The following is a 576,716-nucleotide window of genomic DNA, read 5'->3' on the forward strand; positions in this document are numbered from 1 at the left end:
CACATACCAAGCAGACAGTGATACCTGGACAAAATGTTAGTGTCAGAGATCTAAAATTGCTGATGTATGACTTTGAGACCATGCAAAGGGAGAAGGGGACAAATGCCATTTATATCTTTAGAAATATTATTTACAGGTCTCACCTTGTAATCCTGGCTAGTTTGAACTAACTATATAGAATAGGCTAGCCTCTTTTTACAAAGATCTTCCTGCCTCTGTTTCAGTAGTTCTGGGATTAAAGGTATGCACTAACACACTAGTCTATTTTATATGATAGATGATAGAATCTTCCTATAACCCAATCATTTCCCTGAATGTAGGACACTCAATTCTTGTTCTCACTGGATGCCTATGAGATAATGAAACTCTATATATTAGATTTTGAAGTCTCCATGTTTAAATTGTAAAAATGTATGCTGGGCATGATGCCACACAGTAATCCCAACCACTGGGAGGCTGCAGTAAGAGCTGATGTTTGAGATTAACTTGGGCTATATGGTTAGAATAGTCCTTCGAGATAAAGAATGAAAGAGAGGGAGGAAAGGACAGGAAGGAGTCAATAAAGACAATAAAACTGTTTCATTGAACTAGTTACTCCAGTGGTTATGGAATGAGACTTGCGTGCCTGACATTTAGTACTGAGGAGAAGGTTCTGCAGAAGGAGAGCAGAAAAGCTTATTTGTGGGAAACAAATGGAAGAAAAGAGACGATGTTATGAGTGAAAGTAGTCAGGGCAACTATGGAAGTGACTTCTATTTAAGGAGGCTCAGACTATGGTAGTGGGGCCACAGTGTGCGTAGGAATGGAGTGAGAAGTGCAATGGTTTGAAGGATATAGTCAGTTTCCTTAGGGAACTATAGGGCTGCTGGGACAAGCCTAATTCCCAGATCATTACCCATTCTTCTTCTTCTTTTTTATTAGATATTTTCTTTATATACATTTCAAATTTCAAATGCTATCCCGAAAGTTCCTTCTACCCTCCCCCAGCCCTGCTCCCCTACCCACCCACTCCTGCTTCTTGACCCTGGCATTCCCCTGTACTGGGGCATATAAAGTTTGCGATACCAAGGTGCCTCTCTTCCCAGTGATGGCCGACTAGGCCATCTTCTGCTACATATGCAGCTACAGACACGAGCTCTGGGGGTACTAGTTAGTTCATATTGTTTTTCCACCTATAGGGTTGCAGACCCCTTCAGCTCCTTGGGTACTTTCTCTAGCTCCTCCGTTGGGGGCCCTGTGTTCCATCTGATAGATGACTGTGAGCATCCACTTCTGTATTTGCCAGGCACTGGCATAGCCTCATACAAGAGAGCTACACCAGGGTCCCTTCATCAAAATCTTGCTGGCAGGTGCAATAGTGTCTGGGTTTGGTGGCTGACTATGGGATGGATCCCCAGGTTGGGTAGTCTCTGGATAGTCCATTCTTTCATCTTAGCTCTAAACTTTGTCTCTGTAACTCTTTTCATGGGTGTTTTGTTCCCTATTCTAAGGCGGAACGAAGTATCCACATGTTGGTCTTACCTCTTCTTGATTTTCTTATGTTTTGCAAATTCATTACCCATTCTTCTAAATCTGGCTGAGTTTCACAGATTCAAAATGTCATCATTTCCAAAAGTTTAGTAATAGCTGAGTATGTGTGGGTATGCTTATAACAAGTGTCAGTAGAGAAAGGAGGGTTGTGAGTTTATGGCTATCCTGACCTGTGCACCCAAAGTCTATTTAAATTGATAAAAAGCAGAATTACAATCCTGTCCCCTCTTCCACAATGCTTCCTGAACATAGGAAGAGGGGATATGATTTTCTATATGTCTATATATGTACTTTAAGAAGTTTCTATAGAAGTAGATTTCCATATGACTTTTTGTGAAGTCTTTAGTGTTGTGTAGTCCTCTCCATATTTCTCCCATTACTCTGTCCTTCCATCTCCCACCCCAACACTTCCTGTTCCATATTCATTCTTAAAATAATTTATCCCAATGTGTTCTATCTCATTTCCCTTGCAAGTCACTCCTGTGGCCCCTTACTAGTGTCCTGACCTCTATGGATATTCCAAATGAATAATCCATATCTAGATATTTAAAGCTAACACCTGTGAGAGAAAACCTAAGAAATTTATCTTTCTGAGTCTGTGTTACCACACTCAAAGGGATCCTCATGGTCGATCCATATGGGGTAGAGATGGAAAGATGGTGAGAGATCATGGTGGTGGATGGCTTCAAGGAATCAGGGCTTTCTAGAAGTAGCAGGGCATGAAGAGTAGAAATGGGTACAAAGTCCCACTGCTGGCTGAGGATCTATTGATGCTGGTGGTTAGTCCTCTCTACGGAGGTCATCCCTGGTAGGTATATATCTCATTTCAGTGGATGACCACAAATCCAAGAGTATTTGGGCAGTACACATTGGATTTGAAAGGTATAAACAACATTAAAAAAACAACAACAAAGACAACACAAAGTTGGGTGGGTAGAGGAAGGGAAGATGTGGGAGAAGTTGAACTGAAACTAAAGACAATAAAATATATTGTATGATATTCTCAAAAAACTGATTTCTGAAAAGGCAAGTTTAGTAACAATGCTTTGTACGTCTCAGAAAGAGTAGTATGCTCAGTTTACAGTAACTTCATGGGGCCCATTGTCCTGACTCTGCCTTCCTCGCCAGGCTCTACTACAGTCCTTGGAATGGAAGGGATTGGTGAGTCTGAATGGAGACCGGAGTTTTTTATTCCTTGTTCTTTCTTGTGTGTGCATGCTTACACTCCCCTGTCCTTGACTCCATCTAGAATTTCATTTTTCTCAGAGTGAGGTCACATAGGAGAGACCTCTTTGCTGCCACTGCCAGGTTCCTCTTGGCAGCCACATGGCCCCTTTTATTTTTCTTCTCTCCTTTGCTTTTGGAAACAAGCTAGTAAAGACTCAACCCTCCCAGCAAGCCATGGCCTTCCTGTCCATGTCCACTGTCTTTCAAGCTTATTTTCCTCGATTCCCTTCTGGTTACAAGGAATATTAACTCTTCCTGAAACTTTTCCCTCTGAGCTCAGAGAATTGTCTCAATTCTCTGTCAGAACACTCTTCACCTAGAATTAAAGATCTTTATTTCTCTCAGGATGCTTTTTACCCTTCAGTGAAACTTATCTCCTAAACCCTGCATTTCATGGGGTCAGAAATCAACCATTCCCCATCACTAACCATCCTCCCTTCTCAGAGGGTCAGACCTCCTAAATTCTACTCCCTTGACCCTTCTTCTCTGCTGTAGCCTGGCTTCCATCCAGACAGTGGCACATGGGTGCAATTTATGCTTTCTTCCAGCTCTCTGAGAATCACAAGACCCCCAGCTATGACTAAACCTAGAAAGCAATGCTTCCCCTGGCCACATAGGCATCAGCAGCTTTATGCCCCAGTACAGGGGAACGCCAGGGCCAAAAAAATGGGAATGGGTGGGTAGGGAAGTAGGGGGGAAGGTATGGGGGACTTTTGGGATAGCATTGGAAATGTAATTGAGGAAAAGATGTAATAAAAAAAAAAAGAAGGAGGAGAAGTGAAGCCATTTTTCAGGGGTGGGGCGGGGCATGTGTGCTTCCAGGAGCAAGTTGTGTGCTGCATGACAGATCCCAGGACACTTTCTAGCACAGCTTTGGCACTCCAGGGGGAAGAGAAGACTTCTTCTTTTTTTTTATATTTTTTATTAGGTATTTTCCTCATTTACATTTCCAATGCTATCCCAAAAGTCCCCCGTATGCTCCCTTCCCAATCCCCTACCCACCCACTCCCACTTTTTGGCCCTGGCGTTCCCCTGTACTGGGGCATATAAAGTTTGCAAGTCCAATGGGCCTAAGAGAAGACTTCTTAGACAACTGCAACTCTATTCTGGTAGGATCTTAATCTCGTGGACCACGAGCAGACAAAAAGTGTTGTTTGTTTCAGGTTGCCCTAGGGCTTGGATGCAGCAGTACAACATGACAGCAGGGTTTAAAGAGAGTAAGAATATTCTAGCTTATCAGGCAAGAGCTGTCTGCAAATGAAAAAAAATATCATTGATAATAACAATATTAATAAGGAAAAGCCAGAGAATTCCTGAAGGCTCTGGTAACAGGGCACAAACACCTCAGAATTTTTGGTGAAGGGAACTCAAACGTGTTCTCTCCTCAGTTTTAACTGCTGGGGAGCTCATTTTTCTCCTTTAGCTTAGCTTTCCATGCTCCACATCAGGTAGACTTGACTAGTGAGGGGAAAGCTTTGCCCTTCATGTTTTTCCAGCTGAAGGAGCTTCTTGCTGGGAAATACTTTGGCTTCATCCTCTTTAATGGTAGATGAAAGAGGTAAGTGCTTTGAGGTGAAGGAGACAAGGAGATCATTCCGAAGCCAGGATAATCTGCGTCCACATGCCTGCCTTTGGCTCTCCCTAGCACTGAATTTAGTAGTCAACTGTAAGACTGGGGCCCGAGGTGGGATGCAGGTGACATGCAGGTGACAGAGTTTTCTTTCCGCTGTGGTGAATGTAGCTCTGATACTTGTACCAGGGGCCAAGAAAATTATTCTTTAACATATCCTAAGCCGATAACTGAAAATCTTAAATTAGGGATTCTGATCTCACATCTGATTTAATTTATGAAAGTTAGAACCAGATGGTTGCAGGGTCGAGTCTGCATTTTACAGATGTGCTCAGCAATCTCTGTAAGGCTCTTTGAGGGCCCTGCTACACACCCTAAGGTGGGATTACTGTGCTTTTCATATTTTCCATTTTGGCCACAGTTTCCCTTCCCGGCAGCTCAACCTGCTTTCAAGGTAAAATTTTTCCCCTGGACCGGAACCCCATACAACTTTCATTTCCCCTATTTTCCCTAAGAAATCAGTGCATCTCCTCGTCTTTACCGTTCAGTTCTTGTTTCTCAACCAAGGGACACAGATTCCTGGGAACTGTCATTACACAGATGGTGTCATATGACTTGCTCAAGATAAAAACAAATTTGGAAGAAGAGCTAGAAGTGACAAGAATCCAATTCTATATTTAACATGAAAGTCACTTTCCTGAGTCATCCCCAGGGGCTTTAGATAAGGGACAGTCCTGTTATTAATCACGATGAGCATTTGCCTGAACAGAACCTTGGGGGACTTTATCTTCTCACCACAATCCTTCTTCCTTGCAGCTCAAATGAAAGTTTTTGCTTTTCAGAGAAGAAGCGAGGCCCAGGTCAGATTGCTTGCCACACTGTTGTGTGCCAATTAAGCCAAGAGACAGGAGTTAAGGCAAAGCGGTATGTTTAAGAAAACGCTCTGAATAAGATGGAGGAATCTAGTCTAAAGTCCAAATTTCTTCTCGGAGCCATGGAAAAATTTCAAGGGAAGTTTAAAGAGGTAAAATCAAAGGGATGCGAATGAATCAAGAATGTAAGTGTGACTTGTAGCCGCAGGCATCATGAGGGGCAGCTGTCTGTAGTGAGAGCTACAAGACTTTTGCAACTCTTTTTCTTACTGTGTACATGGCCGTTTTCAGCTAAATGTTGACAAACCATATGCTCTGCCACATAGGTTGAAGAAGGAATATTACTTAAGGGTCATGTATGTGTCCTTTTTGCACTCCGTGACACATTAGTGATCTATTAAATTCTAGCAATCTCTGTCCTGGAGGTAACAGGCATTTTTGGCATGCATTAAATTTGATAGAGTTTGACCCTTTGACCTACTGCTCCTACTCACCACCTTACACTACATAAAACAATAGATATGAAAATTTAACCTTCAGTTCACTCACACATACAAACACAGATCCATTTACCTATCATCTATCTAGATCTATCTATCTAATATCTATCTATCTATCTATCTATCTATCTATCTATCTATCTATCTATCTATCTATCTATTTATCTATCTATCTATTTTAATCTATATCCACATATATGTGTATATGTCATTGTTGTTGTTAAGTTTTTCTTATGCCTTTTTTTCAGCTGGGCAGTAACAAGATATAGTTTCTATATCCATTGAGTCTTCCATACTTGATCAGAGGGTCCAAATGTAGGTTTCTTTCCCAGCAACATACCCGTAGTTTATGTGTACTTCCTTGAAGGCTGTTTTGCCACCATGCATTTCTTAAATACTTCTCTTTTCCATTTGATCTCTAAATTTCATCATTAAAGACTTTGGTAAGTTTGCAAAAATGGTTATTCCTAACACCTTCCTCTTTCCTGAATGGAGAGCATCACGGGATCAAAAGCCACTGGAGGCAGAAGAACAGTTGGAGAAAATGGAAGAATTTGAAATCTTAGAGACTAATACGAAAGCAAAGCGATCCCAGCAAGTGTGACCACAGTGGGGTCTGAGACTTGGTGACTGGCTAATGGGACTGGACAGCTATCTTTATGAAGAGGGTGGTAACAGAAACTATAAGTGGTCAATGACCCTGCACACCACCCACTTGTAGTTTTCACAAGCAGATACATTCCAAAGAACAGCATTACAGCGATTTAAAGATCTCATTCAACTTTGTTTTTTTATTCTGAAGTCAAGTAGCACTTCATTCCATAAGCAAGGTTGTTTAATTCCGGTGAAATGAATAGTGGAGGTTGGTTTTATAGACCAAAACAAGGGCTTAGGATAGCAGATGATAAAAACAAAAAAAGTAATTGGTATTTGCAGAGTTAAAATCTGCCTTGCAAGGTAAGGACAGGGAGACAAAATGTTAATAAAATGACCGATTAGTTAATATTGTTTCTGCAGGTTACTTTTTTGTGTGTATGAGAACAAAGACAGAAAATACTTCACTATAATACCAATTATAACTTAGAAATTCGGCTGTGATTTCTTTAATCCCCATCTCTTAGAAGGTCAGATAAAAACTTGGTTTCAGTTTGGTCATGTGGAACTTTAGAGTTGAATGACTCCAGTATGAATTTTTAGCCAGGCTGGTTGGGGCCTGATGCAGGGGGCTTAGTCGCACACAATGGCCACCTGTAATTTTTGTTTAACACAAGTCAGAGCAGTAATGTTCAGTGTAGTTTCTTTTAAGAAAGCACTTTTGGTTTCTTCCTACCTCATTCTGATATGAAAAGGTCATTTCTTACCACTAGAGGTGAGATTGGAGACATGCTTTCTTTTGTTTATTTTCAGTGGCCTGTCTGTGATCTTTCCAAATGAAAGCAAAATATTAACATTATGGGGTTGGACATTTTCTTTCTTTCTTCTATTTTCCTCTATATATTTTGGAGTGGAAATGGCTCCCAGTTCTCTGGTGTGACTTTGTGCGAATGATTACTGTAGAATACTGCAGACTTTCCCCTCCCTTTCCCTGTAGGGTGATTGATTTTAACCTTTCTCCTCTGCCAAACCTTTGTTCCGTGCATGACATTTTAACCCCCACTACTGCCTATGTTCTATTTTGCTAAAGAAAATTGCATTTTCTATTTCTGGACAAAGCATGGTTGTTTGTGTCAGTCAATTTAACACAATATACCAGTTCGTATTTGTGCAGAGGAAGCACTAATGTATCCAGCAGGAGGTGGGTCCTGAGCCCATGACCAACCCTTCCATTGGGCTTGGAAGATGGAAGCCACAGTAATCCATTACTGACAAAGCCACTTAATGGTGATGTAGCACCTTCTGTCTCAGAGACTTCCAGGTAGTGTGGAGTTCTATTTCCTGCTGTATACATTCATTCCTGAAAATATAACCCAGGGATAAAAATGTTTGCATGGTAGTAAAGAACAGGTGCTTTGGCGATTTCAACTTATCCTTTGCATGGCTTTACCATTTATAAGCTATGAAAATATGATAATATTTATATTTTCCAAGCCTCTGCTTCCTGATATAATAGGGGAAAATACAGTTTTTAGCCCCACGTATTGTGGGAATGCGATCAAATAGTGAACACAGCTTCTTACTGGGGAGTCACTGATGGCTATTTTGAGTGTGGGTCCACATCATATTGCCTTTTGATTAAGACTGTGGACCTCCCTCCTACCTTTTGTTCCACAGAGTGCATAGCTATGGGGAAAGCTTAAAATATCTACTCTAGCTGCTATTTACCTTAATTCATTAGGCAGGCGTTTAATGAATGCCTACTGGACGCCAGGCACTCTCCTGGATGTTTGCATCCAGAATTAACACAGGAAAGCATCATATTATGCAAATTAAGCCAGTCTCAGAAAGGCAAATATCTCATGCTTTCCCTCATTTGTGTTTCACAAATTGCGAGGACACACACACACACACACACACACACACACACACACACAGACACTTTGTTTATAAGACATGAAAGGAGTTGGAAAACCATCTAGGTAAACACAAAGGACTAACAGGAGGGAGAGGGCTAGCAGAAGGGAAGACGTGGAGACTGTGCTCAGCATCGATACTTAGCTATAGACAAAATTTAGAAATGAAATGAAATTAACCAATCAGAGCTAGCTGAAAATGAGTACTAGATTCTGCTTGATGCTGTTTAAAGGAAAGAAGAAGGAAAACACAGAGCAAAGAGGAGAGTGAGCTCTCAGCATGGACAGACAAAGCTCCCCCCGTTCTGGCTCTGCTCCTCACCACCTGTGCCATTTGGGCAGATGACTTAACTTCTGTGCGCCTAGCTTCTCTTCTGGTTTTATAAGATGGGATTTACTAGCTATGGTTAGCCAAATAAGGAAGTCCAAGCATAGCAGATGAAGAAGTAGTGCATATCAATGTGTGGGCAAATATCAGCCTGGCCTTCAAGAGAACACAGAGCATAGTGGGAAGGAATGAGGCTTCAGTTTGGAAGTTCTAATGTTTATGTACTTCCCTATTTATTATTATATTTTGATATCCACAAACCTTTTAAGGCTAGCCAACCTTAGAGATATTCTTTTTTAAAAATGTATTCTTTTTTTAATTAGATATTTTCTTTATTTACATTTCAAATGCTATCTCCAAAGCCCCCTATTCCCTCCCCTTGCCCTGCTCCCCAACCAACCCACTCCTGCTTCCTGGCCCTGTCATTCCCCTGTACTGGGGCATATGATCTTCGCAATACCAAGGGTCTCTCCTCCCATTGATGGCCGACTAGGCCATCCTCTGCTACACATGCAACTAGAGACACAGCTCTGGTAGATACTGGTTAGTTCATATTGTTGTTCCTTCTAAGGACTGTAGATCCCTTCAGCTCTTTGGGTATTTTCTCTAGCTCCTTCATTAGGGGCCCTGTGTTCCATCCAATAGATGACTCTGAGCATCCACTTCTGTGTTTGCCAGGCTTTGGCATAGCCTCACAAGAGAGAGCTATGTCAGGGTCCTGTCAGCAAAAATTTTCTGGCATATGCAATAGTATCTATCTGGGTTTGACGGTTGTATATGGGATGGATCCCCGGGTGGGATAGTCTCTGGATGGTCTTTCCTTCTGTCTCAGCTCGAGCTTTGTCTCTGTAACTCCTTCCATGGGTATTTTGTTCCCCATTCTAAGAAGGAGTGAAGTATCCACACTTTGGTCTTCCTTCTTCTTGAGTTTCATGTGTTTTGCAATTTGTATCTTGGATATTCTAAGTTTCTGGGCTAATATCCTCTTATCAGTGAGTGCATATCATGTGTGTTCTTTTGTGACTGGGTTACAGCGTGAGCGCACCCCCCCACACACACACACCAGTCCAGATCCATATAGCCTCTCTGGCCTGTATGCCTAAAAGCTGTATTCCTATGCCTTAAACATTCCAGGGTCAGGCCTAGGTACTTAGAAACTGATCAGTAGTCTATAGCCCATCAGAAGTATTTAAAGCAGTCAGTTATCAAGGTTTCCCAATGAAGGCTGCAGGCTAAACTTTCCACTCAGGACTGTCTTTTGTCTCCAGACTAAAATGTGTTTGCTCTGTGACTCTGTATGGATGGCATGCCTGCTATTTGTAGGACCTGTGCATATGGTAAGTTTCCTTTTCCCGACCATCTTCCATCTCTTCTCTTGTAACTGTACCTGACTGAGGGTGCATGCACATGTCAGAACACAGAGCAGGCAAGGACAAAGAGATAAGCATGACTTCTGAACAGTCTGGGATGTTCTTCCATGAAGCTATAAAGACAGGATAAAAAACAGTGTGGGAAGCTTGGCTCCTACGTGGGGGTTTCAAAGCATGAATAAGAAGTGGTAACATTTGACTCAAGAGTGGGAAGGTTCATAGAGGGATTTGTCAGGGCAGAGGCCACTTTGTGCAAAAGGAAAAGCAGGCTCCATGGTGTGAAGGTCCACACACACCTCAGTGCACACATGCCATCTGTTTCCTGAAGCTGGAGAGGTAGTGGGCTGAGGGGCTTTGTGGAGACTGGATAATGAATGACACTTGGAAGGCAGGTAGAGCTTGCTCTTTTAAGTGTCTTCAAAACCTTGCTGTTATAGTGTGAGGAGCAAAAGGATATGAGATGGCGAACCCCTGAACAGAGCAGCTGTGCTGTTCAGCAGCTAGGAACCAGTGCACAGCAGAGGGAGAATAAGATGCAGGACGGCACTCTGCTGGGATTCCCGGAAGTGAAGGAGGGAAAGCAAATCAAGACCATACCTGAGCCTGACTTGACTGACAGGTCTATGTGGAAATCCCAAAAGAGAGAACCATTTTTAGGGCCAAGAGGTTGTCTTCAGGCCAGTGTATACTTTTGCCTCTCGGGTCAAGTAAGGCTTACTTTTTCTTTGTCTCACAGGAATAAGTATTTCACACCAGTCGCCATGTTTCTGCTTTATTTTGGGACTGGAACTTTTAACTGTTTCTTCAGTTAAATGACCCAGGAACTGAAGGGCCATTTTTGTCCTCAGGGATGTGTTTGGTGCTGAAGATGGCAGACAGTTGGGTGTGGGTGATGACAGATAGCACCTGAGGTCGTGCAGCTTAGAAGTAACATCTTGTTGTTTGAGGATAACACTGCCAAAGGTGTGTGGGCGTATCTTTGAAGAAACAAAACAGAAAAAACATGACCAGTAATCTGATCTAGGTGGGTGTATATAGAAGTCATGGTTTTATTTACTGTTTTAACACTTGTGGGACAACCTGAGTGGCCTCAGAAATGGCTGCTATTACTCTCAGGGAGCTAGTGGCCAGCCCCTCAGTCGATGTTTTTTTCTTTTCTTCTCCCCCCCCCTTCCAGGACTGCTCTGTAATACTGACTCATCTAAAAAAATCTTTTTGTTTCCCCTTTCTACTATCCTTGCCAGTAATTATTACCTGCCCACTCACAGGGCCATGAACACCAGGTCTGGGGCCACTGTTCTCTCACACATGACTTCAGAACTATGGAGGTTGAAGTTGGACCTCACTATGTTCTTACTTCTATAATTCCACTGAAGAAAGTTCAGCAGAAGGTAGACTCATTGGACTTCTTTCAGGTTCTGCAATCAATACCTGTCTAGCATAATGGTTCTAAAGAAGTTTACATTTTCCAAAAGAAGTCTGGAATTATCATGACAATAGTCGTTTCAGTTGCTTCTTGTCTAAAGCCTGCTAAGAGCAAGAGTCTACATAGAAACCTTACCATTCACTATTTTTCAACCACTGCAGGCTATGCTTATTGAGTTCTTATGTATGTCAGACCCTCTGCTAAGCAGAACTTTACATAGGCAATCTAAATTTTCTATAAAAACTCGTGAAGGCCACTCATTCCTTCCTTTTCTAGAAGAGGATGAATCCTACCCTTGAAAACCAAGTCACTTGCTGGGATTTATTGAATTCTGAGTGGACCGATCAGGACTCAAATCAGATACTATGGAAAAATCTGCTTCTATAACATGCTATATTCTGAAAGGAAATGGACATAAGTGTTATCACTTTTAAGTGTGAATCCGAGAGTCAGGTTCACAAACCCAAAACTCAAGTCTGTGATTTGAAAACCATCCTAAACCCCCAGACTACATGTGCCTGTGGTTGTACCTAGTAGCTAAAGCATTGCCTTATATGAGTGCTGTTATCACAGGTAACTGATTTTGAATCCTCAGACCCTCATACCAAGCTGGCTGAAATAGTATTGGCTTGAGGTGTGATGGTGTTTCTGCCCTAGTCTCTGATCATGTCATTCTTTCTTGCTCTTCATGGTGGGAAGTCCATTACATTTAATAGTCTATTTGCATTATAAATTGTCATCTAGTAAATCCCAGAAAAGCGACTCGTCTTTCAGCACCGCTGACTCGTCACAAAAACACTGTGCCATTAGGCTGGTGGATGGGAAGATTCATACCTCTTTCTTTGGAGTTTATAATCTTCAGAAAAATACAGGGCACCTATTTATTTTTGTATTTATGAAAATTATATATACATACAGAGTAGCTAAAACATAAAAACAACATATGGTTTAGGAGAATTTCTGTAAGTGCTCCAGCCTTCTTGAGAGACAAAAATAGTGTAGCTGCTAATAATGTGGCTCCCTTGGCAAGCAGAGATCACAGCACTCAGCCCGTTTACAAAGCAGGTAAGCTGGAGGGCTCCTCAGGGGTGGGGGCTGTGTTCACATGTCTTGTTCTTGATAAACATTGCCATTTTAAATGACTTTGAACTGGAGGATGGAGGAGAACCCTGAGGTGTCAGAACAAGACAGAGCAAAGTTGCCTTGTCAAATGTAGCCTTTTCACGCTGAAACCAGCCCCAGACACTAAGCTGTGTCTGGAGCAAATCTGATACATTTACTTGAGTTCTATTAGAAATCAGAAATACTTGTAGGACAACATAGAACCTGCTGTTAATTAGTGAGTCTAAATGGGACAGTGGGTAAAATTACGGCAAACAAGCCTAGGAAAGTCAAGGAAGAATGGGCTTCCAGGTTACAGACTCGGTCTGTCTTATGTGCCAAAGTTGCTCTTTCCTTCTGTCTTCCCAACCACCCTGTGGGGTGGATATGACTTTAACTGTATGTTTCACATGGAGCTAGGGGTTCAGTGGTAAAAAAAGACTTGCCTAATGTCATGCAGCTGTGAAGTGGTACTCTCAGAGTCTGTACCCAACAGTTCCCAATGCAGGACAAGCCTGTGCATTCCTATCCCAGTGGACACTCTTCTTGAAAGACTTGTGATCACTGCCAAATGGCATTTGCAATCTCTGGGTACATCCTACACTGATATTTAGTAGAAACCGTGGTAACCAAAGGTGAGCAGTGCGGCCAGAGCACAGCTGGGAACTCTTCAGTCTGCTCTCCTTTTAAGCTACTGGGTGATAAGCAAAGTCCTTCCTCTACACACCAGGCTTCATTTGTTCTTTGCAGCACAATGCAGCCCTGGTGCCTATAGTGCAGAAAGCAATTAATTTTCCCAATATTATCTAATTTTTGGCATGTACTGAATGCAGCCAGAGTGACTAAGCCAGGATCGTATCAAGGACTTATGCCTGCGCCTGTGCAGAGGGATGTGCAGTTGCCATAGCAGCAATCAATCTGCTAAATAACTGGGAACACAAACTGATTCAAAGGCAAAGACTGATTTGGGTCAGGGAATTGCACTCCATAAAGAACAACTTCTCAATAACTCCTGACGTTGTTTTAGCTTTTATGGATGGCCCTAGACATGAATAGTGAGTGACTGCTCAGTGGCAGGAGGGTATATATGCCCCAAGAGGAGAGTCACATGCTGTTCCTGGAAGGTCAGAAAAGAGAATTCTATGCTACATGCCTTGCCACTGTTCTTGTGCTGCCTGCCTGTTCTCAGAGCTCAGAAGGGCTTGTGACAAAAGCGACAGCGTCTCACAGTGTCCTGGGATGCCTGCATGCCATTTATCAGCATTTCTGAATCATGAAACTTATCCTTATACAAATGTCCACTGATTTAAATATGTTCAAACAGGTACAACCAGCCACGGGTAGATACAGGATTCACATGGTAGCTGTTTGGGTGTAGATCTGGTTCCCCTTGTTCTTTCCATGCTGTTTCCTTGCCTTTGGCTCTTTCTCTACAATGAAAAGACCTTTCTTCTTGATAGCCTACATGGCAAGAGTTTGGGTGTTCTGTATCTGCTCTGTGTAGTGTGGATTGTTATTAAATCTTTTTCGTCTCACTTGAAAACTAAGGTTCTGGTGGAAGAACACTTGACACTCCTAGAGTGTCAACTGACCTATTGGGTGATTCAGGCTTTGAGGATTAAGGTTTCACAGCTAGCTTTGGGGCCCGAGAAGATGGCTTAGTGGCACTTGTCACGTATGCATGAGGACCTCTGTTTAAAATACCCAGGACCCGTATTAAAAGCTGGGAAATGATTTTGTATCTGCTTGTAAGCAACTCTATTGCTGAGGATTCTTAGCTGCCACCATAGCTCCAGGTTTAATAACTGTCTCAATCAGAAGATAAAGTAAGGTGAAGAGGGATAGGGCAGGACACATGACATCCCCCTCTAGTCTTCATGTGTGCACATAGCTCTAGGTACCCACACATGAATGCATGCATGCACATACCCATTATGGTTAGCATATTCTCAGATTTTATGGTAGTTTTAGGTTTCTCTTTTAGAACCTCGGTACAGTGTCTCTGTAACATCTGTATTTCTGAAGTATAATACATCCCATGTACGACGGTACAGTGTCTCTATAACATCTGTATTTCTGAAGTATAATACATCCCATGTAGGACTGCAGAAAACAGAAACCCCAGTTCAAGTTAAGTTGTGAGTTATGTTAAGTACGTGATCTTGGGCAAATTGCTTCAATCACTGTACTTCTCTCTACTTCAGTTCTGTAAAATGGACGTGATGGTGGCAATGATCCTAGCTGATTCTCAGCCACCTCAAATTCTGGGATGGAGACCAAAGGTAACAGTTGCCTCAGGTTCAAAGCCTCCTGCATGTTCCCCAGTCCACATGTCCAGACTTTCAATTTTATTTTTGTTTTTACTTCTTTAGGATCTAGTGTTGTTCTGTTAGGTATTCATGGAATGAAGAAAGTCTAGGCAAACACTTCATAGAATGCTTGTCCCATAGTTATAGTTCAAAAGATTCATTTGCTATTTAAATACATCCTAACACCTGTTAAAAAGTATTGTCATCTTCAGAGTGGGTTTCACCTTTAGTATCACTTGGTACCTTGGAGGAAGCTGATCCCTGGAGCCTGCAGAGGGGTTAAGACATTGGTCTCTACCTGTTCCGTTCCTTCTTTCTGGTTGTGGGGCTGGGAGTCCAGCAGTAGAGCATGCGCTTTCTAACTGAGTAACTGAGTTTCCTGTTGGAAGCCACACCTTTCCAGGGCTTAAAGCCACCAAGCCTGGGTCACCCCTGCTGGAAATGAACTTTATGCAATAGGTAATTTGACACAGCTGTGTTAGCTGGCATACACTCATCTGGGAGATTCTATTATTTCTCAGTCTCTCAGCCAAGGGTTGTTGGTTTCTAGTGAAAATGTAGTTTCTAAGCCAGATAGTTCCAAGTGGACTGTCAGTGGGTGGTGAGCATCAAATAAGCAGGGCTGGGTTGTATTTTGAGTTTGAAACCTGAAGGTAAAAATTCTGTACCTTTTCATCGGTCTTTCCCATAAGGTGGTAATTTTGCATTGACCTTCTGCGTCTCTACTGGGCTTCTGGGCATGGCTTTGCTACAATCTGTGGCTTTAGAATGAGAGCTCAGCTTTATTCCTGTGTGTGCATTGATTTTTTTTCTCTTTTAACCTAGAATGCAAACGGAACCTGTGCTTGCTATCTGAATATCTCTAATTAGACTACCTGCGCAAATCTACCAATTGACTTTAATAGATTGAATCCAAGCCTGTGACAGTGTTGGAGGGGAAATAAGATTGCTTCGCCTCCTCAGTTATCGTCAGCACTTGGACTGAATGCAGATAGATTTTCCACATTTAAGACACAATGGTAGGCAAGGGTTCCCGAGGCCCTGGAGGCAGGATGTAATCATCACACAGGTAAATTATCCCTACTGAGAGAAAATTGGAGCAGTAAATGAAACATTAGTCCACTTCACTAGGAGGTCATGTATGTTTCAGTGCCGTGACAACCTGCTTGTGTGATTAGAGTTAGGGCGGGAACTGCCATTCATGGGTTCATTTCCCCCCTTCTTTTTTTCCTTTATATTCTGCTGAACTTCGTTTTATTTCAGCTTCTTTGCCAATTAAGCCCCAAATTGGCAGTTAAGACAAAATACAAATGAGAGGGATGGATCAGCGAGAAAGGATACTGAGAGAATGGAGAGTAAGGTGAAAATTGCCCTTTCTCCCTCCCTCTTCTGACAGCTGTGCTGATCAAAAGGGGTTCCGAGCTTTTTGTAAGCAATAACTCACTGGACTGAAGCCCAGAGGGTCCATCTATAAAATGCGTATGGGGGCAAGCTTGCTATTCCAACCTGTCTTCTTCTGCTCTTACCTGGGCCCCTCCCTGTGCACCTAAGCTGGATGCCACTATTCAATACCTTCTCTAAGCAAGCTTCACCATCCCTGTTCTATGTACGTTCTGTGGATTTTCTAATGATCATCTAATAAATAATACAGAGAAAAGAAGAGTCATCTCCATTTCCAGCTGAGAACGATGAGAAAATGAAGCAGTGCCCTGTTTCCTGCCAGCCTCAGCTATGCCATGGGGAGACAGTTCGAACCTAGGCAGTTTGGCTTGAGTTCATTCTTCTACTAGTTTCTAATTAAAAAGCATTTCTATGTCTAATCCAGGAGACAAATGTTAGAATGTATATGCATTCAGCCACCTACTCTGCTGTGATGAAAACCAAAAAGAACGCTTCTTATATCACCACCCCCACCCTTGTTTGAGATAAACAGATATTTTTAAATACTTTAAAAATACACATTGCTGAGCTGACAGTTTAGAGTGTCTGATTCTCTTTCTGTGAACATTTCCCAGCTCTTCCATTAGAAAGGATGATGTAATGAACCATAGCTTCTATGATGGGACATGTAAGGTGATTCTAGTGTTTACATTTTCACAATGGACTAAAGCCCTGTTTGGTTTAAATGACTAAAAATGATGGTTTTAAGGTGTGACATCATAAAGGGAAATCACTTTGGGGTGGTGATGAAATCGTTCTTCCAAATTGACCTTCCTCTTCCACATAGCAATGTTTATACTCCATTGTTATATACTGCAAGTTTCTATGACTCATGCCTGTTTTCTTTTGACATAGTTACAAAAAAGTTTAATTTAGACTCAACAGTTACCTGCTATAAAGTGACTTCTATTATGTGTGGTGAAGGCCTCCCCATCCTTCTCTTCCTCCTCCTTTCTGTCCATCCTCTTCTCTTTTTCTTCTTCCTCCTGTTCCTTCCCCTCCTCCTTTTTCTTCCTTCTTTTCCTCTTTCTACTTCTTCTGTTAGATAGGAGTTCACTTTGTACTGCAGTATGGTCTGAACTCATTATGTAAATCAGGCTGGCCTCTAATTCATAGCAACCTTCCCACCTTAGCTTCCTAAGTGCTGAGATTATAGCCTTGAGCTACCATGTCCACCTATTTGGCTTTTATTTAAATAATTAATTTTCTTTTAAATGCTCTCTCTCTCTCTCTCTCTGCTTATACACATGAGTGCAGGTGTCTGTGAAGGCCATCAGATCTCTGAGACTTGGAGCAACAGCAGTTCTGAGCTGTCTGAATGAGCTTCTGCGAAGCCAGTGTGGGTCCTCTGAAAGACTAGTATATGTTCTTAGAACTTCAGCCCTGGACCCACACCTCTTTAATGGCATCATTTCTGTGCTTCTAGGAATATTTTTGTTGTGTGTCTCACTGTCTCCTGTTCCCATTTCAGTACATTCCTTGTTTTTATATGTTTATTTCCACATACATTTGTGTAGGTGCATTGGGTAGAGTAGGCATGGATGACTATGTTATAGGTGGACTGGTTCAGGGAGTAAGAAGCTCATGTGTGTGTGTGTGTGTGTGTGTGTGTGTGTGTGTGTGAGAGAGAGAGAGATGCATGCACACATGTAGGTACCCAGAGGGGCCAGAAGACATTGGGTTTCTTGGAGCTGGACTTACAGGAAGTTGTGAGCCAGCCAGTGTAGGTGCTGGGAACCAAACCTGGGTTTTTTGCAAAAGCAATTACTCTTAACTGATACATATCTCTCCAGCCCTTCCAACACTGTTCTTGACACTTACCACCTATTCATAGTTTAGTCCAAGGACAAGAATTAAGACAGCCACTGTGGGCTTTCACAATAAGCTCTGTGATATATGTGATTACGAAGAAAAGTCAGCTCAGAAATGTATCTCCTGGGAAGAACAGGCATTATACAAAGCTCTGCCTCCACTGACGTACTGTTTACCTTAGGCCTGGAAGGATGGTTATGAATTAAGAAGTCAGATAGGGGCATGTGCCTGATAAAGGTAGTGGTATACAAAAAAGGCTTAGAAGGAGAGCTTGTTCTGAGGATCTACCACAGCCAAGGTCTGTGTTCATGTCCGAGGCCCATGTTATGGAGTTACCACTAAAGGCCATGCAGATGTTTGTGGGCTGGGATGCTGCCTGAAGGTCAAGCAACAGGCGCAAAGTGAGATCCAGCTCAAGGGAAGGTCCCAAGGCCTGACACTATTTCTGAGGCTATGGAGCTTTCACAACAAGGGACCTACCATGACTGCAAGCCAGAAGACCCAACAAGCAGCGGAAAGAGTCAGATGCAGATATATGCACCCGGCCAATGGACTGAAGCAGACCCCTGTTGTTGAATTAGGGAAGGCTGAAAGAAGCTGAGGAGAAGGGTGATCTGTAGGAGGACCAGCAGTCTTAATTAATCTGGACGCCCAAGATCCCTCCAACACTAGATCACCAAACAGGCAGCATACACTAGCTGACATCAGGCCTCCAACACACACACACAGACAGACACACACACACAGACACACACACACACAGACACAGACACACACAGACACACACAGACACACAGACACACACACACACACACAGACACACACACACACAGACACACACAGACACACACACACACACGCACACACACACACACACACACACACACACACACACACACAGAGCAGAGGACTGCCAGGTCTGTGTTCAATCAGAACACACCTAACCCTCAAGAGACTGGAAGCCTCAGGGAGTTTAGAGGTCAGGTAGGGTGTGGGAGAACATCCACATGGAGACAGGGTGCTGGGGAGGAGGTATGAGATATGCAACAGTTGGAGGGTGGATGGGGTGGGTGGTGGGAAGTAAAATATGGAGTGTAAAAAATTAATTAATTAGTTATTAATTTCTACTAAAATGTTTTTTAGGAGGAACAAAAGAAGTAGGGCTGGTTCCGAAAGCACACATAATTCGGATGAATGAGGCAGAGCAGGACTGTAGTGAAGACAGTTAGAGATGCAGCAGGATTGAAATCATGGAGTGTGGTAAATGCCAACATAGGAGATTTCAGACGTTATTCTGTCAATACTACTGTATGCATGGGACATTTGAACCTAGAAGGGAAAGAGTCTTGTTTCTCAGAATTATTTTCAAATTAACTTTCTTTTAGAAAAAATATTAGGTTTATGCCATGTATCCCCTTCCTTTTCCTCCTTCTAACCCCTCCAGGTACTGCCATTTTTTGCTCTCATTCACATTTGTGGCTTCTTTCCTTTTTCTTGCAAGAGTGAAATATGCACCTTAGAAGGCTTCATGTTTATCTCTTCTTCAGTTCACTCCTACTGTGCATAATAATTTGGTGTCTCTTAAGTGTTTTGGCTTCCTAAAAGCTACTAAAATACTTTAAAAGTGAGAAAATGAAATAATCAGTATTTCCAAACATTTAACTGTATTTAGAGTATTTAGAACTTCTGTTGTTTAATTCTTCTGAGAGCCCTGCTTTGGTTTGTTTTGGTTTGCTTATATGCTCTGCTTAAGATTTATCAGATGTCATAGAAAACATGCTCAGAGCTCCACTGTCTAGTCCATTTGCTCCCTACTCTAATACATGTTAGGAAAGATGGGGACAGCTGTGAACTGAAGCTCCCACATGATGTCCATCCATGCTTAATCCACCAGAACTCAGGCACAAGGTCATATTTCAGAGAGGGGCGGCTGGAAATATGAGTTTAGAAACTTGGCCAGAAAGAAAGGTAGCAGGACTTGAAAAACACACAGCTACTGTGTATGTTCATGTGATTATAGCAATAGCTTGCATTCTTAGGCAGGGATCACTAAAATCACAAGTCAGGTTTTTCTCTTCCGGGACATCCCATTTTTACAACTAGTCTGTCACTGATATGTTTGGATATATACTCTTCCTTGCCTAGCTTTTCTATTTCTAATTCTCATGAAGATTTTATTTTTCATCTTTGTTTCTACTTGGGAAAGCTCTTATACAGAAAAAAATATTCATATTATCATATATGTATATATATATAGTATTAGTTGCATTAGTCATTTGTTAATTCCTTCATCTTATTGGTATTATCTTGGAAGGTTCTGGAAACTTTAGGAGCTATGCCCTAGGTGGAAGAAGTAGATCACTTTGGCCACTCCTTGAGACTATGCCTTGGTCTGAACTCTTTATTTCTGCTTCCTTTCTGTCATGATATGAGCTGCTCTGTGCTTCACAGATTCTCTGCCATGGTGCATTAAACTCTCTAAGGTCGTGAGTAAAATTGGATATCTCTATCCTTTGTGTTGTTTATGTCAGAATTCTGTCTCAGGAATGAGAAGGTTACCAGTACAAAGCAGTGGTACTAGAGAAGTGGGTTGTGACCATGCATATACCTGACCATATGGTTCTCAAGTCTTTGGAACGTGTGTGTGTGTGTGTGTGTGTGTGTGTGTGTGTGTGTGTGTGTGTGATGGATTTTTGTGGTACAGGTAGAGAAATGTAGGAATTAAACAATGGGCAGATATAAGAACTACAAGACTGAATGACTAGCCAACTATGTTTTGACTTTCTTTGGTCTTATCATTTTTGCTTTGCATTCTCCTCCCCATTTTGGAAATTGGGTATCTGTGACTTTATATCTTGGAAGGTGTAACTTGACTTTGATTTTACAGTGGTCCACATCTAGGAGTTTACCTTGAGTCTCAGAACTGACTCAGACTTTGGATCTTTGCACATTGTTGGAAATGCTAAGACTGCGTAGACTCTTGCAGACTAAATGAGTTTTTGAGTAATGAGATGGTGGGGCCTCTAAGAGCTGGGGATGGATTGTTCTAGTTGAATGTAAACTGTCTCCTATGTCTCTGAATGCCTGGTTCTCATCTAGTGGTAGTACTTTTGGAGTTGTGGAAACTTTGGGATATGGGAACAAACGCACCATTGGATGCGGATTCCTGGGTTTATGTTTTCTCTGGCTTCTTCCACATTCTCTGCTTCCTGTCCTGCAGATGTGAAGAGCTTTCTGTGCCATATGCTTTAATCACAGGGATTTCTGTCCAAGAATATGGGGGCCAAACAACTCTACACTTACCTCTCTAAACTATGGGTTTAAATGAACATTCCCCTTTGACCGATGTTGCCATCAGTTGTTTAGTCAGAGAAAGGGAAAGCTGCACAGTCCACACTCATCTTGATGCAGTGGGAAGTGACTGTGGTACAACCTGCAAATATTCTCTATCAAAATTGTTTTCTCTATCAAGTTAGTTGCATTTTAAGTAGGAGACATATTGGGAACCCTTTAAAGGATGAAATACATCAAGGCAGTGTGTTCAGACTGTGTTTATAAAAGATGTAACTGGTAAAAATGATTTTTCAATTGATTTGATTTATCCTTGAAAAGTATGACTGCCATATCTTTCCCTAATCTCCATCTATAACATTTTCTATTTTTACTCCGTCCCCTCTGAAACTAATCAGTCTGTCATATAAGTCACATATTTTGTTTTATTTTGCCACCGCCACACCTGCCTTACTTAATTTTGTGCAATCAGGAGGATGTTATGGGGAACATAATTAGCCCCGACAACAGACCAAGGAGGAAACTGCATCTCTGTGTGGAAGAAAGAGATGCTGTTGGGTAAGGAAATGGATTTTAATTTCAAATTATACAATGACTATTGTCTACCCAATGGATAGAAAGTGTTGAAATATAAAATGCCCTTTGGTCAAATAATTTTGACAATTCTCTCTGCATCCCTTTCACCCCTTATCTCCCATTCCCGTTTCTGGTTCTCTGTCCAAAAGAATCAGAGTGCAGCATAAAACATCATGTAGCTATTCAGCCACTAGCACAGTATCCCTGATAGAAAATCAGGTTTCCATTCTTTTTCAACCTTTGTGGAAACTGAGCACTGTCTGTAGTTGGCTTCCTGTAGTTGGCACCCTCAACATTAGTATTCCCTACTTAATACTGTCTGCTTGATTTAATGTATCATTTAGTGTTTCAAAGACATCTGTCAGGAAGTTATATCTTATAATCCAGATACCTAGCACACAATGTGAGGCAAATGCTTGGCCCTCCGTAAGAACCCACTTAAATAGCTGAAAACTAACACGTGGAAGTGAGCGACTCTTTAGGAACATGTATCCTTTTCCATTCGTTCCTAGATCCACTTTTATGTGTAATTTATTCAGTCCTTTCCTGAACCCAGTCACTATGCCTGGAATATAAAATCTTGATAGCAGGATTATTTTGAGGAAGTGAGACAGTGCATATGTAGCCTGCTAACAGGGCTATTACTGCATGAGCATAAACTAATAGTTCTGTGTTTATAGGCAAACACTGAAAGTTGTAGGAGAGGGCTCTAGGTTCCTGGTAAAGAAGAGGTGAGAAAGAAGATACTGAACTGTTATCTTTATGTGAGGCATAAGAAATCCTGCTTGAAGAATATCACCCAGCAGGCCATATATTGCTGGAGGGGCTTATTTTCTTGAGGTACTTAAGTGACATGTGAAAATTAAAATAAAATAGATTATCACTGGATACCTTATTACCAACAGGTGCTAGCATTGTTTGGCCAGACTCTTGAACAAATGAGGAATGGGGACTCTGTCAGGCTGTCTTGGAAAGAGAATTTATTAAAGAGATCCTGCAGCTCACTTCATTTGGAACAGGAAGGCTGTGAGGATCCAAGACAGTTTACTCTGTTCTTTTGATCTTCGGCACTGATTCAGAGTTACAGTGTGTCTGCTGCTGTCTAGTTTCTCGTATTTTCTGCTGACAGTTATTAAACTATCGCAGTTCACAGGGTAGTTAGTTGTTTGTCTTAGTTCGTCTCTTCATTTACAGAGTGTGCTTCATTTACAGAACAGCTCATGGGGTCCTCAGCCTGGTTGGGAAAGAACTGTGAGGAGGTTTTTGTTGTTGTTGTTGTTGTCATTTTTGTTTGTTTTAACCTCTCAAGGAAGGCTACTTGACAAAAGAAAAGGGAAAATAGTCACTAGTAAGCTAGCATAACTGCCATTTGTAGGATGGGTCAGTGGGGAGGACAGCACAACTGTCTTAGGACTATTAGAAGAGCTGTTCCTCAGAACTATTAAAAACGACCCGGGCCTGATATGATGGGAGGAACCTAGTGATACAAAGAAGGAAAAGATCATGGTTTCAGAAATATAAAAAGGAGGAGATAGTATATTCTAGGAGAAAATGCAGTTATTAATTTAAGATATAAACCTCAGGGTCTACTGTGTTCCAAATGCTGTATATTAGGTCTTGAAGGCCCAAGGTTGGAAATTTGAGTTTCTATCCTTTGTAGTTTGTGCTCTCATTAGAGGCAGACACGAAAGGTTAGAAAGCAAGTGTATGATTTAGTATCAGGAGGAAATAAACCTTATTATGAAGATAAATATAATGCATGGGATATGATGGAGCATCAATCACACTAAGATGTGAGCATGTGTCTTACCTACCAACAGCTTTGGTAGTTTGACTCCCTTATAGTGAGTTCTGGCTATGGAAATATGAGAGCATGGTGTGCATCTTCTAGCCACGGAAATTTTTCAGTTGTTTCCCATCAATGGTGTGTGTGTGTGTGTGTGTGTGTGTGTGTGTGTGTGTGTGTGTGTTGACTGACTGCATGGAGCAATGCTTGCAAATGTTCCATTCTACTGTTATGTCAGAATGAAACAAGCTTGAGTTGTGCTTAGCAAGTGGTTCTCTGTCTGGGATCCCTGGGTTAAGTGGCATCACCTATGGTCCCAGTCTCATACTTCAGCAGTACAATACCTTAGATTATATTCATCATAGTTCTGGATGTAGGGAGAGTCAACAGTAAAGTTACAGCATACTGGGTAACCAATGAAGATTTCTCTTTGTTTCTAAGATGATTCACTGAATGCTGCCCTTTACCATTTATTGAATGCTGGTAAAAGGGAAAGACAGGTAAAGAAGCCTAACAGGAATGTTGCTAATTCTACCGATGAGAGTGAAGCCCTTGGACTAATCACCACTCAAAATGCCTAACATTGCTAATTGGAGATCAATTTTATCAAATTGAATTTTAGAGGAGACACAAACATTCACACAATAGTTCCTGGGAACTTGTCATCAATAGAAATTACTAGATGCCATGCCACAGGAACCAAACTAGAAACATTGGAGAGCTTTGAGAGGTGGCATCTAACAATCTCATTTCTAAAAAGTCTTCCAGACGATTTGGATTCACACCAGAATTTAGGACTGTTTTAAGTCATTGAAGTTGCTAGTTTTTTTTTTTTTTTTTGTATTTTGTATCAGCAAGCATCATCTTAGTTAATATAGGGAGCAATTGGAATTGGGGTACTCACAAGTGTCACCTAACGTAGGACTTTTAATTAAAAGAGGAAAAAAGGGAGTCTTGTAAAAATTTAGAGTTATATTTTTCTCACTGAACAGCTATTTTGAGGAACTTGAAATGGGAAAAAGCCAATATTTTTGCAGAAAAATTAGCAGGCCAAAAGGGCCAGTGTAGAATCTTTTGGAGAAGGATAGATGAGCATGTTTATTTATACATTTCCCAAGCTTTTAAAAATATGCTTACGGACTACATTGTACTTAGGAGAAAAAGAAAATTTCAAAGTGCTACAAAGCTGTGCAGCCTTCATCATTACCCAGTCCCAGTCTTAGGATACTGCTCTGCTGTACTGTGTATGAGCTCTATGCGTGTCCAACACTGCTTCCCACCACTCCTGTCTCTTATCCCTATTTATTGGTAACCATACATTTCTAGATCCTATATATTTGCATGATCTAAGTACTGTATAAAAGGAATTATGTAATGTTTACTCCTGCATTCCAAGCTTATCCATGTGGCATCATGTGGCAGAATCCCCTATACCATTTGGTTACCTGGTGTTGAAAATATTTCATCTCAGTCAGGGGTTTCCACCTGGCCTTTGATCATTCAGTTCCCAGACAAAAGACATACAACTTTTATACTTTTGTATATTTTAAACTTTTTATATTTGTAATAAGCCTTCTTCAGCATGAGAGATAGGCAGATTTCTACCCTCTATGCTATTAAAATCTACTTCTCCATCATTAACTCCATTTTATAATTTGCTATGTTCCATCTTGACAGCTTAATTCCAGTTGGATAGCTCTTATGACCACATTTTTATGACATACCTACCCCATGGCAGCTTTCTCCTCTCTCCCATTCTTCCCTCCTCATGGTCTCGTCAGACACCAATCACTGGGAGTCCCAAAACTCCACTCATATCTCCTCTCCCCTTGTATTGGTTGTCAGTATCTTGATTTAACCAATAGTGTTAAATGAAGGAACAAGGTCACATTGTATATGCAGGTTATTTCATTTTCCTGGGAGCAACAGGGGGTTGAGGAACAGTATTTATCATTACAAATATATATTGAAGATCAAACCTTAACAGTTATCCATTTGTCCTAGTTAGGTTTCTAATGCTGTAATCGAACTCTAACCAAAACCAACTTGGTATAGGAAAGGGTTTCTTTCAGCCACCCATGTCCTCGGTCATCCCATAAACATGCTTCCTGCCATAACAGGAATAACCCAATCTCTGGTATGAACTTTTATGCTAGTTACTTCAGTGTTGCAAGGACAAACAGCCCAAACCAAGAGCAACTTATGGAAGAAAGAGCTTGTTTGGGCTTACAGTTCCAGGGGGATAAGTACCCATCCTGTCAGGGAGCTGTGGCAGCAGGTACTGGTGGCACTGGTGACAGAGCAGAACACCAAAGGACCACATCTCCACTGAAAGCACTAGGCAGAGAGTGCAAGCTGCAATTGCCTAATGGCCTCTAACTCTCAAAGCCTCATGCCAGTGGCCTGCCTCATCCAGCAAGCTTGCACCTCCTACCCTTCCCAAACAATGCCACTAACTTGGAGCCAAGAGGTCAAATGACAGACTGGGGAAGGAGGTGTTTCTAATTTAAACCACCACACTATTAGCCTGTTAAGGGATACTTGATAATTGGGTTGCTTTCCCCTTTTCTGTGTTTGGGATAATGTTTCAAAGAACACGCATAGGCATATATGTATGCATACATCCTGGCTTTCAATTCCTTTGCATCAGTAAAGATTTCATGAACGGGGGCAGTGGCACAATCTCTGATCTGATCAAGGTAGCCCTTTAAGTAAAGGAAGGGATACATAACAATCTATGGTAATGCATTGAAATGGTATAGGAACACTCACATTGCCCACCTAGCAGGAACACTGCAGGGGAAGGATTTGTGGAGGAGGAAGTACCGAGTTCAGTCTATAGGAAGGTTTGGAAAGTATTCCAGGTAGATGAGATAAAGGTGTTAGTGTGTAGTCTTCTTGAGAGCCCCAAATCGTCAAGAATGGATGAAGAATAAAGTGGGAGAGGGTGGAAGAGATGGTGAGAGAAATGAAGAAGCCAGATTTGACTTTCTGCAGGCAGTGATTCTTCATCTTGACTATACTGCAGGGTCACTCAGAAGCTCTCAGTACTCACCAGGACCAAGCCTGAGTTCCACTGCCCATAGATTCTGAATCAATTGGTCTGGGTCTGGATTAATTGGTCTGGGTTGTGGCCAGTACAATGCCAGGTTTGCAGTTTCTCAAGGTAATTCATTGTGCACCCAGGTTGAGAAGCGTGACCTCAGGCAACCGGGGAGCTCTGGGATGGCTTGAAGTCAGGACGTAACAAGATCAGATTCTTTTTAAACCATGTGCGCAGATTTCAATATAAAGTGGATTTGATAGCTGAGGGGGCATCCCAAAGGGTGTTCTCGTTGATCCTCTGAGACTCATTTTGTGTTGCTATGAAATGAAGTTCCCATCTATATCCCCAACCTCAGGGCTGTTATGAGGTTTGCACGACATTACCTTTTTATCTCAATCCCAGAGAATGTGAGTTCAATATTTTTGGACTGGGATGGCAGAGCTGAGGAAATATGGGGAGAGCTCTTCATGTACAACATCCCGAAGCCCACACTCAGGATGCCATAGGGATGCTAAGTTGCTTTCACTCCTTAAAATGTGAATTCCCTCACATCCTCAGCTAGGGAGCAGACTGGAGATCTGAACTTCTTTGGCCTGGGATCTACTGGGATTGTCATAGAATCTTACTTCCTTAAAGGGAGACTTCCTGATGTGCAGGATGAATTTACAGTGAATGTGACAGTATTCAAGAGCAAAAGCCTCTGGAGACATGGCTGTGAATGATCAAGATGAGGGAGCACAGTGAGGAACCTGTTTGCTGACTTCCTCCAGGCTCCATGATGTGGTCGCCAGTGTGTGGCTGTGTGCTCCTTACTTTTTTCCATCTCTCTCCTGAGCAGAAATCCTGTAGCAGGGCCACTTACTCAGCTCCCTTCATGGCCCTTCCAGAGAGGAAGGCACGTGGCTGTTTTCCACCAATGAAGAGTAGGAACAATGGATCTGTTCTGTATCTTTTCATAGGGTATAAGAGCCCTTGATTTTCTGGAAGAGGTCTTTTTCTCCACTTTTCCCAATTCTCAAGGATTTGAAGTACACCCTTGGTCATTTTGTCATATTGAGGACAGGATGTGGGGAAAGGTGTGGGTTCTACTCTCTGACAATCATTTGGAGTAGGTTTTGATGGAAAGTGGGGGGTGCTGGATGTAACACTGACTGCAGTAATCTTGGGAGGTAGAGAGAAATTGGATAGCACATCTCCTACAAATTAATATACAGGTCTGCCAACTGTCTTGTGTTTGCGGCCACTATATGTTAAGGTTGACCCTGAGTAGTGAAATTCCACTGACTAGATCTGAATTTTCCAGATAGTCAAAGTTATGGGGAGACTGACCCCTAGCATGTGCGAGCATCTTAGGTTTTGCATATCCTTTGCATTGGTTTTCACACATAAAATCTAAACCATCACATTGATTTATCTGTACCTGTGATCTTGCCCATTCATCTGGATAATTGTAGTTAGTGGTAACTCTGTGCATTCTATATCCAAAGGATCTGCACGTTCTAAATCCAAAGGAAACCTTGAATTGTTGCCTGGATTTATTTTTAGGCTTCATACTCTCCTTTCTCAACAAGCTGCTTCTTCATTATTTTAAAATAGTATCACAGTGTTAATAGCACATTCAGGGCAGGGATTTCAGCCTGGGCCTGCCTGGAGGGTAATCCTGGAGAACTGGCCCAGCAGGAGGCCCTGTGATTCCTAACCTAAGTAACAGGGCCTGGCCATGCATGCATGCTCAGATGATGGGCCATCTGTGTCCTGCCTAGTGCCAACTTGGAAAGTGTTTCACTTGATAAATTAAAGGTGAGGCAGCCTTGGGCTTTCTAGATTCTTATGAATCATCCTCTTTTTACGCCTGAGTGAGGAACTAAGAGAAGAAGACCCTGCTGAATATGTGCCAGACCTGTTTTATAGAGTGCTTCTATTAACCCCCACTAAGCTTCTAAGTCAGACATTTTTATTCCTATTTTACAGGTGTAGAAATTAAAGTTTCACGGGACTGAGCTACCTATCAATGATCACAAAGTGAGACCAGTCATCTTAAGAATGGGAGCCCAGGTCTGATGGGCTGGACTTTATGCCTGAATTTCTCAAAAGGCCATTTACCAACATTTGGGGATGGTCACTCTTTGTTGGGAAGCTGCTCTGTGTGTTGCAGTCTGTCTTCCACTATACCTGGCTTCTGTTCTGGGTGACGGTCACCCTTCCACATCATATCAACCAACAATGTTTCCTGAGCTTGTGCATTATCACCTGAATAGGAAAGTCAGCCTGCTCCAAGCTCATCAATCCTGCCTTTCCTGCCCTTGCTTAAGTTTTTAATTTAGTTCTCTTTATTTATTTGCTTTTGTTTTTAAGACAGGGTGTCAGTGAGCTCTGACTGGTCTCCGATCTGCTATGTAGCCATATACGGCCTTGAACTCCTAATCATCTGGCCTCTACCACTCAGATGCTGAGCTCACAGGTGTGTGCTACAGCTCTGGGATTCTCATACATTGCTCTCAAGCTTGTACCATAGGTACCAATGTCACTTCCATTTTAGACATAAATAAATGGGCCCTTACAGAAGGTGCGAGTTGATCTCCTGTTTGTGAGGTAGACCTGGTGAAGGTGAGGCTGGGTTGAGACTGGCACAAAGCCAACTCAATGTCAAAGTCATTTTACAAGGGGTTTCATGGGCAAACTCTGACCATAACAGATACAGAGCCTCTTTACTACCTGTGGGGACAGAGATGTGCGTTAAAAGACACATCTGGCAATATGGATGGGGAGGTAAAAGAAAGAACCTGCTGACAAGCTTGAGGACCAGAGTTTCATCTGTGTGCATGTGATGGAAGGTGAGAGTCAACTCTCATAAGTCATTCAGTGACCCCCCACCTGTGTGCTGTGTTGCATGCATGTGTGTGTGTGTGTGTGCACACTCGTGCGCTCACGCTCGTGCTCGTGTGAAGACACACACAAGCAAAGACTTGAACACATTTAGTTTAAAAATAAGAAAAAACAATGAAGAGGGAGAACTTCTGCTTTTCGGGAGGTATGGTAGCCCAAGGAACCTAAATCCAGTAACTCGGATCATTGTGAGTATTCCTTGCTGAGTCTGTGGCGACTCTAGTATCAAGTCTCAGGAAAAAGGATGGGGATGTTGAGAGAGAAGAGAAAAGCTTGCAGATGACAACTTCATGAAGAAGCTTGCAGAATTCACTTTAACTGGCAGGCAGAACACATGCCAAAGGTGGCTTGTGCCCCGTGATCTGCAGAGCACGGAATGAAGGATCTATGCTATGCTTTGGGTATCCACCCAGTGTGTTTAAATAAACTCCCATCTCTAGCTGGTGTTTAATCCCCAAGCTGAGTGGGCTGCCTTGCTTGGAAGCATAGTGCATCCTGAGCTTCTAAAAATGGTTACAGTGAAACAAAAACAGCTGTGTCAATTTCCAATTTCCGCTCTATTCAAATTCACACTCTGCCTCCTCTCTTCCCTCTGAGGCCCTAGGACCCAGGCACATGCACAATCAGACACACACGTGCATATATTCACTTCCTGAGGCAGTGGAGCCCTGGGAGGGACACACACACACACACACGCATACGCACACTCACATGCACAGAGGGGGAGGGGGGAAAAGGGGAGAGGGAGAGGGAGAGGGAGGGAGAGAGAGAAGTGTACATGTGCATGAGTGCCTGGTCCTCTGTCACTTACTCAAGTTCATTTCTCTACAGAGATGAAATGTTTCTACTTTTTCAAAAAGAAATCACAAACAAGGGAAGCCACCACAGCCCAGACTACAATAAAATGCTACAATATGCTTCCAAGCTGGAGAGACTAAAAAGCTGGGATGAGAGAGTGGCTGCATGTCTATTTTTGTCTTCAACTCTACTCTCTACGCACTTATAGTTTCAAAGCTGTCAGGAAGTAGAAAAGGACATATAATCAGCCCACTGTTCTCTGCTTCTGTCTCCATAGATATGACATGTGTGTGTGTGTGTGTGTGTGTGTGCACATAAACAGATGTTTTAACACAAATGTCATAGAATTTCACCTGAAGCTAGATCAGTTTGGGAACCTGCTCTTTGTCCTTTATTTCTTGGTCAAACTCAGAAGATATAGAGCAGATGATAAAAAAAAAAAAAAAAACCAACATATTCAGGGTGCCTTGGAATCATTTCCAGAAGGGTCAGCAATGAACATGGTCATCTTTTTCAACCTTGGCATGAATGGCTTAGAGATGTGCTAACCTGCAGCGTATAATGTATCCCGTGGTAACCTATCTCCTTGAGACGACCAATCATAGGTTAGCAGAAATGGGTCAGCCTAGAAGTCTAGACAGCTGGCCATCTAGCATCACTCTATTGTGTGTAAAATCTGTCACTCCTAATAAATCAGCTAACCTCTCTGGACGTCAGGTCTTCATTGAAGACAGAGGAAAGCATCTGTTAATGGGAAACAAGAGACCAAGACAATGCAGAGAAATACTGTGTTATCACATAGTAGACATTGAAGAATTGCTAGCTGCTAATCTTGTTTTTGTTACTGATGGTCTATCCATTTCTTTAGCACTGGGACAAAGTAGTAGGAGCTTATTGGGACTTGATGTCTACTTCTGTTCTGTGTTCTTTGCTGTTGTATCATCTAGGTCTTCTGTGTTGGTGGCATAGGATATTCCATGAAGATCCCAGGTGAAGACGATAGGCTAGGCAGAGCTCATCACATTGAATCAATGAACCCCAGAGATATTCCTGTCCTGGTCTCAACCTTCATTGCTGAGTTTGCCAATATACACTGATGCCAGTGGCTTTTTTGTAGCTTAGAGGGATTTGAACTCAGGTCCTCATGCTTGTGAAACATCATTTCAGTTACTTAGCCATCTCACAAGCCCATGCCCCTGCCTTTTCATAGAAACATGAACTTGAGCATGGTGCAGAACCTTTCAAGGATTCGTGTGTGTGTGTGTGTGTGTGTGTGTGTAAAATGTAGTTTTAGGGATGCAAGAGGTTCAAATGAGGCTCCAAGTATGAAAACAGAATGTGAGCTTCAGTATGTCACAGACCTCTGAGCTTGTCAAAGCATAGTCAACAATGGCAGAGGGATGACCTAGCATGTCTAATTCAGGAATATTAGCACACATATTAATTTCTTTGAGCCCCAAACCAATTTTCTGTAATGGGAGTTGTATGGTTTTTGAGTGCCAGTCTCCTTCTGGACTCTACATTCAGTCTGTGTGCAGAGCCACATACCACACAGACACTTCTTTGTCTGCAAGCTTATTAATGCAGCACCAACTTCAACAGAAGAGCAGCTGTTTGGCGGTGTCTGGCTCACTGAGAGTGGCACACAGGTACTGCTGCCACTATTAAACGTTTGTAGGATGACAGATTGCCTCAATGAAGTGTCCATGTGCTGCCCCATTATGACGCCTCAGGTCGAGAGAAAAGCCTGGACCCACCGAAAAGCTTTCCCAGATTGGAAAGCACACAGTTTGGGGGTGTTTAGCACTTCAGCACATGCTCTGTGACTGTGCATTCAAGGCAACATGTCAGAAGAAATTAGTCTGCAGCAGGCCACATATGCCAGCCAGCCGGTGCAAGCATTTGCCTGACACCCAGGCTAGGGACTCTGAAGAAAAGGCTGCTCACCTAAGGCCCTTCAAAAATCAGCAGGTTTGAGAGGGGAGTTCAGAGTCTTGTACTTGGGACAGGAACTTCTGAAGAGGAGCCTGAGCCTGGAGAAGGAGGTGCCCCAAGGAAAAGTGGAATCTCTGCCCATTTACTCTGTGCCAGGGAGGGAAAACTCTGCGTTGTATATGCTGGCACATAATAGAATACCCCTGCCAAGTGGGCACTATTCATATCTGAATTATCAGGTGGGAAGAATGAAGTGGTGAGAGGTCTTGGGCCTTGAAATGAACTAATCAGGCAGTTTCCAAATGAGATTTCCAAATCTAAAATATGCCCGTAGTTCTTTCTTCTCATTGAGCATGAGGTAAAAAGGTTAATAATCTCTACTTTGAAGATGATGATGGTGTTAGTGGTATTGCTGGTGGTGGCAGTTTTACTTTTCATTTGCTATAGTAACTTTTTATTTCATTTTAATTTTTGAAAAGTAGCAGGTCTTTTCCACTTGCATTTATCATTTTTCTATACTTATGCTTGATTAATAAGAAAATTCTTAGGTAAGATTGTTTAGCATATAGGAAGTTAAAATTCCACATAGAGATAAAAATTATTTCCTAAAAATTATTTCTTCTATTTTATTTATTTTTTCCTCTCCAGGAGCTGAGGACAGAACCTAGAACCTAGGACCTTGTACTTTTTAGGCAAGTGCTCTACCACTGAGCTAAATCCCCTATTTCTCTTCTATTTATCATTTGAGATTATAATACAATTTCATACTTCCCCATCCTTTCCTCCTTCCCAAACCTCTCATATAGGCTTCCTTGGTCTTTTCCAAGTTCATGATGTATTTTTCATTAATTGTCATCACACACACACACACACACACACACACACACACACATCTACATTCATAAGTACACACCGTAGTCTGTATAATGCTACCTGTATGTTTTCAGGACTGACCATTTGGTATTGGCTAACTAAATGGTGTCCTCTTCCGTGGAGAAGACCATCTGACAGTCTCTCAGCATTTCTTGGTTGCCTATGGTTCTTTGTGTAGCATTAAGGCCTCCTGGCTCACACTCCACATGAGCATGTCTATTGTTGCTTTTGTTCAGCTCATGTTAACGTAGTCATGTTGGTGATGTGGTGATGGTTTATGGGTGTAGCTTCAGCCATTCAAAAGGAGACACAACATCACAGCTAGCTCCTCTGATTCTGGGATTCTCTCTGATTCCTCCTCTGGCTCTTACAGTCTTTCTGACCCCTCTTCCACAACAATCACTGACCTTAGGTTTTGTAGCTGTATCCTTTTGAACTGAGCTCTACAACTCTGCATTTTCATTGACTGCAGTTCTCTGTAATAGTCTCCATCTGTTGCAAAGTCCACTCCATAAGAGGGAAGTCATGTCTGGTACCAGAAACCTAGCCAACTACCCCAAACTAGTGAAGTCATGGATCTTAAAGGAAAAATTACAACCACCACTTTACTAAACCAGTATAATCCCAAACTACATTCTACATATTTATCCCTATAGGCACAGATAAGTGTAGTCCTCATCCCAAATCAAGGAATTTTTTTTTATTTTTTGGAACAGATGGTCTTTGTGAACAAACCAATTGCTGCTTGCACATTCAGCTCTCAGCTTCTTTAAAGATAGAAATGCTGATGGGAGCCAATCCATGGCCAGTGTGCACATCCAAGCTTCACCAGATTCCTGTTTAGAAATCTTCCCAAGACAGTGGCACCTTCTTCTAAAGAAAATGAATAATGATGCATTATTGAGTCATTACTTCTTGCAGGTGGGTTCACAAAATGGTAGAGAGAATGATGGGAATTGCATTGTTAGAGCCTAGGCAGAGGATGAGCTAAAGTCAAATCCAAGAGACTTGAGAAAGAACAGAGAAGACAGGACTAATTTGAGAAAAGAAGAAAAAGAGGAACATTTACAGCATGGGAAACCATGTATGGTAGTGTAGCTTCCTACCCAAGTGTAGGGGGAAGAGGAGTGGTTTTCTTGAAAGAGTCAGGAGGTAAGATTATGGAAGCAATGGCCAGATTATGCTTCCTTTAAAAGCTGCATGGTGCTCAAGAGGAAGCTTAGAGCTTTTCATGGAAAACTGGGATATACTGGTGAGGAAACACCTGGAGAAACAGGAATGAAGATCCACTGAGAAAGACTAGGCAAGGAAGGGGGAAGGGGAAATATCAGTAAAGCCTAATGATGCTCAAAGAGTTCATGTGGTAGTGGGAGGAATGAGGCCTGAGTGGTCTTACTTCTGCTTCAAGCATATCTTTCATATGGGATTTAAATAGACTACACACACACACACACACACACACACACACACACACACACACGCGCGCGCGCGCGCGCCAGTCACCACGTGAACACACAGGAAGAAGCAAAACATCATCTCTTATAGTCCATCATCATGCCCACATGCAGCCTTATTAAACCAGTCAAGGCAGGATGACTGATGTAAAGTAAAAACTGACACTAGTATGTGAGCACACATACATAGCACCCTTCTTCCTTGAAAATGATTTGGTCTAGCATGAATGAACTGTCTTTTAAATGGTAAATATCGAAGAGGAAATGTCATGAAAATATTCCACCTGCCTTTACCTACCAATAGGACTTCTCTGGAAAGAGTTAATACTGTTATATAGTAGAACAAGAATAAACTACTTGTGTATTACAGTCAGTCCCCCTCTTAATTTTGGGACTATGAATATAATAGTTCAGAATTCTCTATTCTTTTTAATTTACTTATTTTTCCTTGGAAGTACATGTCTTTTGTCTATAATCTACTATGCTAAGAGGACTCTGTCTATGAGGAGGTCTTGAAGTGTCTTGAAGGGGCTCAGATGAAGAAGCCAGAACAAGTTCATGGTTTCTGAACAGTCGTGCATACTCATGCAAGCTGCTTCAGTGTGAGGTCACTTAGGTATCTTCAGTTAACACAGTAGGTTGGTGTGAACTCCATAGCTTCCCTCGGTGATACACCAGAGATTTTCTGTGAAGCACAAGGGAATACAACTCCATTGGTCCTTTACAAATAACCAATCAAATTTAGCCTGTTGTTGAATTAATGGCTGAGACACTAAGGTTCACCTCCATTTGTTTTCCTGCCTAGGTTTTCCTGTGGTACCCCAGAACTGCTACAAGAGCACTTTGTATCCTCTATCCTTGCAGGAAAATTAAACATCTGGTACAGCCCTCAAAGCTCCCTACACGCAGTATGGGTCTCTAGTCAAGCCATTGTGTTTGATAATATCCACACAGAAATACTGGAACTGCTGAAAAGATGAAGCCTGGCCAGACCTCATGCCACAGCTTTCCTAGATCCTTCATGGCCTCACTGTAAGCTTTTGCCCCTGATCTTTGGATATAATCCTATTTAGCCTTCAGACTCATTTCCATGTCTACATCAAGTTTCCCACTCCAGGTATGCCGGCACTCTTGCTGTTCCTTGGCATGCCAAGAATACTCCCACCTTAAGGTTCTTACCTTTTGTTTTAAATTGTGTAGCACTCTTTACTCTTGCCTGTTATCACATAGGAGCCTCCCCATTTTTAAAAGTTGTGCTGATATGTTACTTCCTCCAGAAGGTGTGGCAGAACTTGCTGTGTCAGAACTTACATGCTCCCCCTTTCCATATAGAGCTTTTTTTTTCACCCTTAGACATTATTACATGTATTTGTTGACTATCTCTTCATATGAGGATGTTAGCATTCAGAAAGAGAAACATTTTGTTTGTTTCTCTACTCTCTATAACAAACACAATGTTTGGCACAGGACAGATGAATAATAAATGCTTTTTGAACGAATGAAGGAATTAAACAAGTGTAGAGAATGCACATGTGCTTTGAGCTGTCTCAATTAACGGAGCAACTTTTCAGCTCATTCATGCCTTATGCTCTAGTAGGGGAGGCAGGGAAACAAAATGAGGACACACTTTGATCTCATCTGATGGTCTGTACTATGCAGACTAGAGGAGTCTGAGAAGGAAAGTGGTTGAATTGAGATGGTGGGATTTCTTTTAACCAGAGAATTTGGATCTCTGGCAGTTTCAAAAGAGCTATGCAAGAGAAGAATCGACAAAATAGCAGGTAGAAGGCTGGTGAGGTGGGAATAAGTTCAGTGTAGAAAGAATCAAGGCTACAGCTGAGAGATAACAGCTGGAGCACATGGAGGCTGGACAGGTAGTCAAAGGCCTAAATGGTTAGGTTCCACCCTATACCAGTAAGGGACTTGAGCTTAAGGAACCTGTTCTAAAGGTGTAAAAAAAGCCTTGCATTAATTATCAGGGACATAAATGACCCAAATTCCAATGTATGGCATGCCTTTAATTCTACCAAATTTCATCTGATATTGCATCATGCAAGTGTTTAAATAAACACATTCGCAAATAGTCTAGAGAATGGGTTCCCTACCAATGGTGGGATTTTTCAGGTTGCTAAACAACGGACGTCTATCTTGTTTCTCCCATAATGTTAGTTATAATGATCCTTCAGTGTCCACTTCCTGACTATGCCCTAAACTATTTAAAAGATAGTACCTTTGCTTGTGAACACACACACACACACACACACACACACACACACACACACACACACACACACATTCTTTCACCTCTAAATATCAGCAAAATTCACCAATATGTCCATTATTTTGAACCACTTACAAAATTTTTGGTGTAGAAATTTTAGAGGTATATAGTTCAAATAATCTGTTTAGGGAAAATCCTTACTTTTATCTTTAGTGGGGCTTCTAGTAGAAGCAGGTTATTCTATATCAGGTTATTATTGCTTTCTGCACCTTTAAAACATCTGTTAGGTGTGCAACTCAATACTCTGTGAAGCAATGCATTCTCTTTCCATTACAGCAAACAGCTCAGTGGAATTCTGGGCTAAGATGACCCAGAATTAAACCAGAGCAGTAGCAGGGAGAATTGTCAATTGAAAAAAGAATTTTCTCACTAGTTTCCTCCCCAAATTCATTCTTTAGCTTTGGTGCTATCACTTGTCTGGTAGTGAGTACCAGCTGATGGCAGAGAAATGAACGAGCAGCAAATGAATATTAATGGGGACTTTGGGAACAGTTGATCATGCTTGGTTTGACAGCTTTGTGGACATGTGGGCTCCACTCCTCCATATAGGAATTTCCTCCTGATAAATTGATCATGTTTCTTATGATGGATTTCACATACCTGCAGGTTCTTCTCTTTTATAAGTTGGAGAATCATAGGTGTCTATACAGCAGTGATCAGTTTATGGTTTATCCTTTAGAAAACACCCATGTAAGTTTTTTGTCTCTTACCTACTGATTTCTTAATATGTAATTGACTAGTCTTGAGGTAGTTGAGTGAAATTTGGTACCTTTACGATATTTGGGTTTAGAAGTTTATGCTTAATATCCCCTTGGAGTACCTAACTACTCTGTTGTGCTACTAGTTGGCAGTTGCCAGCATGAAATCTGCTCCACTCACATGGACAGCTTTACAAAGGATGGGTTGGGAAGCCCATTTCTGCGTGCTCCTTTCCCAGTGGTTTCAGGTTAGAACCTGCCAATGAAAGCCACTCATAGGCTAGGAGGAGACCACTCTGCTTTGGAGGCGATTCAGGCATATGTATGGACAGATGGTAGATATGAAGCTTGCAGCAGCTTGTGGCAAGCTCCTGCTTTGTGCTCCAGGCAGTAGGCATGCTCGGTGGGCTTTTGAATCTTTCATTTGGTGGTACCACTAGAGATGGTTGGGAAAGGGGCTTGAATTTTTAAGCAGCTGTTTGGGAACCGCCCTTTGTTTTGCTGTAGGCAGAGCTTTCCCCCAATGCCATTCTTGTTTTGCTGACTCAGTGCTTCTGATGGCTTCAAAACACCTTAGTAATGGGGAGTCTAGGAATTGGCATCTGAGGTTGGTTCTCTCAGCAACTTTTGGTGGCTACCAACATCCACAGTTTTTTTTTAGGTTATCATAAGTTATGTCAGCTTTGTCCTGCATTCAGTCTTTTTATCCTCTTGGACCCAACCATTCTTGTGGGAAGACAACCTATCTGTATGTCATAAATCTCAGGACTGGAGGCAACACTAATCTGCTCTGGTTGACATTCTCGGGCTTACCCACTCTCCTTGGACCTCTGTGCACTTCCAGCATTAACAGTACTTGAGAAATTATTCCGCTTGCCTTTTTACTTTTCCTCCTAACTATCATATTTGATGTGAAACCTGGCTGAGATCACTGCACCAGCTCTTTGAAGACTCCAAGTTACACATGCTAGGCATGATGAAATCAAACTTTATTTCCTAGGAGTGTTTCTTTGCCCAATATCTGTGTTAATTATTGTACTTAAAAGTGATTAGGGAAGGGTGCTGAAAGCAGCGATGTAACAGACATCTCTAACTTCCTCCAAGTTCGTTCAACATGCACTTGATTGTATAAAAATATTTTCATCTTAGCTGTTTCACAGAGAAAAAGCAGCATGGAAGTTCAAAGAAAATAGAATCTAAAATAGACAAGGAAGGAGAGGAAGGAATTAGTTATGCAGCTTGAATGTTAATGAAGATATCCTCACAACTCCAGATGGCCTGTCTCCACCATGGCTGACCACTGCTGGATGGACCCCTGGAGCAGCTTCAGTGTGGGAACAACTCTTGGCATTTGTTCTCAGATTCTGTGCTCTGTGCACCTCTCATCAATGTCCTCTTTCTGACAGGTTAGAAGATGTTCTAGGAAGTGGATTCAGGACTGCTCTTCTCCCTTGGGCCCTTCTTCCACCCTACCAATACATTGATCAATTTTTACTACTATGCACTCACTACTTTGACTGTTCTTGTGGCATCCCATTAACCTCTCAGGTTTTCTTACATCTTGGCAATCAAGAGGGTCATAATGCTGACACAGCAGGGAAACTTCTTAGCCTGCTTATTCCCATTGGTTGATGCCTGCTTCAGACTAGGTGTTAAATATTGTTATTATTACAGCAGACCATATTCTTAGAAGAGCTTAAATCTCAGAAAGAATAATCTTATTTCCATTTCATTTTCTTCTTTCCCATTAATGAAATAGTTTATGCAGGATATTTATAGTTTTAACATAGCCATATCTAATTGTGGCTTAAATTTTTTCCTTGACTGCTCAAATGTGGCTCTTAATAGCCTGGTGAGGCACTCACTGTAGAGGGGAAGGGAGTGACCCTTCCTGAGGAGAGTCCCTTAAATAATTCTGTCTGTTGCACAGAATGAAGCTATTGAGGTGGATCATGTCATTGACACAGACATAGCACATGAGCCAGTCAGAATTATCTAGGAAAAGAGAAGACCCTGGAAAACGAGAGAGAAAGAGAGAGAGAGAGAGAGAGAGAGAGAGAGAGAGAGAGAGAGACAGAGAGACAGAGAGACAGAGAGACTGTGTCTCTATAAGTGACTATAGTCCCTAAGGGTATTTATATTATAGACGCACAGGATATTTTCCCCTGAGATAGATTTACAGTAGCTCATAAAAGAACACTGACTGTGTTCTCAACCTTGTGATCCAAACTCCAATTTGGCCATGTCTGTATCTGTGACTATGGAACCTTTAATATAGCTAGGTCTTGGTTACCTGTTTAAAAATGGGAATGATTATGAAATTGGTAGGACAGAGGACAGGGTGGGACAAAGATAACTAATACTAAGGATATTTGAAAAAATACATATGGAAACCTACTGTTTTATAAGTGAGATGTCACAAATACACATATCCGTGTGTGTGTGTGTGTGTGTGTGTACACTTTTGAGTTTAATTATAATTACCATGTGTAGGGGATAATGCTCTGCTCACAAGCCATAAGATAACAAATAAAAATCCCAGTGTCAGGTGTAGGTGCTTTTGAGTTGCTGCTCAGGAGTATCCTGAAGACTGCCCAAAAAATACAGGCTATTGGCATTGCTCTTGGTGGTAAACTTGCTAGGAAGACCCTATTTCTGAAGAAACCACACACTTTGGTCAAAAGGCATGGGGAAAACAAGTTGGCAGTGACTGTAAGCTTCCCCCTGCTGGTTAGCTTACATTAAGCTCTGCGGTGGGTTGTGTCAAGAGGAAGTCATCTAGACTTGTACTCAGCTGTGAGCCCTGTGGGCTATAATAATGGCGCTGAGGCAAGGTATACACACGTGTCTAGCAGTGGCACAAATATTTTGGGGGATAACCAGCCATTTACTGATTGGATTTAAGCTCCAGTCCATTGGAAGAAATGTATGTCTGGTACTACAAATCTGGTCAAAATCCCAAGGTTGGAAAGCTCATAGCCCAAGGCATAAACCTACTGCTATTTTTTTGCTAAAGGGGCAGACTATCTAACGGCCCTCTAAATTAATCTCTCTATTACCATAAGATTACTCCAGTTCTCACACTTCATCTGAGAAAGTTCTTTGTTCAGGGGACAGCAGACAACAGGGAAACTTTCAACTGGTCAAAGTGTAGAATAAATGTCAGCAGATTGTTTGCTACACATGGGATATCTGTGTTACGCCCTGTCACCCCAAGTCTCTGGGACATATGTAAAGAGTGGGTGAATGATGGTAAGAGCTGGAGATGGGGAAGATGGATGTGAAGCAGTGATTTCTGTACACTCAGGAGCTCTGCAGTCCTGAGCTCACAGAGGCCTTCCTTGCCTGGACAAGGTCAAGCCAGTCAACATTCCAACATATAGGGGGAGGGGCTCTGAGCCCCAGTGTCTTGCTGAGGACCTATTGATAGTTACTGGTTGCTGGGGCACTGAGTAAGTTTTCTTTAAGGATGTGAACATTGGTAGGTTGGCCACATTGCAATGGATGTCCCCACTGCCAGGAGTACGTGGTCAGCACAAATTGGACTTAGTGCATTAAGAAAAAAAAGGTTCTGAGTTTGGGAGGGGTGGGTGTGGGTGTAGGAGAAGTTAAAGGAAGAGAGAGAGAGAGAGAGAGAGAGAGAGAGAGTGTGTGTGTGCGTGAAATGATCAAAATACCAGTTTATACACATAAGAAATCCTCCAACAATCAATAAAAATGTTTTAACAGGAGTGATTTGTTGGGTCAGTTGGGGTATCAAATGATATGATTCACACACATAAAGCAGGCAGTGTGCAAATGCAAACTCCACCCGAAATCATAAAGCAGACGAGTTGTTTTTAGTTTTGGTGGTGCAAGGAAATGGCTGAGAAATTGCAAGAGCCTGGCCAGTGGTCGCCTATGCCATGGATCCTGGCCAGTGATCTTCTATGCTGTGGGTGTTTTTCATTTTTCTGTTTGTTGTAGGAATTTCTTTTTAACACTCTTTTGCGGGTGGGGTTAACCTACTTTCTGAGGGACTTTTTGCAGTTGTTCCGGAAAGACATGTTCTAAGAAGAGGGAAATGAAACCCATCACTCTCAACATTCAGGGAGAAACGTCCAAGGAAAAGGCCTTCCCACCTTCTATCCTGCCAGTTCCGGAAAACATCTCACTGTAGATCTTTCTAGCTTTTTTCACCAAGTCCGTGCAACTAAGTAAATGTTCACTGTCTCCACGGACACGCACTGAAGCAAATGTAAATTGATTAAGTCTCCATAGCTTCTTGTGTCTCCTCCCAGGATACGCGCCACTCCATCCCACAGGCTGTGTCTTATGGCTGATTGTAAAACAAGATGCCGTTTCTGATAGTGACAGGCATGCCCTTTGGATAACGAAGGTTGCCTCCTCATTACCTTTTAGGCAGTGGGAGCCTATTTCCTGTGATTTTATGTTTGGACTATATGATTACTACCTTCAAAGTCAAGGTGACAAATACCAGCAACCAAAAATACCAGCACAGATTGATTAGTAGAGCCTGCTGACAAACCACATGGAGCAGAGTAGAAGGCTGCAATTAAGACCGTGATTGATTAGCAATGCCTGTGATGTGTTTGGGAGGGGAAAGGTGGCAGTCTGCCCTGTAATGTGTTTGTTGATTCTATTTTAAAGTGGTTTCTTTTATTCTCGTTCAAGTGATAACTTTTTCTTTTTAAAGGTCCACTAATGGTTTTAGAGACCTTTTCTTAGAAAAATTATTAAGCTGTTTTGATGCACCTGGACAATAGGAAAAGACCTATACCAATAAATAAGATCAAATTTGCCACCCAATGTCAGATAGCAGTCTCTCTCAGTTGATGTTGACTTTATCCAGAAGACAAAAGTGTCATTAGCAAGCACTGGGCTGCCCATGTGGTTTAAAACCTAACAAACTTAACAACATCCTGATCTGGAAGGAATCTTAACTGAGAGCTGCAAGGAAAAGCTACTTTAGCCCAAGTTGTGTGGAATCTTAAAAGGGAGCAGGTTTTGAGGGCAAGATTTATGTTCAACAGCTAATGCTTTAGAGACAAGAGTCTTAGGTAGAAAGCTGACTTGGTGTTTGCTCTTTCCTGACACAAGTAAGAGTTGCATCTGGAATCCAGGCCTTGTGAATTTATTTCTTTACGCTATGTTATTTTACGGAAAGTGAGTATAAGAAAGAGTAACAAAAGTCTGCATTTTTTGCTCACCTTACTACAGGATTAACAAGGACAAACAGAACTGGTGAGTTACCACCACATTATCTTTCTGTAGGGCAACAGCTCTCAACCGTCCTAATGCTGGGACAGTTCCTCATATTGTGCTGACCCCCAACCATAAAATTATTTTTGTTGCTACTGTATAACTGTAATGTTGTTACCGTTATGAATCATAATGTAAATGTCTGATATGCTGATGGTTCTAGGACCTACCCAGAAGCTGAGAAACTCTGCTGTAGGGGTTGGTTTATAATTCACATTAGTGCATGTCCATAGTCCTAATTAGGAGTGTGGAGCAGCAATTGGTTAGGGAACTGAGTGAGTCCACTCCTCTGGAGGGGATAGCTCAGCATCAATTAGAGGCAGAGGCAATTGTTTTTCCTATGCAGTGAGTGGGCCCTTGGTGTTCCCAACTCGTTGATCCAGGAGAATCAGAGGAACTAGGGGAACGGAGCTGTGTGGTGTGTGGGGTAGTGGGAGGCGCTGGTGTAGACAACTGAGAGTCTGAGAAGTCAAAAGGGTGATAAAGAAAAAGACCCCATTGCTCACGTTGAGCAAACACACATGACCAGAGGGTTGAGTAGAAAGAAAGCCCCCTTGTCCCTGGGGCACTTCAGGGAGCATCTGACAACCAGACTGAGTGACCAGTCTGACCATCTGCTCCCACCAGGCTCTCCCCAACAATGGGGGCTTCAGCAATCCCTCCTCCCCCGCCGTTAGCATGAATTTCAATGAGGTCCCAAACTGGAAGCAGCAGGTCCCCTTGTGATCTTTCACACCTAGGGAGCGAAGCCAGCACCCTGAACAGGAGGCCCGAGGGGAGAGGTTAAAATCTCAGCTGCCTGGAGAGATGATTACCGAGCTGCTCCCAAATTAAGCTGCTTCACTGCTGGTACTCGAGCATGTGTTGGGATAATTGTGCTTGAATACTTAATGCTTGATTGACTTGGCTGTTTTGTGTTTGACCATATTTTGAAATGCGATCTCACTGTTGGGGTAGGCAATTAGCATAGAGCCCACAGGGTTGGAAAGAGTGAAACTGAGTTGCTTCTATGGTGATTTCTGCTTCTTTCCTGGATTCAGCACAGAAAGCCAAATGTTCTGCTGGGGCTCGTTGCCTATATTTGGATCATCTGGAATTTTGATCTTAAAGAGGAAGCCTCTCAATCTTGAGCTCGAGTGGCCTTGCCAAGTTTTATCTTGGTGTCTTTGGTCGTCTCCGAACTTTGCTTCCATTCCAAGTGACCTTTGTTCTGGTTCGGCCTCAGAAGAGTAGAAGAGAGGGTATCAGGTCACAGAAAAGGAAGATTAACGAGGAACATCCGAAAAGCTGGCACACTACGACACAGCACCAGCAATTTCAGGGCAAAAGTCGTCTGACTGGCTTTGGTGGCCTGTCTTGTTTAGTTCTCCGTGGGTAGGTCTTAATCATCTGCATGTTCAGCGTCTTACAGTGCTTCCCTTTGAGGAACATTACTAGTGTTTGTGGCACGTGTCTTGTAGGCCTAGAACACTTTCTAGGAAAGAAGAGAAGAGGAACTAATACATTAAAAAGCAAAAAACCAGATCTGCTTCATGTCTTTTACGAGTTTTGCCCTAGAATGCAACTTTGTAGGAAGGTATTCTATTTAAAAAGTAGCCAAAGTTTTACCCAATGACATGGCTCAGGGGATAAAGGCACATGCATTCAAATCTGGGCACCTGCATCAGTCATATTAGGGAAGGAGATAACTGACTCCTGAAAATTGCCTTCCAATTTTCACATGTGGCATGTCCGAACACACACACACACACACACACACACACACAAGAGAGAGAGAGAGAGAGGGGGGAGAGGGAGGAGAGAGAGGAGAGAGGAGGGAGAAAAGGAGAGAGAGGGAAGAGTAGATACAGAAAAAGAGAGAAGAGAAAGAAGGGGAGAAAGAGGGAGAGAGAATGGGAGAGAGGAGAGAAAAGGAGAGAGAGAAAAGGACAGAGAGAGAGAGGAGAGGGGGGATCACAAAAGTTACAGTAGATCCTACAGATTTGAATTCATTTTGGGGATATTTGAAACTAAAAGACTATAGGCATTGTAGCAAAAAAGCCATGTGTCTAGTCATTTAATCTCATTAAAAGCAGCATCAGCTGGTAATGGCTTATTAAAAGTGAAAGGAATGTAGCCTATGGAATTATTAGATGACCTATTATTTATCACTAATTTCCAAAATGAAAGTGACCATTCCTCATTTGACGGTGTCACAACCAATTTGTTGAGTTTTATAAGAAAAACAAGAAACTAGGTTGTCTTACTCATTGTTCTATTGCTGTGAAGAGACACTATGCCCTAAGCAACTCTTATAAGAGAAGACATTTAACTGGAGCTTGCTTACACTTTCAGAGGTTAGTTCATTATGATCATGGTGGGAGCATAGCAGCATGTAGGTGGACATGGTGCTGAAGAAGTAGCTGAGAGTTCTATGTCTTGACCCATAGGCAGAGAGAGCAACACCTTTTTTTTTTTTAATTTATTATATGTAAGTACACTGTAGCTGTCTTCAGACACTCCAGAAGAGGGAGTCAGATCTCGTTACGGATGGTTGTGAGCCACCATGTGGTTGCTGGGATTTGAACTCCGGACCTTGGGAAGAACAGTCGGGTGCTCTTACCCACTGAGCCATCTCACCAGCCCGAGCAACACCTTTTGAAACCACAAAGTGACAAATTTTCCCCAACAAAGCCATACCTCTTGATCCTTCTCCAACAGTGCCACACCCTGATGACTAAGCATTCCTATATATGGGCCTATGGGGATCACTCTTATTCCACCTACTACACAGGTCTAGCTGTATTATGAAACCTAGGTGATAGAATTGTTGAAACAATTCAAGAAGAAGTACAGACAAATTAAAAAAAAAAAAAAGACAAGTATGGTGGCTATGTAAGTCTAAAGGTTCATTACAGGGACATGGCAGAAATTTGGATTTTGGAGCTCTTAGTAGTGAATTGATTGACACAAAGTGTTCTGTGAATTTCTTAGTGTACAATTCAACGTGGCTAGGAAGTTCATGTCCAACTTACTTGTAAACAAATTATGAGTCTTCTAATCAAAGCAGAGCTCCTATACTGTTGTTCATGTTAATGGCATTTGGTTCTACATTTATTTCCAGCCATTTGAATTTTTCTTTTTTTTAAAGGACTTCATCCTATACTGGGCAGTTCAGTTATTTCTAAAATAACTGTACTCTTTTGTGGTTTTGTGTCCACATCTATCAAAATAAGAATCTTTTATAGCATTCATCCATAGAACTTTTGTAAGGATTACATTGAGCAGTATCTGTAACATGGTGAATATTATAGTGTAGTTGCAAAGAAAAGATCTGTAAACTGCTAATCTGAGCACATTGTTTGTGAGGGCTGTGGTCTCATTCTTGTATCTTTTCTGTTTTATATATGTGACTCTGCTTTAAGATACAGTAGATTCCTGTGAAGAGTGTGCACACAAATTTATCATAGTAAATACTTTTGTAAGGTCACATGTTGAAGTATAAGAATTCTCAGTTGTTGCCCTACATTTGAAATTCTAATCATACAATTTTGCATAAATTCCTACCAGCTGGGGAGCTTCAGCTAAGTATCAACGAGGCTAAGTATTTTAGTGTTTCAAGGCAGAATAACGTACTGAAAGAAGCAAGTGTGTATGGATCTTGCACTTATAATCATTATCCTTTTTGAACCTTGAGACCTTTCTTCATATTTTAATGGGCTAATAATACCTGTCACCTAATATCGATGAGATAATTAAATAAGATAATATATGTAAAGGACTTAGTTCTGTGCTTGGCCTATATAAAAAGGACCCAATAAGTGGTGGACATTATACTACATTTTATTAGTGGTTATTATTATTATTATTATTGCCATAATCACTGTCTTTTGTTCTAAAACTGGAAAGCCTGTCTCCTCTTGCACCTTATGGGGGCAAAACTTTGTAAAGGGACATTTTGGCATCTTAAAGAGTGAAGAAGCCAGGGGTCTTGGATTCATTCTTGAAATGAATGAATCCTGGTTACAGTCTCTCTTGGAAGGCTCTATGAAGTTGATCTGAAAGCCTTTTTCTGACCAAAGATGAGTTTGTTCTTAGCTGACAAGGATGGATTTGCTGCTGTGGGAGACTAGAATTCTTCTGTGTTCTTTTTCTAACCAAAGTAATCACCACCATCATCATTTTAAAATCACCACTTCCTGGCTTCCTTACCTGTGCAAGGGTTTTATTTTTACATGTTTAGTTGCCACAAACAATATGATTTGGAAGCTAGGTAATATCATAAGCTTTTAACCATATGAAGTTAGATAGCCTGTGAGTAGCAGAGCCAAGAGTTCAAGTCAGATCTTTTGATTGTTAAACCTGGGCTTTTGCTATTATTATTTGGTAGATTTTACTACCTTAACATTATCTCAGCTCTAACCTTATCAAAGATCTCTAAAACCAATTGCAAAGAAATATTTTTGAGGGTAATTTTTCCTTAACTTGAGTTGTATTTTTCTTCCTCTCCTACAGAGTACAAAATTATCAGAATCCACACATATACACACTTGTGAAACTGTAGTGCGAGTCACCACTCTAAGTGATGTTACATATAGTTTGGCTGCAAGAAAATTAAACTCTATTTCAGGAAACAGGCCTTAAGACCAGTAAATTTTTTTTATATAAAAGCAGATGCCAGAAAGAGTAAAGCAAATTGGAAAAATGTAGACCAACCACAGATAGTAAATATGTATAATACTTGGTTCAATTATTTAATGAGATGAACTCCTATGTCACACAGTAAATTAATAATGGAATAAGATTAGACTTCAGACCTTAGATATTTATTTTTTTGTGTTTTCCTGTAAAATCTGCAGGTTTCTGGTATTGAGACAATAGGACAGATAATGGCTTTTAAAGAAAGATAAATTCATGAATACTAAGAGTGTTAACATTCCATAGCAATAGTACAAACTCTCAAATACTTGGACAGTGTTTGGAGGTCACATGCACCCTTGAATCTTGATGCCATGTATACACAAAGATCATACATAGCTTTAGGGCTCCTTTTGGTCCTGTGTATGTGCACTGATTATTGCAAAGACAATGCATCTTGATTAACCATCTCTGTAGGACAGTATGGGGTGCAAAAAAAGTTGAGTATGGTAGTTTCTTTCCCATAGTCTCTCTGTCTCTGTCTCTTTGTCTCTGTGTCTGTCTCTGTCTGTGTGTGTGTGTGAGTAGGTGGATGTTTGTATGGAGACCAAAGGTTGACATCAGGTATCTTTACCAATATTTATCTACTTAAAAATTATTATTATTATTTATTATTATTACTACTATTATTATTATTATTATTGTGGTGGTGGTGGTGGTATATGTGTATGGGTGTAGACTTACCTGTAAGTCTATGTACAAGGATCTCAGAAGAGAGTTTCAGGTTTCTTGAAACAAGACTTACAAACTGTGAGTCTGCCATGTGATTATTGGGACTTGAGCTTGTATTTTCTGGAGGAGAAGCCAGCATTCTTAAGTTCAGAGCTATAGTTTAGTTCCTATACCTTAGTTTTGAAACAAAGTCTCTCATGGAAACTGCCATTCCACAATTTGGCTTGATTGTCTGGACAGTGAATCCCCATCCAATATTCTCCTCTCAGGGTTGGAATTAGAGATATATGCCACTTTTCATGTAGATACTAGAGGCAGAACTTAGGTCTTATACTTCTTGCCTGTCAAGAATTTTACAAACATAGTTATTCCCCTAGTCCTCCAATCTTTTTCCTGGCTTCCAAGAAGCCTCTAAAATCATATTTGTATCTTTCATTACTGGGCACTTTCTTTTGACAAGGGAATGGATTTGTTAAAAACACTATTAATTTCTATAAAATGTTATCTGCTGGTAATAATCACTTTTATTACTTTCTATAGCAAGCAAGTAGAGCTTGCTATATTATATAACACATCCATGCACATACTGGTGAAATTTTTGTTACTTGTCAAGTGCAACAGATAGATATAGATGGGTTATCTATACTGCTTGAAGAACTCGGCAGGGTTAAAATAGGTTAAAAGTTGTGTGGGACAAGGAATGCACAGCACCTTCCATACAGCTCAAGTTTCTTTGTTACCAGGCCCTCAGCACTCACATTTACCTCTGATAGAATGTTTTCAGGTAAAGAGAAAAGACCTGAAAATTAAAAAAAAAATGTCTAGTGCACAAAGACTATAATTTGAGGGTTTATGGTAGGGATCAGGCAAAGGTACTCTTTGGGGACCTTTTGATTCATATTATAATATATAAACCTAAAATTAAATGAGGAAAGATTGTAGAAAACATTCTGTCTCCAAGGTCTTAACCCTCAACAAACATCTGTCAATTGTTTTCATAAGAAAGAGAAAAGCAATTTTTTTATTGGTGACAAGGGTAAACAAAAGGTGACATCAAGTAAAAATGTCTTGTTTCTTTTATTTATCATGTTCCAAAGATTTTTGTTACAAGTTTTAAGAGTCTGGATATAGATGTTAAGCAAAAGAATACATGTGAAATTTGTGGAAAACAGAAAAGCAAGTTCAAAGAAATAATGACATTAAGCTTATTTGCATTTGTGTGTTACAGTGGCTACAGGTCTTTGGGTGATTCACCTGCATAGTACATTCTCCCATTTTTTTGGAAAATAAGGGCTAACAATAAGTGCTTACAGGTGTGTAAATTATCCTTATACTGACTTCTGTGTTTTAAGGAAGAAAATATGTGTGGTTACAGTTGCCAATTCTTAATCTAAATAGTTCAAGAGATGGTTTTGTTGTAGCTCATTTTTATTTGTCTAATTTAAAAAGAACATAATTACACAGGTAATTCCAGTATATGATTATTTTTGATGGTGGGCATAATATCTGAGTCATTATTTTCCTCTGTGTGTGTGTGTGTGTGTTTGCTATTATATCCTGAACATTTTAGATATTGTGATTTGAGATTCCCAGTGCCCACAGTCTTCCTTTCATGATAGGTAGCATTCATGTTTAGGGTTAGGCTTGAAGGTCAGATGGATCAATCAGTCCTTCTTAATGGACTCCAACAACTCCATAAGTGTTGACTCAGATTGCACAGTTGCAATTGGGAAGGTAGAATTTCATTCCTTCAACCTCCAGCTCATCACTTATGGTACCCTAGAATTACTGGAGTACCACCTTTTACAGTTTCCTTGTATCCAGCATATGTTCAAAGAAAGGAATGCAAATGTTACCTCTTCATGAGGCAGGGGAGGCATTTATATATAGAGGAAGGGAGAGAATATTTGTTGCCATCCATAGAAATTATATCCCACAGAATCTTTAACTTTCTGCCTTTAGTGTCTTTAATGTCTTTATAAAGTGAGAAATAGCATTAGCAATTCATCATGGAATGGCTATGGAAATTGTAAGCAATAATTCATGTAAATTTAGAATGATTGCTGGCATGTGGTGAGTAGACAATACATCTTAGTGAATTTTATTGATGAGTTATTATGCAATTGCTGTAAAACACTAAGTTCAAGAAGAAGATACCTCAGTTGGGTGAAACACATTTAGATAATTTCATTCTTAATATTTCCTTGGACTTTAACTGATGCAATCTCTCTGATTTGCTCCTTGTTAAGTGATAGAAGTATGCATGTGAGTGTGCCTGTCTTAGTCAGGGTTTCTATTCCTGGACAAAACATCATGACCAAGAAGCAAGTTGGGGAGGAAAGGGTTTATTCAGCTTACAATTCCATACTGCTGTTTATCACCAAGGAAGTCAGGACTGGAACTCAAACAGGTCAGGAAGCAGGAGCTGATGCAGAGGCCATGGAGGGATATTCTTTACTGGATTACTTCCTGGCTTGCTCAGCCTGCTCTCTTGTAGAACCCAAGACTACCAGCCCAGAGATGGCACCTCCCACAAGGGGCCCTTCCCCCTTGATCACTAATTGAGAAAATGCCTTACAGATGGATCTCATGGAGGCATTTCTTCAATTGAAGCTCCTTTCTCTGTGATAACTCCAGCTTGTGTCAAGTTGACACAAAACTAGCCAGTACAGTGCCTGTGCATGTGAGTGTGAGTGTGCGTTTGCTTTCAGGAAGTGTCCATCAAATGAGAGGATTATTGTGCAGTTTTGTAGTGCAGTTTCTTTTTAAATCCACTACACTAGACCCTTATTGTGTTTTCCTTATTGGTATTACATTCTAGTCCCTCCAAGTTGTATCTTGAAAAATGAAACAGTCCTCTAAATGGACGCAATGAAGGTTAATAAAAATGTGATATCCTAAATAGCCACTCATCCCTAGTTCAGAAGCACTCATGTACAGTTATCATCCCTTTAAGAAGTTACACTAACTGGCAGATATAGTCATAGAATAGCCACTGGGGCCACAGAAGTTTCCAGGCAAATAATCTCTATGTCTAAGCAGCTCTATCAGGAAGATGGCTTTGTTGTTGTCTTTTGATTTTGCTTTTGAGACAGTCCTTTGGGCAGTTCGAGCTAGTCCCACATTCACTATATAACTGAGGCTATCTTTGAACTCTTGTTTATCCTGCATCTACCTCTACCAAGTGCCAGGATTGCAAGCATGTAACATCATACCCAGTGAAGAATTTTCTTGTTTCTGTACCAAAGATGGGAATCAATACAAAGCAATGTGTTATTGAAAATATGCAAATTATGATGTTTAGCAGCAGCACATTAGCCAGATCAAGCTTTCCTTAACCATCTCTGGTGTCTATGTGACCACCTTGATTTTATACAAGAGAAGTGTCAAGTTCATGCCTTGTTGCTCTCTCTGTGCCACATTCTTTCTGCTCTGCACTGTCCCTATCTGTAATTTCTCCAAGTGATTAAGACCACAAGTTGTTTCATCTCCAGCTGACATTTCCTTCTGTAATTATTCATCTCTTTAGTTCTTTCAACAGCCACATTTATTAATGATCACTTACCACGCAGCAATAAACTCTGTGTCATTTAGTCCTTCCGGAATTTTCTAATCTTGATTACAGTGTAACATATTGCCTGATTAATTGCTCATCCTTGCTGTTTTCAGCTTTCCCATGCACCACTTAAGGTTACTTCTTCCCTTTCTGGCTTTACTTTCCCCTAAAGATTTTCATTTCCAGCAATTGTTCATTGCTCCTAACTTCTCTCACTTCCCTTTACTGTGACTGATAATACACAGTAGAAGTCACTACTGCTTTTTCTTTTCTTTTTGAGATTACAATTACATAATGCCGTTCTTCCCAAGACCTCCCATACTTCCTCGTTCTCTTTCAGATTTATGGCCTCATTTACTGATTTTCTTTCTTGCTGTAGTTCTTCATACTACACCTCAAACTTCTGTGTGCTTCAGAAGTATCTAGACAGTTTAGTGCAATAGATTTCTGGGCCCACTTCAAGAGCTCATGATTTTCTGGTGTGCCCAGAGAATAATACACGCTGAAACATTCCCACAAAAATGCTGCCACTGTCCATGGCTAACAAAGCATGGAAAGCTGGAAATAGTAACAGGTTAGGAGATTGTTAAAGAGCCCGGATCTGGAGTCAGGTGATGTGTGTTCAGATCTCAGCCATGGAAACCTTGGGAAATGTCTTAGTCAGTGTTATATTCCTGTGAAGAGACACCATAACCAAGACCATTCTTATATAGAAAGCATGTAATTGGGGGCTTGCTTATAGTTTTAGAGGCTTAGTCTATTATCCGTGGTGAGGAGCATAGCAGCAGTCATGGTGAGTGTGGTGTTGGAGAAGTAGTTGAGAGCAACATCCTGATTCTCAGGGAGAAAGAGGAAGAGTGGGTCTGGCATAGGCTTTTGAATCCTTAAACCCTACCCACAGGAATGCACTTCTTTCAACAAGGCCACACCCACTCTAGCATGACCACACCTCCTAATCTTTATAATCATTTCAAACAGTTCCAAAATATATACGGGGGCCATTATCATTCAAAGGACAACAGGAAAGTTACTTAATTAAGTTAGCTAATTTAAAGTTATTGTATACCCTGCTTTTTATATTTGGAACATGGCACGAAGACCGACTAGCCAGACTTACAGGGATTAAACGAACACTCGAAGTAATGTGCTCAGCACTGTGGCTGTAAAGTGTGCTCAGTGATGGTAACTACTGGTATTTTTATAAGATGTGAGGAATTAGTATTCAAGTTTAATTGCCAACATTTAGAAAGTTTGTGTGTTCCTGAAAAATGGGTCACTTTGTCTAAAACTAGATTTTCTGCATTGCCGAGGTAACTGTTTTCCTTTTAGAGACTGTGTGGACAAAATGATGTGGTGTAAAAATTCTGAGATTTGGAATAAGGAAAATGCCTGGGTTCCAGGCTAGTCTCTGCTTTTGCTAGCTGTGTGACTCATAGCAATTTTCTGCATCTCTCTGATCCAAGTTTCCTGTAAATATCTTCTGAAGTGGGGATATAAATGGTAAGGACTGTCACATGGAACAAATGAGACAAAACATTTGAATTTTTTTTCTTACTTTAATGTTATAAACAACTATAGTTATTACATCAAGAATAAATGTTTTTTATTTTATTTATTTATTATTGCCATGAAGCATCTGGGATTGACAACTATGGAAAAAGACATTCCATTAGAATTATTTCTAGGTGGTAACTGACTGACTTGTTTGGATATTCAGCATGCTTTTTTTCTATTTGTGATACACCTGAATTTCTTTTTTTACTGACTAAAATGCTGGTTCATTTCAGATATTTCAAACCTGGAAGAATTTATGATCTCATGATTATTTTTTAAAATATATCTCACAGCCACTCCAACCTACATACTCTCACCTGCTCACTCATACACACAGAAGTACAGATAAAGAGATGATAGATAAATAGATAGGTAGATAGATAGATAAGCTTACAGAGAGTGGGGAATACATAAAGCTGGATTATATTTCTGATGATAACTGGACATTTTCATTGTGTGGGTTGTTCAGTTTTGACAACAGACTTTAGACAAAATCATGGATTTGATTTCAGTTGATGATCCAGGATTTTTCAGAAGAGTAAAGTAGTTTTATTTGATGAGATTTTAAAAATGTACAGCTACATTAGGCACTGTGGTAGATGTGAAAACAGAGCACACAGGCCAGTGCTTTAGATGGTCTTTGCTCTAGAAGATGGCCGAACAAGGACATACACAATTCAGTACAGGTGTCTCGATGAAAGTCATGTCAGAGGGCTGAGATTGTTTAAAACAAGACAGGATTATTGCTGGGGTGTCAGGGTGGGGATCAGCACCTCTCATTTTCAGGTCATGGACTGAGCCACATTAAGCCTGTGTATCCAAGTATCATAGGGAGTTTGGCAAGCCCAATTTATTGACCTTACAGAGGATTATATTTAAACCATTTTAGACAGATGAGGATCTATCTGTTCTCCACTGGGGACAGAAAACCTTCCCTTGAAGGAGACATTGTAATTTTCCTTATTAACTTATTTCAATAGTTAACCATCTCTGCTTCTATTGCTTCAACTCACACACAAACATCAGGGTTTGCTTCTCCTGCCTTTGCTGAATCCTTGCTTACCACTTTATGTTAAAGAACAAGTGTTCTACATCCGAGTATCTCATATCCCTGCTTCATCAGTTAAACACTTAGTGTCTTCTGGGAGTTGTAACACAAGACTGTGAAGTGTGTGATGAGTTGGGCACTCTATATTATGGCTTTGATTTCCCCTCATTGAACCACCATAGGAGAAGTCACATAAAACTCTGAGTTTCACTTTCTCACTTCAGAGTAAAGGCATTGACACCCTTTAGAATTATAGTGAATATCAGATAAAATAATGCATGGCTTAAGCTAAAATGTATGTCATTACTAACATATGGCCATTTCAATCAATATGAACCACAGTTATATTCATTTATGTTAATAAATGGCTTAGGAAATGACTAGAATCTGCCAAAGACTCACCATTAATAGCCACTGTTGTCAACAAAGGGAAAGGTCTATTATTGCTATGGTGATGACTTAATTGTTATCAACATGGTCTGCAATATTGTCTTATTACGAGAGGATATTCTTCTGGGCAAGCCATTAGAAAAAGAAAATGATGATGCTAAGGTCTAAGGTCTAAACTTTATGTAAGATGCTCTGAATCTGTGAAAATACAGCACTGAGACTGGCAACCTGATGAGTTCAGGAATGCTAGAAAAAGGAAGCAGCATGTGAACTGGATTTTGTAGATCGAGTTACATGTGCTATGGGTAGGTAGCTAATGCGACATTCCTCAGTAGAACATTTGTCAAGAACATAAAAGTGGGATGGACTGTGGGTTGGGGGGTGGGGAGACGTTTGGGAACCTGCAGATTCTGTGTGGCCAGATCATAAATAGGTTTATGGGGAAAAAATGTGATGGCTTAAAATGGTGCAAACCCATGCTTGGTTTTCAAGTCTGAAAGGTTTCTCATGTAGTTTTGTAGAGCATGTTTGGCCTGAAGTAAGTGTATAAGTAGATATACTATAGTGTAGATATGCTTAGAGAGAGGCTATTAAAGAGTCTACCTGAGCAATTGTTGACCAAACACAAAGGAGCAGCAATGATCCTGAAGGGGAGAGGCTGTAATTTATTTGAATCCTGGTTTATTAATGGTCCTGGTGGTGGGTAGGCTGAGGCAGGAGGATAAAATGCCATTTCACCCCTGCATGTCTGGCTTTGGCTCTGAGGATATAAAAGCAACAAGAACAGGAAAGTGTGAAGAAGAAAATGGGTTAAGTTTGGAGTATGTTGCATTCAAGGCATTGGGGATTTCTCTTTTCCCCGACTTCCTCTGAGTCTCATGTTTCTAATCTGACTGTAGCAGAAGGTGCTAGGCTCTACTAAGCATCCCAGCGATTAACTAGATTCTTGCCTGGGTGTCTGTCAGAATGAATTACGATGGGTTTTGCTTTTCTTATTTTATTACACTCTTGCCTTCCCAGTGCACTGGTCCTATAACCTCTGTGTACTAAGGAACTGGTTATTGAGTAAAATATAGAAGGTAATATTCACAAGGAACATTTTTCTCCCTGTATTTTAGAGATATTTCAGGTGTTTTCTGTGAAAACCTTGTTTGATTTCATTGACAACTCGATGCAGTACATGGTGGTATCCAAGCCATTCCATAAACCAGGTAAACAAAGTTCAGAGAGTTTAGCTAGCCTGTTCAAGGGCACATAGGAGTGAGTTGTAGAACTAGGGTATAAAGGAAAGATGATGGCTCCAGCACTCTGCGTCTGAGCATCATGTTGGTGTACAAGGTATAACCTTGACTGCAGACCTCTGTCTATCAAGGTGCTTGATGATGGTGCTTTACTATTTTAAAAACAACAACAAAAAAGTTTTACATCCATCACATTTATTCCCTTCACATTCTGAATATTGTAGGCTCAAAAAAAGGCAATTTATGGGTTAAAATTTCTTGTATCTAATCCACATTCTCCAGTGGGAAACATTCTGGACTTTGTTCTAGTTAATCCTATTAGATTTAACATATTGGATTTTAAAAATTTCTACTCTGATTATGCTCATTTAGAAGAGTCAGAGGTGAGCTACAGTCACAGGCAGGATTTACTTGCTTAGAAAAAATTAAATTTATGTCTTGTTTTATATTTCCACTGAAATATAGATTATTTCTAGGTCTATATATTTATTTTTATTTTGCTAGTCACCTGCATACAGCATTAGCATCTAGTCTCTTACAATTCTCTGATCCAAGAGCTTTCTTGCCTCTGGTGTGATCTTCTAGGGTGTGCTTGGTTTTTCATGTAAATGAATCTTTTATCTTGGTGACAGCCCAGTCACTGACCCATGAGAAAACCAAGATAAAATTTTCTTTCTGTGTTTGTGCATTTATAAGTGGCCTTGACTTTATCGATCTCGTTATTTAACGGCACTCATGGAAAGAAACTAGAAGTCCAGACAACCGGCCACCTTCCTGGTCAGAGCACAGGTGTCCGCCCTGCCCAAGAGGCTTCTGCCTCAGGTTCTGCGGGAGCCAGCTTGGTTCCAGGAATCCGCGGAGGGCAGTCTGCACATGTGACAGTGTGGAATACAGAGGTCAGCAGTTTCTGGGACAGGCGAGAGCCACAGAGCCTCTGAGGAGGCGCCATTTTCAGCTCCAGACAACCAGCCACCTTCCTGGTCAGAGCACAGGTGTCCGCCCTGCCCGAGAAGCTTCTGCCTCAGGTTCCGCGGGAGCCACCTTGGTTCTGAGACTCCGAAGAAAGTAGTCTACACGGGTGAGAGTGTGGACTACTGAAACAATGGCTTCTGTGACAGGCCAAAGCAACACAGCTTCTGGGAAAAATCCTGTTTTGGGCCTTCATCTTTGGCCAGGAGGAGGTCCAAACACCAGATAACTGTGCACCTTCCCTGAAAGAGGAGACCTTGCCTGCAGAGACTGCTCTGACCACTGAAACTCAAAGGAGAGAGCTAGTCTCCCAGGTGTGCTCATAGAGGGTAACAAAATCACCAGAGGAACAATCTCTAAACAGAGACAACTATAATAACTAACTCAAGAGATTATTAACTCAGATGGCGAAAGGTAAATGAAAGAATCTTACTAACAGAAACCAAGACCACTCACCATCATCAGAAACCAGCACTCCCACTTCGCCCAGTCCAGGGCACCTCAACACACCTGAAAAGCTAGACCTGGATTTAAAAGCTTATCTCATGATGCTAGTAGAGGACATCAAGAAGGAATTAAATAACTCACTTAAAGAAATACAGGAGAACACTGCTAAACAAATAGAAGACAATAAAGAGGAAACACACAAATCCCTTAAAGAATTGCAGGAAAACACAACCAAACAGGTGATGGAAATGAATAAAACCATCCAAGACCTGAAAAGGGAAATAGACACAATAAAGAAACCCCAAAGTGAGGCAACGCTGGAGATAGAAACCCTAGGAAAGAAATCTGGAACCATAGATGCAAGCATCAGCAACAGAATACAAGAGATGGAAGGCAGAATCTCAGGTGCAGAAGATACCATAGAGAACATCAGCACAACAATCAAAGAAAATGGAAAATGCAAAAAGTTCCTAACTCAAAACATCCAGGAAATCCAGGACACAATGAGAAGACCAAACCTAAGGATAATAGGAGTGGATGAGAATGAAGATTTTCAACTCAAAGGACCAGCAAACATCTTCAACAAAATTATTGAAGAAAACTTCCCAAATCTAAAGAAAGAGATGCCCATGAACATACAAGAAGCCTACAGAACTCCAAATAGACTGGACCAGAAAAGAAATTCCTCCCAACACATAATATTCAGAACAACAAATGCACTAAATAAAGATAGAATACTAAAAGCAGTAAGGGAAAAAGGCCAAGTAACATATAAAGGCAAGCCTATCAGAATTACACCAGATTTTTCACCAGAGACTATGAAAGCCAGAAGAGCCTGGACAGATGTTATACAGACACTAAAAGAACACAAATTCCAGCCCAGGCTACTATACCCAGCCAAACTCTCAATTACCATAGATGGAGAAACCAAAGTATTCCACGACAAAACCAAATTCACACATTATCTCTCCACGAATCCAGCCCTTCAAAGGACAATAACAGAAAAAAACCAATACAAGGACAGGAACCACGCCCTAGAAACAACAAGAAGGTAATCCCTCAACAAACCTAAAAGAAGACAGCCACAAGAACAGAATGCCAACTTTAACAACAAAAATAACAGGAAGCAACAATTACTTTTCCTTAATATCTCTTAATATCAATGGACTCAACTCCCCGATAAAAAGACATAGACTAACAAACTGGCTACACAAACAAGACCCAACATTTTGCTGCTTACAGGAAACTCATCTCAGAGAAAAAGATAGACACTGCCTCAGAATGAAAGGCTGGAAAACAATTTTCCAAGCAAATGGTATGAAGAAACAAGCTGGAGTAGCCATTCTAATATCTGATAAGATTGACTTCCAACCCAAAGTCATCAAAAAAAAAAAAAAAAAAAAAAAAAAACAGGGAGGAGCACTTCATACTCATCAAAGGTAAAATCCTCCAAGAGGAACTATCAATCCTGAATATCTATGCTCCAAATACAAAGGCTGCCTCATTCATTAAAGAAACTTTAGTAAATCTCAAAGCACACATTGCACCTCATACAATAATAGTAGGAGACTTCAACACACCACTTTCACCAATGGACAGATCGTGGAAACAGAAACTAAACAGGGACACAGTGAAACTAACAGAAGTGATGAAACAAATGGACTTAACAGATATCTACAGAACATTTTATCCTAAAACAAAAGGATATACCTTCTTCTCAGCACCCCATGGTACCTTCTCCAAAACTGACCACATAATTGGTCACAAAACAAGCCTCAACATATACAAAAATATTGAAAATTTCCCATGCATCCTATCAGATCACCATGGACTAAGGCTGATCTTCAATAACAAAATAACTAATAGAAAGCCAACATTCACGTGGAAACTGAACACTCTTCTCATTGATAACTTGGTCAAGGAAGGAATAAAGAAAGCAATTAAGGACTTTTTGGAGTTAAATGAAAATGAAGCTACAACATACCCAAACTTATGGGACACAATGAAAGCATTCCTAAGAGGAAAACTCATAGCTCTGAGTGCCTTCAAAAAAAAACTAGAGAGAGCACACATTAGCAGCTTGACAACACACCTAAAAGCTCTAGAACAAAAGGAAGCAAATTCACCCAAGAGGAGTAGAAGGCAGGAAATAATCAAACTCAGGGGTGAAATCAACCAAGTGGAAACAAGAACTATTCAAAGAATCAAACAATCAAGGAGCTGGTTCTTTGAGAAAATCAACAAGATAGATAAACCCTTAGCCAGACTCACTAGAGGGCACAGGGAAAGCATCCTAATTAACAAAATTAGAAATGAAAAGGGTAACATAACAACAGATCCTGAAGAAATCCAAAACACCATCAGATCCTTCTACAAAAGGCTATACTCAACAAAACTGGAGAACCTGGATGAAATGGACAAGTTTCTAGACAGATACCAGGTACCAAAGCTAAATCAAAATCAGGTTAATGATCTAAAGAGTCCTATATCCCCTAAAGAAATAGAAGCAGTCATTAATAGGCTCCCAACCAAAAAAAGCCCAGGACCAGATGGGTTTAGTGCAGAGTTCTATCAGACGTTCAAAGAAGACCTATTTCTAGTTCTTCACAAACTATTTCGCAAAATAGAAACCTAAGGTACTCTACCCAACTCATTCTATGAAGCCACAATTACTCTGATACCTAAACCACATAAAGACCCAAAAAAGATAGAGAACTTTAGACCAATTGAAGGCACTCAGAGCAAAAATCCTCAATAAAGTTCTTGCTAACCGAATCCAAGATCACATCAAAACAATCATCCATCCTGACCAAGTAGGTTTCATCCCAGGGATGCAGGGATGGTTCAATATACGGAAATCCATCAACGTAATCCAGTATATAAACAAACTCAAAGACAAAAACCACATGATCATCTCGTTAGATGCTGAGAAAGCATTTGACAAAATTCAACACCCATTCATGATAAAAGTCTTGGAAAGATCAGGAATTCAAGGCCCATATAACCATGATAAAAGCAATCTACAGCAAACCAGTAGCCAACATCAAAGTAAATGGTGAGAAGCTGGAAGCAATCCCACTAAAATCAGGGACTAGACAAGGCTGTCCACTCTCGCCCTACCTATTCAACATTGTACTTGAAGTCCTAGCCAGAGCAATTCGACAACAAAAGGAGATCAAGGGGATACAAATTTGAAAGGAAGAAGTCAAAATATCACTTTTTGCAGATGATATGATAGTATATATAATTGACCCTAAAAATTCCACCAGAGAACTCCTAAGCCTGATAAACAGCTTCAATGAAGTAGCTGGATATAAAATTAACTCTAGCAAGTCAATGGCCTTTCTCTACACAAAGGATAAACAGGCTGAGAAAGAAATTAGGGAAACAACACCCTTCTCAATAGTCACAAATAATATAAAATACCTTGGCATGACTCTAACTAACGAAGTGAAAGATCTGTATGATAAGAACTTCAAGTCTCTGAAGAAAGAAATTACAGAAGATCTCAGAAGATGGAAAGATCTCCCATGCTCATGGATTGGCAGGATCAACATTGTAAAAATGGCTATCTTGCCAAAAGCAATCTACAGATTCAATGCAATCCCCATCAAAATTCCAACTCAATTCTTCAACGAATTAGAAAGGGCAATCAGCAGATTCATCTGGAATAACAAAAAACCTAGGATAGCAAAAACTCTTCTCAAGGATAAAGGAACCTCTGGTGGAATCACCATCCCTGACCTAAAGCTGTACTACAGAGCAATTTTGATAAAAACTGCATGGTATTGGTATAGTGACAGACAAGTAGACCAATGGAACAAAATTGAGGACCCAGAGATCAACCCACACATCTATGGTCACTTGATCTTTGATAAGGGAGCTAAAACCATCCAGTGGAAAAAAGACTGCATTTTCAACAAATGCTGCTAGCACAACTGGCGGTTATCATGTAGAAAAATACGAATTGATCCATTTCTTTTTTTTTTAAATTTTTAATATTTTTATTACATATTTTCCTCAATTACATTTCCAATGCTATCCCAATAGTCCCCCATAGCGCCCCCCACTTCCCTACCCACCCATTACCATTCTTTTGGCCCTGGCATTCCCCTATATTGGGGCATATAAAGTTTGCAAGTCCAATGGGCCTCTCTTTCCATTGATGGCCGACTAGGTCATCTTTCGATACATATGCAGCTAGAGACAAGAGCTCCGGGGTTCTGGTTAGTACATCATGTTGTTCCAACAATAGGGTTGCAGATCCCTTTAGCTCCTTGGGTACTTTCTCTAGCTTCTCGATTGGGAGCCCTGTGATACATCCAATAGCTGACTGTGAACATCCACTCCTGTGTTTGCTACGCCCCGGCATCGTCTCTCAAGAGACAGCTATATTTGGGTCCTTTCAGCAAAATCTTGCTAGTGTATGCAATGGTGTCAGCGTTTAGAAGCTGCTTATGGGATGGATCCCTGGATACGGCAGTCTCTAAATGGTCCATCCTTTCATCACAGCAACGAACTTTGTCTCTGTAACTTCTTCCCTGGGTGTTTTGTTCCCAATTCTAAGAAGGGGCACAGTGTCCACACTTTGGTCTTCATTCTTCTTGAGTTTCATGTGTTTAGCAAATTGTATCGTATATCTTGGATATCCTAAGTTTTGGGCTAATATCCACTTATCAGTGAATACATATTGTGTGAGTTCTTTTGTGATTGTGTTACTACACTCAAGATGATGCCCTCCAGGTCCATCCATTTGGCTAGGAATTTCATAAATTCATTCTTTTTAATAGCTGAGTATTACTCCATTGTGTAAATGTACCATAATTTCTGTATCCATTCCTCTGTTGAGGGACATCTGGGTTCTTTCCAGCTTCTGGCTATTATAAATAGGGCTGCTATGAACATAGTGGAGCATGTGTCTTTTTTACCGGTTGGGACATCTTCTAGATATATGCCCAGGAGAGGTATTGCTGGATCCTCCGGTAGTACTATGTCCAATTTTCTGAGGAACTGCCAGACTGATTTCCAGAGTGGTTGTACAAGCTTGCAATCCCACCAACAATGGAGGAGTGTTCCTCTTTCTCCACATCCTCGCCAGCATCTGCTATCACCTGAATTTTTTTTTTTTTTTTTTATCTTAGCCATTCTGACTGGTGTGAGGTGGAATCTCAGGGTTGTTTTGATTTGCATTTCCCTGATGATTAAGGATGTTGAACATTTTTTCAGGTGCTTCTCTGCCATTCGGTATTCCTCAGGTGAGAATTCTTTGTTCAGTTCTGAGCCCCATTTTTTAATGGGGTTATTTGACTTTCTGGAGTCCACCTTCTTGAGTTCTTTATATATATTGGATATTAGTCCCTTATCTGATTTAGGATAGGTGAAGATCCTTTCCCAATCTGTTGGTGGTTTTTTGTCTTATTGATGGTGTCTTTAGTCTTGCAGAAGCTTTGCAGTTTCATGAGGTCCCACTTGTCAATTCTCGATCTTACAGCACAAGCCATTACTGTTCTATTCAGGAATTTTTCCCCTGTGCCCATATCTTCAAGGCTTTTCCCCACTTTCTCCTCTATAAGTTTCAGTGTCTCTGGTTTTATGTGTAGTTCCTTGATCCACTTAGACTTGACCTTAATACAAGGAGATAGGAATGGATCGATTTGCATTCTTCTACATGTTAACAACCAGTTGTGCCAGCACCATTTGTTGAAAATGCTGTCTTTCTTCCACTGGATGGTTTTAGCTCCCTTGTCGAAGATCAAGTGACCGTAGGTGTGTGGGTTCATTTCTGGGTCTTCAATTCTATTCCATTGGTCTATTTGTCTGTCAGTATACCAGTACCATGCAGTTTTTATCACAATTGCTCTGTAGTAAAGCTTTAGGTCCGGAATGGTGATTCCACCAGAGGTTCTTTTATCCTTGAGAAGAGTTTTTGCTATCCTAGGTTTTTTGTTATTCCAGATGAATTTGCAGATTGCACTTTCTAATTCGTTGAAGAATTGATTTGGAATTTTGATGGGGATTGCATTGAATCTGTAGATTGCTTTTGGCAAGATAGCCATTTTTTACAATGTTGATTCTGCCAATCCATGAGCATGGGAGATCTTTCCATCTTCTGAGATCTTCTATAATTTCTTTCTTCAGAGACTTGAAGTTTTTATTATACAGATCTTTCACTTCCTTAGTTAGAGTCACGCCAAGATATTTTATATTATTTGTGACTATTGATAAGGGTGTTGTTTCCCTAATTTCTTTCTCAGCCTGTTTATTCTTTGTGTAGAGAAAGGCCATTGATTTGTTTGAGTTAATTTTATATCCAGCTACTTCACCAAAGCTGTTTATCAGGCTTAGGAGTTTTCTGGTGGAATTTTTAGGGTCATTATATATACTATCATATCATCTGCAAAAAGTGATATTTTGACTTCATCTTTTCCAATTTGTATCCCTTTGATCTCCTTTTGTTGTCGAATTGCTCTGGCTAGGACTTCAAGTACTATGTTGAATAGGTATGGAGAAAGTGGACAGCCTTGTCTAGTCCCTGATTTTAGAGGGATTGCTTCAAGCTTCTCACCATTTACTTTGATGTTGGTTACTGGTTTGCTGTAGATTGCTTTTATCATGTTTAGGTATGGGCCTTGAATTCCTGATCTTTCCAAGACTTTTATCATGAATGGGTGTTGGATCTTGTCAAATGCTTTTTCCGCATCTAACGAGATGACTATGTGGTTTTTGTCTTTGAGTTTGTTTATATACTGGATTACGTTGATGGATTTCCGTATATTGAACCATCCCTGCATCCCTGGGATGAAACCTACTTGGTCAGGATGGATGATTGTTTTGATGTGTTCTTGGATTCGGTTAGCAAGAACTTTATTGAGGATTTTTGCATCAATATTCATAAGGGATATTGGTCTGAAGTTTTCTATCTTTGTTGGGTCTTTTTGTGGTTTAGGTATCAGAGTAACTGTGGCTTCATAGAATGAGTTGGGTAGAGTACCTTCTGTTTCTATTTTGTGGAATAGTTTGTGAAGAACTGGGATTAGATCTTCTTTGAACGTCTGATAGAACTCTGCACTAAACCCATCTGGTCCTGGGCTTTTTTTAGTTGGGAGACTATTAATGACTGCTTCTATTTCTTTGGGGGATATAGGGCTGTTTAGATCATTAACCTGATCTTGATTCAACTTTGGTACCTGGTATCTGTCTAGGAACTTCTCCATTTCATCCAGGTTCTCCAGTTTTGTTGAGTATATTCTTTGGTAGAAGGATCTGATGGTGTTTTGGATGTCTTCAGGATCTGTTGTTATGTCTCCTTTTTCATTTCTGATTTTGTTAATTAGGATGCTTTCCCTGTGCCGTCTAGTGAGTCTGGCTAAGGGTTTATCTATCTTGTTGATTTTCTCAAAGAACCAGCTCCTTGATTGGTTGATTCTTTGAATAGTTCTTCTTGTTTCCACTTGGTTGATTTCACCCCTGAGTTTGATTATTTCCTGCCATCTACTCCTCTTGGGTGAATTTGCTTCCTTTTGTTCTAGTGCTTTTAGGTATGTTGTCAAGCTGCTAATGTGTGCTCTCTCTAGTTTCCTTTTGGAGGCACTCAGAGCTATGAGTTTTCCTCTTAGAAATGCTTTCATTGTGTCCCATAAGTTTGGGTATGTTGTGGCTTCATTTTCATTGAACTCTAAAAAGTCCTTAATTTCTTTCTTTATTCCTTCCTTGACCAAGATATCATTGAGAAGAGTGTTGTCAGTTTCCACGTGAATGTTGGCTTTCTATTATTTATTTTGTTATTGAAGATCAGCCTTAGTCCATGGTGATCTGATAGGATGCATGGGACAATTTCAGTATTTTTGTATCTGTTGAGGCCTGTTTTGTGACCAATTATGTGGTCAATTTTGGAGAAGGTACCATGAGGTGCTGAGAAGAAGGTATATCCTTTTGTTTTAGGATAGAATGTTCTGTAGATATCTGCCAGATCCATTTGATTCATAACTTCTGTTAGTTTCACTGTGTCCCTGTTTAGTTTCTGTTTCCACGATCTGTCCATTATTGAAAGTGGTGTGTTTAAGTCTCCCACTATTATTGTATGAGGTGCAATGTGTGCTTTGAGATTTACTAAAGTTTCTTTAATGAATGTGGCTGCCTTTGTATTTGGAGCATAGATATTCAGGATTGATAGTTCCTCTTGGAGGATTTTACCTTTGATGAGTATGAAGTGTCCCTCCCTGTCTTTTTTAATGACTTTGGGTTGGAAGTCAATCTTATCAGATATTAGAATGGCTACTCCAGCTTGTTTCTTCATACCATTTGCTTGGAAAATTGTTTTCCAGCCTTTCATTCTGAGGTAGTGTCTATCTTTTTCTCTGAGATGAGTTTCCTGTAAGCAGCAAAATGTTGGGTCTTGTTTGTGTAGCCAGTTTGTTAGTCTATGTCTTTTTATCGGGGAGTTGAGTCCATTGATATTAAGAGATATTAAGGAAAAGTAATTGTTGTTTCCTGTTATTTTTGTTGTTAAAGTTGGCATTCTGTTCTTGTGGCTGTCTTCTTTTAGGTTTGTTGAGGGATTACCTTCTTGTTGTTTCTAGGGCGTGGTTCCTGTCCTTGTATTGGTTTTTTTCTGTTATTATCCTTTGAAGGGCTGGATTCGTGGAGAGATAATGTGTGAATTTGGTTTTGTCGTGGAATACTTTGGTTTCTCCATCTATGTTAATTGAGAGTTTGGCTGGGTATAGTAGCCTGGGCTGGAATTTGTGTTCTTTTAGTGTCTGTATAACATCAGTCCAGGATCTTCTGGCTCTCATAGTCTCTGGTGAAAAATCTGGTGTAATTCTGATAGGCTTGCCTTTATATGTTACTTGGCCTTTTTCTCTTACTGCTTTTAGTATTCTATCTTTATTTAGAGCATTTGTTGTTCTGATTATTATGTGTCGGGAGGTATTTCTTTTCTGGTCCAGTCTATTTGGAGTTCTGTAGGCTTCTTGTATGTTCATGGGCATCTCTTTCTTTAGATTTGGTAAGTTTTCTTCTATAATTTTGTTGAAGATGTTTGCTGGTCCTTTGAGTTGAAAATCTTCATTCTCATCCACTCCTATTATCCGTAGGTTTGGTCTTCTCATTGTGTCCTGTATTTCTTGGATGTTTTGAGTTAGGATCTTTTTGCATTTTACATTTTCCTTGATTGTTGTGCCGATGTTCTCTATGGAATCTTCTGCACCTGAGATTCTCTCTTCCATCTCTTGTATTCTGTTGCTGATGCTGGTATCTATGGTTCCAGATTTCTTTCCTATGGTTTCTATCTCCAGTGTTGCCTCATTTTGGGTTTTCTTTATTGTGTCTACTTCCCTTTTTAGGTCTAGTATGGTTTTGTTCATTTCCATCATCTGTTTGGATGTGTTTTCCTGTTTTTCATTAAGGACTTCTACCTGTTTGATTATGTTATCCTGTTTTTCTTTAAGGATTTGTAACTCTTTATCAGTGTTCTCCTGCAATTCTTTAAGGGATTTTTGTGCTTCCTCTTTAATGTCTTCTACCTGTTTAGCAGTGTTCTCCTGTATTTCTTTAAGTGTGTTATTAAAGTCCTTCTTGAAGTCCTCTACCATCATCAGGAGATATGCTTTTAGCTCCGTGTCTAGCTTTTCCGGTGTGTTGGGGTGCCCTGGACTGGGCGAAGTGTGAGTGCTGGGTTCTGATGATGGTGAGTGGTCTTGGTTTCTGTTAGTAAGATTATTATGTTTACCTTTCGCCATCTGGTATTCTCCGGGGTTAGTTGTTATCTTTGTCACTGTTTAAAGATTGGAGCAGAAGTTGTGTTCCACTCACCAGCCGTCTCAAAATCCTGTGGCGGGGGTCGTGGGTAGTTGGCAGGTGTCAGCCAACCCTGCGCTCTAGCTACCCTGGTGGTGGTCCGGCCGGATGAGGCCTGTGGCCCTACTCAGGCCGGTTTCTGCTTCCCTAACTTATGCAGTCTCAGGTCTCGCGCGCAATTGGTTTGGAGCAGAAGCTGTGTTCCACTCACCAGAAGTCTTAAGATCCTGTGGCGGGTGTTGTGGGTAGCTGGCGAGTGTCAGCCGACCCTGTGCCCTAGCTACCCCAGTGCTTTTCTGACCTGAAAAGCGTATTTATCCATTTCTATCTTCTTGTACTAAGGTCAAATCTAAGTGGATTAAGGAACTCCACATAAAACCAGAGACACTGAAACTTATAGAGGAGAAAGTAGGGAAAATCCTCAAACATATGGGTACAGGGAAAAATTTCTGAATAGAACAGCAATGGCTTGTGCTGTAAGAAGAGAATCGATAAATGGGACCTCATAAAATTGCAAAGCTTCTGCAAAGCAAAAGACACCGTCAATAAGAGAAAAAGGCCACCAACAGATTGGGAAAGGATCTTTACCTATCCCAAATCGGATAGGGGACTAATATCCAATATATATAAAGAACTCAAGAAGGTGGACTCCAGAAAATCAAATAACCCCATTAAAAAATGGGGCTCAGAGCTGAACAAAGAATTCTCACCTGAGGAATACCGAATGGCTGAGAAGCACCTGAAAAAATGTTCAACATCCTTAATCATCAGGGAAATGCAAATCAAAACAACCCTGAGATTCCACTTCACTCCAGTCAGATTGGCTAAGATCAAAAATTCAGGTGACAGCAGATGCTGGTGAGGATGTGGAGAAAGAGGAACACTCCTCCATTTTTGTTGGGATTGCAAGCTTGTACAACCACTCTGGAAATCAGTCTGTGGGTTCCTCAGAAAATTGGACATAGTACTACTGGAGGATCCTGCAATACCTCTCCTGAGGATATATCCAGAAGATGTCCCATCCGGTAAGAAGGACACGTGCTCCACTATGTTCATAGCAGCCTTATTAATAATAGCCAGAAGCTGGAAAGAACCCAGATGCCCCTCAACAGAGGAATGGATACAGAAAATGTGGTACATTTACACAATGGATTACTACTCTGCTATTAAAAAAATGAATTTATGAAATTCCTAGGCAAATGGATGGACCTGGAGGGCATCATCCTGAGTGAGGTAACCCAATCACAAAGGAACTCTCAAAATATGTACTCACTGTTAAGTGGATATTAGCCCAGAAACTTAGAATACCCAAGATATAAGATACAATTTGCTAAACGCATGAAATTCAAGAAGAATGAAGACCAAAGTGTGGACACTTTGCCCCTTCTTAGAAATGGGAACAAAACACCCATCGAAGGAGTTACAGAGACAAAATTTAGAGCTGTGACAAAAGGATTGATCATCTAGTGATTGCCATATGCAGGGATCCATCCCATAATCAGCTTCCAAACGCTGACACCATTGCATACACTAGCAAGATTTTGCTGAAAGGACCCAGATATAGTTGTCTCCTGTGAGACTATGCCGGGGCCTAGCAAACACAGAAGTGGATGATCACAGTCAGCCACTGAATGGATCACAGGACCCCCAATGGAGGAGCTAGAGAAATTACCCAAGGAGCTAAAGGGAACTGCAACCCTATAGGTAGAACAACAATATGAACTAACCAGTACCCCGGAGCTCTTGTCTCTAGCTGCATATGTATCGAAAGATGGCCTAGTCGGCCATCACTGCAAAGAGAGGCCCATTGGACTTGCAAACTTTATATGCCCTAGTACAGGGGAACCCCAGGGCCAAAAAGGGGGAGTGGGTGGGTAGGGGATTGGAGGTGTGGGTATGGGGGACTTTTGGGATAGCATTGAAAATGTAAATGAGGAAAATACCTAATAATAAATAAATAAATAAATAAATAAATAAATAAATAAATAAATCAAAGCTAAAAAAAAAAAAAAAAGAAGAAGAGACCATGAAGTATTGCAGGTGTGGCTGTGTTGTCACATGTGGTGTCCCCCTAGGTGGCAGGGAGGAATGAGAGAGGCTATGTCTACACTCAGTGTTCTGACCTAGAAACATCTGAATGATTAGCAACTTAAAATTCCCTGCAAAAAGCAAGCTGAAAAGACCACCAGTCCAGAGCCAGGGGGTTCAGACAGGGAATGAGACAAAAACAACTACTGGATCCTGATAGCTCCTAGAAGTGGAGTACAGACTAGATCAGCTCAGATACCTCCCAAGCCCAGATCCAGGGATGTGAATTGGCCTATCCCAACGTATACCCTGCTGATGAACTGCACAAGTGCATGAAAGGTGGCTTCCTATATTTCCAAAACTACAGGACATCCCTGACAAGTGCCAACAGGAGGATATCTGAAAGGAGTCACAGGGAGGCTCCAGTATCAATAGAGTAGTAGAAGCCAGAGCCCTTGTACTTGACCAGCAAGTCATTGCAATGAACATTTGCAAGCAAAGAAGTGTGGAATAAAGGGTTTACTCTGGAACCTACTGTGACACACTACAGTTTCCACAATGAGATCTTTTTTTTTTTCTCTGTTGTAGGGCAGGGAGGTTGCAAGGGTGCAGGATGAATATTAGAGTTGGGGAACATGAGTGGAATTGAGATGCATGATATGAAATTCACAGAGAACCTGCAAAAAGTTTTTAATAAAAGAAGAAGAGCATATCATCATCATCATCATCATCATTGAGGTGAAATCTCCTGGGAAATGTTTCCTCTGAGTCAGCATATGCACTGTATATTCAGAGGTGGCCAATGCCAAGGTTGTACCTTGCACTAGCAGCTGAACTTGGTAGTGTAAGAATCTCCCAGGCTGTACTGGTTTTGAAGACGTGAAGGAGTCATGGACATTAGCTGAGGCTTGCCCCTGTGCAGCAGGGCTGGAGTTCATATAGGGAATATAAAAGAGGCTATTGATAAAAGTGTATCTTGGTTGCAGCAAGAGACTCCAGGATTTTAGAGGTGTAAGTACTATGGGACAATCACCAAGGACAGCAGCAGCAGTGGAGTAGGATCAGCCAGAGCCTAGAAAACAAGCTGTGTGTGCTGCAGAGCAGAGTCAGATATGTAACTCAAGCCCTTTGAAGGAGTCCAGGAGATTATGGGTGAACTCCAGGATGGGACATTGGGTTATTTAAACTGCTGGAATTTGGGTTTGCTTTGTTCAGACTGTGCCATGTTTCTTCCTTGCTGAAGTAAAGTATTTAACTTCAATTTCGTTTTATAGGAGTCTGTACTTGAGAAACTTTGAACTTTTAGAGAGACTTCGAATTTGACAAAGACTTTGAGTTTTAAAAGAGACCGAATATTTTAAAGAGATGGAATTTGTAAGTGTTTGAATATTTAAAGACTATAGAACTTTTAAAATCTGGACTTTTGGGATAGCATTGGAAATGTAAATGAAATAAATACCCAATAAAGAAACTAGAAGGTGTTGTCAATAAGAACCCTTTAGAAGAAAGAGCAGTTGATTATTCTTATCATTAAAGTAGGTGCTTATACTGGTGCAACAAAGCAACACTATGCAGCAATAGCTATGGGCAGAATTGTGCTTTCAAAGGAAAAATCACTTTGAACCATCCTTGACTCCTAAGTTCAGGAATAAAGTCAAGTGTGATACCACGGACTGGGAAAAATGTTGAACAATAGGCCAAATGATCTCATGTGAACTGTGACCCACCTTCAAAGGGAAGCCTCACAATGATGAGATTTGCCTTGCAGTAATAGCACTACTCTCCTGGGCAAAGCACAAACCCCTTCTTAGGTTGGTGTGGTATTTTGTATATATAATGTTTCCCGGGAGAAAGAATTGTTTTGGAATGTTGTTGAAACTTTAAGATGTGGAGCTTCGCTAGAGGAAGTGGATCACTGGAAATGGCTCTGATAGTTTATAGCTGGGCTCCACCCACTTCCTGTACAGTCTTTGTGTCCTGCTCTATTAAGAATGAGGAAACAACTTCCTATTTCCACTGGCATGAGGATCTGTCTCTCTCTCTCTTTAGACTTTCCTCTGCTCTCAAGTTTTTGTTATTTCCCTTGAAGTAGATCAGAGGAGTCACACAGGTCATACTATGGAAGATAGGCAGTGTTTATTATAGAATAAAGTGGAATGAGAGAGGACAATGCTGAAAGAGATCCAGATTTCATTTTGGGCAGTCTTTGGACTATTCCTCAAGTCTCTAGATCAATCTGCCTTTCCAAAAAGTCTTTTTCTGCTCATTTAATCTGTTTAGCCAATTTGGGTTAACTCTTCAAGAATGAGCAATGTTAAATAAGCCTTTGTTTTTTTTTTTTTTTATCAGAATGCCTCCTCTTTGATAGTAGTCTTATAAAGCTTAGGTTAGTTATTTATTAATGACCATCTGGGTTATTTACCATGTCAAATCTTTTAACAGGGCCAGACATATGACTCAGGACCCACTCTGTTGGTCAGTAGTCAGTCCTGAAGTGTCAATGATTGATTAAATAGACTGCTGAGTTTGAAAGAATGGTCCATCCTCAATGTCCTTTCAGTCTGCTAATATCCATATAGTTATTCTGCAGTATGGTGACAGGTTGCTTCTACCCCCATGCACTCTTTAGAATAGAAGAGATCTTCTGAATTATGAATCATGATAAGTCCTTTTTTTTCTTAAGTTGCTGCTTTTGAGTTACTTAGTTATAACAATGAGAAAACAACTAATACAGAAAGTCGGTACCAAAAGTGAGGTCATTTCTGCAATAGGTCAGGTTCCTAGGAATTTTGGAACTGGTTTATGAGAAGAATGTAGAAGATTTTGGGAATGTAGACTAGATACTTCTCATAAGTCAGCAGCTAGACTTTACTGGGTTATTCTGGATGCATCGTGGAAGGTCAGAATCACAATAGAAAGGCAGAGAGTAAGGGTTATTATGTAATTATGTAATTATATGTGTATTTTTTCATATTAGCACATTTTCTGTTTCCTTCTCCTATTATCAATAAGTATTTTTTGTACACAAAGCCTTTCCCTAGGTACATCATTCCAGAAGAACACAAATAGAAAGTAATGTAGCTTAATGTATTATTACAAAGTGACATTTGCATGCCATCCCATTTATAACAAGGAGTAAAAGAAGAAACTGACAATAAGGCTCAGTAGTTAAGAGTGCTTGTTCTTCTAAAGGATTGAAGTTCATTTCTCATCAACCTTATTGGGTAGTTTATAGCCACCTATAATTCTGGCTCGCGAATCTGACCATCTGTTCTGGTCTCTATGAACATCTGCACACATGTGCCATACCCTCACACAGACATACATAATATGTATAAATAAATAAAATCATCATAATAAATAAAACATCATTAGTCCATTTGCACCTTGTCTCCTATCCAGCATATAATTTTTCATAATTTATATTATTATAAACTACATTTTAGTAAACAGAATATTTTAGGTCATGCCCATTTGTGTAAGCCAGATGCACTACTGTATTACTGCAAGTTCATTCACTTTGCTGTTATTATATATTCTACTGGAAAACCAATTATAATTTATCTGTTCTATTACTTATAAATATTAGAGTAATATAAAGGAAACTAAATCAAATCAATCACAATAAAATTTCCAAAAAGATCAATGACATCAAAATTATTTTATAGATTTATCTCAAGATTAGTCATTCTTCCCTTTCTTTTGATAACCAAAATTGTTTCTCCTTTAGTTTAGATAACCAGTTTTTAACATACTTGGAGTCTACTTTTAATAACCATCATTTTGTTCAGGTCTGAACACCTGAATACTTCAGGCCAATTATGATAGTTCCTATATGGTATGTAAAATTCCTAAGTCCAAGAATAATCCCATTCAGAGCATCCTCCAAGATTTTTTTTTTGCCTTGGGGTAAAGACATAGAGAATGATTATGAGACTGTGAAACATATCTGATCCATAACAAAATTAGGAATCAATCTGCATGCAGAGAAAGTAAAAATATATATAGGTTAAAATAGCATGGAGAGATGGAACCATGGTTGTACCTCTGGCTTCACTAATCTTAGGGTCCTGTCTCATTTTCTCCCTATTGTTAGCAAATTAATTTATTTGATTCCTGCTTGGTTTATGTCAGTTCAAGTTGATATTTTGTTACAACCAACAGAACTATCACTAGAATAGACCTGTTATTACAAACCAATGTATTTAAAATGAATTCATGTGGAGCTGCTGTCCTTTGTCAGAGCTCTCAGTAACACTATTTAAAACAAACTACATTGAATAACAGCTAAGATCAAGGTATAATTTTTGAGGACTCTTGGAGGTAGTAATTTTTGTCTGTATAAAATAAGAGCAAATATTAAAATCTGATGAGTCATTTCTCAGGGGCATAGGACTCTGAATTCAGTCCCAGTGCGTTTTTTAGTGTTCTTTCTTCCTTTGACTCAAAATGATTTTTTTTTTTAAATCTTGGCTGTCTGTTTTGACCTAGCACACAGTGTTGTCACTTGTGAAAGATGCAAATCCTGTATTTTTGGATTCAAATACATGTACATATAATACAAAGGAATTTAATAAATATTAGTTTTGTGACTGGTACCCAATTAAGCATAAATGACTACCCAACTGTGCATTCTTTCCTTATTTGTATATAGTTATTTAATAAGTAATTCTTGACATCAATTTCAAAGTCTCATAATTTTTCTATACCACATTTTTCATAAATATGACTTCATATTCTATGTTTATTCACATTTTATGAAGGGTTTCTATTTATTCCAGTGCATTTCCACCTCATATAAACCCCTGTTGTCTATCTTGAAGGAGTCTTTGTCCTTACTTTTCTTTGAAGTTACATATGATCTAAAATACTGTTGCTAGCTTTACTTATTTTCTCTGGTATTTTCAAACCTCCCCTCTGCATAGATTTCCAAATTATCTTTCTCCTTAAGACCGTACGAGAATTGTTTAGCAAGATTGGGAGTCTTTATTACTTACAATCTTTCTCTAGTGACATAAGGTTAAGAATATTTGATTACCTATCATGATATACTCTATTCCCAAATTAAGTCTACTTCTATGCCTGGCATATTTCAAACCCATCATTTTTTTCTTCATGTCACCCATCTTTGAGCTACAAGCATCTCTGAACATTAGTACAGGCTCTTGAACTGTCTGTTGCTGAAGATGATCTGTGTGTTCCTCAGACAGTATCTTTAAAAATGTCACCCATATCTTTATCTTCAACTCATTCTCTAACACTGGTTTTGAACACCTCCCATAGTTTGTGCTGTTTCTCCTTACCATGAAACATTTGCCAAACAAAGACTATCTTTTTCTTCTATACATACTTTCTCAAAATGCCTCATTTATTTCCTTTGCCAATGACACCAATGGTTTTTCCAATTAAGAAGGCTTGTAAATTCCATCATTCTTGATATGCTACAGCTTTTATTTATTTTTATTTTTGTTATTTCCTACCTTTTATCACATACAGTCATTTGTCACTATGACCCGTGGTGGTGTTCCTTTGAAAAGACTCTAGCATCCATCCTCATTTGTCTGCTCAATTCTTGTACACCAATCACAGTTTGTGTTAGTTGATGTTTTTACAGAGCTTGTAGGAGAGTATGGCATCTTCTTTTGTCCCTATTTTTCTCCTGATGGACCTGTATCTTTTCTCCACAAGATATTTTTAGCAGTACTCTATTTTCAGTAGCAAGATAACTAACTGATCAACATGAGTTCCAGGAACGAACAAGTCTTCCTGCAGCTCAACTCTGCCAGATTTTTTTTTCACGTCCCACAGGCTCTTTATAACTTCTCACTTAGAAGATTCTCCCAAAGGGTCTGGATATTCTAAAATCAGCATTTCACAAAATTGAAATACCTCAAATACACTGAACATCCATTATTCGTAGATAGGTAGCTAGACATGGTTCCCTGACGTCATCAGTTTAATATTTAGAGAAACTGGTATGAACAGTTCCTCTATTATAAAGAGCTACACCTTTCAGTTTACTATTCTGAGGAACTCTGTACTGAATAACCTGGGGTTTGCATATGGAAGAATTAAAATGTAATCTTTAGCAGGCTGGAGAGATGATGTAATGGTTAAAATGCTGGCCATACATTCCTGAGAACATTAGTTTGGATCCCCAACCCTCAGATAATTGGCAGGTGAATGTAAAGGTGAGGAGTGTTGGAGTAGTTAGGTGTAAAAGGGGAAGGGGATATGGAAATGAGGGGAAAGAAGAGTTGGTGAGACAGGTTAATAAAACTAAGATTGGAAGATGACATATGATTCCTACCACTCTAAGCAAATCCAGAAAATGCTAGGTAGATGTGGAGGTCCACCTGTAATCTAAGCCTGTGACACACTCCACAGCAAGCCCAATCGGTGGGCTCTAGGTCCACGACAAATTTTGCCTCAAGATACCCAGTGTCAAACTCAGACCTCCATATGCATGTACATGCACATCTGTATACATATATATGTATTCATTCTCATACATTACAATTCTATGTATGTGAAAATACATACATGCACATACTATGCATACATACACATGCACAAATAACTTGGCTGAAAATATGTGTGATAGTATCATATATATATATATATATGAAATATATATATATATATATATATATATATATTTCTGCTAATGAATCCAAGGTAAGAGAATTTTCTAGATCACTAAAGTTATTCGGCTGTTAGGCAATACGACTAAGCTCAGAAGAAGACCTGTTTTTTGAAGCCTAGTATCATCCATTGTACTAAACAAGGCTTTTTCTCCCATGTCAATTGATGAAGAATTGAAAATAAATCTTTAGAATCAAAATTATTAATTGTGTATTTTCTCCCTAAGAATATTCAGTGAATTTGTAAATATCAGCAATTCCCCCCCTTTTTTTTGTGGTTTTTCGTTTTTTAAAGTAATGCCAGTCAATCAGTTATTTCCACATAAAATTTAATTATTCCTCTATGACAGCCAAACAATTTGCCTAAATTTATATATTTTAGTTGCTGTTGCATTGTAATTAACTAGTATAAACGTTGTAGGAGCTAAAGGGATGTTAGAGCCTGCCAAGAGCAATTTCTTTCCCTAACTCCCTTTTCAAGAGGGAGATATGGAAAGGACTTTCCTGTGTAAAACAAACAATGCCTGAAGCACCTACAACAGAGGTTCTCAACTTGTGGGCCATGATCGTTTTGAGTTGAATGACCCTTTCATGGGGGGGGTTGCATATCAGATAATCTGCATGTCAGCTATTTATATGTTGACTTATAACAGTTACAAAATTACCAATTACAAAGTAGCCATGAAAATTATTTTATGGTTGGGGGTCACCACAACATGAGGAATTGTACTAAAGGGTCACAGCATCAGGAAGGTTGAGAATCAACGACTAAAACAGAGGTGCACCAGAATGAGCTAAGGTGTGCTGAAAACCTGTACTGCTTTGCCTGTTGCTATCTATATTCACAATTAACCTTTGGTTTGCCTTTTACCTTTTATCCGATATCCCAAATTGTTTCACTATTAATGGTATCAGCTGGGAAATCCAAGTCACCCTTCTGTTTTCTACCCTAGGCATTCTTTAGAATTCCTGTCCCATGGATATTCACTTTGCTATTAGGGACTTGGGTTCTATCCCTGGGTTGGGACAAGCTCATTTCTACCTAGTTTCCCCCTTGCTACCTCCTTGGGGTAGCATATCTTGTATTAGTCACTTTTCTTGTTGCTGTGATGAGGTACTTGAAAGAGGCAACTTAAGAGAAGAAGGGCTTTCTATGAATTACAAAGACAGAGGTCATAGTCCAGTGTGACAGGGGAGGCATGGCAGCAGAGCATGAGGTGTCTAACTACACTGCCCATGCATCTAGAAAGTAGAGAGTTGGAGGTGAGATCCAAAGGATGTCAGAGCCCTTTCCCAGTAACCCATTTTCTCCAGTGACCTTCGTTTTTAGAGCTCTTAGAACTTTTGAAGCAACAGCACTAGCTGGAAACCAAGTGTTCATGGAAGCCACAACATACAGGTGCCCTTTTGACCTGCTCAACTTTCTTTAGGTCTTTATCTCTGGATCACTCTAGACTCAGTGTGCACATTTCCTGCATTACATATATACTCAGGGAAAAGAATTTCCCTAACTGATACATTTGAAATGGCCTGATCCCAGAATACTCCCTACCAGTTCCTCATAATTGTAGTTTTCTTTGTATGGTCTTTTGTAGCACATGCCACTTTATACAATGGTCTTGTCTATTTCATGTGTTTATCGACTGTGCTTTTTTCTCTTGCCTTCTTCATCTTGACCTGAATTCATAATAAGCTCTATGAGATCAGGGACCTTGCTCTTTTTTCTCCACAGTAGCATATCAAGTGGTTTGAGGTACTGAAAGCCAAAATTGCATACATGGTCTATTATAATGCAGCAGTTCCTACCCTGTTTAATGTAGGATTTGGATACTATTGTAGGCATGTTGGCATACCCATAACAATTCTGCAGGAAACACTATTCCTCCAAATTATTATTATAAAGCATATAAACCTCTTACCAAAATTTCAACATAAAGGGTTATACTGTATGAGAATATACTTAAGCAAGACAAATAAAAGATGGGAAGGGGCATTAAGTCCTATTTCCATACTCTGTTCATGACCCTTATAAAAAGTGCCCTTGTGTTCCAGCCATTGGATGTAGGGCTGGGATAGTAAGGCTACTATGGAGAGAATATTATAGAACTGTCTTAAGTGAAAGTCTTATAAATGCTGTTTCAAAATAGCATTATCTGATCTGGTCTTTGTCTAGTGTCTTTTTGGCTTCTCTGATACTGGTTGCCATTGTCATGACCTTATCCTTTGCTTAAGGATTTTGGAGCCCAACAACAAACCCTTTTCCCTGCAATCCTGGGAGGCCAGGGAAAGGAGTCTGTTTGTGTTTAATCTTTAGCAAATCCTGGACTGATCAGTATTAAGACCAATTTTCACATTAAGGGAAAAGACTCAGAGAGGTTACACAACTCAGCCAAGGTCTTGTTATAAGTAAGTGACAGAGCTGGGATTAGAACTTAAGTCTATTAGACTCCAGAGTTTATATCTGCTTTTATACAGCACTGTTGGGTAGCATCCTGATTTGGGGAAATGAGGCATTCACAATTTCTAATCTTTTATTGATTAGTTTAAATTGTTGGACAGCAATTCCAGATACTGAACCAAAGGCTGCCTTTCATCTCTCTGAAAAAGTTTCGCATGGGAGCTGGACAGTGTCAACCCTTTCTTTTTCCTGACAATCACATGCAAGTACTGGATGACAATGGCAAAAACAGTTGCGGATGGGTTTGCAAAGAGGTGGGATGTGAAGATGAATCACAGCATTTAGGTTGGATGACATGAAGGAAACAAATTATGGGTAATCAAACGTGATAAATATGGAGTGATGTACTGAAACTCATGTGTCCAGAGTTATGTCTGTTCCTTTGTGTGCTTTATTCCAAGTACTGTTTGTGGGGGTTGTGAGGTAGGAAGGGGTGATATGTTTACTTAACAACATGAAAACAGGCTCAAAATACGTGGGGAGCTTCTGTTTAGCCAGCTTTTAAGTTGTAACAGATTCAGGAATGGATTAAGAAGACCCCCAAAGAATATATTTTCTGTACGGATCTAGGTTAGTATCTTGGTTAAAATAGAATAGTTTGTCTATCCATCCATCCATCCAAATTCAGTACAAGGCTCGCTTTGAAAAGGCTTCATTGTATCACAGTTACTACCTTCAACATGTGTTGTTGAATACCTCTATTATTACTCTCTATTAACTTTTCTAGAGGACTACAGTGCTTTGGGGACCTTTTTAGTTATGGCAAAAGCCAGACCATGAAACCTTAAATTCTAGACTCGTTTCTTTTCCTTTCTGAGGCTCAGACTCAACAGCCTCAGTCCAAAGTGACCCGAAATGAAGAAAAGAGTGGCTTTGTCCTTTCCTCTTTTCTTTCTACCTATTTTTTTTATAGGCGTTTGAAGCAGGGAACAGGGTAATGATGAAGGTCAAGTGACTGTTAACTTCTAATTCTCTTGACTGTTCCTACTTCTCCAGGCAACTCCAATCAGATACTGATGCAAGCTCTTAGGCTAGGTCTATTACTGTGCTAGATTTAGGGACTTGGAGGAGAATGGGGCTGCACACCTGAGGGTAACGTTTGAATGTCAGGAAAGGTAATATCGAAGGAAAAGGGCCAGATGGAAGAAAACAAGCTCTGGGCAGATATCTGGTGGGCATGATAGGAGTTTTTATTTGGAAATTCACATGGAGATACAGTTATAGAAATAATACAGAGTTTGGAGTTATGGAAATAATTTGTTTCATCTACTGGCTCTAAAATGAGCCCTTGTTAACTACTATAAAATAAAGGGGGCCTAACCCCCTAAGGGAAAAATCATAGAAAATCCTCAATAGACCCAATTAAAAATGTTTGGTGAAGATGTAGCTGAAATGGTGGGCAGCCTGGCAGGCCCCATGGGATTTGTTGGCCCAGTTAGTGGCTCACTTCTCCTTTGCTGTGGGTTTCTGACTCTTTGGTCTCCCCTAGGCTGTCAGATCTGATTCTGCTCCCTGTGGGATAGAATGTTACTGTAGTGTCTATTATTGAGGAAATGACTGTCCAGCTGCTGATGCACAGGAATTTCCTGGTTATCTATAGAAGATGTTGCATTTGCTTTCATGTTCTATATACTCTTACTCCACTGCCAACTTTCACTCTGAGAACCTTTGTGTGTAAGGCGACTCACTCTAATCCCTTATAGGATAGCTGTGGCCTGTATCTCTTAATCTTTATTAGAACAGCAACAAAAATCCTCCAAGAAAGCTATCAATTGTTACAGCATGTTATATTTTATCAGACTGTTAGGTGTACTGCAAATTTGACCTTCTCCATGTCTGTATAATATCTGTTTGTCTGTTTATTGTCAGAGAAGTCTCTCTGAACTAGTTATCAGAAAACCTACTTGGACAAATGGTGAGAAAGGCTCCAAATTCTACCCCCTGAGTGATTTGATCTTGGGCACTGTGGGAGGTTGTTGAAGTGGGGGAGGGGGTCATGCACAGAAGCCACCAGAAAGATCGAAGAACCTGGAACACCTTGGGAGAGTGAAGAGGCATCAGGAGGGAGGGAAGGGCTACTGGCAAAGAAGAAATTACTTTAGAAATGTTATTGCACTGGTTTCCATGCGGGAAACTATAATACCAATCCTGTTCAAAAGATGAGGTCAATAGAATCACCTCCTGAACTCTCAATTTATAGTACCAGCACTTTCTGTAACTTCGTTACAGCTGAAGGAAGGAGTCATGTTGATACAAAGCATGATTATAGCTCTTCCTGAAAAAGAAGGGGTACCTTTCCACCAATGTTTCCCTCTCATTTATTGCCACCACCATTTCCCCTCAAGACCATTCTAGTTCTCAGCACGTGAAGGGATTCAGAGGATGAGTTCATATTAAGTAGGAATTGATCAGAGCTCAAGGCACTTATAAATGGCTTGGGAAAAAAGCACTGACTAGGACAGTGGTGGTGTGTAGCTTGGTGCTGGCCTGGGAGGCCCACACAGCTGCCAGAAAGGGTGCATTTGGTGTTTTGTTTGACCTCAGAGGGCACCAAGAGCTTCCCTTTCCTTGTGTATAGGATGATATCTGTGGTCATGGTCACACAGAGCAGAGTTAAGAAAGAATGAAGAGAGATAGAGACAGAGCTAGGAAATTAGGAGAGCTGTTTAGGTGAATTAGGAAGAGCGGGGTCCACCCTTGATTTACCATTCCAGGATTTCAATTCCTGAAAACATTTTTGTACCTATGGTGATTTTTCTTCAGAAAGTAGCCAGTGAAAAATAAGCCAAAAATGTATGCAATGTATAACATATATATATACACATATGAACATAATTCTCTGATTTGTCTTTTTAGAGATTTAGGTTTCATCCTTATATGAAGAACACATTACCTGCTAGAGTTTATTTCTTGAACACCTATTGTGTGCCAAACACTATGTCAAGAAATATGAACAACAAAGCAAGTGTAATTCCTTTATGCCCCTGAGGGTCTTAGAAGATAGCAGAAAGTGGCTAATCTTTTCAGCTGCAAAGTGGCTTGATGGTATTTATTTCATAGAGTTATTATAAGATGGAAATAAAGTATTATGTTCCAATGCAGGTGCAGTTCCAGCCATAGGGAGAGGTGGTTATTGGACTTCCCTTTTGCTATGAAAAACTATAAACTCGGGCAAATTCTATAAAGAAACTGTTTTCAGACATTGGAAAACAGCTAGCACAGAGCTCTGAATCTTGGGAGAGGGAAAGGCCATATTTAACTTTGGCTTTTTGCCCAGGACCACTATCTATACATAAAAGCCAAGAACAAATGTATTGAAGACTTGAACATGAGCCCTGAAATAATAAGAACTGCCAGAAGAAATCAGAGTAAAAATTTCTTGACATTAACCTGAGCAATGTTTTTGGTTTTTTTTATATTTATTTATTTATTTTATTTTATTTTTTGAGAGGAAAACTAGAGCACCGAAATAAGATCAGAAAGATGTTTAACTTAACGCAAACTAAGAGGAAATGAAGGGAACAACAGGATTATAAGAGAAACGTGAAACAGGAGGAGAGAGAGAGAGAGAGAGAGAGAGAGAGAGAGAGAGAGAGAGAGAGAGAGAGAGTGTGTGTGTGTGTGTGTGTGTACTTGCTTGTGTGTTCTTTCAGTAATTTTATATTTTTAGGTCTCACATTTTGTTTCTTTCTAAATAAATTTTTTCCTTGGTTTTCATGATTATTAATGAAAAAAGAGGTCATGAATTTGAAGACAAATGGGAAGGGTATATGGGATTGTTTGAAGGGAAGGGAGAAATATGATTAAAGTACAATCTGAAACACATAAAACAACAAATGAAACAGAAGTATAGTTTTGTTCTTCTGCCCATGGACACCCAGTTCTTTTAGGAATATTTGTGAAAAAGCCCCTGCTTGCCAATGTGAGCTTTCCACAATCAATGTGTTTCTAAGTATTCACACAACACATGGAGTTACAGAGACTGCTAGAAAATACCTTAATAAATCACAATAAACACAAAGCATCAAATTTTAATGTCATGCATGAAATATTTAGATAGAAATTTATAATGGAAATTTAGTATTTTAAGGAAGAAGTCTGAGTTAGAACTAACTATGTATGCTTACATTTTAGAAAGAGAAGAGAAGCGGGGTGTATCATACTCAAGGCAAGTAGAGTAAACAGGATGATACAGAGTAAAGAACTGATGAAACACAAAATAGTATACAGATTGTACACAAAATAAGTAAGTGGTAAGGAAAGAAACCAATAAAGCAAATAACTGGTGATTTGAAATGACCATTAAAATTGAGAATTTTCTCATTTCAATTATTATTGCATTTAGTCTATTTTCTCTACATACATAGGGAGTTACATAGGTAATACAATGTTACTTTAGATTCATAAGAAATGTATTTCATTTTACATAAATGATAGACAACTTTCAACACTGAGTATTAATTCTTTCTTGGTACCCCCATTGAGAATCTTTTTTTTTAACTATACAGGTAAAGATGTTAAAGGAAATTATAGAATATACAAATGGCAAATACAATAAATGTAAAAGGGGCTATCACTAGATATGCTTGGACATTAAAAATTCATAAGAAAAGTATTGCGGATAATGTCTTGCCAAGAAATCCAAAAAATAATTCTGAGTACCACTGTTAAATGATAAAGTAATGAGAACTTTAACTTGAAATTTTTCCATGATCGAGTTGTATACCAAAGTTATTTAACTGGGAAATTTACTTTCTGTTTAATGATGAAATACTTCTATTTTATACAAGATTTTTCAGAATAGGAGTTGAAAATGCTTCTCAGTTTTATGAAGCTAATGTAACTTAGATTCTACAGCTTCCTATCATTTAGATACTGGAATGGTGTGGAAATCTTGACCAGGTATAGAAATTAACCCTAGAAATATATGATTGGATAGCACATTGTGATGAAGAAGGGATTTTCTTACAAATGAATAAGATTGTTTTGGCATTCAAAAGTCAAAGTTGTACATAGAAGATGTAAAGAAGAAAAATCACATAAATGTCTCATCAAAACACAAACAATTATAAATCCAACTCCCACTTATGATTTTAAAAGCTTCTTGGTGAATTAGGAGTGATATGAAGCTTTATTAAATCTGACAAAATCCACTGTAAGCATATTTAATGATAAAGAATGCATATTTTTAATAGTGATATTGGGAAAAGAACAAGGTTACCCATTTCTATAATTTCTATTGAATGTTGCTGTACTGGCTGGATTTATGTGTCAACTTGACACAGCTGGAGTTATCACAGAGAAAGGACCTTCAGTTGAGGAAATGCCTCCATGAGATCCAACTGTAAGGCATTTTCTCAATTAGTCATCAAGGGGGAAAGGCCCCTTGTGGGTGGGACCATCTCTGGGCTGGTAGTCTCGGTTCTATAAGAGAGCAAGCCAGAGAAAGCAAGCCAGTAAAGAACATCCCTCCATGGTCTCTGCATCAGCTCCTGCTCCCTGACCTGCTTGAGTTCCAGTCCTGACTTCTTTCAGTGATGAACAGCAATGTGGAAATGTAAGATGAATAAACCCTTTCCTCCCCAACTGCTTCTTGGTCATGATGTTTGTGCAGGAATTGAAACCCTGACTAAGACAAATTGGTACCAGCAGAGTGGGATATTCCTGTGACAACATGTCCATGTTTTGGTGAGGACTGGGGAAGGAATTTGGAACTTTGGGTTTGAAGATCGATTTGTTATTAAGAGCTCTGTCCGATGTTGTGTAGGAGCTTGGAAGATAATGTTGAGAATAGTGCAGAAGATGAAGGTCTGGCTTGTGAAATTTCAGAGGGAAAATTAAAGACTCTTTTCAGGGCCATTGCTGTTTTGATTGTGAAGATTCTGTAGTTCTGGTTAGCTGGGGCTGAAGAATCAGCTGTGATTAGCAAGATACCAGAACTGGGGGTAGCAGGAGCGCAGGGTTGCCTGACACCCACCGGCTACCCACGACCCCCGCCGCAGGATTTTGGGACTGCTGGTGAGTGGAACACAGCTTCTGCTCCAATCCAATTGCGCGGGACCTGAGACTGCATTAGTTAGGGAAGCAGAAACTGGCCTGAGTAGGGCCACAGGCCTCACCCGGCCGGATCAGCGCCAGGGTAGCAGGAGCACAGGGTTGCCTGACACCCGCCAGCTACCCACGACCCCCGCCACAGGATTTTGGGACTGCTGGTGAGTGGAACACAGCTTCTGTTCCAGTCCAATCACGCGGGACCTGAGACTGCTCTGGTTGGGGAGAGAGAAATCCGGCCTACATAGGGCCACAACCCTCTTCCGGTCAGAAAAGCACCGGGGCAGCTGGGGCGCAGGGACAGCTGACACTCACCAGCTACCCACAACACCCACCACAGGATCTTAAGACTTCTGGAGAGTGGAACACAGCTTCTGCTCCAATCCGATTGCACGCGGGACCAGAGACTGCATTAGTTAGGGAAGCAGAAAAACGGCCTGTGTAGGACCACAGGCCTCTTCCTGCTGGACCAGCACCGGGGTACCGTCAGCTACCCACGACCCCCGCCGCAGGATTTAGAGACTGCTGGTGAGTGGAACACAGCTTCTGCTCCAATCTTTAAACAGTGACAACGATAACAACTAACCCCAGAGATTACCAGATGGCGAAAGGTAAACGTAATAATCTTACTAACAGAAACCAAGACCACTCACCATCATCAGAACCCAGCACCCCCACTTCGCCCAGTCCAGGGCACCCCAACACACCGGAAAAGCTAGACACGGATTTAAAAGCATATCTCCTGATGATGATAGAGAACTTCAAGAAGGACTTTAATAACACACTTAAAGAAATGCAGGAGAACACTGCTAAACAGGCAGAAGACAATAAAGAGAAAGCACAAAAATCCCTTAAAGAATTGCAGGAGAACACTGCTAAAGAGTTACAAATCCTTAAAGAAAAACACGATAACATAATCAAACAGGTAGAAGTCCTTACAGAAAAACAGGAAAACACATCCAAACAGATGATGGAAATGAACAAAACCATACTAGACCTAAAAAGGGAAGTAGACACAATAAAGAAAACCCAAAATGAGGCAACACTGGAGATAGAAACCCTAGGAAAGAAATCTGGAACCATAGATACGAGCATCAGCAACAGAATACAAGAGATGGAAGAGAGAATCTCAGGTGCAGAAGATTCCATAGAGAACATCGGCACAACAATCAAGGAAAATGTAAAATGCAAAAAGATCCTAACTCAAAACATCCAAGAAATACAGGACGCAATGAGAAGACCAAACCTACGGATAATAGGAGTGGATGAGAATGAAGATTTTCAACTCAAAGGACCAGCAAACATCTTCAACAAAATTATAGAAGAAAACTTCCCAAATCTAAAGAAAGAGATGCTCATGAACATACAAGAAGCCTACACAACTCCAAATAGACTGGACCAGAAAAGAAATACCTCCCGACACATAATAATCAGAGCAACAAATGCTCTTAATAAAGATAGAATACTAAAAGCAGTAAGAGAAAAAGGCCAAGTAACATATAAAGGCAAGCCTATCAGAATTACACCAGATTTTTCACCAGAGACTATGAAAGCCAGAAGATCCTGGACGGATGTTATACAGACACTAAAAGAACACAAATTCCAGCCCAGGCTACTATACCCAGCCAAACTCTCAATTAACATAGATGGAGAAACCAAAGTATTCCACGACAAAACCAAATTCACACATTATCTCTCCATGAATCCAGCCCTTCAAAGGATAATAACAGAAAAAAACCAATACAAGGACAGGAACCACGCCCTAGAAGCAACAAGAAGGTAATCCCTCAACAAACCTAAAAGAAGACAGCCACAAGAACAAAATGCCAACTTTAACAACAAAAATAACAGGAAACAACAATTACTTTTCCTTAATATCTCTTAATATCAATGGACTCAACTCCCCGATAAAAAGACATAGACTAACAAACTGGCTACACAAACAAGACCCAACATTTTGCTGCTTACAGGAAACTCATCTCAGAGAAAAGGATAGACACTACCTCAGAATGAAAGGCTGGAAAACAATTTTCCAAGCAAATGGCATGAAGAAACAAGCTGGAGTAGCCATTCTAATATCTGATAAGATTGACTTCCAACCCAAAGTCATTAAAAAAGACAGGGAGGGACACTTCATACTCATCAAAAGTAAAATCCTCCAAGAGGAACTATCAATCCTGAATATCTATGCTCCAAATACAAGGGCAGCCACATTCATTAAAGAAACTTTAGTAAAGCTCAAAGCACACATTGCACCTCATACAATAATAGTGGGAGACTTCAACACACCACTTTCACCAATGGACAGATCATGGAAACAGAAACTAAACAGGGACACAGTGAAACTAAGAGAAATTATGAATCAAATGGATCTGGCAGATATCTACAGAACATTCTATCCTAAAACAAAAGGATATACCTTCTTCTCAGCACCTCATGGTACCTTCTCCAAAATTGACCACATAATTGGTCACAAAGCAGGCCTCAACAGATATAAAAATATTGAAATTGTCCCATGCATCCTATCAGATCACCATGGACTAAGGCTGATCTTCAATAACAAAATAAATAATAGAAAGCCAACCTTCACGTGGAAACTGAACAACACTCTTCTCAATCATACCTTGGTCAAGGAAGGAATAAAGAAAGAAATTAAGGACTTTTTAGAGTTCAATGAAAATGAAGCCACAACATACCCAAACTTATGGGACGCAATGAAAGCATTTCTAAGAGGAAAACTCATAGCTCTGAGTGCCTCCAAAAGGAAACTAGAGAGAGCACACATTAGCAGCTTGACAACACACCTAAAAGCACTAGAACAAAAGGAAGCAAATTCACCCAAGAGGAGTAGACGGCAGGAAATAATCAAACTCAGGGGTGAAATCAACCAAGTGGAAACAAGAAAAACTATTCAAAGAATCAACCAATCAAGGAGCTGGTTCTTTGAGAAAATCAACAAGATAGATAAACCCTTAGCCAGACTCACTAGAGGGCACAGGGAAAGCATCCTAATTAACAAAATCAGAAATGAAAAAGGAGACATAACAACAGATCCTGAAGACATCCAAAACACCATCAGATCCTTCTACCAAAGGCTATACTCAACAAAACTGGAGAACCTGGATGAAATGGAGAAGTTCCTAGACAGATACCAGGTACCAAAGTTGAATCAAGATCAGGTTAATGATCTAAACAGCCCTATATCCCCCAAAGAAATAGAAGCAGTCATTAATAGTCTCCCAACTAAAAAAAGCCCAGGACCAGATGGGTTTAGTGCAGAGTTCTATCAGACCTTCAAAGAAGATCTGATCCCAGTTCTTCACAAACTATTCCACAAAATAGAAACAGAAGGTACTCTACCCAACTCATTCTATGAAGCCACAATTACTCTGATACCTAAACCACAAAAAGACCCAACAAAGATAGAAAACTTCAGGCCAATATCCCTTATGAATATTGATGCAAAAATCCTCAATAAAGTTCTTGCTAACCGAATCCAAGAACACATTAAAACAATCATCCATCCTGACCAAGTAGGTTTCATCCCAGGGATGCAGGGATGGTTCAATATACGGAAATCCATCAACGTAATCCAGTATATAAACAAACTCAAAGACAAAAACCACATGGTCATCTCCTTAGATGCGGAAAAAGCATTTGACAAGATCCAACACCCATTCATGATAAAAGTCTTGGAAAGATCAGGAATTCAAGGCCCATACCTAAACATGATAAAAACAATCTACAGCAAACAGGTAGCCAACATCAAAGTAAATGGTGAGAAGCTTGAAGCAATCCCTCTAAAATCAGGGACTAGACAAGGCTGTCCACTTTCTCCATACCTATTCAACATTGTACTTGAAGTCCTAGCCAGAGCAATTCGACAACAAAAGGAGATCAAAGGGATACAAATTGGAAAAGATGAAGTCAAAATATCACTTTTTGCAGATGATATGATAGTATATATAAGTGACCCTAAAAATTCCACCAGAGAACTCCTAAGCCTGATAAACAGCTTCGGTGAAGTAGCTGGATATAAAATTAACTCAAACAAATCAATGGCCTTTCTCTACACAAAGAATAAACAGGCTGAGAAAGAAATTAGGGAAACAACACCCTTCTCAATAGCCACAAATAATATAAAATATCTTGGCGTGACTCTAACTAAGGAAGTGAAAGATCTGTATAATAAAAACTTCAAGTCTCTGAAGAAAGAAATTATAGAAGATCTCAGAAGATGGAAAGATCTCCCATGCTCATGGATTGGCAGGATCAACATTGTAAAAATGGCTATCTTGCCAAAAGCAATCTACAGATTCAATGCAATCCCCATCAAAATTCCAACTCAATTCTTCAACGAATTAGAAAGTGCAATCTGCAAATTCATCTGGAATAACAAAAAACCTAGGATAGCAATAACTCTTCTCAAGGATAAAAGAACCTCTGGTGGAATCACCATGCCGGACCTAAAGCTCTACTACAGAGCAATTGTGATAAAAACTGCATGGTACTGGTATAGTGACAGACAAATAGACCAATGGAATAGAATTGAAGACCCAGAAATGAACCCACACACCTATGGTCACTTGATCTTCGACAAGGGAGATAAAAACATCCAGTGGAAGAAAGACAGCATTTTCAACAAATGGTGCTGGCACAACTGGTTGTTAACATGTAGAAGAATGCGAATCGATCCATTCCTATCTCCTTGTACTAAGGTCAAGTCTAAGTGGATCAAGGAACTTCACATAAAACCAGAGACACTGAAACTTATAGAGGAGAAAGTGGGGAAAAGCCTTGAAGATATGGGCACAGGGGAAAAATTCCTGAATAGAACAGTAATGGCTTGTGCTGTAAGATCGAGAATTGACAAGTGGGACCTCATGAAACTACAAAGCTTCTGCAAGGCTAAAGACACCATCAATAAGACAAAAAAACCACCAACAGATTGGGAAAGGATCTTCACCTATCCTAAATCAGATAAGGGACTAATATCCAATATATATAAAGAACTCAAGAAGGTGGACTCCAGAAAGTCAAATAACCCCATTAAAAAATGGGGCTCAGAACTGAACAAAGAATTCTCACCTGAGGAATACCGAATGGCAGAGAAGCACCTGAAAAAATGTTCAACATCCTTAATCATCAGGGAAATGCAAATCAAAACAACCCTGAGATTCCACCTCACACCAGTCAGAATGGCTAAGATCAAAAATTCAGGTGACAGCAGATGCTGGCGAGGATGTGGAGAAAGAGGAACACTCCTCCATTGTTGGTGGGATTGCAAGCTTGTACAACCACTCTGGAAATCAGTCTGGCGGTTCCTCAGAAAATTGGACATAGTACTACCGGAGGATCCAGCAATACCTCTCCTGGGCATATATCCAGAAGATGTCCCAACCGGTAAAAAGTACACATGCTCCACTATGTTCATAGCAGCCCTATTTATAATAGCCAGAAGCTGGAAAGAACCCAGATGTCCCTCAACAGAGGAATGGATACAGAAATTATGGTACATTTACACAATGGAGTACTACTCAGCTATTAAAAAGAATGAATTTATGAAATTCCTAGCCAAGTGGATGGACCTGGAGGGCATCATCTTGAGTGAAATAACACAATCACAAAAGAACTCACACAATATGTATTCATTGATAGGTGGATATTAGCCCAAAACTTAGGATACCCAAGATATAAGATACAATTTGATAAACGCATGAAACTCAAGAAGAATGAAGACCAAAGTGTGGACACTGTGCACCTTCTTAGAATTGGGAACAAAACACCCAGGGAAGGAGTTACAGAGACAAAGTTCGTAGCTGGGATGAAAGGATGCACCATTTAGAGACTGCTGTATCCAGGGATCCGTCCCATAATCAGCTTCTAAACGCTGACACCATTGCATACACTAGCAAGATTTTGCTGAAAGGACCCAAATATAGCTGTCTCTTGTGAGATGATGCCGGGGCCTAGCAAACACAGGAGTGGATGTTCACAGTCAGCTATTGGATGTATCACAGGGCTCCCAATGGAGAAGCTAGAGAAAGTACCCAAGGAGCTAAAGGGATCTGCAACCCTATTGTTGGAACAACATGATGTACTAACCAGAACCCTGGAGCTCTTGTCTCTAGCTGCATATGTATCGAAAGATGGCCTAGTCGGCCATCAATGGAAAGAGAGGCCCATTGGACTTGCAAACTTTATATGCCCCAATATAGGGGAATGCCAGGGCCAAAAGAATGGGAATGGGTGGGTAGGGAAGTGGGGGGTGCTATGGGGGACTTTTGGGATAGTATTGGAAATGTAATTGAGGAAAATATGTAATAAAAAAAAAAAAAAAGATACCAGAACTACTAAAGCAAAAACTTTGCATTACTCAGACTATTGATGCTGGTTAGCCACACAATATGTATTCATTGATAAGTGGATATTAGCCCAAAACTTAGGATACCCAAAATATAAGATACAATTTGCTAAACGCATGAAACTCAAGAAGAATGAAGACCAAAGTGTGGACACTGTGCACCTTCTTAGAATTGGGAACAAAACACCCAGGGAAGGAGCTACAGAGACAAAGTTCGTAGCTGTGATGAAAGGATGGTCCATTTAGAGACTGCTGTATCCAGGGATCCGTCCCATAATCAGCTTCTAAACGCTGACACCATTGCATACACTAGCAAGATCTTGCTGAAAGGACCCAAATATAGCTGTCTCTTGTGAGACGATGCCGGGGCCTAGCAAACACAGGAGTGGATGTTCACAGTCAGCTATTGGATGTATCACAGGGCTCCCAATGGAGAAGCTAGAGAAAGTACCCAAGGAGCTAAAGGGATCTGCAACCCTATTGTTGGAACAACATGATGTACTAACCGGAACCCTGGAGCTCTTGTCTCTAGCTGCATATGTATCGAAAGATGGCCTAGTCGGCCATCAATGGAAAGAGAGGCCCATTGGACTTGCAAACTTTATATGCCCCAATATAGGGGAATGCCAGGGCCAAAAGAATGGGAATGGGTGGGTAGGGAAGTGGGGGGCGCTATGGGGGACTTTTGGGATAGTATTGGAAATGTAATTGAGGAAATTATGTAATAAAAATATTAAAAAAAAAAAAAAAAAAAAAAAAAAAAGAAATTAGCAAAGATTAAGAAGTGATCAGCGCACAAGCCTCTTCCGGTCAGACCAGCACCCGGGTAGCTAGGGCACAGGATCGGCTGACACTCGCCAGCTACCCACAACACCCGCCACAGGATCTTAAGACTTCTGGTGAGTGGAACACAGCTTCTGCTCCAATCCAATTGCGCGTGGGACCTGAGACTGCATTAGTTAGGAAAGCAGAGAACCGGCCTGAGTAGGGCCACAAGCCTCTTCGGGTCTGACAAGCACCTGGGTAGCTACAGCGCAGGGTCGGCTGACACCCATCAGCTACCCATGACACCCGCCACAGGATCTTGAGACTTCTGGTGAGTGGAACACAGCTTCTACTCCAGTCCAATCACGCAGGACCTGAGACTGCTTTGGTTGGGGAGGCAGAAATCCGGCCTGAGTAGGGCCACAAGCCTCTTCCAGTCTGAACAGCACCGGGGTAGCTAGAGCACAGGGTCTGCTGACACCCGCCAGCTACCCATGACACCCGCCACAGGATTTTGAGACTTCTGGTGAGTGGAACACAGACTCTGCTCCAATCTTTAAACAGTGACAACAATAACAACTAATCCCAGAGATTACCAGATGGCGAAAGGTAAACTTAAGAATCTTACTAACAGAAACCAAGACCACTCACCATCATCAGAACCCAGCACTCCCACTTTGCCCAGTCCAGGGTACCCCAGCACACCAGAAATGCTAGACAAGGTTCTAAAAGCATATCTCACGATGATGGTAGAGGACATCAAGAAGGACTTTATTTATTTTTTTTGGAGTTAATATCCTTTTATTTTTATTTTTTTAAATATTTTTATTACATATTTTCCTCAATTACATTTTCAATGCTATCCCAAAAGTCCCCCATAGAGCCCCCCACTTCCCTACCCACCCATTCCCATTCTTTTGGCCCTGGCATTCCCCTATATTGGGGCATATAAAGTTTGCAAGTCCAATGGGCCTCTCTTTTCAGTGATGGCCGAATAGGCCATCTTTCGATACATATGCAGCTAGAGACAAGAGCTCCGGGGTACTGGTTAGTTCATAATGTTGTTCCAACTATAGGGTTGCAGATCCCTTTAGCTCCTTGGGTACTTTCTCTAGCTTCTCGATTGGGAGCCCTGTGATACATCCAATAGCTGACTGTGAGCATCCACTCCTGTGTTTGCTAGGCCCCTGCATAGTCTCACAAGAGACAGCTATCTTTGGGTCCTTTCAGCAAAATCTTGCTAGTGTATGCAATGGTGTCCGCGTTTAGAAGCTGATTATGGGATGGATCCCTGGATACGGCAGTCTCTAGATGGTCCATTATTTCATCACAGCTCCAAGCTTTGTCTCTGTAACTCCTTCCATGGGTGTTTTGTTCCTAATTCTAAGAAGGGGCACAGTGTCCACATTTTGGTCTTCATTCTTCTTGAGTTTCATGCGTTTAGCAAATTGTATCTTATATCTTGGATATCCTAAGTTTTGGGCTAATATCCACTTATCAGTGAATACATATTGTGTGAGTTCCTTTGTGATTGTGTTACCTCACTCAAGATGATGCCCTCCAGGTCCATCCATTTGGCTAGGAATTTCATAAATTCATTCTTTTTAATAGCTGAGTAGTACTCCATTTTGTAGATCTACCATGATTTCTGTATCCATTCCTCTGTTGAGGGACATCTGGGTTCTTTCCAGCTTCTGGCTATTATAAATAGGGCTGCTATGAACATAGTGGAGCATGTGTCCTTCTTACCGGTTGGGACATCTTCTGGATATATGCTCAGGAGAGGTATTGCTGGATCCTCAGGTAGTACTATGTCCAATTTTCTGAGGAACCGCCAGACTGATTTCCAGAGTGGTTGTACAAGCTTGCAATCCCACCAACAATGGAGGAGTGTTCCTCTTTCTCCACATCCTCGCCAGCATCTGCTGTCACCTGAATTTTTGATCTTAGCCATTCTGACTGGTGTGAGGTGGAACCTCAGGGTTGTTTTGATTTGCATTTCCCTCATGATTAAGGATGTTGAACATTTTTTCAGGTGCTTCTCTGCCATTTGGTATTCTTCAGGTGAGAATTCTTTGTTCAGTTCTGAGCCCCATTTTTTAATGGGGTTATTTGACTTTCTGGAGTCCACCTTCTTGAGTTCCTTATATATATTGGATATTAGTCCCCTATCTGATTTAGGATAGGTAAAGATCCTTTCCCAATCTGTTGGTGTTTTTTTTGTCTTATTAATGGCGTCTTTTGCCTTGCAGAAGCTTTGCAGTTTCATGTGGTCCCACTTGTCAATTCTCGATCTTACAGCACAAGCCATTGCTGTTCTATTCAAGAATTTTTCCCCTGTGCCCATATCTTCAAGGCTTTTCCCCACTTTCTCCTCTATAAGTTTCACTGTCTCTGGTTTAATGTGAAGTTCCTTGATCCACTTAGACTTGACCTTAGTACAAGGAGATAGGAATGGATCGATTCGCATTCTTCTACATGAAAACAACAAGTTGTGCCAGCACCATTTGTTGAAAATGCTGTCTTTCTTCCACTGGATGGTTTTAGCTCCCTTGTCGAAGATCAAGTGACCGTAGGTGTGTGGGTTCATATCTGGGTCTTCAATTCTATTCCATTGGTCTATTTGTCTGTCACTATACCAGTACCACGCCGTTTTTATCACAATTGCTCTGTAGTAAAGCTTTAGGTCCGGCATGGTGATTCCACCAGAGGTTCTTTTATCCTTGAGAAGAGTTATTGCTATCCTAGGTTTTTTGTTATTCCAGATGAATTTGCAGATTGCACTTTCTAATTCGTTGAAGAATTGAGTTGGAATTTTGATGGGGATTGCATTGAATCTGTAGATTGCTTTTGGCAAGATAGCCATTTTTACAATGTTGATCCTGCCAATCCATGAGCATGGGAGATCTTTCCATCTTCTGAGATCTTCTATAATTTCTTTCTTCAGAGACTTGAAGTTTTTATTATACAGATCTTTCACTTCCTTAGTTAGAGTCACGCCAAGATATTTCATATTATTTGTGACTATTGAGAAGGGTGTTGTTTCCCTAATTTCTTTCTCAGCCTGTTTATTCTTTGTGTAGAGAAAGGCCATTGATTTGTTTGAATTAATTTTATATCCAGCTACTTCACCGAAGCTGTTTATCAGGCTTAGGAGTTCTCTGGTGGAATTTTTAGGGTCACTTATATATACTATCATATCGTTTGCAAAAAGTGATATTTTGACTTCATCTTTTCCAATTTGTATCCCTTTGATCTCCTTTTGTTGTCGAATTGCTCTGGCTAGGATTTAAAGTACTATGTTGAATAGGTATGGAGAAAGTGGACAGCCTTGTCTAGTCTCTGATTTTAGAGGGATTGCTTCAAGCTTCTCACCATTTACTTTGATGTTGGCTACTGGTTTGCTGTAGATTGCTTTTATCATGTTTAGGTATGGGCCTTGAATTCCTGATCTTTCCAAGACTTTTATCATGAATGGGTGTTGGATCTTGTCAAATGCTTTTTCTGCATCTAATGAGATGACTATGTGGTTTTTGTCTTTGAGTTTGTTTATATACTGGATTACGTTGATGGATTTCCGTATATTGAACCATCCCTGCATCCCTGGGATGAAACCTACTTGGTCAGGATGGATGATTGTTTTGATGTGTTCTTGGATTCGGTTAGCAAGAACTTTATTGAGGATTTTTGCATCAATATTCATAAGGGATATTGGTCTGAAGTTTTCTATCTTTGTTGGGTCTTTTTGTGGTTTAGGTATCAGAGTAATTGTGGCTTCATAGAATGAGTTGGGTAGAGTACCTTCTGTTTCTATTTTGTGGAATAGTTTGTGAAGAACTGGGATTAGATCTTCTTTGAAGGTCTGATAGAACTCTGCACTAAACCCATCTGGTCCTGGGCTTTTTTTGGTTGGGAGACTATTAATGACTGCTTCTATTTCTTTGGGGGATATAGAGCTGTTTAGATCATTAACCTGATCTTGGTTCAACTTTGGTACCTGGTATCTGTCTAGGAACTTCTCCATTTAATCCAGGTTCTCCAGTTTTGTTGAGTATAGCCTTTGGTAGAAGGATCTGATGGTGTTTTGGATGTCTTCAGGATCTGTTGTTATGTCTCCTTTTTCCTTTCTGATTTTGTTAATTAGAATGCTTTCCCTGTGTCCTCTAGTGAGTCTGGCTAAGGGTTTATCTATCTTGTTGATTTTCTCAAAGAACCAGCTCCTTGATTGGTTGATTCTTTGAATAGTATTTCTTGTTTCCACTTGATTGATTTCGCCCCTGAGTTTGATTATTTCCTGCCGTCTACTCCTCTTGGGTGAATTTGCTTCCTTTTGTTCTTGTGCTTTTAGGTGTGGTGTCAAGCTGCTAATGTGTGCTCTTTCTAGTTTCTTTTTGGAGGAACTCAGAGCTATGAGTTTTCCTCTTAGAAATGCTTTCATTGTGTCCCATAAGTTTGGGTATGTTGTGGCTTCATTTTCATTGAACTCTAAAAAGTCCTTAATTTCTTTCTTTATTCCTTCCTTGACCAAGGTATCATTGAGAAGAGTGTTGTTTAGTTTCCATGTGAATGTTGGCTTTCTATTATTTACTTTGTTATTGAAGATCAGCCTTAGTCCATGGTGATCTGATAGGATGCATGGGACAATTTCAATATTTTTGTATCTGTTGAGTTCTGTTTTGTGTCCAATTACGTGGTCAATTTTGGAGAAGGTACCATGAGGTGCTGAGAAGAAGGTATATCCTTTTGTTTTAGGGTAAAATGTTCTGTAGATATCTGCCAGATCCATTTGTTCCATAACTTCTGTTAGTTTCACTGTGTCCCTGTTTAGTTTCTGTTTCCATGATCTGTCCATTGGTGAAAGTGGTGTGTTGAAGTCTCCCACTATTATTGTATGAGGTGCAATGTGTGCTTTGAGCTTTACTAAATTTTCTTTAATGAATGAGGCTGCCTTTGTATTTGGAGCATAGATATTCAGGATTGAAAGTTCCTCTTGGAGGATTTTACCTTTGATGAGTATGAAGTGCCCCTCCTTGTCTTTTTTGATGTCTTTGGGTTGGAAGTCAATCTTATGAGATATTAGAATGGGTACTCCAGCTTGTTTCTTCATACCATTTGCTTGGAAAATTGTTTTCCAGCCTTTCATTCTGAGGTAGTGTCTATCCTTTTCTCTGAGATGAGTTTCCTGTAAGCAGCAAAATGTTGGGTCTTGTTTGTGTAGCCAGTTTGTTAGTCTATGTCTTTTTATCGGGGAGTTGAGACCATTGATATTAAGAGGTATTAAGGAAAAGTAATTGTTGTTTCCTGTTATTTTTGTTGTTAAAGTTGGCATTCTGTTCTTGTGGCTGTCTTCTTTTAGGTTAGTTGAGGGATTACCTTCTTGTTGTTTCTAGGGCGTGGTTCCCGTCCTTGTATTGGTTTTTTCCTGTTATTATCCTTTGAAGGGCTGGATTCGTGGAGAGATAATGGGTGAATTTGGTTTTGTCGTGGAATACTTTGGTTTCTCCATCTATGTTAATTGAGAGTTTGGCTGGGTATAGTAGCCTGGGCTGGAATTTGTGTTCTTTTAGTGTATGTATAACATCTGTCCAGGATCTTCTGGCTTTCATAGTTTCTGGTGAAAAATCTGGTGTAATTCTGATAGGCTTGCCTTTATATGTTACTTGGCCTTTTTTTCTTACTGCTTTTAGTATTCTATCTTTATTTAGTGCATTTGTTGTTCTGATTATTATGTGTCGGGAGGTATTTCTTTTCTGGTCCAGCCTATTTGGAGTTCTGTAGGCTTCTTGTATGTTCATGGGCATCTCTTTCTTTAGATTTGGGAAATTTTCTTCTATAATTTTGTTGAAGATGTTTACTGGTCCTTTGAGTTGAAAATCTTCATTCTCATCCACTCCTATTATCCGTAGGTTTGGTCTTCTCATTGTGTCCTGTATTTCCTGGATGTTTTGGGTTAGGATCTTTTTGCATTTTCCATTTTCCTTGATTGTTGTGCCGATGTTCTCTATGCAATCTTCTGCACCTGAGATTCTCTCTTCCATCTCTTGTATTCTGTTGCTGATGCTCGCATCTATGGTCCCAGATTTCTTTCCTAGGGTTTCTATCTCCAGTGTTGCCTCATTTTGGGTTTTCTTTATTGTGTCTACTTCCCTTTTTAGGTCTAGTATGGTTTTGTTCATTTCCATCATCTGATTGGATGTGTTTTCCTGTTTCTCTTTAAGGACTTCTACCAGTTTGGTTGTGTTTTCCTGTTTTTCTTTAAGGACTTGTAACTCTTTAGCCATGTTCTCCTGTAGTTCTTTAAAGTCCTTCTTGATGTCCTCTATCATCATCATGAGATATTCTTTTAAATCCAGGTGTAGCTTTTCAGGTGAGTTGGGGTGCCCTGGACTGGGCGAAGTGGGAGTGCTGGGTCCTGATGATGGTGAGTGGTCTTGGTTTCTGTTAGTAAGATTCTTACGTTTACCTCTCGCCATCTGGTAATCTCTGGAGTTGTTATAGTTGTCTCTGTTCAGAGGTTGTTCTTCTGGTGATTCTGAGTATCATCTGTCAGCAGACCTGGGAGACAGGCTCTCTCCTCTGAGTTTCAGTGGTTAGAGCACTCCCTGCTGATAAGCTTTCCTCTTAACGGGAAGGTGTACAGATATCTGGTGTTTGGACCTTCTCCTGGCCGAAGAAGAAGGCCGAAAACAGGACCTTTCCCAGATGCTGTGTTGCTTTGGCAAGTCACAGAAGCAGTCAGCTTCTGTGGTGCACACTCTCAGCTGTGCAGACTACGTTCCTAAGTTCAGAGGAGTCCTGGATCCAAGATGTGCTCCCTGCTCCTGAGGCAGAGGGCTCCTGTGCAGGGCAGAATACAGTCTTCCAGCTGGGAGGGTGCCGGATGTCTGCAGCCCCAAAAGGGTGCTGCCTCAGCGGCTCTGTGGCTCCCGCCTGTCCCAGAAGCTGTCTGCCTCTGTGGTCCTCACTCTCACCTCTTCAGACTAAGTTCGGAGGAGCCCCGGAGCCAAGATGGTGCTCCCTGCAGGGCTGATCACTGTCCTCTGGCTGGGAGGGTGCTGGATGTCTGCAGCCCCAAAAGGGTGCTGCCTCAGCGACTCTGTGGCTCCCGCCTGTCCCAGAAGCTGTCTGCCCCTGTGGTCCTCACTCTCACCTCTGCAGACTAAGTTCGGCGGAGTCCCAGAGCTAAGATCGCATTCCCTGCAGGGCAGATCACTGTCCTCTGGCTGGGAGGGTGCCGGATGTCTGCGGCCCCAAAAGGGTGCTTCCTCAGTGGCTCTGTGGCTCCCGCCTGTCCCAGAAGCTGTCTGCCTCTGTGGTCCTCACTCTCACCTCTGCAGACTAAGAAGGACTTTAATAACACACTTAAAGATATACAAAAGAACACTGGTAAACAGGTAGAAGACATTAAAGAGGAAGCACAAAAACCCCTTAAAGAATTGCAGGAGAACACTGCTAAACAGGTAGAAGACATTAAAGAGGAAGTACAAAAATCCCTTAAAGAATTTCAGGTGAACACTGCTAAACAGGTAGAAGACATTAAAGAGGAAGCACAAAAATCCCTTAAAGAATTGCAGGAGAACACTGCTAAACAGGTAGAAGACATTAAAGAGGAAGCACAAAAATCCATTAAAGAATTGCAGGAAAACCAGACCAAATAGGTGATGGAATTGAATAAAACCATCCAAGACCCAAAAAGAGAAGTAGAAACAATGAATAAAACCCAAATTGAGGCAACACTAGAGATAGAAACACTAGGAAAGAAATCTGGAACCATAGATACGAGCATCAGCATCAGAATACAAGAGATGGAAGAGAGAATCTCAGGTGCAGAAGACTCCATAGAGAACATTGGCACGACAATCAAAGAAAATACAAAATCCAAAAAGATCCTAAGTCAAAATATCCAGGAAATCCAGGACAAAATGAGAAGACCAAACCTACGGATAATAGGAGTAGATGAGAATGAAGATTTTCAACTCAAAGGACCAGCAAATATATTCAACAAAATTATAGAAGAAAACTTCCCAAACCTAAAGAAAGAGATGCCCATGAACATACAAGAAGCTTACAGAACTCCAAATAGACTGGACCAGAAAAGAAATTCCTTCTGACACATAATAATCAGAACAACAAATGCACTAAATAAAGATAAATTACTAAAAGCAGTAAGGGAAAAAGGTCAAGTAACATATAAAGGCAAGCCTATCAGAATTACACCGGATTTTTCACCAGAGACTATGAAAGCCAGAAGGGCCTGGACAGATGTTATAGAGAAACTAAGAGAACACAAATTCCAGCCCAGGCTACTATACCCAGCCAAACTCTCAATTACCATAGATGGAGAAACCAAAGCATTCCACGATAAAACCAAATTCACACATTATCTTTCCAAGAATCCAGCACTTCAAAGGATAATAACAGAAAAAAACCAATACAAGGATGGAAACCACGTCCTAGAAAAAGCAAGAAGGTAATCCCTCAACAAACCTGAAAGAAGACAGCCACAAAAACAGAACACCAACTCTAACAACAAAAATAAAAGGAAGCAACAATTACTTCTCCCTAATATCTCTTAATATCAATGGACTCAACTCCCCAATAAAAAGACATAGACTAACAGGCTGGCTACAGAAACAGGACCCAACATTTTGCTGCTTACAGGAAACTCATCTCAGAGAAAAAGATAGACACTACCTCAGAATGAAAGGCTGGAAAACAATTTTCCAAGCAAATGGTATGAAGAAACAAGCTGGAGTAGCCATTCTAATATCTGATAAGATTGACTTCCAACCCAAAGTCATAAAAAAGACAAGGAAGGGCACTTCATTCTCATCAAAGGGAAAATCCTCCATGAGGAACTATCAATTCTGAATATCTATGCCCCAAATACAAGGGCAGCCTCATTCATTAAAGATACTTTAGTTAAGCTCAAAGCACACATTGCACCTCATACAATAATAGTGGGAGACTTCAACACACCACTTTCATCAATGGACAGATCATGGAAACAGAAACTAAACAGGGACACAGTGAAACTAACAGAGGTTATGAAACAAATGGGTCTGACAGGTATCTACAGAACATTTTATCCTAAAACGAAAGGATATACCTTCTTCTCAGCACCTCATGGTACCTTCTCCAAAATTGACCACATAATTGGTCATAAAACAAGCCTCAATATATACAAAAATATTGAAATTGTCCCATGCACCCTATCAGATCACCATGGACTAAGACTGATCTTCAATAAAAAAATAAATAATAGAAAGCCAACACAAACCTGGAAACTAAACAACACTCTTCTCAATGATACCTTGGTCAAGGAAGGAATAAAGAAAGAAATTAAGGACTTTCTGGAGTTTAATGAAAATGAAGCCACAACATACCCAAACTTATGGGACACACTGAAAGCATTTCTAAGAGGAAAACTCATAGCTCTGAGTTCCTCCAAAAAGAAACTAGAGAGAGCACACATTAGCAGCTTGACAACACACCTAAAAGCTCTAGAACGAAAGGAAGCAAATTCACCCAAGAGGAGTAGATGGCAAGAAATAATCAAACTCAGGGGTGAAATCAACCAAGTGGAAACAAAAAGAACAATTTAAAGAATCAACCAATCGAGGAGCTGGTTCTTTGAGAAAATCAACAAGATAGATAAACCCTTAGCCAGACTCACTAGAGGGCATAGGGAAAGTACTCTAATTAACAAAATCAGAAATGAAAAGGGAGACATAACAACAGACCCTGAAGAAATCCAAAAGACCATCAGATCATTCTACAAAAGGCTATTCTCAACAAAACTGGAGAACCTGGATGAAATGGACAAGTTTCTAGACAGATACCAGGTACCAAAGTTAAATCAAGATCAGGTTAATGATCTAAACAGTCCCATATCCCCTAAAGAAATAGAAGCAGTCATTAATAGTCTCCCAACCAAGAAAAGCCCAGGACCACATGGGTTTAGTGCAGAGTTCTATCAAAACTTCAAAGAAGAACTAATCCCAATTCTTCACAAACTATTCCATAAAATAGAATCAGAAGGTACTCTACCTAACTCATTCTATGAAGCCACAATTACTCTGATACCTAAACCACATAAAGACCCAAAAAATAGAGAACTTCAGACCAATTTCCCTTATGAATATTGATGCAAAAATCCTCAATAAAGTTCTCGCTAACCGAATTCAAGAACACATCAAAACATTTATCTATCCTGACCAAGTAGGATTCATCCCAGGGATGCAAGGATGGTTCAATATACGAAAATCCATCAATGTAATCCATTATATAAACAAACTCAAAGACAAAAACCACATGATCATCTCGTTAGATGCTGAAAAAGCATTTGACAAAATCCAAAACCCATTCATGATAAAAGTCTTGGAAAGATCAGGAATTCAAGGCCCTTACCTAACCATGATAAAAGCAATGTACAACAAACCAGTAGCCAACATCAAAGTAAATGGTGAGAAGCTGGAAGCAATCCCACTAAAATCAGGGTCTAGACAAGGCTGCCCACTCTCTCCCTACCTATTCAACATTGTACTTGAAGTCCTAGCCAGAGCAATTAGACAACAAAAGGAGATCAAGGGGATACAAATCAGAAAAGAAGATGTCAAAATATCGCTTTTTGCAGATGATATGATAGTATACATAATTGACCCTAAAAATTCCACCAGAGAACTCTTAAGCCTGATAAATAGCTTCGGTGAAGTAGCTGGATATAAAATTAACTCAAGCAAGTCAATGGCCTTTCTGTACACAAAGGATAAACAAGCAGAGAAGGAAATTAGGGAAACAACACCCTTCTCAATAGTCACAAACAATATAAAATACCTTGGCGTGACTCTAACTAAGGAAGTGAAAGGTCTGTATGACAAGAACTTCAAGTCCCTGAAGAAAGAAATTAAAGAAGATCTCAGAAGATGGAAAAACCTCCCATGCTCATGGATTGGCAGGATCAACATTGTAAAAATGGCTATCTTGCCAAAAGCAATCTACAGATTCAATGCAATCCCCATCAAAATTCCAACTCAATTCTTCAACGAATTGGAAAGGGCAACCTGCAAATTCATCTGGAACAACAAAAAACCTAGGATAGCAAAAACTCTTCTCAAGGATAAAAGAACCTCTGGAGGAATCACCATGCCTGACCTAAAGCTGTACTACAGAGCAATTGTGATAAAAACTGCATGGTACTGGTATAACGACAGACAAGTAGACCAATGGAACAGAATTGAAGACCCTGAGATCAACCCACATACCTATGGTCACTTGATCTTTGACAAGGGAGCAAAAACCATCCAGTGGAAAAAAGACAGCATTTTCAACAAATGGTGCTGGCACAACTGGTGGTTATCATGTAGAAGAATGCGAATTGATCCCTTCCTATCTCCTTGTACCAAGGTCAAATCTAAGTGGATTAAGGAACTCCACATAAAACCAGAGACACTGAAACTTATAGAGGAGAAAGTAGGGAAAAGCCTCCAAGATATGGGTACAGGGGAAAAATTCCTGAATAGAACAGCAAAGGCTTGCGCTGTAAGATCGAGAATCGATAAATAGGACCTCATAAAGTTGCAAAGCTTCTGCAAGGCAAAAGACACCATCAATAAGACAAAAAGACCACCAACAGATTGGGAAAGGATCTTTACCTATCCTAAATCAGATAGGGGACTAATAACCAATATATATAAGGAACTCAAGAAGGTGAACTCCAGAAAATCAAATAACCCCGTTAAAAAATGGGGTTCAGAACTGAACAAAGAATTCTCACCTGAGGAATACCGAATGGCAGAGAAGCACCTGAAAAAATGTTCAACATCCTTAATCATCAGGGAAATGCAAATCAAAACAACCCTGAGATTCCACCTCACACCAGTCAGAATGGCTAAGATCAAAAATTCAGGTGACAGCAAATGCTGGCGAGGATGTGGAGAAAGAGGAACACTCCTTCATTGTTGGTGGGATTGCAAGCTGGTACAACCACCCTGGAAATCAGTTTGGCAGTTCCTCAGAAAATTGGACATAATACTACCAGAGGATCCAGCAATACCTCTCCTGGGCATATATCCAGAAGATGTTCCAACCGGTAAGAAGGACACATGCTCCACTATGTTCATAGCAGCCTTATTTATAATAGCCAGAAGCTGGAAAGAACCCAGATGCCCCTCAACAGAGGAATGGATACAGAAAATGTGGTACATTTACACAATGGAGTACTACTCAGCTATTAAAAGGAATGAATTTATGAAATTCCTAGGCAAATGGATGGATCTGGACGGCATCATTCTGAGTGAGGTAACATATTCACAAAGGAACTCACACAATATGTACTCACTGATAAGTGGATATTAGCCCAAAACTTAGGATACCCAAGATATAAGATACAATTTGTTAAACGTATGAAACTCAAGAAGAACGAAGACCAAAGTGTGGACACTGTGCCCCTTCTTGGAATTGGGAACAAAACACCCATGGAAAGAGTTACAGAGATAACGTTTGGAGCTATGAAGAAAGGATGGACCATCTAAAGACTGCCATATACAGGGATCCATCCCATAATCAGCTTCCAAACGCTGACACCATTGCATACACTAGCAAGATTTTGCTGAAAGGACCCAGATATAGCTGTCTCTTTTGAGACAATGCCGGGGCCTAGTAAACACAGAAGTGGATGCTCACAGTCAGCTATTGGATGGATCACAGGGCCCCCAATGGAGGAGCTAGAGAAAGTACCCAAGGAGCTAAAGGGAACTGCAACCCCATAGGTGGATCATTATTATGAACTAACCAGTACCCCAGAGCTCTTGACTCTAGCTGCATTTGTATCAAAAGATGGCCTAGTCGGCCATCACTGGAAAGAGAGACCCATTGGACTTGCCAACTTTATATGCCCCAGTACAGGGTAATGCCAGGGCCAAGGGGTAGGGGTGGGTGGGTAGGGGACTGGGGGGGGAGTGTATTGGGGACTTTTTGGATAGCATTGGAAATGTAATTGAGGAAAATACCTAATAAAAAAAATATTAACCAAGAAAAAAAAAAAAGTGATCAGCATCATTGAGGTGACATCTTCTGGGAAGTGTTTTCTGAAAGCACAGAGGCTGTGTTCCAGAGATAGCCAAGATTTTACTCCTGCTGCAGCGGGACTTGGTTATGTGTAAGGGTCACCCAGGTAGTACTGGTTTTGAAGGCATGAAGGGGTCACACAGAGCAGCTGAGGCTAAGGACTGTGAGAGGTCATGGAAGGCCATTGGTGAAGGTGCAGCCTCAGTTGCAATTGATGGCCCAGGACTGAAGGGGTCATGCAGTGTTTTGTAGATGCCAGTACCATTAGATGACCACCAAGAGCAGCAGCACCAGTGGAGTACAGGCATCTGGAGCCTAGAGGAAAACATGTGTACTACAAAGGGCATGGCTGGAGAAGTGACCCAAGCCCTTGGAGGAGCCCAGAAGATCGTGAGTTGAATCCCAGACATTGGATAGTTGGAGTTTAATTTTTGCTTTTGATTGTGACTGTGCCCTGATCTTTTTCCCTCTTGAAGGAAGAAAGTATTTTAGTGGAGCCCACAGTTAAGAGACTTTGAATTTTAAAAGACTTTGGATTTTAAAAGAGATGGATATCTTAAAGAGATTGAAAATTTAAGAATATGTACAGACTGTGGGACGTTTAAAGTTATTTAGTCCTTGGGGATGAATAAGAATGTAAGGGTTGAGGCTTAATAGTGATGTGTTTGTGTGTCAAGTTGACAAGGGGTCAATTGTACTAGCTGGTTTTGTGTGTCAACTTGACACAGCTGGAGTTATCACAGAAAAAGGACCTTCAGTTGAGGAAATGCCTCCATGAGATCCAACTGTAAGGCATTTTCTCAATTAGTCATCAAGGGGGAAAGGCCCCTTGTGGGTGGGACCATCTCTGGGCTGGTAGTCTTGGTTCTATAAGAGAGCAGGCTGAGCAAGCCAGAGAAAGCAAGCCAGTAAAGAACATCCCTCCATGGTCTCTGCATCAGCTCCTGCTCCCTGACCTGCTTGAGTTCCAGTCCTGACTTCTTTCAGTGATGAACAGCAATGTGGAAATGTAAGATGAATAAACCCTTTCCTCCCCAACTGCTTCTTGGTCATGATGTTTGTGCAGGAATAGAAACCCTGACTAAGACAGTTGCACAGACATGATTATCTTGGGAAAACACTCACCTGACAGTAACCAATACAAGAATTTAGTATACATCCAAAAGAGTGTTTAACATACACTATCAATTGTATTTATATGCAGCAAAGCATGTAATAGAAAATATTGGCCCGAACAGAAAACAAAAAAGATTGTTTATAGTAACATTAATTAGAAATAAAAAGTGCTAGCAAGGGGGCTGAAGTGATGGCTCATCAATTAAGAGTACTGTTGCTCTTCCAAAAGACCTAGATTTGATTCCCAGCACTATTGGTGGCTCACAGCTGTCTTTCCAGTTCAAGGAGATCTGATGCCCTCTTTTGGCCTCTGGAGTATGAGGCATACATGTAGTATACATAATGTAGGCAAAATCCCTATAAATAGAAAATACATTTTTTTAATGCTAGAAAGATTGACTATTTGTGAGCAGAGGAAGAAAAATGATTCCCTAACTGTAGTTATACAACCATCTTTAAATAGATCCAAAACTTAAATGTAAGACCTAAAACTATTGAAGTATAAGACAACTAAAACATAATATTTTTGCTGAGCTAGATTATAGACTATCCATATAAGCCAAGAAATGTATTATCATCAGTATTATTATATCAAAATAACAATATCTCCCTACTGATCTCTAAATTTTCAATGAACTCTAAGTATCTCAATTAACTACTTTTTTTCCCCAAAATTATGTTGAAATGAAAAAGACCTAGACTAGTCAAAAAAGTTCTTAAGAAGGCTCAACATGCATAAATTGATAAATGTAAACTACTATATAAACAAGCTGACAGTCAAAACTATATGATGATCTCAATAGAGGCCAAAAAGATCTCTGACAAAATCCAACACCCATTCATAATAAAAGACCTTGAGAGATTAAGTATACAAAGGGCATGCTTCAATATACAAAAGGAAGTTTACAGTAAGCATGTAGATAACAAATGGAGAGAAACTCAAATCAATTTCACTAAAATCAGGAATAAGGTAAATGTTGTTCACTCTCTGCAAGCCTATTCAACATAGTACTTGAAGTCTTAGATGAAGTAATAAGAAAACTTAAGGAGAGCAAAGGGATAAAAATTATAAAGCAAGAAGTTAAAGTATCTATATTGTCAAGTAGTATGATAGTATATATTAGTGACCCTAAAATTTACACCAGGAAACTCCTACAGCTGAATACAACTTTCAGCAAAGTAGCTGGATAAAAATTAATTCATAAAAATCAGTAGCCCCGATGAGGCATACATGTAGCATACATTATGTAGTCAAAACCCATATAAATATAAAATATATTTTTTAATGCTAGAAAGATTGATTATTTGTGAGCAGAGGAATACAAATAATAAATGGACAGAGAAAGAAACCAGAGAAACAACATCTTTCACACTATCCTCAAATAATGTAGAACTTCTTGGGGGTAACTCTAAATAAGCAAGTGAAATACATGTATGCTAAAAATTCAAGACATTAAAGAAATAAATTGAAGAATCCATAAGAAGTTGGAAAGATCTCCCATGCTCATAGATCCATAAAACTAATATAGTAAAAATGGCTATCCTATGAAAAGCAATCTATTAATTCAATGCAATTCCCATCAAAATTCTAATGCAATCCTTCACAGTTCTTAAAAGGGTAATTCTCATATGGAAAACCAAAAAATCCAAGATAGCTAAAACAATCCTAAATGATCAAAGACTTGTTGACCTATTATCATCCTGATTTCAAATAATATTATAGAACTGTACATATTAAAGTAGTACTGATATTCTCAGAAAAGCAGGGATGTTGATCAGTGTAATAGTAGTGAAGACCCAGGCATAGATCCACACACCTATGTGCACTGGATTTCTGATAAAGAAGCCAGAAATACACAGTGGCAAAAAGACATCAACAAATGGTGATGCTCAAACTGGAGAGCTGCATGCCGAGGAGTCCAAATAGATCTGTGCTTATCAATATGCACAACACTCAGCCACCTCAAAGACTTCAGTATACTGCACGAATCTGATAGAAGAAAAAGTAGAGAAAAGTCCTGATTGACATTGGAAAAGATTTTCTGAACAGAACAGTTAGCATAATAACTGACATTGACAAAAAGCACACAAAGCTGCAAAGCTTCTATAAGCCAAAGGACAAATAAGCAACATATAGAATGAGAATAATTTCTTTTACCAACTCCATGTCTCATAAAGAACTAATATTCATAATATATAAAGAACTCAAGAAAAGTATAAATGAAGAAAACAAACAAACAAACAAACAAACCAATGAAAAATAGGGTACAAATCTAATGACAGTTCTCAAATGAGAAAATTCAAATGGCTGAAAACTACTTAAAGAAATATTCAACATCCTTAGTCACTAAGGAAATGTAAATCAAAAGTACTTTGAAATTTCATCTTACATCCACAAGAATGGGTAAGTTTAATAAAATAAGTGATGGCTTATGCTGGTAAGGGTGTATGGTAATGGAACACTTGGTAGTGGTAGTGTAAACTCCTACAGCAAGAAAGGAAACCAGCTTTTCAGGAAGATGTAAATCAATCCATCTATCTCAATATCCAGCTACATCTCTCTTGGCCATATATCCTACTGCAAAGACACTTGGTCAACCATATTCATTGCTGCTGTATTCATAGTAGCCATAAATGCAAATAACCTAGATGTCCCTCAACAGAAGAATGTATAAGAAAATATGGTACATTTACAGAATGAAGTATTACTCAGCTTTTAAATGGAACCATGAAATTCCCAGGTAAATTAATGGAACTACAAAACAAATCATCTTGAGTGAGGTAACCTAGACCTGAAGGACAAATATGGTATATATCCACTTATATGTTTATATTAGGTGTTAAGTCAAGGATAACCGAATGACCAAGGTATAATCCATAAACCCACAGATGTCAGGTATAGAATAAGGGACTAGAGGGGACTGAAAAAATCTCCTTGAGAAAAGGAAGTATAATAGATATAGAATAGATAGATATGGATGTGTAGAGATAGATGACTGGGATGGGAATATTGACTAGGGAGAGATAGGACAATTATAAGAGAGGAAGTATGGGGAAAGACAGTTAAAATTAAGTGTCATTTGAGGAGTAGTATGGAAACCTAATGCAATAGAAACTAAAATATATACATATAGAGGCAATCTGAATGAAATAACTAAATAATGGGGGAATATAGTCCCAAGTGGACATCTTTTGTTACCAATGAACCTTAATGTTCTGAGATTGGATTAGACCTCATTAGATTAGTGTTGTGAGCCAAAAGGTTCCTGTGAGAATTCCCAAACAACCCAGACTGTTACTATAAAGTCTCTACAAACTGACTGCAACATCTTCATCAGCACATGGAGAAGTTGAGCTGATGCCCATGTAGAGCCTTTCTCCCTACATTCTAGTATATTTGATACAGGAAGGCACTCTTCACAATAACCAAAGAGAAATGCAAACATCAAGCCAAACAACCAGAAACCCTTTTATCTACAATGGTGTCCTGCTTGCAAGATATGCTAGAGCGATTGTGGCACAAAGGTCATGGGGTAACCACCAATATCTGATTTGACCTAAGGTTCATTCCTTGAGATGGAAACCATACCCACTAGTGCATGGTTTACCAATGCCCTAAGACTAAATAGCCCAGGGATCAAAGGTAAAACTAAATACTGTTCCTTCTAAAACCCAACAAATCAACCACAAACTATTGTAATAAAATGACTCCTAATGCCATCCTATTATACTCTTAGATCAGGGCCTTGCTCGGGTATTATTATAGAAGGTTTCTCCTGCAGAAGATAGGAACAAATACAGAGACCCATAGTCAGACACTAGACAGAGAGTGAAAGACCTTAGAATACTCAATACTGAACTGAACATCTCCATCAAAGCCCTACCCTCAGGGCTCAGGGAACCCTGCAGAAGTGGAGGCCGAAAGAGGGTAAGAGCCAGAGGGGATGGAGGACACTAAGAAAACAAGAACCAACACAGACATAAATTCACAGAGACTTGAGGCAGCATGTGCAAAGCCTACAAAGATCTGCATTAAGTTGTTTGCCCCTGTATTATGGCTTCCAGTCTAGTGTTTCTATAAGATTTCTGAATATGAGAATAAGAGGTTCTTTGTTTCCTTTGCCTTCTACCAGGCTCTTTTTCTGTTTCTTTGTTTTACCTAAATCTGATGTATTACTTTTCATTTTATCTTATATTTTATTTCACTATTATATTTTAAAAATAAAATATACAGTAAAGGAATGAATTGGCCAAAATACTACCAAATAGTCACAGTACATTAATCATGTAAAAGGACTTGTATATGAGTGCATAAGAGTACATAAAATCCAGTAAAAATAATGTGAAATCCTGATAACGATTGTTAATGTTTTATTTGCCAAAGGGAGATTCATAAGTAGGAGTTAAGCTCTTATAATATTGTGCATTGCTGACCCTCAATGAAGTACAGGCTGACACAAAGATAGGATAGCACTGTACTTTTAGGATTGCTTTAATTTAGAAATCCTAGCATTATACATCAGCCAGGATGTGGAACTGGCGGGGTACAAAATGCTTCAACCAGTTTTGGTGCTGGTGTTTTTTGTTTGTTTGTTTGTTTGTTTGTTTGTTTGTTTTAAATGAGTTGAAACATGTGACTAAGTGTGAAGAAATATTTTTTCCACATAGTTTTCAAAGGCAACTGAAGACTTTGACTCTCATTTTTAGAGAAGCTTTGTTCACAGTAGTTGAGAAGGACCCACAGGAAGAGATTGAATTTAGTATCCAGAAAATTAAAAATGCACTTGGAATTAAAACAGTGTCTTAGAAAGAGGGAGGTGATGGTTATGGATAATGCTGAGGAAGAATAAGCCAAGTAAATGATTTTTTAAAGAGCCATAGGACATAAAGTAAGGAACTGGTGATGACATTAAGGGAACTAACCCACTAGTCTAGAAAAAGGACTGAAAGAACAACCAATCAACCAAACAGACCATGAACCATGTGTTGAGAATGGAAGTCTTCAGTGTATAGAAGGCTGTTTTCTAAGACCTGGTTAATGATAAGTATGTCTTCAATGAGATATAGGGCAAGTTTCTCTGTTACTTAAAGTTTCTAGGTAGCTGAAATTCACTTGATTCCATTTCATCATCTCTTTCCTGGTGGGGTTTTTAGTGGGTGTGTTGAAAGAATTCACAGAATGATCTGGAGAGGTTACCTACCTTACTATGCTATAGTGCTCCTTGTTCTCTTTGTCCTGGGGCACTGGCAGTGCAGGGATTTGTAGGTTGCTGGTTGGATGGATGCTTTCCCTTTCTTTCTTTCTTTCTTTCTTTCTTTCTTTCTTTCTTTCTTTCTTTCTTTCTTTCTTTCTTTCTTTCTTTCTTTCTTTCTCTCTCTCTCTCTCTCTCTCTCTCTCTCTCTCTCTCTCTCTTCCTTCCTTCCTTCCTTCCTTCCTTCCTTCCTTTCTTTCTCTCTCTTTCTCCCTCTCTTTCTTTCTCCCTCTCTCTCTTTCTCCCTCTCTTTCTTTCTTTCTTTCTTTCTTTCTTTCTTTCTTTCTTTCTTTCTTTCTTTCTTTCTTTCTTTCTTTCTTTCTTTCTTCTTTCTCTCTCTCTCTTTCTTTCCTTCCTTCCTTCCTTCCTTCCTTTCTTTCTTTCTTTCTTTCTTTCTTTCTTTCTTTCTTTCTTTCTTTCTTTCTTTCTTTCTTTCTTTTTTATTAGGTATTTTACTCATTTACATTTCCAATGCTATCCCAAAAGTCCCCCATACCCTCCCCCCGCCACTCCCCTACCTACCCACTCCCCCTTTTTGACCCTGGGGTTCCCCTGGGTCACATAAAGTTTGCATGTCTAATGGGCCTCTCTTTCCAGTGATGGCGGACTAGGCCATCTTTTGATAAAATTGGAAGATAGATGAAGAATTTTGGCTGAGGCATCCTGAGACCAAAAGCATCCTATAGTGCTATCAACCAAGGCCTCCAAGTACATGTCAGAACGTTTATATATTTCCTAGAATGTAGTTGTGATTCTTTCTTACTGGCTGGTGAATTCTTACAGTGTAAGGACCACTTTTTTTTATCTTTCTATTCTTAAAATATAATGAAGAAAAGCATCCATCATGAGTAGATGCTGAAGAAAGTGAATTTATTTGTCTCTTCAGAGATGTTTATCATGACTTTCACTGAGATAAAATGTTATTAAAAAGAACTACAAAACTGGTTATATCAATATGAATTTAAAAGATCTTTTTCCTCTCAAGACAAAAAGGAAACAATACAAGCCCTGTGTAAAAACAGAAAGACCTTTGGCTAAATCTGACATTTAAAGAACAGATTAGAAGGAAAAGAGAGAAAAGAGGGGAAAAATTCAGATATCCAAGCTATCTGAACTCAGAAAAGATAAATCAGGAGACACACATCAAAGAATATAGAACTCCAGAAAGAGGAATGAGTGTGAAGTAAAGGGACAGAGTGAGCCCTTCGAGATACAGAAGCATTTTGATTCAGTTGTAGAAACAAGAAGGTCACACAAAAACAGAGGGAGGCTGCAAGAACACTGCCCACTGGTTCTCAGAAGGTAAGCTGGCACTGAAACAGTTTGATCTCACTCTCTCCTCTAAATGGTCTTCTCTCTAGATTATGCACTTCTTGATAGTTTTCATAAACCTATAGTTTTAATAAGCAGCTTTGGTTATCAGGATCTCCCAATATCCCAGGAAGGATTCATGCTTAGCTCAGCATAATCACCTTTTTTTTTTCTTGGCCTTTACACCACTATGGCTTCACAGTTCTTTGTGCTTCATTCCAAACATGTCAACCACTCAAGTATTGTCTAGATCTAACTAGGAAGGTTAGCATGAGATGTACTATGTTATGTTATCAATAATAATTGCTAGGAAGATGAAATAAGCATTGATATTTAAACATAAAATTAAAAAAAAGTTGGTATTTGAAAATGAAGGGTACTACACTGACAGGAAATGCCTCCACACTTGGTTATTTGTTGTGAAAAAATGTGCAAATAGTTCAAAAAAAGCAAAATGCCATCAGTGGACAATTCACTGAATGTTTGTTTCCTTGCTACAATACATTTTTTATGAAGGAAATATGGAACGAAAGGAGCAGTGATTTTGAACTTGGAGAGTGGAGAAAGTTTTTTCAATTCACTGTCATGTCAATTTACAATAATATAAGAGTATTTGAAAGACTAAAATTTACTGTCTTCAACTTAGTCCACCATGCTCCCCCCATTAGCTAAAGTCAACTTGCCATTGGGCTGTTTCTTTCTGAAGGCTTTAGAAGCAAACTCTTTTTTTCCTTTTCCAGTCTCCAGAGGCTGCACAAACCTCTTTTTTATTGTTATTTTTTTATTAGGTATTTTCCTCATTTACATTTCCAATGCTATCCCAAAAGTCCCCCATACCCTCCCCACACTCCCCTACCAACCCACTCCCAATTTTTGGCACTGGCATTCCCCTGTACTGGGGCATATAAAGTTTGCAAGACCAATGGGACTCTCTTTCCAGTGATGGCCGACTAGGCCATCTTTTGATACATATGCACATAGAGTCAAGAGCTCTGAGGTACTGGTTAGTTAATAATGTTGTTCCACCTATAAGGTTGCAGATCCCTTTAGCTCCTTGCGTATTTTCTCTAGCTCCTCCATTGGGAGCCCTGTGATCCATCCAATATCTGACCATGAGCATCCACTTCTGTGTTTGCTAGGTCCCGGCTTAGTCTCAGGGTCCTTTCAGCAAAATCTTGCTAGTGTATGAAATGGTGTCAGCGTTTGGAGGCTGATTATGGGATGGATCCCTGAATATGGCAGTCTCTAGATGGTCCATCCTTTTGTCTCAGCTCCAAACTTTGTCTCTGTAACTCCTTTGATGGGTGTTTTGTTCCCAATTCTAAGAAGGGGCACAGTGTCCACACTTTGGTCTTCTCTCTTCTTGAGTTTCATGTGTTTTGTAATTTGTAACTTATATCTTGGGTATTCTAAGTTTCTGGGCTAATATCCACTTATCAGTGAGTACATATCATTTGAGTTCTTTTGTGATTGGGTTACCTCACTCAGGATAATGCCCTCCAGGTCCAACCATTTGCCTAGGAATTTCATAAATACATTCTTCTTAATAGCTGAGTAATACTCCATTGTGTAAATGTACCATATTTTTTGTATCCATTCCTCTGCTGAGGGGAATCTGGGTTCTTTCCAGCTTCTGGCTATTATAAATAAGGCTGCTGTGAACATAGTGGAGCATGTGTCTTTCTTACTAGTTGGAACATCTTCTGGATATATGCCCAGGAGAGGTATTGCTGGATCCTCTGGTAGTACCATGTCCAATTTTCTAGGAAACCCCCAGACTGATTTCCAGAGTGGTTGTAGAAGCTTGCAAACCCACCAACAATGGAGGAGTGTTCCTCTTTCTCCACATCCACGCCAGCATCTGCTGTCACCTGAATTTTTGATCTTAGCCATTCTGACTGGTGTGAGATGGAATCTCAGGGTTGTTTTGAGTTGTATTTCCCTGATGATTAAGGATGCTCAACATTTTTTTCAGGTGCTTCTCAGCCATTAGGTATTCCTCAGGTGAGAATTCTTTGTTAAGCTCTGAGCCCCATTTTTAATGGGGTTATTTGATTTTCTGGAGTCTACCTTCTTGAGTTCTTTATATATATGTTGGATATTAGTCCTCTATCTGATTTAGGATAGGTAAAGATCCTTTCCCAATCTGTTGGTGGCCTTTTTGTCTTATTGATGGTGTCTTTTGCCTTACATAAGCTTTGCAGTTTTATGAGGTCCCATTTGTCAATTCTCGATCTTACAGCACAAGCCATTGCTCTTCTTTTCAGGAATTTTTCCCTGTGCGCATATCTTCGAGGCTTTACCCTACTTTCTCCTCTATAAGTTTCAGTGTCTCCGGTTTTATGTGGAGCTCCTTGATCCACTTAGATTTGACCTTAGTACAAGGACATAGGAATGGATCAATTCGCATTCTTCTATATGATAACCACCAGTTGTACCAGCACCATTTGTTGAAAATGCTGTCTTTTTTCCACTGGATGGTTTTAGCACCCTTGTCGAAGATCAAGTGACCTTAGGTGTGTGGCTTCATTTGTAGGTATTCCATTGGTCTACTTTTCTGTCACTATACCAGAACCATGCCGGTTTTTTTTTTTTTTTTTTTTTTTTTAATCACAATTGCTCTGTAGTAAAGCTTTAGGTCAGGCATGGTGATTCCACCAGAGGTTCTTTTATCCTTAAGAAGAGACTTTGCTATGCAAGGTTTTTTGTTATTCCAGATGAATTTGCAGATTGCTCTTTCTAATTCGTTGAAGAATTGAGTTGGAATTTTGATGGGGTTTGCATTGAATTTGTAGATTGCTTTTGGCAAGATAGCCATTTTTACAATGTTGATCCTGCCAATCCATGAGCATGGGAGATCTTTCCATTTTCTGAGATCTTCTTTAATTTCTTTATTCAGAGACTTGAAGTTCTTGTCATACAGATCATTCACTTCCTTAGTTAGAGTCACACCAAGGTATTTTATATTATTTGTAACTATTGAGAAGGGTGTTGTTTCCCTAATTTCTTTCTAAGCCTGTTTATTCTTTGTGTAGAGAAAGGCCATTGACTTGTTTGAGTTAATTTTATATCCAGCTACTTCACCGGAAGCTGTTTATCAGGCTTAGGAGTTCTCTGGTGGAATTTTTAGGGTCACTTATATATACTATCATATCATCTGCAAAAAGTGATATTTTGACTTCTTCTTTTCCAATTTGTATCCCCTTGATCTCCTTTTGTTGTGGAAATGCTCTGGCTAGGACTTCAAGTACAATGTTGAATAGGTAGGGAGAAAGTGGCAGCCTTGTCTAGTCCCTGATTTTAGTGGGATTGCTTCAAGCTTCTCACCATTTACTTTGATGTTGGCTACTGGTTTACTGTAGATTGCTTTTATCATGTTTAGGTATGGGCCTTGAATTCCTGATCTTTCCAAGACTTTTATCATGAATGGGTGTTGGATCTTGTCAAATGCTTTTTCCGCATCTAAGGAGATGACCATGTGGTTTTTGTCTTTGAGTTTGTTTATATACTGGATTACGTTGATGGATTTCCGTATATTGAACCATCCTTGCATCCCTGGAATAAAACCTATTTGCTCAGGATGTATGATTGCTTTAATGTGTTCTTGGATTCGGTTAGCGAGAATTTTATTGAGTATTTTTGCATTGATATTCATAAGGGAAATAATTGGTCTAAAGTTCCCTATCTTTGTTGGATCTTTCTGTGGTTTAGGTATCAGAGTAATTGTGGCTTCATAGAATGAGTTGGGTAGAGTACCTTCTACTTCTATTTTGTGGAATAGTTTGTGCAGAACTGGAATTAGATCTTCTTTGAAGTTCTGATAGAACTCTGCACTAAACCCATCTGGTCCTGGGCTTTTTTTGGTTGGGAGACTATTAATGACTGCTTCTATATTTTTAGGGGACATGAGACTGTTTAGATAGTTAACTTGATCCTGATTTAACTTTGGTACCTGGTATCTGTCTAGAAATTTGTCCATTTCATCCAAGTTTTCCAGTTTTGTTGAGTATAGCCTTTTGTAGAAGGATCTGATGGTGTTTGGGATTTCTTCAGGATCTGTTGTTATATCTCCCTTATTAATTCTGATTTTGTTAATTAAGATGCTTTCCCTGTGCCCTCTAGTGAGTCTAGCTAAGGGTTTATCTATCTTGTTGATTTTCTCAAAGAACCAGCTCCTCCTTTGGTTGATTCTTTGAATAGTTCTTCTTGTTTCCACTTGGTTGATTTCCCCTCTGAGTTTGATTATTTCCTGCTGTCTACTCCTCTTATGTGAATTTGCTTCCTTTTTTTCTAGAGCTTTTAGGTGTGTTGTCAAGCTGCTAGTGTGTGCTCTCTCTAGTTGCTTTTTAGAGGCACTCAGAGCTATGAATTTCCCTCTTAGAAATGCTTTCATTGTGTCCCATAAGTTTGGGTATGTTGTGGCTTCATTTTCATTAAACTCTAAAAAGTCTTTAATTTCTTTCCTTATTCCTTCCTTGACCAAGGTATCATTGAGAAGAGTGTTGTTTAGTTTCCACGTGTGTGTTTGCTTTCCATTATTTATATTGTTATTGAAGATCAGCCTTAGTTCATGGTGGTCTGATAGGATGCATGGGACGATTTCAATATTTTTGTACTTGTTGAGTCCTGTTTTGTGACCAATTATATGGTCAATTTTGGAGAAGGCACCATGAGGTGCTGAGTAGAAGGTATATCCTTTTGTTTTAGGATAAAATGTTCTGTAGATATCTGTTAAGTCCATTTGTTTCATCACTTCTGCTAGTTTCACTGTGTCCTTGTTTAGTTTCTGTTTCTATGATCTGTCCCTTGATGAAAGTGGTGTGTTGAAGTCTCCCACTATTATTGTGTGAGGTGAATGTGTGCTTTGAGTATTACTAAAGTTTCTTTAATGAATGTGGCTGCCCTTGCATTTGGAGCATAGATACTCAGAATTGAGTTTCTCTTGGAGGATTTTACCTTTGATGAATATGAAGTATCCCTCCTTGTCTTTTTTGATAACTTTGGGTTGGACGTTGATTTTATTCGATATTAGAATTGCTACTCAAGCTTGTTTCTTCAGACCATTTGCTTGGATAATAGTTTTCCAGCCTTTCACTCTGAGGTAGTGTCTGTCTTTTTCCCTGAGATTGGTTTCCTGTAAGCAGCAGAATGTTGGGTCCTGTTTGTGTAGCCAGTCTGGTAGTCTATTTTTTTTTTAGAATTAATTTTTTTATTAGATTTCCTCATTTACATTTCCAATGCTCTCCAAAAAGTCCCCAATACACTCCCCCCACCCCACTCCCTTACCCAAGCACTCCCACTTTTTGGCCCTGGCGTTCCCCTATACTGGGGCATATAAAGTTTGCAAGTCCAATGGGCCTCTCTTTCCAGTGATGGCCGACTAGGCCATCTTTTGATACATATGCAGCTAGAGTCAAGAGCTCTGGGGTACTTGTTAGTTCATAATGTTGTTCCACCTATAGGTTTGCAGATCCCTTTAGCTCCTTGGGTACTTTCAATAGCTCCTCCATTGGGGGCCCTGTGATCCATCCAATAGCTGACTGTGAGCATCCACTTCTGTGTTTGCTATGCCCCGGCATTGTCTCACAAGAGACAGCTATATCTGGGTTTTTTCAGCAAAATCTTGCTAGTGTATGCAATGGTGTCAGCGTTTGGAAGCTGATTATGGGATGGTTCCCTGGATATGGCAGTCTTTAGATTGTCCATCCTTTAGTCATAGGTCCAAACTTTATCTCTGTAACTCTTTCCATGGGTGTTTTGTTCCCAATTCTAAGAAGGGGCACAGTGTCCACACTTTGGTCTTCTTTCTTCTTGAGTTTCATGTGTTTATTAATTGTATCTTATATCTTGGGTATCCTAAGTTTTTGGGCTGATATCCACTTATCAGTGAGTACATATTGTGTGAGTTCCTTTGTGATTGTGTTACCTCACTCAGGATGATGCCCTCTAGGTCCATCCATTTGCCTAGGAATTTCATAAATTCATTCCTTTTAATAGCTGAGTAGTAATCCATTGTGTAAATGTACCACATTTTCTGTATCCATTCCTCTGTTGAGGGGCATCTGGGTTCTTTCCAGCTTCTGGCTATTATAAATAAGGCTGCTGTGAACATAGTGGAGCATGTGTCCTTCTTACTGGTTGGGACATCTTCTGGATATATGCCCAGGAGAGGTATTGCTGGATCCTCTGGTAGTATTATGTCCAATTTTCTGAGGAACACCCAGACTGATTTCCAGAGTGGTTGTACAATCTTGCATTCCCACCAACAATGAAGGAGTGTTCCTCTTTCTCCACATCCACGCCAGCATCTGCTGTCACCTGAATTTTTGATCTTAGACATTCTGACTGGTGTGAGTTGAAGTGTCAGGGTTGTTTTGAGTTGCATTTCCCTGATGATTAAGGATGCTGAACATTTTTTTTCAGGTGCTTCTCAGTCATTAGGTATTCCTCAGGTGAGAATTCTTTGTTAAGCTCTGAGCCCCATTTTTAATGTGGTTATTTGATTATCTGGAGTCCAACTTCTTGAGTTCTTTATATATATTGGATATTAGTCCCCTATCTGATTTAGGATAGGTAAAGATCCTTTCCCAATCTGTTGGTGGTCTTTTTGTCTTATTGAAGGTGTCTTTGGCCTTGCAGAAGCTTTCCAACTTTATGAGGTCCCATTTGTCAATTCTCGATCTTAGAGCACAAGCCATTGCTTTTCTATTCAGGAATTTTTCCCTTGTACCCATATCTTCGAGGCTTTTCTCTACTTTCTCCTATATAAGTTTCAGTGTCTCTGGTTTTATGTGGAGTTCCTAATCTACTTAGATTTGACCTTAGTACAAGGAGATAGGAATGGATCAAGTCCCATTCTTCTACATGATAACCACCAGTTGTGCCAGCACCATTCGTTGAAAATGCTGTCATTTTTCCAATGGATGGTTTTTGCTCCCTTGTCAAAGATCAAGTGACCATAGGTTTGTTGGTTCATCTCAGGGTCTTCAATTTTGTTCCATTGGTCTACTTGTCTGTCGTTATACCTGTACCATGCAGTTATAATCACAATTGCTCTGTAGTACAGCTTTAGGTCAGGGATGGTGATTCCACCAGAGGTTCTTTTATCCTTGAGAAGAGTTTTTGCTATCCCAGGTTTTTTGTTGTTCCAGATGAATTTGCAGATTGCCCTTTCTAATTCCTTGAAGAATTGAGTAGGAATTTTGATGGGGTTTGCATTGAATCTGTAGATTGCTTTTGGCAAGATAGCTATTTTTACAAGGTTGATCCTGCCAATCCATGAGCATGCGAGATCTTTCCATCTTATGAGTTCTTCTTTAATTTCTTTCTTCAGAGACTTGAAGTTCTTGTCATACAGATCTTTCACTTCCTTAGTTAGAGTCACACCAAGGTATTTTATATTATTTGTGACTATTGAGAAGGGTGTTGTTTCCCTTATTTCTTTCTCAGCCTGTTTATCCTTTGTGCATAGAAAAGCCATTAACTTGCTTGTGTTAATTTTATATCCAGCTACTTCATTGAAGCTGTTTATCAGGCTTAGGAGTTCTCTGGTGGAATTTTTAGGGTCACTTATATATACTATCATATCATCTGCAAAGAGTGATATTTTGACTTTTCTTTTCCAATTTGTATCCCCTTGATCTCCTTTTGTTGTCTAATTGCTCTGGCTAGGACTTCAAGTACAATGTTGAATAGGTAGGGCGAGAGTGGACAGCCTTGTCTAGTCCCTGATTTTAGTGTGATTGCTTCCAGCTTCTCACCACTTACTTTCATGTTGGCTACTGGTTTGCTGTAGATTGCTTTTATCATGGTTAGGTATGGGCCTTGAATTACTGATCTTTCCAAGATTTTTATCATGAATGGGTGTTGGATTTTGTCAAATGCTTTCTCAGCATCTTATGAGATGATCATGTGATTTTCTTCTTTGAGTTTGTTTATACACTGGATTACGTTGATGGATTTCCGTATATGAAACCATCCCTGCATCCCTGGGATGGAGCCTACTTGGTCATGATGGATGATTGTTTTGATGTGATTTTGGATTCGGTTAGCAAGAACCTTATTGAGGATTTTTGCATCGATATTCATAAGGGAAATTGGTCTGAAGTTCTCTATCTTTGTTGGGTCTTTTTGTGGTTTAGGTATCAGAGTAATTGTGGCTTCAGAGAATGAGTTGGGTAGAGTTCCTTCTGTTTCTATTTTGTGGAAAAGTTTTTGAAGAACTGGAATTAGATCTTTTTGAAGGTCTGATAGAACTCTGTACTAAACCCATCTGGTCCTGGGCTTTTTTTGTTTGGGAGACTATTAATGACTGCTTCTATTGCTTTAGGGGATATGGGACTGTTTAGATCATTTACCTGATCTTGATTTAATTTTGGTACCTGGTATCTGTCTAGAAACTTGTCCATTTCATCCAGGTTTTCCAGTTTTGTTGAGTATAGCCTTTTGTAGAAGGATCTCATGGTGTTTTGGCTTTCTTCAGGATCTCTTGTTATGTCTCCCTTTTCATTTCTGATTTTGTTAATTAGAATACTTTCCCTGTGCTCTCTAGTCAGTCTGGCTATGGGTTTATCTTTCTTGTTGATTTTCTCAAAGAACCAGGTCCTCCATTGTTTGATTCGTTGAATAGTTCTTCTTGTTTCCACTTGGTTGATTTCGCCCCTGAGTTTGATTATTTCCTGTTGTCTACTACTCTTGGGTGAATTTGTTTCCTTTTGTTCTAGAGCTTTTAGGTGTGTTGTCAAGCTGCTAATGTGTGCTCTCTCTAGTTTCTTTTTGGAGGCACTCAGAGCTATGAGTTGCCCTCTCAGAAATGCTTTCATTGCGTCCCATAAGTTTGGGTGTGTTGTGGCTTCATTTTCATTAAACTCCAAAAAGTCCTTAATTTCTTTCTTTATTCCTTCCTTGACCAAGGTATCATTGAGAAGAATGTTGTTTAGTTTCCACGTGTGTGTTGGCTTTCTATTATTTATTTTGTTAGTGAAGATCAGTCTTAGTCCATGGTGATCTGATAGAATGCATGGGACAATTTCAATATTTTTGTATATGTTGAGGCTTGTTTTGTGACCAATTATATGGTCAATTTTGGAGAAGGTACCATGAGGTGCTGAGAAGAAGGTATATCCTTTTGTTTTAGGATAAAATGTTCTGTAGATATCTTTCAGATCCATTTGTTTCATAACCTTTGTTAGTTTCACTGTATCCCTGTTTAGTTTCTGTTTCCATGATCTGTCCATTGGTGAAAGTGGTGTGTTGAAATCTCCCACTATTATTGTGTGAGGTGCAATGTGTGCTTTGAGCTTTACTAAAGTATCTTTAATGAATGTGACTGCCCTTGTATTTGGAGCATAGGTATTTAGAATTGATAGTTCCTCTTGGAGGATTTTACCTTTGATGAGTATGAAGTGCCCTTCCTTTTTGATGACTTTGGGTTAGAAGTCGATTTTATTAGATATTAGGATGGCTACTCCAGCTTGTTTCTTCCTACCATTTGCTTGGAAAATTGTTTTCCAGCCTTTCATTCTGAGGTAGTGACTATCTTTTTCTCTGAGATGAGTTTCCTGTAAGCAGCAAAATGTTGCGTCCTGTTTGTGTAGCCAGTCTGTTAGTCTATGTCTTTTTATTGGGTAATTGATTCCATTGATATTAAGAGATATTAAGGAAAAGTAATTGTTTCTTCCTTTTATTTTTGTTTTTAGAGTTGGCATTCTGTTCTTGTGGCTTTCCTCTTTTAGGTTTGTTGAGGGATTACCTTCTTGCTTTTTCTAGGATGTGTTTTCCGTCCTTGTATTGGTTTTTTTCTGTTAGTATCCTTTGAAGGGTTGGATTTGTGGAAAGATAATGTATGAATTTGGTTTTGTCGTGGAATACTTTTGTTTCTCTATCTATGATAATTGAGAATTTGCCTGGGTATAGTATCCTGGGCTGGAATTTGTGTTCTCTTAGTTTCTGTATAACATCTGTCCAGGCCCTTCTGGCTTTCATAGTCTGGGGTGAAAAATCTGATGTAATTCTGATAGGCTTGCCTTTATATGTCACTTGACCTTTTTCCTTTACTGCTTTCAATATTCTATCTTTATTTAGAGCATTTGTTGTTCTGATTATTATGTGTCTGGAGAAATTTCTTTTCTGGTCCAGTCTATTTAGAGTTCTGTAGGCTTCTTGTATATTCATGGTCATCTCTTTCTTTAGGTTTGGGAAGTTTTCTTCTATAATTTTGTTGAATATATTTGCTGGTCCTTTGAGTTGAAGATCTTCATTCTCATCTACTCCTATTTTCCTTAGGTTTGGTCTTCTCATTGCGTCTTGGATTTCCTGTTTTTTTTTTTTTTTTTTTTTTTGAGTTAGGATCTGTTTGGATTTTGTATTTTCTTTGATTGTTGTGCTGATGTTCTCTATGGAGTCTTCTGCACCTGAGATTCTCTCTTCCATCTCTTGTATTCTGTTGCTGATGCTTGCATCTATGGTTCCAGATTTCTTTCCTAGGTTTTCTATCTCCAGCGTTGCCTCAATTTGGGTTTTCTTTATTGTGTCTACTTCCCTTTTTAGGTCTTGGATGATTTTATTCAATTCCATCACCTGTTTGGTTGTGTTTTCTTGCAATTCTTTAAGGGATTTTTGTGCTTCCTCTTTAATGTCTTCTGCCTGTTTAGCAGTGTTCTCCTGCAATTCTTTAAGGGATTTTTGTGCTTCCTCTTTAACGTCTTCTACCTGTTTAGCAGTGTTCTCCTGTATTTCTTTAAGTGTGTTATTAAAGTCCTTCTTGATGTCCTCTACCATCATCATGAGATATGCTTTTAGATCTGGGTCTAGCTTTTCTGGTGTGTTCAGGTGCCCTGGACTGGGCGAAGTGGGAGTGCTGGGTTCTGATGATGGTGAGTAGTCTTGGTTTCTGTTAGTAAGATTATTACATTTACCTTTCACCATCTGGTAGTCTCTGGAGTTAGTTGTTATAGTTGTCTCTGTTTAGAGATTGTTCTTCTGGTCAATCTGTTACCCTCTATCAGCAGACCTGGGAGACAGGCTCTCTCCTCTGTGTTTCAGTGGTCAGAGCACTCTCTGCAGGCAAGCTCTCCTCTTACAGGGAAGGTGCACAGATTTCTGGTGTTTGGACCTCCTCCTGGCCGAAGATGAAGGCCCAAAACAGGACCTTTCCCAGAAGCTGTGTTGCTTTGGCGGGTCACAGAAACTGTCAGCTTGTGTGGTGCACACTCTCACCTGTGCAGACTAAGTTTCTAAGTTCGGTGGAGTCCCAAAACCAAGATGGCTACCGCAGATCCTGAGGCAAAGGGCTCTCGGGCCGTGCGGAGACCTGTCCTCTGGCCGGGAGGGTGGCCGGATCACCTGAAATCTAAAGATCCCGAGGCTGGTGTTGTGAGTAGCTGGCGGGTGTCAGCCGACTAGACACTGTGTTCCACTCATCAGAAGTCTTAAGATCCCGTCTCGGGTGTTGTGGGTAGCTGGTGGGTGTCAGCCCACTCTGTGCCCTAGCTACCTCGGTGCTGGTCCAGTCTATGTCTTTTTATTGGGGAGTTGAGTCCATTGATATTAAGAGATATTAAGGAAAAGTAATTGTTGCTTCCTATTATTTTTGTTTTTAGAGTTGGCATTCTGTTCTTGTGGCTGTCTTCTTTCTGGTTTGTTGAGGGATTGCTTTCTTGCTTTATTTAAGGCATGGTTTCTGTCCTTGTATTTTTTTTTCTGTTATTATCCTTTGAAGGGCTGGATTTGTGGAAAGATAATGTGTGAATTTGGTTTTGTCATGGAAAACTTTGGTTTCTCCATCTATGGTAATTGAGAGTTTGGCTGGTTATAGTAGCCTGGGCTGGAATTTGTGTTCTCTTAGTTTCTGTATAACATCTGTCCAGGCCCTTCTGGCTTTCATAGTCTCTGGTCAAAAGTTTGGTGTAATTCTGATAGGCCTGCCTTTATATGTCACTTGACCTTTTTCCCTTACTGCTTTCAATATTCTATCTTTATTTAGTGCATTTGTTGTTCTGATTATTATGTGTTGGAAGGAATTTCTTTTCTGGTCCAGTCTATTTGGAGTTCTGTAGGCTTCTTGTATGTTCATGGTCATCTCTTTCTTTAGGTTTGGGAAGTTTTATTCTATAATTTTGTTGAAGATATTTGCTGGCCCTTTAAGTTGAAAGTCTTCATTCTCATTTACTCCTATTATCCGTAGGTTTGGTCTTCTCATTGTGTCCTGGATTTCCTGGATGTTTTGAGTTAGGATCTTTTTGCGTTTTGTATTTTCTTTGATTGTTGTGCCGAAGTTCTCTATGGAATCTTCTGCACCTGAGATTCTGTCTTCCATCTCGTGTATTCTGTTGCTGATGCTGGCATCTATGGTTCCAGATTCCTTTCCTAGGTTTTCTATCTCCAGCGTTGCCTCACTTTGGGTTTTCTTTATTGTGTCTACTTCCCTTTTTAGATCTTGGATGGTTTTATTCAATTCCATCACCTGTTTGGTCGTGTTTTCTTGCAATTCTTTAAGGGATGTTTGTGCTTCCTCTTTAAGTTCTTCTACCTGTTTAGCAGTGTTCTCCTGTATTTCTTTAACTGAGTTATTAAAGTCCTTCTTGATGCCCTCTACCATCATCATGAGACATGCTTTTAAATCTGGGTCTAGCTTTTCTGGTGTGTCGGGGTGCCCAGGACTGGGTGGGGTAGGAGTGCTGCATTCTGATGATGGTGAGTGGTCTTGGTTTCTGTTACTAAGATTCTTACTTTTGCCTTTCACCATCTGGTATTCTCTGGAGTTAGTTGTTGTAGTTGTCTCTGGTTAGATCTTGTTCCTCAGGTGTTTATGTTAGCCTCTATCAGCAGACCTGGGAGACTAGCTCTCTCCTGAGTTTCAGTGTTCAGAATACTCTCTACAGGTAAGCTCTCCTCTTGCAGGGAAGGTGCCCAGATATCTGGTGTTTGAACCTGCCTCCTGGCAGAAGTTGTGATCTACTCACAGAGGTCTTAAGATCCCGTGTAAGGTCTTGTGGGTAGCCTCTGAGTGTCACAGACTCTGTGCCTAAGCTACCCCGGTGCTGGCGGGTACCAGAAGGGCAACAAGTTATTTTTTAGTTAAATTCCCAGTTTGTATAGATTACCTCTGATGAAACATGCCCAGCCATACCCATTAACATTTAGTTGCTTGACAGTTATACATAATGGCTCCTTACATCTCAACAAATCTACCCCTGTCTTAGGGATGTATTGCAGAACTGCTTAAATGATGCTGCTGTTATCCAGTATTGAGACTGGCTCCTTGAGAAAAAACTCCTTCTATCATATTCTTAGACTCTGGGATCAGCTTTCACTGGCACCAATTAAGCTGTGGTCAAGTTTTAGGTAACCAGTCCTTATGCTTAGAGGCTTACAGAAGTATTCAAATAAAAAAAAAAACGCAAGAAGCTAGACTCCAGTAAACCAAATAAATCTATTAAAAAGTGGGATACAGTCTAAACTAAGCATTCTCATCTGAAGAATACCAAATGCCCAAGAAGCAAGTAAAGAAATGTTCAACATCTTTAGTCATCAGGGAAATGCAAATCAAAACAACCCTGAAATTCCACCTCACAGCAGTCAGAAAGGCTGAGATCAAAAACTCAGGTGACGGCAGATGCTGGTGAGAATGTGGAGAACAAGAACATTCCTCCATTGTTGGAGAGATTGCAAGGTGGTATGACCACTTTGGAAATAAGTCTGGTGGTTCCTCAGAAAGTTGGACATAGTGTTGCCTGAGGATCCATCTATACCCAAAAGATGCTCCAACATATAACAAAGACACATGCTCAGCAATGTTCATAGTAACTTTATTTATACTGAAAGAGATTTGGAAAAACCCAGATGTCTTACAACAGAGGAATGGATACAGAAAATTTAGATAATGGAGTACTACTTAGATCTTAAAAGTAATGACTCCATGAAATACTTAGGCAAATGGATGGAACTAGAAAATATCATCCTGAGTGAGGTAACCCAGTCACAAAAGAACACACAATGGTATGCACTCACTGATAAGTGGATATTACCATAAAACCCCAGAATACCCAAGATACAGTTCACAGACCATATGAAGCTCAAGAAGAAGGAAGACCAAATTGTGGATGCTTCAGTCCTTCTTAGAAAGGCGAACTCATAGGAGGTAAAGGGTGGTAAGGACTTGGGTGGAAGAGAGGAGGGGGTCGGGGAAAGGGGGCAGGTTCTGGTATGGGAGGAGATGGGGATGATATACAGAGGGTTAGGAATTTGAACAGATGTGTGTAGCAATGGAGAACTAGTGGTAGCCAAGCAAGTTTCAGGTGCCAGGAAAGCAAGAGGCTCCTAGGACCCAATGGGGATGAGATTAGCTGAAATGCCCAACAAAGGGGAAGGAGAACCTGTAGAGACAATATCCAGAGGTTTGGCAAGGCCCCAGTTGGGGGATGAGGCCACCCACTCATCTCCAAATTTTTAACCCAGAATTTCTCCTGTCTAAAGGAAATATGGAGACAAATTGTAGAGCAGAGACAGAAGGAAAGGCTACCCAGAGACTGCTCCACCTGGGGGGATCCATTCCATATACAGTCACCAAACACAGACACTATTGCTGATGTCTAGAAGTTGCTGACAGAAGCCTGATATAACTGTCTCCTGAGAGACTGCCTGAGTCTGAAAAATACAGTGGCAAATACTCCCAGCCACCCAGTGGACTGAGAAGAGAGTCCTCAATGGAGGAATTAGAGAAAGGAATGAAGGAGCTTAAGGGGTTTGCAACCCCATAGGAAGAACAACAATATCAACAAAACAGATCACCCTCAGAACTCCCAGGGACTAAACCACCAACCAAAGAGTACACATGGAGCAATCCATGGCTCCAGACACATATGTAGCATAGGATGGCTTTGTTGGGTATCAATGGTAGGAGAAGCCCATGGTCCTGTGAAGGCTTGGTTCTCTAGCATAGGGAAACGCCAGAGCAGGGTGGTGGAGTATGTGGGTGGGTGGGGGAGCACCCTCAGGAGGAGGGGGAATAGAGGGTTTCCAGAGGGGAAACTGGGAAAGGGGATAACATTTGAAAGGTAAATAAAATACCCCACCCCACCCCAAAAAACAAACAAACAAAAAGAAAACAAAACTGTTGACCAATTTACAAGAATTCCATAGAACTTAGTTAACCCCACCCCATTTGCCACATATGGACTGTCCTCCCAAGCTCCAGTATTCTTAGCATAAATAGAGATCTATTTCTGTAAATGCAGCCACATATAATGCTGGCTGAGGGCTTCCTGATTTGGAGCTGTAAGTATCATCGTTTTGCTTTTCAGCTGGATGCAGCGTGCTGTGTTCCTCCATCAAGATTATGAAGTCTTATGAAACAGTGGACTTATTGAACAATTCCCCTACCTTCCCTTACCACACACATTTATGCCATGTTTCCTATTTATAGGGGCCAGAAATAACTATTATGTTTTCTGTATCTGAAAGCTATTTAGGAGGAAGACTTCCAACCTTGGCTCTGGCTATTTCTTCCCTCACCCACTTTCTTGTTCCCGTATTTGCTGCTGAAGTCAACATGGCTCGCACCATCCATACAGGTAGCTAGAAATCTGGGAGAACACAAACTTCTGAGCTGAGAGAGTTCCTATGAGTTTATGTAAGTCCAACATGCTACAATACTGATTGGATATTGTTATTTTTTGAATCTGAAATGTTCCTACAAACTCATGGTTTGAATGCTTGGTCCCCAGCTGGTGGTACTATTTTGGGATCTCATGAAAATTAGAAATCAAGGCTTAGTTTGAGGAAGTAGGTTACTTGGATTGTGCCTTTAAGATTATACCAGTTCCTCGGTCCCTATCCAACCCCCATTCACCTCAGTTCCTGTCTGTCATGAGATGCAAATGTCTTCTGCCATATGTACCCATTGTGATGCCCAAACACGCAGGGTCACGTGGTTATTGAATGAGTGCTTCGAAATCATGCTCAGAAACAATAATTCCTCTCCTAGCTGTCTCTGGAAATTGTGTCAGGGCTACAGAAAGCTAATTAACACTCTTATTTTTCTAGAAAACAGTATGACCCCTAGAAGATAGCAAATCTTTATGAACAGTTTTCTTCAAGATAGCTTTGATACATGAATTACAAAGGAGAAGGGTCAAAACCCACATTGTAATTGACATTGTGAGAAAGTGATAACAAGATTTCACCAAAAGGTGCTATCCATAAACAAAACAACAAAACAAACCAAGACACCAGACAAAACTGTATTTTTTTTTCGTATTGATACCAGCAATACACCATCTGTTTGAATGACCAAGGGCTTACTGTGCTTCTGTAGGGCAGTTAAAGCCATTTTAGGATGGTGGGAGACATGGCAGGAGCTCATGTGAAAGGATCTCTGGTGGATAGGGAATATATACATCTCAGTTGAAGCCTTCTGATGTTAGAAGGAAATGAGACTACTTTGACTTGAGGAGTACTGGAGGTGTTAGGAGCTGCCTGGCATTTTGACTGTTTTTTTAAGCCAAATATGTATGTGTGACTGCCTAGGGAAAAACCACACACAACAGAAACAGAAGCGAATAACACTGGGTGATATATTGCCCCTTCCTATCAGTCATATCATATGCAATGTAAACAGAGTGAAGTCATTTGCTACTTTCCTGGGTTCCATTATGTATATGTGTTTATTTAATCAGAACTAAATGATATTACATGAAGTTCCCCTTGCCCTCCTGAGGAATCCAGATTCAACACTTTCAGCGCTGTTCAGCGCTGGAGAGCGAAGAAAGTGTAACCATAGTGATGGAATGGAAATGATTTTCTTTGTTCAGAGGCTTCAATATCCAACAGACATTACAGTTTTCAAGGTCAAAAATATATTAGGATGAGATAAAAATTAAAGAAAAATGTGCTGGCTTAGCTACAAAAGCTAATTTAGTTTATGCATTATAAATTATGTTAAAATGACTAAAATGAGATTTCTCAGCAAGAACTAAATGTGTGGTTTCACAAAACTAATTTCCAAAGATGAACATGATTACAGAATTTAGCTTTAAAAGCTTTTCAGGCCATCAGAGAAAACAGCAAAGCTATCAATTATCAGGCTTTAGCGGTGCCTCTGTCAGAAATATAATGGTATTTTTAGCATTCTGTTCAGCGTTTACTAAATTAAGAATGTCTACAAACAAATCAATTAATTGGGACATTATTTAATTAGGTAAAACATGTGATCTGCCAACGAACCTTAAGCAGACGATTATAACAAACATCCCAATAGCCTTCCTCTTCAGTGGCAAATAGCACACCAAGCAATAAAGCGAAGATGGAAGCTATGAAAGAAGAGATGTTATTCAAACAATCACAGCCGTATATTTTTTTTTGATGCACATTGCATATTTATGTAGTTTTATTTAAAGTGCTTGTTTTGAAAAATCTATGATTTCTGCAGAGAAGGTCAATGCTATCTGTCAATCATCCCTTCCTGTTGAGTGGGTATGTGGCATTTATCTTCCTGCAACGCTGCTATGTAAACATGAAGGAACCAAAATCTCCTGCATGGGATATGTAAGTGTCTAGACATAAAAAAAAAGTTACTCAGTTGCTGGTACTTGTTTGCACATCACTGGAAAGTTAAACAACTTGAATTCTGTGAAAGTTAAATAAGATCAGGTTGAAGATCAAGCATCTCTCTCCCCCTCCATTCAACCTTAAGCAGGCTTTTGAGTTAGGTCTCATCACCCCATTATTATGACTACAACACAGATAAACAGATGGGTTCACTAGCCTGGCCAATTGCAAAACTCAGATTAAACCTATACAGTGTAATAATAAGGCAGGATCCTTTTCAATTCTTTTGTAAAATCTTTGTTATAGGAAAGCCAGTATAGATTAGTAGAGTGGTACCAATGAGGTGGGTGCCATGCCAATCAAAGGAACCATGGGAAAGATCTTGTCCTCGAAGTCAACAGTGATTTGACTAGGAAGAAGGAAAAGCTATCATCAAATATTCTTTGGGCAAGTCTAAGCACCTAATCCCTATTCAAAACCATCAATTCATCTAGAAGCAACTCAGAAGAGTGGTCCATCCTTTTCGAAAGTAACTGCAGTATAGCATAAGAGAAGGTTAGGTGGTGTGGTACCAGAGGGATCCTCAAAAGCAAAGTTGTAAGCCTTCTAGAAACAACAGTGTCTAATTTCTTCCTTATGACTAACAAAGGGTATATTTTCACTTACATCAGACAGGTGAGCTTGTGTGTTGAGGAACATATCAGTAGCTTTATAAAGTTAAAAGCATTTTTTCAGAATTCATTTGATCTCAGTAATTCATATTGGTCTTACCTATGTGACTCTGGGCATGCCCACCAAAGAAAACTTCGTCTCCTTTGTTCTTTCTTTATTCCTTTTGCTCCTCTTAGATCTAGGTGTATCCCTGATGTGAATACACATTATGCATTCTTACCTTTGTTGACTTTGTGTTTCTCAACAATTTTCACACAAGATGTAGCTATGTCTGCTACTTATTGACACCTGATTATCTAAAAATACAAAGTGCCTTCAAATTCCTACATCACTAAAGAATCATCGTTTAAAGTCAGAGTTTTCTTAGTTGTCACTCTTCACATTTTTCGTACAAAGAGTTAGGTTCAACTTTTAATGAAACACCCTGTGGGAAAAATGCAATGTTTCTATTCAGTTTTAAAAATTGAAAGCTGGTACTATATTCATCATCAAAGTGGAGTGATGTGTCTTAATGCTACATGGTCCCTGATGCTTTGTGTTGGACAAACTAACTAGAACCATAGGAGGAACTTAGTTAGGATTCACTCTGCCTGCCTGGGAGTGCCAGCATGCGATCCAAAGACTGCTATAATTAGGGTGATTTGTTAATTTTTTTATGCAATAGGGAAAACAGCCCTTAAAATATTAGCGTGGGATTCTACAGCCAAATATGTGTAGACATGTGAGACCTTCCACAATGAAAGAAATGATTGAAAATGATTCACTTTTACATCCTCCACCTGCTGCCTGATTCTTCTTGATATTGATTTGTGAGAGAAAGAACTTTTTCCAAGTGATAGTGCCGAGGAGGGTTGCTAATAAGATGTGAACTTTTCAGCACTCAGTGTCATTGACCGCATCAACTCTTTGCTCATTGTTATTTAAAAAAAAAATCAGTCTCTTCATCTTAGTAATTCAATTTCGAAGAAAAATTTCTTGTTATTCATAATAATCATCACTTAGGGTCAAGTACCTGTGGATGCTCTTTGTTTAGAGCTACGAAGTATGACTTTTAAAAGATAAAGCCATATACTTATTGGAATAAAATGTATTACAATATTTCTGTCTTATTAATTTGAATATGTTAGAGGGGCTATTACCTGTGTTCTCCAGGATTATTTGCTATTTCATCTACACTCAACAGAATGCCTCCTGATGCTTCAAACCCAAAGGCCATCTTTTTCCTCACAGGGCAAGGATGGGGGATGTCTCTGCAATGTTCTACACTTATTGCTAATAGTGAAAAGATGCCTTGTTCTCACCAAGGCATTTCAACCATATTTAGGCAGGATATATGCAGGCAGGTGTGATGATAGAGAAATATACTGATTTTATTAGCAAACAGAGGTTTTCCGATTCTCCAACATTTCTGCACACAAACTGCTTCCCTGAACTCACACACTTGTTCTTTCCTACCCCTAGAAGAAGGTGACATTGATTACTGAGGTGTTTGCTAATGCTTCTTCACTTGATCTTAGCCAAAAGGCCGAGAAGCAATTGCTAATGCTTCTTATGCTATCAAACATTCTCAATAGCTCTTGCCACCAAATTTGTATTCTAATGACTGGTGTTGATACTTGGAGAGATTAAAACAGCTTTACTGTAAAGGCAAAGAAAATACACTGAAAATCAAATTATCTGGACTTAAGTCTCAACTCCAGTTCTTGTAATTCTGAACAAAACACATAAATAAAAGTTAAAAAAAACTCACTTAAGTTCTAGTTTTCTTATTTAATAAAGAGAGATGATGAGAATTAATTTAGGTAAGATGTCCTAGACTAAAGAATACAGACTTCAATATACAAAATATCTCACTTTTTTGCTTATTCTTGTATGCAGTTGACCAGTATGAACTTGATCCAGCAGAAGTGATAGACAGAAGTGGTTACCAGTGTAGTTTGCAACCATAATACTTTGGGACTTGCTTCAAAGGGTGCTTATTCCACCTCCAGAAGACCAAGAAAAGATAGAGGGAGAAGGGAAATCAGCTTTGGTTTCTGACCTCTTATCTGTCCCTCTGATTCTCTTACCATTTTCATCTGAGAAAGTAAGCATGTCCTTCCTGTGATGTTAGACTGGACTAGTAAAGCAAATACGAGACAACTTTGACCTCTGCACTCCATGAATTACATATGCTAAGTAGTTCTCCATTCTTTTTTACTTTCTTGGGAACCTACCACAAGTCCTTGGATGTTAGGAACAAGGATAGTTTTCCTAACTCTTCAAGGCCACACACTCTATCTTTTGTTTCTTCAACTGTCTAACTCGAATTCCAGAAGCAGATGGGTACTCAATCATTTCATCCCTGAGTGTCTATTTCTTTCCATCTCTAGAACTTTACACAACTCTATTCAGAGAAAACAGGCCATCTACCACGTTACTAATTTGTAGTCTAAACCTAGGAGCCACTGTCTACCTTGTCAAGTACCTCTTCTCTGGAGACCATTGTACCATCTTTGCTGACCTGTGTGTAAGACTAGTATGGCCAATGTACTATATATGGCTTTGCTGTGTAATCTGTTCTCAGCTCCTTGAACTTGGAACCTTGCCAAAACGGATTCTCTAGTACTATGCTACATGCACTGTGTTTAAAATTTGAACCTGTGAAATTATCTACATCTTCTAAACAGGTAACGGTTTCTCTCCTCTTTGTTTTTCCCCTCTATCAGATGGCCTGGCTCTGTTTCTTCTTCCTTGTCTTACCCTGCTGTTCTATTCTTTTTCAGATCCATGTCATGAGAGGAAGTCTACCTCTGACACCATTAATGATATTCTGCTGCTATACTTGCAGTGTAAGTGTCATCAGAGGGGCTTCACCCCAAAACTGTTGGAGGAAGCTGACACTGAGAACCAGAGACAAACACTGAGTGGAGCTGTGGAAGAGAGGAAAAGAAGGATTAAGGAAACCAGAGGGGTCAAGGACACCACAAAAACAAAACAAAACAAAAAAACCCCAAAAAACAAAAAAACAAAAACAAAAACAAAAACAAAAACAAAAACAAAAAAACCCTACAGAGTCAACCAACTTGAGTGCATTGGGACCTCACAAATACTGAACTGCTGACCAGAAAGCATGAACGGGGCAGACTTAGGCCCTCTGTACATATGTACCAGTGGTTCAGCTGATGCTCACATGGGACTCCTACTGTGGAGCAGGGGCTGTTTCTGACTATGTTGCCTGTCTTTAGATCCCTTTCCTTTAACTGGGATGCATTGTCTGGCCTCAGTGGAAAAGGATGTACCTTGTCTTGTGGCTAGATGTGCTGGGGTTGGCTGATGTCCATGGGACTGTTCCCCTTTTCTGGGGAGAAGGGGTGGATTGGGGGTGGTGAAAGGGGGACTGGGAGGAAAGGAAGAAGGGGAAGTGCAATGTGGATGTAATGTGAATAAATAATGTAGTCAATAGAAAACAGGAAAAAAACAACAAGGAGAAGAAGAATATGTGAGTGTTAACTAGCCTTTAAATCACAGTTACATCATTTAGTGTGGGGTGAAGATCCTTTGAGAGAGATAGAAATTAGTAATGTGTGTATACTATAGTCATGTGTTATGGAATCAGAGTTCAACACTCCTGAAGAAAGGGATCAAATCAGCTACAGTTTAGTCCCTGTAAATAGATGAATGTGGTCATGAAGTGGGTGGGTAGAGTCACGAATAAGTCTGGTCATTTCTCTAGAGTAGTGGTTCTCAAATTTCCTAATGCTGTGACCCTTTAATATTGTTCCTCATATTGTGGTGATCCTCAGCCATAACATTATTTTGTTGCTATTTCATAACTATAATTTTGCTACTGTTATGAATTATAATGTAAATATCTTATATGCAGGTTGTGACCCACAGACTGAGAACTACTGCTCTAGAGGGTTATGGTAATCAGAGCATAAGGAACCACAGTTAGCCTGATCAAAAACTAGGAAGGGAAGTTTAAATGTAGACAGTTTTACAAGATTGTCTGGTCTGCGTAGTTAATCTTGAACTTAAAACCCACAAGCAAATCTTGGTACCATACTAGAGAATCAAATCTCCATCTCAATGCTGTCTACTCATGTTACAGAAAATGGAATAGTCTTAGCATTTTTATTTTAGTCTTAGACAATAATAAAAATATTTAAGAATTTTCAATCACCCACTCATACATCAATCAATTCCCATTAATTGGTTGCTAGGCTCATATTAAGCGGATTTAATCTAAAAAAAAAAAATCAATTCACAAGCAGCTAGCTACAATTTGGTGCAAAAGTGTCAATTTGAATGTATATTCATATACGATAACTGGAAACAAAGATTTGAAAAATGAGCTTGAGGAATTGAAATGTATGTATGGTCAAACTACCAAAACCCCCTCAGGAAATGAAGCACATTAACAAGTCACAAAAGAAGACCATCATAAAAATGTTTGAGACAGGGGCTATTGTTATTTATAATTATATTATTATTTATAGCTCAAGTTCTTTCCCTTATACAGAAGGCATGTCTTTACTTCACTTTAAGTCCTCAACTTTCATTGGTATTTTGTAAATCTGTTATTCTATATTTTTATTTAGCTGTAGGTAGCATCCTGTACTTCCATTAATCCCATGTATTCCATTACAAATGCCTTTGTCAATCTGAAAACTGTAATTTATTTAGCTACACATTTGAATACATTATTCACTTACAAAATGAATTTTTTTTAAATAAACTACTTCTCTCCTTTTGTTGCTTAATAATTATCTTTTATTCTATCATTTGTTAACCTCAATAATAAATAGGATAAATCATGCTATTGTTTTGTAGAAGTTTTCTCTAAGAGTAAAACCCCTCACCTGCAAAGATAGCTCATCAGCATGACAGGATGGTTCTAAGAAGAGATGAAGCATTCAGCAGGAAAGCTCCTTAAATTCAAGCAGTGAAGAACTCAAAAGAGCTTCAGGAAGTCCCTGAAACTGACAAGTTTCACTTCCTCTCCAAACATACATAAGTAGTAAGGTCTTCGAGAGATACTCTCAGGCCAGCAGAGTGGCCTGGAAGCTTCTTGGAAGAAGCGAGGAGCAGCCTAGAAGAAGCAGAGACCAGTTAAGCAGCCTGGTAGAGTCTCAAACCGTGTGAATTATCTGGAAGGGACACTGTCCAGTGTGTGGAGCTGTGTACAAGTTGTGTGGTGCACTCCAGCTTTCCAGCTTGCATGAGCTCTTGTCCTATGCTGGGATGGGATTTGGTGATAAAGTTGTCTTTGAGTCATTTCTGCTTTTTAAAGACGTTTCTATAAGTAACCCTAGTGCAACTAAATGTTTCACCAACTTTGGTGGTATCCTTACTTTGATCTAGTGTCAATTCCCAATGTGGAACAAGTAGACATTTGTTCATGTTTCCCCAGGAAGAGTGTTCCACAACTACTCAGTAATTTTATCTAAAAATATGTCCTGCCACTCAACCTGTGGTCGATCCAAATTCTATTTGGAGTCAATTCAGATTCAGATTGCCTTCCAAAAAAACCTTGGGGTGCTGAATCATAAATTATTGAAGAGTGTAAGCAAGCCATGACAAGATGCCAGCATATCTACCAAGAGTCACTTTGTTTGATGTTCAAAAAAACAGCAAATAGTGGGCATTTAGATGTTTAGTGTCTCCATTTTGCATGCACATTCCTTCCTTTTAGTAAAGAGTTTCTACTAGCTTGCAAATATAACCTGCTGAGCATTGCCTGTTGCTACAGGTATTTGTTAAGATACAATTGTAGAAGCAAACAGCTTCATTACTTAATAAAATTAGGAGGCTGAAAAATATTGTTTGCCATACTCAGACCAGCTGCTGTTCATATGGAATGGCCCTGCTAACTTACTTCTTAATAATACAAGAAGTGTCCCACATTCTTACACCTATAAATTACTCTGAAACAAGTTTAAAGGGATATAAAAGTCATCCACATACAAGTTCTTTAAAAAACTTTCTACTATAAGAATAAAATCATTAACAATAAAAATACCTACTCAAAAGAGATCTAAATCTTTTTCTTGGGGTATGGACTCAGTTTGTAACAGGGAGTATATAATCTATATGCCAAGTGATATTAAAGAGGCTTGATTTAATTATATGGGTAGGAATGAATAAACTTCTTGTCCATGGAAAGAAGGGTATATAACATAGTTTACAGACACAGGAAGCTTCATTTTGTAGCTTTCCTTTCCAAGGGACTGGTGGATGATGAAAAGGTCATAGAAGAGAGCCAGGCTCTGACTCCCTGACTTGATAAGTAAGTAGTAAAATCTTTCTTGTAAATCACACATTTTGATTCAATATTATTCTGGATAGACTGTAATTTCTTTTAAAAGAACATGAATAAATATATTTACACATTATTCAAAAACATTTTTGTGGGTATGTATGTTATGTAGCAACATATATGTATTTGTATGTATTACTGTGTATATGTTTTTATGTATGTGTATGCCAGAGGTTGATGTTAGGTATCATTCTCAGTAACTCTTTCCCTTATTTTATGAGATAAGATCCCTCATTAAACCTGGGCCTCATCCACTCAGCTAGATTGGCCAGTGAGCTCCAGGAAACTACCTTTTCCTAGCCTTTTCCATCAGTGCTAGGGTGACACACATGTGACACAATGCCTCGCTTTTATTTGGATGCTGGGGATCCAAACTCAGGTCGTTACTGCCTGAGCCATCACTGCAGCCCAAAGTATTGCTTTTAGTCACTTGAAATATAAATATATATATATATATATATATATATATATATATATATATATATATATATATATATTTGCATGCTAGTAACTCACAATCCACTGATATAGAAACTTCTTGCACATAAAATATAATGATACACCCAATGAATGGGATAGCCATACAGTATTAGAGAGGTTCAGCAAGCATGGCTGACATTCTTGCTCTCAAGCTGAGAAAAGTTTAAGAACCAGTCCCGACAATTTGCCTTAGGGAAAGACTTCACATACATGGAAGTTGGAGTACAAATGTTAGATATAAGGACACGTTTCAGCCTTTTGAATAATTTGAAAATATCAATTAATTCTACACAATCTGATGTATTTATTTTTGAAGCAATATACCTGTTTTTTTTTTTTTGCCACAACATAATTGTGTACTATAGGGCTCATTATATTATAGAAAACACGCTGGAAAATACTGTGCCTCCTCTCTATGCTCCAGTGACTTCCAGTTCTTCTGCATCAATGTATGAAACATATCATGAGGTATAGATTTTCACTGAAGCATAAACTGCATGAGGACTTGTCTTGGTTATAGAGTTTGTAGGACTCAGTGAAAGCATTTAGAGTTGAGAACAAATCAACAAACCCTTCAGTCTGTGACTGTGACATGCCCGACTTATCCTTCTCCACAGCTCTAGAAAGTTTGGCTTCTCTTTGATGTTTTGAACATGTCAATCTTTTTTCTGCCTCAGGCTTTACAAATACCTTCTGTCTTCTAGGAAATCTCACTGATTTCTCCTTCTCTATCAGGACCCCTCATACTACTATCTCCCCACAGAGGACTCCTTCGGCCACCCCACCAGATGCTGCTCTCCTTGTCTAATAGCTGAGCTACTTGTTTACTATTCATGTTATAGCATGTCAGGTTTATTCCCTTTCCAACTGTATTGTAATCTTCATGAGGGCCAACATATCTTTTATTTTCCATGTCTATAACTGCAGTGTCTAGTTTGCATAGCACATTCAATAGTGGCATACACTCTTGGGCTATAAAGAATCTATGTTTATATATGTATATTATATATACATATTTAAGTCTATATATATGTGTGTGACATTTTATAGTTTATAAAAATTATACAGAGGGTATAACTCAGTGTCTTTTATTGTCAGTGGTTATAGTAAATTGGACTGTTGACACAGCATGATAGAAATCCACTGGGAAGTTTACCAGTGGGTGGAGAAAACAACATGCTTCTTCAGAATGGATTATCACATTTGCGAAGGTGATGAATGGGAGAAATTCTAGAAAGTACCCACCCTGACTTCCCACATTTACCATTTTGGTTTCACTGGCCATGTGAATTCTTCTTATCAGTCTTCTCCTCTCTCCCCTCTTAAATGTCTCTTGATGTGCAAATGTTAAACTCTCATGTTATACTAATTCCTCTGGGAATTCTACATGCGAGACATTTGTAAAAATATGGAAAATTGAGTTGTTTTACTTATGCATGACTATTATATAATAAAATTATGACTCACTTTAGCTTCTGCCTTCACCCAAAGAAAATACCAAGAGAATTTATTTGACAATCAATGTACTTGTGGATGCTATATTGCAATGTTCTTCTCAGAATAGTTATCCTTTTAAAATGAAGACTATAATACTATTGGTGATTGTAATAAAAATGAACTATAGATGATTGTGGAGCCCACATTTCCTAAAATGACATCACCCTGAGTCTACAAAGCTCATGATGGCATCCAGAAATATTTTGACTCTGTGCCGTTCACTAGTGTGAAGGAACATCAGGCCACCCCTTTATAAAGAGGGTGTCAGTGGGAGGTCTCGTCTCCTTTGATTGGTCATGACATTCCTCTGCTTCAACCTCAGGGTGGCGTCTATTTCTCTCCCAACTCAAGTGGCTTCTACTTGTTATATACCTAGATATTCACTACTGTGGACCTCATGATGCCAGTCCTTCATTCTCTTCCACAATGTCTAGTTTCTTATACTATAGCAGGAAGTGCCACTTCAGCTCTTAGCATTAATGTGTTATATAAGTGCAGACCCAAATTGTGCTTCCGTTTATGAAAAGGACTCATGTGTTTCTAGTCTTTAAGTTTATCCCTAGGGACCTAGAACAAACTGTCTTGTAGTTTTGTCTAAAACGTTGCCATTCAAAATTTGGACTGTGTATCTGTCATCTAATTTTAGGGATCTACAATATTCTAATGTACTGTACTCTACTGTTCTATACTATATATACTGTGCTATGGTATTCTAACTATACTAATACACCATAATATGTTTCTGGTCTACTTTTTTAAAAAACTAGACTCTTAGTTCCATTTTCACCTCCTGAGTCCCTGTAATGTAATGAGATTCAAAGGTGAAGTATAATATATAGAAATCTGAAAGCACTAAGAACTGATCAGACCAGCTTTTCTTACCTGTCTCAGATTGTTACAGAATTTCTTGTCCATCATTGTTTTTCTAATCTCCAAGGGTATGAAATAATTGAGTTTCTTAGTACTTAAAGAACTTAGTTTTCTGGACTCATCCACTATGTTAACATAAAGGAGCTTGCTTGGTTATTTAAAAGATCTTTAATTTTTTCAATTAAAAATTAAAATATAATTACATTGATTTTCTTCTATTCTCCTCTCTCCAAGCCCTCCCAAAAATCCTGTCTCTCTCTCTTAAACTCATTACCTCCTTTTCCTTAATTAGTTTGTTACACACATACATATGCATATAAATACAACCTGTTGAGTCAGTTGATTATTGCTTGTATGTGTATGATTTCAGGGCTTATCACTTATATTGGATAAACTAATAGTAGAGAAACCTAATTCTTTCTTCTTTGTCAGCCATAGTTCATTTTTCAAGGGTGGGGCCCATGAGATTTTTCCATTCCTTTTTAGCATGTCCATTGGTATGACTGTTGTTCAGGCTTTATTTAGAATGCAGTATTATTGAGGTATGCTGGATCAGTATACCTGTCATTTCACAGGAGACTTCCTGGTCCTCTGGATTTTAAAATAGTCCTATTCCCTGCACTTTATGCATGGTGGTTATATTATAAATGTATCAATTTGGAGCTGGGCGTGGTGGCACACACTTTTAATCCCAGCACTCAGGAGGCAGAGGCAGGTGGATTTCTGAGTTTGAGGCCAGCCTAGTCTACAAAGTGAGATCCAGGACAGCCAGGACTATACAGAGGAACCCTGTCTGGAAAAACCAAAACCAAACCAAACCAAAACAAAACAAAAAAACAAAACAAAACAACAACAACAAAAAACAAAATAAAACAAAAAAACTATCAATTGGAGCTGTGCACTGTAGAATCAGTTGTCTGCATTTGCTTAGTCGTGTCTTTCTGTAATGGTTTCTGCTACCAGGAGAAATGTCTTTAATGAGAGGTGAGAGCAAACCTTACCTATTGGCATAAGTTAAGTATTTAGAATGTTGTTAGAATTATGCTGAACTATTAAAATTGTATGTTCTCCTTAAGTTCTACAAACTCACCATTGAGAGACAATTAAGTTCAAACATTAAGTTCAAATTGATATTTGAAAGTTATCAAAAGATATGTATTATTACTGAATTTTTAGGGATAACATCTGCACCTGACCCCTGGTCACATATTATAAAAAGAGAAATTGTAGTAACACCCATAATAATTCATGTATTAAGTTGCTATTGTGCTCTCTGTTGGAAGAATTTCAGCTCTCTGAGTTGTCATTGAGAGCCTTCAGGGAGGGAAGATCTATTCCTGTACCTATTTTCTAGATGAGCTAAGGCTTTGAGAGCTAAGTTCCCAGACAGCAAGCATGACTCCTGTATTGACTCCAGTGTTCCTCTCACACAGGCCAAACCAAGTGAAAACATGATCCAAAACAATTGAGAGTCAATGTAATCATGACACACTGTGGGACTGTTTTGAGATTTTGTTCTCTAGTCATTGGAGAAGCTTAGTATATGTTTCATGGCCCCCATGAATATGTCTTCATGCCCTTAGGATGTTTCAATCTAAAAGTAGTGCATTAAATAGAAAAAAAATTAAAAGAGATAAATAATTCAAATTACCTCTGCTGCCAGGAAACAGCTAAAAGCAACATTACCAACATTTTGACAGGCTTCTTTGTGTTAAGGCAGTCAGTATACACTCCCATTATCTTGGAAAAATTTCAAAGTATGCCAAGTTTGTGTTTGCATTTTTTTCAGTTTATGAACTCAAATGAATTTCTAGTTCAGATAATAGTGATTGAGAATGAAATGTTTTATGCTAGCTTCAGAGTAAGTTTTCAGGAATGTCCCTAAGACAGATATACTCTTCAGCCTGTAGGCAAACTGGTGATGACAAGCAAGGCAGTTTTCCATATCCTTACCTGAAATAAAATACAAGATGAACTGCTTTGTTTTGAAAAAATCTACCCTGTTTTTACTTTCTCAAGAGGAAATTGATGCAGGATCTTTTTTTTAATTGGGTATTTATTTCATTTACCTTTCCAATGCTATCCCAAAAGTCCCCCACATGCTCTCCCACCCACTCCCCCACCCACCCACTCCCACTTCTTGGCCCTGGCGTTCCCCTGTACTGAGGCATATAAAGTTTGCACGACCAATGGGCCTCTCTTTCCACTGATGGCCGACTAGGCTATCTTCTGATACATATGCAGCTAGAGACACGAGCTCCGGGGGTAATGGTTAGTTCACATTATTGTTCCACCTATAGGGTTGCAGATCCCTTTAGCTCCTTGGGTACTTTCTCTAGCTCCTCCATTGGGGGCCGTGTGATCCATCCAATAGCTGACTGTGAGCATCCACTTCTGTGTTTGCTAGGCCCCGGCAGAATCTCACCAGAGACAGCTATATCTGGGTCCTTTCAGCAAAATCTTGCTAGTGTATGGAATGGTGTCAGCATTTGGAAGCTGATTATGGGATGGATCCCTGGATATGGCAGTTTCTAGATGGTCCATCCTTTTGTCTCAGCTCCAAACTTTGTCTCTGTAACTCCTTCCATGGGTATTTTGTTTCCAATTCTAAGAAGGGGCAAAGTGTCCACACTTTGGTCTTCGTTCTTGAGTTTCATGTGTTTTGCAAATTGTATCTTGTATCTTGGGTATCCTAAGTTTTTGGGCTAATATCCACTTATCAGTGAGTACATATTGTGTGAGTTCTTTTGTGATTGGGTTACCTCACCCAGGATGATGCCCTCCAGGTCCATCCATTTGCCTAGGAATTTCATAAATTCATTCTTTTTAATAGCTGAGTAGTAATCCATTGTGTAAATGTACCACATTTTCTGTATTGATTCCTCTTTAAGAAAGGTTAAATATTTTCGGTGGAATGTTTTTGGCTGTTTTGGCTGTCAAACATAGTACCCTTTTCCTATCTAGGAGAAGGTGTGCCTAACTACTCAAGAGTGTCTAGAGATTGTCCTGTGGAAATGTGGGAACTGGGAGACAAATTGAATACTGGTCTACAGGGAGATTTCCTGCACAGATTCTTCTCTGCTCTGGATACTACAGCATAATGGTTCACATGTCTATTGCCAGGTCGTCTCTCACAGCTTTGCCCTTCATTCAGCCTGTGTGTTCTGCTACAATGTGGTGGCCTCAGCTGTTCTTTGTGCCCTTTGCCCTAGTTGTCTGAGCAACATCCTTATTTTTTTCTATGCACTTCCCAGAAATAATGAAGCTTTTCATCTGTTTATTTTGTTGGATTGTTGACATTTTCTTTGTGTGTGTCTCCTGACTTCCTTGTCCACTGCTTTCTTCCTCCTCCTCTCTCTCAATCATGTAACTTTTTTTTTTATTATTAGGAAATTTCCTCAATTACATTTCCAATGCTATCCAAAAAGACCCCAATACACTCCCCCCCCAGTCCCCCACCCTCCCAACCCCACTCCTTGGCCCTGGCATTCCCCTGTACTGGGGCATATAAAGTTGGCAAGTCCAATGGGCCTCTCTTTCCAGTGATGGCCTACTAGGCCATCTTTTGATACAAATGCAGCTAGAGTCAAGAGCTCTGGGGTACTGGTTAGTTCATAATAATGATCCACCTATGGGGTTGCAGTTTCCTTTAGCTCCTTGGGTACTTTCTCTAGCTCCTCCATTGGGGGCCCTGTGATCCATCCAATAGCTGACTGTGAGCATCCACTTCTCTGTTTGCTAGACCCCGGCATTGTCTCACAAGAGACAGCTATATCTGGGTCCTTTCAGCGAAATCTTGCTAGTGTATGCAATGGTGTCAGAGTTTGGAAGCTGATTATGGGATGGATCCCTGGATATGGCAGTCTTTAGATGGTCCATCCTTTCTTCACAGCTCCAAACTTTATCTCTGTAACTCTTTCCATGGTTGTTTTGTTCCCAATTCCAAGAAGGGGCACAGTGTCCACACTTTGGTCTTTGTTCTTGAGTTTCATGCGTTTAACAAATTGTATCTTATATCTTGGGTATCCTAAGTTTTTGGGCTAATATCCACTTATCAATGAGTACATATTGTGTGAGTTCCTTTGTGAATATGTTACCTCACTCAGAATGATGCCCTCCAGATCCATCCATTTGCCTAGGAATTTCATAAATTCATTCCTTTTAATAGCTGAGTAGTACTCCATTGTGTAAATGTACCACATTTTCTGTATCCATTCCTCTGTTGAGGGGCATCTGGGTTCTTTCCAAATTCTGGCTATTATAAATAAGGCTGCTATGAACATAGTGGAGCATGTGTCCTTTTTACCGGTTGGGACATCTTCTGGATATATGCCCAGGAGAGGTAATGCTGGATCCTCTGGTAGTATTATGTCCAATTTTCTGAGGAACCGCCAAACTGATTTCCAGAGTGGTTGTACCAGCTTGCAATCCCACCAACAATGAAGGAGTATTCCTCTTTCTTCACATCCTCGCCAGCATCTGCTGTCACCTGAATTTTTGATCTTAGCCATTCTGACTGGTGTGAGGTGGAATCTCAGGGTTGTTTTGAGTTGCATTTCCCTGATGATTAAGGATGTTGAACATTTTTTCAGGTGCTTCTCTGCCATTCGGTATTCCTCAGGTGAGAATTCTTTGTTCAGTTCTGAGCCCCATTTTTAATGGGGTTATTTGACTTTCTGGAGTCCACCTTCTTGAGTTCCTTATATATATTGGATATTAGTCCCCTATCTGATTTAGGATAGGTAAGATCCTTTCCCAATCTGTTGGTGGTCTTTTTGTCTTATTGACGGTGTCTTTTGTCTTGCAGAAGCTTTGCAACTTTATGAGGTCCTATTTATGGATTCTCGATCTTACAGCGCAAGCCTTTGCTGTTCTATTCAGGAATTTTTCCCCTGTACCCATATCTTCGAGGCTTTTCCCTACTTTCTCCTCTATAAGTTTCAGTGTCTCTGGTTTTATGTGGAGTTCCTTAATCCACTTAGATTTGACCTTGGTACAAGGAGATAGGAATGGATCAATTCGCATTCTTCTACATGATAACCGCCAGTTGTGCCAGCACCATTTGTTGAAAATGCTGTCTTTTTTCCACTGGATGGTTTTTGCTCCCTTGTCAAAGATCAAGTGACCATAGGTATGTGGGTTGATCTCAGGGTCTTCAATTCTGTTCCATTGGTCTACTTGTCTGTCGTTATACCAGTACCATGCAGTTTTTATCACAATTGCTCTGTAGTACAGCTTTAGGTCAGGCATGGTGATTCCTCCAGAGGTTCTTTTATCCTTGAGAAGAGTTTTTGCTATCCTAGGCTTTTTGTTGTTCCAGATGAATTTGCAGATTGCCCTTTCCAATTCATTGAAGAATTGAGTTGGAATTTTGATGGGGATTGATGGTTTTTTTTCTTGGATGTTTTGAGTTAGGATCTTTTTGCATTTTACATTTTCCTTGATTGTTGTGCCGATGTTCTCTATGGAATCTTCTGCACCTGAGATTCTCTCTTCCATCTCTTGTATTCTGTTGCGGATGCTGGTATCTATGGTTCCAGATTTCTTTCCTAAGGTTTCTATCTCCAGTGTTGCCTCATTTTGGGTTTTCTTTATTGTGTCTACTTCCCTTTTTAGGTCTAGTATGGTTTTGTTCATTTCCATCATCTGTTTGGATGTGTTTTCCTGTTTTTCATTAAGGACTTCTACCTGTTTGATTATGTTATCCTGTTTTTCTTTAAGGATTTGTAACTCTTTAGCAGTGTTCTCCTGCAATTCTTTAAGGGATTTTTGTGCTTCCTCTTTAATGTCTTCTACCTGTTTACCAGTGTTCCTTTGTATTTCTTTAAGTGTGTTATTAAAGTCCTTCTTGAAGTCCTCTACCATCATCATGAGATATGCTTTTAGATCCGTGTCTAGCTTTTCCGGTGTGTTGGGGTGCCCTGGACTGAGCGAAGTTGGAGTGCTGGGTTCTGATGATGGTGAGTGGTCTTGGTTTCTGTTAGTAAGATTCTTACGTTTACCTTTCGCCATCTGGTAAACTCTGGGGTTAGTTGTTGTCGTTGTCACTGTTTAAAGATTGGAGCAGAAGCTGTGTTCCACTCACCAGCAGTCTCAAAATCCTGTGGCGGGGGTTGTGGGTAGCTGCCGGATTCAGCCGACCCTGCGCTCTAGCTACCCCGGTGCTGGTCCAGCCGGAAGAGGCCTGTGGTCCTACTCAGGCCGGTTTTCTGCTTCCCTAACTAATGCAGTCTCAGGTCCCACGCGCAATTGGATTGGAGCAGAAGCTGTGTTCCACTCACCATAAGTCTTAAGATCCTGTGGAGGGTGTTGTGGGTAGCTGGCGAGTGTCAGCCGACCCTGTGCCCTATAAAGTATCTTTAATGAATGAGGCTGCCCTTGTATTTGGAGCATAGATATTCAGAATTGATAGTTCCTCTTGGAGGATTTTACCTTTGATGAGTATGAAGTGCCCTTCCTTGTCTTTTTTGATGACTTTGGGTTGGAAGTCAATCTTATCAGATATTAGAATGGCTACTCCAGCTTGTTTCTTCCTACCATTTGCTTGGAAAATTGTTTTCCAGCCTTTCATTCTGAGGTAGTGTCTATCTTTTTCTCTGAGATGAGTTGCCTGTAAGCAGCAAAATGTTGGGTCCTGTTTCTGTAGCCAGCCTGTTAGTCTATGTCTTTTTATTGGGGAGTTGAGTCCATTGATATTAAGAGATATTATGGAGAAGTAATTGTTGCTTCCTTTTATTTTTGTTGTTAGAGTTGGTGTTCTGTTTTTGTGGCTGTCTTCTTTTAGGTTTGTAGAGGGATTACCTTCTTGCTTTTTCTATGACGTGGTTTCCGTCCTTGTATTGGTTTTTTTCTGTTATTATCCTTTGAAGTGCTGGATTCGTGGAAAGATAATGTGTGAATTTGGTTTTATTGTGGAATACTTTGGTTTCTCCATCTATGGTAATTGAGAGTTTGGCTGGGTATAGTAGCCTGGGCTGGAATTTGTGTTCTCTTAGTTTCTGTATAACATCTGTCCAGGCCCTTCTGGCTTTCATAGTCTCTGGTGAAAAATCCGGTGTAATTCTGATAGGCTTGCCTTTATATGTTACTTGACCTTTTTCCCTTACTGCTTTTAGTATTCTGTCTTTATTTAGTGCATTTGTTGTTCTGATTATATTGTGTCGGAAGGAATTTCTTTTCTGTTCAGTCTATTTGGAGTTCTGTAAGCTTCTTGTATATTCATGGGCATCTCTTTCTTTAGGTTTGGGAAGTTTTCTTCTATAATTTTGTTGAATATATTTGCTGGTCCTTTGAGTTGAAAATCTTCATTCTCATCTACTCCTATTATCCGTAGGTTTGGTCTTCTCATTTTGTCCTGGATTTCCTGGATATTTTGAGTTAGGATCTTTTTGAATTTTGTATTTTCTTTGATTGTCGTGCCAATGTTCTCTATGGAGTCTTCTGCACCTGAGATTCTCTCTTTCATCTCTTGTATTCTGTTGCTGATGCTCGTATCTATGGTTCCAGATTTCTTTCCTAGTGTTTCTATCTCCAGTGTTGCCTCAATTTGGGTTTTCTTCATTGTTTCTACTTCCATTTTTAGGTCTTGGATGGTTTTATTCAATTCCATCACCTGTTTGGTCTGTTTCTCCTGCAATTCTTTAATGGATTTTTGTGCTTCCTCTTTAATGTCTTCTACCTGTTTAGCAGTGTTCTCCTGCAATTCTTTAAGGGATTTTTGTACTTCCTCTTTAATGTCTTCTACCTGTTTAGCAGTGTTCTCCTGCAATTCTTTAAGGGATTTTTGTACTTCCTCTTTAATGTCTTCTACCTGTTTAGCAGTGTTCTCCTGCAATTCTTTAAGGGATTTTTGTGCTTCCTCTTTAATGTCTTCTACTTGTTTACCAGTGTTCTTTTGTATTTCTTTAAGTGTGTTATTAAAGTCCTTCTTGATGTCCTCTACCATCATCATGAGATATGCTTTTAGAACCGGGTCTAGCTTTTCCGGGTGTTGGGGTGCCCTGGACAGGGCGAAGTTGGAGTGCTGGGTTCTGATGATGGTGAGTGGTCTTGGTTTCTGTTAGTAAGATTCTTACGTTTACCTTTCGCCATCTGGTAATCTCTGGGATTAGTTGTTATTGTTGTCACTGTTTAAAGATTGGAGCAGACTCTGTGTTCCACTCACCAGAAGTCTCAAAATCCTGTGGTGGGTGTCGTGGGTAGCTGGCGGGTGTCAGCAGACCCTGCGCTCTAGCTACCCCAGTGCTGTTCAGACCTGAAGAGGCTTGTGGCCCTACTCAGGCCGGATTTCTGCCTCCCCAATCAAAGCAGTCTCAGGTCCTGCATGCAATTGGATTGGAGCAGAAGCTGTGTTCCACTCACCAGAAGTCTTAAGATCCTGTGGCGGGTGTCAACAGACCCTGTGCCCTAGCTAACCCGGTGCTGGTCTGACCGGAAGAGCAATCCTGTAACTTTATGATAAGCCATTATCCTACTTTTAAGTTTCTCTGAAATCAAATTCTATTTCTAGATAAAGACTAATGTTTTATAGTGAAATCATAATTAATACTGTAAAAGAATCACTATACAACATCTCAGTTATACTACAGGGCACAGTAGTTATTCTGATGACCTCCCAAGCATGTCGACTTTGTATGTGAAAGCTACATATTTAGCCTGGACTAGCTTTTGTACTTAACTGGATCTGGTACCTCCCACCCAGTGATAGAGCAGTTTAGAGGTCTAACTCTGTTATAATAAGAATCATGCACCTTATCATTCTGGTCATCATCTTTGTTTGACTGTAACTTGTTGCTGCTATTGTGCAATTGTATAATTTCATAAGTTGCAATCACTTCTACTTTTATTCCTTGCTATGTCCTGTGAGTTAGTAGATCTTGTACCTATGATTTTTCCCCTTTTTAAATTGGATATTTTCTTTAGTTACATTTCAAATGTTATCCCCTTTCTCGATTACCCTCTCTCCCAGAAACACCTTGTCACATCCTATCTTCCCCAGCTTCTATGAGGGTGTTCTTCCCACCTCCCACCCATTCCCACCTCCCTGCCCTCAGTTCCCCTATATTGGGGCATCTATCCAGCCTTCATAGAACCAAGTACCTCTCCTTCCATTGATGCCTCACAAGGCCATCCTCTGCTACATATGCAGCTGGAGCCATGTGTACTCCTTTGTTGATGGCATAGTCCCTAGGAGTTCTGGGAGGGGGTGTCTGATTTGTTGTTCTTCCCATGGGGTTGCAACCCCCTTCAACTCCTTCAGCCCCTTCTCTAACTCCTCTATTAGGGACCCTGGACTCAGTCCAGTGGTTGACTGCTAACATCCACATCCATATCCTTATTTGTGAGGCTCTGGCAGGGCCTCTCAGGAGACAGCCATATCAGGTTCCTTTTAGCATGCACTTTTTGGAATCCACAATAGTGTCTGGGTTTGGTAACTGTATATGGGATGAATCCCCAGGTGGGACAGTCTCTGGGTGGCCTTTCCTTCAGTTTCTGCTCTATACTTTATCTTCATATTTGCTCCTGTGAGTATTTTGTTTTCCTTCTAAGAAGGACTGAAGTATTCACATTTTAGTTTTCCTTTTTGAGCTTCATGCAGTCTGTGAATTGTATCCTGGTTATTTGGAGCTTTTGGGATGGTATTCACTTATCAGTGAGTGCATACCATGTGTGTTCTTTTGTGATTGGGTTACCTCACTCAGGATGATATTTTATAGTTCTATCCATTTGCCTAAGAACTTCATGAATTCATCATTTTTAATAACTGAGTAGTACTCCATTGTGTAAATGTACCACATTTTCTGTATCCCTTCCTCTGCTGAAGGACATCTGGGTTCTTTCCAGCTCTTGGCTATTATAAATAAGGCTGCTATGAACATACTGGAGCATGTATCCTTATTACATCTTGGAACATCTTCTGAGTATATGCCCAGGAGTGGTAAAGTTGGGTCCTCAGGCAATAGTATATCCAATTTTCTGAGGAACCACCAAACTGATTTTGAGAGTGGTTGTACCAGCTTGCATTCCCACCAACAATGGAGGAGTGTATCTCTTTCTCCACATCCTTGCCAGTATCTGCTGTTATCTGAGATTTTGATTTTAGCCATTCTATGCGGTATGTGGTGGAATCTTAGGGTTGTTCTGATTTGCATTTCCCTGATGATTAAGGATGTTGAACATTTCTTTAGGTGCTTCTCAGCCATTTGATATTCCTCACTTGAAAATTCTTTGTTTAGCTCTGTACCCCATTTTTTAAACAGGGTTATTTGGTTCAATGGAGTCTAACTTTTTGAGTTCTTTGTAGATATTGGATATTAGCCCTTTATTGGAAGTAGGGTTGGTAAAGATCTTTTCTCAATCTCTTGGTTGATTTTTTTTTTTTTGTCTTATTGACAGTGTTCTTTGCCTTATAGAACCTTTGCAATTTTATGAAGTCCCATTTGTCAACTCTTGATCTTACAGCACAAGCCATTGGTGTTGCGTTCAGGAATTTTTCCCCTGTGCCCATATGTTCTAGGCTCTTCCTCACTTTCTCCTGTATAAGTTTCAGTGTATCAGGTTTTTTGTGGAGGTCTTTGATCCACTTGGACTTGAGCTTTGTATAAGGAGAAAAGCATGGGTCAATTTGCATTCTTCACCGTGCTGACTTCCAGTTAAACAAGCACCATTTGTTAAAAAATGCTGTCTTTTCTTCATTGGATGGTTTCAGATCCTTTATCAAAGATCAAGTGACCATATGTGTGTGGATTCATTTCTGGGTTTTCAATTCTATTCCATTAATCTTCCTGCTTGTCTCTGTACCATTACCACACAATTTTTATCACTATTGATCTGTAATACAGCTTGAGGTCAGGGATGGTGATTTCCCCCAGAAGTTATTTTTTGGTTGAGAATAGTTTTTGCTATCCTGGGTTTTTTGTTATTCCAAATGAATTTTCAAATTGCTCTTTCTAATTCTATGAAGAATTGAGTTGGAATTTTGATGGGGATTGCATGGAATCTGTAGATTGCTTTCAGAAAGATGGCCATTTTTACTGTATTAATTCTGCCAATCCATGAGCATGGAAGACCTTTCCACCTTCTGAGATCTTCTTCCATTTCTTTCTTCAGAGACTTGAAGTTCTTGTAATATAGATCTTTCATTTGCTTGGTTAGAGTCACACCAAGGTACGTACTATTATTTGTGGCTATTGTGAAAGGGTGTCATTTCCCTAATTTCTTTCTCAGCCTGTTTATCCTTTGAGTAGGGGATGGTTACTGATTTGTTTGAGTTAATTTTACCATTGGCAACTTTGCTGAAGTTGTTTATCAGCTTTAGGCATTCTCTGGTGGAATTTTTGGCATTACTTAAGAATACCATCATATTAGGGTGGTGGTGGCACATGCCTTTAATCCCAGCACTTGGGAGGCAGAGGCAGGCAGTCTACAAAGTGAGTTCCAGGACAGCCATGGCTATACAGAGAAACCCTGTCTTGAAAAACAAACAAACAAACAAACAAAAAACAAACAAAACAAACAAACAAAAAACCCCCAAAATACCATCATATTGAAAGAGGAAAATTACTGGACACCTGAACTCTCCATGAACTCTTCAGCTCAGAGTCCTCTTACCCCTCCCATCCAGAGATTGTTCCCGGAACACTCCTGAACTTTTTACCCCAGAGTACCCCCTCCCAATTGAAAACTGTTCCAGGAACATTTTTTAGATAAGGGTCTCCTGGAACAAACCTAGTCCTACCCCTCCTAACTGAAGACTGTTCCAAGAACATTTTTGAGATAGGGGCCTCCTGGTACTACCCCAGAATGTTCCAACATTGCCAAGATATAGGACAGGACCCCTTGGTTATGAAAAGCCCCTGGAAAGTCCCTTAGAATAACCCTTGGCAGAACCCCTTAGTGACGTAAATTTGTACTTTCTCCACCCTGTTCCCCCCTTGCCCTTTTCCTATAAAAGCCTGTGAAAAATTTGGGCCGGTTGCCGATTCTCCTCTGCACCATGCCTGGTGTATGAGTTTCGACCCCAGAGCCTCTGGTATATGTGCTTTCTTGTCGTTGCTGTATTAAATCTTACTCTCTACATCCTGAGTTCGGTCTCAGTGTCTTCTTGGGTGCGCGGCTGACCCGGGGCTTGAGTGAGTGTCTCCCTTTGGGAGTCTTAGAGTCTTTCATTTGGTGCATTGGCCGGGAATCAGCGCGTCCACCCAGAAGTCCTGGACCCACTCAGAGGTAAGATTTTCTGTTCTGTCTTTGTTTGGTGTCTGTTTTGTCTGTGTTCTGTTTCTGGAGGCCAGGTAGGCCGTTCTGCTGTTTCTGGAGGCCAGGTAGGCCCTTCTGTATCTGCGATCGCAGTTTCGGTTTTGCGCGATGCTCAGTGCTCGGTACGAGTACCTGAGACCGTACTCCAGGTAGGAGTGCGGTATGGATAAGGGCAGACGTGTCCAGGTGTCCACCGTCCGATCTGCCCCTGGGAGACGTCCCAGGGAGGAACCGGGGAGGATCAGGGACGCCTGATGAACCCCTCTGGAGACCAGGTAGGTCTCAATCTGGAGACCAGGTAGGTCTCAATCTGATTCTGTAAGTTGCCTGTGGGCGACGCGAAGTCGCCACTGTGTTTTTGGTTTCTTTTTGTCTCAAGTTTCATGTCCGCTCTTGTTGTGCCTGCTGTTATTCTAGAAATAGGACAATCTGCCAAAACGGGAGTAAATGTAAAATCTCGCCCCCGTCAGGACAGTGTTCTTTCTGCCAGGGCGGGAGTAGATGTGGAGTCCCACCCCCGTCAGAAAAAGGGAGTCGATGTAGAATCCGACCCCGTCAGAAAGTGGCGTTTGGCTGGTTGTGTCACGTTACAAGACTGTGTGTGTGTGTGTGTGTGTGTGTTAACCCTTTGTCGACTGTAGACTTGGACTGACATCAGGACAGAATTTGTCAGGTTTTAGAAAAAAAAAAAAAGAGAAAAAAAAACCACCAGGCCGGTTCTACCCACCGCGCTCTCGGCGAGGCGGTACCGGCGGCTCGCAGCGGGTGGGCAGCGCCGGCCGGCCTTGCTGCGGGGCCAGCTGCCACCGCGGACAAAGGCGGCGCATGGTCCGCACTCTGCTGGTGAGCTCCGGGCTGCTCAAAAGAGCTCTGAAGCAGCAGAGGCTGTCTGTGCCCTGCGAGCGAGTTGTGAGATGCTAGTGGTGAGTTCGGCGGCCTGCCGGTTCCGCCTGGCGCCCTGGAGTGGCCGTGAAGCCTGCCACAGCTGGGGAGGGGCCAACTGCGGCCGCCGTCCTTCCTTTGGCTCCCCCCAGAGTCAACCCACACTCCCTTGTGTCTGCGCGCCCGCCCGCTGGGCACACCGAAAAGTGTAGTCGTTGTCCCCCGCCCTGCCGCGCAGGCGTCTTGCGTTTCCACAGCTCGGGAGGCCGCCGTTGCCTCCGGCCAAAAGAGCTCCGTGGATGCCTATGTGCGGGGTGGCGGGCCCCTGGTCCGCCGCCGCCTCCAAGGGCTCAAGCCATGCGAGAAGACAGTGCAGAGAGCACCGGGTGTCTAACAAGTGGTTAAATTCCCCCTCCCTGCCAGTGTTTGTTTGCCACTCCCAGGAGTTTACGCCACATTCCCCGCGCCGCGGTGCGCAGCGGAGATTCGGCGCTTGGCTCCTCCCTGTTCATTCGCCGTTACTGAGAAAATCCTGGTTAGTTTCTTTTCCTCCGCTGACTATGCTTAAATTCAGCGGGTCGCCACGTCTGATCTGAGGTCGCCACAAGGTTCCCTGGTTGCTTCTCTTCCCCTGTCCCCTGTATCCTGTCTCTTGCTAACAGAAAAAATTGCGTTCATTTTAAAATATCAGTGGTCTGGTGCAGCCAGATGTGAGAGCTGCACTCCCTTCTCTGCCCCATGTGTTTTCTCTTCTCAGGCACCGCCCTGAGCTGCTGACAGTGAATCTGTTCTAAGCTCCGGTGAGAGAGACATCCAAGGTAAGGAACACCTGCGAGTCTAACTGCCAGGCTCTGAAGAGGGTCTCGTCTCTGTGGGACTAGAAAGTGCCCCAACAATCTGACCAAGGTAATAAAAAGTTACAAAAGTTAAGAGAAGGATAGAGGTCTGCAAAGAAGAGCTGAGAGCAAAGCTTCAGCAGACTCAGAAGAGATAGGTTAACAGTGAAAAGAGGTAAAAATAGAGATAAAGAAAATTAGGTCTGAAATAAGAAAAATACTCTAAATGAGAGATATTTAAAAGAGGAACCAGTAAAATGAGGCTGACAAAGACAGAGACCAGAGTCAGAATCAGAGATGTGCTGTGAGACAGAAAGATAAATCAGAGTAGAGGTAAACTATGAAAAAAGTTAAGTGACAGAATATAAATGTAATAATTAAATAACATTCAAAGTAAGCAAAGACAAGGAAGAGAAACAAAAAGATGAGATCTCCATTGCAGTTAAGAAACAGGAGCAAAGAGAGATAAATGACAAAGACTAGAACCTAGCAAAGTGACACTTACTAATAATGCTGGCCACAAAAGTCAGGGAAACTAGAAAACTTAGTACCTGGCAACAAAAGAAAGCTTTTGGCTAAAGATCAAAGTGTTTACTGTTAAGAAAAGAAGAGCACTGGGTGAGAGACTGTCCTAACAAAAAGAAGAGGAGCCCCCCTCATGACCAAACCCTTCACCTGTTCGTGGCTAAAAGTAAAGAGATAGCAGAAGGGGTGCTAACACAGAAGCTGAGTCCTTAAGAGAGACCGGTGGTTTACCTGTTGATGCAGCTAAAAAGAGACTGTGTTTCATATTCTTCCATTGACCAATGCAAAGCAAGTTTAAAAGGTTCCTAGACACTGCGGGCCTTTGCAAACTGTGGATTCCAGGTTTTGCTGAATTAAAAAGATAAACAGCCCTTCGTATAAAAAATAAAGAACAACCTTGGATGGCCTTAGATGCTATTGAGACTGCCTTAATGTTGTCCCCAACTTTGGGACTCCTAGATGTGACTGAGAACAAAGGTATCGCCAAAGAGGTTCTTACTCAGAAATTGGGATCCTAGAAAAGACCGGTGACATACTTGTAAAATTTAGACCTGGTGACTGTAAGATGGCCTGCTTGTCTGCACATAATGGCTTCTGGTCAAGGACACCGATAAATTGACTCTGAGACAAAACTTGGAACATTATCCAATCGTTCCCCTGACTAATGGACACATTATCAGAGCTTTTTGTTGACAGAACAAGTAACCTTCGCTTCCCCTGCTAACCTGCTGAGTCTTCACCTACTCATCACTGCTCTGACATTCTGGCAGAAGGAACTTCGGCTCAGAAGGCTGAACTTATGGCGCTAACCCAAGCCCTGCGGTTGGCTGAAGGTAAGGCGACCAACATTTACACTGACAGCCACTATGCTTTCTCGCTACAGCCCATATCCATGGGGCCATCTACCAACAAAGGGGGCTACTTACCTCGGCAGACAGAGACATTAAAAACAAAGAAGAAATTCTGGCCCTCCTAGAAGCTATATCCATTGTCCGGGCCATCAAAAAGAACAAGATCCTGTGGCCCGAGAGAACCAGATGGCTGATGCAGCAGCAAAGCAGGCAGCCCAGGAGGTAACAATCATGGTAAAAAGAGGCAGGCCCCTGCCAGAGCCCTCACCGACAACCAGTCCTAATTATGAGCGGGCTGGAGTAGCCCGCGGAGTCTTGACTCAGACTCTGGGGCCCTGAAAGCGGTCAGTGGCCTACCTATCTAAAAAGCTTGTTAAAGACGCTGACAAGCTTACTCTGAGTCAGCATGTGACTATACCCACTACCAGAGTTTGCTGCTCCTTGGCGGATGACTCCACTCCTGTACATCAATGTGCTGATGTCCTGGCTGAAAAAACTGGAACAAAGAGAGATCTGACTGATCAGCCTTGGCCAGGTATGCCTGCCTGGTACACGGGTGGCAGCAGCTTTGTAGTGGAGAGAAAAAAAAAAAAAAACAGGAGCGGCAGTAGTAGATGGAAAGCAGCTCATATCCATGGGGCCATCTACCAACAGAGGGGGCTACTTACCTCGGCAGGTAAAGATCAAATCAGCCTTGGCCTGAAAGTTTGAACTGGTACACGGATGGCAGTAGCCTCATGATTAAAGGTAAGCGGAAGGCGGGGATAGTAGTGCAGCGGTGGACAAAAAGTAAGTGATCTAGGCCAGCAGCCTCCCTAAAGAGACTTCAGCCCAGAAAGCTAAATTTGTGGTTTTGATACAAAAGAAGAAAAGTCTACACTGACAGCAGGTATGCTTTTGTATGAAACAATATACAGACAAAGAAAGCTGTTGACATCTGCAGAAAAAGACCTAAGATGCTGTGAACAAAAGAAATCAGATGGCAGATCTAACCGCCAAACAGGCATCCCAAAAAGAACAATAATCCTGTTGCCCAGGTAAGTCAGGGTGTGGCCAAGTATTTAGAGGTCAAAAATTACATTGTGTGTATAGACCTCAGAGCTCAGGACAGATAAAAAATTAGTTTAAAACTCTAAAACAGACCTTGACAAAATTAATCGTGGAGACTGGCACAGACTTGGTGTTCCTTCCCTATGCCCTATTCAAACGTACTAGAAATACTCCCTCTTGATTCAGTTTTACTCTTTTTAAGATCCTTTATGAGACTCCTATGCCCATCACTGTCTTAAATGATGTGTTTAAACCTATGTTGTTATAATAATGATCTGTATGCTAAGTTAAAAGGCTTGCAGGTGGTCTGGTCACAACTGGAAAGGATCGGACTGAGTACGCGAACGACATCGCGCAGGGATCCCAACAGCCGGGACAGTGAACGAGCTGGGTACCCCAAGGACATCTCACCAGTTCCAGCCAGAGATCTGATCTACGTGCACCTACATCATGCCCAGACCCTCAAGCCTCGCTAAAAGGGCCCCTGCCTAGTTCTGTTTACTAATGCTTCTTATTCTGTTTTTGTTCCTATGTTAAAATAGAGTAAATGCAGTATTCTCCGCATAAAAATATAGACTTCTGAAATTCTAAGATTAGAATTACTCACTAGAAGGAGTGGGGAATGAAAGAGGAAAATTACTGGACACCTGAACTCTCCATGAACTCTTCAGCTCAGAGTCCTCTTACCCCTCCCATCCAGAGATTGTTCCCGGAACACTCCTGAACTTTTTACCCCAGAGTACCCCCTCCCAATTGAAAACTGTTCCAGGAACATTTTTTAGATAAGGGTCTCCTGGAACAAACCTAGTCCTACCCCTCCTAACTGAAGACTGTTCCAAGAACATTTTTGAGATAAGGGCCTCCTGGTACTACCCCAGAATGTTCCAACATTGCCAAGATATAGGACACGACCCCTTGGTTACGAAAAGCCCCTGGAAAGTCCCTTAGAATAACCCTTGGCAGAACCCCTTAGTGACGTAAATTTGTACTTTCTCCACCCTGTTTCCCTCTTGCCCTTTTCCTATAAAAGCCTGTGAAAAATTTGGGCCGGTTGCCGATTCTCCTCTGCACCATGCCTGGTGTATGAGTTTCGACCCCAGAGCCTCTGGTATATGTGCTTTTTATGTGCTTTCTTGTCGTTGCTGTATTAAATCTTACTCTCTACATCCTGAGTTCGGTCTCAGTGTCTTCTTGGGTGCGCGGCTGACCCGGGGCTTGAGTGAGTGTCTCCCTTTGGGAGTCTTAGAGTCTTTCAATATCATCTGGAAATAGTGATATTTTGACTTCTTCCTTTTCAATTTGTATCCTTTTGACCTCCTTTTATTGTCTAATTGCTCTAGCTAGAACTTCAAATACTATGTTGAATAGATAGGGAGAGAGTGGGAAGCCTTGTCTAGTCCCTGATTTTAGTGGGATTGCTTTAAGGTTTTCTCCATTTAGTTTGGTGTTGGCTACTTGTTTGCTGTATATTGCTTTTACTATGTTTAGATATGGGACTTGAATTCCTGATCTTTCCAAGACTTTTAATATGAAGGGATGCTGAATTTTGTCAAATGCTTTTCAAGCATTTAAGAAAAATAATTATGTGGTGTTTTTTTTTTTCCTTTGAGCTTATTTATGTAGTGGATTACACTGATGAATTTCCATATATTGAACCATCCCTGCATTCATGGAATGAAGCCTGCTTGACTATGGTGAATGATCATTTGGATGTGTTCTTGGATTTGGTTGGCAACAATTATATTGAGTATTTTTGCATCAGTGTTCATAAGGGATATTGGTCTGAAGTTCTCTTTCTTCATTTGGGTTTTGTGTGGTTTAGGTATAAGCATAATTGTGGCTTCATAGAGTGAATTGGGTTGTGTACCTTCTGTTTCTTGCTCCGGTAGAGTCAGCTGGACAAGCCGAAAGGCTTAAAAGTCACTCATGAGGCAAAAGAGTTTCAAGGAAGCTCTCCTCCTGGAGTCTAGCGTTCCCTACCCATACAGTAATTTTTCATTCCTGTGTTCCATTCCCGCATTAGTCTAGTGTATGGATCCACGTGCTCTCTTTCAATATTTTCCTATCATAAGTGCCTTTTAAGATTGAATTCTGACATAGCTAAAGCCATCCGCTAGTGTTCCAACAATCCTAGTTCGTCCTTAGCAAGACCTTGGGCTTGGAATTCAGTACTGCCCCTGGTATTACACTATCTCTTTGAGTAAAAGTTAGGTCACTGCCCTTCACAGGAATTTACCATCACTAAGGAAGAAGGAAGTTTCAGACCAAAGGAGAAACCAGAATAGATACTTAGGACTGGAGCAGAGTTACACCCATACACACATATTTACAATGGCCTAAGGGGAAGGTGGACTATACAAGAGACTAAAATAGGAACTATGGAAAGGGCGCAAAGCCCTTGACCCTGGCTTCTAAGATTAGTGAATCTTAGGTGGAGCCCTTGTTGATCCCAGCTGTTATCAATGAATTTTATCCCAGGTGGTTCCTGTTAGACCTTTTGTGTTTGCATTCCTCTGTTTTATGTAAGATTCCGGTTACCTCAATTGTACCTTGCGAATATGTCACCTAACTTCCTTATTGTCCTCTGCATAAAAAGTCTGATGCTCGATTTGAAAATTACACTCAGATTCCACACGAACTCTCCTGTGTGTGTGTCTGTTTGTTGTTCATCCACGCTTTGCCCACCCGCGTCGAGAGACCCCGTTCCACGCAGACACAGGGACCCAGAGGGTCTGATGCAGTTTCTATTTTGTGGAATAGTTTGAAGAATATTAGTATTAGGTCTTTAAGGTCTGATAGAATTCTCCACTAAACCCATCTGGTCCTGGGCTTTTTTTTTTTTTTTTTGGTTGGGAGAATTTAATGACTGCTACTATTTCTTTAGGGGTTATGGGACTGTTTAGATGGTTTATCTGATTCTGTTTTAATTTTGGCACCTTGTATGTGTTTAGAAAATTGTCCATTTATCCAGATTTTCCAATTTAGTTGAGTATAAACTTTTTGTAGCAGGAACTGATGATTTTTTTAAATTTCCATGGTTTCAGTTGTTTTGTCTCCCTTTTCATCTCTGATTTTATTAATTTGTATACTATCTCTGTGCCCTCTGGTTAGTTGGGCTAAGGGTTTATCTATCTTGTTGATTTTCTCAAAGAGCCAGCTCCTGGTTTTGTTGATTCTCTGTATAGTTCTTTTTGTTTCTATTTGGCAGATTTCAGCCCCGAGTTCGATTATTTCCTGCCTTCTACTCCTCTTGTGTGTATTTGCTTCTTTTTGTTCTAGAGCTTTCAGGTGTTCTGTCACGCTGCGAGAGTAAGCTCTCTCCAGTTTCTTTTTTTCAGGCACTTAGAGCTATGAGTTTCCCTCTTACCACTGCTTTCATTGTGTCCCATAAGTTTTGATATGATGTGTCTTCATTTTCATCAAATTCTAAAAATTCTTCAATTTTTTTTCTTCCTTGACCAAGTTATCATTGAGAAGAGCGTTGTTCAGTTTCCATGTGTATATGTGTTTTCTGTTGTTTTTGTTGGAATTTAAGACCAGCCATAGTCTGTGGTGATCTGATAGGGTGCATGGTATAATTTCAATATTTTCTTTTTATCTGTTGAGGCCTGTTTTGTGGCCAATTATATGATCAGTTTTGGAGAAGGTACCATGAGGTATTGAGAAGAAAGTATATTCTTTTCCTTTAGGATGAAATGTTCTATAAATATCTGTTAGATCCATTTGGTTTATAACTTCTTTGAGTTTCACTGTGTCTCTGTTTAGTTTCTGTTTCCATGATCTGTCCATTGCTGAGAGTGGGGTGTTAAAGTCTTCCACTATTATTGTGTGCTGTGCAATGTGTCCTTTGAGCTTTAGTAAAGTTTCTTTTATGACTTTGGGTGCCATTGCATTTGGAGCATAGATGTTCATACTTGAGAGTTCATCTTGGTAGATTTTTCCTTTGACTACTATGAAGTGGCTTTCCTTATTCTTTTTGATAACTTTTGGTTGCAAGTCAATTTTATTTGATATTAGAATGGCTACTCCAGCTTGCTTCTTGGAAACATTTGCTTGGAAATTGTATTCCAACCTTTTAGTCTTAGGTAGTGTCTGTCTTTGTCACTAAGGTAAGTTTCCTGTCTGCAGCAAAACGCTGGGTCCTTTTAATATATCCAGTCTGTTAGTATATATCTTTTTATCAGGGAATTGAGTCCATTGATGTTAAAAGATATTAAGGAAAAGTGATTGTTACTCCCTGTTATTTTTGTTATTAGAGGTGCCATTATGTTTGTGTGCCTATATTCGTTTGGATTTGTTGAAAGATTACTTTCTTGTTTCTTCTAGGGTGTAGTTTCCCTCCTTGTATTGGTGTTTTTCATCTATTATCCTTTGTGGGGCTGGATTTGTGGTAAGATACTGTGTAAATTTGGTTTTGTCATGGAATATCTTGGTTTCTCTGTCTATAGTAATTAAGAGTTTTGCTGGGTATAGTAGTCCGGTCTGGTATTTATGTTCTCTTGGGGTCTGTATGACATCTGCACAGGATCTTCTGGCTTTCATATTCTCTGGTGAGAAGTCTGGTATAATTCTGATAGGTCTCCCTTTATATGTTACTTGGCTTTTTCCCTTACTGCTTTTAATATTCTTTCTTTATTTAATATATTTGTTGTTTTGATTATTATGTGACAGGAGGAATCTCTTTTCTGGTCCAGTCTATTTGGAGTTCTGTAGGCTTCTTGTATGTTCATGGACATCTCTTTTTTTAGGTTAGGGAACTTTTCTTCTATAATTTTGTTGATGATATTTACTAGCCCTTTAAGTTGGGAATCTTCAGTCTCTTCTATACCTAGTATCCTTAGGTTTGGTCTTCTCATTGTGTCCTGGATTTCCTGGATGTTTTGGGTTAGGAGCTTTTCCATTTTTCATTTTCTTTTATTGTGTGTCAATGTATTTTAAGGTATCTTCTGCTCCTGATATTCTGTCTTCTATCTCTTGTATTCTGTTTTTGATGCTTGCATCTATGACACCTGATATTTTTCCTTGGTTTCCTAACTCCAGGGTTGTCTCCCTTTGCGATTTCTTTATTGTTTCTATTTCCATTTTTAGATCTTTCATGGTTTTGTTCATTTCCTTCACCTATTTGATTGTGTTTTCCTGGAATTTCGATAAGGGATTTTTGTGTTTCCTCTTTAAGGGCTTCTAGCTGTTTTCCTGGGTTCTCCTGTATTTCCTTAAAGGATTTGTTTATGTCCTTCCTAATGTCCTCTATCATCATCATGAAAAGTGATTTTAGATCTGAATCTTGTTTTTAATGTGTGATGGTGTATCCAGGACTTGTTATGGTGGGAGATGGTTCTAATGATGCCAAGTAACCTTGGTTTCTGTTGCTTCTGTACTTATGCTTGCCTCCTGACATCTGATTATCTCTAGTGCTCTCTGCCCTCACTATATCTGACTGGAGTCTGTCCTTCCTGTAATCCTGGTTGAGTTAGAACTCCTCAGAGTCCAGCTGTCTCTGTGATCTTTTGATTCTGGGATCCTGTGATCCTGAGATTCTGGGTGTGTCAGAGTTCCTGGGAGTCAAGCTGCCTCGGAGACCCTGAGATCCTGGAGTGACCAAGCTCTTGGGATCCTGAGATTCTAAGATCCTGGTTGTGCTAGAGCACCTGGCAGTTGAGCCTCCTCTGGTGGCTGTGGAACTGGCAGCTGCCAAGTTTGCACCCAAGGTAGAATGGTGCAGACTGGAAGGAACTCAAACCACTGATCAGGCAGGGTTACTGTATCCCTGTATCCTGCTAGTCCCAGTTACTCCCAGTTGTCATATCTATGTTTTTTGCTTATCTGAGAGGTTTATATTTTTATTCTTTATATAACATAATTTAAATGATGACCCCCGTGACTCACTTCCAAAGCTGCTGATAGGGTATGAGTCCATGCATCATTTTTACCAGCTTCAAGAAATTCTTAGTTGATGACCTCTACACTTAAACTTCTGTGTAAAAATTGGGTAGTATCAATAATCATGTGCACTAAATTTTTGACTGATTGATTCAATGAAAGGCAGAATTATTCTACATATAATGGATTTGTTTTTCATATAAAATTTCTATATTACACTTGAGATTTTTTTGAGATGTAAATGTGAGAGGATAACAGGCCTTCTGCAATAAATATATCCGTGGAAGTACATCTCACAAACAAAAGGCATGTGCATAAATTCTTATTAAAATTTAGGGGACTCTCTAAATAAATCCCAGGATGAAGGTTTAAAAAGTTAAAAATAAAATAATAACATTGTTCACTTACTCTGCAGAAACGAATAATTCCCCAGTCACAGCAAAAGTGATTATTCCTTATATAATTTGTATAATGTTGTTGAGAAGGAAGGTCTGGAAGTATTATGGGAAGTTTCAGACATACAGTTAAGATCACTTCAGCAGGAAGATGCCCCACATCTTGTACTATTAGGTGCTAATTAAGAATAAAGGACTTAATTAAGAATTAGAATTAAGTAATTAAGAAGCACTTGCCCTATTAGGAATTAAGTGTTCTGACCTGGAAATGATGGTTCAAGGATCAGAACTTCTTCTTTGCCCCACCCAAACCATGGGTAGGAGTTATTAATGAGTAGCACTAATGACTGTCCCTGTGGATAGCAGTCATTTGTTCTTCTCTGTTTCACTCAGGTAAAACACTCCCTCGTTTTCACCATCAGAAAAGAGACCTAAGCACTGTAACACACACAGTGCAGGGTTTGTCTATCCTATAGCAGGAGTTATGCAAAAGCTTTTGTGGTAGATACAGAAACAGCTTTTTGTGGCCCACAGAAAACAGATCCGCTCCTTTGTCATTCACTCATGTCAGAGGGAAATCGAGCTTGGAAATATCTCATGAAGACTTTTTTTTTTTATGTCTATGGATTGAAGGAATTCTGCAGTCATTGGGCTGGGTTGTACTAACTTTAAAGTCATATAGGAAATGACATTATAGACTTCTATTCTGAGATGAATCTTTTGTAAGGAAGGCTCCTGAATTCATGGCACCCATGATTTTGGGCATGGGGAGTCTTGTACAATTCTCCCTGGCTCCATTTGAAGTGAATTTCAAGGAATGCATCTTTCATGGGGGTAGGCAGGGTTCTTGGTCTGTAGACTTTCCAATGATAGTTGATACTTGGTATTGTTTTTGATTGTGACCTGTCACTATCTCTTAATTCATATGTATTCAATTTGATAATACATTTCTCTAAAAAACATCACTAGATTCCTGTCTTTGATTTTGGTCAGCTTCATGCACAATTTTTTTTTTTTTTTGCCAGCTTTCTCTTTGATATACTGCTCTTATTTGTGAAGTGTCTGTTGCTTCCTCACTTCTGTATCTGTGTGGTAGTTTTCTCCTTTCATTTCTTCTCAGGATTTCACGGTTGATATTCTAGCCCTATCAGGTATCTCCTTGTGTTTCTTCCTCAATGTTTTTGTTTAGTTAGAGGACTTTATTTTAGCAATCACTGCACATGTGGCAGGCAAAATAATGTTCCTTAATAAGCTCACATCCTAATCTGGAGAGCTAGTAATACGTTATATTCTGTGCTCAAGAGGCATTATAGCTTTGCAGATGAAATTATGCCTGCCAGTCAGCTGATCTTCAAATAGCTTATCCTGAATGATGCAGGTGGGCCCTAACGTAATCACAAGGGCCCTTCAAAGCAGAAACAGGAAATAGAAGGAAACTCAGTGTCAGAGTGAAGCAATGGAAGAAAAATTACACAGCTGTGTTTGGCTTTGGGAAAGGCACCATGAGTCAAAATACAGCCAAGACTGTACATGTGCCTAGAAACTTGACAAGGTGAGGAAGTGCATTATCTTTTAAAGATATTACATTCTCATGTACCCTCTAAAGCATACCATTCAGACCAGAGAGACCAATTTAATGCTTCCAACCATGAGACTAAGTTTTCATTAACCAAGCTTGTGTTTTTTTCATATGGAAATAATAGGAAGCATCTTCAATCTGTTTAGAGCATTTAGCACTAGAGGTATGTGGCATCTTCCTAGTTTAATATTAGCTGCATGGCTAAATTTTAATCAGCTCTGTTTAACTACATTTCTCAATTATGGATTTTGTTGTGGAGATATAAGAGTAGTCATTTATGTTAGCAGTAATAAGCCCTGTAATTTGTGGACTTTCTAGTTTCTTTTTATTCCAGTTTGCAAACCAACAAAGTCTTTCTTCAGCTCATCTCTACTTTAATACTTTGTCAAATAAAGCCAGTTACAGCCAATGCATGCAATTAACATTTTTCAAGTTATTTCTCTCATTCTCTAAGTTTGCTACACATAAGGAATTCCTTCCAATGTATCCCATACAACAATTTAGCCACTCTAGGACAGCCAGGGATGTTACACACAGAAATTCTGTCTCAACAAACAAGCAAGCAAGCAAGCAAGCAAGCAAGCAAACAAACAAACAAACAAACACAGCTGAGCATTTTCTGCCCTTAGATGTGTTGCAGGTGTGGTTGCTGTGTCACATATGCTTCCGTAGGTGGCAGACAGAAGAGAGGCTATGTCTGTGCTTAGTGTTCTGACCTCTGAACATCTGAAGGATTAGTAGCCTAAAATTCCCTGAAAAAAAGTGTGCCTGTGATGACTACCAGCCTGGCCTGGCAGGCAACAACTGTTTCAGCCCTAACAGCTCCATCCCTGATCACTCGCAGAACTGGGAGCAAGCTGGAGACTAGAAAACCCTGCCTGGGATTGAGGGGCTTGGGTAGGAGTGAGTCCAAAACATACAAATGACCCTCACAAAACGTGGGTCCCAGATTACTACCAGACCAGTTCCATATGCCCTGGACAGGGAGTTAGACTGAGATAACCATCATTCTGGTGCTATGAAGACCTGGGGGTGGGTATGGGAGTGAGCATGTGTCAGACAGCTCCTGAGACGACACCCAGTAACCTCTGGTAGTACTAAGAGGAGCAAGTAAGTGGTGAGGAAATGGAAGAGAGAAAGAGAAACAGAAGGATGTGGGCACAATGAGGAGAGGCAGAACTGAAGACTTGAGGGTAGTGAGAAACAGCCTGTTGTGAGTAACTGGTGATGCTACCTCAGACTATAATGGAATCTTGGCTGGTGCTGCCATTGGGGGGGTGGGGGGCATAGCACATTTGAGTCTGTGATCCTGCAGCAACACGGGTCTGTTACCACCAAAAGCCAGAGTGTGGTCCCTGGTCTGGGACATGTTGATGTTTGAAGGCTGTGCAGAACTGTCTCCACCAGGGCATCATGGGAGACCTGACCCTAGAAACGTAAAAGCAGGAGAGTTGATCCCACCCCTAGCCAGCTGCAGGACTAAGGAGAATGAGCCCACATTGCAGGAGTTGTGAATGAGTCAGCCCCTGAGGGTATGAGCATGTGGGAGACATGGTCCAACCTCCTGTCTCCTGTGTAGTGACATGAATGAGAAAGAGATACTCTCTTCCCTCTTCAGCCCTCCCCACCTTCAGCAGGTGAGCTACCTGGCTCTGAGATCATGAGCACAGGAGAACTAGCTCTGACACTCACCAGTGGGCCCTGAACCTTGCCAGGGAAGCGCAGTAGAGCTGACCCTAGTATCGGGGGCATGAGCATGGGAGACTTGAGGCTTCCACTTGTTTTCCTTTGGGTGACAAGGTCAAGGGAGAGCTGACCCCCTTTCTTAACTTTCTACCAACAGTAGGCAAGCAGTCCCAAGGTCATCAGAGCAGAATTGGTCCTTCCTTCTCATCTGCTGTAGCAGTCATGAGAGCAAGCCCTGCACCTCACCTGGACAGCACAATACAGCTGGCCCTGAACATGACGGGTGGGAGAGCTAGGCCTGCCTCTTGTCTGCTGGGTGGTGGTGCAGATGAGAGATACACTTTCCTCTCTTCCCTCTTGCCTTGTCATCTATGGCAGGAAGGAATATTAACCCTGGAGTCATGAGAGTTGGAGAATTGGTCATGTTCTTCACTGGCTGCAACGCTTGGGAGAGCTGGCTCTGTTTGTGGGTGAGCTGGTGAGCTAGTCCTGAAGGCATGAAAGCAGGAAAGCTGGTGAACTGAACAGCACAGATACATCTCAGGCCCAGAACTGGGGCTTTGAATTGGCACACCATTGATGCCTCCTACGAGACCAACGAGTCATTGCAGTGAACATTTGCTAGCTAAGAAGTTTAGACCAAAGGGTATACTGTGGGACACACTGTGACACACTACAGCTTCCACAGTGAGATCTATTTCTGTTAGGGCTTTCAGATGTGCTCTGCAAACACACCAGCATCCTTAAAACTGGAAGTAGAAAATCAGTTAGAGAGATTCAGTAGGCCAGAGAAGAAAAGTGGCAGCAAGAAAAGTCAGCAGCCTAAAAGCATAGGGTTGTTCCAAGCCATTGTTGATGGCTTTGATGATGGAGAAAGGGAACCACCCATCAAGACATCCAGGGGTCTGCGTTCTTCAGTTATGTGAAGATGGATTCTGCTCACAACCTGGAAGAGCTTAGAAGTAAATTGCTTGTCCAGGTTCTACCTCTACTCTAGTCCTCGAAATAAGTAGCCTCAGAGGCACCTTGATTTTAGTCTATTGGGATTTTGTTTATACTTTATTTTATTTTTAGACATAATCTTACTATATGCTTCAGGTTGGCCTTGAATTCTTGATGTATACAGACTACATGAAGACTTCTGTTTGAATACCTACTGAAATACTCCACCATGCCAAAATAAATTAGTAGTCTTGATTTTGATTTCTGAAATATGAAGCCAGAGGAAAGTAAATTTATGCTGCCTTAAGATGCTAAGTATATTGTAGTTTGTTATAGAAACAAGAATAACAACAAAAACCAATAGAGCATTACATAGAGGCAAATAAAAACATAATGATTCATACTGTTTTTGTGATTGGGGGGGTGAAATAGAACATACTAAACTATATATAATCTTTTTTATAAGTGAAACATAACACAAAAGACCTAACTATAGGGACACTAAGATAGAAATAAGCTATGACATCAACTTTATTATAAGGATATAATAATTAATAAAGTATTGTACTTGTGTAAGAACAATGTCTCAAAATGATATCTTAGAAATAAGGTTTTATATAATATAAAGAAGAAAGGAAATTACTGAGGAGGATTATAGGAATAATTCAAGAAATAGTGCATGTTATTGACTATTTGTCAAAATATCAGTTTAAAAATTGTGTGTGTGTTATTCCATATGAAGTTGAGAATTGCTCTTTTTGTGACTGTGAAGAGTTGAGTTGGATTTTGGATGGGGATTACATTGAATCTATAGATTGCTTTTGGTAAGATGGCCATTTTAACTATGTTAATCCTGCTGATCCATGAGCATGGGAGATCTTTCCATCTTCCGAGGTCTTCTTTGGTTTCTTTCTGAAGGGACTTGAAGTTCTTCTCATACAGATCTTACACTTGCTTGGTTAGAGTTACACCAAGATAGTTTATATTATTTGTGATTATTGAGAAGAGTGTTGTTTCCCTAATTTCTTTCTCAGACCATTTATCCTTTGTATAATGGATTTTTTGAGTTAGTTTTACATACAGCCAGTTTGCTGAAGTTGTTTATCAGCTGTAGGAGTTCTCTGGTAGAATTTTTGGGGTCGAGAATATATATATATTCTATCATATCATCCACATATAGTGATACCTTGACTTCTTCCTCTCTAATTTGTATCCCTTTGACCTCTTTTTGTTGTCTATTGCTCTAGCTAGAACTTTGAGTACTATATTGAATAAATAGGGAGAGAGTGGGCAGCCTGATTTTAGTGGGGTTGTTTCAAATTTCTCTCTATTTAATTTAATATTGCATGTTGGTTTGCTGTTTATTGCTTTTATTATGTTTAGGTATGAGCCTTTAATTCCTGATCTAAGACTTTTAACATGAAGGGGTGTTGTATTTTGCCAAGGTTTTTTCAGCATCTAATGAGATGATGTGATATTTTTCTTTGGGTTTTTTAATATAGTGGATTATATTGATGGATTTCCAGCTATTGAATTATCCCTGCATACCTGGGATGAAGTATACTTCATTATGGTTTTGATATGTTTTTTGGATTCAGTTTGCAAGAATTTTATTGAGCATTTTTGTATCGATATTCATAAGCGAAATTAATCTGATGTCTTTTGGGGAGTTCCTTGTGTGGTTTAGGTATCAGAGTAACTGTAGCTTCATAGAATGAATAGTATTTTTTCTGTTTCTATTTTGTGGAATTTGAGGAGTATTGATATTAGCTTCTTTTGAAGGTCTGGTAGAATTCTGCACTAAAACCACCTGGCCTTGGACTTTTTTTGGGGGGGTGGTGATGGGAGACTTTTAATGACTACTTCTATTTCCTTAGGGGTTATGGGACTGTTTAAATAGTTTAACAAATTTTGATTTAACTTTGCTAAGTGATATATGCCTAGAAAATCATCCATTTCATCTAGATTTCCCATTTTTGTTTAGTAGGTGTTTGAAGTAAGATTTGATGATTTTTTTTAAAATTTCCTCAGTTTCTGTTTTCTGCAGTCTACTCCTCTTGGGTGTGTTCACTTCTTTTTGTTCTAGAGCTTTTAGGTGTGCTAAGTTGCTAGTTAGGATCTCTTCAATTTCTTTATGAAGTCACTTAGTGCTATGTATTTTCCTCTTAGCATTGCTTTCATTATGTCCCATAAGTCTGGGTATGCTATGCCTTCATTTTAATTAAATTCTAGAAAGTCTTTAATTTCTTTCTGTATGTCTTCCCTGAACTCAATCTATACTACAGAGAAATAGGAATAACAACCTCATGACAGAGGTACAGAGACAGACAAGTCAATCAATGGAATAGAATTGGAGATCCAGAAATAAACCCACATGCCTATGGACACTTGATTTTTGACAGTGAAGCCAAAACCATACAGTGGAAAAAAGAAAGTATCTCCAATAAATGGTGCTGGTCTAACTGACCATCTGTATGTAGAACAATACAAATTGACCCATATTTATCTCCTTTTACAAAGCTCAAATCAAAGTGCATCAAGGACTGCCACATATGTAGCACAGGCCTGCCTTGTTTGGCCTCATTGGGAAAGGATGTGCTTAATTATGTAGAAACATGTTGCCCCAGAGAAGGGGGTTAGGTGAGATGAATGGGTTGGGTGGGTAGGAAACCACCCTCACAGAAGCAAAGGGGAGGGGGAATGAGGGTGAAGAACTCATGGGGGGGCAGGAAGAGGGGCAATATTTGGAATATAAATAAGTAAAATAATTAATAAAAAATGTGTGTGTGAATGTGGGTGTATGCATGCCTGTGGAGGTCAGAGGATAAACTTACTTTTGGGTTCTTATCTTAAACCTTGTTTAAGAAAGGGTCTTTTGATGTTTATTACTATATACTTTAGGCTTTGTAGCCTAAGATCGCCTCAAAATTCTCATGAGTCTCATACTAATCTGATAGCAGGAATATAGACATGATCTGCTACAGGGGATTACAGATGTGTGGTACTAGGGTTTTTGTGTGTTCTAAGGATTGAATTGAGATGGATTAGTTGACAAAGTGCTTGTCATACAGGCTTGAAGACATGTGTTTGGATCCCTAGCATCTATGTACAAGCCATGTTAATGAATGCCTGTAACCCTAGAACTAGGGAGACAGAATCAGGTCATTTACTGGAGGTAGCTATCAAGCCTAGTCAAACAAATGATTCCCAGGGTCAATGAGAGACCCTGCCCCAATAAATAAGATGTACATCAAGATACAAAATCACCAGGCACAACCTCTGACCCCCCACATATGCATATGCACCTGCACACACACACACACACACACACACACACACACACACACACATATATATATATATATATATATATAGAGAGAGAGAGAGAGAGAGAGAAATAGAGACAAAGAGCCATAGAAACAGAGAAAGATACACAAAAAGAGATGGGGGGGGTGCATTTGATGACAGGAATAGTCAGACCTGAAGCAATGAGGAAGAGGACAGATGGATGCGTGTGTGGATCAAGGCCAGTGCTGTAGAGAGCGAAATTAAAGGAGGGTGAAAGAATATACACATAGAACATAGAAAAAGGGCAGTGTGTATAAAATCTCATTGAGGGATAGAAAATAATTTTTCTATTTAAAAGCAACTGTTAGAAGCAGAAAAGAGAATTATCAATTGGTTTAAACCCATTAACACTAAATCATATATATATATATATTCAACTCAATGTATGATACCACTACAGTTTTCAAAGTTGCGACAGATTTGAAACAAGGTTGTTACCCTTTGTATACAAACATATATTAAAATTGAAGAAAAACCCGGCCAGAGAAGAATACTGAGCAAAAGTCTGAAATGAAAAGGAACTTGGCTGAGCTCATCATTTTTAACTGGTAAAGCATATCTTAGATACATTTATAAGTGAGTATGTATCCTCCTGTCCTATGTGCCTAGAATGGGAAAACAGAACCACACTCAAGCCTGACCCTAGGTTAATTGACTGATGACTCAAGAAGAAACAAGGAGCACCCATGAAACAGGAGTACAGGAGGTGTCCAAACTGAAAGCAGGGGTACCACATGGCTGAACTCTGTCTTTGTGCTGTAGCTTAATATGAATCTAATAGTATAATATCTTCAGTACTCAAATTTTTCATTCATTTGAAAAAAAATTGGCAGATATGGCTGCTAAAGAGTGTATTGAGCCTGCAGGATATTTAGTATTGTTCTTCATACTGAGGGACTGCCCAACAAATATTGTCGTTACCACTATACGTACACTGAGCATAGTATGTCAGAAAATGTAACATGGTTTCAGTTTAAAAAACAGAAGTTATTCAAAAGATAATATGGAACTGGCCAACAGACTTGAGATTTTGTTCTTCCTGTAAGTTGCACTTGACTGAGTCATATCTACAGAAAATCCATTCGTTCTCCCTCTCTCTCTCCTTCTCCCTTTCCCTTCCACCCTATCTCTCTTAAAATGGAGATATCACCCAGTTAAAGTTCTATGTGAATAGCATAGTGCATGTCCCTGGAGCTGACCGTTACTTAATTGCCACTGTGATTAGTATGTTTTAATATTGTCCCTCTTGTTTCAGCATCCCTTGCACTAAATCCTCCCTTAGGAAAGAAATACAAAGTGATTCCATAAGGCATTCACCTGGCATTGACAGTATTTGATCTAGCATGATCACTAGTAGACCTTGGGGAGTTTTATACCATAGAACCCTGGCTTGAAGCAGAGAAACTAATCTGCTAGAAGTGTCACTGACTAATGATGGAAGATACTGGACTTGGGGAGACTAGTCCAGAAATTTTGCCATGGCAAAGGTAAGAAGTAATGGGGCCTGGGGTCGAATAGAGACAAGGAAAGAGAGGGGAGGAACGTGGCTGAGGCTACCACGTTCCATTCTAAGCAAGGGGCTTGTTTTCTTGTGTTTTAATGATAGTGCTTGGCATACATAGCTTCATCTCATAGTTTTATCATAGGATCCTTGGGCAGAGGGCTAGTAATTATAATCACCATGACACTCAGCAATGTTTATGGAGTGCATACTATATGCTAGGTAAGGTTAGTACTTCATCCCTATATTAATTCCACAGAAAAATCTGATTACGTTTTAAAATGATGGTTACATTTACAGCCAATTAATTTGAAGAAAGAGAAATATTAAGCAAGTCACCCCAAAATAAATACATAGCTAGGAAGTAACAGAGTTGAGATTCAAACCCCAGGCAATCGGGCTCTAGATTTCACATTTTAATCGCTGTTCCATGACAATGATTACACTGATGGTGTTAAGGATGAATACTGTGGGTTTCCCTTGCAACACTGTCAAAGGCTGTTCATGAAGTCCCTGCTTGTGTGATCACATGGCAGCAGCTCAGTCACAGGGGCTTTCATTAAGGCCTCCATGCCTATATTAAAGCACTAAACCAGGCCAATGCTCCTGACTGCAGTTGCAATTCCTAGGGGTGTGTGGTCCACATCCAGGGCATGGAGCATTCAGGGGTGGAAATGGGTCTTGCAGAAAAGCACATTCCTATTCTCGGAAGCCCTGCCTATTGCCAAAAGCCCTTCAGGTCTCATTCACTTACTACTCACAAGGAAACTTTCTAAAGCCTTGAATAGTATGGCATTCTTAAGACAAAGCTCCCAGGGCTCCAGGGCTCCCAGGTTGCAGTTCACTAAAATGGGAAAGATATACAACTTACCATAAATATTCATTATTATTCTTTTGTGTATTATATATTTATATTTCCTTTATTTTTTAAAACTGAATTTTGGCTACCCAACTGGCTTGGACACGTTAATAAGCTGTTGAGCCTTACTTTTCTTATAGAAACAAGGATACTAGCTATGGGCTTAAAGGAGATGGTCCATGTTATGAAGTAGTATTGATTAAATACTACATAGTTAAGTTCCTTTAGGTGTTAACTATTATATAACCCTTCTCATTTGCAATAACTTCAACCTGAATAAAATATAACATTTTATAATATTCTGAGATAACTAGAGGAAAAGAGTCAGTCTACAATATTTTTCCAAAGAACTGTCTCATATATAGCCAAACTATAAAAAAGTATAGATCAAAATATTTTAGGGTATAAAATAATTTAAGAAGAGAGAGTGATAGGAATTTAGATAGTGCTCTAAAATATAACCCAAAAATTGAAAGAAAAATTCTGTGTACTTCCATTCAAAGTGGCCTTGTATAGACTACCATTATTGAGAATTAAAGCTATTACAATATAGCACTTCTTGATCTTTAATACTCTTGGAATTGGGAAAATAAATGAGGCAAAAAAACACAGTGGCAATTTTGAGAGGGAAGGGGGTAAGAGATGTTAAAATGTATTTATAGAATGTATATTTATATAAGAGGAAATGGTAGCCCCAGGGCATATTAGACTATGTGTCATCTTTCATCATGGTGAGAAAACACCTGAGAAAATAATGGTTGTGTATGTAGGCTGAGAACCAAGCAAGATCCCTGTTATGGAAGCCCATTATATTTTAAATCACCAATGGGTTTGCATATTGATGGATTCAGTACCCTCATGATCCAGTCTCACTGTCAACAGTGCCATGGCTTTGAGCCAAGTCTTCAACACATGGTCCTTTCTTGGGGATACTTCATATTCAAGCTACAACAAATGGCAATATAAAAGAAAATTCAGGACAAAGGAACCCCAACAGAGGAAGAATTTAAAATGAAGATCATTTAAAATCATACCATGGATATCAGTTTAAGTGACTGTTTGGAAAGGGGAGTTGGAGTAAGGAATTAGTGTCTTTGAACTTGGGTCTGCAAGTATATGTTCTGTAAGAAGACTGAGAGCCAAAGAAATTGAGTCATATCATGAGGACTGCTTGATCTCTTGACATGCTCTGAATGTTACCAGTGAGTAGGGGTTCAGGTCAGAATTAGGTATATCTTTATACAGTCCCATCATATCCCCTATCAGTCCTGAGGTTTTGACACCATGGCCATGAGAACATAACAAGTATTATAGATTGAATTTGAAATGTCTTTCACAGGAATATGTGTTGGAACATCTGATCCCCAAATAATACTTTGCGAGGTTGTGAGTCCTCGATACTAGGTCCCTGAGAGTTTAATCAGGCTTCGCTTTGGGTCCCATTCTTTCTGCTTCTGGATCTTCCAAGATGCGAACAAACTATGTTGTAATCTCTTGCCACAATGCCTTCTCCATCATAGATGTTTCCCTCTGAAACAGTGATCCCAACAAATTTCTCCTCCTTCATGTTGTATTTGTCAAATATTTTAGTCACAGCAATGAGAACAGTGACAAAAATAGACATGTTTTCAACACATCTGAGCCATGGGTATTAACCCACTGATTTGGATTCCCTCAACGATCTCCTAAGTACCTTCGAGAATTCTCACTTCTTGTGACATTATTCAAACAAAGGCTTGCAACCATGCCTTCAGATAAAAATGTTCTCTTAGCTGTAGGTGTCTGTGTTCTCAGGGCACTCTAACTTTTGTCACGTTTGACTTGCAGAAATGATGATGACTTGGTATATAGAGTCACCTGGTAGTTCCTCCCATAAGGTATGCATTTACCCTTTCTAGAAAGACCAGGAGAAGTAAAACACTGCATCTTAGCCAAAACATAACACCGGATCTTTTAAGAAGACTTGAGAAATTTTGTACCATAGCCCTGGGTTTATTTATTCACCTGCTCCAAATGACTCACTCTCTGTCATCCAGGTACAGTTCTTTTTGCATCTATAGAGTTGGTCATTTGCATATTTGAATTGCATTAATAATAAAAATTCAAATGAACTAATCCAGTAATGCCTTTCTAAACTGGGCTGAGAAGTGTTTTGAAAAGTGAATACAAATGATTTTGCTGCTTATTCTTCTCTCTCTCTCTCTCTCTCTCTCTCTCTCTCTCTCTCTCTCTCTCTCTCTCTCTCTCTCTCTCTCTCTCGTTGTTAATACATAATACACTCAGCCTGGAATAATTTTTAGCTTCCCAGGGAACATAGACTTTGATTAAAGAAAAATATATGCTTTTATGAATCTAAAAGTAACACAAGTTAAATTTGGTAAATGCAGATGTTCTTATAAAAAATGGAACAAAGAAAACAGAAATCAAATGAGAAAATAGTCTCAGATATTAATATATGAAGAAATAAAGAGGATTTTCTGCTTCCAACTTTGTTTTGAAAAAAAAAAAGGAGTCAAAACAAACTAGAGCTAGGTATGGTAGTTCATGTGTCTAATTCCTGTATGCTGGAACCAGAGGTAGGAAGAACTCTGAGGCCAACCTGGTCTCTATGGCATTTTTCAGGTCCTGTATTTAAAAAAAAAATAGTATTTAATAAAACCCAGCCAATCAAAAAATCTTTAGCTCACTTATATGTTTTGAAAAACCCTTTCATATGTAAAACAAAGAAACATATTTGAGAGTAGAGAAGATGTATGAGAAATGGGCAATATTTAAAGAAAAACAAAATGAGTGACAAGCCTCAGATGCCCAAATGAAGCATATACCAATAGTTGAGATGTTTACCTTGTGAGAAAGATTATAGTGATCTACAATAACTGATCAGCTGTCATAAAATATTCTCTACAGTTGCCAGTGCTCACAGACAGGGAGAAAGGAACACCATAAAAGAGTGGCTTTCAGGAGAACACAAAAGCAGAAAGCTTCATGTACTTTGAAATATGTTCCCAATCTTGTTCTCTTGCAATAGGACATGAAGATGAATACACAATGGCAAAAATGTCTTTGATTTTACTCAAATAAGAAATGTAGAAATTGAGCTAAAAGATTAGATGGCCTAATAAAACAATTGATAAACAAAAACCAATGGGGATACATACAAAGGCAAAGGGACTATGACAACCCTAGAAGATTGTTTAATATAATGTCAAAAGCTACCAATATAAAAGGCTCCAATTTACTCCTGTCTCCAGATACTGGAAAAGCTTTTGACAGTTAATTGGAAGCTCTTATTTTTGACATTGAAAAGCTTGGACTTGACACAAGAATTCACTTTATGGGCAGAAACATTATCTGATCATCCAAAGGCCAAAATTAAGGCTAATATGTATAATTGGAGACCATTTCTTTCTTTCTGTTTTTGACAAGGATGCAGCCACAGGCTGTCCATGATTTCCCTCTATTATTTGGTTCATCAATAGAATCTCTGCCAGACAAGATGAGGGAATAAAAATGGGGTACTTAAGGCCCACAATTTTATTGTGAGTTGATAATGTGGCTCAATTCTGGGTTGCATGTAAACTTGTGAAATCCACATCTATGAAGTCAAGTGGGTATTGAATCTCTTCTCTTACTGGATGGGGCTATTTGGTTTTTGTTCAAGAGGTATTTTCCTCTTAAAACCAGATTTTTTATTGCTAAATAAAAATGTTTTTCAGATGGTGTCTTCTTTGTCTTTGGATCATGTTATTATTTCTACCTACTTCTCTTCTTGATAACCTCACCTCCCCAAGTGAACAGAACTTCTGGTAATTGCCACAGCCTATTTCTTTCTCCTTTTCTTTTCTTTCCCTAGTCATATATACCTGAGATTATCATATGGATAAATAGATAGATAAAGACAACAGAGTCACACATCTAACCATAAAGCTTCCACAAACCATTAAGGGTAACTTAACTAGAAAAAATAGTGACATTTTGTGGTTAATGTTGCATTGAACACATGGATACCATTTTTCTTTTAAAAACAGCTTTATTGAGGTATACTTAATAAATATAATTGCCCAATTGAGAGTACACAATCAAAATTTTATACATTTGCATAGTGCTAAAGCCATTCTTGTATTGAATTTTAGAACATTTCCATCATCCTAAAAAGAAATTTTATATTGATCAGTAGTCACTTTGCATGCTTTGGTAACTTTGCAAACCTTGGGCAATCCTTAGTTTTCTTTGTCTTGTTAAATATTTGCCAGTTTGGAACATTTCATGTATATGGTATTGCATATTTGTCCCTTTTGAGGGTAGGTCTGACTTCTTTGATTTAGTATAATGCTTCCAAGTGTCTCTCATATCATAATATGTATTTTAACTTTACTCTTTTAACAAATGAATAATACTTCATTCTACATAAACATCAATCATTTTTATCCATTTATCACCTGATGGACATTTGAATTGACCTACCTTTGACTGTTCTCAATACCATTGCTATGAAAACTCATGTACAAGTACTATTTGATTTTATTTTCTTCCTTATGTATGCATCTAGAGTGGAATTCTTAGGTTACATGGAAACAGTATTTAGTTTGCAAGATATTTCCAAAGTGGCTACAACAGAATGGGTGGCAAGGTCACATGCTTTCCAGATCCTCCTTAAAAAAGTTAGTGTCTACCATTCTTTATTACATTGTCATCACATGGCTTTTATATTGTATCAGAACCAATGAAGTAACATACTTTTAAAACCTTTTTTATTTTTTGTGGTTTTCACATCATGCACCCCAATCCCACTCATCTCCCTATTCCTTCATGTCCACCCTCTTCCCTTGCAATGCCCCTTCCCACTTCTATAAAAACCAACCAACCAACCAACCAACCAACCAACCAACCAACCAAAAGCAAAAAACAAAAAGAGAAAACAAACAAAAAAACCCAAACAAACTCAAAACCAAACCAACAACAGTAACAACAACAACACTTCATCTTGGCATGGAAGCTGTAGTCACACTGTATCTCATAGTATACCCTTTTTTTCCACATGCTTACTTCCAAACTTTCATTGTAATGAGTCATTGGTCTGTTTTGAGGCCTCTGGCTTCTGCTACATGATCAATATTAGATCCTTATTGGTACTCTTCTCACATTTATCGTTGCAGTCCTGTGTCAGGTGAGGTACAGAGTCTGTTCTCATGAGTGAGTCTCCCCGACATCCCCATCCAGGCAATTCTATTACTGTCAGATCTATCCCACATGCAGTAGCCTACACTGAATGTACTGCAATGAATCTCTAGGCTTCTAGCAAGACTTATCACCCAACACAGAGGCCTCCTCCCATGTGACCTCTAATGTTAATACCCAGTCAGATATAGTCCAAGGGCACAGGTTTGAATCAGAGGGGGCAGTCCCTTCTGTCTACCTGACTTCATTCCACTGAAGCCATTTTCAACCTGTAGACTTAAACTGCCCACACATTCTTTCTTCTGCTCCAACTTGTTCTGTCCAGACACAGAACAAATAAAATTCTACATGCCCAGATATCATTGCAAAAATCCCAACAATATGAAAGATCAAGCCACTATCTTCTATTCAAATTCTACCAGTCCTATGAAGTATTTGCCAATAAAAATTACATAGAGGAATGCCTGGACACAGAGTGACTGAAAAAAATCATAAAATTCATCAAAGAATTCAAGAAGTTTAAGGAAGACACAAAGAAACTGCTCAGTAAAACTGAGGAGAAGAACTTAAGGGGAACAAACACCTGAGTGAAGACCAAGAAAAAACAAATGTAAGGCTGGCAGAAATGATAAAGACAATACAGGGCTTGAGTACAGAATTCAAGAGGTAGACAGAAACATTGAAGAAGACTCAAGCTGAAATACTGTTAGAATTGAAAAACCCAAGAACACAACTAGGAAACTCAGAAGAAGCCATACATATAAAATGAGTCATTCAGAAAATAGGACAAGGACTTGAAGTTAAATGAGAGGATCTAGAACAAATAAAGAAGGAAGAAGGGGGTGGGAAAGTATAGTACAGGAACATACAGGAAATCTGAAATATGATTAAAAAAAACCCAAAAAATTGGATTGTAGGTGTAGATAGGAGAAAGGAGTCCCAATGCAAGGGCACAGTTAAAATTATCATCAATATCATAGAAGAAAAATTCTACAAACTAAGAATAGATGCACTCATATATTTATAAGAAACACACAGAACAACAAATAGACAAGACCAAAAGTAAAATCCTCACAACGTATCATAGTTAAAGTAGTAAATATTCATAACAAAGAAAGTGTATTGAAACTGCTAGAGAAAAAACATGCAAGTCACATATTAAGGAAAATGAAACAGAAGAGCAGCTGGTTTCTCAATGGAAACGTTAAAATTCTGAAGAGCCTGGAGCAACATATTCCATGTCCTAGAAGACTATGATTGCCAGCAGAGACAAATATAATCAGCAAAACCATCTACCATAATAAAAGAGAAATTTTACAAATTCCAGGATATAAACAGCCTAAAATATTTTATATCCAACAAACTAAACGTAAAGAAAATATAGGAGACAATATTTCATGCAGAAGAGAGTGATGAGCATAGCAGAAAAATCTTTGGAAGGAAACATGAATCCATAATTATTAAAACACATGGCATCACTGAGAACACAAAACAACAACAATAACCAACCTAAGGAAGACCACAATTAACACACACAATTCAATACTGACTAAATATAATTGGTCTCCATTATCCAATCAAAAGACAAAGGGTAAGTGAACAAAAACAAAATCAATGTATTTGTTGTCTCCAAGAAACAAATAATAGCTTTAAAGATAGGCATACTTTTCTAGTAAGTGAGTGGGCAAAATACGACACTCAAATGGGACTAAGAAGCAAGTAGGTGTCACTTTCCTAATATCTGACAAAACAGACTTTGAATGTTCTTTCTCATTGGAGGTTTTAGCTATAAAATCGTTATATGTGAGTATGTATTCTGGTGTAACTTTAGGAACCAGGAAAACAAAAAGACATCATTTCTATGGTAGACTTGTTGAGGCACAATAAAGAGGGAAATAGGCACAAGTGATCTGATTAGGGAAATGGGAAAGGAAGGGACTGTAACTGGGAAGAGGAGAGGGAGATAAATACGGAGAAGGTAAAATAACAGTAAGGATGCCTCAAAAAGTCACAAAGATTCATATTGTTAGCTATTTTTCTTTACAAAATTTATGATACATGTAAGTCTGTGTATAAACATACATATGTAGATTAAGATTTAAGAACGTTTTTCTTATTTGAGCTTATATTGCTCACCCCAATAGCCAAAGACCTAACAAAAGCCCCAAACCAGGCATGAGAAGCCTGCTTTTCAGTTGTTGTTCTGGGCTGTTCAAGAAACTCACGAAACATATAGGCTATTGCTATAGCCCTTGCTTGCCCCCAGAGGTGTCAGGCAAATCTCTTTTTCTGAAGACACAATGTACTGTAGATACATGACCAAGAGGTCACTAAACTGGAAATGACTTAAATGTCTCCTCCCTGAAAGCTAGTTTTCTTGATACCAGAAGGCACAATGCAATCTTCCAAAAACCAAACCAAACCAAACCAAACCAAAACAAAACAAAACAAAACAAAAAATGGAAGCAACCAACAGGTCTAACATCTCTGAGATCAATGAAGTCCAACAACCAGAATGGCACTATGACTCTAAGGGTTCAGTAGTGTCACTCGTACTTGGCAGTAAACAACAGCTCTCAAATTGGACTTGAGACTTACTCAACAAGAGGAAAACTATTCATGGTACTTGAATCCTAGCCAACTTCACAGGGCAAATAAAGTCATGGATCTTGGAGGAGAATGCACAGACAGCACCTTATTAAACCAGCCTAAGTGCTAAATACATTCTAAATATGAGTATAATCCTTACCCCTCATTAAAGAAACTTCTCTTACCAACAGACAGATAACAGTGCAGAAAAGCACTAGTCAAATTACAGAGTCTGGAGCCCAGTCCCAAAAGATACATCTACAAAACACTCCTTCATCAAACTCTGAGGGACCATTGTGGAAAAGGGTGTAGGAAGATCATAGCAGTCAGAGCATCAGGGAGTTAGCTATAAGACTGTCACTCATGAAGGCCAGAAACTATACCCATACTTTCTCACCAACCTAGATACCTAACCATGAGTTGAAAAAGACAATGCATAGATAGAGAATCCAATGTGGATGGGGGAAAGCTCAAAAAGCCTCAACCTTAAACAAAGAACTACAGGCAACTGAGAAAGGCTGAGAGTAGGAGAAACAGTGTTTCCCAGGAAGAGGACTTCAATTGGTTTTTCAATACCAACTGAGCATTCCTGAAAATATATATACAAGTAACATTATATAGACTGATCAGATTGTAATTAGCAATACATTTATGAATATAGTAACAATGAGAAAAGGGGTCATGAATTTGAAAGACAATAATGGGCAGGTTTGGAGGAAAGAAAGGAAAGGAAAAATGTTATTTTTCTTTTGTGCCTCTGGATTCAACCCAATATCTGTCTTGTGTCATTTTCTTTCGCAGTCCTTCTCACGTATTTTTTCAACATTATTTTAAAATGCCTGAAAGTAAAATACATAGAAAAAGGAGAAAGTGCACACTAATGGAACAAAACATAAGATCCAAGCCAGTCAGATCTTCCTCCTCTTCCTCCTCTTCCTCTTTTTGCTTCCTTTTCCTCCTCTTCTTTTTTCTTCTTCCACCTCCTCTCCTTTTTCTTCTTCCTTTTCTTTACTTCGAGGTCATGCTGCCTAAAGACATATAAAACACTTTAATTCTTGTTGTAAACAAAGTAAGCTCATAAAAGAAAAAGAAAATTGATTGAATAAAGGTAGGGGAAACCATCTTGACATGGTTGGAAAACGAATGCTTTTCTACTGGTAGAGATTTGAATTGGATTACTTGTTTGTAAAGCAATATAACAACGTTTTAGGATCCCTGAATTACACTGATGGCATCTTTCCGCCATAAAAGTTTGGACAGGAAAGTGGGTATATAGAATTCCCATGGCAAATGGCATTGTGGGGTGTATCTCCTTTTATGAAATGGAACATGTTGGGTAGCAGTGAAAGAATCTTGTGTAATAAATATTGAGAAATATAACTTTTCAAAATATTATCATTTTAAGTCAATTTGCTGTTTGTGACTTCAGCTTCTTTTTCACTTTATTTCTTTTTGTTTTTATTGAAAATGGATTCTTCTCTCAGACAACACATCCTGACCACAGTTTTTCCTCCCTTCCTCTTGTCTCCCTGGATCCATTTCCCCTCTGTTTCCTTCAAAAAGAAAAAGACCTCCAAGGGACAACAAACAAACACCACAAAGTGATATACATTAAGACAAAGCAAAACCCTCATATCAAGCCTGGACAAGAGGACACACTATGAGGAAAACACACTGTTAGGAGTCACATAAGACACCAAGCTTACAGCCATAGCATACATACAGGGTACCTGGTGCTGACCCATGCAGGTCCTATGCTTGTCACTTCATACAAACAGAGTACCTGGTGAAGACCCATGCAGGTCCGATGCTTGTCACTTCAGTCTCTGTGAACCCACATGAACCCTGCCTACTTAATTTGGTGGGCCACATTTTCCTGGGGTCCTCTATCCCTCTAATTCCTACAGTGTTTTCTCATACTTTTATATGTAGTTTCCCAAGCTCCAAGACAGAAATGTAACTTTTGATGTGCGTTCTTAGTCTAGGGATTGGATAATGAGACAGTGGAACACATGTCCCAGTATCTTTCCTCCAATCATGACACAAATTCTATAGTGATCACTACCTTTGTTAGTTCACTAAATTATGTATCCACTAGTCAATTTTATCTATTCATAGCCCAAATAATTCACTCACTTCCTAAAAGTCACATTGATTGTCAATAAAGTCTTTTAATATATGTCTGCAGAGGCCATTTCAAATTCAAACCACCACAATTAATTTCTATTTTAGTTATTGGAATATATAATTATGTAACTTTCACAGAAATACAATGAATCTAACATATACTTTAGGAAACCTTCATTTTCTTCAAGCTTTTTTGTACAATAGGCTTGGTATTAAAATTTAAGTGTAAAATAATCTATTTTATATCCCAGATGGCTTCACCATCTTTTCACAACATCCATTATTGGTGTTGCTGTAAAAGGAAAAAGTTTAATTTCTTTTCTTTTCTAGGAAGCTAAAACAGTTTATTGAAGCCATCCATCCTACTTATCCTTGATGATATACTCTGGTGACTTGTTAGAAATTTTTTTGATGTTGATTGAAATTACATAAGTAATAAAAACATTTCCCCCAGATGCAAAAAAAAATATACTCTAGACAAGTTGACATGTTTCTCTGCTACTCTTAGTGCTTTCTATGACCACTTACCTCTTCTGATCCCATTTCAATGAAAATGTTTGTATGTTCTGTGTATTCGTAATTATGTCCAGTGTCAATACAATATGGTATCTGTACCTTGTGACTGCAACATTTCTCTAGTAGATGATTCATCTTGGCATTGGAAAAAAAGAGAACCATTCTTTTGGTTCCTTTCATTTAAAATTTTCTGAACAAGTGATCCAAATTTAATATTTCATGAACATTTCAAAAACTGTCCCATGTAACAACTTGCAGAAGATGGCTGGGATATTTATGGTTAATTATGTGAACATTAGCTTAATCTGAAATAATGCTGTGGCCCCGTGAGCTACCGTGAATTTTCTTAGTTCCCAAGGCTTCGTATAACCCAGCAAAGTTCTGTTACTTATTTTTATGAGTAACTTAAATGATTTATATTTTAGATTCCTAACTGATTATTAATTCTGCTTTCTCTGTGAAGAAGGTAATTTTCTACTCTATTGCCCAGTTCCGTGTATTGGTTTACACATTGTGCCCTCTTGCCTGACACCATCCTTCTGGGTGTAGGCCACCGCTGCGTTGTCAGTCTGTGGAGTGGGCATCCTTGGTGTCCCTCATCAGTGAAGCTGGTTCCTTTTCTAAATGTCATTTCTCCTCTTTTTCTACTGACTTTTCTAGAAGCTTCAATAGAGTTTTCAACTGTCTCCTCACTAAAGTGAGGAATGAGTGTGTTCTTGATTTTAAACAAATTATCTGAAAAAAAAGTTACCATTATATGTAACATTTGTAGTGAACTTTTAATGGGTATATTTTATATTTCATCAAGTTAAGAAAATTTATTCACATACATATGTGGACATATTTACATTACACAGAATGCAGTTCTAAGTATAGTTTTGTAAGAGGTAGAGTAGTGGATATTTTGCCTCATTTTTCTTATTTGCAATTTAAAAACATTTTTAAGTACTTCTTTCCTCTTGAAAAATAAAAAAAAATGCTCTTTTGGAAAAAAACCATGGAATGTATAAAATGTGTGTTACTCAACTCAAGCTACCAGCAAAGGCCCATACTTGAGCAGAATCATTTATCAGCTACCCATTTGTTTTGAGTGGTTTCCCAAAATTGTTTGCTTAAGATATATTGACTCTTCCATATAAAAAGTTTTTATAATATAATACATTTGAAAACTGTGATTAAACAAAATTAAATGTGATTTTAAAAATGCAACATTTCTTTAATATATGATTCGTTAAGATACAAATGAAGTGAAGCTCCAATGGGGAGAGAATCTGCCACAGTTTTCAGGAGTATATCCTCCCCAATCTCTTATTTTCCTTTGTTGTGTAGTATGATTTTTATGCTGTTATCTGAAAAACAGAACAAAAGTCTTTGTTATATATGCCCAATTAAGCACAATTTGCATCAGAAGAACTCTTTAATAAAGACTCGTATCAGTATGTTTCTCTGGGGAGCAGCATTTGTCTTAGAAAGCAAACCAAGTAAACTAAAAAAACTTAGTACATTCTGCTCTGCTGTCTAGAGATTAGGTTAGTTGAGGTGGATAAAATAGTTGTTTCAGCACTGGAAAATGAATTGGTCAAGGAAGTTTTCATTTAATCAGACATGTATTAAGTGTCTTCATGGTTCGAGGGAAATAGTAAGACCATTGTTAACAGTATTTAGATTATAAGATGCAGGGACAAACACAATTTGACTGGTGCTGAGTTCAAGATCATTAGAAATGGAGTATGAGATGGGAATGGGTTAGATTCGACTGTCCCTCTCTACCTTATTTAATTGACCTGGCTTCCTCCCTTGCACAGTGGATATAATTTAGAGATTAACAAGAACTTGAGAAGAAAAAGAGAGTAGAAGCAAATCATTTTGGAATACCAAAATAATTTAATTGGATCCCTCATGAATTAAGATGTGTAGGAGTCCAAATTATACCCACAATACAAGCTTGTGTAAAGCTAATTTAAAAATAATTTAGATAGAAAGACTGTTCTATATTAACAGGAAGAATGTAAAAGTTACAATGAGTATGCTGAATGGAATTTAATTCATATAAAATTATAATTATCAAGCTTATATCTCAACAAGGTGGGAAAGTTTGGAATCTATTTGAACTATGAAAATTATAGTTTTCTAAGCCTCATTTGAAGTATAGGCACTGAACACAGACTATACCCATTAGTTTGGGTCATTTTAAATGTATTTCTGAAAGTGATATGAAATTTTACATTCTAGCACATATGTGTATATAAAATGAACCTTAGAAAAGTCTATAAAAGAACAGGCTGTCATCTGTTCACACAGTGAAAGGTGGTGTTCTCCTTTCATCCCTCCCATTTCCTGCTCCTTTCTCAATTTTTAAGTCTCTTTCTTTCCTCACCTCTTCTCCTTTCCCTCCTTCCTCTCCCTCCATCTTTCTCTTTGGCTTGGATAATACAAATCCCACAACTTCCATGTTCTTTTTGGTCTTCAATGAATGTGTAATCCAGTTTTAATTTTTGCTCTACAGATAAAGCTATGAATACTTCATGGATGGAGTACTTCATGGAGTTGTATATATCTGCAGTTTGTTCCTGGTAATAAACATCTGGGGTCTGTAATAAGTGAATGGTAAGTGGAATTTGATCATATGTCACCATATCATCATAATCTTTGTTTGAGAGGAGATAGAGGAAGAAAAAGAATGGAACAATATCTTTTAATCTCACTATTCCTGGTTTTTCTTTTCAGGTATGTGTATGACACTGCCTGCTTTCAGTTTAGGATATCCATGATGTAACTGCTCTAGGATGCACTCGCTGGAAGATTGTTAAATTTCAAGTATCCCTTCCAAAATCCGTGTTGAAATTTGTTCCTTAATATTGAGAGCTAGAACTGGGCGAGATGCTTGTGAGTTGACTAGGTCTACATGTCCTATCTGTGTAGATGGATTAAGCCTTCATAGATTAGTGCCTTATCTCAAGAGTGTGCCATTTGTTATAAATCCACTTTGGCTTTGTCTCCTCTGTGTACCCATATCATGTGATATATTGTACTAGCTTGGGACTTTGCAAAGTCCTTGACAAAAATAAATTCTTTGATAAAAGTTATCTCAACTTTGACTAACCCTCTACAGTTGTGAGTGGAATAAAAATATAAATTGTCATGTTTCGATGTTCAATTGTAGCAAGGAAGAATGGAGAAAACCACATTAATCCATTTTGGAGTAAAAGAAAGCATCTGGCTACCTATCTCACTATCAGACATCAGTTTCTCTCTGTTGACTGTTTCTCTAAGAGAGAGGACAGAAGTGGTGTGGAAAAGCTGAAATGTGCAATATCCACATCAATCTCTCCCCAGATTTACAGATACATCAAACAGCTGCTGGAGGAGGAGGCTGGCCAGACAAGCTGTGGTAACAATGTTCTCTGTCCTGGTAAGCTGCCATCGCATCCTGTAGTAGTCTCCAAGGATGCAGTTTTCATGAACTGTCACTGGGCTGGAGTGTGATTCTCCATGACTTGAACCTGTAAGTAACCCTTTACCCACACTCCTGTTAGTAAGCCCAATACAAATCCATTGGCTGACCAAGTTGGGCTTTTACACAATCATTGCTTTAGTCTGTTGTGGATTCCCTTTCTGGGGGTGAGTAGACATCTGTATTGAATCTTCTTGGGAAAAGTCTTGCATTCAATGCCTGCTCTTGATTCTGGTATAGAATACTTCATCACTTCTTTAACAACTGTGTGCTACTTGAACCACTCTGACTGTGCTCTTACAAAACAAAGCCTATCAATAGCCTGATTTTTCTAATTCCATCCCCAGGTAGGGAGGAAGGCATAGAGTAAACCAACCAAGAACAAAAAACATTTTGTGGCTCTTTTCTTAAGGAATAAGATATTAGCATTTCCTGCTTTTGAATTAACTTCTGTTCCTGTTCATGAATCCAGCAGAGTAGTCCCCTTCTCTGCTTTTTTCTTCCCATAGCATGTTCTAAGAACTATCTGCTTGGTTTAAACAAAAGCAACATTATTTATATTAATTTGTGAATCTTATTCCAATGAACTGATGACCCTACAACAATGACTTATATCATCACATGTGATCTGGATTAACTGCTACAAATTGCCTTTGACAATATTGCTGAGCTTTGTTCAAATGAAGTTAATGACGTATGTCATCAAATGCAATTATTGACTTTAACATGAAATATTTTTAAGAAATGTAAGAATGTGCTGCTACTATAAATTATTGCAATGGATTACAGAGTTGGTTGACTTACTGAATTTATTTGTTTATTAAGATAAATTCATTCACATTAAAAACATTCATTCAACACCTGCACCAAATTAGGAGATAGTGACTCAGGGGCAAGGACTATGATTCTACCTTATACAAAGTAGTGGAGTATGGTGAAAGACATAGATAAGTGGACTATTATAGATTGTGGCAAGATATTAAATAGGGGTGTGTTGGGGGTTGCCACCCACAATAAGTGCAACTCGGGGGTAAGATTAAAGTAGTGATATGAAGCTGGGTCATGTGTGCTATGGAAGAGTTAAACACATAGAGAAATGAGGAGAGATCCCTGCAGGAGAAAAGTATCAACAGGGCTCAGAAGCAGTGTGACTATGACCCAGTTAGAAACTCTATGAGGTTCAGTGTGTTGACAACCCAGGATGTGGCAAGAATGAAAGAGATACTGTCAGAAAGAGGTAAAAACTAGATCAGCAGAGAAGGCTTTGAATGTCTCATCATTGGTGGGAGAGTACAGTCTGTACACTCCTGGGCTAGTCTGCTACATAATGCTCTTCCATTGTAGTATTTACGGAGTTCTTTATTTAAGTTTAAGATTCTGCAATACCCTGTGAAGAATTTATTTTTCATAAAAAGTCCCACATGAGGTTATCATATGAGATTGGCATTTTGGTGTATAATATAAAAATTGGGACAACTTAGCTTTAAATACATTTTACTTTATTACATGTTCTGTATTTTAAAGTAAAATCATTGCATGTATCTACCAAATGAAGTGCACTTCGGATCCTCATTGAAATTAATCAATGTCTTTTTTAGTGTGAAGCTGTTGTCAAATGTTTAGTTCTCATTGTTCTGGTTTTCAATTAATTTGACAAAATATAGACTCTCTAAAGTATAAGGGAGCAAACCAGTAGATTTCCCATCACAGAAGTCTGTACATTACAGCTCTCTGGGATGGGCTGAGATGGACATATAGTAGGGGGCAATGGCCTACTTATGTGAGCCTGTGGTGGTGAGAGCCCTTGCTCTCAGGTAGAACTGAATTTTCTCCTGCTGTCAAGGTTCTTTTGAGCTTGGTGGCAGAGGATCTGGTAATCATGCTATAAGAATGCTCAGAGCTGTAAGCTCTTTTGCTAGCCTTAGGGTGATGAGTAAGAGGTCTCATCTCAATATATGATGGTCCACATCATTGCTGGGCAGGTTTTGTTGAAACCCTCTTTACAACAAGCACTGTGCATGCATTATTTCTGAAGGCCATAACAGCACTGCATGAGTCTTCATTTACAGCTTTGGAACCATAACTCTGAGAAGGTGAATCATGGTCTTTCTTCTGAAGTGATTTCATATATGTTCTCATAAAAAAAAGAAAAAAATGAAAAAAAAAACAGATTTAATACAAGTTGAAGGTGAGGAGAAGGGAGTCACTCTCCACTGAGTCATAGTGGGTTTTTCCTGTAGGGATTTTTGAAATGTAGTTCATGTAATTTAACATGTACCCTTTTAAGGTATGCGATTACAAAGTTTATGTATATACATACATACATACATGCACACATATGTATAGTACAACTATATATTAACCTACATCATCTGTCTCTCTCATCTATCTGTATTTCTTTCTCTCTTCCTCTTCCTCTTCCTCTTCCTCTTCCTCTTTCTCTTTCTCTCTCTCTTTCTCTCCCTTCCTTTCTTCCTTCCTTCCTTCCTTCCTTCCTTCCTTCCTTCCTTCCTTCCTTTCTTTCTTTCTTTCTTTCTTTCTTTCTTTCTTTCTTTCTTTCTTTCTTTCTTTCTTTCTTTCTTTCTTTCTTTCTCTCTTTCTTTCTTTCCTTCTTTCCTTCCTTCTTTCTTTCATTGCTATACAGATATTTGATAATATTACTATTAACTCTGTAAAGAAATCTTTTTTTCCTATTTGTATTCATTCTTATACTCCTTCATCCTTTCTTTGGCCACTGATTTTCTTTTTGTCTGTATGAGTTTGCCTATTCAGAGTATTTCACACAATTGAAATGGCACACGCCTTTAATCCCAGCACTCGGGAGGCAGAGGCAGGTGGATTTCTGAGTTCGAGGCCAGCCTGGTCTACAAAGTGAGTTCCAGGACAGCCAGGGCTATACAGAGAAACCCTGTCTCGAAAAACAAAAACAAAAACAAACAAACAAACAAAAAAATTGAAATCATATTTATCACAACTCTTCGGTCTGACTGCTTTTACTTAGCATTATGTTTTCAAGCCTTAGTTTCAATAGCTCCATCCCTCCCATAGCTGAAGACCACTCCTTTGCCTGGTTACCATATTTGTGTTTACTTCTGTCTACTGATTCATCAGCAGATGAGCATCTGGGTTGTTTCCACTTTGGGCCAGTTTTGGATAATGCTGCTATGTCATTTCGGCTCTGCTAGGAACTTCATATCACAGGATATACGGTTTTGTGTTGTAGTTAGCCAGAACTTTTGTCATGTTTTTATTACTCATCTATAAGTCCTAAAGCTTTAAGAACACATTTTTATTATTGGCTGATACATCAAAGATAGCATCTCTGTGTAAGCAACATGTGATTGAGCAAGCGAAAGAAGACAGCCCTATAGCTCCAGGTGAGAGCACTGAGCTGCTCACCTAGTGTGCCCTGTCCCATTATGGGTCTGTGGGGGTGAGGATATTGGCTACATTTTTTTTCTGACATATTTGACTGGGAGAGTGAAAGTTACACTGAAGCAGCAGACTCATAATTTGCTTGGTTGAGTGTTGTCACCTATCAACAAAAGCCAGAGGAAATCAAGATTTGTTTTGACAGCTTGTGCCAAGAGCACTTAGGACATTTATCAGTGTGGGAAGTAGACCATGATCACGAGTTTGTCTGTTGTCTTGCCAATTAAACTTGCCTGCCTGGGTGCCCGGCATAGCTCGCAGTGGGTTTCTTCCCACTGGGGACTATGGGCATGTTCATCAATGTTTAGTTGTCTCCCATGTTTACTCGTTCTTTGTTTCTCTTTCCTGTTTAGCTCTGAATTCATTCAGGAAGGTGCTTTTGAGCTTAGTACAAAATGCAACCTGATTTTCATTCCTACTTTTAAAGAGAGGGGGATTGATCAGGACAAAAGTCATCTTATTTACTGGCCCTGGTGTTGGGGTCTATGTTTCTTGTGAAATGCCTGGTTTAATTGTCTGCATCTTTTTCTCTTTCTGGAATACAGCAGAACACCTGAGGAATGTTGGGTGCTGGGGAGGCCTGTAGTGGCAACTCTGAACGTGGCAATGCTCTGGTGGCAGCCGCTGATTTCCCTCTCCTCCTTCATCTGCCTACTCCTTAGCCTAGTGAGAATGACAGGAAGGGAGAGGGGAGCTGCCAGCTTTCCTGTATGTGTGTCTGTGGGAGGAAAACGAAGAGGGCTGGCAGCCACGAACTAAGTGGGCTCCATTCCATCCATCTTTTCTGATTAAAGTGAAGCAGCTTCAGGCTGCTGCCTCGGAGCCATGGTGGGCTCTACAGCCCACAGATAACTTCTAGAATAACTGTTCTAGACAACACAGTCTTTTCTATCCCTAAAACAATTCATAGGCTTCAGGCTAAGATAGCTAGAGATTTTGGTGGTTCATGCTTGGCATCTGAATGATTATCTCCACATGCTATTATAACATTTTCAAAGAAGATACTATGGAAATATAAATAAAGGTGACCTTAGAAGTATAAAGCATTTTGGCACAGCACCACATGACTTCAGTTTTCATACTGTTTTATTGCTGTTGATAGCTCCTGTTTGGAGTAATATTGACTTAGCATCTAAATATTTGCAGTAAGAGAATTGGATAAAACAATCCATGAAATGTGTTAATTTATTTATGTTTTTATGCATGATTATTGTAACCAAATCCAGGTCCTAGAAGATGGTTCTATGCATCCATTTCTATGAATCATTTTCTACTATAGGTGAGGATTATTAAGAATCTGGCAACAGTCATCAAATCAATCAAATTATATTTGATCTTGAAAATCCATGTTGGAATTTCTGGAGCCCTACCCCTGATATGGTCTATCAGTTTTTCTTTGAGTCAATGTGACCCTACTGTAAGCTAACCTTTGTTCTGTGATAAAACATACAATGGATATCACCCTTTTGTAGCTTATTTCCTAAGAAGGCTGCTGTTGCATACATAAACTGCAATGCTTTTCCTGTTGTTGTTAGTAGAATCCTTTCTCAATCACTGTTGGATTTGGAGAATTTTTATTATTACCACTACAAGTTTTTGCTTGTTTTACATATTTATTATAATTTTATTTTATGTGTGTGGATGGACATTTTTGTATGCATATATGCATACACATCATGTGTGTGCCTATAGCAACAGAGGCCAGAATTGGGTATCAGATTTCCCAGGATTAGCATTACAGACAGTTGTGAACTGCCATGTGGATGCTTGATGGTAATCTAACTTAGATCCTCTGGAAGAGCAGACAGTTCTCTTAATGACCTAGTTACCTCTTCAGGTTGCTCTTCATTCATTTGTTTTTAAAGAGTCAGGGTCTCATACTATACCATGCATAATCAGGAACCTACTATGTGGTCTAGTGTGGTATTTATTTTATAGTAATCTTTTTGTGTCTGCCTTCCAAGAGCAAGTATTACATGTGTGAGCCATGTCTTTAAGTGACTTTTCTTTTGCTGTGATAAGACAGCACGACAAAGGCAACTTATAAGAAAAAAAACAGCTTACTGGGGTTTATAGTATAAGAATATGAGTCCATGACCATCATGATGGGAGCATGGCTCTTGGCAGGCAGCTAGGCTTGGGGCTAGAGCAGTAGCTGAGAACTTAAGTCTATTTTTTTTCCAGCAAAGCTATTTTTTTATTAGATATTTTCTTTATTTACATTTCAAATTTTATCCCCTTTCCTAGTTTCCTCTCCAAAAATCCCCTATCCCCACCCCTGCTCCCCAACCCTCCCACTCCTGTTTCCTGGCCCTGGAATTCCCCTATACTGGGGCATAGGGCCTTTACAAGACCAAGGGCCTCTCCTCCCATTGATGACTGACTAGGCTATCCTTTGCTACATATGCAGCTATAGACACAAGTCCCACAATGTGTTTCCTTTGATTGGTGGTTTAGTCTCAGGGAGCTCTGGGGGTACTGGTTAGTTCATATTGTTGTTCATCCTATGGGGCTGCAAACCCCTTCAGCTCCATGGGTACTTTCTCTATCTCCTTCATTGGGGAATCTGTGCTTTGTCCAATGGATGACTGTGAGCATCCACCTCTGTATTTTCCAGGCACTGGCAGAGCCTCTCAGGAGACAGCTATATCAGGTTCCTGTCAGCAAACACTTGTTGGCATCCACAATAGTGTCTGGGTTTGAACGTTGTTTATGGGATGGATCCTCAGGTGGGGCAGTCTCTGGATGGTCCTTCCTTCAGTCTCTGCTCCAAAATTTGTCTCTGTAACTCCTTCCATGGTTATTTTGTTCCCCTTTCTAAGAAGGATTGAAATATCCATCATTGCCTCATGGAGCCCTAGAGACTTTTAGCATTGTGCATTACCTCATTTGGTTTTTTAAAGATATCCTTCTCATTTCCCCTTTTTGTTTGCTGGGTTTTCTTTCTTTCTTCTTAGAAACTCCCATTGCTAGCATTTAAAATACTTTCTTATTTATTGTTTTCTGTCTACAAAGTAATTTTAACCTCTTGGAGGTATGTCCCCAACTGTTCTATCCTTAGAACCTAGACAGTGCCTGACATAATTCTAGTATTTATAAAAAGTAAATGAATCAGTAATATGCATGTTTCCTTATTACTTGTCCTGTGTTAAAATATTTTAATTATGGAATAAGAATTTTTACTTTGTATTCACCCATTATCTGGTGTTTTTGAGTACCTACTAAGGGTCAAGCATTGCATAATCAGTGACTGACAGAGATCTCCTTCTGCATTTCCTGAACTTAGCAAACATGAAACATGCATTATATGTTATTTTGGAAAGAAATGTTCCAGTGCTTGGAAATAGAAAAGTTCCAATAAAGCAGAGGGAGGTTGGAAGTCTAGGGACTGAGCAGGAGGAGAAGTATTAGTTTGAGTGTTTATAGGAAGGTTCATTGACTAGGTGAGGTTCAAACACAGAAATTAAAGATAAGAGACATAGCCAGCAGTAAGTGAGATTGGTGAGAGTTACTTGGGGAGTTGTGCAGAGATCAGCACCATGGCAGGGGTTAGAACAATAATGAGGCCAGTGAGGCTGAAGTAAGAAATGATGGAAAGATCTCCCATGCTCATGGATTGGCAGGATCAACATTGTAAAAATGGCTATCTTGCCAAAAGCAATCTACAGATTCAATGCAATCCCCATCAAAATTCCAACTCAATTCTTCAACGAATTAGAAAGTGCAATCTGCAAATTCATCTGGAATAACAAAAAAACCTAGGATAGCAAAAACTCTTCTCAAGGATAAAAGAACCTCTGGTGGAATCACCATGCCTGACCTAAAGCTTTACTACAGAGCAGTTGTGATAAAAACTGCATGGTACTGGTATAGTGACAGACAAGTAGACCAATGGAATAGAATTGAAGACCCAGAAATGAACCCACACACCTATGGTCACTTGATCTTTGACAAGGGAGCTAAAACCATCCAGTGGAAAAAAGACAGCATTTTCAACAAATGGTGCTGGCACAACTGGTGGTTATCATGTAGAAGAATGCGAATTGATCCATTCCTATCTCCTTGTACTAAGGTCAAATCTAAGTGGATCAGGGAACTCCATATAAAACCAGAGACACTGAAACTTATAGAGGAGAAAGTGGGGGAAAGCCTCGAAGATATGGGCACAGGGAAAATTTCCTGAATAGAACAGCAATGGCTTGTGCTGTAAGATCGAGAATGGGACAAATGGGACCTCATGAAACTGCAAAGCTTCTGTAAGGCAAAAGACACTGTCAATAAGACAAAAAGGCCACCAACAGATTGGGAAAGGATCTTTACCTATCCTAAATCAGATAGGGGACCTAATATCCAATATATATAACGAACTCAAGAAGGTGGACTCCAGAAGTAAGAAATGAAAAGCAGAAAACAGTGACGGGGCAGGAAAGAGCTTCCAAGTCACCATGCCAATTAGCTTTAGCTCCGAGTGAGATGGGATCCCTGTACAGAGTTCTGAATGAGGATCAATGTGACTGATGTTTAGTGGCAACTTGAAGGAAGGACCTTATGGTGGGAAAGCTGAAAGTCATTAGATCTATGGCGGAGAGCTGGCTGAGTCTAAGCTACAGATGACTGGCTTGGGCAGAGTCAATGGAGGAAGTACTTTGGTTTTGCTAAGCAAAATGTAGAAACAAAGATAGGGAGATGAATTAAATGTTAGATCTATGAATACCTGACAGAACAAGGCCTGCTGGCCAAGGTCACTGGCACCTTCTGCCCTGACAGAAACATTCAATTCTACAGTGTCCTGTCTGAGGACATCTGTCTACTGTAATAGGCTTCCTTCTCATGGAGATGAAGAGAGGATTGTCCTCAGCCTTACCAATGCACCCATTATTGTGAAATCAGATTTTGTAGATAGATATCTCAGTCATGTCTGGGGTGCTTTCTTCTGTGGCCCAGTGAAGGCCTCTGTGTCTACCTTCAACACCCAGACTACTCTCTGTACCTGCTGGCCGTCTTTGAGGACTCCTTCCCTTTTGCTAGATTGCTATGTCTGCTCCCTCTACCTCTCTTGTCTGAAACAAACAAGGACAATTATATATTGGAAGAATGGAGTTTGGAGTTTGAAACCTAAGCAGTGTTTACTATTCAGTCTCTGAATTATTACAGAATATGTTCTTTACTGATTGGAGAAACTCATCCATCATTGGAGAAAAGGAAGAGGGTTCTAGATTTATCAACTAATTTTCTTTTATTTTTAAATGTGGCTTCTCATCTCACTTTGTGGTAGTGACCCAGAAATCAGGTCACAACTAAGTTTGTAACATCTTTTTCTTTCTTTCTTTCTTTCTTTCTTTCTTTCTTTCTTTCTTTCTTTCTTTCTTTCTTTCTTTCTTTCTTTCTTTCTTTCTTTCTTTCTTTTTCTTCTTCTTCTTCTTCTTCTTCTTCTTCTTCTTCTTCTTCTTCTTCTTCTTCTTCTTCTTCTTCTTCTTCTTCTTCTTCTTCTTCTTCTTCTTCTTTGAGGCTGAGTTGAGTGCCTGTTCTTTTCTGAGTTTGTGTGCATTTTTATATTTAGAATAGATGGTGTGTAAAACCCAACACTTGCAAGTGTATTTGCGGAGCAGGGTCATGTTACTATGACAGAAAAGGAAGAGTGGCTGGGATTGGGCTGTGAGTGGCAGAGAGTGAAATGCACTGAGCCAGTGTGAACAGTCCAGCTGACCTCGATCCTCTGCTGATGGGAAGTGAGACTTGGATTTCAGTACTAAGTTTTTCCCATTTCCTAAGCAATGGGATTACAAGCATGTGCCAACATTTTTATGACTGTTCTGGGGATTGAACTCAAGTCTAAGGCAAACTTTTGCTGGCTGAACTATTCTAGCAACTAGAGCTAGAATTAAGGGTTTTGGTATTTTGATGGTTATGATTTATTTTAAAATTAAAATATAGTTATATACTTTACTTTTTTATCCCTTCCAACCTTTTCCATATCCCTCTTGAGTACACACACACACATACACACACACTCAATCTATTTAGTGTTACTTGTATGTATTTGAGATCAGAGCTGCCTACTTGGTATTAGATTGGCAATCAGGGGCTTATTCCTGGGAAAGGATATTTCTTCCACTCTCAGCATTGCTTATTGCCTGTAGACTTTTGTCTAGTGATAAGGTCCTGTGAGACTTTCCCTTTAATGTGAGCATGTCCATTGCTATTGCACTTGCGCAGGTAGTGTTTAGGCAGCCATATTGTTGAAATCAAGTCCTTATTCTTGGTTTTTTTTTTTTTTTTTTTGGTTTTTCGAGACAGGGTTTCTCTGTGTAGCCCTGACTGTCCTGGCACTCACTTTGTAGACCAGGCTGGCCTCGAACTCAGAAATCCGACTGCCTCTGCCTCCCGAGTGCTGGGATTAAAGGCGTGCGCCACCACGCCCGGCTAAGTCCTTATTCTTAATGTCACAATTTCTTCCCCCCCCCTTTTTTTTTTAATTTGACATTTTCTTTATTTACATTTAGAATGTTATCCCCCTTTCTAGTTTCCCCTCCGAAAACCCCCTAACACCTCCTCCCTCCTCCTGCTTCCCAACCTACCCACTCCCACTTCCTGGCCCTGACATTCCTCTATACTGGGACATAGAATCTTCACAGGGTCAAGGGCCTCTCCTCCCATTGATGACTGACTAGGCCATTCTCTGCTACATATGCAACTAGAGCCATGAGTCCCACCATGTGTGCTCTTTGGTTGGTAGTTTATTCCCAGGGAGCTCTGGGGGGTACTGGTTAGTTCATATTGTTGTTCCTTCTATGGAGCTGCAGATCCCTTTAGCTCCTTGGGTACTTTCTCTAGCTCCTCCATTGGGTATCCTTTTCTGTATTTGTCAGGCACTGGTAGAGCCTCTCAGCAGACATCTATATGAGGCTCCTGTCAGTAAGCACTTGCTGGCATCCACAATAGTGTCTGGGTTTGGTGGTTGTATATGGGATGGATACCCAGGTGAGGCAGTCTCTGGATGGTCCTTTCTTCAGTCTCTGCTTCACACTTTGTCTCTGTAACTCCTTCCATGGTATTTGTTCCCCTTTTGAGCAAAATGGGAAGGGAACAGATTAAAAACTTTAAGTAACTTTACATATTCTGAAAAATGACATCCTATCTACAACTATTTTTGCACGCAGATTTTCTTCTCTAGGATTCTATTAGATTCCTTTGGCTGCTATAAGAAATTTTAATTTGGGTATCCTAATACAATAAAAGTTTACTCTCTCAAAATTCTGCAAGTTAGCATTTCAAATTTAAGATATCCCTAGGGACAAGTTCATGCAGATGGTTTTGGTAAAATTTGACAACTTTATCTATCATCATCTTTCCCCAATCCCTGCCTCCATGTTTCACAATGTGTTCTCAGCTGTGGGTACCAAGTCTCTGTCTATCTCTTACAGAAACTTGTGTGGACATCTGGAGCCTACCTAGATAATCTACAAAAATTTCATTATTTCAAGATCCTCAATTTAATCAAATCCTCAATTACCATTTTTCCAAGCAAGGTGACACCTGTTCTGAGAATGAGGACATGTTATCCCCAGAGCCATCTCTCAGCTTATGAGGAGACCTTAACCCAAACACGGCCTTTGTCTGCTTCCTTTTCTAATTCTCTTTCACAATTTCCATCCTCTATTATTTTGTTTCAATAAGCATTCTTTAATACATTTATTTCTTTATAAAATGATAGAGAGCATTTTCCTTCTGGTGTTTTACAGCATTTACAGCAGTGTGTGGCAGTTTTTTTTTTTTTTCTGCAAAGAACCAGAGAGTAAATATTTGAGGATTACGGATTTTTAAACTCTCCAGTGCTTATTCATCTGCATCTTTGTAGTAGAAAAGCAGCCATGGCCAATAGAGAAAGAATGGATAAAGCTGTGTTGCTGTGAAACCAAAATCAAATGGCCTTTATTTGCTGACCTATGTTTTAAAGACTTCCTGGATTAATTATCTGTTGCTGTGATAAAATGCCATGGCCAAAAGCAAAACTTGAAGAAGAAAGAGTTTGTTTAAAGATTGTTCCAGAGGGCTAAAATCCAGAATGGCAGAGGAAGGATACATGGCAGCAGGAACAGGAAGTTGGATGATCACATTTTCTTCTGTACATAGGAAGCAAAGAGAGAGAGAAAGAGGGCAGCTGAATAAGACTATAGGCTCTGGAAGTCCAACCCCCAATGACATACTTCCTCTATCCAGGCTCCAGTGCTTAAAGGTTCCATAACATCTCCAAACAATGCCTCCGTCCGGCTGGGATGTATGTGTGCAAATGAGCCTATGTGGGGGCATTCCTTATTCAGACTCGTCCACATGACTATGTCTATTATTATTTCTACTTGTGAGTATGGGGATTTTATGACATATTTCAATCAGCTCTTTTTCCTGTTAGGGTTATTAACCATCTGTTTATTTGTGCCCCTCCGCGCCCTGTCACCATTAAGCTAAAGAAAATTCACAGACGGTCAATGAAATTGCAGTTTGGTACTTTTAAAATTATACATTCATAAAGATTTGTTTTCTTTTCCTCCTGACTAGAGATTCTTCTTGAATAACAAAGTCCTTTACTCAGCAAATCTCTCATTGTTCTAGATGACCAGCAACATGTCTAGTGCCTAGATCCGCATGACTGGATTACATTGTAAAGAAGAAATGGAAGCTATCTTGGCTGTTTCTGAGTTATACATGGGAGACAAAGCCATCATGACTTGGTGCTGGGTGTGATACAGGCTAAGAAGAACTCAAAGATCACTCTGGTTTCTGACTCAACACTGGCTATAGGTAGAGTGTCTTTTTAGATAAATGTGATAAAGACGTGATTTTTGTGAACATCAGACAAGTAGATTTTGAATATTTTTGAGATCTGCTTTTCTTATCGATAACTGTTTACTTACCCATATCAACACTTTTTCCTTTGCATTTTCTTATAAATGGGTATATAATTTGGGCTACACTTCCAGAAACTATCATAATCCTGTCCCCCTTGCTCCTCATATACCTTTTATATGAGCTAGAACTGTTACTCCTATACCAATCCACAAAAAATAAGAAATCTAAACCAATCGTCATTTGTTCAGCACCAACATTAGGTAATTTCAAAGAAATTTTCTTCTTGGTAGGTATAACAAGGATGGAATGTCACTTACAATATGAAAATACTTAAAAAGAGACAAAGAAAGGTTCACATATTTTTGACCTCCTAACGTTGGATTTGAAACCAGCCAGCTCCCCCAACCCTTAATCCTAAACTGTCCTGTCCAAGACTTGCAAATAATTTGATCATGATTTTAAAATTATATATAAATTGCCCTTTGTATTAGTGCCCCAAATTCCACATGTTCCTTTTGCTACATCACTGAGTTTGGTACATTTTAACAGACAGTAAAAGATTAGCTAGTAAATACTATCTAACTTTTATTTCATCTCTGTTTTCTAGTATAATACAAAATATATGCTCAGCACATGTTTCCTAAATTGTGAATTAAACTCTTCTCTGCTTAAGGCCTATCAGACTGTCATCATTAATTTACCTTACTTTCTAGTTTCTTCAGTCCATGAGCAACTAATAGTTGATTGGTTTGTTCCACCCTTGTCACAGTATTATTCTAATTTTGTTCTTGGCAATTCTTAACTAAATGGAAAGCAAAGGAAGCCAATTAAAATAAGCAAAAAACAGCAACACAGAAAAACTCTCAGCACTGAATCTCGAGTTCAGTGGAAATCTGTGGCAGAAACGCTTCTGGGTACCTTTATCTAAAGGTGAGCTCCAGAGCAAATGAAAGCTGGCAAGAAGAGGTTGCATCCATAGATTTTACTTATGGACTCGAGCTGAGCTCACTGAGGCGAAAAAGGCGTTTGATGATGAGACTTCCAGGCTTTTCCTACATTTTGAGTTGAAGATTTAAAATATTCACCATCCCAGTCGTTGCATGAGATGTCTTGGCTACATTGTTTAGTTTAATCCTCACACTGTTATGGGTATTGGTTTTTATTATTTAACACTAAGAATCGAGAACCAGGTACTGCTGGGTAATTTGCCCCACAATACACATGTGCCTCGACGCGAGCACCGGGGATACATGCTGCAAAGCATATAGTTTTTTCTCTGTTGCGACGGAGTGACATGCTCAAGCAATTTGTGCAGTGACAAGGGGTGCTACCTCCTAAGTTTCCCTAAAGCACTTCTCAAATTTTAATGTACGTAAAACACACTCTGGGATCTTGTTAAAAATACAGATTCTGGCTCAGCATGAAGCCTAAGTTTGGGCGTCCCCCCCCACCCCCCCGCAAGTTCCCGGTGAAGGGAGAGCTCTTGGTCTACTGACCACAAGTACTTAGACTTAAGGGAAGCCACAACTAATTTCCACAGTGATAGGTAAAATAAAGTTCAAATTACTCCTGAATCGCAGGCTGCGTTAAACCTCAGGTGAAAAAAACACCACTGCAGGAGTGGATCTCAGATGCCTGTCATGCCTGGCGCTGCTCGCTTAGACGCGTTGCTGCCTTCCAGGCGAAGGAGAGATTGATGACACTGTGGGAAGAGAACAGGATAGAAATAAGGTGAAGATTTGTCTGTCATATCCTCCATCAGCAGTAATCGCCTTTGGCATGCTGTGGTATTGTTCTTTTCTCAATACAAGTTCACTGATTTTGCTGGTGGTTATGTTAGAGGAAGGACCTTATATAAAATCTTTTGTTTTGGCTCCTGGAGGTCTAGTCTTTTGTCACAGCTTGTCCTCAATCCAAGACTGATGAGTGGTAGATCGATGAAGGCCACTATTCTGCAGACTCTTGCTTGCAGTCCAGCATATAGGAGAGCCCGAGGAATCTCACACTTTCTTCACTGGAGAGTGAAGGCAACAACAAAGGGCTGCAGCAGCATCTAGTTCTCCAAATGGTCTCTTGTATGGCTTTTTGCTTAGAGATGTTAAAAAGAAATTAGTAAGGTAGCTGTGACCCATATTGTTTTAAATGATTCTGGATCTGGGATTTGGGAAACTTTGCATTTTTCTGTTATTGTCAAAGAATTGTTTCCAAAAGAAAAAAAAAAAAAGAAAGAAAAGAAAAACAAGAAGAAGCACAGGTGCTGGTTCAACTGTCCGGGTTAGCACATAGAAGACTGAAAATCGATCCATTCTTATCTCTCTGTACAAAGTTCAAGTTCAAGTGGATCAAGGACCTCCACATAAAACCAGATACACTGAAACTGATAGAAAAGAAAGTGGGGAAGAGCCTTGAGGACATGGGCACAGGGGAAATTTTCCTGAACAGAAAACCAATGGCTTATGCTCTAAGATCAAGAATTGACAAATGGGATCTCATAAAATTGCAAAGCTTCTGTAAGGCAAAGGACACTGTCAATAGGACAAAATGGCAACCAACAGATTGGGAAAAGATCTTTACCAACTCTACATCCAAAAAGAGGGCTAATATCCAATCTATACAAAGAACTCAAGAAGTTAGGCTCCAGAGAACCAAATAACCCTATTGAAAATGTGGTACAGAGCTAAACAAAGACCTTTTTTTTTTATTTTTAATATTTTTATTACATATTTTCCTCAATTACATTTCCAATGCTATCCCAAAAGTCCCCCATAGCGCCCCCCACTTCCCTACCCACCCATTCCCATTCTTTTGGCCCTGGCATTCCCCTATATTGGGGCATATAAAGTTTGCAAGTCCAATGGGCCTCTCTTTCCATTGATGGCCGACTAGGCCATCTTTCGATACATATGCAGCTAGAGACAAGAGCTCCGGGGTTCTGGTTAGTACATCATGTTGTTCCAACAATAGGGTTGCAGATCCCTTTAGCTCCTTGGGTACTTTCTCTAGCTTCTCCATTGGGAGCCCTGTGATACATCCAATAGCTGACTGTGAACATCCACTCCTGTGTTTGCTAGGCCCCGTCATCGTCTCACAAGAGACAGCTATATTTGGGTCCTTTCAGCAAAATCTTGCTAGTGTATGCAATGGTGTCAGCGTTTAGAAGCTGATTATGGGATGGATCCCTGGATACGGCAGTCTCTAGATGGTCCATCCTTTCATCACAGCTCCAAACTTTGTCTCTGTAACTCCTTCCATGGGTGTTTTGTTCCCAATTCTAAGAAGGGGCACAGTGTCCACACTTTGGTCTTCATTCGTCTTGAGTTTCATTCGTTTAGCAAATTGTATCTTATATCTTGGGTATCCTAAGTTTTGGGCTAATATCCACTTATCAGTGAATACATATTGTGTGAGTTCCTTTGTGATTGTGTTACCTCACTCAAGATGATGCCCTCCAGGTCCATACATTTGGCTAGGAATTTCATAAATTCATTCTTTTTAATAGCTGAGTAGTACTCCATTGTGTAAATGTACCATAATTTCTGTATCCATTCCTCTGTTGAGGGACATCTGGGTTCTTTCCAGCTTCTGGCTATTATAAATAGGGCTGCTATGAACATAGTGGAGCATGTGTCCTTTTTACCGGTTGGGACATCTTCTGGATATATGCCCAGGAGAGGTATTGCTGGATCCTCCGGTAGTACTATGTCCAATTTTCTGAGGAACTGCCAGACTGATTTCCAGAGTGGTTGTACAAGCTTGCAATCCCACCAACAATGGAGGAGTGTTCCTCTTTCTCCACATCCTCGCCAGCATCTGCTGTCACCTGAATTTTTGATCTTAGCCATTCTGACTGGTGTGAGGTGGAATCTCAGGGTTGTTTTGATTTGCATTTCCCTGATGATTAAGGATATTGAACATTTTTTCAGGTGTTTCTCTGCCATTCGGTATTCCTCAGGTGAGAATTCTTTGTTCAGTTCTGAGCCCCATTTTTTAATGGGGTTATTTGACTTTCTGGAGTCCACCTTCTTGAGTTCTTTATATATATTGGATATTAGTCCCTTATCTGATTTAGGATAGGTGAAGATCCTATCCCAATCTGTTGGTGTTTTTTTTGTCTTATTGATGGTGTCTTTAGCCTTGCAGAAGCTTTGTAGTTTCATGAGGTCCCACTTGTCAATTCTCTATCTTACAGCACAAGCCATTACTGTTCTATTCAGGAATTTTTCCCCTGTGCCCATATCTTCAAGGCTTTTCCCCACTTTCTCCTCTATAAGTTTCAGTGTCTCTGGTTTTATGTGAAGTTCCTTGATCCACTTAGACTTGACCTTAGTACAAGGAGATAGGAATGGATCGATTCGCATTCTTCTACATGGTAACAACCAGTTGTGCCAGCACCATTTGTTGAAAATGCTGTCTTTCTTCCACTGGATGTTTTTAGCTCTCTTGTCGAAGATCAAGTGACCATAGGTGTGTGGGTTCATTTCTGGGTCTTCAATTCTATTCCATTGGTCTATTTGTCTGTCACTATACCAGTGCCATGCAGTTTTTATCACAATTTCTCTGTAGTAGAGCTTTAGGTCCGGCATGGTGATTCCTCCAGAGGTTCTTTTATCCTTGAGAAGAGTTTTTGCTATCCTAGGTTTTTTGTTATTCCAGATGAATTTGCAGATTGCACTTTCTAATTCGTTGAAGAATTGATTTGGAATTTTGATGGGGATTGCATTGAATCTGTAGATTGCTTTTGGCAAGATAGCCATTTTTACAATGTTGATCCTGCCAATCCATGAGCATGGGAGATCTTTCCATCTTCTGAGATCTTCTATAATTTCTTTCTTCAGAGACTTGAAGTTTTTATTATACAGATCTTTCACTTCCTTAGTTAGAGTCACGCCAAGATATTTTATATTATTTGTGGCTATTGAGAAGGGTGTTGTTTCCCTAATTTCTTTCTCAGCCTGTGTATTCTTTGTGTAGAGAAAGGCCATTGATTTGTTTGAGTTAATTTTATATCCAGCTACTTCACCGAAGCTGTTTATCAGGCTTAGGAGTTCTCTGGTGGAATTTTTAGGGTCACTTATATATACTATCATATCATCTGCAAAAAGTGATATTTTGACTTCATCTTTTCCAATTTGTATCCCTTTGATCTCCTTTTGTTGTCGAATTGCTCTGGCTAGGACTTCAAGTACAATGTTGAATAGGTATGGAGAAAGTGGACAGCCTTGTCTAGTCCCTGATTTTAGAGGGATTGCTTCAAGCATGACCATTTACTTTGATGTTGGCTACTGGTTTGCTGTAGATTGCTTTTATCATGTTTAGGTATGGGCCTTGAATTCCTGATCTTTCCATGACTTTTATCATGAATGGGTGTTGGATCTTGTCAAATGCTTTTTCCGCATCTAACGAGATGACCATGTGGTTTTTGTCTTTGAGTTTGTTTATATACTGGATTACGTTGATGGATTTCCGTATATTGAACCATCCCTGCATCCCTGGGATGAAACCTACTTGGTCAGGATGGATGATTGTTTTGATGTGTTCTTGGATTCGGTTAGCAAGAACTTTATTGAGGATTTTTGCATCAATATTCATAAGGGATATTGGTCTGAAGTTTTCTATCTTTGTTGGGTCTTTTTGTGGTTTAGGTATCAGAGTAATTGTGGCTTCATAGAATGAGTTGGGTAGAGTACCTTCTGTTTCTATTTTGTGGAATAGTTTGTGAAGAACTGGGATTAGATCTTCTTTGAAGGTCTGATAGAACTCTGCACTAAACCCATCTGGTCCTGGGCTTTTTTTAGTTGGGAGACTATTAATGACTGCTTCTATTTCTTTGGGGGATATAGGGCTGTTTAGATCATTAACCTGATCTTGATTCAACTTTGGTACCTGGTATCTGTCTAGGAACTTCTCCATTTCATCCAGGTTCTCCAGTTTTGTTGAGTATAGCCTTTGGTAGAAGGATCTGATGGTGTTTTGGATGTCTTCAGGATCTGTTGTTATGTCTCCTTTTTCATTTCTGATTTTGTTAATTAGGATGCTTTCCCTGTGCCCTCTAGTGAGTCTGGCTAAGGGTTTATCTATCTTGTTGATTTTCTCAAAGAACCAGCTCCTTGATTGGTTGATTCTTTGAATAGTTTTTCTTGTTTCCACTTGGTTGATTTCACCCCTGAGTTTGATTATTTCCTGCCGTCTACTCCTCTTGGGTGAATTTGCTTCCTTTTGTTCTAGTGCTTTTAGGTGTGTTGTCAAGCTGCTAATGTGTGCTCTCTCTAGTTTCCTTTTGGAGGCACTCAGAGCTATGAGTTTTCCTCTTAGAAATGCTTTCATTGCGTCCCATAAGTTTGGGTATGTTGTGGCTTCATTTTCATTGAACTCTAAAAAGTCCTTAATTTCTTTCTTTATTCCTTCCTTGACCAAGGTATCATTGAGAAGAGTGTTGTTCAGTTTCCACGTGAAGGTTAGCTTTCTATTATTTATTTTGTTATTGAAGATCAGCCATAGTCCATGGTGATCTGATAGGATGCATGGGACAATTTCAATATTTTTGTATCTGTTGAGGCCTGCTTTGTGACCAATTATGTGGTCAATTTTGGAGAAGGTACCATGAGGTGCTGAGAAGAAGGTATATCCTTTTGTTTTAGGATAGAATGTTCTGTAGATATCTGCCAGATCCATTTGATTCATAATTTCTCTTAGTTTCTCTGTGTCCCTGTTTAGTTTCTGTTTCCATGATCTGTCCATTGGTGAAAGTGGTGTGTTGAAGTCTCCCACTATTATTGTATGAGGTGCAATGTGTGCTTTGAGATTTACTAAAGTTTCTTTAATGAATGTGGCTGCCTTTGTATTTGGAGCATAGATATTCAGGATTGATAGTTCCTCTTGGAGGATTTTACCTTTGATGAGTATGAAGTGTCCCTCCCTGTCTTTTTTAATGACTTTGGGTTGGAAGTCAATCTTATCAGATATTAGAATGGCTACTCCAGCTTGTTTCTTCATGCCATTTGCTTGGAAAATTGTTTTCCAGCCTTTCATTCTGAGGTAGTGTCTATCCATTTCTCTGAGATGAGTTTCCTGTAAGCAGCAAAATGTTGGGTCTTGTTTGTGTAGCCAGTTTGTTAGTCTATGTCTTTTTATCGGGGAGTTGAGTCCATTGATATTAAGAGATATTAAGGAAAAGTAATTGTTGTTTCCTGTTATTTTTGTTGTTAAAGTTGGCATTTTGTTCTTGTGGCTGTCTTCTTTTAGGTTTGTTGAGGGATTACCTTCTTGTTGTTTCTAGGGCGTGGTTCCTGTCCTTGTATTGGTTTTTTTCTGTTATTATCCTTTGAAGGGCTGGATTCGTGGAGAGATAATGTGTGTATTTGGTTTTGTCGTGGAATACTTTGGTTTCTCCATCTATGTTAATTGATAGTTTGGCTGGGTATAGTAGCCTGGGCTGGAATTTGTGTTCTTTTAGTGTCTGTATAACATCCGTCCAGGATCTTCTGGCTTTCATAGTCTCTGGTGAAAAATCTGGTGTAATTCTGATAGGCTTGCCTTTATATGTTACTTGGCCTTTTTCTCTTACTGCTTTTAGTATTCTATCTTTATTTAGAGCATTTGTTGTTCTGATTATTATGTGTCGGGAGGTATTTCTTTTCTGGTCCAGTCTATTTGGAGTTCTGTAGGCTTCTTGTATGTTCATGGGCATCTCTTTCTTTAGTTTTGGGAAGTTTTCTTTTATAATTTTGTTGAAGATGTTTGCTGGTCCTTTGAGTTGAAAATCTTCATTCTCATCCACTCCTATTATCCGTAGGTTTGGTCTTCTCATTGTGTCCTGTATTTCTTGGATGTTTTGAGTTAGGATCTTTTTGCATTTTACATTTTCCTTGATTGTTGTGCCGATGTTCTCTATGGAATCTTCTGCACTTGAGATTCTCTCTTCCATCTCTTGTATTCTGTTGCTGATGCTGGTATCTATGTTTCCAGATTTCTTTCCTAGGGTTTCTATCTCCAGTGTTGCCTCATTTTGGGTTTTCTTTATTGTGTCTACTTCCCTTTTTAGGTCTAGTATGGTTTTGTTCATTTCCATCATCTGTTTAGATGTGTTTTCCTATTTTTCTGTAAGGACTTCTACCTGTTTGATTATGTTATCGTGTTTTTCTTTAAGGATTTGTAACTCTTTAGCAGTGTTCTCCTGCAATTCTTTAAGGGATTTTTGTGCTTCCTCTTTAGTGTCTTCTGCCTGTTTAGCATTGTTCTCCTGTATTTCTTTAAGTGTGTTATTAAAGTCCTTCTTGAAGTCCTCTACCATCATCAGGAGATATGCTTTTAGATCCGTGTCTAGCTTTTCCGGTGTGTTGGGGTGCCCTGGACTGGGCGAAGTGGGGGTGCTGGGTTCTGATGATGGTGAGTGGTCTTGGTTTCTGTTAGTAAGATTATTACGTTTACCTTTCGCCATCTGGTAATCTCTGGGGTTAGTTGTTATCGTTGTCACTGTTTAAAGATTGGAGCAGAAGCTGTGTTCCACTCACCAGCAGTCTCAAAATCCTGCGGGGGGGTCGTGGGTAGCTGACGGTATCCTGGTGCTGGTCCAGCCGGAAGAGGCCTGTGGTCCTACTCAGGCCGGTTTTCTGCTTCCCTAACTAATGCAGACTCTGTTCCCTCGTGCAATTGGATTGGAGCAGAAGCTGTGTTCCACTCACCAGAAGTCTTAAGATCTTGTGGTGGGTGTTGTGGGTAGCTGGCGAGTGTCAGCCGACCCTGCGCCCCAGTTGCCCCGGTGCTTTTCTGACCGGAAGAGGCTTGTGGCCCTATGTAGGCCGGATTTCTCTCTCCCCAACCAGAGCAGTCTCAGGTCCCGCGTGATTGGACTGGAGCAGAAGCTGTGTTCCACTCACCAGCAGTCCCAAAATCCTGCGGCGGGGGTCATGGGTAGCTGGCGGGTGTCAGGCAACCCTGCGCTCCAGCTACCCCGGTGCTGATCCGGCCGGATGAGGCCTGTGGCCCTACTCAGGCCGGTTTCTGCTTCCCTAACTAATGCAGTCTCAGGTCCCGAGCGCAATTGGATTGGAGCAGAAGTTGTGTTCCACTCTCCAGAAGTCTTAAGATCCTGTGGAGGGTGTTGTGGGTAGCTGGCGAGTGTCAGCCGACCCTGCGCCCCAGCTGCCCTGGTGCTTTTCTCGAAGTTTCTTTAAAAATGTATTGAACATGTGACATAACATGAATATATATATATACATATATACAATACATATACACACATATACTTCTATCTATCTATCTATCTATCTATCTATCTATCTATCTATCTATCTGTCTGTCTGTCTGTCTGTCTGTCTATCTATCTATCTATCTATCTATCTATCTATCTATCTATCTATCTATCTATCTATCTATCTATGGGTGTTGGTGGGTCTGGTTTGGTCCCCATACCTGGGGTGGCAAAAAATTTCTTTACTGAATCATCTGTTTAGCTCCCTATTCTCCAGGTTTAATGTCACAGTTTTAATTCTAAAACATATCATTCATACCATTCTCCTTGATGTATATTAAAGTTCTATATAATGTTTTATTATTGGAATAATTATGATGTATTATTTGTTACACACAATTTCTTTTTAAAATAAGCTCTCAAGCATGAAACCACTAAGTCTGTCATATCAATACTTAAAGCCCTAGATCTGAGATCGTGTTAATATAATTTTACCAAAGATAAATTCTAAGTTGGCTATATAACAAATCCAGTGTGGTAACCAGTTTTTTTATGTCTCACTTTAATGATTATTGGTGAGTCACTTTTAGTTATTTTTTTTCTAATCAGTTTTTATATCTTTGTATCTTTTGTATCAGTATTTGTATCTTTGGTAAACTTTTCTTGAAATTTAACATTTTGTTTGGCCTTATCACAGTTATCATAGACAGTTTTGGGGTTTTAAGAAATTTTAAGCTCAGTAGTATCCAGTGTTTTATTCAAAGTGCCACAGATTCTGAAGACTGTTGGGTTTTTTTCCCCCCCACTGCTAAAAGCAAATAGGTGTGGGATTTCTTTCCATTCTAGCATGTGCTGACTTCTTCTGCAGATTTCAAAGCTGTCTCTGGGCCTCATGTCAGTGTGACCCAGAAAAGAATGAAAGCACAGCCAACCCAGGTCCCTGTCACAGCTGTAACCTTCACTCTGATTCTTATGTCCCCTAAGGTTGACTTCAATATATATTCCACATTCTTGAGCAAAGTGCATCATTGGGTTTACTTCCTTTTTGCTCTGTCAAAGCAGATTAACCCACACTTCAGTTAGAGCCTGTCTGAGAATCCATTGGAAAGGTTAATTTCACATTGGCACCTCTATCTCATTGGCCAGGGACTCCATATGCTGCTTGAAACATCCAGTACTTTCAGCTCAACTGTGTCTTTTGAGTCTTTGATGGGCTTCTTTTGGCCATCACAGTCTCTGTCAATCACCTTGTTTTCTCTGAATCTCAGTGTCTATTAGCTCTTCCCTGCAGTGTCTTTTGGTTAAAGAATTTTGGGTCATTTTGGATTTTCTGTTTTGAAGGAAAGATGTAAACAAAGGAAGTCCCTATGTTTTCACAGATGTGTCTATTCTGCTTGTATTCCATCACCATATTTGTGTTAAAAAATCTTTCCTTTAAGGTCCCTTGCACACACTTAATTAGACACATATATTTCCCCAATGGCAGTAGTTGGGTGACACCTTCCCTGGCTTGCTTCCCTGGTGTCTGGTTTACTGTCTTCTTCTGACATGTATTAAATCACAGTGCTCTTATTCACAATTGCTTTCTTTCACACAATGTTGTATATATTGTATAACACTGATAATATATAGAACCAATTTGTTATCCCCCATAATCAATTTACTTTCCTCATGTAGTGAGTGCTTAGGGTTTAATTCCAAAAATTTTGAATTATTCTAATGGTGGGAATTTCAGGCATGATGACAGGCTAAAGCAAAGAGGGGTATTTTTGTGCCTTGCATATGGTTTAATACAGATGGCTGCCAAACATGGCTTATAGAAAGGGCAAACATTGGTTCAGGCCATTCCTCATGGAAAGCTAAAGTTAAGTTTTAGCTGTTTGGTGATATTCACTTAGAGGAATATTCTTAAAAGTCAATATTATACTTTTTTTTTTCTTTTTGCAGGAGACAAAACTGTCTGTCAAAATGAGTAAGATAGGATGAATACAGATTGAATCAGGAAGAAAAGTGTTTAGGAAGTGTTGTGGCTATTCCTAGCTGTCAACTTCACTATGTCTGGAATGAACTACAATGCAGAATTGGAAGGCTCACCAGTGATCTTAATCTGGAGGTTGGGAGATACAAGTTTCTGACCTGGATCATGGTATGGAAATCTTGAGGCATAGTGGCTATGAATTCCAGAAGATTAAGGGAGATCTCTGAGTTCAAGGTCATCTGGGATTAAAGGTGTGGTGACACATACCTTTAATCTGGGCTATACCTTCTGCTGGAGACCTACATAAGGTTGGAAGAAGAAAGACTATGTCTCTCTCTGTCTCTCCTTCTTTCCCTCTCTCCCCATCTCCCCCTCTCCCTCCCTCCCTCTCTCCCTCTCTCTCCTTCTACTGCTTGCTGTGTGGGACTGAGCAACTGTTAGATTCTTGGACTTCCATTCACAGCTCCTGCTGACCAGTGTTGGGAGTTGGACTGCAGACTGTAAGTTATCAACAAATTCCTTTACTATATAGAGACTACCCATAAGTTCTGTGACTCTAGAGAACCCTGACTAATACAGGAAGACAGTGAGTGAATGCTGTGTTCTGCTAGCCACAGACTGTGGTTTTCATGACAGCATTTTTTGCATTGAACTGACTGAAATGCCAGGAGAGCAGCCCAAGTGTTTGGGACAGCTCTCTGACTCCTAGCTGCTGTGAGGAGCTCTCCCACCCTGAATTTTCTCTTGAGGATCTCATTTGAATTGTGTCTGTGTTGACCTTGTGTTTGTGCAAGAACCTTTCATCCAAAATCTACTGTACATTAATATCTCTGTTTTCTATTTCTATTGTACAGTGTTCCAAAATCTTTTAATCAGGAAGGGATTAAACATAAAAGATTTACACATTCTATTTCAAAGAAACATTACACATGTATTCTTTCTGTCTAGTTAATAGAGAACTATAAATAATTCATTTACTTTCTAAAAAACAAAGAGTTTTCCAAGCCAAGAACTATTTGTCAGTAAATTTAGATGAATTAGCAGATTCCTGGCCTGTGAGGTGTTTAACGACTTTGTATTTCTAGTTAAAATAAGTTCAGGTACTTCGTACTATGGCAGACTGTGAGAAATTGTGGTGGTGGTCATGTTGTCACGAGGTCCTGTGCAGATACAGAGAGAGAGGAACCCAGAGATTGACCACTCAGCAGGCTGAGGGTATGGGACTTACTTCTGAAGAGAAGCTTGGGGTTTTGCTTCTCTTTTTAAAAAATGTGGCTCTATTTAAGGAAGAAGCTGCCACTTAGAATATTTAGAGCAACGGACATTGATGGTATTCTTCACCATAGAAAAATTACATTAAGGCAAAGGGGATAATTTTTTTTCTAAATTTCCAGAAGAAAATAACACTTTGTTGGTTGTTATTGGTCCTTTTGACTTGTCTGTACTGCCAAAAATATTTCTTTCTCCTACTCATCAGTATAGTGGACATTCAACTGCCTTTGTAATTATTTTTATTTACATGCTTCTGATTTGATTTTGAGTGTGAGTGTGTGTGTGTGTGTGTGTGTGTGTGTGTGTGTGTGTGAGAGAGAGAGAGAGAGAGAGAGAGAGAGAGAGAGAGATTTTAAACACCACTTGCTTTAGGAGCCTGAAAAGTCAAAGGTTATAAAGAAATTTGCAGTTATATAATATACTCTATAATATTCAAAATCCAGACTCTATCACTTATTTTTGAATTCTAATTGTGCTTGCCTTTCTGTTTCCTTCCTTTCTTTCATGGCTGGGATCAAACCCAGGTCCATGCACATAAGAGGCAAGCACTCTGTTATCAAGCTCCATGTCTAGCCTATCTGCTTTCCCTTGTAGTATAATCCAAAACACAACAAAACACCATCAACAAAGCTTTTGGTAGAACTTAGAATATGATAATGGAATTCAAACCAAGATGCATTAAGGAAAGAAAGCAAGCTAACTTTTAAGCTTTCTTGGGCTCAATGTGTAAAGAATCTTGATTGTTTGGGGGCAATTGTGCCAGTTTTGTTTTTTCTTATTCGAAATATTTCTTTAAAAACTACTTATGTGTCTATGCATGTTGTCTGTGTATATGTATACATTCATACAGGTGACCATGGATTCACTGAACTGAGAGTGCTAAGCTACCTAATGACATTGCTTTAGTCAGTTGCACCAATAGACCATGATCTTATAGAGCTGCAGTGGCCTCAAACATGTTATCTTCCAAGGGCTGAGATTCCAGACATGCATCATCACATCTGGTTTGGACACTCTCTTAAGTGGCTGGTAAGATAGAGTATGAAGAGCCTGAGCCAGGTATGATGGACACATCTCTTGTGGTAATGTTTGAGTTAAGAAGTGTAAACTTAATCTGTCTAGTGGATATATGTGAAGATTACTGGTGGATAACATAAACATGTCTCTCTGATAAATAGAGACTTATAAGTAGAGATATTTACTTTTCTTCTATTTTTGGCTATGTCTACACAGGATGCCTGGAACACTTAGAAACATGAGAAAGGCTAATTGGGGACAGTGTAGAGAACTGACAAATTGGGCAGAGCAGAATATCAAGATAGCAGTGTACCTTGTTAGTACTTGGGACTTCTTACAGAGGATAATAAATATCTTTATTATTTTAACCAATGGAGCTAAAAAATGCTATTGCTTGCATCTAGTACCATCATACCGATGAAGTGTGATTTTTCTAAGTAGGCAGGAAGCCACTACTTTACAGATAGTTCTGTTTTTCTGGCACCCCCCCTTCCTGCAGGTATACCAACAGGTGCTTCCATGAGTTGAGGTACTCAGTACTCTTAACAATAAAATGTGCTTCAGAGGATAGCACCCATTTGCATATTGTTTCAATATCTATTCCCATTATTGTTTGCCACCAAGAAAGTAGCAAACCAAACAGCAGGGTCTGGTAATGAATAAGGAGCCTGGAGAAACTGTGGGCTCTATTTATCAGAGAGACATGTTTATGTTATCCACCAGTAATCTTCACATATATCCACTATCATGCCTGGAAGCTAGGCTTTGGGTGGGTTAGCTCTGAGAAGCAGCTTTGGGAGAGCCCAGTGCAAAGAAAGGTCAGGAGGCTAGGGCAAGTCCAGCATGAGTGGCAGCAGCAAACATCACTCCTTTCAACAGTAGGTTTATAATTCAGAAGTGCTGAATGTCATAGTTCCCACCCGGCACATAGCACAGGACAGGGTTTGTTATTCAAACCTGTGTAATGTCTGTTTGGTGCATTCAGGTTCCACTTGACTGAGGCTACAGCAAGTTTTGGCTGATGTGGTTTTGAGTTGGCTGGAAGAGACAGCTTCTGCAGCACCCTCGAAGGGTTTAATCTCAGAGAAAAAATATTTATCCTTATGAAGTAGACTCAAAGTCTAATGGCTTTGGCGCATACTGTGTGGCTTGGGTTTGATAAAGGAACACCCTCTGCGTTCCTTTCTTACCTCTTCCTCCTCTTACACCGAAGGCAGATGCTTTCCTCCTGCTCACTTCTTTGCTCGCATGTTTTGCTTTTCACCTCTTGGTGAACCTAGACTGGAAAGCCCCATCTGAAGGATAGAATCTGGAAAGAAGTGATAACTTGTAGACTGAAGGCAGGGGCAGCTTCAGCTGTCATCCTAGTCACCTTCAGCCACATTTTCTAACTACAAACCTCCCCAATTTCTTCCTTATCTGAAGCCAATATGCCCCGCCCTGAGGTGCTGCCCACAGGAGCAGAGCATATGCTCTGCTAATGCACAATATAACTTGAGAGAAACTATTGAAGCCTCTTTTCTATTAGGGAACCTGAAGCTTTCTGATCAATTCTCTCCTGATCCACCTATGTCCTCTTGGCACCTCCCTTCCTGGCTCTCCCAGGCATTAGCTCATGGCTGCCTTTCATCTCAGCCTATTAGCTCCTCAGAGGCTAATCCTGTGAATCCCATTTGTTACTTTTAGGAAGGGGAGGAGGAGGAGGAAGTAAATAAAGTGATGAAGTTGTTTTGAAGATCACCTTAAGGCAATTTCAATAATATATGATTATGGGGCCGAGTTTCACATGCTAATTATAAATGAGGAGTCAAGCGGATGGGTGCACTCTTAGCTAAGTACTATTTCAAAAATGTGCCTCAGGTTTATTATGCAGCCTACAGAGTGACCAGTGTAATCAAGTTGCCAACACAGCTTTCCTTTTCTTTCTTCACCACTTTCTTTTTTCAATTAATGCAAAGTTTCAGAAAAATCAGCTTAGTGTCTTCAATTTCCTACTTGATCCAGGCAACCAGGGCCAGAGTAAACAGATGGTGCTGTGGCGGCAGCACTCCTGCAGGCAAGCTGCCTCAGATGCTGTTGGATTTGAATAGATTTTAGAGCTTTGGGGGCTACACCATAAATACCCCACATTCCACTATTCAGAATCACAAATCTTTTGGTCTGAGCCATGGGATCACTGGAGCCTCATGAGGCCCAGCCCAAGTGATAATGTATAAGGGTTTCAGCCATGGGATTCAAATTTTTAGTAAATAATTACACATTTATTAAGGTGAAAATTAGTTAATCTGGCACTCTATCAGCTTGAACTCTCAAACAGCAATTTTGCCCAATTATAGTAAAATACAATTAGTGCCCATAATGAGGGCCCTGAGTCGCTGCAATTATTGGAATGCCTTCTGACTCATCCAAGAGGGATGCCACTGTGATCAGCACAGTTAGTTATGTTTGTTATGGATTCCATTTCCAAAAGTACAAGGCTATGACTATGCCCTTGACTTAAATGTAACACTCTCTCATACTCTCTGTTGGGCTGTTGAGCTTATATTCTTTCCAAATTATTTTATTTCTGCATCATATTTTAGGTGTGTCTCTACTTCTTCCTGTATCAATTAATCTTATCTAATTAACCCTTCACAATCATGGTCAGGGAATTGTTTACTTTATGATTCTCAATCCCATCAGGCTGACAGTCATGATCAACCATCACAATAGTTTACCTACTGATGTTTTAATAAATTATATACTGTTTAGCTTTTGTAATTTTCCTCTTAGATGAAGTTCAGTCTCCTGGATTTATAATCCAGGAAATCAAGGTACAGAGATGTTAAAGAAAAGAACTGATGCCTCAAGATAGATTTTCAGGTGAGGGACTGAAATAAAATGTGGACTGTTTCCTTGGTCATTTGTGTTATAGCAGTCAGAGATAGAGGAAATAACCACAACCTAGTCCAAGACCTTTCTTTTGTCAAGCATTGTTCTTACTTCTGTATGCAATGAGCAACCATTGACTAGACCTCTTTCATAATGTACTCTGTCATTATAATGACGAATCATCATAATGATAAAATTTCCTTGAGAAATTATTCTGGAGCAAATGCTGTCTTTCCACTATGAGAGAAGTTATTTTTGATAATGAAATCAGGTCTTCTTTGAAGGTCCGATAAAACTCTGCACTAAACCCACCAAACATCATTCTCCTGTTGTTAAATTACAGGACCTTGCCAGGTATATCACCCAAGCTCAATACCCTCTTTCTCTTCAGATCCTCAGGAGATTTAAGCCTAGCATCTCTGACCTCCTAAGGAAAAAAAAAAAAACTCCTCTAGCCTACCCCTTCCCACTTTAACACCCCTATACTAGCAGTTAAGGAACCTAATGGAACCTATTGCCTGGTTCAAGATCTCAGGCTCCTTAATCCTGAAGTAGTTCCTCTCCATCCTCTTGTAGCTAGTCCTTACACATTTCTTTCCACTATCCTCTCACAAACATCTGATTTCTTGGGCCTAGATCTCAAAGATGTGCCTTCTATATTGCTCTAGATGCCCAGTCAAATAACATCTTTGCCTTTACCTTGACTGACCCTGACACCCACTTTTCCACCCAACTCACCTGGACTCTTCTACCTCAGGGATTCTGAAATAGCCTACACCTATTTGGCCAGGCCCTGACTTCTGACTTACTTTCTCTGTTTCTCCTTAAATCTATGATTGTCTATTATATAGATGATATTCTTCTCTGCAGTCCCTCTCTAGAAATTAGCCAAGCTGACATTTCTGCTTTCCTAAGTTTCCTGTCCAGTGGAGATTACAGAGTCTTACCTTCTAAAGTCCAACTGTCCACTTCTCAGGACATCTAACAATTACCCTGACCCATGACACCATTACCTTAAATAGAAAGAATCTGATTCAGTCTCTCACAGTTTCCTCTACAAAGAGATTTTATCATTCCTAGGAACAGCTGGTTTTTTACATTCCTGGGTTCCTTCCTTTTCCCTCCTTTCCTGCCCCCTTATTTGAAACAGTATTAGTCCCCACCCATGAACCTCTTCTCAAACATGTTACCAAGCCTTTTCAAAGGCTCCAACAGACTCTCCTTCAGGCTCCAGCCTTATCCTTCTCTGACCTGCCCTGCCCCTTCTCCCTCTATGTAACTGAAAAGGAGAGATTTGCCCTTGGAGTCCCAGGCCACCGACTAGGACCCTATTTTCCACCTGTAGCATGTCAAAAAATCCTAGAATTAACCATCCAGGGATGGGCTACTTGCATACATACTTTAGCAACTACTGAACTCTTTATTCAAGAGTCTAAAAAATTAATCTTTGAGTTGCCTATCACTGTCTTTTTTTCTCATAATCAGTCACAGCTCCTAACTTACAAAGGCTTACATAGTCTACTCCCTCTTGGTTTCTTTCCCTTCAGGTAGCACTAATAGAAGACTCCACACTCACCTTCTGTCTTAGTCAGGGTTTCTATTCCTGCACAAACATCATGACCAAAAAGCAAGTTGGGGAAGAAAGGGTTTATTCACCTTACATTTTCCACATTGATGTTAATCACCAAAGGATGTCAGGACTGGAACTCAAGCAGGTTAGGAAGCAGGAGCTGATGCAGAGGCCATGGAGGGATGTTCTTTACTGGCTTGCCTCCACTGTCTTGCTCAGCCTGCTCTCTTATAGAACCAAGACTACCAGCCCAGAGATGGTCCCACCCACAAGGGGCCTTTCCCCCTTGATCACTAATTGAGAAAATGCATTACAGCTGGATCTCATGGAGGCATTTCCCCAACTGAAGCTCCTTTCTCTGTGATAACTCCAGCCTGTGCCAAGTTGACACAAAACTAGCCAGTACACCTTCCAACCATACCCACCTCTTAATATTTCCAATCTTTTTCCTCAACCAAATACTAACAACTCCTTATCTCATTTCTGCACTGAAACCTTAGAGGAATTATTACCTCACTTCCTCCTTCACACATACAGGAGGGCACATCGCCCCAGGCCATCTATATCTGGTATACAGATGGCAGTTCCTTTTTACATGAAGGAGCCAGAAGAACTAGCTATGATATAGTGTCAGACATAGATGTGATTGAGGCACAGGTCCTCCTTGCCCATACCAACAATCAATAGGCTGAACTAATAGCCCTTATCTATGCCTTTCAACTGGCACAGGGACAATCCCTAAACATCTATAATGACTTCCTAAATATATCTACACTGGATATGCTTTCCATATCCTTCTGTCCATCACTGGTGTCTGGGAGGACAATTTCCATCTTGGAATTGTCCACTGCATGTCCCACCAGATGGATAACACTCTTGTCTCCAAGGGAAACAACAGAGCCTTAAACAGCTAGAGCTGTAGCCCTTAGGGGCCTAGACTTGTCTCACCCACCATAGGACATTCTTACATTACAACCCACAGCCCCTCTTTCATCCCACTCCAACCCTCTTCAAGCTCTTTAATTTTAACAGCCAAGCATTGTCTTATTTTGTTAAAACCCACCTACCGCCTACATTTCTTTTTTTTCTTATTTATTTATTTATTTATTTATTTGATATTGTCTTTATATACATTTCAAATGCTATCCCGAAAGTTCCCTATACCCTCCCCCATCCTGCTCCCCTACCCACCCTCTCCCACTTCTTGGCCATGCCACTCCCCTGTACTGGGGCATATAAAGTTTGCAATACCAAGGGGCCTCTCTTCCCAGTGATGGCCGACTAGGCCATCTTCTGCTACATATGCAGCTAGAGACATGAGCTCTGGGGGTACTGGTTAGTTCATATTGTTGTTCCACCTATAGGGTTGCAGACCCCTTCAGCTCCTTGGGTGCTTTCTCTCGCTTCTCCATTAGGGGCCCTGTGTACAACATTATAGATGACTGTGAGCATCCACTTCTGTATTTGCTAGGCACTGGCATAGCCTTATATGAGATGGCTATACTAGGCTTCCTTCAGAAAAATCTTGCTGGCATATGCAATAGTGCCTGGGTTTGGTGGCTGATTATGAGATGTATCCATGGGTGGGGTAGTCTCTGGATAGTCCATCCTTTAGTCTTAGCTCCACCTCACACCAGTCAGAATAGCTAATATCAAAACTTCAGGTGACAGCAGATGCTGGCGAGGATGTGGAGAAAGAGGAACACTCCTCCACTGCTGGTGGGATTGCAAGCTTGTACAACCACTCTGGAAGTAAGTCTGGAGGTTCCTCAGAAAATTAGACATAATACTACCAGAAGATCCAGCAATACCTCTCCTGGGCATATACCCAGAAGAAGTTCCAAATGGTAATAAGAACACATGCTCTACTATGTTCATAGCAGCCTTATTTATAATAGCCAGAAGCTGGAAAGAACCCAGATGTCCCTCAACAGAAAAATGGATACAGAAAATGTGATACAATTACACAATGGAGTACTACTTAGCTATTAAAAACAATGAAGTTGCCCAGTCGGAGGACAGTGACCTGCCCTGCAGGGAACGCCATCTTGGCTCCGGGACTCCGCCGAGCTTAGTCTCTACAGGTCAGAGTGGGGACCACGGGGGCAGACGGCTTCTGGGACAGGCGGGAGCCACAGAGCTGCTGAGGCAGCACCCTTTAGGGGCCGCAGACATCCGGCACCCTCCCAGTCGGAGGACAGTGACCTGCCCTGCAGGGAGCGCCATCTTGGCTCCGGGACTCCGCCGAACTTAGTCTGTACAGGTCAGAGTGAGGACCACAGAGGCAGACAGCTTCTGGGACAGGCGGGAGCCACAGAACCGCTGAGGCAGCACCCTTTTGGGGCCGCAGACATCCGACACCCTCCCAGCCGGAGAACAGTGACCTGCCCTGCAGGGAGCGCCATCTTGGCTCCGGGACTCCGCCGAACTTAGTCTGTACAGGTCTGCTGACAGAGGATACTCAGAATCCCCAGAAGAACAACCTCTGAACAGAGACAACTATAACAACTCCAGAGATTACCAGATGGCGAGAGGTAAAGGTAAGAATCTTACTAACAGAAACCAAGACCACTCACCATCATCAGGACCCAGCACTCCCACTTCGCCCAGTCCAGGGCACCCCAACACACCTGAAAAACTAGACCTGGATTTAAAAGCATATCTCATGATGATGGTAGAGGACATCAAGAAGGACTTTAAAGAACTACAGGAGAACATGGCTAAAGAGTTACAAGTCCTTAAAGAAAAACAGGAAAACACAACCAAACTGGTAGAAGTCCTTAAAGAGAAACAGGAAAACACATCCAATCAGATGATGGAAATGAACAAAACCATACTAGACCTAAAAAGGGAAGTAGACACAATAAAGAAAACCCAAAATGAGGCAACACTGGAGATAGAAACCCTAGGAAAGAAATCTGGAACCATAGATGCAAGCATCAGCAACAGAATACAAGAGATGGAAGAGAGAATCTCAGGTGCAGAAGATTCCATAGAGAACATGGGCACAACAATCAAGGAAAATGGAAAATGCAAAAAGATCCTAACTCAAAACATCCAGGAAATACAGGACACAATGAGAAGACCAAACCTACGGATAATAGGAGTGGATGAGAATGAAGATTTTCAACTCAAAGGACCAGTAAACATCTTCAACAAAATTATAGAAGAAAATTTCCCAAATCTAAAGAAAGAGATGCCCATGAACATACAAGAAGCCTACAGAACTCCAAATAGGCTGGACCAGAAAAGAAATACCTCCCGACACATAATAATCAGAACAACAAATGCACTAAATAAAGATAGAATACTAAAAGCATTAAGAGAAAAAGGCAAAGTAACATATAAAGGCTAGCCTATCAGAATTACACCAGATTTTTCACCAGAAACTATGAAAGCCAGAAGAACCTGGACAGATGTTATACAGACACTAAAAGAACACAAATTCCAGCCCAGGCTACTATAACCAGCCAAACTCTCAATTAACATAGATGGAGAAACCAAAGTATTCCACGACAAAGCCAAATTCACACATTATCTCTCCACGAATCCAGCCCTTCAAAGGATAATAACAGAAAAAAACCAATACAAGGACAGGAACCACGCCCTAGAAACAACAAGAAGGTAATCCCTCAACAAACCTAAAAGAAGACAGCCACAAGAACAGAATGCCAACTTTAACAACAAAAATAACAGGAAACAACAATTACTTTTCCTTAATATCTCTTAATATCAATGGACTCAACTCCCCGATAAAAAGACATAGACTAACAAACTGGCTACACAAACAAGACCCAACATTTTGCTGCTTACAAGAAACTCATCTCAGAGAAAAAGATAGACACTACCTCAGAATGAAAGGCTGGAAAACAATTTTCCAAGCAAATGGTCTGAAGAAACAAGCTGGAGTAGCCATTCTAATATCAGATAAGATTGACTTCCAACCCAAAGTCATCAAAAAAGACAGGGAGGGGCACTTCATACTCATCAAAGGTAAAATCCTCCAAGAGGAACTATCAATCCTGAATATCTATGCTCCAAATACAAAGGCAGCCTCATTCATTAAAGAAACTTTAGTAAATCTCAAAGCACACATTGCACCTCATACAATAATAGTGGGAGACTTCAACACACCACTTTCACCAATGGACAGATCATGGAAACAGAAACTAAACAGGGACACAGTGAAACTAACAGAAGTTATGGATCAAATGGATCTGGCAGATATCTACAGAACATTTTACCCTAAAACAAAAGGATACACCTTCTTCTCAGCACCTCATGGTACCTTCTCCAAAATTGACCACGTAATTGGGCACAAAACAGGACTCAACAGATACAAAAACATTGAAATTGTCCCATGCATCCTATCAGATCACCATGGACTAAGGCTGATCTTCAATAACAAAATAAATAATAGAAAGCCAACCTTCACGTGGAAACTGAACAACACTCTTCTCAATGATACCTTGGTCAAGGAAGGAATAAAGAAAGAAATTAAGGACTTTTTAGAGTTCAATGAAAATGAAGCCACAACATACCCAAACTTATGGGACCCAATGAAAGCATTTCTAAGAGGAAAACTCATAGCTCTGAGTGCCTCCAAAAGGAAACTAGAAAGAGCACACATTAGCAGCTTGACAACACACCTAAAAGCACTAGAACAAAAGGAAGCAAATTCACCCAAGAGGAGTAGACAGCAGGAAATAATCAAACTCAGGGGTGAAATCAACCAAGTGGAAACAAGAAAAACTATTCAAAGAATCAACCAATCAAGGAGCTGGTTCTTTGAGAAAATCAACAAGATAGATAAACCCTTAGCCAGACTCACTAGAGGGCACAGGGAAAGCATCCTAATTAACAAAATCAGAAATGAAAAAGGAGACATAACAACAGATCCTGAAGACATCCAAAACACCATCAGATCCTTCTACCAAAGGCTATACTCAACAAAACTGGAGAACCTGGATGAAATGGAGAAGTTCCTAGACAGATACCAGGTACCAAAGTTGAATCAAGATCAGGTTAATGATCTAAACAGCCCTATATCCCCCAAAGAAATAGAAGCAGTCATTAATAGTCTCCCAACCAAAAAAAGCCCAGGACCAGATGGGTTTAGTGCAGAGTTCTATCAGACCTTCAAAGAAGATCTAATCCCAGTTCTTCACAAACTAGTCCACAAAATAGAAACAGAAGGTACTCTACCCAACTCATTCTATGAAGCCACAATTACTCTGATACCTAAACCACAAAAAGACCCAACAAAGATAGAAAACTTCAGACCAATATCCCTTATGAATATTGATGCAAAAATCCTCAATAAAATTCTTGCTAACCGAATCCAAGAACACATCAAAACAATCATCCATCCTGACCAAGTAGGTTTCATCCCAGGGATGCAGGGATGGTTCAATATACGGAAATCCATCAACGTAATCCAGTATATAAACAAACTCAAAGACAAAAACCACATGGTCATCTCGTTAGATGCGGAAAAAGCATTTGACAAGATCCAACACCCATTCATGATAAAAGTCTTGGAAAGATCAGGAATTCAAGGCACATACCTAAACATGATAAAAGCAATCTACAGCAAACCAGTAGCCAACATCAAAGTAAATGGTGTGAAGCTTGAAGCAATCCCTCTAAAATCAGGGACTAGACAAGGCTGTCCACTTTCTCCATACCTATTCAACATTGTACTTGAAGTCCTAGCCAGAGCAATTCGACAACAAAAGGAGATCAAAGGGATACAAATTGGAAAAGATGAAGTCAAAATATCACTTTTTGCAGATGATATGATAGTATATATAAGTGACCCTAAAAATTCCACCAGAGAACTCCTAAGCCTGATAAACAGCTTCGGTGAAGTAGCTGGATATAAAATTAACTCAAACAAATCAATGGCCTTTCTCTACACAAAGAATAAACAGGCTGAGAAAGAAATTAGGGAAACAACACCCTTCTCAATAGTCACAAATAATATAAAATATCTTGGCGTGACTCTAACTAAGGAAGTGAAAGATCTGTATAATAAAAACTTCAAGTCTCTGAAAAAAGAAATTATAGAAGATCTCAGAAGATGGAAAGATCTCCCATGCTCATGGATTGGCAGGATCAACATTGTAAAAATGGCTATCTTGCCAAAAGCAATCTACAGATTCAATGCAATCCCCATCAAAATTCCAACTCAATTCTTCAACGAATTAGAAAGTGCAATCTGCAAATTCATCTGGAATAACAAAAAACCTAGGATAGCAAAAACTCTTCTCAAGGATAAAAGAACCTCTGGTGGAATCACCATGCCGGACCTAAAGCTCTACTACAGAGCAATTGTGATAAAAACTGCATGGTACTGGTATAGTGACAGACAAATAGACCAATGGAATAGAATTGAAGACCCAGAAATGAACCCACACACCTACGGTCACTTGATCTTCGACAAGGGAGCTAAAAACATCCAGTGGAAGAAAGACAGCATTTTCAACAAATGGTGCTGGCACAACTGGTTGTTAACATGTAGAAGAATGCGAATCGATCCATTCCTATCTCCTTGTACTAAGGTCAAGTCTAAGTGGATCAAGGAACTTCACATAAAACCAGAGACACTGAAACTTATAGAGGAGAAAGTGGGGAAAAGCCTTGAAGATATGGGCACAGGGGAAAAATTCCTGAATAGAACAGTAATGGCTTGTGCTGTAAGATCGAGAATTGACAAGTGGGACCTCATGAAACTACAAAGCTTCTGCAAGGCTAAAGACACCATCAATAAGACAAAAAAACCACCAACAGATTGGGAAAGGATCTTCACCTATCCTAAGTCAGATAAGGGACTAATATCCAATATATATAAAGAACTCAAGAAGGTGGATTCCAGAAAGTCAAATAACCCCATTAAAAAATGGGGCTCAGAACTGAACAAAGAATTCTCGCCTGAGGAATACCGAATGGCAGAGAAACACCTGAAAAAATGTTCAACATCCTTAATCATCAGGGAAATGCAAATCAAAACAACCCTGAGATTCCACCTCACACCAGTCAGAATGGCTAAGATCAAAAATTCAGGTGACAGCAGTTGCTGGCGAGGATGTGGAGAAAGAGGAACACTCCTCCATTGTTGGTGGGATTGCAAGCTTGTACAACCACTCTGGAAATCAGTCTGGCGGTTACTCAGAAAATTGGACATAGTACTACTGGAGGATCCAGCAATACCTCTCCTGGGCATATATCCAGAAGATGTCCCAACCGGTAAAAAGGACACATGCTCCACTATGTTCATAGCAGCCCTATTTATAATAGCCAGAAGCTGGAAAGAACCCAGATGTCCCTCAACAGAGGAATGGATACAGAAATTATGGTACATTTACACAATGGAGTACTACTCAGCTATTAAAAAGAATGAATTTATGAAATTCCTAGCCAAATGGATGGATCTGGAGGGTATCATCTTGAGTGAAGTAACACAATCACAAAAGAACTCACACAATATGTATTCACTGATAAGTGGATATTAGCCCAAAACTTAGGATACCCAAGATTTAAGATACAATTTGCTAAACGCATGAAACTCAAGAAGAATGAAGACCAAAGTGTGGACACTGTGCACCTTCTCAGAATTGGGAACAAAACACCCAGGGAAGGAGTTACAGAGACAAAGTTCGTAGCGGTGATGAAAGGATGGACCATTTAGAGACTGCCGTACCCAGGGATCCATCCCATAACCAACTTCTAAACGCTGACACCATTGCATACACTAGCAAGATTTTGCTGAAAGGACCCAAATATAGCTGTCTCTTGTGAGACGATGCTGGGGCCTAGCAAACACAGGAGTGGATGTTCACAGTCAGCTATTGGATGTATCACAGGGCTCCCAATGGAGAAGCTAGAGTAAGTACCCAAGGAGCTAAAGGGATCTGCAACCCTATTGTTGGAACAACATGATGTACTAACTAGAACCCCGGAGCTCTTGTCTCTAGCTGCATATGTATCGAAAGATGGCCTAGTCAGCCATCAATGGAAAGAGAGGCCCATTGGACTTGCAAACTTTATATGCCCCAATATAGGGGAATGCCAGGGCCAAAAGAATGGGAATGGGTGGATAGGGAAGTGGGGGGGCACTATGGGGGACTTTTGGGATAGCATTGGAAACGTAATTGAGGAAAATATGTAATAAAAATATTTAAAAAATAAAAAAAAAAAAAAAAAAAAAAACAATGAAGTTCTTGGGCAAATGGATGTATCTGGAGGATATCATCCTTAGTGAGGTAACCCAATCACACAAAATATCACTAGATAGGCACTCACTGATAAGTGGATATTAGCCCAGAAACATAGAACACCCAAGATACAATTTGCAAAAAACAAGAAAATCAAGAAGAGGGATACTTCATTCCTCCTTATAATAGGGAACAAAATACCCATGAAAGGAATTACAACCTACATTTCTTAAAGTTTATCATTGCTTCCTGTAAAATCTTTCAGAGGTCATACTCCAACTCCAGGTATTTTAGCACCCAGACCTTTTCCTACCCATCAAGTTAGAGGTGCTCTTCCTGAAACTGACTAGCAACTTTACCTGCATGCCACTGTCAAAGTTGCCGAGTACCTCTGGGTCTTGGTGAATACTTTCTTAGTGTGGGTGGAGGCATTCCCTACCACCAACAAATGGGCTCAGACAGTCTCTGATCTCTTCCTTCAAGAGATCATCCTCAGCCTCCCTCCAGTCAGACAATGGTTCAGAAATCACCTCCCAAGTTTTTCAAACTCTATCAACATTCCATGGCATTTTCATATTCCCTATCACCCCAAGTTTTCAGAAAAGATAGAAAGAGCTAACTGCTCCCTAAAAACCACTCTTATCAAATGGTCACAGGAACTTCACTTCAGTTGGGTAAAACTACCTCTGGCTCTTTTTAGGCTATGGGCTCTCCCCAAGTAATCTCTTTTCATCTCACCTTTTGAACTCATGTACAGTCATCCTATATTAACTCCTGGTCTTTCATCTAAATGTTCTTCCCTCCCAGACCACCTACTTACTCCATTTTTCTGTCACCTCTGCTCTCTATCGAACTTTGCTCACCACCATCTACCATGGCCACACACTGTTGTTCCCTGCCCACTCCCTGACAACACTGGAGATCAGGTTCTTTTCTCCCCTCTAGACAATCCACCCTCACCTCTCTATCCTAAATGTCAAGACCCCTTCAAGGTGATTCTCATGACTCCCACAGCTGCTAAACCCAAGGGACTCTCTCCTTGGGTTCACCTGTCTCACTTCAAACCTTTTATCCCTTCACCTCGAAATGACTCTTCTTCCTATACATCGACCCAACAGGACCCTGCTCTCTAAAGGACCAGAGGACATTAAGACCACCCACTTTGTCCTCAGTCTCAGAAAAATAAGATTCCACTTGTCAGCTTCATTAAATCTGGGTTTTTCCTTCTCCCTCTGGTGTTTGTTTCCGTCCAGGGTAGCTCTTAAGTCTGGAGATTTGAGGTTCAAGAAACCCCCCACTATATGGAAGTGGATACTACCTTTCTTAACCCCCCTTCTTCTCCTTTTCTGGCTTTTTAAAAATTTGTTTTCTGCCTCATTAACCTCATCTCCACATTTCTCCAACAACAAATTCACAAATACAAAAAATTTCCAACCAAATAATTAATCAGTTCTTTTTGCAGTATTACCATAGAAGAGTCTGATGCAAACAACTACTGAACGAACCCTGATGGTGAGAGTCAGCTATGCCCCCAAATTGACGATGCCCCAAGACAGCAGGAAGCAGTTTAAGAGTTCTGTGACCCTATTCCCACCTCTCCATCACTCCCCACCCCCTCTCTGTCTCTGTCTCTGTCTCTGTCTCTGTCTCTGTCTCTGTCTCTCTCTCTCTCTCTCTCTCTCTGGGAAGCAATTGAGAGGGATGTTAGCAGCAGGCACATCCACGGAAAGCTAGAATTATCTTTACAGCTAGCTCTCAGACCCATAGAGCCCACATTCCTTTGGGCATGTGTCATATGCATCATGGCCTGGATAAAAGACTTGTCTACCTCCCATCCCCTACCTCGAGCCCCTTCTTTCCTCCCACTGCTTCCAGAAGGCACCTCTCCCAGTATAACCTCCCATGTGAGACCAGCCACATGATCTGATTTGTCTGGGACTGCACCTTCTACTCTAACAGTAAGGAAAGGACTTGGTTATCTAACAACCACACAATGGAGAGACATCTCTATCATGCAATCATACAGAAAGATGGTCCTAAGGTACCAAATTCTGGTTGGGCAGCAGTTATCTTGACCCTGTGGTTCACACTGCCTATCCTTCCTTCCTCAAATAGTTTGTGTCTCGTGTCAAAATCCACACATGTATGAGTATTGCATAAATAACATTTACCAGCATTCAATAATACTAGATGCTATGACCGAGCATCATATTCACCATGTGCTGCAAAACAGATATAGATGTCCATGTAATTACATGATTCCAAGGACCTAGCTGATCCAAGGAAGGGATACAGCATTTATTTTTTCATTTATTCTATGGATAACATAAGACAATTTCTGGAGCCACATACTGAACAAGATGATGGAGTAAATAGTTGTGAAAACAAAAAATAAGGAATCTATAATAGAAAGAATAAAACCAAAAAATACTGTTAACATCCCACACATTCAATTGCAGCCTACAAACATCAAGCTTCCTAGAGGCCAGAGCAAAGCTGGATATGTGATAGATCACACACACCGTTAAAACTAGAAAAGCAGGAGTCAGATCTTGCTGATTTCATTGTCAAAAATAACTTCTCTCATAGTGGAAAGACAGCATTTGCTCCAGAATAATTTCTCAAGGAAATTTTATAACTATGATGATTCGTCATTAGAATGACAGAGGACATTATGAAGGAGGTCTAGTCAATCAATGGTTGCTCATTGGATGTAGAAGTAAGAACAATGCTTGACAAAAGAAAGGTCTTGGACCAGGTTGTGGTCATTTCCTCTATCTCTGACTGCTATAACACAAATGACCAAGGAAACACATTTTATTTCAGTCCTTCACCTGAAAATCTATCTTGAGGCATCAGTTCTTTTCTTTAACATCTCTGTACCTTGATTTTCTGGACTATAAATCCAGGAGACTGAACTTCATCTAAGAGGAAAATTACAAAAGCTAAACAGTATATAATTTAATAAAACATCAGTAGGTAAACTATTGTGATGGTTGATCATGACTGTCAGCCTGATGGGATTGAGGATCATAAGGTAAACAACTCCCTGAACATGATTGTGAGGGGTTAATTAGATGAGATTAATTGATACAGGAAGATGTAGGGTTGAAAAACACACCCAAAATATGGGTGGTACCTTATCATGGCTTGTGATTCTGGGCTGAAATAAAAGGGTAAACCCTGCTGGACAGTGGTGTTCATCACTGTCTGCTCTTGACTGTTGGATTCATTATGCCCAGCTGTCTCGGGCTCCTGCTGAGACAAATTCCCACCATAAAGGATTGAACTTTGAACTGAAAGCCAGAATAAACCCTTTCTTCCTGAAGTAGATTGTCAGGCATTTTGTCACAGCAACAAGACATATAACTAATACATTTGTCAACCTACACATGTAACACAGGCCTTATGGTATTACTTATAAAACTACAATTATATGGCATATACTTAATAAACATGAATGAAATAATAAAAATAAAATTAACATAGAACATCCCTAAAGCCTGTCAATGCATTAAAAAAGTGTTTGGCTAAAAAATGTTTTATATAATGTGTATTTCGACTACTTCACAGTGTACAGTCCTGACCTACTGAATATTTCATTTTGCAAAACTGAAATTCTTTCCTCACTAAGCAAAAATTAGCCATTTGCTTACTCCTGGATCCTCTCCTAATCACCATTCAACCTCTTGTTTCTGTGAATCTGGCTGTCACAGATAGTAATGTGAATGAAATCATAGAGCAATTTGTCTGCTTCTACTGGGTTATTTCACATCATATACTTCTCTCAAGACTCATTCATGATGTAACATGCATCATCTTGACAAGATTTAATAATATCCCCCTTCATTTGTATATCATAATTTATTTATGCTTTCTTTTGTGAGAGGCCACCTGAGTTATAGCAACGTAGCAACTGCTGTGAATGCTATGAACATGAGTGTGCAAGTGTGTCTTCAAGATCTTCCTTTGAAATATTTTTTGCAGATATACACAGAAGTTAGATCATATGGTAATTCTATTTTTAATTTTGGAGTAACTATCATATTTCATTGCATTTTCCAAGAAACCTTTTTGGTTATTTTGTGAATGAAACATTACTTAAGTAATAAATTTCTACAAAGTGAGAGTTTGTAAATATGAAATTGAACCTTTACTGTTTTTGTACAATATTCTGAATGGATATATACTCAACCCTTTTGGATTTACATATCAAAAACACATGACAGCATAGGAATTCTAAGTTCATACTCAAGTTTTCTATGAATTCTCCATGACTCAAATTATTATGTGGCATTAAGTCATAGCAATTTGATTCTGATATATAGACTGATTCTTATAGAACCTTGTATGATACTACATAAAGAACTGGATAAATTATGCAGCTCTTAAATCTCGAATATTCTGTCTTGGCCACTGTCTCCTTATCAATTTTAATGGAACATTATACGATACTAATACTCATTTTTCAAATCTACCCCCTTTCTGCAAAATGTATTTACATAAAAGGCTGAGGGAGAGTTCTTTTATTTTCCTGTTGAAACAGATGATGAATAAGTGGGTCATATGCTTTCAGGGGTCTGTTTGGAATTGAGAGAAAGTGAGAGCAATGTTAGAATAGCAGGGTGTTAGGGTGAAGGCTGGAGTCATCCCATTACCCCATGTCTCCTAGGAACAGTAATCCCAGCTCCATTAGTACAGAATGAGAGGCCATTTGGGTAAATATAGTCACATAAATATATCATTAGGCAGTTTTGTAAAATGCACATTATTTACTCAAGCAAATATGTAATTAGAACATTTTTTAAAACACAGATTATCTACCAAAGAGACTCAAACTGTTCCTTTGGAGCATTTGAGTCTATTGGGTAAAACTGTAATTAGGCCATTAATTAAACCCAAATCATATTATTTATTAAAAGGTGCTTTGCTGATCTGATAAGCATTTTCTTTGCTCTTTTAAGGCATTTTAATAATTGATTATTGTGGGCCCCATGGCTATCAGTTGCCCTTCATTCATTCCTTTCTGATTTTCTTCTTGTTTCATTTTATGATGATGGTTATAGATTTAGATTTCCCTGTGGATAATATGTGCAAAAAATGCTTGATCTAGCATTGCCATCCCCCCTTTCTGCTCAGTCCTTCAAAGCTGTGAGGATGAAAGGAACAACTCACTGTATTCTTTTTAACCATATCCTCTGAATATTCTTTGTAGGGGGAGTGGTTTATAGATTTGTCCTTGTATTTTTCCCTTATTGTATACATGGACTTGGTAAGATAAAAATGCTTTGAGGTTATGAAACATTGAGGTTATATGAACCTTTTGCAAATGGATTTGTTTGGAACACAGTGAGATTCCCTTTTTGAACTATGTTTGTAACTAAAGAATGCACATCTGTAATTGAGGTAATCTGTTTGTGGACCAGCAAAGGATTGATGACCCACTCTCTCCTTAGTCTAGCTACTTGCATTCTTCTAAGGAACACACATCCTACATGACTTTAGTATATGTGATATATCATTTTTCCACCCCTGGGTTAGATTTGGTCTAAGCTAAACTCTATTATAGCTGGTGTTTTACTGTTTTTTTTTTTTGGTTGTTGTTGTTTTGTTTTTTTATTCCTAAGAATCACATGATCAGTTTATCAGAGATCAAGGTTTTTGCATCTCTTCTGCCTTCTTTCCAGAATATTGCTTGTCTGCTTGTCTTTGGACTCTCTGCCATGGTGACTCAGTGGAGTGGAGTGTTAAGAATGCACATGGAGGAGTCAGGCTGGTTTGGTCTGAATTGAGCTTCCTTTCTAATTATCTGTGTGGTCACGGCAAGTCATGCCCCTTTGACTCACAACATTGTGAACTACTGCACATCAAGAAATCTTGATCATTCATGCCTTTTTTTTTAATGGAAAGCCTATCTAAATATTCCATATCTGTGCTTTCCTTGGAACCTTTTCTTTTGTAGCCCTTGCAACACAATGCATTGTACTTACTTATGACCTTCTTCTTCTTCTTCTTCTTCTTCTTCTTCTTCTTCTTCTTCTTCTTCTTCTTCTTCTTCTTCTTCTTCTTCTTCTTCTTCTTTTTGTTTTTTTTTGTTTTTTTTTTTGGTTTTTCGAGACAGGGTTTCTCTGTGTATCCCTGGCTGTCCTGGAACTCACTCTAGACCAGGCTGGCCTTGAACTCAGAAATCCTCCTCCCTCTGCCTCCCAAGTGCTGGGATTAAAGGTGTGTGCCACCATGCCCGGCTATGACCTACTTCTTACAGTAAACTGAAAACTAGGTAAGTAAAGTGAGGAGACCCATCTTTTTTTAGTATTCTACTGCATCAGGCACAGTGCTAATAAACAAACAGTATCTTGTACTAGGAGCACCTAGCAATTTCAAGGTGTTCTGTTAAGTGATGAAGAAGTAGTAGTGAACAAGAAGTGGATCACTCGCTTTCCATTGCCTGACTTTTTACCTGGGGAGATATTAAATCTTTTTACCCAGAAAGGTCACCAAGGGATTTTATCCAAGTCCAAAATTTGTGAATGAGTGAAAATATTGGTGTGAATTATAGAGGCATGGGTGACAGAAAGTCAGCTACACCATGGAGAAGTCCCAGTCAATTGTTTAGCTCCTTTAGACTCTTAATTAGGATCAGAAAAAGGGTCTTCACAAGGGGCCCATAAAGGATATGTAGAGTTATTCATGAATTCATGAATCTTCTGAGCTTCCCCTTAACTCTGAGTGTGACTGTTAGTTGACCTGATTTCCTGATGATATTCTACAGGTCATCAGAGCTTCTGTGCTTCAAGGTGGTAATGGCTATGATCAATTTGGAAGAAACAATTGTACAATATCATCTTATAGGCACACCAATTAATGGACACAGGGAAGGCTAATAATTTTCCTAGTCACTGATTACCTCTGCTTATAGTACCAATCATGAATTCCCTTCTGTGGCATGGATCTTAAAACATGGAAAAGAGGTTGGTTGTATTCACAGCAGCACCAGGATTATAGCTACATGCACATATTGTTTGGCATACTGATAGCATAACATGCAGGATTCATTGTCAATCAAAACAATTGGTGATGATTTTCTCCCACAAGTGCTCATAGTACCTTCTGGTACTATGAACTAGTCAGTCAAGAGGAACTCAGTTCCAGCCTGAGTTCCCCATGCCCTGCAATAAGGAACTATCCTGTCATCAACAATAGTGTCTAATCATTCAGTAAAGCCAATGGCAGTGGAAATTGCCCACACAGTATCCACATACTTCGTCAGACAGAAATTCACAAGAAGATAGCTCACCACTGGAACTAAGGTTTTCATTCAATAACCATGTGGCTTCCAGTGGCCTTTTTCCATCCATAACAGAATGGATGTTCTTTTGTGTTGTTAGAACCTTTCTACTGCTTGTTTTTCCCTGTTCATCCAGTTGCTTTTCTAATTTTGTAATATATTCAAACTTAGCTTTATATCATCTATGTAAAGATATCTTTTAACAGGAGTGTTCTAAATTACAAAGCAAAATCCTAACTCATATCTTCTTTAAAAACAGTAAAATTGGTAAGATAGCCTTGGGGGAACTATTCTGAAAGTCTACAGCTGATGGTTACAGGCAGATTGAATTAGTCTTGGGACTTAGTGGTTAAGGGAATACTAGAATAATGAAACAAAATATATTATCAAGGTCTGATGTTGTATGAAAAGGTTTCATCACTTGTTTCAATTGAGCAATGTTGGCTACAGTGTTATAGGCAGGAGCTGAATCTCAGGCAGAACTCTACAATGATGATATACAAGGTAAATCTTAGTAGTATAACCACCCCCATTATATGTTTTCTCGGTGTACTCAGGTGGCAAGATCATTGCCCACACCCTAAAAGGAACTTAATTTTTAAATTTTCACTACACTATTTATATAACTCGTCCTACTTCCACTACTCAAGGCAGACCAAGCTTCAGTATTCAGCAGAATGCCAAAAATAGACATAACAGTAAAGGACCAATGAATCTACATTGTAAATGGGAACTCTGGATATCTTTTAGGAGTCTTACCTGAGGGTATTAGTCAACTCCTGAGGGGCCAGATGAGTAGTTAACATCCCATAGTATTTCCTTCTTCCACATTAGTGGGTGCATCAAGGATTGCATGGCCTTCCTTCCCTCTCTTTCATCCCTTTAGTGAAATTGTTCAGATTTAGGGAATTTCAGAGGCTCATAAGCACAGTATTTGACATTTTGTCAAGATTCTTCTTTAGGATTATCAGATTAACACAGATCTTGCCTCATTTGCTTTGGAATTCCTGGGATAGGCTCCTTTGTCTGCCTCCCTCCTTTCTCATCTCTCATGCTTAGCCAATTTACCTGCCAACTCAGAGACTCAGCTTCAGTCTTATTGCCCACAGAAGGGAACATACACCAACTACGGTGGCTCTTTTACAGTCCTGTTTTATAGGACTACTTTCAAGGCTCAAATATATTTTCCAGTCTTTCGTCTCAGATCGTGCACCATACTTACCAAGGAGGTTATATTATCTCTTAGTTCATAGAAGCAAACACGTACTCCAGATGCTTATCTTTGGTCCTATTAGGTCTTGTCTAGTGAAAAATGTTCTATGAGTTTTCTTGGGAAGGCATAAAGAAATATCGATTTATCCCAGATAGAGGGGACACCTATAGAGCAAAAAATATTTTTGTCCAAACAGCTTGGTGAACAAATGAGATTTTGGGGGGGTTATTTACAAGGACATAAGTGATTCATGGGTAGTATACTACCAGAATATTCAATCATTAATGTCTGGGTAGCTATACCAAGAAGTCCCACTCCAGTCAATAATTTACCTTAAAGGGTAGCCATTATAATCTTAAAATCATCTATACTTGGACCTCATGGTAATAGTCTTGTGGGATTTCCTTATTGTCAATGAGGCCATTCTCATGAAAATATGTGAAAGGCATTGATATTTATGTCTGACCTGGAGGAACTATTTGAGGTATAACCTTGTATGCATAATGATATAGTATGAAGGCTAGGCATTGATCAATTACTATCAAGAAAACATAATTAAGACAAATGATAAAAGCTTAGGCACTAATTTTCTGAAAATCTCAAATACAGTGAGTATTGGATTTAGTTGTAGAGTTCATCTCAGACCTCTTAAGAAGCAATGCTTGCTTAAAATCTGAGGAATAAATGGTTATAGCATAGAATAGAAAGAGAGAGAAATATCTTCAGGCAGAAAAAATAGTTTGTCAGTACTTTTGTCTGAGCCTACCAGGTGTGATGGATTGTGAAACATACAGGCCATCAGGAGAAAGTGGGAGCAAATAAGAAATGCTGGTTGAAACTGAAGGAACAAACAGAGTCTGTAGAGAGAGGACCTACAAAAACAAAAGGCATTTTGTATCATAAATCAGAAACCATTGACTTAATCAAGGAAAGAAAAAGCGCATGATCATATGGACTTAAGACCATCACTTATTTGGACATAATGGATCTGAAAGAATAGATTGATTACGAGAGTGAACTGAAATGTAAAGGAAGAAAATATCTAATAAAACAGCATATGCAGTAATAAAAAAGAAATGTAAATGAACAAAATAAGCAATAAAAATTTAAAAATAAAAAGAGTGAATTGAGAAAAGAACTGCATTTATTTATTAAACATACATTCTTGCAAAAAATAAAAAAAAGATAGCATGAACTATGCTTATGCAAGATGGACAAAAACAAACAAACAAACAAACAAATAAACCCATAAACAGATCTGAAGAGGATTCAACTATAAGAGTCAACGGGATTTGATGCTGGTTAGATATGAGTTGTCAGGAAAAAGGAATCATAGAGGATGCTTAATATTGATGGGTATATGAAAGATTAATTTCATTATTTCCCAGGAGGAAGAAGGGGACAAATCCTAGGATGGCAATAATGAGCCCCACTTTGGACATATTTTTCTTGAGAGGATCTTGGGACACTGTAGCTATGACTTTAGTTAGAAGATGAAAGAATTAGTTCTAGTAATTAAAAGTGAAATTTGGAGTGCTGGTAGAAGTGTGGGTATCATTTTCAGAATGGTAGACTTATAACTACAGACGCTTACACATGTAACCTAGTGCGGAGAGTTTTGAGCAGAAAGAATAAAGGGTATAGAGATGTGTACCAATGACTCCCCAAAAGATTAGCTGCTATGTGGCTTTTGAAATTGTTAAGGTATAGGTCAGAAGCATGGAGGAAGAAAAAACCTGAGATAACAGGAAAGATCATGTGAAGAACAAGTTTCAGGGCCAGGTTCAGTAGTAAAGTTGGGTTTTGGCAAGTGTAAGACACTGAGTTCAAGTTTTTTTTATTTAATAATCTTAACAAGAGAGAAGAAAGGACAGATATCATTAGTAGCTAATATAACCTAGAGGGAAAAAGAGAAAGGGGGCTTTGTTTGGTGATTATTTTCTCAGAGTCTGAATTATGAAAAATGTGTATTGTGATTTCAATAAAGGAGATTTCAGTAAAGCATGTGGTACTCTACATTTCATTCTTTTTAGATTGGAACCATGCTTTTCCTAACATACCTTGTGGATAAAATGTTTTCTGCAGTTATTACCAGGTAGTAGTTAGCTAAGATTATTACTTGAGCAATATTTTGGGGTTTGTCATTTCTCACTTCCTAGGAAGGCTATACAATTTACTTACCTATCTAGTGTTGCAGGAGTCTGATCATAAGGAATAGGTCTTGGAAATAAGATGCCCAAGGCTTTATTTCTTCCTTGCTAGGTGACCTCTGGTAGTTTAGTTATACTCAGCTTTCCTTCATTTCTTTACCTATGCAATGTAGATTATATTTATGAGATTAAATAAATCCATATGTGCACAGCACTATAAATATGTCTCTTGCTCACAATGCAATTTAAAACTTTCAGAGACGACGACGACGATGATGATGATGATGATAGGGAGAGGAGGATATCAGAAGGGATTTTAGAGTCTTTACATATTGAGAAAAATGTTCTTTTCGGTTGTTTAGTTGTCAGGAATAGTAAAGAAAGTCTAAAACTAGAGTTTACCCTATAATCTGTGCATGTCAAGTGTGTGTGTGTGTGTGTGTGTGTGTGTGTGTGTGTGTGCGGTGTGTATGTTATATAATTTTATTTAATTCTGAGACAAGGTATCACTATATAGCTGTGGTTGGATTGGAACACGATCTGGTTGGCCTTGAACTCCCAAATATCTACCTACTTCTGTTTTCTGAGGTCTGGAATTAAAGTATGTTTATGGAGAACTTCAGAGATCTTAGATAGAACATGTTTAACAACATGGGCTTGTAAGAGCTGAGTACCTATTCAATTGGTTACATTTCACACAAGAAGCTTACTCTGTCTTCCATTCCTGTGATAAAAGAGCTTTGCTATCACTTATGTATAATCCTTGCTTTTGCCAGAAAATATTAATTGGTCCTTATCTGTAATCATAATCATCATTAGAAAGAAAATTACTTATGTTTGTGAATTATAGAAAAATACAGTATTCAATTAAACATTTCCCTTAAGTTAAAAAAATATATATTTAGACCATGAGGCTACAAGACTAGGAGGTTTATAAGCTATTATTATGACCTTTTCGAATTCTTAACTACTCAGTGTATTCAGCCCTGGGTTGCACCTACAGGCATGCTATAGAGGAAACGTTAGGAAAGTCACTCTGCCAGGTTCTCATGGGAGATATTTATTGCAAGTGTCTGTGCTTTCCCAAACTACTGATACACCATTAGTAACAAATGTAGTGCTATTTTGGAACCAATTATGCTTCCTGTGTTCTAGCTAGGTACAGAATTGAACTTGAAGTACATGCTGTGTATGGAAGACTTCTTCTTACACTTTTTCCTGCAGCTACCCTGCTCTGTGCTCCAGGGTCATACCCATGTCAACAGTATCAAGGGATAACAGTGTCCTTCAGCTTTCATAAGCACTGTCCAGTAAGAAGAACTGGAAAAAGATCCAAGGAAGAAAAGCCAGAGAGTGGTGTTTATTCCCTGAGCTCTTTGCAAGCTAGGACATTATAGGTCAGTTAGTTTCCTTAATAAGTCCACCACTCTTTGGGGTGCTTCTCTTATAGAGTTCTTTCTCTGGGTACTACTAAAAACTCCATTATTTCCCCTTTAGGGCAGGAACAGTAAAAAAAAAAAAAAATCCCAAAGGAACATTTCTGTTACTTTTTTGGAGGCATCTTACTACCCATTTCTTCAGCCCTTCCAACATTGTTGCAAATAGATCTTTTAGTCAACTTTACTTAATGGATTCAATTTGAGTGAGCCATCAGTTTCCCACAGAGACCATGACTGACATACTCTACAACTCTGCTAGGCACTGACTAATCACCTTGTAGTTTTCCTCTGCCCTAGTTTATGTATGGGCTTATTTTTTTTTTTAAATTTTTTCCCCCCTCTGTAGACTGTAAATAACTGTATCACCAAGCATGTCAAAATGACTTTTGGTAGGTAGGTAGACAGCTGCAATATATGTAAATGAATTATGTACATGGGAATGAAAGGACAATTAACTCTTCATCCTTGGGGAGATCACAGACTTAGTGAAGGACATCCACAGAAGCCAAGCACATGCAGCGCATTGTGGGGAACCATGAGGGTGAGAAGACAAATGCTTGTGACTATTTGAGTGACGATGTTTCTTACTGAGCTTGGAGATGAAGAGAGGTCAGAGAGAAAGGGATAGAGACCATAGTAGGTCACACCTGACCAAAGGAGAGCAGGCTGGCCAAAGGTCAGTCATTTCTCTCTTCCACATCCGCATTCTTGCTTGTTGTGCAGGAGTTCCCACTAGTTTCCTAAAGCATTGCTTATTTATTATTTAAGAAGTCTTTTAATTTCCAAGTTTTGATTTAGGGGGAAAAAGCCTTGGAAAATGCAAAATACTTTGTTATTCTCCAAAGATTTATGTTTAACTCAAATGCGACTAATGAGCCTTGCAAAATATGCCTAATACCTTTCCCCTTTCATGTACTACAAGGCTTACATAAATCACAAATCTACTTCATCAAAGATTTTTTTTCACAAGTAAGATAGATTATTACAGAGAATATGAGCAGCAGGTAAGTAATGTCCAATAAGTTAACACACACACACACACACACACACACACACAGTTTGCTTTTAATAAGAGGTGAAAATTATTAAGGTTCTTTGAAAGGAAACTGTGATTTACAGGTGATGGTAGACTATACTCAAGGATGGTCCATAAAGAGCCTGCAGGCAAACACAATGCAGCCTCTTATGTATGCCAGAAATGGCTGCTTATTATCTGTCACATATGTTTTTTTTTAAAGACTAAGTGATCAAAATCTCTGAATTGTTTAATTTTGGATTAATCAGAAGATGAAACATGGGTTCTCAGTCTTTCATCAGCCTTCAAAATGAGTCCCGACCCAGTCTGCTAACTTAAAAATAAAACTGAATGCAAACCTTCCCTGCCGTGTCAAAAAGTTTGGCTTGCGGGCCTCCTGGACTTTTTTGTCTTTTGAGTTTTTAATGAGAACCAAAGTCTAGGATCCTGGAACATTGTGAATTTTGATTACAGTGGGGTTCCAGCCTGGTTGGAATGGGAGAAATGTCAGAAGCCTCGTGTGCTCACCAGCCAGCTTCTAGATGAAAGGCTTTGGAGGCGCTTCTCAAATTCTGCTCAGCCCTTGGTTTTTATCCAAACCCAAACTCTAAACCCGCCGAGGTTCAGTAAGCATAAAATCCTTGCCAATCATTGGCTTTGCAAAATGCCAATTTTTCGTTCAGCAAACAATTATAAGCCATAATTGCTACTAGAGGAAATCAATCGACTTTCATAGATTTTTAATTGCCCATTTTATTTTGCTTCCTCATCAATATAAAAATATGTCATCGGATTTAGTAAACGTTGTGTTTCAGCTAAAGTCCTGACATACTGAAAGTAAGGAGGAGCCTCAGTGGTCTCCTTGTGACATTTGAAAGCTCTACCAACACATGCCGAAGAAGCACACAGTGAGTACCAATTGCAGAGATTCTCCCATAACACGACAATTAGTGACACGATAGGTGGTTTGTGTGTGTTGAGAAACATCAAGACATAAGGACCATTGTAGGCAGGGTTTACCAAACTGTTTAGGTTTTAGAAGGCTGTCATTAATTCTAACCCTTAGCCAATTTAGGGCAAATGACATTGCTAAAATTGTATTTATTCATACTATTGTCATAGGACAGTGGGTCTCAAGCACTTCAATATCTTAGCACATAGTGAAACAAAGCTTTTAGGACTCATATAGTAAAACAAATGTGCTTGTTCCATAAGATCAGATGAGGTATATTGGGTAAAATGGGGGAGGCAGTAGACTTCCTACACTAGAAGATAGGTAATAAGGGCTACAGAGATGATTCAGTGCTTAAAAGTACCTACTGTTGCTAGAGGGGATCTGAATTTAGTTCTCAGTACCTGAGTCAGGCAGCTCAGAACTGGTGTAACTTCAAATCCAGGGGATCAGAGGCCTCTGAGTTCTGGCCTCTTTGGGTGCACACACACACACACACACACACACACACACACACACACACACAACCTAATAAACATGAATCTAAGGAAGAAAGATAGATAGTAGATAAGATACTCTGAATGGCTAGCTACTTTTTATTAAATACACAGTAGTCCTGTGTTTCTCTTTTTTTAATTCTTTAAACATTTATCAATCCCAAGATTTTAAAATACAGCAGGTATCATTATATAAAATACTCCCTGAAATTAAGCAAAAAATATTAAGAGAGCTTACCTGAGGAACATCAAAGGCCACTGGGAAGAAAATTTTTCTTGAGAATATAATATCTGAATCAAATCTTGACAAACAAATGGACTACTATAAAAGAATGGGAAATTTATTCTTCATTGTCACCTTGATGGGATTTAAAATCACCATGGAAACACAGCTCTTGGTGTGTCTATGAGTGTATTTCCAGAAAGGCTTATAGAACAGAGGCGATCCTCCATGAATGTGGAATGTGGCTGCAGCACTATCTAGTGGGTGGGGTAGCAGACTGGAGAAAAATGAGAAAGAAGCTGAGAACTGGTATTCATCTCTCCCTTTGTCCTCACTGTGGATGCCATGTGACCACCATTTAAAACTCCTGATGCCATACCATTGCTTGCACGTTGGGCTTTAATGTGAACCAAAGGAAACCCTTCCTTAAGTTGCTTTTGCCAATTGTTTTGTAATAAGAGTGAAAAAAACCTCACCAAAACCCCTACTATATGGAGTGATACCATTCCTGAGAAAAGGAGGCAACATCACTAATTGCTGAGTAGGAAGAGAGAGCATGACACATTGGGAAAGCAAATATTCTGAATGAAACACTACCAATGGAAAACGTTATACTTGGGTCTGCATGTGCACCCAAGTATATAAACTTAGATCTACTTCACGGGGTATTGCTAGGTTATAGAGAAAAGCTTCCCTACATATTGTTATGTTATGGAGGCTACATGTCCAAATATACTTGAAGCCAAAGAGGAAAATCACTCTCTATTTCTCTTAATAACAATCTTTATTTTGTTTGAAAAATAATCCTTTCTCCACTAACACCCATGTGACTGGCCCTACAGGAGCCTGGTGGCTCCTGCCGATTAGCTGATAATTCAGATTAATCAAGGCATGGAAGACTAAGGTATGATGTTGGGAGTGTTGGGGTGAGAGATGTAAGGTTTGTCTGACCATGAATGATGTTACAGACTGTAGACTTAAGTTAGTTTATGTATTATTTGAGGTCAAATAATACATTTTAGATAGAAGAACAGCATGGTTCAACTGGACTTTTAAGAAATCTTTGGAGGTCATAAAAAGTGTGTTCTTTACCATAAGCAACACTGGTATATTAGTTTACCACAATGTTACTTTCCTTATTTCTTTACACCTGGCTAGATGATTTTATTATGTGGATTAGGTTTGACTATAATAAAAGAACAAAGTTCCCTAAGGATGGCTGGAAACAGTATTAAAAACAGGAAAATGATACCAGAGTGAATTTTGTTTTCCTAATTGCTATTACTCTTCAAAGCACCATTTTTAACTGAGTTAAAATACACTTGAACTATTATGGATAAAGACATGGAGTGTAGAATGTGTTACAGTTCAATTTTACATGTACCTTCTGTGGATGAGTCTGTTCTCCAGAAAACTACTCACCCAAATTCTGTTCCTGTAGAACATTTTGCAAACTGGCATGTAATGTGTGTCTCAAAGGGAATCTATGAGGATTTAAGGATGTAGAAAGACTTGCCATTTTTCATAATGCTATTTAAATTTGATATAAAATATTCCAGGCTATTTGTGATTGCATGTTTTAAAACTTTCCAATCCTTTTGGAAAATTTTCAAATGTACCCAAATCTCTCTGGTCATTGTTGTAAGTAATTACCATAAGAGGCAGGCTTCCATTTATTTATTTATTTATTTATTTATTTATTTATTTATTTATTTATTGTCTGCATTTCAAACTTTTGTGCTTTGGCTGTAACATTACTTTAGGTCAGCTTTGTTCTCTCTCTCTCTCTCTCTTTCTCTCTTTCTCTCTCCTTCCATCTCTCTCTCTCTCCCTCCATCTCTCTCTCTTTCTCCCTTTTTGAAAATAGATTTATGAATTTGAAATGATGTACTTTTCACTCCTGGTGTGTTGGAATGTATCTTATCTATAAGAGGAAGACCATGAGGGTGAGTCACCAGGGTGCATTTAGAGCTATGAGATAGGACAGGCAGAACTGCTGTTTTCTTCAAATGAGAGGTGGAGTGCTAACGCAGGAGGCACCAGCTGTGGGGAACTCACTATAAGTTACTCTGTTTATTTATGGAACTTTAAGATCTTTCAGGATCTTCTTCAGTGCCATTCCAGAAGTGTCATAGAACACAGGAAGGTAAGGACAAGACTATGTTTTAGATAGGCAAACCTTAGGTTAAAATTTGAGTATTGTATAATACCTTGTAAATTTAAATGACCTTTATTTCAAGAACCCACACTGACCCACTGCTTCTGTCAGCAGTGGATCCTATACTTTTCATGCTAGCACGATTTCCATTCTTTTCCAAAGCAAGCCTCCTAAAAACTCCATAGTCATCCAAGTCTGTCAATATTGGTTGTTTTAAATGCTGGTAATTCTTGGGAAATTTTGTTAAAATATTGTTAAAATCTAATTTTCTTGTGTGTGTGTCCTTGAGAATATAAATATTTCAAGGCTCAGTTTCATTTTAGTAAATAAGTATATTACTTTGTTATCTGTAAATTCTGCATGAGTTTAGATAATTAATGTTTTGCCATTATGAGATTGCTGTTTTCTCTGGATAGTATTTCTCTGATTGATTGCCACAACCCAAATTTAAGTTAATTTAATTTTGCTTGTGACAAAATAGAAGAATAATTTTTGAGTGTGAAAGTCAATGCTTATTATTTTAATTGCAAGAAAATAATAAATATGATGTCTTTATTATTTAATTGTCTAATATCATAAACTTAAAATGAGAGTGACTTAGAATAAAGAGAGCCCCCTATTAGAGTAACCCAAAATATTTTCAGTAGTCCCTATCCCTAAGTTTATTTTTGCATTGTCTGAAACAGTTGTATTAAATACTAGATACCAGGTTTTGGCTCTGGTTTCGTAACGACAACATGTGTTTTAGTAGTTAGAGACCTTTCTCAAGACATTTGACAACTGAGATGGAAAACTATCTTCAGCTTGATATTTTGAGACAATGCTTATGGTTAAGGGCTTCAGAAAGTAAAACTGTTGCAGAGAAGCCAGAGGAGACAAGAAGAATACAATATAAAGGCAAAAGGAGGCAAGATAAACTAAACTGAATAGTTAATGGGAGTAATTAAATGAGACTCTGTCCACAAGCCATTTGGCTTGTATTTACTTGGTGTTTGTCTGTGTAACTATTTTCCTCCTTGAGCCTCAGGAACAAAGTGCATGCTTATTTTCATTTTACAAGCCACACAGTTTACTTTGATCTGTCTAAACACATTATTTGAATTTAACACACACCAAATTTGTTTAAAGTTTCAGACAGTATTACCGAATTGGAAGAGAACTGTGGCATACAGAAGAGAAATGAAAGAGACAGTGGATGATCTTCTTCACCATATAGAGAAGGATTCAATGTAGAGACTTCACAGGAAAACTGTGGGGTTCCAGAACTAATAATTGACAGCAACACTGGGGCAGACATGAGATAATGCTGACTGAATATCTCCTAGGGTCCTGGAATTGAGCAATTCGGATATTCTCAGTCTGCATTGTCCTTATATAAGTCTATTAAAAAAGTGAAATGGTGGCCAAATGAGAAGTCTGGACAAGGTAAGTAAGGAATGATGAATGCTAGCTAGGTAAAGTAGCAGAGCTGTGAGGAAATGAATTTTTCAGACAGATATAGCATTTACCACCATTGAGAGAGAGGTAATAAAATAATAAAAAAAGCATGCACACAACTTATGAAAACTAGCAATTGGGAGAGCAAATGGGTATTCTGTCAAGACATGGGAAAGGAAATATTTAACTCAGTATTTTGGGTAGACCCCTTTGAGGAAGTGATGCTTGAGTGAAACCTGAAAAAGAGAAAAAAAGTAGACATGAAAAGAGTAGGAAGTAAGGTGGTTCAGGTAAACAGAGCAGGTCGTGAGGGCTTGGACAGAGGAAAGGCTCAGTGTGGAATTGAACAGTGTGGAATTCGAAGGACACTAGAGTTCCCAATAGGATGTATTAGAAAGAATACAATGAGGTAGGATTGAAGAGGCAGGGTATCTTAATTCGGGTTCCTATTGCTGCAAGGAAACACTATGACAACAAAGCAAGTTAGGGAGCAAAGGATTTATTCGGCTTACACTTCCACATTGCTGTCTATCACCAAAGAAACTCAAAACACCAAACAAAGTTGTTTGTGAGTATATCTGTTAGGCTCACGATTGACAGGGAAGAGCACTGAAAAGAAATTCTAAAAAGCCTCTTTGGGTTTTTAAAAATCTCACCTAGTGAGAAAGATCTTGTGGATGGATCCTCTTAGGTGTTCTGAGTCAATTTTTACAGATCAAATGCCAAGGGAAGAATGAGCTATGCAGCATGGTGTCTCCTACATATAGGCAAGATGATTTGAGTTCTCTTTAGTTAACAGGAGCTCAAGCAGGCCAGTAACCTGGAGACAGGAGCTGATGCACAGGCCATGGAGGAGTGCTTCTCACGGGCTTGCTTCATATGGACTGTTTAGCCTACTTTCTTATAGAATCTAGGACTACCAGCCCCGGGATGGCACCATCTACCATAGGCTGAGCCCTCCCCCACTAATCACTAATTAAGAAAATGCCTTACAGCTTGTTCTTATAGAAATATTTTTCTCAATTGAGGCTCCTTCCTCTCTGAAGACTTTAGCTTGTGTTAAGTTGACATAAGACGAGCAAGAACACAGGGCATCTTTTTAGCAGGTATGGTGAAGTATGTATAATTCCTAAGGAAAGCCATTGAGCAAATTCTGCCACACATTTGACAGCATCTGCAAAGCCTGCACAGTAACTTTGAAAAATGAAGATCAGAGGCTATAAAAAGCCAGACATGCCTCTACATGTCTTGTTCACTATAACTGAGTATGCCAGCTTTTGGATGTGGGCTTATTTAATCCCATAGTTCATGCTTATGGGAAAGTTGTTTGTGAGTGTATCTGTTAGGCTCACGATTGACAGGGAAGAGCACTGAAAAGAAATTCTAAAAAGCCTCTTTGGGTTTTTAAAAATCTCACCTAGTGAGAAAGATCTTGTGGATGGATCCTCTTAGGTGTTCTGAGTCAATTTTTACAGATCAAATGCCAAGGGAAGAATGAGCTGTGCAGCATGGCGTCTCCTACATATAGGTAAGATGATCTGAGTTCTCTTTAGTTAAACAAGTAAAAGGCAAAATAAGACACTTCTGAGGCTCAGAAATCTTCTTATATTTTATGAATTCAAATGAAATGTGCTTGTTTCTTCTTTTTCATTCTTCATAGTCTATTTATCACTGGTTCCCTGCTCTATTTGATTGTGGCTTGGCTTCGTATGTACCCTAAAATTATGTTGTCTCCTTTATTGGTCCTGACAGTCAAGTAGCTGGTGAGGAAGCATCTGCTTCCCAATTTCCCATCTCTGTGGGTGCAAGAGTGTATTCTACTGGGCATCTTGGAGAATGACCAACAGCCAAAGGGTTTATGGCCAATGAAGAATCATAGAGGTAGAGTCTTTTAGATGTGCTTAACACAAAGGCAAGTTTTGCAGTCTTCTGTCTTCTTAAAATTTTCTCAGAGAAGAGGTTTACAAGGAGCAGTCTCTAGAGTCTTTGAAGAAAGAAGAATGGAGTAATCATTAGGACAAGAGGGTTTGAACTAAAAACATAGCCTAATCATTGTAGTGAGTGTCGTCTGTTTGTTGGGGATCCGGGCAAGTGAAGGCGTCCTGGAGACCTGACAGCTGGCTGGCATATTTCTCAATGAGTGAGGAAATTTTCCAGTTCATCTGCGGAAAATTTGGTCCGATATTAAGGCACGAGGCTGCCCATCTGCAGCTTGCAATTGGTACAGACAAGAGAATCACTATTACTTTGTGGAACCATGCCACAAATCTGGAACAAGGCAGACTGGCATGTCTATTTGGGGTTGGCAGAGCTGTGGTTTAGTCTATTGTTACAAGGCAGCTTTGCCAAGGGAGAGTGAGAGTTCATGTGTATTGTGGCCTCATCGCACACATTATCCTCAAATGAAGAGCGTGTGGAACGAACTGTGGAACTCTGACTTTATGAAGTTGTTGTCTCACTCTCCCTTGCTTGTTGTTTGTGTCTGTCCTAATGGCCTAATGCCTTTTTCTTCTGACAGCCATTTGTTATTCAAGTTGGATGACTCTATTTTGATGCTGATATCAGTTTATGGGTTATTATATCCATTTGCAAATCATGACTCAAAAGAGAGAACTCTGGGATGTAAAACACTCCATATGCCCATAAATCACAAACTGAATAAAAGTTGGCAGCGGTAAAGTAATTGTGTTGGGAGTTTGAAAGTCTGTCAGCCAACCTTTATTGAAACTCTGATGTTGTATTCTGCAGTGCTTGAGGGATTGAAAAAATAAAAAATAAAAATAAATAAAGCATATAGGAATGTAAAAGAATCTAGGCAGAAGGGAACTTGTAGGTCACATAGAACAAATGGCCATTCACACAGATAATGGTTTCTTTCATTGGGTTGATATTTTAGGGGGGTGTGGATAGTAACTTAGAAAAAAGAAAGAGCCTATGTCTTTCCAGAATAGAATGAGACAGGCTGTGGTTATTAAATTTTTTTTCAATATGGTGTACCTGATAGGTTTGCTCTGAAATAGTTACACTATTATTAACATTAGTGGAAAAATATAGTGGTTTAAATTTAAGCTGTTACCAGTTGCTTTTTTTATTGTATTAAATTTATAGTCTCATGAATCCCCTTTGATGTAAAACTCAGAAGCAAATGTTGAAGCAAATACTACTATGAATGCCTTAGAAAAGTATGGATTTTACTCAAGGAAAGGATCCTCTACTCTCTATGAGGAAACATGTGTAGATGAAGAGTCAGGAGACGTGAAATACATGTCTTTATTACAGATTTATAGTTTTAATTCTGCTTTGTTTTGAGACCATGTGTTCCATGGTTTATATTTCAATGTTTACTAAGGAACACTTTATGGAGATAAGGAGTGCATGTATTAGATGGAGTGTTGAAGTATATTACTTCATATTGTCGTTGAGGTTAACTGCCTTTTTACTGAGTAGTCTATTTGATCTGTTATGGACAGAGTTGTGTTGAAGTCTCTGATTGTAGCATTTATGTTTTACTTGCTAGTCTATCAAGCATTGCCTTATACGTTTTGATAACTACCATTGGTTATATATATTACCAATATATATATAACATATATATATATGTATATATATATATATGGATGATTTATAACATTTATCAAAAATAGATACCTTGATCATTGTGTAATGCCTTTATTTTTGGCAAATAATCTATTTTATCAAGATAGATTTCTTAGAAATTAATGTATTAGCTTCAGACAAGATTGCATGCATTAAAGGTGATATGGCTATTGTTCAAATTTGAGTTAGTGTATATATTTTTTTCATCTATTTATAATTTATTGTATCATCATCTTTGCATTAAACTATTGTAAACAACATGAGGTAAAGTCTGGTTTATTTTGTTTATAAATCTGAAGGTTGTTGGCTTCAAGTGGTAAAACATAATGATACAGTTAAATGAACTCCCAATGTGTTTATCTCTGTGCTTTATTTATTATTATTGTAGCCTGATTCATCCCCCCCTTTTCTCTTCAGTATTATTCCAGCATTTTATATAATTTGGTCTTATCTCTTCTCAGTATATATTTTCTTGGTATTATATTATATTTTTTTTCAAGAAATACTTGTTGGCATTCTAAAACTTGAATTTTATTTAACTTAGAATTATGTTATTCTGCTTCCCATGCAGGCCAGATCTTTACCCCATTGCAGGGAGTCTCCCATTACTCCCTTCCTCCCTGGTGACTTTATTGCCATCCATTCAATTTACCTGTGTGCTGTAGTCATCTAAAATATTGTTAATGTTAAAACTTTAAAAACAGGTATTTTTTAGGTCAACTAAGAGTAAGAAAATAAAAAGACCTTCCATTAAGATGCTCCTGCTCTGATGGTCGTCTTTCATTAGTTAGACATGAGGTTTTGAGTTAATGTTTTTTCTGAATGGACGGCTTGTTTTAGTATTTAGGAGGACAGGTGTTGTACAATTTTCTTAGTGTCCAATAACTTGGGAATTATTTAATTTCAGCCTTATTTATAATGGTATTTTACTGGACAGAAAATTTGTGGTCAATTTTTAATTCTGTCATTTAAAGTATTTCACTCCACTTTATTCCATTAAATGTTCTTCTTGTTTGTAGGCTCTCTAGTCAGAAGTCTAATACCACTATTCTAAAAAATTCTTTTATTTGATTCCTTATGGTCAAGATAGAATAACTTCCCAATCACTATTCATATACTTAAATGTGGGTAAACTTAGGAGTGTGTGAGTGTATATGTGTATGTGCAGATGTGTGTAGAGGCCAGAGGTCAACCTCAATTAACACTCCTCAGGAGCCATTCATCTCATTTTTTGAGATAGCATATCTCATTAGGATCTGATGCTTGCCAATTAGGCTAGGCTGGCCACTGTGCACCAGGAATCCTCTTTCTCTGCCTCTCCAGTGCTGGAATTATAAATACATGCTATAATACTTGGATTTTTATGTAGGCACTCTTGATCAAACTCAAGCTCCCATGCTTGTGTGGCAAGCACTTTATAGACTGAACCAATCTCTCTACTCTTATTGGCACATATTTTTCTGTTTAAGGTTTATTTTTATTTCTCTGAGGCATCTTTTGGTATTTCTCATTGCCTGATTTTCTGTAGCTTTGGTACGGTTTTCATAGTGTTTTGCTTTAGTTTTTGTTTTGCTTTGAGTGAATTTGAGATTCTTGGACCAGCGATTTGATACCTCTTGTCTGTTTTTGACAGTCCTTGGAAAGACAGCCATCCTCTTGTTTACTTGCTCTTTTAGTTTGATCTTCTGTGTAGATATTTTGCATTTTGAGCTTTATTTTTTTAGACCATGCTTCATCTCACATGTCTTAATTATTTTGTTAAATGTTATTTTATAAGGTAATCAGAACCAATCTAAGTAGGCCTTCAGTGTGGAGCCTTATGATAATTCGATAGCAGGTTCAGCTGTATTTAATACTTCCTATTCTGGAAGGTGCCAGGGTTTGGAGTTCCCAAAGTATCTTTTTGCAATCTTCCAATTACAAGCTTCCTTAAATCCTCCTACTAGTAGTTGATGCCATCTTGCTGTGTCAGCTGTATGTATGTGTATACTATTGCACTGGAGCCCTGTGGGGTGGCAAACTATGATATTCTAACTAATCTTTGTTGACATGGCCAGTGTCTCAGGGCTGTGTATTTTTTACACAAGTTTTTCATCACTATAGTTCCCCACCAACTCCTCTAGTCAGATAATTTTCTGACTGTAGTATTCTGGATATGATTCCTTGAAGCCTGGACGCTTGGTGACTATTTTCCATGATAATGGATGAGACAGGAAGGGTATGAGGAAATGGAAGCCTTTCACAGATGTGATAGGCATGAGAAAAGCAAACAAAACCAATAAAAACCCATCACTTTCCCCAAAGTGGAGGAGAGAAGGCTTTATTATGGAGAAATATCTCCTTATGTTTCACAGTAATTAGATATTTCCTTCATCCTGCTAGAGCTACCACTGGCTCTGTCTCAGATTTTTACCATCAGTACTGGGTGGTTTCTTGGTGGGCCTATCCTACTTCCTCAAGTCAAGGACCTCAAATAGTTTCTCATGTTGATCTACCTTCAACTTCTAGTGAGCCATCAAAATCTTCTCCTTCATCTCTTCCTCTTCCTCATTCTTCCTTCTTCCTCTATCAGGATCTTTAGTAGAGGGTGACTCCAATGACCTTGGCCTTATGATCATCCTGCTTCCATACCCTAAGTGCTAGAGAAGGTTGCACTGCCATGCCTAGTTTATATACTGTTCACAATTAAACCCAAAGTCTTGTACATTCTAGGCAAGTCTCTACCAGCTGAGCCAAATACCTATCTTACAACCAACATCATCACTAGTTCATGGCTTCACTGCACTTCCATTTCACATTAGAGAAGTATGGGTGTTTTTCTGGATGTACCTGCTTCCCTGGAGTTTAGAGTTGATTTTTCCCCCTGCAGCCTCATTTCTTTTATATCAACAAGAAACAAAGTAGTTAAGTTTAAGATCACACAGTTTAATTTACTAGAATGTAACTTATTTGTTCCTGGCTCCTTGTGTCCTGGAGTTGAAACTGATGTCCAAGGATATAATTTTCAAGGATGATGTGGTGGTTTCCATGAGAATGGTTCTCTGTAGGGTCACATATTGAGATTCTTGGTCCCCACTTAATGGAACACTTTGGAAAGGATTAGAAATTGTGGTCTTATTGAGGACAGATTGTCACTGGGGCTGGATATTGAAGTATCAAGGGCCCACACAATGGCCATGCCATTTCTAGTTATCTCTCTCAATCTTGTGCTTGTGAATTAAGCTATGAATGCTTAGCTGCTGCTCCAGTGGCCTGCCTACCTCTCTGCAGTCATGCTCCCTCTCAAATGAACATGTAATTAAACCCTCTGAAAATGTAAGACCTACAGTAAACAGTTTCTTTTATACATTGCCTTGGCCATGGTGTTTTATCATAGCAACAGAAAAATAATAAGGTAGGTCTGATACAGAAGTACATTAGTACAGTGTGGGAAGCCAGGTTTGAAAACCAGGTTTGGTTGTAGTATGATTTAGTGTCATGCTAAAAAGTTTAGACTATATGCTTATGGTATATGTTGTGGGACATATAGGTTCCAAATGTGAAATCTTTTTCAGTGGATGATACAACCAGAAGAATAAAACTGGTGGCAGCATGCAGGTTTAGTCCTCAGTGACTAGAGTCATAGATATTATCATATAGTGGCACCTAATATGCTAATTCCATTTAAATATCTTAGATGCTTCTAGCACTAGCTCTTACTCAAGGTATCAGCTGGGCACATGCTATTTGTGGGGTTTTTTTTGTGCCATTTTGTTCTATATTGTTTTCCCAATCACTTAGGCATAGCAAAAAACTTAAGTGCCAATTGCACTGAGTGAACTGAATCATTCAAGGGCTTTAAAGCAATTTCAGTAAAGGGTTTCCTTATGTTGTGGGACATATAGGTTACAAGGGATTTAATATACCATTTTCTGTAAGATTCATAAAGTCATGCTGATTTCATAGGATTTGACAAAGAGCAGACAGAGATTACCATCCTGATATTCTTTACAGGATTATTATATGAAATTCTAGAAAGAGAACAATGTACAGTACTACATACTTTTACATTGTCAAAATAATATGTATCATTTCACTTACATGAATTAATAGATAAGCATATTAACCCCTTTCTTTTAAATAGAGTCCCAGGGACTTGTTATACCAAGTGCTAGTTGACTTGACTCAAAAAGCAGCAAGGTAATACCAGTAATGAGTTAGACACTAGCTACCATTACATGCAAAATGTGAATATTATGGGATTGTCTCTAATGGATACCAGTAGGGGAGTGACTTTAGACATGGGGCTGTCTTTAGTATCATTCCATTGAGATAAGTGATCACGTGACAATAAATGTTGAAGTTAATGTAAATACTCTCATTTCAACTTATTGTCAGGATAAGAGGATACAAGAGGGAAAGCTTATATTTTTATATTTATTTGACATATACCTTAAATAAAAATTTAACTTTTTCACCTTGGAATCAGGGCCCAGTCACCCTGGATGCAATTTTTAGTTCTACCACCTCTTAGTTCTTCGATACAGTCAGTTGGGATACCAGTTTTACTGTTTCCTCCTGATATACAAGCACTTAGGAGTTAACTGCATGACAGCCTATTTGCCCATCCCTGATGATTCTCACACTACATAGTCTGTGCAGATGCACCACAGTCAACCCGTCTGTCAGAATGTGACCATGTCGCATGCATTCCAGTTTGCTGTAATCCCAGCAGTCAAAATTCTCTCCTAAAACTTTACTTACATAATGCCCTACCTACGATCTACTACTCAGCATCTTTCCCTCTCCTTTCCCACCCTCACTTTCCCCTTCTCCTTCTGATTTCTGTATGTCTGACCTCTAAGACCTGTAAGGTGTAAACTCTGTTTCTGTCTTTAATCTTTTCTAAACAGTGAAAGGATGCTTTGTAACTTAGATCCCAAATTAGAACATACTATGTTAAATATTTTGAACCCATAATCAGTTAATCTATACAGAAAATTTGGTATTACATTCCTTTTATAGATAAAGCCTCTAAACCTTGGTGTTTTGTCCAAGCAGAGCAGAGGATTTGAGAAAAATATCTTTCTGAGTCCAAGTGTTTACTCTAGGTTCCTTCCCTCTTTTGGGGGGAGTGTTAGGAATATGTGAAATAAGCTTATTATCTGAACAATTCAAGAAAATCTTCCCCAGGGTTGAGGGCCTTTAACCTAGATTCTGACAAAAGAACTGGATACTGCTAGGCCAAATTCACAGAAGATAATATAGAAAAAGAATAAACAGCAAGTTAGAAAGATAATGAATATTTCCAAGTTAGAAGCCTATGCATCATGGCAGGAATGTGGGCACGGAATGCATCTGGGTATAAGGATGCTTGGCCTTGGTAGGCCTGAACATGGAAAAGGGGAAGATGTTTCCTATCAAACTGAGGCTGGAGTTCTAATGGGGAACTTCAGAGCAGGAGTGAAAGCGACCTGAACAATCCAACTTTCAGTAAGGCTGCCCTTGAGGTGCTTGGAAGATGAACATGTAAGAATGTTATGGAGGTCAGGGAGTCAGTTAAAGGGTTACACACAAGGAAATATAATTACTGATTAAATAAATTCTAATTTTTAATGTTCAAATATTTTCTATACCTTTATCAGTAATAAAAATAAGACATTTTGCCTCCTTGGAGGTCTATGTTTAGTTATATATTTTAATAATATATGTATTTATATGATAAAGAGGGTTAAATCGCAGCCATGGTATGATGAATCTAAAGAGAAAATTTTTTTTCAAGTTTTATTTAATCATTTTTGTTACACTCCAGGTTTTATCGCCCTCCTGGTCCACCCTCTGACTGTTGCACATCCCATACCTCCTCCCCCTGTCTCCATGAGGATGTCTCCCTCTACCCCACTAGACCTCCCCACTCTCTGGGGCCTCCAGTCTCTTGAGGGTACATCTTCTCTGACTGTACCAAGACCTGGAAGTCCTCTGCTGTTTATGTGTTGGGGCCTCATATCAGCTGGTGTATGCTGCCTGTTTGGTGGACCAGTGTCTGAGAGATCTTGGGGGTCCTAAAAAATAACAAAGCAAAGCAAAATAAAAATGTTCCAAATCAATTTCCAAGTTCAATATTCATGTATTTCTTGAAGATGATAATCATTCAATTCCTAATATTCTACACATTCCTGTTCAAAAAAGCATATGTGAACTACATTTCACTCTTCTATGCACTAAAAAGAGAATGATGAATAAAACAAGCACACATTCTACATTGAGTGCTAATCAACCAGTTTGGGGTGTGGTAGAAAAAGGCCTTATTATAGAAAAGACAAGTACCAAAGTTGGAAAGAGTACAAGGCTCAGATCTCGGTTTTGAAATTTCCCAAGGCTGATGTGTTCTGCTTGCACACATCACTTATTTTTGATTCTTTTGTGTTCGAACTGTTTTTTTTTTCTTTCTTTTTTTTTTTTCTGGTTTACTATTCCCCCCAGGTTTCTTTCCAAATGTGACATGTCTTTGATCCACTATGGTGATAACTGATCTATGTTGTCAATTTGATTAGATTTAGAATCACCATGGAGACAAATACTGGTTGTGTCTATATTATTGTTCCTGGTAAAATTTTACTGGATAGGCAATATCCAGAATTTTGTGCATGGCACAATCCTGTGCATTAGGATGTTAGACTGAACAGAGAGGAGAAACTCATCAGGGCATCAGAATTAATATCTGTCTGTCTCCTGTTTATGATACGATGTGACCAGAAGATTCTTGTTCCTGTCACCATACCTCCTTTGCCACTCTGTACTTTTTACCCTGTACTGTATCCTGAAATTTGAGCCAAAACACTCCTGTCAAGAATTTTGCCACAGCAATGAGCAAGGAACTCATACAATTCCTTGCCACACAGCTTAAAATTTCCTCCAGACAATTCAGGCCATATGTGTGTTATCCTGATCTAGTCCAGGGTCTTCTTAAAAAAAAAACAATAACAACAAAAATAACCCTCCATCCAATTTAGAGTCCAGGGTCTCTGTGCTAAACCTTTGACCATGATGGTATTCAGATTTGTATCGTTATTTTCACTGAACAACATTGGGAGTTAGGGTCCCTGAATCTCAAAAGTTAAACCATACTTAATAATCACAATATTTAAAAAACCTATTTATGTGAAAATTTCAATGATTTTACATCCCATAAAATGAAATTCTTCAAACAGATGGCTAGTTAATAAAGCCCATTCTGTGGAAGAAGTTCCAACATTTCTATTCTTGCATGTCGTTGACATTCTTCAACAAATAACATGCATTTCTCCATTAGCAATTAAGCCAGGAAAAGACTTGAAACAAAACAGCCTGGAACTGGAGAAAGAAGCTTGGGTGAGATTCCGACCGTACACATATCAGTAGAATGCAGCACAGAATGGTCATAAAGGGCCTCTTGGCTTCCGGGAGGGACAGTAATAGAACTAGGTAGTAGGCAAGAGAGCCTGAGAAAATGAATAAGCTCTCTGTGAAAAGAGAAGTGCAGATCCTCAGCCAAGACCTCTTTAACTTGGCAATGGGTCCACTTGGGATTGGCACAGTTTCACACTGAGCAAAGGCAGACCATCATAGGTGGGCCATCTGCTCTGCTTCCTCAGTGATGGCACCTGTTCAGCTCTTACCTTTAGAACCTGTGCCTCTTGGTGAGGTAAACAATATGTCTAAAACACCAGAGATGCTGTGCAGCTTAGCAGAGGAATGATGTTTTATGAAGTAGCATCCTGTGCAGCCATCTGCAGAGAATCACATTTGCCCATCCTTGGCACTCTCCCACTTATCCCCTAGTTTTGATTTCATCTCTTAAAGATGTCATGAATTTGTTTGTTTAACATAACATATTGGGATGACCCTTTTCTTTGGAGGTAAAAGATTTCCCTTTATATACTGATATCTAAAAGTCATTCATGGATACCTTAGTTATTAACAAATGACATAAAATAATATTTTAGTAATGGGTAGTTGTAAACCTGCTTCCTGTCTCCCATAAATTAAGTATTCAAAGATGTGAACTATTCTACTTTAAGAATGGCTAGAAAGTGAGTCAGTAGAATTTAATACGCAATAAAGATATTTTAATTTAACAATATAGTTTAAAATATTAAAAACTAATTAAGTCAAATAAGACAACAAAAATATATACACCTATTGTCATTTACAAGTGTTGATTGGAAAAATATCTTCTCAGATTTTTTTTATTCATTGTTAATTGGACTTGTTTCATAAATTTTGTTGTTGAGCTGTAAAATGTATAGATGATAACCTTTTATTGAACAGTAAATGTACGGCTTACAAATATTTTCTATCATTCTGCTCACTGTGTGTCTGTTTTACTGATTATTTTCATAGTGCTGCAGAAAGAGTTTAACTTAGGACTTTTTCACTTCCTCTCTCACCAAAGTTGACTTTATGGAGCATTCCTAATTATTTTATTCTTTTAGGATTTGTGTTATTATCCTTACTCCATATTCACGTAACTTTGTGCCTAGTGTTCTTTACAAATAATTTTCATTTTATTATTACATGCTACCATAATATCTAGCAGAAATCACATCATTTATTGAAGAGACTAATTGTTACCCATGTATGTTCTTGAATGGTTTGTTGTTGATAAGTTGACCATATACATATAGATTTTTTTTCTGGGTTTCTGTTTTGTTCCATTGTCCTAAATATATATTTTCCAAACAATAGTATGCATTTTGATTATTGTAACTCTCTTACATCACTTAAATAAGGGAGTGTGATACCTTTAGACTTTTGGCGGCGTCTTTAGATGACTTTGGCTACTTACTGGTTTTTTGGTATCACTTGGACTCTAGGATTTTTTTTTTTCTATTCCTGTGAAAACCAACCATTAGAAGTTTGTTAGACACTGCACTGACACTTGTATAGCCATGTGTATGATATTGATTTACCTGAACTTTGAACATCATTTGTTGTCAATCGAGTTTTATAAACCCTGGTTTCTTTCAGTCTTACATAGTTTTCTGTGAATAGATATTTTATCTTTTTTTTTTTTTTTACATTTCCTTTTTTCTTTTTTCTTAGATATTTTCTTCATTTACATTTCAAATGCTATATCCAAAGCCCCCTATGCCCTCCCCCAGCCCTGCTCCACAACCCACCCACTCCCCCTGGAGTTCCCCTGTACTGAGGCATATGATCTTCGCAAGACCAAGGGCCTCTCCTCCCATTGATGGCCGACTAGGCCATCTTCTGTTACATATGCAACTAGAGACACTAGCTCAGGGGATAATGGTTAGTTCATATTGTTGTTCCTCTTCTAGGGTTGCAGACCCCTTTAGCTCCTTGGGTACTTTCTCTAGTGCCTTCATTAGGGGCTATCATCTTTTAAGGCAAACTTTATTATAAATTATCTTTCTAGAGACATTATAAATAGCATTTATTTAACTGCATTATCATGTCATCAGTACATAGTATTTTTGCTCTTTTTATTTTGTGTCCTACAAATATATTGAATAGTACCTCTTACGTTTTTGGTGGATTCCTTAGAATGCTTTATGAAAAATATTATTTACAAACAGTAACACTTTTATTTGTAATGTTGAATCTGTATGCATTTTATTTCCTTTTCCATTTACTTGTTTCAGCAAGGACTTCACTGTTATGCTGCTCTTCATGTAGCAAAAGTGAACATGTTTCGTATGTGTTTTACTTGTTGCTGTTGTCTTCTAAAAAAAATTGTCTTATTTATTTATACCCCAAATGTTGCCTCCCAGTTCTCATCCCAGCAGAGATTTTCCCCTCATCCTCTCTCCCCTTTGCCTCTGAGTAGGTAGCCTCCCAAGGGTATACCCCTGACCCTGGGGCATCAAGATTTTTCAGGATTAGATGCATCCTCTTCTACTGAAGCTAGACAAGGCAGCATCCCTCTGCTATATAAATGCTAGGTGCATCAGACCAGCCCTTTGTTTTTTGATTTTTTCTTTTTGTGAGAAAAGTTTTATGTTTTAAACACTGGCTGTGAGTTTGTAATATAGTATCCATAGTGGTAAAGGTACTTCTTTATCTGGTTTGTTGGGAGATTTTAATTATGAAATGTTGATGACTTTAATAAAACATTTCTGAATTTATTTTGAGATGATCATATGACTTTATATGCAACCAGATAACATATTTTATTACAATTATTGAATTGCACATGTTGTACCATCTTTACTTCCCAACTGCATATCTCTCTTGATCATAGTGTATAGTCCTTTCAATGTGCTGTTGGCTTGCTAGTGCTGTGAAGGCATTTAGCTATGAAGTGGTAATTGGCCTGAAGTTTTATTTTCCAAAAATGTGTTTTTATCAGTGTAGCAGCAGACTTATGATTTGGGAATGCCCTATTCTAATATGGTCTAATATGGTCTCCCCACACTTCTTATAAAGAGGAGGATTCTTGTTAATATATTTTGCATATTACATAGAATTCATCAGTAAAGTCATGTGGAAGTAAGGTTATATTTATCTGTACATACACCATTAGTGATTGAATATCCTTTATATTTTCATCTGTTCTGATTTTTAGTCATTGTTAAAATGTTGGAGGTTGCATGTTTCTAAGACCTTAACCATTTTTCTGAATTATCTAATTTTCAGGCATATAATTATTCATAGTCACTTTTTATGAACTATCTCATTCTGTATCATCATTTGTCATGTTTATTCTTTTATTTCTGTTATTATTGGAAGTTAGTGGTTTTCCATTTTTTACTTAGTCTAAGTAAAAGGTTGTCTCTCTTCTTTCTTCCTTCCTTCCTTCCTTCCTTCCTTCCTTTCTTTCTTTCTTTCTTTCTTTCTTTCTTTCTTTCTTTCTTTCTTTCTTTCTTTCTTTCTTTCTTTCTCTCTTCCTTTCTTTCTTTCTCTCTTTCTTTCTCTCTTCCTTTCTTTCTCTCTTTCTTTCTCTCTTCCTTTCTTTCTTTCTTTCTTTCTCTCTTCCTTTCTTTCTTTCTCTCTTTCTTTCTCTCTTCTTTTCTTTCTCTCTTTCTTTCTCTCTTCCTTCCTTCCTTCCTTCCTTCCTTTCTTTCTCTTTCTTCCTTCCTTTCTTTCTTTCTTTCTTTCTTTCTTTCTTTCTTTCTTTCTCTCTCTCTCTTTCTTTCTTTCTTTCTTTCTTTCTTTCTTTCTCTCTCTTTCTTTCTCTCTTCCTTTCTTTCTTTCTTCTTTCCTTTCTTTCTTTCTTTCTTTTCTTTCTTTCTTTCTTTCTTTCTTTCTTTCTTTCTTTCTTTCTTTCTTTCTTTCTTTCTTTCTTTCTCCCTTCCTTCCTTCCTTCCTTCCTTCCTTCCTTCCTTCCTTTCTTTCTTTCTTTCTTTCTTTCTTCCTTCCTTTCTTTCTTTCTTTTTCTACTTCCTTCCTCCCTTCCTCTCTCTGTCTCTGTCTCTGTCTCTGTCTCTGTCTCTCTCTCTCTCTCTGTCTCTCTCTCTCCCTCCATCCCTCCCTTCCTCCCTTTCTTAATGATTTAGGCTTATGAATCTTTTCTTCTGTTATTCTAGCTTTTATTTTATTAATTCTTCCTCTGAATATTATTTCCTTCCATGAACTACTTTCATTTTAGTTTTCTCTTTTATTGAGTCATTTGAAACTGTTTCTTCTACATGTTTTATGCATTGCAATAAACTTTGCACTTAATCATCATTTTTGCTTTATTGTATATGATAGTTTTCCAAGTACGTTTTCTCAGTATATTTTTGTTTGCATTATAATTTCTTTTTTGATTAACTTATTTTTGGATTAGTGTATTAATTAATTTGATTTTTGAATTTTTCAAAGTTATTTACATCATTATTATATTCATACCACTGTAGTCAGAAAGTTAAATTTGTTAAGAAACTTTTTGAAGTGTGATTATAATTTACCCTAGAAATTGTGTTGCCTGTGTTTGAGAATGCCTGTCCTTTTGCACAAATACTTTTGTTGTACACCTTCTCTGTTCAAACATTAAAACAAGTGATGCATTTGCTGTCTAATAAATACCACATCCTTGTAGACTCATTGGTGAATATTTTATACAAAATGTAGGTCAGGAATTCTACTTTCTCCTCTAACAATTATCCATCGTTTTTAAGGACAGCTTTTCTGTGTGAAAAATTTTGGTCTCACATTTTAATTTCAGCACTTTGAATATATGATTTTATTCTCTTTTGGCCTATATTTATGCTCAGAAGTATATTGTTAGCTTTATAGAAATACTCTTGTATATAACATTTTTTTGTAGATGCTATTTTGAAGCTCTAGTTTTTAAATTTATAGCTTGTTTTGATGAAGTTCTTATAATTTCCATGTTCCTCCCCAAGCTTAAAACCTTTTTAGCTTTATATTCCTAACTTAGCTTGTTATTTATCTGCATCTCTTATTTTTGTTAGATTCCACTATGAAAATATAAATCTGTTCATAGTATTTCATAAACTCTGGAGATTTTCTCCATTTAGTTTAAATTTCCTTCTCTGGTTGGTTTGAAATGACTTGTCTTTGATTTTATTAATTTTTTCATCTGTCTGATCTTATTGAGGTTGCTGTCCTTTATTCTCCTTATATATACATACACATATATAGAACATATGATTTTTAATTTTTTTATTTTTGAGATTACCGTAACTATAACATTTCTCATTCTGGTTTCCACCTCGCAACACCCCCCTTATACGTTCTTCTCTGTTCTCCTTCAAAATTCTTGTCTGTTTTCCCACTAATTGTTATTGCATGCATAGTCACAACTGTTTTGTAATATATTTTCTCAGCTCACATAACATTACTAGTATGTATGTTTACAGGTCTGACATTTTTAGCAGTGAGCAATAATAGATTGGTGTTCCCTAAGATAATCATTGCCTATGCCTCTAGCATTCTTTAGTTGCTTATAATTCTTTATGTAGGGTTGAAGCAAGATCTTCACCTATGGGTTTAAAGATAGTGGCAGAGGGAAGCATAATCTGTCTAGTCAGATAGTCAGTACGTTTAGTAAAGGCTATCTGAAGTCCATACTTGTAAAGAGTGTAATTGTCCTTGGTAGTCAGTATTGTAGCAGTTCATATAGGTGATGGGGAACTTAAGTGGTAAAAGCTACTGGGGTTTTCCTAATTTATTTTTACTCCACAGCAGCAGATACACTTAAGGAATTCCATCTTGGTAGGAACCCCAGCTCACAGGTGTACCCGCAGCATTTGTTTCTGACACACAGCTTCTGAAGATATCATGACTCCAGGGTGGTGGAGACAGTGGTGATGGTATTAGTATCTGGGACACATGCATTCCTGCTGGAAAATTGGTTACAGTAAATAAATCATGATGTTTTCTGAGCAGGTCAGTAGAATACTTTTGTTATCACAAACAATAGACCAAGAAAGTGTATGCTTAGTTCCTCATTTCTTTTATTCCTTGTTGAGCAACTACTTCATGCCCATCAATATGTATGCCAGTAAACAATTTATTTTTTATATTTAACTGGCTGGGTGCTGGAGTTTTCACTCATTCATAATGTTGGGAAACTATTTGTTAGGTCAAAATACAATAAATTTGAGGATTTGGTTATAGTAAAAGCAGAGGGGAGATGGTTCAAGTATAACCAGAAGACAGAGAGAGAATTAGTAAAATTAGAGAGGAAAAAGGAGATATTATAATGGACACTGGGGAAATTGAGAGACTCTTAAGGGCATAGATGAGCATAGATACAAAATTACTCAAGATATTTGGAAATGACAAACAAGAACACTGCAAAAGTTATTCACCTTACTCAAGTTGGCTTCATTCCAGTGGTTCAGGAATGGTTCAACATACGTAAATCTATACATGTAATCCACCACATAGACTAAAGGATTGAAAAACCACATAGTCATCTCATTAGATTATCTCATTGGATTTACCTTGGGCAAATCTAGTATCCATTCATGACAGAAGCCTGTAATGAACAGGGAAACAGAAATCATATCTTAACATAATAAAGACAATATACAGGAAGCCTAGATGAAGGAAAGAAACCATGGCATTTGTGCTAAAATCAAGAAGAAGACAAGGATATCTACCACCTATTTAAAATAGTGTTTGAAGTCTAAGCTAGAGCAATAAGACAATTGAAGGATGTCAAGGGGATACAAGTGGAAGTTTCTTATAATACTAAAGCAAAGAATTAATCAAACAAATCTACCACATGATCCATCTGTACATCTCTTATGCACATAACCAAATGTCTCTATATCCTTCTATAGAGATAGCTGTTAATCCATGTTTATTGTTGAATAATAGCTAGGGAATACAAGAAGCCTAGATGTCCACTAAATAATAAGTGGTTAATGAAAATGTGATTTATTCATACAATGAAATATTACTTAGCTCTTAAGACAAATGATTATTTGAAAACTTCAGCTAAATGGATGGATCTGGAAACAATCTTTGTGGGTGAAGTAACTCAGACACAGAAGGGCTAGCCTCACATATTTTCTTGCAATTCTGGCTGTTAGCTTTGAATCATCTTAGTGAAGACTCTTGAATCTGTTTATTTGCAGGACCCATAGAGAACAGAGGGCAAAGAGTTAGTTATGGGTGGTACTTTTAAGGGAACACAGATAGTACTCGGTGGTATAAAGCTTTAAGGAGGGCATAATTGAAAAATGATTATTAAGTTTGGTTTGGAAATGGGATGGCATGGTAAAAGAGGGAATTTGGAGAATTATAAATACAAGATGACTTTTTGACAGCTACTTACTACTATAGAAGTTTCTGAAAATATATATAGCCACATGTATACCAGTGGCTCTCAACCTTTCTAATACTGTGGCACTTTAATATAATTCCTCATGTATGGTGGCCCCAACTATAAAACCACTTCATTGCTACTTCATAACTGTAATTTTGATATGGTTATGTATCACAATGGAAATATCTGGTATGCAGAATACCTGATATTTGCCCTCCAAAGGGGGTGTGACCCACAGGCTGAGAACCACTGATATATACAATGAGATAAAATGGAATTACTTACAACAGGGCATCAATGACCCTGCTAGATTCTACAGTCAAACAGACAAAACATTCAGAACCAGACATGTGTTTACTTCTTTGCAATGGTTGGCCTTTGAGGTCCCATAACTCCTACATATTATAGGCTATTTCCAGTGCTATTGTTTATTACATTAGAATTTGATGGCATTCTGAATAGATCACATGCCCAAGTTGTAGAACATGGAGAAATCAAGATGATACACACCTGGAGGCTTCATATCCATTGGCTAATTTTCATGGGGCCAGAACATGCTATGTAGAGTACAGGAGGATATAAGCAATCATCAACATCTTCAAGATTTGAACTCTGAGAGCTATAGTGTAACCTGGTTTGGTAAGATATACCCACTGGTTAAGAGTGGCATGAACATCATGGGTTTAAATAACTTTCCTACTGGACTTATGGCTTGTTGCCCATGAAGAAACCTCTATTTGGCACCATTATTGGGATCAAGAATCTGTAGCCAACTGGACCATAAGCCCTAGTGGAGAATAGATTACTAATTATTCTGTTAAACAGACCTGGTATTAAAGTGATTCCTAAAGACTTATAGTTTTACATAAAGATAAATGCGACTGTCAATCATCATCAGAAAATATTCTATTTGCAGTAGATGGTGATTAACACAGAGACTGAGATGCAGAAAACAAGAGGCTCAGCCTTCAATGGGATGTGTATATGAAAGAGGATGCAGAAAGTGTGGAATATCCCAAGGTAGCAAATGACTACAAGGAAACAGCATCCCATTGGTGCATATATGAACGCAGAGGAGCTGTAAAAGCATGCAAAATACCTGCAAAACGTCCCAGTATAGAGAGGGAAAGTAGGCACGAAGTACCACCTCTGTCTGAGGAGCTAGTTGTCACTGATAACTGCTGGGAGAGGGAAAGTCAGTTTTATTTTTTAAGTGTGTGTCCTTTCCTGGTTCTACCATTCTTCAGGGGATCATACCACATCCAAGAATATGTGGAGAGTAATTGGAGTTGCTGGACATAATAAAACAAATGATACAAAATTCAATGGCTATGAAGTGGTAAGGAAGAGTGAGTGAGGAGGATAAATATTATTGAAATACATTGTATAGAATACCTGAAGAACAAATAATTTTTAAGGAGAAACTGTGAAGTGACAATGTCACAATAACATGTGATGAAGTTATGAGCTTTATTCAATTTTTTTTTGAATTCTGACCTCCTAATATCTCATAAAAATGTGTGTTAGACTTAAAGGTAAATGATTAAGAGGTCTGGAGACATATCTCAGGTGTTAGAGGCTAGGCTTAAATACAAAAAAAAATCTAAGACATCAAAACTGAACTATACAAAAGATCAAACACAGGCATAAACCAGAAAAAGTCAGCTGCTTGGTAAATAAGAAAGAAAGGAAAACAATAAATGAAATGACATGTCCTGCTGGGAAATACTTTAGGACAAAGCTTATTCTCCAGAGAAAGACAGCCAATTGCAAATCCAAACAGATGCCAAGATGAAAAAATATAAATAAACATGTGTGCATTCTTTAATAAAATAACGATATAAATGAATACATGCCATGTGATTGATTCTATTGTAAGCTCAAGAAGAAGAAACCTATTATGTGAAATAAGTCAAAGCAGAGCTTGCTTCTTCTCAATACTGTCTGGAAAGAAGAACAAAGGGACTTTTCTGGGTGATGAGATAGTCTGATTGCCATTTTTGAGTGTTTGTTACAGGACAATACACATTTGTCAAACATGAAAGTGTGCTTTCATGATCGGCCCTGTCGTTTAGTTTCTGCTTGGCTTCCCAGGCTCTCAGGCCTTGGTACATTGAATCAGTGATTTCTTGAGGTAAGGATAACAGAGCATGTCTGTCCATCGCAATTCAATTCTCTTTTATACAGTAACGGATCTGCTCAAGTCCCAGAGGATAAGATAGCTTTGTAATATCCACAAGCAATTCATTTCACGTTATCATCACCATTTTATACTAATGTTTCTATTTTGTCTAATCAAGGTAAAAGCTAGTCCATCTCATCCAGGAATGGATATTTAAAATAGATTGTTTGAATATTTTGCCAAATGAGAAACCATATGGAAAAAGATAAAAATTGAATATGTTCTTCACACTATACACCTGTGTGAATATCAAGTAGGTTGGAATAAGAAACTTCATAAGTAGTGAGAAAAAATGATAAATCCTTCTATAAACCAGGAGTACATATATTCTTTCAGAATTAGGAAAATGGAAACCTGAGTGTGTATTACATGAATTTAATTTTACAATTCTATTCTTACTTTATGCCATATTCCTGTTTTTAAACATGGTACAGGTAAAATATGAATACTCATGTTAATGTCAGCAAGAACAAAAATATTCAGTTTCTGGGAAAAAGTAAGATGTCTAAGAAGTGAAGTAATATTCCCATATCTTAAAACTGAAGCTGAAAACATTAACAGGATGTTATTTTATCTATCATTTCAAAAACATACATTGCTTACTTGTCTACAGAGAAAACCTAAAAGCATGCTGTCAACTCCAAAGCTATGAGCATCCCTAGCATGTATGTGGGTGGTCCTCGATTTCAACTCCCAACTGAATGGCTTGAGAATGTTTTTGGAAAATGTTGAAATAGTGTCCATTATATCATATTTGATCTGGTGAGTGGTAATTATTTCTTTAAAAGAACTATTATATCTAGCAAGTGTAGGAGAGATATTAGGAAGTCATTTTTGCAGCATCTAAGAAAGTGTTTTCTCAACATTAAAATTACTAAGAGAAAATTTAAAATGGTCAACAGTCCCTCAGTATTTGTAGCCATCAGCAAGGCAGACATTAACTGTCTGTAGGTGTGAATCTAAAGCACATATGCCATATGCAAAATTTAGAAAATCAACTAACATACATTTAATCAAGCCTTTCTAGTTAGCTATAAGTTTTAATAATGTGGAGCATGCAGGAACATGTAAAATTATACCCAAAGAAACAAATTCAGAAGAAGAAAAGTGAGACTATGTAGCATAGTTCAGCCAATTTGAAAAAGCCAATAGCAAATGAAACAAACAAACAAAAACCACCACAAAATATAAAAGGAAGAAAAGGTTATCGTAAACAATCATGTGAAAATTAAGAACAAGATAATTAAGGAATAGATATCAGCTTTTCCTGAAATGCAAGTAGGCATCTACCCATGATTGAAAACAGACCATGGAGGGTTAGGGGCTCAGGCAAGGAACCCAGTTAACAACATACACTAACGTACCAGAGGAAAAGAGAAAATGGAGTTACTGAAAAGAGAAGAGACTGGTGATATCAGCATCCCTTAGATGCCTGGAGTTGGCTAGGAACAAAGAAGAGCATTGGTATCAGTATTAGGCACCAGACAAACCCCAATTGGTTTCCAGTGATTTGTTCTGCTGTGAGCCCTGATAGACTTTGCTGGTGAGTATCTTAGCAGCTCCCATGGCAGCCCCCAGGCATCCCAAAGGTTATATAGTAAACGTTCCCTGCAGTGCACGGACCTCAGTGCTCAGCACTACTGTCAGTACTTGGGGTCCCTGCTACTAAAATGATCAGTAGTCATCTCTGCCACCAAAAATCACCTGCACTGTGAATACCAGAGCCACTGACTAAGCATACAAACCTGAACCTAGCTGTTAGAAAATTATATTTATTGTTCCAAAATTATACTCATGTTGTTTTACTCATGACAGTCTCATTTTCATCAGAAAGTGTCTTATAGCAAGTGATGAGCCTTCCAGGACTTCTATTGTTTAATATAGGACAGTGGTTCTCAAACTTCCTAATGTTGTAATCCTTTAATACAGCTCCTCATGTTGAAGTAACCCCCAACCATAAAATTATTCTTAGTATGTCATAACTGTAATTTTGCTACTGTTATGAATTGTAATGCTAATGTTTGTTTTCTGGTAGTCTTAGGTGATGTCTGTAAAATGGCCTTTTGACACCCAGAGGTGTTTCAAGCTACAGTGTGAGAGCCATTAGTATAGGCTCTACATAAAGACTTTTTTATACACTAGACACTGCACACATAGAGAAAAGGCTGGTAATATATGAAGGCACATCCAGACATTGAAGTACTTGATAACAGACAATACTCCACAAAATTTATAACAACTGTCACTTTTGATAGCAGAGCCTAAGGCACAAAGACATAGAAATCAAACAGAAAATCTGGATGAAGAAATGAGACGAAGTAACAGTGGAGGAACTTGGTCATAAGAATGTGCTGTAACTGAATTCCACACACAAGGGAAAGATTTGGAAACATGTGAGAGGCTGCACTTATAGGGCACAGTTTTCTCAGCAAATGGGTTCTGTAATTGGAATCTTTGTTTCTTCTTTTCCTCTGAGAGTGTGTGGATGAGAGTTAATTAATGTGGTGAAATTGTGCAGTATCTATGAATATGAAATTTTACTGGAGAGCTGAACTCTACTACATCTGTGCAAATTGGAGGTTGTTAGGACAAAAAAGCTAAAGAGGGCCTAGATCTAGACTGTGACAGTTTGGGTTCCAGAGGTAAGATTTTATAACTGGGCAAGGGTGGAAATGGAGGAAGCTTCATATTTTTAATTAGTGATTTGTTAATCCCAGTTGTATCATTTTTATGTGTAATTTTCAATGGTCAGGACTTTAGGAGCACTCTCAAATTTGTGTAGTCATTTTTTTCGGGGTGTTTTGGATATAAAATGTCTCTTGGAGACTGGATGTTGAAAGCTTTGTACTCAGTTCAATGTAGGGCAAAGGTTGCTTCTGAGAGGTGATGGAATCACAGCGTTCTCAGTTCGTCAGTGGGTCAACACATAGGTGCATCAATGACCTAGAGGAAGGAAGTAGGTCATTGGTGCACACTCATGGGAAATATGTGTCCTCCCTAACCCCTATGTTCTTCCTTCTAGCCATCAGGAAATGATCACGAGGAGGTTTCTTTGCAGCATGTTCCTGTTACTGTGATATTCTCACTTGATCAGGCCCAAAGTGTTCAAGTTAGACAAACTTCTACTGAAAAGTCTGAAGCTATGAAAAAAAAATTCTACTAAACTGGAAATTCTAAAAGAAATGCTTGAATGTCTAGATGCATATGACCTGTTAAATAGGTCCAACAATTGGCAAAGGAGGATTCCCATAAAATTAAAAAGCTTCTGGAGCTTTTCAGAGAAAAGTGTGACAAGAAGAGACAGACTACAGAATGGGAGAGAATCCTTGCCAGCTGTGCCCAACTGGGGCTTAGTGTCCAGCATTTATGAAGAACTTGAGATAACTAAATACTAAGGAAACAAAACAATTAAATAGGGGAGTATGGAACTGGTCAGAAATTTCTCAAAAGAAGGCATAAAGTGAGCTAATAAGTATTTTTAAAATTTCCAACATTCTTAGCTACTAGGAAGATGTGTATCAGTGAATAGCCACACACCCTAGAATACACAGGCAGCACAAGTTGGACTTGGCATGTTGAAAAAAAAAAGACAGACACAAAAATGGCAAAGTAGAGTGGGTAATGAAGAAGTTGCAGAACTGTTGGGATGGTGAATATGATCAAAATATATTGTATGAAATTCCTAAAGGACTAATAAAAAATTTAAAAGCTACTTTCAGAGCTTATCTTACTCAAGTCAGAGTGGGTATTATAAAGAAAATAACTGGCTTAAATTATAATGTGCATGGGTGTATTGTGTGTCATTTTACATAGTTTGCAACTGGAACTTCATAAGACACTATTATGGAGAACAGTGTACACTTAGGTCATGGGACATAGGAAAAACCAAGCTGAAGCTGAAAGTAAAGCTTCCTCTCTACAAGCTGGCTTTCATAGTGCCAGAAGTGCTATGCAGTCTACTGGGTGAAAAAAGTCAGTAACAGTCTCACCCCATTGTGACTCTTGTAAACTGTAGTAATGATCCGACAGCCAAGATGTAGCCTCCAGTGTAATAGTGCCATGATTATTATTGAAATAATTGATTGCTTCCTGATTGGATTTGAGGCTGGCTTCAAACAAAGGAACTCATGTTTGGTTCTATAAACCCAGTCAAGGGCCTGTGTCTGGGGAGATCGTAGGCCCTAATGGGGAATCTACTACTGTTGTTTCACTAAATGGCCATGATTTCAAACTACTTTTAAAATATTCACATTAAATACTAATAGATTAGTGTTGAGCCTAGTCATCAGACAAAATTCATACTACATCAAGCAGTTATTTAAAACAAAATTTATAACCAACTAAAATGCCAAGAAGAAATGAATGTGAAGTGCTCTGCACAATGGAACAGCTATATTAACCCCTCCAAGGCTCAGAGAACAACCCAGAAGGACAAAGAATAAAAAATGGAAGGGCCAGGGCTGGCAAGAGGCTAAGTGGGTAAGAGCACTGACTGCTCTTCCTCAGTTCCTGAGTTCAAATCCTAGCAACCATATGGTGGCTCACAACCACCCATGATGAGATCTGACACCCTTTTCTGGTGTGTCTGAAGACAGCTACAGTGTACTTGTGTATAATAATAAATAAATCTTAAAAAAAATGGAAGAGCCAAAGACTTGAGAATCATGCAGCAAAAGATGTCCTTTGTGTGTGACATAGCTATGGCAGTCATAGGCTTAGAGTGCAGACACAGCTATTGCAATCAGAGTGTAGCTTTGTTTTCTGCACAATATCTACACATAGAGGGATCCTGTGCTGCATAATTTTATGTAAATTTTCCATAGGCCAGAGTCATTTCAGAGGATGGAAACTCAACTGAGAAAATGCCTTAAAAAGATTAGGCTGTATGCAACCTAGTAGGGCATTTTCTTAATTAGTGATAGTTGTGTGAGAACTTAGCCAATTGCGGTTAGTGACATCCCAGGGCGGGTGGTCCTACATTCTGAAAGAAAGCAGACTGGGCAATCCATAAATGCAAACCAATAAGCAACACTCCAGCATGGCTTCTGAATCAACTCCTGCCTTCAGGTTCCTATTTTGTTGTGAACACCTGTTGAAATATAAACTGAGTAAACCCTTTCTTCTCCAGTTGTTTTTGCTAAAGGTGTTTCATTACACTAATACTAATCAAGTCAGATCCCATAAACATTTCATTATGGATAGAAAAAAATGTCTCTCATGTTATAATCCTCCTTGAGGGGTTATTGGTAGTTAGTGGTTGTTGAGGGAGATAGTGTAATTTTCTTCAGTATCGTGCCCACTATTAGTTGCCCTTATCTAGTAAATAATCTCTTACCTATGTCCAGGAATAAAACTCTAAACTTAGTAGCTACTGACTTTCTTTGTCTGTCTCTCTACTTCTGTCTCTCACTCTGTCTCTCTTTATCTCTTTCACAGAGATACATACTAGATCACTAACTAACTAAAAGACGTGGATGTAGGAGAGGGAAAGAAAGATTTTAGTGAGAGAAAAAGAAATGATATGAGAATTGAAGGTGAAAATGACAACATTATAATGTAAATATATAAGGTTGTCAAAATATTTTTTCTTTTGTTGAAAGTAGACTTAAAAAAATACAATATTTTCTGATTGGGGTCTCCCCTCTATTTCTCCTAGTTTTTTCCCAAGTCCTCTCCCACTCAGTTTTACACTCTTCCTATCTGTCTGTAGGAAACATAATGGGAATGATAATAAAATCAAATACAATATAATATGTTAAAGCAAAATTAAGCAAATTGTAATAGAACACAACTAACAGACGTAAAAGGGCCCAAGAAATGAATAGAAATGGAGAAACTTATGCATTTGCACACTCAGGAATCTCATAAAAACACAAACTGGAGGGCATAACATATATGCAGAATCTATAAGATGAAAATGAATAAATAAAAGTAAAAATTAAATAAAATTAAATAAATTAAAGTTTCCCTGACATAACATCTTGATAAAACAAAAATTTTAAAAGAATACTGGCATCTGACTTAATAGTCTATCAAGTTGCTTTCATCTTTAAATGAAGATTAAATCTACTTGTATATCAATTATAAAATAAAATTTCTTTTTATATATTATCAGGAAAATTATGTTTTATGATCTATTTTATATATCTATGTACTTGGGGTCACATACAGATTTCCCAGGGATGAAGGAGCAGTGAATAAAAAACAAACTTAAACTGTCGACTTGAGGCTGAAAGAAGTATACCAATGATCAGTTGATTTTGATATAAAATGAAGATAGAAATGTATGTTAATATACTTATTTTGCCTATTTGTGGTATTATTTCCTAGTTAAGAGTTTGCAAACACACACACACACACAACACACACACACACACACACCACACTTGCACGCAGATACATATGCGGTATGTGACTTGGCTATTATTGGCATGATAAAAAGCCTTTAGCATAAACAACTGGAGAAGAAAGGGTTTATTTAGCTTATACTTCCACATCTGTTCATAACATAGCAGGAATCTGGAAGAGTTGATATGTTGATATATGTTTATGTGTGTGTGTGTGTGTGTGTGTGCGTGCGCGCGCACAACTGCACTTATGGACAGAAACAATAATAAGATGTTTCATGTAATTAGTCAGTAAATATATTTAAATTATGCTGTGTAAGTACATTGCTAATTCTGGAGCTATCAAAAATAGAAGCAATACTGTGTTTTGTTCACCACCAAACTACATTAAAACAATTGCAAAGAAAAAAGAACAGGTTTTAGAAAAGATTGGTCAATTTTGAATTTAGCTGTTAATTAATACAAAAGATAATTTTATGCATTTTTATGCTTTGTTACCACTTCAACTAAGCCAAAAGAAACAGGATATTCCTTATAACTAGACATTCAGAGAATTAGACCATTAGGGTGGAAGTTTCTGCCAGGCAGGGGTAAGGAAGAGAGAGAGAGAGAGAGAGAGAGAGAGAGAGAGAGAGAGAGAGAGAGAGAGAGAGAGAGAGAGAGAAGAAGAAGAAGAAGAAGAAGAAAAAGAAGCAGAAGCAGCAGCAGCAGAAGAAGAAGAAGAAGAAGAAGAAGGAGGAAGAAGAAGGAGGAGGAGGAAGAAGAAGAAGAAGGAGGAAGAAGAAGAAGAAGAAGAAGAAGAAGAAGAAGAAGAAGAAGAAGAAGAAGAAGGAAGAAGAAGAAGAAGAAGAAGAAGAAGAAGAAGAAGAAGAAGAAGAAGAAGAAGAAGAAGAAGGAAGAAGAAGAAGAAGAAGAAGAAGAAGAAGAAGAAGAAGAAGAAGAAGAAGAAGAAGAAGGAAGAAGGAAGAAGAAGAAGAAGAAGAAGAAGAAGAGAGAGAGAGAGAAACAGAGAGAGAGAGAGAGAGAGAGAGAGAGAGAGAGAGAGAGGAGAGAGAGAGATACTGAGAAAAATTGATTGATGATTGATTGATTGACTTAGATCTGCCATGAAGATGAAGAAATCATTGAGAAGGATGTAGGAAGCCAATGAGGAAGAGGTTCAGAGAGAGATCTTAGAACCAAACCTGAAGCCCAAAGAGCCAGACCAATTCTAAGAAGCAAGTACATTGGAGTCGGGACTGGGAGGTAGCCAGATTAGCTTACAGGTAAGGTACATCATTCAATTGCTTAGCTACCGAGGTGCAGCTTGAAATAAATCTTGGATTCTCTGTGTGGTAATTGGGGTCTAGCATAAGGTAAAGAAATACAGCCAACAGATTAATTCACTACATACATTCATATTTAAAATATTAAATTTTATATTTGGTTCAGCGGGTGTATTTGTGAGATCTTATGGGTGAAGCTTCTGACATTCCTAAGAGACACAATCTCACAACAAACTTTGTTCCTTTGACTTTTACACTCGTTATGGCCCCTCTCTTGTAGTAATCCTTGAGCCCTAGGTGTGGAAATTATAGTGTAGATGTATCAGGTGAGACTGGCTCCACAAGTCTATACTTTGTTTGTTTTCTGTTTTCTGTAATGATCTCCATCTTTTGTAAAGAAAAACTTTGTTGATGAGTGTAGCTGTGAATAGTTAAGCATCTCTGAGTTCTCAGTGGGTGATCACACTTCCTGCCACCAACAGAGTTCTCTGGATTTGTGAAAAAACACACACACTTGCACACACGCACACACTAGCTCAATGGCTGGGCATTTACAAGCCTCCCTGCCCTTAGCACACACTCACCTTCAGTTTTCTGAAGTTAACACTTATTAAATCTTTATCTTTGCTGCCCTGTTTCCTCTGGGCAACCCTTCCCTGGGGCTGCTTTCCCTTTGCACCTACATTGCTGACTGATTGCTCTCTGGAAGCTTTTAAATCTGCTGTCTCTGCTTCTTAGTCATGGTGATTCCATTCCATCTCTCTTTTGTGTTTCTTACTTGGGAATCCTAAAAGTCCTACCTCTTTCACCCTGCTCAGCCATTGGACATTGGCCCTTTATTGATAAATCAAAACAATTGGAGATAGGCATCCTCAATGTCTAGACATGCAGATTTCCATGTGATTTGGGGAGCTAAATTAATACAAAGCATCAAAGCCAATCCCCAACAGATGAGGGGTGAAGACTATGTTTATCTCTGGGTATAAAGACAATATTTATAATGCAGTTAGGATTATACTGGTATATGAAAGTAGGGGTTTATGTAATCCTCCAAGGTCTATGACTTTACTACCCTTGGATAGTTGGCTAGGGTTTTAGCACCAGTATAATTTCCATTTTTTTTATTGAATGGGCTATAGGTTCAATTAGAGAGCTGTTAGTTGCTGCCAACTCTCCCATCCTTAGAGTTTTTGTACCATGCTGCTCATTCTTGTAATTCATAGTTTTCACAGCTGGGTAGAATTATTGGTTACTTCTCTGCTTTGAACATTTTCATGGTACCCAAAGAGTATGCATTAAAGTCAGTTCCAACACAGTGTCTCCTGGACCCTTTGTTTGAAGTGTACACTGTCTTTAGCAATAGGGACTTACCTTCCAATTTTGGTAGCATCAGTGGCAAAAGCATTAGTCTGTAATGTTTTGGGCATCTCTAGAATATCTTTAACAAACAACTCAAAATATGATTTCCCATGCCTGGTATTGGGGATTTTGTTAGATGATCTTTGGCTCTTGTTGGGGGAAGCAGGGAGGTATTTTCACTTCAAAAAAAAAACTGCATTTAAATTGTATATATGTATTTATATACCACCTTACATGATATATATATATATATATATATATATATATATATATATATATATTAGTTAATAATATGTTTCATTATGAAAATTTCAGAATCCTTAATATTATTTTACTCCTTTCTTTTTTTATTTGGTATATGTCTCCCTTCCCCTCCCCTAACTTGAGACCCAATTTTCCCCATTCCCTTTCATCAAACCATTTAACCTCAAGTTTTCTTGGGAATTATCTTTCACTTGTGACAGTTTTAGATAAACTTTGAAATCCAATTCTGATTAGAAATTGTGCCTTTACCTCCTTGTATTTAAATAGATGCTATTTGTATCTATAGATACAAACCTAGAACCTGGAAAGTACCTGTATCCATCGGTGTATGTCTGTGCATGAGTGTTAGTTGTTATGTGTTTATGGGATTATATCACTCTGTTCTTTTGGTGAGTATGCAGCATTTTTATGGGGTCATAGGTTTGACCTGGTTTGACATACTTTGCTGCCTGAGTACATTCATAATTTATGCTAATCACTTTAGTAATGTATACTTGGTCACTAAGGGATTTAAGCAAAGGTTACTAAAGGAGGGAGGAAGTTCTACATTGTTGTGAACTGGTGGAATGACATTTGCCTTGGAGAACTGTATGGCAAATACACTTTTCCATAGAAGTCAATATATCTTCCAATTATTCTGTGTGATATGTGGTGTGTATGTACATCTATAGATGCCAAAAAACTTAGTGTGAGTATAGAGAGACATAGTAAAAACAGATAAATACAATAAAGAGTTTGGAGATTTAGATAAAACTCTATAAATTATAATCAAAGTATAAAATAAGAGCTACAGTTATTGCAGAATCCAGAAAGTATTAAATAAAGAAAACAACAAAACTACACCTTGAAAAGTAAACAAAAACAATGTAAAGTTCTGGCATGTTGGAAGGGAACTATGCTGGAGAGAGTAGCATGTGAAAGAGCCTAATATGTTCAAAGACACTGCTAACTGTCTAGTGTGGGATCTGTGCAGTAAGTGGCTCTAGGAGAAGAAGCTCTTGAGAGGCAAAGACTGCTATGAAAGGCTTGGGCATCTGCTTCAGAATTCCTACTGTTTATATAGGGAACTCAGGTAGGACTTAATCATTATTATATTGCCAGGGCAGAAATGTGATTTAGAAATAACATCCTTTTGCATTAATGAAGAGTGCATCACACATCTATTGAGAGGGTGTTAGTTGACCCAAATGCAAGAAAACCAACTTTGAGGGTAAATGTGCTGCCTTCGGGGCCTTCTCTGAACAATTTCAGCTCTTGTTGCATATATCAGTGAGTGCCTATGTCTGTGAATATGTCAACAGAGAAAACACATAAGGTATGATAAAGGTCAGGAGTTCTCTCTCTCTACACCTAAGCTTAGAATCCAAGCTTCCCTGCTTGCCTCTTGTTGCAGAGAGTAGACCAGTGGGATAACAGAAAGGAGGAGAGAGTAAAAAATATTCAAAATAAAACAAAAGCTAGAATATTTAAAAGTAAGTTATACAAATGAAAAAATCTCTAACTATGAGAATTCCTAAAAGAAAGCGGTGTACGAGAATACTTATGGACAAAGGTTATACAAGCATTCCTGCAAAATGAGATAAAATATAAACACCTACTACAAACATGAAATTAACAGTAATTAACAATGATTTTCCATTGATGTCTATCAACATCAATGGAGCCGATTCCTCAATAAAAAGGTATAGGCTAAAAGAATGGATCTGGAAATAGGATCTATTCTGCTGCATACAGGAAACACATTTCAACACCATGGGTATAGACATTACCTTAGAGTAAAGGCTTGGAGAAAGATTTTCCAAGCAAATGGACCCAAGAAACAAGCTGGTATAGCAATTCTAATATCTAACAAAATGTATTTCCAACCAAAATTAATTGAGAGAGATTCATACTCATCAGAGGAAAAATTGGCCAAGATGGTGTCTCAATTCTCAACATCTAAGCCCTAAATATAAGAACATCCATATTTGTAAACAAACATTACTAAAGTCTCAATCACATATTGAACCCCATATAATAATAGTGAGAGCCTTCAAAATACCACTCTCATCAATGGACAAATCATGTAGACAAACAAGAATGTTAGAAGTAACAGAGTTAACACATATTAGGACTCAAATGGACCTAATAAACATCTACAGACTATTTCACAACATAAAAGATAATACCTTCTCAGCAGCTTATGCAACATGCTCAAAAATTGACCACATATTCGGTCAAAAAGCAAGTCACAAAAGACAATAAAGTTGAATCCTATATTCTATGAGACCACCATGAATTAAAGCTGGATCTCAATAATAACAGAAACAACAGAAAGCCTACAAACTCAGGGAAACTGAACAACTCTCTACGGAATGACTACCAGGTCAAATCAGAAATAAAGAAATAAATTAAAGACTTCCTAGAATTCAATGAAAAGAATGACCAAACTTGTGAGACACAATGAAAGCAATGCTAAAAGGAAAATTCATAGCATTAAATACTGGCATAAAAAAATTGAAGCAAACACACTGAAGAGGCATAAATGGAAAGAAATAGTAAAACTCTGGGCTGAAATCAATAAAATAGTAAGAAAGTAAGCCATAAAATAGTTAATAAAATAAAGAGATTTGTTTTTGTTTTTTGTTCTGTGAAAATCAACAAGAAAGACCAACCTTTATCAAACTAACTAAAATGCAGAAATAATATATCAAAATTAACAAAATCCAAAGAATCATTAGGTCATACTTCAAAAACATATACTCCACAAGATTAAATAATCTAAATGATATGGATAATTTTCTTGAGAGACGCTGCTTACTAAAGTTAAATCAAGGAAATAGAAGCAGTTATCAAAAGTGTTCCAAATGAACAAACAAACAAACAAACAAACAAACAAACAAACCAGGGCAAGATGGTTTCAGTGCAGAATTCTACCAGACTTTCAAGAGAAGGTAATACCAATTATTCTCCAAATATTTTACAAAATAGAAACAGAAGGTACATTGCCAAATTCATTTTATGTGGCCACAGTCAACCTGATATAATACACAAAGACTAAAAACAGAAAGAGAACTAAAGACCAATTATCCTCATGAACTTTGATGCAAAAATACTCAATAAAAAAGGAAGACCAACAGAGTGAACTAATTTGGACCCCTGGGAGCTCTTAGAACCTGAGCCACCAAATAAAGAGCATACAAGGGTTAGACCAAGCCCCTCCTCTACCCTGCCCTGCCCCCCACCCCAAACACACACACACACACACACACACACACATACACACACACACACAGCAGACATGAAGGTCAGTTTCCATGGCTGCCTTGTCTGGTGGCAGTGGGAGAGACTTGATGAACCAGGGTGAAGGGATACCCAGAGGGCCCTCACCCTCTCAGAGGAGAAGGAGGAGGGGAGGGAGGGACTTTGTTGGGGAAACAGACAGCAACAGCATTTAGGATATAAACAAACAAACAGACAAACAAATGATACTCAACAAAACACCTGTAAACAGAATCCAAAAACACATCCACACGATCATCCACTGTGATCAAGTATGCTTTAGCTCAGAGACGCCAGGATGGTTCAACATACAAACACCTGTCAACAAAATTGAACATAAAAACAAACTGAAAGAAAAGAAAAACATGATTGCCTCATTAGATGCTAAAAATACTTTGATGAAATCCAACACTACTTAATGATAAAAGCCTTGGGTAAAACATGGAGACATACATAAACATAATAAAGACAATTTACAGCAAGTCTATATCAAATTAAATGAAGAGAAACTCAAAGCACTTCCAATAAGATCAGGAACAAGACAAGGCTGTCAACTCTCTTCATATCTATTCAACATAGACTTGAAGTTCTGGTCAGAGCATTACGACAACTAAAAGAAATCAAAAGGATACAAATTGGAAAGGAAGATGCTATTTGAAGATGATATGATAGTATACATAAGCAATCCCAAAGTTTCTTCCAGAGAACTCCTACGCCTAATGAACACCCTAAACAAAGTGACTGGCTACAAGGTTAGCTAAAGAAAAACATTTGTAACCTTTCTATGTACAAGCAAGGAACATGTTGAGAAAGAGATCAGGGAAACCACACCTTTCACAAAAGCCACAAATAATATATTTTGGAGTGATTCTAACCAATCAAGTGAAAGACCTGTATGACAAGAACTTCAAGTCTTTAAAGAAAGAAATTGAAGATGTTCTTTGAAATGATAAAGAAGATTGATGGCAACTCCACACCAAGACCAATGCAATCAACTATCCTGGACCACAAGATTAACTGCAAATATCTACCAAACTTTCAAAAGAACTAACATGAATATTATTCAAACTATCTCATAAATACAAAAGAAGGAATGCTGCCAAACTTTTTTTATGAAGTAAGAATAATCGTAACACCCAAACCAAATAAAGACACAAGGACAGAAAGTTACAGACCTATCTCCGTGGTTAACCTAGATGTCAAAATTAACAAGAACATACTGGCAGACCCAATTGAATATTACATCAAGAAGATAATTCACCATGATAAAGTTGGCTTCATTCAAGAGATGCAAGGATGGTGTGACATCTAGATCAGTAAGTGTCATTCATTATACAAATAGACTCCAGGTTGGAATTACATGGTTATTTCTATTTGAGAGGAAAAAAAAGTCCTCTGCCATCCAGAGACTGTCTCACCTGGGGATCCATACCATAATCAGCCACCAAACACAGACACTATTGCATATGCCAACAAGATTTTGTTGACATGGCCCTGATATAGCTGTCTCTTGTGAGGCTATGCCAGTGCCTGGCAAATACAGAAGTGAATGCTCACAGTCATCTACCGGATAGAACACAGGATCCCTAATGAAGGATCTAGAGAAAGTACCCAAGGAGCTGAAGAGTTCTGAAACCCTATAGGTGGAACAACAACATGACCTAACCAGTACTCCTAGAGCTCATGTCTCTAGCTGCATATGTAGCAGAAGATGGCCTAGTCGGCCACCATTGGGAAGAGAGGCCCCTTGGTATTGCAAACTTTATATGCCCCAGTACAGGGGAATGCCAGGGCCAAGAAGTGGGAGTGAGTGGGTAAGGGAGCAGGGCGGGGGGGGGGTATAAGGGACTTTTGGGATAGCATTTGAAATGTAAATGAAGAAAATATCTAATAAAATAAACTTTAGTACAATAAAAAGAAAAAGAAAAAAAAAGAAGTCATCTGAGTATGTGACTCACTCCTTATCCTCAGCCTCTCCCAGGAAAGCATAATTCTTATCAAAATACAAACAACACCAGGCCCATCCAAAACAAGTAATCATACTGGGATGTGCTCATTCACCCTTTTTATTCCATATAGTGCTTGAAGGAACCTAGGAAGAGGGTTTTGTAATGTAACACCTTAACAAAGCAGGAACACTAGAACACAGGTACAAAGAAAGAAAGAGGGAAATACTTATGATGGAAAGACAAGAAGGGCGGTTGCAAATGTGAGGGTGTATATGGCATGAAAGGTATATTTAAAAGCCATAAGAATCTTGTCAGGTTCAAAGGAAACTTCATTCCCTCCAACTTCCAAAAGGCAGAAGGGACAAATAGCTATCTGTAGTACCTATTAGAATATCAAAGTGCATACTGGCCTCCAGGCTCCCTCACTATCACAAATACTTGTTAAACATTTCAAATTCCATGCTAGCATCCTCTCTCTTCTCACAGCCTCCTCCTCACTTTCCCAGCTCACAGGCTGACTTTGTCCCAGCTACTCATTCTCCTTATTACCTGTACAGTGCTGTTTAGGCTCTGCCTTCTCTGTTTCGCTCTCTCCCTCTCTCTATGCTCCCTTCCATCCCTGTTCCTGCTTCTCTCATTGCCAGGGCCAGTCTACTGGTCACGTTCAGTACTTTCTCTCTCTGCTCTAGATTCTTCCATATATCTTTGACTATTCTCTCTATCCTATATACAATAAAAATCCTACCTGTAACCATACCATTGAGTGGTCATGTTGTCACTTTTTTTTTTTCAGAATACTACATCTTATATGCCAAATGACAAATACAAAAGAAAGATTGAAGGGAGTTAACTTCATGGCTGGAGAATGCTGCCCTTAGAAGCAGTCAGTTACTGGAAAATTCTCTGCCCCAAGTATGGAACCCTTCTACAGGAGTTGGTTGAGGAGGTCCCAGGTAACCCCCAAACAAGCAATTCTGTGCTTACCACAGGAGTTAGAAGATAAGATAGCATCTACATCATTGGCAAAGTGTATAGAAAGCGAGCTGGAACTGAAACATAAACTTCCTCTCTGATGGTTAGTTGTCTCTGCACCAGGAAGATTCAGGTGGCTGGGGGTGGAGGCACACCATTGGACTTGCCCAGATATTCATCCTGCAAATCTATATATCACCTGACTAGCTGCATGTGGTCTTATATGCAATTGTGACACAACTGTTGTGTTGCCAACAGCTGCCCTCTGATTAAACTTGCAGGCTGCTTTATAGGAGGGTACCTGATCCATATACTGTGATTTTAGTTATCAACCCAGGCCTGAGTTGGTTATATTTACTATTGTTGTTTAATTAGAAGGAAATAGCATTTAGATCCTTCAAAGTCTCTGTTTATATTCTTAGACAAAAGCTACTCTGAGCCTTAATCAGAGATGCTCTTTTCTGCAGTGAATGATAGTGAATTCAGATTCATGATGACCCCAAGATGCTAAGAATGAGTGAATGGCGAGGGTTCTGTCCAATACAAGAATTTTATACTGGGACCTCAAAGTTCAGAATTAAGAAGTATGTAAGGTCCAGAATATGGGGTGAAGTGCTTTGAAATGCCATACTCTGGACTGAATAAAAACACTGAAATTATGAACTGATAACAGCTGCAGTTACACTGGACAGACATAAGAATGGCTACCAGTAATTGAACAAGAACTCGGAAGAGGCTAGAGGGCTCCTACTCTACAATAGTTACTGGGGAGCTATTGGCTATTTAGCAGACGGGAGACCACGGTCTTCATTTGAATACCCATAGTGAAGGAAGAAAAGCAAGTTTGAGGGAGGCTGCTGAGGCAGGTCAGTCTCATTAAATGAATGGAGACTTGCAGATGTCTTCAAGCAACACTGGAAAAAAAAAAACAAGATTTGAGAAAAAGGAAGAGGTAATTAGAAATATATTACACTTATTAGCAGAAAACATTGCATTGATTTCTCCTAAATCAAATGTTAACGAGATCCTCTAAGAGTTCTTGGCTTAAAATATCCTGGATTCATAGGATTTGTGAAGTCACCTAGACTTCCACAAATTTATCAAGCCATTGCAAAGTAACGTCTCAGGACTTTAAAGATGTTAATGCTATTCTTAACAAAGACTTCAAAATAGATGAACTCAAAAGACAAGTTAATTAACACATGCCAATGAAACTAATAGGAAAATTATTGGTGTATGTGTAGCTATGTGTGAGTGAGTGTATAATGTGGAAACTGAAGTTGAAAGCAATAATCAAAGAAATCCAGGGCCCTCTTGTTAGTTAAGAATTTGCCAGGGATGTTGCTGAATTAAATATGCATGATAGATTACTATGCATCCTTATAAATCTCTTAGAAGTCGAAAAGTTTGGCACAAAGATTTCCATGTCTGGAGATTTGAATGTTTATATAGTTTTTTATTTATTCTTTAATTTTTTTAACAATACAGATATTATTCCCCTCCCTGTCCACCCTATGATTGTTCCATCCTATACTCCCTCTCCAACCCACCCCTGTTTCCAAGAGGCAACCCTCCCATTGCCACCCCACCAGACCTCCCCACTCCCTGGGGCCTCAAATCTCTTGAGGGTTAGGTGCATCTTCTCTCACTGAGTCCATACCCAGCAGTTCTCTGCTGTATGTGTGTTGGGGGCTTCATATCAGCTGGTGTATGCTGCCTGGCTGGTGGCTCAGTGTCTGAGAGATCTCTGGGCAAGAGATGTCTCAGCTGTTAAAGGCTAGGCTCACAAACAAAAATATGAGTGTTTATATTTTTAAAAAGGGTTCTATTTTATGAGGTGAAATACACTAATCAAAGCATTAGGGAGTGATAAGTAAATCAGAGGAACAAACATACTTATAATGAGAGGCTTAGATGTTAAGCAAATTAATATACTGTGTCAGATGCTCTGCTCAATACAGTATGGGAAAAGTGATGTGGGCAGGTGACCTACATTCAGAAGACTACCTGGCTAATCATAGGCATAATTAGTATAAGTAGTATAATCCAATGCAAGCACAAAACTCACCATATCGTGTGCTTCTGAAGCCAAACAAAGAGACACCAAATCCCAAATTCCCTTTCCTGTCTCTTCAGAGACAAGGGAATGTTCCCTTTCTGGGTTCTATGCAAAGCATTTTTCTTTCTCATTCAGTCAAGTTAGAGAGCAGTATAAAAACTATAATATGTGGGTTAAGTTGAGCACAGAATAGAGGAAAGATTTGGAATTTAGTTAGGAATTGAACTCAGTTAAGCCTTCCAATGGAAAGGAAGCAGCAACTGCAGCAGCTTTGACCAGCAGCAGGGCCCAAGGGAACAGCACTGGAGAGACCAGAACTGCTTAGAACACATGGCAATATCTGCCCATGGGCCAGGGAACTATGATTTCAGATTTGGCATGCGAGATCTGGCAAATAGCAAGAGTGAATGCTCAGGAAAGTTGAGAAGATGGAATAACCTAGTTAGGAAGTAAAGAGACTAAAGGAATCTTACACAGGCAAGCAGGTCAGGGGCTTGATTAAATCTGCTTTCAACTCTGGATTGCCTGGATATTTCTGATATCTTAATTTCTAACAGTCTTTGTCTTGATCACTATTATTAGAGGAGGATGCTTTGTTGGGAGCTGAAAAGCTAAAGCCTAAGCTTCCTAAGTGTGACCATTAGTACTTATCTAATATATAGCTAAGTCATGTCAAGATGGGTTACATAGCCTGTATGAGATAGTCAGTTAATTTTTGGTAAAGGAGAACATTAATCCTGGGTGTTTAATTGATACCAGTGGTTATGATTTGAAGCAGGGTAGTAGTTAAATGTCAGTGTCTAGAGTTCCTGTAGACAGGAAGTATATCAATTTTAATATAAAACCATTTACTCTTTAATTCTTCAAGTGAACACACTTTTTATTTGTGAACATATCTAAGAAGACACTCACTTTCAAGAGGATTGGGGATGAATGTGACTTTTACCACTGGAACATGTAAAACTTATGCCCAGCACCAGCTTGGGGTCCTTTAGTGTGGGAGGAGAACTATAGCATCAAGTAAACAATATGAAAACTAATTTATTCTGAGCATATTGACAAAACCCCAAATGTTTTGAAAAAGAATTATTGAATCCATGCCTTAAATTTAACTGAGTAGTTTAATTAATCAGTTAATTAAATTGTAAAACCAGAAAGAAGTTAAATACCTTTTTATTCCAAGAGGGAAGAATCAAGGCACAGTCACAATGAAGCCAAAGCAATTTCAAAATTCAACAGTGAAAAACTTTGGTGCTTGCTATCTGGGACCCTCTTATAATCTTTTGGGCTCCAAGGGGTTTGGACAATCTTATTTGCCTGGGTCTTCCATTCACAGCACAAGGTGCTAGTCTCATAGGCTCAGGAAAGCTCTACTCCATAGCTTCTGCTGTCCTTGAAGATTGTCCAATGGTACAGTCAGCTCCAAAATGCTGGCATCTTCATGGCAACTGAGATGAATCTTCACTAATAGACTCTTCTGGATTCTATTTTTGGGACTCTAAATCTATCACAGACAGCCTCAGCCTCTCTTCTGTTCTCCTCAACCCTGGGGTTTTTACTGGCACTGAGGCTGCACTTTTACTAATATCTTCTCCTGCTTATGATGACCTCTTACTGACTTCACTACCCATACCACTTTGAAAACTTTTACGAATTACCTTGTGCTACTGGCATAAGGTATAGCCTTGGCTTGTACCACAGCTTTTCTGTGATGGTTCCAAGGAAACCCTTTTCAGGGGTCACTTCAATGATGCTGGTCTTATTACTTGCCACTAATTTCTTAGATCAAGCAGACCAGTGTCAATTGGCTCAGAAAAGAAATAGTTTCTCTTTAATGGGACTGGTTTCTTATTAATGAGGCTGATTCTTCAGGCCCTGCTAATCACAACCATACATTCTTAACACAAAATACCATGCAAACAGTCTTGGTAGACTCTTGTTTCCTTATGAAGCTTCACAAGCCAAGTCCCCACCATCTGCACTTCTCAATACTTTCTTTTCTAAGCTTCCACAGATCAACTCATTAAGCTTTGAACATTCAATGTTTTCTAGTCCAGCGTTCTAAAGTCTTTTCATAATCTTTTCTAAAACATATGGCTGGTCTGTTTCAACAATACCCCATGACCTGACACCACTTTATGCCTTAGTTAGGGGTTCTATAGCTGTAATAAAACATGACAAAAGGCAACTCTAAGTGAGAGGGTTTATTTTACCTCACAGATTATTAGACTCTCCACTGAGGGAACTCAGAGCATGAACTCAATCAGGGCAGGAACCTGAAGGCAGGAAATGAAGCAGAAGTAACTAAGAAATGCTGCTAAATAGCTTGCTCATCCTACTTTCTTATAGGGTCCAGGACCAGGGTTGGTACCACCTCCAGTAAGCTGGATCTTCACACATCTATAACAAACCAAGAAAATGCTCCCATAGACTTGCCTACTGGGAAGTTGTATGGAGGCAATTTTTAAAACTAAGATTCTTTCTTCTCAGATCATCCTAACTTGTGTTAATTTTACATCAAACTAGCCAGCACAGTAGTAGACTGAAAGAGAGCCTGCTATATTGGGCATATGTGGTGAAGAGAGTTTAGGACTATTGTGAAACTAAAGGATTAATATGTCCTGCAAACTAAACTCTTTTATATTTCAACTTGTTGTAAATATGAATTTCAAGCCTGTTGGTTCTCTCCAAGTCCAGCCTGCACAGGCATATTTATCTCTAGTCTTTACTGATTTCTTCGATTTGGGTTATGGATTGCAGTGCCAATAGAAAAACCCTCAGATTCTCCAGCTAAGCATGGCTAGGAAGCCTTGCGTAATAGAGGCCATGGTAGTCTGCCAGATGATTGTTTTTGATCCTGCTTAAGAACTGACTCAGAGGACCAAAGCTTAGAACCTTGCTGTTCATTATTAGCTGAGCACTAAAAACCCTTTCGTTTACAAATCATTTAAATTAGTTTTTCCTCCCACGGGCTGCTGATAAACTCACAAGCTAAGGAGCAAACTATGGCTGGAGCAGGTTAAAAGGCTTCCCAGTGTTACGTGGCAAAGCTGTGGGGGTGGAGCTGGTGCGCTACCAGAAGCCCCTAGAGTCCTTTCAGCCCCCTGAGTCACTGTGCCACTGAGCATCACTGCTCTGCTCCTTTGCAGCTTAGGTTATGAGTCCTAAAGCCAGCTTCGCCCCAGGCAGTCTACAGATCCTCTATTTGGTGTCCACAGCTATGAATAATACTTTAGCAAAATGTATTGGAGCTGCAGTGTAAGTAATTGAGTTAAACATTCTTCATCTGACTCTTGAGACTTGGGAAAACCAGGTTTTCTTAAGCTTTCCATATCCTCATTGTACAATGTCTCCAAAGGCCTGTCAAACCTCTAGAATATTCAAGGAAAGATAGCTTGTACTTGAGTTTGAAAATGTGTTTATTTTCGGCCCTGGCTGACTATAATAATGGTCTGAGAAATGTGTGCATGAGACAGCGAATTAAGATAAATGCTCCACATTTGACTCCCACACTGACAGCCCACCTCCATAAACTCATATGCCTTCTGACTTACTTTTCCCCCCTTTAAATGCATAAGGCTATTGAAAAATAAGTGGAGAAGCTTTTATCCCTTTTAACTATTAAGTTTTTTCCAGACCTTAGAATAGAATGGCATATGGGGATTTTTAATCAAATAGTTAATATATTCTGAGATGACTTATTTCTGTGGCAGATGAAGAAATTAAGGCTACTTCTGACTTTGTGTGTGTGTGTGTGTGTATGTGTGTATATGTTGGGTTCAAATGTTAGTAACACCCATTTGTTTGGCCTATTTTGGATTCAAATATGAAATGCCCCACAGGTATGCTCATGGGCTTGTTAACTTGTTGCCAGACAGTGGTGCTGTCTGGGAAGGTCATTCAATCTTTGGGAGATGGAGCACTGCTAGAGAAAGTATGTTGCTGGCAGTATCCTTGAAATGTTGCAGCCTGGCTCCACTTCTGGTTCACTTTCTGTTCATGCAATGTGACTGGCTATCTCCTGCTGCCATGTGTTCCTGATCACGAAGGACTACACCCTCCATGGACCATAAGCCAAAAGCAAAGCTTCCATAGGATGCTCTTGTCAGTTACTTTCTCACAGTGAGAAGAGAAGTAATTAATATACAGGACTGTAAATTCTTATATTAAAATCTCTTCCCTGAACATGATCGTGTGAGGGGTCAGTGTCTCTGAGAGTTAGTAGCTCATAAAATAGAGCCCTTAGGAGTGGGACTAGCCTTTATAATAAGAAACCCAGCAAGTCTGTTAGTAGAGACCAGAATGAGAAGTAGGCCATCTGGAAGAACCCTGAAAGAGGACACTCACTATGTTCCAAAACAGTTGTACTCTGATCTTGAACTTGCAGTCTCTAGAAGTATAGCACAGTACTATGGTTTATAAGGATCCTAGCTCAGTATTAGCAGTTAAAACTAACATAGCACACATACACTATATATATATATCATGGATACTTGGATACTCCAGGACCAAATTGAAGCAATTTGTCTTTTGTTTCTAGGGCAATCATAATTATCTTCCCTTAACTCTCTTCCCAACTTAGCCTTTCTGGCTGCTTTAAAGGCTTCTTCTATTTTAGCATCCCACCCAAGCACATCTTCCCTTTTAGCCCCTCTCCCATATTCCAAGATTGCTCTTCCCCTTTCTTTCTATTCTGGTAACATGTTCATTACTCTGGAGATTACCTCATGAGGTTTCAGAGAGAAGTAATCTGACAAGGCAGCCGGTGCACTCTGCAGAAAGAGCCTAATTGTTAAGCTAATTCTCTCAGAGTTATTTACCTTTCAAAATGGGCTTGTTAACCCAAATGAATCTTCATTTGGTAGAATTTCACACCTGAGAAGATGAAAGGCAACCTATTCATGCAGTGTGAAGAAGAGACTCAAGGACAGTCAGATGCATTTATACATGAGGTTAGAAAACTATAAATCCTGTTAAAAGTGTTTCTAACTTTAGAATCATTTTCCTGTAGAATATTGGTCAGTTCAGACAGCTCTTAGATAAAATAGATAAAGATGAAAGAAGAACATCTGGCTCATTGGGCTTGTGCTCAGCTTATATGTAATAACACTTCTTCTAAAGTGGATTGCTTGTCTGTATTCTCGAGAACTTAGATGTTGCTCCGTGTGTGAGATGGCACACATTGCCTTTATTCTTGAGGCTCACATTATCTGACACTAGTAACTAAAGAAACAAAGTGGAAAGTGCTGCTTTTGTTTAGTAATGGTTTTCTCTCCCTCTTCTATGAGTTTCGCCAACCTATGCAGGTCTTGTCTGCTGGACCTGGGATCTGAAAACCCAGAAGAATGGGAAGGACGACAGTATATCTTACTTTAGTTTTAGTATACTTTTATAAATGAACATACTGAAGAAAGCAATGATCCAAGAAAGGTTGTTTGAGTTCAGAAAAACATGATCACAGAATCAGATAAATAAGCACCAATAAGCATATACTGAATATTAAAAGAGTAGTGTTTTCCCCCAAATTTCTCAGGATAGATCAATTTAACTAAAATTGACTGACATGTACTATATATAGATTATAACAAGGAAAGCATGAAAGCAAGGCAGAAGACCATATCCAGATTCAGAGCACATTGATCACAATGGGTTCTATAGCTATGTGCTGCCATACAGTAAGAATAAACATGTCTTACAAATAGAATGTAAATGTTTGTCACAGGAGGTATCACATCAAAGAGCAATCCAGGGGAAGAAAAACATACCTGAGGTAAAAGGTCCTTTGCCTTTTTTTTTTTCCTGGAGTCTCTTTCACAGTTCTCCAAGGCATTATTCACCATGGGCCATCCTTTTGACCATGTTTCAAAATATGGGTGTGGAGCTAAATTGATAGCAGTTACCTCTTGGAGATTTTGATTCTACAGGAATGGGATATAAAATAATTCTATGTCATAGCTTCTCATAATTTTGATAGGATGACAAAATAGTTACAGTGAAACTGACCTCGAAATGTCAACTGTGGAGAGATGAGGACATTCATTCAGTACTGGCATGCTCTCTATTTCCTTCATTTACAGTTTGCCTTTGAAATAGATTTTATCCTTGCCTTATAGGAAATGATAATAGATGAGAAAACAGTGCTCCCCCCTTTAAACCAGTCTCTTGTAAGAAGAGGAAAATCATCGAGAAGCTACAGCTGTACCGGTTATTACTGCTTGGCTCTGTTTAATACATGAGAAAAATTAAAGATTAAATATTACTTGAAATTAGATAGCAGTAGTATCTAATTGTACATTTATAAAGGAAATAAGAGGAATAATTTTAACTGTTACAGATTTCTCTTTAAACCTCAACTGTTTTCAGGTTGCAGTCTAGAATTAGCTCCTTAAAAATAATGACTGTGCTGTAGGAGAGATGATTCCATGAAGAGTGGCTTTGCCTGTGAGAGGTGGCTCACATGACTTGAGAGTTCTGAGATTGGTGACTTGTGGTCACTGGCAACATCTTGCTCCTATTCAGGCAAAGAGCGAAAGTGCAGGCTTCCTATCCATATTGTCTGCCCCCTCCCATCTACCTGTAGACCATTCCATGAGCTGGGCCATCTGCCACCTGATCTTCTGTAGAAGGGGGCACATTATAGAATAAATGTTCTTTTCTTTCTCAAGTGCCAGGCAATCATCAAATAGTGCTGTTTACTTCCACTGGGTGAACAGATCTCCCACAGTTGCCTCTGCTCACATTGTTATTGAAACTCAGGACCATTCAAGAAAAAACAGGAAACAAAAAACAGAAACAGGTGTTGTTGATAATTACACATTAAATGGTATTTTGATGGTCCATGTGTGTTTTAAAATTGTAATTAGTTGGCCTAGAATGGGCTCTAGCACTTGCCTTTGTTGACAACATTTGCATTCCCTGAAGTCACTGTCCCATTCATCTCCTTGTTCATTGCTTGTATGTGCCAACACAATGTAAGACTCAGGGAGGGAAAAAAAAATCATTAAACATTTGTCAGATGAAAAAAAAAATCAAAGCTAGAATATTATCCTGTTCTGAGTGGATAAATGAATGGACCTCAATTTCAATCCTAATCTAATTTTCTGTCCAGGAGGAATTAACACAGTTTGCCCTTCTTTTTGTAATTAAAGACATATCCTTAGATTCTATGGAAGTATTCTTTGTCGCTGTCCAATTTTAAGCTCTTCTCCCAGTTCTGTTTCCAGAGTCTAACTTTTAGAGCTAAGTGTTATGCTCTAAACATTCTCCTCTCTCATCTATTTTCTTGGCTTTTATAACTGCAAATGCAGATGCATTATACACACACACACACACACACACACACACATATATATATATATATATAATAGTTCTTTGAATATTTTCTATGTAGTTTGATCATATTCCCACTCCCTTCCCCTACAGACTACATAAAAGTAAATAGATGATCTTTAATTATTTTTGAGTATTTCGTGTGTGTGTGTTTGAACTTATTCATATCCATGCCCCCCTCCCACTTCCCCTCTAACTCTTTATAGATTGCTTCCTTCTTCAATATCTACAACCATCCAGGACTGCATCTATGGATTTCAGACATGTACATATAACTGCCTGTTTGATCTGTGCTTGGCTGTGTCACAGCTTTCTTAAATTTCACTTTTTAATGAAACTCTCAAAGTTTCATCCAGACACCCCCACCAGCCAAACAGTCAACCAGCCACAAAATGGAACAAACAAAATAATAATCAAACAGAGCCTTCCTTTCCCCCACCTTAATCTGCTTCGTAAATGGTAACACCACCTACTCAGTGCCTCATATCCGAAGCCTTGGAGTCATACCTGACTCATGCTTTCCCTACACTCCCAGAGCTATTTTATCTGATTGCTTCCATTTTTCATTCCACCACCAATGAGAGTCTGAGTTTTCTTAGCTTTTTTTTCTTTACTTCTCATGGTTTTCCTTCCTCTGATAAATGCAGTAGGTTCATGGATTCTCCTCTTGACATGTCTTTACATTACACCTGGCAGGCATAATTCACAAAATTCTACTGCCTGGATTAAGGCTCTCTTTGCTCCACAACTCCCACTGTGTCATATGCCATCCTGAAAGACTTCATTCTGTCCCTTATTTTAGGTCCCCCTTCTTTGACTGTGTTTCAGCCATATTGGCCTTTTTTTTAAAGCTCCTTATTTTTTTATAGGTTGTGTTTGTATCTGAATGTTCATTCATGTTTCATGGTTCAAATCAAGAGTTATTCCAGAGTTATTTTCCAGAATGTTTCGCTGTAGTTTCCATCTTTAGAACATTTAATTGATCTTTTAAATTGTGGTAATCATTAGAGTTGATTACACTAAACTTTCTTCAGCTAAAACATTGAGTGGCAAAGATGTACAGAGTCATCTTGTAGTACTAATTTCAGCAAGATTCATGAAAAGGACAAAAGACCTCATGGTCTTTGAGATTTGAGGCTACTCACTATTGCAACATAGTAAAGCCCACCTTGAGCAACATGCACATTAATTACTTTGTTTTATTTATGTTTCTCTCTATAGAGTATCAAATCTATCAAGGTAGGAGCCATGCATGTATGACTCTGCAATATATACTTAGTACATAATGAAATGTATAATATAAAAGGTATGTTAAAAACAGTTTGGAGGAAGGAAAACATGAGTGGAACTAGGCATGGTGATGTATATCTACAACCCTAGCCCCTTGAGAAAGGATTGTAAATTTAAGGTAAGTCTGGATTACCAAGACAGATCCTGTTTCAAACCTCCAAACCAATCAAACAGAAATATCAAATGAAAGAGATTTTTTCTTTAATTCCTAAATAGGACACTTTTCACCATCATTTCTATGAAGTTATTAGAGAAATAACAGTACTCACCATGGACCTACTTTGGAAAGCGAGAATTTGAACTGGGAAAGCACCTCCATAGTCTTGGCCAGTGGACAATCTTGTAGGCAATTTTTTGAGTGGGCCTAGCTCACTCTGGAAGGTACCACTGCTGAGCAGTTGATGCTAGATGGTATCAGAAAGCAGGCTAAGCAAATCAAGTGGAGCAAGCCAATAAGCAGCACTCCTCCATAGTATTCTGGCCTCTAGCGTGCATGTCCTGTCTTGAGTATCTGCTACAGCATTTAATTTTAGACCATGATCTGGATTTGTAGGCCAAATAAACTCTTTGCACCCCAAATTGCTTTTGGTCATGGTGTTATATAACAGCAATACCTAAACTAACTAAATAAGACAGACATAATAACATATATTTAAATAAACCTATTTTAAAAGGCTCATAACATATACTCAGCTACTTCCAAACCTACTGAGCTTCTATGATAGAGGTTGTAATCATGGAAGGTCTGGATAAAGCAATAGAGGTCACTTGAGTACCTTATAAGGAGGCATTAAGAACAGAATTGGGGCAAACATCATTTTGCAGTGAAACTTCTAAAATGGGAACTGTTGCTTTTGCTCCTTCATGCTGACCCTCACTGGGCATCTAAGCCTTTGTGTTAGAAGGGCAGAACTCCTCTCTGAAATGATAGTAGTTACAGGGATCACAAGAGTAATTGGAAGGAAAAGGACTGAGCTTCATGTTTTGATTGGGTGTGGTAGATCCTGCCCAATACCAGGAACAATCCTTCCAGTTGCAGTATTAAAAGAAAGTTAAGGGTTACTGGAATGCATCTTGCACGGTGCCGGTGCCTGAGTTTGGTTCTGAGTGACTGCCAAAACATACGAACAAAATCAAGAGAAAACACTCCCCACAAATGGAAACATCACTTACTATGTAGGATTAATAAATGTTTTTGAGGATGATGCCAATTTTCAATAGAATAAAACCTGAATTCAATAACTTAGGGGTACAGATAGGATAAGCTCCATTTGTCCTACAAGAAATGAGCACTAATAAAGACCATGCTCTGACAAGGAAGTGGCTCTACTGACTCTCAGAGGTTGAGTTTTTCCCAGTCTCTAGTTACTTGAGTATATTTTCTTTAATCAGTTGCTCTCATAGAGTCTGTACAGCTGGAGGCCATTTTTGGCTCAAAGAGTTGGTACTCTCAGACTATGTATTTTTTTCCCCTCTGTCCCCCGCTCCCCCACCCTGTCCATTTGCAGTTTTTTCAAGCCATCACTATCTGTTGTCCAAATTAGTAACACTCCAATATAAACACTAAAATTCCTAATATAACATGGTGTTCTTAGGCAGCAGCAATGGGAGTTCAGCAGCCATGAAGAGGCAGCTGGAGCTGACTCATCTTCACTGCTACAGTAGTTACCAGTGGCTGGGTCCATCCAGCTGCCTGCAGCACCTTCCCGAATTAGCCACAAGGGGGCAGAGATTGTAACATTAGGCTTTAGACTTTCTCATTCCACATAAAAGTCTTTCTCAGACACTCAGAGAAAGCCTCGGTTTTAGAAAGTTCAGGGGTTGTAAGCCTTCCAAATAGCAAAATATAACAGTGTACACAGTTTTTATTAATATAGTAATATGTTAAATATAGAGATAATAATGATTACCTCTCATGCTCATGAAGAATTTGAGAAAACTAATGAGATCATATTTATAACACTCAGGCTTCTTCACAAATAATTGGTATGTAATTCCATGCATAATTAATGAGTACTTATTTGCTTTGTATGCACATTTGGTTCAGAGAGCCATTATGTTTTACTCTTTGGCTACACATGAATTTTAAAAATGATCAGATTGGAAATAATTGATTTGATAGACTACGTGCCAGGGCCAAACAATATGAACCCTAGATGGTGGCATTTTTCTGGTACCTCTGACTTTATATTTAGTTCTCTGATTTCTCAGTGTTCCATGGATGGACCAAAGGCAGTCTCAGCTGCTTCAGAATGTATACTAGAATGTAATGTTGATTGTCAATCCTAGTCAAGTAAGTACACTGAATAGGTATTTTCAAGAAAAAACAAACAAACAAACAAACAAACCCTAAGATAAGTGGAATAAAACTTTCAAGAACTCTATATAAATGGCCAATTCTCTATAATGGTGCTCAATGGAATTTGCTAGGAATGAGAATTATCAGCAAAAGATGTTTAAAACTTCCCATTTGTATACATGAAAGGACAAATTTGATGTTTTTTTCATTCTGTCTTCATTTATGGGATGCTTAATTGAGGGCCTATTGCTTTCTTTTTCATTCTGTAATCATGTCAATTTAATAGCCACTATGCGCAGTGTACTGTACAGGCTTTTCCTTTATTTATTTTTTTTTGTTTTTTTTAAATTTTATTTTAATTAGGTATTTTCTTCATTTGCATCTCCAATGCTATCCCAAAAGTCCCCCATTACCCCGCCCCCACTCCCCTACCCACCCACTCCCACTTCTTGGCCCTGGCGTTCCCCTGTACTGGGGCATATAAAGTTTGCAAGACCAATGGGCCTCTCTTTCCACTGATGGCCGACTAGGCCATCTTCTGATACATATGCAGCTAGAGACACGAGCTCTGGGGTACTGGTTAGTTCATATTGTTGTTCCACCTATAGGGTTGCAGACCCCTTTAGCTTCTTGGGTGCTTTCTCTAGCTTCTCCATTGGGGGCCCTGTGATCCATCCAATAGCTGACTGTGAGCATCTACTTCTGTGTTTGCTAGGCGCTGGCATAGGCTTTTCCTTTATGAAGGATGATAAAATACTACTCAGTGACCTTGTCCAGGCATGCACATATAAGGACAATGACAATGCAGGGTATAATAAGCACTGAAGAACAATATTGGATACTAAAACCACTGTGAAAGTTTAATGAGATGTTGGGGACATGTAACTTTCAAACTCCTGAAGACAGATATAGTGACTTAGCCTCCACATAATTGTTTGTTTTATGTGTATATGTGGGTCTCTGTGAGTGTGAAAAGTACACAGTCTGAATCTTCTCATTTGCTTTATTGTTATATTTTTCAATTGTAAGTTATAAGTGTACTTTATATAAGAAATAGCAAATTATATAGTATATCTATATTAGATATACAAGTTGGAGACAATTCCTCCCAATTTATTGGCCTATGATTTAACTTCCTTTATTTTCTAGGGTGTTCTGAAGCACAAGCAATTTAATTTTCATGATCTGTCCAACACATCTTAGCATTCTTTCCTCTAGCAATCATTCTGTTTTTGTTGTATCTCAGAATTTTTCCTAACTTAAGAACAGTTTTTCCTGATAGGCATGGTGGTGTGTTTCATCCTAGATCTCTGGAGCCAGAGGTAGGACGATCTCCGTGCGTTCAAGGAATTCATACATATTCTACTTTGTGTTCTTCTTAAAGCTCTTCAGTTTTAGATACTTCTGTTTTGAGTTAACTTTATGAGTGGTATGAACTAAAGGTGTAACTTTCTCATTTTTACAGAGGGGTTTCCAGTTATCTCATGACTATTGTTGAAAATGCTTTCTTCCATAAAAGGACCTCAGCACCTTTTATGAAGATCAGAAGCTATAGATCTAAGAATTTACTTCTGAATTCCTGAGCCTGCTCCTTTGATTTCCACCCCACACCCAGTTCTCCACTGTTTTGATTCCTGTATAATTACAGTAGATTTGAATTGGACACATGAACACTCTTAATTTTGTTACTTTTTCCCACAATGGGTTTAGTTAGTTTATGAAAATTGTATTTCAAGATAAACTTTAGAAACATCTTTCAAATTTCTATAAAAATTTCCACCTCTTTTCATTTTGCTAACAACTACTCTGAACTTATAGATTGTTTGAGGGGAATTTTAGCCTTGCCAAGATTGAATATGAATGTATTTTTCATTCATTTAAATATTTTTCTTTCTTGTGAACAATTTTGTAGTTTTCTATACAAGACTTGTAATGCTTTTTTTAAAAAAGATTAATTTCTTTATTTTATGTATATGATTACACTGTAGCTGTCTTCAGACACACCAGAAGAGGGTATCGGATCCCATTACAGATAGTTATGTGCCACCATTGTGGGTGCTGAGAATTGAACTCAGGAACTCTGGAAGAGCAGTCAGAGAGCCATCTTTCCAGTCCCTTGTAAATCTTTTATTGGATTTAACTCTTTGTCCCTTTGGAAGCTTTTTGGGAACAGAGTTTCTTATATTTCATCTAGAATACATATTAAATCTATGTATTCACCTTGGGGTGACCATGATGAGGTCTTTTCTTTCTTGAAGTACCTTTGTGAAAATGTGGATTCAGGAGTGAATGTTGCATATTGTAGTCACAGATATAGTGTCTGTGCTCTTTCTTTATAAGGTATATTCCCTTAGCTTTCTTATGCTGCCATAGTACATTGACTAGAGGTGTTGAGAATATTTACCTATGCCTAGTTTCAAGGGACATATTCAGTCTTTCATCAAGAAATAGAGTACTAATCATAGATTGTTCTATGCATACCCTTTACACAATGGAGCTTTTATTCTTGTGTGGGTATCAATTTTTTCCTACTCAGATAATTGTGCATTTATGCCATTTATTACTTTTATGTAGAAATTTATTTTCACAATTGCTTTTATATTATGCTAACTTTGCATTTGTTGAATTCACTTTATATTGTTATTGTCATATAGTTTGATTCTTTCATGTTTTACATTGCTCATGTGTGTGTGTTTGTGTGTGAGTGCAAAATTTTGCATGTATATTAGGAGAAACACATTGTTTTACAGCCAAATTATAACACAAATGAGCCATATATACATATATATATTTCCATTTTTCATTTATTTAGAAAAATAAAATGAGAAGTATATTTTTATAAAACATTCTCTTAAAAATAAATTTTCTTAGAAAAAAACAAAGACTTGGTTTGTAGTTTTTCACATATAGACTTATATATAAATACTTATTTTTTTTTCTTATTTAGTTTTTCTTCATGATCATAAACTTAACTTTGCAATCCAGCTAGACTTGGAGAGGAATGAGGAATATATGGAATCCAGAGAACTTCAGTGAGAGCAGGGATTTTACAGTGCATTGTGAGTAGATGGGGTGGGGCTGCTCTCCTGAGCTACAGAAGGAATGGTTTGATGGGTAAAATGCCCACAAGTCAAAAGAAATTAGAGCTGTCCACAGTCGGAAATGGTGATCTCCTTGCTAGCCTTGCCATTCCTGGACCCAAAAAGCTCCACGGCTTCCACAATGCTCATGCCTTCTTTCACCTTCCCAGAGACACATGCTTACCATCCAGCCCTTCAGTCTTGGCAGTGCAGATAAAACAAACAAACAAACAAACAAACAAACACCTGGGAACTGTTTGTGTTTGGTCCAGCATTTTCCATGGAGAAGATGCCAGGACTGGTATGCTTCAGGATGAAGTTCACATACTCAGATTTCTCTCTGTAGATGGACCTGCCACCAGTGCCATTATGGCGTGAACTCACCGCCCTGGCACATGAATCCTGTAATAATTCTGTGAAAGGGGGGGGGGGACACCTTAGATCTAAATCCTTTCTCTCCAGTGCTCAGAGCACGAAAGTTTTCTGTGGTCTTTGGAACTTTGCCTGTAAACAGTGTGAAGGAGGAGCAGCCCCAGGGCTCATTCCCATCGCTCTTGATGTCAAAGAACTTGGTGGAGTTGACCGTGGCTGCAGCAAGCAGCAATTGGCAAAAGTAGCGTCTGAAAAGCCTAAATGCTTAATTTTTAAGAACTGTTTTAAATAGATTTTTTAAAATGTTCCAATTCTGCTTAAATGCCTCATGCATAGGGTTGCAGTTGATTTTCAAACTTTACTATTTATCCCATAATCTTTCTTGCTTTATTAGGCTCAAGAGTATTTGTGAGGTCCCTTGGGATAGTTAATTACTTTGGTACATGATTTTATTTTCTTTTCTTGAGAAGTAATTTTGCTTGTGCAAATTATCTGTTGATTTTGGTCTCTGTAGTGATGAGCTATGGCTTCTCTGCTGTTTTAAGACACTTCTTTACAGCGTTCAACAGTTGAGCTTGATGTTTTCAGCTATGGACTTCATACTTATCTTGCTTTTGGTTTTGTGAACATCTTATATGTTCAAATTAGCGCTATAATACAATTTTGAGGCATTTTAATTATTATTTTAAAAACTTTGCTACATGTTACTTTTTTCTTCTACTTTTCAGCATCCAGTGTGCCTACATTTTTTTCTCAAAATTCTGGGCCTATTTCCTTCCATTTTTTGCTTACTTGATTGTTCCATTTGTTTCCTCCCAAACTAAGTTCTTGGTTTGTAGTTTTTCATATATAGACTTATATCTAAATACTTAATTTTCTTCTACCATCTAAGTCTTATGAAGTCTTATTGCTCCAGTAATTGCTTTTTTAAAAAAAAACTTCACATATTGTTTTTGTCTTTAAATTTTTCATTTGGTTATTCTAAATAATTCATGTTTTATTTGGTGAATAGCTACAATAATATTTCCTTTTTTTAACATTGGCTTTCATTGGTTCTTTGAACATGTTTAGAATACCTGCTTTGAATTATCTACTAACTACATCGTGTCTTTCTTCCCAGAGACGGCCTCTAGTTACCATTTGTGTTCCCTGAATATTGCTGCTTTCCATGTTTCTCTGTTTTGACTAATAACTGGACATTTTAGATACTGGACTGTACATTTGACTCTTCTGAGTATTGTTCTTATGGTTATTTGCTTATTTGTGACTTGACTGCACTGATATTGTAGACATACTCTCTTATAGCCTGTAGTCACCATAACTCCCCTTGTACTGCTGTGGAAATACTGACTAGTAAAGAATCAAACAGCACCTAGGGAAGAGAGGGAACACAGCTCTATTTACATGGGATCTTGCCAAAGATGATACATTGCAAAAGTTTAGTGGTAGCCCACATTTTCCACCATTTTTATAGGTTAGATAACAGTTTTGAAATTGTATTCATGACAATTGCAGGGTGATCTTTCAATTTACCTAATGGTGGGAATTTCTACCATAGTTACTTATATTTACAGGAACAAATGTTTCGGGCAGTTAAAAAATCCCTTATATGGTAGAAAAAATAATATGTGGTTTTATCAGATAGGTGTGGCGATCATTTCATAAGAGAAGAAATTTTGCCTTACCAACCTAACAGTAATAGGTGCTAACAAGGGAACAGAACTTAGAATATTTAAGAATTTCAGAAATAAAACTTTAACTCATTCTGTTCCTGATTCCTATGCCATCCTGTATTCCTAGGCAAGAATTGTTATGAAGTTATTGTAATAGAGAATAGTAATTTGATTTTGTTGGGCAGCTTTGGTTGTCAGTAACTATACAGAATCATAACTGGTCACTATGTCGTGGTTAAGTTGTTAAATGTTAAATGCTTAATTATCAACAGGTACATTCATTTGGTTTGTAATAAACACCAAGACCAAAATAAATGTGGGGAAGAACATGTGTATTTCAGCTTATATTTGTAGTGTTTTATGAAGAGAATTTTAAAAAAAGATCTATTTATTTATTTTATGTATATGAGTACATTGTCACTTATACCAGAAAGGGGAATCAGATCTCATTGCAAATGGTTGTGAGCCACCGTGTGGTTGCTGGGAATTGAACTCACGACCTCTGGAAGAGAAGTTAGTGCTCTTAACCACTAAGCCATCTCTCTAGCCCTTATGAAGAGAATTAAGAACAAGAAGTCAAGACAGGAATCTGAAGACAGGAATTGAGGCAGACTCACTGTTTATTGACTCCAGTAGTTTTCTTTTACATATATTCCAGGATCACCTGCCTAGGGTGTGCCACTGTGTGCCCTCCCACATCAATCATCAGTCAGTCTGATGGAGGCATTTTCTCTTCTGATGTTTCCTCTCCTCAGATAACTCTGCAATCTGTCAAGTAGGCAAAGGACTAACTTACATGATCACTAACTATCAGTATCACACACTTCAAGGCTTAGACAATGTAGTGTTGTAGTAGAGAATGTAAGAGCTGGGGAAAGGCGTAGGGTGTTATGGAATGCTGACTTCTCAATGTGATGTGTCTGTTGATTGATGTCAGTAGCTGTTGTTGCCTTTACAAGACCAGCACAAGACTGGGCCCATCAACATCTTGTCACGGAGGAAAGAAGTTCTCAAAAAGCCTCACTTCTTGGGGACCTATACACAATGTATATAAAGACTTTTGGTGGTAAGGTCTCATGCAGCTCAGTCTGTCCTTCAACTTACTTTGCCAAGGATGGACTTGAACTTCTAACCCTCCTTCCTCAACCTTCCCCTTAACACTGAGATTATAGGCAATCATTGCACTGAGTTACATCCTTAGCCTCAAGGATTTTTAAATGTATCAGTGTGTTTCAAAAGTTCCATGGGACATATCTAACTTAGAATCTAACATTTTCTCTAGTGATACTATATTAAATGTACCAAAGAGTGACATTTGTGGTCATTTTTGGTATGACCTCGTGTAGATAGGCTAGCCTTAAACTTCCTATGTAGCTGATAGCCTATAATTTCCAATCCTACTTTCACTTCTGCAGAAGTAATAGCTTTATAGGAGTTCCAGCTTTCTTTTTTCCACTTTGAATTTATTTCATCTACTTAATCAAATTTGTATTTTCTTTAAATATATGTCTGATATATATTTATACTAATATATAATAATCTTACCCTGTCCTTCCTGAGGAAGAAACGTGAGAAGATATGAAAGGAAAAACATATCCAAACAAACAGCCAAGTTACAAGAAAACAAAATATAAAGCAGGAGACAGCCTATTGAGCAGAACAGAAAAAAAATATTTAACGGCTTAGAAACTGCTGTAAAAATATTATTTTTCCATCAAAGTTGTTTATAAATTTCAGAAGTTCTGAAAAAGTATTAGTATTTTATGACAGGATATAATTGTAGGCAGTACACATCACTTTGAAGGCCAATAAAACAAAATTCAGAGACAGGGTACAGCAACATGGAGAAAATGAGTGACTCATTATGACTGTAACATGTGATTCTAGAATGTCACTGCAGTTCATTATTTATTATCTATTTTTATAATTTTCAATTAATATATAGTTAGATGTTTTCCCCCAACCCTTCATATGCTTTCCTCACTCTGTCTCAAGCTCCTGGTCTCTTTTACTTTGTTAGTATTACATGTGTGTATAAATGTATATATGTATATATATATATATATATATATATATATATATAACCTGAAGAATCAGTTTAGTGTTGATTGTATGTACATGATTTCAGTGCCCATCACTTGGAATTGGATAAACAAGGAGGTGGCTGATTTCTGTGGACAAGTAATTTTCCATTTCTCTGCAGTTTTTAGTGGCCTTTTGTCCTATTTCTGTATGGTTGGTGACCAGTGATTTTCCCACTTCTGTGTTAGCATGGTTTTGGTATTGTCACTATTCACAACTTATTTAGGCAGCCATATTTTTGAGGTATCATGTAAGTAGCTTGGAGGTCATGTCTAAGAGATACAATCTATCAGTAGGTTTCCTGAATCCTCTTAGTTTTTCTGACCTCTTTTCCATGATGTCCCCTTAGCTTTAGGTACAGGAGTTGTATTGTAGATATATCCATTGGGTCTAGGCACAACGGATCAGTTAGTCAGTTTGGCCTTTATTTTGGCATTTATTGTGATTAGTTGTATTTTATAATGATGTCAGTGTTATGCAAAGAGATGCTTCAGTGATGAGGGGTGAGAGTTACACCTATGTGGGGTGTAAGGATAGATGTTTAGATAGAAATTACTGGGTCAGTAAAGTGGGTATAGAAAGTTATCCTCTATGATCACACTGGTTCAAAGTAGTTGGATAGGTTTCCGTTACCAGGCACTATCTCTCTTCTATTAAGACAGATACCTTAACTTCAACTAGAAACTGCTGGTCACTACCAATGTGCATACACCACTAAAACTTACTTTCTGTTTATTCATTTCTTTTCCTTTTACATCGGAATGACATTTTTATAGTATTCCCTCTTTGTGGGTAGAAGAATAGCTGCAGGTGCTGCCTGTGAATACCATACATTGACGTTACACTTATATTTTCTTAGCTTTGTTGCTTTTTTTAAAAGAACGTGGAAATTTATATGCTTAACAGCAATGTAACGTATAGCTGAACTTTCTCAGGTGTTTTCAAAGTGGCCTGATTTCCAGTGCTATTTTCATGCACAGTTGAAGTGACAGCCTTCTGAAATTTCTACCGAATGGTGTAATTTTCGACAAATTTTCTTTACTTTGTTTAGACAGAGTGCAATTATACTTCAGCCTGGAAATTCTAGCCCCAGTCTTGGGACAGGAATTAGGGAAATTTTTGCAACTCACATCCATCTAGGAGTTGTTTGTTTCTTGCTCCACAGATCACCTTAAAAAGCGGTTTATAGTATTCAGCTGAAGACTTGAAATAGTTTATATTAAGGTGCATATTCTTATTTTTCTGCATAACTCCCTTATTCCCACAGATTCTAGCCACTTTAGATGCTTCGAGTTCTAACTCCTTAATTCACTGGACCATTATTGTCTTTAGAATTTTCCCAGTGGACTTCAGTCTGAATAGAACTTGTAGGCACAGAGCCCATATGCCCACAATGCTTACTTCATCTGTCCCCCCTGTCCCTCAGGAAGGACAATCTTGTTTTCTATTGTTTACTATTTGAAAACAGTGTCCATTTTTTTCATGTGTGACTATTTTTAATGAAAGAAAAGGCCTGGTAGAAGATCCCTCATGACGGGCAAATGTATCCTTCTTAGCATGCATTTGATGAGTGAAGCTGTATTTTCCAAGATTAAGGTAGTACATGTCAGTACCAGGGGGTGGAATGAGCTGTTAATTTCTGATGTTCAGAAACCCATATTTCCCATCCTTTAGTTCAGTTTTTTTTGTTTTTTTTTTCCCTACAAGCTTCCAAGAAATTTAAGTGTACTGGGAAACCAGAGTAAAGGGTGTGTGTGTGTGTGTGTGTGTGTGTGTGTGAGAGAGAGAGAGAGAGAGAGAGAGAGAGAGAGAGAGAGAGAGAGAGAGAGAGAGGGAGAGGGAGAGGGAGAGGGAGAGGGAGAGAGAGAGAGGGAGAGGGAGAGGGAGAGGGAGAGGGAGAGAGAGAGAGAGAGAGAGAGAGAGAAGTGGGCCAGGGCGATGTTCTTCAGAATTATGATCTAGATGAAGGATTAAAGAGAGTTCTTACAATTTGATACATTCAGTTCAAACAAATTAGTTGATAAAAGAGACCCAATGAAAAATTAATAAGTTACAGATTAGAGTTTAAAGAATTAGAGTGAACCCTGGGCTCAGAAATAAGGTGGAAAAGACTATGATTCTTGAATGTGTTGTTTGACAATAAGAGGGCCAGAGACTTCTGAATAGTACTTGTTAATTAAACTACAATAAGTGGTACTTTTTTGGTGATTTGTAGTTTTGATTGTATCTTTGAAAATTCAGTACAATATGTTTAGACTATATACATCTTCTCCCCGACTCATCCCCAATCCATACTCTATTTTCTACCCACCCAACTTTATGTCCTTTTTGCTTTTTTTGTTGTTGTTGTTGTTTGTTTTTTTCAAGACAGAATTTCTCTGTATAGCCCTGGCTGCCTGGAACTCACTTTGTAGACCAGGCTGGCCTCAAACTCAGAAATCCACCTGCCTCTGCCTCCTGAGTGCTGGTATTAAAGGCATGTGCCACCACACTTGGCTCCTTTTTGCTTTTTTAACCATTTGTTTATATATGTGTGGCCTTCTACTGGAGAAGTGTCTACCCAATAGCAACACTCTTAAAAAGCAAACAAACAAACAAACAAAATGAACTCTTACATTCCCAGTAGGTATGAATTGTCTATAGTTCATTGCTAAGGATTTGACTTCATGTCCATCTCCTCTTTTCTAGATATTAAGTTTGGCTCGCGGCTGCACTAGGTTTGTGTATACTGTCATAGCTGCTGTAAGTTCCCACGCACAGTTTCTCAGCTGTATCTGAAAGGCACTGTTTCTATATATTCATTCAATGGATTTGTTCTTAAATCTTTCTTTCCTGCTTTAATGATGATTTCTGAGCCTTGGGAGCAGAGGGTGCAGTGTAGATATTACATTTAGGTGTGAACCTCCCACAGTCTATTATTCTCGGCACCTTAACCAATTGTGGCTCTTCATGTTAACCATCATCTATTACAAATAGAAACTGCTTAGACGAGAGTTAAAAATATGTGTTCTACAGTTATAACAATATCATTAGAGTTAGTTTAACATTATGTCTATTTAGCAGAGTGATAGTAATATATTATTGGGTGAAGCCAATAACCTATACAGTTACAGGTTCTTGGCCAGCAAGGGTACCAAATATAGATTTGCTCTTGTGAGGTAGAACCTAAATCCTATCAAAAAGTGATTGGTAATATCTATGATGTTCGAACCACTATTATACTAGGTAGGGGTGTCTTGCCAGGACAGTATTATTGTTGCTTGAAGTGTTCATAGTTTAGTAGGATTTGATAGTTACAGGGCTACCTGGTAATATGTGTAACAACTTCTAGTGCTACCAAAGCTAATGGGGATGAAGCTTCCACATTTTGTTTTGTGACCCAAATATATGTTATCTACAGAATATGGTCTTACTGTCAAGGTGTGGATGATGACAATAGTATTAGCAATAGCCTGTATAGGGAAATTTGGGACCTCACTGCTCAACAATTTCAGAAAAGAAAATCCATTCATAGGACTGGGCTTTTAATTTGTAAGCCTGTGATATATAGAAAGAAATTGTTGCCCCTTTATTGGGTAACTTCATTTAACTCTCTCTTCTACAGTAGCAGCTAGAATTCCATATGACTTTTTTCAAAGCTTTTTAGAATTATTTATCCTGACATATTTCTATTTTGCTTCATCATCCCACATCCCAGTTTAACTCTCCTGATCCAATAGTTCCATTTAAGCATCTGTTAACATTGAATTTTATCTCTTTTCCATTAAAAGAACTCCCTGGTGCTTTTACTAATTTCCCAACCCCTGTGTGTATTCTAAATGATCTCAGGTGATTAGAGCATTAAAATCTAGCATCCATCCACAAATGAGAGAAAACACCTGATATTTGTTTTTCTGTGTTGGATGTAATACATATAAGAAGCCAGTAGAAAAAGAATGAAAGTGAGTTAAAGACTGGGTAAGGTATATTTCCAACTTGACATTTTACTTTACCTTTGCTAAAAAGAATATCTGAACTACATTACCATATTGTTTAGCAATATTATTATCATCATTATTGACTTATTTTCAAAGCATTGCTATACACAGTTTGAGAGATATACACATGTGGGCTCTGGTTTATTAAATGTAGAAAAGATGAAAATACACAAAAATACACAAAAGAATATCATTTATTTGATCAGTTATTTTTCTAATTATTCATCCACAACATTTTTAATTAATCCAAAGTTTTTAGCTTTTGTTTTTCCTATAAAGTATCTTTTATTAGGAAATTAAATATTAATTACACAAAGATTAAAAACAACACAAAAAGATAAATGTTTATATTTTTAACTATTCAAAATAATTATTAATTAATATCCATAACCTTGAATTCTTTTCTTAATTAGACTTTAGATGTTTATTATTTCCTTAGTTTGACATTATTCACAATGTAGTCTACAAACAATCTTGCATCTTTTTAAACATGCATAATGGCAAGATGCTCCAAATATACTACACTTGTGGTCCTTCTCATTACAAAATCACATAGCAGAAGAAGGGTAGGAAAACAGTGAACTTTGTGCTTGGTGTATGTTGCATCTTTAAAATTAACATACTTAATTGTGATAATAGTCATCTATGCCAAATGTCATCTCTACTTTTAAAATAATAAGATGAAATCTTAGCATATTTCAATTTATAAAGTATTGGCATAAAGATACACCTGTGATGAGAAATCAGAATTTAGGGCTTCTACAGATGCATTCTTACAGGTCCTAACATAAGCGAGGAGGAAATGAAGAAAGAAATGGTGGCTTGTGAACAAGAGAATTCTTATAAATAAAAGTATCATAAATTTAATATCTATTTCATTAGTTATTCAATTTGTTACATCTCAAATGATATCCCATTTCCTGGTTACCCCTCTACCAACCCCTTTCCCACTTCTTCTCTGCCCCCTTCCCTTTCCCTTTATGAGAGTGCTCCCCTTCCCCATACTTTCCCATCCCATCGCTCCAGCATCCCCCTACACTGGGGCATTAAATCTCCCCGGGACCAAAGGCCTCCTCTCCCATTGCTGTCAGGCAAGGCCATCCTCTGCTACATATGTATCTGGAGCTGTGAATCCCTCCAGGTACACTCCTTGGTTGACAGTCTAGTCTCTGGGAGAAGTGGGTAGTCAGGCCAGCCTATGTTGTTCTTTCATGGGGTTGCAATCCTGCTCTGCTCTTCGAGTCCTTCCCTGCCAGGTTCCTGAGCTCAGTCTGATGGTTGTCTCCAAGCATTCACATCTATATTGGTCATTGCTGGCCAGACCTCCCAAGGAACTGCCACACCAGGTTCCTGTCAGCAAGTGCCTCTTGACCACAGCAACAGTGTTAGGTTTGGGCCTTTCCTTTAGTGTCCGTTCAATTCTTTGTCCCTGTTCTTCCTTTGGACAGGAACATTTCTAGGTTAAAAACTTTGAGATGGGTAGGTGGCTCCATCCTTTGACCAGGATCTATGCCTATCTACTGGGAGTGGTCTCTACAGGTTCTATCTTCACCTTCTCTACACATTTTGGCTGAAGTCATTCCTGTTGGGTCCCGGGGCCCTCACATTTCCCTGGTTTCTGGGACCCTCCAGTGTCTATCCCCAGTTCCTCATCCCCCCTGCTACATATTTTTGTTCGATTTCCTGACCCTCTGTACCTTTCTCACATCTCAGAAATAAGGGGGGCAGTATCAGGAACTGGAGGAAAAATTAATCTTTTGAATATTATGAAAAATGCTATTGAGCAATTGAAGCAAATAAAACACTGTTTAAATTCTAATCTAATTGTTTCTTTTTAACGTTGAGGAGTGCATTATTTTATTGTATAAGGGGCTGCTATAATTTAAGGTCTAGTAAGGTAGGAGCATCAACAACAATCAATTGCATCAGCTTATATGATGAGTAAGAGTTTAGGTTGGCTATGCCCACAGTTAGAGTGTTACAGTTCCTACATCAGTAATATTTTAGTGAGTGCTAATGTGCATATATTACATTTTTCTTTTGACAAATAGAAAAAATTGTCTATTTCTTTTGAGAATTTCGTATATGAGAATTTCATATATACAAAAAACTCCAGTCAACAGTTTGTTTTTTGCTATACTATTCTGAAATAAATAGTTATTTCCTTTTTGTTTTCATGTATAATTTGCCAACTATACCATAACTGCTAACAAAAGATAACTGTAATAAGTATTCCTTTAAGGAAACAAAAATATTACTTATTTCTCTCTACTAACAACTAACAAAATCCCCCTCTCTTTTCCTCAAATTTTTATGTAATATTTTGCTTTCTTTCATCCCTAGAAATCATAGTGAGATAATTACTTGTTTCTTTCATTTTCTCTTATTTGTTTATTTTTGACATTGTAATTTAATTACAACATTTCTGCCTTCTCTTATCTCCTATAAACACTTCCATATAGCTCTCCCTGCACTCCTTCAAATTCATGGACTATTTTTGTTAATATATATTATATATATTTCTAAATATAACATGTTTAGTCTATATAATTGTTTTAAAACTGACCATTTACCTTGTATCTGTGTTTCCAAATTTTCTTTTCATCATACAAAATGGTCTAGAAAAATCTCAGTTACTCAAGTCCTGTCATCCTCCAAGCCTCCAAAGGCATACATAACCAATGATTGGGGAAGTATCTGTTACAGTATTGAATGCATTTAATTACTTAATGAAAAAACAGTGAGTGTCAAGCCATTCAATATTGGTGACAGCATACCTAAACTTGTTCTGCCCTGTTAACATTTCAGATAATATTCCAAAGTCAAGTAATTCAATCAATTGCATTTTTACAATCTAGAGAGAGTTTTGGCTTTAGCTGAGTACTTTGACTCTGGGGCAGAGATTCTCCTCTGCGGTAGCTTGGCTCTACACAGAAGATTTGGTAAGATTTGCATACATTTGTGGCTTTTGTTCCTCAAAGAAATAAGAATTATCTAATGGTAAAGATAACAATGCTGCTTAGCCTCCAATGATGCAGGTCATCATCCCCTAACAAACAAAGAAAATTTACCTAAAATGTGGTTTAGAATGCATCTCCTAGAAGTTAATAAGCAGGCCTTGTTTTTTATCCACTGTTTAACTTATATGACAAAGAAAATCAAGCAAAATTTTCTTAAGAGGAAGGAATTGTTGGGGCAGAACACCATACATCTTAGTTGGACATCTGCCACGTTGCCTAGACTCATTCATTTTCTTACTTGTTTTGGGTCTGGATTTTAGAAGTAGCTTTAATTACACTGTAACTTGGACGTTATTTGGAGAATTCTAAGAAGCAGAATGTGAGTGAACATCTCCAAGATATCAGGAAAAGAGGGGTGGGAGAGTATGAGCCAAATGCAAGCTGTTCTGCTTCAAGCATGAGATAACCAGTTAAGACTCATACATTTGAAAGTCTAATTCCTTGGATGATGATAGTGTTCAGACTTGAACTGGTCTTAAGTTTCACCACCCAATATATACATTAATTCACAGCTGGATGAATAATTGGGAAGTAGGGACCAGATAGAGTCAGTAGTTCACTGAGGGCTCACATATTAAGGATGTGTCTTGTTCCTGGTCCCTTTCCTTTCACTCTCTGTTCCATGGCTAGCATGAAATGTGTGTTTGTTTCTCTGTACCAATGACTTATAAAATTATAGAACAGTTTCTTCCACCATGTTTTCTGCCATAGTGCGTCAATACATGTTTGGGGCCTGTTGATCCTGCTCTAAAGCCACTAATACGGTGAGTCAAAACAGGTTTTTCTCTCTCTAACTTGTTTCTCTTAGGTATTTTATCAATGGCAGGAAGTTAGAAACATCAACTTTGGCTTTGAAGGACTACATTAGTCCCCCATATGGTAACTGAATATCTCTAAACATTAGTTGTCTCAAGGTAGTTTCTCTAGACAGTGTATTGCAGGAATCTGAGTTGTAGGAGTATCTGTTGGTGGAGGAGATATTAGAAAGGCCAACTGTGTATTGCTGTCCCTGCTCCATGACATTGTACCCTGGGAAAGACAATATGAAGCCACAAATGTGCTCAATGAAAAGATATTGTTTGTCAGACTAAGACACAAAAAGTGTAGATCACAACAGCCATTTTTCTCCCTTGTGTTCATGCCCTGACATCTGTCTGATTAGCAGTGCAACTGAAGGATGGAGACCAATCATCCACAGAGAAGAAATGAAGGGCCAAATAAATAAAGGTAGGCTAAAAGGATAAATCAAGGCAGAGTAGAAATAAATCCCATTCGCATTGATGTAAGGATAGACAGAGGAATGTCAAAATGGCAGTTTTGCTATAAATCAGGGCTTCTTAAACTTTCCACTCATGACTCTTTCTTGTCAGATAACTTTTTATATAGCCTTGTGCATGTAGGCATATGAAAATTTTCCTGACAATAAAAATAATGCGTTCAGAATTATAAATTTTAGAATATATTAAGGAATTATGCTGGTCTAGCAAAGTGACAACAGTAGATTCTTTCTTAAAATGCATGAACTCAGTAGCCATAGGTAGCTGGCTATGATTTCAGTACTAGGCAAAATTTTTTTACATGTTAAGTAGTCAATAAGTCCATTAAGACAGATGTTGAACACAACTGATATGTGAGTGTCACTTCTTGCACCTTTATGAATATTTTGCCATACTGGTATTATTTTCATAGGTGTTGCAGTTGGGTATGACTTACGATACCTTCCCTCCATTGCCAGTTTGCATAATATTTTCTGGAAGCATGGAAGCTTGACTGCAGGAAAGAGGCTTTTAGGTCAGATATATCTCAAGTCATCTGAGTCCTGTGCCCTAAGTATGTGGTGTCTTTGGCCATAAGGCTCCAAACTCAACCCCTGAAAGGCAACCGATGACTACATCAATAGATGATATCATTTTGGGAGTTGCTTAGTCTATCCTGACTAAGTAGTCAAAGGGGTTGTTGTGTTGGGTACTGGGCTTTTATTTTATTTTATTTTATTTCATTTCATTTTGTGGTTCTTGTAGGGAACATTGACAGCTTAAGTGGCTTGACTTCCACATGTGCATATATGTTTGTATATGTATGCATGTATCTATGCTACATGCTTATACCCACTACCACCCCTTATCAAAGAAGTGCCTCCTTATAGCTTGTAGAAACCACAACTAGGCACAATGCAAAGATCATAAGTCTCACAGTCCCAAAAGACACGTATATATCAAAGATCCTGAAATTATAGTTCAGAGAATATCACAAAAGATGGTGTGAAAAGTTTGTAAAAGCCAGAAGACCAGGAAGTCTGCTGTGAAACAACACCTCCTGGAAATGGCTGCATAAAGCTTAAGACAATATCATTATCAATGTATATGTTAGCATGGAAGGGGAAAACTTCATGGGATCAAAGACAAAGAACCATAGTCAACTAATGACTGCCAAGAGATAGAGAATTGCCTCCTTCCAGAGAGGAAACCATGACTTATTGTTAAATGCAGAGTGGTCAGCCTTGAAACCATATACATTCAAACAAAAATTCAAATGGACTCAGCAGATAATATTTACTCGCATCTATACATACATACACATAATATAACAATAAGAATCAAAGAAAACTGAGCTGTTGACTTGAGAAGTGGGTGTGGGTGGGGTTGGAAGGATGCTATTTGGGAGAGGCTAATAGGAAGAAAGGAAGTAGAGACTGTGATATCATTATACTTCAATAAAAACTTTTTTTTAAAAAAAGTTCTTTGTGTATGTCCATTGATTATTTTTTTATTACATATTTTCCGTAATTACATATCTGATGCTATCCCAAAAGTCCCCCATACCCTGCCCCCATTTCCCTACCCACTCATCCCCATTTTTTTGACCCTGGCATTCCCCTGTACTGGGGCATATAAAGTTTGCCTGTCCAATGATCCTCTCTTTCCAGTGATGGCCAACTAGGCCATCTTTTGATACATATGCAGCTAGGTCAGGCATGGTGATTCCACCAGAGGTTCTTTTATCCTTGAGAAGAGTTTTTGCTATTCTAGGTTTTTTGTTATTCCAGATGAATTTGCAGATTGCTCTTTCTAATTCGTTGAAGAATTGAGTTGGAATTTTGATGGGGATTGCATTGAATCTGTAGATTGCTTTTGGCAAGATAGCCATTTTTACAATGTTGATCCTGCCAATCCATGAGCATGGAGATCTTTCCATCTTCTGAGATCTTCTTTAATTTCTTTCTTCAGAGACTTGAAGTTTTTATCATACAGATCTTTCACTTCCTTAGTTAGAGTCACGCCAAGATATTTTATATTATTTGTGACTATTGAGAAGGGTGTTGTTTCCCTAATTTCTTTCTCAGCCTGTTTATTCTTTGTGTAGAGGAAGGCCATTGACTTGTTTGAGTTAATTTTATATCCAGCTACTTCACTGAAGCTGTTTATCTGGTTTAGGAGTTCTCTGGTGGAATTTTTAGGGTCACTTATATATACTATCATATCATCTGCAAAAAGTGATATTTTGACTTCATCTTTTCCAATTTGTATCCCCTTGATCTCCTTTTGTTGTCGAATTGCTCTGACTAGGACTTTAAGTACTATGTTGAATAAGTAGGGAGAAAGTGGGCAGCCTTGTCTAGTCCCTGATTTTAGTGGGATTGCTTCAAGCTTCTCACCATTTACTTTGATGTTGGCTACTGGTTTGCTGTAGATTGCTTTTATCATGTTTAGGTATGGGCCTTGAATTCCTGATCTTTCTAAGAGTTTTATCATGACTGGGTGTTGGATCTTGTCGAATGCTTTTTCTGCATCTAACAAGATGATCATGTGCTTTTTGTCTTTGAGTTTGTTTATATAATGGATTACGTTGATGGATTTCCGTATACTAAACCATCCCTGCATCCCTGGAATAAAACCTACTTGGTCAGGATGGATGATAGCTTTAATGTGTTCTTGGATTCGGTTAGTGAGAATTTTATTGAGTAATTTTGCATCTATATTCATAAGGGAAATTGGTCTGAAGTTCTCTATCTTTGTTGGATCTTTCTGTGCTTTAGGTATCAGAGTAATTGTGGCTTCATAGAATGAGTTGGATAGAGTTCCTTCTACTTCTATTTTGTGGAATAGTTTGTGCAGAACTAGAATTAGATCTTCTTTGAAGGTCTGGAAGAACTCTGCACTAAACCCATCTGGTCCTGGGCTTTTTTTGGCTGGGAGACTATTAATGACTGCTTCTATTTCTTTAGGGGATATGGGACTATTTAGCTCATTAATATGATCCTGATTTAACTTTGGTACCTGATATCTGTCTAGAAATTTGTCCATATCGTTCATGTTTTCCAGTTTTGTTGAGTGTAGACTTTTGTAGAAGGATCTGATGGTGTTTTGGATTTCTTCAGGATCTGTTGTTATGTCTCCCTTTTCATTTCTGATTTTGTTAATTAGGATGTTGTCCCTGTGCCCTCTAGTGAGTCTGGCTAAGGGTTTATCTATCTTGTTGATTTTCTCAAAGAACCAACTCCTCATTTGGTTAATTCTTTGAATAGTTCTTCTTGTTTTCACTTGGTTGATTTCACCCCTGAGTTTGATTATTTCCTGCCGTCTACTCCTCTTGGGTGAATTTTCTTCCTTTTTTTCTAGAGCTTTTAGTTGTGTTGTCAAGCTGCTAGTGTGTGATGTCTCCAGTTTCTTTTTGGAGGCACTCAGAGCTATGACTTTCCCTCTTAGAAATGCTTTCATTGTGTCCCATAGGTTTGGGTATGTTGTGGCTTCATTTTCATTAAACTCTAAAATGTCTTTAATTTCTTTCTTTATTCCTTCCTTGACCAAGGTATCATTGAGAAGAGCGTTGTTCAGTTTCCACGTGAATGTTGGATTTCCATTATTTATGTTGTTATTGAAGATAAGCCTTAGTCCATAGTGGTCTGATAGGATGCATGGGACAATTTCAATATTTTTGTATCTGTTGAGGCCTGTTTTGTGACCAATTATATGGTCAATTTTGGAGAAGGTACCGTGAGGTGCTGAGAAGAAGGTATATCCTTTTATTTTAGGATAAAATGTTCTGTAGATATCTGTTAAGTCCATTTGTTTCATAACTTCTGTTAGTTTCACTGTGTCCCTGTTTAGTTTCTGTTTCCATGATCTGTCCATTGATGAAAGTGGTGTGTTGAATTCTCCCACTATTATTGTATGAGGTGTAATGTGTGCTTTGACCTTTGCTTAAGTGCCTTTAATGAATGTGGCTGCCCTTGCATTTGGAACATAGATATTCAGAATTGAGAGTTCCTCTTGGAGGATTTTATCTTTGATGAGTATGAAGTGTCCCTCCTTGTGTTTTTTGATAACTTCAGGTTGGAAGTCAATTTTATTCGATATTAGAATGGCTACTCCAGCTTGTTTCTTCAGACCATTTGCTTGGAAAATTGTTTTCCAGCCTTTCACTCTGAGGTAGTTTCTGTCTTTTTCCTTAGATGGGTTTCCTGTAAGCAGCAGAATGTTGGGTCCTGTTTGTGTAGCCAGTCTGTTAATCTATGTCTTTTTATTGGGGAATTGAGTCCATTGATATTAAGAGATATTAAGGAAAAGTAATTGTTGCTTCCTTTTATTTTTGTTGTTAGAGTTGGCATTCTGTTCTTGTGGCAGTCTTCTTTTTGGTTTGTTGAGGGATTACTTTCTTGCTTTTTCTAGGGTGTGATTTCTGTCCTTGTATTGGTTTGTTTCTGTTATTATCCTTTGAATGGCTGGATTCGTGGAAAGATAGTGTGTTGATTTGGATAGTGTGTTGATTTGATTTGCCACAAGAACAGAATGCCAACTCTAACAACAAAAATAAAAGGAAGCAATAATTACTTTTCCTTTATATCTCTTAATATCAATGGACTCAATTCCCCAATAAAAAGACATAGATTAACAGACTGGCTACACAAATAGGACCCAACATTCTGGGTGGAAAGATAGTGTGTTGATTTGGTTTCGTGGAATACTTTGGTTTCTCCATCTATGGTAATTGAGAGTTTGGCCGGGTATAGTAGCCTGGGCTGGCATTTGTGTTCTCTTAGTGTCTGTATAACATCTGTCCAGGCTCTTCTGGCTTTCATAGTCTCTGGTGAAAGTCTGGTGTAATTCTGATAGGCCTGCCTTTATATGTTACTTGACCTTTCTCCCTTACTGCTTTTAATATTCTATCTTTATTTAGTGCATTTGTTGTTCTGATTATTATGTGTCAGGAGGAATTTCTTTTCTGGTCCAGTCTATTTGGAGTTCTGTAGGCTTCTTGTATGATTATGGGCATGTCTTTCTTTAGGTTTGGGAAGTTTTCTTCTATTATTTTGTTGAAGATATTTGCTGGCCCTTTAAGTTGAAAATCTTCATTCTCATCAACCCCTATTATCTGTAGGTTTGGTCTTCTCATTATGTCCTGTATTTCCTGGATGTTTTGAGTTAGGATCCTTTTGCGTTTTGTACTTTCTTTGATTGTTGTGCCGATGTTCTCTATGGAATCTTCTGCACCTGAGATTCTCTCTTCCATCTCTTGTATTCTGTTGCTGATGCTCACATCTATGGTTCCAGATTTCTTTCCTAGGGTTTCTATCTACAGTGTTGTCTCACTTTGAGTTTTCTTTAATGTGTCTACTTCCCTTTTTAGGTCTAGTATTGTTTTGTTCATTTCCATCACCTGTTTGGATGTTTTTTCCTGTTTTTCTTTAAGGACTTCTACCTGTTTGGTTGTGTTTTCCTATTTTTCTTTAAGGACTTGTAACTCTTTAGCAGTGTTTTCCTGAATTTCTTTAAGTGAGTTATTAAAGTCCTTCTTGATTTCCTCTATAATCATCATGAAATATGCTTTTAAATCCGGGTCTAGCTTTTCGGTTGTGTTGGGGTGCCCAGGACTAGGTGGGTTGGGAGTGCTGCGTTCTGATGATGGTGAGTGGTCTCGATTTCTGTTAGTAGGATTCTTACGTTTGCCTTTCGCCATCTGGTAATCTCTGAAGCTAGGTGTTACAGTTGTCTCTGGTTAGAGCTTGTTCCTCAGGTGACTCTGTTAGCCTCTATCAGCAGACTTGGGAGGCTAGATCTCTCCTTAGTTTCAGTGGTCAGAGTATTGTCTGTAGGCAAGCTCTCTTCTTGCAGGGAAGGTGCCCAGATATCTGGTGTTCGAACCTGCCTCCTGGCAGAAGTTGTGTTCCACTCACTAGAGGTCTTAGGATCCTGTGGGGAATCCTGTGTGGGTCCTTGTGGTTGTCTGGAGACTCTGCTGGCAAGGCATCCCGGTACTGGAGTGGACTGGAAGGGACTTGTGCCCCTGGTCATGTCCCGCGAGATTGGATTGGAGCACAAGCTGTGTTTCACTCACCAGAGGTCTTAGGATCCCGTGGGGAATCCTGTGTGGGTCCCTGGGGGTGTCCGGAGACTCCGATGGCAAGGCACCCCGGGGCTGGAGTGGACCGGAAGGGACTTGTGCCCCTGCTCAGGCCGGGTTGTCTCCTTCATTGATTTTTATCTCATTCATTTACTCCTTCTTTGCTCATTTGCTCAATGTTTTATGCTCACTCAAGTTCAATTATTAATTTCAGTAAATCTGTGTTGAATTTTTTTAAAGTTCATTTTTCTGTATTTTGAAAGAATAAAGAGTAATAAGCCTTCATAATTCAATAAATAAAAATTGTTGCTAAGAACTGATACTTCATCATGCTAAAAGGTTGAAATTTATAACTTTCTGACTTGTAATTCATTTTTGATCCCTTTAATTCCTGATATCCACTTTAGAAAGAGCTTAGGTATCCCCTAATCTTTACAAATCTGGCCAATAGTTATATACCTCTGAAGATGCAAGGTCATGTTTTGAGAACCAGGTCATCCATGTTATCTTCTTGCCACTACATTGACCCAGACCACCAGCTTCTATATCCCAGGTTCCCATAAGGGCTTCTTCATTGCACAGCTTGGCATCAGTACTGCTGATTTTCACACATCTTTCAAAATGGAACATAAAGAAAATAACTATCATTTTTTGTGTTAATTCTTTCAAGAACCACTTTTTATGTCTGTTTCTTGTCCTGTTATATATTCCTAAGTCCCTAGCAAGTACCTAAGTCCCTTCCCTTCATGCCATGGTTCTACTCCACGAATACACCTTTGTCTCTCCGTACTATCAATATTTTATCCTCACAAGAAAAGAGAGTGACTATTCTTCCATTTTGTCATTACCACAGCCTGTGTAGCTCTTCTATTTCCTTCCAGCTCCTCTCCCTCCTTTCAACCCTTACTTATATAGTGTTCAATCACCTTTACTTTGGGAATAGATATGATATTCCCTCTGGAAACTAAGCTGCTTTCTGGTAACATGGTCCAGCTGGCTCTAAATGTTCTATAATATGCCTCTTACCACATTCCCTACATTCTGGACTCTCAGATACAAGAAGCAGGAGACTATACTTAAACAACAAAACAATACAATACAATACAATACAATACAATACAATACAATACAATACAACACAAAACAAAACAAAACAAAACAAAACAAAACAAAACAAAACAAAATTCACTGGCCATGCAAGCTTCCCAAGGAAGGAGGCAACCAACTGTGCCACCTAGCTATGATAGCTATGAATGCATTAATGATGAGCATAACACAATAACCCTACGACAGTAACTAACAGACTCTAATTGGATTTAAGACCCGCTCATTAAGAGGTACCATGTTGGGTACTCGAAACTGAGCTAACCAAATGCTAGAGTAATCATGGTTATTAGAGGGGATCCTCAATCTTTAATTTACTAAGTATACACACACACACACACACACACACACATTATTATATTATATACTAAAGCAATAATTCCTAACAACAGTATATAAACAACATTTCTCCTTATATTAACAGATGAGTGTAGTCTCTAAGCATCATCATGGAAACTCACTTTGCAGAAGATGGAGAAACCACAACCATCATAATGGAGAGTTGTGGAAACCCAGTCCCAATGGAAATGCCTGCAAAACACTTGTAATCTAAGGCTCGGGGAACATTGTGGAAGAGGAAGAGGAATGATTGTAAAAGTGTGAGGATCAGGGTTTTGGCATGAGATTGTGTCACCTAGTAATATCAGAAGCTGCATCTGTAAAGACTTAGCAACATGACTTCCCAGATGTGAGTTCAACAAGAAGGACAGCAAAAAAAATGTGCCCAACTGCCTGAGGAAAGGTCCACAAGGCCTCAACTCCACACAAAGAACTACAGGCAGTTTAGTAAAGCTAAGAGTGGAGAGATGGTCCTCCCCAAGAAAGATCACATTAATTATTGTTCATTGACAGACTATCAGCCTTGAAATCACACATACAAGGAACATTCTATTTAGGAATATATATGTGTATGCATATACAGATATGCGTGTAGTACAATTGATGAAAAAAGAGGCCCTGAATTTGAAGGAGAGCTGGGGTGGGGGAGTGTGGAGGGAGGATAAGCAAGGGAGAAAGGTGGTAATTAAAATAAAATATAAACACACACAAACAAACAAGCAAACAAAACTGAAACACTGTGATATCAATGATTCACACACAGAAGGAGCTTGATAAAACTTGTCAATAGGCATATTTTTGTGTAGGGTACCTTTGTGGGTTTTAAGCCTCAATAAAGAACTTCAGAAATAGATACAATAATCACATATAGAGGAAATACACATAGACACACTGACATACATTTGTATTTTATATAGCATGCTCAGGGAACTTGGGACGAGTTGTATGGAAGCCTAAGGACTGGGTTGGCGAGTAATTCTTTACTTCATCAGGCTGCTAATCCTACATGCCTGTGGTGATAAACCCTAGAAAATCCGGATAATCCTATATAGCATTCAGAGAGAGTTGGAAACAGCTATAAATACGTATCAAACTGTCAAATACCATTATCATTTAGACAACCCTACAGTCCCTTCTAAATCATGCTTACCTCAGTCTTTCCAAGCCCCTTTCCAACTCCTGTTAGCTCTTTTAGTTTATCTCTTCATGTTGCTTCTACCTTGCCTGTTCTTTTCTCCAGCCTCCTCCTTTTCCGTTCATTTATTTTTGGCAACTCTTGCTTTAATTTTATTTTTTTGTGTCTAGGAATTCTGACTTTGTTCTCCCTCCCTTCCTACTCATCTCCTTCCCTTCTTTTCACATTTCCATTCTATTCTTTTTTATGTTTATGTTTTATTTTTATTTATTTTTTTAAGTATTTATTTCATTTGCATTTCCAATGCTATCCCAAAAGTAACCACCCACTCCCACTTCTTGGCCCTGGCGTACCCCTGTACTGAGGCAGATAAAGTTTGCAAGACCAATGGGCCTCTCTTTCCACTGATGGCTGACTAGGCCATCTTCTGATACATATGCAGCTAGAGACACGAGCTCTGGGGGGCTACTGGGTAGTTCATAATGTTGTTCCACCTATAGGGTTGCAGATCCCTTTAGCTCCTTGGTTACTTTCTCTAGCTCCTCCATTGGGGGCCCTGTGATCCATCCATTATATTCTTATGTCTCTCTTCTTTCCTCTTTCCTTGTATTCCCACCTTCTCTCTCCTTCCATCTTTTGCCCTTAGTGGAGTACCATAAACATGGCGCTCTCCTGAGTGAGGTCTCTCTGTTTCTGTCTCCCTCCCTCCCTCTCTCCCTCCATCCCTCTCTCTCCTCTCATATCTCTCTGTCTCTCTCTGTTTCTGTCTCTCTCTGTCTCTGTCTGTCTGTCTCACACACACACACACACACACATATGCACTCATATGCTAGGGAACTTAAGTGATGACTTCAGCAAGCCACAAAGTTCTGTGCAGGCCCATTTATTCTATCTCAGCACCCATTTGACTCACAGGCAGGAAGAGTAGTGGAAATTTCACAGATAAGCAAATAGTTCTTGGCAGTTTCAAACTGAAAGCAACTGCACTGCCAAAAGCCTTCTGTTTACCACACAAAACAACTGTTGTTACTATTTCAATTCAAAAAAGCATCTTAAAAGCATCCTTTCAAAGAACATTGTTCCAGCCTTCATGTCTAATTAGATGTAAAGAAAATCTTTTGTTATTTTGGTTACACAGTTTAGACTTGGCTAATAACCAGAGATAAATAATAGTTTACCCCTGCTGGGTTCTGCTTGCAGCACTTTCAGCATAGAATAATGCCCCTGGGTAGTCCAAATCGTGTGAAAGGCTTTTTGTTCTCTTACCCTTGTCTTGATACCTTGCACTTCACCATAATCCCCCTTTCCTTCCATGTTCTTCAGGTTCTCTGCAGCATGAATAGTTACAAAAGTAGTTTTGAAGGAATGCCCTAGTTTTTTCACTCCATTCGACACTTTGCATGTTGTCAGTTGGAATCTGTCATGAGTCTATTGGATTCTCAGTTGTAACTGCTGTTCTGTTGAGGCTGAAGTAGACAGTGGTGGTGACCTGGAGTCAGAACATTCTAGTGCTGGCCACGTGGGTTGTACAATGGAGTTTAGTTTTCTTCCCCATTGTCCACCCACATAAAAATCCTCACTTGTATTTCTCCTTACTTGGAAAGTGGTTAATTTTCTTTGTTGTTTATATAAGCAACACATTTTTTTTTCTGCCCAGTAGATACCTTTGAAATTCTACCTATCCAATGTTTAATGATGAAGTGGATGGCTAATGTATGGCTTGCCTTCATCCCACAGAGTAGATCAGATATCACCTGCCACTAAAGCAATGGATGCACAGCATTTTTTTGCACACAGCCAAGGGTTCAGGCTTTATTCTGATTTGATCAAAGATTTCCATTTGGCCTTGAGCAAACTCCTTGATGACTATGTGTCATCAAGTTTCTATGTCCTTTATATGATTGACAGTCTCTCTGTAAGTCAACCAAAATACTATGTCTGACATATTTAAAGGGAAATTAAGTAATATTTTATTAACTCATATTTGATACTTTCATAAGGCAAGATTTTACAGATCATCTGATCCTTTGCCAGCTTGCACAGAATATCGGTGTCCAATGGGATGTGTCCCCTTTCAAGCATCCTCTTTGGGCACCATGTGCTAGTACTCCTCATTGCTTCTGTGTTGTCCTCACAGGGTGGAGACAGAAGTAGACTATACCATGCTTGTTCTTCACATGAGGAACCTTAAGAGCACAGAGATTACATATTCACACGGTAACCTCAGGACTTGCTTTCTACCCAGGCTTGGAAGGCTACAGCTTGGTGGCTGATTCTATAGCATTACTTAGGGATTCAACTATTTATTCCATTTTATGTTGCTGCAATAAAATACTACAGGTTAGATAATTATTTAATAAAAAGGAGAAACATGTGCCCTGGAGACACCAGAGCAGCTCCAGGGTTGGTGTCTGCTTAGGGTCTGGTGTCCACTGCTGTGACCTCACATTAGGTACTACACTCTAAAGAGAAGTTAACGCTGAAAGAGGAGCCCATGACTGCAAGCACATTTTCGTGGCACCAGTTCATATATGAGGTTTCCATTATGATTCATGTGTGCAGAGAGTGTGCACTTGGTCAAGGTACTCTCAGTTTATTGAACTGGATATTAACACTTGGACACAAGAGTTTTCTGATGATAAAACCATCAAACCATAGCATTGATGGTACAAAATGTCCCTTCTACCTGCTAAATTTTGTCCCTAATATTCTGCTGCTGTGTTTAATAAAGGTGGTCAAACTCTCAACATAAATTTACTCAGCTAGAGACCTCTTCTGAGTTTGCAGTATCCTTTTAAATTTGGTTTCTTTCTCCTCAGTGCACCAGCAAGCTGCTTTTTAATTAGGTGAAATAGTGAAGATATTACTAGACCCTGCTTGCTAATTTCACATTGCCTAATTATACAGTATGTTGTTTACTTCTGAAAGCCTGGATATGGTTGGTAATATTTACCCAACAAAGTACAATAGCCATGGCAATTTACTTGTTGAAGTAATAATGATTTAAATTAAAAAATCAGACTGAATTGGATAATTTAAATCTATCTTAATTGAATCTTATTTCATAAACACGTATTTGCAAAACTGCCAAATGGAGGCAAAAATAATGTGTAAATTTAATGTTGCTTAGAGTATGCTAGGTTATGTAAGAAATAACGTGCAAATTAGACGGCATGACAAAGCCTCAAAGCTGTTTATCACTGTTCTGCATTCTTTCTTCAGACTTCGTGAGGGATCCCCAAAGTCATCATCACAGGATGTCAGAGAAAAGGCTTATGGTTTTAAAATAAGCAAGCAATATTTTATTTTTATTTTGTTCATTTATTTATTTATTTTTACTTTTTACACTCCATATTTTATTCTCCCCCGAACCCCGATCCACCGTCCAACTGTTCCACATCCCCCACTTCCTCCCCTCTCCCCTGTCTCCATGCTGATCTCCCTATCCCTCAGCCCACCTGACCTCTAAATTCCCTGGGGCCTCCAGTCGCTTGAGGGTTAGGTGCATCATCTCTGAATGAACACAGACCGAGAAATCCTCTACTGTATGTGTATTGGGGGCCTCATATCAGCTGGCATATGCTGTCTGTTTAGTGGTCCATTGTTTGAGAGATCTCAGGGGTCCAGATTAATTGAGACTACTGGTCTTCCTACAGTATCGCCCTTTAAAATTTTAATATATTTTACTGTCACTCCTCCATTCCTTTCTGTGCTGGTGTTTTGTCAACTTGATAGAAACTAACTATTGTCATCTGGGACAAGGCACTCTCAATCTAAGAATCTGCATTAGATAGACCTGCGGGCATAGTTGTCTGTTTTCTTAATTGCTCATTAGTGCCACCTGTGTGTAGGGGAGTACAGATTTTATAATAAAAGTAGCTGTGAGATCTCAGGGTTGGGCTGCGGACATCCTCGTGGAGAAGGGGTATGGGATGTGAAACAGTCAGAGGGTGGACCGGGAGGAGGATAAAATCTGGAGTGTAAAAAAAAAAAGGTTAAATAAAATAAAAATTAAATTAAATTAAAATTAAAAACTAAATTTAAAAAAAAAAAGCAAAAAAGAAAACTAGCTGAACTAGCCAGAACGACAGTCCTGTAAAAACAGTGTTCCATCACAGTTTCTGCTTTAGTTCCAGCCTCCAGGCTCCTTTCTCAAGCTCCTGCCTGGCTTCCCTGGCTAAGCTAAAGGAAGCCTCCCTTCTCCCCAGTTGCTTTTGTCCCTGTTTTATCCCGGCAACAGAGAAGTGAAGGGGGACACCTTCATGTGTGGCACATGGAGCATCAACGATGGTTTCAAGCCCGGTGCGATTGTAAGACATGGATTTTTGTTGTTTGTGGTTTTTATAGGTTTTAGATGCTGAGCTAGAGGCAGATGCTAACGGTAATGAAAAGAGGAACAGCACTGATAGGCTCAGAAGCAGTAGCAGCAGTAGCAGGAGCGCTTGCCCCTGAAGCTTCCGTAGTTGTATCACGTGTGATACTCGAGGTCAATACCATGTCTGATGTCTGGTGTCTGTCCAACACTGGATCTCAGGTTTTACAATTTGCAGTTGATAACTACTGGGAAAGGGAAAAGCAGGTTTTTTTCCCAATGATGTGTCACTGGGTATATCAACCACACACTCCAAAGCAGTCCCCATGGCTAGTAGTTGACCATTCCAATGTGTTTTTTGTTTATTTTATGTATTTTATTTTTTGGGTCTCTCTTTATTTTGGTAGGGTTTTTTATTTTATTATTATTATTTTTTTAAGCTTACGTGTTTTTTTTCTTTCCGTTCTTTTCTTTCTTTCTGTTTTTTTGACCATTGTTTTCTGTTTGTTTGTTTTGTTTTATGGGAAAGATACATGAAGTTGTATGGGTAGGGAGATAGGGAGGATCTGAGAAGAGTTGGGGGCAGGAACAAAATATGTTTTATTTTTTAAAAAATCATTTTTATGAGCTATATTATTAAGGCTGGGCATGGTGGCCCATACCTTTAATCTGACCACTTCACAATCAGAGATAGTTTGATCTCTCTGATTTAGAGTCAAGGCTTACCTGGTCTAACTAAGAATTTCTAGGGCGCTGGGGAACATAGTGAGATCTAATGTATATATTATTAAAGGTAGGGACAATGGTTCAGCTGGTAGACTGTTGTGTAGCATGTACAAAGTTGTAAGTTTGATTCTCAGCATTGTGTGAAACTGAGCACTGCTGTTACTCTAACATTTGAAAGATTGAGGTATAAAAATCAAAATTTCAAAATCACACTTAGCTGTATATTGAGTTAGAGGCTAGCCTGGTCTGTATAGGATCCTTTCTCAAAATAGATATAAGCATAATTAATGAACTGATAGATACATGGTATTATCATATAGAAGAAAATATTTTAGAATATAAAGTGCATATAATTTTAATGACTAAGTCTATCCATATATATAACATATACATTGCCTAGAATTTTTGTGGATGGAACACAAATATGGTATGATTTCACATGTGTACTCTATCCCAGTGCCACCTTTCTTGATGATATTTATCCCTTTCTTTTATTGTAATTTTCTTATTTATTTCTTAAAAATTGATACTTCACAGATGGGAGTGGGTCTCTATCAGTCAGATCTCTGGCTGTTTGTGCTAGAATATTTGACAGAATAATAAACATCTTGAATCAAGGCAGTGAGATTTTTGCTGCCCCTTGGGTGTTTAAAATTTGAATGAGGACATGAACATGGGTCGTGGCCATTAATGCTGGGACACGGGGATCTTGCCACTGTTGCCCTCTCCCTTGACTCTAACTGATGTGTTTTTTATTCACCAGGTTTTTTGACTACTGTTAAATTTCCAGTCCTCGCCTTCCCTTTATAAGTGAACCTAGATATTCATTTATTTGTAGACACTAACGTCTTAATTGCTATATAAAACTGCAACAACAGTATTTATTGAGCTCTTAATATAGACAACCATTGGCTTATGTTACATTTAATCTCATATCATATATTACATTCCATAGTATATAATCTTAGAGTGTAGAGATTATTATTGTTGCTATCTCTCAATTACAGAGATTAAGTGATTCAATTAAGTCCAAGCTTGCAATCAAGATTATACCAAGTTTAACTTTTGTCTAGGAACACTGGTCATCGTAACAAGTACGCCTCTGTCTTTTGAGCTGCTCATGCCACTAAGTGTATGGAAAATATTGGCGAAAATATAAGAAAAATCGTAAGGTTTTGTGTCTTGTTAGAGAAGCGTGTGAATATGGAGCTGAGGGAGATAGCACAGGAGCTTTTGAATGCAAAATGCAAAATGATATCAGGTGCTGGGAAGAGAATCTTGACCATAAGGTTTGTAAGCCTGGGAATAAGTTACTGAAGGGATAGTAAAATTAAAAGCTCTAATAAAATATTAAATAACTATTCATACGGAACAGTTTATGTAGACTTTAATGTGAAGGCAGGGAATTGGAATTGAATTCAGCCTTGAAAAAAGTTGTGGACTCTAACGGGTGTAAAAAATTTAGTAGCTCATAAAATGATTATTTTTTCCCCATAAGGAGATACACAGCTTGTAAAATTAAAAATACTGAAATTATTATTATTTTTTACTCTAAGCATCAGTGATCAGAAGTCATAGCTGATTATAAAGTCTGGAGTCAAGAAAATTTAGAATTTCACTGCAAATACATGAATTGACATAGAAGCATGTTGACTGTTATTTGATAAATCATAGAATATGACCGGCGAACTGGAGGTAAATTCTTTCTTTCAAGTAATGTACTTAAATTCCAGGGAAGTAGTGTTGATGTTGATTCAGTTCTTCTTTTATGTCTAAGACAATCAGTACCAGTTTAGAAAAGATTTTGTCCTAGGTAATTTTAGGTAGATAGTAAATAGTGTAATTCCTTATGACTCTTCAGATATCATTACTATTATTTTTCCTTCTTCTTCTGTATTCATTTTCCTCTACTCTCTCCAATTAAATAAAGTTTTCTCATTTCTCACATCAGGTCTCTTGTACCCTGCTAGTCCTCTCTGTATTGCACCTCCCCTGCTCTGCTTTGGTCCTTTTTACTTTGCTGGTTCCTGAGGTAACTCCCATTTGTGTCCTCAACCTGAAGGCATGGAGCTAAGAACTACAGATAAGAGAGAACATGTGGAATCTGTTTCTCTGGGTCTATTTCATCTTGCTCAAATGATCTTTTCTAGTTCCATGCATTTAACCTGAAGTTTTCATGAATTCATTTTTATTTACAGGTGAATAGCATTCTATAATGTACCACAGTCTCATTATCCATTCATAAAATGAAGAACATTAAGATTGTTTCATCCCCTAGCTATTGATTGACAATAGAGCCAAGATGAACATGGCTGAGCAATTATCTATGGTATGATGATGAGTATGATGTTGAGGTATGGAAATTTTTCCTTGGAATACATACATACCATTATAGAAATTATAGCTGATCAAAATGCAGCATGATAGAGCCCAGTCCTGACTAATAGATGTATAAAACTACCCCTGTACATAAAGTTCAGGAGTCATTGAGGAATGGGAGGATGTCTGTAAGTCCCAGGGGAATAGAAAGTTTGCTTTTATATTGTGTCTACTAAAAATTTCAGAGATGTTGCAGCCATAAATTTTCTTCATCATGGCTGGGAAACATAACATAACCAAGAATGGCACCCATAGACATACTAACACGGAAACACAAGCTCCTGAAGCTTCAATTGAGCCTTAGGCTAAGAACTATGAACAACTGAGGAGTGCTGAAAGTTGGAGAAATAGTCTTCCCTAAGGCCTAGTTACCTAACACCACATAGTCAGCCCTGAAGGACATGTACATACAAGTAACATTATATGTACTGAGCAAGCAGGTGGTATTTATATAGTAGGAATATCTACTTTATCTATCTATCTATCTATCTATCTATCTATCTATCTATCTGTCTGTCTGTCTGTCTGTCTGTCTGTCTGTCTGTCTGTCTATCTATCTATCTTATCCCTATACATCTATATATAGATATATCTTAACCATTAAAGAAAAAAGAGGCCATAAATTTGAGATGTGTGGGAGGATTTCTAGGGAAGAATGGGAAAGGATAATATAAAGTAATTGTATTATAATCTCTCTCTCTCTCTCTCTCTCTCTCTCTCTCTATATATATATATATATATATATATATATATACATATATATACATATATATTGTGTATGTATTTATGCATGCAAAAAGAGAGATAATGATATTCCCAGGAAGAAGCGGAAATTAACAAAAACATAAGTAACTTACTTTCATGTTTGAATGTTTGCTAAATTTGTAGAAGAATGTTAGTATCATTGAGATAGTGATACTATAAGTAAAAATAAAATGGGACATTCAGAGCTGTATCAGGCATTTAAAATGGAAATGGCTACATGTACATGGCAGGGGTTGTGTTCTGCTAATGTTAAGGCATAGGACTTCTGTAGCTAACAAATTGAAAATCCCAAATGAATGCTAAATTCTCCTTTAATTTCAGCTTAAGTCTTTAATGAATTTCCAGAGAGTTGCACTGTTGCTCATATCCATCTAGAAATGTTATTAAATATTAACACATGATTTCAAAGCCAGTCTTGACAAACATTACATATGTTTATATGATTATTTTCTCTTGCCTATTTCTTTTAACCTAAACTTTATAAACTGAAGTTGATATACATTTAAAGGAGTGCCAAAACATAAGTATATAATTCAATGACTTTTATAGTAAGCCCTCTGGGTAAACAGCATCAAGACAGAAATGTAAACTTTTTCTAGAGCCTCAAAAGTTTATCATGCTTCAACTTTCCATTTAGAACAGGCTTCTAAAGCATGCTTTGGTTTCTAACTTTTTATATGGATTTTACATGTTCTTCACAGTATTCTTAGTGGGACAATTCAGTATTTTCTATTTTGTATATGGCTTATTTTATTCAGAATTGTGTTCCTGAGATTAGTCCACATTGCTGCAAGTACACTTGCCTCTTAGTCTACATTGCATTCTGTGAATACTGCTGCCATCGTACTGACCCACTGCTAGTGATTGGCACTATTTCAAGCTGGGGGATTTTATGGATAAGGCTAATATTAATAGTCTGTGTCATCAATTATGAGACCTTAAATACACATATCTGTAGTCTATATGCAAAGAAGTAAATAGCAGGAGAACAGGGTTTGCATTTTTAGCAGAAATCATTTTCAGGGTGGTTATTACAACTTACACTCCTTAGAAGCACAGAAAAGAGACAGAGGATCCACACACTGAACAGCCCTTCAGTTTCTTTGTCATTCTGTGTCCTAGTACTTTTTGTATTACTACAGTATAGAACTGCTTACATATATTACACACACACACACACACACACACACACACACACACACACACACACACAGAGTTTGTTAATGTATTTCTACCTTATAAAATCATTATTATGATGTAAGTTTGGAACATTTAATACTTTAGAAAAATCCTGTTCCCACTACTAGCAGCTGTTCTCCATTCTTCTCTTTTAATCTTAACTTTTTGAGGATTTCAGACACAGGCACTGTGTTTGCCTCCTTTGCATTCTCCCTCATTATTCATTTTTAAAAGAATATGTAAGATATTTTTATTAATTAAATCTCTTAATTTGTGTTCTTTTGTGTCTGTATTCTTTTTTCTATTTTTCCCTTTTATTAGAAATATATTCTTTTGTCATGCAGTATATCCTGATTACAGTTTCACTCTACTTCTCTTTCCAGTTCCCCTCCCATCCAGATCTACTCCTTTTCCATCTCTTACTAGAAAAGAACAGGCTTCTAAGAGATAATATTACAACATAACAAAATGAAAAATGAGTTAAAATAAAAAATTATCACATAGAAGTTGGACAAGATAAGCCAATAGAAAGAAAAGAGCCCAAGAGAAGGCACAAGAATCAAAGACCTACTAATTCACACACTCAAGATTCCAATAAAAGTTCTAAACTGAAAACCACAATATATGTGCAGAGAACCTGGTACAGACCCATGAAGGCCCTGTGCATGCTCTTTCAGCTTCTATGAGTTCATCCAAGTATTGCTCAGTTGATTTAGAGGGTCTTGTTATCTGGCTGTCCTCCATGCCCTCTGGCTCTTAAATTCTTTCCAGTGCCTCTTCCTTGGAGTTCCCTGAGCACTGAGAATTGATGGAAGCATACCATTTGGAGCCATGTGTGCAAAGGTATCTGTCTGGATATAATTTCTGGATGTGGGTCTATGTTCCCATCTGTTGTAGGAGAAAGCTTCTCTTTTGATTGCTGAATAAGGCACTGACCTTTAGTGTAGCAAAATGTCTTTAGAAGTCATTTTATCGCTACATTTTTTAAAAGACATTTTTAAAATTTGTTTTTACTATAGTTCTCTGGGCTATCTCACTATTATTGTATTAATGACACTGCCCAGTGAGGAGCTAGAAATCTTTGTAGAGTTTTCACACAACTCACAGGTTAGAATGGACACAAGGGCAACGGGCAGAACAAAACTCCACTACAGCATGAAATCCTCAGGACATGGAGACCTTGGGGTCTGCTTCTCAGAGGTACTACCATCATAGTTGTAAGAACCAGCATGGAGTTTCATTCAACCTATGAGTTTTATGAGAACTCTAAGGGGTGTTCCAGCTTCTCACTGGGCTTATTGTTACTCACAATAATAGTGATTGGTCTTCTTCAAGCATTGCTGCTGGAGCAGATTAATGATTCATCCAGCACCCCCAGAAAGGACTTAAGAGATTGTTAGGGATGTCCACCATTCTTGAAAAGAATTTGGAGATAGAGATTGTTAGGAAAGTTAGGCTAAAATGTTTTTGCTAGTGGCTTTGATGTAGAAAATCTTGGGGAACAATTTCAAGTTCAGAAAAGCACACTGTTAATGGTTGAGCTAGGAATTTTTTAAGGTCAGGAAATAAGAAAAATGGTAGCCCAACTAGTGCCACCTGACCTGCCTCTCTTGCTAAAGCTGGGCTGGTGATCAAGGTGGTGATTATTTTCTTGTACCCATTTTTGTGCTCAGCTTCCTGACATAATGTCATAAAAAATGTTAATGGGTAGATGTACACCCTGAGGATTTAAAGTAGAAATGACTGTTTTTTATGGAAAAGTTTAATTTGTGATCCTTTTAAGACTCTTATAAGATTACTTTTTAAGAGAAATTATAAAATAATTGATCTTTTCTTTGTAACTGCAAATTTCAGCCTGCCAGTGAGAGAAACTAGCTGAGAAAATTACCTTGCTTGCTTACACTTTGTTAATCTATAACAAGTTGCTTAGTTACAAATGTATGTGGGTTCTTAGGAATATATATTTTTTTGCCCACAATACATAAAACATTTGATCATTTGAGGGTATTAGTGAACATGTTTTTTCCTTGCTCATACTCATTGTAAAATAAAAGAAAATTAAAGAAAAATAAAATGTAACCACATTGTGGTTTTCTGGACTTTAAAGGATTTTGCTTGGATATATAAGCTGTGGGGGAAAAAATAAAGTGTTTGGGGATTTGCTCTATCCACCAAATGTGTATGTATGTACGTGTATGTGTGAAGTGGTTGGAGCTTATTAATGCTTGCTTCATTCACCGTGTGTGTGTGTGTGTGTGTGTGTGTGTGTGTGTGATCCCCCTCCCTTTTTAAGCCATCCCCAGAAGAGTATTTCACTAGCCTCGGGGAGCTTCTCTCTGACCCTAGAGAATCAAATCATGTTCCCTCAGAGAAAAAAGTCTGTTATCAATTGCTGTGATCAACTGCAATGCCTAGCCTCAGTTTAACCTGACCTGTGGGAGCTAACCTTTAACAATCCCTCAAATGCCCCTCAATTCTAGCTCTCCACATTCTCTCCTCCTCCCCTCCTGATCTTCCTGTTCTAATTCTCTACGACACCATTGACCCACATCTATTTTTTCCTCCCTGGAAGATACATGTGACTCCCACCTCCCCTGCCCTTAGTCCCTTCCTCTATGCCCAACCTCTCTAAGTCTACAGACTGTGGCTTGATTATCACTTCTTTAATGGTTAACATACAGACATAAGCAAATGCATATTATTTTTATTTTTCTAGGTCTGGGTTACTTCACTCGGGCTGACTTTTATTTCCTAGTTTCATCCATTTGCTTGCAAATTTCATATCATTATTAAGAGCTCAGTAATACTCCATTGTGTACATGTACTATATTTTCTTTAGCCATTCTTCTGTTGAGCTACATCTAGGTTGTTTCCAATTCAGCAATGAATATGATTGAGTAAGTGTCTGTGTGGTAAGGTGAAGTATACTTTAGAGATATACATAAAAGTGGTAGTTGGATCTTGAGATAGATCCAGCCCATCTTCTTGATGTTTGGTACATAGATGGTAATTGCAATGTCCTCTTGGTAGAATGTTCCTTTGATGAATATGTTGTGTCCTTCTCTATCTCTTCTCATTAGGTTTAGTTTGAAGTCTATTTTGTTAGATATTAAAAATGCTACATCAGCTTTCTTTGTAGGCCGATTTGCTTGGAATTTCTTTTTCTATACTTTTACCCTGAGGTGATATTTATTCTTGATATTAAGTTATGTATTTGGATGTAACAGAAGAATGGATCTTGTTTTCATATTTATTCTCTTATTCTCTCTCTCTCTCTCTCTCTCTCTCTCTCTCTCTCTCTCTCTTATTGTGGATTTGAGACCATTGATATTGAGAGATATCAAAGAAAAGTGTTTAATTTTATTGTTGTTGGGTTGTTGTTGGTGGTAGTGGTGGTGGTGGAGGTGGAGGTGGTGGAGGTGGAGGTGGTGGTGGTGGTGGAGGTGGTGTGTGTTTCACCTTTTATACTTTTCTAGTCTGAGATTATTTATTCCACGTGTTTCTTCAGATGTGGCATTTTTCCTTCTAGCATGTTCTGTGGAGCTAGATTTGTAAATAAATATTGCTTAATGTCAGTTTTAACATAGAATGTGTTATTTTTACATCTATTATGATTGAGAAAATTGCTGAGTCTAGTAGTCTGAGTGAGTGTCTGTGGTCTGTTTTCTATAAAACATCTGTCTAGGCCCTTCCAGCTTTTAGAGTCTACATTGAAGACTCAAATGTTATTTAATAAGTCAGCCTTTATAAATGCTACTTGTTTTTTTCCCCATTGAAGCTTTTAATATTCTTTCTTTTTACTGTACGTTTAATATTCTGATGATTACATACAGAGTGGACTTTTTTTTCTGGTCCAGTCTGTTTGATGTTCTGTATACTTCTTGTACATTAATAGGTATGTCCTCCTTAGGTTATGGAGATTTTCTTCTATGATTTTATTGTAAATATTTTCTGTGCCTTTGTTCTTGGTTTATTATGCTTCCTCTATACCTATTATTTTTAAATTTCATCTTTTCATAGTGTTATGGATGTCCTGTATATTTTGTTCCATGACTTATTTTGATTTATCATTTTCTTTGACCAAGTATACACTTCTTGTCCTGTTTTGTCAATGCATTTCCCTGATGATTAAGGGTGTTGAACATTTTTTTCAAGTGCTTCTCAGCCCTCCCATATTTCTCTGTTGAAAATTCTTTGTTTAGCTATTTACCCCATTTTTAATGGGGTTATCTGGAGTCCAGCTTCTTGAACTCTTTGTATCTATTGGGTATTAGTCCCCTATCAGATTTAGGATTGGTAAAAATCCTTTCCCAATCTGTTGGTGGCCTTTTTGTCTTATTGACGGTGTCTTTTGCCTTACAGAAGCTTTGCAATTTTATGAGGTCCCATTTGACAATTCTTGATCTTGCAGCAGAAACCATTGCTGTTCTGTTCAGGAATTTTTCCCCTGTGCCCATATCTTCAAGGCTTCTCCCCACTTTCTTCTCTATAAAATTCAGTGTCTCTGGTTTTATGTGGAGGTCTTTGATCCACTTAGACTTGAGCTTTGTACAAGGAGATAAGAATGGATCAATTCTCATTCTTCTAAATGAGAACTGCCAGTTGTGCCAGCACCATTTTTTAAAAATGCTGTCTTTTTTCCACTGGATGGTTTTAGCTCCCTTGTCAAAGATCAAGTGACCATAGGTGGGTGGGTTCATTTCTGGGTCTTCAATTCTAATCCATTGATCTAACTGTTGCTGTACCAGTACCATGCAGTGTTTTTTTTTTTTTTTTTTGTTTTGTTTTTTTTTTTTTTGTTTTTTTTTTTTTGTTTGTTTTGTTTTTTATCACAATTGCTCTGTAGTACAGCTTGAGGTCAGGCATGGCGATTCTACCAGAAGGTCTTTTATTGTTGAGAATAGGTGTTGCTCTCGTAAGTTTTTTGTTATTCCAGATGAATTTGCAAATTGCCCTTTCTAACTCAGTGAAGAATTGAGTTGGAATTTTGATGGGGATTGCATTGAATCTGTAGATTGCTTTCTGCAGGATAGCCATTTTTACTCTATTAATCCTGCCAATCCATGAGCATGGGAGATCTTTCCATCTTCTGAGAACTTCTTCAATTTCTTTCTTCAGAGATTTGAAGTTCTTCTCATACAGATCTTTCACTTCCTTAGTTAGAGTCACACCAAGGTATTTTATATTTTTGTCACTATTGTGAAGGGTGTTGTTTCCCTAATTTCTTTCTCATCCTGTTTATTCTTTGTGTAGAGAAGGACCACTAATTTGTTTGAGTTAATTTTATATCCAGCTACTGCACTGAAGCTGTTTATCAGGTTCAGGAGTTCTCTGATGGAATTTTTAGGGTCACTTATATATACTATCATATCATCTGCAAATAGTGATATTTTGACTTCTTCCTTTCCAATTTGTATCCCCTTGATCTTCTTTTGTTGTTGAATTGCTCTGGCTAGAACTTCAAGTACTATATTGAATAGGTAGGGAGAAAGTGTGAAAGACTCCAAAACTCCCAAAGGGAGGCACTTACTCAAGCCTCGGGTCAGCCACGCACCCAAGAAGACACTGAGACCGGTACTTAAGATGTATAGAGTAAGATTTAATATAGCAACAACAAGAAAGCAGACAAAACAAACAAAAAGCACATAAATACCAGATATCTGGGGCCGGACCTCATGCAGCAGGTGCAGAGGAGATCCGGCCCCTAGCCCAAATTTTCACAAGCTTTTATAGGAAGGAGGGTAAGGGGGGAGCAGGGCAGGGAAAATACAGTTTTTACGTCACTAAGTGATTCAAACAAGGGTTTTTCCAAAGTGCTTTTGCAACTGCGTCCCACACTTTGGCCATGTACTTGATTCATTGAAACTGAGGTTTTTACTCACACCCTTTATCTCAGAAATGTCCCTGGCACAGTCCTTAGTTGGGAGGGGTAGGACTGGGTTCGTTCCAGGAAACCCTTATCTCAGAAATGTCCCCGGAACAGTTTTCATTTGAGAGGGGGTCTGACTCTGGTGTGAGAGTTCAGAATGTACTCTGGGGTGAGTGTTCTGGTGGTCAGTAATTTTCCTCTTTCATTCCCCCCTTCTTTTAGTAAATAATTCTAATCTTAGAATTTCAGATACTGCATAATGCACCAAATGAAAGACTCTATTTTAACATGGGAACAAAAACAGAATAAGAAGCATTAGTAAACAGAACTAGGCAGGGGCCCTTTTAGCGAGGCTTGAGGGTCTGGGCATGATGTAGGTGCACGTAGATTAGATCTCTGGCTGGAACTGGTGAGATGTCCTTGGGATACCCAGCTCGTTCACTGTCTCAGCTGTTGGGATCCCTGGAGCAATGTCGTCCATGTACTCAGTCCGATTTTTCCCAGTTGTGACCAGACCACCTGCAAGCCTTTTAACTTAGCATACAGAGCATTATTATAACAACATAGGTTTAAACACATCATTTGAGACTATAATGGGCATAGGAGTTTTATAAAGGATTTTAAACAGAGTAAAACTGAATCAAGAAATAGGGCATAGGGAAGGAACACCAAGTCTGTGCCAGTCTCTACGATTAATTTTGTCAAGGTCTGTCATAGAGTTTTAAACTAATTTTTATCTATCCTGAGCTCTGAGGTCTATACACACAATGTAATTTTTATTTGACCTCTAAATACTTGGCCACACCCTGACTTACCTGGGCAACAAAGCAGGGCTATTATCTGACACTATTGCTTTTGGCACTCTGAACCTTGGAAAAATTTTCTTACCTTCAATCATGAGGCTACTGCTGTCCGTGTACCAGCTCAAACTCTCAGGCCAAGGCTGATCTGATCTTTACTTGCCGAGGTAAGTAGCCCCCTCTGTTGGTAGATGGCCCCATGGATATGAGCTGCTTTCCATCTACTACTGTTGCTCCTGTGACAAAGCTGCTGCCATCTGTGTACCAGGCAGGCACACCTGGCCAAGGCTGATCAGTCAGATCTCTCCTTGTTCCAGTTTCCTCAGCCAGGACATCAGCACATTGATGTACAGGAGTGGAGTCATCCGCCAAGGAGCAGTAAACTCTGGTAGTGGGTATAGTCACATGCTGACCCAGAGTAAGCTTGTCAGCGTCTTTAACAAGCAGGGCTGCCTTTATGCTGTCAAAGGCTTTTTGGTGTTCCTCAGTCCAGGTGAATGGGACTTTTTCTGCAAAAGCCCGCCGTCCCCAGAAACTCACGTACTTGGCGCGGGGTGGTGGGGGTTGGGATCAGCATCACAGTCTTTTTTCTGGCCTCGGTGAGCCACCGCTTTTCGTTGTCTCAGCACCTCGGTCTCTGCCTTTAGCCAACCGCAGGGCTTGGGTTAGTGCCAAGAGTTCATGTTTTCCAGAGCATTAGTCAGCCATCGGTCAGGGGGCTGAACCACACTTCTAGGGCATGTGCCAAGTTTTGTCTCAGAGTCAGTTTATCTGCGTCCTTGACAAGCAGATTATGGCAGCAATAGCTTTCAGGCAAGAAAATCACCCGCTGGCAACAGGGTGTAACTTCTTGGATAGGTAAGCCACTGGCCTTTTTCAAAGTCCCAATTTCTGAGTAAGAACCTCTTTGGCAATATTTTTGTTCTCAGTCACATCTAGGAGTCCCAAAGTTAGGGACAACATTAGGGCAGTCTCAATAGCATCTAAGGCCATCCAAGGTTGTTCTTTATTTCTTATACGAAGGGCTGTTTATCTTTTTAATTCAGCAAAACCTGGAATCCACAGTCTGCAAAGGCCTGTAGCGTCCAGGAACCTTTTAAACTTGCTTTGCACTGGTCAGTGGAGGAATATGAAACACAGTCTCTTTTTAGCTGCTTCAACAGGTAGACCACCAGTCTCTTTTAAGGACTCAGCCTCTGTGTTAGCACCCCTTCTGCTTTTTCTTTACTTTCAGCCACAAACAGGTGAAGGGTTTGGTCTTGAGGGGGGGGCTCCTCTTTTTTTTGTTAGGACAGTCTCTCACCCAGTGCTCTTCTTTTTCAACAGCAAACACTCTGATCTTTAGCCAAAAGCTTTCTTTTTTTCTGTTGCCAGGTACTAAGTTTTCTAGTTTCCCTGACTTTTGTGACCAGCATTTCATTTCTCTTATCTTTTTTGAAAATTTTCTGGCTCCCTATTTCTTACAGATCATCTCTAAGTGCTAGTATTATTAGCAAGTGTCACTTTGCTAGGTTCTAGTCTTTGTCATTTATCTCTCTTTGCTCCTATTTCTTAACTGCAATGGATCTAATTATTACATCTATATTCTGTCACTTAACTTTTTTCATAGTTCGACTACCCTGGTTTATCTTTCTGTCTTACAGCACATTTCTGATTCTGACTCTGGTCTCTGTACTTGCCAGCCTCATTTTACTGGTTCCTCTTTTAAATATTTCTCATTTAGAGTATCTTTCTCATTTCAGACCTAATTTTTCTTTATCTCTATTTTTACCTCTTTTCACTGTTAACCTATCTCTTCTGAGTCTGCTGAAGCTTTGCTCTCAGCTCTTTTTTTTGCAGACCTCTATCCTTCATCAGAGCCTGGCAGTTAGACCCGTTGGTGCTCCTTACCTTGGATATCTCCCTCACCGGAGCTTAAAACAAACTCACACAGCTCAGGGCAGTGCCTGAGAAGAGAAAACACATGGGGCAGAGAAGGGAGTGTAACTCTTACATCAGACCACTGATATCTCAAAATGAACACAATTTTTTCTGTTTACAAGAGACAGGATACAGGGGGCAGGAGAATGAGCCTTTCTCCCACCCAGGAGGCAGGCAAAGGCTGAGTCTCTGCCGCGCGCCACAGCGGAAATGTGGGAGTGGCAAACAAACGCTGGCAGGCAGAGGAACCAATTTAACTATTTAACTACCTGATAGACTCCTGGTGCTCTCTGCACTGTCTTTGGGGAGGGAGCACGCAGCCGGCCGGCACAAGGGAGTGCGGGTAGACTCTGGGGGGGGGGACCAAAAGAGGGACGCTGTAGTCGGCCCCTCCCCAGCTGTGGCAAGCTTCACGGCCACTCCGGGACTGGCAGGCGGGGGCTGGCAGGCCGCTGCACTCACTTTTACAACTCATGAGCATTTTACAACTCACTCGCAAGGCACAGACAGCCTCCGCCTCTGCCGTGCCTGCAGAAGCCAGAACCTCAGCGCCACTGCTGCTGTCAAAGCCCTACCCGCGCTGCCAAAGCCGGAAATTCTTAGCCCAGCTCTGCAATCTCAGAGCTCTTTTGAGCAGTCTGGGACTCACCAGCACTGAGTTTTCAAATTCTGTCCTGACGTCAGTCCAAGTCTACAGTCGACAAGGGGTTAACACACACACACACACACACACAGTCTTGTCATGTGGCACAAACACAACCAGCCAAACGCCACTTTTTGACGGGGTCGGATTTCACATTGACTCTTTTTCCTGATAGGGGTGGGATTCCACATCCACTCCCGCTCTGGCAGAGAGAACTCTCTCTCTCTTTCACTCTGCCAGGCAACAGCCAGGTCTTTTTGACTGTTCTGTACCCTGGGCACTCCTTCCAGGGTCTCCCTTGGAACATCTCTTTGGGGTGCAAACTGTGAGGCCATAGACAGTCGTCCCCTCACAGCCACTGCCAGAATAAACCCACAATCTCAGAATACACAAATGCAGCAGTTCCACACCTACACACCCAGCAGATTGTCCCATTTCTAGAATAAAAGCAGACACGACAAAAGCAGACACGAGACTGAGACAAAAAGAAAAAAACCAAAGCACGAGGTGGGACTCGAACCCACGATCTCGCACCCTGAAGCACGAGGTGGGACTCGAACCCACGATCTCGCACAGAGGCACGAGGTGGGACTCGAACCCACGATCTCGCAACCTGAAGCACGAGGTGGGACTCGAACCCACGATCTCGCACAGAGGCACGAGGTGGGACTCGAACCCACGATCTCGCACCGAGGGGTCCACTAAGCGTCCTTAGTCCTCCCCTTGTCCTCCTGGGACGTCTCCCAGGGCGCACAGACGGTGGACACCTGGACACGTCTATCCTTCCACACCCTACGCTCCTACCCGGAGCGCGGTCTCACTGTGCACATTGCACACTGAGCGTCTGCCAAACCAAAACAGCGATCGCACCAGATCAGAAACTAACAGAACACAGACACCAGACCAAAGCAGAACAGTAAATCTTACTTCTGAGTGGGTCCAGGACTTCTGGGTAAACGCGCTGATTCCCGGCCAACGCACCAAATGAAAGACTCCAAAACTCCCAAAGGGAGGCACTTACTCAAGCCTCGGGTCAGCCGCGCACCCAAGAAGACACTGAGACCGGTACTTAAGATGTATAGAGTAAGATTTAATATAGCAACAACAAGAAAGCAGACAAAACAAACAAAAAGCACATAAATACCAGATATCTGGGGCCGGACCTCATGCAGCAGGTGCAGAGGAGATCCGGCCCCTAGCCCAAATTTTCACAAGCTTTTATAGGAAGGAGGGTAAGGGGGGAGCAGGGCAGGGAAAATACAGTTTTTACGTCACTAAGTGATTCAAACAAGGGTTTTTCCAAAGTGCTTTTGCAACTGCGTCCCACACTTTGGCCATGTACTTGATTCATTGAAACTGAGGTTTTTACTCACACCCTTTATCTCAGAAATGTCCCTGGCACAGTCCTTAGTTGGGAGGGGTAGGACTGGGTTCGTTCCAGGAAACCCTTATCTCAGAAATGTCCCCGGAACAGTTTTCATTTGAGAGGGGGTCTGACTCTGGTGTGAGAGTTCAGAATGTACTCTGGGGTGAGTGTTCTGGTGGTCAGTAATTTTCCTCTTTCATTGGGCAGCTTTGTCTAGTCCCTATTTTTAGTGGGATTGCTTCGAGTTTCTCTCAAGCTTTGATGTTTACTGGTTTGCTATATATTGCTTTTATTATGTTTAGGTATGGGCCTTGAATTCCTGATATTTCCATAACTTTTATCATGAAGGGGTGTTGGATTTTGTTAAATGCTTTGTCAGCATCTAATGAGATGATCCTGTGACTTTTGTCTTCGAGATTGTTTATATAGTGGATTACGTTGATGGATCTCCATATATTAAACCATCCCTGCATTCCTGGAATGAAACCTACTTGGTCAGGATGGATGATTGTTTTTGATGTGTTCTTGGATTCGGTTAGCGAGAATTTTATTGAGTATTTTTTGCATCGATATTCATAAGGGAACTTGGTCTAAAGTTGTCTTTCTTTGTTGGATCTTTGTATGGCTTAGGTATCAGAGTAATTGTGGATTCATAGAATGAATTAGGTAGGGCACCTTCTGTTTCTATTTTGTGGAATAGTTTGAGGAGAGTTGGAATTAGGTCTTCTTTGAAGGTCTGATAGAACTCTGCACTAAACCCATCTGGTCCTGGCCTTTTTTTGGTTGGGAGACTATTGATGACAGCTTCTATTTCTTTAGGGGAAATGGGACTGTTTAGATAGTTAATCTGATCCTGATTTAACTTTGGTACCTGGTATCTGTCTAGGAAGTTGCCCATTTCACCCAGGTTTTCCAGTTTTATTGACTATAGCCTTTTGTAGTAGGATCTAATGATGTTTTGGATTTCCTCAAGTTCTGTTGTTATGTCTCCTTTTTCAATTCTGATTTTTTTAATTAGGATACTGTCCCTGTGCCCTCTAGTGAGTCTGGCTAAGGGTTTATCTATGCTGTTGATTTTCTCAAAGAAACAGCTCCTGGTTTGGTTATTCTTTGAATAGTTCTTTTTGTTTCCACTTGGTTGATTTCAGCCCTAAGTTTGATTATTTCCTGCTGTCTACTCCTCTTGGGTGAATTTGCTTCCTTTTGTTCTAGAGCTTCTAGGTGTGTTATCAAGCTGCTAGCATATGCTCTCTCTAATTTCTTTTTGGAGGCACTGGGGCTATTCGTTTTCCTCTTAGGACTGCTTTCATTGTGTCTCATAAGTTTGGGTATGTTGTGGCTTCATTTTCATTAAACTCTAATAAGTCTTTAATTTCTTTCTTTATTTCTTCCTTGACCAAGGTATAATTGAGTAGAGTGCTATTCAGTTTCCACATTAATGTTGGCTTTTTATTATTTATGCTGTTATTGAAGATCAGCATTAGTCCGTGGTGATCTGATAGGATGCATGGGACAATTTCAATATTTTTGTATGTGTTGAGGCCTGTTTTGTGACCAATTCTATGATCAATTTTGTAGGAGGTACCATGAGGTACTGAGAAGAAGGTATATCCTTTTGTTTTAGGATAAAATGTTCTGTAGATATCTGTTAAATCCATTTGTTTCATAACTTCTGTTAGTGTCCATGTGTCTCTGTTTAGTTTCTGTTTCCAGGATCTGTCCAGTGGTGAGAGGGGGTTTTGAAGTCTCCCACTATTATTGTGTGAGGTGCAATGTGTGCTTTGAGCTTTACTAAAGTTTCTTTGATGAATGTGGCTGCCCTTGCATTTGGAGCATAGATATTTACAATTGAGAGTTCATCTTTGTAGATTTTTACCTTTGATCAGTAAGAAGTGCCCCTCCTTGTCTTTCTTGATAACTTTGGGTTGGAAGTTCATTTTATTCGATATTAGAATGGCTACTCCAGCTTGTTTCTTTGGACCATTTGCTTGGAAAATTGTTTTCCAGTCTTTTACTCTGAGATAGTGTCTGTCTTTGTCCCTGAGGAGGGTTCCCTGCAAATAGCAATGTTGGGTCCTGTTTGTGTAGCTAGTCTATTAGTCTATGTCTTTTTATTGGGGATTTGAGTCCATTGATGCTAAGAGAAATTAAAGAAAAGTATTTATTGCTTCCTGTTATTTTTGTTGTTAAAGTTGTATTCTGTTCTTGTGGCTGTCTTATTTTAGGTTTGTTGAAGGATTACTTTCTTGCTTTTTCTAGGGTGTAGTTTCCATCTTTGTGGTGGGGTTTTCTCTTTATTATCCTATGAAGGGATAGATTTGTGGAAAGATATTTGTGAATTTTGATTTGTCATGGATTACTTTGGTTTCTCCATCTATGGTAATTGAGAGTTTAGCTGGGCATAGTAGCCTGTGCTGGCATTTGTGTTCTCTTAGTGTTGGTATAACATCTGTCCAGGATCTTCTGGCTTTCATAGTTTCTGGTGAGAAGTCTGGAGTAATTCTAATAGGCCTGCCTTTATATGTTACTTGACCTTTTTCCCTTGCTGCTTTTAATATTCTGTCTTTATTTAGTGCATTTGTTGTTCTGATTATTATGTGTCAGGAGATTTCTTTTCTGGTCCAGTCTATTTGGAGTTCTGTATGCTTCTCATATGTTCATGGACATCTCTTTCTTTAGGAATGGGAAGTTTTCTTCTATAATTTTGTTGAATATATTTGTTGGCCCTTTAAGTTGAAAATCTTCATTCTCATCTACTCCTATTATCCATAGGTTTGGTTTTCTCATTGTGTCCTGTTTTTTCTGGATGTTTTGAGTTAGGATCTTTTTGCATTTTGCATTTTCTTTGATTGTTGTGTCAATGTTCCCTATTGAATCTTCTACACCTGAGATTCTCTCTTCCATCTCTTGTATTCTGTTGCTGATGCTCACATCTATGGTTCCTGATTTCTTTACTAGGGTTTCTATCTCCAGAGTTGTCTCCCTTTGGGTTTTCTTCATTGTTTCTACATCCATTTTTAGATCTTGGATGGTTTTGTTCAATTCCATCACATGTTTGGTTTTCTTTTTCTGTAATTCTTTAAGGGATATTTGTGTTTCTTCTTTAAGGACTTCTACCATTTTATCAGCGTTTGCCTATAGTTCTTTAAGGACTTCTACATGTTTAGCAGTGTTCTCCTGAAATTCCTTGAGGGATTTTTTGTGTTTCCTCTTTAAGGGCTTCTGCCTATTTAGCAGTGTTCTCCTGTATTTCTTTAAGTGATTAATGCCCTTCTTAAAATCTTCCACCACCATCATGAGATATGATTTTAAATCTGAGTCTTGCTTTTTGGGTGTGTTGGGGTATCTAGGACTCGCTGTGTTGGGAGTACTGGGTTCTGATGATGGTGAGTGTTCTTGGTTTCTGGTAATAAGATTCTTACATTTGCCTTTCAACATCTGATAATCTCTAGTGTTAATGTTCAAGCTGTCTCTGGCTGGAGCTTGATCCTCCTGTGATTCTGTTAGCCTCTGTCAGCACTCCTGGGATTCCAACTCTCACCTGAGTCCCAGTGGTCAGAGCACTCTGTGCAGGCAAGCTCTCCTCTTGCAGGGCAGGTGTCCAGAAGTCTGGAGCTCTGATCCACCTCCTAAGGCCTGGAGTCAGGGCCCGCCCTGTAGGCCGACTCTCCTCTGGCAAGGAAGGTGCCCAGGGGTGTGGGTCTCAGCTCTGCCTCTTGGCTGAGGATGAAGGGACCCTGTCCAAGAAGCTCTGTTGCTTCTGTTGCCAACATGCTCTCTGGTGATCATGAGGCCCTGGATGTGCTAGGGGTCCTGCTGCATAGAGAGTCCTCTGGGGCCCTCAATGCCCTCAGCCAGGTTCAGGCAGAAGATGGTGGGGCTGGCCTCAATGGGAACAAATCCCAGCCTCTGGTCGGGCAGGGTTGTCCCTGTTACCCCTGGCACAAGACCCTCTGTGATTCCTTGGAGCTGATGTTACATTCTACTCACCCATGATCCCCAGGTGTTCCCCATGTCCTGAGGCATGGAGAGTACTCTAGGGTCCTTGACAGCTTCCAGCGGGTTCAGGCGGAAGATTGGTGTTTTGTTTCTTGATTTGTTTCTTCTTTGGGTTTTAGGAGAGTGTAGTGGCTTTGTGTTGCTTGATGGAGATTTTCTGTGAATCTGAGAGGTGTGACTATCTGTGGGTTCCAGGTACAGTGTGTTTCTGGTTATTGGGAGCTGACTCTTAAGATTGGGAATAGGCTATTGTCTGAAGGGATTCACAGGGGGAAGAAGAGTAGAGTGTCCCACTTGGATCTGCTTATTTTTTCTCATTGAAATTGAGGTAGAGAGTGAAGAGAAGCCTGTGGAGGGGATAAGGTTCCAGAAGGTGGGGGATAAGGATGAGACTGATGGATAGGACCTGGATGAATGGGAGGAAAAACGAAGATCTGCAGTCAGCCTACCAAATTCTCTGGCAAGAGTGGACTGTGAGTTAGCAGGGAGCATCTGATGGAACTGGGCCTGGGATAAAGCAGGGAGTAGGCGCAGGGATGATGGGAGTGAAGGGTTTGTGGGATTTACTACCAATCAAGTGCAGAGAGACTCTCACAGGTGTTCTGATACAGAGCTGGGAAGTAGAGTGGGGAATTGTATCTGGAGGAAGAGAGGGGGATGTGAAGATCTGTGGTCAGCCTGGCAGGAGTGGTGTTTGGGTCAGCAGGAAGTGCCTGCTGAGTTTGGGGGCTGGGATAAAGCAATAAGTAGGTGAAGGAAAATTAGGAGGGCAAAGTGTGTGGGATCCACAAGAGATGGAGGGGGTAGGAGGGAGGAAGACTGCAACAGGTGTTTGGTTGAAGAGGTATGGATGAGACTGGAGATGAATTTAGGAAGAGAGGAGGGAGTAGTGAAGGTTTTCTGTTAACTGTTTCCCTGGCTTGCTCAACTGGTGTGTTTCCAGCCTGCAATGTTTTCGAGGCTGTGATATTAGGATGAGTTGGGAGAGAGAAACTTGGAAAAGATCTTTGTGATTCATTGGAAATGGAACCAGAGAGAAAAGGAAGACTATAGCACCAGGTGTTCTGCTACAGGGATGGAGATGAGGCCTGAGGATTGGATTTGGAGGAGCAGGAGCAGTGAAGATCTGCCGTTAGCTTAGCTTATCTTTTCCCTGGCAGAAGTGTCGTGACTATAGTGTAAAAGTGTTCCATGTTCATCTATGTAGTATCAGAAATCAATACTTCATTACCTTTTCTGTATGCTTAGCATTTTATTATAAGTTTACACAATGCTGTTTTACCTGTGTATTCATGGATGGGCATTTTGCTTGTTTTAACTTGTTTTAATAGCTTTAAACAAGTATTTGAGTAGACATATATTTTCAGTTATCTTAGAAATATACTAGCAGAGTTTCTGAGATGTATAGTGAACTTAATGTTTCCAAGGAAGTGCTAACCTGTTTTTCTCAGCAATGCACAATGATTACAAACTCTCAAATTTTCCCCAACATCTTTTTAAATTTTATTTGAGTGTAACCATTCTAAGGATGAGAGCTTATATTCCTTGTAACATTGATTTGAATTGCTCTAATGGCTGATAATGTTGGGCATCTTTTTATGTGCCTATTTTTCCAGTTATATATCTTATTCGAGAAATGTCCACTAGAATTGCTTCTCAATCTATTAATTGGCTTATTTGTATTATAGTTGTTAGGCTACAATTTTCTTTGTATATTGTGAATGGTATATATGTTATGCATTAACCGTTTATCACATAGCTGATGTGTATTTTTTCAACTTGCAAAGTATAACTATATTTTAAATAGTTATTTTATTTTAAACACTTGTGCATATGCCTAAGTATTGGTTTGTATACACAACTTCAGGTATCTAGATGAGGTTAGACATGGAATCTCTCAGGAGCTGAAGTGACAGGCACTTGTAGGCTGTTCAGTGTGAGTGCAGAATAGGTTGTGTACTGGGGACCAATATCTCTTGGTCCATAGCTTTCTGAGAGCATTCTTTGTTGTACACTCTTTTTCAAACTTGAGAAATTCTAATTTACCACATTTTAGTTTAGTTGGTTGAACTGCTGGAATCATGCCTAATTCAGGGCTACAAAGAATTGCACCCATGTTTTTATCTTAGGGACTTGTAGTAGATCTATGCCTTTGATCTGTTTTGATGTGATTTATTTTTTATGTAGTATGAGGTAAGAAGCTGATAACATCATTGTTTTCATATGCATTTCTAGTTTTAGCATCATTCATGTTTTCTTTCTTGTCTTCAATATTTGCTTCATATGCTTTCCCTAGTTGGATATATGTATACATTAAATTTTATGAATTTGCTTGAGGAATTAAGACAGTTATCATTAAGTAATGACTTTTTTCTTAACATAATTTAAAAAGACTGATCAAATTTGTATTTGACAATTACATATATTTATATAATACAATATATATGTAATAATATGTATACACATAAATAAAACATATATATTATTTATGTATTTTTAAATATACATAAACATATATAAACACATACACACATACATATACATACATACATATATATATATTTCATTCAGTTTTCTCTTTTTTTCTCTTTTTCAACTTTTTTTTATTAGATGTTTTCTTTATTTACATTTCAAATGTTATCCCCCTTTTTTTCTCTTACTCCTTCCCTCTCTTATTCCCTGTGACCCCAGTTACCTATATTTCTTACTTATAGATCTCTTTCTGTCCCACATGTCACTTACTTTTGTTTTGTTATTATACATGGAACAATCCATGTGGCCACAGGCTTGGAAATGCCTATGAGTGCCTGATGAGATTGCTGTTTGTTACATATTAAAGACGATGAATGTCCTTCAAGTCCAGAAATTATCAGTGCTTCAGCATGGAGGCAAAGGGCCCATGAGCTTCTCCATGAACTGTGACTGGCTCTTGACAGGTCTGGGCTTGTGCAGGCCCAGGGTAGGTAACCGCTGAAGCTCGAGAAACCATGCTAGTAATGACTACATCATGCAGTTTTTGGCCCTTCTATGTTCTGGTGGTTATATGCTTTCTGATTCCTCTTCCACTATGTTTCCTAAGCCTTTGAGGGGATTGACCACTCCTTACACACAATTCCAGAGCAGCAAGAAAATGAAGAAATGACAGACACACATGTGGAGGATCATGTCAGATGGACAGGGCTCTCTGATGGAGAAGTTTGCAGTTCCTTGGAAGCTCACTGTGTTTATTACACTCAGTTGAATGGTGAGACAGGGCAGTTGCATTCACCTGAGCAAGGTGTAAAGTTTCACCAATCTAATAGTAGCAATCTCTGTAAGGGAGCAGCTTTCAAGCCATAAGCATCTGTGGAGAGAAAGCTAGGGAAGATATTTTCTTCACACACTGTCAGCATTCATATTGGACTCAAGGAAGACTTTGCCATTTCTAGGGAAGGGTTTAACACTAGTATAGGGCTGAACCATTTGGAGTCCTTAACATATCACATGTCAACAGCACACATTATTCATGACTTTATTCACTGCCTACAGAGGGTGGTATAAATGCCCTATTTAGAGCTGAACACTCAACCATATTTAATGCTAATCATTTTGAACAGATAAGAGCATCTGCATTCCTTGCCATTCACTGCCTTAAGAGGCTTCTTTGATTAAGGATGAGAGTAGCATTTGTCTATTCATAGAAATAGAAATGTTTAGGCTTCACTTTGATGCCACTGACACAGTTTTTCACTTGTATTTTCTATCCAATATAAATATAGATATCCCAATCTATTTTGGTTACTATTAGCATAAAATATTTCTTCAATTGTAAGATTTCCAGTCTATGCATGCTCTTAAAGATAACTGTATCTCTATAGATAGCATATAGTTAGATCTTGGCTTATATGCATCCAGCCATTCTAAGGCTTTTGTTTGGAGTACCTGGTCCATGTATGTTGAAAACTGTCTATTACAGTTAAAGACCAGCTTGAGCCATTGTTTCCTGGTTTATAAATCCCTTTTGCATTCTTCTCTTGTTTGCATTTGTGTTTGAGTGATTTCTATGGTCCTATGTGTTGAACTTGTTTTATCTTTTCCTACTTTTGTTTTGTGACCACTGCGAGATTTATATACATCTGATAAGTATTTAAGAATATTTTTGATGAATTACTTGGACTACTCATACCAACCATTTGAGAGTTATTTCTTGTGCCAGGTATTTTTTTTTCTTGTCAATATTCTTGGGTGTATTATCAGTTTAAGTGGTAAAATATCTATCATCTATCTATCTATCTATCTATCTATCTATCTATCTATCTATCTATCTATCTATCTATACTTTGTATACATATATATATAATGTACATATATATTTTGTATTATATATAATTTATTATTATGTATAATAATAAATGTATGTATTATATATAATTTTAGGTGAATACAAATTAATAAAGTTCCTTGAGCTGTATCAAACAACATTGTTTCTTTTTTTTCTCTCCTTCTTCTACTGTCCCAACTTCCATTTCTCCTCATCAGTTGGGGAACTACCTTCATATTTTTTTATTTTCCAACTTTATATCACCTAGATTCCTCTGATGCCCTTCACAAGTCTGTGTCCATCATGGTCCTTTTCTAACGTTCTCCTGTCTATAGCAACTACAGATTGTAAACTCAGATCTGAAGATTTGATGATAGGCACCATAGTCACAGAGGTCATGTACCATTTGTCTTTTGTGCTTTATATACGACACGTAGTATAATATTCTCTAGTTCCATTCATTTATCTGTAAATTTTATGATATTATTTTTATGTACAATTGAATAATGTCTCATTGTATAAATGTGCCACATTTTCATTATCCAACCATCTGTTGAGGGACATTTAGATTGTCTTCAGTTCTTAACTACTGTGAGTAGGATGCCAATAAATATTGCTGAGCAAGTATCTGTGGAAAAGCATGAGTCTTTTGAGCATATGCCAGGGAATGGTAGAACTGGGTCACATAATAAATTTATGTTTAGTTTTTGGAGGAATTTCCATACTGATATCCTTAGTGGTTAAACCAGTTTGCATCACCACCAATACTGAATGATTCTCCTTTCCATACAACCTTGCCAGTGTTTACTGTCAGTTCTGTTGTTGACCTTAGCCATTCAGACTGGGGTGAGAGGAAATCTCAGAGTTACTTTAATTTGCATTTTCCAATTTTTTTATTAATCATTTTATTCATTAATATTTCAAATGATATTTCCCTTTCTGGGTACCCCTCCACAACTCCCACATCCTATCCCTTTCTTTCCCCCTCCACTTTGCCTCTATGGGGGTGCTCCTCACCCACTCACGCACTCCCACCTCACTGCTTTAGCATCCCCCTATGATGGAGCATCAAGACTCCACAGGACCAAGGGCCTCCCCTCCCACTGATGTCAGATAAGGCCATCCTCTGCTACATATGCAGCTGGAGTCATGGATCCCTCTTTGGTTGTTGGTTTAGGTTCTGGGAGCTCTGGGTGGTCCAGTTAGTTGATATTGTTCTTCCTGTGGGACTGCAATCTCCTTCAGCACCTTCAGTCCTTCCCCTAGCTCTTCCACTGGGGTTCAGGGGCTCAGTCTGATGGTTGACTGTGAGTATATCTGCACCTGTATTGGTCAGGTGTGGTGGAACCTCTCAGGGACCATACCAGGCTCCTGTCAGCAAGCACTTCTTGGTAGCTTCTTGGTAAGTGTTGAACAGTTTTGAAGTATTTCTTGGCATTTTTTTACTTTTTCTATTTAGAACTCTTTGTTTACATCCTTAGGGTTTTTCTTTTTTTTTTTTTTTTTTTTGCAATTGAATAATTTGTTTCTTTGCCCTTTGTTTTATGAGGTCTTTGATTATTCTAGATATTAATCTTGGATCAGATATATGGATGACAAAGATTCACTTTCATTTTGTTACATTTTGTTTCATTGTGTTTCCTGTTTACATATCGGTTGTTTCTTTAACTGTACTGAGTTTTTCAAGGTAAAACAGCGAGACTATTTTCAAGATGCCAGTAGTAATAAAGGTCACAACCCCTGTTTAAGTGCAAATTTAGGGACCCTAAATTAAATTTACTAAAACCGTATGGATAGGAAAGAGAAGGGGTTGTATCTTAAGAAGAAAACCAGGAAAATAGAAGGAAGAATATCAATAGAAGGTACAAATTATATAAATTGAAATCATTAGAATAAAGTACTGTAGTAAGAATCCATATAGTGTAGCAATACATACGCTATTGTCTGGACACATCACAATGCCTACCATCCACCTATAAACCCAGACAAGCTTAATTTAAAGTAGCTACAGTTTACAAAGGAAAGCCTAAGTGTTCAAGCATGATTGTTAAGTTCACTTCCACTGACAGCCAGGCAAACAAAACTAGAATTCAACTTGGTCAAGAACTCTTGGGCCTTTCTGATGTTCTTTACTTCTGCGAGACAACTTTTCTGATATATTATTCTTGGCTAGAAATGTAGTCTTCTGGTATTCTGGGTTCATTGTCCTATTAACACTGGACTATGGACAATCTGCTAAGAAATCCAGAGGTTGCCTCAATGACATTTATTTGCCTGGCACTTAATACTTTGATCTTGATGTTTTTGAAGCTCGCAATTTGTAATTGACTTTTGTTCCTATAGGAGTAAAAACCCACTTGGGAGCCATTGAAAATCTCAGATCTGGATGTTGATATCTCTCCCAGAACACAAGATGTTTTCTGCAAGTATTTTATCAAATACGTTTTCTGTCTATTCCTACATTTAGGACTTCCTCAGTTAGCTCACTTAAACACATGCTGTACGTCTCAAGGCCTTATTCAATATTTCATTGTTTTTTTTTTTTCTACTTGGATAGGTTAAAACAAAAGATCTTCCTTAGACTATAGAGATTCTTTCTTAATCTTGATGTAGTCAGTTGCTGTCAATAGTATTTTCTATTTATTGATTTTTTCAGATTCAAGATTTTCTTTTGGTATTTAAGAGGATTCTAAACTTAGTTTTGAGGGGTTTCATTTAAATTGTAAATAATTTTTATGATTTCACTTAATTCATTATCTTTATTTCATGGCTTTGAGCATTTGCTTAAAATCATTATTTTGAATTTTCTTCCACATATTTCAGTTTATCTGTGTCTGTACTAGAGAATCATTATACATTCTTTTTTCTTTTTTTATTAGATATTTTCTTTATTTACATTTCAAATGCTGTGCCCTCCCCTTGCCCTGCACCCTTACCCACCCACTCCCACTTTTTGGCCCTGGCATTCCCCTGTACTAGGGCATATAAAGTTTGTGAGACCAAGGGGCCTCTCTGACTGTGAGCACCCACTTCTGTATTTGCCAGGCACTGGCATAGCTTCACACGAGATAGCTATATCAGGGTCCTTTCAGCAAAATCTTGCTGGCATATGCAATAGTGTCTGGGTTTGGTGGCTGATTATGGGATGGATCCCTGGGTGGGGTAGTCTCTGGACAGTCCATCCTTTTGTCTTAGCTCCAAACTTTGTCTCTGTAACTCCTTCCATAGGTATTTTGTTCGCTATTCTAAGGGCTCCATGTTCCATCAAATAGATGACTGTGAGCATTCACCTCTGTATTTGCCAAGCACTGACATAGCTTCACACGAGATAGCTATATCAGGGTCCTTTCAGCAAAATCTTGCTGGCATATGCAATAGTGTCTGGGTTTGTTGGCTGATTATGCGATGGATCCCTGGGTGGGGTAGTCTCTGGACAGTCCAACCTTTTGTCTTAGCTCCAAACTTTGTCTCTGTAACTCCTACCATAGGTATTTTGTTCCCTATTCTAAGGAGGAATGAAGTATCCACACGTTGGTCTTCCTTCTGGATTTCCTTTTTTTTTTTATAATAATTTATTTTTTTATTAGGTATTTTCCTCGTTTACATTTTCAATGCTATCCCAAAAGTCCCCCATACCCACCCTCCCAATCCCCTACCCACCCACTCCCCCTTTTTGGCCCTGGGGTTCCCCTGTACTGGGGCATATAAAGTTTACAAGTCCAATGGGCCTCTCTTTGCAGTGATGGCCGACTAGGCCATCTTTTGATACATATGCAGCTAGAGACAAGAGCTCCGGGGTACTGGTTAGTTCATATTGTTGTTCCACCTATAGGGTTGCAGTTCCCTTTAACTCCTTGGGTAATTTCTCTAGCTCTTCCATTGGGGGCTGTGTGATCCATCCAATAGCTGACTATGATCATCCACTTCTCTGTTTGCTAGACCCCGGTATAGTCTCACAAGAGAGAGCTATATCTGGGTCCTTTCAGCAAAATCTTGCTAGTGTATGCAATGGTGTTAGCATTTGGAAACTGATTATGGGATGGATCCCTGCATATGGCAATCACTAGATGGTCCATCCTTTCATCACAGTTCCAAATTTTGTCTCTGTAACTCCTTCCATGGGTGTTTTGTTCCCATTTCTAAGAAGGGGCAAAGTGTCCACACTTTGGTCTTTGTTCTTCTTGAATTTCATGCGTTTAGCAAATTGTATCTTATATGTTGGGTATCCTAAGTTTCTGTGCTAATATCCACTTATCAGTGAGTACATATTGTGCGAGTTCCTTTGTGATTGGGTTACCTCACTCAGGATGATGCCCTCCAGGTCCATCCATTTCCCTAGGAATTTCATAAATTCATTCTTTTTAATAGCTGAGTAGTAATCCATTGTGTAAATGTACCACATTTTCTGTATCCATTCCTCTGTTGAGGGGCATCTGGGTTCTTTCCAGCTTCTGGCTATTATAAATAAGGCTGCTATGAACATAGTGGAGCATGTGTCCTTCTTACCGGTTGGGAAATCTTCTGGATATATACCCAGAAGAGGTATTGCGGGATCCTCTGGTAGTACTATGTCCAATTTTCTGAGGAACCGCCAGACTGATTTCCAGAGTGCTTTTACAAGCTTGCAATCCCACCAACAATGGAGGAGTGTTCCTCTTTCTCCACATCCTCGCCAGCATCTGCTGTCACCTGAATTTTTGATCTTAGCCATTCTGACTGGAGTGAGGTGGAATCTCAGGGTTTTTTTGATTTGCATTTCCCTGATGATTAAGGATGTTGAACATTTTTTCAGGTGCTTCTCAGCCATTCGGTATTCCTCAGGTGAGAATTCTTTGTTCAGTTCTGAGCCCCATTTTTTTAATGGGGTTATTTGATTTTCTGGAGTCCACCTTTTGAGTTCTTTATATATATTGGATATTAGTCCCCTATCCGACTTGGAATAGGTAAAGATCCTTTCCCAATCTGTTGGTGGCCTTTTTGTCTTATTGACGGTGTCTTTTGCCTTGCATAAGCTTTGCAATTTTATGAGGTCCCATTTATTGATTCTCGATCTTACAGCACAAGCCATTGCTGTTCTATTCAGTAATTTTTTTCCTGTACCCATATCTTCGAGGCTTTTCTCTACTTTCTCCTCTATAAGTTTCAGTGTCTCTGGTTTTATGTGGAGTTCCTTAATCCACTTAGATTTGACCTTAGTACAAGGAGATAGGAATGGATCAATTTGCATTTTTCTACATGATAACCGCCAGTTGTGCCAGCACCATTTGTTGAAAATGCTGTCTTTTTTCCACTGGATGGTTTTAGCTCCCTTGTCAAAGATCAAGTGACCATAGGTGTGTGGGTTCATTTCTGGGTTTCAATTCTGTTCCATTGGTCTACTTGTCTGTCACTATACCAGTACCATGCAGTTTTTATCACAATTGCTCTGTAGTACAGCTTTAGGTCCGGCATGGTGATTCCACCAGAGGTTCTTTTATCCTTGAGAAGAGTTTTTGCTATCCTAGGTTTTTTGTTATTCCAGACGAATCTGCTGATTGCTCTTTCTAATTCATTGAAGAATTGAGTTGGAATTTTGATGGGGATTGCATTGAATCTGTAGATTGCTTTTGGCAAGATAGCCATTTTTACAATGTTGATCCTGCCAATCCATGAGCATGGGAGATCTTTCCATCTTCTGAGATCTTCTTTAATTTCTTTCTTCAGATACTTGAAGTTCTTATCATACAGATCTTTCACTTCCTTAGTTAGAGTCACGCCAAGGTATCTTATATTATTTGTGACTATTGAGAAGGGTGTTGTTTCCCTAATTTCTTTCTCAGCCTGTTTATCCTTTGTATAGAGAAAGGCCATTGATTTGTTTGAGTTAATTTTATATCCAGCTACTTCATTGAAGCTGTTTATCAGGCTTAGGAGTTCTCTGGTGGAATTTTTAGGGTCACATATATATTATCATCCTTCTTGATTTTCTTTTGTTTTGCAAAATGTTATCTTGGGTATTTTAAGTTTCTGGGCTAATATCCACTTATCAGTGAGTGCATATCAAGTGGCTTCTTTTGTGATTGGGTAACCTCACCCAGGATGATATCCTCCAGATACATCCATTTGTCCAAGAATTTCATAAATTCATTGTTTTTAATAGCTGAGTAGTATTCCATTGTATAAATGTACCACATTTTCTGTATCCATTCTTCTGTTGAGGGCAATCTGGGTTCTTTCCAGCTTCTGGCTATTATAAATAAGGCTGCTATCAACATAGTGGAGCATGTGTCCTTATTACCAGTTGGAACATCTTCTGGGTATATGCCCGGGAGAAGTATTGCTTGATCTTCCAGTAGTACTATGTCCATTTTTTCTGAGGAATCATTCTTTATACTGTATATTCTCCTCACTTTTTCCTATTTATTTTGTATTTCTCTGTTACAGTTTGGTCCAGTTGCTCTGATTGGAAATGATTCTTGAGCAGAGTGAAAGTCCAAGAATGTTTTTTGAGCAGAACAGAGTACCTGTTTCCAGGTGATTACTTGAGTACAGTTTTTATGCAACTGGCTCAGATGTGGTTAGGGCTGGCAATAGGTGAGCATGCCCAATGGCATGTGATACACTAATATCTGACAGGGTATCACTGTCTCCATGGACACATTTTTTCTCTACTATAGGATGCTTAGCTGAGTGGATTTTTCATTTTGGTCCTAGGTCTTTTATGGCCTTTCATCAGCCCAAATAGTGCTGTGTTCTAGGAGAAAATCTCCTGTAATATTGTGAAATTGATGTCACTATTTATTTTGAACTCTTATATCACTTGTGATGTGAGCACAGGTTCACTGCCTGAGGCACATATACATACAACTGTTCCACCAAGCTAAGGAGTATGGTTATGCAGCATTTATGTCCATAGGAAAGTGATTTAGTTTTCCCTCTGAACCTGAGAATCAGAATAGAGAAGTTCTGGAATGGTTCCAAGGAAAGAAGAAAGCTCCAGAGACCCAGACCCTATGAATCACTGTGCAGCTACAAATCAGATCCTGGATTAATGGTACAATGGAATCAGGGGTTTGGAGAGGAGGTGCTATACAGTGGCAAACCTGGACTCTGGAAGGATGGAGCACAGCAGCAACCAGCTCTCTGGGGCTGGGTGAGGTAGCATCATCGACCCAAAAGTAGCAGGATGGATCTGTAACTAGGGATCCAGAGGATTTTAGCGTAAAGACTAGTTCACCTCATCAAGAGATGGTATGTCTCATTCTAGAAGGCTGGGGCAGATGCAAGGAAATAGGGCACTTCAATTCTTCTCTGAAGACAGAGTAATGTAATTCAGTAATGATTCCCTTTCCTTTGGAAAGCAAGATATCACATGTCCTTAGGTGCATCTGCTCATTGGTCTGAGATCTATCTCCATTAAAGGGTATATACATTATTGGCTTAGAATCATGATCACAGCTGATTCCCTCAAAATTGTAGAACACAAATTATAGAACCATTTGTGGAGAACCGTGCCGTGAGCAATCACCATTATAAGATGGCGCTGGCCTCCGCTGTGCCTAACTAGTAAACAAGCCTTGTACGCAGGTGCGAGAGTGAACTCACGCCTAGTCACTGCTCATCTCGGGGTGTAGTAATGGGGTGATGGGCGAGCAATGAATCAGGAGCTGACACGCCACATCAGGTGCTGAAACGCCATGGCTGAGGGCTATATAAGCAACGCCATTTTCCGGGGTTGGGGTCTTCCCTCTTGAAGAAGCAATAAAGCTTTTGCTGCAGAAGATTCCGGTTGTCCGAGTGTGTTCTTGCCGGCGAGAACGATAGCTCGGTACAACCATTTATCTCAAAAAGCATGTTTTTATTTTTTATTTTTCTAATTCACCATAGCATCACCTTAGCTATATATGAGAGCACTGTGTGTGCATCCATCTGTTCCTTCATTGCCTTATTACTTATACCCAAGTTGATACTCATTGCTCTGTTCTATCTCAATGTCTTTTCTCTTAGAAAAATTGTGCTGTCTAAATTGTGAGTCCTGATATTTGCATAAAACTCATTGCTTGTTTTCCTCTTTCAACATTTACAGTACAATTATAATAGGTTCAGTAGGTATATTGCATTGGGAAATTTATTTAGAGATAAATGAATATTTTAGAGATTCTGATAGAGATGCATTGAATCTATAAGTAAATGTGAAGATAATTGACATTTCTCTAGTATTAGACTTTCTAACCTATGGGCAGCATACATTTTGTATTTAGGTATTCATAACTTTTCTTAATAATAAGATATATATTTTACTGGTCTTATATTGAATCTATTCTCTGTATTTGATTTATTTGATACTATTCATACTCATGCTTTTAAGATTTCACTTTTATTGCTGCTATTATATAGAAGCTATATAGTTCTAACAGCCTTATTAAAAACTCAATAATTAATTCTAGTCATTTGAAATTCTTTTTGAATTTTTCCAAGAACTTGTAATATGTGAAGAATGGCAGTTTTACTTCTTTCTTCCCAATCATCAGATTAATTTATCATCTCACTTCCCTGGTAGGAATTCAAGATCAATGTTGACTACAAATTAGAAAACTCACTTTTTCCCCCCTTTCTAGAGAGTATTTGATAACTAATCATTACATTTATATCACGAGTTTTCTTTTGTCAGATTTAAGAAGTTTCTTTATGTTATTCATTTGTTAATATGCTGAAATCAGAAAAAGTATGAAGTTTTATCTACAGCCTGTGACATTATCATCATTTTTCTGTAATGTAGCTAATTATAGTGATTTTGATGTGCTGACTCTTTTATATACTGAAATAAATAATATTTCTTGTAAAGTCTTGTGCATTCTCAATGTTATTGTATGCCAATGCTAATATTTTAGTTTTTCATCTACAATTTAAAAAGTTACTATATATATACCATATTTAATACATGTGTATGGGCTGGGATTTCTCCTTTTGAGACAAATGCTTTAATAACAAATCCATCATATTAGTGAAATAATTTTCTACTTTGTCTTTTTATCAGTTCATTAGTGATTTCATGTTGTCCTCATATCAAATCCATTTTGGTTTCTCCTCACATAGCACCTTGTTGGTGACAAGTTGACTTGTTTTTCTTTCCTGTGCATGTCTGGATTGCTGCTCCACATGCTCTGGAGGATTTCCTATATCCATCACCCATCTTACTGTAGGATTTCAGGGATTACAGTTGTGCTATAGTATCTGGATTTACATGGGTTCTGAGGAGCTGAGCCAGGCTACCATGCTTGTAGGGCAAGGAATTTTACACACAATGTCATCTCTCTAGCTGTATGTGTTAGAAGAACCTTTGCTCTATGTTTCTATTATGTTTATGAGTATGTTGTCTTCATGTATGTATGCATCAGATCACCCAGTACTGGAGTTATAGCAACTGTGAGCATCCATATTTGTGCTGGGTCCTGAACCCCAGTCTTCTGCAAAATCACTAGTCTCTCTTAACCATGAAGTCATACTCCAACCCACAGCTCTGCACTTTGATGCATGCAGACTTGGAAGTATTTCATGTCCCTGTTTGTATGAACTTATTTTCTGTTCAAATACCACAAGAAAGTCAGCTTATAGAAGAGAAAAATTATTTTGTATTAGAGTAGCAGAGGGATAAGAATCCATCTTAACAATCATGGCAACAAAAGGTAGCCATAGAAACAGAAACAGGAAACTGGAAGTTCACATCCTTTCAGCAAGCACAAAGAGAATGGAAAAACCAGACACAGGTATGGCTATATATTCTAAAATCTCCATCATCTGGGGGAAAGTGTTCAAATGCTCAAGGCTACAGGGGGCATTTCTCATTAAAACCACAACACTGGTAATTCCTTGTTACCATAAACAAGCAAGCAAGCAAACAAACAAACCTCAAAACATCTCCTTTATTTATTGCCACAAATGCACTTTTGATCCTTCTGTTATTACAGAAGCTATCTGGGGTCAAATAACACCTGTGCTCTCCTATTCTTTTAATTTCAAATTTTTGACAACTTTCTAATGAGTGACATGGAGTGAGGTCGGACATTTCAGCAAGTCTAATAATAAACCTTAATTTTTGAAAGAGTAATATCCTTTAGGATATGTTTATTGTTCCTATCTTGTCTCTACTTGGATGGACCCTGTGAAAATTTTGCCTTTAATATTTTAATACTTAACTATTTAAAATTAATTAATTGTCCTTTGTAATACACTAGAATTCTTTTTGCCTCTTCCCCAAATACTTTATTGGTTGATCTGGCAAGTGTGAAATATAGCTTGGTTGATTGACTCTAATGAACATGATTACTCTGACCAATTTGTCATAAAGCAGGACTTTGACACACTGTCAACTCCGTTCATCACCTTCTGCTCAACACCTGTATTGTCATGTATTTTAATTACACATATTAAAGATGCTGTAATATTTTTGGAGATAATTTATTTTGATTTATCTCATGTTTAACATGTTCATTGCTGATGTCTTCCTGACTTGCTGCGAACTTCCAGAATGTCTTTAAAGTACTTTGTAAAATTTTTTGTTTATGTACTCACATGTGTGTGTGTGCTCATGTGTATACATACACGTGCATGACACAGTGCATAGGTAGAGGACAGAGAACAATTTGTGGGAGCCAGTTCTCTTTTTCCACACTGATGGTTACAGGTATTAAACATCTATTGTCAAGCTCTGTGACCTTGACCAGAAGAGTCATCCCCCCAGACGTCACTTTCTTCTGACTGTGTAACTCTGACTTCTTTTAGTATATCTTGCTGAGCACAAATTTTTCATGTTTGTTTATTTTGTTCTCATTTTGAAAGGTATGCTTGCTTTGACCAACTCCAGACATTGTGTCTCAGAATACGTTTTAGATGACATTAACAGTCCTCTCTCCCTCTTTCCTACAAAACACCCACCTGGAAGAAGAAGCTTTGACTTCTGTACAGTAAGGACAATCATGCACTGTCTCTTTCTCACTCTTTGCAGGCAGAAATAAAATCAAAGAGACCAAGTTATTGTGTTTGACTTGTAGTCTACTAGGTCCTAGGTCGTGAGAGAGGTAGACCAGAGGTTCCTTTTCACTACCTCGGTAACTTGCTCCTCTGGCTACTTTTCATTAGCTGGGTAACTTGCTTGTCTAGCTTGAACATTTAAGGAAGTATTTAGAATAGAAGGTTAGGCAATGAAATTCCTCATGGAGCTTAGAATGGTGGCTTAAAATTCTCCACCAATATAATTTCCTTTAGCATTCTTAGTTTTACTTTTTTTATGTGTCTGAAGTATTAAGCCTTTAAACATCCTTAAAATATTTTAACAATGAAAAAATAAATCTGCAACATATTCCATTAATTAAAATTATATTGCAATAAAACTTACACCATTTACAAATAGACTTAGATATCTGCAGTAGTTTTTTAGGCTTATTTATATAGTTATATACATATCACTTGTCTTAAGAAAAATCAGTACTGCAAATGCATTACTTACAATATCCTCAGTTATACAAAAATATTTGTGAAATGTTTTATGGCCACTTATTATACCAAGTATTAAAATTACTGTTGTCATTATTAGGTAGGAATAATATCCTTTTAGTGATAAAAGTAACACTTTTTATCCCAAAGACCATTGGCGAACTTTCAAGGCATTCCAAAGTACACCCAGGCTACCATTTCCACAAAAACTTCAACAGAACCCTGACATATCCATTAAATATGAGTCGAAAGATTCCATTTAAATTAGTGGAAACTTAAAGGCTTGTTACAAAGTAAAAACAAATTTTTAGAAAGCAGTTGACACAAATTTCCCTTTACTTACTTGTTTGCCTCTACTGTAAGCACTTTTACCATAAAGTACATATTAAATTTCAGAACTATTTTGAACTCACACATAAATTAAAGGGCTCATCCTGCCATCGAATCAAGACTTACTTTAGCAAGTAATGTACTGAAATGCCAGTTAAAACCCAAGAGCTAAGAGAAAGACTAAGAATTCCTCTTTAATTCCATGGAACAAAATGCAAAGATATATTACATATGAAAATGAACATACAATTTGGGGAATGCTAATGTTACATAACTGTTCATATATACATAAACCATAACACAAATTTTGACAGAGTTTGTAGTGATATAATTTTTTCTAAGCTCCAAAGTGGAAGAAAGAAAATTAATTACAATAAATGCTCTTTCCTTTTTGCTCAACTAATCTTTTAAGAGGAAAAGGAAACTCAACACTTCACTTTGCACAGAGAACTGAGTTCTGAGTAGTCAAGAATTGTCACCACTGATCCTGAGTCCAGAGCACATGGTCATTGCCTTTTATCAATGAGCCTGTTCTCTCTAATGCTATGTCTTAAAAGCTGCTCTCCAAGATATGCCATAGCCATGCTGGTCAAATCTACTGTGCATCCATATAGGTTGGCACACCATGGCACCAGTCAGATGATCAGCACAGTCAGTCACTTTATTCTGATGGAGCAGAATGCCCTGAAGGCCAAAGCTACCCCTTAAGCTGGGTCCTAAGTGATAGATTTTTTTTTAATTGGTCCCTAAAATGATTGTGTTGTCTTAAGGAATTGAATTGGCTTTCTGAACCCCCCAATGACTCTTAAGGATGCAATTGCACTGTGGTAGGCAAACCATTTGCCTACTTGTGACATTCTGCATTGCCCAAAAGTCACATGATAACAATAAGCTCATTGTTACTATAGAGGCAATAAAGCTGAGCTCATAGAAGATATGCTACAGTTGCACTCAATAGAAATAACAATTTGAACAGATGTTATAAGACCAACGGATGTCTGATTTTAGATTTTGCTAGTCTAGTCACAGCATCAATGAAACAACTGCAGTGTTGTTATTACTAACTGTGTAGAAACATGTTAGCACTACACCAGTTGCGGCTTCTGGGAACATTAGTGCAGCAGCCTCCTGGTATGATCTACAACTGATGGAGTTTCTAATAATAAGCCAATTTAAGTTCTGCTTCTGTGTGTTGGGTTTCTCCTCTATAATATTGACAATTCCATCCTATGGGTCCTCCTTGTATTTGTACTTATTGTTATACTATTGCTTCTAGAAATCTCAAAAATGGATTATAATGGTATAGTGATTAAATCTTACTAAGACCTTTGTGTTGAGAGGGCATGGTAGAGCAGAAGAGCTCTCATCACACCATGTGCTTCTCATGCTCTTGAGAAGAGGCTTTCAGCTGAGACACATAAACTTATAAGCAGGATTTTTGAAAGTAAAAAACAAAAAAATCACAGAAAGATCAGAGTGGATTATTCCCAGTGTGAGTGTGGGGCAGCCCATTGGGTTATGGCTTTCTAAAAAACCCTTTTAATGTCCTCTCTTTGTGATGCTATTGTTAAATTCCTTCTTTAAGTGTGAATTCCATTTTATCCCACTCTACTGAGCATATGTCAGGGTCAAGATAGCGCCTGCAGGTCTCTTTTTCTGCTTTTGAGAAATGTTCACCAGTGGGCATGTGTGGGCACTGGAAAAGCACTCTTGTGCTTTACTTTCTGATACGGAGGAAGCAACTACCTATGGCCTGAAGGATATCAAGCCACAAGGAGTCATTTAGGTCATTAGGAGACACAGATGCCAAGGTACAGCTTCAGTTTCCTTAGTTACCTCACTTCTAGTTCCCTGCCTCCCAGGTCAGGATAATACCTAGCCACACACAAAAGGAGGTTACAGGACACTCAGTTTTCTTCCCTTCATGTCTGCCTTACTTGCTATAAACCACAGTAGCAAAAGCAGAGAAAAAAAATCTTCTGCACATGTTGATTTTCTGCCCTTGCGCCCCCATCCAGGTCTTGACCTTCAGGATGGTCCCACTAGATTTTTAGGTTTTCATTCCAGCTTAGTGAATACTTTCTAGAAACATACCCACTGATACACCCTGTGACTTCCTAGGCACTGCTGAGCTCAAGCAAGCTGACAGGTAAGATTAAGAATCACAAGCTCATAAATCCATAAAGTATCATTATAAAAATCCTAGATATGTGTGTTCATAGGTTGGGACAACAAATTTAGTTATAAGCTTATGGGGATAATAAATTGTACTAATGACTTAATATCAATATCTCCATGGGGTTCCAAATCTTAATTTAAATTCACTCTTAACAGGAATAGAGAAATTGGGCCTCAGATAGTTTCTTGCATGTTTAACTTCTCAGAAACTTCAGTTTCAGTTTTTAATGTCCCAAATCAGATGGTCTTGAAATGTTGCATTTAAAGACCAAAAAATTTGAACTCTAAATTTTACTCTTGCCAGCTTGTTTTTCTGTTTTGTCTCCAAAGGAGGGTTTTGGGGTACCATACCTGGGATAGATATGCAGGATTTGTGTTAGCAGTGTTAAGTCAGAGCCTTAGCAGTGCAGTGCTCTGTGATACATGGAAGACTTCAGTGCCTTTGGAGTTTGTCTTGTTTGTAAATCACATTCAGAACAAACATATATGTCATAATACATGTTCGCATGTTCTTTAATTCTTATGAAGCCTTTCCAGTCAGACAAAACAAAACAACACAACCTACCTTTTCTTCCTCAGTAATCGTGCCATTGCCACAACTGTGTGTGCTTAGATAAAACTTGCACATGGGTAGTTCAAGGTCATCTGCTTTAGACTGTACACTAAGCCTTAGAGTCTTCCAGCCATCCCAGAACTTCATTTTGCTGGAGGTGATTGCTTAATTATAATGTCCCATGGATTCTGGTGTATAAGGTTTTATGTGCTTTCTGCATATAGTAAGTACATTGCCTTTCTCTCATCCTTCAGTACCAACCTTGAGTTCTGGATATTGGGATTTATAGGACATGCCTTACACCCATTCTTCCTTTCCACCATGCTGAAAGTGTTAGTTGATTAGGATAACATTGTAGAAACTGAAAATAGTGTTTCCATGTCCCTTTTCTTCATCTATGCTTCTCCCACCCTTTGTTCCCACTGCTGGTTTAATTCTTAGGACAAGTTACACAGGCAGACTCTGGATTGTCACTTCTTGCCATTGGGCAGAGAAAGCAGAGAGTTAATCCCAGTGATTATGATCTGCAAAGGATGGTTGTTATAAAAGCTGAAGCAGTGGTTGTAACTCACAATCTTGGCAACTCACATCCTCTGAGGACACCTAAGTGCAGGATGGCAAGAGTCCAGAGTATTGTTCTAGGAAATTCCTCAATATTGAAACACAAGAACAATCACAATAACAGCTCTCTGACAGAAGTGAATATCTGTATTTTGACTATAAAAGTTAACCATTTCACCAAAGTGCTTACGTTCGGTGGTGTATGAATATCTTCTGAAATGCTCACGGCAATTCATAGCTGCAGGGAGTGTTCTTCCTACTTTTTAGGAGAGTATAGAATGTTCCCGAACTTGGCTATGAGGAGAGAAAAAACAATCACAAGCAAGAGAAACTAGATGTGCTTGGTTTAGAAAGAAAGAAAGAAAGAAAGGAAGGAAGGAAGGAAGGAAGGAAGGAAGGAAGGAAGGAAGGAAGGAAGAAAGAAAGAAAGAAAGAAAGAAAGAAAGAAAGAAAGAAAGAAAGAAAGAAAGAAAGAGAAAAGAAAAAAAAAAGCAAGCTGAGAAGTAGATGCAATAAGGGCTTTGTTTGAGAGTCCTGAGATTGTCACATGGAAGAAGCCCTTAATTTACCCCATGTAATGAGAAAACAACAACAACAATAACAATTTTTTGAAAGTTCAGGGAGCCATATTTAAATTGGCCTATAGATTTTAGTTTTTTTTTTAAAACTAGAAAGATATAAATTGAGAAGATACATCCATAAAATATCTATCTTGTACTATTTAATGCACAGAGGAAAATGCTAACCAAACCTATAGACTTAGCCAAGAAGACATGGTTGGCATTAGGCCCTCATCCATATCATGCCAGAGTCTCAAGACTTTAATCATGACAGGAAGAAGTTGGAGTAGCCTGGATTGTGCCTGGGCATTAACTACAGAGTATGCCCACTGAGCAGTGAATCTGGTCTTCTGTATCTTCTCACTGGAATGTGTATGTGTGTTGGGGCCAAGGAGAACATGAAGCCTTTGATTATCTTTAGGAATTACAAAATCAAAAATTTTAAATATGAAGCAAGGACCAAGTATCTTAATCACAATTTCCTCTGTCCTATCATGATGTAAACTAAATGTGACATAAGGTTAAAGCACTAGAGTTTTTCCTCCTAGTTTGTGTCTCTTTCATGTAAGAAGCTTGTACAGGGGCAAGAGCTACCTATTTCCTTCAGGGAACATTTTCCTTATCCTTCCTCATCTTATCAGTCAAGCCCTCTGATATCTTTGGGATAAATTTGGGAAGGTGATGTTCTAATGAGATCTTCAATGCCACTAGTCTGCAGTGCCTCTTTTGACTAGGCAAATGCCACAGGCACATTCTTTATCTTGTGTGGTTCTTACTTGCAAGACTCTTTTAATGATGATAAAAAAAAAAAATCATGTTCAAATTCTTGGTTTTTTTCCTCCCAAGCCCCGAGAATTCAAAGTAGTTCTTGACATACCACTTTTTAAAAACTTATTTTTGAGATTATAATATAATTACACCATTACCCTTTGTCTTTCCTCCTCCCAATACTCTCCCATATAATTGCACCTTGCTCTTTTACAAAATCATTCCTTTTGTAGTTATTTAGCTATTTGTTGTTCACACGCGCGCGCGCGCGCGCGCGCGCATACACACACACACACACACACACACACACATACACACACTGCGCACCATCTACACAATTAAGAGGTGTTGGGATGAGAAAGACAACCTTGTGGAAGAAAAGTGGGATGGAGAGCAAGAAGTCCCCCTCAAAGAGTCTTAATCTGCTTTATAAGAGGGCTCCCAGAACATCACTGAGACAGCAAAAAGGAACCAAGGTCAAGATGATGGCTGTTTGCTTCCCCCGTTTTCACAGAAATCCCAACAGGTGATGATGCCTCCCCAATCCCCACACAGTTCTGAGTTACCTCATCAAGTAGGGCTTTCATTTTGGTTATGTGAAAGTGTGGCAAGATATGATTGGCCAAGGATTTAGGAGCTTGGGTTTGGCTCAAGTACTGTATATAAGCTTATGTGCTGAGAAATAAACTTAGATCTGCATCCTGCCTCTGGTTGCTGAAGTCTGATTTCCCTGGATTCTGTCACCTCTCAACCCTCATCCTTAATCCTGTTCCCACAAAGATGGAGTAGAAAGATTTTAAGAGCCAGAAGAACAAAGATTTTTTTGAAAGGTTGTGTCCCCTAGATATGAGATAATGCTTTTGCCATGACTTTTGGTGCCCCATGTGAGGTAAGAATACAACAGGCTTTGTACTGTGGCTTCTCCTATTAGATGTCTACGTGGTTATCACCTACAGAAAATATCCACGGACTCTGAGATTTAGCTGGTTTTGAATGTACAAGTACTTAAGCCATAGCACTTTACTTTGCTAGAATGAGTTCGTTAGATCAGATGTCAGTGAAGTACGTCAATGAATACCAAAATATCAGAAGATATTTTTCCTCAAATTGTAGGCAATGCCCTGACCCAATGAGAGTTGGGGATAACCAAATTAGAAGCACCACGAATTAGTCTATTTAAATTTCCTTTTATACCTATAATACAATAAGAGATCTCATGTCAATACTCTCATATAACATTTCACATATTCCTTATTATATGTTCTGTGAGACTTTTATTCTTAGATACATTGAAATACAATCATATCCATCCTCCATCTCAATTTACTTCTCCAGATTCCCCCAACACATTTCCCTCCCAACTTCATGAACTGTTATTAGTTTAATAACCTGTAATTCAATGTCTAACCCTCAAGGAACACATCTATTTCTCTGAGGTCTTTGTTTTATATAAATCACTGTCAATATTCTAATTGTTAAGCTGGAAAGTTTCATAGGACAGACTTAAATCCTTAGAACATACAGGGAAAACCATAGGAGAAAGCCCAGTCTTCCAGGACAGCCAATCTCAGACTGAGATCACAGAACAGCATCCTATATTATGGACTTCTAGTTGCCAGGAAACCAGTTGTTACAGAATATTCTGCATTTTTTTCCCTCAGACCAAGCCAGTAGCCAGTAGGGGGCAAAATGGTCCCCTTTTATGCACTATTGAATTTTTTTATCTCAACATTTCTTCTAAATGTATGACATGCAAATATATGTGTATACACTGTACGAGAGTGAAGTGCATCACACAGCTCTTCCCAGCCACACAGGCATTTCCCATTCTGTGCAGAATGAAGCAGGAGAATGACATTATTTTCATTTTTATGAAGCCATGCATAGGGTCAGTGGACTAATAAATGAAATCTGAATTATTCAACACTCTGTGTCATTCATATCTTTAAAAATCAATGCTGAGGGAATAGTAGAAATGTTTCAACCTGAACAAAACCAATAGAACTGTCTCCTTTGTCTCTTTCACTTTTAACCATTTACTTTTATTTGGGATTTTGGATTCTGGGTGAGTTTCCATACATTTCTCTAACCGTCATAACACACATTAATAATTTATGGGCTTGAAGTACGGAGTGTGCATGGGAAAGCACATTTTACACAGAGCCTAATCACACAGAAACCTCTTCAAGTTTCACAGTCACTTCAGCTGAGTTAGGGAAGAGTGAACTTAGCAACCTGTATATTCCTAGGGGTATCAATGATTTCATGGGATCTGTCAGGCAGGGATGAGAACTCTGTCACAGTTTCAATATGCAAGCATGCACTTATTCACTAGTCATTCACTAAACAGGCATACATTTATCTACTGGCCATCTCTTGTTCCCAGCACAAATTGCATGTAGAAAATGGAATTCACCCTTAAAGGTAAGTTATGCACTAATTTCCCTGTTTCCTCTGGTTTTTGCTTCTGACTTCATCCCTATAGAGAAGATTCTTTGCTTTTGTTCCCTCGGACTTTTTGAAATAAAAATATTCATATCTGTGGAGAGCTGTATTTCTGGGAAACAAAACATGTTATTTTCCTGGTTAACTTCTTACAAAAGCTTTCTTCCAGTGACAAGTGCAGAGGAAAAGCTTTTTTAATTTGATGCATTTTCTAGCATGTCAGCTGAGCAGAAGAATACCATTCCACACAAACATGGCCTGTATGTTGTGGATTTATATTACTTTAACAATGCCATACTTCAAGAATTGTCACTAGGATTTGACTGGGCCCTATAGTATAGGCCAGATTGTGTTTTAAGAATCTTAAATATATTCTTTTACATATGAGGAGTCAGGGGCCCAGAAAAGTTAAGTAACCAGCCAAAAGTCAAACAGTCACTAAAGGACAAGGCAGGTTTCAGTTAAGTGTGTCTTCAGGAGCTTAGACTATATACCCATTCTTCTTAATGCCTTGGCATGGTGCTGCACCCATAAATCATATAATGATATGTACCCATTTCTTTACAAACAAAATACAATAAATATGCATTTTGGGTATTCCTCAACATGCAAATTGAAATGGTTTGGAACTTGGCTGTGTGTTTTAGCCTCTGACAGTGAGCAGTAAGTACACAAATGGTATTTTTGTGCAATCCTGAAAGACACATCCATATTCACTTGGGAAGGGACCTAGGAGTTTACATTGTTCTAAAGTTCCCCAGGAGATCCAGATTTAGCGGCTTTTCAGATGAGCCTCTGGGAATGGAATGAGTTTGGAGCAGATCTCTGGAAAAATATGCCCATGGCCACACAATAATCTAAAAGTCTGGCAGTGATCCACGTGACTCAGATGGATGTGGGCTGTAATTAGTTCGACTGGAGCCCCTCTAAAACGTTCATCACACTGTTGGTTCCAAAGGAGCATGCCTTGTCCCTGCAGAGTAGCAGCCTTGACTGCCAGTTTTCTAATATCTGCTCCTATCTTGGTCACTAAGGCGGTCTGCTGCTCACAATGGACACTCAGTAAATACTGGGAAAAGGCCGATAAACAGGAAGTCAGCTCTGTCTTGTGGGCAGGTGTTTCTGCAGCTCTGGTTCTTGGAATCCTCACATCCAGCACTGAGCTACATCGCTGCCTGCTTCTGTTGTTTCATTAAGAAACTTAAACTGAAAAACCAAAAAAAAAAAAAAAAGAAAGAAACTTAAACTGAGTTGTGAGGAGCAAGTGGAGTTCTCTAAGAAAGGCAGAGAACAGCAAGTATTGCCGTGAGCTTCTATTTCCCAGGTCAATGTAAGAATAGGACATTGATTTGTGACATGATCATAAAGACTGGAAAATGTTCCCTTCCTTGGAAGCCGTCTCTCTCATCTCCCTGGTTTCCTCCATCCCTCCCCATTACATTTGTTCTTTCTTTCCTTTCTTCCCCTCTGTCCCTATTTTCTTTTCTTCCTTCTTTTTCTTCACTTTCCTTTTTCTTCATTTCTTATAATCATATGGAAGCGTACATTATTTTACAAACAGACAAATGATTCTCACCTAAATAATATATGTAGAAATATTTTTTAACTGTAAACATAACTTAAAAATCATGGAGACACTATGGATACAAATGCCATACCTATATATGATAAAGGCAGGCCTATAAACAATATTCTAAATGGGAAGAAACTCAAAGAATTTCCAATAAAATCATGAATATGAAAAGGATATGTCCCTCCACTCTAACTATTTAATATAATATTTGAAGCTTTACATAAAACAGTAAGAAAAACGAAAGAGAGCAAAGAGATACAAATAGGAACAGAAGTCAAAGTATTCTTATTTGCAGATAACAACATTTTAATACATAGAAGGCCCTAGAAACACCACCATGTAACTTCTACAAATGATAAATACTTTCAACAATGTATCATGATACACAATTGACAGATGAAAATGAGTAGCCTTCCTATATACAAAAGACAAATATATTGAGAAAAGAATCAGGGGAACAGGCCTTCCATTAGAGCAACAAAAATTATCTTGGAATAACTCTAACCAAGCAAGTGAAATACATTAAAGAAAGAAATTGAAGACATCATAAGATGAAATTATCTTCCAAGTTCATGAATCAGTAGGATTGATACGGTAATAGTAGCTATCCTACCAGAAGAAATCCACAGATTCAATGCAATCCCCATCAACATTCCAATGTAATTCTTCACAGAAATTAAAATACAAATATTTAATTTCATACGGGAATCCACACACAAAACCAGGATGGCTAAAACAATCCCGCCTCATAAGAGAACTATTCCAGATTTCAAATTTGTACTACACAGCTATAGCAATAAAATAGCATAATGTGGGCATAAAAACATATATGTTGATCAATGGAATAGAATATAATTGAAGATTAATACACAATTCCACACACTTCCATACTTCTGATTTTTATCAAAGAACATAAAAATTGGTAATGGAGAAAAAATATTGTCTTGTATTGGTCAAACTAGATAGCTACATGTACAACACTGTGAATGGATCAATATTTATCACCCTGTGCAATGGATCAAGGACCTCTATATAATGTTAGATACCCTGAAATAGAAAAATATGTAGAGAAGAGTTGAACTCATTTGCACAGGAAAGAACTTTCTGAATATGACACCAATAGCTCAGCATTAATAAATGAGACCCCATGAAGCTCAAAAGCTTCTGTATAGTAAAGGACATCCTCATTTGAACAAAGTGACAATCTGCAAAATAGGAAAAATACATTACCATTCGTACATCTGATAGAAGGTTAATTAGAATATACAAAGAACTAAAAATAAAAACTGATCAAGAAAATAAATAAGTTAATTAAAATAGAAACAGAAGATCAGTAAAACAAATGGCAATGCATGCAGTTGAGGACGCAGGGAGAGAAGACCAGTGATTTATTGATGGTGGGAATGCAAACTGGTACAGTCAGTATGAAAATCAATGTGATGGTTCCTTGGGATGCTGGGAATAGTTCTACCTCAAGATCCAGCTCTATCACTTTTGAGTATAAATCCAAATGATTCTGCACCCTACTGTAGAAAGTACTTGTTCGTGCACATTCACTGATGCTCTCTCTATACAAACCACACATAGGAAGCAACCGAGATGTTCTTGTTCTTCAACTGATGGTTGGATAATAAATGTGCTACATTTGCACAAGGGAAAATTTTCAGCTCATAGAAAAAACAAATTAAGAAAGTTGCAGGTAAAAGGATAAGGATACCCAAGATATAAGATACAATTTGCTAAACGCATGAAACTCAAGAAGAATGAAGACCAAAGTGTGGACACTGTGCCCCTTCTTAGAATTGGGAAGAAAACACCCAGGGAAGGAGTTACAGAGACAAAGTTCGTAGCTGTGATGAAAGGATGGACCATTTAGAGACTGCCGTATCCAGGGATCCATCCCATAATCAGCTTCTAAACGCTGACACTATTGCATACACTAGCAAGATTTTGCTGAAAGGACCCAAATATAGCTGTCTCTTGTGAGACGATGCCGGGGCCTAGCAAACACAGGAGTGGATGTTCACAGTCAGCTATTGGATGTATCACAGGGCTCCCAATGGAGAAGCTAGAGAAAGTACCCAAGGAGCTAAAGGGATCTGCAACCCTATTGTTGGAACAACATGATGTACTAACCAGAACCCCGGAGCTCTTGTCTCTAGCTGCATATGTATCGAAAGATGGCCTAGTCGGCCATCAATGGAAAGAGAGGCCCATTGGACTTGCAAACTTTATATGCCCCAATATAGGGGAATGCCAGGGCCAAAAGAATGGGAATGGGTGGGTAGGGAAGTGGGGGGCGCTATGGGGGACTTTTGGGATAGCATTGGAAATGTAATTGAGGAAAATATGTAATAAAAATATTAAAAATTAAAAAAAACTATCATTATGAGTGAGATAACCCAGATCCCCAAAGACAAATATTATAGGCTTGCTCTTACATGGGGATGGTATCTTTTATACTTTAGACATGTGTGCATTAATCAAACTAGCCACAGAGTTTAGGTTACTAAATAGAGACTGGGTGAGAGGATAAGTGTATTTTCAAGAAAATGGAACTAGAATAGTGTTATAAAAAGGCAAGGGAGAAACTAGCATAGGAGTGTTGGAAGGGAAAAGAGAATAGGAAAAGGAAGATTCTGGGAAGGAGAACTAATACACACATTTCCTATTGAAATCTGTGGCTGATCTACTAGGGGTGCCCTCTGGGGGAATCTGCTGTGGGAAATGAATGAATTTATCCAGTATTTCACTTACTAAAACAGAAACATACAAATTCTTCCCTCAAATTCTTTTAAATTCTTATTTCCAATGACTTTCTATGTCTTAAAGTGTATATGTATATGTATATGTATATGTATATGTATATGTATATGTATATGTATATGTATATGTATATGTATATGTATATGATGTATATGTATATGTATATGTATATGTATATGTATATGTATATGTATATGTATATGTATATGTATATGATGTATATGTATATGTATATGTATATGTATATGTATATGTATATGTATATGTATATGTATCCTCTTTAGAGGAAAAATCCAAATTAAATTTTATTTTAAACTAATTTATTTTTATTATATTGCATAACTCTAGGAAAATTTTGTGTTTCTCCTTTGTAATTGAGTTTCAAACCAAAATATATTTACATTATAAACATGAACAAAACAAAAATTTAATACTATTTAGTGCCACAGATATTTTATATCTGAATCTATTTGAAAAAAGGTAAGTTTGTGATTTAAAAGGAATTATTGTATTTCATAATTTATTGTTCACTTAATTTTTTCATTGAAATGTAATAAGTCATTTTAATGACATAATGCTGGGTATTTTTCAATAATGGTATTTAAACCAGTAAGTAATGATATTAATGGATCTGTGAGTTTGATGCATTGTCCTAGAATCTATTACTATAAAGACATTGTGAGAGCATCTTTTAGTGCATATTAATAACTATAATGGATATATACAAAGATATGGATTATATAATGCATATTTGTAATTACTATGTGTTTTGTGAAATTAATTATTTCATCACTTTTTCTCATTTGAAGAATGATTTTTTTTAAAAAGACATTTACTCTCTTTCAGTGGGTTTTCACTTGGTATAAACACATTATTTAAAACACCACTTTAGTTTTGAGAGATGGCTCAATGGATAGAGTCACTTGCAATTATGCCTGAGGACCAGAGTATAAGACATAATTCCATATGCTAGAAAAAAAATGACTAAACTTCCACAGCTTGTATTCTGCCCTCCACACGTGCCCTCATCTTTTGTACCTCATCTCTTTCTCTGTCTCTCTCTCTTCTCTATCTCTGTCTCTGTCTCTTTCACACACATACACACACTCACATTCACATTCACAATGCAGATGTCTACTTCAATTCTTCTATTTACATTCTACAATAAAAATAGTAATACATATTTTAGTCTATTGTAGCATATTTTCAAGATCACCTATCCACGTCTTCATGTCAACACCCTTAGAAACTAAAGACTTATTCTGAGAAAATTTGTTCTTCACTTGAAAGTTTTTAATTAATTATAACTCAAATGGAATTATACCACTTTCCTCCTCCATTTTCTCCATACAACCCTTCCCAGCTACATTCCCTCAAACATACCCCAAGTTAACAACCTTTTTTTCATTATTCTTTTCACATATACCCCCTCAAGGTAACAGCCTTTTCCATTGGTTATTATTGACACCCATATGTATGTATGTGTATGCATGAATATAAATAAATAAAACTTGTTGAGTCCATTTTTTATTTGTGCATATAAATTTTCAAGGCTGATCACTCCTCATTGGACAGCCAATAGTGAGGCTTATCCCAGGTAGAGGCTAACTGTCTTTCACACAGCATCCATTAGTTGTTTGTGGTTCTTTGTCTGGGCTTGGGGACCTCTGAAAATGTCCTCCCTCCACATTAACATGTCCACTCTTATTTAGGCAGCTACTTCTAGGAAACACCATCACAGCAAACTTCCTGATATTCTGGCTCTTAAAATCTTTTCTTCCCTTCTTCTCTGACCTTTTCTGGGCCATGGATGCAGGAACTGTAATGTAAATATATCTGTTGGGAATGGGTTCCCCATAATCTATTTATCTCTTCATTGTGTTTTTCCATGATGGTCTCCAGTTGCCGTAAAGGCTTCTTATATGAAGACTTTCTGTATAAGGAGCTTCTCTGATGAAGGATTGTAGCTATACTTATCTGTGAGTATAAGGATAAGTTTTAGAATGCAGTAAAGTAACACACACACACACACACACACACACACACACACACACAGAAGCAGGAAGTTCAGACATTTGGGTTAACAGTGTTCTCCGCAAGAACCATAGATGTGCTAGTACTAAGCATGAGAAACCATCTTTCAAATGTTTCAGGGTATTTGAAATGACTCACCAAATAACATAAATTGTTGAAAGAAGTCTTGTTTACCTCTCAGAGGTTGAGTGTGAACACTATAACATTATAAATTGCAATTAATCAGGGTGTACTGGTTAGTTTTTTGTCACTTTAACATAATATAGAGTCATCTTGGAAGGTGAGGTCTCATGTGAGGTTCCCTCCATCAGATTGTCCTGCAGGCAAATGGAAGGGCCCAGGTCCACTAAGGGCCATACTACCTCTCTGCAGCTTGTATAAACAACAGACTGGGCAAGTCAGTCATCATTCCTCCATGGTATCTTTTTCAGTTCTTGTCTCCAGACTTCTGCCTCGAGTTTCTGTCCTGACTTAGCTTAGATCTGGAAGTTATAAGAAGAAATAAACCATCTCTTCAAGTTTCTTTTGGCCATTGCAATTCAAAGCAAACTGAGATAAAAAAATTAGTACCGTGTTGCAGGGTACTGCTGTAAAGGATACAACCATGTTGTTTTGGTGATGACTGTGGAAGCATTTGCAAATTGGGGTTGAAAGAGCTACTGAGTGTTCAAAGCCCAGTGAGCCATTTTGTGGCAGATTAGAAAACAAAAGTGTTGAGAGAATTGGAAATGGTGGAAGTCTGGGTTCAGACATGTCAGAGGGAAGCAAAGACTCTACTAGAGGTGATCATATAATAGTTTGAGTTGAATATGTAGGTTTTTGGTTGGGTGGGGCTTAAGAATCAACTGTGGTCAAGTAGAGACTAGTACCACCAATGCATAAGGTTTGCTTCACTGGAACAATTGATTAAGGTTAGCTAATCCTGAAAACCCAGTACATCTAGGAAGATATCAGCATCACTGAGGTGGAATCTTTTGGAAGTATTTCTTCAGAGTTAGCAGACAGAAACTATGCTCCAAAGATGGCAAAAACTGCATCTCCTGCTGGCAGCTGAACTTGTTAATGTCTATGATGGTTTGTATATGTTCAGCCCTGGAAGTGAGTGGTACTATTAGAAGGTGTGACCCTAACTAAGACAGAAGATAGTACCAGGGACTAGAGTATTGGTGTGATAGGCCTGACCATGCTTTCATTTGGAACAATGTGGATTTGGGGAATTGGGATTTGGAAAGGAATGGAATGCTTTAGATGGGGCTCAATGGGGTATCCTAGTAGGAATATGGAAGACTTTGTTGCTGAGAGTAATTTAAACTGTGCAGTGCCCTAGAGGTTTCAGAGGAGAAGAATTTCATATGTTGCATAGAGACTATTTTTGTGGTATTTTGGTGAAGAATTTGACTGCTTTTTGTGCTTGTCTGAAGAGTCTAGCTGAGTCTAAGGTAAAGAGTTTTATATTAATTGCATTGACAAAGGAAGTCTCACAAAAGCCCAGCAGAGACTTTGTTTTCTGGTTGTCTCATGAAGAGGGTTTTAAACAAGCATAGGAAGTTTAGGAAGGAAAAGTATAAAATATATGTTTCAAGTATTAAAGGGGCACCAGGAAGTAAAATGGAACTGAATTCTATGTTCTAGGAGATAACAGAGTAAGGGGGTGGTCGGCAAGATTCTACCTTGATAAATTTAAATCCAGGCATGGTGATACACACCTTTAATCACAGGAAACAAAGCCAAACAGAGCTCTGAGTTCAAGGCCAGCTGGGGCAAAGCAGGTTCTAGATGAAGAAAAGTTTAAATTCAGACATAGTGTTACATGCTTTTAATCCCAGCATTACAGGAGACAGAGCCATGCAGATCTCCAAGTTCAAGGTCAATCTTCAGAGCAAGTTCCAGGAAAGTCAAGTTTAGGCAGTTGGAAAACAAAACTCTGGTAATAAAATAGAGGAGCATGTTCCCGCCCCAGCAAGCAGCAGAACATGGCAGCTTTGGCCACATGGCCCTGGCTGTGGAGTGAAAAATACAAGGAACTACTGGGATAACTGATGCTGGTTAGCTGGAGTTAAGAAATTAGTGGTGATTAAGAAGAGATAAGTATCACTGAGGTGAAATCTTTTGGGAAGTGTTTCTGAGAGCACAAAGAAACTGTTTTCCAGAGATATCCAGGTTGTACCTCATGCTGTAGCTGTACTTAGTAAAGTGTAAGAGTCACCCAGGTGATACTGGTTTTGAAGGCATGGAGGGTCATGAAGAACAGATGAGGCTTGGCATTGTGAGAGGCCATGGAAGGCCACTGGTGAAAGTACAACCTCAACTGTAGTTGATGGCCCAGAGCTGAAGGGGTCATGCAAAGGAGTTGAGGCTTTGCACCATAAAGAGGGCCTATGAGAAGCTACTGGAGAAGCCCAGTTGCATCAGAAGACACCAGTGTATTGGAGATGCCAGTACCATGGGATGATCATCAAGAACAGCAGCAGCAGTGGAGTGGATCAATATGAACTTAGAGAGCTAGAGAGGGAAGGGCTAGAGAAGTAACATCAGCCCTTAGGCGATGCCCAGAAGATCCTGTAGGTATCTCAGACATTGAAGAAGCTGTAACACTGACATTGTCTTGGGAATCCCAAGATGTTTGAGATGCCACAGCTAATAGGGAGTGGAACCAGCCCAGGAAAAAGAAGTTTGTTGCAGTCAACAAAGATGAAAAAAAGAGTTGGAGATCTGAAAATGTCTGACATCAGACATGGAGAAGCAAAGTTTGGAGCTTCCCCAGCTATTTTCTGTCTTGTGTTGGGGATTACAATTAAGTGATTGGATAAATCTCAGAAAAGACTTTCACCTTTGGACTTTTAACATTGTTGAGACTGGTATAGACAATGGGGACTTTGGAAGTTGGACTAAATATATTTTTGCATTATGCAAAGTTTAGGTATGGCCCCCATAGACTCATATGTTTGAATAAGCCTACGGAGTCCAGGGAGTGGAATGTGATGGTTTTCATATGTTTGGCCCAGGGAGTGGCACGATTAGAGGGTATCACCCTGTTAAAGTAGGAGTGCCTTTTTGGAGTAGGTGTGTCACTGTGGGTGTGGGCTATAAGACCCTCATCCTAGCTGTCTGGAAGCCAGAATTCTGCTAGCAGCATTCAGATGAGGATATAGATCTCTCAGCTCTTCCTAACCATGCCTGTCTGGACGCAACCCTGCTGCTACCTTGATGATAATGGACTGAACCTCAGAACCTGTAAACTAGCCCCAACTAAATGTCCTTATGAGAGTTGCCTTGTTCATGGCGTCTGTTCACAGAAGTAAAACCCTAACTAAGACAATGTCCAAGAGTCTTCCAGGTGGTACTGGATTTGGCCAGGATTTAAGAGGTCATAGAGAAACGATAAAGCTTGAAACGATGTGGCAGGATTGGGATCCCTTCAAGAGAGCAATTGAAGACTATTGGCGAAGGTACATCTTTAGTTGTGAAAGATACTGAAACATATTGTATATGCCAAGGCCACAGAACACCAAGGATAGCAGCATATGTGTGGTTGGGCCAGCCTGATTCTATGAACAAGCTGGTCCTCTTTCCTGTCTATTTGTAGCTTTAGTGACATTTAGCATACTTTTCAATGAAGGCCTAAGAAACTAGAATATAATGTTGTTCCTTTCATTGCACACTAGATATAATTCAATAGCTCAATTTTCCCTAAAATACAAACTTCATGTTCTTTGAGTAACACAAAGACCATGATTTGGCTCCTGTCCCATGTCCATTTATTTACTTTAAGGATCTTCATGTCCTGTTCCTTAAAAGCATGTATTTACCTAATTCCACTCCTCTGAATGCATGATTACATCTTACTTCTACACTATTTTTTAAAATTCCACCTCCAGTTTTATCCTTTAGAAAAAAATAACAGGGAAAGTATTTTATGTGTTTTTTCCACTTAATTTGGTCTTAGGGTGTGCTTTCTTAATCTTCTCCACATCTTCACAGCCAGTTAATTAAACCATCTCCAGGTTCTTATAGGAACATGAGTATGCGACCCTTGCTATATGTATCAGAGTGTTCTACATGTAAAGTTCTGATGTTCTGCATAGACTGATGTACTTACAGGAAGTGACTTGAAGTCCTTAGAGTTTAAGGATATTTATAATGTCAATATTTTGTACTTTCTCCCAAAACTCATCAAAAAACTCCCCAATCAGAGGGCTTTAAAAGTTATATGTTTCTGTCTTATTATTTCATACTGACTTTTTAAACTGAGTTTTCCCATTTTGCCTTGGAAGATAAGACTAAGTGTCTATTAAAGGAGATGTTTGGGGTACAAGTATACTTACACTCAAGTGTATGGTCTTTTGTCATTCTTACTGTGCCTTAGGATTGTTTACTTGTACTTGGTTGTTAAAAGGGGGGCTATTTTAATGATTAAATGAGATGCTAGGGCATAGACTTAAGTATTCAATACAGTTTGCTATAATCAGTAGCAACATATTCATATAGAAATCAAACAAATAAAAAAATGCCTCTCTTAAGAAAGCAAGCCCATCAATGAACTGCAGCAGGAGCCTTTGCTGATTGTGGTGCAATCATGGCCTTATGCTAACTGGACCAACTTCACAATGCATGGAGTTTTTGTTTTTCTTTTCCTTCCTTACACCCAGACTCTCAGTATGTTTTGGATTCTTCATGTAGAATAGTCTCTTGCATATTTATAAGTAGTTGTAGACAAAGTGCCTTTTGTCTTCTACCTTTGCAAGAATTTCATAAGTCCCTGATGGTTTGCACAATTAACTATGTACTTGTGCCTTTTACAAAAACAAAGCAAACAAACAAAACAAAACAAAACAAAAAAACCAGTAAGTTTTTCCTTCCATGTATTACAAAGGTGTCATTTGGAATCTTGGATGAATCATCTGTCATTGCTGAATGGCAAGATAATGGTCTTATGTTAGTAAAGAGAGAGACATAAATGATGTGTTGGGAAGTAATAACAGAAGATTGCTTAACAGGTATGTGGAAATGGCACTAATGCTCACAGATGACAATGCAATGTGACAGCAGTTTGCTGGGACAGAGCGCCACGTGTGAATTGTGTGTGTGCTGTTGATGGTGTATTTTTAATTCTCTATAAATACTAGATGTCTGTGATTTTCTGTAGGAGTAATAAACAAGGTAAAACCACAGGTTTTGTACAGTCTATTGTGGAATTCAGATACGTTCAGTAAGCATTATCTCAATTTTCAGTATAAAACCCTTGGCTCTACTGTCCACGGAAAAAGAGAGTGAAGATGAGCAGCCAAGAGGCTTGCATGGGGTGATGTAAGTAAATAATAATGGGGAAATTTACCTGATCCAGCTCGCTTTCTTGCCTTCTATTTAACAAGCTATTTCAACTCTGTAACAACCTCTTTTCCATATAAACACCTTTGAAATACATAAACTGAATACTGCACAGAGTCATATGTTTTAAGGGGTAGTAAAGCTTTTTTTTTCATATTTTTGTTTTTTGATTTGATTTTTCCTGATAAACCAGGTTGCTTTGTTCTTTGGAAAGGAAATTACTGGAATGCAGGACACAACGATTTTTCTACACAATGTGATTTATAACATAACACTCAGAGTAGCTTAATGCTCCATAAATGAATGCTCTTTTGGTGATGGCCAAAAAGGATGAAACAACGATACCACTGAGTAAAGACATTATATTGGCCTCATATTTGCCCAAAGAAAACTACACATTGTCTTTTCTTTACTCATTTGATTTGAAGATATTTATTTTCTGCTATATTTTTCTTTTATGCTGCAATGGAATTAGATAAATATTAATATATGTTATATCCTCATCTTTGGGAGATTTATAAGAAATTCTAGAATCAAAATATGTTTAATCTCCTAATATGTGCTTGTATATAAACCACACAATACTATGCCAGATGAATAATCTTATTGACATTAATTCTATTGAAACTCAACAACATTAACAATCATCACAATACCGTTCACAGAAGAGTTATGATATAGTTGGCTAATCTTAGTCCATAGATGAAAATTTGCTAAAGTATTTGGACTCATTACGATAATACAAGTTGAAGGTTAGTGCATAAAAGAGGTTTATTTAAATTTGAAATCATAATGTGTATTTCTGTTGTATTGCAGTTCTTATGATAGATGCCAATGTCTTTTTAACTCTATAATTTCTTGAACTGTTGTAACATAAAATTAGTTTTTTATAGATTTTCTTAATATAGTTATTTATTATTAAAGCATTTAATATGTTACTTTAAGTGTTATATTGAAAATACAAGTTAAGCATATTATACTTCATGGCTTGGGTGTGACTGCAATGGTGACATAGAAATGAAAAAAAAGATGAAAAATCCCACTTTTATGGTAAAAATTATATGATTACAGTTATAAGGGAAATTTGAGTTTTAGATATAAATGTGCATCAATTTATCAATTTTCTTAAGGTTTGTGGTTAATTTTTCCATGCTGTTTGTTTTCTGCCATATACTCTTGACTTCATTAACAAGGAGTTCATTGTTAGTAACATAAGGCAAGAAAATCATGTTGTGTCATTAGGGGACTATTTGGCTATCATGGATGTCAAACACATGTATTGTATACAGTGTTATCAAGGCTGCAGTGGAGGTAATGTATGAAGAGTTGAGGAAAACATAAAGCTTGAGTTAGCACAGGTGCTAAAGAAATGCGGATCATAGAGATTATTTGAAAACATTTTTATGAAAGATAAGAAAAGAGTGTTTATGTGTAGAAAGTATTGTGGTTTTGGAGAAAAGCTGAACAGATACATATTAATATGTAGGTTTACTATATATGTGTCACAATTTTTTGTTATGCAATGTTAAAATCTGGATTTTGCTGTTTTCTGTTCAATCTTAACTTGCTAATGACACTGAGCTTTGGGTTTTTCATTTGCTCTTTAAAGAATCAATATATCTATGGATTAGTCTTAGAATAAGAGTTTTCTTGCAATGCATTAGCTAAGAGATCCTTGAAAAGTATACTTGCCATGTCCTTGATAAGTGAGTTTTTGTTTTAAATAATCAATTTATATTTATACACCTAATTACATATACTGGTAAAATTAGACTATAAAATGTCAAATGGCCATCAAAATTTCACACAAATGCCCCTAATTAAACTCTGTGTAAACATCAAACAAAACCAGTACAAATAAATGGGGGCAAAGACAGATTAACACATTTAATTAGACAGACGCAGATACTTACAGACAACTATTGGACTGAACCAGGGGACCCTTATGGAAGAGTTAGAGGAAGGACTGAAGGGGATGGTAACCCCATAGGAAGAACAACAGTATCAACTAACCTGGACTCCTCAGAGCTTCTAGGGATTGAGCCACCAACCAAAGAGCACACATGGCTTGATCTGTGACCCCCTCCCCCACTACATATGTAGCAGAGGGACTGCTTTGTCTGTCATCAGTGGGAGGGGAGGTGCTTGGTCCTGTGGAGGCTTGATACCCCAGAGAAGGGGCATGCTAGAGGAGTGAGGTTGGAGTGGATGGGTGAGTGGGAGAGCACCCTCTTTGAGGTGAAGGGGAGGGGCATGGGTAGAGGCTCTTGAAGGCTGGCTGCGAAACAGGACAGCATTTGAAATGTAAATAATAATAATTTAAAAAGTAATATTGTAGTGGTGGGGTTGGTAGCAGTGTAAGGGAAAAAAGAGAGGATGGGCAGACTAGTTACCAAAATATATAATGTATATGTATGAAATTGTGAAAAAAACACCCCAAATTTTCTATTAAAAACTATTTAACCTGTTGGTCTGCATAACGATATATCATAATATATTTTAGGAGATAGCAGAAACCAACCTTTGAGGACATTTTGATCAAAAGTTTCAAGGATGACATTTATATTCACTTTTACTGCTTAGACAGTGTTTGTACTTCTTACATCTTTCAGAAGGTTCACTGTACAATTTTATGTTTGAATACATGACTATACATTTGGCTTTCTATAAAAATCAAAAATTGACAACTAATTGGGTATAATAGTAATCAATGGTCATACAATTTTAGTTGCAAAAACCTTCTGTAAGAATTATGTATGTTATATTAACTATTTTATGAAATAACAAATGTCCATAGACATCTTCACTCACTATTTCTACTTGATATTTAGATGATATTTAGAATCTGCTGTAGAGCAATTATGAAAATACAATGCTCATATCTCCTGCTGGAGGATAACTGGTTGATATTTCTAGATGCTACTTATCTGAATTGAAGACTGTGCTACTTCAAGGTCATGCTCCTGAAGGCTGCATTTTGCCAACAATTGAGCATCGTAAGAAGGATCAATTTCAGGAAGACAATGGGCTTGCTCTGCTAATGAGCATCTTTAACCCATGGGTTTCATAACTTAAGGATAAAGCTTTATTGCAGACGTCCAGCATTACAAAACCCTTGCTACTCAATGTCCCCACTTCATTATCTCATGAGTAAATATGAAACAGCATTGTAGTTTGAAGACACGCCCTTCTCTTGTTCCTTCTGCAATCAAATCCCTGGAAGTTCTAACATAGGTTGGCATCTACTACTGGGTGGCTACCTCATGTTTTTTAGCATAGCTCATGAGGTTATTATCAGAGCCAAGTATTTAAATGTGTAATAAAATGACCAACAATTAAAAAAACACTTTATATTATAATAAAATCCTTTCATGATTTCCAATCTCTAGGAGAAACTTTGGGGATTATGCAATTAATTTCCTTTCTGCTTTCTCATAGTAAGAATATTTTTGAACCTAGTTATTACATAAAACTTCAGTCTCAATTCATCCGTTTCTAGATATTAAACTAAATGAGATATTAGAAGCAAACTTTTGATATTTTGAGATCCTATTCATGACAGAAAAATTCATCAGAAGGCAGGTCTGTCTTGGAAACTATCCAAGAGAATTAGCCACTGAAATTTCAAAATGACCTTACAAGTAAGCCTTCCTGGAAATTGTCCTTACAGTAAGAAGGACAGCAACAGAGCAATCTTCAGCTTTGGAGGAATTTGGGGAACTTATATTAATATGTATATTTGTTTTAGGCAAAAATATATGAGAAGTAGAGTAAGGTAGAAAAAAATCACCTGTTCACACTCTTGATGATTTTGTTTTGTGATTGAAATTTCATGAGCTGTTTCAGCTTAGAAAACAGTCTTCTTTCCAGGATTTGTTTAGACATGAGTCAAGGAACAGGACGATCACTGTCTACCTATAAATATAAGGCTAATTCAGTTCTTGCAGTGCTCCTTTACTCCACAACCTGAATCAAAGAACTCTACGACATATACATCCACATGCAATCATACACACGAGGCACATGCATGCACACACACATAGACATACACACATACTTATTCATCGTATACACATATACAGACATATATATAATATACACATACATGTATATATCATATGCATATTCATATTCCTGTACATAAATATATGTGAGTGTATATACATGTATAATAAACACACATATGTATATATATGTGTATATATCTATATATCTATATATATGTATATGTATATATATATATATATATATATATATATATATCAACATATAAAATAAGATCTGGTTCAAAAACACTGTGATTGTTCTATGCCTTGCCCTGAATTGTATGTGCAAACTTGGGTTGCACATTTTATATTGTACATTTTTCATCACTTCTGTGTGTGTCTTCCTCACTGGGGATTTTTATCTTTCACAAATATAAGGTGTTATCTAATTGCAAATTTGTGACAGAGACACAAAAATCATTATAGTCTTCATTGTCAACTATCTTTAAAATTTTTATTCTTTCTGTAATAAAAAAAGGAAAAGATCCACTATTTCGTTGGTGTTTCAACTTTTTAAAATAGAGAGAATATTGTTATTACAAAATTAGAGTATTATAATGGAGAGAATAATGCACAATGGAGAGAATATTTTTCAGACATGCCCTAAGTCAAATACAGGTTTTTCATATTTTCTAATGAATAGGGTGATTGCTTTTTTTATTTGAGGCTTTATAAATTACTGTTGCCTTCTTCTTTAGGTTTTATGTGAAGACTAAATGGATAATAAATGAGGAAACTGCACAAACCCTTAGTAATGCAAACAAAGATTTGTTCAGTGACCGGTGATGGAAGCATTTCTTGATGTATACTCCTTATGAGCCTAGTTTGTTAACTGTTTCTGTCCCATGCAGAGGGCCCTCAAGATGTTTGCAGACTTCAAATGTGTGTCTAGAAACCGATGTCAAGGAACAGTTCACTTTTTAGGAAGCTACATTGCTAAGACTCATAACATTCATAACATAACATAACATTTAGGACACCTGATATCTTACCTAAGACAACCCCTTTATTGTTTCCTTTATAACGCTTCCACAGCAAATTATATGTCAAGGTAATACTTTGTAAGAGTTTTGGGGATAATATGATACACAAAGAAATGCTTAATGTATTACAAGGCAAAAATAATGATTTTTAGTAAAAATACAATCTGAGTAAAGAGAATGCGATTTTTAAATTCACACTAGTGATTAAATATACTCAGGCAGATTAGGGCAAATGAGGGTTGAAAATTAGAACAAATCCAGTAGTGTGAAGCAGCTTCTCCAATGGGATAATATAGAAATATAGGTTAAGGAGACTCATTTATATTAGAGTGGTTGAAATTTCATCTCAATATATGCTATTGATAAGTTAATCTTTATTAAAATTGAGTCAACAGTGACAGGAAACGTTTGTAATTGGTGGGGGGGATGCATGCATAAAATAAATTATCATTAGCCTCTCTTTCTACTTGTTCTTATCTCCCTTTTATACCTATCTATCCTCTTTCCTCCCTACCATTCTCTTCCCTAGTTATTAATTTTTGGGTTTTGGCCCATTTCATTTAAATGGGATCATTTTTTGCAAGCACTGAAATGGTTTTGTGATGGTTTCAATAGCTATGGCCTCATAGACTCATGAGTCTGTATGTTTGACCCATGGGGATGACACTATTATGAGACATAACCTTGCTGAGTAGGTGTGGTATTATTGAAGGAAGTATGTCACTGTGGTGATAGTCTTGGGATCATCTATGCTCAAGCTAAGCCCAGTGTGGTACCCGGTCTCCTTCTGCCTCCATATATTAATAAGGAGAACTTTCAGCTTCTTCTCCAGCATCATGTCACCCTTGGTGTGGCTTCTCATTATGATAATAGTAGACTAAACCTCTGAAACTGTCTCAATGAAATGTTTTTCTTTATTTAAGAGTTTCTGTGGTCATGTCACTTCACCACAATAAAATTCTAAGACCATACCTGATAGGGTAATATTCATATCTCTCTCTCTCTCTCTCTCTCTCTCTCTCTCTCTTTCTCTCTCCTCTCTCTATCATGTTTTAAATCTATATTTGTTATTATCTTTCCAATTTCAGGAGGAGGAAGAGGAGGAGAAGGAGGAAGAAAATCTCAGTTAGCTGAACCCGTATTTAGTTTCTTGAACTTATGTAGTTGCTGATGGCTGACTATCTTCACTGGCTTTACTCTGCACTACAAGAAGTCAGACCACTTGCTTATCTATTATTGCTACTTTAATTCCAGCACTTCCAAATTGTTCAATTCATAGTAGTTTTTAATGAGTAATTGAGTAAATGGGTGGACCTTGAAAGTAGTTTATTTACTTAGAAACGATGCATTTAAGTGTGTATAAAGTACTTTCTATAGCCCTTCAATGTTCACTGAAATAATGAATGGGACTATTATAGAAAGGAGAGGAATTGGGTCATTTAGCCTATAGAATGATTATCAGATTCATTAGAAATGCATTTCAACTCTGTAGAGAACAAATATGAAAAGATGTGTCTGTTTACTGGAAACATTCCTATAAGGCACTTGGACAGCACGAGTAGTCTGAACATTGGGATCACTGCAAATATGTATCTTCCAGCCCTAAAAGATGAGTTATACTTTGTAAGTATCTGATGGGTTTTTGGCAGGGTCTTTCCTGAAGGCAGTGTTATGGACTTGAATGCCATATGAGCTCAGAATCCTAAGGCTCCTTGCCCTAGAAACCTGTGAACACATTATGTTGAACAAACTTGTTTAATAACTTGTGGAAGAAAACAGACTCAAATGCAGTTTGGTATAAAGTGAAGTTGTGATAGAGATTTTTTTTAATAGATGATGTAGGAAAATCTACAGAGTAGATCAATTGTATCCACAGTCAAATTGTGTCCTATGTAGGATCTAAAGAGTAGCCTGTTCTTTCCTATGCCTACAGCTTTTACCAATCAAACACATATGTTTAAATATTTGCCACTGACTTAAAGGGAGCAATGAGCTGAAATGACACATGGCTTCCACATGTAGTAGGCATTTTACTTTACTTCTGACATTTACGGGGACACAGATTTAGACATATAGTAAACTTTGACTCTATATTAGATGTTGCAAAGATTTGAATCAGCTAAACTTTCACAGAAAAACTCAGTCTGGAAACCTTTAAGAAACGGAATTGCTCTACAACCTTAGAAAGCATAGCATGCTCTACAGTGGGTTTGCTGTTTAACCTGCTTGACTTATGTAGCTGCTGGTGCTCTAGTCAGAGAAAATTCCTCTCTTAGACTACTGTGATAGCTTTCTCTCCTGTGTTCTGGTTTGGAAACAGTTTCTAAGGACACCTGAATCAACCTGACCCAAGGGCCACACTGCATCTATAAACTGAAATGTCCTTGAGTGATCAGGCCCAGGAATATTCTAAAAGTGGTCTTCCATTGGAATTCTAATTTTGCGTGCTGCTGTAGACACCAGCTTTGGCTGAACCAACTCAGCACGTGTCCCTACTATTTAATGTCAGCCTATGACTATTCTTAGCCCTGACACCTCCAAACAGTTTTACCCGAATGAACAGATTTTCCCAACCCATCATATTTTCTATCCATTGAGCTGCAGATGGAACTGGATAAAAAGGATACATATATGACAAGGAGCGAGTCCGTGCTTCCTCTACCCTCACAAGCTAATCTGAGGAACTGAGCTAGTGTTGGTTGCATGTGAAAATAGGCCTTTATTTTTTTTTATGTTTCCCCTATGCTGGGCTAGGGGAGAATGAAACATGAGGACGACAATACTACAGCTCTGCCAACTCTGACTCGTTAGCTATCCAAGTTGGCAGATATTTAACATCAAGGAAAAACTTCATTGGCAAAGAACACAACTATAAAGGGAGCAAAGTAAATAGGTAATAACTATTTAGGAGGCTAGGATAATACATTTTGAAATTGAGGCTAATTGGTTGCATAGAACATGAGGAGATTCTCTGTACATTTTGTGAAGTACATTCTGAGAAACACTACACTCTATGGAGTCTCAATGAATGACGAACAGAAAGTTAAACTGTTGAATGTCTCATTTCTGGCATGAATAATTGTACAAGATGAGTAACTAAAGATGCTTTCTTTTATCTCCCTTGCCTTCCTTTGCCTTTTCTATTCTTCTACCTCATGGTTGGGGGTAACTTGTCAAGTGTCTGAAATGTCAAAAGACACCTGCACAGTATTTGACCAAGGGAGCATCCTCTTGGTTCTTCCACTATTTATTTCCTAGCTGCTAGGATTTGCATTTCAATCCAGCATGCCACAATTTCAGGAGTTTAGTATATCTTGTATTACTTTTTAAGAAGTGTCATATGAGAGCAAGAAGGAAGTAAGAACAATTTTTCAAACGTAGAGAAGAAATTTGTAACTATTTCTGGAAGTATTTACTTACTTGCAATCACAAGATTATTACCCCCCTCCACACCATAATCAACATAAATACTGGCATGTTATTTTAAGCACAAATAAGAAAATAACCAGGTCCATCAACTACCTGAGAAAGTATACTCTTAAAGCATTTAAAAACATACTTCATTTGTCATAGTCCTTGCCTTACTTGATATTGGTTGAATTTTTCAATTTGGGAGTGTTTCTTGAACTAATGTAGCTACATTAGTTCTTTCTGTGGACTCAATACCAGAGGATAAGGGGATAGGCTCAAGGTCATTTGTACAGTTAGTCTCTGGTAGAACCCAGGGCTATTAACTGGAAGGAAGTCATCATTATCTTTTGCCAGCATCTCCTTTTGTTTCAGCTTCTTCCAGGACTTCTCTCTGCTCCATGATGTCTGGTTTCTGACAACTATGAATAGAGAATTATGAGGATATGCCAATGAGCACAATTTGCTTAAACCTGACTTGTTGCTCTAATTGTTTTTAGGTGTTCTCTTGACTGGAATTTCAAATAAGCCATGACTGATCTCAGCTATGAAAACAAATTGTAGAATATATTGTTTTAAATCTTGATAGAAAAGAAAGTGCACCTAATTTATCTCAAACAGTGGGAAATTCTTGTTGTAAAATTGGGGGTACTCAAACACAGATACAGATCAATTCAGTACATACAACTCTCAGGTTTATGTGCACAGAGATAAAATAGTTGGTATTAATTATATAAGAAAGAGATGTCTTTATAACCAACATCATATGTTTCATATAGTTCCTTACTGTTGAAGATTTGTAACTATCATTTTTAGGTAGAAAACGTGTTTTTTTTTTTTTTTCACTCACACCAACTTGAGTTGTTGTTAGCATTGCCTCAGAAAGGTTTTTATAACATTTGGACTGTGTTGCATTTGCAAAATGTCACTACCGGTTAGATGTAGATTTCACACACACACGACTGAATTCTGTGTATGTGCCCAAACCACTCAAATCCTTGTAGATATAAGTACCTTTGGTTTTTCAGCCTCAATAAAATTTAAAAGGTTTAAATTTTTCACATAGCATATCACCTAAAACTAGGCAACAGAATTTAAAGAAACTGAATTTAGAGCAAATGAATTATGTGAGTTTTTTTTATTTTATTTTTTATTTTATTTTTAGGGATTGGCCCTGAATAAATTGCTAATCTGTGAAGTTGCCTGATAAGAAATAAGTTTTCTTTAAAAACATCACAGATAGAGCTAAGCGAAAAAGAAGGAAACAGGGCTGTGTAGTCAGAGAGCAAGGTTCCATTTCTTGTTAGCTGTTTTAGCCCTCAAGAAGTGGGTCCTACAGACCCTATGAGGCATTTTTCTATATAGAAGTTAGGGGTGGGAGATTTTCTGTGTGATAGAATAAAACCTCATTACCTTGGACCTTCCGTGATTTAGATTTGGTGATCACACTGATAGAGTCGGTGCTAGCTTAGAAAATCTTTTCTCTCTCAACGAAATTATAAATGAGAGTGCAGAATGAATGTTAAGATTTTTAAATCCGGGCAAAGACAAACGAAGAAAAGGCTAGAAGAGAACGTGAAATGTTGATGTTAGTTTGTTTATCTGGTAAAACTCATGCAATTTCTACCAATTTTCTCTACTATCACATAAAGTGTTGATATTATTTCACAAATAAACACATTCAGAGAATTAAAATACCCACAAGGTACTTTGTTAAATCTCTCCAGTAACTTGAAAATAACTAAGATACTCATTAAAAATTAGTTTGAACTACTATAACTATTTTTACTTAATTTACATGAATGAGACCTTTGCACATTTTTTCTTTGTCTTAGTGGGTATCAGTTTACAAACAACCCACATGCTTTTAAAATCACCTAGAGGCTAGAGAGATGATGACTCAGTGAGTACAAGGACTGGCTGTTCTGCAAGGGCCTAGGGTACAGTTCCCAGGACTCACATGGCATCTCACAACCCTCTGTAACTTCAGTTCCAGGAGATACGATACCATCTTCTGTCCTCTGAAACATCCTACATGCATATGGTGCCCATATATATTTGCCAAAAAATTCATACTCATGAAACCAATAAGTGAATAGTTTTTCAATAGGTCTTATCGTCTTAACCCAAAACTGATTTAATAATAAAGTTTGTGCTATTCAGTTACTCTTATAAGTGGGAGTTTTGTTAAATTGTGATAGATATTTGGGATCATTCATCTCTGATATCTAATATAGGTTTTTATGTTTGAAAGGAAGGGAACTAAGGCCAGGGCTGCAGATTTAGCTCATCTTAACCGTAAAGAAGCTGGTGGTTTAGTAAATCATCACTTGATCTGAATTGTCACCCGCTTACTTTTATAACGTGCTTTTGTGTTTATACATTGAACACCGACATACTAATAAATATGTTTCCGAGCCACCTTAGGTATTATTTGGTACAAAGATATTTTTAGAAGGACATTTAATTTGTTGGTTACTAACTAGACTTATTTGTGCCAGACAATATTTTACTTTATTTATTGTTTGTAGTAAAACCCATCATTTTAATACTAAGCATCTGAAATCTTGAGTGGCCAAGACTTTCTTCTTCACTTCAGATGTATGAAGGCAATGCTTTTAATTTCCCTTTAATACTTCCTGTGTATCCTTTCACAGTGGGTACTTCCTTCTGTTTTAGGAATTTCCATGGTTTCTTTGTTATGTTGCACCAATGTCTAATTGTCTGTGTTAATGGATCTCTGCTGGGAGGATTAATTTTAATCATCAATGCAACTTATTTTTATTTTATTTTTCATGGTATAATACTAATGATTAATTTTTAAAAATCTTAAATTTATGTTAATATTCTAAAACAGTGACACTGAAATGATAATTTTCTTAGCACTTACAGATTTTTAAATCAAAATTTTGCATTTTAAATAATATTATGATATATTAATCATTAAGTGATAACATATGTTTTATGAAAAAAACACTAAATTTATAAATCTAGAGCAAAAATATCTGAAATGCAGAAGAAATTAGTTATCATTAAGGATTGCCTTAAAAACTCAATCAATTTTACATATTGGTTTGATTCATACTGTTACCTTTCAATTCTAGTTAGTCTAAAGCAAGTTTTCATTGAAAATACATTTTTTGCTACAATATATTCTGATTGTGCTTTCCCTTTCCCCATAACCTCTCAGATCATCCCTACCTCCCAACCACCCAAATCCATATCTTTCCTTGGTCTCTCTTATTATAAAACAAACAGGCATCTCAAAGTAAATAGAAAAAAAACAAAGAAAAATAGTACTTAAAATAAGAAGTGGTTTTGAAAAAGCTAACGTATTTGAATAGGGAAAAACAAATGAATACAGAGAAAAACAAAGGGCCAAAGGAAAAAAATATCGCTAGAAACACCAATGAATGCAGAGTCACACATCTCACAAATGCAAAAGTCTCTTAAAAATGCACAATTGGAAACCATAATATATCAGTAAAAGACCTGTGGGGTCAGAGAAAAAGAGAAAAGAAGAAAAACTGCCCAGACAATGCTTATGAGACAAACTAAACAAAGCAATACAGAAACCCTGCAAAATGACCATTGAGTTCAGTTTATAACCATTATCTACTGCTGGCCATGCAGCCTACTTTTAAGAGCAGTTTGTTTACTAACTTTTCATTTGCAAGTAGTTATCAACTAGGGACAGCTTCTGGGTTAGGGATGGGAGCTTACATCTATTTCAACTCATCCCAGGGACCCCACCATGCCAAGGTCTGTGTAGGCTCTGTACCTGCTGCCACAGTCTCTGCAATTTCTTATGTGCAATAGCTCTACTGTGTTTACAGGCATAGTTTCCTTGGGATTCTGGATCGCCCCTGGCTCTTACCATCTTTGTCCCTCCTCTTCTATAGGGTTCCATGAGCCTTGAGGGGAGAAATTGATGGAGATATTCTACTTAGGATCAAGTATTCCAAGGTGTCTCAGTCTCTGTGCATTGTCTCTCTGTGGGTTTCTGTATTTATTCCCATTTATTGTTGGAAATAAACTTCTCTGATGATAGCTGAGCAAGACACTTATCTATGAGTGTTGCAGAATGTCAAGAAGCGTCATTTTGTTGTAATGTCCTTTAACAGAAAAGGAGTATTGGGTTTTTTTCCCTAGGACCATAGCTTGTCTAGGCTCAAGTTCTTGCCCCTCCTCCCTCCCCGAGCAGTGTCAGGAATGGGTTTCTTTTCTTGGAGTGGGCCTGGAATCTAATCAGATATTGGTTAGTTAGTCTCACAAGCTTTGTGCCAGGGTTGTACTAGTACAAATTGCATGCACATCACGATTGTAGATTGGCAGGTTTGTACCTGGACTGGCTTTTACTGTTTTGCTTTGGTAGCATGCAGGTACTTTCCAGTACCCTGAGCACTAGTCAGCATGGGTGAATGCTCTGGCTGGGTACCAGCTCAGCTTCTCCATATTTAATAAGGTGTGCAGGTGTTGCCTTGAGCACTTGGAGCTTACTCTCAATTTGTGGGGAAAACCAAGAGTGTAAGCAATAGCTGGGTTGTTTGGGAGTCTTCATTGGGATCCTTTTACCAACAACTTAATTAGACGTAACCCATTTCCAGAACTGAAGACTTCCTTTGTCCACAAGATATGAAACTTAATATAGCAGATGTATCTCTGGGTGTGTTTATGAGGAGTGTCTAGAGAAGATTAACAGAGGGGTAAACCCATTCTGAATGTGGATGGTACCATCCCATGATCTGTAGACCCAGATACATAAAAAGAAAGTGGTGAAAGGCAGGTGAGCTCCCCTTCTCAGCTGTTCCCCATCTTCATCCATCATGATCTAAAGAGCTGTCCAACTCAAACCAAACTCCATGTCTCTAAAATGGGTTTTGTGAACTTCTTTTGTATATTTGGTCATCCCACACCAACCACCATTCAAGGTAATACCCCACAAACTAACAGTCGGCCAATCATACAGAAACATGTACCTAGTTGTGGTTCTCTATTCTCAGATAACTCTATTGGTTCAAGTTAAGCACAATTGATCCATTCTCATTTTGATCCACAAGCACATCTCCATTCAACTTGAACCTTTCCTTTCTTATGTTTTCCAAAGTTGGTATGTTAATATTAATAGCATAGTATATAACATTGAAGCTTTTAAAGGTCTCACAGTCTTCAAATTTTTAAATATTTTAAAAATTCTAGCTCTTGAAAATATCCAAAGTATTTCTCAATGTTCAATGCCTTTCCAAAATATCTGTAGCCTCTCTAAACTTCCAAATATTCTTTAAAAGTTTGAACCCTTTTAACTATAAACTCCTGTAATATCAAAAATAAGTTATACAAGTACTTATTCCAAGAGAGAAGAACCATGACACCACCACAATTGAATCAAAGAAAAACAAAAAACAAAAAACAAATTACAACAGTGTAAAATTTTTGGTCCTCAATGTCTAAGTCAAACTCAACATCCTTTGCATTCCTAAGTGCCTGGAGAGGGGCACTTCTCCATCTCTGCCATATTTGATATGTGCATCTTGTTTCTTAGGCTCAGACAAAATGCTGTTGATGGTGGTCATTCCCATGTTACTGACATCTCCAAAATGCTAGGTTCTTCAGTGCAACTGGGTTGTACCTTCACCAACAGCATCTCCTAGTTCTCTTCGGGGAATCTGATTTGGCTGCATAGTACCAAGCCTCAATTCTTCTCCATGACCTCTTCAGTCCTGGGGCTTCCATTTCAATGGAGGCTATAAAATCACCAGGACATCTCCTGGACTTTCCTGGTGCCAAGCCTTGATTTTCACCATGATCTTTTTATGCTTTCAAAACCATTACTACCTGGGAGACATACATATTACTACCTTTAGCTGTGAGCACTGGTACAGGATTGATCTTTTCTAGACCACAGATTTTGTGTACTGATCCAGAAAAACATCTTTTTTTGTTCACAGATTTTGCATCAATGATGTTAGTCTCTTCAAAATAACCACTGACTTCTCAACTCCAGCTAATGAGCATTAATTGTCCTATGAAAGCGACCATTTTACTTCAGTGGTGCCAGTCTGTTGTTATTCACAACCAACTCTGACAAACCATCTCTACCTGACAAGACAACAGAGATTACTAAGTCTGCCAAAGCCATATCCCACAAACTTGATACCTAATTTTATTTTAGGGTTGCTATAGCTGTGATAAAGTACCATGGACAAAAAATCTTGAGAATGGCAGTCAGATTTTATTTTACCTCACAGCTGGCTTGTAAGTCCATCACTGAAAGATGACAGGGCAGAGAAGGAACCCGGAAGCAGAAAATGGAGCAGAAGCCACAGAAAAGGGTTGCTTATTAACATGTTCCTTGTATTTTGCCCAGTCTGCTTTCTAATATAATTCAGGACCACCTGACCAGGAGTGACAGTACCCATAATGATTTGAATCCTTCATTAGCAAGGCATCAATCATCAAGGCAATACCCCTTCCACATCAATCATCAAGACAATACCCCTACAGACTTGCCTATAGGCCAATCTTATAGGAATCTTGTCTCAATTGTGGTTCCTTTTTCTCCAGTATAATTCGACCTATGGTCAGGTTGATATAAAAGCAACCAGCATATCATTTCTGTTTTGATTTGTTGTTGTTTTAGTTTTTTTCTATCCTAAAAATTCTCATCATTTCATTTTTATATTCAAATTGCTAAATCCTTCCTCCTTTATAGCATTTGGCTCTTCATCCTATCTAGTGAAATGATAGCTTTAACATTTCCCCTATACAGAGTACTTCTTCAATATGGTGTTTTAAAAAGATGCTTGGGCAGTGGTGGTGCAAGCCTTTAATCCCAGCACTTGGGAGGCAGAGGCAGGCAGATTTCTGAGTGAGAGAAATCTGGTCTACAGAATGAGTTCCAGGACAGCCAAGACTACACAGAGAAACCCTGTCTGGAAAAAACAAAGGAAGAAAAAAAGATGCTTGTTCTTCCTTCTCTCCAAATTCCAAATTTCTTTCATTTTTATTTACTCAGAAAAAAATTACAGCAAATTCTAGTGTTCTCGTTCTAAGTTCATTTAATCTTTAAGTGAACTTGAGCTTGCTATTTTTTCTTTAAAAGTAGTTGATTCTTCCACTTACTTAACTTGCTCTAATGATCCAACAATTTTCTGGTTGATTGTCCACAGTAGTGAGCCCTGTTGGTAAAATAATCTAGATACACCTGGGAGCAAGTCGGTTGATCTCGAGAGAGAACCTGACCTTGGAAATGACCTTCAGTTTACCCTACAGACTTGTGTGGTCAAGAGCAACATCCTTGACCCATCAAGCAGCAGCAGAATGAGAAGCAACTACTTCACACATGGAAACTCTTAGTCCTTATATTTGAGGAAAGTTCAGAAGGAAACAAAACTCTGCAATGATGATCAGAGCTATCTCCTTCTACATTTCAATATTTGGCTTCTACTCTCCAGCTGATACTTTTACAACCTAATTAGCTATGCTAGAATGAAGACTACTTATTCTAAGAGGTTGGTTAAAGAGAACAAAGAATAAACACCCACAACTTTCTTTAATTCTCTGATTAAACCCATGCTGAGCTGCCTTTATATAGCTCTACACCATGACTTTTGAAAAATCAGTTAAAACAACTACTAAGCCAGGCCTGGTAAGGTCTGTTATTCAATTACCAGAAGACCTGAGACAGGAGTCCAGCTGAAATTGCAGTGAAACCTTGTCTCAAAAAGTAAATATAAATAAGTAATTTAGTAAACAGACAACTGCCTCATTCTCCTAATCCACATCTTAGTCATGCAAATCTCTATCATTATCCCCTTCAATGGATTTTTTTCTTGATTTTCCCACAGTTTATGGATTGGAGTCAGTAATCTTTCAAGTTTAAAATATTGGTAGATCATTGCTTTCGTTTTAGTTGTTGTTTAAACTCGTTTTTGTTTTTCATTGTAAAAACTCATGTTCAACAAGTATTCTCTTTTCTTCACTCTTCCTTGAGTTCAGAGTTTTCACCTTATTTCTTCTGTTTTACCTATCTGCTTTTTTGTGTGTTTTTATTAATTTTTTTAAATTTTTTATTAGATATTTTGTTCATTTACATTTCAAATGCTCTCCCCAAAACCCCCTATACCCTCCCCCCTGCCCTGCTCTCCAAATGGCATTCCCCTGTATTGGGGCATATGATCTTCACAAGACCAAGGGCCTCTCCTGCCAATGATGGACAATTAGGCCATCCTCTGCTACATATGCAACTAGAGACATAGTTCTGGGGGTACTGGTTAGTTCATATTATTGTGTGTTGCATACCCCTTTAGCTCCTTGGGTACTTTCTCTAGCTCCTTCATTAGGGGCCCTGTGTTCCATCCAATAGGAGATTGTGAACATCCACTTCTGTATTTGCCAGGCATTGGCATAGCCTCACAAGAGGCTATATTATATTAGGGTCCTGTCAGCAAAATCTTGCTGGCATATGCAATAGTGTCTGGGTTTAGTGGTTGTATATGGGATAGATCCTCAGGTGGGGCAGTCTCTGGATGGTCCTTCCTTCGGTCCCAGCTCTGAACTTTGTTTCTGTAACTCTTTCCATGGGTATTTTGTTCCCCATTCTAAGAAGGACCTATCTGCTATTTTTTTGATTCTTTTTTTTTTAGTTAGATATTTTCTTTATTTACATTTCAAATGCTATCCCAAAAGTTCCCTAAACCCTCCCCCTGCCCTGCTCCCCTACCCACCCACTCCCACTTCTTGGCCCTGGCATTCTCCTGTACTGGGGCATATAAAGTTTGTAATACCAAGGGGCCTCTCTTCCCAGTAATGGCTGAGTAGGCCATCTTCTGCTACATATGCAGCTAGAGACATGAGCTCTATGGGTACTGGTTAGTTCATATTGTTGTTCTACCTATAGGGTTGCAGACTCCTTCAGCAACTTGGGTGCTTTCTCTAGCTTCTCCATTGGGGGCCCTGTTTTCCATCCTATAGATGACTGTGAGCACCCACTTCTGTATTTGCCAGGCACTGGCATAGCCTCACATGAGACAGCTATATCAGGGTCCCTTTAGCAAAATCTTGCTGGCATATGCAATAGTGTCTGGGTTTGGTGGCTGATTATGGGATGGATCCCCGGGTGGGGTAGTCTCTGGACGGTCCATCCTTTTGTCTTAGCTCCAAACTTTGTCTCTGTAACTCCTTTCATGGGTATTTTGTTCCCTATTCTACGGAGGAATGAAGTATCTACACATTGGTCTTCCTTCTTCTTGATTTTCTTGTGTTTTGCAAATTGTCTTTCCATTAACTACTAGATTCCCTGAGGTTAGAGATAAAGATGGTTGTAAGTCACCCTGTGGATGCAGGGAACTGTAGCCAGGTCCTCTGCAAGAGCAACAAGTACTCTCAACTGCTGAACCATCTCTCCAGATTTAATTACCTTTCTTATTCTTATATGACATCAAGGTTTGTGATATTCTTCTCTTTTTGTTGCAATGTGTTATTCTTGGACCCAGATTTTACTTTCAACAGCTAATTCTTCACTTATTTCCATGTCTTAAATTCAATTCTCTTTTTCTATATGCCTCACTTCCCATTCCCCATTTCTTTTCCTGTCCACATATACCAGAGTTCTACACTTCCCATACATGCATTGATATTTCTTCTTGAATCTCATTCAGTCCATGTAGATCCCTCATTTCTGGGATATCATTGACCGATAACGTTCATCAGTATTTTTTTTATCAGAATTTTCCTTAGCTAAGTTTTTTTACATGCAGTTTTGTAGTTTGCCATTGAATTTTTTGTGCTTTCATGCCAGTGAAAGTATTTCATGTGCAGCAGATAATAGATTCAGGTTATTGACTAACAAAACAAAAAAACAACATCAAAAGAATGAGCGCAAAGAACATACGCATGTAGAAATAAGTAAATGATGGTGTTTTGGTTAAACATTGCATTATCTCAATTTTCTGTAAATTTTATTTGTGTTTCAATCATTCATCTTATCTTACCTTGTCCACTGTTGAATTGTTTTGCAAACTACCCATATATAGATGAAAATAATTCATACTTTCATATCTTCAAGGTATTTTAAATACTTATTCATATTCTATTATGTGGCTTATTCTAAGATGATTACACATTCCAAAGTGTATAATAAGGTAGAGTAAAATAAGATTATTGGCTGTGCTTAAGAAATTACTACCTACAGAGATATAACAACGTATCAGTTACGAGGAAGAGCTGATTTTTTGCCTCCTAACTCTGATATCCACTGACAGTCAGGGATCTTTTTTCCCCTTTAGTGCTTAAGCTGGTTAATGTATGATCTTCTGCAGGCTGCCAGCTTGTTCTGTACTCTGTGGAACAGTTGATCTTGAAAGATGTCATTTTTTCTCATTTTCTGACTTGTTTTGTTACATCAACATTGATTTATTTTGCGCTTCTGACAATCTGGATTTTTTTTAAAAAAGTAAAACAGATTACATCTCAGAAACTTTAAATTAATGAATTGGATGTTGTAAGCAGAGGGAAACAATAATATATGGTTCTGCTTTTTAATTTTCTTCTCTTCTCTTCTCTCTCTCTCTCTCTCTCTCTCTTCCAAATGAACAGACAGGTATGAACATTTTTTATGAGCCTTGAGAACAGATGTTCATAGGAACACAACCAAAACAAAAGACAATGCATTCTTATGGTAAGAATCCTACTTCCCAGACAGAACACAGTGCTTATTTAAAACCTAGCTGTGGCAGATTAGCACACACTGATTTTGTAGATGATCACTATGGCATTCTCAAGTTGACTTGCAGGACTAGGCCAGTTTATTGTAATCTGAATGTGCATCTAACCACATTTTCCATGCTACTCTGTTCATGTTAAAGGAGAAGCATCACTTAAAATATCCTTTGAAGAAACTGCTTGGCTAGATTTCTGCCTCAAAAACTACATTGCAAATGATGTAACATCCATGTTTAGTGCTCTGAGTCTCAGCCAAACTTGTTAGCTCTGTGGCTACATTGCTGTTTGATTGTGAACAAATTGGCATATGTCTAATTTCATGATTTTTAAGAAAAGTACCTTTACTATAGGACAAAACACCTCAGCAGCATATATGTATACACATGTGTATCTATTCACATACAAGCATAATAAAATGACCAGAGTGAAGGCTATATATTTGGAAACTTTGATTTGCTGATTTGGTACTACATCTCTTAAATAATCATCTTTCAGTGTTTACTATATGCCAAGTCAGTACTACCAATGTCTCAGCTAACTTTTCTATTGCTTTGAAAGAAATCATGACCAAAGCAACTTGGGAGAAAAGGGTTTATTTGGCTTATACTTTCATACCATTGTTCATCATCAAAGAAAATTAGGACAGGAACTCAAACAGGACAGGAATCTGGATGTTGGAGATGATATGGAGGCCATGGAGGGATACTGCTTACTGCCTTGCTCTACAAGGATTTCTCAGTCTGATTTCTGATAAAACCCAGAAGGACCAGCCCAGGGCTGACCTACTGACAATGGGCTGGTCCTTCCCTCATCACTCACTAAGAAACTAAGAAACTGCTCTACAGGCTTATCTACAGCCTGATCTTATGGAAGCATTTTCTCAATTGAGGCTCCCCTCTCTGGTGACTCTGGCTTGTGTTAAATTGACATGAAACTAGCCAACAGAACCACTAACCTGAGTCCAGGGAAATACTTATTGATGAAAAAAAAAAACCCTATAGAACTCAAGCTTCTAACATGTTATTCTCTAGCTGTTTATTTTATTTTGGGGATGGGAGTTGCCTTTATAGAAAGGACAAAAATTCAACCTGCCTAGTGAAGATGAAAGCATAAATGGTGTGATTTAGAGATGGCTTATCTTTTCCTGCTGTACTTAATTTAGAAGGTGTTGTTTTGTTTTGTTTTGTTTTGTTTTGTTTTGTTTTATAAAGTGTCACACTGTCACAGAGAAGCATTGCCTGAAAAACATGTCATAGAAAGGGACAGCTTTATCACTAAATCTTTGGCTCCCATTAGACCTTCCTATTCCTTATTACTTCTGAATTACTTATGGATATTCTGAATTTGAGTTATTTACATTTACAATCTTGCTAATTAGTCTATTTAATCTTCAAAATTGAAGACAAATGAGCTTCACCAGATATTTCTATCAAGAAATTGAAGCATAATTCCACTGAAAAATATGCAATAGTAGATGCAAGGTGATTATTTATTTCAAAAACCTTCAATCAAATTTGGAAACATATGGTCATTTTGGATTTGTTCATGTGTTCACTCTCAGTTTACTAAGAAAAGTTATTAGGAGAAGAAATACTACCATTCGGAGTCGCAAGCACTTTCTGCAATTTTCATGTTCCCAACACACATACATTTTTTTTTACATAGAGATAGGACTATTTGTAATGTAATCATACTTCATACTTTTAAAATTGGAAACAAATTGTAGATGTTGCTTCATAGTGTGCTTTATTCTCCCAATAATGTGTCATGGACATCTTTGAAAATCACTATATAGTCTACTAAGACACCAGTATTAATGGACTCAATAGCAGCTCACTCTAAGCCTGTACCATAATTCATTTAATGCATGAAAGTGGTGCATTCTTGATGCAATGATAATGAAAATATTGTAAGTAGAGTCATTTGGGATAATTTATTCATAACTGAATTTCCTGTTTCTCAACCTGATTTATTTACAGCCCTGATAAATGGAAAACATTATATTTTGCTTTGAGTATATCAAACATAAACTTTTATTCAAGCCTGAAATTTTGTATGAGTGTGTGTGTGTGTGTGTGTCTGTGTGTATGTGTGTGTGTACTAATATGAGAATATGTGTGTAATGAGGGTGAAGAAGGAAGAATGCTTGGGAATAACTTTTGACAAAAACCTGAGTACATACAGCAAAACCAAGAGTATATTTCTGTTAATCCTTCCTGGGATTCTAATTGCATCAGAGCTACAAATTAAAATTTGTAGTGAGATAGCAAAGCTGCTAGCCCTTGGCTTTCCTCATGAGCACATCTTAGGAAGGAAAGAGCCAAACAATAACAAAATTCTGAGTTAGAGATGTAACTTCCTGCAACATTTTTATAATAAAGCAAAGAGAGTTGTACTCAGCTACCATATCATTTTGCTATATTGAAAATGGGAACTGTGCCCATTCTCCTCTATTTTCTATGCACAGACACAACAGTTGCTTACCTCTAGAGGCTGCTAACAACTGGAGGCCTAAGCTTCAGATGAATACTACGAATACTACAGATTCCACACTTCTTTTCTTTGCCATTTTCGTCCAATTTTATCTTTGGCATTGAAACGTTTTCACAAATGGGAAAATGTGAGAGGTTTTTATTCCACTTTTCTTCTCCCTTTTAGATCAACTTTAAAAAGAAATCAGAGAGAGAAAAGTTAGTTTGTTCTCGGGTACAATGGCATCCATGAGAGTACACCTCCTCTCATCTAATCACTCCATTCTCCATCTGAGTGTTCATGGCTAACATTCTCAGTTAAGAGCCTTCACTTGCTCATCATTCTCCAAGCCCTGAGCAACAATCAGTGTGTAGTCATGTGGCAAAGCCCTGGCCTTTCCTATCAATCCTCTTGACAAGAATGTTGTCAAGTCTCGTTTGTTCTTTTCTGAGTTGATGAACTTATTTCAGGAGACTGGTGGTTATATTTCACATCTGTCGGTGATGTGACAGAGAGCCTTAAGGCTCTGTATCTTCTTTGGATTTCCACGAGCCTTTGAAGAGATTATGAGAGATAGACTGATGACCACAGGCAGGCAGTAGCCATTCTCCAAGCAGACACAAAGAATGCTTTGTGTGACACGAAATCAGCCTTCGTACAAGTGACAAATTTTCTTCTTTAACATTTCTTCATGTATCTATTTACTTATTTATTTTCAGTGAGAATCTAGCAGTGAAAAAGGAGAAAGGAACTAGTCTTTTATTGTTGTTTATAGAGCATTGATAGGGACATGGTTATTGTTGCCATTGCTGCCAATTGGCATCTAGCAGGTACCTTACTAAATGAGTGAAATGTCATTGTATGCTGTCTATCTTGCTGTGAAAAATGTTAAGGATTCCTACAATACCTGGAAAGTGATGTTCTTCAAGGTGATAACTCTGTCAGTTGAATATTGAGTGGAAATTCAGTGAGGCTCAGAAACTTCCAAATGAATAGCACGTGGCATGCATTGTCCATTAGATTCAAAGTTTTCACAAAGTGAGAGGGGCCGAGTACCACACAGAATCAGAGTCAAGCAGAGAATGATATAATAAATGAAAATGGAGGACAGCACTCAATTCTATTACAGATTGAAGAATAGAACCACAAAGTATTGATGATACTGACATAAACTTTTCCCTCGTGCATTTTAGTGTCAGTGGAAGGATAATTTCTTTTCCATCATAGCATAGCTATATGGAATTGGAAATTTCCTCTATAGAGAAGGCATGGTGACCAAAAGGAACCTGTACCTGGGTAATTAAAGCAGCTGGTTGAGAGGCAGTTTGTGATATTGAAAACACAGCGTTTCCTTTCAGAAACCCTATCTCCATCATATTTGCTGAGATGGTTTTACTAACATTGTCTGATATTCCACTTCTTTGCCTAGCAGCTGAGTTAAGATCAGGTTCTACACAGAGAGTATAAGCACAAATCACCTACGGGAGTATTTTCATGTTTAGGGGCTATCCTGCTGCACCTTTGACTTCTCTGAAAATATTACCTTTTGTGTCTTGTGTATCCTCCACAGTCGATAGTTGTATTACAACTATATATTTCCTCATCCCTTGGTGGTTCAGCCAACTCTGCACATGGTAAGGATTTTTTTTTTTTTTATCTTAGGCTCTAGTTTAACTTATATTGTTCTAACCAAAGTATAATGCTTGTTTTTTTCCCCTCATCATCTGTAGTTGGTATGGGAGAAAAACCACAGGAAGACATGAGGCATCTAGGAGCAGTGATATGATCAGTAATAACACAAGCTTGTATCAAAAGCTCATCCTATGTAGCATTCACAACAGTATCTTGGATAGAGAGAAGACTCCAGTTAACAACTTTACATAAGATAACTACATAAGAGAGTCTGTTAATTCAATAGAAGGAGAAAAGGAATTAACACAAACTGCTGATAGTGACAATACATTGCAGGCCATATCAGACAGATGTAATTAGTATCCTGTCTTTGCTGCAAACTTGCCACGTGGGCATTTGGTTGCTGTGAGAAAAAAAAAGTTGAAATAAAAAAGTTGAAGTAAAAACAACTCAAAGGAGTAGAAGTTTACTTTGGAGCATGGCTTCAGAAATTTCAGTTTGAAGCTCTATGTCACCTTGCTCTTATGCCTGTTGTGAAGCCAAGCATGACAGTTGAGGCAGGGAGGGGTTGTCATGGAACAATCTTGTTAATTTTATCATTGTAAAGGGAGAGGGGAGAGATGAGTAGGGGAGCAAGGTATGTTCTTAAAAAAACAGGCCCCTTCACTTCATACTCATCAAAGGTAAAATCCTCCAAGAGGAACTATCAATCCTGAATATCTATGCTCCAAATACAAAGGCAGTCTCATTCATTAAAGAAACTTTAGTAAATCTCAAAGCACACATTGCACCTCATATAATAATAGTGGGAGACTTCAAAACACCACTTTCACCAATGGACAGATCATGGAAACAGAAACTAAACAGGGACACAGTGAAACTAACAGAAGTTATGGATCAAATGGATCTGGCAGATATCTACAGAACATTTTACCCTAAAACAAAAGGATATACCTTCTTCTCAGCACCTCATGGTACCTTCTCCAAAATTGACCACGTAATTGGTCACAAAACAGGCCTCAACAGATACAAAAATATTGAAATTGTCCCATGCATCCTATCAGATCACCATGGACTAAGGCTGATCTTCAATAACAAAATAAATAATAGAAAGCCAACATTCAAGTGGAAACTGAACAACACTCTTCTCAATGATACCTTGGTCAAGGAAGGAATAAAGAAAGAAATTAAGGACTTTTTAGAGTTCAATGAAAATGAAGCCACAACATACCCAAACTTATGGGACGCAATGAAAGCATTTCTAAGAGGAAAACTCATAGCTCTGAGTGCCTCCAAAAAGAAACTAGAAAGAGCACACATTAGCAGCTTGACAACACACCTAAAAGCACTAGAACAAAAGGAAGCAAATTCACCCAAGAGGAGTAGACAGCAGGAAATAATCAAACTCAGGGGCGAAATCAATCAAGTGGAAACAAGAAGAACTATTCAAAGAATCAACCAATCAAGGAGCTGGTTCTTTGAGAAAATCAACAAGATAGATATCCCCTTAGCCAGACTCACTAGAGGGCACAGGGAAAGCATTCTAATTAACAAAATCAGAAATGAAAAAGGAGACATAACAACAGATCCTGAAGACATCCAAAACACCATCAGATCCTTCTACCAAAGGCTATACTAAACAAAACTGGAGAACCTGGATGAAATGGAGAAGTTCCTAGACAGATACCAGGTACCAAAGTTGAACCAAGATCAGGTTAATGATCTAAACAGCCCTATATCCCCCAAAGAAATAGAAGCAGTCATTAATAGTCTCCCAACCAAAAAAAGCCCAGGACCAGATGGGTTTAGTGCAGAGTTCTATCAGACCTTCAAAGAAGATCTAATCCCAGTTCTTCACAAACTATTCCACAAAATAGAAACAGAAGGTACTCTACCCAACTCATTCTATGAAATCACAATTACTCTGATACCTAAACCACAAAAAGACCCAACAAAGATAGAAAACTTCAGACCAATATCCCTTATGAATATTGATGCAAAAATCCTCAATAAAGTTCTTGCTAACCGAATCCAACAACACATCAAAACAATCATCCATCCTGACCAAGTAGGTTTCATCCCAGGGATGCAGGGATGGTTCAATATACGGAAATCCATCAACGTAATCCAGTATATAAACAAACTCAAAGACAAAAACCACATGGTCATCTGGTTAGATGGGGAAAAAGCATTTGACAAGATCCAACACCCATTCATGATAAAAGTCTTGGAAAGATCAGGAATTCAAGGCCCATAACTAAACATGATAAAAGCAATATACAGCAAACCAGTAGCCAACATCAAAGTAAATGGTGAGAAGCTTGAAGCAATCCCTCTAAAATCAGGGACTAGACAAGGCTGTCCACTTTCTCCATACCTATTCAACATTGTACTTGAAGTCCTAGCCAGAGCAATTCGACAACAAAAGGAGATCAAAGGGATACAAATTGGAAAAGATGAAGTCAAAATATCACTTTTTGCAGACGATATGATAGTATATATAAGTGACCCTAAAAATTCCACCAGAGAACTCCTAAACCTGATAAACAGCTTCGGTGAAGTAGCTGGATATAAAATTAACTCAAACAAATCAATGGCCTTTCTCTACACAAAGAATAAACAGGCGGAGAAAGAAATTAGGGGAACAACACCATTCTCAATAGTCACAAATAATATAAAATATCTTGGCGTGACTCTAACTAAGGAAGTGAAAGATCTGTATAATAAAAACTTCAAGTCTCTGAAGAAAGAAATTATAGAAGATCTCAGAAGATGGAAAGATCTCCCATGCTCATGGATTGGCAGGATCAACATTGTAAAAATGGCTATCTTGCCAAAAGCAATCTACAGATTCAATGCAATCCCCATCAAAATTTCAACTCAATTCTTCAACGAATTACAAAGTGCAATCTGCAAATTCATCTGGAATAACAAAAAACCTAGGATAGCAAAAACTCTTCTCAAGGATAAAAGAACCTCTGGTGGATTCACCATGCCAGACCTAAAGCTTTACTACAGAGCAATTGTGATAAAAACTGCGTGGTACTAGTATAGTGACAGACAAATAGACCAATGGAATAGAATTGAAGACCCAGAAATGAACCCACACACCTACGGTCACTTGATCTTCGACAAGGGAGCTAAAACCATCCAGTGGAAGAAAGACAGCATTTTCAACAAATGGTGCTGGCACAACTGGTTGTTATGATGTAGAAGAATGCGAATCGATCCATTCCTATCTCCTTGTACTAAGGTCAAGTCTAAGTGGATCAAGGAACTTCACATAAAACCATAGACACTGAAACTTATAGAGGAGAAAGTGGGGAAAAGCCTTGCAGATATGGGCACAGGGGGAAAATTCTTGAATAGAACAGCAATGGCTTGTGCTGTAAGATCGAGAATTGACAAGTGGGACCTCATGAAACTGCAAAGCTTCTGCAAGGCAAAAGACACCGTCAATAAGACAAAAAGACCACCAACAGATTGGGAAAGGATCTTTACCTATCCTAAATCAGATAACGGTCTAATATCCAATATATATAAGGAACTCAAGAACATGGACTCCAGAAAGTCAAATAACCCCATTAAAAAATGGGGCTCAGAACTGAACAAAGAATTCTCACCTAAAGAATACCGAATGGCAGAGAAGCACCTGAAAAAATGTTCAACATCCTTAATCATCAGGGAAATGCAAATCAAAACAACCCTGAGATTCCACCTCACACCAGTCAGAATGGCTAAGATCAAAAATTCAGGTGACAGCAGATGCTGGCGAGGATGTGGAGAAAGAGGAACACTCCTCCATTGTTGGAGGGATTGCAAGCTTGTACAACCACTCTGGAAATCAGTCTGGCGGTTCCTCAGAAAATTGGACATAGTACTAGTGGAGGATCCAGCAATACCTCTCCTGGGCATATATCCAGAAGATGTCCCAACCGGTAAGAAGGACACATGCTCCACTATGTTCATAGCAGCCCTATTTATAATAGCCAGAAGCTGGAAAGAACCCAGATGTCCCTCAACAGAGGAATGGATACAGAAATTATGGTACATTTACACAATGGAGTACTACTCAGCTATTAAAAAGAATGAATTTATGAAATTCCTAGCCAAATGGATGGACCTGGAGGGCATCATCTTGAGTGAAGTAACACAATCACAAAGGAACTCACACAATATGTATTCACTGATAAGTGGATATTAGCCCAAAACTTAGGATACCCAAGATATAAGATACAATTTGATAAATGCATGAAACTCAAGAAGAATGAAGACCAAAATGTGGACACTGTGCCCCATCTTAGAATTGGGAACAAAACACCCATGGAAAGAGTTACAGAGACAAAGTTTGGAGCTGTGATGAAAGGATGGACCATCTAGAGACTGCTGTATCCAGGGATCCATCCCATAATCAGCTTCTAAACGCGGACACCATTGCATACACTAGCAACATTTTGCTGAAAGGACCCAAAGATAGCTGTCTCTTGTGAGACTATGCAGGGGCCTAGCAAACACAGGAGTGTATGCTCACAGTCAGCTATTGGATGTATCACAGGGCTCCCAATGGAGAAGCTAGAGAAAGTACCCAAGGAGCTAAAGGGATCTGCAACCCTATAGTTGGAACAACATGATGAACTAATTAATACCCCGGAGCTCTTGTCTCTAGCTGCATATGTATCGAAAGATGGCCTAGTTGGCCATCACTGGAAAGAGAGGCCCATTGGACTTGCAAACTTTATATGCCCCAATATAGGGGAATGCCAGGGCTAAAAGAATGGGAATGGGTGGGTAGGGAAGTGGGGGGTGCTATGGGGGACTTTTGGGATAGCATTGGAAATGTAATTGAGGAAAATATGTAATAAAAAATATTAAAAATTAAAAAAAAACAGGCCCCTCAAAACCCAATTTCCTCACCTGTGTTCTAGCACCTAGTATTCCATTCTATTATGATATTTCACTGAAGAACTTAGTGCCCTCATAAAAAATTACCCAGAAAATGGGGATCAAACTGTCTATACACATGAGCTTTTTTTTTTAAAGAGGCACTTCATAACAACCCTTAAAACTATATTCTCTTTTTGAATAAATATGAATTTACTTTTGTTTAAAAAGCTTATGTATTGAGTTTTATCTGGAGCTGAAGGTCATGGACAACTACAACTCTAGCACTTGGAGGTCTATGCAGAAAGATTAACAGAACAAAGCCAAATCCAATATGGTCTACATAGTGTTTTCCAAGACAGCCTGAGCTACATAGTAAGCCTTGTATTAAAAGAAAGAGAAAAGATACTTTGAAAGTAGAGAGTGAGAATATTGAGGACAGAGAGGTTTAAGTGTGTGTGTGTGTGTGTGTGTGTGTGTGTGTGTGTGTGAGAGAGAGAGAGAGAGAGAGAGAGAGAGAGAGAGAGAGAGACAGAGAGAGAGAGAGACAGAGAGAGAGAGACAGAGACAGAGAGCAAATAGAAAGAGAATGGAAATGTCATAGGGAAACCCACTAACCTGTACCCAAATTTAAAAAGTATAAAGGCATGAAACATACTTTCCAGAAGCCATGAGTTATTTAATTAAACTATCAGTGCCAGAGCTGTGGTATCTCTTTGAGTTGTTGGTCAGAGAGGTTTCAGAGGTGCCCAAAACAATACTGGTTCTTAACATTCTTCTTGGTTCCCCAATCATAACTGGATGATAAGATGCTATTGATGAAAATACCATACATCTAACTTTCATGATATAGGGAAATCAAGTTGAAGCTGACTAAAAAGCTTCCTCCCTGATAACTAACTTTCAAGGTCCCAAAGGTGTTATGTAGGCTACTGAGGGAGAAAGACACCAATGTTCTTATCTACCTGTGAACCCAAGAACAGTAAGACAAACTTGCCAAGCAAGGTGAATCCACTTGTGCGATCATGATACTACTGTTATGGGGGCAACAAACCACTCTTTGATTGATTCATAATAAAGAATCCATTATATATAGTATAAATGTAGTTTTAAAAGCCTAAACCTATACATATATGCATATAACAACAATTAATCAAAATTAATAGGTGGTGGATTTGAAAGAGAGCAAGAAGGGTTATATTGAAGGGTTTAAAGGGAAAGATCAAGGATGAATGGTGCAATTATAATCTTTTTAAAATTTATTTATTTATTTATTTAATATATATGATGAGTACACTCTAGTTGTCTTCAGACACCCCAGAAGAGGCCGTCAGATCCCATTACATACGGTTGTGAGCCACCTTGTGGTTGCTGGGATTGAACTCAGGACCTCTGGAAGAGCAGTTGGTGCTCTTAACCACTGAGCCATCTCTCCAGCCCTGTAATTGTAATCTTAAAAAAAATAAAAGAAAATAAAAATACTCCAGCAGGGGCAAGTTATAGATCCTAGAGGCAATCTCATATCATCCTTTATCTAAATTGACACAGACTCAAACTGCTCTTTAAAAATTTAGGCTTATACCTGCAGGCAAATACTACTTTCAGCCTTTTTCAAACTAGCCTATTGTTCCAATGAATGGTGGTAAATATGGAGACCCATAGCTTCACATGATGCTAAGAATAAGTGACACATGAATACTCAAACCTAAAACCATTTCTACGATGTCTTCTAAAGCTAGGGGAACATCACAGATGAGAAGATACAGGGACTATAACTGCAAGATAGAAGCCCTGCAAAATACCATCTTCTGTCTAGGATATAACTATTGCAATAAAGAAATAATAACAGCTATGGATAAATATACTAGATTTGCACAAGAAGAAGTGCCTCTGTGGTTATGAATGGATGGAGTCAGGAGACCCTCAAAGAGAAACTTCTTCTTATGTATGTATTTGGGAAAGGAATACCCATCTGCTTTAGTTGTCAGGTCATCAATAAATTCACCAAATTTTAATAAACATTTCCAGTCCAACGGTTACACAGGTGGCCCTAGTTAAACTAAATGGGTCACAAAGTCTGATCAAAATTTGTAAATCCAGGAAGGAAATTGATAGGGAGGGGTGAGGCTGACAGGGATTAGATTGTGAAAAACAAACAAAGGTTGGTAGACACTGTTAATCAGGAAGCATTATATTACATGTATTAAATGGTCAAAGAACAAACCTAATAGAAAAAAGGAAAGGCATGTACCATATGTTTGTAAATCCTGTATTTATTTGCTTGTGGTTAGACTTCTTGGTTTGTCATTTCTGATTCTAAGGGTCCTGTCACTCTCTAGTAAAGAGGACTGCATCCTCAATGATTTTCCTGCCTCTAGGATTTCCCATCTGGGTTCTTTCCAACTAGTGTTTTATATGTGGATTCCAGAATGTTGGACTAAGGCATCTGCAAGACTATTGACTATATAGTAATTAATGCTTTCTGAATCTAATGTGTATATTTACACAAATTAAAGGCTTGCTAGGGCAGACCCTATCCAAATACAAACAAACAAAAACAGTGCCAGCCCTTGCAATGTAATGGCATTTCCTACCCTCTGTTTTCATTTTGCTATTTGCAGTTCTGAAAGAACTGCTATTTGGTGGTTGAAGAGCACAGTTCAGTTTGACTTTTCAGTGTGTTGGTAAGACAGACTCATTGACTTCCACAGTTCTCTCTGTACACTTTTAGAATCCATTGCAGAAATAATTATTTAACATTTATTTTAGTCTCCCTGTTTCACCCTGTTTTATCCTCACCTTAGTAGGGATCGGAGGGATGAAAGAGATTGTATGCGATTGTTTTCAGAATTTACTTAAAATTTCACAAATGTTGTCAAAACGTTGTTTTGCTAATCCTGAATTCCTTTTATTCTCTCAAAAAGGAAAAGATAAAGAAATAAAGAGACAGGCTGCAGCAGGGGGAGAAGGGAATCATTATACCTAGAATTTATAATAAAGTCATTAATTTTTTAGGTCTATTCTATTATGTGTTCTTTGATTTCTTATTGCATACGACTAGAACTTTGAAAGTGGATGTGTAGCCAATAAGATAGCATGCTGTGTCTCTAAGCCCGACTCTCCGGGTATTCTTAGCAGCCACAGAAACATAGAAGGAGAAAACTGACTTTCAGAAGTTGCTCTCTGCTTTCCTCAGGCATAATGTAGCACACATGGACACACACACACACAGATACACAGACACACACACACACACACACGTATAAATAAACAAATGAAATGCATATAAACATGAAACTTGAGATCTTGAGAACATGTCTGAAGACTTGTTAGGCCAGGGGTGTCTGTGGTGGTATGATGTCCTCTATAAATAAATGTCTTGGACCATGTTCATAGGCCTCCTGAGATACATGTAACTCTGGAGCTATAGCCAAGACAAGCCTGGTATAGGCTTATAAGCACATTTCTAAATAAGTTTGTTTTGTCACGACAATCTGGCTTTCTGTTTCCTCTCACTTGAACCTGGACATTGAAGCAGATGGTTTGTCTCGTTATCCTCAGTTACATGTGAGGACATCATTTATCACCTGTCAAGAAGGACACTTGGAAGCCTTGGCTTAACATGCAACTCTAGAGTTATTCAGTAAGGTTAAAAGAGGGCTATTTTCTAAATAGTAAAAATGTTTCAAAACATGGAGTACAATTGGGCATCGTTATTTTATTTTTTAAATTATAAAAACCAAAACAAAGTTTGCTATTAATATTTTTAAAATACCTTGTAGGTGAGTTATATTAAAATATTTATGTGTCTATACATGTGAATTCATGTGTGTGTGTGTGCACCTGTGTATGCATGTCTGTATGAGTGTTTGTGTGAGTATGTGTATGAGCATGGATGTCTCTGTGTGTGCATGTGTGAGTTTGAAGATAAATGTACAGAAATGAGTTATCTTCCTAAACTTATGATATAGACGTGCACATAACCTGTACAACAATCCTGGCCTTCTTTTAAGTTCTGGGCCTGTTTACTAGGAATATAATGGAATGCATAATGGAATTAGACAGACCTAGAAAATAACAAATTTATTAAAAAGTACAGAAAAAGAAATGAAACAGTCGACTCATGACTCTCATTCATATGTTCTGCCATACAAAGCAATTTAAGTCTGAAATTAGTCTTAAGTATGGGTTATACTGCAGCGCTCCAGGATTTATTGAAGAGTTTATCTTGTACAATCAAAACTTCAAACCTTTGTAATTCAAAGCCATACCACCAAGTTTCCTTCTTTGCTGTATGACTTCTCTTGGAGAGATAGGAACAACTGCCACATAGCTCACCAGAAGGCTAAAGAAACAGTTCTACTCAAGCAAGTTTAAAAGAGTGAGGCAGGGAGTGTGCAGGGGATACTTACTGGAATGTGGGGAAAGGGTTACTTGCAGGGGTGTGGGGGCAGGGGTACTTACAGGGATGTAAGGGTGTGGGGAAAGGGTTACTCACAAGGTTTTTGGGAAGGGTTACAGAAAGAGGAATGACTCAGGCAGATTTTCACTGAAAATCCTCTCTGCATGAAGAAAGCTGGTGTTGGAGACAGCTCTGTGGAAATTTGAGGGATTTTCTTTTTCTTTTCATCTTTCTGAGCAACTGTTACTGCTTATCTAAACTTGAGAAGGAGCACTGTAAACCTCATCATTTCAATTCCTGAGTTTTACAAGCCTATTTCCTCCTTCTGGTGGGTAATGTTTCAAGTAAGAGGAAATAGGTACATAATGCCCTTTTCTTGGCTTTTAGTAAATTCTACTCCCTGCTCTGCTTCTGTAAATCTATTTTCTTTTTATTATATTTATTTACTTTTAATTTTAATAAAAACTGTTCTCCATCAATTTCTTTTTATTTTAAAGGTTTTTTTTTTCATGAAAAATTTATACGTAAATTGAGAGGCTCTGCAAGAGCCTGACAAATACAGAGGTGGATGCTTGTAGCCATCCATTGGACTGAACATAGGGACCCTAGTGGAGAAATTAGAGAAAGGACTAAAGGAACTGAAAGGGTTTGCAACCCCATCAGAAGAACAACATTATCAATTAACCCATCCCCAGAGCACCAAGGGACTCAACCACCAGCCACAGAATACACATTGAGGGACCCATGGCTCCAGCCACATATGTAGCAGAGGATGGCCTGGTCTGGCATCAATGGGAAGAGAGGCTCTTGTTCCTGTAAAGACTCAATGCACCACTATAGGGGGGTTCCAAGGCAGTTGAGGTGCAAGTGGGTGGGTGAGTGCATGGGGAAACACCCTCATAGAAGCAGGGGGGTAGTGGGATAGGAGGTTTCCAGGGGAGAAATCTGGAAAGGGGATAACATTTGAAATGTGAATAAATAAAATGTTAAAAAAAAGAAGTTTCTCTTTTTTCCATTATTTTCCTTTCTTCTGCCCTTCCAATTCTTCTTGTGTCCCCCACATCCTCTCAACTTCGTTACCTTATTCTTCAATTATATGTATGTGTGTGTCATTTTGTGTTATACACACACACACACACACACATATGCATATATGTGTGTGTGCATTCGTGCATGAGTGTGTGTATGTGTGTGTGTGTGTGTGTGTGTGTGTGTGTGTGTGTGTGCATTTAAGGCTAACTACTTGTCATTGGAGAGCCTATTGGCTGCTCATTCCTGGAGAAGACTGATTTTCTATCAGTTGCCATTAATGCCTGTAGCTTCTCATTGAAGGGTGGGACTGTGTGAGATTTCTTCCATTCATGTTGGCTTGCCCACTGGTGGTGTGATCATCAGAGCTTTGTAAGGTAAATCAACAATGAGACATCATCTCTTATCCATTGTATTGTTATCAAACGTTAAGGGGCAATAGTGGTTAGTAAAGTTGTGAAGCATATGAAAATTTGTTTTACTCGTGATGGAAATTTGTTATGAGAATCAGTATATAGGATCCTTAAAATATTTAAAATGAAACTATCATATAACCTAATATTCTCAAGAATATATACTGCCCAATGGAATTATATACTTCAAACATTTAAAGGTACCCCTGCATTCCTATGTTCACTATAGCATTATTTCTCTGTTTACTAAAGTATTATTCCTATGTTCATTATAACATTATTCCCGATATTAATGTCAAGGAATTCCAAAGCTTTAGAACAACAGTGATAGAAATTGCAATTCTGGTTCTGAATTGGATTGGTTTATTTTCATTTTTTGTCTTTTCTGAGCATGACTCATATTTACTAAGTCTCTATTTTCTTCTTTGTAAAAAAGGAAAAATGATATCCTTTCAAGGAGCTATACTAAAGATTAAAAGTACCCAAGGAGCTGAAGGAGTTTGCAGCCTCATGGGAGGAACAACAGTATGAACTAGCTAGTACCCTCAGAGCTTGCTGGGTCTAAACCACCAAAGAAAACACAGGGTGGGACTCATGGCTCTAGCTGCATATGTAGCAGAGAATGGCCTAGTCTGTCATTAATGGGAGGAAAGGCCTTTGGTCCTGTGAAGGCTCTATGCCCCAGTATAAGGGAATGCCAGGGTCAGAAAGTGGGAGTGGGTTGGTTGGTGAGCAGAGGGAATGGGAGAGGGTAGGGGATTTTCGGAGGGGAAACTAGGGAAGAAGATAAAATTTAAAATGTAAATAAAGCAAATATCTAATAAAAAAGATTAAAAATAGCATATGCAAGTTTTCTACCACTTCACCAAGTATATTTTAAACATCAAAAATTTGAGTATTAACTTCTACAAAGTAATCACTACCAATTTTTGACTAAAAAAAATCAGAGAATTAAAGGGATATGTTACAGACTAGAAAGACACTATAGAAAAAGGCAAGAGGCAGAAGGGGAGACTCAGAAATGTTTACCTTCTAATTACAGTAGAGTTGATGAGACCTATGAACCCACCTTGAGTTTGACTAAATAATAAAGATAAAACAAAGTAAACTGAGTTCTTCAAACTGATAAGGAGGGTCCTTTATATGGTACATTCTTTTTAATAAGGAACAAAACTATTTAAACATATATGCTTGCATGTATATATCTATAATATGTACAGTAAACAAAAGGAGAAAGATATCTATGATCTGGTAAATAGTCTAATGTCTTCCAATAAAACCTGGAAGTCCTTGAGGGAAAGATTATGTATTGGGCAAGGGAGATACTCAGGATGCTGGGTGCAAATGTCTCTAATGATTTTTGCTAAGGCAATCAATTGTAGATTACCTACAGATACTATAGCGTCTCCTAATGATAGTCTGAATATCACATAGCTTATTGCCTATTGCTACATGGGTAGAGGCTCCAGGATTTGACGGAATAGGTTTGATTTATCTGATGTGGAGATTTGGGTAGTTTGCTTGTGTTACAAAGTGTATCAATTTCCCTTTGCTCTCCAATGTCTCCCACTGGGGAGGCCACAGAAAAACAAACTACATTAGAAATAACAGATTGGGTGGGTAAAACTCAATCCTTGGGGTTCTCTTTATCTTTTTTAGTCTTTGTCAAGAAATTTAAGAAATGACTGAATTTGAAGACTTTCATGATTGTTTTTGCTCCAAGTTAATTTTGATATTTAATATTTTATGCATGCCTCCATTATAGCATTCTGTTCTTTCTGTGACATCAAGACTTTCTTCTTCTTTTTATTTTTTATTACGTATTTTCCTCAATCATATTTCCAATGCTATCCCAAAAGTCCCCCATATCATCCCCCCGACTCCCCTACCCACCCATTCCCACTTTTTGGCCCTGGCGTAACCCTGTACTGGGGCATATAAAGTTTGCAAGTCCAATGGGCCTCTCTTTCCAGTGATGGCCTACTAGGCCATCTTTTGATACATATGCAGCTAGAGTCAAGAGCTCCAGGGTACTGGTTAGTTCATAATGTTGTTGCACCTACAGGGTTGCAGATCTCTTTAGCTCCTTGGATACTTTCTCTAGCTCCTCCATTGGGGGCCCTGTGATCCATCCAATAGCTGACTGTGAGCATCCACTTATGTGTTTGCTAGGCCCCGGCCTAGTCTCACTAGAGACAGCTATATCAGGGTCCTTTCAGCAAATGCTTGCTAGTGTAAGCAATGGTGTCATCGTTTGGAGGCTAATTATGGGATGGATCCCTGGATATGGCAGTCTCTAGATGGTCCATTCTTTTGTCTCAGCTCCAAACTTTGTCTCTGTAAATCCTTCCATGGGTGATTGTTTCCAATTCTAAGACTTTCTTCTAAAAGTGTTGATTCCTGGAGAGCAGAGGCTGTGCTCTGTCTGCTGCATACAGCTTGCATCAACATTTAGCACAGTATTTGGAACCTTCCCTATTCACACTTGTATTTGGTGTCAGTAACCATGTGTTATAAAATGAAGACTTAGTGAGTTCTCATTAAGTTGGAATCTCTTGCTCCCTACCATTTTCAAAATAGTTTTTCTTTTTTTCTTTTTTCTTTTTTTCTAGTGAAAGCAGTAGAACCAAATCAAAGTTTAATTTCTGTTCTGATTCAATCTGGGATCCCTTCCTTGCTTATATACTCAATTCAACTTCTTTCTGTGTACTGTTTCTTCAATAAATTGGACTTGACTTAACACATTCTATGGTGAGAAAGTAAAATACTGAAATTTCTTATCATGGAGGAAAACACAAACCAGTGAACATTCGATCATTTGCCCTGTGCAAAGAAGATGTGTGTTATGCAAAGCAAGACTAAGTGTGAAAAATCTAACATTTAATTTCGTAAAGGAAGGCTATGCTTGTTATTGCTGGCAGAGCTATCTAGACATGAAGAGTTGTGGCATATTGCTTCAAAATGTATATTAACGCCCTTTTATATCTATACACAAAAGCATCTAAATGAAGTCATTCACTTGCAAAGGGATATTTATCCCCCCATTTTTTTCTATTATTTCTGCATTAAAAATATGACACTTTGCTTTAATCTTTAATTGTTTCAATGTATACTGATAAGCAATATAATTCTACTCTAAATTCAGAATCAGTTCTCTCAACTTCAAGTTATAAGCTTCTAATAGTAGTTATTAAACACAAATATTCATGTTTTCAGAGATCTGCATGACATTTTTAAACAGTTCCAGTGATGGTATGCTGGAGGTATTTTGTTTGCATTGCAATCAATTGGCCTGGTTATTTCAGTGGATATTGCCAGGTGATGTGTTAAATGTGTGATGGACCACATAGGTGAGTAGATTACCATCTCTGGTTTAGCCAATAGGCACCTGCTGCAGGTTCATCAGAGTACATTGCCTTATCTTAAAGTAAATCTCCAGTATAAGAAAGAATCTTAGCCAAAATTTGACTAGGAAAAGATATGTCATAAAAGAATGCTCATTGTGTAGTGCTTATGTTATTTTATTCAAAATTATATGTGACTGTGTACCAAGAAACAAAAGCCACACTGCATTTGCCTAACATTTTGTTTCATTTTTAATTTTTTTAATAATCTATCCTTTCCTGCCACTTATTTATTTATTTATCTATTTATTTATTTATTCATTCATTTATTCATTTATGTATTGATAAACACTGTGTTCAAAACTATATCACTATGGGGCCATCTGTTTTTATTTCTTGGTGTTATGACTAAATTCCTTACCAAGTTTTTTTTTTTTTTAAGGAAAATTGGCTTCAAGGCTAAATCTCAGAACATCAGATCCTGGATTAATGTACTATTTTTGAAAGGGATGTGTCCAAACAAAATCAATAACCATTTGCCATATAAGTGGAAAGGAAAAATGGCTCTTTTAAAAAGTAAATTGAGGACTCTTAAAATTGAAAGCATGCTGAAAGAAATATCCATTGAGCTCCTAAACAGGACAGGTGCTTTAGTCAATGGAAATAACTTTGGGTCAAATGCCTCATTGTGTTTATTTAAAAGGGACACTAATCATGACTATATGTCTTGTCTTATTCATGGGATTTTCTTAGACCAACTCATTTAATACATGACATAGCAAAATGTACACATTGTGATCTCATTTATGTAATGGAAACTATGTATTTTAAATATCTCATAAAGCTGTTAAAGAAACTACAGTAATGCAACTTTCTCTCACCTTCACCATACTTTTGGGAGATTTGGAAGAGAACTAGTTGCTTGGGCAAGCCTCTGGTTATCCTATAATGTATCCCTTACCTTTGTTCCTGTAAATGTAATCTTAAACTCATTGACTTACCAGGGTAGTCTGTTGTCAATTTATTTGTTTGAGCAGGTGAACAGAATTAGATGGTGCAGGACAAGTCATACAATGGAGAAAGTGATTTCAAGGAAGACAGATGAAAACCCTAGCTGAGTTTGTCTAAGGGGGTTGGAAACACATACATATAATAAAGGAGCAAGGAAAGCCTTCTCCAAAGAGGATGTACCTACTAAAAATCAGGCAACACACAAACCGTATTTACAATTTGATTTTTCATTATTGTATTATAACAAAATGATATTGGTTTACAATGTCCAGAGGTAACTTGTCCAAAAATGCATAGTCCTAGGTCCTACAGTACACTTAACACTGAGTCAAACTTTCTGGAGTTTGCGAACTTTGTGGTTTTTCGGGTTCATGTGTTTGAGCACACAGCCCCCCCCCCCCCCCCGCCACCCAGCTAATATAGTGGTTCTTCTAGGAAAGTTTTGGAAACTTTTAGAAGTAAAGTCTTGAGAGTTGAGGAGTGGGGGCATATTTAGGGTTTCACAGCCCAGGCAAACTTCCTGGTCTCCTTCTCTCCCACAATTCTTGTTATGAAACTTAATCACTTTGATTCCTGACTGGTCAACTTCAAATATCTACCACTGTGTTTTTCACCTATGATGAACTATATTCCTCTAGGGTTGTAAGACAAAATAAACCAGTTGAGTCTCTTAAGTTGTTTTCGTTACATTATTCTATCACAACAGAAAATGAATTGATTTAGGTACATAAAATATTGATTTCAACTCTGATAATTTTATCTCTAACGACCAGTTTAATACTTATGATGGAGAAATTTTAATCTCTGGTATTTCTTATGGTAATACATTTTGATAGACATTAGGCTATATGATGCCATTAAATGCACCCTTGCTTTGTCCCCCACTTCTCTTATCAGCCTCAACCTTTTAAACTTCCTGCTTAGCTGCCCAGATAGGTAGAATTGCAAGCCTGTAGCACTTAGGGGTCCCCTTCTTTCCTTCCTTCCTTCCTTCCTTCCTTCCTTCCTTCCTTCCTTCCTTCCTTCCTTCCTTCCTTCCTTCCTTCCTTCCGTTCTCTCTCTCTCTCTAATTAATTGATTAATATACATTCCAAATGTACCCTTCTCCTGGCTCTCTCTTAAAGCATGCCTCCTTCATCCCCTTTTCAATTGCCTCTGAGTGGGTGGGGCCCCTGCATATTAGCCCCACACACACTCCCTGGTGCACTGAGTCTGTACAGGATTAGGTTTATCCTCTCTCACTAAGGCCAGGCAAGGCAGCCCTGTTGGGGAACAGATACCACAGTCAGGCTACAGCTTTAGGGAGAGCTCCCACTCTAGTTGTTAGGTGACTCACATGGAGACTGGTCTGTACTTCTGCTACATATGTGCAGGGAGGCCTCTGTCCAGCCCATGTATATTCTTTGATTGGTTGCTCTGTCTCTGATGGCTCCTAGAGGTCCAGCTTAGTTGACTCTTTTGGCCTTCCTATAGGGTTCTTATCACCTTCAGGGCCTTTAGTTCTTCCCCCCAGATCCACCCTAAGAGTCACTCCATCCACTGTGTGGTTGAGGTTATCTCCATATGTTTCAGTCAGCTTCTGGGTAAAGCTTCTCAGAGGACAATTATACTAGGTTCTTTTCTGCAAACATAAGAGTCAGGGATTAATATTGTCAGTGATTGGTGCTTGCCTTTGAGATGAGTGTCGATTTGGACCAGTTATTGCTTGGCCATTACTTCAGTCTCTGCTCTGTCTTTTTGTCCCTACATTTCTTTTGACAGAACAAATTTTGGGTTGAAAGTTTTTGTGGTGTCCTTATCACTCTACTTCAGGTCCTTCCTAGTTCCAGGAGTCAGTCACTTTAGATTTCATGGCCCCACAGTTTAAGCATTTCTTCTAAGGCTACCTGCATTCACTCAGGAAGCCTCTCCCACCCATGGTCTCTAAGTCTTCCTAGAGATTTCCCTCACCTCCTTACTCCCACCCTAGCAGCTGCAGTTTTCCATTCATTCTCCTGGACCTCTTTCCTGTCTTTCCCCACAACTGATCCTGCACTTCCATTCCCCTCCTCCTCCCCTCTGTCCCCTAGGACTATTTTGTTCCTTCTTCTAAGTAAGATTCAAGTATCCTCTCTTGGGGATACTTATTTAACTTCTTCCTCCTTATTTAACTTCTTTGGGTCTATGTAGTATATCATGACTATTTTGTACTTTATGGCTAATATAGACATATCAGTGAGTATATGCCATACATATCCTTTTGGGTCTGGGTTACCATCTTCAGAATGATATTTTCTAGTTCCATCTATCTGCCTGCAACTTAGCCATTAAAGGCTAGGATCACAACCAAAAATATAGGTACTATTTTTCATGAATAGTGAGATGTTTCTTTGACTCCACCTTCTTATAATTCTTATCACTTTTTATCTATACTACATCATGAATAAATTACCTTGTAATTACACGTCTTGGTTCAACACAGCTCTCCAAGCTGTAACAAAGTCATATTTTGAAATTCCAGACAGATTATGTCACTCCTGTTCTGAACCTTGACAACATTTCTTTATTGTTCTGTGAACATGGCAAGCATGTTCCTCTCATAGGAACTTGGCCTTAACTCTTTACTCCCTCACTGCCTGGATAAAGTCTTTATCTAAAAGCCTTCCTCTCTAAGATGGAGTACCAGAGACCCTCTCTTTCAAATGGATTCCCCTAAGGCCCTCTTCTGCCATATCCAATCTGTAACTCATATTGTAAAACACCATCTTAAAACTGTCATCCTCAAACAAAAACAGGGATTTTGTTTGAGTCTTTCATTCACAGTTGTCTCTCCATTTCCTAGGAACATGTCTTGGAGTTAGTTAGTGTTCTGTAAATATTGTCGACATAATCTGCGACAAGACCACTTGATGCTTATGTCACAATATCTCAAAATATCTTCCTTAGGCAGATGCATATTAAGAATTTTTTCATGTAAGTAAAAGAGACATTCTTTTACTTATGTTATCAGGGATTTTACTTTTCAGCAAATCAAAGCGATTATTGGACCAACATTGACTGATCCCACTGAAGTGTATGTCAGGCAAAATTGCTAAGAAATAGTGGGTGAGAATTTAGGGATTTTTTTTTCTCCCATGATTAAAATAGATCAATTTAGTAATGGTAGCTTACAATAAATTCATGCATTAGATTGAATTTATCTTTATTCACATATCACATAAAAAGTAGATTCCATGAGTGTGGACTACCATAGAATAACGTGATCAGGAAAAGCAGGACTATTACCTTTTTGCACGTATTTTATTAAAATAAGTATGATATATAATACAACTAATTAAGAATATATGTTTCTCGCTTAGATATATATTTTCTTGAAGTTAGAATTCTATTCATTGGTGGCATCTCTCTGAATAATTTATAATCAAATAGACTATATGGTAATTAGACATTTGGGCTTCCAGAGTCAACATACAGTTTTGTTAAAATGCCACTAAATGTGTGTGCAAGAGGACATGTATACATATTTGTGATATTCCCTATTTCCAGAATTCTTTTCTTAATTTTAATATTTATTTTTAAATAGAAATTAATTTCTAATATAATATATATTAATTAAAGATCCCCTTCCCTGCTCCTTCCAGTTCCTTCATACACACACACACACAACACACACACACACACACACTCTCACACACACACTCTCTCTCTCGCACACACACACACAAACACACACACACACAATCGAATCTTTCCAAATTTTTTCTCTCCTTAGAAAATAGTCTAAAATAAAATGAAATAAAATATGATAAACAAACAAACAGAAGGAAAAGAGCCTCCCCCAAAGTCACAAGAAACTGAAATAGATACAGAGACCCACTTATTTCCACACTCAGGAATCCCAAGCAAATACAAAGTGGGAATTAATATATAATCAAAAACTGCAAGGAGAAAAATGATATAAGTAAGTAAATAAATAGAAAAGGCCCTGACACAACATTATGAGAAAAGGAATTTTCAAGTATGGCTTTGAGTTCATTTTCTGTTGTCCATCTACTGCTGGACACAGAGCCTACCCTTAAAAGGAGCATGTATCCTCACTGAGACTCCTCTGGAAAAAAACCTTAAACTTTTATTTGCATGTGGTTATAAATTGGAGATAGCTTCTGGGTTAGGGATTACGTGTGTGCATGTGTGTACTTCTTTCAGCTCTATGATCCCACCTGGTTCACATCCACGTAGGCCCTGTGCATGCTGCCATATAGTCTTTGTGAGGTTACACATGTAATGGTCCTGAAGTATTTAGACTGTTTGGTTTACTTTGTGTCCTCCATCCCCCCATCCCCTTTGGTTCTTACCGCGCCACACACACACACACACACACACACACACACACACACACACACACTTTGGAATTATTTTTCACTTTGGTTTTTAAGAGATTGAAATTGCTATCTGACAGTTGTTGAGAAGGAATGACAGTTATACCTACAACACACATTTCATCTTACATAATATATAATAAAGCAGTGAATTCCATGTTATCTATAGTAATTTCATTGCCATCATTATAAATCTTAGGCAAAAATGATCTACGTGTCAATTCCCACACAGGCACTATATGCTTTACGTGTGCAATTTATTGAATCCTCAAAAGTAGTCCTGTGGGGCAGATGCCATGAGGGTTGTCTGATATTTGGTCCCACTGGGCATAAGTGTGTAAAGAGCAGAACTGCTATTGAAATATCCACCACGAATCTTAGGGCTTGAGTGACAAGTGTCCCTCAGGGGCTTCTGTGTTTGCACACTTCATTACCACTTGGTGGTGCTGTTTGGAAAGGCTGTGAAACCATTAGGATGTGAAGCCATGTTGGAGTAAGTCCATCAATGAACATGGGCTTTGAGTGTTTATAGTATAACCTTACTTCCTCTTCTCTCTCTCTCTCTTTTCTGTGTATGGATGAAATATGAGCTCCCTGCTTCCTGATTGTTAGACTGGTCTCTGGCTTCCCTCCCATGATGGACTCTGGAATCTCTCAGGAACTGTAAGCCTAAAAGCAAGTCTTCCCTAATTTTTTTTCTTTTGTCAAGAAATTTTATAGTAGCAACAGAAAAGTAACTAAGATGAGGAGGAGTATCAATTCAGAATGGAAGCTCATCAGTGCCTGCACAATCAGGCATGTAAGACTCCCACTCAGCAAAAATATATTCATCTCTCTTTGGCTCTTGCTTATGGTTTGTATTTGGAACTCCTTCTGAGGAACACCAATCTTCTAATTTTAGAAAGTGCTATGAAGGCAAAGGGTTTCATAATTCAATTATTTATTTTAGATGCATGTGTATCAAGTACTTTTTCATTATAATTAATTAATTAATTTTAAATCCCTCTCTCATATATTATATCTCAGACACAGTTTCCCATCTCCTCACCAGGCTCTCTGATTCTGAGGGTGGAATGGAGGTAGGTGTGAGTTGGAACAGGAGGGATCAGAGAGGTGGTATTCTGGGAGGAATTGGGGGTGGAATTGGGGGTGAGGTGGAAAGCTATTGTAGTGGAAATTCCATGGAATCTATGAGGGTGACCCTAACAAAGACGCTTATTAATGGGAGCCTGGAATCTCATCTGGTCATCTTCAGTAACCAGGGAAGGCCTCAAGTGGAGGGACGGAGACACCAATCTCACCACAAAACCTTCAACCTGTAGTTTGTCCTGCTTACAAAGTATTCTGGGACCAGAGCCTAGCAGAATCTTCATCAAAGAAAACAGGGAGACTTCATCTAGCAACTGAGAGGAGCAGATGTAGATACACATAGCCAATTATTAGCCACAGCTTGGGGAGTCCTTTGGATTATGGGGAGGAAGGACCAGAGGAATCATAGAGGTCAGAGACACCACAAAAACTCGAGAATATGGAGCACAGAATCAACTGACAGGAACTCATGGGGAAGGGGGGAGGGTGCAAAGAGCAGGGAGCACATAGGTGTCTGGCCTGGGTCCTTTGGATATAAAATTTGGCCAAATAGCTTTCTGTTCTTATGTGGATCCTGTCAATGAGAGTAGGGGCTTTTCTTGACTCCTTTGTCTATTTGTGGGACCCTGTTCCTCTTACTAGGTTGCCTTGTCTAGCCTCGATGTGATGGTATGTGACTAATCTTATTCTAGCCTGCTATATAATATTTGGTTGATGTCCCTGGGAGGCCTGCTCTTTTCTGAGTAGAAGCAGAGAAAGAAAGGACCTGTGGTAGAAGGAAGGGTCTTACCTGCTTTCCACTTCCTTTTCCACAGGATTCTATGAGACTGGGTGGGAAAATTTTGATGGAAACATCTTGTTTAAGGTGGGGTTTTCAGTATCTTTCACTATACGTATTGTCTGCTTGTGGGCATCTGTATTTTTCCCATATGCTACAGGAGGAAGCTTCTCTGATGATGGTTGAGCAAGGCACTAAAAGTCTGAGCATCTTCACAATTAACTGGGAGAACCAAACTTCTACAGTAACTGACCACTGCTTCCACAGCACTTTGATGTTGCCTTTACAGTGACACATGAACTTGATAAGTTTGGTTCTGTTGGAATATGTGGTTGCTTTCAGAAAACTCATTAGTCTGTTTTTCACTGCCTCCTTTTCCTCCCTTTCAGTCCTGTCACCACACCCTTATACTAATAACATCACTAGACTAAGCACTATGAATTTATATAGTGTCTAATAAATATAACTTACTTTAAAGTAAGGTTAATAAAAATGAATTGTAATAAATATACAAATTCAAATATATCTTAGCTAAACTATTATGTTTGTCAGACTCAGCCAGATTCCAGGAAAAAATTCTTACTTAGTAACCTTGAAATAGAATATTGAGAGCATACAGCTGCTGAAAAATGTGTTTCCTAAGCAATAGTCTTGTGATATTCAGTCTCGTGACATCACAAGGGACACAGGAGCAAACAAATCATTGTTCTGTGAAAAGGTTTTTCATGGCCATAATACAGTCTGAGTGTCATGCTTATGAAATACCATAGAGATTAGCTTTTTATTCTATACTTCCATTGAAACCTTCCATGTTTGGTTTAAAAATCTTGCCAGGGAAAGATGAATATGTCTGAATTGAGGGATTGGCTCTGCCATTCATGCCTTATGGGCTTGCATTCAGAAAATAAAAGGAGAGAGAAGAAAGGAAAGGGGATGGCTGAATGTGATTCCCTTTGATGGGCAGGCAACCATTTAACCCTAGGTTATGGCTTTGCTGCCTTACTAAGGGGTATAGAGAAGTGCTAGTTGATTGTGAAGAGACATTTTCTTTGAGTTGATATTTTGCTTTCTTTCTGTCTGTCTCTTAAGCTTGCTAAACCTTTTTATTTATAACATGTCCCATATGTCCTCTACTGCACTTTTTGTTATCTCTCTTTCAGTCTTAAATTTCCACATCAATCTTCACTTCTCTTTCAAATTCCATTTTCTATTATATACTTCAATAGCCGAGGACAATCTTTGGTGTGTTTCTGTTTCCTAGTCTACCTTTCCAGTTATTCACAGAAACTGTTCTGCTTTTTAGTTCTTTGGTAACGATGCAGTTGCTGCCTAGATGTCCATGCTACTTCCTTTCTTTATTTAAAATAAACTAAATTAAAGTGCAAATTAAAAATAATTTGAGTTGAAAATTTTATTTTACTCCAGTCAAACTGAAACAAGAAAAAACAAACTGTCTAAAAATGCTAGTAAGAGTGTGAAGTTGAAGAAGCCTGTACTCACTGTGGGGGATATAAACTAATATAGGCACTATGGAAATTGGCATGGAACTATTTAAAAAACCTATAAACAGAATTGCCACGTGACCAGGACATATCACTCTGGGCATTCAGAGGTGCCTACAACAGAGATTTCCATGGGACTCTACCAACAGTACAAGACAATGAACCAGTCTTGATGTCCAACAAAGAAAATGTTTCATGCCAGCAATGAAATTTTACTTAGCAATCAAGAAGTGTGCAATTATGACATTTGCAAGAAACTAGAACTAGAAATATAAACTGATTGAAGGAATTCAAGTTCTGAGAAAACAAACACTGTATGTTCTCCCTCCTACCTATATTCTAGCTATGAATTTTTAAAGCAGTGTATTCCATTTTCGATATTACGAAGGGCCAGAATAGAAGAGGCTTTATGAAGAAGGAATCGGGAAGGAGGATAGTCAAAAAGAATCAGCATGAATGCAGATGGTGGCAGTGCTGGGATTGAAGGCTCTAGGAAAACAGGGAGTTAGGAAGATGGAAACGTGGGATTGATCCAAACTTGCCTGAAAAAGTCATATAGAAACCCACTACTATGTAAGCTTATTAAAAATATATATAATTGAAAAACAAAACAAAACAAAGAAAACACTGTTCAATACAAACATCTCTTCATAAACATCACTGAACGGGTCCCATGGCCTTGTGTGTTTGTTTGTTCTATTTATTGGGGTCATTGACTTTAACTTTCAGTTTCTCAGATCCTCTTTTTTTCAATTGAATGTGAATCTCTCCAACCTCCGGTGTGTCTGCATTTCCACCTCATGGTCTTACACTATGATCTTTAGTCTTCCCCTTCATTGAGCCAAACTTTTGCCTTTCCCTCCAATGACTACAGTGAGAATGTACTTTCATAGTGTGTCATAAACATAGACTCTGCCTTCTTCCATCCACTTGGCATTTGAGGTAATTGCCTTAAGGCAAAATGTAGATTTTGCTTTGTCTTTGCACACCTACATTTCTTGTCTAAATCCCTTATAAGGGTCAACATTTTGAAATAAGAGACTACATACTGTCAACTATTGTCTCCTCCTTTTTTTTTTCTTTTCCTCTTCCTTCTTCTGCTCTTCCTTTTCCTATTCCTCATTCTTCTTCAACTTAGCACTGAAGCTTCTACAAGGACAGAGCTGAATACATATTTATTGTAACTGAGCTGCAATAATTCAGTAGTATAGCCTCAATTTGGGTCCAAATAATGAAATAATATGGTTTCAGAAAACGTGGTGTACTTTAAACTCAGCATTGCTTCAGTATCAAAAACATTGTTGATTCTTCCCAACTTACTCAGATTTTCTTTAAAAAGAAATCATGCCACTATGAAAAGGATCCAGAGTCATGAAGTTCTATGTGGATGTGAACATTCACATGTTCCTTTTGTTAGGTGTGTTGCTTATGATTTTAAGCCATTATCTGACATTAAATACCACCTAAAGAGAATTAAACCCATCATACCAGGCTGAAGGACATTCTAGTACCTGGGCAAAAATGTTGGGAGTAATTGAAGAATTCGTTGTAATTAGATAGCATATAAAACTACTATGATATTTTTTTGTGGTAAATATCAAAAAAGTTGCAAAATATTGGTATTAATTTTGGATTCAAGATTTGTCATAATTATTATTATGAATAACCTATGCAGCAGTCCATGCCTAATTTTTAAAATTGCCTTTATTGATGAGTACATATCAACTAGTAATTGATCTTTAAGCAACATTGTACACCAATACATATAGATTATATGCATAAACATATACAATTAAGAAAGATGGCATTAATATTTGAAGAATAAACAGGGTGAATTTAATGGTGAAACATTATATATTGGACTAGCCATGAGCAAATGAAAATCTGTCTCCTTGAAAAGAAAAGGAAAACAAAGGACAATTTATTATTTTTTTTTAACTTTGATTAATTAGCTGCCAATCTTATATCTTGTTATATTTAAATCTGATGCCAAACTTGTGTATAACAAGACATCTGATTGACAAGGCAGTTTTTTATTCATGGCTGTGATGCTATACTTATGTATAACTAGGTATTTGATTGGCATATGAAAAATGTCAATATAACTTTATATTCATCTAAGAGTTGCTATTATTCAAAAACAAAATGAGACCTGCTCAAATGTTTGATCATATTTTTAAAATTTATTTCTTTTAGATAATATATACTCGTGAGATTAATTTACTTTATGATATTAATATATTATGTATGGGAAATACACTAAACTATTGAAATACATATGCTATGGGCTTTGAACTCCATCTCATTTTATATATAATACAGATTTTCATATAATACATTGTAATATCATGTGCATGCAAATGTAGCAAAAATAAAATACTTCTTTAAAATATATCAATCAATTAAATGTGAATGATAAAGTATCAGAATAAGAAGGCATCTTAATCATGTTATTCAAGGTCACATCGATTTTTTTTATGATTTTCTTATTAAGATTTCTCATGTGTGCTTAAGTAGTTAATTGCATGACAATTTTTATTTTTGATATTATAATATAATTACACTATTTCTATGTTTTTTCTTCATCTATCAAACTTCTCCAATTCTCATCCCTTTGTTATCTTTCAAGTTTATGGGACTTAAAAATATTATTACACATACACACATATGCATATATATATACATATATATATATATATACACACATATGTATGTTCATATGTGTGTCATTGCATGTGTGAGTTCTAAATATATAAAATAAAACCAGTCAATTTATACTACCTATATATACATGATTCTAGGGCTAATCACTTAGTATTGACTAACCAATTGGGGGTTCTTTTCTGGGGAAGATCATATCTTCTGTTATATGCAATCACCAGTTGCCCATAATTCTTTTTCTAGAACCCAAGAGCATTTTCACCTCCACATTAGCAAGTCTATTGGGTCTATTGGTGTTATTATTGTTCAAGAAGTCATGCTGATGAGACTTCATGGATGTTCAGAGTCTATGACACTTTTAGGAGACACAATCTCACAGCAAAATTTCTGTTCCTCTTGCAGTCTTTCCATACTCTAATCCACAATTATTCTTCCAGTTTTAAGTGTAGTAATTGTGTTGTATACTTTCTTTTGGTGGAATGGGGGAGGGCGAGGGGTGGAAAGGATTTATGTCACTCACAATTCTAAATAAGATTTCATCATCAAAAACAGTGAGGGCAGGAACTCAAGCAGTATAGGAAATTGGAGGCAAGAGCTGACATAGAGATCATGGAGGAGTGTTGCTTTCTGGCTTGTTCCTCATGACGTGTTCAATCTATTTTTTATTGGCTTTTATTTATTTATATTTCTTTTATTAATTGGATATTTTCTTTATTTGCATTTCAAATGTTATTCCCTTTCCTGTTCTTCTTTCCCCCTTGCCCCCTCCGCTCCCCCTAAGCCTAGCATGGTGTCCTTCCACCCACCCACACAATTCTGCCTCTCCGCCCTAGCACTGCTCTACACTGGGGTATCAAGCCTTCACAGGACCAAGGGACTCTCCTCCCATTGAGGTCCAACAAGGCCATCCTCTGCTACTAATGTGGCTGGAGCCATGGGTCCCTCCATGTGTATTCTTTGGTGGTTTAGCCCCTGGGAGCTCTGGGGGAGGTCTGGTTGGTTGATACTGTTGTTCTTCCTATGGGGCTGCAAACCCCATCAGCTCCTTCAGTCCCTTCTCTAACTCCTCCATTGGGGACCCTGTGTTCAGTCCAATGGTTGGCTGTGAGCATCCACCTCTGTATTTGTCAGGCTCTTGCAGAGCCTCTCAGGAGACAGCTATATCAGACTCCTGTCAGCAAGAACTTCTTGGCATCCACAATAGTGTTTGCATTTGGTCACTATATATGGGATGGATCCCCAGGTGGAGCAGTCTTTGGATGTCCATTCCTTCAGTCTCTACTCCACACTTTGTCCCTGTATTTCCTCCCATGAGTATTTTGTTCCCCCTTCTAAGAAGGAATGAAGCATCCACACTTTGATCTTTCTTCTTCTTGAGTTCCATTTTGCATACATTTTAACTGGGACCTCACACCACATAACCTGTTTTCTGTATATACTGACAAAGTGTAAGTGATTTAATAAATGTTGACTTAAATAAAGATTCATGGTTTCTCTAGTGTTGCACCTTTTAGAGTATATGAAATGTTAAGATGAACTATGCATATCCAAGTATGGTAAATATTTCCTTCAAAATTTTTTGAACCAAACTTTTTTTCTGGGAACACTAGGAAAAAGAACATTTATGAAATAGTTATGAACATTTTTCTGCTACCATAAGTATATGGAATTGAATAATTTTTAGATAATTTTAGAAAAATAACACTGTGTCAAATACAGTAAATTAAATAAAATCATGGTTTTTTAGCCAGGTGTAATCGTATACACATTTATTCCCAAATACTTGAGAGACAGGGGCAAATGATTTAGAGAGAGACAGAGACTAGACTGGTTTAAATAGAAAGTTCCAGTCAAGCCAAGGATACATAGTGAGTCCATGTCTCAAAAAGAGTAACCAAAAAAGAAGGAAAGAAAGAAAGAAAAGGTGAATAAATACAATTTATATGTGTCAGTATTTCACTTATTAAAATATTATGATTTGTATGGTGAATTATTAACAATCTATAAATATTGAAAATAAAATAATTAGAACTTACTAACAATCTTCAGCACAAAACTATGCAACAATTAAAATAATTGTAATAGAATTGTATTACTGACACGAAAATATAGTTTCAATAAACCATTGGATGAGACAAACAAATTACAGAATAGATCCTATAAAATGACTAAAATTTACAGTGTGTGTGTGTGTGTGTGTGTGTGTAGAAAAACAAAGGTTATACAGTCAAATTACTATGGTTGTCTCTGAAGAAGGTAGGTTTAAATTTATATGAATGTCTACTTCATGTTTGTATTCAGTAATTTACCTTAAAAAAATAAAACTGACATGACATCAAGCAAGAAAGGAGAGCTGAAGGGAATTGCAACCCCATAGGAAGAACAACAGTATCAATTATCCGGACCACTAAGAGCTCCCAAGGACTAAACCACCAACTAAAAAGTACACATGGAGGGACCGATGGCTCCTGCTACATTTGTCACAAAGAATTGCCTTATCTGACATCAATGTAATGGGAGGTACTTGGTCCTGTGGAGGCTTGATGCCCCAGAGAAGGGGGAGACTAGAGGACTTTTTTAATTAATAAATTAAAAAAGAAAGAACGAAGCCAGTTTACAGAGATTTGACTATCCCATACTCACTTGAGGGTGGGGGCTTTCAAGGACTCAATAATCTGCCTGATGATTATGAATGGCTCCAACCATGCACGCTGAGCCAGATCAAACCCACTTATCTGGAGTATACCCCTCAGAATATAGGGCAAAGGTTTGCATGGATGATGAATCGCTCCTCAAACTAAGTGGACCAATGAACACCAAGCATAAATGTCAGGTCATGGTTCACCACTGGCAGGTTTATAAGTTTCAAAATACATAAGGAACAAATGAAATATTTGATGACTAATAGTATAGATATGTTCATTAGAGAAACTTAACCTTCATGTAAAATAAGATTAAGAAATTAATTTCTGGGCAACTGACTTTTCAGATAATCCCAGCTTATTAGTACTACCTTGGCAATCACTAGGTATTTAAAGTAGGTCAGTATTTTTTTTATCAATACAAAAGGAAATTCTTTCATGTCACACAGGAAAATTGTTTTTTAAAATTGTTCTTACCTTTTAGATCTTAGACAAAGCACTAGTAAGGATTCATAGAGTTCCTGCCTTCCAGTTGGAGCAAGTTAAATCATCCCTGACAGAAGCAAGGCTAATTCTGATTCCCAGTTGATGTTCTCCCAAGTGAATTAAAGTTCTGCTCAGACCTAATTGAGTTCAGTGGGTGTACTTCTCATCACAATCTCCTCACTGGCCTCTGGGAATACTTTCAAATCCCAGCCCTACTTTCACTTCCAGTTTATACTGCTCAAGTTAAGATGCTTAATAAGATACAATTTGCTAAACGCATGAAATTCAAGAAGAACGAAGACCAAAGTGTGGACACTTTGCCCCTTCTTAGAAATGGGAACAAAACACCCATGGAAGGAGTTACAGAGACAAAATTTGGAGCTGTGACGAAAGGATGGACCATCTAGTGATTGCCATATGCAGGGATCCATCCCATAATCAGCTTCCAAACGCTGACACCATTGCATACACTAGCAAGATTTTGCTGAAAGGACCCAGATATAGCTGTCTCTTGTGAGACTATGCCCGGGGCCTAGCAAACACAGAAGTGGATGATCACTGTCAGCTATTGGATGGATCACACGGCCCCCAATGGAGGAGCTAGAGAAATTACCCAAGGAGCTAAAGGGAACTGCAACCCTATAGGTGGAACAACAATATGAACTAACCAGTACCCCGGAGCTCTTGTCTCTAGCTGCATATGTATCAAAAGATGGCCTAGTCGGCCATCACTGCAAAGAGAAGCCCATTGGACTTGCAAACTTTATATGCCCCAGTACAGGGGAACCCGAGGGCCAAAAAGGGGGAGTGGGTGGGTAGGGGATTGGGTGGGTGGGTATGGGGACTTTTGGGATAGCATTGAAAATGTAAACGAGGAAAATACCTAATTTAAAAAAAAAGAATCTTAAACCTAAGACTGACTCTATTTACTCCAATCATAAAGACAATTGCATATGACTAGGAATAAATGATTCTCTAGACGAAGATGAGTGAATTTGGAGACCTAGATGGGCACTAGGTGACTGTATCTTACTGAGAAAAACCAACTGAACCTGCCTGGGTAAGGGAGATTCTAAGAAGCCAAGGAGCAAAATGGTTCAATATGCATTATTTGTGCAAACTTGTAAGAGAACAAGAAGATACTGGACACTTTAGTCAACTTCTCAGAGTTTCTAAGAAGTGCTCAGAGAGGGAAAAAAAAACATATCCTTTTTTGTTTATGTTCTTTTAAAGAAAAATTGAAGACAGCAAAACCAGGCATGGCTGATTATGAAGGAGAAATGAAAATCTATATTCCTTCCCCAAGGAAAATAAGTTTCATCCTTTGTGTTTGGATTACTGCTCCCAAGTCAAAAGAGAACATCTTGCTCATCCACTAGTGATGTGTATGGGTCTGAAAATAGCACTGGAGCCACACTGCTGCAGAGGGCAAAGCATCTTATGAAGAGATGGCTGCTAAGCACACGGGAAACACAGAAGGATACTGCTGCCTTTACCAGAAAATCCAATGCAGGAAAAAGGGGGAGGGTAATCAAGGTTGAACAGAGCATGAAAAAGAAAGAAAAGGAAAGAGGTAAAGATGGTGAAGAGGAAGAGGAGAAGGGGAAGACAGAGATGGTGAAAGAATTGGGAAAACAGTGGGGGGAGATGATAAAGATGATAGTGATAATTCGGTTCTAGAAGGGTGTTTTGTTTTGTTTTCTTGTATGTAATATATGTAACACCCCTGTACATAGGTCACTCCTCTTAAAGAAAAAATAGGGAAATATAAGCCTTTGTAATATTGTTGTTAAAATATACAGTGTCTTTTTTTGTATATTTCACACATTCCTGCTTGGGTTTGTATATAATCCTGATCTGGTGGTATTTTTTAATGAAAATTCATGCAATATATTCTGATGGCAGCTTCTTTGACTTCATCTCATTCCAGTTCCTCTCCAACTCTACACCTTTCTAGTACACACTCCTTTTTCTTCTCTCTTTAGAAAACTGAAAAAAAAGAAGCTAAAACAACAACAACATCAACAACAACAACAACATAAAAATCTTTTGAAATTGTCAATAGCCAATAACTTTGCTTGGCATAATATTTAGGTTTGTGAATTGACACAAAAAATTATTGTATGTTCTTCTTGGTGCACAGCAAAAATTAGTAATGTACAAGATATGAGTTGTTTATGTGTTTTAACTGCATTTTTCTCTGGTGCAGCGTATATGAAAATAGTTGTTCTGTTAATGGAATGCTACTCTGTGATTGTGAAAATAATGCAGTTGTTTTGTTGATATTTTGAATGCTTCTGAAAAAATACAATAAAAAAGATGAAGACATTCTCATTGTGTATAGCATTATGCAAGACGCAATCTACTTTTCCTATTCCTATTCTTTCCTAGTGGTGTAGTATAAATAGAGGTGCTGATTAGAACATAATGATACTACACAGTTACTCTTTAGGATAGCAGTTCAGCACCATGGTCAGAGAGATGGTCATATAAATCTAATGAATTCCTGATAATCCTGGAGCTCATTCAACCCACTGGTGCATATGTAATATGAAAATATAGCATTCAAAATTTATTGGCTCTATGTTGAGTTTCAAACCTACAGAAGAGCCAAGTATTGTCTCCTGCAAATAGCCAACATAAGTAAGTTCCATGGTCATGAAGCTTCTAAAAAATGATTTTACTCCATATAGGTATTCTAATTGTGCCATCAGACCTTGGTCTACATCTTGACTTCATCTTTCTAAAAAAATCCTGCTAGGTTATATGCCAATTCTTTAGTAAGTTAATAAATTTATGTTATTGCTTTGGATTGAATATTTAGTTAGATTTTTCCTCTTCTTAAAGGTTAAAAGCAGAACTCATGATATAATTAAATGAATTAGGCCTTGGTAAGACACTCCATAGTGAGAGAAGAGCCTATATGAATGAGATTAATGTCCTTATTAAAAAAGATCCCAGATGTGAAGATATAATTTATAACTTTTCTAGTGTTTGTGAAACCCTGCATTTGATTCCCTGTACCACAAAAGAAGGGAGTCGACAGACAAATCAACAAAAAGGCAAAAAACAGACTGATACACTCACAGAGATCCAGATCTCCCTGCCATGGGATGACATAGTGAGAAAGAAGCATCCAAGAGAAATGAGCCCTCACCAGGCACTGGCACTGCCAGCACATTGACTTGAGCATCCCTTCTTCCAGAACTGTGAGAAACAAATTTCTGCTGTTTATAAGCCAGCAATGTATAATATTCTGCCATAGCAGTGCAGACTGAAACAATTTCTTAAAGCAGGCACAGTGTAGTAATTTGTTGCATAGCAATAGAAGGCTAACACAGCAGTTAGCCAGCGCCTGTCCTACCATTAGGGGAAAATAACACTCTTAGTTTCTCAAGTTCACATACAAAGGTGAACACATTGTTGTTCAAATACAAAGGTGTATTTTCCCTACCACAACTGCATGAAAACTCATTTGGGGTTTTGTACTCTGAGCTTATGAAAAATGAATAAGGCAGGAGGCCATGGAATGGCTAGGTTTATTTTATTAGTGGGAGGTAAGAGAATCTTTGTGGGCTTAGATGCCAATAATCACACTGATCCATGTTCAGAAAGAGGAAATATACATTCCAGAAGGCAAGAATTGGAAGTGGACATCTTGAAGGTTAATTACTGTACAGTCTTTACATTTTAGTAAACATGTAGCTAACATTTAATATAATTTAATTCTTTTAGGCTTACCATATTGCTTTCTTTTCCTATCCAGCAGCTGGCCTGTGTTTTTCATAATTCTGTTTCCCATTTTGGTCCATACAATTATGAGTAATATTTTAGTAGATACTTTGAAGATTGTGACACACATTTGTAAGCTATTAAATAAAACATAAATGAACAGTTATTCTGCTTCCTAAAAATAAAACCATCTTAGAATATCTTAACTCCCTTTCTTTCCTCATCGTATGCATATTTGACACACACATTTGCAGACACCAATAAATGCATTTGCATATTTATATGCCTTCAAAACATTAATACTATTGTTGTGTAGATCAATATTTTATCATATATATCCACAATTTTTACAGTTTAATGAATTTATTCTTGAACTTCTAAGCATACTAGTAGGATCTGGGTGTAAGAACTTATTTTTATATTTTCTTTAAAGCAGGTCTTTAGGATTCAAATTATTTATACTTTTCTTTGCCTGATAATAACTTTCAAAGGTTGTACTAAAGATATTATTATAGGATATCAAATTTAAGTTAACATTGCTCTGTTCTTTTCCATGGCTCCATGAAGATCTCAATCCACAAATTTCCCACTGTATCATGGGAAGCTGTCAATTTTGTAAATATTCCCATTAAAGGACTGCTCCTTTTCTTTTTCTTTTTAATAATTTATTTTCTCATATATTACAACCCTACCACAGTTTCCCTTCCCTCCTGTCCTCCCAACTACCACTCCCACGGATGTATTAATCCTTCATTTCTACTTAGAAAAGGGCAGGCCTCCAAGGGATATGAACCCAACATGGCATATCACATTGCAATAAGACTAGCCATAAGCCCTCTTATAAAGGCTGGAGGAGTCAACCCAGTACGAGGAAAAGCTTACCAAAAGCATGTGAAAGATTCAGAGAGATCTCACACTCTCACTGTTAGGAGTGCCACAAGCAAATCAAGCTACACAACCATAACTGCTTTCTTTTCAACCTCAGGAGTACTTAAAAGTCTTTCTTAGTTTCCAAACACTTTAGTTGTATTCTGTTTTACATGGCTATAAGTTAATAGCAAGTCTTGTATCTGTATCTGAGTATATAGCTTGAAGGTACTCTTTTCCATTGTCTCTTCAATTATTTATTCTAATATTGTTTGTTTTAATTTTCAGTGATTCAAAAGACACAATGGCTCTTAAAGCAAATGTTCCTTGAAGACTAGCTTCTGAAGCTGTTCTGGACAAACTAATGCCTTCACTATGACTCTAAGAAACCATTCACGTTATGATGTCATTGGCAGTATTTCAGTCTGCTGTGCCTAGAAGCGAAGGTGGGTTCCATCGTTTTGACTTCATAGTGTTACTTACTTTACAATAAAAGTGGATGTCTTCTTGCAGAAGATAAAGTGAGGAATACTAGGAAAATCAACCAGATATCCTTGAGCTCTTGATATGGTGCTGACCTCTAATTGCTTGCTGGGGTCTATGTTTTATATGTTATTTAAAATTGGGGGACTATGTTGAAGTGGCAGAAGTTTCTTTTATGAGTCAGTCACTCATGAAGACAGCAGAACTACAAGATGGTAAGATAAACTGTATACTTTCAGCCTCTACTAGAAACATATTTGAAAACATTCCATCAACTGTCTAGTCTCACAGTTGAGCAAAATGTCAAGTAGTAGGGACATGTTTTTCCTCTAAAGATTGGACTAGGGAAACACGAGTACTTTAGATTATTGAATCTACTCCAATCTTCAATATTACTCATATATAATATTAACCCTTTAAATGACAAAATAGTCTTCAGCACTTGAGTGTCTCCGTATTTTTGGAAACATGGTGTAGGGCTATTCAAAAATTCAAAGTCTACATGTGATCCTCTCAATCTAGAAGTATATTCACTCAAAAATAAACGAAATATTTACCTCACTATCAGGTGCATATACAGTTGTCACGTCATAAGAGATGGGACTAGATAAAATTAAGGCACCTACCCTGTGGGGGTTATAGAGGTCAACCTTGTGATGGAAAAAGTGGGGTAGAGACTGAGACAACACAGGTTTCTGCAACTCCTTGAAGCGTTCTGGTGTGCTGCACACACTGCATTGGATGTAAGATTGCTCTGGGAACCAGTGTGACAGAGACCTGGGAGGCAGCTGCTTCCTCCATCTTTGTGGACATCCCCTCACTCCCAACTTCTGAGTTACCTTATCATTCTGGGTTTTCATTGGGACATGGTGACAGTGTGGCAAGATACAATTGACTGGGGATTTAGGGGTTTGGGATTAGCTCAAACACTGTATATAAGTGTAATCACTTTGCACTGAATGTAGATCTGCACCCTGATGCTGGTCTCCTGAGTCTGATTGCTGAGATTCATCACCTGACTCCATCTCCTCTCATAAACACTCATTCACCCCCATCTTTGGTTCTGTTCCCATATCTGGTGCCTGGTGAAGAATGGGTAAGTAGACCCACTCCAAACAAAAATGGGCAATACTTTCTCTCAGAGAAAGCAAGAAAGTGTAGTCCATCAAAGTTTTGAAAGGGATCTTGGAGAGTAGGTAGCAGACATGTTCTGAAAAGAAACTCATACTTTTTTTGAGAAAGTTCCAGTCTTATGCTTGTGAGGTTTGGGATGAGCATACCTGGGAACGGGTGGTAGTGCTGGCAGGAAAAGAATTGGAAGAAGAGCTGCTTCTGTACTTCTTCCCAGTAGTGGCATCTTGAGCTACCTTTGCGGTTCTGTGGTAGATCTGTAGCCTCTGCCTGTTTTGTTGGCGAGTTCCAAGGGTGATTCTCCAGTGGCACTCCTGGAAAGTTCAGATGCTACAGATGCCTCCATTGATGAAGAACCAGAGGAGCCAGCATGTATTGCTGTCCCTGTAGATAAAGGTACGGCTCTGTTTTACCCTAATCTGATAGACCTTGAAAATGAATGTGGAGGGGAATCATCTGTACCAGTGTTTTCAGTAAACTTATATCCTCCTGTGCTAAATCCCTCAGCAGTGGTACCTATATCAGTGTGCCCAGTAATCTTATATCCTCCTGTGGGAAATGATCCCCCACAGAAAATCTGGGAAGCTTATACTATGCAGGTGCTACAAAAATAAAGGAAGGCAGTTGTTCAAACTGGGCCACACACCCCTTTTGGAGCAGCAGTTTGAACACATGACCACTACTCTGTACACCTCACAGGATTCAAAGACTAGTATGAGATCTATAATCTGGGTGTGTGTGTGTCAATTTCTACAATGAAAGGTAATTGATGTCTACCTAGTTCATAGTGATTAAGACCTGTCTTGACCTCTAATATCTTGCAATCTTATCATACCCATTCATGTTCAGAAACCAATTTTTATAAAAATCCTCTTGTAAGTCTGTCCTTTGTCCTCAGAGATGTCCACCACTTTACCTTCAGTGATGGGGACCCTTCATTAACATGCTACTTGCTGTCAGAGTAAAGACATTTTTTTTCCTGGACTTTCTATGTAATGAAATCTGTTGATATTTTCTATTGGCTCTATAAAAAATATACTCCAGCATACACAATCTCTGAAAATCTCTACCCGTCTTCTCTGTACTCCAACAGGACTGTTGTATCCTCTCACTTAAATAACTATTGTCCTTCTTTTCATTAATTTTTAAAGGAGTGTCTGAGATGTATACTAGTGCTAATGTAAGTTGGGGGATATTTGTTTGTTTGTTTTTAGAAAATTGATCATGGAGTCACAAGAAAGTGTGTTTCATATCAACATATTTTCCTCACCCAGTCTCAAGTACTCCCTACTGTGACAGTTCACTCCCAAGTATTTTTGCCATGCTTCTGCCCAAAAAATCTTTTGGTCTTAACATCCTTGGTGAGACATCCTTGGTGATCATTTTGTTCCATAGTAAAGGAAGCATGTTTACAATTTCTCTTATGCAGCTTGACTATCTATAGTTATTTTCTGGATTCAGAAGATATAAGAGGAAATAGAGAAAATTCTTTAAAAGAGTAAGCACCATTATATCCATCATGTTCACTGGAGGACTTTATGTTATTCTTGACAAGCAAGGGCTTGTTGCTAAACCCTGTTAATTATGTCAAAATCTACTGTACCTGGATAGTTCCTCTGAGATCAGCACAAAAACAAAGAACTCTTTTTTCTAGCAGGGGTTCTTCTTCCTGAACTCATCTGGGGAACCTGGCCCCCGCCTCAGGAAGTCTTGAGGACTTTGGCAAACCTATAAATTCAATTTCCTCTTTCTCGGAAAGAACATGCCCAGCAAGTATCTGAGGTTCCTGGAATACCTCTCCATATAAATGAGGTATTCGCAGTACATTAAACTCCAGCCAATAAATTTACATTCACACTGAAAACTTCCCACTCTCCAAGGTTCATATATAGCCCTTGGTCACCCAAAATAAAGTGTATGTTCACCAGCCATTTCACCAAAGATGGTCTAAATAGAGCTGTTTCATTGAGTATCTTCTAAAAAGAACTGTAAAATCCTCAAAAAAGGGCCTTCTTCCCCACTACCCCAGCTGGACTAGGATCCAGCTGACCCCACCTGTTCTAGACTCCACTTCTTAATTCCAGCTCAGTGTGCAGTAGCATCTGGGCACCCTGAGTGAGGAAATGGAGGAACCAGAAACACAGCTGGTTCCTACATGCATACCACAAGGGCTATTAATAACATACCAGTATATTGCATCTATCAGTTTCAAGTATTCATAGGACTTGGAATTTCTCAACAACTTAGTACATCTTCTTTGTTGCTTCCATCTGTAGTCTCTAAGTATAAGGGTTTCTTGATGGAGTGAATTTTCTTTTTGAATTATAAATAAAGACTTGCTTCTGATTTCCAGCATAGTGTGCACTGACTGTGGGAGACTAACTTCACTTAAATGCTTCCATTGAAACCTTCTGCCATTTGCTGTGCTTCACTCCGAATTTGTGTCATGAGCCATCTGTTTTCTTCCTTTAGCAGTTAAGAGCACCCAGTCGACTCCGTGGACTTCTTACCTACATGCTGAACCCCATGTTACTAATATTGGAATCATTATCTGAATAAGTGCATTTTCCTCCACTTCTCCAAAATTAGTAGGTGAGAATCTCAGCAAAGTTTTTTGTTTTTTGTTTTTTTTTTTTCTGTAGCAGTTCAGATCCATCACTATCTCACCACCAAAAATCCAAATCTTGTGAACAACAGGAAAATAAACAGTGTCCAGAATGTCCGTGTGAAGTTCTAATTCCATCACCTGATTCTTTCTTAGGTTGAACTCATGTCAAGATTCAGCTCTTAAAAGGATGAACTAAGTGCCAATAGATTTTATACAGATGTCAGTGGGGCATGGGACAATGAGACAGGCAAGGGAATACAGCTAGAGAATGTGCACCAGGAAGTAAATCCCCATAATGGGCAGAGTAATAAATCACCCTTAGGGACTTAAAGCACAGGATTCAGAGTCATAAGGACCTTGGATGATAAAGCTATTGTTAATTTTATACCAACCCTATCTGCTATTGGAGGAGAGTACAGGCAGAGCACTGATGTTATCTGTAACAACTAATGGTAGCATCAAAGCGACCATAATTTTTCAGTGGCTTCTTGCAGTTACTTCTTATCTGTTGTTTTGGTGTGATAGTTTAAATGTATCTCCTCTAAGCCTCGAGTGGCAGTCTTTAAGAAGTGTCATGAGGATTCTTACTACTCTGCATGGTATTAAAGCATTTATTAATGAGGCTTTATATCAGAGAGTGTAGATTGATGCTTCTTTGAATTCCATTTCATCACAGTCAGAATGCCTAATATCAAACAATAGCAAGACCTCCCAAAAAATAAATGAGGAAAATATGGAAAGAGAGGAACAGTTATTAATTGCTAGAAAGTATATACAATGATATAGCCACTATGAAAGCCAGTAGAGAGTTATAATTAAAATTAGAACTACCACCAGGCAGTGGTGGTGCATTCCTTTAATCCCAGGACTTGAGAGGCACAGACAGGTGGGTTTCTAAGTTTGAGGCCAGCCTGATCTACAGAGTAAGTTCAAGGACAGCCAAGTTTATACAGAGAAACCCTATCTCAAAAACCAAAGCAAAGCAAAGCAAAGCAAAGCAAAGCAAAGCAAAGCAAAGCAAAGCAAAGCAAAGCAAAGCAAAGCAAAGCAAAGCAAAACAAAACAAAACAAAAATTAGAACTACCAAGCTGACTTCTGGGTGTTAACAAAGGACTACAAGTCAATATAACATGCCTAAAAATAATTTACACATTCATGCTCATTATTGGAGTATTCCTAGTAGTTAGAACAAAAGTTCTCAATACATAGTTTATGACCCCTTTAGAAAACCTCAGTCTCCAAAAATATTTACATTAAGATTCATAACAAATTAGAGCTACAAAGTAGCAACAAAAATAATTTTATGGTTTATGGTTATCACAACATGAGAGTGTATTAAAGGGTCTCACCATTAGCAAAGTTGAAAACACTGATCTAGAAGATGGACTTCAGCCTAAATGCCTATCAATAAAGATAATGCAGTTTATATACACAATGACATTTATTCACTCATAAAGAAAATATAAAAACCCCTCTCCCAACTGTTGGGCATTTCATCTAAGGGCCCTCCCTTTAGTCCTGAGAGTCTTTCACCTCTCAGTTCTCTTATGCATTCTGGAGGCTCCCCCACCCCCAACCTCCTATCTCCCAAGGTTGCCTGTTTCCATTCTTTATGCTGGCCCTCAGGGCTTAAATCCTTACCCCTCACCCAATACCAGATCAGGTTCCCCTCTCCCCATACCTCCATCCATTTTCCCTCCCAGGTTTATCCCTCCCTTACCAATCGTGATTGCTTTCTTCTCCCTCCCAAGTGGGACTGAGGTGTCCTCACTTGGACACTTCAGCTTGTTGACGTTTTTGAGTTCTGTGGACTGTATCTTGGGTATTCTGTACTTTTTTTTTTTTTTTTTTTTGGCTAACATCTACTTATTAGTGAGTACATACTATACATACCATGCATGTCTTTTTGGGTCTGAGTTACCTCATTCAAAATGATACTTTCTTTTTTATTTTTTATTAGGTATTTTCCTCAACTACATTTCCAATGCTATCCAAAAAGTCCCCAATACACTCCCCCCCCCCAGTCCCCTACCCACCCACCCCCACCCCTTGGTCCTGGCATTCCCCTGTATTGGGGCATATGAAGTTGGCAAGTCCAATGGGCCTCTCTTTCCAGTGATGGCCGACTAGGCCATCTTTTGATACAAATGCAGCTAGAGACAAGAGCTCTGGGGTACTGGTTAGTTCATAATAATGTTCCACCTATGGGGTTGCAGTTCCCTTTAGCTCCTTGGGTACTTTCTCTAGCTCCTCCATTGGGGGCCCTGTGATCCATCCAATAGCTGACTGTGAGCATCCACTTCTGTGTTTGTTGGACCCGGCATTGTCTCACAAGAGACAGCTATATCTGGGTCCTTTCAGCAAAATCTTGCTAGTGTATGCAATGGTGTCAGCGTTTGGAAGCTGATTATGGGATGGATCCCTGGATATGGCAGTCTTTAGATGGTCCATCCTTTCTTCACAGCTCCAAACTTTATCTCTGTAACTCTTTCCATGGGTGTTTTGTTCCCAATTCCAAGAAGGGGCACAGTGTCCACACTTTGGTCTTCGTTCTTCTTGAGTTTCATGGGTTTAACAAATTGTATCTTATATCTTGGGTATCCTAAGTTTTGGGGCTAATATACACTTATCAGTGAGTACATATTGTGTGAGTTCCTTTGTGAATATGTTACCTCACTCAGGATGATGCCCTCCAGATCCATCCATTTGCCTAGGAATTTCATAAATTCATTCCTTTTAATAGCTGAGTAGTACTCCATTGTGTAAATGTACCACATTTTCTGTATCCATTCCTCTGTTGAGGGACATCTGGGTTCTTTCCAGCTTCTGGCTATTCTGCTATGAACATAGTGCATTTTCAACAAATGGTGCTGGCACAACTGGCAGTTATCATGTAGAAGAATGCGAATTGATCCATTCCTATCTCCTTGTACCAAGGTCAAATCTAAGTGGATTAGGAACTCCACATAAAACCAGAGACACTGAAACTTATAGCGGAGAAAGTAGGGAAAAGCCTCGAAGATATGGGTACAGGGGAAAAATTCCTGAATAGAACAGCAAAGGCTTGTGCTGTAAGATCGAGAATCGATAAATGGGACCTCATAAAGTTGCAAAGCTTCTGCAAGGCAAAAGACACCGTCAATAAGACAAAAAGACCACCAACAGATTGGGAAAGGATCTTTACCTATCTTAAATCAGATAGGGGACTAATATCCAATATATATAAAGAACTCAAGGTGGACTCCAGAAAATCAAATAACCCCGTTAAAAAATGGGGCTCAGAACTGAACAAAGAATTCTCACCTGAGGAATACCGAATGGCAGAGAAGCACCTGAAAAAATGTTCAACATCCTTAATCATCAGGGAAATGCAACTCAAAACAACCCTGAGATTCCACCTCACACCAGTCAGAATGGCTAAGATCAAAAATTCAGGTGACAGCAGATGCTGGCGAGGATGTGGAGAAAGAGGAACACTCCTTCATTGTTGGTGGGATTGCAAGCTGGTACAACCACTCTGGAAATCAGTTTGGTGGTTCCTCAGAAAATTGGACATAATACTACCAGAGGATCCAGCAATACCTCTCCTGGGCATATATCCAGAAGATGTTCCAACCGGTAAGAAGGACACATGCTCCACTATGTTCAAAATGATACTTTCTACTTCAATCCATTTGCCTGCAAAACTCAGGATGTCCTTGTTCTTAATAGCTGAGTAGTATTCCATTATGTAAATGAACCACATTTTCTGTATCCATTCTTCTGTCATGGGACGTCTGGGTTGTTTTTAGCTTCTGACTATCATGAATAAGGCTTCTATGAACATGGTGGAACATGTGTCCCTGTGGCATGGTGGGGCAACTTTTGGTTATATTCCCAAGCGTGGTATTGCTGTATCTTCAGGTAGATCTATTTCCAATTTTCTGAGGAACCTCCAGATTGTACCAATTTGCAATCCCACCAGCAGTGGAGTAGTGTTCTCTTTCTCCACATCTTCTCCAAAATGTGTTGTCACCTGTTGGGTTAGGATTATGGTTTGGGATAGGTTTTGATTTTAGCCATTCTGATTGGTGTAAAGTAGGGTCATTTTGACTTGCATTTCTCTCATCACTAAGGACTTCGAACATTTATTTAGGTGCTTCTCAGCCATTTGAGATTCCTCTGTTGTGAATTATCTGTTTAGGTCTAAACCCCATTTTTTGATTTGGTTGTTTGTTTTTTTTTTTTTTTTTTTTTTTTTTGGTGGTTAACTTATTGAGTTCTTCATATATATTGGATATTAGTCTTCTATCTTATGTTGCATTAGTGAAGATATTTTTCCCAATCTGTAGGCTGGTTGCCGATTTGTCTTATTGACTATGTATTTAGCCTTACAGAAGCTTTCCAGTTTCATGAGGTCCCATTTATCAATTCTTGATCTTAGAGGATGAGCCATTGGAGTTCTGTTATAGAGTGCTCACAAGAACGGACCTAGCATGACTACACACTGGAAGATCTAACAAGTAGCTTGAAGAGTCAGATGCAGATATTTGCACCCAACCAATAGTCAGAAGTTGCTGATCCTGTGATTGGATTAGAGAAAGACTGAAAGAAGCTGAGAAGGAGGGCAACCATGTAGGAGGACCAATAGTCTTAATTAATCTGAACCCCTTAGATCACTCAAACACTGGACCACCAAACAGGCAGCATATGCCAGCTGATATGAGGCCCCCAGCACATATATAGCCGAAGACAGCCTGGTCTGTGTTCAATCAGAAATGATGTACCTAACCCTCAAGAGATTGGAGGTCCTTAGGAGTTTAGAGGTCAGGTAGGGTGGGGGTGGGCGTGGGTAGGGACATCCTCATGGAGACAAGGTGGTGGGAAGGAGGTAAGGGATGTGGAACAGTTGGAGGATGGACCTGGGGGCAGAGAATAAAATCTGGAGTGTAAATTAAATAAAAAAGAAACAAATCAAACAAAAATCATGACTTTTCAGGAAAATTGCTGGAACTAAAAATTAATATCTTAAGTAATTGCCAGACTCACAAAGGCAAATACTACTGTTTTCCTCTTAAATGAGTATCCTAGATTTCTCCCCCTTTCTCTTTTCTTTCTCTCTGTATCAGATATCTATCTATCTATCTATCTATCTATCTATCTATCTATCTATCTATCTATCTATCTATCTATCTTCTATTTATCTATTTATCATCTATCTATCAATATTATTATTTATCCTTTCTCTCTGTCTCTGTCTCTCTCTCTGTGGGGTAGATTTGTATCTGTCATAAGACTAGAAAAGGGACCAAAGGGAAAAAGGGATTTAAAAAGGGTTAGGGAATGGGGATCAAAAGAGAAAAGAAGACAACAGAGTAAATGCAACAAGAAAGTAGAAAGGAGACCTATTAAAGGGGGACCATTAGGAGGTGGGTGAGATTTGAGGAGGGGAGGAAGAACATCATCAATAAAAACAAAATCTGTGTGTAAATCTGACAATGAAACCCATTATTTTATATACTAATGTAAAAAAAAAACCATTAAACAAAATAAAGAGTAAAATAATAAATTAAACTTGTTTGTGGGAGGCCCCTGCCTGCAGCCACATGGCACAGCATGGCAGAAGACATCCTTGAGGCCATAGGCTAGATGGGTGCTACTATGATAAGCAAGTATGTAGTAGAGAGATGGGAAAGAAAGAAAACCTGAAGGAGAAACCTAAAAGTTTGTGTACTATGAACTGAGGTGGAACTGGAGACACAAAGATGGTGAGGAATCAGTGAGTAGCCTGCACTCTGAGGCTATGTGATGTCTAGGCCCTTGCTGCTGCTGAGGCAGTCTGTGATCCTACAGCATCAGTGATCTATGTCAGGGTCCAGGGCCCATGTTACCACCAAAGACCATGTGAATGTCCATGGTCTGAGCTGCTGCCTGGGGCCATGATGTACAAAGCTTGCACAGAGCCAGCCCAACCTCTTACTGGCTGCAGCCCTCAGGAAAGTGGGTCCTACATCTAGCTTGGGCAGCATAGTAGGAATGGCCCTTGTGGCACATGAACAGGTGAGCAGGGCCCTAGGTCTTGAGTGTGGGAAAGTAGGCCCCACCACTTGCAAGGAGAACTCTCCCTGGTGGTGCTAGTGCAAGAAGAGAGTGGGCCAGCTGATCAACCCAGGCATAGATCAAGGAATTTGAGTTGGTCACTATGTTAGTTTGGATTTCCTTTGCTGTGAAGAGACACCATGACCAAGGCAACTCTTATAAAGGCAAACATTTAATTGGGGCTAGCTTACATTTAAAAAGGTTTAATCCATTATCATATCAGGAAGCATGGCAGCATCCAGGCAGACATAGTGTTGGAGCAGGAACTGAGAGTTCTGCATCTTGATCTGGAAGCAACCAGGAGAGACTGGCTTCCAGGCCACTAGGAGGAATGTGTCAAAGCCAACCCCCACAGTGACACACTTCCTCCAAAGAGGCCACATCTACTCCAACAAAGCCATAACTTCTAATAGTGCCACTCCCTGGGTCAAGCATATTCAAACTTCAAGCATAGTCACCCCAACATCTATGCCATCTATAAACTGCTGGAGTGCTTGAAGGAGCCTGTTTGATAGAACCAAATATGCAGGATCTTCAGGACATAGTGCAACAACAGGATATTCAAGAGCAGTCCTGATGAGGATCCAATATTGATAGTATTGCAGAAGCCAGAGGCATCCAACCAGACCAATGGCTCATTACAATGAACATCTGCAAGTAAAGCCACGTGGACAAAGTGGTTTGCTATGACACAGTGCTGCCTCCACGGTGCGATGTTTTGATTTATTCATATTTATTCTTTGTTTTCTTTTGGGGAGATATGCAAGGGTTGATGATGATATGGGTGGAAGAAAGGATGAGTGAGATTGGAATGCATGATGTGAAAGTCATAAAGAATCTATAAAAGGTTTTAAAAAACATTTTGTACATTAATTATGGATATCATTTCTCCTTCAAATTTGACCAACATGAAGACATACTTTGGAGATTGGAGCAATAGTTCACTACATGAAGAAGAGTGCAGCCTTATTCAGACAGTTGAGCATGATCTTGGATTTCTAAGCCCCCCAAATGGTGATAAATAAATCAGTTCTGTTCTTTATATATTTCTCTGTGTCAAATATTTCTATAGCCACACAAATGAGTCATGATATCTGCCTTTCACTTTTAGGAACTGTCCAATACTCACAGCATATTGGTCAGTGTTGAGCTGACAGATCTTATGTCAGACATGCTGGTGGGTTTCCAACATGCATAGGGTAAGAAAAGAGAATTTGCGACGACAAAGGTGTTAAAATACCTGCTTGGTCCTATGAAGGTTCTATACTCCAGAATAGGGGGATGCCAGGGCCAGGGAGCACGAGAGGGAGGACTGGTGAGCAGGGGGAGGGGTTTCCAGAGGGGAAAGCAGGAAAGGGGATAACATTTGAAATATAAATAGAGAAAATATCTAATAAAAAAAAAACCTGCCCCAAATCCTGGCTTTCTCTGCCATTACATACCCTTTAATCTCATATCTACTTACAAATTCTTGTTTCTTTATGTTCTCATTTTTCTCCTTTACCTACCATGTTCTTATTTTTAAGTCAATTGTATTGATTCTCTAATCATCCTCTAGAATATAAGTCTTCCTAGGCATGGTTTTGCCATTTGCTTTATTTTTTTGTTCAGTATCTCTGGTACCAAGAGTCATCCATCAACTATTTGCTGAGTAACTGAAAGAAATGGTTTTAGAGTCTAATTACTTTAAAGCCCCTGAAGTCTGCTTTTTCATTTCTTCCAAGAAAAGGGATCATTTTTCTTAAGATAATTGAAAGTACAATTTAGTAAAAGAATGTTTTCTCAATATATTTATATTATAATATTTTAATTAATTAATTAATTAATTAATTTTACACTCTATATTTTATTCCCTTCATCACCATTCACCTTCTAACTGTTTCACATCCCATACCTCCTTCCCACCCCCTGTCTCCAAGAGGATGCCCCTCCCCTACCTGACCTCTAAACTCCCTGGGGCCTCCAGTCTCTTGAGAGTGAGGTGCATCATCTCTGAATGAACACAGACACAGCAGTCTTCTGCTATATGTCTATTGGCGGCCTTATATCAATATCAGCTGGTGTTTGCTGCCTGTTTGGTAGTCCAGTGCTTGAGAGATCTTAGGGGTCCAGAATAATTGAGCCTGTTGGTCCTCCTACAGGGTCACCCTGCTCCTTAGCTTCTTTCAGCCTTTCTCTAATTCAACCGCAGGGGTCAGCAGCTTCTTACTATTGGTTGGGTGCAAATATCTGCATCTGACTCTTTCAGTTGCTTGTTGGTTCTTCCAGAGTGCAATCATCCTAGGTCCTCTGTTGTGAGTGCTCCATAGCTTCAGTAATAGTGTCAGGCCATGGGACCTCCCCTTGAGCTGGATCCCACATTGGGGCTGTCACTGGACATTTTTTTCCTCGGGCTCCTCACCATTTCCATCCCTGTAGCTCTTTCAGACAGGAACAATTACTGGTCAGAGCTGTGACTATGGAATGGTCCCCCTTTCCCTCATTTGATGCCCAGTCTTCCTGCTGGAGGTGCGCTCTATAAGTTCCCTCTCCCTAGTGTCTGGCATTTCCTGAGAGTCTCTCACCTCCCAGGTCTCTGCTGCATTCTTGAGGGTTCCCCCAACCTCCTATCTCCTAAGGTTGCCTGTTTCCATTCTTTCTGCTGGCTCTCAGGGCTTTAGTCCTTTTCTCTCACCCAATGCCAGGTCAGGTTCCCCTCTCCCCCCAACTCCCTCCACCACCCAGTACACTTTCACTCCCAGGTCCCTCTCTCCCCACTTGTGATTGCTTTCTTCTCCCTCCCAAGTGGGATTGAAGCATCCTTACTTGGGCACTTCAGCTTGTTGAGCTTTTGGAGTTTTGTGGACTTATCTTGGATATTCTGTATTTTTTTTTTTGGCTAATTTCCACTTAATATGAATCTCGAATGGCTGAGAAACACCTAAAAGTCCTTAGTGATCAGAGAAATGCAAATCAAAATGACTCTGAGATTCCTTTCACCTTACATCAATCAGAATCACTAAGATCAAAACCACAGATGACCACACAGGTTGGAGAGGATGTGGAGAAAGAGAAACACTCCTCCAATGCTGATGGGATTGCAAATTGGTACAACCACCTTGGAAATCAATCTGCAGGTTCCTTAGAAAATTGGAAATAGGTCTACCTGAAGGCCTGGCAATACCACTCTTGGGAATATATTCAAAAGATGCCCTACCCTGCCACAGGGACAGGTGTTCCACTATGTTCATATCAGCCTCATTCATGACAGTCAGAACCTGAAAACAACCCAGATGTCCCATGACAGAAGAATGGATACAGAAAATGTGGTTCATTTACACAGTGGAATACTACTCAGATATTAAGAATGAGGACATCCTGAATTTTGCAGGCAAATGGATGGAACTAGAAAATATCATCTTGAGAGATAGGACATATACTATACGGGATATACTATAATATTTTTAAAATTACAAAATTTTAAATTTGTAACCTTAAATTTGTAACCGTAGTTCCTATATTATTTAATTAGGTTGCTTTAGTTATATGATATTTTTTATTGACATATATGGTAGAAGCCAAATTACTTTCAAATGTTGATGGGATATTGACATAAGTTAAATATAAGAATGAAGGGTGACCAGCTGGGCAGTGGTGGCGCACGCCTTTAATCCCAGCACTTGGGAGGCAGAGGCAGATGGATTTCTGAGTTCGAGGAGAGCCTGATCTACAAAGTGAGTTCCAGGACAGCCAGGGCTACACAGAGAAACCCTCTCTTGAAAAAACAAAACAAAACAAACAGACAAACAAACAAATAAACAATTAAAGGGTGACCAATTAATTAATACAGCTTCTTCTCCATTTGCCATATCATTGGTTTTATTAAGTACATGTAGTTTTGTTTTCATATACCAAATTATTAATTTCACAACTATGTTTAGCATTTAAAATCTTCTGAAACAAATCTATAAAGGTTATTTTTCTTTGACATTTATTGATTTTATTTATAGCTGTTGTTGATTTCAGCCTTCATATTTCAGATCCTCCTTTTAAACATGTATACCTTTATAATTTCCTGTTTTTCAAATGACAAGATTCAGAGAAATGAATGAATTCAAACGTAAACAACATTCTTATTCTTTCTTTACAAAAATGATTAACCAATTAATATGTTCATTTTAATATGGTAATTTCTAGGCTATATTTTTCATTAAATGCTTACAAGTAAGTACTAGTGGCATTATTTTTGTTGCTGTTTATTTTTGAACTTCTAATTTAATCACAATGTTTCTCAATTCCCTTTCCTCCAAACTCTACCATATACTCCTTCCCACCTTTCTAACTCATGGACAATTTTCTTATTGTTAATCTGTGCATATATGTTTTGTATGTACATATTTTTTGTTAAATACAACCTATGGAGTCCATGCAATGTTAATTGTATGTATGTTTTCAGGGATGACAGTGTGGTACTGGACAACAAATCGCATGCTCTTTTTCAGGGAGCACTGTCTCTCCCACTCTCAACTTTACACCATTGGCTCTAGTTCTTTGTGTAGATTTGGGGGCTCTTAGACTTTTCACTATGCAGTTTGGTATGTTTGTTGGTATTCTTGTTCAAGTCACATTTCAGAGTTTATTTTGATGAGACTTTATGGGTGCCAAAGCTACTTGAAAATGCAGTCTCATAACAAAATTATTTATATGGTTCTCATAATCTTTCCACCTCTTCTGCAATGTTCCCTGAGCAGTAGGTGTAGGAGTGTTTTATAGATGTGTCTATCAGAACTGGGCTCCACATTTTGATTGGTTGTGATTATTTTTATAATTATCTCCATCTTGCAAAAATAATGAATAGGACTACATGTATTTGGGTGTATAAGGAGAAATTTTATAGATTGTTATTAGAGATTATGGTGTTTTTCTACATTAATGGTTGTTATTTCTTCTCTAATAACCATGGTTACTTCACTAGTACTATCTAACCTACAGTTCGCCTGGATTCTAGTACCAGGAATATTCTTCCTTTTGTTAAAGGGTTTTAAGTCCAATTGTAGAGTTGTTGGTTACAGCCACAGTATGTATTAGACTGCATACATAGAATTACTGTACCATGCTGTTCGTTGATGTTGTTTATAGGTGTCATGACTGGGTAAGACTGTTGATTGCTTCCTTTCTTTGGAAGCTTGCATGTCATCTTCTGATAATATGAAAGCTAGTCCTCAGGGAGGGGCACCCAGATTGGTTCCAGTTTGGGGTCTCTGGGCCCTGTAGGCTTAGAAGGTTTTTAAATCTACTTTTAGTAAGAATCTCAAGTGATTTATCCTCTATTATAACTTACCACCCATCAGAGGTAGTGGAAAGGAAAGGTTAATAAAACAAAGGAGGATGTGGACCTGTTGAGAAATAGTTCTTTGTAGCAAACCCAATTTGTGTTGTCAGGATATCAGCAGTGCAGCTCACACGAATTAGCAGCAGTAGCTCGAACTGCACTCACAAGCAACATTCAAAAGGCAGCACCAGAATGTTGATCTGGAAGAAACTGCAAAGCTCTGTCCATCAGCTTAGTCGGAAGAAAAGGTAAGAAGCTGCTGGAACACCACCAGAATTTCATTGGTGCATTTCTCTCTATGAAGTCATGACAAAAATGACCTGCAAAGAATAATAAGGTGAACCAATACCATATGGCATCGTCAGTGAAGACCAGCATCAGCAAAACCCAATGAAGACCAGGAAAAAAAAAATGGTAAGGCAGGCCAATACCACATAGCATCATTCACTGTTTGCTGGGTTATAGTTATATCACTCTCAAACATCATGTGTTCTCTTAAGTGTCCATTCTAGCAAAACCTCACATGCCCTTTGTTCCAGACTGCTTCAAGAAAAACACCACATGTCTGTTCTTAGCAAAACATACTCCCATATATCTGCTATAGCAAAAGCATCATCTCATAAGACATGTTCCGGAGAAACAGCACAGGACACAGCTGAATCTTTAATAACAATAATGATAATAATATAGCAATAATTTCTACTTTGAGGCCCTATTTCTGTAGTATATGGTATGGGCTATAAGAACTTCCACTTTTGAGGGATAATCAAAAATAATAACAATAGGTTGTATATTTTGGGAATTTCTCTCTTTTATTCAATTAGATATTTTCTTTGTTTACAATTCAAATGTTATCCCCTTTCCTGGTTTCCCATCTGAAGACCCCCTATCTGCTTCCCCCTCCCACTGCTTACCAACCCATCCACTACTGCTTCCTTGGGAGTCTCTGAAAAAACCTTGGCCAAAAACTCAAAAATATGCTGGGATTTTGGTAAGCAGTCTTTGGCTCTTGGAGAGAGCACCATCAGCTCCGTACAGAAAAGTTCATTAAAAGTACATGTGTATATTTATACATTGAATTACATGCATTGTAGGTTTTTATTTTGGTAAATAGTTAATATTATGATTCTTTCTGTTTTTTTTTAATCATTCATATTTTTATTTTGCCTCCCTCCCTCTTTCTCCTGTATTTATTTCCCCACATTCCCTACAGAGCCACACCCACACCTTTTATACTTTCCCTATTAGACAGATCACATGTGTCCTGCTTTCTTCCCTCAGCCTACTCCTCTGTATACCTTCCTCTGTATTTGCCTCTTGTCACATCCATTAGGAGTTCTCCTTTTCCATTTCCCTGATCATGTCTTGTTCATTCCCTCCCTAGAATTGTGATCAGCTTTAGGTTTCAATGTTTTGTTGTTGTTATGCTTTAAGTTTCATATAACATGGACACAATTATCACACCCCCTTCAATAGAGACTGAGGCTGAAATGCTGCATTGCAAAGCATTAAACCCATGTGGATGGTGTTGGCAGGAATTCAGAGCATTCATACTTAGATTTTGTTTTTTAATAAAAAAGCTAACAGCCTCTGTCATATACAGAGTAGATTTTCTAAGAAAGAATACATAAAATATATCATGTATTATTTGTAATATCATCACTCATATTATATTATTTCCTCCCAGTAACTAATAAACATTGTGTGTTTACAATCTCCATGACAGAGTTTGTTTTCTCCTTAGGACTTATGCTTTATGGCAAATGATGCCATTACTTACCTAGATGCTGAGGTTAAAATCCTGGGAGACACTTTTGTTCCTCTGTTTCCCCACTCTAAACAATGAACAAAACATGTATACACAATACAATTCATACAAATGAGGCTGCTGCTCTGAAGCATGCCCTGCAGACACTTTCCTTTGAGATGAAGTCCATCTGCACAATGTACTGTCGTTTAACTCATTTTTCTGACTTCCGTTCTTGACTGTATGGTTTATGATCCACATGAAGCCAGACTGATCTTTTAAAGATAACAAGCAGAAGATGTAACTCTTCTTAATGCATAAGAAAAATCTAAACTCCATTAGGTTGCACATAGCAATATGTCAAAGAAACCTTGATGGTTTCGTGGATTTAATATGATATGTCCTTAAACTTCTGTGTTCAAATACTTGGTCCTGAGCTAGAGTTGATATTTGGAAAAGTTATGGAACTTTCAGGAGAGATAGCCTTGCTGGAGGAAGTATGTCACCTAGAATAGGAATTGAGGCTTTATAACCTGCCTGGCTTTCTCTGCTCCCTGAGTATGGATCTAGTGGGATGATCCAGCCTCCTGTTTTTGTTGTGTGACTTCCCTGCTACTTTTCATGTCCTCCTTGTCCCCTTGGATTCTAATCCTCTGGAATTATAAGCCAAAAGAAACCCTGTGTTCCATAAGTTGCTTTGTTTGCAGAAAGAAAACAAAGTATGCCTTTTATTAACAGCACATCTATTTTTGTCTACTTACTGGGATTCAGCCACAGTGGTTGTTTTCTGACTTTTTAAAAAAAATTTTAATATTTTTTATTACATATTTTCCTCAATGACATTTCCAATGCAATCCCAAAAGTCCCCCATACCCACCCCACTTCCCTACCCACCCATTCCCATTCTTTTGGCCCTGGCATTCCCCTATATTGGAGCATATGAAGTTTGCAAGTCCAATGGGCCTCTCTTTCCAGTGATGGCCAACTAGGTCATCTTTCGATACATATGCAGCTAGAGACAAGAGCTCCGGGGTGCTGGTTAGTTCATATTGTTGTTCCAACTATAGGGTTGCAGATCCCTTTAGCTCCTTGGGTACTTTCTCTACCTTCTCTTTGGGAGCCCTGTGATACATTCAATAGCTGACTGTGAGCATCCACTTCTGTGTTTGCTAGGCCCTGGAATAGTCTCACAAGAGACAGCTATATTTGGGTCCTTTCAGCAAAATCTTGCTAGTGTATGCAATGGTGTCAGCGTTTGGAAGCTGATTATGGGATGGATCCCTGGATATGGCAGTCTCTAGATGGTCCATCCTTTCATCACAGCTCCAAACTTTGTCTCTGTAACTCCTTCCATGGGTGTTTTGTTCCCAATTCTAAGAAGGGGCATAGTGTCCAACTTTGGTCTTCATTCTTCTTGAGTTTCATGCATTTAGCAAACTGTATCTTGTATCTTGGGTATCCTAAGTTTTGGGCTAATATCCACTTATCAGTGAATACATATTGTGTGAGTTCCTTTGTGATTGTGTTACCTCACTCAAGATGATGCCCTCCAGGTCCATCCATTTGGCTAGGAATTTCATAAATTCATTCTTTTTAATAGCTGAGTAGTACTCCATTGTGTAAATGTACCATAATTTCTGTATCCATTCCTCTGTTGAGGGACATCTGGGTTCTTTCCAGCTTCTGGCTATTATAAATAGGGCTGCTATGAACATAGTGGAGCATGTGTCCTTTTTACCGGTTGGGACATCTTCTGGATATATGCCCAGGAGAGGTATTGCTGGATCCTCCGGTAGTACTATGTCCAATTTTCTGAGGAACCGCCAGACTGATTTCCAGAGTGGTTGTACAAGCTTGCAATCCCACCAACAATGGAGGAGTGTTCCTCTTTCTCCACATCCTCGCCAGCATCTGCTGTCACCTGAATTTTTGATCTTAGCCATTCTGACTGTTGTGAGGTAGAATCTCAGGGTTGTTTTGATTTGCATTTCCCTGATGATTAAGGATGTTGAACATTTTTTCAGGTGTTTCTCTGCCATTCGGTGTTCCTCAGGTGAGAATTCTTTGTTCAGTTCTGAGCCCCATTTTTTAATGGGGTTATTTGACTTTCTGGAGTCCACCTTCTTGAGTTCTTTATATATATTGGATATTAGTCCCTTATCTGATTTAGGATAGGTGAAGATCCTTTCCCAATCTGTTGGTGGTTTTTTTGTCTTATTGATGGTGTCTTTAGCCTTGCAGAAGCTTTGTAGTTTCATGAGGTCCCACTTGTCAATTCTCGATCTTACAGCACAAGCCATTACTGTTCTATTCAGAAATTTGTCCCCTGTGCCCATATCTTCAAGGCTTTTCCCCACTTTCTCCTCTATAAGTTTCAGTGTCTCTGGTTTTATGTGAAGTTCCTTGATCCACTTAGACTTGACCTTAGTACAAGGAGATAGGAATGGATCTATTTGCATTCTTCTACATGATAACAACCAGTTGTGCCAGCACCATTTGTTGAAAATGCTGTCTTTCTTCCACTGGATGGTTTTAGCTCCCTTGTCGAAGATCAAGTGACCTTAGGTGTGTGGGTTCATTTCTGGGGCTTCAATTCTATTCCCTTGGTCTACTTGTCTGTCACTATATCAGTACCACGCAGTTTTTATCACAATTGCTCTGTAGTAAAGATTTAGGTCCGGCATGGTGATTCCACCAGAGGTTCTTTTATCCTTGAGAAGAGTTTTTGCTATCCTAGGTTTTTTGTTATTCCAGATGAATTTGCAGATTGCACTTTGTAATTCGTTGAAGAATTGAGTTGGAATTTTGATGGGGATTGCATTGAATCTGTAGATTGCTTTTGGCAAGATAGCCATTTTTACAATGTTGATCCTGCCAATCCATGAGCATGGGAGATCTTTCCATTTTCTGAGATCTTCTATAATTTCTTTCTTCAGAGACTTGAAGTTTTTATTATACAGATCTTTCACTTCCTTAGTTAGAGTCACGCCTAGATATTTTATATTATTCGTGACTATTGAGAAGGGTGTTGTTTCCCTAATTTCTTTCTTAGCCTGTTTATTCTTTGTGTACAGAAAGGCCATTTATTTGTTTGAGTTAATTTTATATCCAGCTACTTCACCGAAGCTGTTTATCAGGCTTAGGAGTTCTCTGGTGGAATTTTTAGGGTCACTTATATATACTATCATATCATCTGCAAAAAGTGATATTTTGAATTCATCTTTTCCAATTTGTATCCTTTGATCTCCTTTTGTTGTCGAATTGCTCTGGCTAGGACTTCAAGTACAATGTTGAATAGGTATGGAGAAAGTGGACAGCCTTGTCTAGTCCCTGATTTTAGAGGGATTGTTTCAAGCTTCTCACCATTTACTTTTATGTTGGCTACTGGTTTGCTGTAGATTCTTTTTATCATGTTTAGGTATGGGCCTTGATTTCCTGATCTTCCAAAGACTTTTATCATGAATGGGTGTTGGATCCTGTCAAATACTTTTTCCACATCGAACGAGATGACCATGTGGTTTTTGTCTTTGAGTTTGTTTCTATACTGGATTACGTTGATGGATTTCCATAATTTGAACCATCCCTGCATCCCTGGGATGAAACCTACTTGGTCAGGATGGATGATTGTTTTGATGTGTTCTTGGATTCGGTTAGCAAGAACTTTATTGAGGATTTTTGCATCAATATTCATAAGGGATATTGGTCTGAAGTTTTCTATCTTTGTTGGGTCTTTTTGTGGTTTAGGTATCAGAGTAATTGTGGCTTCATAGAATGATTTGGGTAGAGTACCTTCTGTTTCTATTTTGTGGAATAGTTTGTGAAGAACTGGGATTAGATCTTCTTTGAAGGTCTGACAGAACTCTGCACTAAACCCATCTGGTCCTGGGCTTTTTTGGTTGGGAAACTATTAATGACTGCTTCTATTTCTTTGGGGGATATAGGGCTGTGTAGATCATTAACCTGATCTTGATTCAACTTTGGTACCTGGTATCTGTCTAGGAACTTCTCCATTTCATCCAGGTTCTCCAGTTTTGTTGAGTATAGCCTTTTGTAGAAGGATCTGATGGTGTTTTGGATGTCTTCAGGATCTGTTGTTATGTCTCCTTTTTCATTTCTGATTTTGTTAATTAGAATGCTTTCCCTGTGCCCTCTAGTGAGTCTGGCTAAGGGTTTATATATCTTGTTGATTTTCTCAAAGAACCAGCTCCTTGATTGGTTGATTCTTTGAATAGTTCTTCTTGTTTGCACTTAGTTGATTTCGCCCCTGAGTTTGATTATTTCCTGCCGTCTACTCCTCTTGGGTGAATTTGCTTCCTTTTGTTCTAGTGCTTTTAGGTGTGTTGTCAAGCTGCTAATGTGTGGTCTCTCTAGTTTCTTTTTGGAGGCACTCAGAGCTATGAGTTTTCCTCTTAGAAATGCTTTCAATGTATCCCATAAGTCTGGGTATGTTGTGGCTTCATTTACATTGAACTCTAAAAAGTCCTTAATTTCTTTCTTTATTCCTTCCTTGACCAAGGTATCATTGAGTAGAGTGTTGTTCAGTTTCCACGTGAATGTTAGCTTTCTATTTTTTATTTTGTTATTGAAGATCAGCCTTAGTCCATGGTGATCTGATAGGATGCATGAGACAATTTCAATATTTTTGTATCTGTTGAGGCATGTTTTGTGACCAATTATGTGGTCAATTTTGGAGAAGGTACCATGAGGTGCTGAAAAGAAGGTATATCCTCTTGTTTTAGGATAGAATGTTCTGTAGATATCTGCCAGATCCATTTGATTCATAACTTCTGTTAGTTTCACTGTGTCCCTGTTTAGTTTCTGTTTCCATGATCTGTCCATTGGTGAAAGTGGTGTATTGAAGTCTCCCACTATTATTGTATGAGGTGCAATGTGTGCTTTGAGATTTACTAAAGTTTCTTTAATGAATGTGACTGCCTTTGTATTTGGAGCATAGATATTCAGAATTGATAGTTCCTCTTGGAGGATTTTACCTTTGATGAGTATGAAGTGCCCCTCCCTGTCTTTTTTGATGACTTTGGGTTGGAAGTCAATCTTATCAGATATTAGAATGGCTACTCCAGCTTGTTTCTTCATACCATTTGCTTGGAAAATTGTTTTCCAGCATTTCATTCTGAGGTAGTGTCTATCTTTTTCTCTGAGGTGAGTTTCCTGTAAGCAGCAAAATGTTGGGTCTTGTTTGTGTAGCCAGTTTGTTAGTCTATGTCTTTTTATCGGGGAGTTGAGTCCATTGATATTAAGAGATATTAAGGAAAAGTCATTGTTGCTTCCTGTTATTTTTGTTGTTAAAGTTGGCATTTTGTTCTTGTGGCTGTCTTCTTTTAGGTTTGTTGAGGGATTACCTTCTTGTTTTTTCTAGGGCTTGGTTTCCGTCCTTGTATTGTTTTTTTTCTGTTATTATCCTTTGAAGGGCTGGATTCATGGAGAGATAATGTGTGAATTTGGTTTTGTCATGGAATACTTTGGTTTCTCCATCTATGTTAATTGAGAGTTTGGCTGGGTATAGTAGCCTGGGCTGGAATTTGTGTTCTTTTAGTGTCTGTATAACATCTGTCCAGGATCTTCTGGCTTTCATAGTCTCTGGTGAAAAATCTGGTATAATTCTGATAGGCTTGCCTTTATGTTACTTGGCCTTTTTCTCTTACTGCTTTTAGTATTCTATCTTTATTTAGTGCATTTGTTGTTCTGATTATTATGTGTCGGGAGGTATTTCTTTTCTGGTCCAGTCTATTTGGAGTTCTGTAGGCTTCTTGTATGTTCAAGGGCATCTCTTTCTTTAGATTTGGGAAGTTTTCTTCTATAATTTTGTTGAAGCTTTTTGCTGGTCCTTTGAGTTGAAAATCTTCATTCTCATCCACTCCTATTATCCGTAGGTTTGGTCTTCTCATTGTGTCCTGGATTTCCTGGATGTTTTGAGTTAGGATCTTTTTGCATTTTACATTTTCCTTGATTGTTGTGCGGATGTTCTCTATGGAATCTTCTGCACCTGAGATTCTCTCTTCCATCTCTTGTATTCTGTTGCTGATGCTCGCACCTATGGTTCCAGATTTGTTTCCTAGGTTTTCTATCTCCAGTGTTGCCTCATTTTGGATTTTCTTTATTGTGTCTACTTCCCTTTTTAGGTCTAGTATGGTTTTGTTCATTTCCATCACCTGTTTGGTTGTGTTTTCCTGTTTTTCTTTAAGGACTTGTAACTCTTTTGCAATGTTTTCCTGTAATTCTTGAAGTGAGTTATTAAAGTCCTTCTTGATGTCCTCTACCATCATCATGAGATATGCTTTTAAATCCAGGTCTAGCTTTTCAGGGGTGTTGGGGTGCCCTGGACTGGGCAAAGTGGGAGTGCTGGGTTCTGATGATGGTGAGTGGTCTTGGTTTCTGTTAGTAAGATTCTTACGTTTACCTTTCGCTATCTGGTAATCTCTGGAGTTGTTATAGTTGTCTCTGTTTAGAGATTGTTCTTCTGGTGATTCTGATTACCGTCTATCAGCAGACCTGGGAGACAGGCTCTCTCCTGTGAGTTTCAGTGGTTAGAGCACTCTCTGCTGACAAGTTCTCCTCTAACAGGGAAGGTGCACAGATATCTTTTGTTTGGACCTCCTTCTGGCCGAAGAAGAAGGCCCAAAACAGGACCTTTCCCAGATGCTGTGTTGCTTTCGCAGGTCACAGAAGCTGTCAGCTTCTGTGGTGCACACTCTCACCTGTGCAGACTATGTTCCTAAGTTTGGTGGAGTCCTGGATCCAAGATGGCGCTCCATTCTGAGGCAGAGGGCTCCCGTGCAGGGCGGGACCCCTGTCCTCTGGCTGGGAGGGTGCCGGATGTCTGCAGCCCCAAAAGGGTGCTGCCTCAGCGGCTCTGTGGCTCCCGCCTTTCCCAGAAGCTGTCTGCCTCTGTGGTGCACACTCTCACCTGTGCAGACTAAGTTCCTAAGTTCGGTGGAGTCCCGGATCCAAGATGGCGCTCCCTGCTCCTGAGCGTTTTCTGACTTTTAAGACACATAAACTGTTCATAATGAGCCTCTGAAAATCATGGTTCCACTAACGAAAACATCAGTATTATAGTTAGGATCTGACTGGATCATTATGTGTCTGACTCAACTCAACAACCACTTTCTTGTAGTTATTCAAAATATCTCTATGTGTTAAGCATGCTCTTTATTTTCCCCACATCATTTCAAATGCATGAAATAGGTATTTCCTGCTCACTAAGTATCCATGTGCCTACCTCCATACAGAAGAAGATCTTTATCTATTAGTACTTTATCTAGAGTCTAGGCATAGAAAAATGATACAAAGTAAGTTTCAAAAATATTTATGGAATAGTTAGTAATATAAAGTATGTTATATAACTCAATGGGTGTTTGTAATCAATTTTTTAAAATCACTATCTTGTAGTGCCTTTGATTATGAGATTCATAACAAATATTTATTTTTATTGTCTTATGGTGGAAAACTCAGCATGTGTGTAGACTGTGGTGAGCAGCCCTGAGTCAGGTGGTATTTTTTTTTAAGCCTTAAGCAAATACAGATTCTCATATGTCATTCTTTTGCAGTATGGTGGGAATGGTGGTATCAACAATACTAGGATTCATATACACATAGACCCCCAAGAGACAACAGTCAAACAGGAAAAAACAAGATACAATAAGACAAGGAAAAGTCATTTTTAGGATGGACAAGGCAAAAAAAAAAAAAAAAAAAAAAAAAAAAAAAAAAAAAAAAAAAAAAAAGATCAAAGATCAAAGATTCCCAATAGCAGGCAAAAGAGTCAGCGATAAACACACTCTCATTGTTATGAGTCCCACAAGACCACCAAGCTAACAGGCATAACACATACACAGAGGATCTGGTATGGACCCAGGCAGGCTCCGTGCTTTCCTTTTCAGTCTCTGTGAGTCCATGAGAGCCATGCTTAGCTGATTTGGTGAATCATGCTCTTCTGGTGTTCTCTATCCCCTCTGACTCTTATAGTCACTTTTGCCCCTTTCAGGGAGGATCCATGATCTCTGAAGTGAGGGAACAAATTTAGATTTTCTTATCACATAATATCTTGCTGTGGGTTTATAACCTGTTGCCGTATTCTGCCAGAGGCAGCCTCATTGTTGATGACTAGACAAGGAACCAATCTATGAGTATAGCAGAATATCATCAGGAATCATTTCATTGATTTTATAAAGATTATATTTGGTTGTACCCTAGGTCTCTGGACTACCAAGCCTCAAAATTCTGGCATCCAAGCATTGTCCAGCATGGAATCCTCTTGTGGAGTAAGTCTGATGTTAAATCAGACATTGGGTAGTCACTTTCACAAGTTCAGTGTCAACTTTTCCTCAGCACATCTTGCAGATAGGTAGAGAGTTTTGTGGTTCAGCTGGTCTCCACGTTTCTCTTTTTGTAGCCGACTGAGTACCTTCTCTCTTTTTTTTCCTCTTTTTTCTTTTTTGGTTCATTTTTTATTAGGTATTTTCTTCATTTACATTTCAAATGCTATCCCTAAAGCCCCCTATACCCTCCCCCTACCCTGCTCCCCCAACCCACCCACTCCCGCTTCCTGGCCCTGGCATTCCCCTGTGGGGTATATGATCTTCACAAGTCCAAGGGCCTCTCCTCCCATTGATGGCCGACTAGGCCATCCTCTGCTACATATGCAACTAGAGACACAGCTCTGGGGGTTACTGGTTACTTCATATCATTATTCCTCCTATCGGGTGTCAAACCACTTTAGCTCCTTGGATACTTTCTCTAGCTGAGTACCTTCTCATGAGAGAAATTATAACTTTGGGTTGAAAGCTTCAAGTCCATACCAGCTCAACCTCTCTAAGTTCAATGAGCTGAAAACAAGTTGTCTTCTGCAATGGGGTCCTGCTCTCAGTTTTCAGAGGGTAACCTTCTTCTCTAGCATCAGCCTGGTTTGCTTAGTCATCCCCATAGGACTTCTACCAGTAACACAATTAAATATAACCCAGTGCCACCTCTGGAAGTCTTGCCTGGCTATAAAAGATGGTGATTCAGACTCTGTATCCTTTATTACTAGGAATCTCAATAGAACAGTCTCAAATGGTTGAGATACCTTAAAGAAATGTTCAACATCCTTAACCAACAGGGAAGTAAATCCAAACTACTTTGACAAGTCATCTTATACATGTCAAAACTGCTAAGATGAATAGCACAAGTGACACTTCATGGTGATTAGGAGGAGGATTGGAATCACTCCATTGGTGGTGGGAGTGCAAACTTGTACACCATTATGGAAATCAATATGGTTTCTCAGAAAACTGAGAATCAATCCACATCAAGATCCACCTATACCACTCCTGGACATACAACCAAAGGATGTTCCATCAAAGCTAAAGGACATTTGATCAACTATGCTCATAGAGGCTTTATTTACAATAGCCAGAAACTGGGAGTGACCTAGTTGTTCATCAAAGAATGGATTTAAAAATGTGGTACATCTTGGGAATTCTGAGCTTCTGGGCTAATATCCACTTATCAGTGAGTGCATTACATGTGTGTTCTTTTGTGATTGGGTTACCTCACTCAGGATGGTATTTTCTAGTTCTATCTATTTGCCAAATAATTTCATGAATTCATTGTTTTTAATAGCTGAGAAGTACCCCATTATGTAAATGTACCATGTTTTCTGCATCCATTCCTCTGTTGAGTGACATCTGGGTTCTTTGCAGCTACTGGCTGTTATAAATAAGGCTGCTATGAACATAGCGGAGCATGTGTCCTTATTACATGTTAGAGCATCTTCTGAGTATATGCTTAGGAGTGGTATAGCTGGTTCCTCAGGTAGTACTATGTCCAAGCATGTACAAACCATGACAAGGGGGTGATGTGGACATCCTTCCATTAAAAATTTGTCACTATTGTATTTATTCTTTGCAAGGCTCACACATATATGCAAAGATTCATGATTATATACACCCCCCACTTTCTCCAGTTTCTAGTTTAAACCTTACAAACAACAAATTTCTTTTAATATCATGTTCTCTCTCTCTCTCTCTCTCTCCTATCTTTCTATAAAAAAATCTGTTTTTATAACCACAGTACACATCTATTAATGATCCTATGTGTATGGGAATGGGATTATCTACTGTGGTATGGGCAATATACCAGTAGCTACAGTCCAAAGAAGAATGGCTCTTTTTCTCCCAGTGGCCATTAACTGACAATAGTTCCTGGGATAGGGATAGCTCTAGGTCCTCAGAATCTCTTCTCCTATCCATGCTGGATTTTTGACTGATTGATCTTGCATGTGTGCAACAGCCATATCATGTCCAGATGACAGAATTTCCCAGCTTTCTCCCCATCCTCTAGTTCTTACATTCTTCACCCACCCTCTTCTCCATTGTTCAATTTGGGGAGTTATTTAGGAGTGACGTGTTAGTTTTATCTATTGGGAAGGGATCTCACTTTTTAAAGTAGATGTTGAAAGTTCTATCATAATATTTTAAAAACAAAGTCTTGGAGAAGTTGGGTTACTTCATGTATCTCACCCCTCATATAAAAATCAAGATTTTTGCCATGAAGAAAATATTTCCAGTTACTTATATAGTAGACTTTTTTTCTTACCTAAAATGAATTAACATGATATGAAAATAACATATTTATGACAGTATAACTAACTATGAAAGAATGAACAAATGCAGCACAAATCAAACTATTAACATAAATTATACTTTGAGTCTATTACTTGACTGAGTTCTCTGGGAATTATGAGCAAATGTAAGCATAATTGGCTATGTTTTTATTATTCCAAGAAATAAATAACATTCATTTCTGACAAAAGGAAAAAATCACTTGTCCCATGGGTCTTTATAAAAATGGTACAGTTTCATTTCTATGGGAGTGAATTGTTCACTCCCTCATCTACTCTTTGATTCAAGATGAATACTCACATTTTCAAGTTCATTATAAAACTCATCTAAACAAAGCTTTTTCTGCAGATGACTAGGTGTATGCAAGATGAGTATGTACACATCTGGTAGTCTAAATCAATAATATACATTTTAGTACTAAATACACACTACAGTCATTTAATAATTTACGCTGTAATAATTTCTCTGGTTTGCTTTGAATTCTGAGGAATATCTTTGCCTACTGTACCAAACTAGATGAATCAGATTTGGAAAAAAATAAAATAATTTAGTAAATTGCCTTTTGTGGTATTGAAATAGATTGGATAATGATACCTTTCTGTGAGAAGCAGGAGCTCCCCAAAGAGCTGTCTTTCTAGAATGATAGAATCACAATTGACATTTCAGAACCTCTTTTGGGATCATAAGAATAACAATACATGTTAACATATGACACAGATCTGTTCATATTCATGATTATATAGTTTAATGAAATAAGTTATAATTATGTTCAGTATCCACTCACTAAAATAGGTATACATTGTTATGCTATTTCTGTCAGATCAGTGGACTCTTTGTCCTCCAAATCCTTGGAGAACATCATAGTCTTTATTTAGATATCATTGTTACGTGTGAAATATATGGTTATGAAGGAGATATATATATACTTGGTAATAAGACCACTAACTCCCAAGTTCCCAGATCATTGACTTGTAATAAGAAGGGAAGAACAGTGGAGAAAACAAAACAAACATGCAAGTAACCAAACAAAACAACAAGAAAAAACCCACACAAACTAACCAACCATGCCAAACAAAATAAAACAAAACAAAACAAAACCAAAAACAAACAAACAAACAAACAAACAAACAGAGCAAGAACACTTAAGATGTATAGAGGTAGCTTTTAGTCCTCAATTTCATCCTTAGTACTACATGAATCTAGTATGTGGAAGATGTCTGTAAGCTGTACTTACGAGTAAATCCAGGAGGATTGGGGATTTTCTGGTGATCACAGACTACATAGCAGGTTCTATACCAGCATGTGCTATAGGAAAACCATTTATTTATTTATTTATTTATTTATTTATTTATTTATTTATGAAGTTAAAAGCAAAGAAAGAAAGAAAAGCTGAAGAAATGTCTCAAAGGTTAAGGGTCCTTGTTATCTAAGTTTGAGGATCAACATTCACATCTTAGTTACTATATAGAAAGCTAGACGCTACGCATTCTCCACTGGCCTGTTACCTCCTTGTTGAGTTTGGCAGAGGAGGATCACCAGAGTTTGTCTTCCTGCCTATTTCACACACAAAAAAAAAACCTAACAAACAAACCAGAGTTCAAGAAGAGAGCACACCACAAAGACTCAGAGTTGGAGAGTAACAGAGGATATCTGGGTCCCTTCTCCAGACCCCACATGGGCCCATAGGCCAGCACACCTGTGGACATGCAGCAGACCCACACACCACACCGACCATACATACACATTCACACAAAATTCTCAAATTATAAGTGAAAACATTTTGATTGACACTAATAGAACATAGATATGAGAAAAAGTCTTTCTCTTCTGCTGACCTTTCTTATGCTAGATGCTTTAGTCCAAGTGAGATAGAGCTTGGTGATAACACTGAAAAGTAGGACAGATATTTGATCCTTTCTTTTTTTTTCTAAAAGTCAACCTTCCATATCAACTTCCCCATTTCTTCTCCCTCCTTTTTGAGCAAATACAAGGCAATAGTGCACAATATTGAGCAATGTATATTTGCATAATACATCCCAACACTATAGCATTATTTTCATAATGATTTTTACTGCCCTGTTCTTTATGTACCTAGGTTATGGCTTCAGAGCAAAAGGTATGAAGGTTGAATGCCAGATAACCTTCCTTCCTAATCCTCTTGCATAACCACACTTTGAATAAACAAAAAGAATTTGAAGAGAAGATATGGTTAAACAAAACTGTTTATTGCTCGTGACTCTATTTGGTGAATTGGAATTATTTATTTAGTTAGTTAGTTATTATTTATCTTTTATTGAAAAATAGATTTTTTTTCATTCCAAATATTCTGATTACAGTTTCCCTCCCCTTTACTACTCCCAGTTTCTCCCCACCTCTCCTCCCATCCAGTTCCACTCCTTTTCAGTCTCTCATCATAAATAAAAACTGCATCAGAGATAATAATAATAATAATAATAATAATAATAATAATAATAAAATCAGACTAGGACAAAACAAACTAAAGGAAAAGAGCCCAAGAAAAGGCACAAGAAACAGAGAGAGACACAGACTCATTGGTTCACTCATGTAAGGAGCCCATAAAATATAAAACCAGAAGCCATATTATATAAACAAAATATGTATAACTAGCAAAGCACCTTGTTACTGAATTCAGTTATTCTTTAACATTTTGCTTTTGTAAAATGTTTCCTTTTGTGATGAGTTTGTAAAACTTCAAAGAACTAAGCTAGGAATTCTGGCCTGTACCTATAATCCCAGCAGTCAGGAGGCAGAGTAGGGCTGTTGCATGGAGTTGGAAGCTAGCCTGGGCTACACAGGGATCTAGACCAGTCTAGATCTCAGAATAAGACCCCATCTAAAAATATTAAACAAATCTGGAAATGTTGAAACATGCCTTTAATCCTGGCACTCAGGATTCAGAGGTAGGCAGATCTCTGTGAGCTTAAGGCTCAAGGCTTACTACAAGGCAAGTTCCAGAACAGCTAAGGCAATTACATAGAGAAATTTTGTCTCAACAAAAAAGGAAAGAAAGAAAAACAAATATACAAAAAGAAAACAAAAACAAAAAACCAACAACCCAACGATAAACCTAAACACAGATAAAGAAATGTGAAAGCAAAATATGAATAAAACCCACTAAACAGGAAATATAGTTCACTATTAGCTAAACAGAATCACATCTTTCTTTTTCAGCTTTCCATTATCTGATGTTGTATCTAAAAGAGTCAGGAATTGTAAACCAGGTTAGCATAGGTCCAATGTGAATGAATGTTAACTCTTAAATGTGATTGTGGTTCATTACTAAAATAAGTTTAATGATCTTTTTCTCCTAAGGATAGAAACCCCAGAACTTAGACTCATCATTGATAAATATGTTGGCTTGTGAAAAAGGATGATGCCTTAATAGGTGTGTATGTCTTAGAGCAGGAAAGTTGCTAGGATGGACTAATGATATGCTAATTCATTCTTGGATGAATTTTTACTATTGTGATTTTTCACTTCCTCTTTCACCTAATATTGGGAATGTGGTTCAGTGCCTTCCATTCCAAATTAGATGTCACCACCTGAGATCATTGTGATGACAGTGCTGATGTCAAGGTTCAACTTAATGCCACTATTTTCTTTTCTTTTTTTAATTTCTTTCTTCTTTAATTTTAATTTTAATTTTTTTAATTAGGTATTTTCTTCATTTACATTTCCAATGCTATCCCAAAAGTCCCCCATACCCCCCCCCACTCCCCTACCCACCCACTCCCACTTCTTGGCCTTGACGTTCCCCTGTACTGAGGCATATAAAGTTTGCAAGACCAATGGGCTTCTCTTTCCACTGATGGCTGACTAGGCCATCTTCTGATACATATGCAGCTGTACTAACACTGGCTTTCAATGAACGACAGCAATCCCAGTAGATTTGCTATTTCAAACTAACATGAAAACTTACTTTTTTGTGGATAGATTATTGTGTATAGTAATAAAACACATTCTCACAGGAAAGGTCTCAGCCTATAAGATTTGGAAATTGTCAACATGATAGATATTATTTTCAAAAGTGTCCACTAAATTCTGAAAATATACCAACATTCAACGAGTCAATGTCATACCAACATTAAATGAGCTAATGTTGGCTTCATTACATTGAAAATGGTTTTCTAGCTGCTTCCTCTTTATTTATTTATTTTTCAATAGTAAGGAAGAATAATTCCTTTTCTGTCATATCTGAAGAGGTTTGGTTTTCTTGCTTTCTGAATAGATGCAGGTTCTGGAGAAAAACAATAGGTATCACTTAAGGTTTATGAGTTAGGAGGTTGCTTTTAATTGCCTTATTTTAGCAAAAGAAACACAGCTAAATTCAAAATGTGCAAAGATGTTCAATGTTAAGAATACTTTGAGCATAGTCTTTTCACAAAAATCTTTGTTTTGGATTTGTGGGTATTTCTATTGACTTTGGTTTCATAGAAGTGTGTGGGTGTTTTCCTTCCATGAATAAGAATGGAGTTCATTTAAAAGTATTGAAAGAAAGACCATGTCTTCCATGCGCAGTACCACGCTTTTAATTTTCTTGCTGTCTTATGCTGAAGCAATGCACAGAGGGTCTGGAACAATGTATTAAACTTATCCTCTAGGGATTTCCTGGAGGTGATTATTTTCTGAAAGAATTGTATTCCTCTTGGCACATATCTTATTTAGAGGAGAGGGGTTTAGAATTGTTTTGAATTAGATAGTTGTTTCACTTTTGCAAAAGTTGAAGCCTCTTCTTATAAGCAATGACATCTGATTAATTCTAACATTCTAGTATGGTGGCAAGGGCTGTAGCTCCCTTGTAAATGAGTTAAGAACAGCTGGAGACTGATGGTGCACTGGCTATTGTAAATCCTTACGTCCTATTACAGAAATTGCAGTACAGTGTGGTTTGTTATCTCGCCATCTTAGATAAGCATTTGTCTCTAATTTATGAAGATTTCTTGAACATAAAAATTTCCTAGCTTTTTTAATTGATTTGAAAAATGTATTCCATTATTCATTAGTTTTAGATGACAACTATACTATGAAGGTGCTCCCCCTGCCCAGTACAATTTAATGAGATTTATCTCAAAGCTCAGTAGTAGGAACCATCAAGATTAAAGGGAACATTTTGACCTACAGCTAGAAGTCAAACTTCAGTTTGACAAAGTAGCCAGCACTGATTTATTGATGTGTTAAGGAAATGACAGGAATTATTGTAAGGTCAGCAACAATAGAGGCAAGGCATTTTCTCTGAAGTTGACAGTTTGGAGCATTTTATTCTAGTTTTCAAAATCATTTTAATCTAATTATTATTTTTATTATTCCTCATGTTCTGTACACAAAACATTCAAAATGCAGGCAAAAAGTGACAGAGAAAGCATGCTACTTATTAATTATGAGGTGTTGAGCAAAGCATATTTTAAACTCTTTTCATTGATGACAAAGTGCAACTTAACCATTAGACTTGAGGCAATGCATAAGAACACAGTTAACAGGTAGGTTTATGGTTAGAAGGCATCTTAGAAGAGCATTGGCCTTCAAAGGACAATTTCTGGTCATTATGGTATATACCTCAGCTAGCTAATGAGAGATGTAGTATGGGACAAGTACCAATTGTTTGGACTAGACCTGCCTAGTGTATCTGCTTATTTTCCAGAACCACTTGTCTATATAGGACTGAAAATCACAGTAACCTGGTCTTTTGTTAATCTTCTGTGTGGCTCAAGGAAAATGGCATAGGCTCTTTTATGTGATATCTATGTCATTTACCATTATGTATTAATTCTCATTTAAAATCTGTGATAGGTGATAGAGAATGTAAGCCTTGTTAGATGCTCCAGGGGTAAAGAATGTTCTCAAAGCAGCTCTGAAATCCAAGCTCCCAGAATGCCTGTGGATAATAGAAAGCAAACCAAAGTATAACTATGCTATTCTACAGAGACAAACATTATAAAGGGATTTAACTGCTATTGTGTTTGCCCTCAGTCTAAACATAAAAGCATAGGCTCTTACCCTAAATCTAAAGAACAAACATTTTCCACTTATTTCTATATTTGAAGACATTTTACCTTGAGCTATCAAGGTAAGAGACATGGTCTCCGGTAAAGTAGAATCCATGATCTTATGACTTTGCCTTTTCCCACCAGAGTGGACCTACTTTTCAGAACTAAAATATCATTATCGTACCAGTGGGAGATTTGGGGAAATGTTTTAGGTGACAAAGCAGCCTGTTTTGACACATGTCACCATTATTTCATTTCAGATATGCCTCAGGTCAAACGTGTTCTTGAGACACTATCTTTCAAATAAAAGTCCTTTGTAAAATACCTCAAGAGATTTGATGTCATGTTTCCCTAAATCTGAAACCTAGAATATACTGAGCACTGCTCAGAATACTTGTTTATGATTTGAAAGAGCTGGATGAAATATGTCTGAATTTAGACAAGAACATTATTATTTAAAAAAAAATTACCAGGTAACTAGAGGCTGAGCTTAGTTAGTTGTGCAAATATTAAAGAGGGATTTAGAAATGTGAGGTCTAATCATGTACAATAAAATAGTAAAGTAAGCACATGTTAAGCCATGCAAAAGAGCTATCTATTCTCTGTCAATTAACACTTAAATATCTACAAAATTCATGTTATTCTGCATAGCAGGAGTTTGTTTTCTTTAACAAGAATTATTAGCTTGAGGGGTTGGATGGATGGCTCTGGTGTTCAGACAAGTTCCTGCTCTTGCAGAAGTCATGAGCTCTTTCCCAAGTTTCACATGGCAGCGTACAACATCTGTAACTCTAGGCACAGTGGAGATACACCCTCCTTTAGTCCCTTTGGGCAATGTATGTATTAGTCCTTTTACATACATGGAGGAAAACACTCATCTATAAACCAAAAACAAATCTTTCAAAAGGAATTATGACTTCTATGCAAATAGGGAAATATGACTTACTTGGACTTGTTTTTGAAATGTGCTCAACACAACTTTTTATCTATAGTGTCTGAGAAGAAGGTATGCCTTAGAAATGAACTCTTATCACAACTTTTACAAATTTAAAAATTTCATATTGTTCTCTGAAAATAGAAGTTGATATGTAGAGAGACAAAAGTCACAGAGTAATCATGAGAAGATATGCCATTTTAATGTGTTGTATGTGTTTAACATTTTCATTAAGCAAAGGTTTTCAATTTATGTAGTCTTTCTTAGCTAGGACAGATTAAAATGAAAGACCCCCCCTCTTTTTCTCTCATTCTGACAAAAAAGGACATGTATGTCAAAGGGCATTTTATGTAAATTATTTTTATGAGGAATCTGGGGCCCAATGAAGGTTAGTGGCTTGTTCAAAGTCATAAATATAATAGATAACAAAGTTAAAATTTCAAAATAATAAATAAATGCTACATGGAGTAAATGAATTGTCAAAATACTTAGGTTTTGTTTATCCTGTGCAATGTTAAAATCCAAAATGTTGTAGGATTTGTATTTTAAAACTCATCATTCAAAATAAAGAGTGAACAAGTAAACCCACTGAGAAGTGATGAATTGTATAACAGAATGTACCCAACTGCCATCTCATTAGGGGACCTGCATAATAAATTGCTTAGCTGGATGGATGTGTTCAGTAGAAGAGTGAGATGGCACCAAAGACCTTCCAGCTCCCTCACATCCATCTGCACCATTTCTGCCCCTAACTAGATAGCTTCTACTATTTCCTAGTTTTACATATTCTCATGTGGCTGTTTTATAAGCAGATGAAATATTCAAAGAGCAGGGGCTTTTTCTGTGAAAAAACAACCACTTCAGATGGGTTCAAATCAACACACACACACACACACACACACACACACACACACACCTGTAAAATAAGAGGATGAAGGGATTGTGTGTTCTCTGCTGCCTGTCTGTGTCTACGATATTTACACAATAATTATTCTTTAATGTTTTAGCAGATGTGTCAGATTCCCTCTGCAGAAGATCAGAATGTCCTGAAGTATCTAAAACAGAGCTCATGGTGATTACACCTTGATTGATTTTGTATGTAGTGTGAGAATCCTTTGCAGAGGAACTATTGAAAACAAATTCTCTCATCTATTCTCTCTGCATTTTGTTTTCCGCTGGTTTGTACCATATAATCTCCCAGATGTTAACCTAGGCTGCTCTGTGATCAGCTGAATAAAAATAAACCCAAAATTCAGTAGAAATGTTACACTTGAATTAGTCTATATGAGTCTTTTATTCCAGAAAGAAAAATGTTTAGATACCCAAAGGGAATTCCAAAAGGAAATGAAAATTGGCCATTTCACACCAGTGTCTTCCTTTCTCTCCCTCTTCCTCAATCTTATACCTTTATCTCCTTCTCTTTCTCCCTTGATACTTCTCTTTCCTTGGCTATTCTCTCCTCAGTGAGTATACTGGAAAAATTGAAAATGAAAAATAAAATTTTGTTCTGAAATCATAGTGACAACCAATCCTTCAATGTGATAAAATGTATTTTTATCTTTAAATTCATTCAATTTTTCTTTAGTAACTGTTATATTGTAAAGAAGATTGTTCAAGGTTCTAGAAAAATTCAATATTTAGGAATTTTATTTCATGCTGAATTTTTAAGGGGGATATATAAGATATATTTCATAACAAGAAAATCCTACCTACCTTCAATAATATCTCAAGTAGTAATTTTCTTATTTATAAAAATAGTAGAACATTAACTGTTAGAGAAGGGAATAGCAGGAAACAGATGATATGAAGAAAGAACAGGAAAATGGGTAGGGGTATACCAGTTGGAGACTGAGGTCACTAAAGAAGGAGAAGTAGGCAACAAATAGCAACCAAGTTGTTTGACAATGCCTTGAAGAATCATTTTATCTACCTAAGATAATACATGCTACATATAAGTGATATAAAGTATGAGTATACACACACACACACACACACACACACATACATACACCCACATGCACATGCACACACACACACACACAAAATGTGTGGGTTTTCTTTTGTTTGTTTGGTTTTTGGTTTTTTCAAGACAGGGTTTCTCTGTGTAGCCCTGGCTGTCCTGGAACTCACTCTGTAGACCAGGCTGGCTTTGAACTCAGAAATTCACCTGCCTCTGCCTCCCAAGTGCTGGGATTAAACAATGTGTGTTTTATAATACACACATACATACATGCACAAGATTCCTTTTGAGTTGTTTAAGGTAATCCTAATAACTCCCTTGGCCCTTGGTTACCTCTCAGAAGTTTAAAGTAAATTTCTACTGCTGAAGATACTAAACAGTTAGAATGAATATATATATATATATATATATATATATATATATATATAGAGAGAGAGAGAGAGAGAGAGAGTGTTTGTGTGTGTTATAACCTATGGCACTTTGGGCTGAAAATGCAGACCATAAGAACAATATACAAACAAAAGTTCCTGGCACAAGCCCTGACTTGAGTTGTTTATGACAATCCAAGTAACTCTCCCAAAATATATAGGCAATGTTTGTTGACCTGGATTGCTTCTCAGAGGTTGAAAGTAAGTTCTAACTATTAAAGACACTTCAAACTTACAACACAGGACTCAGATAATTTGAGTAATGTGAAAGTTTTATGTCGTTTAGCTTCTATAGTACCAGAAAGTACTACACAAATTCTCAAGGAGAAAAGCAATTAATAATCACACTCAGCTGTGACGCCTCTGAACCACAACAATGAGTAGTATGGCAAGGTATCTGTACAGGTTCAATGTGACACTCACATGTTAGTAGACACTAACAACTGTCTAATCAGACTTAAGGCCCACACAACCAGAAGAAATCATACTTGGTACTAGAAAGTTAGATGGTTATCAGCAGTTACTGAAGCCATAGATATTTTAAAAAGTTCTACTGCTGGGTAGGGTTACTGTATGCCTTTAATATCAGCACTAGAGAGGCAGAGTAATATGGATCTCTGAGTTAGGTTCCAACCTGGTGTACAGAATGAGTTCCAGGATAACAGAGAAACCTTGTCTTTAAAAACCAGAGAGAGAGAGAGAGAGACAGAGAGACAGAGAGACAGAGAGACAGAGAGACAGAGAGACAGAGAGACAGAGAGACAGAGAGACAGAGGAGGGGAAGGGGAAAGGAGAGGGAGAAAAGGTAAGTATATCTAGTAGAATACGTGGAAACTTTCTGTGTAGACAGACAAATAACTATAATACTGACTTCCTTTGTAGAAAGTCACTTATGAGTGGGTGGTTATGGAGACATTATTATATCCTTAGAATATCTGTATTCATATCTTTATAATTTTTTAAGTGACAAGAGACTAAATAACTAGACCATTTGAGCATTAAATACAGCAATACATGTAATTTGGGACAATGATTACTTCTGCTTGACATTATATTGTACACTGTATACTACATAACATTATTTTATGAATTCACAACTAACTATACCTTCTGTATAAGAAGGAATTAAAATTTTAAGTGGTGTGATTAGGATTCACAGAGTAGGTGTACGAATAACTGAATAAAACTGGATATGCAGAGCTCCAAAACTTTGTTAGAGAGAGAAGAATGAAAACAAAAAATCAGTAATTCATGTTTGAGTAGGATAACCAAATCAAATTCATGGAGCAAGGAAAACCAGCAATGATTTTTCTGTTCTTCATTATCTCACTGGCCTCTTTTCTTAGATATTAGATGACTGCTATGATCTATGGTTTAACCAAAAGTAAATCTTTGGTCACATGAAGGAGTCTACAAACCCTTACCTGCTGCTCTGACACTCGTCGTATGTATTTTAGTTAGGGTTTCTATTACTGTGAAGAGACACCATGAACAAGGCACCTCTTACACAGGAGAACATTTCATTGACAAGATCTTCACGGTGGAAAACATGTGTGCAAGCAGGCAGACATAGTGCTGGAGAGGTAGCTGGGATTTTGACATTTAGTTTGGCAGGCAGCAGGAAGAGAGAGTGACATCTGAAAACTCAACTGTTCCCTAGTGACACACTTCCTTCTACAAGGCTTCATTTACTCCAACTAGGCCACACCTCCTAATGTTGCTACTCCCTATGGGTCTACGGAGACCATTGTCATTCAAACCACCACACTATTGGTTCCTGGATCTGCTGTTATTACATTGTGGGTTTGGTGGCTGTATATGGGATATATCCACAGGTCAGGCAGTCTCTGGATGAAAGGCTTGCTGATGGAAGCCTGATATGGCTGTCTCCTAAGAGGCTCTGCCAGAGACTGACAAAGACAGAGGCAGAAGCTTCGCAGCCAATCATTGGACTGAGCTCTGGAAACCCCGATGGAGGAGTTGGAGAAGGTACTGAAGGGGCTGAGGGGGTTTGTAGCTCCTCGAAAGGAGCCACTGTGTCAACAGGTCAGATTCCCCAGAGCATCAGGGGACTGGTCCAACAACCAAAGAATATACATGGAGCGACCCATGGCGCTGGCCGCATATGTGGTAGAGGATGGCCTTGTTGGACATCAGTGAGAGGAGAGACCCTTGGGCTTGAGGATGTTCGATACCTCAGTGTAAGGGAATGCAAAGGCAGGAGGACAGGAGTGGGTAGGTGGAGGGGGGCCCCACATAGATGCAGGGGGGAGGTGGAGATGGAATTGGGGGTTTCTTAGGCGGAGACCTGGAAAGGGGAAATGTAAATAAACAAAATATCAAATAAAAAATAAAAGTCCAATTTTCTATTGCATTCGTGCCTGCTTCTTCAGAATTCCACTGTATACCGAATACCAGAGGTGACTTCCAGCCTTTTGGACTGAAGTACTACTGGAATCTTAGCCCTTCCCTTCAGAGGCAACCATTGTTGGATTACCTGGATCACAGCCTGTGATTCACTCTACTATATCCCCTTTCATATATAGAGAGAGATGCATTCTTACATTTTGCTATACTCAGAAACCTGTTTAATACAGTGCCTTGTTACTATTTACAATTTATAACTCCATGTGGACAGCTTCCTGGGGAAGGGGGTGGCAGATCTGTGAACTGTAAGCATATCAAGACTGTATTAGTGATTAGGGGAACAGAGGAGGAAAAAAGTAGAGCATGCAAAAGGCCACTGGGACCTCAGCACAGAGTGCTGGCTATCCTACTTCATCTGAGGTAGTAAAATTTGCTTCATGCATGCTCTAAATTGATATGTAGTGTTAAAGCCTAGGTAAAATATTAAAGACTAGATGAAATGTTAAGGTCTAGGTAAAATTTAAGGCCTAGGTAACTGTTACTTGGCTAGACTGCCATTTTGTTCTGTTACTAATAATCTAAGGGAACTCTCATATGTTTCTGCTGTTACTAGGAAACTTTCTAATATGTAATCTATTGATTACATATTCTCTGATGTTCTGTGTCCTTGGAAACCAATCACAATAGACATCAGTAGATCTGCTTTGACTAATTACACACAAAAACTAAAACATAAACCAACAGCATTTCCTGCCCTTATGTATAAGCTTTTATGGTATTTGTTATTTTTTTAAGCTATTCTTGAGATGGACCACAACATAACAGAGACACCTGCACCAATACTAAGAAACTGTTTGGAGTTAGGCTTCAATTTTCAGTAGTGGTCCAGAAAAGTTTAAATTCCCAAGACCTCCCTAAAACTGACCTCGTACTTGGGAGGAAGAGATGTGTACATGACCACCTGACATCTGGCTGGCAAGTTAAGACATGAATGTTAGAGCCCTGCCACAGGTGAATACCCCAAACAATGGGAGCAGGATAAATGTACAACAAAGACATGTTCCTCCTATCCCTAAATCCTGATTAGTGGATTAACTTGTTACAGATGTTTGTACATCTCAGGCATAAAAAGCTCTGTAGAACTTTATCTCAGGGTTCCAGTTCAGTTCCCAAATTTGATCTCTGGTCCTGGTCAATCAGTTCTGGGGTGTATGCTCAATAAACGATCCATCCCTAGTTGACTGAGATTAGTGTCTAAGTGGTTTGTGAAGTGATTCCCAGACATTAACATGTAAGTTACATAAAATGTGAGCAGGAACACATTTGTGTAGAAGCACTTTTCATAAAATGTTATCTAATTGGAGATGTGATGGCTATCTTTGGTCATGTAACTTGACTCTATCTGGAATTACCTAAAACCCAAAGACTGGACACACCTGTAAGGGATGTTTTCTGAATTAAATGATTGGAAGTGGGGAAACCCAATTCTAATCCTTCTAATACAGATCTTTGAGATGGGAAGGAATACCTTTAAACTAGTAGGTCTTTTGAAGTGGGAAGATACAACTTTATTCTGGGCTTTAATCTTCTGCTGGCAGCCTATATGGAAGAACTGGGTTCTCCACCCCACTCCCCCCCACTTCTCTCTCTTTCTCCTGACTTGTTCCTATCCTCACTAGCAAGTATCTGGCTTCCCTGGCATTACAGCCAAATTCTTTGGGATTCCAGTATATACTCAAGACTAGCTGAGTTATTCAGCCTCATGGACTGAACAAAAACTGGAATCTTAGTCCTGTAGTAAGTACGTAAGCAACCACAACCGATGAACCATTATAATAAATCCCCGTTCTACACAGACCCACACACACACACACACACACACACACACATGGAGAGACACACAGACAGACAGACAGACAGACAGACAGACAGACAGACAGATTCATTGTATAAGTCTATTGCTTTAGAAACCCTAACTAATATAGGAGGTAAGAAAAAGAAAGAGACCATGAACAAGTATACTTGGACATGATGAGCTATGCATCTGGTGGATATCTTCTGAATACACTGTACCATACTTTACTTTTAGTATTTCTAAAGAATTAAACCCATTTTTTTGAGACCAGGGTTTTGATACCTATTCTTGATTGTCCCCTTGAAAATACTTAGAAAGAACAGAAAAAAAAATCAAACAACCAAAAACACCACACACACACACACCCCATAGTAGCTTCTGTCTATTCAAAGTTAGTAGGCAGAAAAACTCCCCCAAAACAGAACAAAACAACAACAAAAAAACAAAGTTAGTAGGCATAATGTCTAATTAATTAATTGATTAATTAATTCACATTCATTCAAGCTATGTAAATATTTTTATTCTCAAATATTGTAACACAAGAGTAGACTATTATCCTGGATAATATGAAGTCATCTCGCCCATTTTTACTTGGAATCACTATCCTTCTTTAATATAAAATTTAACAGTAGAAGGTATAACGGATCTGAATTCTGGCTTTCTCTTATTGTTAACATAATCTTAAAAACAATCCAACTATCAGGAATCTGTTATGTTACAGAATGAATCTTTTGATAGGAATATAGCCATTATAATAAATTTCCTGTTCTAGTTTTGATTGCTTTCTAAAGTGAGTACAATGATTTCCTTTTATTGGATTGTGTTTCTTCAACTGAAATTTAAGATAACCTCACAAGTATCTAAGGTCAAACCATAGTCATATATTTTATTATTTATTATAGTCACATATTTATTATTGATTTTATTATTGTTGCATCAAACTCATGATCTTCCAATATCAGTTTGTTCCATACTGGGAATGCAAACAGACATAACATACCCACTCTAAAGATGTTTTATTGTAATTATGTATCTGTATAATATTTTTTGCATTTTCACAATAATTACTTTTATTTTATGTTTAGAAAGTTTTGTCTGAATATCTATTTACCACATACTTGCAATACCTACTGAGTCCACAATTATAACAGATGGTTTGTGAGCTACCATGTGGGTGCTGGTAATCAAAGTCAGTCCTGTGGAAGAACAATTAAAAGCTCTTAACCACTGAGTCACCTCTCCAGCTGATTTTTTTTTTATCACTTAGCATTACCTGATTAAAATTTTAAAGTGATTTCAGTTGAATTTTTTTTTTTTTACAAAATTACCTCCTGTAGTTCTTGATATTTTGATCACTCTCATACTAAGTTATATTAAACTTAAGTTGTATCTGCACTGAATTGCTTCATGTATATACTCAGGGATTTAACATTTACAATGTAATGCTTTGAAAAACCAAGGCATACAGGAATGACTGAAGAAGTCTGATTCCTTAAAGTTTATGAGCCTATATACTCATATCAAATAATTTTGTTGGATTTCATAATTTTTAAAAATGATAAGTTAACTATTTCATGTTTTTGTCCTTTGTCCAAATGCTCAGTGAATGTAGTTTTCACTAGCTAATTATCTTGCTTTTGAATTTGTTCTGTATAGTTTTTGAAAACATCCCTTGCAGTCCCATCTAAACATTCTGAAAAGCTGCCTAAGGCTCTGGAGACTTCTAATACTGTAAGCTGTAGAAAGTGGCATCATGAAACATGAAGGTACTATGTATATAATGAGAACTCTATAAAATCCTTTAATATAGTATACATTTTGTGATCAAAGCTGAATGAAATGAGAGAATAAGTGGCATATAAATCTTAGGGAGTACAGTGACCAAATATTTACATTTATCATTTCTAAATTTTCAATTAAAGATGAAGGTTCAGGAAGTTGATAATTTTGTAATATGGCAGAGGGATTTAATGTCAAGATATAATATATATTATTTTAATGTGATAAATACCCATCCAAGAGTTTTATATGTGTCAGTTCATTTAATTCTCATTACAACACTATAAAGAAAGCAATCTCATTCATCCCCAGTTGCAGATAAGTTATGTGAAGGCTAAAGAAGTCCATAATTCTGTAAAACTATAATATAAATCAATGCAGGACTGAAATTCATACTAGGGAGTTTTATTGGAGACACTATGTAGCTATCCACTTTGCTATTCTGGCTCTTGTCTTGTTTTGTGATAATGATGACCTCTGTTTTCTAATGATGAACTCTGTTTTAGTGAACCCCCTTTGCCTGCTGTCTGCTTCTCTAATGGGTGATGGTATATGAAGACTTTAGTCAGAAGGAAGCAATTGTCCATATTAAGAAAACATGATTATTTAAGTTAGTATCTGTTTATAGTTAAATTTCCCTCAGATAAAATGAAAAGAGTACATGTTGGTGTGTAGTGTTATTGTTGTTGTAGTTTTGTTGTTGTTGTTGGTGGTGGTGGTGGTGGTGGTGGTGGTGGTGGTGTGTGTGTGTGTGTGTGTGTGTGTGTATGTATGCATGCATGGTTAAAACAAATCAGTACAGAAATATTTATAAAGTTATGTTTTATAAAATATAGTGACAGAGGAAAAGTCACAATTTTCCTTTTCATTTGATAATGGAATGTCTACACATAGCTTAAGTTTTAGATCTCAGCTGCTAACTGGAATGACATCTTATCAATAATATGGTTTAACTAAATATAAATTATTCCTTATAGGAAAAGAAGGACTAATGGAAAAATGTAGACAGTCTTGGTATCACAATGCACAAAAGGGAGATTATGATTATAATGGATAGACTTTCTGTTTGGGGGAATATTGGCTCATGTCATGGAATACATCATTTTTATAATCATGTCTACTTGTAGCCCAGATTCAAATTAAGAGGAATCAGGAAATTTGAACAAATTATATTGGCCTCCAAGTATTATTGCTCTTTTAGCTTTCCATTTCTGTGGGAGTTTATTTCCAGTAATGGCTAATTTAGATTCAAACCAGGTCATGCTTGCTTAGCAACAGCTGGAGTGTCATGGATTTCCTTTTTCTAATATCAGTCTAAATATTGCCTTAAAAGTTCACATCTATCATTATATCAGACAAAGATTCAGTACTAGCCACTACCTTAGTTCTATTGGCATAGCTATTAATTCAGTCCTTGGAATTGTCAGGAATGTTGATAGTGTTCTTGGCTTTGATGCATTGTGGTTCTCTCCATGCAGAGCAAACTGAGTTTGCCACTGATTTGATGCTGCTCCATCTCCATCATAAAGCATAGATTCACTCATTCCCTTTTGACTTTGCCTCTCATTCTTGTAATTAAGACTCCTTTGATTGTGTTTGGCAACTCACCATCTGCAGAAAAAGAGGGCAAGCCCAGAAAACTGGCACTTTCACGATTTCACAGGGTCCTTGATTAAACTCCGTTTAATTCTGAGAATCTTAATCAAGGTAATTATCTGAGTGAGGGTGTCTGCGTCTGTGTCTGTGCTGGTTCCTCTGTGGTTTCTTCCAACAGCTGGAAGGTGTTTTGAATATGGCAGATCTCCACAATGGACCCACTGTGATGGAGCAACACAGAGTATAGCAGCTCTGCTGAAGACAGTCTTGAGTGGACAGCTATATTGATTTGTTTTTAAAATCTTCCAAATGTGTACAAAGCGCCCTGCTTATTTTGTGCCCAAAGATTAGATTAGCTCATTTGCAATAACATTGAATTCAACCCCTTAATATATTTCTCCATAATTCTCACACCAAAAATGCATTAATTATTTATCAGTACGCTGCACTACCTTCCCCCAAATACAGGAAGTTCAAGTCAGAGAGAGGTCAGAAATCATTTTCAGTACATGCATCTCTCATTTAATGAAGTGTTAATTTACTAGACATATTTTAAGCTAGTAAATATTTTAACATGACTAACCGGCTAACACTACAGCAGAAATGAAAATAATTTCTTCTAATATTAGAAATGTTTGTACCTGAAAATTAAATGTTCTATTTGTTGAATAGTTATAAGAACCAGGGCTGGGCATAGCTACTGCATTGAGCATTCTGTTCGTTATATTGTTTTGTCCAAGCCAGTACACCCTGGGCTGGGGGCATATAGATTTTCTTAAACACAATCCAGACTTCCATTTTGATTTATACCTCCTGAGTGAATCGACCCACCAGAGCTATTATATATCTTCCTTTTTCCATTTCCTTCCGTCAAGGCCTTTGGTTAGTGGGTGAAAGAAGATGAGAATCCGCCAGCCGTGCCATTGCGGGATAGGAAGGCCTTGGATGGCCTCCAGCCTAGCTTTCTCACCTTCTGATTTTGTTTTGACTTTTTATCCTGCTAAAGTCTCCTAAGAGCATAAAATGTACTGAAAGAGACTAGAAATTTCACACCAACTTTATGCTTCTGTTTCGAAGTCAGTGGCTATGCATCAAATGCTTGATTTCAGAACAGTGTGTTATTTTACTATGAAATTAATTTAATAGAACAATCAACCATATTCAGAGCATGGTATCTCATCTCTTTTTATTAATTCATTTTAAGTAAATATGTGATATAAATAATTTTAATAGGGAAGTAATTAAAAAGGATATATTCTATATTTGTGTGTATGTGTGTGTGTGTGTGTGTGTGCCAAACATGTTTTTATAGCATAACTTTTTAAGCCTGCTTTTTCTGACCTACAATTTGGAACTATTCAATATTTCATTTAAAAATGGACACTCTAAGAAACCAAATGTTGATCATTTCCCTTTCTCCTGCTGCCATTTCCTTTGACTCTTATATTTACAAAGCTCCTTAAGACCCCATGAACTTTTCTTATCTATCTACAACATGGCTTCCCATCTCCCTATATGTGAGGTTGCTAAAATGATACAAATTTGTGAATCTGGTAGCTGAGCCTGACACTGTTTGTCAGGAGAACATCTCTTCCTCATGATTACCAAGTTGTGTTTTTATAAGCAGCAGAAGTCCTAATTTCTTTTAAATGGTTGTCTCTTTTCACCACAAGAATATGACTAAAATAACAATATCAAAATAATATAACAGATTTTTAAATGAATATAAAAACGTATGTGCCCTTCATGACACTTCTAAGGCTTAGAAGGTCAGGAGGTAGATGAAGGTATGGAAAACCCTGATGCTAATATTTGAATTTTTACGTTTAAGACACAAACTTCAAGAAAATGTTACAAAACCTTTAACACTAACATTTCCCTGTGGAGAGTTTTCAAAAAAACTGTTTGGAGTTGCTTTGCCTAAAGAACTTATCAAGAGTGTGTTCCCATTGTGCATATTAGAGGAGAAAGTTTTTGTCTATTTTTACCTCTGCTTCAGCACATTGCTTCAAAGCATAGTTGAAGTTAGAGGAGGTGATGTTTGGAAAGTACTGAGCACAGGGCCTGGTCCATGAAGCAAATCAAACCAAATGTTGATCATTTCCCTTTCTCCTGCTGCCATGTCCTTTCACTCTTATGTTTACAACATTCCTTAAGACCCCATGGACTTTTCTTATTTACATCTTCAGCAAGGCTTCCCATCTCCCTATTACTCTCCCACAGCACACCCCTGCTTGCCTTCTCTCCATCATCAGGGTACTAGTAACTGTAAAGGTCACTTTGTCCACCCAAGCCACACCAGTCAGAACACATTCATGAATTTCATCCTCTTTTGTTAAATAATAAACCACTGCAATTCAAAACTTAGCCTCTAATTTGCCTAGATCTACAATTCCTCAATTGCACAACTATTTAAGTTGGTTCCCCTGCCATTTTTTTCTATAGGGAATTTTGGTAATGCTTGGAGACTTGAACAGAAAAATTTAAGCTTACTAATGGAGACTTTAATAAGAGAGTCAACTTAGTATCAAGATAATATTTTTCTAATTAAAAAGGCCTGCATTCTATGACTACTTAAAGGTAAACTAGCACACTCTGTTCTGTTTATGTTTTATTTTAATTGTGATTTTATATATAAAAAAGCCAGTTCACAGGAAAAATTATTAGACAAGCTCTAATACAATTCAATGGCTATATTAGATATGATATTTGCTCCTATCTTAGCTTTTTAAATATTGAAAGTTTCTATAGTCAACTGTGAATTATTACACGCAAATGTTCTGCTGTGGGGCATATTTAATCACATATACACATACAAAAGTTATAGTGCACCTCTTTAAAAATAGAGAGGCAGGTACTTTGTAAATCGAATACAGCAGAACCCGGGCTTCAGTGTCAGCAGCGTTTGTTAGAGGCTCCTCACAAATGTATGTAGCATGCAGAGATGATTCTCAGAACAAGCAATCAAGCTTATTTCACCATACAGCTGTCTCACAAACACCACCAGGATGCCTTTGAAGGTTGGGGCAGGTTGATCAAAGCAGTCTCTTGTGAAGCTTCAGAGACATTTCAGCAAGACATTAAAATAAAAGAAGGGAACTGACATCAACTTAACTCCCCACCATGATGTGATTTGTCCTATTAATACCAAGCCTGATATTAATTTAGATGATAATGCATTGCTGTTGTCTTAGCACAATAAAAGGCAAAATATAAGCAAAGGCTTATGGTATAAAACAACACATTTACTATGATTAACTTCTTTTTCTAGAAATAGAAATAGGATACAGTATATTAGATGACTTTATTTGAAAACTTGCCTTTCCACATGGAAGGGCCAAGGATAGGGAAAACGGTAACACTATAAAATTAATTCTACTCTGTATAAACTTTGCACCCAGAACCAAACAGGAAAACTAAGAATGCCCTTTGCCTGTCTTGGTAGAAAGATAATCAGTCAGTTCTAATTGTGAGGACTTAGCAATATACAAACACAGAGATTCTTAAAAATAGTGGTGTAATTTCTTATTGACATGAGTGCAATGCCAAAATCAAAACAAACAGTAAACCCAATTCGCAGTTTTCTTGTCCAAACTTACTGGAAACTAAAAAATGAGTGTGTGTGTGTGTGTGTTTATTACAACTAGTTTAATTAGTTTAATGCAGAAACTTTCTAACAGGGTTCTACCATGGTCATGGTGTGCTCAAATAGCCAAAAGGATGTGATGTGTTTGAACAAGAAATGTTCAGAAATTCAAATCAGTTATTTTATAATGTTTGGTTACCAATTTTCTGTTTGTTTAGTTACTGTTTCTATGGCTTTTGTTTGTTTGTTTGTTTAATGCTATCACTACATAGTCCTGTCTGGTCTATAACTTGCTATGTAGACCATGCTGTCCTTGAATTCACAGATATCCATCTATCTCTGCTGGGATTAAAGGCATGTGCCATCATGCCTGGATGCACTTGCCTCTGTGCTTCTTTTATTTGTATGGAAATGTCTTCCTCTAGTTTGCAGGAATTTCTTCTATGATCTTGTTGAAGATTAGGTATGTGACATTGACTTGAAATTATTCCTCATCTATGCCTATAGTTCAATATCTTCATTTGTCATGATATACCCTATTATGCTTACTTGGTCTATATCTTTAACATTATCTTGAGATCTGATGTTCTCTATAACCTGCTTAATTTATTTGACATACAAGGATTTCCCCTGAGTTTTCTAGTTGGATTATTGGATTTTTCAAATCCACTTTGAGTCTTCTTCAATGTTTCTCTTCATTGAATTCCATATCCATGTCTTGGCTTGGTTTCATGATATACATCTGCCTTTTATTTGTGTTTTCTTGGGCATTACTCAGGTGTATATTCTCTTTAAGTTCTTTTGTTGTCATTGTTGTTTTTAAATTCAATTCAGGAATTTTTCCCCTGTACCCATATCTTCGAGGCTTTCCCCTACTTTCTCCTCTATAAGTTTCAGTGTCTCTGGTTTTATGTGGAGTTCCTTAACCCACTTAGATTTGATCTTAGTACAAGGAGAAAGGAATGGATCAATTCGCATTCTTCTACATGTTAACAACCAGTTGTGCCAGCACCATTTGTTGAAAATGCTGTCTTTTTTTCCACTGGATGGTTTTTTCTCCCTTGTCAAAGATCAAGTGACCATAGGTGTGTGGGTTCATTTCTGGGTCTTCAGTCCTATTCCATTGGTCTACTTGTCTGTCACTATACCAGTACCATGCAGTTTTTATCACAATTGCTCTGTAGTACAGCTTTAGGTCAGGCATGGTGATTCCACTGGAGGTTTTTTATCCTTGAGCAGAGTTTTTGCTATCCTAGGTTTTTTGTTATACCAGATGAATTTGCAGATTTCCCTTTCAAATTCGTTGAAGAATTAAGTTGGAATTTTGATGGAGATTGCATTGAATCTGTAGATTGCTTTTGGCAAGATAGCCATTTTTACTATATTGATCCTGCCAGTGCATGAGCATGTGAGATCTTTCCATCTTCTGAGATCTTCTTTAATTTCTTTCTTCAGAGACTTGAAGTTCTTATCATACAGATCTTTCACTTCCTTAGTTAGAGTCACGCCAAGGTATTTTATATTATTTGTGAATATTGAGAAGGGTGTTGTTTCCCTAATTTCTTTCTCAGCCTGTTTATCCTTTGTGTACAGGAAGGCCATTGACTTGTTTGAGTTAATTTTATATCCAGCTACTTCATTGAAGCTGTTTATCAAGTTTAGGAGTTCTCTGGTGGAATTTTTAGGGTCACTTATATATACTATCATATCATCTGCAAAAAGTGATATTTTGACTTCTTCCTTTCCAATTTGTATCCCCTTGATCTCCTTTTGTTGTCGAATTGTTCTGGCTAGGACTTCAAGTACAACGTTGAATAGGTAGGGAGAAAGTGGGAAGCCTTGTCTAGTCCCTGATTTTACTGGGATTGCTTCCAGCTTCTTACCATTTACTTTGAGGTTGGCTACTGGTTTGCTGTAGATTGCTTTTATCATGTTTAGGTATGGGCCTTGAGTTCCTGATCATTCCAAGAATTTTATCATGAATGGGTGTTGGATTCTGTCAAATAATTTCTCCGCATCTAATGAGATGATCAGGTGGTTTTTGTCTTTGAGTTTGATTATATAGTGGATCACTTTGATGGATTTCCATATATTGAACCATCCTGCATCCCTGGGATGAAACCTACTTGGTCAGGATGGATGATTGTTTTGATGTGTTCTTGGGTTCGGTTAGTGAGAAATGTATTGAGTATTTTTCCATAGATATTCATAAGGGAAATTGATCTGAAGTTCTCTATCTTTGTGGGTCTTTTTGTTGTTTAGGTACCAGCGTAATTGTGACTTTATAGAATGATTTGGGTAGAGTACCTTCTGGTTCTATTTTGTGGAATAATTTGTGAAGAACTGGGATTAGATCTTCTTTGTGGGTCTGATAGAACTCTTCACTAAACCCATCTGGTCCTGGGCTTTTTTTGGTTGGGAGACTATAAAAGACTGCTTTTATTTCTTTAGGGGATATAGGACTGTTTAGATCATTTACCTGATCATGATTTAACTTTGGTACCTGGTATCTGTCTAGAAACTTGTCCATTTCGTCCAGGTTCTCCAGTTTTGTTGAGTATAGCCTTTTGTAGAAAGATCTGATGGTGTTTTGGATTTCTTCAAGATCTATTGTTATGTCTCCCTTTTCATTTGTGATTTTGTTATAGGATGCTGTCCCTGTGCCCTCTAGTGATTCTGGCTAAGTGTTTATCTATCTTGTTGATTTTCTTAAAGAACCAGCTCCATGTCTGGTTTATTCTTTGAATAGTTCTTCTTGTTTCCACTTGGTTGATTTCACCCCTGAGTTTGATTATTTCCTGCTGTCTACTCCTCTTGTGTGAATTTGCTTCCTTTTGTTCTAGAGCTTTTAGGTGTGTTGTCAAGCTGCTAGTGTGTACTCTCTCGACTTTCTTTTTGGAGGCACTCAGAGCTATGAATTTTCCTCTTAGGAATGCTTTCATTGTGCCCTATAAGTTTGTGTATGTTGTGGCTTCATTTTCATTAAACTCTAAAAAGTCCTTAATTTCTTTCTTTATTCCTTCCTTGAGCAAGGTATCATTGAGAAGAGTGTTATTCTGTTTCCACATGAATGTTGGCTTTCTATTATTTATGTGGTTATTGAAGACCAGCCTTAGTCCATGGTGATCTGATAGGATGCATGGGACAAGTTCAATATTTTTGTATCTGTTGAGGCTTGTTTTGTGACCAATTATGTCGTCAGTTTTGGAGATGGTACCATGAGGTGCTGAGAAGAAGTTATATCCTTTTGTTTTAAGATAATATGTTCTGTAGATATCTGTTAGATCCATTTGTTTCATAACTTCTGTTAGTTTCACTGTGCCCCTGCTTAGTTTCTGTTTCCATGATCTGTCCATTGGTGAAAGTGGTGTGTTGAAGTCTCCCACTATTATTGTGTGAGATGTAATGTGTGCTTTGAGCTTTACTAAAGTTTCTTTAATGAATGTGGCTGCCCTTGTATTTGGAGCATAGATATTCAGAATTGAGAGTTCCTCTTGGAAGATTTTACCTTTGATGAGTATGAAGTGCCCCTCCTTGTCTTTTTGATGACTTTGGGTTGGAAGTCGATTTTATTCGATATTAGAAGGGCTCCTCCAGCTTGTTTCTTCAGACCATTTGCTTGGAAAATTTTTTTCCAGCCTTTCACTCTGAGGTAGTCTCTGTCTTTTTCCCTGAGATGGGTTTCCTGTAAGCAGCAAAATGTTGGGTGCTGTTTGTGTAGCCAGTCTGTTAGTCTATGTCTTTTTATTTGGGAGTTGAGTCCATTGATATTAAGAGATATCAAGGAAAAGTAATTGTTGCTTCCTAATATTTTTGTTGTTAAAGTTGGCATTCTGTTCTTGTGGCTCTCTTCTTTTAGCTTTGTTGAGGGATTACCTTCTTGTTTTTTCTAGGGCGTGGTTCCTGTCCTTGTATTGGTTTTTTTCTGTTATTATCCTTTGAAGGGCTGGATTCGTGGAAAGATAATGTGTGAATTTGGTTTTGTCGTGGAATACTTTGGTTTCTCCATCTATGTTAATTGAGAGTTTTGCTGGGTATAGTAGCCTGGGCTGGAATTTGTGTTCTTTTAGTGTCTGTATAACACCTGTCCAGGCTCTTCTGGCTTTCATAGTCTCTGGTGAAAAATCTGGTGTAATTCTGATAGGCTTGTCTTCATATGTTACTTGACCCTTTTCCCTTACTGCTTTTAATATTCTATCTTTATTTAGTGCATTTGTTGTTCTGATTATTATGTGTCAGGAGGAATTTCTTTTCTGGTCCAGTCTATTTGGAGTTCTGTATGCTTCTTGTATGTTCGTGGGCATCTCTTTCTTTAGGTTTGGGAAGTTTTCTTCTATAATTTTGTTGAAGATATTTGCTGGTCCTTTGAGTTGAAAATCTTCATTCTCATCTACTCCTATTACCCATAGGTTTGGTCTTCTCAGTGTGTCCTGGATTTCCTGGATGTTTTGAGTTAGGATCTTTTTGCATTTTCCATTTTCTTTGATTGTTGTGCCGATGTTCCCTATGGAATCTTAAGATATTTCTGTGGATTTCCTTAAAGTTCCTTGAATGAATTTATGAAGTTTATGATATTTTTCTTGAAAGTATGTATCCCATAGTTTATCTAGTTAATTCTCATTGGCAAATCCTTCTGCAGATATACCATCACGATTTTGCTGACAGGACCCTGATACAGTTGTCTCCTGTGAGGCTATTGTAGTGCCTGGCAAATGGAGAAGTGGATGGTCACAGTCATCTATTGTATGGGACATGGGGCCCCCAGTCAAGGAGCTAGAGAAAGTACCCCAGGAGCTAAAGGAGTTTGCAACCTGATAGGTGGAACAACAATATGAACTAACCAGTACCCCCAGAGCTCGTGTCTCTAGCTGCATATGTAGCAGAGGATGGCTTAGTCAGCCATCATTGGGAGGAGAGGTCTTTGGTCTTTCAAAGATTATATGCCACAATACAGGGGAATGCCAGGGCCAGGAAGTAGGAGTGGGTGGGTTGGGGAGTACCACGGGGCAAGGGTATAGGGGACTTTCAGGATAGCATTTAAAATGTAAATAAAGAAAATTTCTAATAAAAATAATAAGAAATCCTTCTACAGAATTGATGGTTGTTGTATAATATTTTGTTTTGACACCGAGATATAGGTGTATGGACTCCTTTTGTCAGTTCAGTTTCTGATATGGGCAGAGAGACTGGGTGTTGATGAAAGGATGTGTGGCCCAGCTGGGCTTAGAAATTGTAAATGTCTTAGGTGGAATAATGTCTCACAGACACAGGAAGCCCGGCTGGTGTGCATAAAGTGTTATGGTTTAAGTCTTTGTTTTTTTAAAGATATTTTCTTTATTTATATTTCAAATGTTATCCCCTCTCCTAGTCTCCTCTCTGAAAGTCCCCTACCCCTTTACCACTCCCTCTGCTCCCCAACCCACCCACTCCTGATTCCTGGCCCTGGCATTCCCCTACAGTGGGACATAGAACCTTCAGAAGACTAAGGGCCTCTCCTCCTATTGATGACCAACTAGGCTATCCTCTGCTATATATGCAGCTAGAGACATGAGCCCTACCATGTGTTTCCTTTGATGGGTTTAAGTCTTGAGTGTAGTGTTAACTCTAGGGCTTGGGGAAGGGTTTAGGGAGGGGTTTTGACCCTGGAGATGAATGTGAAGGATCTAACTGGATAGAGAGGTTAGATGTAGCATTGGAGGAGACCTTGTGCTATGGCTATGCCTTTGGTCGCCCTCAAAGTAAAAAGGTAAGCTTTGCTGTACTTCACACACATGGTTGGGAAGTTCCTGAGCTGGAAATGATGTGAAAGACTCCTTGCGGATTAGCATGTATGGTATCAGAAAGCACCATGCAAGCTCCTGAAGGCAAGGTAAGGAAGCAACTAACCATCTTAAACACAACAATGAAGAACAGGACATGATTATTTTAGAGGTTCAGTAAAGATGCATACATTGGCAGTAGTGAACACGACTTTACAACATGAGTTCTTCTCAGTGAGAGGGAAATCATGCCTGCTACTGGAAACCTAACCAACTATTCAGGGCTAGCAAAGTCATGGATCTTGGAGGTGTTTGTGTCTCTTACTCCTGTATCAGTCACTTTGGTAAACCAGCATAATATTTAATCATACTCTAAATATTTATCCCTATACTCAAAGACAAGTGTATATTCACCCCCGTCATAGAAACTTAATAACAGATAGAGACAATTATAGAAAATTCAATGTTATGGAGCTCAGTTTCAGTGGATAGATCTACAAAAAACCTAAGGCTAGGGGTCACTGAAGAAGAGGGAGTGGGAAGATTGTAAGAATCAAAAGATAAGCAAATTTGCTGGTAAATTATGTTTTCTAGGAATGATAGAAACTACACCTATAAGTACTCACTGACATGACTGCCTAAGCGTGAACTGAACATGGATAACATTAAACATGCTAAAGTGATGAGGAAAAGGCCATAAGACCTAAACTCTACAAAAAACAAACAAAAAGTACATACAGACAACTAAGGAAAGGTGAGAGCTAGATCAATAGTCTTCCCTAGGAAAGAAGACACCAACTGGTTATTCAATTCCAAATGCTCAATATGAAAACATAAAAACAAATAACATTATATACATACTAATTAGGATATATATATATATACATTCATATATATATTCATATATATATGAAAGATATATTTAACATGCATATATGATAAATAATATATCATATTATGTATGTATACAATCTATATCATATACATTAAGTGCATGTTACATATACAATAACAACAATTAATGAAAAAAGAGGTCACAAATTTGAAAGAGAGCAAGGAGATTTATATAAGAGAGTTGGAGGGAAGGAAAAGAAAAGGTAAATGATGTAATTATGTCATAATATCTCAAAATTTTAACCCAAAATCTTCAATGGAAGATTAAAATAGTAATTATCTATAGTGTAGATACTTCACACACTTATGGAATGTAGGAACATCTTCACCCTCAGCCATCTGATCTAGCTAGCCCTCCTTTTTTATAACCACATTATTCTTCAGAATATGTGAAATAAATCAAAAGGATAAAGGAGCCTTTAAAAGTTGAAAATGAAACTTAAAATTTTTAATTTAGTGCCAAAAAGTTACTTTTCTGTGTAACCATCAAGGGAAAGTGGATACCATCCCAACCATCCATAAGGAAGAGCACTTTGAACCTGGAGACTGATATGGTTTTGTAAAAAGAATAACCAATGACCTAGAATCATGTTAGATGGTCGGTGATTCAGTGAACTCCTGTCAACATTAACTTGATAAAGACAAAAAAATTTGCAAAATTTAGAAGTTCTCAAAACTTTGTTTAAGAAGACAAAACACTTGGGTGAAAGTAAATGGGCCAAAAGTTGAGTTGTCCTTCAAACACTGGTATGTTCTGACGTAACTGCATGATGTACAGCACTTCTTGATTTGACTTCAGCCCTTATTGATCTCCCTCAACTTTTCATACTTTCCAATAGAGATGGTTCTAAATTTATCCTTTACTTTTTTGCTTCTTGAATGCTATTTCATTTCTGTTTGAAAGTCTTTGACCAATTTTGCTTGGTCTATTGAAAAATATAACCTGTCTTACTAATTGACATTATTTAGTCCTTTGCTTTGGCCTTTAGCATCAGACTATTTGCTGACAGTATGATGGTAAGAAAAGGGACCCAGGGTTTTCATGGGCCAGAGATGACACTCAGACTTTGCAAGGAAACACTTTATGGACTTGTAAAAAGCTCTTTGTGCTTATTTCCCAACTTGTTCTCAGAGGGTTGTGTGGAGGTTTTAATATGATAGCAGGTTTAAAGCTCTTAGCAGAGTTTTGAACATGGAACACATTAAAATAAAAAGCCAAAATCTATTTCTTACCAGCCAAGTAAACAGTTAACCTCATACCAAATACTCTATAAGTTTAATTATGAAATAAGTTACTAAATTAAAGTGTGTTCTTTTAAAGTTATTTAAATACATTACTCTATTTTTTTAATTTGTAAAAAATACAGAGTTGGTAAGCAAAATGTTAATCTGTTTGCAATGAGTAAGAGTACTGAAGCATTCAAAAACCAACTGGGAAGCAGTGAAATTGGTGACCTGGGTGAATTTTCTCCTGGAGGCAGTTCTTGGAAGAACAAGGAAATGCAAAGATATGCAAAGAGTATTATCAAGCTGAGCCCAGCTTATTAGTAATCTCCTTGACTCTACTAGGAGGCCCTCCTCCTACAGCTTGGGCTGAGAGCCCTCAGGGGTGCAGATGGTCTCTGACACATAGTAGCAGTCAGTGCACAGGTGAACCAGGTCGTCATGCTGGGAATGTCCCATGTTCTGGTTTGTGCTGTAATGCCACATGTATGAAGAAAAGAAAAATCATGGCTTATCCCTAGGAAGGAAAACTAATTTGCTAATGTTCCATGAATATATATATATTCACAATAGTTCAAGAATATCTTTCAAGTGTCCAAAATAATTTAAAGCAAACTAGAAACAATTGCTTATCAAAGTAAGCTTATTTGTCCATATAGGAATACCTTTGAAAATATTATTACTCTTACCTTAAGTCTGAGTGTAATTTTTTTAAAGGTCGTATTATTACTAGAGTAGGTACAATTTTCTCAAGCAGGGTTTGGAGAATACCAATAAAAGGATAGTTCTGTGGATACAAACAGATACTTCCATTTGAGTGGATAAAATTTTAAATGTTCTTCTTATAATAAATTAACATGCAAATGCTAACAGAGCACTTCTCCTGAAATTTAACAAAGGTTAAATTCTAACCCTAACCCCAGATTTTGAAGACAACTGAACTGATGATTTTCTGACCACCTCTGTTCCTGGCTTTTGGTCTTTCCTCATGCCTAGTGAAATCTCTGGATATCAATTGGAAAATTCTGTCCTACAGGGTTTTACAGTACTTTGTGTTGTTAGAGGATTTACTGTTTTGTTAATTTCCTTTTCCGTTTTTGTTGTTCTAATTATACAGTCCAGGACCTTGTGGATGTTAGACAAACATTCTTCCAATAAGGTACAATCTCATATAAGAAGATTTATTACTAACTTAAAAGTCTGATGGAAGGAGGTGTTATTACTAATATGATATCTACAGATAATCAAAAAGCACATGGCATTTCATATTGAACATTCTTGTTAAAACCCTCCTGTCCCTCTCTAAAAGCGGTCCTGACTTCATTACTCAGCTTTTTGTCATCTCTCGGGTTCTTTTCTCATTCTGCTTTATTACTGCTTGCCCTAAATTTCCTCTTCTTTTGCCTTTAACAAACCACCACCACAACAAATAACAGCAACCACAGAAAAAGTACTTTTGTTTTTGTTTGTTGCTGATAGGTCTATGGATGGGTTCAAATGCCAACTTTCCAATTATAGTGGCAATGACTTAGGATAAAGAACTTAATCTTCCTCAGTTTCACTATCTAAAACAAGAAGGAGAAAAAAATTCATTCCTCAAAAATAGCTATGATAATTCAGTTGGTAATATCTTCAAGTTTGGAGAATAACACTTGGTCCCTGACAATAGGAACTGTCACTTCCTTTATTGCAGACTGGATTCATCACATTTTTAGCCTCTCAAGAAACCTACCAGGATAGGTTCAACAAAGTATTTCTACCATAAAAGGAATTCCAGTGCCAGACATTAAGGGAATACTGGATTCATATCCTTAGGATGGTTTTAGTCCTTGAAATCTTTTGTAAATTTATTGATATCCACTACTGTACTATTGATATCTAGTGTTGTATTAAACAAGGAATCAATATTTACTGATGAGCTAGAAACAATCCTAAGAACAATTAATATTTCAATATATAGAACCCAATCCTGCTGGGTTTATGACTGGAAGATGAATGTTACATAATTTATTTCAAAGGTTTATTAGATGAGGAAAGCTTTTCAACCCTAAGTGGAATAGTGGAATATCAGAAAAATAATTGGTGCTGTGCTGTGATATATAAACATTAACATGTAAAGTAAACATTTTTACCTATGGTTAATGGTGGTTACATAAAGTTGTTTTTTATTTGATTGGTTTTTTTGTTTTGGTTTTTTACTTTTATGTTGTTTTTTGGAATTTATGAATTTTAGTGATCAAGATTTAGGGACTTGAACTTGTTTCTGTGTAACAGTGTGCCTGACTACAGCCATCTTTGTTCAAGACCAATTCCTGGATAAAGGAATAGTAGGTGAACAATTTAGTGTCAGAACATTTTAAATAAAAAATGTAACCAAAGGGAGATATTGTTCAATATAGAGTTTCAAAGACTAAACAACAGATTAGAGACAGATTAAAACCAAATTATCAAAGGCTAAGGCAAATTAAACTAGAAATGAATAACCCTGCCTCAGCCAGTGGACCTGGTTCTTGTTAGGAATACAAAATCTAGATCCATAAGATCCATACCTGTGCTTGCACAGTTGTATTCAATCAGCTGGATCCCAAAAGCTGTGTTTTAACTGCCCAGGAGTTTTGTGTGATATTTCTGTCTACTCAGTGTGGATAAGCACTAAAGAATATGTTTATGAATTTTCAATATCTCTTAAAATAATTTTAGGAATATTATCCAAGAGAGAGAAAGCTAAATTAATTTGGTATCTTTATTATAGTTGAAATTTACAGTTTAATCTCCATGATGAATCTAAGTATCTTCTTGAGTTTTCCTGTTATAAGAAGGACTTCATGTGAAAATAAATCTGGTAAGAGGATTAAAATTTAAATGAAAAGTCTGAAGTATAAAACCTCTAAAGGAGTAGATAGGGGTCTCAAGAATTTTTTCTTCTTTCTAATATATAGTAAGCATACAGGCAGCAAAAGGGAAAAAAAGGTGAGTTACTAAACTAAGTGGTTTGTTCAGAGTAAAGGAAAAGTACAAAATAACAGGGCAAATTATGGAAGGTGTCAAATATTTGGAAATCATATATTTGATAAGTGTTAATATTGAAAATACTGAAAATAGAATTCAAGAGCAAAAACCAAATCATCCAATCAGAAGACAACAAAGGGAAAATATACTATCCTAAGAAAAACACATAAATGGTCAAGCACATGAAAAATGTTTACTATCACTAGGTACAAGAGAAGTACAAACTAGAACTGTAATAGCATATAACCTACACTGAGGATGACTGGTATAACAACAACAACAACAAAAGGATACACAATATTGCCAAAGATCTGGAGGAATGGGAAGCTTCATGTGGTGTTAATGGGAATATAAAGAGATCCAGCCATTAGGAAAACGGTAGGGAAATTCTTCAAAAGCTTAAAAATAGAATACATATCATATAGTAATCCCAGAGGAGATAAAATTATTACCTCAAAGAGTTGCCCTGGCAGCCCACAGTTATTTAGTGTCAGTAACGAGAGTAAGATATGGAAACAGGCTAAGTATTTACTAACATATGAACAAAGAAACTGTGACTGCACAAAAATATCTTTAAATAGCTTTAAAAATATCTGTTATTTTTGAGAATGTGGACGAAGTGGAAGATACTGATGAATGAAATAAGTCAAACATAGAAGGATAAATACTGACTCAAGTTTCCTATACCTGGAATTAAAGTTAGGTGAACTGAGAAAGACAAGAGAGGGAAGGTCAGCAGGGCCTGTGGGTATGGAAAATTGGGAGATGGTAGGCAAAGAACACAAAGATGCAACTATAAGATGAGTGGTATGATGGTTTGTATATCCTTGGACCAGGGAGTGGCACCATCTGAAGGTGTGGCCTTGTTGGAATAGGTGTGACCTGGTTAGAATGGGTATGTCACTGTAGGTGTGGGCATAAGATCCTCACCCTAGTTGTTTGGAAGTCAGTCTTCCACTAACAGCCTTTGGATTAAGACATAGAACTCTCAGCTCCTCCTGTGCCATGCCTGCCTGGATACTGCCATGCTCCCACCTTGATGATAATGGACTGAACCTCTGAACCTGTAAGCCAGCCCCAATTAAATGTTGTTTTTTATAAGACTTGCCTTGGTCATGGTGTCTGTTCACAGCAGTAAAACCCTAACTAAGACAAGTGGGTTCTGAAGATCTAATGTAGCACATAGCAATCATAGTTAACAATAATGTATTGAATACTTGAAATCCGCAGATAAAGTTAGCCTTCTATCTTAGGATTTTACTGCTGTGAACAGATACTATGATCAAGGCAAGTCTTATGAAAAACAACATTTAATTTGGGCTGGCTTACATATTCATAGATTCAGTCCATTAACATCAAGGTGGGAGCATGGCAGCATCCAGGCAGGCAATGGTGCAGGAGGAGCTGAGAGTTCTATGTCTTTATCCAAAGGCTGGTAGTGGAAGACTGACTTCCAGGCAACTAGGGTGAGGCTCTTAAGCCCACACCCACAGTGACACACCTACTCCAACATGGTCACACCTATTCCAACAAGGCCATACCTCCAAATATATCCAAGAATATACAAACCATGGATATGAGACTAGCTTGACTATGTGCCAGATTTAACAGTATACACATATCTAATCGTGACATTGTATGTTTTGAATATGAATGATTTTTCAAGTTGTTATAAACCTAAACATATCTTTAAAAGTAATTTCATTGGAATTCTACAAATATTTGGGTAATAATCTCAAATAAAATTAATACATTTACATACTAAAATGAAATATATTTCTGCAACATGAAACTGCTTATTGCATGAGTATTAAGTTCTTTAAATTATGCTTCCTGTTCTTTATTAACACACAACATTTTGAGCAGGCTATCTAATGTCAGCAGGTATAGAGCAGAGTAAGAAGAAAGGATTGTTTGATTGAGGTTCCAGAGAGGCTCTAGATCAGGTCACAGTAATGGAATTTCAGTTAGATCTACAAGTGTCCCACCAAGATTAAAGTGTCACTTGAGTTTGCAACACCCAACAGATAGAAGGGTATTGTGTTCTGAAGGATTAAATTAGATTAACAGATGTCAGATTTTTGAAAATGTCTTCCTAGGAGAATATGAGGTTGAGGTCTTTATTTTAATAAAAGGAAATGTAACAAAATAACTTTGAATATGAAAATGTCTATTATTGTATTAGGCACTAAAGTTGCAAATATATGATTTTATAAATATTATTTCACTTATAAACAAATTAGTTCACAAATTTGATTTTAAATCTGACAATAGACAAATGCATTCTCATAGTAAGGTTTTAAGTTTTTTACAAGTTTGGTTATACATTTCTGATGAAACCCATCCAACTGGTCTTCCTCTAAGATATAATCATAAAATTTTAAGTCATCTTTAAGGTAAGATAATGCAAAACTACAATCTCAAACAATTTCTCCAGAAAAGTTGTGAAAGTATAAATAAAGGGAAAAGAAAGTTTAAAAGGGAAATTTCCCTTATTATTAAATCATGTTAGGCATATTTTCAGATGAACTTTTGGTTTTTTAGGCTACCAGCACTCACAGACTATTTAGAATATAGTAGAAAAAAACATAATGAAGATTGTTTTGGATATAATGTATATTTATATATGTTTATTGGAACTGATCACAAGTAGGATACAAAATTACCAACATTTTAGATTTATTTCTCAGAACAATGCCTCATTGCTTACAGCACACTTTCTGTGCAAATGTGTCTGTATTCAGCAGAGGAAAAGACAGCTACTCCAACATCCCAAACAAGAAAATGTTTTAAAGGAACTTGCTTGCTTTCCAGTTTGAAATTTAGCATACTTTCAGCTATACTTTGCAATATCAAAATGTTTACTATTCTCTATTGCATTAAAAAAGTATGTAATATTTACAAACTTTAAAAATATTCCACATTGCCAATTAAAAAATTAACAATGAATGAATGAATGGAAAAATCATATTATATATTTATATACAATGGAAAATAGTTACACAGACAAACCAAGAGAAATGACATTTTATGAAACTGTGATATTACTTAATACCCATATAGAAAGTAGAAACCTACCTAGGACATATGTTTGATCATTAGAGTAGTAGTTTCTGTAAGCATTCTTTAAACTATGTGTAAATGCTGTAATGAAACCATTATTAAAAATAACTGATACAAATGATTAGTTAGGAAAATGTCTTCAGATATTAAATTAAAATAGTGAAAATTTTTATGATGTAGTCATTATTTTGAACCATCATAAAGTTGGAGTGAAATATTGAAAATTCACAATGAAAATATGCAGTTAAGTACATGTGTGTTTTCTTCTATTTTGGTTCATTATTTTAATTCATTCAGAAACTTTCCAATATTTGTTTAGAGGGGATCTTTGGGTTGGCACTCCAACTTTCCTTTTTTATTTCGTAAATGTGGGTGCTTTGCTTACTTGTGTGTCTCTGCATCATATGTGTGCCTTGAGCCTGTGGGGACCCAGAGGAGTGAAACAGAAATTATCCATTATTTACCACCTATATTTGATCTCTTTCAGGATTGCCTGGCCCATTGACCAAAGTGAATTAAGAGATTGTCCAATTATTAATAGAAAATGTGCTAGAAGCCTCATAATTTCTGTGTTAGTTAGGCTTCCATTTCCATTGGTGTGAAGAGAAGCTATGATCAAAGCAACTCTTTTATGGGACAACATTTACTTGGGGCTAGCTTACAGTTTCAGAGATTCAGGTCATTACTATTCTGGCAGGAAGCATCATAATAAGATACCGGCAGACCTGGTGCTAGAGCAGGAGCTGAGAGTTCTGCATCTTGATTTGAAGGCAACCAGGAGAGACTGGCAACCCTTCCTGTGAGCTAGGATGAGGGTCTCAAAGCCCACCCCATCAGTGAAGCACTTCTGCAACAAGGCCACACCTATTCCAACCCGACCACATTTCTTAACAGTGACACTTCCTGGGCCATGCATATCCTATACCACTACAATTTCATAAAAAAACAAACAAAAAACAAACAAATAAAAATCAAAGCATGTCAACAGCAAAGGTTTAAAAAGAAAAATTTTCAATACTTGACAACAAGACAAAGAAATTATATATATAAAAAAAGTCTTACTTATTCTTTGTGTAGTTATTCTCCATTACCTGCTAGAAGTAACGTTAAGGCTACACAAAGAAATGAAATTTGGTAAAAATATGTGTGTCACTTCACAGAATTTGAGAAACTAAAATTTGTACATCATATCTCTACTGGCTAGTTTTGTGTCAGCTTGACATAAGCTGGAATTACCACAGAGAAAGGAGCTTCAGTTGAGGAAATGCCTCCATAAGATCCAGCTGTAAGGCATTTTCTCAATTAGTGATCAAGGGGGAAAGGCCCCTTGTGGGTGGGACCATCTCTGGGCTGGTAGTCTTGGGTTCTATAAGAGAGCAGGCTGAGCAAGCCTGGGGAAGCAACCCAGTAAGTAACATCCCTCCATGGCCTCTGCATCAGTTCCTGCCTCCTGACTTGCTTGAGTTCCAGTCCTGACTTCCTTGGTGATGAGCAGCAGTATGAAAGTGTAAGCCAAATAAACCCTTTCCTCCCCAACTTGCTTCTTGGTCATGATGTTTGTGCGGGAATAGAAACCCTGACTAAGACAATAAATACCATTGCGCCATATTCAGGACTTAAATGGGCTTCTGTCCTGAGTTCTGAAAGGGCTGGTTCTGTTGTGGCACATTTGTTGAAAATTAAGGTTATCATGGGGATATCCTTACAAATTAAGACTGACAATGCTCCTGCATATGTTTTCCCATAATATCAAATTACTTTTTGCATATTGGAACATAAAGCATGTTACAGGTGTACCATACAATCCAACATGTTAAGTAGTTCTGGAAAGATCTAATTGTACATTTTAAAATTGGGTATTTTATTTATTAATATTTCAAATGTTATCCCCTTTCCAGGTTTCCCCTCTACAACCCTCCTATCTCACCCCCTCACCCTACTTGTTTTTCTTTTCTTTTCTTTTCTTTTCTTTTCTTTTCTTTTCTTTTCTTTTCTTTTCTTTTCTTTTTTTTTTTTTTTAATATGTTTCTCTTTATAGCTCTGGCTGTCCTGGAACTCCCTTTGTAGACCAGGCTGGCCCCGAACTCAGAAATCTGCCTGACAGGTATAACTTGGAGTCTCATTTGGATTTGTGTTTCCTTAGATTGGTGGCAAGGAGCTGTTTTTCATGAGCTTACTGTATACTTGCCTAATTTCTTTGAATAAAATTCTATTCAAGTATAAAAAAAAAAAAAAAAAAGAAAGAAAGAAATCTGCCTGCCTCTGCCTCCTGAGTGCTGGGATTAAAGGCTTGTGCTATCACACCTGGCCTTACCCTACTTCTATGAGGGTGCTTCCCCACACACCTACCCACTCCAATCTCACTGCCCTAGCATTCCTCTACACTGGGGCATCAAGCCTTCACAGATCCAAGGGCCTTCCCTCCCATTGATGCCAGATAGGCCCTTTCAGCTCCTACAGTCCTTCCCCTAACTCCTCCATTGGGGTCCCTGTGTTCAGTCCGAATATTGGCTGAGAGCATCTGCATTTTTGTTTGTCTGACTCTGGCAGAGTCTCCCAGGAGATAGCTCTATCAGGCTCCTGTCAACAAGCACTTCTTAGCATCCACAATAGTGTCTGGGTTTGTTGTCTGCATGTGGGATGAATCCATCCCCAAGTGGGGCAGACTCTGGATGGCCTTGCCTTCTTCAGTCTCTGTTCCACTCTTTGTCCCTGTATTTCCTTTAGACAGAGGCAATTCTGGGTTAAAATTGTGGAGATGGGTAGGCAGCTCCATCCTTCAATGGGGGTGAGTTTGTGGGGGTCATACCTGATCTCTGGATATGGTCTCAACAGGTTCTCCTACCCCTTTGTGGGATATTTCAGCTAATGACATTCCCATTGTGTCTTGGGAGGTTCTTGCTTTCCTGGCATCTGGGAACCCCAGTTCCCCATCCCCCATTGCTACATAATTCTGTTAAATTTCCTGACCCTCCATCTCCTCCCATGCCTGATTCTGCCCCTCTCTTTTCCCTTACCCTCCTTTCTTCCTTCCAAGTCCCTCCCACCTTCTACTTCCCTTCATTATATTGCTCCCCCTTCTAAGTATGACTGAAGCATCCACTGTTTGGTCTTCCTTCCTCTTGAGCTTCATCTGGTCTGTGAGTTGTATTGTGGATATTCTACACTCTTTTCCTAATATCCACTAGTTAGTGGGTATAGAACATGTGTGACTTTTGTGACTGAGTTCCCTCACTCAGGATGATATTTTCTAGCTTCATCCATTTGCCTAAGAATGTCATGAATTTATCATTTTTAGTAGCTGAGTAGTACTCCATTGTGTAAATGTACCACATTTTCTGTATCCATTCCTCTGTGGAAGGACATCTGGGTTCCTTCCAGCTTCTGGCTATTATAAATAAGGCTGCTATGAACATAGTGGAGCATGTGTCTTTGTTATATGTTGAAGAATCTTTTGCATATATGCCCAGGAGTGGTATAACTGCATCCTCAGGTAATACTATGTCCAGTTTTGAAAGGAAACACCAGACTGATTTCCAGAGTGGTTGTACCAGCTTGCAATTCCACTAACAATGGAGGGGTGTTCCTCTTTATCCACATCCTCACCAGCATCTACTGTAACCTGAGTTTTTCATCTTAGCCATTTTCTCTGGTGTTATGTAGAATCTCAGGGTTGTTTTGATTTGCATTTCTCTGATGACTAAGGATGTTGGAACTTCTATGCCATTCTATATTCCTCAGTTGAAAATTCTTTGTTTAGCCCTGTACCCATTTTTAATAGGATTATTGAATTCTCTGGAGTCTAACTTTTTGAGTACATTGTATGTATTTGATATTACCTCTCTACCGGATGTAGGATTGGTAAAGATCTTTTCCCAACCTGATGGTTGCTATTTTGTCCTATTGACAGTGTCCTTTGCTTTACAGAAGCTTTGCAATTTCATGAGTTTCCATTTGTCTATTGCAGATCTTAGAGCATAAAGCCACTGGTGTTCTGTTCAGAAAATTTCTCTCTGTGCCCATGTGTTCAAGGCTTTTCCTAACTAAGTCTTCTATTAAATTCAGGGTATGAATTTGATTTTAAGTGGCGGTCCTTGATCCATTTGAACTTGAACTTTGTACAGGGATCAATACATGTTGACTGCCAGTTGAACCAGCAGCATTTGTTGAAAATGCTGTTTTTCCCCCCACTGGATGGTTTTAGTTCTTTTGTCAAAGATCAAGTGACCATAGGTGTGTGGGTTCATATCTGGGTCTTCAATTCTATTCCATTGATCTTCCTGCCTGTCTCTGTACCAATGCTGTTTAGTTTGTATCACTATTGTTCTGTAATGCAGCTTGAGGTCAGGGATGCTGGTTCTTTTATTGTTGAGAACACTTTTTGCTGTCCTTTTGTTTGTTTGTTTGTTTGTTTGTTATTCTATACAAATTTGAGAATTGTTCTAACTCTATGAACAATTGAGTTGGAATTTTGATGGGGATTGCATTGAATCTGTGGATTGCTTTCAGTAAGAGTCATTTTTACTATATTAATCCTGCCAATCTATGAGCATGGGAGACTTTTCCATCTTCTGAAGTCTTCTTCAATTTCTTTCTTCAGAAACTTGAAGTTCTTGTCATATAGATATTTCACTTGCTTGGTTAGACTCACAACAAGGTATGTAATATTATTTGTGGCTATTGTGAAGGGTTTCATTTCCCTAATTTCTTTCTCAGCCTGTTTGTCCTTTGAGTTGAGGAAGGCTACTGATGTTTAAGTTTATTTTACATCCAGCCACTTTGCTGAAGTTGTTTATCAGCTTTAGGAGTTCTCTGGTGGAAATTTTGGAGTCACTTAAATATATGATCTTATCATCTGCAAATTGTGAAATTTTGACTTCTTCCTTTCCAATTTGTATCCCTTTGATCTCATTTTGTTGTCTAATTGCCCTAGCCAGAACTTCAAGTACTATGCTGAATAGATAGGTAGATAGATAGATAGTGGGCAACCTTGTCTAGTCCCTGATTTTAGTGGGATTGCTTCAAGTTTCTCTCCATTTAGTTTGGTGTTTGCTACTGATTTGCCGCATATTACTTTTACTATCTTCATGTATGGGCCTCGAATTCCTGATTTTCAAAGACTTTTAACATGAAAGGATGCTGAATTTTGTCAAATGCTTTTTCAGCATCTAATGAAATGATCATGTGGGTTTTTTTTCTTTGAGTTTGTTTATATAGTGGATTAAGTTGATGGATTTCCATATATTGAATCATCCCTGCATCCCTGGGATGAAGGCTACTTGATCATGATGGCTGATGGTTTTGATGTGTTCTTGGACTCTGTTTGTGAGAAGTTTATTGATTATTTTTGAGTTGATATTCATAAGTAAAATTGGTCTGAAGTCCTCTTTCTTTGTTGAGTCTTTGTGTGGTTTTGAAATCAGTGTAACTGGGGCTTCATAGTATAAATTATGTAGTGGTTTTTTCTGTTTTTATTTTGGAATAGTTTGAAGTTTATTGGTATTAGATCTTCTTTTAAGGTCTGATAGAACTCTGCCCTAAACCCATCTGGTCCTAGCCCATCTGGTCCTTGGCTTTTTTTTTTTTTTTTTTTTTTTTTTTTTTAGTTGGGAGACTATTAATGACTGCTCCTATTTCTTTAGGGGAAATAGGAGTGTTTAGATGGTTTACCTGATTCTGATTTAACTTTGGTACCTGGTATCTGTCTAGAAAATTGTCCATTTCATCCAGATTTTTCCAGTTTTGTTGAGTATAGTCTTTTGTAGTAAGGACTGATGATTTTTTTACTTTCTTGGTTTTTTTCTAGGGTGTAGTTTCCCTCCTTGTGTTGGAGTTTGCTATCTATTATCCTTTGTAGGGCTGTATTTGTGGACATATATTGTGTAAATTTTATTTTGTCATGGAATAGCTTGGTTTCTCCATCTATGGTAATTGAGAGTTTGCTGGGTAGAGTAGCCTAGGCTGGTCTTTGTGTTCTCTTAGTGTTTGTATGACATCTGCCCAGGATCTTCTGGCTGTTTTAGTCTTTGGTGAGAAGTCTGGTGCAGTTCTCATAGGTCTGCTTTTATATGTTATTTGATGTTTTTCTCTTACTGCTTTTAATATTCTTTCTTTATTTTGTGCATTTGGTATTTTTATTATTATCTGGTGGGAGGAATTTTCTTTCTGGTCCAATGTACTTGGAGTTCTGTAGGCTTCTTGTATGTTTATGGACATCTCTTTCTTTAGGTCAGGGAAGTTTTCTTGCATAATTACTTTAAAGATATTTGTTGGTCTTTAAGTTGGGAATCTTTGCTCTCTTCTTTGCCTATTATTCTTAGGTTTGGTTTGCTCATGGTGTCCTGCATTTCCTGGATATTTTCGCTTAGGAAATTTTGCATTTTGCATTTTCTTTGACTGTTCTGTCAATATTTTCTGCACCTGAAATGCTCTCTTCTATCTTTTGTATTCTGTTTGTGAGGCTTGTGTCTATGACTCCTAATCTCTTCCCTAAGTTTTCTATGTCCAGGGTTGTCTCCCTTTGTGATTTCTTTATTGTTTCTATTTCCATTTTCAGATCCTGGATGGTTTTGTTCAATTCCTTCACCTGTTTGGTTGTGTTTTCGTGTAATTCTTTAAGGGATTTTTGTGTTTCTTCTTTAAGAGCTTCTACCTGTTTACCTGTGATCTCCTGTATTTCTTTAAGGGAGTTATGTCCTTCTTAAAGTCCTTTATCATCATGATGAGAAGTGATTTTAAGTGAGTCTTGCTTTTCTGGTGTGTTGAGGTATCCATGGCTTGCTGTGGTGGGAGAACTGGGTTCTGATGATGCCAAGTAGCCTTGGTTTCTGTTGCTTATGTTCTTGCCCTTGCCTGGTTATCTCTTCTGTTAGCTGGTCTTACTGTCATTGCCTGTGGCTTGTTCCTCCTGCAAGCCTGTGTATCAGCATTCCTGGAAGACCAGTTCTCTCTGGGAGGAATTTGGATATCAATAGCTGTGGCACAGGTTCAGCTCAGGGGAGCAGGAAAAAACCTAAGGGATCCTGTCCCTTTCCCTTCCTTGGTTCCAGTGTCTTGATGGTTGTGGGTGTTTACCTCTTGGTTAGGAATTTGAGCAGAAGTGGTGGTCTCACTTGTGTTCTCAGGAATGTCAGTACTCTTGGGAGACCAGCTCTCTCCTGGTAGGACAGGGGTATGGAGAGCCTTGCTCTCAGGTGAGTCAGCACTCTTAGGAGACCTGATCTCTCCAGGATGGATCTGGGTAGAGAGAGAGAGAGAGCTATGGCACATTGTCAGCTCCAGGGCACAGATGGAAACCAGAATCCTAATTGTACCTTAAAGGAGATGTTTAATACTCAGAAATGGGGAATAAAGACTCCCAGGAATAGACAGGATACTTATTTATTAACTTTAATCATTTAAAATGCTAAATGAGGCAAGTACTACAGGTGCTGAGTGACTCTGGATTATAGAACAAACAAACAAACAAACAAACAAACAACTCTACTAAATTAGACCAACCTGTTCACTTTAAATCTGTTCTAACATCAGAATGGAAGCCAGGGAATACCTAATGTTGGGGAGGAGATTTTGTCTATATTTCTACAGATTATGAAAGACTGTAGTTTCCACCAAAACTGATAAAAAATCTGATCTGAATAAAAGAACCTTCCACAGGAAATGCATCACTCAAGGAAGGAAGAGATGCAGAAAGACAGCAAAGCAAACAATATAGAAAGCTGACCCCGCCCCCCTCCTTACATGGGGTCAGCTCAACAAACTAGCTGTAAAAGGACAGATCTGTCATCAAACTGGTAGAATGGAAACCTTAATACTAAAATGGATCAGGATAACAGTTGTGAAGAACCATTGAATTAATGTACCTTGATAAGCACATTGGATTTTAAATTTGTGAGATTGATAATTGTCTCTGTTGTAATAATTAAACTATGTACAATATTAAGTTTAAACTGAACGGGGAAATATGTGGAAGAATGTTAATTCTGCAGTGTGGGTGCTTTGGCAAGGAGTCATATCCAAAGACCTTCTAGCTCTATGTGATCTGGCTGGAATGCAGACATACTCTGGATTAAATATAATCCATACAAACACATCCTTCTTACACACCTTTAATCCCTAACAATAAAGAAAATGTTAGTTTGTAGAAGGGAGGAGCCATATTTGAAAGTCATATATAATTGAGGGGCAGACACTTTGAGTGATGAATCAAAGAAAGATTTGACAGAATGAGTCAGAGATAAGATGCCCCTAACTCTCACAAGAACAGTACAGGAAGGAAAGGTTGCTTTAGACCACTGAAGGGAGAAAAGGCTGTGTGGGAGTTTTAGTGGGACAGCTTTACAAAGACAGGTGGCAGAGAAAACAAGCTAGACATGGGTGAAGACAGAACAATCTAGAGAATGAAGGAACCAGAAGATTAGAACATATTGCCAAAGTTAGTGTGAGGCCAAGCAGAGCAATTCAGTGAGAGGCCAGAAAAAGACAGATTGAATCATTCATCTTGGAAGATTAATTGTATGAATGCTAGAAGCTTCCAGGCCTGGGCTTAGGGGTAGTTGGAAGAAAAAACCCAAACTATATATTCACACAGCCCTGGTATGATGCTTCCTCTGAGGAAATAACAGCAAAATTTACACTTCAATTTATACTAATCATAAAATTAACAAGATGTTTTGCTACCCTTAATACTTTTAATCTCAATTCATTTCATGAAGCAGCAGGTACTCTATGGTCAAAAGCCATAGGACTACTAATATGTTTAACACAGGCCCCCTGGGCCATATTTGTTTTCATATTACTTTCAATGCATACCAGAACATTTATAAATGATATCATCATCTTGCAGTGTTAAAAGATTAGAAACTCATGCATAGGAAAAGGAACACTTAGCAAGAGATGTCTTAGACCTTGCTCCTAGATTCATGACAAGTGTGTTGATTGTCATTCAGATTGTTTTAAAAATGTTATCATTATATCTGTGTTTAAGAAATAAGATGGGGCATGGTAACTGCTATAGGTCCTGAAGGGAAAGTCAGAAAAGATATATAGCACATATTTTTGAGCAACTGGGTGGATTTTACTCAAAAGATCAAGGTAAGTAAATGACTTGACTTGGAAGATAGAAAGGAAAAAATTAAACTCAGGTGTGTGTGTGGGGGGGGGCATGTGCATGCACACATGCAAAATTTGAAGTACCCATGGGAATATAGAATTGTGAATACAGACCATAATTCCTGAAAAAAATATCACTGTACTTCCTTATTTGGATGGTATCAAAATATCAACAATTTTAAAAATTGTAATCTTATAAGAAATAAAATAAGCAAAAGGGTCATGTTTATTATATATATATATATATATTACATATATACATATGTATACATATATACATATGTATATATGTAATGTTGTACTCCATGAACATGTACAGTTATTTGGCTTCAACTGAAAATGAATTATTAGTGACCCAATATGACAAAAGACAAATGAAAGCAAAATGATTAAAACTGGAAGTGCTTTCAAGTCACAGTCTTGGAGAATATGTAAACATCACACAATACTTTGAGCCTTTCTTTATATACTGATAGTTCTTCAAACGCTTATACAACCCCTACCCCCATCCTTCAACACAGTTGGTTTTCATCTGGCTCAGTTTTCATCAACCAGGAAGAATGTATGATCATTGTATTAATCAACTAATAATAGCAACTAGAAAGCATTTAATACATGCCAGAGATTATTTTAAGCTTAATATTTATAAGAACAGTTTGTAGTAATTGGTCTTGTGTACATATATACTCTAAGGAAATAGAGCGCAATATTAGCTGAGTAGGATCTCTGTTGATTATCATCACAGACATAAATTATTTAAACACTGAAGAAAAACTATCTTCACACAGCTAAGGAAGCTGGGTGAAAGATCAAAATACTTGGTTTTAGTAGGTTAAAAACAAAATGCACTGAAGCAAAAGGCTGCTTAACCATTGCTCCCACTCCACTATGAGGAGAAATGTCACTTGCTTCCACAGAGAAAAAGAATTAAACACAGTCCTTACACCAACACTGATGCCAAGTTCACTACAAAGAAACTTAAGAGCGAGGCACAGTCCCACTGTCCCAAGTCTGGGCTAAAATCCAAACTGAGCTGCTATTGGTGCTTAGCTAGAGAAACAACAGACTGTCTACACACCTCCAGCTTCAGACAGCAGAGGGAAAGCTAGACTTCACTTTCTGCAGAGTAGGGCATAAGAGTTAGCATTGGGCTTTGTCTTAGAGTTCAGTGCCAGGTTTGCCAAGCCAAAACTAAACATTGAGTAGAAAATAACAGCTTCTGGGCTCAGACCAGAAATTTAGACAAAGCCTGTCAACCTACCCTGACAGCAGACAAAGCTGTGTCCTGGTGGGACAGATATAATTAGGCTGTCATCTTGTTATCTGGGACATGGGCCTATTTGTGACCTTGAGAGTGTCCAGAACCCTGAAACTGTTAAACTCAGTTACAGTCCAGCCTAATATCTGATTTGGTGGCAGTTGGGAAACTGCCTTTCCCAAGAGTTTTCCAACTCTGGCAGTACAACATAGAACAAGACCATGTTGACTAGAATTAGCACAGGCCAATAAGCACGGGATTTTGACATGGAATTTACCTAGTGAGAGTGCATTGGAGAAAAGAGATATTTTCTTTTACCAGCAGATATCAACTGTAAATATCTTTTGGGTAAGGAAACACATTTTGGGTCCACTCTCTGCTCAGCGCTGGGGTTTGGTCTGCTTAGAGACTGTACAGATTATTATATGAAAAAATTAAATAAAAATAATTTTAAGTATTTATTATAAAATGGGTAGACCTGATGTTAAATACAATCTTTTCAATCTTTTTTTTTTTTGTTTGGTTTGGTTTAGTTTTATCAAGACAGGGTTTCTCTGTTTAGTGCTGACTGTCTTAGAACTCTCTAGTTAAAGATGACCTGAACTCAGAGATCTGCCTGCATATGCCTCTGAAGTGCTGAGATTAAAGACACCACCACCCCATCACAATTACCTGGCTACATTGAGCACATGTCTATTCCTATGTCTTTGTGGGCAGAGCTGACCTAATTTTAAGGGTGATAAAAGCCTATGAGCATTGTAATTTTCTTTCAGTCAGCATCATATGCAGCCAGTTGCAAAAGTCTTGGGACATCTAAATTTTAGCAGTACCATCCCATAGAAATGTGAGTCTTTTTATTTCCCCTTCTAAGAAGGACTGAAGTATCCACACTTTGGTCTTCCTTCTTCTTGAGTTTCATGTGGTTTGTGAATTGTATCTTGGGTATTTTGAGCTTCTGAGATAATATCCACTCATCAATGAGTGCATGCCATGTGTGTTCTTTTGTCTAGGTTACCTCACTGAGGATAATATTTTCTAGTTCCATCCATTTGCCTAAGAATTTCATAAATTCATTGGTTTTAATAGCTGAGTAGTACTCCATTGTATTGATGTACCACATTTTCTGTATCCATTCCTCTGCTGAGGGATATCTGCATTCTTTCCAGATTCTGGCTATTATAAATAAGGCTGATATGAGTATAGTGGAGCATGTTTCCTTGTTATATGTGGGAGAACCGTTTGCATATATGCCCAGGAGTGGTATAGCCTGGGTCCTCAGGTAATACTATGTCCAATTTTCTGAGGAAATGCCATACTGATTTCCAGAGTGCTAGTACTAGTTTATAATCCCACCAATAATGGAGGAGTGTTCTTTCTCCACATCCTCACCAGCATCTGCTGTCACCTGAGTTTTTTAACTTAGCCATTCTGACTGGTGTGAGGTGTTATCTCAGGGTTGTTTTAATTTGTATTTCCCTGATGACTAAGTATGCTGAACATTTCTTTGGGTGTTTCTCAGACATTCAGTATTTCTCAGTTGAAAATTCTTTGTTTAGCTCTGTACCCCATTTTTAATAGGGCTATTTGATTCTCTGGAGTCTACTTTCTTAAGTTCTTTGTACATATTGGATATTAGCCCTCTATTGGATGTAGAATTTGTAAAGGTCTCTGGTAAACCACTCTGTTGGTTGCCATTTTGTCCTATTGACAGTGTCCTCTGCCTTATAGAAGATTTGCAGTTTTGCAAGGTCCCACAGAGCAAAGTGTGGAGTAGAGACTGAAGGAATGACCATCCAGAGACTGCCCCACCTGGGAATCCATCCCATATGCAATTCATCCCATATGCACCAAACCCAGACACTTTTCTGGATGTCAACAAGTGCTTGCTGACACAAATCTGTTATAGCTGTCTTCTGAGAGGCTCCACCAGTGCCTGACAAATACAGAGGTGGATGCTTGAAGCCTACCATTGGACTGAGCACAGGGTTCCCAATGAAGGAGCTAGAGAATAGACCCAAGGAGCTGAAGGGTTTTGCAGTCCCATAGGAGGAACAATATGAACTAACTAATACCCTCAGAACTCCCAGGGACTAAACCACCAATGAAAGAGTACACATGGTGGGACTCATGGCTTCAGCTGCATATGTAGCAGATGACGGCCTAGTCAGTCATCAATGGGAGGAGAGGTCTTTAGTCTTGTGAAGTCTCTATGCCCCAGTGTAGGGGAATGCCTGGGCCAGGAAGTGGGAGTGGGTGGGTTGTTGAGCAGAGGGAGGGAGTAGGGAATAGGGGGTTTCTGGAGGCAAAACAGGAAAGGGGATAACATTTGAAATGTAAATAAAGAAAATATCTAATGAGAGAGAGAGAGAGAGATAGATAGATAGAGAGAGAGAGAGAGAGAGAGAGAGAGAGAGAGAGAGAGAGAGAGAGAGAGAGAGAGAGAATGTGAGTCTTGATTTCTCTATGGTGCTGTGATTGTTTTGGCAGATTATATAGGTTCTGTGGTAAGAGTTGTTTTGCTTTTGGTGACCACAATATTGGACATGAACCTGCATATAATCATTCCATGGTGATTCTGTTTCAAAAGAGAGAAAGAGGCTGAATTCTGCAGTGACAAACTATAAACTGGTAATCCTCAATGAGGTTTTTGAGTACTTATTCCCAGGGAGTCTCTTGGTGGAATAAAATATACTTTTTTATTTTACAAAGAAATGTATAGTAGACTTTTTATGTATTTGCTATGTGCATGCATATATGTGGGCACATGTATGGCATAGTCCATATATCAAAGCTAGAGGATCACCTGTGGAAGTTGGTTCAATCCTTTCCACCATGTGGGACATAAAGATTGAACATAGTCATCAAGTTTGGCAGTAGGCACAGCTTTTAGGACCATCTAATATGCACAAAGTAATAGATTTTACTTATAAAATACCACCCACCTGTGTATCTGGTTAATAACTGTAGACTTAGGAGAAATTTATACTTTGATTATTCACTACGTGAAAACAGTATCATCATGGCAGACTCAGACTTATGGCAGATTGGCAATTAAGTCTTATACTGCTGAAATGGTGGAACTGACTTCAGTATTAGAGAATATGAGCAGCCTGCCTAGATGTTTTGGGCACACACATACCACACACACACACTTGAAAACACACATAGAAACACATACAACACATACCAGATGCACATGAAAAAAAAAGAAAGAAAGAAAAATATAAGGATAAATGAGTGTTAAATACAGCTAGAAAATTCATTCAAACAGATTAAAAAAACCCAAAAAACCTTCTCAAACCTCGAGAAGTATACAATAATTCAGCTTTAGTCATGTCAAAGGTCACTAGTTAGATTTAGTCTAGTCAACTGTATACTAAGACCAACATCTCAATGATAAAAAATAATGAGGAAAGTCTCAAGATAACAAGAGAAATCTAATGAAGTTGTCTAAATTTGCCTGACAGCAGACTTTTCAGAAGAAATTTTATATGTAAGGGGAGAATGTATTTGCTTTTCACACTACCAAAGAATACTACCTATGGAGGACTTCATGCTCAGCAAAGCCTTCTTTTAACATAAAAGTCCATGGGTTTGGTACCACCACTGTGTTAGACCATATTGCCTGTTACGGAAGACTCACATCTGCCCAGAGCACTTCATCATTTCAGAAACTTTTGTGTTTTAAATGATTTTTCTTTCAGTTTACCAAAATCCATTAGCATTTCTAATATGACAGGTGTGGTGGTGCTGAACTTGCCTAGCTGTTCTTTGCCTGGCAAAATATCTGTCCTCATTTCTGAAGACAGCTTTCTGACTGCAGTAGGTTGGTTAGAAGCTGATTTTCCTCAGTAATCTAAATACATAGTTATGTGTACGCAGTGTTGTAGCTCTTTGTATGTTACTTGTACTTTAGGGGTCATTTTTTTCTTCTTACTGTTTTCTAGATCCTTCCTTTGTCCTGATTTTTGACAGCTGAAGTATGGTTTGGAGTGGTTTTATGTGAATAAGATTATTATCCAGGTATACCTCATAAGCTTTGTTTATTAAATATTGTTGTTTCTGCTAAATAGTCTCAATTACTTTGTCTTCAAGCTTAGAAATTTTTGGTTTTTTATTAATTCTGATTTTAAAAAGCTTTGAATTTTCTTTTTAAAAAAATTATGATAAATTGCTTCAGAATTTCTTTTTCATCTTTAATTTTTTAAATTTACATTATTATTATTATTATTGGGAAAGAGTGTGTCATGGCATATCTGTGGAAGTTACAAAAAAACTTTGTGGAATCTGTTCGATATTTTCACATCTACATGGTGTCTAGAGTTCAAACTCAAGTTATAAGGGCCTTTGAATCTAATGATTTGACCTGCTGCACCATCATGCTAGTCAAAAAATTTCATTGTTAAAATATAATTTCAATGAGTTGTGTTCCTTACTAGAAAGGACTTTTCCCAATTTTGTAGAACTGCTACACTTAGGTCATTCAAAACAAATATTTTGAAACCTTTGCTTGGTATTCTATACCTGTCCATTTTGTTAGAGTAGATAGCTGGAGATAATTATGTTCTTTAGGTTGGATAGCATCCTTGTTTTTTCATGGTTCCTCATAACTTATACTGATGTTTCTACATCTGATGAACTTGAAAGGTCACTTTTTGTAGATTGTATTCATCTGATCCCTTTATCTTACAACATATCCATAAAGTACGGGTTTTATAGTTCGGTCCTTGGGCTTGCTTGCAGATTATCATCTTTAGGCAAGCTGACCTGTGCTGGATTAGCATGAATATGGGCTATGGAACTGGAATGTCAATGCCCATCCAGAATTAGGATGGTACTTAGTCTAAGTTTTCAGTGATTTACACAGTTGAGATACACCTATCCACTGACATAAACAGAGTGGACCTGAAGACTGAGTCCATGAGAGTGACTGAGTGCTTTGACACCATTCTGGATGAGACATCAATAAAAGTCTACTCAATCCAGATAGGAAACTTACAATAAACAAAATATGGATACCACAAAAGTCTAACATTGGGTATAAATGATCATAAATTATTCAAAGACAATTGTATCACCAAAGCCTACCATAGCATGAGTGAGAGCTCATAAAAGATGGAAACCTGGATCACATGGCACAGCCTGCCACCAGCTCAACAGCCTGAAAATTATCCTTTCCAGGTAGATCAGCTTCCAGGAAGCAGACCTTGTAAGCAGTGTAACTATGTTTCTTCCATATTGCTTGATTGATCTAAATCATTTCTAGGAAGCTCAGCTTGTCTGTCAGTGTTTCTCAGACGACCTTATTGCTTCTTTCTTGGAGAAGGAGGGATATAGTGATTCTAGTCATTTTCAGGAGTTTCCTGAAACCTCCAAGTTGTTTCTTATCCAGGTTTAAGGTGTATCATCCTGTGATATAGTGTTTTATTTCCCTGTAGAACACTGTGTGTCTTAAAGTGTTTCCTTTTATGATGAAAAGTTTCATCTCAGAGAAAATTGCTGCACAACAGGAGTTATGGGTAAGAATATGGATATGGTATTTAATCTATGAGAGGTGCCTGTAACCTGTATCCACTGTTTTTCAGCTGGAGAATATGGTTGTGAAGGTATTGGCCTACATGGTAAATACAGCAGAGTAGTCTTATATATACCTTAAAGGACTAGCTTAGGATTTAGGTGTTCAAGAACAGTACAGGAACCTGGATCTATATAAACTAATCCAGTGTTTATTAGATACAGGGTTGAATCCTTTCTCTCATACAAATAAGAGAAATCAACCCTAAGTTTCGTGTAGCATGTAGATATCCACAAGTGCTAGTTTGGCAGAGAGGGTCCTTGAAAACTGATCTGGTGCTGAGCAGGCTGAAAACTTTGTTTATATATTATTCTCTGCTCTTTGAGACCAGGAGTACCAACCATATACAGGGGTAGCTTGAAGCCTGGGTCTGATGAGGTGGTTTCAGTACAATACTACATTCAGAGTTTTACCTGAATGAGCATCATGCTAGTGTTGCGGAGCTTCACAGTTCCTAGAGAAGACCCAGGAACCAAATCTGGCAAGCAAACATGGAAGCTAGGATTATGAGATCCTATCTAGTACTACAGAGGATGTGATGCTCATACCACAGGTATTAGCAAAAATCTGGAGGCTGATGCCTGGATGTGTGGGGCTGGTTTAGTCTGGAGCCAGAGCTCAGGTTTCTGAGATTAACCTGATAGCAGCTATCTAGAGTCTGAGGGTAGTGTGGGGATGTCCTGCTATTAAGGACATTCCAGAATGAGCCACTAAGGTTCGTCTTGACAGTGGGATAATCTAGAAACTAGGTGTGCTACATGAGCCTGGAGGCTTGGTGTATGGAACACCAACAGTCCTAGAGGCACAGTCTAAAAGTACTCTGAGTTTTAATTGGAAGAGCCTGGTTTGGGGTCCCAAGACAGTAAGAAGTGCCCACTTCCCTGTTCTACTTCTCAGCTCGTATCTCTTTCCTTGCCATGCTTCATAGGATTAGAAGAAGTAACCCTAGTACTACTATGCAGCAGTGTCTTCCCAGCTGTCTTCTATCCTACTTCTCTAATCTGTGCTATGCTGAAGTGCTGTGTTTTCTCATCTGATTTATTTAGCTCTTATTAATGTACAATAGTTTGATTTGAAGTTTCTGTAGGGGAATGGACATTAGTGCCCTATTCCAACATCTTGAAGACCATAGACCTGGATCCTTAATGTATATTATTGATAAAAAAAATAGTTCTAGATTTTGCTTTTCCAATTTACTTGTGCCTTAACTTTAAGTTAAATTCTATTTCCTTGGGTTTTTTTTCTCATTAATTTTTGTCTGTACTAAACTGGTCACACAATTTATTTAGTTTAATTTTACTTTCTGCCTTTTAAAAGATCTTCATTTTTCTATGTAATGTATAACATAGAGCCATGTACCTGTGTTAATATGTATGATATACATATATGTAAAGAGTGTTTACTGATGATAACAGGCCCTCTTTTTCTTACAGTTTGTCATCCACTGTAACCTTGTTAATAATCTCATCATTTTTAGATATATCTTCTTATATATACTTCAAAAATTCTATGTAATATGATCAGGGGGTTGATGTTTGGATTTTCAATTTTACATATCAAAAAATTTATTGATTATTTTAAAAGTAAGAAAGGATCACTTTTGGCACCATCCTATCTCTTTCTCAAATGTGTGCGATCACACACACAGTCACATATATAATAAATGTTCTAAGATCATGATATATGAAATTGGACCTAATTCAGTATTTATTTAAGCCATTATTCTATCTGTGTAAACATAATTCAGTTATAATATGAACTATATTTTTCTTCGTGTGGAGTTTCAGTGAATATATCAGGCATATTAATCAGGATTCTTTTCCTTAGATCCAATTCATCAGAAAACTACAGGCTGGTTATTTTATTTCATTATAAGGGACCTCTAATTTTTCCCTAAATTCAAACCGTATTGGTACCTTGATTGGATTGGTGAGTTTCATGGTTTCTTTGATTTTTCTCCTGCTCTTTATTTTTTATTTTTTTATTAGATATTTTCTTTATTTACAGTTCAAATGCTATCCCGAAAGTTCCCTATACCCTCACCCTGCCCTGCTCCCGTACCCACCCACTCCCACTTCTTGGCCCTGGCATTCCCCTGTACTGGAGCATATAAAGTTTGCAATACCAAGCCGGGTGTGGTGGTGCATGCCTTTAATTCCAGCACTCGGGAGGCAGAGGAAGGTGGATTTCTGAGTTCAAGGCCAGCCTGATCTACAAAGTGAGTTCCAGGACAGCCAGGGCTATACAGAGAAACCCTGTCTCAAAAAACCAAAAAAAAAAAAAAAAAAAAAAAAGTTTGCATTACCAAGGGGCCTCTCTTCCCAATGATGGCAGACTAGGCCATCTTCTGCTACATATGCAGCTAGAGACATGAGCTCTGTGGACTGGTTAGTTCATATTGTTGTTCCACCTATAGGTTTGCAGACCCCTTCAGCTCCTTGGGTGCTTTCTCTAGCTTCTCCATTGGGGGTTCTGTGTTCCATCCTATAGATGACTGTGAGCATCCACTTCTGTATTTGCCAGGCACTGGCATAGCCTTACAAGAGACAGCTATATCAGGGTTCCTTCAGCAAAATCTTGCTGGCATATACAATAGTGTCTGGGTTTAGTTTCCCTCAACATAGGAATGGGTACAGAAAATGTGGTACATTTACACAATGGAGTACTAGTCAGCTATTAAAAACAATGAATTTATGAAATTCTTGGGCAAATGGATGTATCTGGAGGGTATCATCCTTAGTGAGGTAACCCAATCACAAAAGAAGTCATTAGATATGCACTCACTGATAAGTGGATATTAGCCCAGGAACTTAGAATACCCAAGATACAATTTGCAAAACACAAGAAAATCAAGAAGAAGGAAGGCCAATGTGTGGATACTTCATTCCTCCTTAGAATAGGAAACAAAATTCCCATGAAAGGAGTTATAGAGACAAAGTTTGGAGCTAAGATGAAAGGATGGACTATCCAGAGACTGCCCCACTTTGGAATTCATCCCATAATCAGCCACCAAACCCAGATACTATTCCTCCTGCTCTTGACTGCCCTACCCTTATAGGTCCAACATTTTCTCTTGTCCAGAATTATTTTTATTGGTGAATAGATGCATGATACAGCAATCAATACGGAGTGGATAAACAGTGGTACTTTTATTCCTTCCATGGCTAGTAATACATTGAATCAATCTTTTAGTTGACTGATCAGTTATACATAGAATTCTATGTTGCAAACCTTCCAATTTAGTTCTTGAGTCTTTTATACTAGTACTTCATTTTTCTTCTTTTGAGAAAATAATGTCCTAATTGTCATGTTATGGCACATGGACTGGTAACTGAGCATGTGAGTGACACAGGTGGTTAGCAGGACCCATTTCTGGATCATCAGGAAGAAGCATGGTTCTTTTAGGCTGTTTACAAGGGACTAAATCCTTCCCTCTAAGCCAGTCTGTTTTTCTGGAGAGCATTCTGCACTCTTCTGTCTCCATGGGAGAGGGGCAGTGTATGTGCCAGTGGAAGCTGAGCTGAGGAGGGAATGTGGAGAGATGATGGTGGGTTCACCAGGAAGTCAGGAGCATTTCTCTGGATCCTCATGGTCTCTGCGTGGTGCCTCATTTCTGCCTTCTGTTGTGCCTGGCTCCCTGTGCCTTATTCTTTAGCAAACAAAGTTTGGAAGTTTTTGAGAATAACAAAGCTGGCTTGGGGCTTATGGGAAGTAATTAAATTCTATCTACTACATACAAATGGCTTATATATAGCTCTTAAAACTTTGCATTTCTCTGAAATCTCAAGCCTCCATTAAACAACCTAAATTAGTGTGTTCCCTCTTATTTGTTAGTGTTTAGTGAGTCTTATATATTTCTAGGCTGAGAAGAGGTGAAAAAAAATTTTCCTACCATCTAAGAAAATTATCCCATTCAAAGTGTTCAGCTCATGGTAAACCTAGTGTTTTAAAAACTATTATTACTGAAAGACTGAGACAAAAAATAATTTCAGCAAAGGTCATTAATTATACTATTTAATTAAAAGGTATGAACTGTAAGATTAAAGGATTAAATGTTATCAGCTAAGAGGAAATAATCATCTATTTTAAGGCAATACTTAATACACATTCTTTAAGTCATCCAATTTAGATACTTCGATACAGATCTTATGAAGTGAATTCACCTTAGCGATTTCAATATAAAAGGACATTACAGGATGCTCATCATTGAATTACTATTTTTAAGTTATTACATTTACTTATTTAGTGTGAGAGGGTAAGAGGGAAATAAGAGACTGTAGCATGTGTGTTGAGGTCAAATGATATTTCATGAGGATGTGGTTATGGGAATCAGACTCAGCTCATCAGTTGGAGGCAAGAACCCGTACCTACTAACTTATTTCACTGACCAATTATGATACTCTGCTGATTCTTTTCTTCATGGCTCAGGTGCACATTGTAATGATACTTGTCTTTTTAAAATGCTATGGCTATGCCTATTACATGTGTGTCTACTAGAAACATAGACTTAAAATTTACAGAAACAAACACAGTTATATGTTATTTAGGTAATTAATTTTGCTAGCAAATTATTACAGAAGTAGAGACTGTGATGCTAAATCAACTATTTTCTTTGGGTTATGTCCAGGTTCTTTGTCCCTGAGCAAAGGATATTGCCTGTAATCTATGCAAAGCAGGTATGGACACTTAAATAAAAAACTTGGAAGGTTGAACAGAGTTTGAGAAATCAGAGATCTGGCTGAGACTCCCAGATACAAGTCTAGTCATTCACACTGACTCATAGGAATGTACACATAGTTGTATGCATGGCTAAGATTTATTACCATGAAAACAAAATTAGAAAAAGGAAAAGAAACATGGAGAAAAGTCTGGTGGAAGCCAGGTGCATGGCTCCAAGAACTTTCTTCCTGTGGAGTCATTTGAGACATGCTTAATTTTTCCAGCATTAAAATGTGAAATGCCATCCATTAGAGAAACTGGGCAGAGACCAATGCCCAAGGTTTTTATTGGAGGCTGGTCACACAGACAGATTCTCTTAACAAAAATTCTAGATTCTCAGAAGGAAATCAAACATTGAACCTAAACCACTTTGTGGAGTTTAGGCACAGTGAGTCATTTTAATATCTTTTGGAAATTATACCAATGTTCCTAAAATGTAAGTTCTTAAAGGTCAACCAAGGACAGTTCTTACAATCAGGTCTTACCAAAGATAGCAAGCCTGTTTTGCTAATTCTTTGAATGCTTCCTGATTGTAATCTTTGGGAGGCATTTTTTTACACAGTTTCCTATTTAATTTTCTCAAAGACTCTATGGGGAATCAGAAGAACTGCAACTGAGCAGAGAAGGGGTATAATACAGAGCTTAAATACCTGCTCTTAAGACTTCAGATTGCTTCAAGACTACTTGACATATAATGGTGATGACTAAAAGATACAATTGTTGCTCATTTCTACCCAGTGTGTTCCAGAACTCTGAGACTGGAGAGTTATTTTTCCTGTACACTGTATCATGTCTTATCAATGTTGCTCAAAAAGTAAAATTTTATTTCTGCACTATTCTTAGTCATAAAGATGTCAGTGGCACTTTGGTTAGATTCAACGTTTGTGGAACTCTTTCTTTGCTTCAGGGATTCTCACAGAGAATCTTGATAGAAAAGGAAGCCTACATTTTAGGTATTGCCAGGAAAAAAAAAGTACCAATAAGAGGTGTTTATATGTGTATATGAAATTGCATATGCATATAATTGGTTCATATAATTATATAGGCCTTGTTCCAAATTATGCCTAGTGAGTTGGCAAACTAGAGGCCCAAGAGAGCCAATGGTGTAGTTCCTGTCCAAATTCTGGAAGGCTATGGACCAGGCATATTTTATATTTAATTCAATTCTGAAGGAAATAGAAGGCTTAAATGCTATCCCCAAGAGGGTCAAAAGGGAAACAATTTTTTGTAACATATAAAACCATCAAATTTTTGTTTGCCTGGGGTTTCCAGAGTTGAATTAAACCCACCAGCATTAGATGTGACAGTAGACTTTACTCAGCATATACGTGTAAATGTTAATATTAATAAAAAACATCATCACAAAAATACTTGTAAATATTTGAGCACATAGTTAGGTTCTGTGTGGTCCCATAAACTTGGACACATGAAATTAACCACTACAGTCAGTGTATAATTTGTTCATGAGATGGTGACATTTGGTAAATGGCAGAGAAATGCAAACACATCCAGATGTTGATGTATGTTTTTTTAACATTAACAGGGTGTTAACTGACAGAGAGACTCAGCAGGATCAATTGTTTTGGGCTCCTAAGTATCCCTGGTTTTCTTCTGATGGCCACAGATACTCAGCATTCCCAAGCATCTTCTTGGGAGAAACTCTTCCTCTGTTATTTGTAGTTTTGATGCGGTGTTGATAATTATAGTGCACTGCCTCCCTGGCATAGAGATAAGCTTGTGCTCAATGTGACCTACTTAGTACCCACTTCTGTTTCCCACCAGTATCTGGAAATAAAGTAAGTTAGGGAGAGTCATTCCCTCTGTTTACAGGAAGTAGAAAGACAATTGCCTGTAATTTGCTTCTATACAGAGAGATAAAGGAATGAAAATGCTGGAGAAAAGCAAACAAATAAAAGGAGGCAAGAAACAGCAGGTGCTTCCAGGTTTCAGGCTCACCCTATCCCACTGATGAACCTTCTTCAAGGAGCCATTTCAGGGTGAGTATCTGACAATGTACAGTACAACTGCCTTGGCCACTGTAAATCTTCAGTGCCTAAAGAGGTTTCTCGAGGTAAAGGAAATGAAACTTGAGGTTCAGGGTATCTTCATGAGCTAATAAGAAAGGTTTGAGATTTTTCTTTTCTGAGACTAACATTGATAATAAGGAATAAATAGTGGGACTGAGAGGTGGCTCAGTGAGGCAAAGTGCATAAGCTTCACTTGGATCGGAGTTCTAATTCCCAGTGTACACCCCAAAGCTGTCTCCGTGGAACACTTCTGTAAACCTAACACGAGGTTGGAGTCAGGCAGCAGATCCTGAAGGCTTGCTGGGCAGCAGAAACTCTAAGGTCCGTGTTCAGTGAAGATTCCATCTCGAAAAAATTACCAGGTAGGATGTGATAGAGTAAAACACTGGATATTGATCTCTGGCTTCCACAGGTGCAGAGTATGTGCTGATGTCACACATGGGTGCACATGCACATATTTTCAAGAAAAAAATGTTACAGATTTAATATCCAAATGATCTGAGATGAAAAGAATGAAGGCAAACTAAGAAAAACACAACAGGGAAGCACACTCCAAACGTTCCAGGATGAACATCCTGTCTTCTGGTTTGGACACTAAGCCAGGAAATTTGGGCAGGCCTAAAGGACTCTTAGCACAAAGTCAGGAGCTCCTGGAAGGCAGTCTACTTCAAAGTGGGTGTGGCCCAGACTTTGCTTGGGAGGTTTCTTTCTCGGCAGAGCTTTTGATCAGGTGCCTTCAAAGCTACCAGAGTACTAGCATTAGCTGAAAGTCTGTCTCACTTTTTTTCTGCCACCTCCACAGTATCTTTCAGCATCTGTCTTTGTAGCACAAATGGAATTTCTTTCTTGTTTGTTATAACAATCTAATTACTAAGAAGTAAGGAATACAAAGAACCTAACAGTGTATTAAAAAGTATGTTAAATGTTTGATTTTAGAAGTACTTTAAAGTATTGCTATCTTTGTATTTATTCAGATGATCTGGAAGAATAACTTCTGAGGCTTTCTTCTCTAAGCTTTCTTTCTGAAGAAGTAAGTCATTCTGGCTTGTTTTTATGTATGTAAATATGAAGGCCATCACATGATAATGTAAATTGACATTTAGAGAATGTATTGAGATTTTTGTGTACAAATAATACTTCCTTATGACAGAAAGTATAGTCATTTTTTTTGCTTGAAAATGGATCTGGTAATATGAATTGTGAAAGCAGCCTTAGGTAGATATAAATAATTTTTACTGAGATAAATGATGAAAGGTTTGATTTTTCTTGGAAAGTAACAACAATAGGACATTTCCTAGTGATTAAAAATATATTTAATTATTAGGAAGTTATAGTAAAAAGCCCATCTTTAATTTCTTGTATTATTTGTGAACAATTACACAGTTTCTGTCATGTCAAAAACAATTTTCTGTTTTGGATAATACATTCAAAAATGCAAATTTTAACATGATGGGAGTAGTCTGAGAGGCCATTCCTTACAAATCCTGGTGCTTAGGGAGCTAAGTTGAATCTTAAAATTGTTTTTTAACGAATACATTTTATTTTATCTACTTTATTTGCTTTCGTTTTTAATTTCCAGTTTAGTTGCTTATATTTCCCAATTTTCGAACCCAAATTACCCTCCTTTCTGTTAGTTACCATTGTCTTTGAACACAGCAAACCAAAACTTTGCAGTCTTTGTCTGATTTGCAGACAATTCACAGAAACACATGGGTATCAACCCTCAGACATAATGCAATAAGATTGTGACCTACTTTTATTCGCATCATCCTGCAAGACACCTTTCCCTGGTTCCTTTTCTTATCTAACTCAGAGATACATTCCTTTTCACAGATGCCTGGCAAGGCAATTTCCCCTCTAATGTCCAGCTGCAAAGTATCCAGAGCTGGTTACTCTGGGATATGTGTGTGTTTGCGTGGAGCATCCTTTGCCCCTGTCAACTGCTATCATATCAACTCACTTTGATAATCAAAATAAATCTTTTAAAATGTCTCTTTGTGAACATGACACTAATCTAAACCCAAAACAATCAAGATGACTTTGTTTGCTTCTTCCAGCACCAACAATATCCAGAGAGTGACAATAGTCGTAGCTTAAGGAATACTTACTGTTGCCAAAGATGTGAGAGTCTGATAGTACGAAGCTTGGCTTTCATAAAAGAGATTGTCTCTGGAGGGCTTAGAGTGGCTCAGAAAGAGCTTGCCTGGGGAATTGGGACAACACTATCAATGGTACAGACCCCAGGTGCCATTTACAAAGAGCTTTTTCTTTCTCCCTCACCCCATTTTCTCCACCCTCTCACTGATGCAAAGAGAAATTCTTGCAAAATTATTGACTAAAGGTGAATGGGACAAAATTAGTAGATTCCTGTGAGTCATGACAGTTTCAGCACAACCCCTGAGCTGTTCTTCATGTTAAATTATAGTGTGTGGTGTTTTACCATGTATCCTGATGATTAACTACAGGGCATATTCACCTGTAAAGGTGATACTTTCTGTCATGATTTAGCGTAAATTAAGAGAGAAAAGAATGACAGAGGAAGGCGAAAAATGATTTGGATATATACTGTTTCATCTCCTCATCTCAATGTATGGTAGAATCCTTGGGCATACAAACTTTAAGTCTTCTTATTAACCAAGCAGGCTCATAACGAGGACTAGGTTGCAGAATGTCAGTGCTCAAATGGCCTAACATTTCTTTCTTAAGGACCTGAAATTAACTGTGGGAGTCCTGACATTTAAAATAACACAGACATGTCCTTTGGCATGAAACACTGATGTGATTGTGATTGCTTAGACCCACTGAGGTTGGAGGAAGAACAAACTGAACAATGTATTACTCATGATAATACTCTCTTTGGATAAGAAGGAAGAATTTTGGCTTTACTGGACTCAGAGCAAGTGTAGAATGATTTTGCAACCACAGTAGCTCACAACTATTGATCTCTTACTGCATGCCAAATTGTGTTGCTTCTTAACATTAATGCATAATAGGCTTGTACCCCTCTAACTTAAGTGTGTAGCTACTATGTGAAAACAGGGAAACCAAAGCTTGGAGATATTAATTTCTTTGCCTGAGGAAATTATCAGACAGGATTCCTCTGTACCTGGAGGGAGGTAGGGATCAGAAGCACCTGAGAACTTGAACAGGTGAAAGCCTGCTGTAACTCTGAAGTGGAACTCAGAACTCCTCTTGCTGTGTGTGACATCCTAACCAAAACATGGCTCCCCCCCTTTGAGATAAGTGAGCCAGTATCAAATATCATTTTTTTTTTTGCTCAGCTGCAGATTAGAAATACGATACGAAGGCATTTGTTTCTGTTTGCACCCTTTTCCAGCTGAAACCCTCTCTTGTTAGCTGTCAACGATGTCACTTCCACGTTTTCATGTGATGGCTTTCTACGGCTGCTTATTTTGAAACAGAGGTGATAATTAATCTTCCCACATCTGAACACTGCAAACATATTTCAATTTCAAATGAGATAAGACCCAGGCTGAAACACCCACACTTATATTTTCGATAGCTTTCTAGCACACTCTGTAGCTAGCCTAAATTTTCTCCATGGCAGTCCATTATGGATGATGACTGAGGAAGTGTTAGTCCTAGCGGGCAGTCTCAGCAGAAATGGGAGATGAGATAGTAGCTCCTTCTCTGAAATAAGAAGTTGGGGAAGAAAGGAAATGAGAATCAGGTTAATGTACATCATTTTGTGGCCTGCACACTACCCCTGTTTTATGATGTGCTTGTCAATAACAGGGTCATATTAAAACTTACCTAGATGGAACCAAGCACAGATCTCTTCCTATAGTTCTTGTCACTGAATTAGAACATTAGGTTGTATCATATTATGCTAGAATCAGATCTATAAATAACATGTAAGTCACATAGTTTATATTGACAAATATGTGCTTGGGCTACTATTTCGGGATAATGGTTTTAGTAAATATCATTTAACAAACTAGGGCAGCTTCCTACTAAGACATAATAGCAGAAACAAGAAAGCTCTAAAAGGTTTTAATTCTCTTACACTCTATATTTGTATTGCAGTACTCTGTTTTGTGAAAAAAATTTAAGAAATCATAACTCTTATCTAAAACCTAAATTCTGCTAATACTACTATAGATTTTTTTTAAAGATGTGTGGACCTAGGGATTATGCAGAGCTTAGCAAAAACTTCTTCAAAGTTATGTGTTATGGTCATCATATTTCATAGAAAAACTAGGGAAAACCCTGCTGGAAGGTTTTTCTAGAGTAGCTGTTACTACTCACAAGTCACCCAGGATGTTTGGTGTAGTTAAGAGAAGAGAAACTTCATTGTACCTGTAGAAAGATAAGTACACTTTTTAATTTCTTAATAGCACTTCTAGGAACTGTTGGGATTTTGCAGTAAATGAGTTTTTCTTTATTTTATAGATGCATATATAATATAGAATTAAAATATTTATCTGAAAAGCCAAGGAACTCATTTACTTAAAAAGAAATCAATGCTAAATAAAGTAGATCAGAAAAGGCAACCACAAGGAACTGCACTGCCTTTTCTTACTTGTATTGTGATCAATAGCTCATCTGCCGTAAACTGTTTATAGACTGAGTTTAAAACTTTCACTTTAATTTAAATAATTATTAAAGACCATTTATTTATGTATTAGGTCCTTCTCTTTCTTTTACAAATAAAATTGAAGCCACCCTGAAATTGAAAAAAAATACTCATCTGTTTTTCTACTTCTAAGGAGTAATGTTATCAAGGCAACAGATTTGACAAAACAGCAAATAGAAAAGGGGTTGATCTCAAAAATAAAAGAGTGAAACTGAGACATTTATGGTATTATATTTGGTCTAGATAGATATACTAAACATACTAAAAATTGAAGATAAATCTCAAAGTTAAATGAGATCTTTAAAGCCTGATGTTAAAGTACTTATCCTGAAAAAGAATCACTTTAAAGACTTAAATTGTTAGCAAATACATAGAGTATGTCTTATGTGGTGGATATGGTTTTAGAGTCTTTGCATAACCTAAATCCTTTGAAATATGCAAGAACTTTTGATTGAAACCTTATTGGTTCTGTTTCAAAGAGGAATGAAAACAAGAAGAAATGCTCACAGTCAGCTATTGGATGGATCACAGGGCCCCCAGTGGAGGAGCTAGAGGAAAGTACCCAAGGAGCTAAAGGGAACTGCAACCCTATAGGTGGAACAACAGTATGAACTAAAATATACTCCGGAGCTCTTTTTTCTAGCTGCATATGTATCAAAAGATGGCCTAGTCGGCCATTACTGGAAAGAGAGGCGCATTGGACTTGCAAACTTTATATGCCCCAGTACAGGGGAACGCCAGGGCCAAAAAGGGGGAGTGGGTGGGTAGGGGATGGGGGGGTGGGTATGGGGGACTTTTGGGATAGCATTGGAAATGTAAATGAGGAAAATACCTAATAAAAATTTTAAAAAAGAATAATTAAATTTCATGGCATCTATTCAGCTAAGACAAGACAGAGTCAAGGTTTCTAGCCCAGGCAACCCAATTCACAATGCTCAAATCTGTGAATGAGTGGATAAAGTAATACATGGGAAAGTAAACAAATGAGCACCTAAGTGTACCACGTAGAAACTCAGGTGAATGACCTGAATTTAGAACAATTACTGACAGGATGGGATGACCTAATAACATTGCCTATTGATGTTGGGTCTACTATACACTGTTCAAAGACTAAAGGACAGGCTGGTGATTATGTCAATGTACTCATGACTCTAAAATCCTTCACCTTTCCCAAGAAAATCTTGACTCACTTCACTTCAAAAATTAGAGTTTGAGTCTTCCTGAAAGTAAATCTGAAGGTTCAAAGAAGAACCCAAAGCACAAGAGATCTTGTGCCTTTATTGGTTGAGTCCATTTGGAACTATTAAACACATCAGGTTAGATTAGCACTGTTCACTGAGGTAGCTTTCACTCTTACAGTACTGTTTAGCCTGGTTAAGTTCTTTGAAGCAAGACTTGTGACTGACATAAGTATGTTTATATGTACAACATGTGTATACATGTATATATATATATACACACACACATATATACATCTACTTATATGTATATACATATATATATATGTATATATATATACATATATATATGAAATCACATACACAAATATATGTGAGTATATGTATATTTGAATTTAAAAGAAATTACAGGAGACACATTTACTATGTTCCAAAGAAGCCACCTTTGGATGTTCATATTTCATGGTTATATTACACACAGGTTGTCCAGGTATTCTTAACAGACACTTTGTAGGAAGAAAGCTTCCATTTTCAAACTTTGTTGCATATTGTCTGAACAATGCTTTTCTCTGCTTTTGAGGCAGATAGCACTTTACTAAACTTTAGAGAGATGGATTTGTATTACTGAAGGAACAAAGTAAAAGACAGTTTGCTACAAAGAATATGTCATACATCTCAAATTAATTTTTACATATAAGAAGCAAAGAAGGATGATGCTTTATGAAGTCTCCAGGTGCCTCTGCTTTTCTTGTGAAGTGTGGAAGAAAGCCAGTTTTGTCAATGTGTTCTGCATCTAGATAGACATCTCCCTCAATCTATTGGCATATGGTGTAATGATTTCTGCAGATATTTTCAGTATATGTTACTGGTTACTTGAGGACAAGATGTAAAAGTATAGACTGGGAGTTAAAACAATTAGGAGGATACTTTACAAAATTAGAATTTTTTATCCTAAAGAATGTTTCTGAATAATTTAGCTCAAATTGTTTCAACATGTAAATAATTAAAAGGATAATATCATCCCAGATGAAGCCCTCAGTAATTTCTGAAACTAATCTTATTAAATTTTGTTTTTATTATTCAAACTGAATAAAGATTTTATTTATGACTAAAATTGGACAGAAAGTTGTGCATTAATGGATTCTATGTTTTACTCTCAAACACACCATGCCTCTACTGAGTGATTTTCACTAAACTTTCTATTTTGATTCAATGGAAAATGTGGAGCTAAGACGGCCATAGCTCCTTTCTCATGGGTGTCCATTCTGAGAATACTGAGTTGTAGTTTAGAGCATCACTGTGTTCCACGGTCTTCTTGATAAGTCTTTAAAATGTCCTGAAATGTGTCTGCTTATCAGTTTTGAGTAACAAAAAGACAATGAGAGGTTTGCAACAAAGGAGGAAAAATAGGATCAGCAATTCAATTTCCAACTTCAATTCTCATGAGTCTGTTGGAAGAAATGACTATATCTATTTGTAAAAAGTCAGAAAAATAAACTGACTCACTAGCTTCACCTTTTCTCACTGGAAGAAAATGTTTTCCTCCACATTTGTGCTCTTCTTCAGCCAGAGAAAATTAATCTGAATGTCAAAATACAATAAAATGCCTCACACTGAAATAGCTTTGCCTATCAATAATACATTTTCAAAGGTATGCTCTAAAAGGGGCATTTATTTCCAGTATGCACTGTTCAGAAACAGTTTCTCTTGTGACCAAATACCTCATTTGGACTTTTACACTGCTTCTTCTGTAAACAAAATGGAAATGAAAAGAATATGAAAAATAGAGTGTGAAGGGAGGTTGTTATCAGAACGAAGGGGAAGAACATTAGGAAATGTGGAAGGGAAAAGTTTAAATCAATTAAAGTAGGGAGATGAGTGATTTCTAATTTCCCAAGTGCCTCTTTGATCCAAATGAGAATCATGTCTGAACTCTGACTATTATCACTAGTAAATAAATTTTCCCTTACAGCTAAAGCGCCTGGAAAGCAGTGCTAATTTCCTTCACAAACAGTTTCATATGTGCTATAACTTGTACCAATAACGACCTCAGGGTATTACCTGTGAGCTCTTACATGGTAGTCCTTTCCCGAACAGAAACTCGAAAGAATATAAATTACATTTTTATACTCGTAAATGAGAATATGTGCATAATTTAAACATGCCTATAGATGGATGAGTGCAATTGAAGGTTGCCTGGGTAGACACATAGAATTTTGATATAAATATAAAGGGAAATAAGCATTAATTATTGTGCCTACATGAGTCATAACATTCATGACTTAGGTTGCCACTTTTGTTTTTTCTGGAACTTTTAAAAACTCAATTCTGGAAACTTTGTAAACTTTTGATGCAGACAAGAATGAAATGAACTGATAAGATGGAAGTGCATATTGGCATTTCTACATTTTAATTTGATGTTAGCTTTATATTAATTTAACCCTAATTGCTAAAGATCATTTCAAACTCATAGCATATTTGTTTCTAAATACATAGGAAAACAATAAACATATCAGACACCATCTGGCTATATTTTCCCTGAAGGGTTTTGCATATTTTTTCAGCAAGAAACAAGTCTAAATATCTCATAATTTTCACCAAAATGTTTCATAATTTCACAGCAGCCTTGCTAATGAAGTACAGTATGAGCCTTTGTAATAAGCCAAAATGATTCCAAACAGCAGACAGAGCTTTGGGTACTGTGGAAAAGAAGTGGGAGCTGCTGTAGAGCTGGAGAGGTGATTTTGCTCAGAGCAAAAAGAAAACTGAAAGGAACTTTCATTTTGGAAGGAGAATGCCAAAGGTTGATAAGAGTATCCATCTTAGATGAATTCAGAGAATTCAGAAACTTGGTGAAAGGACTCTGAGGTAACTCTTAATATTAGCTGTGAGAACTGAGATCCACCAACAATTTTGTAGATAGAGACCAGATAATTTCCTCATATGTGGTGTATGAACACTGATGTTGAAAATCAACATTAAGATACCTGAAGAAAGGAACACTGTGATTGTAAAATTGGATCTGATATTAATTTCCTGGTTTGCCCCAGTCATAAATCCAAGCTTTCAGTACAGAGCAGAGATAGGACAGCATATGAAAGCTTATTAAGATTGGACTATGGTGTCAATATTAACAGAAAGTTCTTCTGATTCATAGAAGCGCGAGAATGTTAATAGATAGAGTGACTTGCAGATCTGGTTTATTGACTTACTATGTCCCAAATGCTGTGGTCGCCCCTAACTCTCTTCAGAATATTGCAATACTCACTTTGCTGTCAACACAAAAGTCTAGAGAATATGGAGTATTTACTCAATATTTTAGAACTAATATTGGATTGTTAAAAAAAATACCTTCTCAATACATCTGGTGTTCATCATATACTACTGATTCTGATTAAAGATTCCTAATGATCAAGTCTAATAGGCATTTCATAATAATTACTCAGTATAAAATAAAATATCTGACCTGGTCTGAGAGTATTTTAGGTGGAATTTTTGTAAATTATTTATTTTATTGCTGTAATTATGCAGTTTTCTTAGTTTATAACATATAAACACTGTCAACATACTATAAATTTGTGTGCAGCTATATCAGGTATATCATAGAAATACTAAATATTATATCATAGGAATACTAAGACTTAAAGTAGGGAAGTGTAATGTGTTTTACATAGAATACATGAATTGTCCCTTTGACATTAAGGATGATTATGAATGTGGGAAGCATACATTTTCACAAAATGTCCTCTGGGAGCATGGAGATCTAGTTCTATTTGTCATTCATGTATGTGTGAATGTATATATGTATGTGTGTGTATATATATATATATATATATATGAATGTATATATGTACTATGTATCTGCTATTTATCTATCTTAACTATCTGTTATCTATCTGTCATTTATATATAGATTATATGATATATATTTGATATATATGTATATATATATGTAGTTCATAATATACTTACTATAGGCTTTTACTTTCTAAATTTACAAGTCCATCACTATGGTTGCATTGGGTGTGACTAAAATATATGTTCAGCAAAGTTCATGAAATAGTATGTGATGAAATAAATCATGAGCAGGCCCAAAGAATTCCAATATACTGAGTGTATGGCAATCAAAAAAACCTAAAGTATCAGTTTCAATGACTCTTCTGAATATTATAAACAGTACAAAGTAATAAAATGGCTAGCACAATACACTTTTTTTTCACTATAGCTCCAAATGTACTCTGAACATGCCTATTTCTTTCTTTTTTCTTCTTTTATGGTTACAGATAGATATCTCAGGAAGTAGTATATGTCAAGTGATGCAATATGCTTTATCATTAAAATTTTCAATGATTGTTAGCAACTTTTCCATCACAAAAGTACAATAAGAAAGGCTTTCTTAGTACATTACTGTGTTAAATATAGGTTGGCATGGATGGTGAGATAATAGTGACAATTATCCTTCTGAGAGAATAAAGGAAGACATTATAGTAGGAGTTGCTGAAATATGTTAAGTAGTAGGGGATGCTTCAGTTTGGATCACTATGGGAGAAAACAAAGAGGCATGAATAAGACCTTTGCAATGTACAGGAACTATACATGTAATAGGATCTTGAAAATACAGCAGCTCGAAACAGCAATAAGAAAAGCAGATCTGTTCAGAAACTGGTGAGTCTTACCAACTCTGCATTGTTCAAGTAGTCCCTTAATAACAAATATCCATAGAGAAACTTCCATTCTCATACCCAAGGGATTGCTGATCATCATCTCTATATATGAAAGTAAATCTATTCTCCAACTAGAAAAAAAAATCAATAGCAGTTTCAAGCATGTCAACATATGATATGTTCTCCTGTATTACATAAATCTTGCTATGAAATAAATATGACCCAAATTTAAGAGTAACAAAAAGGAGAAAAGGCAAAAGGAAAAAAGAAAAATATCCTATATACAGGAAGAAAAGAGGGTGCTGTTACAACAGATTCTAGTAAAATAGTAAAGATTCTTGGGAATACATTGCTAGCATCTTCCATGTAACATGAAAAAAATCTAGAAATGAGTGAATTTCTAAAGTCATATGACTGATAAAAAGGTTAATCTGACCAGTGCCATACAAGGAAGTTGAAACAATAATTAAAAATTCCCCTAAAAGTAAAAACTTAAAAAATAGATGAAATCACTGCTAAATTACACAGGGATAAAGGAAATCGGACACCAATGCTTTAAACTTTTCCCACCAAATAGGAAAGAAGGAATACTATTAAATTCATTCTGTGAAGCCAGTTGACCAGACACCCAAACTGGATAATCTCAAAACAACATTTTCCTTATGAAACACAGATAAAAATTGTCAACAAATACTGACAAGTGGAATTCAAAACACATAAACAAATCATATAGGACTGAAGAGATACCTTAGCAGCTGAGAGTACCTTCTCTTCCAGGCGGCCTGGGTTAGATTCCCAGCCAGGTTTTAATGTCAGTTTTAGGAAGTCCTTTTCTGGACTTTGTGGATACTTTATGCATGTGATATACAGATATATATGGAGGCAAAAATACACAAACATGTAAAATAAAACTTCAAAAAGGTTAATCTATTATGACCAATTGTTTTCATCCTAAATGTAGGAGCTGGTCCACTGTACAATAGTCAAAAATATAATTCATCATATAAATAAGCTTAGTGACAGAGACCACATGACAGTTTCAGTAGATGCAAAGAGGCAATTTGACAAAATTTCGCATGCTTTCACGCAAAACCCTTGAAGAAAATAGGAATAAGATACCTCAAAATAAGAAAGGTAGTATGTGAGAAATGAATACTAAAAGACATGTCAGCAGAAGCAATAAAGCATAACAACAATATAAGTGAGATAAAAATAAGAAAGTAATAATTAAAATAATCCTAATTCAGGGATGATATGATTGTATACTTAAAGAATACATAAAAATTTTTAACTTCTATACATAACAATAATAAACTTTCTGAGAAAGAAGCTATTAAAAGTGACCTGTTTACAATTACTCAAATGCATATATACAAACCTTGGAATAAATATATTCGAGGAATTTCAAACCTTTTCAATGAAAACCTTATGAAAGTAAATGATGAAATTCTTATATTACAGGCCTTCCATACTCTTAAATTAGCAAAATTAATATTGTAAAATGGCTATAATATCCAAAATAATCTATACACTCAATTAATCACAATCAAAGATACACTCAGAATTTGATAAAACAATTCAATTTTTAATCAAAATATAAAAGTTCTTGAATATCTAAAGCAATCATAAGTAGTAGATAAACCAATGCTAGGAGTATTAAAATGCCTTACCTCAAATTATACTATGAAGTCACAGTAACAGAATATTGATACTGAAAAAAAATAAAACAAAAAATCACAATCACATAGACAAAATGCAACAGAACAGAGTTTAGAAGTAAATCCATACAGATATGATGACCTCACAATTGTTAGACAAGCTTCCTTTTATTCAACAAAAGAGAATATTGAACAAATGATACTAGTAAAATTGGATGAGCCTCACTCAAGAAAAAAATTAGAGTTATATCTCTAATTGTCCATAAAAACCCTCAAAATGGATCAAAACCCTGAATTTGAAACATAAATTGCTGAAAGTACTAGAAGAAAATACTTTAAGATATACATAAACACTTTCTGAATAAGACTCTATCAGCACATGGAATAGTCCCAGGAACTAAAAAAATGGCTTACATTAAATTATAAAGATTCTTCATGCAAAACAAACTATCAGCTGAGCAAACAGTCTATATAGAATGGGATAAAATATTTGCTTGTTATACTTTTTTAGTGTCTAGGAGATATACATATTCATATATACATATACATACATATACATATGCAACAATTTAACACCAAAACTGCTAAGCAATACTTTGAGCAATTAAATAGACAGCTATAAAAGAAACTCAAATGGTCAAAAATACTTTTTGATTATTATTTTATGTGTGCTTACTGATTGTGTATAGCAGTATAATGCATGCATGTGAATATGCAGTGGCACACCTGTGCACATGCACATACAAGACAGAACAATACACTGCATGTCTTCTATCACTGTTTACCTTTTTCTCTTGAGGCAGAGCTTCTCACTGAGCCAGAAACTTGTTTTGGCTAAGCTGTTTGGCTGAGACGCTCTAAGGATTTGCGATGCCATATCCTCATGTTTTGGGGGGCTGTAAGCATGTGCATGTGTGCCCAATTTTATATATGAGTCTGAACTCACATCTTAAAGTTCTCATGATTGCGGAGTAAGTGTTCTTAAATAATGAACTATCTCTCCAGCCCCCAAGAAGTTTATTTTTAATTATTTCATTTATTTTTAAGATTATAATTTAATCACATTATTTTTCTCTTCCCTTTTGCTCCTCCAAACTCTTCTAAATATTTTCCTTGCTTTCCTTACTCTCATGGCTTCTTTTTCATTAATTCTTGTTCTAAACATATAAGTATACTCATATATGTATTTTTCTAAATACAAAAGTAAAATCTGCTCCATCTGTATAAGACTACTTGTCTAGATTACTGGTGAAGCCCTTAGGAGGCTTTATCTGCCTCCATTCCCATTTACTTTAGCATATCTTTTGTTTTTCTTGTTCAGTTGATATTTACACAGTCGTGTTGGTGAGACATTTTCACAAGATAAAATTTCACAGTGAACTCCCTAATCTTCTGGCTCTTACACCCTTTCCTCAATGATCCCTGAGCCTAAGTTGCAGTAGTTGTATTGTAGATGCATCCTTTATGATTGGGTCTACAACCCTGTGTTTTGATTGGTTGTGATTTTCTTTTGATTGTCTCTATCATGTACAAAAAGATGTAGTTTTTTTGTTTTTTTGTTTTTTGGGTTATTTTTTTGTTATGAGGGGTGAGGATTATATTTATCTAAGGATAAATTTGGCAAGATGATTCAGCGGGTAAGAGTACTGACTGCTCTTCTGAAGGTCCTGAGTTCAAATCCCAGCATCCAACTGGTGGCTCATAACCACTTGTAATGGGATCTGACACCTTCTTCTAGTGTGTCTGAAGACAGCTACACTGTATTTATTTACAGTAATAAATACATCTTTTAAAAAATATTTAGAGCCGGGCGTGGTGGCGCATGCCTTTAATCCCAGCACTCGGGAGGCAGAGGCAGGCGGATTTCTGAGTTCGAGGCCAGCCTGGTCTACAAAGTGAGTGCCAGGACAGCCAGGGCTACACAGAGAAACCCTGTCTCGAAAAACCAAAAAAAAAAAAAAAATATTTAGAAAGTTGATTTAGTAAATTGGTGGTTATAGGTTTTCTTCCAAGATTCATACTTGACTGGGTGATTGCTTAGTTTTCCAGTATTATGCATGATTTCTTTCATGTTGAGCAGGTCTTAAGTTCAATTAGAGAGAACTGTCCATTATCCCAATGAATATTTTTAAACCATTCAATATCCATTGCCATCAGGAAAATACTAATTAAAACTACTTTGAGGGCTGGAGAGATGGCTCAGTGGTTAGGAGCACTGACTGCTCTTCCAAAAGGGTCCTGAGTTCAATTTCCAGCAACCACATGTTGGCTTATAACCATCTTCAATGTGATCTGACACCTTCTTCTGGTGTGTCTGAAGATAACTGCAGTATACTCATATACATAAAATAAATAAACTACTTTGAGATTTCATCTTACCTCAAAGAAGCTATCATCAGGAAAATGAAGACACAAATGTCCATGTATATGAGGGAAAAAGAAGAACTCTTATTCACACCTGGTAAGAGAATAAATAGGTGCAGCCATTAGGGCAACCAGTATGGGGACTCTAAAACACACTTAAAAATGTGAATACATTATGATCCAACATTTGGCATATTTGATATATATACAAAGAATGTTACAGAAATATTTGTATATCCAGGCTCATCATTGTTGTAGGCACAGCAGCTGAGACATGGAATCAGACTAGATACCCATCTCCTTATGGATATATATCAAACATACAGTAGATGAACAAATTGGAATCTTATTTAGCTATAAGTAAATTTTAACAATAATATGTAACTAGGAAATATCATACATAAAGTAACCCAGAATAAGTAGGACAAATACTTCATATTCCCTCATCCATGTTAATCCTGTATTCTAAATTATATCTATATGTGTTTTTGTTGAAATGAGCATTTACAGAAGCAAATAAAGTTTGGAAGGAGTCCAGATGAGGTGGTTGGGAAGAGGTTTGCCAGACAGAATGGCCAGTAAAACACATGTGATATGAAATTAAAGGTGAGAATACTAGGTGTGGAAAGGTTTTAGTGGGGTAAGAAGTAGGGAGAAAAGGGGAGAAGGAGCAGGGCAACATTTAAAATAGTGACTTATAAAAAATCCATAAGGAAATCTATTACATTATAAACTAATTAAAAAACAAAACTTAAAGAAGGAAAGAGTTTAAATAGAGATAGCCCATTTAAGAGGGCAAGGCAACTCGAAGGAGAGAAAGTTAGTAAACAAAAATTCCAATGCTAAAAGAGAGGGCTGCTTTCCTATGAGCTATTGATTAAGGAGGCCAATGACCTTTCAAAAATAATGTGGGATGGTGTCTTAGTGAGGGCTACTATTTCTGTGATGAAACACAATTTTCAAAACAACTTGAGGAGGAAAAGATTCATTTATTTGGCTTACACTTCTCCATTACTCAAACAGGGAAGAAAACACAAGGCAAGAGCTAAAGCAGAGGCCATGGATGGGTGCTGCATCATTGGATGCTTGGCAGGCTTTCATATACTCCAGGTTACCAGCTCAAGGATGGCACGGCTCACAGTGGCCTGAGTTCTTCTCATCAATCACTAGTTAAGAAAATCCCCTCACAATCTTGCCTGCAGCCTGATCTTATGGAAGCATTTCCTCTATTGAGGTTCCCTCCTCCCAGATGCCTTTGATTGTGTCAAGGTGACATGGAACTATCCAGCACAGGTATTTTCAAAACTCTTTGTTGTCCTTCTTGAACTAGAGGGTAAGATTCTATTTCTAAATATAGCATATGCTTTGATTAGAAGACCTAAATATCTCAAATTGAAATCAAGCTAGAAGCTTCCTCCTTTTCAGCTAGCCTTCACAGTGCCAAAATATGCTGGATGGGCTGCTAGAGGATGAGAGGACATCATAACAATCTTACTCAGCTGTGGACTCTACAAGTTACACTACCAACCTGCTGATCATCATGTGCTCATTGCATGGCGTTAATGTTATGGGTATCAACAACCACTTTCTAACTGTATTTGAGGCTCACTTTATAACAAGGAATCCCTGTGTGAAACTGTAAAGTTAATAAACAAACAAACAAACTTGTGGCAGTAGAGTTATATGCTCCATTGACGAAATTGCTACTATTATTTTCTAGATAGTCAGGCAGTGCCCATTAAATTTCCATGAACTAGTTAGTTTTATGCTCATACAGTCTTGTTGTTCTGTTCTCTGCTTTGATCAGTAAAGATCCTTTTATACAATAGACAACAAGGTACTGAGGAAGCTCATGACTAACTAAAGTGACCACTGATTGTTCATATATAAATAAAACATCTACATCATGTCATGTAAGGCTCAGAGAATATTGCAGATACAGGGGCAGAAAGAATGTAAGAACCAAAGGACAGTGATGGTGTTATAGAATGTTGCCCTTGGGTATGTCAATGACTGTTGAACCCATAAGATTAGCACCTCTGATGACCTACTTAGTACTTGCAAAAATATTGGGCCTGTTAACATTGCCTCATGAACAGAGGTTCCACATGAACCCAAACTTCCCTTATGATATATGGACAGTTAGAATCTATTAGGATGAGAGGTTTATGAGACCTGCCCCTTCCTAAAGATCTACAGGGTTAATCTTTGCTGAAGGAGATTCAGACATTTTCTTCAGTTGGTTCAGCCTTGGTAAGTTGCATATGCTTCTGTAAATAGCCCCTATCTATACTCATGGGAGCAGCTCTAATTAAACTTGCTGAGGCATCCACAAGGTATCACTCCAAAACATAAATTTGGAAAGAAGGAAAGAGAAGATAACATAAATTTGGGCAGAGGATAAGAGAAGGAAATGAATTTGGGCAGAGGATAAGAGAAGGAAAAAGAGAGGGAAATAAGAGAGGTAAAAATGTACGAAGTGTATTGTAGACATGTATCATAATGAACTCATTATGTAGGTATAATTGATCACCAAACCTAATGAGAATTTGACTCCGCATCTCTCCATCCTGAAACTTGTTCCCAGACTTACACTTACATGGACATGGTCTGTTAAGTCTTCTCTTCTCTTCTCTTCTCTTCTCTTCTCTTCTCTTCTCTTCTCTTCTCTTCTCTTCTCTTCTCTTCTCTTCTCTTCTCTTCTTTTTCTTCTTCTCTCTCTCTCTCTCTCTCTCTCTCTCTCTCTCTCCCCTCTCTCCCCCTCTTTCTTTCCCTTTCTCTCTCCCTCATCTTTATCTCTATCATCTCTATCTCTATCTCAATCTCTATCTCTATCTTCCTCTCTCCCCCTTCTCTCCACCCCTTTCCCCCTCTTCTTCCCTCCCTCTTTCTCGTCTCCTGCCTCTATCTCTCTCTCTTCCTAATCTATATGTCTATCTCTACCTCTATCAGTATCTCCCTCCCTTCCCCTTTCTCTCCTTCTTTCCTCTTTCTCTCTCTTTCTCCCTTTCCTCTTCTTTCTCTCCCTCTTCCCTCTCATGCACACACACACACACTAAATAAATTAAACTATCATATGTTTCAGATATACCACACTGCAGCATATACAAAGAGTGTATCTGCTATATGCTCCATTATGAATTCTTACTTTTAATGTATTTTCTTATACATATATAGAAGTGCATTTGGAGATATAGGACATGAAACTAGGAGGGGGATCATTAACTAGTAAAAAAGTGATATCACAGAAATGAAACAAAGAGTAATGGAAAGTATAAAGCATGCTATGTTAAAGCAGAAAGGAGGCTGATGGGAGTAGAATGGCTGATAAGAGATCTGAAATAAGACAGCGAGGTAGCATCATACTACTTAATATATTGACTTATAAGTAAAAATAATTTGTTTTTGAAATTCAGAGTGATTTTATAATTTGTACATCTATGTTCTTACCTGCAAAAGCGCAAAATAATTCTGAAAGCCAAGTGTAATTTTATGTGTAATGTTTGTCCTCAATATATTGTCTGACAGAACAACAAGGCTTAGTTTACTCTGAAAAATGATTTCAAATACTGCATGAAGGATTAAGTATGGTCCAGCTGCATGAATGAATCAAAAACCTAAACAAAGAACTATATGAAACCTAGGAAAGCTGGGAGCAGGAAGGTGCTCTTCCCCAGGGAAGAACATACCATTTGTTGTCTCTGAAAACATGCATACTAGTAAAATTATGCATTATGTGTTATGTGGACTGAGTAGTTACCTTTTGGAATGTATATGTATATGCATTTATGTATGTAGAGATAGTTAATAAAAAAATGTGGCCATGAATTTGAAAGGAGTTGTGGTGCATGGGAGGGTTTGGATAGTGGGAAAAGAATAACGAAATGTTATAATTTATTCCCAAATTCTTTGTAAAATGTCAGAAAGGGGGAAATGTTTGTTTTGAAAAGTATATATACACCCATCTTTGTCATAAATAAAATGGAGCAGTATACAGCAAGAGACAGGAAGTTCAATTGCAATTATCTTAAGGAAAGTTAAAGTCTCCCAATTTTTTACTAGAGCCGTGTCACTGCCCAAAATTTTAACTTATTTCATTCTTGATAAAAGTGATGGAAGTCCTGATATTATAGATACAAAATGAAATTTAGGAAATAAATGATAAATAGGAAATTTGGGAAATAAATAAATGATAAATCTGGCCCCATAATTAATGGAAATAAACATGAAATACACATTTAATATACATGCTAATGAAAGGGAGTAAGATATTTTAGCATTCTGAAATGTGGGTAAGCTCCTGGGTTTGAGTTGGCATGCCCTCTTTTCCCCCATGTATGCAATGCACACACTCCATTATTTAAGACTCATAAAAGCCCCAGTATATGTTTATATATCCACAACCTCTCTAAAAACAATTTCTTGAACCACAGACATGCTTCTTAGCCAGAATTGTACCTGAAATGCCAGGTACAAAACGATAAGGACATGAGAAGTATCCTATTAAGTCAGCATGGAAATAGAAAGGTCAACAACCTATTGTTAAAACTTCAACATAAATTTGTCCAACCCATTAAATGGATTTCCCCAAAAAATGGTCTCAAGAATTTAGAGTATATAAGCTAGATCCAGTTAAATACATTTTGATTCATCTTTTGTACCAATTCATTTTAAGCTTATCAATATATTTTATCTTTTATACCCCTGGGTAAAGAAGGTGAATTGAATGTCTATAATCAAACAAGGTAACCTTAAACTAGAACAATGTGTTTGGTGACTTAATACAGTTAATCTGTGTCTATCATCCACAGGCATTTTGTTTGAACACTGAGATCTGAGAAAAGGTTGAGTAAACAAAGATTTACAAAAGTCACTCAAAGTTCATGTTAAAGATTGAACCATCAGAGTAAGGGTATGGAAGAATAAACAACAGACTGCTAGCCTAACACATGACCAGAACTCATATCCTAGGTAACAAACAAAACACTGGAGTGCTCTAGGGGAACTTGAGAACAATATAAAAATCACAACTTCATCTTCAATTTCTGAAAAGCTGCAGGCAGTTAGTTATAAAATGTGTGAGTATCACCTACTCACTTTGATTTTATGGTAATAAACAATTATTAAACTGGAAAAAAAAGATTGTGAAAATGAAATTAACTATCAACTATAACTATCAACTGTCACCCCATATTTAATTGTAGTAGTTGTGATATTTGTATATTTATATATTTATAAAATTATATATATGCAAAAACTATGTATATATATAGAGAGAGATTAGATAGTTAGATAAATGACAGAATTTATATTTTAGATATTCCCACAGTATCTCATTACCTTATCTTCTTGAAGAGCTTTATAATAAAGAGTTAAATATAAACATTTTAGTATGATTATATAAAAATAATTAAAGTTAAATTACTATTCTTTATTCATATGAGGAAAATGTGTTGAATTGTATAAATATTAATGTTTATCCATTATGATTCTATTAAATATGAAAAACATTCATTGGTTTATGTTATGCCTCCTTTGAGAATAAATAAAAAGTAAAAATACAAGCACATATAATTTATATAAACTTTAAATCCCTCTATAAATTTTCTAGCCCCTGTTACACTCAGTATTAAACGGTAACTCGCTTTCTGTGTTATTATATGTGTCAAATTACTATATTTAACCACAGGAGAGTATACCATTCTATGAGAGAAATCATGTCATGGTCTTTGGAGGAAAACCTACACTCAACATGATCTCTAACCTACATTTTAAATATTTGTCCTTATACTCACAGATAAGTATAGTTCTTACCCCTCACCAAGGAAACTTCTCTTTACAACAGACAGAAAACTACAACCACTCAAAAAATCAGAGTTGTAGAACCCTGTCCCAACTGATAATCAACAATGTCCCAACAATGCTAAGACTCAGAGATTATTACAGAAGAAAAGGCAGAATATTTCAAAAGTTAAAGTAACAGGAGATTTGCTATGACATGGTGCTCCTAAAAATGACAGAGAAACTATATAAGATGGCTGCTGAAAGAGGACCTGAAAAATCTCAGTACCAATTGATTTATTAACATGGAAGGAGAGAAGCTCACAAGGCCTCATGTTAGACAAAGATCTGTAACTAAGGAATGTTGATAATAGGAGAAATAGTTTTCCCCAAGGAAGAATATAATATAAAATATAATATAAAATATAAAATGGTCAGAACTGAAAACACATATAAGTATCACTAACTGGATTTATATTTATATGTGCACACACATACACATACACATACACAAACACACATATACACACACACACATATATATGTACACACACACACACAAATATTATAACAACAATTGAGAAAAACAGGCCATAAATTTTGACAGCAGGGTGAGGTATAAGGAACTGTACAAAGGCCAGGGGGTGGGGTGGGGGGGAAGAAAAGCGTAATAATGTAATTATATTATAATCTAAAAAACAATAGTAAAACTTCAGATTATAGATTGCTCTTTAAAACTTATGACAGGGTTTTCAGAAATGACTCAGTGGTTAATAGGCCTGGATACTCTTCTAAAAGATGTGGGTTCAGTACCCAGCATCCACATGGTGGCTCACAACTGTCTCTAACTCAAGTTCCATATAGGGTCATACTTCATCTTCGCACCTCTAGGCATTATACAACATGGCAGACAGTGTGGTATGTAGCTTATGTTTTAAAAGCTTGGAAATCAAGCGACATATCACACTTATACCAATCTTGGAATGACTTAATGCCTAACTATTTCATTCAGTTTCCATTAAAACAAAAACAAACAAACAAACAAAAAAGATGTGCTTTGCTACATAACCCAAATGGCACATCACCATTGAGAAATAACTTCTTTTTTTTAATTGGGTATTTATTTCATTTATATTTCCAATGCTATCCCAAAAGTCCCCCATACACTCCCCCAACCCACTCACCCAACCACTCACTCCCACTTCTTAGCCTTCGTGTTCCCCTGTACTGAGGAATATAAAGTGTGACTGACCAATGGCCCTCTCTTTCCACTGATGGCCAACCAGGCCATCTTCTGATCCATATGCAGCTAGAGACACGAGCTCCGGGGGGGGGGGTACTGGTTAGTTCATATTGTTGTTCTACCTATAGGGATGCAGATCCCTTTAGCTCCTTGGTTATTTTCTCTAGCTCCTCCATTGGGGGCCCTGTGATCCATCCAATAGCTGACTGTGAGCATCCACTTCTGTGTTTGTTAGGCCCCAGCATAGTTTCACAAGAGACAGCTATATGGATCCTTTCAGCAAAATCTTGCTAGTGCATGCAATGGTGTCAGCGTTTGGAAGCTGATTATGGGATGGATCCCTGGATATGGCAGTCTGTAGATGGTCCATCCTTTCATCTCAGCTCCAAAATTTGTCTCTGCAACTCCTTCCATGGGTGTTTTGTTCCCAATTCTAAGAAGGGGCAAAGTGTCCACACTTTGGTCTTCTTTCTTCTTGAGTTTCATGTGTTTAGCAAATTATACCTTATATCTTGGGTATTCTAAGTTTCTGAGCTAATATCCACTTATCAGTGAGTACATATTGTGTGAATTCTTTTGTGATTGGGTTACCTCACTCAGGATGATATCCTCCAGGTCCATCCATTTGCCTAGGAATTTCATAAATTCATTGTTTTTAATAGCTGAGTAGTACTCCATTGTGTAAATGTACCCCATTTTCTGTATCCATTCCTCTGTTGAGGGGCATCTGGGTTCTTTCCAGCTTCTGGCTATTATAAATAAGGCTGCTATGAACATAGTGGAGCATGTGTCCTTCTTAACGGTTGGAACATCTTCTGGATATATGCCCAGGAGAGATATTGCGGGATCCTCTGGTAGCACTATGTCCAATTTTCTGAGGAACCACCAGACTGATTTCCAGAGTGGTTGTACAAGCTTGCAATCCAACCAAAAATGGAGGAGTGTTTCTCTTTCTCCACATCCTCACCAGCATCCACTTGATCTTTGACAAGGGAGCAAAAACCGTCCAGTGGTAAAAAGATAGTATTTTCAACAAATGGTGCTGGCACAACTGGCAGTTATCATGTAGAAGAATGCGAATTTATCCATAACTTCTTGTACTAAGGTCAAATCTAAGTGGATTAAGGAACTACACATAAAACCAGAGACACTGAAACTTATAGAGGAGAAAGTGGGAAAAAGCCTCGAAGATATGGGCACAGGAGAAAAATTCCTGATTAGATCAGCAATGGCTTGTGCTGTAAGATCGAGAATTAACAAATAGAACCTCATAAAATTGCAAAGCTTCTGCAAGGCAAAAGACACCTTCAATAAGACAAAAAGGCCACCAACAGATTGGGAAAGGATCTTTACCTATCCTAAATCAGATAGGGGACTAATATCCAATATATATATAAAGAACTCAAGAAGGTGGACTCCAGAAAAATCAAATAACCCCATTAAAAATGGGGCTCAGAGCTAAACAAAGAATTCTTACCTGAGGAATACCGAATGGCTGAGAAGCACCTGAAAAAACGTTCAACATCCTTAATCATCAGGGAAATGTAAATCAAAACAACCTTGAGATTCCACCTCACATCAGTCAGAATGGCTAAGATCAAAAATTCAGGTGACAGCAGATGCTGGTGAGAAATAACTTCTAGTATTGTCTCTTAAATTCCATATCCATTCATGTCTATGCCATCAAATATATTGCTTGTCAGATATTGCTTGTGCTTTTATCTCCTTATCTCTGAGCTAATGCTTTTTATTAATGCAGCTTCTTTTCTTTATTAATCACATCATTATTTCAATAATTAATTTCTATCAGATTACTCTAAACTTTAAATATGACTTAAAAAGCCATACATTATTATGTCATGTTTTCAGTGTGCAGGTATCCTGAGAAGCTTATCTGGGTCATTCTGGCTCAGATATTATCCTGAGGTTCCAATCCAGGTATCATAAGAATTTCAGGCATCTGTCACCATCACTGGAGCTTAGTGGTTTTGTTCCAAAGTCACTGATAAGGTAGATCCTTAACCATGATAACTTCACATGACTCCTCTGTTGGTAACCACATGACAATTATTAACATGCCTCTTAAATCTTAGCAGTTGGCTCCTTTAGAGAGAGTGATTTCAGAAATCAGAGACCATAACAGAAGCAGCACCCTTTCCAAATTTAATCTGAAAATTAGCAACTCATTATTTCTGTTCAAAATATTGACTAAATGAGTCACTATCTATAGTACAGACACAAATAAGCTATTAAGCCATGATTGATGAGTATCATAAAAATTGTTTAGCATACCTTTAAAATATCTGACTTTAATACTTGAAAAAAACCCAATATGATAGTTTCATAAAAAAACAAACAAACAAACAAACAAACCCAGACACTATTGTATATGCCAAAAAGAATTTGCTGACAGGACACTGATATAGCTGTCTCTTGTGAGGCTATGTCAGTGCCTGCAAAAAACAGAAGTGGATGCTCACAGTCATCTATTGGATGGAACACAGGGCCCCCAATGGAGGAGCTAGAGAAATTACCCAAGGAGCTAAAGGGGTCTGCAACCCTATAGGAGGAACAACAATATGAACTAAACAGTACCCTCCAGAGCTTGTGTCTCTAGTTGCATATGTAGTAGAGGATGGCCTAGTAGGCCATCAATGGGAGGAGAAGACTTTAGTCTTGTGAAGATTATATGCCCCGTACAGGGGAATGACAAGGCCAGGAAGCAGGAGTGGGTGGGTTGGGGAGAAGGGCAGGGTGAGGGTATAGGGGACTTTCAGGATAGTATTTGAAATGTAAATGAAGAAAATATCTAATAAAAAAAAAAGCACTGTACAATAGACATGACAAAATTTCACACAACAGTGCCACCAATTACAGCAATACCCTTTGAGCTTAATGAAACAGGACAGAACAAGGCAGTGATAGTATTATACTGGAACACCAAAGCAAATAAGCAAATACTGACCAAAAGTTGCCTGTCCCACCTCACTCCAGCACAGAATATGTTTAGTACATAACATTAAGTACTAAACCTAACAGTATTAACCACAGAGGTTGCTGTTAACCACCAGTTATTTTTTCCTGCCTCCCAGAGAAAGGTGAAACTACTGAATCATCCCTCCAGCAATTTAAGCCCAGGTTTTTTGCTGGTTAGGAATGATAATTTTAATTATACATCACATAATTTTAAATTAAAATTAGTACACATAATATGTTTACTTTATTTCTTTCTGATACTTGGCTTTGAAATGGTTAATATTTCTTCATTATCTACTTGATTGGCTCTGGAATCAAATTATAGACATATTCTGGGTGGTTGCAGGAAAGTTAACTGTTGGGAGAACACCCTCCTTGGAGTGGGCAGCCTTCCCAGAGGTGCCCTAAATAGAAAGAAGTCCTAGGTAACACATACTGCTGGAGCACCTGCCTACACCTTTTGCTGCTTGATGGGTCTGTCCTGCGGCTGTTGTTGTCACCTTCTCATCCATCAGATCTCAGCTTCTCTGTCCTTCCCATGTACATTCCAGCTTGTGGACAGGCATTGCTAGACTATCCATCTCTTATCACGTCAGCCAATCTTATAAACTCCCTTTTATGATACATATTAATTCAGTTGTTCCTGTGGAGAACTCTGACTAATATAGCCATCATTCTTGCTTGCTCTTATTTTTGTTTCATATTTCTTCCAGTTTCAATGGACTTCTACATTTTGTTCTACATTAATTTTCAAACTAGTGACTATAAAATAAAGTCAGTCTCCTTTTATCTAGACTAGCATTCTGTTTTGTTTTTATGGGTGCACTGTTACTAGATTTGATAGGCCAATGCTCTGCATTCCTGTTCTTTGCTGTGTAATTTTTCTTAGTAGTCTCACACTGTTGTTGAAGTCTTGGGCTTTTCTCTGACTTTTGACTTCCACTTTGAATACATGGCTTTATTTGATTTCAGATAAAAAAATGTGTGGATTTTAAGTCAGGCATTTAATGGTTAATATTAATCTCCTGTGTATCCAAGGTCTCTGCTGTGTCTCTCTTTTCCATGATAAAAGCATTCCTGAAAAGAGATGCCTCTGAAAAGAAGATGAAGAACATAAGAGTAAACCCAAACTGATTTTTTTGAACTCCTAGTTTAGCCTCTCAAGGCAACACTTAGACATTACAATGAGGCAGACTAAGACTGATAGTGCCACTCAGAATGTAGTCTAGCTTTTGAGAGCACAATTGCTAGTTTGTTTGTTTTTTAAATATTTTTATTTTTTACAGTCCAGTCATTATCCCACTCATGGTCCACTCTCCCACAGTTTCTCATCCCATTCCTCCTCCCCTTTGTCTCCAAGAGGATGTTCTGAGTCCCCACCCCACCCTATCCCACTAGACCTCCCTACTTCCTGGGGTCTCAAGTCTCTGGAGGGTTAAGTGCAGCTCTCACTGAAGCCAGACCTGGCAGTCCTCTGCTGCATATGTGGGTTGTGGGGGTGGACTCTTACCAACTACTGTATGCTGCCTGGTTTAGGTAAAGCAACTTCTCAATTTTCAGTGACATCTTAGCACCTATGAGGCTGTTGCTGAATTTATTCAGTTCTACCCATTCTCGTTCTTGCTTCCTTCTACTTAAAAATCTCTATAATTTCTTTATCATGATTTAGTATGTACAGTGTTCTTCCAAATGCACCCTTAGTTTTGTTTAAATTTTAGATTTATTAATTGCTATTTATTTCATTCTTCAACAGTCATTTGTTATAGCTTCACCAAAAGTGGCTTTTGGTATACCTAAGAAATTGTTGCTCAACACAAACTAACCTTAACATCCATTTAAATACTATTTTATTGCTTTGAAATATGGTCCACATTATTTTAATTCCTGCCTAGCTTATCCTTGATACTTAGTTCATCTTTTTCTAAATGCACAAATTGGATCGATTTTCCTCTGCTGGGCATAATAACAGGCTAAAGGGTCCATTTGGTTTTCCTCTGTGTACCACCATGGAGCAGAGGTGAAAACTGAAATCCGAGCAAAGTTGTGCCAGGCAGTAAGCTTTGTAATAATGACAGACTGAACGAGGCCTTGAAAAATTCTAGTGTGCTGGTGTGTTCTACACATGTGATTTTCATCAGCATGTTAATTTCTCTTCTTTCTGTCCAAAAGATAATAAAAGTGGCATTCTTTATATATCCAACTGTTAGACTATCAAAGGAAACAGAATAAAAGGAAGAAATAAAGTGTGTTCCCTTACTAAGGGAACAGCATACAGTGCTAACGAAATGAAAGCTGCATTTCAACATGGAAATTAGTGAGGAGCAAAAAAGGATGAAAGCCAAAACTCATTTGAGCTTCTTGTGTTTGCCTATACACCACAAACAATGATTAAGTCTGGCGAAATACTATATACCAGTACTAGCCTCATTGCCGTCAAAAGTTGTGGATGATAATTTCAAAGATACATATAAGAGAGACCTCCTTAATGTTCAGCAGCAACTAGGAGTGATAATTTTCCCCTTTCTGTTATGTTAATGAAAACAAGTGTTAAGGCCAAGGAGGAAATATTGTACCCAGTTATAGTTTATAGTAAACATTCTAAAATATAAAACTGATCATTAGGACAATTAATAATTACATTAAGTTAATCTATCGTCTAAAATAACATTTATTAAATTATTTTCTTTGCAGGCATATATAACCTGTGACCTGTAGGTCACATATGATCATGGATATATATTAATGAAGCTCAAATTAAAATTGTAAATTTATTTCAAACACACTGTAAATATTTGCAATATTGTTTTGGTTTTATTTGTAATTTTCTTATATGGGACTCAAGTATGCATTTGTGAATGACACTGTTGTGAAGTGAATGTCAAAAGGTTGAACTCTGGAGAAATGTCGAAGCAGCAGGAAAATGTACAAATTCCTTTAATTCAAATGATTAGTAATGTTTCTTGGATTTATAAAATGATGATGCATGAATTATTTAAAAGTCATTTTACGTTTTTTGTTCTTTCAGTGGCTACACATAGAGTTCTTAGAACATACATGGGATTGTTCAGACATGCTGTAAACACAGCATGACTGGACTTGTTTCTTAAACTTGGTGGAAGTTTTAGAGAAAATGAAGAAAATATATAATATAAAAATATCACATGTAAGAATATCAGTATAAGTAGAACAATTTTATCACAGCCCCACAGTATGACTTAAAGATGGTAAAGAACATTTGTTCCTATGATGTTTAGTTCTAGGTAGATAATGTACTTAAAGGCTAATTGAAAGGGAATGCATTTTAAACATATGTAGATATGGGTTTAAGTGTGAGTCTTCTATTTTCTACTACATTTAAAAAATATTTATAAATTGTCTTGGTTAGATCAAACCATGTTTTCCTCATTGTTTAATATTTGTTGTAATGTTTTGTTAGGTTCATATTGGGACGAATGCATGACATACAAAAGAACCTACTAGAATTCTTCATTGTTTGTAATTCTTTATTATTGTCCATTACTAGTGTTATTAAAGGCAAAATTTTATAGTGTTAGAGCAAAAACAAAAAGATACAATATTCGGTTGATCGAGTGTAATTCATTCTATTTATTAAAATAGAATTTGTTTACTGTAATATGTCTTAAGAACTGGCATTTGGGAGATGAGAATAGTGAGATTTTACAGTGTAAATTTGAGCCTAAACTGGAAAAACTATTGAAATGCTTTGAATTCAATGAACTTCACTATCTGATTCAAATATCCCTGATTCTTGAAATTCTGTGTAATTCATAACATCTCTTTTAAGTTGTAAGCCTGCTTAATGTAGAAGGTCATGTTTTCTTTTGCTGGCAGTAAGTGATACTAGAGTACACCCAAGATGATGAAGTGATGTTTCTTTACTTTCTCCTATCACATATGTTCTAGAGTTATGAGCCATTGGTTGCATTACATACTCCAGCAATGTGTCTATGCTGGCTGTGTCAGCACCATAACGCATCCATTGAGTCTAGTAAGTGACAGCTCTAGAAACTTGGTCTAGGAGAAAGTCCAGATCTGTCAGCACTGTTAGACAAAGTTTGATATGTTGTCAGAAAGACCTTTAGGAAGTGTTTATGTTTTAAAAAGGGGGCACTGAGCAGAAATCAAACTGACAGACATTAAATATGTTCAAAATATCAAACTTTGTGGTAAAAATAGGTTACACACCAGGAAAGGAGGTGAGAGGAATAAACTGCAAGCACTGATAGACCCTCACAAAACATGACATCATATAGACCCTGGTCTGGAGAAAATGAGCCACTTCCATAAAGATAACTTCTATAGGGGCAGTAAAAACTAAATAGTGAAAAATGCTAAGAAGGGAGATAAGACAGGATACGTCTAGATTAATGAACAAAACAATTGCAAAGCTGCCTTGATTCTCATGTCCTCTCATCCACAAGTACTTGTGATATAAAGAGCTATCTGCAAGGATACCTCCATAACTAAGCTTTTAAAGATTTTCATTTGAATGTTCTCGAGGCAATTGATTTGGTTGTGTGAAATCTGTCCGGTAGCATAGGCTTACTTTTTAGTATGAGTGCCCTAGTTATAGTATCTAAAACTTTTGTGGCTCAACTTATATTATTGAAAAATATATTTTTATTTAAAATTCTTTATTCATATATTCATTTCTGCACTTAATGTGATTTGATAAAGCCCATCTATGTCCCCTCCAATCTCTCCTCTATTTCTCCTAACATTTTAAAATTATTTTTCATAGAGAGAAAGCACTCATTCATCTTTTAGCTGTTTTATGTCTATGCAGATGGATTTACATTGGCCTGGTGAAGTCCAAAACAGTCTTTTGGACTATGATTAACATGACATACTGATTTTGGAGTGATAAAGAGGTGGCTTACATTCATCTGTAACTCCAGTTCCAGGGCAATTGGTGTCTTCTTGTGGCCTCTGTAGCTACCAGCCATGCATATGATGCATACAGCTGTACACATAGATAAAACATTCATATGCATAAATTAAACAAAATCAAATTAAAAATAAACAAAACATTGATTATTTGAATTCATTTTCACTATTTATGTAGAGTAGGCACTATTCTTTTCACATAAGAAAACTGATAACTCTGACATTTAGAAGGATCAAGATATATTTGTATTTTATTAGGCAATGGAGATAGAAAAACTCACAAAGGAATGGATAAAAACCATAAGTTGAGACTTTAAAAGAAACTGCACATGTTATTATATTTGTGGATGTATTTTTTTTTAATGACTGAGTGGATAATATAGAAAACTAATGGATAATCGACAACTATCCATAGAAATGCCATCTTTTCTTGAGGTAGGCAAAATAAGGGAAGGAGACTATGCAGCTCGCAGGAATGCATTCAAAACTTTAATTTATATCAATTACTTTATTTAAGGCCCTGTGAATTAATCCAAGGACTTTGTACAAGATAGTCAAGATATACCCTATTCCCAACCTCACAATCTTTTAAATGTCTTTCAGACTTGGAGAGTGAGGTGACCATACCAAAGAATTAGTAGCCACATAATGCAGCTTTCAGAAAGAAGAATTGATACAGGATAAAAAATTAAACACAAACATCTCAGTGTATTCACAGGGAGGTGTTGTGTTCACTCAACCTTGCTCTAAGAAGTCCATATATAATGCTGCAACAGCATGTGCACAAAGCCACATACTCAAACAACCAGACTGAAAGCTCAAGGCCATGGAACCTGGACTGGCCTTTCATTAGGTCTTACATCTCCCCAGTAGGCATTCATTTTAAAGCACATTTGTGCCAATTTGGTATTGCACAGTACTCAAATGCTATAATATTACATTTCTCATCTCTGTAATCAAATATCGGTAAAGAAGCAACTTTAGGGAAGGAGAATTATTTTGGATTACAATTTTAAAAGGGATGTGGTTCATCATGACAAGGATGGTGTTGTGATTGAAGAGTGAGACAGCTGATCACACAGATCTGCAATCACGAAGCAGAAAGCACACCGGAAGAAAGGCAAGCCCATAATTTTTTTGTTTTGTTTTTGTTTTTGTTTTCGAGACAGGGTTTCTCTGTATAGCCTTGGCTGTCCTGGAACTCACTCTGCAGACCAGGCTGGCCTCAAACTCAGAAATCTACCTGTCTCTGCCCCCAAGGGCTGGGATTAAAGGCATGTGCCACCATTGCCCAGCCTCCATCAAATCTTAAGATTGTCTTTTAGTAACCTATTTTCTCCAGCAAGACTCTAATTCCTAGATCAACAAAATCAACTGTCCTCTCATAATACAAAGATGTTTATACTTTAGAATTAAAGGGTTCAATAGTTTTAAATAATCCTGACTCTGCTCAAAAGCCCAAAGTCTTCATTGTTAGCCTGTTACAATATGATTATTAAAACATCATGTTCAAAAATTTAATGTCACCAAATAATTATCATTCTAAACTATAGAATTATAGGCATAGGAAATTAAGATCAGATCAAAGTATAATTGATAATTTATAGAGAAAATACTAGACCCTATATCTTTGTGTCCACTATTAGGACTTTTAATAACATTCTCAATATAGGCTCTTTTCAAATAAATTTACACTTTTATAATAAGGAGACTGATGAGTGTATTTTTCCCTCATGATGTCTTTCCTATTGTCTCATAAGAGCCTTGGGTTTTTCTTTAACACTACTATTCTTTAATAGTTACTGATGCTTTCTTAGAACCTGCCTTATCTAGAAGTTTTAATACCCTCCTTTCAACATGAACCACACTTTTTCATTTCTCTCAAAATCATCTTTTGTTCTTTCTCTCCCTGTGGTCCTGGATAAGAGCATTACTAGTAACCATGACATAGCCTGCATGCTTCCCTGTCTCGAACTTTCCCTTATCAAACAATAAGCCTTTGAATGCAACCTCCCTCAGGTTTTCAGGGTGTGGAAAGAGCTCAGCTAGAGTCTTGACCTGAATACAAAAGGAATAGCTTCCAGTCAGTTCTCAATACACAATAATTCCTTACTCTCTTCTGAACTCTCCAGAACTGGACCTCCAATTTCCACATGTCTGTCTGTGTCCTGGTCTTCTAAAGTACTACCAGGATAGCCCATTGCATTCTGATAACCACATTCTGAGCCTTTATAGCCAGAACTTCCAAACTCTTCTGCATGGTCATGTTTAACATTGCAGTGGTCCGACCTCCCCTGATCGTGTGTCAATATTCGGTTTTGTTTAGTTTCTTGTTGCTGTGATGAAACAACTTGACGACAATCAATTTAAAGGAGAGGAGCATTTTGATTTAGAATTTAAGAAGAGATCCAGGCTATCTCAGCACAGAAAGCATATTACCAGAAATATGAGGCAACTAGCTATATCAGATCTGTAGGTAAAAAGCTAAAAGTAGCCAGGAACTGAAGCTTGAATATCAAACCACCCTTAGTAACCCATTTCCTCCAGGAAAGCCCCACTTCCTTAAGGCATTACAGCCTTCCAAACCACTACCATCATCTGAGACCCTCTAGAGTTGAATCTCCCCTGCTGCCTTGATGGATTCAGGGTTTTTCAGAGTGTGAAACCTCTTTGTAAATGTCCCTACCTGCTGACCCTTCTCATTGTCCATTTGATAGAATTCTTAGAATGTTTTCATTAATATTTTATTTAATTTTATATATGTGTATGAGTATATTCCTGCTTCTCTGTATGTGTGCCACATGCATATGGATGCATGCAGAAGCCAAAAGAGGATATCAGAACCCTTAGACCAGGAGTTCCAGGCAATGGTGAGGACCTAATGTCAGTGCTGGCAACAGTTTCTGGGTTGACTGTAAGAGCAACTAGTTCACTTAACCATTGGGCCATTTACTCAACCCTCGAGGGATTTCTTAGTCACATACAACATTTCCCAAGTTTCCACTTCCAACAGCCATTGTTTTTATTTAATATGGAACATGATTTTAACCTTAAGTTTTATCTCAAGATGAGTAGAATAGTTTTAGACCTTAGCTTTGACATTTTGATTTTTCTCAGGTGATTCTGCTTCTGTCTCTGCCTATAAAGTTTAACTTATTCTTCCCATAGTAGTTTTATTTTAAATTTGGGTAGATTATTATTGGGCAGACAGCTGATTCTACATATTTCTTGTTATTTGACAAGATGGTTATTGATAAGTGAAAACACACACACACACGAGGAGAATGCTCCATCTAAAGAGAATATTGCCGTTGTAAAGAACTGAAGCATTGGAAGAGCAGCAAAGAATTTGTCAAAGATACAAAATAAAAGACTGAGTATGAGATTGCTAAACTGATTTTAGAGAGGGAGCACCATCTGCAAGATCTCTTGGAACTTAACCGGGAGAGGAACGATGGTGGCTTGGCATAAAATACTTGAAGATATTAAATATAACTAAAAGTTAGACTTTATAAGGTGACTAATAATGACTTTACGAAGAAAATGAAAGGTTGAAATTAATTAGGAATTTTATAGCCTATGTGGCATTTGATCTAGTAACTTTAATTTCAATTAAAATAGTTTAAATTAATGTGATTAATTGTATAAGGTAATAGCTTTTACTGTGTTTTTTTCAAGATTACATAAAATGTTCTTTGATCGTATTTATCCAATTTCATTTTTTTATGTATAAAATGCATTTTGCAGTAGCCCATAGAAACAGGTAGCTATTTACATTAAAGTTAATGCTAATTACAATTAAATAAATTAAAAGTTAAAATACAGTTCTTTAAATAGTACTAGGCATGTTTTATGTGTTCGATTATTACACATCCTAAAAATCTCTATTTGAAATTAACTCATTTTGGCCAATATACAAGCTCCTTTATAGTACATAGTCAGGAATGCTAGGGTGAATGGAAGCCAGTAAAGAATATCATGTGATGTTTTAGTCACCTGAACTGAAAGCCAGAGCTACCATGTAAAACGAAGCACATGCAAAACATCAAAACGCATGATTATGATCACAACTGAAAACATGATTTCTGGTGGATGGGTAAGAAACTCAGTGGTAACTAGAAATCCCATACATTTGTGAGCAGTAGTGGGCACAATTCTAATGTGCAGCTCTTACCCCAAGGTATGGATCTTGGGAAAAGCCCAAGCGTCTCTAGGTTCATTATTCCAAAGTAGACAGGGATCATAGAGATATACAGAGAGAAGAAATGATGTGAAACAAATGTTTAATTTTAGTAGCAATCATCATGACTATCTAGAATTACTCTAATCTAGTTACCAGAGAGACATTTTATTTCCCTGTAATGGGTAATTTGAGAACTCACAGAAAGGGAAGATGGAGGTTAGCTTGCAGATCCCACTGCATTTAACAAAGCTGTAGTTCAAGTACTAGCAGAAATAGTTACACCAACATCTGCTATTAGCAAATAGTTACCACTTTTTCCTGCTTCTGGAGGATAAGTTATCAACTGGAAAAGCCATTCATACTTTAGCTCTTGCTTTGTTATGACATTAACCTCCATGTTAGCTAATAACCAACTGAAGTATCCAAGTCATGTCAGAAAGAATATGTATTTTAAACCTGCTGATGACCAATTTTTCATATTGAAACTATTAAATTCACATCAGAAACCCATTTTTGTACAACTAAAATAAGAACTGTAAAGAGAAGAAACTATCATTATCAAAAACAACTCTTCCTTCATAGTGGGTAAGTGATATTATACTCTGAACCAAATATGAGTGATTGTGGTTAAGGAACACAAATTTAGGCTCCTATTTTCCTTTGTTCTAGCATGATAGGGTTTATCAGTTTTAAAATGGAAACATAATAGACATGGTTATAAATCTGAATGGTTTTAAAGTGTGGGGGTTAAATATGTTCCAGTGACAGAGTCACTTAATGCATGATATTTTTACAGCAGTGTGTCTGTGGAGCCATTCATGATGATTATGGTTTAGCTAAAATTATTTCTCAAGCCATTGTAATCTCTTCAGGAAGTGTCTTATTCTATGTGGGAAATGGAGAAGGTACCATCATTGAAAGAGTGAATGTGGAAGAAAAGCAAACTAAACAGTCAAGGATACATGCACAATGTACAAACACTTTTATTTTATTATTCATCATTCTATGTGTCCGTTTCCTCTTCTTGAAGGAAACTTTCACGATACAATTTATCTTCTAACATTGTTATAATGTGGAACTGAATTGAAACATAAGAAATTAACTCACTTAGTGGTCTGGATCTCAATGGGCATTAAACCCTTAAGAAGAATACTACTACCATGTGATAAGGTCTCAAAAGTGCAGTGATGATTCACAATGCAATGATGATTTTATCTGAGCCTCTTCCATGATATAAGCATACATCTTTGATAAAACAGAGTACTTTCAGAATGCAAGGCAATTCATCTGTATATGAGAAAGTTGGGGCACATTTTGGCTCAGCTTTTTGAGTGATAGTTTCAGAAAAGAAAAGAAAAGCACCTAATAGTGAACCTTTTACAAAGTTGATTAAATAATTAGAATGTCAATGATTGTGCTGAAGGTGGAACACTGCAGGTCCAGAGTCTAATTACAATTTATTTGAGCTATACTTAGTCCATGTTGGAGCTATATCCCTTGACCACCTATGTGACTGCCCTAATATTCTTGTGACTAACAAGTGAAATCTTTTAAAATATAACAAGTTAACAGATCACTTCTTTCCACCAACCAAAAAACTAACAGTATAGTATATAGCACCCAAGGTTTTTCCTACTTTTCTGTAACTAACCTAGTGATGTCTCAACCAATGACCTATGGAGTTTTTATCTGTTATGTTTTATTTCATCATCATTATTTATTATCAACATTATATTTTGTTTTAAGATTAAAAACAGAACTCTGTCAATATTAAGAATAGTCTTTTAGGTACTTCTCAGCCATTCAATATTCCTCAGTTGTGAAATCTAAGTTTAGTTCTATACCTGAATTTTGATTAGGTTGTTTGGGTTTTTTTTTTGTGATTAACTTCTTGAGTTCTTTATATATTTTGGATATTAGCCCTCTACTGGATATTTTTTCCAATCTGTAGGTTGTTTATTTGTCTTATTGACTATGTCCTTTGCCTTATAGGCACTTTCTAGTTTCGTTAGGTCTCATTTATCAATTTTTGATCTTATAGCACAAACATTTGGAGTTCTGTGCCAATGAGTTCAAGGTTCTTTCCCACTTTCTCTTCTATTGGATTCTGCGTATCTGGTTGTATGTTGAGGTCCTTGATACACTTGGACTTGAACTTTGTGCAAGGTGACAAATAAGGGAATATTTTCATTTTTCTACATACAAACAACCAGTTAGAACAACACCATTTATTGAAGATGCTCTCTCTTTTTCTTCATTGTATATTTTTGGTTTCTTTGTCAAAGATCAAGTGTGCATAAGTGTGTGGTTTTATTTCTGAGTCTTCAGTTCTATTCCATTGATCAACTTGTATGCCTCTGTACCAATGCCATGCACTTTATATCACTGTTGCTCTGTAGTAAAGCTTGAGGTCAGGGATGGTGATTCCCCCACTTCTTTTAATATTAAGAATTGTTTTCGCTATTCTGGGATTTTTGCCTATCCAGATGACTTTGAGAAGTTCTCTTTCCATGTCTTTGAAGAATTGTGTTGGGATTTTCATGGGGATTGCACTGAATCTATATATTGCCTTTGGTAGGATGGCCATTTTTACTATGTTAATTCTGCCAATCCATGAGCACGGGAGCTCTCTCCATTTTCTGAGATCTTTGATTTCTTTCTTGAGAGACTTGAAGTAGTAAATGCAAATCAAATCGACCCTGAGATTCCACGTTACAGCAATCAGAATGGCTAAGATCAAAACCACAGGTGACAACACATGTTGGAGATGATGTGGAGAAGGAGGAACACTCCTTCATTGCTGGTGGGATTGCAAACTGGTACAACCCACTCTGGAAATGAATCTGGAGGCTCCTCAGAAAATTGGAAATATATTTACCTCAACACTCAGTTATACCACTCTTGGGAATATACCCAAAATATGCCCCACTATGTTCATAGAGGCCATATTTATGATAGCCAGAAGCTGGAAACAACCCAGATGTCCCATGACAGAAGAATGGATACAGAAAATGTTTTTCATTTACACAATGGAATACTACTCAGCCATTAAGAATGAGGACATCCTGAGTTTTGCAGGCAAATGTGGAACTAGAAAATATCATCTCAAGTGAGGTAACTCAGACCCAAAAGGATATGCATGGTATGTACTCACTAATAAGTAGCTATTAGCCACAAAAAAATACAGAATATCCAAGATACAGTCCACAAAACTCAAAAAGGTCAACAAGCTGAAGTGCCCAAGTGAGGATGCCTCAGTCCCACTTGGGAGAGAGAAGAAATCAATCACAAGTGGGGAGGGAGGAGGGACCTGGGAGGGAAAGTGGATGAGGGGGGTAGGAAGTGAGGCAGAGAGGGGAGCCTGATCTGGTATTGAGTGAGGGAAAAGGACTGAAGTCCTGAGGGCCAGCAGAAAGAATGGAAACAGGCAACTTGGGAGATAGGAGGTTGGGAGGACCCTTCAGAGTGCAACAGAGACCTGGGTGGTGAGAGACTCTCAGGACTCAAAGGGAGGGACCTTAGATGAAGTACCCAACAGTAGGGAGAGGGAACTTATTGAGCCCACCCCTAGCAGGAAGAAAGGGCATCAAATGAGGGAGAGGGGACCATTCCACAGGCACAACTCTGACCCATAATTGTTCCTGTCTGAAAGAACTACAAGGATGGAAATGGAGAGGATCCTTAGGAAAAGAAGGTCCAGAGATAGGCCCAAAGTGGGAGTCAGCTCAAGGGGAGGTCCCAAGGCCTGACACTAATACTGAGGCTAAGGAGCACCCACAAAAAGGGTCCTAGCATGATCACACTCTGTAAGACCAAACAAGCAGCTGAAAGAGTCAGATGCAGATATATGCATCCAACCAATGGATAGAAGCAGCTGACCCCTTTTGTTGAATTAGGGAAGGCTGAAATAAGCTGAGGAAGAGGGTGATCCTGTAGGAGGACTAGCAGTCTCAATTAATCTGAAGCCCTGAGATCTCTCAAACACTGGACCACCAAACAGTCAGCATATGCCAGCTGATATGAGGCCCCCAACACACATACAGTAGAGGACTTCCTGGTCTGTTCAGAGTTGATGCACCTAACCCTCAAAAGACTGGAGGCCCCAGGGAAGATTAGAGGTCAGGTGGGGTGGGGGGTAGGGACATCCACATGAAGACAGGGGAGTGGTGAGGAGGTATGCGATGTAGAGCAGATGGAAGGTGGACAGGGGTGGGGGGAGGGGGCAAGAATAAAATATGGAGTGTAAAAAATTTAATTAAAAAATAGTATTTTATAAAGCGTCATAAAAATTTAACCTTCCAAATGTATTAAATGTAATAAATAAGCCTACTCTCAAGCTAAACACTTAGGAAAGTATCCTTGAGTTTTTCATCACTGTAAATGTGTATAGGGTAACAATTGGGAAGATGCATTCCAATTCCCACAATGGCAGACAGGTGACTAAAATACAATAATCTATGCAAAGTGACACTAGTAGTCACAAATCTAAAAACAACTGTGGGTGCTTAAACATTTTTTATTTAAATCTTTGTCCACAATCAATCCTGTATCCTTCAAAACACAGAGGAACATTTATAGATCAATACCTGGACTTTACCTTCAGTTGTGCACTAGATTATACATGGAAATATTTTAGTCTAGCATAAGAGGAAAAACTTTGGTATCCTTAAACTAGCTCATGCATAGTAGTAGTAAATTATGCATTTGCACTTAGCATCTGTTTATTAAATAATTCATTTAGTTTAAATTTTGTCTAAGTATCTTTCTCCAATAATTTATAAAAATATGACAGTCAATGAAATGAAATACACCAAATTCATTTCCTTTTCTTCTTATCCTGCCCTCCTTACTGTCTTTGCAGCTCCAAGAGATGATAATAAAAGGCTTGAGATTCACCAAAGATATTATTAATTTATTCTGTGTTATGTAACTGTGTCAGAATAGATAGAACATCTTATGTGAGCGAATGCATGACTCATATATTTAAGAGCTCTGGGAAATTTCTAACAGAGCTCTGTTTTTTAAGGAGAAGAATATAAGTTGCCTCTTTCAATCCCTTACCGTCTGTCTCCTAATTCTTTCTATTTAATAATGCTGCAGACACTGTAGAAAATGCTTTCATACTGAGATCAAGTAGGGCTCCCCTGTAGTCTGCTTTAAATGTCTAGGTTAGTAATGAGTTTCTCATCTTCATTTTCCTTGAGATGAAGTAGATTTGGCAAGTTGTTCATAGAGAAGATTCTAAAGTTGCCTGTTTGAAACTTGATGAAGATTCAGGCACAGGACACTGAGTTGTGGAAAGTTATCTTTTCCTTGCTTACACTCTGCCATAGATTGCACCTGATAATAACTTTCAATTGGCACACAGTTATGTCACATGTCACAGCTTTCCTCACAAACAGATCTCTCTCTCTCTCTCTCTCTCTCTCTCTCTCTCTCTCTCTCTCTCTCTCTCTCTCACACACACACACACACACAGAGAGAGAGAGAGAGAGAGAGAGAGACAGACAGACAGACAGACAGACAGACACAGTGTTTTAAAATGTTATCTGCAATAGCCACAAATAATATAAAATACCTAGGCGTGACTCTAACTAAGGAAGTGAAAGACCTGTATGACAAGAACTTCATGTCTCTGAAGAAAGAAATTAAAGAAGATCTCAGAAGATGGAAAGATCTCCCATGCTCATGGATTGGCAGGATCAATATAGTAAAAATGGCTATCTTGCCAAAAGCAATCTACAGATTCAATGGAATCCACATCAAAATTCCAACTCAATTCTTCAACGAATTAGAAAGGGCAATCGGCAGATTCATCTGGAATAACAAAAAACCTAGGATAGCAAAAACTCTTCTCAAGGATAAAAGAACCTCTGGTGGAATCACCATGCCCGACTTAAAGCTGTACTACAGAGCAATTGTCATAAAAACTGCATGGTACTGGTATAGTGACAGACAAGTAGACCAATGGAACAGAATTGAAGACCCAGAGATGAACCCACACACCTATGGTCACTTGATCTTTGACAAGGGAGCTAAAACCATCCAGTGGAAGAAAGACAGCATTTTCTTTTTTTTTTTTTTTTTGATTTTTAATATTTTTATTACATATTTTCCTCCATTACATTTCCAATGCTATCCCCAAAGTCCCCCATAGCGCCCCCCACTTCCCTACCCACCCATTCCCATTCTTTTGGCCCTGGCATTCCCCTATATTGGGGCATATAAAGTTTGCAAGTCCAATGGGCCTCTCTTTCCATTGATGGCCAACTAGGCCATCTTTCGATACATATGCAGCTAGAGACAAGAGCTCCGGGGTTCTGGTTAGTACATCATGTTGTTCCAACAATAGGGTTGCAGATCCCTTTAGCTCCTTGGGTACTTACTCTAGCTTCTCCATTGGGAGCCCTGTGATACATCCAATAGCTGACTGTGAACATCCACTCCTGTGTTTGCTAGGCCCCGGCATCGTCTCACAAGAGACAGCTATATTTGGGTCCTTTCAGCAAAATCTTGCTACTGTATGCAATGGTGTCAGCGTTTAGAAGCTGATTATGGGACGGATCCCTGGATACAGCAGTCTCTAAATGGTCCATCCTTTCATCACAGCTACTAACTTTGTCTCTGTAACTCCTTCCCTGGGTGTTTTGTTCAAATTCTAAGAAGGTGCACAGTGTCCACACTTTGGTCTTCATTCTTCTTGAGTTTCATGCGTTTATCAAATTGTATCTTATATCTTGGGTATCCTAAGTTTTGGGCTAATATCCACTTATCAATGAATACATATTGTGTGAGTTCTTTTGTGATTGTGTTACTTCACTCAAGATGATGCCCTCCAGGTCCATCCATTTGGCTAGGAATTTCATAAATTCATTCTTTTTAATAGCTGAGTAGTATTCCATTGTGTAAATGTACCATAATTTCTGTATCCATTCCTCTGTTGAGGGACATCTGGGTTCTTTCCAGCTTCTGGCTATTATAAATAGGGCTGCTATGAACATAGTGGAGCATGTGTCCTTTTTACCGGTTGGGACATCTTCTGGATATATGCTCAGGAGAGGTATTGCTGTATCCTCCGGTAGTACTATGTCCAATTTTCTGAGGAACCGCCAGACTGATTTCCAGAGTGGTTGTACAAGCTTGCAATCCCACCAACAATGGAGGAGTGTTCCTCTTTCTCCACATCCTCACCAGCATCTGCTGTCACCTGAATTTTTGATCTTAGCCATTCTGACTGGTGTGAGGTGGAATCTCAGGGTTGTTTTGATTTGCATTTCCCTGATGATTAAGGATGTTGAACATTTTTTCAGGTGTTTCTCTGCCATTCGGTATTCCTCAGGTGAGAATTCTTTGTTCAGTTCTGAGCCCCATTTTTTAATGGGGTTATTTGACTTTCTGGAGTCCACCTTCTTGAGTTCTTTATATATATTGGATATTAGTCCCTTATCTGATTTAGGATAGGTGAAGATCCTTTCCCAATCTGTTGGTGGTTTTTTTTGTCTTATTGATGGTGTCTTTAGCCTTGCAGAAGCTTTGTAGTTTCATGAGGTCCCACTTGTCAATTCTCGATCTTACAGCACAAGCCATTACTGTTCTATTCAGGAATTTTTCCCCTGTGCCCATATCTTCAAGGCTTTTCCCCACTTTCTCCTCTATAAGTTTCAGTGTCTCTGGTTTTATGTGAAGTTCCTTGATCCACTTAGACTTGACCTTAGTACAAGGAGATAGGAATGGATCGATTCGCATTCTTCTACATGTTAACAACCAGTTGTGCCAGCACCATTTGTTGAAAATGCTGTCTTTCTTCCACTGGATGTTTTTAGCTCCCTTGTCGAAGATCAAGTGACCATAGGTGTGTGGGTTCATTTCTGGGTCTTCAATTCTATTCCATTGGTCTATTTGTCTGTTACTATACCAGTACCATGCAGTTTTTATCACAATTGCTCTGTAGTAGAGCTTTAGGTCCGGCATGGTGATTCCACCAGAGGTTCTTTTATCCTTGAGAAGAGTTTTTGCTATCCTAGGTTTTTTGTTATTCCAGATGAATTTGCAGATTGCACTTTCTAATTCGTTGAAGAATTGAGTTGGAATTTTGATGGGGATGCTGGCACAACTGGCTGTTATTATGTAGAAGATTGATCCACTATTATCTCCTTGTACTAAGGTCAAATCTAAGTGGATTAAGGAACTCCACATAAAACCAGAGACACTGAAACTTATAGAGGAGAAAGTAGGGAAAAGCCTTGAAGATATGGGTACAGGGGAAAAATTCCTGAATAGAACAGCAATGGCTTGTGCTGTAAGATCGAGAATTGATAAATGGGACCTCATAAAATTGCAAAGCTTCTGCAAGGCAAAAGACACCGTCAATAAGACAAAAAGACCACCAGTAAATTGGGAAAGGATCTTTACCTATCCCAAATCGGATAGGGGACTAATATCCAATATATATAAAGAACTCAAGAAGGTGGACTCCATAAAATCAAATAACCCCATTAAAAAATGGGGCTCAGAACTGAACAAAGAATTCTCACCTGAGGAATACCGAATGGCAGAGAAACACCTGAAAAAAATGTTCAACATCCTTAATCATCAGGGAAATGCAAATCAAAACAACCCTGAGATTCCACCTCACACCAGTCAGAATGGCTAAGATCAAAAATTCAGGTGACAGCAGATTCTGGTGAGGATGTGGAGAAAGAGGAACACTCCTCCATTGTTGGTGGGATTGCAAGCTTGTACAACCACTCTGGTAATCAGTCTGGTGTTTCCTCAGAAAATTGGACATAGTACTACTGGAGGATCCAGCAATACCTCTCCTGGGCATATATCCAGAAGATGTCCCAACCGGTAAGAAGGACACATGCTCCACTATGTTCATAGCAGCCTTATTTATAATAGCCAGAAGCTGGAAAGAGCACAGATGCCCCTTAACAGAGGAATGGATACAGAAAATGTGGTACATTTACACAATAGAGTACTACTCAGCTATTAAAAAGAATGAATTTATGAAATTCCTAGGCAAATGGATGGACCTGGAGGGCATCATCCTGAGTGAGGTAACCCAATCACAAAGGAACTCTCACAATATGTATTCACTGATAAGTGGATATTAGCCCAGAAACTTAGGATACCCAAGATATAATATACAATTTGCTAAACACATTAAACTCAAGAGAACGAAGACCAAAGTGTGGAAACTTTGCCCCTTCTTAGAATAGGGAACAAAACACCCATGGAAGGAGTTACAGAGACAAAATTTGGAAGTGTGACGAAAGGATGGACCATCTAGTGATTGCCATATCCAGAGATCCATCCCATGATCAGCTTCCAAATGCTGGCACCATTGCATACACTAGCAAGATTTTGCTGAAAGGACCCAGATATTGAGACTATGCCAGGGCCTAGCAAACACAGAAGTGGATGCTCACAGTCAGCTATTGAATGGATCACAGGGCCCCCAATGGAGGAGCTAGAGAAAGCACCCAAGGAACTAAAGGGATCTGCAACCCTATAGGTGGAACAACAATATGAACTAACCAGAGCTCATACCCCAGAGCTCTTGTCTCTAGCTGCATATGTATCTAAAGCTGGCCTAATTGGCCATCACTTGAAAGAGAGACCCATTGGACTTGCAAACTTTATATGCCCCAGTACAGGGGAACACCAGGGCCAAAAATGGGGAGTGGGTGGGTAGAGGAGTTGGGGGTGTTATGGTGGACTTTTGGTATAGTGTTGGAAATGTAAATGTGCTAAATACCTAATAAAAAATGGAAAAAATGTTATCTGCTATTATTTCTACCATCTTTCCCACAATAATACATTCACACCTTGGTATGGAGTGCCGAAGATATTAGCCATCAGCTTTTCATCACTATGAAAAAAACAAGGAAGAGAAAACCAATTTACTCTTAAAGATTTAGAGCCCCTTTCTCTAAAGTGCATTGCACACACTGGAATCAGGTCTATGCACGTATGATTAATTTTCAACTCTGCATACTTCCAGGAATGACTAATGTCAAGCTACAGAAAGTTAGCTAGCTCATTTCCCTTGTCTCTTGCTTTCTTCAGGTGCTTTCAGAGCCAACTTCCTGGCCTTCCTCATCTGTGAGACTGAAGAGTGGCACAAAAATTATTATTAATTTTTAAATGAAATAATGTTCACTATCACACAGGTTAATTTCTAGACATATTTTCTAGTTATTAGAATTATTTAAAAGCAAGCTGTGAATCAGTGAAAATAATAGAAAAAAAAATCTCATTTAGAGCCAATATGTTCTCTTAGTAACACCTTACATTGTATGATGCATTTTAAAAGTTCATGGACTTCTATCAAGTATTACTGATAATTAAAGTCTCAATTGTGTTCTGCTTCATTAGTTTTTACCTGGTAGCCTTTTGTTGGTGATGTTTCATAATCACACCCAGGAGCAAAGTTAGACTTTTCTTTTTTTTTTTTTTTAATATTTTTATTACATATTTTCCTCAATTACGTTTCCAATGCTATCCCAAAAGTCCCCCATAGCGCCCCCCCACTTCCCTATCCACCCATTCCCATTCTTTTGGCCCTGGCATTCCCCTATATTGGGGCATATAAAGTTTGCAAGTCCAATGGGCCTCTCTTTCCATTGATGGCTGACTAGGCCATCTTTCGATACATATGCAGCTAGAGACAAGAGCTCCGGGGTTCTAGTTAGTACATCATGTTGTTCCAACAATAGGGTTGCAGATCCCTTTAGCTCCTTGGGTACTTACTCTAGCTTCTCCATTGGGAGCCCTGTGATACATCCAATAGCTGACTGTGAACATCCACTCCTGTGTTTGCTAGGCCCCAGCATCGTCTCACAAGAGACAGCTATATTTGGGTCCTTTCAGCAAAATCTTGCTAGTGTATGCAATGGTGTCAGCGTTTAGAAGTTGATTATGGGATGGATCCCTGGATATGGCAGTCTCTAAATGGTCCATCCTTTCATCACCCCTACGAACTTTGTCTCTGTAACTCCTTCCCTGGGTGTTTTGTTCCCAATTCTGAGAAGGTGCACAGTGTCCACACTTTGGTCTTCATTCTTCTTGAGTTTCATGCGTTTAGCAAATTGTATCTTAAATCTTGGGTATCCTAAGTTTTGGGCTAATATCCACTTATCAGTGAATACATATTGTGTGAGTTCTTTTGTGATTGTGTTACTTCACTCAAGATGATGCCCTCCAGGTCCATCCATTTGGCTAGGAATTTCATAAATTCATTCTTTTTAATAGCTGAGTAGTACTCCATTGTGTAAATGTACCATAATTTCTGTATCCATTCCTCTGTTGAGGGACATCTGGGTTCTTTCCAGCTTCTGGCTATTATAAATAGGGCTGCTATGAACATAGTGGAACATGTGTCCTTTTTACCGGTTGGGACATCTTCTGGATATATGCCCAGGAGAGGTATTGCTGGATCCTCCGGTAGTACTATGTCCAATTTTCTGAGGAACCGCCAGACTGATTTCCAGAGTGATTGTACAAGCTTGCAATCCCACCAACAATGGAGGAGTGTTCCTCTTTCTCCACATCCTCGCCAGCAACTGCTGTCACCTGAATTTTTGATCTTAGCCATTCTGACTGGTGTGAGGTGGAATCTCAGGGTTGTTTTGATTTGCATTTCCCTGATGATTAAGGATGTTGAACATTTTTTCAGGTGTTTCTCTGCCATTCGGTATTCCTCAGGCGAGAATTCTTTGTTCAGTTCTGAGCCCCATTTTTTAATGGGGTTATTTGACTTTCTGGAGTCCACCTTCTTGAGTTCTTTATATATGTTGGATATTAGTCCCTTATCTGATTTAGGATAGGTGAAGATCCTTTCCCAATCTGTTGGTGGTTTTTTTGTCTTATTGATGGTGTCTTTAGCCTTGCAGAAGCTTTGTAGTTTCATGAGGTCCCACTTGTCAATTCTCGCTCTTACAGCACAGGCCATTACTGTTCTATTCAGGAATTTTTCCCCTGTGCCCATATCTTCAAGGCTTTTCCCCACTTTCTCTTCTATAAGTTTCAGTGTCTCTGGTTTTATGTGAAGTTCCTTGATCCACTTAGACTTGACCTTAGTACAAGGAGATAGGAATGGATCGATTCGCATTCTTCTACATGTTAACAACCAGTTGTGCCAGCACCATTTGTTGAAAATGCTGTCTTTCTTCCACTGGATGTTTTTAGCTCCCTTGTTGAAGATCAAGTGACCGTAGGTGTGTGGGTTCATTTCTGGGTCTTCAATTCTATTCCATTGGTCTATTTGTCTGTCACTATACCAGTACCATGCAGTTTTTATCACAATTGCTCTGTAGTAGAGCTTTAGGTCCGGCATGGTGATTCCACCAGAGGTTCTTTTATCCTTGAGAAGAGTTTTTGCTATCCTAGGTTTTTTGTTATTCCAGATGAATTTGCAGATTGCACTTTCTAATTCGTTGAAGAATTGATTTGGAATTTTGATGGGGATTGCACTGAATCTGTAGATTGCTTTTGGCAAGATAGCCATTTTTACAATGTTGATCCTGCCAATCCATGAGCATGGAAGATCTTTCCATTTTCTGAGATCTTCTATAATTTCTTTCTTCAGAGACTTGAAGTTTTTATTATACAGATCTTTCACTTCCTTAGTTAGAGTCACGCCAAGATATTTTATATTATTTGTGACTATTGAGAAGGGTGTTGTTTCCCTAATTTCTTTCTCAGCCTGTTTATTCTTTGTGTAGAGAAAGGCCATTGATTTGTTTGAGTTAATTTTATATCCAGCTACTTCACCGAAGCTGTTTATCAGGCTTAGGAGTTCTCTGGTGGAATTTTTAGGGTCACTTATATATACTATCATATCATCTGCAAAAAGTGATATTTTGACTTCATCTTTTCCAATTTGTATCCCTTTGATCTCCTTTTGTTGTCGAATTGCTCTGGCTAGGACTTCAAGTACAATGTTGAATAGGTATGGAGAAAGTGGACAGCCTTGTCTAGTCCCTGATTTTAGAGGGATTGCTTCAAGCTTCTCACCATTTACTTTGATGTTGGCTACTGGTTTGCTGTAGATTGCTTTTATCATGTTTAGGTATGGGCCTTGAATTCCTGATCTTTCCAAGACTTTTATCATGAATGGGTGTTGGATCTTGTCAAATGCTTTTTCCTCATCTAACGAGATGACCATGTGGTTTTTGTCTTTGAGTTTGTTTATATACTGGATTACGTTGATGGATTTCCGTATATTGAACCATCCCTGCATCCCTGGGATGAAACCTACTTGGTCAGGATGGATGATTGTTTTGATGTGTTCTTGGATTCGGTTAGCAAGAATTTTATTGAGGATTTTTGCATCAATATTCATAAGGGATATTGGTCTGAAGTTTTCTATCTTTGTTGGGTCTTTTTGTGGTTTAGGTATCAGAGTAATTGTGGCTTCATAGAATGAGTTGGGTAGAGTACCTTCTGTTTCTATTTTGTGGAATAGTTTGTGAAGAACTGGGATTAGATCTTCTTTGAAGGTCTGATAGAACTCTGCACTAAACCCATCTGGTCCTGGGCTTTTTTTGGTTGGGAGACTATTAATGACTGCTTCTATTTCTTTGGGGGATATAGGGCTGTTTAGATCATTAACCTGATCTTGATTCAACTTTGGTACCTGGTATCTGTCTAGGAACTTCTCCATTTCATCCAGGTTCTCCAGTTTTGTTGAGTATAGCCTTTGGTAGAAGGATCTGATGGTGTTTTGGATGTCTTCAGGATCTGTTGTTATGTCTCCTTTTTCATTTCTGATTTTGTTAATTAGGATGCTTTCCCTGTGCCCTCTAGTGAGTCTGGCTAAGGGTTTATCTATCTTGTTGATTTTCTCAAAGAACCAGCTCCTTGATTGGTTGATTCTTTGAATAGTTTTTCTTGTTTCCACTTGGTTGATTTCACCCCTGAGTTTGATTATTTCCTGCCGTCTACTCCTCTTGGGTGAATTTGCTTCCTTTTGTTCTAGTGCTTTTAGGTGTGTTGTCAAGCTGCTAATGTGTGCTCTTTCTAGTTTCCTTTTGGAGGCACTCAGAGCTATGAGTTTTCCTCTTAGAAATGCTTTCATTGCGTCCCATAAGTTTGGGTATGTTGTGGCTTCATTTTCATTGAACTCTAAAAAGTCCTTAATTTCTTTCTTTATTCCTTCCTTGACCAAGGTATCATTGAGAAGAGTGTTGTTCAGTTTCCACGTGAAGGTTGGCTTTCTATTATTTATTTTGTTATTGAAGATCAGCCTTAGTCCATGGTGATCTGATAGGATGCATGGGACAATTTCAATGTTTTTGTATCTGTTGAGTCCTGTTTTGTGCCCAATTACGTGGTCAATTTTGGAGAAGGTACCATGAGGTGCTGAGAAGAAGGTGTATCCTTTTGTTTTAGGGTAAAATGTTCTGTAGATATCTGCCAGATCCATTTGATCCATAACTTCTGTTAGTTTCACTGTGTCCCTGTTTAGTTTCTGTTTCCATGATCTGTCCATTGGTGAAAGTGGTGTGTTGAAGTCTCCCACTATTATTGTATGAGGTGCAATGTGTGCTTTGAGATTTACTAAAGTTTCTTTAATGAATGAGGCTGCCTTTGTATTTGGAGCATAGATATTCAGGATTGACAGTTCCTCTTGGAGGATTTTACCTTTGATGAGTATGAAGTGCCCCTCCCTGTCTTTTTTGATGACTTTGGGTTGGAAGTCAATCTTATCTGATATTAGAATGGCTACTCCAGCTTGTTTCTTCAGACCATTTGCTTGGAAAATTGTTTTCCAGCCTTTCATTCTGAGGTAGTGTCTATCTTTTTCTCTGAGATGAGTTTCTTGTAAGCAGCAAAATGTTGGGTCTTGTTTGTGTAGCCAGTTTGTTAGTCTATGTCTTTTTATCGGGGAGTTGAGTCCATTGATATTAAGAGATATTAAGGAAAAGTAATTGTTGTTTCCTGTTATTTTTGTTGTTAAAGTTGGCATTCTGTTCTTGTGGCTGTCTTCTTTTAGGTTTGTTGAGGGATTACCTTCTTGTTGTTTCTAGGGCGTGGTTCCTGTCCTTGTATTGGTTTTTTTCTGTTATTATCCTTTGAAGGGCTGGATTCGTGGAGAGATAATGTGTGAATTTGGCTTTGTCGTGGAATACTTTGGTTTCTCCATCTATGTTAATTGAGAGTTTGGCTGGGTATAGTAGCTTGGGCTGGAATTTTTGTTCTTTTAGTGTCTGTATAACATCTGTCCAGGATCTTCTAGCTTTCATAGTCTCTGGTGAAAAATCTGGTGTAATTCTGATAGGCTTGCCTTTATATGTTACTTGGCCTTTTTCTCTTACTGCTTTTAGTATTCTATCTTTATTTAGTGCATTTGTTGTTCTGATTATTATGTGTCGGGAGGTATTTCTTTTCTGGTCCAGCCTATTTGGAGTTCTGTAGGCTTCTTGTATGTTCATGGGCATCTCTTTCTTTAGATTTGGGAAGTTTTCTTCTATAATTTTGTTGAAGATGTTTGCTGGTCCTTTGAGTTGAAAATCTTCATTCTCATCCACTCCTATTATACGTAGGTTTGGTCTTCTCATTGTGTCCTGTATTTCCTGGATGTTTTGAGTTAGGATCTTTTTGCATTTTCCATTTTCCTTGATTGTTGTGCCCATGTTCTCTATGGAATCTTCTGCACCTGAGATTCTCTCTTCCATCTCTTGTATTCTGTTGCTGATGCTTGCATCTATGGTTCCAGATTTCTTTCCTAGGCTTTCTATCTCCAGTGTTGCCTCATTTTGGGTTTTCTTTATTGTGTCTACTTCCCTTTTTAGGTCTAGTATGGTTTTGTTCATTTCCATCATCTGATTGGATGTGTTTTCCTGTTTCTCTTTAAGGACTTCTACCAGTTTGGTTGTGTTTTCCTGTTTTTCTTTAAGGACTTGTAACTCTTTAGCCATGTTCTCCTGTAGTTCTTTAAAGTCCTTCTTGATGTCCTCTACCATCATCATGAGATATGCTTTTAAATCCAGGTCTAGTTTTTCAGGTGTGTTGGGGTGCCCTGGACTGGGCGAAGTGGGAGTGCTGGGTCCTGATGATGGTGAGTGGTCTTGGTTTCTGTTAGTAAGATTCTTACCTTTACCTCTCGCCATCTGGTAATCTCTGGAGTTGTTATAGTTGTCTCTGTTCAGAGGTTGTTCTTCTGGGGATTCTGAGTATCCTCTGTCAGCAGACCTGTACAGACTAAGTTCGGCGGAGTCCCGGAGCCAAGATGGCGCTTTTCTTAGATGTAACAATTGTCCAACTTTGCCTGTGTTCGAAGGTTTTGGCAGTTTTCAGTGGCATTTATAAAATATTTTATTGAATGTAATTAACTGGGGTTTCTCTGGTGTTATAAACAGATACTAGATACATGTCTTGCTTGGGGAAGATAAGATAAGGTGCCATTTTCACTATATTATAGCACATGTATATGCTATGAGCCATGTCTTTATTGTGAGATATTCACCACCATTCTTTTTTAACCACTACAATCAATCATAACATAGGTAATTTATTGACTTTGTAAGTATGCCTCTTTTAAAATGAAAAGCCAAGCTGTGGAACTGGACCATAGTCACTGGTAGACCTGTCTGGACCAAGCTTTTATTCTACCAATAAACTAAATATATAACTAGTAGAATTTAGAGTTAAAGTGTGCTAAAGAACAGATGTTGAAATTTTAGACAGATAATTTTTTCATGACTTGGGACTTTTTATTTTTCTCCAGAATAAGAACTGAAGATAAATGCACAAGACAGGATGAGCAGAGCTCATTACTGAATTATTATAAACAGAGGATATGAGAAGTTTATTTTTCAGTCACAGACTGCTTGATAGAAATGAGAATATTAATAGCAATAGTAAGAACTCCAGTCACTATGTTCATTGACATAGAAACTGGAGTGAAATTGTCTCTTTACTATTCCCAGGGCATTTGATGTGGTCCAGATATTCGTGTTATGAAAAACTCCTGCATTTGAATAAATTGAATGGAGCTTGTATGCCTTAAATATCTTCAAGAGTTTATACAAAATTAGTAGTTTTTATAAAATTAAGATTTGCATCTTTATCCCTGTCATTTGAGCCTTAAAATTTTGAAGATTTAATTGATGATCCATTAGCATCAAAATAAAAACTTAAACCATAATTATTGTCCACAAAGATGTGATAAACCTTACTTTTCTGTTTTTTTTTTATAGTGGATCATTACACAATGTTTTATTTTTATATGACTCAGTTTATCCAAGTGGCAGAAGCAAAGGTAACCACACAATGAGGTTAATCGCACATCTTCAAGTAGGGTGCTGCTAACCTGAGTAGACCTTAGGACAACATAAACCTAATTTAGTATGCATACTTTATTCAAACATATACTGTTACTTATCTAAACTTTTTTAGAAACCTGATGTTGAGCAAAGACATAAGTAATTAGACCTACCTCTCTAAGTCCATTTCTGTTAACTCAAAAATAGCTTTATAACCTAGGGAACTTATAAGCATTACTTATTAAACATATGTTGTTTCTTATTTAAATTTTTTAGAAGGCTGGTGTTTAACACAGCAAAAACATAAGTAGTTAGATGTAGATCTCCAAGTAAGCTTTTGTTAATCTGAGCACACCTTAGGAATTTATAAATATGTATTATTTATTAAACATATGTTGTTTCTTACTTAAATTCTCTAGAAGCCTGGTGATGAACATAGAAAAGACAAAAGTAGTTAGTCATACTTATCTAAATCAGTTTCTGTTAACCTGGATATATCTTTATAACCTTAGGAATTTATCATCATAGAGTATGATGTATTCATCATCAATAGTAATCCAAAATATTTTGGGGACCTGCTGTCATCTCCATCCATGTTACATATATAGTATATTCTAAAAAAAAGTTGAATTACATATATAGCATGTTGTAGGAAAATAAAATTATGCATGTATAGGTAAGTAGAAAAAAATTAAAGAGGCTTTTAGAAATGTAGAACAGAACAAGTTTAGATATAAGAGTTTTGGGGAATCATTTGTGCAGTGGCAGAAGCTGTTACCATATGCTCCCTCATAGAAGCAGGGGCAGGGGGGATGAGATAGGGGTTTTCAGGAGGTGAAACGGGGAAAGGGGATAACATTTGAAATGTTAATAAATAAAATATTCAATAAAAAAGGAAAACCAAGCATGCCAAGTTTTTAGCCATTGATTTGTACTAAGACCGAGATGTTTGTAGTCCAAGAAGAGACAGGGTGTCTCAAAACAGAACTCCGCAAGAGGAGAGGGTTCCTTATAGGCTCTAAGAGAGAATATAGTTACCTAGAGGGTTTCAAGAAAAGATAGTGAAGGCAGCTCCCAGGAGAAAATGAGGAAAAGGTTTGTAGTGACCCAGAAAGATGGGCTTAAGATGGGGTTACTGGCATCTCCTAGAGGGAGGAGGGAAGAAATGTCGCAGTATATTGTTGGAGGGGGCTAAGAGCAGGGAACAGGATTGCAAGGTATCATAGATGAATAAGAGTTTTAGTAAAGGGGTTTGCTCATGTGCATGGCATAGAGAGGAACCACAGAAAGGTGTAGCAGTCCAGGGCTAAGAGAGATACTTATGGAGTAGACTGTGAAAGATGAATGGTTAGAGAGCAGGCAGAGGGAAGTGGGTCCTAGAATTTAAAGTCAAATTTAAAGGGTGGCATAGGTCATCAGACACAAATGCTACATACCTTAGTAGAGTCTAATCAACAGCTTTACTTGGAGGGGCCAATTCAATTTGTGCCACTCCTATAGTTTCAGAACCAGATGAGCAAAACTAGGAAATGAGGACATGACACTTCTAGGTCTGGAGGAGGAGATAGGTTATTGTAAATATGATAGAGAAAACAGTAAGAGGCATCTGGAAGAGTCCAGACTAAACTGGACCCTGAGAGGAGAGAAGGTGGGGGAGAATGGGAGAGGTACAAACCAGGAGTGAAGATGCTAGGAGGGAGGCAGGAGACCATGATTCCAGAATAGCCCAAATTGCTGGGGGAAGAGACCCAGTCCAGACCCTGAGCTAGAGAGTTTAGGGTAGATGGCAGGTTATGCCAGATAGAAAGACTCTTTAACAGCTACTGGAAAATGCTGGGACAGCCCAGCAGCCAGGTGTGCTTTGATATGTTAATCTCAGTTAGCGATTTGGCACAAGTTTAAGAACTAACCTTATCCACACAGTAAAAGCAATAACTGGAACTCAGTACAGTTAAGTGTCTTGGTCCAGAGACCACTGTAGATGATCAGTTTATTAAATTGGAATCAAGAGACTGTGGATTTTCTTATTTGTCTATGACACATACTCTACAGACAGAACAAATTGTTTAAAATATACATTTATTGAATAAATAGGGGGAGAACTGGATCAGACAGTCCCGAATTAAAAAAAAAAAAAACAACTTAGGTTCCAATTCAGCCATGAATGCAACCATGATAATGCTGGGCAAAGCAAACTATTTAAATTCTTGAAACGGTCTCTACAAAATGATGCTTCTTGGATGTACTTGATACTTTATGAAGAATTACATAACTTGGCTACTGTAATAACGTAATTGTGATGTTAGTATTTGAACAGGTTTCAGCCCTGTGGATTAAAAAGACTCCCTAAGAAATCTGAAATAAAGAAAAATAATAAAACAGAATAAATTGGAATAGGCATTATGAAAGATCAAATTAATGAGACTATTACAGGAGATTTAACTATTTGAAATAAAGAGCCTTTTATTTTTGCAAAGGAACACCATTAAGTATTTAAATCGCATATACTCAAATATCCAAGAAACTTTGAAAGAAGAGATTAGTAAATGTATATATTATTTTCCATAAATAGTGAATAACTGTCTTTAATAGGCATTTCTTACAGTGATTTTGGAGGTCACCATTGCACAAAGTACAACTTTTTATTAAAAGGTGATGGTGTCGGTTTTGTTTCATCTTTTTTGTCTGTTTAAGATATGAATTTCTGGAAATTTCTCTTCTGCTCCAAACTCAGACTGGCTTTGTGATCCCTCTAAATGAGTCCGAAGCATCGAATTCATTTCTTTTTATTCTACCCAGAGCTTTGTAAGAGAGTGGAACTACAGTCATTTCTCTTCCACTGTTCTGAATATGGGTAAATTGAATTCATAACCCCCTACTGGTCCACACCTCTGTGGCCCTGCCCCTTAGAAGCAGCACTCAGGAGCTCTTGTTTTTGAGACTGTTCTTCCTGCATTCAGATTCAGCGTCAGCAGGGGATGGAAGAAGCAATTTTCAGATTCCATGGTGGGCTGGATTAAATTACTCCACAGGCCCTGTGTCTCACAGACCTACTAGAGTGGATTAAGTGTTTGCTTCCTTTTTGCATTTGAATATTTTTTTCATAAAAGAAAGAAAATGTTAATACAGACCTAGCAGGGGAGAAAAAGACAAACAGACAAACAAATTGGGTCAGCAAAGAAGCATCCTCTCTATTTCCTCCTGGTGCAGGGCAGCCAAGACTAGTTACATTTGGCCACAACAGGTTGAAGCTAACCTTTCTGTCTGGATTTAAGTAGCTACTAGTGTGTTTTGCATAAAGAACCAAGAGCAATCATTAGGCATTTGGTTTGCTCTTAATTCTGTTACTTCATCATTACTTTTCAGTGATGACTTAAATTGTGGAAACATAAAAACAAAACTCCAATGTATTTGAATTTGGATTTGGAAGAAAAATATTGTTAGTAGTTTAATAGTCAGGGGTTATTATCTTTTAATCAGGTGAATTATTACACGACATTTAATAATTGGAGTGTTTAGTTTTCTATGTTAATTAGTGAGTAACACTATCTATGTCATGCTGAACTTCTGTAAATAATAGTAAGGGTTTTTTTTGTCTCGAGTATTGTGTATGTGTGTGTGTGTGTGTGTGTGTGTGTGAGAGAGAGAGAGAGAGAGAGAGAGAGAGAGAGAGAGAGAGAGAGAGAAAGACAGAGAGAGAGAGAAGAGACAGAGAGAGACAGAGAGAGACACACAGAGAGAGAGAGAGAGACAGAGAGAGAGACAGAGAGAGAGACACACACACACACAGAGAGAGAGAGAGAGAGAGAGAGAGAGAGAGAAGAGAAAGAGAGACAGAAGAGAGAGAGAAACAGAGACAGACAGAAACCCAGAAAGAGGACTCTATATCATGAATTTACTATCTTATAATCTTCAAAAGCACCTGGAGATTTGTCCTGTTTCTTGAGAAATTAAAAATCTAAGATTAAGTACAGCATATGATGGGTTGGGAAGAAGGCTCATTAGGAAAGAGCTCTTGTGGTATAAGTCTGAGGACCTGACTCAAGGACAGTGGGTCAGCCACAGTTTTCAGCACTTACACCCACCTCAGTGATATTTCTGGAATGTCCTTAAGAGATAGAACAAGATAAGGTCATCTAACCTGAACTCCTAAAGAACGGATTCCAGCCCCCATGCCTGATAATGGTTTTGGAATGCCCCTAAGAGAGAGCAAGAAAAGGTCACCTACCCTGGAATTCCCCTAATGTGCTTTAAATTGAGCCTGTGAGCTCCCTTGGATGTCTCTCCACCTTGGCAATGGGAGACCCCAGCATCCTGGATTTCTACAGAATAAAGCACTCATGGCATTTACACACTGTTTGAGTCTGGGGTATCATTCTTCAGAAAATCATGGACCCTAGAAGCTCTCTGGCTAGTTTTCCTGGCCAACATGTTGGGCCTTAGGCTTAGTAAGAGACCTTGTCTCAACATGATTAGGTTAGGAGTGATAGAGGAAGCTCTGGACATTCTGGGGAACCATGCTGCCTCCATTTCAGCCTTAAATCTCATCTTGTAGTAAAGATGAACTAGGCTTTCTTGTTGGTGATTAAACCTCTATTTCTCAAGGATTGTCCCACCTGTAACCCTAACTACAAATGGTTCTTTACTGTGTGTTTCAGGAACGGCAGCCATGCCTTTGTTTCAAAAGTTGTTTATAATCATCTTGTAATCCTACCTTCGCTTCAAAAAGTTATATGGCTTGAGAGATGGCTCAGCAAGTAACAACACTGACTGCTCTTCCAGAGGTCCTGAGTTCAATTCCCAGCAACCACATCCATTACAGCTCACAGCCATCTGTAATGGGGCTTGCTGTCCTCTTCTGGTGTGTCTGAAGACAGCAACAGTGTACTCCTACAGATAAAATAGATAAAGCTCTAAAGGTTATATGACCACCTGTGATTACCTTGTTATGACCACCTGCTGTTATGACTACCTTGTTATGCTACCTTGCAACCATGTTTTGTTTTAGGAGGTCATTAGGACGAAAATGTTATGCTTAAGTTCTGCTCCTGTAACCCCACCTATTTTGCCTCCCTCCACCTCCAATTTGGAAACCTCCTACTCCTGAGCAATAAAAGCCTTGCATACATTATATTCAATGCTGATCTCTAGAACGCAACCTTAGGGGAAGGCAGCTCATATGCACAAATAATAAAGTTTGCTTTTCTGGCCATTATTTAGGTTGATGATATTTTTCTCTTCCATCTTTAAAAATAGCATGTTCTCCCAGCTTTTTCCAGCCCCCATAGGAAGATCAGCAGTCTCAACTAACCTGGACTCCTGGGATCTATCAGACACTGAGCAATCAACCAGGCAGTGTACAACAGCTAATATGAGGCCCCAACACAAAAACAGCAGAGGACTGCTGGGTCTGGACTCAAGTCAGAGAAGATGCACCTAACCCTAGAGAAATATGGGACCCCAGGGAGTGGGGAGGTTTAGTTGGGTAAGGATGGGGATAGGTTTGGGATGTGGAACAGTTGGAGGGTGGGACAGGGGGAAAATAAAGTCTGGACTGTAAAAAAGATTTTAAAATAATAAATAAATAAATAAATAAATAAATAAATAAATAAATAAATAAATAGCATATTCTCCTCCAGCTTCCATTTGTATGATGTAGCTCCTCTGGCTTCCACTTGTATGCATACAGCACATGTTCTGACTCTCATCTGCATGTCCTTAAATAATTAACAAATATATATAAAACATTTGCTGCTGCACATTAAGGCTAGAATTTTGACCCAGTTTGTTAATCCTTAAGCTCAGGTGTTCATCTGCACTCTTCCTTGTTCTTGTGTAGAAAATAAAAGTAAAGCCAGCAACTTCAATGTCAGCTTCCTTGTTTCCTTGTTTGATTTAAAATGAAGAGATACTAGAGATATGAAAGAAGGGAGAAACAATAAAGAATATTTCAGATTTTTAGACATTTCCATTTTTCCTTTTGTATCCAAGAAAAGGTAGAAGACATGAGTTCATAATTACAAAGAAATAAATCTCAGAGGTCATTATAGTATCTTCGTTGCTCTCACAGCTATGTAAGGTCACAAGTACTGATGACAACAGATGCATGTTATATATGGGAAGTGGTAGATTAAAAGTGAAGAAAAAAGTTGTAGATGTCATGTTGATGATATACCTAAATACACTGAAGAAAATCAGCCAACACACTAAAAACTTTCTCAGGGGACGCTTCTAACGTTAGCCCCATTTCCCTGTTTATATTATATGATGTTTCCAAAATGAAGCTAACAGTGTCATTTAGATTTTTTTTCCTTTCGGCCCCTGTGCCCTTTGGTAGAACAAATATCATTTTGGCTTTAGGTTAAAAAAAAAAAAAGAGAGAGAGAAGAAGAAGGAGGAGGAGGAGGAAGAGGAGGAGGAAGAGGAGGAGGAGGAGGAGAAAAAAGAAGTCTTAAGATAGTAATATTTGCAGTCTGGAAAACTCAATGAAGGTCTTAACTTTTTTCTCTTATACAAATCCTCACTCGGAGAGTATTATATCAGAAAATGTCTTACTTTTCTCCAGGTTTCTCTGAAGTGATTAGTAAGGGCAAATATGTGTTCCTAATTAGTAGAGTGGGAAGTAAACAGTCTTCAAGGTCTCTTGGCTAGACAATGGGAAAAACTGTCATCCTGTGCATCTGAGTTAATAGCCAAGCAGTATCTTAGAGAAGTGTGCACCAGGTTTTGCTCAGCAGCAAAAGAAGTGCTAAATAAATTGTGAGAATGGAGTGATTCTTTTTCATAATTTGGTTGAATTCAGAGGATGAAAACAAAAAGGCTATTTGATTAACTCCGTGCTCCTCAGTTTTTAAATGTCACAGCAAGCACAGCTATTAAGTTTCTAGAAACAATAAAGGTTCCAGAAATCAGAAATGAAGCAAATTTGGTTGTCACTGAAATAGTTCATCATCTTTGAAGTTCACAATGATATGGAGAGCTTTGTCAGAGAGTCCATGCAGTGTTTCTGTCTTCTGTACCTAAACCCAACTCTTGGTTCTTTGGGACAAGAATATATTTCCTTTCCTTTTACTGTCTTACTGCAGTTAGGTTTTTGGTGTGCATCTCTGAAATCCAGCAAGTCCTGCTCTTGGATTATGCTGCATGCATACTTTCTCTGATGATTGCAAGGTGTTTCTTTTCTCCTCTCTCTGGACACTGTTGATGAGACCCCTGGAAATACTTAAGGTTCTATGTCTGCCTCGGGCCCCATGTGGATAAACAAGTTTAGTGACCATATCACCATTGAAGCACTCATTGAAGACCAATCAGAACACAGATAAGTCTCACCAAACATCTCCGAATCCTGCTAATACCACCTTAATGCTAGAGAAACAACAGAGAATTTGCAAGTAAAATGAACTCTCACGTGTCTGTTTTGTACCATAAGGCACCCTTTGTACTAAATGTTCAGTGTAGAACAAGAACAATGGCAGCTGCGGAGCCTGAGAAATTGACACTGGTTGAAGTGAAAGAGTATTTTATGAATTGCTTCTATTATATTATAGTAGGTAGTATGTCACTAGAGCCTGACAAGGTTAGGAATAATCTCATAATTTACACTCCAGGAGAACTTGCAGAAGCATTCTGAGGTTGAGAGTTCATTGGAACAGAGGAATGACTTCACTTAGAGTGACCTGAGCTAGAGGATTATAAATCACAGAAAAAGGTGGAAGGTTGTTTTCCTAGGTAGAATAAAAATGGCAGTGGATTAGAGTGCAAGTGAAAGGGAAAGAAGCAATTACCTTAAATATACCAGATATGCATTTCTAAGCACTTTCTGTGACTATCTGTACCTAACATAGCAATCTAAGGCATGCATTCATTTTTAACTTTATTTTATTTTTAAGGCAGGATCAGTCTGCCTCTACTTCCCAAGAACTGGGCTTAATGGCATACACAACTATGCTTGGCTCTAAGGCCTGTTTTTATTATCCCCTTTCATTATTATTTTTGTTTAATACTGAAACTGATGGAATTGTGTCCTCTACAAATTCATATGTTGAAGTCTTAACCCTCAATATAACTATATGTAGAAATGGGTTCTTATGGTGGCAAAGATTTTTGTTGAAATCTCTTCAAGAAAAATCAGAGTAGGGGCAGAGTTTCTTTCTACTGCTTAAGAATACTTGGCAAAGGGAACAGACTGTGAGCTTACAGAGAATCAAGAGGCCCCTGACTATTTTTTTCCCTGAGGACTCTGAGAAAATGAGAGTCTGTTAACCATACCCAACTTCTAGCCATTCTTTGTTGACATCTCAACCTGTCTGTTTTCACTTTTCCATACCTGACTGCATAACCTTCTCTTGGATGCTCAGCTATGGTATGCCTTCCTGTCTCAGAAAGAAGACCCTCTCAAACTGTCTGAGGTTAAAACAGGGCAGTCTCATAACTTCTCTGAAGATGACACGTGCATTTTTCAATCATCTACATTCCAACTTCATAAACTATACTTTATGCCAATTGTAATGCAAATACAGCAATGCCAAGCAAGGTCACAAGTTTTGCTGGAGATGCTTTGAACCAGAAGTGTGTCTGTTGTATGTTATGAGTCACAGTGTTTTACACACACACACACACACACACACACACACACACACACACACACATATACACATATATATGTATGTATGTATATATATATATATATATATATATATATATTTACTTTTTATGGTCTTACAGAAGTTGAATAGGTTTATTATGGAAAATAAAGGCTTAATGTTTTCCTATCATCCTTTCTTAGAGTGTAAATACCGAATTGCTATACCTTTGATTGTACTGTTAGGATATTTGATTTTAAGAATTACTCTCTGAGTTGATGACTTGATTTCAAAATAGTAAATGAATTTTAGCTTGACATTTGAACAGAATTTCCAATAATTTCAGGAATTTTATAGATATACTTATGTCATCTTAATCTTATGTACTTATGTGAAAAACCATTCTTAGTATCGCTAACTATAAAATCAAAATATTGGTCAACTATAAAAGATACTGAAGATCCTGTATATCTTAATATATCAAATATCCAGCCAATATTTAATTCATTCTGCAGAAATAATAATAAATATATCTCACTAATATGCACTTTTTTCAAAAATAGTAAAATAGCATGTGCCACAAATAAATGTCTTAAAATAAATTTATGACTTGTTATCAATGGAGTTTTATATTTTAAAGATTATAGAACAACTTTGTTAGGTGTTTTAGTCAGTTCTCTAAAGGAACAAACCTGATAGAATGAAATATATATACAAATTTGAAGGGGATTTTTGAAAGTGATTCACAGACTATGCCCTAGAATGTCTAACATTTGCTGTCCTTTGGTAAAAAGGCCAAAACTTCCCAAATTGTTCACTTAAGATTATATATCTCACTAGTTCCAATTTGGTTCTTGAATCCAAGGGAATTCTTTGAGAACTTCTGATCTTTTGTCTCAGTTGGAATTTAGATGAAGTTAATATCAGCAAATGAGTACCTCAGCAGTAGGATAGATGCACTTTCCAGTGAGAGCAAAGGCAAGCATGCAAAAGACAAAAGCTTCCTTCTTCTATGACC

The 576,716-nt window shown here is 38.3% G+C and overlaps 2 non-coding genes across 2 annotated transcripts; both read left to right on the forward strand.

Annotated features, from left to right (window-relative positions):
* The first annotated feature begins 69,256 nt into the window (after positions 1-69,256).
* On the forward strand, positions 69,257-69,390 carry LOC115031028 (small nucleolar RNA SNORA17). Its single transcript, XR_003836614.1, has one exon. It is a non-coding gene; the product is annotated as a small nucleolar RNA SNORA17 (small nucleolar RNA).
* Positions 69,391-164,528: 95,138 nt separating this feature from the next.
* Positions 164,529-164,660, forward strand: LOC115030996 (small nucleolar RNA SNORA17). The gene has a single exon (XR_003836588.1). It is a non-coding gene; the product is annotated as a small nucleolar RNA SNORA17 (small nucleolar RNA).
* The last annotated feature ends 412,056 nt before the right edge of the window (positions 164,661-576,716 follow it).

The sequence above is a fragment of the Mus caroli genome, unplaced genomic scaffold, assembly GCF_978045245.1.
Source record: "Mus caroli unplaced genomic scaffold, Mus_caroli_1 scaffold_6, whole genome shotgun sequence".
Classification (NCBI taxonomy): Eukaryota; Metazoa; Chordata; class Mammalia; order Rodentia; family Muridae; genus Mus; species Mus caroli.